General features: G+C 37.6%; 2 protein-coding genes and 1 non-coding gene across 3 annotated transcripts; 1 reads left to right on the forward strand and 2 right to left on the reverse strand.

Annotated features, from left to right (window-relative positions):
* The first annotated feature begins 154,176 nt into the window (after positions 1 to 154,176).
* On the forward strand, positions 154,177 to 410,112 carry LOC131062017 (uncharacterized protein YNL011C). The gene is made up of 12 exons (XM_057995873.2): positions 154,177 to 154,457; positions 164,508 to 164,624; positions 164,723 to 164,855; positions 195,466 to 195,562; positions 223,253 to 223,296; positions 264,645 to 264,801; positions 279,384 to 279,455; positions 298,897 to 298,980; positions 355,393 to 355,494; positions 391,421 to 391,468; positions 391,882 to 392,007; positions 409,962 to 410,112. The coding sequence occupies exons 1-12, from the start codon at positions 154,298 to 154,300 to the stop codon at positions 410,076 to 410,078; spliced, it is 1,257 nt and encodes a 418-aa protein (XP_057851856.2). The 5' UTR covers positions 154,177 to 154,297; the 3' UTR covers positions 410,079 to 410,112.
* On the reverse strand, positions 257,464 to 257,535 carry TRNAV-AAC (transfer RNA valine (anticodon AAC)). Its single transcript has one exon. It is a non-coding gene; the product is annotated as a tRNA-Val (tRNA).
* An 82,447-nt stretch (positions 410,113 to 492,559) lies between the features above and the next one.
* LOC131861746 (uncharacterized) lies at positions 492,560 to 493,228 on the reverse strand. Its single transcript, XM_059214973.1, has 2 exons — positions 492,924 to 493,228; positions 492,560 to 492,803 (listed from the first exon to the last, which is right to left on the reverse strand). The coding sequence occupies exons 1-2, from the start codon at positions 493,226 to 493,228 to the stop codon at positions 492,560 to 492,562; spliced, it is 549 nt and encodes a 182-aa protein (XP_059070956.1).
* Positions 493,229 to 576,716: the final 83,488 nt, after the last annotated feature.

Raw genomic sequence — 576,716 nt, forward strand, 5'->3', positions numbered from 1 at the left:
TCCAGGAGCAGGGGGATGCTACACCTCTAGTGGCGAAGGAGGTACCTTCATACTAGTAGTATGTGGCAGTATCGGTTCCGACAAAGACTTCTAAGTTACCCCTTGGCTCTCTTACACAGATGCCACTTCCATCATGGTCATAGCCTTCGGAGTAGGAGGGGGAGGACATTGAGGCCTATTTAGTTGAAATGGTGACGAGGGGTAGGTGAGTGTGGCCATGGCCCAGATGAGAGCATTAAAGCAGGTTGTGATGGAGTTAGAGAGGGTCCTACAGTTTATGCGGGTGGGCTGCCCTGCAGCCTTGGCTACATGCTTTGAGTCTCCAAGATGGCCGACTACTCAGACGGATGAGATGCTACAGGCTTGGATTGTGCATGAGCCCATTGTCAAGAGTCAGGTGATGACAATCGTCCAAGATATTGAGCAGGTCTAACAAGATGCCTTCTATGCATTAAGGTGTATGCAACATGAGTCTGTGGTCTGTGAGGCTGCTCGAATTTAGTTGGAGAGGGATGTGGCCAATCAGTCGGCCTCGTGGGCAGCAGAGAGGGCACAACTGTTGGCGCAGCTTGAGATGGCCCGAGCAGAGAAGGCTGAGGTGGAGACTCGCCTTTCAGCAGAGCAGAGTGTGAGGATCCTCGTGCAACAGGAGTTGGATGCAGTCACTACCGAGAGGAGCCTGTTGCAAGCTCGATTGGTCTGTATGACAGAGACAGCGGATACGAAAGAGAAGGAGTTGCTAGAAGCACGCATATGGTGAAGACAGCTTTGGAGAAAGTGTTGGTGGTGGAGCCTGATGTGACTACACGTACTCAATAGGTTTATGAGTTCCACACCCGCTTGGCGGCCCAGACACCGGCATGTCACCCTTCTACTTCAGGGACGCCTTCTCAGCCCCCTCCTTAGTTTTGTCTTGGACGTATATTTTGTATGGGTTGCATTGTCTCCATTTTTGTTGTTAGTCGTCGGAGACGACTTCTTTTTTGGGGGGGATGATGTTGTCAAGAAATATGTATATCTTATGTTTTGGTAGTAATGTTATTTGTTAGTAGTTAGTTAGCCAACGGGTAGGTAGTTGGAGTCGCGACGGTTGTGTCGCACCCCTTCAGCTGTTATATATTGTAATACCTATGGGTATTGAAGGAGGGGATGTTTACGACAGATAATACTATGGACATTGGGTGCATTCTGAGTCATTAATGGAAAGTTTATTCTCATATTCATCTTGTACTTGCATTGTTCATTTCTGCATTACTTTTGTACTCTTTTTGTTTACCCAGTGAGGCAAACAATGATGGTGTAAATGTGAGAGTTTTGGATCATACAAGAGAAACCACAAACATGCCATACCACAAAAACTATGCCCCAATGTACACCAACCCAGACATACCAAGATATATAATGATCAAGGCATCCATGAAGAGGTAGTCCTAGGACAAAAAATTAAAATCAAAGCAAAAAAGATAATTCAAATAAATGACTTGTTTGGCCAACAAACATTTCTTGCCAAAAGTAGGACATGGATTTGGATAAGTTGCTAGGCATGGGAAGGATGTATCTCGATGGGCATGATGATAGGATAAATTGATGGGAGGCAATATATAAGCTGACTAGGAGAGACGCTAGTCAAAAGGATCTCTGCTTGGATTTGGCTAACACTTTGTGGATAGGTGTTTAGATTACATGCAAGTCTGGATATGCTTAGATAGATGGGAAAAAATCAATTTGATGGGGATCATAAATGGATTGGATAAGATGGGCAGGAGATTAATGATTGAATATGATAGGATTGGGTTTTGGATATGGGATAAATGGAGTGAATAGGAAGGGAGGAGGATAAATGATTGGATATGATGGTTAAGATAGCAAAATGAATGGGAACCAATGACAAGGGAGAACCAAGGCTTGGTAAAAAGATGGAATGGATGAGAGATTGTTTAGATAGAAGATGGAGGGATTAAGGAGATGGATTGATATGGATAAGATATGGAGGACTAAAGGATGGAGGATAGTTGGATGGATACCCAAGGACTATGTTGAAAAGGAGTAAAATGCCTCATTATAGAGGTGGTGCAATGAAGGATGGAAGGATGGCAGATAAAGATGTATGAGAAGGAAAGAGAATATGGAATAGATATGGATGGAGGAGGAATTTAGGCTTGCATTTTCTAAAGAATGTGTGGATATTATTTTTTCTCTAGCATGATCAAGATCAAAGAGAGGAAGGATGTGTTTGGATATGATGAGTAATACAAGATAGAGGATATGGATAGGATAAATGGATAATATGAACATGATAGTCAAGATCAAATATGGGTAAAGATGATAGACTTAATTAGGATGATGAATATTGGATGAAGGACATGGATTGGATAGTCAAGATCAAAGATAAGAAAGGAAGATGGATTTAGATAGGATATGGATAGAGGATAAGGGATGTGGAGGATGTGGATGGTAAGATAGTACCAATGAAGCTTGCCCCCAAGTGTGGAGTACAAGAGGATGGGGGGATTACACATGACACTCGGTTACCAAGTTTTCATCATGGTACTTGTAGAAACCTAAAATTATCCTAGCCTAATTAAATAAATAATTTTTGTTTATTTATTTATTTTACCCTAACCATTTTATACAATCTAGCTTTCTTGCAATCAAGCGATTTCATAACCACAATCTGTTGTTTTTTGAGCTCTTGTGCACACATACAAAATCTGAGAATAAATATATCAAACAAGATCAATGGAGATAGGGAACAATAGAGATTGAACCCTACTAAGCATGTGAGTGGTACAATCTTTCTATTTTGATGTGATTTGCATGTTTTAGGTTCTTCATTGGTGTATGGTGGATTCTTGATTGTAGAACTAGGGTTTTGTTTGGTTGGATCTTTTATGATTTTACTGTATACATTTTGGCACGCCCAGTGGGACTCTTGTCCCTTAGTTTTTTTTTGTTAAATTGTAATTTGTCTTTTTTGTTAAGTTGCAGGTCGGATGAGTGACGATTATAGGTTAAATAATGCCTATGGATCATCTTGTCACATCTATGTTTCTATTTTATTTTCTATTTTCCAAGTTTCAAGTTTTGTGTTTGTGTCGGTTATTTTCACACCCGTGAGCTGTATTATCCCATCTGCGTATTTTGGTGCATCTGTGCATCCTTTTATTGCGTCTACGACTTCTTTCACCGCATCTGTGTTTCTATGTTAGTTTTCACAGTTTTTTTGGAATTTCGTATTTGGGATCCCTATTTTTCGTATCTGGCTTCTAGTTTTCCACGTCTGTGTTTTTGAGTTGGTTTTTGTAGGTTTTAGGTCATATCGCATACATGTTAGTTGTTTTCACGTTTGTGGTAGGTATAAGCATGTTTGTACTTTTGCATTTTTAATTATTAAGATTTTCATCCTTTCCATTTAGGGTTTTCAGATATGGTTTTATCCTAACCCCTTGCTTAGACTAATGAAGTAGTGCAACTATCTAAACCGTATTGTCAATTTGGATTTTCTAAAATTAACCTAACAAGTGTGCTTGCAGGTGGGGGTGATTATTCAAAACTACTAATCATTTGTTGCAGGGGTAATTTTAGTGTGTGTCTTTGCATTTCAATTCCTAGCTTAATTAGGCTCACATGTTTTTATTAATCTTTTCTTTGTTTGTTGAAGGTTAATTAACTTGCTTGAAGTGTCTTGTGCCTTTGCCATGCTTGTGTTTAGTTTATATTCCTAAAGGTGATAACAAAATAATCCTCTCCCCTCACCTTCTGTTAAACCTTGGGTGTAAGAGAAATTATTAGTCTTTTAGAGGATTTGCCGCCCATCTTGTGAGAGGGAATGACCCAAGCGGTATTTTATTTTGGTCTGCTATATGAAAGATTTTTTGGTTTTAGAAAAAAGTCTATTATCACCTGGTGTCGATGTTGTATATTGACGGATGTCTCCCATAGTACCCGTGTGATGTGTAATCCACATAGTCGTGTGTCAAAAACCACAAGGGCTAGGAGGCCTCATTAATTTGAGTGAACCGCCACACATATAGCCACTAGATACCCTGAAACATTACTAGACACTTTAGAGTAGTGGCCCACCCTTTTTTTATTGAACATCATGATAGTTTTAGTGCAAGGGGATAGTTGGTTTTCCCTCCAAGATACTCACCATAAATAAGGCTCCCATGAGATGAGATAGGAATCCTCAACTTAGCATTATATACATGTAGCTTTTGGGGGAGAGGGTGATAGGGTCATCCTTCTAATCCTGGACGCCCCTAGCTATCTGCTCATGAAAAAGGCAAAATTACCAAATACACCCATCAAAGTGTCCCTACACTTGAGCCGACAAAGATTCCAGGTTGTGGGCTGATGTTACCACCATGAGAACAATGACCTTAGGCTAAGAAAGTGTATGATGTGTCTTTTATTGTGCAAGACTTGTGGAAATTGGCTTGATTCGGCCTATTGGACATATATGTTACAATCAAAATTTGACAAAACACCTTCAGACATTATGTCTTCATTGTTTGTTATGTTTTCTTGCCACAAGACATTCAACATTAAGATCTAGTAACACTCAACAGTTGGAAAGCTTGGACAAAATTGTAAAAAATTCCCAAAAACGCATTTGTGTTTGATATCAATGTGTATTTGATATTTCTAGCCAAGTCTATGTATTTTCATTGTATGTTTCTGAGACTAAATATTGCATCTGCATAGAACAGCATCGTGTATCTATATTTGCATATCAGACGAAAAAATTATCAACAGAGGTTAAAACTGCGTCTGTGTTGGATTAAACAACGTCTGTGGTTGAAACTGTATGTCTAGAGAGGAATCACATTTCTATATTTTGAATTGAGATTGCATCATCAATAGTAGAAATTGTGTTTGTGAACTGTGAAACTGCGTATAAGTGGGTTAAAAACTGTGTTTGTGAACTCACAACGTGTCTGTATCCTGAGATCAAAGAGCTTTAAAGGAAATTTCCCCTAGGGCTTCATTTTTAGTCAACCAGTCTTTATCATAGCTTTGTCACACATTTTCAGTCATCATTTATAATCCCTCATAAATAATTTTCAAATTAGAGTCAAAAGATTGTCTAGTGGTCCTCATCATATCTTGCAAACATGCTACAACATATCACTAGGTGGTTCTCATATCAGATTTATCATCTTGGGTTTCATTTGGTCCTCTTTATTCAAGGTCAACTTACCTCATCAAGAGATCTATCATCTCTTTCAAAGCCACAACTTACTTTAGATCACTTATCTTTGACTTACACTTTTGGACATTGCATGACAACCCTAGATTCATTCCATCTCATATTCCTTCTTGATCTTCCATTATGTTCACATTTTCTTCCATCTCTTATTGTAGCCAAGGTATCGTTCATTGTTGAAACCCGTTCACAAAGGTTTAGAAGAGAAGCCAAGGAAGCTCTAAGATATCTCAACATGAGTACCTATGAGTTTGATGGAGATAAATCTCACAACCCACAAAATTTTGAGAATTACAACAATCCACTAGAGAATGAGAATAACAATGACAATGACAATTAATATATCACTTTCGTATACATTGAAGAGACTATAATAGATCCAAGGTTCAATATAATGGTTGAGGAAATCATGAGAAGAGACCATTAATACTTCTTTAAATTGATGGCACGGAGTGGAGAAAGCTTACTGCATGATTTTGATGTGTCACAAATTTTAGAGAAAGATCCAAATCAAGTGAATCAAGCAAATTCAAATCCTAGAGGACACAATGATGGTAATGTAATACCCTATAAATAGTCACCTAAACCATGGGCCCCTAATCTCGACAACATCACCAAGGTCCTAACCAAAGGCAATTAAATCAACCTTGAGCACCTAATTAATTAATTCTTCAATCATTAATGTTACATGGCAAATAAATCACTCTATATTAATTAAATATTGATTTAATTAATTAAATCATTCCAAGTAAATCATTTTGATCAATAATTCTATTTATTTAATTAAATATCCTATCATATTTAATTAATTAATAAATTTATCATTTAATCATTAAAAAAAACAATTAATTTACAAAAAGAGATTAACCATAAAAATAAAAATAAAATTGCAAAAAGAGATTAATCACAAAAAGAGGAATTAATTTACAAAAAGAGATTTATCACAAAAAGAGGAATCAATCTGCAAAAGAAAGAGTTAAATTGAAAACAAAAGAAAATAATTAAATTGAGAGATAACTTGAGAAATTAGAAAAATAATTAAATTGAATTAATCATTTTCTCAAAAAATTAAAACTCAAATATTTTCTTAAGGGAAGAGGTTCAGTTACATTGAAAAGACTTTTTCTAAATAAAAAACTTCAGCAAATTAAAGAAAAGTGCATGGAATCACCTATTTTTATCTCAAGTGCATGAAATTAACTAAATTTATCTCCAATGCAGGCTTAGACTTATAATCTGAATGCATTCAATCAAGCTATAATTGGAATCTATCTCAAGATTAACTTAATCTAATCTCTCAATTATTTTAATTATCCTGAATTGTAATTTTTCTTGAGGAATCTCAACCACTCATTGTTAATCGATCTTGACCGTTGGTCTCTCTTTTGAGTCTCTATAAATTCAGCCTTCGTCTCTCTTTCAAAAGACCCCGGAGATTTATTATTATTATGTAGTTTTTGCTCTGGAGTCATTGAAGATATTGTGCTTTGAAAATTATTGCATCTTAGTTTATCTTTATGCATACTTAGTCTAACCGTTATTGCTTGCATTTATCTAGCTTAATATTCATTCATCTAGCTTAATCTTCCATCCATTTAGCTTATTCTTGTTCTCATATAGATTAAATCCTTCATCTTGGTGTAGTCTAGTAACTGGTATTGCTTAGACAAATCTGAGAGCAAGTCTATACTCGCATCTTTTAGAAGGCAATAGGTTGATTTGTTATGGTTTTTATATTCATGATTATATATTTCTAACCATGCATGTAATGACTTAATTGAAGTGTTGTGTCTTACAACTTGTAGACTTTATCCACTTTTCACACACACAGGTAATAGGAGAGAATGTTTCGTGCCCCGGTCACCTTCAACTTTATTTCATAAACCAAAAGTTGCCAACACTCATTCTCATACCAATTTTGCTAGAAACACTCATGAACAACCCCGTGGTCCTACTCTATCATGGGGAAGAAATGCTAATACACATGCTCAAAAACAAGATAACACCCAAGATCATGCCAATGCATATAATTATACCCAAGGGAACATTCAAAATCATGACACAAGGAGACCCCGTGTCAGATTTGGGGGAAATACTCAAGATCATTCTTATGATATCTCCTATCCTCATGGTCATGACATGTACAACCGACCTAGGCCTAGTGCTCCTCATTATAATACCATGCCAAGTGGCCCATATGCTAGCTACAATTATGTTCCCCCTCCATATGAACACATTTATGACCAATGTCATCCGTACATATATTATATTCCTCCTCCTCCGCTTGGTGGCTCAGGCATGGGACTAACTCAAAGAGATAAGAAACCATCTAGAAATGACTTGCAACACCAAATCAAGGATTTACAAAAACAAGTGGAAGACATGCATGCACCAAAATAAGAATATAAAATTAAAGACATACGTCCTTATCCATTTGACAAGAGCATACCAATGCCTCCTTTTCCTCCACATTTTGTGACGCCAAAATTTGACAAGTATAGAGGCATGGGAGATCCAAAGGAACATTTAAGAGAGTTTTTCATGGCTTGCATTGAGGTAGCAAGAGAGGAAACATATTTGATGCGACTATTTCCATAAATTTTAGGACGACAAGCCATGGAATGGTTCTCACAACTCCCACAAGGAATCAAATCATGGAGTGATTTGGTAGAAGCTTTCATAAAACACCTCTCATACAATATTGAAATAGATGTGTCCGTGACTACTTTATGTAATACCAAGCAGAAAAATGAAGAGTCATTTTCATCATTCTTATAGTGGTGGATAATTTTGGCTATTAGATTCTCTTATGATATTCCACAAAAAAAATGGTCAAAATGTTCACTCAAAACATCAACTAAGACATTGGATATGAACTAAGAAAAGCTTGTTTGTCCACCTTTAAAGAACTCATTGAAAAGGGATTGGTAGTTGAGAAAGTCCTTATTAAACAAAGCACCATTAAGCTATTCAAAGACAATAAAGATGAATCAAATAGGAAAGATAAACCTCGCTTTTGGAACAAAAACAAGAACATCGTCAATGATGGCATAGTAGATGCAAATGTGGTAAAACTGAAGATAACTTTCCCCAGTGTAAGTTCATCCAATTTCAATAATCAAGTGAATGCTCAAAGGTCATCAAGGCTTCCAATAAAATACACTCCATTGGGAGAGCCAATTGAGACAACATTTAAGATATTGGTTGCAAACAATCTTATAATAATACCAGTCAATCCACCATATGAAACAAAAGTAAAACCTGCATGGTGAAATGATGATGAGTTTTGTGTATCACAAGAGAAAAGGGTATAAGACTAGTAATTTTTATAAATTGAAGAGCATCATAAAAGATCTTATTGACAAGGGCAACATAAAAGTTTATGGTCACATTTCCAATGAGGAACATGCGATGTTTAAGGAACCATCCCCAAGACATGATAAGGGAAAAGCTTCCAAGATGAATAACAATGCCAATTATACTACCATGACTTATGCATATACAATTAACCATATTTCAATGGACAACCATGTTTCTACCATTATTATAAAGGAAAAAACTCCCAAAGGTCCTACCCAAAGGAGTAAAGTTATTTTGAAAGGCATTGGACCATCTTCATCATCATCTAACGATGAAATGCTTGAATGCAATATCACAACTCAACAAGGTAAAGTCACCTTGCAAGGTGTTACATCTAAGACCACAACCTCATCATCTACAAAAATTGAGTATGACCTTGCAGACCAGTTAGGGAAGACCTCCATCCTTGAGCTTTTGCATATCTCCTCTTCACATAAGGCTATTCTTGACAAAACAATAAGAGAAACCTTTGTTCCCACTTATTTGAAAGTGGACTAGTTTGAGGCCATGGTGGGATACTGTGTGTGTGAAAAATTGGTCTGTAAGCTGCAAGCGCAACACTTCAATTAAGTCATTGTATGCATGGTTAGTAATCAATAATAAATAAGTAATAAACCATAACATAGCGACTAATTGCCTTCTAAAAGATGCGAGTATAAGATTGCTCTCATATTGTTATAAGCAATACCAGTGACTAGACTACACCAAGATGAAGGATTTAATCTATATGATATTAACTATATGGATGCAAGATGGATGAATAATTCAAGAAAATAATCAATTCAAGCAATAATGGATGTAAGTAATAATGGATGCAAATAATCTAAAAAGCACAATAATATTCAATGACTCCAGCGCGAAATTAGTGTGATAATAATCTCCAAGCGTGTTCTCAAAAATATCTGGGGTAAATTGGAATGAGAGATGAAGACTGAACTTATAGAGAATTACCAAGAGAAAAGCTCAATTTAGGATTAATTGAAAATAATTGAGAAATCAGGTTTAGTTAACCTTGAGATAGATTCCAATTATAGTTTAATTGAAATGCATTCAAATTAGAAGTCCAAGTTGCATTGGAAATAATAATAAATTGATTCCATGCATTTGTGATAAAAATAGATAATTCTTTTACTTATTCAAGAAAAGAGTCTTTTCAATGCAACTGAACTTCTTTTTCTAAAAAGCTTTGAGTTCCAATTTTAGAGAATAATTCAAAAATTCAATTAATTGCTTTTCTAATTTCAAGTTCTAAATTTAGAAAAAGAAATAATATCTCAAGTTTGATTTCTCTTTCAATTCAATTCTTTTATATTAATTTCAATTCAACTCTTGTTTTGTAATTAATTCCTCTTTTGTAATAAATTAATTCCTTTTGCATGATTAAATGACAATTTATTAATTAATTAAATATGCAAGGATATTTAATAGATTAAAATGGGATAATTGATCAAAATGATATTCTTGGAAATGATTTAATTAATTAAATGAATATTTAATTAATATTGATTAATTGATTTGCCATGTGATATTTGATGATTAAAAAATTAATAATGTGCTCAAGATTGATTTAATTGCCTTTGGTTAGGACCTCGGTGATGTTGTCGAGATTAGGGGCCCATGGTTTAGATGACCATTTTTAGGGTATTACATTTTCCCCTCTTTGAATTAATGTGCGAGCAGCGCGTTGGTTCAAAGAATGTGTGATGTCTAGGAGATTCCAGTTCTGAACTTGAATGATCACAAACTAGATGAAGAGCAAGGTGTTTAGCTTGATTCGAAGTGACAAAGCTGAATGAAGTCTGATTAAAGCAATACCATTTCCAAACTTGATTGAACTGAGGAACGATAGAAACAAAAGATATCGAACTTGAACTTGATTGATCAAGAAGCGGATCTTACTGATCTAGAACTTGGTTGAACTTAGATGCAGTTAGTGATGATAAAAATCAATCTTGAACTTGATTGATCAAGACATGATGAAGATAAACTGTCCAGCTTGATCAAGAAATGAATACTGAACACCTTCTTAGATTGAGTGTGATCAAAGATACTCTTTAAACTTTTGATTAAGTCTAAATGAATAATCAGTTTGATGTGAAGCGATGAAACTGATTAGCGTTAAGAGATTGATTCAAATGAAAGACAAATATCAACTTGATTTGAAGCAATGAAATTGATATGCCCCTAGCGATTGATTCAATTCAGATAATCGAGAGATCTCAACTTGATGTGAAGCGATGAAGCTGAGATGCCCCTTAGCAATGAGAATTGATTTTCTTTAGTTAAAAAAGATTTTGCTAGACTTTTGATGAAGATTTAAAAAAAAAAAAATGTTCTCGACATTGAAGATGTGAGGTCATAAGGTCGTGAGTATGCCCCCTCGAGAGCGAAATCGAAAGATAGCGAGGGTACATGATAGACAATTGTTGGAGATAATAAGTTATTTGAGCGCAAATTGATCCTAAGGAATATTTGAAAAATCAACGCTGATTGATGAGTTACGCGTAGAGTTGATCATAAAGTTGATGTGTAGAATTGAAATTGATATTCATCATTGAAATTGAGTGCAATTTGAAGAAAGGATGAGCATTTGATGAAAAGAGCGCTAAGTGGTCCAATTTTTGAAATTGACTAGCAAAATGATCTTGAATTTCGATTTTGATCCCGAAAATGGAATCAGAACAGTCAAATTAGCTAAGGGTACAATTTTCATATCCATCGAAGCAAGTTGAAAAATTAGGTTTTTGGCTATATATGGGACGAAAGTGTCATTTTCAAATCATTTTAACCCTCCAAGTTTGAAAATTCAAAAATCCTTTTGCGGAGAAAATGGTGGTCCCTACTCGTCAGCATCAATTCGAGTTCCAAAGACTTCATAATCGACCCCGAAACTATTAGCCAATAGTAAGTGATTGATCTTAAGCCTCTTTATGTTTTCAATTTTGAATTTTTTTGCTCATTTTTCAAGTTTTTCGCATGTGTGGGGTCGGGTTTCACGTTTTATCGTGTGAGATAGGATTCTGTCTTGTATAAGTAACTGGTAAATTTTCTTTTGTCGTTTGAAGTCATTTAAATTGTCATTCGGGATGCACCCTTGTATCATTTAACAGGTCTGTAAAAAGACCATTTTGTCATGCGGGACCCAATAGTTTGTCATTTGGGATTGTTTTGTCGTACAACATCTATTCCTGACTCATATGAGATTATGTCCCTCTATGTTTTATCGTTCGGGAGACTGAGCATTTTTTAAGGTCTAAACGTGAAAATTTGATTTTGCTTTTGACTTAGTTGGATTTGCTTGATGTTTTACTTCTCTTGCAGGCTAATTTGGAATGTTTTCCGATGCTTCGTTGTTGGGTTTTTGCAGGTTCGATTACCTCCCGTACTCTTTAGATGCGTTTATCCTCCTACTATGGCGTTAGTTCGATATTTATCTGAGGTTGAGTAGGCTCATATTGATGTATGTGGTTTGACTCATCTTCTTGGTTTGCTAGATATCCGTGTGAATCACGGAATGCTCACGACATTGGTAGAGAGATTCCATTCAAAGCATAACACTTTTCATTTGTCAGTGGGGGAGTTGACTATCACTCTCCAGAATGTATATAGGATCTTTTGTATCCCTTTTGTTGGGGATAAGGTGGATTACGATTCAAGACACCTTCCAGGATTATAGGCAGTGAGGCATGTCTTCAGAGATCTTAACATTTTGACTTGTTCCATTTGTTGGGACATGTTGATGAGCAGATACAGCGAGGAGTTTCCTTTGGGGTGTGTTCTAGCAGGATTCATTGGTTGTTTTCTGATGCCAGATAGAGGGCAACAGGGTTTCCAATGTGGTTGGGGTAGGATGTTGATGAGATTGATGGAGTCCCCTTAGAGGCTTGGTTGGGGTTCTTTCTTGCTTGCTCACATGTATCACGAGATGCATGAGATCGTGTATAGAGATGGTCGGAGCATGGCCGCAGGTGTCTATATTTTACAGGTTTGGACTTGGGAGCATCTTCTCATTTGTCAGTTGGTGGTAGATGATAGTAGAGATCTCGGGTAGTCGATTATATACAGGTATGCCAGTTATATTACGTAGACCCATCTGGGCAAGACAAATTTTTGGCGGTGACAGTTAGACGATTTGATAGTCGTAGTGTGGAGACCTTATAGAGGTTTGGAGCCTTGGGATGACTGGTGGCTAGTCCGCAGGGACCTTTTTGTCATACATCCTCTTATTGGGAGATCGCAGACCATTGTGGAGTGGTTCGTTGTATCACAGGTGACGAGGCAGTATGGCCGGCCTCAGGGGATCTCGCAGGAGTATACAACGTATGTGCGTTATGCGGATGAGGAGAGACAAGGATGGTCTCCTCGATTATCTTATGCCTTGGCCATGCAAGAGTTGATTGGTCTACAACTCCTCAAATGGGATTATATGGATGATGTTGCGGATGTGGGGGTATTTCCCCAGTATAGAGAGTGGTTCCAGCAACATCCTTTAACTAGATTTACTGATCTGGGTGAGCAGGCGCCACGCATTGAGGATGTTGAGGAGGATGCCCCTACACAAGTACAGGGACAGGGCCAAAGACAAGGACAGGGACAGAGTGTCGAGGCTTCGAGGCGGACAGGTGATGATCCTGGTACTAGTAGCAACAGGGTTCCAGCTAAGGGTGGACAGCAGAGGGGTGAGGGCGGATCCCTTGGGAGAGTAGGAGTGAGATTGGGTGGAGCTGAGGAGGAGCGAGCATCTCCTAGACAAGTCCAATAGTGAAGGGAGGAGCAGGGTAGTACTGGAGGTGGAGATGGAGGTGGAGAGCCAGCGCGAGAGCAGGGGACAAACACAGGACGGTTGATGAAAGCACGTCTTGCAGAGCTGCAGTCACAGTTGACAGTGGCTTAGACTCAGGTAGCAGAGCGATACCGGCAGCTTGCAGAGGTGAGGGCTGAGAGAGATCGACAGTTGGCTGAGCTAAGAGCGGAGCATGATTGTCAGCTTGCGACGATGAGAGTGGAGCGAGACACCCTCTAGTAGGAGGTTACGCATCAGAACAATAGGGCAACCTACTATGTTGCAGCATATAGCGTGGCAATTCCAGTAGCGCAACAGGTGATTCCTTATTCTCAGTATATGACACATTCTGAGGGAGCTCGGGCACCTCGACAAGATCCCAGTCATCAGGCTCCTCCTCCTCCACCAGGCGATGAGGGAGAGGCTCGGAGCTAGATATTCTTCTCGTAGCTCGGATATATTTTTTGTAGACACACCCATTTTTTTGAAGGCTATACGATTCTTGCTCCGATGGGAGTTTCTATATGTCATTCGACATCATTTTGTACCTTTAGACTTGACATTATATATATATATATATATATATATATATATATATATATATATATATATATATATATATATATATATATATATATATATATATATATATATATATATATATATATATATACGAGATTTGATTTGACTTCATCATACTTGTGTTGATTCATTTATGAGATGTCTTTTATATGCTTTATTCTATATATATGCATTTCTTTTTAGTATGTATGTATGTAATGCAAATGATTATGGATGTCTATTTTTGGTTCTTTTCATATGCAAATAATTGAATGAGCAATGGGTAATATGAGTAATGCAATGTTTTCATTTTTCTATGCAATAAGATGAATGTAGATGAGTAAATAATGAAATATATGAAGCTATATTAAATGTTATGTATGCAGCTAACATCTCAAAACACAAGTACTCGATCGAAAAAAATGATGATAAATAGATTGCTTAGCATAAGAAATGATGATGCTTTCAGCTCTCATTCAGAAGATAAAGAGATTATTATCATACCAAAATCACTCTAAATTCACAAAAATGCAGAATGTTATGCAAAATGATATGCAAAATGTATCCTAAACCTAGTCACTTGATTTAAAATACTTAAGATTCATCACTGAGCATAACGAACACAGTAGGCAGGTTAGAGTTCCTTTCTTTTTCAATGTGCAATATTAATTATCTTGTCCGCAATGACCCTTTTTTCATTCATATCCTTGGACAGATTTTGCAAGGACCCAAATTACATCATAAAGAAATTCCCTCAAAATAGACAAAGAAATGATATGGACCTCCCTGTAGCATACAAATAAGCGGAGTCGAGGTATGTGAGGCGATTTCACCTTGTTGTGAAGGCTCTTATAACAGACACCTAGCTAATTTATATGTTTTCAGATCATTGGGATCATTCTTACAAGTAAAAAACAAAGAAAATATTATGCCCCCAATCCTCGCTCCTCTTAGTCACAATAGACTTCCTCGAGTCACTCAGAGGGATAATAATCGAAAACCAATATAAAAGACAACACACAAAAAAAATGTTCATTCATAGCTCAAACTGTTTAGTGATTGTTTTCTGTTATGTTGTTTTGCTTGTTTACTCAGTGATAAAAACTCTTTGGTAGTTAGGAGATAGGTGATTGACTCAGAGTGGACGAACAGGATTCACTGACAGAAAGATGACTTGTTTGACACTGCTTAGGATATGTAATGTGCTTTGTCAATTAACCTAAGACTATGATGTTGACCAGTTTCAAGTCATGAGGGTTCCAACAAACCAGGATGTCATGAAAGTGACTGAAAAATATGTACAAGTGAAAGCAAAGATGCATGAAAGCGGGAAATGCCAGCGTTGCATTGATAGATGGAGCGCTTGAGTGGCGCCTGTTAGCCAGGTTTTCACCTGCTTGGCGGAGTTTTTTTTTTTTTTACCAAGGTGCCTGTTTACCAGGTTTTCACTAGGGCATTTTCTTTCTTTTTATTTTTTTTCTTTTGATGATTTTTTTTTTGTATTTTATGATTTTTATGATTTTTTTTTTTTTTCAGAACTTTTTTTAGTTGTACAAGTTGGTTGCATAGAGAATGAAGAATTTCTTCAAGTGGATGGTGTTAATCGGTTCACGGAGTTGTTCTCCTTCCGAGTTTGAGAGTTGATAGGCACCAGAGCCGAATACTGCAGTAACAATGTAGGGACCCAGCCAGTTGGGTTCAAACTTCCCTTTGTTATCTCGAAACTGCTGATTTTTACGATTTTCTCTCAGAACTAGGTCACCAACCTGAAATTCTCTTTGTCTAACTTTCTTATTATATCCTCTGGACATCCTCTTTTGATACACTCTGAGATGATCAAACACCACTTGCCGACACTCATCCAACAATTCGAGTTCTTGCAATCTAGATATTCTATGATCTTCATCAGTAACAAGACCTTGCAAAGAAACTCTTAGAGATGGTATTTCTACTTTAATATGTAGTACTACTTCGGACCCATACACCAAAGAGAAAGGTGTAGCCCCAGTAGGTGTTCTGATACATGTTCTGTAAGCCCATAGTGTAGGATTGAGCTGCAGATGCCAATCCTTCCCGGATTTGTTCATTGTTCTATGCAAGATAGTTAGTAGGTTTTTGTTAGATGCCTCAGCTTGTCCATTACCTTGAGGGTAATATATCGATGACCAGTGTTTCTTTATTTTGAATTTCTCACAAAGCTCATCCAGATCTTTATTCTTAAATTGTCCTTCATTATCAGTCACGATGGATGAAGCTATCCCATACCTATAGATGATATAGTTCAGGATGAACAACGCGACTTGTTTACCGATTTCTTTAATGAGCGGAACCACTTCTACCCACTTGGTGAAATACTCAATGGTAGTTATGATGAATTTATGTCCGTTGGATGAAGCAGGATATATCTAACCAATGAGATCAAAGGCCCATTGCTGAAAAGGCCAGTGTGTTATAAATTGTATGAGGTCCCTTGCTAGGACATGTATGAGATTTCCATGAAGCTTACATTTCTCATAAGTCTTAGCAAATTGGATGGCGTCTTTTTCCATGTCTGGACAGTAGTAGCCAGCCCGTAGTAGTTTCCAAGCTAAAGTAAGGTCATTCAAATGAGATCCACAAATACCTTCATGGACTTCCAATAATGCAAGTTTAGATTCTTCAGTTTCTAGACATCTAAGCAATGTACCGTCCAAACCTTGTCTAAATAAATCATTAGCTATGATAACATAAAGTGAAGCATTTTGAGTTAGGTTTCTTTTCTCATTTCGGGTAAGATTTCTAGGGATAATTTGGTCGCATAGATAGGAATAGATCTGGCTGTATCGAGATGAGTCATGTCCAATAATAGAACAGACTATTTGGGTCTCAGGAGAATCACAAGCGGGGTAATATAACTCTTCCACCAGGAAATCAAAGCGAAAATTGGACTCTTGTAACTCAGGTATAGATGTCAAGGTAGTCATAGCATCTGTTGCTCTGGTTGCAGACCTAGGAATCTGTTGGAATGATACAAAAGCAAAATACTTCTTAAGATCATCAACCATCCTCTTGTAAGGCATCAGTTTCTCATCTTGAGTCTGATATGTATCGTTGATTTGATTAACCACCAGCTAAGAATCTCCATAGATATACAATTCTGCAACCTTCCATTCAATAGCTAGTTTTATCCCATTCACCAAAGCTTCATATTCTACAATGTTGTTTGTACAAGGGAATAGAATCTTATAAGACTTTGGGATTGAATACTTCTGAGGAGTAATGACTAATATGCCAACACCTGAACCACTTTGGGTAAAGGACCCATCAAAGAACATTTTCCAAGGTTGTTGAGTAAGGTGCATTATAGATTCATCTGGAAACTCTATGTGTAGCGGTTGAGGGTCCTCAAGTGGAGCTTCAACAAGTTGATCAGAAATTACCTGTCCTTTTATGGCTTTGCATTCCACATATTCAATGTCAAACTTTGTAAGGATCATGATTCATTTCACTAATTTTCCTGTAAGTGTTGCCTTATTGACAAGATACTTGAGTGGATCAATTTTGGCCACTAGCTTGATTGAATGTGCTAGCATGTAGTGTCTCAGTTTTTATGATGCAAAGACTAACGCCAAGCATGCTTTTTCTATTATAGTGTAGTTCATTTCATAAGACACCAATATCCTGATAATGTAATAAATAGCTCGTTCCTTTTTGTTGTCATCCTATTGCGCCAGAAGTGCCCCCAGTGATGAATCGGTTGCTGATATATATAAGATTAGTGGTTTACTTTGAATCAGTGGCATTAATATCGGTGGATTTGACAAGTACTCTTTTATCTGCTGAAGATGTTGTTCACACTGCTAATCCCAATTGTAAATTATTTCTTTTCTCAATACCTTTGTGAAAGGTTGAGCTTTGTTTGCTAGCTGAGAAATGAATCGTCTGATGGATTGGAGACGTCCCTGTAGACTTCTCATTTGACTGATGTTCTTCGAAGCCGGCATTTCCATTATAGCTTGAACCTTCTCAGGATCAACCTTGATTCCCTTCTTTGAAATGATATAGCCAAGTAGTTTACCAGATGTCACTCTGAATGCACACTTCTTTGGATTTAACCGGAGTTTGAACTTTTCCATTCTGTCGAGTATAGGACCTAACTCTTGAATATGCGTTGATCTTTTCATAGTCTTCACTAAGGTGTCATCAACATAATCTTCCATATTCTTATGCATCATACCATTAAAAATAGTTGTAACTGCTCTTTGATAGGTTTCTCCTGTGTTCTTTAGCCCAAATGGCATGATGTTCCAGCAAAAGGTTCCCCATGCACAGGTGAAAGCTATCTTTTCTTGATCTCCAGGAGCTATTTTGATTTGATTGTATCCGGAGAATCCGTCCATTAGTGAGTACATCTCATACCCATCAATCATGTCAACTATCATATCAATATTTGGTAATGGAAATTCGTCCTTCAGACAAGCTTTGTTAAGATCTCTGAAGTCAGTGCAAACTCTGATAGACTTGTCTGCCTTTGACATAGGTACTATGTTTGAAATCCATTCGGCATAATCTATAGCTCTGATGAATCCAGCTTTGAGCATTTTTTCTAGTTCAGCCTTGACTAATAGTGCTACATGCGGGTGCATCTTACGGATTTTTTGCTTAACTGGTTTTACTCCTGGTGTAATTGAAAGATGGTGCATAATGAGATCAGGATCCAAGCCTGGCATATCAGAGTATGTCCATGCAAAGTTTATTTTCTTTTCCAAGAATAGCTGAGTGAACTCCTTCAATTCTCCTGTTGATAGTGATTGAGCTACATGAATGATGTGTGGTGTCTCTTGACTCCCAATGTTCACTGGCTGAGTTGCCTCGATCAATATGAAGGACCTTTCCTGGAAATGACTTGGCATTATATCAAGTATCTCACCTTCAGGCGCCTCAAAGAGTTTTTCACCTTTAGGTACATCCTTTATTTTCTCTTTTTTAGATTCTGACACCGCCACAATGTGGCTTTCGCCATCAGATCTTTTATTTTTATTTTTCTTGTTTTTGCGACTAAGATACTTGATATCCGCTTTAGTCATGTTTTCGATTTGTTCACTGGTGGAAGAGTCTATAGGTTCGACTGCATTGAGATAATAGGCTAACGTATAGTCATTGGCAAAAGTAGGTATATTCATGGGTTGGTTTTGTAAAGTACAGTCAATCAATTCGGGATGTACTAAGGATAAATCTTGGATAGGTTCAAGAGCATTCATGGTATTGTTATCACAGCGGCAGATCGAAAAGTCGAGTTCCAGAAGAATACCTTGCATAAGTGTCTCGAGACTAGGAAGAGTCAGATCATGATTATTAAAGTTCACGTTAATATTTAGTTGATCTAATCTGATAGACATACTTGTAACGTCGTTCACTACGTCAGACTGGACGTCATATCGTGCTTTAATAGCGATAAGATTAGTAAACAGATTTTCATTGTTTGTATCAGCTGATTCAGAATTTGAGGCTAAGTAGATATTGTCCTGAATAGGACTGTCATCAGAGTCATTGGGTGAAGTTTTCGAGTCTTCTTCAAGTGATTTAATAAGTGTATGTATGGTATCAACACCCAACATCTTTAATACTGCAAGTTCCTTCATGTTGTGGTTCATTTGTGACTTGTATCTGACACACCTGTTGACATGATCTTGATGTTTTTGTGATTTGATGTCGTCTACTCCGTTCAACTTCTTCTGGACTGATAATTGGTTCTTGTTCTGTAGCTTCCAACTCTTCTTGTGTAGTGCTATACCTGATTTGTTCTGTTTTAGGATAGGGGTACATAGATGAGAAGCTTTTTGGTATTCTTCCTTCTTTCAGTCCTTGTTCATAATTTTCTTGTCTCTTTTGTCTAATTTCCTGTATTTATTTCTCTAGTTTTATGCGCATAAGCTCTTGATTATCATCTATGACACCGCTAGACTCTTCTGGAGTTTCTGTAGTGGATGTGTCTGAGAGGTGGTCAGGACCCCATTCATACTTGTTTGAATTAGTCTCTGAATTGTCTACTTGCTGCCTACCAGTATATGTGACTGGAACTTTTAGTGGTGCAAACAATTCTCTGATTCTTACTACTTCATCTCTTATATCTTTTGGGATCTCAACTTCCTGTATTATTGTAGCTGATACCATCAAAGATGAGCACTGACTGTTTCTTCTTTCTTGATTGTTGATTCCTCTTTCTCTTTTCTACACTCGCTTTTGTTTGTTGAGTGTCTACTTCCTGTAATGTTAAAGGCGATATTCTTTTCTGCCACTTAGACTTAGAAACATGTTTTTGATCTGATGTCTTTTTCGGATCGTAACCTAGTCCAGCCTTATCATTTGTGGATTTGGTTTGTAGCTGAATTGGTTTAGTAATACCTTCCTTTTGTTTGCCCAGAGGACTAGTACTTGAGTACTCTATGCGTTGAATCATTTTGTAGCCAGGACCATATTGGTTTGAGGAAATCTCACAATATCGTACCTCCTCATTTTGACTATCTTCCTTAAAGAGATAGTTAAGAATAACATCTTCTTCTATTTCATCCGCCAAGGAGGTAGAAGACTGTACAAAGAGACCATCATATATTGTATTCGGAGCTGAAGTTTGTGTTCTCATAGCCTCTGATGGCTTGCCCAACTATTTTGGTGATGGAGGGAGAGAAACTAATGAAAGTACCGGTTCTATCTTGTAGCCATCCATACCGGTATTTGTAATCTTCAATCTCTTTTCTAAGTCTTTCATTAGTGCTTTTGGATCTGCATTTGGAGAGGTTGCCCTATTATGAGGCAGAAAAGTATCTGCACCTTTTGTCAATGCATTACAAACGACATTTGTATCAGCAGGAATACTGACTTCATTTCCGTTATAAGGAAACTTTAAGCATTGATGGTATGTTGATGGTACTACCTTCATTCCATGAATCCACGGCCTGCCCAGTAATATATTGTATGACAAATGAATATCAAGTACTTGGAAAAGGACATCTCTTTCTACTGGTCCCACTCGGATAAGTAATTATACCAAACCTTTAGGAGTCCTTTCTTCCTCATCATAGGCTTTTATTGTTATTTTCTTGCCGAGATCAATGACAGTTTCAGAGAATCCTAGTTGTGTAAGTAGACTATAAGTACAGATATTCAACCCTGCACCTCTATCTATCAAAACACGTTTGACTCTATGTTTATGGATCATGGCTTCAATATGCAATGGCTAGTTATGTGGACGATTTAGTGAGTTGTCATGTTCTTTAGATTAGGTCAAATAGTGAGGTGAAGTCAGATGACCCACCATAGACTGAAACCGATCAATGTCTAAATCTTTTGGAATGTTGGTGGTGAGCAATTCTTTGTCTAGGATCTCTTTGTGAGTAGATGAGAGTTAGCAATTCAAAGATTGAGATTTGAGCATTTGTCCTTTTTAACTGTTCAACGACACTATATCCAGAAGATGATGATGAAGTTAACCTCTTAAATTTGTCCAAGGTTGATTCTTTTTGTTTGTTTGGCAAGGCTGATGGGTTTTATGTTGCTTGAGCCGGGTCAGAAGAACTAGCTCCTTGGAGGGTAACTTTCTTCTGAGAATGGGTGAGAGATCTTGCATATCGTGATTCATTTAGTTTATCTTGGACTATAATCACATTGCAATATTCCGAGTGGGAAGGCTCAATCATGTTGATAACGTTGTTCCTAATGGCATAAGTATAATTTACCTTGGCACCTCCTTTGGTCTTTGAAGAATCACCTTGTTCGTAAACTGGCAAAGGGTCTTTAAATACTTTATGATCTGCATTAGTCAGATGATTCCCAACAACAACTTTACCAACGTCTATGAGATCTCGAATCTCATATTTTATCTTCATGCAACTGTTTATGTTATGACCTTTATTCTGATGGAAGTCATAGTATTCATTTTCTCTCCACCATCTTGGTTTAACTTCTGGATCATATGGTCTGGAGTTATCTGGTAGTGTTATCAAGTTGTTTGCCAATAGAGTTTTGAAAGTGGATTCATACGATTCTTCGAGAGGAGTAAAATCACGCTTAGGTTGGGAAAGCCAAGGCTTTTCTTTGAACCATTCCTTTGTTTTCTTTGGTGGATTTTCTACTGCAGCCTCATCGGCTTTAAGTGCTTGTGTTCCACTAGCCAAGTTGAATATTGTGGATTTTGGGTTGGATTTGATAGTGTCTACTACTCCATCATTAACAACATTCTTGTTATTGTCTTTGCCAAACTTCCAATACTTGTTCTTCTCTTTAGAGCTAGATCCTGGTTGTGTTTCTTTCCAAGGCGTGATATCCCCCTTCTTATGAGCACATCTTCCATTCGAATGGCATTATCTACCATTTTGTTAAATGATGGGTGTACTTGCATTTGTATACTATATTTCAGCTCGGGGACCAAGTTATTGACAAATATATCCATTTTATCAAAGTCTGGAATAGGTCGAGAATACCTAGAAAACATCTTTCTCCAGCGTTGGAGAAAAGTAAGAAGAGGCTCCCCTATTTTTTGTTTAGTATTGCAAAGCTCGATCATAGTCACAAGATGTTGAATGTTGTATGAGTACTATTGTAAAAATAGTTGGATTAGTTCTTCGAACATTTTTATTCCCTTGGGTAGACTTGAGAACCATTCCATTGCTTGACCCCCTAAACTCCTTGGGAAAAGGCGCATGAGGTACGTTTGATCATGCATGAACTCCATATAGGCGACACAAAACTCTCTGACATGATCTTGGGGATCTGAGGTACCATCATACTTATCAAATTTTGGGATCTCCACTCGTGAAGGAAATGGAGGCATGTATAGATTCTTGTCAAATGGAAAGGAACATATTGTTTCCAGAGAATATTGTTTTGGGGACTTGTCCTTATTATTCAGTTCTATGACCTCCATTCATAAGGCTAGTAATTGTTTGTGTACCATGAGTATAGGTGATTCTTTCTTTTTAGTAATGAGTATCTGAACATCATATCCAGTAGGAAGTTTAGCACCTTGTTTTGCTAGTTCTAAGAAATAGTCTTCCTTCTCTCGGGTCATGATAGCTTTCATCATTTTTCTAAAGTCTTTGTCCTTTTGACAGTCAAGGATTTCTTTTTCTGGAGGTTCAGTGTCTTTGTCAGCCTCACTTGATGATGAGGAATCATTATCATTTTTGGGAATGTTATTATCGTCTTTGTTTCCGTCATTGTGTTATGTCTCATATATAGTGGGAGATTTAGGCTCATCAAAAATTGGTTTGCCTAATGATGACGGTATGTCAGTGAGTGGATCCTTTTCGTAAATTGGATTGTCGGTGTATGAAAAGGGTATTGCTTTGCCCTTGGCTTCTTTCTTACGAGAACTCCTGGTTTGTGTAGGCATTTTTATTGGATTAGTGTGACCTAAAGTTGTTTGTGATGCAGAGGTCAAGATCAATTTAAGAGCTAGTTGTTCGGTTAATGTATTGTTTGGGAGAAACAATTGAGATTCGGTCTGATTTCAGGAACGATCTATTATGTATAAGACATTTATCTAAGTTGATTCTAAGCATAGTGTAAGATTCAGTCTAGTTTCAAGAATGATCTATCGTGTATAAGACGTTATCTATTGACTAAAATTTGATAAGTAGTTGATTGAACTAGCTGAAAGATGATTGACCAAATCGTGCAACGCAAATGGTAGAGGTACAATGTCTTGATCTGTTTATGCTCAGGAAAATTGATAACCAATATTATGTTCATTGTAAGCTATTTTAAGGCAAATTTGACTATTTTGTTCTGACAAAACCAGAGACTCGTACGACAAGATTTTCTGAACCGGACAACAATTTAGCAGTTTTATGATGACAAAAGTTCTATTTCGTATGAGTTGTTGCCTCATACAGTATGACAGATGGGTATGTGCAGGACAACAAAAGACTCAGAGCAGTTTTGTTTCGTATGACACAGGATACAAAACTAGACGACAGATTAAAATGACTCGTACGACACAGGATCGGGTCTAGGACGACAAACCAGAAAACTCGTACGACACAGGATTAGGTGCAACATGATAAATTATCAAACTCGTACAACTGTTCATAGGACAGAGCCTAGAAATTCTGTTTTTTTTCGATTGCTGAGTATGATAACTGAGTATGACCAATTCTGAGATGGACTGATTTTGGACCAGGATACAAAATTTTGACGTAAGATGGACAAGTTTCTGACACAGACAAAGTTTCAACTTAGGATGGACTAATTTCTGACACATACAGAGTTTCGACTTAGGATGGACTAGTTTCTGACATAGACAGAGTTTCGACTTAAGATGGACTAGTTTCTGACACGAACAGAGTTTCGACTTAGGATGAACTAGTTTTTGACAGGGACAGAGTTTCGACTTAGGATTGACTAGTTTCTAACACAGACAGAGTTTCAAATCACTGAGTTGTTTCTTGTCTTCTCCAATTTCGGTATTTCAATTTTTGTTTTAGGGATGAAAACATAGAAAACAAGTAGTATGTATAGTGACTCCAATCACAACATGCAAACACTAAGGAATTTGGTGAGGAAAGAAAACCTTTGCTTATAGACTCAGGTACACACCCAACAACTAATCAGAATACAACCGCTGAGTCTCACGCAATGGATTCTCAACGCCGTATTATCCGACTCCAAACGCTAATGGGGGCATGAAATGAGAAGTATCTCGGGAGAGTTACTATCTCTCTTGCAAAAAGATTATCCCCCTTTCGGAGATGAACCGGGTAGCTTCTAATTTTAATTGGAACTAGTCAGGGATCCGTTCGACGCGTCGAGGTATAAACTCAATTAAGAGGTCTCCCAGCCTTGAAAACCAAGGTTTAATATACCTGAAAGTACGTAGGAGAGCTATTCCCGAGCATTGTCGTTGACTTGATTTTCATCAAATCATGTTTATTTTATAGTGGGTTGGAGTACTTGGCATTTAGCCATTCCCACTTAGGTCGTTCCCCTCACACCGGCCGTAATGACTTTAAGAGTTTTTCAACCCCTCGGAAGGGCAGGCTTGCTAAAGATGTACAAATCTCAAACAAAGAAAAAGCCTCAAGGGCCTGGAATTTTGATTGTCTATAAAAAGACAAGAACATACTCTCCTACCTCTTAGAATCTTCTAAAAACACAAAAGATAGATTTGTTCTTTAACCAGATAGCAAGTTAGGTTCCTAAAAAATGAATTTAAAGAATACATGATGTTTAGTCGATTCTCCTTAGGCAACCTGCAAAGACAATGAATCAGTAGTCATATTGTCTTTGTGTGACAAGCATATTCTTTGACAAGTGTTCTGTAAAAACTGATTAGGCTGTGAAAAATTCTGAGATAGACAGATAAATAGTCAGGGTCAGTCGTCAGAATAATAAAAAAATCATGAAGATTTGCCTCTTTTTTTAAAAAAACATTTACTAGAAAATACAGAGTCGTACGACAATATGAAAACTCGTACGATACAGGATCCCAACATGTACGAGATAGGATTCCAGTTCATACGACACCTGCAGTTTGTCATTTCAGCTTGTGGGAATTGTCGTACGAGATGTACGGACGAAAAATCAAAAAATCTGAAATCTAGAAAATAACAAAAAAATAAAGCAGCTAGTCTTGGAGGCCAAAAAATGTAGTCTTCTGCCCCACGATGGACGCCAAAGATGTGTGTGTGAAAAAGTGGTCAGTAAGCTGCAAGCACAACACTTCAATTAAGTCATTATATGCATGGTTAGTAATCAATAAGTAATAAACCATAACAAAGCGACTAATTGCCTTCTAAAAGATGCGAGTATAAGATTGCTCTCAGATTGTTATAAGCAATATGAGTGACTAGACTACACCAAGACGAAGGATTTAATCTATATAATATTAACTATATGGATGCAAGATGGATGAATAATTCAAGCAAATAATCAATTCAAGCAATAATGGATGTAAGCAATAATGGATGCAAATAATCTAAAAAGCACAATAATCTTCAATGACTCCAGAGCGAAATTAGCGTGATAATAATCTCCAAGCGTGTTCTCAAAAATCTCTGGGGTAAATTGGAATGAGAGCTAAAGACTGAATTTATAGAGAATTACCAAGAGAAAAGCTCAATTTAGGATTAACTGAAAATAATTGAGAAATCAGGTTTAATTAACCTTGAGATAGATTCCAATTATAGTTTAATTGAAATGCATTCAAATTAGGAGTCCAAGTTGCATTGGAAATAATAATAAATTAATTTCATGCATTTGTGATAAAAATAGATAATTCTTTTATTTATTCAAGAAAAGAGTCTTTTCAATGCAACTGAACTTCTTTTTCTGAAAAGCTTTGAGTTCCAATTTTAGAGAATAATTCAATAATTCAATTAGTTGCTTTTCTGATTTCAAGTTCTAAATTTAAAAAAAAATAATAATATCTCAAGTTTGATTTCTCTTTCAATTCAATTCTTTTATTTTAATTTCAATTCAACTCTTGTTTTGTAATTAATTCCTCTTTTGTAATAAAGTAATTCATTTTGCATGATTAAATGACAATTTATTAATTAATTAAGTATGCAAGGATATTTAATAAATTAAAATGGGATAATTCATCAAAATGATATTCTTGGAAATGATTCAATTAATTAAATGAATATTTAATTAATATTGAGTAATTAATTTGCCATGTGATATTTGATGATTAAAGAATTAATAATGTGCTTAAGATTGATTTAATTGCCTTTGGTTAGGACCTTGTTGATGTTGTCGAGATTAGGGGCCCATGGTTTAGATGACCATTTTTAGGGTATTACAGATACCTTTCCACTCCACATTGCCTCACATTCATAGAAGCGTATGACGCATCTCTATATTAACCAAACAATGCACCTCTCCATATTAAATCCTTTCTCCATAAGAACTGCATCGAACGTGTCTTGATAGATGGGAGCAGGTCTAAACATTTACACATTGAAACAATTCTTACAATTGGGATACTCTGAACAAACTATGGATTCAAGAAATAATATCACCATCAAAGCATATGAAGATGAAGGGCGCTCCTCTAAAGGAACAATTACCTTACCTTTAAGTGTTGGGCCAGTGACAAAGTATGTGGTTTTCCAAGTCCTTGACCTTGACCTCACATACAACATACTTTTGGGATGTCCATGGATACATGAAATGAGAGTAGTACCATCAACATATCATCAATGTATCAAATTCCCACACAATAAAGTTGAAGTGACAGTCAAAGGTGATCCAAACCTATTCATATATTGCAACAACCTAAAACCACGACCAAAGGCAATAGTCCAAATTAATAGAGAAGCAACACCATCTTCAACATATGTTGATCTAAAATCATTGAAAGCTTCTACATCGAAACAAGGAGAGCTCAAAGAAAAATACAAAGACAAAAGCATGGGAAAAGTATAGCTTGAATCAAACCATATACTTGAGATAACTAATGGATTCCCCTAAGGACTATGGATGACTGCATCCTTCAAATAAAGTATATGTCATTATCATAAAATGGGATCCCACTACATTCAAGAAATAAGGTGAGATGGACGATGAGGACATATACAAAATTCTTTATAAAGAACCAGGAGAATCTATACAAGACCACGTTACAATACCATGTGAGAACTATGGAAAAGGTTTTAAGTTCTTAGAAAAATGGGATATAATGGAAAAGGCCCTCTTGGGTTACAAAAGAAATATATTGTTGAGTCATTGCAACCAGAGCTAGTATCAAAGAAGCAGAGCACCAAAAGACTTGGATTTACACCATTGAAATTATGTGGTCTTAATTCCCAAACAACATTATAAATCACAGGTTTTACCTCCACTAATGACCAAAAACAAGAAAAATGCTATTCCACAGATTCTAATAAATGGGAATGGGGTTAAGATAAACCATCTAGTGACTATGAGCTTACATAAACATTCAAAGAACCGGGTGAACCCAATAAAGAAGAGAAATTTAGAAAGAAATTTAGAGTTGGTTAAACAACATCATCTGATTCTACATCACAAGAAAAGAAAGATACCGAAGAACCATGGATAAAAATATTTTAGGATCCCAAGTCCTCTACGTCTCGAGGCTCTAGGTAAAAATCACGAAAAATGAAGATTGTCGTTGCTGAGTGTCCTTCTAGTGACGTTAATTTGGATTCGTTTACAATTGATACTAATGAGGAGAGTACTAGCGATGACCACTATGATTGCATTGAAATAACCTAAGACTCTCGTGTCTTTACCCTCACACGCGTTGACTTTGAACACACCAATGGCCCTCCTCTTGTTCATTCACAAATCATTGGTTGGGACCAACAAAGACCTCCATGACCTGACACATTCCAAAATGATGAGGCCTTTATTGAATACCTTAGTATACAAGATGATCTTTCACTTGGGGACCATAAAGCGGGATACATCATACAACTTGATAGTGTGGCATATTATGGAGAGTGTCAAACCTTCTAGTCACAAAAGTATAAAATAAAAATAAATCATGGGTTTTATGGTGAAAACCACATTGTGGCACTGTTTGGACCAAAAAAAGTAAAAATAAATGAGACATCCAAAGGTGAAAACCTCTTTGAGCCACCAAAGGATGGAAGGTTTGACACTCTCCCCATGACATCATATGAAGAAAAATCATCTAGGTTGATTGAAGAAACTATCAAGACAAATGTTGACATGGAGGAAGCACTACATAACATCTTCTTTCCATAGTCTTTGATAGAAATGGAAAGACCAAAGTTCATAACATTCTTCACAGAGTGACAAATCAACTTTGTATGGTCATATGCCAATATTCTTGGATTGGATACTGCTCTAGTTATGCACCACTTGACAGTTACTCCAGGTGCCAAACCGGTAAAACAAAAACTTTGTAAGATGCATCCACGGGTGGCACTATTAGTAAAGTGGAACTTGATAAATCATTGGATGTCGGCTTCATCAGACAGATTCATTGCCTTGAGTGGATTTCTAATCTTGTACCTATCAGCAAGCTGGACCACATCATCAAAATATGTACAAACTTTAAAGATATCAATAAGGCTTATCCCAAATATGATTTCATTGTTAAACATTGATCTAATTGTGGATCTCACCCCTAACAATGCGATGCTATCACTAACGGATGGATTCTCTTGATACAATCAGATCAAAATAACACCTGAAGATCAACATAGAACAATATTTACATGTCCTTGGGTACCTTTTGTTGGAACGTCATGCCCTTTGGATTAAAGAATGCAAGTGCAAAATATCAAAAAGCTATGACAACCATCTTTCATGATCTCATGCATATTACCGTGGAAGACTATGTTGACGATCTCTTGGGAATATTAGTCACAAGGGAAGCACATTTGGACATTTTATTAGTAGTCTTTGAACGCTTGGAAAAGTACAAAGTCGGATTAAATCCCAAGAAGTGTGTCTTTGGGGTGACCTCTGGGAAGCTCCTTGGATACATTGTCTCACTATAGGGCATTGAAGCAAATCCAATGAAAGTTAGAGCCATATTGGAAATGCCACCTATGAAGAACATTAGCCAACTTTGATCTCTATAAGGAAGAATTCAATCAATATGTAGATTCATTGCACAACTTGCAGATAAATGTTATCCTTTTCAACATCTACTTCACAAAAATATCAAGTTTAAATGGGATGATAAGTGTCAATGGGCCTTTCAAATTCTCTAAGACTATCTTTTAAATCCACCAGTATTTATGTCACCTATCCAAGGAAACCCCTATTACTCTACATATCCACTACATAGACCGCATTGGGGGTACTTTTGGCACAACAGGATCATGATGGTAAAGAACAAGCCATATACTACATCAGTCGCATGTTGGTTGGTTACGAGCTTAATTACACTTCAATTGAGCACATGTGTCTTACCATGGTTTTTGCTTCACATAAATTGCATCACTGCATACTAACTTGCAAGACAAAGCTTGTTGCAAGAATTGATCCACTCAAATACCTTCTCAACAAGGCAACACTCACAGACAGATTGACTAAATGGGTCATTATGTTGAATGAGTTATATATTGAATATATTGACGAAAAATCCATTAAGGGACAAGCCATTGTAGATCAGCTAGTAGATGCACCTATGATTGACGACACTCCTATTGTCTCAGAATTCCTGGATCGATCTATCTCTATGGTGACAAACTCGAAACCTTGCCAGCTATATATTGATGGTTTCTTACACACAACATGGAACATGGGCAGGTATCCTTTTCATCACACCTCAAGGTGATTCCATTCCTAAGTCATATCGATTATCGTTCCCTTGTACAAACAACACAGTAGAATATGAAGCATTAACAACAAGTCTACGAATCACAGTTCGGTGAAAGATCCAGGAACTTCATATTTTTGGGGACTCTCAACTTATGATTCGCCAAGAAAATGATCACTACCAAAGTAAAGACGATAAGTTAATTTTGTATAAGAAAATGGTAGATGATTTCAAGCAATACTTTACACATATAGTCTTTGAGAAAATTCCAAAGGATAATAATCGAGTTGTCGATGCCATGGCTTCTATTGCTTCTTTGATTGACATGCCTCAAAATGAGACCCGCTATGAGTTCTTGGTGGACAATATTTTGATTCCCTTGTATGAGATAACTCCTACCTAAATGATGTGGCATTGGCCTTGATTCCCCTTAGTATGATATTATTTTCACTTACCTTCGTGATTGTATCCTCCCACCCGACCTTTCCAACAATCAACGTTGTACCTTCATTCACCAATCCTCCCGCTATGTCATCTTAGCCGATACCCTTTACCTACATCTTAGCCGATACCCTTTACCTACGAGGTTTAGATGGTACTCTGCTTAGATGTTTAGATAGTGACGAATCTTAGATTGCATTACGTGAGGTTCATGAAGCTATATGTGGTGCTCACTCTAGTGGTCCGACTTTAGCCAAGAAACTTACGAGGACTGGATAATACTGGCCTACTTTGGAAAAAGTCTCATACCAATTTGTCAGATAATGTAATTAGTGTCAGATTCATCGAGACCTCATTCATGCACCAACACAGGAACTTCAATTGATTGCCACTCTATGGCCCTCTTGTCAATGGGGGCTCAATCTCGTGGGCAAGATTCACCCTCCCTCTTCCAATACACACAAATTCATCATCACAACCACAAAGTATTTTACAAAGTGAATTAAGGTCGTTCCTCTCACCCAAGTCATCATAAAGCAGATCACAACCTTTATAACTATATCATTTGTCAATACGGTGTTCCCATTTCCATTGTCACAAACAATGGGTGTCCTTTCAAGAATCAGAATGTTCGTGAACTTTGTGATCGATTTCATATCCATCATCACTTTTCTACTCTATACTACACCCAAGGTAACGGTCTAGCTGAGGCATCCAATAAAAATATCCTCAAAATCTTGAAAAAGACAGTCGATGAAACTGATCATAACTGGCATATCCAACTCAACCCTGCACTTTGGGCCTATAGCACAAGTGTTCACACACCCATTGGAGCCACTCCCTGTTCACTTGTCTATGGTGTAGAAGTCATCTTTCCCTTTGAGGTTGAGCTACCATCTCTATGGGTATCTTTACATGATATTATCAGTGACGAAGACTATAGGGTCTCCCACTTACAAGATTTAGAATTATTGGATGAGCGTAGACAAACTGATTTTATTCATCTCAAGGTGTATCAACAACATGAGTCACAATTATAATCATAAGGTAAATCCTCGCACATTTGAGGTGGGAGACTTAGTCCTTAAAGAAAACCCTAAGAATCAACAAGACAGAGAAAAAGGGTACATTTCAATCAAATTGGCTTGGCCCTTATATCATCACAACAATATATGGATCAGGTGCATATCAAATCTCAACACTACACGAAGAACCTTTGGAGGATCCTATCAATAGCATGCACCTTCGTAGGTTTTACACATATTTTTTCAAAGTATCTTAATAAAAATACAAAAAATAAATAAATAAAAATACAAAAAAATTATTACTTGGTGAAAACCTAGAAAATAGGTGCCTTGTGACACAAAAAAAAGGAAAAAAAAAAAAGAGAAACAAAATCATACAACTATGAAAACCACTTCGGTGGTGCCCTGGGAAAGTACCATGGTGAAAACCGGGTTACCAACACCATTTGTACAGTCTTCCCTCCTTCGAGATTCAGTCTCGCCCTTTTCACTTTGTACACACTAACAACCTTTCATTTCATAATAAATTTACCCATTCTCATCATGGCTTGTTATTGATCTACCTAAGATTGGTTCACCATCCATAATAAATCTTTTCCACCATTTGCTTTCATAATAAATCAAGTCCAATCTGTAACTAGGGATAAAATCCTAAATCTAATGATGGAAGTGGAACCTGGGCATCGCATGTTTTGAGGAGCATCATCTTTTCATTCCTCCTTTTTCGCGCACAATCCCCAATAAAAGATCACTTGCATTGTCTATCCGCAATAAAGTTTCATTATTCTCTAGAATAAAGTATGAGTTTCATGGACTCAGTCCGTTTAAAATGAGACACAAGCAATAGTGTGCTTTCAATAAATCAAATCTTTTGGTAGACTTTGGCAACAACGGGATTTTTAGCATTATCTGTCCTCTATCAGTAACAACATTGTGACCATATCAAACATGTTAATATATATGGCAAGAAACACTTATAAATTGAGGATTTAAGTTTATGTTGGTGTCAAGTCTTGGATGTTCTTTTGATTTTATCTTTTAAGGTGACATATCTTTTAGCTTTTCCAGGATATCTCTAACTAGAGATTTTATCTCCAAGATGTCTCTGACTAGAAAGGCAAGGATGGGGTATGATCACCTATTTTGATGTTTAAGGATTGTCTCTTAGTAATTTGATGGATCGTCTAAGGATATGAGGACACTGTGAGTCTAGGGTTAACTAGGGCATTCCTTTTCTATGACTATCTAATATCCATGCAAAGGGTATAGTGACTTTCTAGGTCGAACCTATACCTGGATGGTCATAACCTATTTTCCTTAATAAAGCTCAATGATGATAATATTACAAGAAGATCTTTAACCTCCATATCTTCTACCTTCCACCCCCCTTGTCTGCTTTGTCTTCCATCATCCATCCCAAGTCCCGTGAAGTCTAGTATCACATGATTGAGTATAATGACATGCCAAAAATATCTACATCTCATGTATTATTCATCTACATCACCACATGTTAGTACATCTCATCACATGTATATATAAATCATAATAGCGTCACATACACACCACCACTTGTTAATACAACATATACACACCATTATCATATTGCACGAATCAATAAGCATAAACCATTTGCATTTTCATACATAGGAAAATAATGTCATCATCATGCATAACATAAAAATATAATGCATTACATCATGTATATAAATTGCATTCCATAAACATATAGTATCATCATATATCTCATATAGATCATATACATGCATCCATGGAATAAACATCATATACAATAATCAAATCATAAAGCAAATAGAAGCATCACAACATCAAGTCTAGCAACAGGTGCAAAAGTCTCACCATAATCAATTCCTTCTTCTTGGGCATAACGTTTGCAAACTAATCTTGCTTTATTCTGAATGACCTCACCCTTTTCATTTAGCTTTTTTCTGAAGATCCACTTTGTACTGATTACATTTTTATCCTTCGGTCTTGGGACCAGTGTCCATGTGTCATTCTTCTTGATTTGATCAATCTCTTCTGTCATAGCATTTATCCAATCTTCACTATTAAATGCCTCTTTCACTATTCTCGGTTCAAATTCAAATATCAAACATGTGTTCTGTCTCAGTTTGTTCCTTGTCATCACTGGATCATCCTTATCTCCTATAATCTAACTTGGTGCATGATGTCTTCTAACATACTTGGCTAATATAGGCTCGGTAGGCTCTATATGATCTTCTTCATCACTCGGTAACTGGATATTTTCTTCATTTTCTTCAACAGTTTTCTCGGTAGGACTTCTCGGTTGCACATAGACAAATCCATCATAGTCTTCTAGTTCTTTGGAATTTCCTTCATCATTTCTTTCTGCAAATTCATCAATTTTCACATTTGCACTTTCTACTATTTTGTTAGATGATTTGATCAAACATTTAAATGCTTTACTTCTAGAAGAATATCCTAGAAATGTTCCTTCTTACTTTTCTGATCAAACTTGCCCTTTCTATCATCTTTATGAACATAGCATTTACTTCCAAAGATTTTAAAATAACTTACATTAGGTTTCTTGCCATACCAGATTTCATAAGGTGTCTTCAAAGTACCTTTCTTCAATTGAACTCGGTTCAAGGTGTAAACAGCTGTGCTTATTGCTTCTCTCCAAAATGTTTGTGGAACTTTCTTTTTAATCATCAGTGTTCTAGCACAACCCACAATAGATATGTTTCTTCTTTCAACTATTCCATTCTGCTATGGAGTTCTCGGTGCAGAGACTTGTCTTTTAATACCATGATCATTGCAAAATAGGTTGAACTCATCAGATGTGAAATCTCCTCCTCTATCTGATCTAAGACATTTCAGTTGTCTTCCTGTTTCATTTTCAACTCTAGCCTTGTACCATTTAAACATTTGAAAAGCTTCTGATTTTTCTTTTAAAAACATTACTGACATCATCCTTGAATAATCATCCACAAATAATATGAAATACTTATCACCATAATAACTTTGAACTTTCATAGGACCACAAATATCAGTGTGCACAAGATCTGAAATTCCCTTAGAAGTGTAAGACTTACTTGTAAAGATTGATCTTGTCATCTTACCCATCTGGCATCCTCGACACATAGCATTCTCAGGTTTTTCAAGACTCGGTAGACCTCTTACTCTGTGCTTCTTACTTATTTTGATCAGATTATCAAAATTAACATGACAAAACCTTTTATGCCATAACCAGGTATCATCAATCTTTGCATACAAACACTTATTGTGAGTTGAATCAAGGTGAAATGTATTACCTTTTGTTTGTGTCCCGATAGCAGCTAACTTTCCATTCTTGTCATGAACTTTGACAATTCCTTTCTGAAATTCTATTCGGTAACCTGTGTTGTTTAGCTGTGCTACACTCAACAAATTGTATTTCAAACCTTCAACCCAATAAACATCATTGCATCTTGCATTATCAAGAAGTTTTATAGATCCTTTACCTCTTACCGGACATGGTGCATCATTACCAAATCTAACATAGCCTCCATCATAATCTTCTAACATAACAAACTTGTGTTTATCTCCTGTCATATGATGTGAGCATCCACTATCTATAATCCAAGAATCATTAGTGTTTATGTGAGATACTAGGGATTTTTCTTCATACCTTTCTTCATCTGATCCATCCTTGATAGCCACGTAAACAACTTCCTCTATATCAGTCTCATCTGATTTATCATCGTTAGATTCCTCATCAGTAATTAAGCATGTCTTTCTATCTCTTCTTCTGAAGTCTCAGTGTCCTCTATAATGGTTATCTTTCTGTTTGTCATCTCGGTAATCTCTCTTTTCAGTGAAATCTTTGTCAGGACAGTTAGAAGCCATATGTCCAATCTTATCACAATTGAAACATTTCAAAGGTAGTTTTCCTTTATGCTTACCTTTGCCTCTTGGTAACCTTTTGGCCAATAGTGCTTCAAACTCTTCTTGCTTTTTGATTTCTTCATACAGTTTGTGTGCTTCTTCCATGTTCTTCTGAAATCTTTCACTTGCTCCACTGTGATCTCCTTCAGAGTACTTATACTTTCTTTCATTATAATCATTAGATTCATTCAGATGAAAAGAACTAAATGCAGATTCAACTTTATTTACCGATGACCCACTGTTATCAAAATTACTTAACTCAAATGCATGTAGCTTACCAATAGTAGCATCCAAAGAAAATGGCATATTAGGTACAGACCTCAATTCATTGATTGCAGAGACTCGGATTGCATAGGCAGGTAGAAGGGTTCTTAACAACTTACTTGTCACATCCTTTTCTTCAATAGTTCCTCCTGCTCCTTTGATTTGATTTACAATCTCCTTTAGTCTTGTACTGTACTGGGTTATGTTCTCACCTTCATTCATCCTCATAGATTCAAGTTGTCCTCTTAGACTATCTACTTTTGCTCTTTGAACATGTTCATCTCCTCCATATACAGATATGAGCTTAGTCCACATTGCCTTTGCATCAGTACATCCTTCTAGATCATTAAACTCTGAGTTGGTCAATGCAGATGTTATTTCAATCATTGCTTGAATATGTTCTTGCTTCGCCTTTGTCTCTTCCATAGTCAATGGATAGGTGCTTGGTGCAACAAAATCATTCTCCAGATAGTATATAGCATATTCTCCAACTCCTAATAGATGTAGCTTCATCCTTTTCTGCCATGTAGAGAAATTTGACTTGTTCAGCTTCGGTGCATCCCTCTTATACATCTTTGGATCTTTAACTCAAGTGCCTTTAAACTTTCCTTTCGGAGTCCAAAGCTCTGATACCAATTGATAGTCCTGATACTTAATATAAGTACAGATCCAATAGCCAACAAGATGAGAGGGGGGGGGGTGAATCATACAAACTTAATCCTCCATAAAAACTTCAGATTCAACCTCGGTAACATATATATCAGTCATATAACCAAAAAATTGTCGAACATGCAAACTCAAAGGCATATGAACAATATAAACCTCATAACACCAGATTTAACATGGAAACCCAAATAGGGAAAAACCACTGTGGGATTTCGGACCCACTAAGAAATATACTCTTCTAGAGTATGCTCAGTTAAAAGCAAATCCTGTTAAAGATTACAAACACATTGCTAGATGTGACCCGGTTAAGGGATTTCCCTCAGATCTGTTAGGATCTTCACTTTGTTAGAAGTGACCTTGTCAAAGGATTTCAAACACTCAATCAGAATGTCACCTTGCTAGAGGATTTACATATAAGACTGTTAAGTCCACTCGGTTAAGAGATTTCTTGTCACTTTCACAAAATAACAGTAATAAAAATCTATCTGCAGCTTCACATCTAAAATGCTAAAGCAGATTCCTATTTGTTCAATACAATCTAGATATAGAACTAATCTTGTCTATCTGCTGGGCATCAATACTCTATTATTCTAACAGGTCTTCAAGCTTCTGTGCTCGGTGATCACTATGTAGCATCCCTATGCATACACTTGCCCGCATACACTATTTATCAATAGTTTCCTATTTATAAACAATCTTCTAACCGCTTAATCTCCTTGATCACATTTCCCATGATCAATCATAGCCATCAGATCTTCAATCTTGTCCAGGTTCAATGTATTCTTTGATCTGAAAATGTTTTACCCTGCCTTGGAACTTACATTTTCACCTTGGAACTTGTGTTAGGGTATTGCGGTTCAATCTGAGCTGTAGATCTTCCTGCCGACTTTCCATTGCCTTAGATTCGTTAACAAACTTCTTCCACGGCTTGCCAATCATTGATCCACTCCAGCTCATCAGCTTCCTTCATTAAATATCACATGTAAATATTTAATGCATTCTATTATAGCTCGGTTGTAACTCGGTGAATACTAAACTTCACTCGGTAGACATTCTGCCTTCATTAACCAATAGCGATAACCTTAGGGTTTACCGACTAGGTTCTTTGCCTGATAACATAGTAGAGTATTAACCTTTACATTTTACAACATATGTATGATGTTAAAACAATCTAAAACATCATGATCTCATCATTGTCTGACTCGGTAGTAGTTGCCCATTGAATAACTTATCCCCTTATTCATCATATTCTTTCCTGTGTCTTTTACCGACTTCTTTATAATCTTCATATCATACTTCTCAAGATATGGCAACATCATACTGAATTAGAAAATCAATTTCTTGACATCAATGACAAAATAATAATATCAAGATAGTAAAACATCTTTAATCAGTTATGTCCATAATCATCAACAACCTTCTCAATATCCTTATTGAAATGTCAACAATCTTTCATTGTCTGTTATAATGTAATATTGCCAACAGCTATCCTTAGTGTATCCTCAGCTGTTGTACATGACTTAATGTCTTGATCCCTCACATCCCTTGCCTCCCATAGCTCTTGCCTCAATTGAGTCACCTCTCTCTCAAGATTGTTGGTCTCATAGGCTTATCCTTGAGTGAGCTCTTTTAGCATAAGTAGCTCATCCTCCTCCTCGTCCCATCTTGCTCCTCCCTCCTCTTGCCTGACCTGCTCTAGGTCATCCTATGCAAGTATATCCTATCTAACTTGTCCCACCTATCCCTATATAACCTGTGCAACCTACATTTGTACATGTGGAGCAACCTATAGTGGTTGTCTCCCTCTCCCTCTTAGTGGCCTTGGTGGTCTACCCTATCCACTGTATCTGTCTTGCACCCTCTTTGTCTATCCTCCACCTCTACCCCTCACAGTCCTCCTCACTCCTCCTCTCCTCCATCTCCTCTATTTCTCCCCTTCATCCTCATCATCATCATCATCATCATCATCATCCAACCCTAGAGTTGGCTCTCCTGAACCTATCAACCAAGGGAAGGGATGTGCCGCAAAATAGGTTGCATACTTAGCCGACATACTTGCATCTTATATATCTCCCAATATATCCCATGACAGAGGCACCATCTCCTAAAACTTAGTCAAGGCCGCATCCCCCAATGTACTTGCTCTCTGACTATGCATGGAAACTCTCTTGATCCTTGAGGCATCTGTTGCACTCTCCCAGACTATATATCAACCTTGTCAACCATATGTTTGTCCAAAATATATGCAGTCCATCTAATGAGATACCTGCTACAGAAACAAAATGGTAGATCCTTGTCATCCTCCTCTTAGTTCTTGCAATTCAAGTACAACCACCATGTCACATTGTTTATGTCATCAATGAATCTCCTCTAGTACTCTAGCTTCCAAATCTATGACTGGGAAGTGATCATACCATAACTATGCACATAAGCCAGTAAATGACCCCTAAATCTTAAATGGATTGGTCTCATCAATGCAATGTGCTTGTAAGACTAGACCTTTAGTAATGTAACCCTGCATCCCAACCTGCAACCACTAAGGTACACAAACTAATGAATCTCATGGAATAAGTGCTCTAGCATGCATGGTCCCCAAGCAAACCTCATCGTCTCTATCAGTAGGATCTCCAGTGCTCTCCCCCACCCTATAGCCAATCCGCGAGTATCCCTATTAGGACACAAGAACCCACTGATCACCCCTCCCACCAATACTGCCAATGTATGCCCGTTGGTGTATATAACCTCCCAATCGAGATGTCCTCCCGTCAACTCTAGCTTTGGGTCTCTGAAGACTCATCAAAGTGCATCCACATCTCCCTCTCTATCATAAACCACTAGCTCTCCATGTGTGGATATCATCAGTATCATGTAGACATCCTCTAAAGTTACTGACATCTCGGCAGTCGAAAAATGAAACATGCAAGTCTCAGAGTACCATCTCTCTACTAGAGCAGTCAATAGTCCTATGTTTGCCCAAATCTTAGGCATGAACATGGTATGTCTCAAACACATTACCTCTATCAACGAATGATCATCGACAGTTAGGTTTGGTCGCAATCATTGTGTCATTAGGAAACTCTCTCATTCTTGGATATTATAGTTGTTGGAATGTGTTGTTGTCATTGATATCAACATATTCCTGTGTTGTAGAGAATTGGTTTGCTATAGAGAGTTGAGTTGGTTTGGCTATATAAGTGCTGATGCAGATTAATGGGTTTTGAGATACTTATCTCTAGTTGATTCAGTATGAGTTTCAGTGTTCTAGAAGGTGATTTGGTCGAGTTATGTGATTTGGTGTGATGGTTGGTTTTTCTATTGGTTATGTATTGTAGAGTTATGATTTCTGGATTGTATTGGTCCGCAATTGATTTTTTATGTTGTGTTGATTTTGGAGAGTGTTTGGGACATTCATGTGTGTCCTCTGATTAGATGGTTCATGATTTAGAACTTCACAAGCGTATCTTTCAGTTTGTTAGTTGGTGTTCCTGAGCCCTGGTTATGGAATAATGATGATTCTTGTTATTCGAGTTGTTGAAGTTATTGCGGTGGAATTCATATTGCTTGTTTATGTTCTTTGATCATGTTCTATGAATTTTGGTGGTGTGCGTTGATCGTGGTGCACGTTATTAAATATTTTATGGTTTGGTGGTATTCTTCGTGTTATCCGACATGTTCAGTGGTTTAGCGTGTTGCAGATGATTTTGGCAAATTATTTGGTGGTGTTGCATGCTCCAGGATTTGATTTGGGTCCATGCTATGGCCTTGCTGACATTGTATTGGTCCGCATATGAATTTATGTATCATGTTATGTAATTTTTTAATTAGGTCTTATGTGTTGGGCTGACCTTAAGGTTAAGGTCAATGATTTGTATAAATAAGTGTTGTAATCATGTAAGATGTATGTCTACAGTTGTATCTATGATTTGTGAGAGTATTGTATGTGTGAACAAGTGAAATTATCTTTTGAAAGGGGAGAAGAGAAGAGAAGAGTTATTGTGCAGACAGTGTGCTTAACCATAACTATGATCAGGCATTTGGAAATGTTATTCTTTTAGTTCATGTAATCCAGCTTGTTGTCCAGTCTTTGTAAGGTAGTGAGCCTTCCTAGGGTTGTTTCCCTTTGTTTTGTTTTGAGCAGTGATCTCTAGGTAGTGTGCTTGAATGCATCTGCATTCCCCATTGTAATATTTACACATACGACTGCAGAGTATCATTATATTGTGGGTAGGTTCCCATTGTGGTTTTTCCCTTGACCAGGTTTTCTACGTCAAAAATCCATGTGTTATGTGTGTTGTTGATGTGGTCTTTATCTTTTCTATTGCTATTCTTGATCAGATCTAAAGTTGAGATTTAATTTGTTTGAGTTTGGTGAAAACTGATTCACCCCCCCTCTCAATTTTCCTTTATTGTTACTGCAAACAATTGGTATCAGAGCTAGATTATCTGGAAGGAGCTTGACCACTTGAGGAGATCCCAAATGAAAGCTGTAGTTTTCAATAAGGAGAGTTCGATATTTGATGGAACTAACTATTCTATATGGAAGAACCGAATGGAAGTTCACTTAAATTATCTTGGAGAAGATTATTGGAAGATCAACAAGAATGCATACATTGTTCCTCCGAATGGTCCTGTTACTGCAGCTGAGATCAAAGATGTTAAACATAATATAAGAGATAAATAAGCATTGTTGAGTGCCCTGACTGATGCAGAGATGACCCTGACTGATGCAGAGATGACTAATGTGATGGGATTACAAACTGCTCATGAGATTTGGGAGAAGCTAGAAAAATTGTATGAAGGAGATAAACATGTGAAAGTTGTTAAATTGCAGAGTTTGAAAGAAAAGTATGAGTTACTGAGAATGGGATAAGATGAGAATATTTCATACTTTATTGCTAAAGTGAATGATCTTGTGTTGAACATCAGATGTGTCGGTGGAATTCCTGAAGAAGATGAGATTGTGGCTAAAGTTTTGAGATATTTGCCACCTACTTATAAAAACAAAGTTGCTGCTATTGATGAGATTCAGACTATGACAATTGTGACAAGATACATGTTGGCTGGTAAGCTTGCTGCTTTTGAATTGAGTGAACTTGGTCAATCACATGGAAAAGCTAAGACTACATTTAAAGCTACTGTATCCGAGAAGAAGAATTATGATCCAGGAGAAAGTTCAACTAAGTTTTCCATATATGAAAGGGAAATGAGAGAGATGGAAGAACATGAAAGAGAATTGGAAGATCTTGAAACACTTCTTGCTAGAAGATTGCCTAAGGGATCCGATAAGTATGATGGGAAGTTACCTTTGAAATATTTTTCATGCAATAAGATAGGTCATTTTGCTTCTAGGTATCCTGAAAGAGCAGAAGGAGTGTCAAAATATGATAAGCCTTACAAGCCTAATCAAAAGTACATATATTAGAAGAGTGTTATTATGTTGTTGATGAAGGTGTTATAGATGATGAGTCTGAGAAAGGGAATTCAGAAGATGAATTTGTGTTCATTGCTATCAAGGAAGATGATCCGATATCTGCCGATTCCACAAGCTGTATTGTTGAACAGAAAGTTTTGGCTACTAAGATTGATGAGAAAGATGAATGGGTGATTGACAGTGCTTGTTAACATCATATGAGAGGTGATAAAGGTAAATTTGTGAATATGGATAAGTATGATGGCAATGTAGTGAGATTTGGAGACAACAAAGCTTGTATAATTTGTGGTAGAGGTTTTATTTCTCTTGATGATAAGCATGATATTGATGATGTTTTATATGTTGAAGGTTTGAAGCATAATATTTTGAGTGTTGGACAAATGGTTGGTAAGGGATATGATTTACAATTCAAGAATGGGAAATGCAAGATTTTGGATAGCTTCGGTATAGAAATTGCATCAAGAACTAAAACTAAAGGTAATATCTTTCATCTGAATGCTGGTGAGAAAAGTTATTTGATTGCTCAGATTGATGAGAGTTGGTTGTGGCATAGAAGAATGTGTCATGTTAACTTTGACTGCATGATTAATATTAGTTCTACTAAAGTTGTTAGAGATCTACCTAAGATAGTAAAGCCTACTAATTTGGTGTGTAAAGACTGTTAATTGGGAAAGAAAACAAGAATTTCACTCAAGAACAAATTGTATTTATCTAATGGGTTATTAGATCTTGTGCGTTTTGATTTATGTGGACTGTTTAGGGAGAGAAGCTTGCAGGATGATAGATACTTTATGTTGTTGATTGATGACTATTCTAGGATGGAGTGGGTCACTTTTATAAGGGATATATTTGAAGCATTGGAGAAATTCAAAATATTCAAAGCTAGAGTGGATATAGAGACACGATTGAAGCTGAAGTGTTTAAGATCTGACAGAGGAGGTGAATTCACTTTCGATGAGTTTAATTATTTTTGTGACGAGAATGAAATCAAGAGAGAATTATCTACTCCGCAAACCCCTCAAGAGAATGGAGTTGTTGAAAGGAAGAACATAATTTTTTGGATGCTGCTAGAACTATGATGATTGAAGGCAATATTCCACATGTCTATTTGAGAGAATCTATTAACACTGTTTTTATACACATTCAACCGGGTGCATATAAAAGGTGATTCCGATAAGACCTCTTATGAGTTATGGTTTGGTCATGTTCTTACGGTTAGATATTTCAGAATCTTTGGAAGCAAATTTTATATCAAAATAGATAAGGATATAGGAAAATTTGATGCAAGATGTGATAAAGGAATCTTTTTGGGAAATTCTAGTAAGAGAAAAGCCTAACAATATCACAACAAAAGATTGAGAAAGATAGTGGAAAGTGTGAATGTGAAAGTTGATGAGAGACATGAAAAGAAAATCAGAGCATGCAGATATGAATTTGATGATCAGTATGTTACTTCAAATCAAGTGCAGACTCCGAGCATGAAGCAGAGTGATCCAGAAGAGAGAGTAAATCAAGATGTTGTTGGCGCTGAAGAAGTTCAAGAGAGTGAAAATGAAAATAATCACAAGATCCCCAGGTATGTAATATTAAATCATTCAAAGAATCATATTATTGGTGATAAAAATAAAGGTGTGATGACTCAGAGAAGAATTGTTGCTGAAGAGACATGTTTGATTTCCAAAATTGAGCCTAAAGATGTTGTTGAAGCTCATAAAGATGAAAATGGGGTAAAAGCTATGGAATACGAGTTAGATCAGATTGAGAAGAACAAAACATGGGAACTTGATCTGAGACCTAAGGACAAGAATGTAATTGGTACTAAATGGGTGTTCCAGAATAAGCTAAATGAAGATGGAGAAGTTGTTAGAAACAAAGAAATACTACTATGTAAGGGATATTCAGAAATGGAAAGTATTGATTTTGAGGAGACTTTTGCTTTGGTAGCTAGAATTGAAGTTGTTAGACTATTTCTTTCATATGTTGCTCATAAGAAATTCAAGGTATATCAGATGGATATGAAGTCAACCTTTTTGAATAGTGAATTGGAAGGGGAAGTGTACATTGAGCAACTAGATGGATTTCATTGACAGATGAAGAAGGCATGGTATGTCGATTGAAGAAAGTAGTGTATGGACTTAAAAAAGCCCCTAGAGCTTGGTACACCAGATTGGAAAGGTATTTGATGAAGTTAGGATTTTGTAAAGGTATTGTTGATAGTAACTTGTACTTGAAGATTGATAATGATAATATTTTGATTATTGAAGTCTTTGTTGATGACATTATTTTTGGAGGAGATGATGATTTGAGTAAGAAATTTGCTGATGATATGCAAAAATAATTTGAGATGGTTATGATAGGCGAGATGAAATTCTTTTTGGGATTGCAAATTACACAAATTAACAAAGGCATTTTCATATCTCAATCTAAGTATGTGAATGATTTGATGATGAAGTTTAGGTTAGATGATTCCAAACCTATTGAAACTCATATGGTGACTTGATGCAAGATGACAAAAGATGATGAATCTTTGAAGGCTAATTAGACCCTGTATAGATCTATGATTGCTGGACTGCTATATTTGACTCAGAATATACTTGACATTATGAATGTTGTATGTCTTGTTGCAAGATTCCAGGGCGATCCTAAGGAAATTCATGTTATTGCTATGAAGAGGATATTCAGATATTTGAAGGGAACAATTGATTATGGTCTATGGTATCCAAAGAATGATGATTTCACTTTAAATGCTTGTAATGATGTTGATTGGGTAGGTGATATTGATGACCAGAAGAGAACTACTGATGGATAATTCTTTTTGGGAAAGAAGTTGATTTCTTGGGAAAGTAAGAAGCAAGATGCTATTTCCTTATCCACTGCAAAAGTTGATTACATTGTTGCTGCTAGCAATTGTACTCAGGTACTTTGGATGAAGTAGATGCTGAAGGATATTAGAGTTTTTTTATAATGAGCCTACTGTTATATATTGTGACAATCTAGTGATATCAATATTTCTAATAATTCAGTGTTGCATTCTAAGACAAAATATATATCAACCAAGTTTCATTTCTTGAGAGAGAAAGTGAATGATAAAGAAGTCAAATAGGAGTATGTACCTACAAAGGAACAAATTGTAGATATCTTCATGAAGCCTTTTATTGCAAATACATTTGCATATTTGAGAGAGAAGTTAGGGGTGATTTCCCCTCCTGCTATGAACATGATGCATTGAGTTATATTGATTTGATGGACTTCATAGTCTTATTTTGTTATCTGGATTGATGAGTAGGTGTTGTTGCTCTAGGGGAGTAGTTAGTGTGTGATTCAGTTGTTCATATTTGTGAGTTTGTTCTAAAGGGGAGAGATTATCTGTGAAGAAGAGAATAATGATTTATATGTGTCTTTGGCATTGTTGTCAAAGGGGGAGAGATGCATGTGAAAAATTGTCTTATCTATCTAAGGTGGAGAGCTATGTGTTTATGATCTCAAGGGGAGATTGCTACAGTTGATTTCTTTATTTGCATTTATTGTTTTTCACATTCATATGTTGTCATCAATGACAAAGGGGGAGATTTGTTGGATATTAGAGTTGTTGGAATGTGTTGTTGTCATTGATGTCAACATATTCCTGTCTTGCAGAGAATTGATTTGTTGTAGAGAGTTGACTTGGTTTGGTTGGAGATGCGCTGATGCAAATTAATGGGTTTTGAGATACTTATCTCTACTTGATTCAATATGAGTTTAAGTGTTCTAAAAGGTGATTTGTTTGATTTATGTGATCTGGTGTGATGGTTGGTTTTTTTGTTGGTTTTGTATTGCAGAATTATGATTTCTGGATTGTATTGCTTCGAAATTGATTCTTTATGTTGTGCAGATTTTGGACAATGTTTGGGATGTTCATGTGTGTCCTCTGATCGGGTGGTTCATGATTTGGAACTTCGCAAGTGTATCTTTGAGTTTGTCAGTTGGTGTTCTTGGGCGTTGGTGATGGAATGGTGATGATTCTTGTTATCCAAGTTGTTACAGTTAGTACAGTGTAATTCATGTTGCTTGTTGATGTTCTATGATCGTGTTATATGCATTTTTGTGGTTTGCATTGATTGTGATGTGCGTTATTGAAGATTTTATTGGTCTGGAGTGGTATTCTTTGTGTTATGTGACATATTCAGTGGTTTAGCATGTTGCAGATGATCTTGGCAAATTATTTGATAGTGTTGTGTGTTCAAGGATTTGATTTGGGTCTATCATATGTCCTTGTAGACATTGTATTGGTATACATATGGATTTACGTATCATGTGATGAAATTTCGTAATTAGGTCTTATGTGTTGAGCTAACCTTGAGGTTAAGTTTGATGATTTGTACAAATAAGTGTTGTGATCATGTAAGATGTATGTATGTGGTTGTATCTATGATTTGTGAGAGTATTATATGTGCAAACAAGTGAGTTTATCTTTCAGAAGTGGAGAAGAGCAGAGAAGAATTGTTGTGCAAATCAAGTCCTTAACTAGAACCATGATTAGGCATTTGGAGATACTATTCTTTCAGCTCATGTAATTTGTATTTTTCTCTGATCTTTGTAAGGAAATGAGCCTTCCCAACGTTGTTGCACTTTGTTGTTTTTGAGTAGTGAGCTCTAGGTTGTGTGGTTGAATGCAAGTGCATTCCCCATTGCAATATTCACACATACTACTACAAACTTTCATCATATTGTGCCTAGGTTCCCACCGTGGTTTTTCCCTTGACCGGGTTTTCCATGTCAAAAATCCATGTGTTTTGATTAATTAAAAAAATAGGTTTTTGAAAGGAACCCAGAACCTTGTTACAAAGTAGGAGAAAGATAAAGCATAAAGAGGCAGAAAACAATAGTGCCTGGTCACCCACACATAGAACAGTTTCCAGCCAAAATAAAAAGGGAACACAAGACAAAGGAAGCAACACTAGGCAGCCTAAGGAAAGCACAAAGACAACACAAGGACAACTAAATGTTTCTCATAAGTTCTTCAACGTGAACCACCATTTGCTTCATATTGATCGCATAATTTTTCATTTCTTCCAGCTCTTTTTCCTTGATATCAACCTGTTTCCGAGTGTTGGCCCTTGTTCTTATCCTATCCTATCCACTTTGTTGACCAGATTGTTCAGGTTAGTATCCAGACCCTTAGCATCTTTATTCCCTTCCAGCTCCTTCACCATCTTTTCCATTTCCAAAATTTTACTAACCATAGCCTCAATTGCTTCAGCCTTTTTAATAGTAACCATTAATTCTTTTATGTTTTCAGAGAGAGGCTTCTCGCCCATAGTAGCCTTTTTTATCACATTGAGGTCAGTCTTCAAGTCACTAATCTCTTTCGCCATTTTTCTAATGACCTCACAAAAACCCTTGATGCTGTCAAAAATCCATGTGTTATGTGTGTTGTTGATGTGGCATTTATCTTTGCTACAATTTTTCCTGATCAAATTTAAAGTTGAGATTAATTTGTTTGAGTTTGGTGAAAACTAATTCACCCCCCTCTTAGTTTTCATGCATTGTTGCTGACAAACACTCATGACTCTATCTGAGGTAGATACTCCTATAGTCAAGCCAAGCCAGTCCTGTCAATCCTAGTAGTACTCATGTCTATCATATAGTGTTGCTTATACTATCCTATCCTAGTATAGTGGTATCAATGTTTATCACATGGTGTTTCTCACCAAGCTCTATCCCAATGCTTATGTTTATCACATGGTACAAAATCAATAATTTTCATAAATCAAGTATTGGCCACATGAGTAGAAGATGATACACCTTTACTACCTTGTCCAGTCTCCAATGCTCCTAAGAGAAAGAAGGTTAAGACCTTATCTAGGGTAAAGATGGATAAGTCAAAGAACAAGTATGTAAAACTGGCAGTGCCTCCTACAGATACAAATATAGACAAGATCTAGCCCACAAATTATGTAATCAAAAAGATTGAATTGGGTTAGAAAATTCACAAAGGAACTATAGAAGATGCTCAATCATCTTTTGATAATCTTGTGGCAAGGTATAATGAGGTCAAGATCAAGAAAGACAAACTTAAGAAACGGGTGGAACAACTCACCAATGTGTTAATCAAGATAAAAAAAAGTCTATAGAGCTATTTGAGCCAACCACTTTTGTTGGCTCCCAAATCAATAGATTGTAAAACCCTAAGAGTATGCCAAATTCTATTATCAGGTTTTACAAGTGATCTTGCCAAGAAATGAGAATTACTCCTACACTTCTGGTTCTGTTATACCAAGGTGAGTGTACCCTTTTTATGATCAAGAAGAGTATATTTCTTTATAGAATTTTTGAATAAATCATTCTTCAATCTATCTCAAAGTGGCATCAATATTAAAAATAGATAATTGAATCTAAACCTAACTCCTACTCCTATCTTTACAATTGAAACTGAAAACAAAATGTTTAAAATTAATTCTGTCTATTTTTAATGAAATATTGATCAGTGCTTTATCACGGGCCATAAGGTCATAATAATATTTTCTTCATCCAATGGCTAAAAATTCAAATCGCTCAGAAATATTCTTGTTTATGCTTTGCATATGATGAATACTAAGAGGGGGGGGGTGAATTAGTATACCAAAAATTACCGAACTCAAACCCTTAAACAATTTAGCAGTTAACCGATACAATAGATTTACTAACAAACCGATTAAGATAAATGCAAACCAAACAACAAATAAAGCATTCACCCACAACAGCACAATCACCATAACACAAGAGGTTTTGACGTGGAAACCCAAATGGGAAAAGCCACGGTGAGCTGAAACTCACAAGTAACTATCTGCAGAATAGTAACCAGGTCAGTTAAGGTCAGACCGGTTAAGCTCATACAATGTTCTTCACCAGAATAGATCCTGTTAGGAATCTAGATCTCTGTTAGAAGATAAGTCCTATTAAAGACTACCTTGTGAGAGGATTTCTGATCCACAGTCGTGAACCACCTTGTTAGAGGATTTACAAAGGCTTTGCCAGGCCTACCCAGTTAAGGGTTTCAGACTTGTCGAAGATGTGAGTAATCAAAAAGTGAGTGATCTAGATACAAGCACAATATGCTTGGTTAGATCCTTGATAGCTCATTGTTAATGCACATTTAGCATTACTTTAGTCTTCAGTATCTCCACACTCTGTTTCTTCACACATACCTAATCTTCTCTTCTGTGATCGCACATACAAAAACCTCATGCACTTCTAAAACCCTATCAACACCTAAAACACTAGACATGAGGTCCTTATAAAGGAATCTGATTTCATGTCGGTCCAATAGGATTACATTGCAAGTTCCTAGGTTCAGTGCATATAGACACATTTTGTAACATGACACAAAATCACCACCAAAGTGTTGGTGGATGATAACTCATCACAGAAATACCGGTTGGTAACTCATCACAGAGTAATACCGGTTTATTACCGATTACTGGTTCATACATTTTACTAATTACCGGTTTGTCAAAATGAAGACTGGGAAAACGTTAACAACCGCTTTGGGATCCTCATACCGCTTTGTGACCGATAAACATCTTCTACAAAGCACCGATAGTCTAAAGACTATAATTCATAATACCGGTTGGAACAATTATCGGTTGAGCATAACTCATACATAGGGAAGTGATCATAAAACAAGTGTGTGTCCATCAATGGCAATCACAACATCATCAAAATACCAACAATCTCCCCCTTTGGCATTGATGGCAACACTTAGGAAAATTTTGACATCTAAGTGTTTTACAAAAAAAATATACCATAATAAAAAATACTCCCCCCTAAGCATATACACTATCCCTTTTTGCAGAAAATACAATGTATAATACTCCTTTAAAGAAATAACATGAAAGTATACATAACATTCACTAAAATTTTAGATAGTACTCCCCCTTTGCCAACAATGACAAAGTACTGTAGAATAACCCTTGTTTCTCATTATCATTAAAATAAATAAGTGTTTATGACAATAATGAGTGAAACTTATCAAAAACGGATTTAAAATCCTGCATAGAAGTCTTCATGGATAATGACCATGACTCTCGTAATGAGGTAGCCACCTCACTTTCCATCTGCATCTGTGATACCTGTTCTTCCATGGCATCAATTGTGCTCATCTCTTGAGTGGTTGTTAATGCTTCCAGATTAAGAAAGCACTTCTGAAGAATTTGTAGTTTAGGTAATAAAACTAGTTGAAGCTCTTGCAAATCACTTGCCCAGTTGCTAATTTCCACTTCTATTCTGGCAGACTGAAGCTGATACCAGTGCACAGTTTGCCCATATGTAGTAAAAGAATCATAGGGCATCTTAAAGGTGTTTATGTATGCCTGCAAATCAGATTGCAGTTTATCCCTTTGTGCAAGCACATCATCACAAAATAGATGGGGTTGGCTGATTTTGCTTAACAGTAGCTTGCCCTCATCCATAGCATCTCTTATGTTCTTCTGCTATTTCAGAAGTTCAGACTAGAGCTCATTCAGTTTCTTCACTAAGGCAGTGTTTAGTGCCTTTTGATGCCTCTTCAGTGCATTAGCTTCATCAACTTCTTCTAGGGATTGTACCTAGTCCTCTACAATTGTACAGAGAAGCTTTAGTTGGGCTAGAGAGGAATTGGTACTGGGGAGGTTAGTACCAGGAATCAAACTGGTAAGAGTGTCAACCGCAGTTTGAATAACATCTTGCTCCTTTTTCCTCCTTAATGCTTCCAGTCGCTCTTGTGCAAGCTTAATGCTTTTGAGCAGCCCCGTTTCATTTGCAGATTGGAGGTTAATAGGACTGGTGATGTCAGTCGGTTTGGCTTGACCACCGGTTGCCTTTGGGGTCTCCACTTGTGTGCTCTTTGTTGCTTCCTTCTTCTCTTCGGCTCTTTGCTTTTCCTTTTCTGCCTTCTTTTGCTCCTCTTCTTCTTTCTTTTTCTTCTCTTCTTCCTTCTTCCTTTCTTCTTCCTTCCGCTTCTTCTCGTTTTGTTTCCTCTTCTCCTCTTCTCTCCGCTTCTCCTCTTCTTTCTGCTTCTCCTCTTCTTTCTTTTTCTCTTCTTCTTTCTTTTTCTCTTCCTCTTTCTTTTTATTTTCCTCTTTCTTCTTTTCCTCTTCCTTCCTTTTCTCTTCTTCTTTCCTTTTCTCTTCCTCTTTCTTCTTCTCCTCCTCTTTCTTCTTTGTTAGCTTTCTCCTTCTCCCCTTTCTCCTTGTCTTTGTCTAGAGTGATATCATCACCATCCAGTGCATCCACATCAATAGTGTCCACCTATTCTGTAGCTTGTTCTTCCTCATCATCAAATGCCTCAACTAGGCTTCTGGTTTCTGGTTCCTATTCAGCCTTTCTATTGGCTTCGGCTACTTGGTGCATTCTCAAAGCGGCTTTGGCATGGGAGTGTGTATCTTTCACCACTTCAGAGACTTTTCCTTCTAGTAACAAGAGTCTTCTTCTTCTCATGAAGAAGAGGCCTTTGTACTAGTTCACTATTTCAAACAGTTCAGAGTTAGAAGCATCAGGGAAGTATTCTGCAAAAATCTTCTCTTTGATCTCCTGTTCTTTCTCGATGGCAATGCGCCATTTATTGTCTACAAAATTGTATATAGAATTAGGTGTCTCAGATCTAATGTCTGATGGTGACTGGTCTTAAACACATGAATAATTTATGATTTCCCGCTCTACTTCTTCTCTCACTATCGCTAAAATCATCAAATTATTCTTTCAAATCACTAAGCAATTTTCTCTTAATGTTCTTAATACTCCTTTGGCAACGTGTCATCGACTTATAAGAAGACATATCAATATTTATCGGTGCGGATGAGGCAGGTGTATTACCAGTAGTTTTTGCTTTCTTCCTTGTCTGCCTAGTCTTTTTAGGTTGTACTTCCGCTTCTATATCCTCAGATTCTGGTGAATTGCTCTTGGTCTTCCGCTTCCTTTCAAAAACTTTAGCGGAAGCAAATTCCGGTTTCTTTTTGGCTGGTGACCGCTTGGTCACTTTAGGGCTAGTTGAGGTAACCGGTGCCGATACCGCTAGTGCTGCCTTGCCCTTTTTCTCTTTAGGGTTCCCAACCAGAGGTGTTATCCTCTCTAAGTAGGTACCGGTGCGCTTTGCCTTAGCATCAAGTGGCGAGGCAAGCAGGGTAGAGGCATACCCGTCTAACATGTCATACATGACCTCATATCCCATAGGTTCTACGTCTTCCTGTCTCGGCTCTACTACCTCCATTATGCACTCATCTACTTTAATGGTAAAGCAGATGTCCTCTTCATATTTCTTGACAATGTCTCTAGATATCCTCATCCTTTGGCTCATCTTCCGTCTGAGTTCATCAAAATATTTATTCAAGACCTCGGGATATTTGGTTCCCACCGCTTGGAGACTTTCCCTGATTTGTTTGGTGACTGGTTGGTCAGCAGACCATTGAATATCACCAACTCCTGGGAAATAGCCTTGGAAGTAGAAAAATAGGCCAACCAAAAGTTGTCCAAATTTGAACCTTAGGGCATTGTCCTATTTGATGGACTTCAAGTTTTGTAGAAGTTGCTTCTGCATACAGGTGCATAGATCAAATGAAGCATCTTCCTTGATCATCCTGTAGGCGACATTCACCGCAGTAGTAGAGACAGAGTTTATCCTGCTGGCATCAAATGTCTGGTATCCAATCACCATGCAAGCATACTTGACCAAGTCATCTTTGATGGTGTTGATGGTCATTCCTCGTTGGTCACTTAGAGAACTAGTGAGCTTAGTCATTTCATTCTTGATGATCTTCCTTAGGGCTAGTACCTCACCTCTGTTGCAGAAACTGGTGACGACATGAACTGCTTCAGGAGTAATGTCATGCATCCTTTCGAGATACATCCTGTCGCCATGCACTCTGCTCAGAATGATGCGGATGTGCTCTTCAATGAATTCTTCAAGGAAATAAACCGTATTGTGAAGTTTCTTCCTCTCCAAGATGTTGTAATCCGGTTTGATCTTCTTGTCATCCCCACATAATAGACCTAGCTGGGAATGAATTGCTAAGGATCCTAGGTCTTCTAGTTTATAGTCAATGTACCCTAAAATATCATCTTCCACTATGACTCTAGCGGGTATCTGGGATAGGGCATTGTATTTCATCTTTCGTTGGATAAAATCTGCTAAATCGATAGGTGTACTAGAACTGGAGTGCGATGCAGAAGCCATGATTAACTGATAAACAAGAATTTCAAGAAATACCTTTTGAATTTTGAGATTTAGGGTTTGCAAATTTAGCTTCTCTTCACATCACTTCAGTTGCTGGATTATCAATTTGTGTTCTTTACTTGATTGATTGACACTATCTCTAGATTTAGCTGCAAAGATTTGAAATCTCTCTAAATCGCAAGTCGAATCGCCTTTTGTCACTCTGCTCTTGAAAAATTCTTCACTCGAAAAACTGATAAGTGAAAATGACTTGAAAATCCCTTTTAAATGAATTCTTCACCTAGCATAATAAATGCTCCACCGCTAGGGCACAAACCCTAATTTGCCTTTTACCGCTTCACAATCTTCTGCCGATTGTTAGGTAATGCATACCAGTTAAGGTCTTTTACCGGTGTAAACCAGGGGTTCAAAATATTTCACCGATTTGTTCCCCCTAAGCTTTTCTGAAGCTTAGTTTGCTGGTTCAGAGACTTCCACACTGGGTGCAGAAACTGGTTCATCTTGTGACACTTCTTCAGGTTTCTTTTTCCATGTTTTATTCATTCCTACTTGAACAGTTTCAACATCAATCTTCCCTTCTAGAGTGAGTGGTATGTCATCTAATAGGTTCTTTCTCATTGTGCAGGTTCTAGCAGGGTGTCCCAATTTGTTGCAATGATAGCATACCATTGCAGGTGTTCTCCATGGTCCATTGTTCATTCTACCATTCTTTCTCCTGCATGTTGCAGCAGTGTGACCGCTACCATGGTAAATCAAATAGGTTTCTCTCCAACCGGTTGCCGCTTGATAGCCACCACCACCTGACTGATGGTCATAGGCATTATACCGGTTTGGATTCCAGTTCCCGGAGGATTCAGGAAAAACTCCTTGACTCCTTTGAGGATATCTCCCGACGTTGTGCATAACATACTTGCATTCAAATGCTCTATGCCCAAACTTGTTGCATGCATAACAATTACCATTGAATCTATTAGATCTAGGCTTATTGTTTAGAAAATAAGGAAAATTATTATAAGCCTTATTTCTACACACATTAGCAGTATGTCCTTCCTTGAGACAATTAAAGCAAATAGGTTTAAACTTTTTCTTACCTTTATCCTTTGGTGCTGGTTGCTTGTTTGATGCTCCATCTTTTGATCCAGAGGTCTCACCTTCCTCATAACTAGAAAAACCAAGTCCAGCGGTATTCTTTACCGGTTTTGCTGATTCAAGCTTTTGTTCTAGCTTAATAGTAATCTTATTGAATTTGGCAAGTATTTCCTTTGACTCAATGAGTTCCTTGGAAATAGCAGCATTGGATTCCTTCAAGGTTGCATTCTCAGAAATAGCCATGTTTAGTTCACCTTGCATTTCTTCTTTTTCCACTTTACTCTCTTAGAGATGAGCAATAAGGGCACTGATTGCTTGCTTCAGCTTGGAGATCTCATGATCTTTGTCTTTTACCAGGTCTTCAGCTTTCCTTTGGTTCTCAAGCTCTTGGCACATTCTGATAGTCAGTCCTTCTAGTTCCCTTCTCAGGTTAGCATTAGATTCATTCAGGTTTTCAACTTCTTCAACTAGGGCTTCCATGTCTGCTTCATCAGAAGAACTATTTTCAGTAAGCTCCATCAATTTCTCAGCATGCTCTCTTCTCTTTGCTAGAGAGGCTTTATATTTGACTTTAAGTTCATCAAAGGCTTTCTCAGTCTGAGTGAGACAATGAGTAAGCTCCCTCACAGTGTATTCCTCCATATCTCCTTCTGAGTGGTTAAACTTATAGTAAGGTTGGCTCTGATACCAATTGACGAATACTAAGAGGAGGGGTGAATTAGTATACCAAAAATTACTAAACTCAAACCCTTAAACAATTTAGCAGTTAACCAGTACAAAAGATTTACTAACAAATCGGTTAAGATAAATGCAAACCAAACAACAAATAAAGCATTCACCCACAATAGCACAATCACCATAACACAAGAGGTTTTGACGTGGAAACCCAAATGGGAAAAACCACGGTGAGCTGAAACTCACAAGTAACTATCTGCAGAATAGTAACCAGACCGATTAAGGTCATACAATGTTCTTCACCAGAACAGATCCTGTTAGGAATCTAGATCTTTGTTAGGAGATAAGTCCTGTTAAAGACTACCTTGTGAGAGGATTTCTGATCCACAGTTGTGAAGATCCTTGTTAGAGGATTTACAAAGGCTTTGCCAGGCCTACCTAGTTAAGGGTTTCAAACTTGTCGAAGATTTGAGTAATCAACAAGTGAGTGATCTAGATACAAGCACAATATGCTTGGTTAGATCCTTGATAGATCATTGTTAATGCACATTTAGCATTACTTCAGTCTTTAGTATCTCCACACTCTATTTCTTCACACAGACCTAATCTTCTCTTCTATGATCGCACATACAAAAACCTCATGCACTTCTAAAACCCTATCAACACCTAAAACCCTAGACATGATGTCCTTATAAAGGAATCTGATTTCATGTCGGTCCAATAGGATTACATTGCAAGTTCCTAGGTTCAGTGCATCTAGACACATTTGGTAACACGACACAAAATCACCGCCAAAGTGTCGGTGGATGATAACTCATCACAGAAATATCGGTTGGTAACTCATCACAGAGTAATACCGGTTTATTACCGATTACCGGTTCATACATTTTACTAATTACCAGTTTGTCAAAATGAAGACTGGGAAAATGTTAACAACTGCTTTGTTCCTTCGTACCACTTTGGGATACTCAAACCGCTTGAGGTCTTCATACCCCTTTGTGACCGGTAAATATCTTCTGCAAAGCACCGATAGTCTAAAGACTATAATTCATAATACTGGTCGGAACAATTACCAGTTGAGCATAACTCATACATAGGGAAGTGATCATAAAACAAGTGTGTGTCCATCAATGACAATCACAACATCATCAAAATGCCAACATCATAAACGTGCAAGTATGCCAATCACAAAACCCTTCTTACCGATCTAGCTTATTCCTCCAAATCATAGCATCTCTCTGATAGGATTTAACCCTTCCTTGAAGAGACCAGCCAAACAAGATACACATAAGCAATAAAGTGCTATAAAAAATAGATGTATCCTTGATATACTAGTTCATATGATTAAGAAAAGATAAGTGTGGAGATGGTTCAACGTTTCATCCTGAGAATCAACATATCTACCTTCCTAGTTTGACGTCTCCGCTGTGGATCAACGCTTGCATTTGAATTTGAATTTTTGTAATCCGCCTTTTTTGTAGGTTTTTGGTGAATCAACATATGCGACTACGCTTCGACATTTCCTCCCAGTGTCTGTTGACACTTCTTTTTTTAGCTTAAATTCTCATTTTCTTGCTTTCTTAATTATTTACAAAATACAAAAACATCAAAAAGGGTTTTAAAAAAAAAACTTAGGATTTAGTCTGCTTCTCTATTTTTAGCATTCTTTTAGGCAATTACTTAGGTTTTTTGGGTTTTTGGTGGATCAACGCCTGTACAGATGCATCAACGTTTGCGCTCTACTTCAATGCCCGCGATGAAGCAAAAAGGTCGCTCACAATTAAAGTTCAAATTTCAAATTTTTAAATCTCATCTAATGGTTGTTGCATTTAATTTCTATAGTTTAACGCTTGTGCAGATGCCTAATGTCTACACTTAGAATCGACGTCTCCATTGCAAGCAGTTTAGATTCAAATTTTGAAATTTTAAAACTTTGTAATTTTCTCGATTTCTACTTGGTAGGTGGTGCGTAGACTCTTTCAACATCTGCGTAGACGTTTCAACATCTCCACAGGCACTGCGACATTTGTGCATGTGGATCAACAATTGTTATATATCCTTAGGATTTAGTGGGTTATTGATTAGATTTTTAGTTTTGTAGGAATATCTTATTTGTTCGAGGCATAATACCAAGTTACTAACTGTTTTCTTGCAGCACGCTTGTCCAAGACATTGTTTTCCACTAGATTAGATTGTTTTGTTTGCAATCTAGTTAGAAACTTTTGAACAAGTGGGACTAAAATGAACATGTGTCTTATGTGTTTGGTGTGCTTGCACACTTAATGTTGGTGGACTCACCATTGCACTCAAGTATCCTCTCCCATTGCCTTAATGGACCTTGGGCGTAAGAGAAAGTGTAGTACCCCTCCTCGATCAACCTCTTTTTGTATATTTTGATTTACTTCTATGACTGTTTAGTGGAACATTATTGCATATTGATTCAGATGTTATGCGATGTTATTTCATGCTTTATCTAGACTTATGGTGTATGTTTTAAGTAGTATCTCAGTGCTTATGATTAATTTTATTTTAGGAATCATTATCATGGACTGACACTTTTACCTTATATGTGCGATGCGTTATTTATATGTTGCATGTTTACAAGTGTATTGGGATGCGAGGGGATGATTTTCCTTCACTCACTCTCGTGAGATAGGGAACATCACGATTCTCCTTCATCGGTGTGCATGATGTGTCTATATATGTATATATTGGTCTATATGCACGTGTGGTTCTTTGGTGCATGACATTGCAGGTACTAGTACCGAGTAGGTACGGAGTATTGACTCCAACTGGTTTCACAGGTCTGAGCATGCCTTATATATCCGATGGGAGTGGAGGAGATAGTTGTTGTACCCTAGTTTGACCTGGAGTTACACTCGTGTGAGTGTTGTCAGTCGGTTGTCTTTCCCGTCTGGCTGTTATGCGAGTCATGGTGCCTTGGTTTGGTCATTTGAGAGTCGTCATTTGATCATTCTTGGTTTGCGTGTTTTCGTGTATTTAAATGGTTATTTAATTTAAATAGATGATGCTATCTTATGCTAGCGTAATTAGTTGATTTTTATGCTCTGTGATTATCGATTTAATTAAATTAATGAATAGCTAGATTAAATGGTTAAATGGCTTATTTATTGTGTATAGTGCATTGATATATTTTGAAGGAAATAAATAAATTGCCTATCCATTCCAATGATAAATGATCATGTTGAAAGGAAGTATTTTTGGAAATAGAAATTGATAAAAGCTTTCCTTTTTACCTTTCCATTTGACCTTTTCATTTTAATTATTGGAAAAGAATTATTTTTGAAAAGAAGTAAATATGATTGCTTTTAGTTTTAAAATATTTAAATATGATTGGATGGGATAACTTTTAACCTAGAAATTTTAGGTTAGAAAATTATTTTTCATATAATTCGGGAAATGCACAGGAAGAAAAATAAATGGCAGAATTTTGGAGAGAAAATTGGTAAATCATTCTGGAAGAAGGAGCTGGAATTCCAATTGGTTTGTAGGGATTGGGATTCTTCATTCATTTTGGTTGCTAGTTTGCTTCAAGGTTGGATAATCTCTTCTTGTTTTCATTTTAAATTTGGAATTTTTAGTTTGCTTCCCGTGTATGGAAATTATGCAAATCTTCCTGTAGATGCTTGTGGAATGATTGGAATGGAAAAGAGAGTGTTTATTATTGTTGGTTTTGTGAAATCTATACCATATGTTCGCATTTAGGAAGGAAATGGTTCATTTCTCTATCTGCTATGTGTTTGTTCTTGAAAACCAATTTCTTGTTTTACTTCTTCTTTTTGGAAAGAATGAATTAGATTTAGCTTGTTGTGTGCTTTCTAGTATCTTGTTGTCCAAGATTTGGGGTTTCCATGGGATTTCATTTCACGATTTGCCTTATTGGAAAGTTCCTATTTAAAAATTGGATTTGGCACTATGTATGTGTGTGCCCGTGAAATGTTTCGGAAATGAATCATTTTCTTGTTTAAACGATTCGGTGGAGTGTTGATTTTAATGCCTTACCTCACCCCGTGGTGGGCTAGTCCGACCACGTGGGTCGATAGTCTCTGTTGCCCGCAGGTAGCAGTACTACCAGTCGACAGTACTGCTATGCGGTAGCAGCGCTACCAGTCGGTAGTCACTGCTACCGGACGGTAGTGCCTACTATTGGTCGGCAGCAACGCTACCTGTCGGCAGCAGTACTACCGGTAGGTAGTGCCTGCGGCCCCCGACAATGGTACTGCTCGGGTTGGTTTGACCCCCGCGTCACCATGATCCTTTACCGGTTCAAACCAGTTAGTGCTATAAAGTTAATTTTTAATAAATGAAATATATTTTAGAGTGGTTTTTGGTGTTAAATGGAATATATTTTAGAATGGATTTAGTGTTGAATAAAAATAAAAGGTGATTTTCATATGATTTTTATTATGTGGTTAATAAATTTATCAATGGGAATCAAGGCATGAATTAGGAATTCAAATTGGTTAATTTGGATATATTATGGAAATGAATTAAATGCTTGTTAGGAATTCATGTTTAATTGGTTGAGTGTTTAATGTGGATTTCATTCCTGATGGAATATTGATTTGGAAATTGATTAGATGTGACTACGGGAAAAGAGTGTTTTATTTAATTTCCAAACTATGATGTTGCAAGTTCTTATGATGTTGTTTTTCTCAAAGATTGTTTGAGTGCAGACTTGGTGAAATTAGTTGTCCTTGCAAGTGTATATTGTGTTATTTTTGGTCTATGGTTCAGTCATCCTATGGTGGCGTATTTGGTACCTTTGACCGAGTGATATATGTTGGCTTCATTGTCTTAACCATATAGTGTCTTTGCCTTATGGTTATCCAAGAGTCAGTATGTCCTTGTTTGACCACTTGTCTCTGATAGTGGTGTTATGGTTGTCTGCTTCGCCATAGGGTCCTCAAGGAGTGATCATGTATGTTTAGTGTCCTTTGAGAGAGTGGCTTTCAAGCAAAGGTTGCGCCCAGAGTGGTTCGCAGGTTACCCCTCGAAAGTCAGAGAATAAGTGATAATCTAATTAATTGATTAGGTGGATAGTACTCAAACATTAATAAAGATAATTGTGCCTCGCGCATAGGTGAGTGTTGTACTGAGGCTCATAATGTTGTGAGACGGCCTGGAATGGCAAATCGACTAGCTTGTCTTCACGAAAGGCTGGTAGGGTTCGCATGAGACTTAGTTGGAGCCGAAGGTTCGGGAGAGGTTACCAGGACAGAGAGTCGGGACCTAGGAGAGCCTACGAGGTAACCATAAAGCTATGCGATGACACTCTCTCTTTAGGTTCACTTGTGTGTGTGATATCGGTTCACTTATGTTTTGTGATATCGTGTCAGTTGTGTATTTGTGATGTTAAGTCACCTGGATTATTGTGGAGTCTCTTTGTGCGATCATGGAGTCGTATTGTTGTGTCGACTATGTCATGCCTTTGCTTGCTTGAGGGTCCTCAGCTATCTCCTAGCACAGTGGGGTGATTCCATTCTGGGAATTACATGGTCGAGTGGTAGTGCCACTTCCCATTAGATTTTCTTGTTCATATCTCCATGTGAGGATTGGCTTCACAAGTGTTTCTATGGATCGTGGATCATGCTTATCTCATGTTTGGAGATTATTTTTATTTGGAGACCTATATGGTCATTTTATCATGATATTTTGTAACCTTGTAATTGGTTAAGTTGTACCTTTTTATGTATATTGAGAAGTTATGTATTGAAAGAGCAATGTATTCCTATGTATGGGATGTCTTTATCAGTTTCCTTTATGTTATGTGTACATGCTTATTGAAGTGGAATTATATTGTATCATTTCAATCTTTCAATGGTGTAAACTGATATTGCTTTGGCTTCTGGTGATCATTGAGTTTATGATGAATTATTGGATTAATCTTAATTGTGGTATTTATCTTTTGGTTTTGATTCTTCATTGGTAACCCTTAAGGAATTCTAGTGTAAGTCTTCCGCTTGTGTTATCGTGCATGTTGTGTAAATGTACTTATGATGTTTATACTTTAAAAAAAAAAATGTTTCACCCTTGTTGTGGGTTTTCTTTCGGGGTTCCTGGCGGGGCATTACAGAAAGAGTGATCAACAACACACTTATTTTGTTTTTGTAGTAGAGGGGGTTTCTTGATTGGGGATTTCATCACCCCACAAGGATAATTTGAATTGGGACACGTTGGGGATATGAACTCTCCTGACGCAATCTCGAGTGGGTTTTTTTAAGCTACTATATAAATAAGTTGGTCAGGTGCTTGAGGTGCTGAGTGAATTTGACATATGTGGGGGCGCCCTCCCTGCATTGATAATCTCAATTAGAGCCTTAAGTGGCTTGCTTCGAGAATTCATCGTTGGATTGGTGATCCCTCGAAAACTACACTAGACACAAGTTTTAGTAGCCAAAATCCTACATTTGATAGTGTAGGGGATGTGGATCGTACCACGAAGTTACCTCTCATGTACTTGCTCAGGATGAGATAGGACTTCTCCATATCATAGATCCTCTAATGTTTGGGGTAAGTGAATCTGGTATGCCCGAGAAGTGAGTGCACTATAAGGGGGAGAGAGTGTAACCAAAGTCTCTATCTATCTTCCTAAGTGAGGAATCGCTTTTGCAAGAATCCTATCAAGTGGTTTCCACTTTCCAGCCTTAGGTTGTATATCTTCAAGAATGTCTTCATTTGTGCAAAACCTGCAAAAATTGTTTGGGCTAATCTAGGCCCCCTCACTTTCACACTCTATTATTGAAGCATTGCACTTGGACAACGTGTATACTTTGCTTGATGTATTCTTGCCAATAGTAGTTGATAATCAACCACCTTCTAAACATCTTCCAAATGTCTTTTCAAACATTTGATAACCTTCCATTTCCAAATTTTAATAAATTTACCTTCATGCATCATATCACTAAGTCCCTCAAGCATCCCAAAACATCCTTGCATCATCAAGTGAAGAAGAATAATCTTAGTAAAAAATAACTCCTCAAGCATCAAAATTTCTTGTATATCAAACATAAACTCTTGCTCAAGCACAAAACCTCCTTGCATAGGTTTCATGATTACCTCCATGGCTATGGAAATAAGTTTGATGAATAGTCATTAAGAGCCTGAGCTTTCTAACCAAGAGACGCCTTATCCCAAAGTGCTAACATTAGCGGTCCCATAAATTTGTCCTACCTACCTGAGAACCCCATCACCTATTGAGTCATCCTAGGGTGACCTTTCTCTTTAACCAAACTTATTTCCTATAATCAAACTCCTTTTTTCACACATTCATCATGAAATCGTCCTCTAATGACTTAGCGTAATCAAAATCAATCAATCATCATCCTTAATCAAACAATCATTTCCAATCCCAATCAAATAATGAATCAAATCAACCTCATCCAAAGGTTCACATTTTTGTGAAAGTTTAATTTAGACCTCATCTTAAATCAATCATCATTTGGCTTTTGTGCTTGGGGAAGAATATAATTTAAGTGCCCTTGCTTAATTATTTGGGTTGATCAAAACTCTAATACTTTTGCCTTATGTTTTGCTTGGGAACACAAGTTTGTCCCACATAAGAGAAGGCCTAATCAATTGATCCTAATCCTAAGGTCTAAATTGTTCTTAACCTAGTTGTCACCTCATTTGTGGTTCACATTAATTCCACATCTTCTAAGGTTCCATTATAGTCCAATAAATCTTGTCCTAATCAAAGGAATCCATCCAAATCAATTTCAAACCAAATCAAATCATCACCTCTTATCATCTAAATCATCACATGTATCTTCACCTCCTAAGGTCATGTGTGTATGGTCTTAAATTGATCAAAAAATTCAAAGATGGCTTCCCAAGACAACAATGATAATGTGCCTGAGTATAGAGACTTGTTTGTTCAAGATCCTCAGCCCGAGGAGGAGCAACTTGTTGACCGACCCGACCTCTCTCCACGCATCCAATCCTTCATAAAAGATCCTTATAATCAAGACATGATGGATAAATTTGCAAACATGATGCCAATGGGCTTGTAGCCTAACTCATTGACCAAGGGGCACACTTTCCCCCCAACTTTGACAGATCCATCATTGACAGGCCACTGCAGGGTGACATAGTGAACATTGTCATCCTTAATCCTCTTCTCCATCATCAACCTGCAATGTCTGCATGCACAATATCTATACCTACAACTTCTATTCCTACAACCATATTTCCTCAGGTTTCCAACCCACTAGGGTCATTCATCCCTCTCCACAACATGGCTAATTACATCAACACGAGCTTACCTTTCGTTACTACGGTTCGAGGATCACAAGATCCCCACAACTCCAAACCTTCATGTTCTTCATATCAATACATTGTTGGTGGTGGCCCCTCCTCATCTCATCAAATCCCTCCACACAACGCAAATTATTATAGTGTCCATAATCAACAACCTGATCTCATAAAGGAGATTCAAGACATGAAGGACCTCATCAAAAACCTCAAGGAAGGGACAAACAAGAGACCTTATTCTTTTGAAGAGATATGTCCATGTCCTTATGACGCATCCATTTTTGTTTCTTCATATCCACTTGGTTTCGAGATACCCAAGTTCAAAAAATACAAAGGTGAGGGTGATCCTAGACATCATGTTCATGAATTCTATATCCTATGCCAAGAGGCTGCCTATAGTGACATATATCTTAGAAGGCTTTTCCCAAAAAGTCTTGCAGAATAGGCCCTCGCCTGGTTCTCTAATTTTTCCCAAGGATCCATGACATCATTCCCTAACTTGGTCAAAAAATTTATGGAACATTACACCTACAACATTGAGAATGATGCTTCTATGATAGACCTGTCCAACAGAAAGCAGAGGCCCAGAGAAACCTTCACCAATTTTCTTCAAAGATGGCAACATCTCGGCAACAGATTCCCTTGGAAGATACTAGAGCCAAACCAGGTTGAATTATTTTAATGCATCTTGATTCCATTGATTTGTCAATGCTTGACCTCCTTTAAGGAAATTTCCAAGAAGGGTATAGCTTTTAGAGCGTGTGCTCTTAGAGGATGGAACTATAAATCTTATCAAAAGTAGAATCAAAATTCCTCCTCTTATAATGAAAAGCCCAAATTTTAGTCTAAGAATAAAAATGTTGTCAATGATGGGGTCACTAACGCCAAGCGTGTCCAAACTGTTGCCGCACCATCCAAGCCCGCCACCACCAATAATTTCTTCAACAATCAATCTAATCCTCGTAACCAATCTGACACTCAATCACAACCTTGCAACACCACTTCTGTCCAAGGTCACCCTCCCCGACCCAACAACCAACTTGAGTACACCCCGCTAGGAGAGCCCATTGAGGTTATTTTCCAAAAGCTTGTCAAGGCCGATGTTGTTGTCTTCCCGATGACACACCCTTTTGATCTTAATCAACCTAAGCCTTGATAGTACAATGAGAATGAATATTGTGACTACCATCACATCAATGGTCACGACACACCTATGTGCATGAAACTCAAGAACTATATTCAAGACCTTATTGATAACGGTGATATTGAGGTTGATGTTGCAAAACCTGGTAACTCCAATGATAATCTTAAAATTTACCAGGTTCCATTCCCCAAACATGGCAAGGACAAGGCTTCATCATATAACAATGTTAATTATGACTACACCAATTACGTCTCTGGCTTTGATTCCCTGCTAGGTCACATACAACCCATCGATACCCATGTGAATACCATCACAATCAAAGGAGTCTATCCTCCTCCTAGACCTAGAGTCACCATCTAAGGTGCCTCGTAACCATCCACGCAAACTTCCCAAGCCAAGATAATCATCTAAGGAGTTGCAACATTAACTGAATCTGATCTCTCAATTATTTTTAATTGTGCTTTTTCTTGAGGAATCTCAACCGCTCATTGTTAATCAATCTTGACTGTTGGTCTCTCTTTTGAGTCTCTATAAATTCAAACTTCATCTCTCATTCAAAACACCCTAGAGATTTATTGTTATTATATAGATTTTCCTCTATAGTCATTGAAAATATTGTGCTTTAAGATTATTGCATCTTAGTTTAGCTTTTTGCATATTTAGTTTAATCATGATTGCTTGAATTCATCTAGCTTAATATTCATTCATCTAGCTTAATATTCATCTATCTAGCTTTATCGTGCATACATTTAGCTTAATCTTGTGCTCGTATAGATTAAATCTTTTATCTTGGTGTAGTCTAATCACTAGTATTGCTTAGAAAAATCTGAGAGCAAGTCTATACTCGCATCTTTTAGAAGGCAATAGGTTGATTTGTTATGATTTTTATATTCATGATTATATCTGTCTAACCATGCATGCAATGACTTAATTGAAGTGTTATGTCTTATAGCTTACATATACTTATCCACTTTTCACACACACACTTTTATCTTTACATCTTTTAAGTGATTATCATTATTCAAAAGTCAAGAAATTTTTCAAATCTTCATTTAAAGTCGAGCAAAAATCCTTTCAATCAAAGAAAATCAACTAAACCTTGTTACTAGGGGCATCTTAACTAAATCACGTTGTATTAAGTTGAGATTCTTCAATGTCAAATAGAGAAATATCTAGGGGAATATCAATCTTTGTCCTTATCTGAATCAATCTTCAAATCGATGTTTAGTTTTATCGCATGAAATCAAGCTCGACATTTTCTCTTGCTAATCGGTTCTTGTTCAATCCAGTTTAGAATCGGTTTTATCGCTTTGCTCAGTTGATTCTCATTCAATCAAGTTCAGAATCAATTGCGTCTCTCGCTCAATCTAGTTCAATCAAGTTCTAGATCGATGCTTGTTTCTTGATCAATCAAGTTCAAGAAAACAATATCTCGCTCTTTGTTGGTCCTAGTTCAAATAAATGTTACATGGCAAATAAATCACTCTATATTAATTAAATATTTATTTAATTAATTAATCATTACAAGTAAATCATTTTAATCAATTATCCTATTTATTTAATTAAATATCCTAGCATATTTAATTAATAAATAAAATTACCATTTAAATCACAAAAAAAGGAATTAATTTAAAGAAAAAGAAGAATTAATTTACAAAAAGAGATTAATCACAAAAAGAGGAATTAATCTCCAAAAGAAAGAGTTAAATTGAAAACAAAAGAAAAGAATTAAATTGAGAGAAGAAATCAAACTCAAGATATTTCTTTTTTTAAAATTGAGATAACTTGAGAAATCAGAAAAGCAATTAAATTGAATCAATCATTTTCTCTAAAATTAAAAATCAAAGCTTTTCTTGAGGAAAGAGGTTCAGTTGCATTGAAAAGGCTTTTTCTAAATAAAAATCTTGAGTCAATTAAAGAAATGTGCATGGAATCACCTATTTTTATCTCAAGTGCATGAAATCAACTAAATTTATCTCTAATGCAAACTCGAACTTATAATTTGAATACATTCAATCAAGCTATAATTGGAATTACAGGTCTACGACGACTCCCAACTGGTCATAAAGAAAGTCAATGACGAATACCAAACAAAAGATGACAAGATTCTTCCTTACCATAGTATGGTTGACGATCTCAAGTAGAATTTCATAGTCATTCAATTTGAGTAGATCCCGCCTACAAACAACAGAGCTATGGATGTTGTGGCTACAATTGACTCTCTCCTACAAATATCGGCTAATAGTCTTAAGTGTGATTTTTTGGTAGAGAAAATCCTTATCCTGACATATGATATTCCTGGATTTGAAATGGTGTGTGTCCTTGTTGGTTATGACTCCCCTTGGTATCAATAAACTTTCACTTACCTCCAAGACACTAACTCATTTGAGGTCAAAATCTGACAAAAATTTTCGATGAAAGTGAATCAATTTATTGTTTTGTTGGGTACCTTTCAATTTAATGTGAGATTTTCATTTTTTCTTTAAATTGGTCCGCAACGTTTGTCAAAATTTTGACGAACAAGAATTTTTGTCTCTATTCTGATGTTATTCCGATGAACGCTTAAAGTCAACCTATTTCCAATGAGTTTTTTTGTTAGCGCACGCTTTCTTAATTTGTGGTCGGCCAACGAGTATATAGTTTGATTATCTAGCCAACTATTCTAATATTTTTAATTACAAATCTATTTGATGATTCCAATTGGCACTTGAGGTTGACATAATATTGTGAGTAATCCAAACATTCTTTTATAGTCACTTTGACAAGGAATTTTTATGTTGTTTCAGTCTTTGATTTGAAGGCCACTGTAAAACTGTCCCAAAAACAGTGACAGTTACAGTTTGGAAGTTTTCTTTTGTTAAGTACGGTTGTCTCTCACTTTGTATTCATTTTAAAGAACCATGATTGTTATCACAAATGTACTATTACTTACTATACTATTACAAACAAATGATGACTATTTAGGTATGTCCTCACAATAAACTCTAGAAGTCTGACTTCTTCCAATTTTTGGAGTCTTCCATTGTTTACAGGCCTTAAGGACCTTTTGAACATTGCCTCAAGTGCATGTAGACATTCATGAAAGTACCTTGACTCCCCTTGTGATCTATGTGGAAGGTGAACAATTGCAATGAGCATACAAAAGTTTGTAATTTTGATCCTTGACAGTAAGTTTACAAACTTGATGGGGGTGTTGTTACAAAACAAAAGCATATTGGAAAAGGTTCCATTACAAGGTTTAAAGTCTATGTTCGTAGAGTCTGATCCTTGTGGCAAAAGTTTGAATCCAAAGTTCATATATAGTCCTTGTGAAGGTGCATTGATAAAATGAGTGGATGTGTAAAGCAACATGTTTGAAGCACGGTTTCATTGTTCCCTATTGTCCTATTGATCCAGAGTATTTTTCCTTTGAAGAACATATTGTTCCTTTGCTCAAACCTTGTATCCATGATGTTGGCCTTGTTATATGTTAAATCTCGATGAGACATTGTGCCAAAAAGGCCTTGTAGGTGGGTTTTCTGATTAGAGCCTTGTTTGGACAATTTATCTAAATATTCAAAGTTGGTAAAGAAAAAGCATGTGAGATAATATTAGTGCAGAACAAAATGAAGAAACACTTGCTAGATTGTGGGCTAGATTGAAAATAAAGGGCGATAGGAAATGTTATGTCCTTGAAATAATTGCAAGGGCTTAAACACGAGAAGACTTTTAATCACAACAATTGAGAAACATTGTAGGCAGCATGGTCATGTTGAAGGGGGGCATGATTATCATCCATTGGAAAGTTATTCATTATATGTCTTTATATTGATTGAATTTGTAAATGTTTATATCGTTTTAACATGATTTTTAATATATATAAAAAATCACTTGATCATGATCATTGTTTATTTGTGTCAATCATTATTATAAAGGTGGGGTGCCCTAGGGCACATGATATGGATTATCATGGCCCAGAGAATGTGGATTTGCATGTAGAGGAACATGGGGCTGTGAATATCAAGGATGAAGTTAATGATCCTATGGAAGAAGATGATCATGCGCCAAAAAAAATAATTGAAGATGATGGTACAAATACATTTATCCGTGGCACATTTAGTGGCACAAATGATCATGATGATGATCTAGATGACTTTGATGGTGTTCATGATTTACCTGTACTTGATAAGGTATACAAGCCCCTTGATGAAGGCTCCCAAACAACTCTTCTCTTTGTTGTATTGTTGTTGGTGAACTTGAAGGTTATGAATGGTTTATCCAACATAGAAATCTCACGGATGTTAAGGTATGTTATATATGTCATATTTTTTCATCTATTTTTTTTGTTAGTTCATCACTAGTAAATAAACGATGAAATATGTACCATTAATGTTCGTTATATTAATTAACAATTTATTTTTCCTTGTAGATTGATAGGTGAATTTTTGTTACCACCATCAAATATTTTACCTCGCTCATGATAGACTTATAAAGCACTGAGAGGGGGGTGAATCGGTGACAACAAAAATAATACCACTTCAAACACAAACCGTTAATGACAGTTAACCAATTTACTTAAAACTATGCATGCAATCCAAAATGATATTAAAGCATCCACAACAAGTAAAACATCCACCATAACACAAGTGTTTATACATGGAAAACCCAAAAATGAAAAACCATGGTGAGATGGGACTCACAAGTTAACTATCTGTACTATTAGGTAACTAACCGGTTAAGGTCTACAAAGTGCTCTGCTAGGAGTGAATCCTATTAAAGATCCCAAATCTCTGTTAGGAGCTATACCCTATTAGGAGTAACCTCGGTAGTAGATTTCAAACCCAAAATAATGGATCACCTGGTTAGAGGATTTGTACAATGAAGCTTGTTAGAGCTTACCCGGTTAGGGGATTTGATTGTTGCAGTTGTTGTGCTCTGTAAAGTGTACCTGTACCTGCAAACACAATGCACTCAATCAATCATTACAAGCAATGGTTAGTAAATTGAAACAATGAAAGACAAAACCATAGCTAATCGACTTATTGCCTCCTAGTAAATGCGAGTATGAAAAATGCTCTCAGATCTGATTATGCAAATTTCCAGTGACTTGAATACACTTAGATGGAGGATTTAAATGCTAAAAATGCATGATCTAGCAAGAATAGCATGATTAAGCTATATGAATCTATAAAATAAGCTATAATTAAGATGCAATTAAGCTAAAATTGAGCATGATAACATTGCTAAAGAAGATAAGCTATAAGCTAGATGCCTATAGTAACAATGCAAATGATGAATCAAAATGATATGAAATGGGACCCTTTGAGCTCCAAAATGAGGTCTATTTATAGGATTTTCCAAGGCTAGGGGTGATGTGGCAAGAATCAATGGTCAAGATTGATCTGAAGATATCAATGGTTAAATTGGAGGAGGATGGCAAAGGGGGTTGGATTAAAGGGAACATTTGTCATCTCTATGGTGACAAGTGTCAAGAGGCTTCTAGAAGAGGTTAGATGAAAGGGAACACTTAGTGACAAGTGTCACAAGGTTCTAGAATATGTTGGATGAAAGGGGACATGGTGGTAGGTAGAATGGGTTAGGTTTAGGAATGGTTAGGTTTAGGAGTGGTAGAAGTTAGGAGAATTTGAATTTAGAAATTCAAATAATAGAAAAAGGCTAATTAATTTCAACAACTCATAAATTTGATTTGTTTTAATTAATTAAGGGATTAGAAGAAATGATTTTGGATGGAGGAAATTAATTAATTAAAGGGGTGCAATGAAGCTATTAAATAAATCCTTATATTTATTAATAAGTGGATGAAAGAGAGATTTAATCAAATTGCTTAGTGAATTCAATTAAATTGGGAAGGAGAGATTAATTAAATAATTGCTTATTTAATTAATTATCTTCAGACCATTTTTAGGTGTATACAACAGTGATTAGAAAACAACAAGTGGTGTGATCTAAAAATAACACATCTTGCTTGAATAGATCCTCTTCTGCTCACTCAAAAGTGCATCACCGACATACTCTGCAATTCCTTTAGTAATTCACATCAACTTATCACTTGTATTTCACATCATAAAAATGGTTCATCATAATGTCATTATATAGACATTAGATTTCATGTCGGCTTAGGAACCTCGACATAATTTCCTAGGTGCAGTGTATCTACACAATCTTTCATAACACATCACAGATTGCCGCCAAATCTATCTGTTAGGGATAACTCATCACAACCGGTGATAACTCATCACACAATCAGTAAAACTAGTTGGAACACTGATACCAATTAAGAGTTAACCTCTTCCAACTCATAGACCGATTGTCCTCCACTTGCCTCTTTGATGATCTCCACAATATCTTCAAGCTGGTGTTATGCCATTCCTACATATTTCGGTTGTCTACATATACCGGTTAGACACCTTCAAAACCGATTGGACTTATCTATACAAATGATACCGGTTTGAAAGACAAAGACTTAGGACTAGTACTAGTATGTCTTAACTAAGATGACTATGACAATGTGAACATATGTGTGTGTATATATGTGCCATCAATGACAACACACAAAGTCATCTATTACAAAACTCATCATGAGGCCAACAACTCATACTAAGATTTATTTGCCATTATGAAAGATATTGGAATGGAGTATCAAGCAATAGATGCATGTCCCAATGATCATATTTTATATCATAAACACCATGAATTTGAAATAGAATGCTTGAAATGTGTATCAATAGATATCAAACAGATCAACTAACAAAAAAGGTGGCTCGCAAGGTTCTTCTTTATATTCCCATTATTCAACACATGCAATGATTATTTAGGTGCGAAAGCTTAGCGCAATTTATGGGTTACCATGCACGAAATAGAAGTGGAGATGACATTCTTCAAATACCTACAGATGGTTCTGCATTTAGGGACATGGATGAAAAATGACCACACTTTAAAGAAGAACCTCGTAATCTCAGGCTTTCATTGGCAGCGGACGATGTCAATCCATTTGGAGAGATGAGATGTATTTACTTGGTGTGGCCTATTTTTATTATCAACAATAACATTCCTCCATGGATGTCAATAAAGAGGGAGCACATAATGTTGGCAGTGATTGTTCCAAGTATTTGTTTACATCAATTTTGTTTAACATAGTGACATTCAGGAAGCCAACCATGCAATGAAAAATGTCATTTAATTAAATAGTGATGGAGATCAAATTAATATAAGCACCCTTCCTTGGTTATTAATGGACCAACAAAGCAATGCTATAAAAGAAGTCATACGAAAAAATCATTTTCCCATAGGATTTGTTGCGAACATAAACAATATCATAACAAAGAAAGGTGAATTTGGGCTAGGGATGAAAACACATGATTGGAATGCCTTCATTAAGGTAATTATTTTGGTATATTATATATAAATTTGTATACTGCATGTACTTTTCAGTATATTATGTTTACTACTTTTGGAAAAATAATGAAAAGATCATTTTATAATTGTTGCAGTACGTTCTATCTCTATTTCTCGCAGACAACTTTGACAATAATGTCAAGCAAGTTATATATGATCGTGAAAAATACATGAGGTAAGTAGCGATATTTGTTCAATTCGTTGTATAGATCTTATATTTTCCATTTGTTTTACTTGTTATGTAATATATTGTATATTTTTGTTAAATTTTGTTAATATATTTGCGCTTTGAATCACTTGTAGATGGCTATCATCTAAAGAAATCCATAAAGAAGATCTAAATTATTGGAAGAGAAAAATGTATCATCTAATGTGTGAAATGAAAAAATGTCTTCCTTTGACATTTTTCAATGCACAAGAACACTACCTCATACACCAAGTTGAGGAGATTGAATTGTGTGGACCTGTACACACAAGGTCAATGTGGATGGTTGAAAGGCACTTGAAATTTTTGAAGGATTTGGTTAGACAAAGAGCACATCCTGAGGGTTCTATGGTGGAGGGATATATGGTATACCAAACCATGGTGTACATTACTGAATATCTTCCTAAGTTTGCATCAAAGTTCCATGTAGATCGCATTTGGGATCCCAACTCCATTAACAAATTCGAAGGAGAGTACCAGAAGGGGAAAGGTAGATTGAGGAAAGTGAGAGGTAATAATAAGATGGTCATGGAGAACAATACATTTTACATTTGGTTTTTATGTATATTGTACTTATTTTATTATTAATCTTCAATATACATCGATTATAAATTTAGGTCTAATACCGTGGTAATTAACTAATTATACATCATTTGTGAATTTCAATTTTTTGATACAATCAGTCAAGAGTGAGATGCAATACATTTATACGTCGCAAACATTCTTGATTGGATGATGGTAGGATTGAATGATGTCAATAATCTGGTCGCACATTAACATGGGAAGGTGTGGCTTCATTGGTTAACGAAGCTCATTGTAATGGAGATTCCAATGTTACACCAAGGGAAATTGATTTAGCATATGGTTTCAGAGATAAACATGTATGTATAAATATATTAATCACTCATATTATTTAATTATTTTCAATCATATTATTGATGTATATATATGTTGAGTTTTTTTCTTTGCATACATTCGACCAAGAATAAATATGTTTATCAAGTGATGATGCGATAATTTTTACATGTTTGACATATTGTAGGTGAAACACCACAAGGCTATGTGCTGCAATGGTCGTAAATTTTGAACCAAAAAGTTGGATGACACGAAGAAAACTTGCGATTATGGGGTAGTTGCAGTCTTTCAGGTGACTAATGTATCATATAGAAGCAACATACATCCAGAAGTCTCAGAAAATAGATACTATGGGATTTCAAATGATATACTTGAGTGTGACTTTAAGTCCTTAAAATTAGTTATGTTTGTCGTCCAATGGTACATGCTATGATTGAATGAAAATGATCCCGACAGAACTATTATTGAACATGATAATGGATTTACCATGGTTAATACAAGGTTGTTTGAGCGAGCTGGAAATTAGCCCTGTGTTCTTCCAAGCCAATGTGAGCAGGTATTTTACTCAGAGGTTCCAAGTAAACTGGGTTGGTCATTTGTTGTTAGACATGATCCAAGAGGAAGGTCAGTAAAGTATAATATGGTGGAAGAAGAAGATACTGTAGAGCTAGAAGATGATGTAGATGATGATCAAGATTAACAGTTAGTTGATGATGTGCCCGATGAAGATGTCGAAGAAGATGAATTAGATCATGATGATGTAGGAGTTAACTTTTATGAAGATGTTATCCGTGTGGATGATGACATTATCAAAACTGATATCAATGATGATGATGATGATATGACCAATCCTTAAAATTTTGAATCTGGATTGGATGACACAAAGAAAGAGTTGGATGAAGAAGAAGATCAATGACTTGTTCTAATTGTGTGTGTGAAAAGTGGTAACCTGTAAGCTGTAAGGCACAAACACTTCAATAAATCATTGCATGCATGGTTAGACAGATCTAATCAATAAATGTAAAAACCATAACAAATTGACCTATTGCCTTCTAAAAGATGCGAGTATAGACTTGCTGTTAGATTTATCTAAGCAATACCATTGACTAGACTACACCAAGACAAAGGATTTAATCTATATGAGCACAAAATTGAGCTAAATGGATGTAAGATTAAGCTATATGGATGCAATATTAAGCTGGATATGCAAGATTGAGCTAGATATGATTAAAATAAATATGCAAAAATCTAAGATGCAATAATCTCAAAGCACAATATTCTCAATGACTCTAGAGCAAAAACTACATAATAACAATAAATCTCCAAGGTGTCTTGAATGAGAGATGAAATGCTGAATTTATAGAGAATCCAAAGAGAGAGGAACAGTTAAGATCAATTAATGATGAGCAGTTGAGATTCCTCAAGAAAAAGCAAAATCCAAGCGAATTGAAATTATTGGATGCTTTGATTCAGTTTCAAAGAAGATTAGATTGAGTTAATCTTGATATAAATTCCAATTAAATCTTGATCGAATGTATTGAGATTATAAGTCTAAGTAGTAAAGTAATTTGCACATGATTTGTTGCAATTTGCTAGATTTACTCCATGATTCTTTTGGTGTTATATCTTGATTGTTGAGTTGCTTGTTAAATTGTTTATTATATTATCCTAAAGTAATTTGAGTTGTTGTGCATTCTATTTTCCATTATCTGCTAAGTTGACATCATGTTCCATCTTCTTGTGCTATGACCTGATTGTTCATATTGGTTAATATGTTATCATGTAGTAAAAAAAATAACTAAATAAAAATGTGAACAAATTATAGCAGGGCAAGATTTAAAATGCAGATTTTAGTGTCATGTCCTATTTGAAATCAATTATCTCTTTCCCCTTCCTTATCTCTTGACATGTGGATAAAAAGATTGATAAAATGAATCTTTATGTGGCAAAACATGTTTGGAAAGCTAACAAACGTTTATGCCTTGATGTATGAGAAATTAGAAACTTATGAGTAAAGAAAGTCATTTATAAGTGTTATATGAAATATGTATGTCTAAAATCTCAAATGTATCTTGATGGTCCAACTATGTAACAACATGTAGTTTCTTCACACGATGACTTAGAGTAGCAATTATGAACCATAGATAATTATAATAGAGAACTGATTTGGAAATGAAAAAATCCACAACACATTTGAAAATAAGACTATTAGCTTTTGTATTGCTTGAAAATAAGAGTCTTTACAACTGATTAATTATCATATATGTTTTGTATATCTTAATATTACAAAATGATTTCCCATATATAGAGAAAATAAGAGCTTTTCAACGAGAAGACATGTCTTTCTAAAAGAGAATAATTTTAACAACAACTAATTATCTCTAATGAAGATTTTAATAGACCCCAAGTGGTCATGAACATATTCCTGAGCCTGGTAAACATTAGTATTTGAAAAGAGATGGCCCATCATGTATTAATAATCACAAAGGAATTCCTTGGCACAAGTTTTAAAAATGCCAATTTGAGAAGAAGGTAATTATGCACCACAATTTTAGAGAAAAGAAACTGGATCTATATATTAATCTTCAAATTATGAGTACATGGTATACTGCTTCCTCTAATCTAGCTCCTATTCTATTTTCTAATATCTTTTGGAATTCGGTCTTGGTTTCTCCTTTATACAAAATGAGGAGAAGCGACTAGCTTCAAACCATTTATAATTGTATCCTTTCATAACTAACAACTTAAGATAAAACATAATAAACTAACACATCAGGAAGATAACTATAAAAATTTTTTTGGAGAATATCATGCTTGAAACAAGGAAGAAATAATCCCAGGGTTTGATTCAACATGTGATATTCTGCCAGTTTGCTTATTTCCTTCGAGTACCTATTTCTTCTTCTGGGAAGACATCTTGGCAGGTCTTGTCTACCCATTCTAAGATTTGAACATCAGTAGTCCATTGGTAATGGATAATATCTGACATCTAAGCAAATGGCCTTTCCATTTCTTGCTAGTAATTGCTTGAACTTCGACCACAAACTTTGAGAATCTATTTTCCAATACAACAACCCTATCTAGGAGCATGTTAAAACTTTTAACATTGAAGTCTTTATCTTCCTTCAAAAGGGAAATGATCTGCGAAACCAGGTCTTTATACTCTATTTCCCATTCTTCCAAACTCTTTACACGACCCTCTTTATCAATGAATTCAGGGATCCCCCAATTTTTAATACTATGAATGGAGGATAATTTTTCTTTTATTCTTCCTTCTTCCTATTCTATGTGGTCTATTTCCTTAATAATAGTATGGATTGTTTCCTCTATTTCTTTGATTTCACTAGGTGCATCTGGATCCCTCTGAGTAACCTTACAAAGCCTTATCAAATCATAATGACAGGGCTTCCACCTCCTGGAGAGCTCATCGAATTGTGTCTTATGTTTAGAAAATATTTCTAACATGTCCAATAGAGTTTGGTATCCAACATATACTTCATCACATTTACTAATCACCAAATCAACCCTATATGTTAGTACTTGTTGTAAAACATTTAACACTTGCTTAGGAATTTCTTGTAAAATCATTTCATTCATACTTCTTAATTGGTGATTTTTCTCTACATACTTATCCATTTTTTCTTTTGACACTTCATCATCCTTTACATCAATTGGTACAAAGGAGGCATCCTTACGTAGTATTAGCGCCTTGCTCTTGTTACTACTCTTTAATCTTTGAAGCTATTTCTTCAAAACAACATTCTCAAGGTACAATTGATTGATGGCTTCGTTCATTTATGTCTCTCTAGTCTGTGCCTCCTCTAATTGCTCTTTCATATGTTTGACCTAGTCTTTATTAAACATTGCTATGTGCATTAATTTTGTAGCTAATACCAAAGGAGAAGTGTTTTCCATTGTTTGCATCAATGCCATTCCATTATTTCCTTTGACAATGTCAATTAATTTGGGCTTATGAGGGCCCTTAAAAATCACCCATGTGGTCAAAACTTCAATTTTGGGAATGTACCTTGATCCACTTATCTTCTCATCAGTATAAACTCAACAACTAATGTAGGGTCCTCTTGTTTTCTAACTTGTTCAAGGAAGAAGAAATGTTTGAGAGTCAACCCTGGAACAATGAGCATATCACTTTTCTGCACCATCTCTCTAGCCTCTTCCAAGGTACAATTGACCTCATCAAGATGCAACTCCTTGAGTGTTTGTTGAATAACCTCCTCATGTCTAGATTCTTCAATCCCCATCAATTTCAATCACTTTATCTCCTTGAAATATTTCATTTTCATTTGAATCCAAAAGTCCTCGAATTCTTGTGTTTTGATAAAGTCTTCATCTTCAACAAATCTGGCTAATATGGCTTTCCTTCCATCCATTAAATCGATAGGTTCTTCACCTTCCAGAAGTTGAGTCTTATATTCATGGACTTCCTCTTGAAATATTGATGCTGAGACAGATGATCTATCAACCTCTTCACCTTTACCAAGCGATTTGAGTGCACTAGCAGCTTCTTCATTATCCCCCTCTCCTTCTGAATCATCATAAGAGACTATATTTACCTTCTGATCTTGTTTTTTCCTCTTTAGAGGGGGATAATTTGATGCATTCTCTGAATCTGAATCATGGATAATCAATTTTCTATGCCTTTTGGGAGGATCAAGCTTAACCTCTTGTGATACACTGCTTGTAGCTTTTCCATATAGCTTCTCAAAATATTTCAAGCACAACTCCATCCTCAGTATTTCATGGGTTTGATCATTGATGATAACATGGTTGCCCTTTCTTCTATCTATCCTCTTCCAATTTCTTTAATAAGTTCTATTGTTTCCACCTTTGCATATCATCTTGTGGAGTCATGCAATTACGGGCAATATGTTCCACCATGTCAATTTGATGTTTAAATTATTTTATAAAATAATTATTATAACCCTTAGGGTCAAGACCCTCTCACTTCCATCAATCAGACAATATGTTTTCTTTAAATTATCCTGAACTTGTTCAAGGAAATCAGAACCAATCGACAATCCAACATACCTGACTACATGGGGCAAGAAAGTCCCCTTCTTCCTTGGTCCATTCACTCCCTTCTCAAACCACATCATCTGCCAAATAAATTCTAAAAAGGAAACCCTTTCTGATACAAAGATTGTCAACTGGTGGGGCCCTTCTTGCATCCATATACCCTAATGAGAGTGTTGGTGCCCCAAAATGGGATTTACACTGTGAGCAGGCAGAAACCAAGTTGATTCTTTAGATTTATCAGAGGAGAAGCCAACTCCAACTATTCTAAATCTCCAAGGAATTAGACCAACATATGACAAGGATTAATTCTTATCCTTCTACACTTTGGGCTCTGCAAAACCCAGAAGGGTGATCCTTTCATGAACTTATAATCTCTGTGCAATAATTATACTTTCACCAAAATTAAGCAGAAAATATCATATATGGGCTCAATAGTAGGGAGATTTCTCAAGGATGGCTAGTCCTTCAATGATCCTCAACCTAGATGTAGCTTCAGACGAATGAAACACACAACAGTACATATAAAATGAAAGTGCTACTTGATAATAATTGTATGCGGGAAAAGTGGTGTGATGAAACGAAAAATACGAATTCAGGACTAGTCCACACACCAATGGGACTCTTGGTGTAAGTTATGGAGTTATATGGAATAACTCAACTTCCCAAGGGATTTTCCACTGTTCTCTATCTCACAAGACCCCTCAAGCCAATGCCTTTGCTCTCATATCACTAAGCAAAGTGACTTAGGGATGACAATCATGAGAATGAGGGATGTTTGATCAATCTAACATGAATGCAATCCTAAATGTGCATGATATTAACAAATATGAATTAAACTAGCATGTATATGATGAAAAGATGAAAGGAATAGTAAAAGAACTATCATAACATGATACACTAGCCTAATATGATTATTATGATAATAGAAATGCTTCTAAAATGCTTATTAGATTATTTCTATTTAAAGAGAGACTAAATGCCTGATAAAAATGAGTACAGATTAGATGCATGAAACTTGGATTATGAAAATGGAGGAAAGAGGGCTCTATTTATAGCAAAAATAGGGCAATGGATGGTCAGGATTGGATGATCTTATCAAGGGTCGGGATTGAAAGTTATCAATCCATGTTTACAATTCTTACCAATGAAATGGTGACAATTGTCAACACAAGACTACTTGAGAGGGGATGTAAGAAGCATTAAATGCTTGAGAAGACCTCATGGTTACCTTGGGAGGTAAGGGTTAAGGTTAGGTTAGGGTCATCCATTGGATAAAGTTGTTACCCAAAGGATAAACTCTTGTGCAAGGGTTAAAGGGATAACCAAGGTTAAGGCCATCAATGCTTGATGAGACCCTTGGGTTAGATGAGGGTTGACTTAGAGAGAAAGTCTTTAATCACGCAAGAGGGTTGAGTTAACCATTAATGGTTTGGAAGACTTTCAAGGTTAACTTGTTGAAGACATAAAGCCTTTAATGGTTTTCAAAGACTTTGAGGGTTTAAGAAGTCACTTCCCTTTGTTTAGGGATGTGACAATATTTAGGGGATGGGTTAGGTTAATTTAGAAGGGATTAGAAGAATCTAGTAGGGGGGTTAGAGAGGCAAGTGGGAGATGCAGGAGAATGCAAGTGGATGGAGGGTAATTTTAATTAAAATAAATTACTTTATTTCAACAAAATAGATGCAAGTGGGGGATTTAAATAAATTAGATTTATTTATTTGCCATGAACAATTTAATTAATTGTAAATTTAATTAAAAGGGAAGAAAGGGAAATTAATTAAATAAAGTGATTTATTTAATTAAAAGATATGAAAGGCTTAGGTGAATTTAATTAAATAAATTGAATAACTTATTTTATCAAATAGATGAATGTGAATAATTTAATTAAATAGAATTTAATTAAAATAGAGGAATGAGGTTAAAATGAATATTAAATATTCACTTAGGAAAGTGGTCATTTTTATACGTCTACATTTTGCCCCTCTTTGAAGTGACGTGTGTGCACATGTTGATTCAAAGAAAATTGTCGGATATGTCGTCAAAAATTTGATCAATGTGATGTCGTGTGTCGAGATGTCGATTTCGTGTCCCAAATTTTATAAATGATATTGATAATGCCCCCTCGGGAGATGAACCAAAATTTTTGAAAATTTTCTTGAGTTGATAATCGTTTTTTATTTGATTGCATTTTTAAATTTTGTCTGTGTTTAATGCGTGTTAATTGATTCATCTCCCAAAAATGATGTTTGATAGGGTTAAAAGTGAGACAACAAGCAAAATACATGCCCCACCTACTAACCCTAATTTACTTCTACCCTATAAAAAGATAAAAAGTGATTTATGTTGTATCATTTGCACCCATTTGACTTTTGTGAGAGTGACATTTGGAGAGTGACAAGATGTCGGTTCCCTATGCTTCGCACCGATTCGAGCGTGTTCGTCGATACCGGAGGCCTGTCACGTATGGTCCACATGTAAGTCATCCTAATTTTGTTCTGTTTGTTTCTGATTTGGTCAATTTTGGTCGCATTTTTAATTTTTTGCTTTTGAATTTCATGTTTTAGCGCGTCAGGTTCGGCTCCTAGCGCATACGATAAGAATTTTAGTGCATAGGGTTTGTCAACTAGGGTAGCATCTGGGTGGTTTCTTGTAGTGCGTCGTAGGTTTAGGGTAGCGCATAGGGTCAAATAGCGCATAGGGTTAATAGGTTGGCGCATACGGTGTATTGGGTAGCACATAGGGTTGACCTAGCACATAGAGTTCATAGGATAGCGCATGTTGAAGTTAGAATAGCGCATAGAAGAACGATTGCAGCGCATAGGTGATTTAGGTTAGTGCATGTCTAGTAGCCTCGCTCATGGAAGGAGTGCCTTAGCACGTGGGATAAAATGTTGGTAAAAAAAATGATTTTGGGGAATGCGTCGCGAGGGATGAGTGAGGTAGATGGCTTAGGAGGGGGTAGGTGTATGCTAAGTGATTTGGGATGGGTTTTTAGCCAATTTTGTGCCTGCTGTGATGATGTATGAGTCTTGATAGTTTGTAAAATTGCTTTTTGTTGTTGAAGTGCCAAGCTGATTGATTTGAATGATGATCCTGATTTTTCGTTTGATATGGATCTTTGATTTTTGCCTTGAATTTGATATCTGATATGAGTTCTGATTTATGATTTCCGATATGATTCCTGATGTGATGGATTTTTTATTTGCGTACGTTATGGGTCTTGTTTTGATTTCGATAGGGACTGTGATATTCGATATGGGATTTTGATATGGAACTTGATTTGATGTTTCATTGTTTCAAGTTGATTTGCTGTCGATATGGATTTTTTATTTTTTTATCTGAAACTTGATTTGATACTTACGTTGTTTCAAGTTTGATATTGTGTTGATTTTGATATGGAACTTGATTTGATACTTGCGTTGTTTCAAGTTTGATATTGATATGGAATTCTGATATGGAACTTGATTTGATACTTCGTTGTTTCAAGTTTGATATTGATATGGAATTCTTATATGGAACTTGATTGGATGCTTCATTGTTTCAAGTTGATTTGATGTCGATATGTATTTCTGATTTTTTGATATGAAACTTGATTTGATACTTGTGTTGTTTCAAGTTTGATATTGATATGATTTTGATATGGAATTCTGATATGGAACTTGATTTGATATTTGCATTGTTTCAAGTTTGATATTGATGTGATTTTGATATGGAATTCTAATATGGAACTTGATTTGATACTTGTGTTGTTTCAAGTTTGATATTGATATGATTTTGATATGGAATTTTGTTATGGAACTTGATTTGATACTTGCATTGTTTCAAGTTTGATATTGATATGAAATTGTGATTTTTGATGTATCGGATAGATTTGGGTACTGATGTTTGGATATGTTTTGTTGTTACAAGAACGGCTTGGCATACTTCAATCGCGAGAGCGATTTCCTAGGCCATGGTCTTTGATTCCTCGGTTGACACTGGCTGATAGGGATATTATTGAGAGGTGTGGGTTATCATCTTTGTTGGACATGCCTCGGTATATTATTAACCGGGGTTTACTGATAGCTTTGGAAAAGAGGTGGCACAGTGACACGAACACCTTTCATTTGGCTACTAGGGAGATGACAGTTACTCGAGAGGACTGTTATCAGATTTTACGGATTCCAATGATTAGAGCACTATTGCCATATGATCAGACAGAGGAGGATGGGATAGAGGCTCTTTGCCAGATATTCCATGATGATCAGATTTATGGATATGAGATCCCTTGGCAGGAGTTTATAGATTTTGATTATGCTCCACTACCCTCTGTACTGGCAGGTTTCATAGGTGGCTTCTTGTGTCCCAACCGTAGGTTGAAGGGACTGGCAGTGGGTTGGGGATTGGTGCTAGAGGATATGGTGACTCAGAGTCACAGGTTTGCATGGGGGTCCTATATGTTAGCACACCTATACAGGGAGCTGCACTAGGTAGTGTATCTGGGATACACGAGTTTATCAACCAAGGTCACATTATTACAGGTGTGGGCTTGGGAGCACATTCCTGTAGCGAGGTCACTTGCAGATAAGGATAGGCCAGTTGGTTGGGCTTATGCATATGGGTATACAGGGATAGTTGTCCAGCGTAAGCTGGGCAAACTAGAGCATTGGAGGAGGGTGTTGGACGACATTGATACGGTCATTTGGAGACCTATATGGACTACAAGGTGTGGGCGGAGGATGGGATAGAGATGCCCTATGTATATATGTCGCGATACTTGATAGGGTAGACACCCTTTATTATTGAGAGATTTTTGCATAGCCATGTTCAACGGCAGTATGGTCGACAACATGGTATACCACAGGGAGCATGTTTATATGCGCACCGGAGACAGGATGTGCTAGAGTGGGGTCCGACTGTTGATAGTGTAGCGGTTGTGGAGGAGTACATGCATTTGGTCGGACAAATATGGGATTACGGATTTGGAGTGGTAGATGCTGGGATGACGGAGGAGTTTGGAGCACTCTTTGTGGCCCATGCCATGGCACGGATATCAGATCCGACAGAGATGATTCCTACCTTTGACGATGATGAGGATGAGCAACTAGAGAGGCTAGGTCAGTTGAGATGGAGAGAGGAGGGAGAGGATATGGAGGAAGGATATGGGGATGATGGAGGACATGATGGGGGAGATGGGAGGGGAGGTGGTAGAGGGAGACAGGGAGATAGAGGAGGGAATGGAGGAGATAGAGGGAGGATTTTAGGAGGGGATGGGGGGAGGAGAGGAGATAGAGGAGGAGATGGGGGGAGGAGAGGAGGGTATGGAGGAGATAGAGGGAGGATTGGAGGAGGGGATGGGGGGAGGATTGGGTTAGTTAGATGACCGGGTGGCGATGGAGGTAGGGGAGGTTTGGTTATTGGAGCTGGCGGGGTTGGCAGAGCAGGTGGGGTGCTAGCAGCTGTGGGTGGGACGAAGGAGTTCAGGTGGCCGACCCAGAGGAGGAGATCAGATGTATTACCTCCATCGGGGCCTAGGACAAGGACAGGGATGGGTGGGACCATGACACAGGTACCCATTCAGATCCGGGTACCCACCCATCGAAAGGACTCATAGATTAGTTCCCTACAGGTCACAGTGCAGCAGCTTCCGGCATAGGTATTGGCTCAGCAGCACTAGATTACCCAAATTACGACAGAGTGGGATATGATGATAGAGCGCCTAGGGCGGGCAAAGGAGCTTGCAAAGAGACTGCAAAGAGCGATGGTCAGTGCCCCTATGAGGGACACATTGAGGGAGATACGATACATGACCAAGGAGGCTGAGTACTATAGGCAATTATATGAGGAGCTAGTCCCCAGAGAGCATAGAGCTCGTAGCTATAGAGCTAGTTAATCAGCTCGGAGTTAGTCAGGGACAAAGAGAAGAGGTGTTACAGGATCATCGCGACGTGATCCACCTAGAGATCTAGATGCTGGGAAATTTGTTGCGAGACCATCAGCCTCAAGAGATAGTCATACCTCAGAGACTTGTCTCTATTGTATTTTGAGCATTTTGATGCATTTTGATAGACATGACATCCTTTGTATATTTTGATCATTTCTGAGATATGTATGACATCAATTTTCTGATCCACATGTGATGTGTTTATGGATGATGATTTATGCATTGATGTGATGCTTCTATGTTTTTATGATGATTATGTGATGCTATGATGAATTTGATTTGTGGGATGTATCTTGAAAATGAGATGTATGATAATGATAATAATGTGCGATGTATCTTGAAAATGAGATGTATGATAATGATAATGATGTGAGATGTATCTTGAAAATGCGATGTATGATAATGGTAATGATGTGTAATGTATCTCGAAAATGAGATGTATGATAATGATAATGATAATGATGTGTAACAAAATGCAAATTTACATGATATGCAACTAATTGTAAAGTGATATGCAACTAATTGTAAAATGATATGCAACTTCTTTGATCATCCTCAATCTATCGTTTGTCATTCCCGTATAGTCACATGTTTTTGCTTTGTTTTTGTTTATCATCATTGAGCTTTTGATATGTTGAAAGTTAATACAAGCATAATGGTATAATTGAACCATAATGACCTGAGAAAAACTTACATGGATTTTGATATTGCAAGATGTCACAAGCGTCGAGGTATAATTGAACCAAGACGACCTAAGTGCTGCTTGCATATAAACAAACAAGATTGAACCATTTGGATGCACAAAGTGGAACAATGTCTTCAGTGATATGTTTTGAATCACGTCGCGAGACAAAATTTGCATACTACAAGTGATCGCCTCACAGACAAAAAACCAAACAATATCAGACTCTTCGGACACTTTCTCTAGCTTGATGCATCGTTGAGAAAATGGAGGAGATCCAATAAGTCAAAAAGTTCAAGTGCAAAAATAGTCAAAACTTCATGCGAGATGTAAACAAATTATATTTCAGAAAATCATCCATCATGTGTGTTGAAGTTGTTAATTGGATCAGTGTTTTGTTTTCTCGGCTGATGAGTTGTTGTTGATAGGATTTGTTTGGCGTGCTACGATTCTTGTTTGCTTGTTGTTGGAATGCTTGAAGTCAGAGGAATGTTGCCCCTAGTTATAGATACCGATCAATGTGGATATTTATAGTGATTACCAAGCCATGGCGGAATATGATAAACTGGTTTTTTTTTTAGATAATCAAGGACAGTGCCTACGATAAGTATGTCCGAGATAATGCTACGTACAAAGTGTTGGGAAATGGCCATTCGTTTTGACTTTGGATGAAAAAGATATGAGTAATGATAGATAAAGGAGTTGTTCCCTCACAAATAGCGCCTGTTGCAAGGTTTTCACCACTTCTTTTTATTGCACCTTTTTGTTGTTTTGATTTTTTTGTTATTTTTTTGATTTTTTGATTTTTTTTTGTATTTTTCACTTTTTTCATGCATTAGACCTACTCAAGTATAGAATTTCTTCAGATGGATGTTGTTGGTTGGTTCATCGAGAACATCTCCCTCTAAAGTTGTAAGTTGATAGGCACTTGATCCATAAGTTGCTATGATGACATGGGGACCCAACCAGTTAGGTTCAAACTTCCCCTTCTTTTCTCAATCCTGTTGATTTCTGGGATTTTCTTTGAGTACAAGATCACTGACTTTGAAAATCCTAGGGATGACTTTGTGGTTATAGCTTCGACGCATGCATTTTTGGTATGCTTTGAGGTGAGTATAGGCATGTTGGCATTTTTCATCCAGAAGCTCTAGTTCTCGCAATTTGTTGACCCGATACTCCTCATCTGGAATGAGGCCTTTCAAAGATACTCTGAGTGATGGAATTTCTACCTCAAGAGGTAAAATTGCTTCTGATCCATACACCAATGAATATGGCATAGCTCCTGTAGGTGTGCGGATGCTAGTCCTGTATGCCCAAAGTGCCGGATTGAGTTGCACATGCCAATCTTTTCCTGCATCATTTACTGTCTTCTTTAGGATTTTTAATATTGTTTTATTTGATGCCTCTACTTAACCATTCCCTTGTGGGTCGTAAGGTGTAGAAAAATGATGTTGGATTTTGAATCGTTCACATAATTCTCGTACATCCTGATTTTTGAAGGGACGTCCGTTGTCTATGATGATGGAACTAGGAATATCGTATCTGCAAATTAGATAATTGAGAATAAAAGAGGCGATTTGCTTTCCAGTTACTGTGGTCAGTGGGACTGCTTCAATCCATTTTATAAAATATTTTGTTGTAGTGATAATGAAATTGTGTCCATTCAAAGACGACGGATGTATTTTTCCTACTAAATCAAGTCCCCACTGACAAAAAGGCCAAGATGTTGTAAATGGTTGCAATTCCTGTGCTGGTGCATGGATAAGATTGCCATGGATTTGGCCTTTAGGACATTTCTTTGCAAATTGATAAGAGTCTTTCTCCATTGTCGGCCAGTAATATCCCATTCTCAGAAGTTTTTTAGCGAGAGTAGGACCACTTGAATGTGTTCCACATATACCCTCGTGAAGCTCATGTAAAGCAGAGTCAGATTCATTACGATCAAGGCAATGAAGAAGAGTACCATCTAGACCTCGACGGTAAAGTGCATCAGTAGTTAAGGTATAACGAGCGGCATGCCGGATAAAGTTGCATTTTTTTTATTACGAGATAGATTGATGGGTAGGGTATTGGTTTTAAGATATTCATATATTGTCCCGTATAAAGGAGAGTCTGAACCGATTAAGGCATAGATAACATGAGATGCACAATTGTCATAGGCTAGGGAAAATAATTGCTCTACCAGAAATTCATAATGACTCTGTTGCTCTAGAATTTGTAGTAGTGAAGCGATAGTAGCCATTGCATCGGCTGCTCTATTGTCCAACCTTGGTATTTTCTCGAAGGTGATGTGTACAAAATACCGTTTGAAATCTTCTACCATTCTTTTATATGGCAACAGCTTGTCATCCTTTGTTTGATATTCATTGTTAATCTAATTTATAATCAGGTGGGAATCTCCATAGACCTTCAATTCCATGATTCTCCATTCCACGACCATTTTGATTCCGGTGATTAGTGCTTCATACTCAGCGATGTTATTTGTGCATGGAAACATGAGTCTATATGATTTGGGTATGGTGTGTCCTTCAGGAGTGATGAACAAGATGGCGGTACTTTAGCCATGTTGTGTGTAGGAACCATCAAAGTATAGGGTCCATTGCTTGGTGATAACAGTAAGGACATACCTATTTGGAAATTCGACCTTCATTGGTTTCTTATCTGGTAGTGGTGCTTCATCTAATTGATCTACAATTACTTGTCCCTTCATAGCCCGACGCTTTGTGTATTGGATATCAAATTCACTGAGAATCATGATTCTACCTATGAAAGCTGCTTTGTTGAGTGAATACTTGAGAGGATCAATTTTTTCTTCTAGCTTGATTGTGTGAGCTAGCATGTAATGTTGGAACTTTCGAGAGGCGAATACCATAGCTAGACAAGCCTTATGAATGAATGTATAATTTAGCTCATATCCATTTAATGTTATGTTGATGTAATAGATAGCTCGTTCCTTGCCTTCTTGATCTTCTTGTGCTAATAGTGCCCCCAATGATATGTTCGTTGTTGATATGTAGAGAATAAGTGGCTTCCCTGCTATTGGTGGTACTAGAACTGGTGGATTCATTAGATATTGCTTGATTTGATAGAATGATTCTCCACACTTGGCCTCTCATTTGAATGGTATGTTCTTATGTAGCAGGTGATTGAATGGTAGACTTTTATCTGCTAGTTTGGCTATGAATCGCCTGATTGACTGGAGTTGTCCTTGTAGAGACCTGAGTTGACTAATGTTCATGGGAGGTGGCATCTCAATGATGGCCTGTACCTTCACTGGATCTACTTCAATGCCCTTTGTTGACATAATGTGGCCTAATAATTTCCTTGATGTTACCTCGAAGACACACTTCTTAGGGTTTAGCTTGACTTGGAATTTCTCCAATATTTGAAAGATTTTATCTAATATGCCCAAAAAAAATTCCCAAGTAAATGACTTAGCCAGTAAATCATCCACATAGTCCTCCATGAAGGTATGCATCATATCATGAAAGATTGTTGTCATTGCTCTTTGATAAGTTGCCCCAGCATTCTTCAAGCCAAAAGGCATAACATTCCAACAATACGTTCCCCAAGGACAGGTGAACGCAGTTTTATCTTGATCCTCTGGAGCAATTTTGATTTGATTATAGCTAGAGAAATCGTCCATTAAAGATAGCATTGCATGGCCTGCTATAAGGTTTACAATTATGTCAATGATGGGCAAAGGAAAGTCATCCTTTGGACAGGCTTTGTTAACATCTCTAAAATTTGTGCATATCTTGATGCTTCCATCTGGTTTTGAAACTGGCACAATGTTTGAAATCCATTCAGCATAGTCTATAGGTCGAATAAATCCGACATCTAATGACTTCTTTAGTTCAACTTTGACCATTAATGCTACATGCGGATTCATTTTTCTTAACTTTTGCTTGACTGATTTAGCTCCCGGAGCAATGGATAAATGATGCATGATTAAGTTTGGATCTATTCTGGGCATATCTGCATAGGACCAAACAAAATTGATTTGTTTTTCTTTGAAGAATCTGATAAATTCTGGTTTTTCTTCTTCTGTCAAAGATTCTACGAGGTGTATGTTTTTAGCTGCTTCTTTTGTACCAATGTTGATTGATTAAGTGGTCTCAATCTATGTAGGTGATTGCTCATGATAGTGTTCAGGAAGAGTGTCAAGTCTCCCATTCTTAGGTGCCTTTAAACGGTTTTCAACCTCAGATTCATCCTTTATTTTGACTTTTTTGTGATCTAGTGTTGCCATTGACTAGTTTTCAGCATTAGATCCTTTATTTTTTAAATTTTTGTCATTGAGAGACTTGGCACCCTCCTGATTGCAGATGTCGTTATTTTGTTCACTGGTAGAGTCTGTTTCTGGATTGACTGTACATAGGTAATGGATAATGGATTCATCACCTAGAAATATGGGTAAGTCATGGTGTTCAAGTTCATCTCAGTCTATGAGATCAGGAAATACGAGCGGTAAAGAGTCATTTGGTGGGTCAAGATCGACTGTGGTAAGTGTCATGATAAAGGTATCATTAAAATTGTATGGGATATTGGTTAAGTTAATGATATTGTTGAGGTCTTCGATGGTATTATCTTTTGTGTATACTTGCTTGTAATGTCGTTGCTCATTTTCCTTAGCTTCGTAGATATGTTGTGGACCACATTCAAGTAATCTAGACTTTGTGTCGTGTCCTTCTTGAGAAAGGGATGTATGAATAGTACCTTCAGGGATATCTTCAGTAACATTTGAACAAGTGCCCCATTCATAGTCATTAGAATCAGTTTCAGAAGTATTGTTCTAGAGTATTTCAGTGCTACTGATAGGTATGTTGTAAGGTGAAAAGAGATCCCTGATAATTGATACCAGTCTGGTAGTTTTCTCTGATTTCGAATCAGAACCTACTTGTACTCTTTGCATCTATTCATATACCGTTTCTCCTTAGGGAGTAGTAATTTCTTCAGGAGGTGATTATGCCTTGTTTTGAATAGGTTCTTGGACATGGTGTACTTCCTCGTAAGGTGCTTCTTCTCTCTGAATGGCCAACTCCTCTTGTTGTTTCTCTTTTTCCTGGTGTTCTGGCTCTTTCCTTATTGTTTCTGTTGCTTCGTGTAGTGCCTCTTGCCATGAGTCCTCATTGTATTTGTTCTTTGCTTTCCACTGAGGTTTTTGATATTTATTCTTGTTTTGCCTTGGGGGTATGCTGTGTCCATATCCCAATCCTGTTTTGTCTCTAGAAAACTGTGAAGGAGGGTCCAATGGTTTTGTAATGCCTTCTTGACACTTGCATATAGGTCCTTTGTCGTTGTATCCCATCCGTTGCATGATTTAAAATCCTTTTCCATACTATTGTGTTGGTATGGCTATCTCCAGAGTAGCAGCTTGGACTTCTTCCTCATCCTTGTATAGCCAACTAAGGATGTCTTTCTCTTCTGATTCATGTGCTAGTGTGCCCAATTGGATAAATTTGCCATCAAACTTGGTGATGGGTTGTGTTGCTTGATGTGTCGATGCAGAAGGTTGCTCATGAGTTTTTGGCGATATTGGCAATTTGGATAAACACATGGGTTCGAAAGAGTATTCTCCCATGCCTTGCTCTTTGATTTTGATCTTTTGTTTGAAATCCATGGATAAAGATTTGAGTTTTTCTTGATGATGATCTAATGCTAAGGAAGTTTGAGCTTCCCTGTTATGTGGAACCAAGTTGTCTTGAGCTGCCCCCATAGCATTTCAATGTTGAAAGGGGTTATTTTCAGCTAATATGGAAATCTCTTGTCCATTATATGGGAATTTGACACATTGATGGTAGGTTGACGGTACTGCTTGCATTTCATGTATCCAAGGATGACCCAATAAAATATTGTATGTCAAGTCTATGTCTAAGACTTGACACATAGTGTCTCTTTTTATCAGTCCTACCTGAATAGGTAGTATCACTGTTCCCTTCGATGATCTCTCTTCATCATCATATGCCTTTATGGTGATCTTTTTGTGTGGATCAATAGACTGCTCAGAGAAGCCTAATGCACAGATAAGTTTTAAGGTACAGATATTGAGACCAACTCCTCCATCTATTAATACTCTTTAAACTCGATGTTTGTAGACAAAGACTTCAATGTGAAGGGGAGTATTATGTGGATGGCTCAAAGAAAAATTATCATGTTCGAAAAAGGTGAGATTATAAGGCCCTTTCATGTGAGCCACCATGGCTTGAAATTTATCAATATCCAAATCTTGAGGCACATATGTTTGAACTAGTGCTTGTTCCAAGATGTCCTTATGTTTCAGCGAAAGTTTTAGTAACTCGAGTATGAATATCTGAGCAGGAGTTCTCTGTAGTTGACTTACCAAATCATATTGAGTCTTGGGGATAGTGGTTGATGTTGATGTATGCCCTTTCAAGACATATTTTTGAGCTCGAGTTGTCACATTGAATGATGTATGGTCTTGTTTGTCTTTGATCTTTATGATGTTTATCGGATTATCCTCTATTGATATGTGATTGATAGTGTTATTGTACAGATGAGTTATGTGAGCTCCCCGTGTATTGTTTGATGATTAAGCTCCTTCTTTGTTGTAATTTAGAAGAGGATTTTTAAAGGTTTCAATGATCACCATTCATTTTGAGACCATCAACCATTAAATCACCTCTATCGATCATATCTTGAACAATGTTTTTAAGCCTCATGCAATCGTTTGTTTGATGTCCTTTGTTTCAATGGAAATCATAGAAATGTGAGTCATTACACCAAGGTGGTTTGATCTGGGTTCAAAATTATTTATGGCTGGCAATGTGATGATCTTGTTTGCTAGGAGTTCACGGATTGCTGATTTTAAGGATTGCCCCAAGGGTGTGTAAATGCGTCTATTTGGGAAATTGTTGGTGTTACCCCTGAAATTTGGATTAGTTCCTTGATTTGTGTTGTTGCCTTGGGTATTGTTGGTGGTGTTTGTATTTGAAGGTCCCTGATTGGTATTTGGTGGATAAGTGTTAGTGCTTTGGTTAGCACCCTTTTGATTTTTGGTAGCCCGGGGATTACTTGATAAAGCCAATACTGGTTGTTTGGACTTCATATCATTAGCATCAGTTCCTCCCTCATTAACAACGTTTTTGTTTATGGTCCAGAATCTAGATTTGTCTAAGGTGTTGTTGTTGTTTTGGTTGTTAAAATAAGAGTTGGATGAATTAGTTCCTTCTTTGAAGAACTTCAATGTTCCCTTCTTGATGCATGCTTCCTCTACTTGGATTTTGTTTTCGATTAACTTGGCAAAAGATGTTATGCATTAGAGCTTGAGTATATAACTCATCTTACTATTTAGATTGTCGATGAAAATCTCCATCTTTTCCTTTTCAGGCACATCTCGAGTATATCTCGAAACCATTTGTCTCCAATGTTGAAGAAACACCATGAATGTTTCATTATTTTTTTGTTTGGTATTACATACATCCAGCATGGTGATTGCATGTTTAATATTGTAGGAGTATTGAGTGATAAATTTATTGACCAACTCATCAAAGGATCTTAAAGGAGCTCCTCGGTGATCTCTGTTTCTCCTAGATCAGTATAATCGAACAGGTTTGATAATCTTTGACCCATAATGGACTCTAGTTGTGGTTCGCTTTGCTTGTTTCATTGAGAGCGAGTGATAGCGGGCATCTAGTAGAAACTTTTTGTGACAAAGGGGACAAACTCTTCCTCTTCTTGTTGTTCGAGGGTTGGTGGTTCAAATCAAGCTATGTTATAAGTTATGCAGACTTCTAGGAAGAAAGTGGGGTTGATCTTTCCTCCACGATTTAAGCGTTGACTGAATGTTGATTTTTGGCAAAAGGCTTTGCTTCTCAATGACTCTTTGTCAAATTCGTTTGACTTGTCTTGAAGATACAACCGCATATGACAGAGAAAAGTGCGATGTGATTTGAAGAGTTGATTTATGTAGAGAAATTTCTTTCGTTTGGGAAGTTTATGAGAATTGGGTTGTCGTTTCTTCAACTTAGTGTTGTGATGAAGATTTTTTCTTCTCAAAATATGAGTGGTCATACACGAGTGATCAATGGTTTCCTTTGATTTGTTTGGATTGAGATACTTTGCTTGAAAACTTAAGCCTACTTTTATCAAGTGGAGGTTTAGATGCCCCCCATGACAAAGTGCGTCAAATAATATGGAATAAGAGCTTCCCGATAAGGAGACTCGATTTGACGACTTAAGTTTAAACTAGGTATGTTTAGTTGATGTAATCCGTTTAATTGGTGGACCTTTTGATCAATGTGATGATGTTACCTAGTTTTAATAGGATAAAGTTTTTACCCCTAGCTAGTTTTGGATTCTGACAGATTCTGTTCTAAGAATGACTTGCTTGATTTGTTTGGAATATTTCTCTGATGTTTTGGTTCAAGTTTTGCTTGGCAACGTCAACTGAGGATCCAAAAGGGTATTTGAGACTGATGATAAAATTTTTCAAAAACACTCAGTTTTGCTCTCTATTTTTCTAAGTTTTACCTATGCGCTAAGATAGAGACTGGATGCACTAAAGTGTGATCTAGATGCGCTATTAAAAGTCACCAATGCACTAAGCTTCCTGTGCTACGTGCCAAACTAGAGTTTGGAATTTTGCTTTGACCGAGATGATTAAGTGTTGTTATGTCCTTAATATGCGCTAATGTTTAGACTCAAAGCGCTATAGTTTGCCCCCAATGCGTTAGAATGACGCTTCAAAGTGCTAATATGGTGTCATAGAGCACTAGTGAAAAGTTTGTCAAATTTTCAGACTGTTATGCGCTATTTTTAAGAATGAGTGCGCTAAGTTTTAGTTTGTATGTGCTAAAGTGTGCTCTAAATGTGTTAGGAGATTGCTCCTATGCGCTAAACTGCTTTGTTTGCTTTGTTTTTTGTTTTCTTGGAAATTTTCAACACTTGTTTTAATTTTGATGGATGATTTTCTAAATTATAAACTGCAAACACAATAAGAAAAAGACAACCAATTTTTCTTATTTTAAACAAAAAGTGTATGTTCAGTGAGGATGTGTTCAAATCCCCAATGTTTTCACAGGTTTGGATACAAATAAGACAATTCAGACATAATCTTTATTCAAAGGTCATCCACAATACCATAGCCCACTAGTCTCAATACTCCGTCAACTCAAACAGTCGTGTCACCCCCTAGGGGGCGCCCATTTTTTTGCCTTGTGCTAGAAATTAACCCAAAGTGAATTGCTTCACAATTGGGTAGTTATCTTGGGAGATATATCGTGAGTAAACTTGGGGGCAGATTCTTCCCCACCCTTGCACTATGATATTGAAGATGTTTGGATATTGACTCGGCTCAAGGTTTCCATTGCTAAGGTTCGTAATCAAGCTTCATGTTCGGTCTTCAGTGATAAACTCCCTTGGGAGGCTTCCTAATCTTTAGAACAAAGGTTTTACGTATCGTAAAGATACTGGGGGAAGGCTAATCTCTGACTAAAACCGTTGAAGGGACTTTCGTCATCCTCCACTTTTGATTATAGTGGGTTGGAACACTTGGCGATAAAGTCATTTCCCACTTAGGTTATTCCCCTCTCACTGACCATTTAAATGGTGCTCTAAGAGAAACTCAGGAGGGCGGGCTTGCTAAAGGATGTAAATGCTTGAATTACAGAAATATTAAGAGTGGTTTGGCTTTTTGGTCACCCAATTAAGGGGAGAGCACATACCTTCCACTTTTGAGACAAGGCACACAAATGGTTCTTTTTAACCCTCTAATTCAGTGATTTGCTAAAGTCTATTGGGAGATATTGCTCCAAAAAGGCATGGTGTTCTTTTTAATTTTAAATCAATGATTTTTTTATCTAAGTAAAGAAATCTGGGTCAACAAAGCAAATTTTTGATATGGTCAACAAAAATAAATTCGAAAGGGGAAGGATTTCCCTCTTTTGCTTTATCTAGAGTTTTGAAAGTGAAGTTATTTTACTTGTACAAAAATAAAGTGGATCCTTTTAAACACCAAAGGATGGTGAGGTTCGTTTTATACTTTGTAAAAGTAAAGTTTGCCTTTGTTCTTTTTAAATCCCAAAAATGAAGTGTTTTTCTCCCTATGAAAGCAAGATTTAAGGTTTTTTTTTGTTGTTCTTTTTAAATAACCCAAAAGGAAAACAAGTTCATTTTTACCAATAAGGAAAATGAAAAATTTCAAATAACTAACTTAGCAAAGTTAGAAACAAGAAATTAATCAAATGCCTAAAATAGTAAAAAAAAAAAATCTTCCAATCCTGCAAAACAAGGGTTAGTGACCTACAATCAAAACACTAGTTAGCAAATGGTTTTTTAAAGGTGGAATTCTACAAGTCTAACTTTCTGTTCCGGTTACAACTTTGTTTTTCCTCTGTATCTACTATGCGCTAATCTGCAGACCCTACGCACTTCAGAATCTCTCCAATGCACTAACAAAAGACCCAGATGCGCTACGTTGTTGTATGGATGCGCTGAATTGATGCTTCAAAGCATTGATGCTTATCGGGAATCAGCATAAGTGTTATGCGCTAAGGTTACTGCGAAATGCGCTAAGTTTTGGGTCCAACGCACTAAACAGTACTCCAAATGCGTTAAAGGAAGGAAACGACGCGCTAACTCGGCTTTTCCACGTACCTACAATGTTAGTCATGCATTAAAAATGATTTGATAAATGGGGTTATGCCCCACGGTGGGTGCCAAAAATGTTTGCAGGAAAAGTGGTGTGATGAAACGAAAAATACGAATTCAGGACTAGTCCACACACCAATGGGACTCTTGGTGCAAGTTATGGAGTTATATGGAATAACGCAACTTCCCAAGGGATGTTCCATTATTCTCTATCTCACGAGACCCCTCAAGCCAATGCCTTTGCTCTCATATCACTAAGCAAAGTGACTCAGGGATGACAATCATGAGAATGAGGGATGTTTGATCAATCTAACATGAATGCAATCCTAAATGTGCTGATATTAACAAATATGAATTAAACTAGCATGTATATGATGATAAGATGAAAGGATTAGTAAAAGAACTATCCTAACATGATACACTAGCCTAATATGATTATTATGATAATAGAAATGCTTCTAAAATGCTTATTAGATTATTTCTATTTAAAGAGAGACTAAATGCTTGATAAAAATGAGTATAGATTAGATGCATGAAACTTGGATTATGAAAATGGAGGAAAGAGGGCTCTATTTATAGGAAAAATAGGGCAATGGATCGTCAGGATTAGATGATCTTATCAAGGGTCAGGATTGAAAGTTATCAATCCATGTTTACAATTCTTACCAATGAAATCGTGACAATTGTCAACATAAGACTGCTTGACAGGGGATGTAAGAAGCATTAAATGATTGAGAAGACCTCATGGTTACCTTGGGAGGTAAGGGTTAAGGTTAGGTTAGGGTCATCCATTGGATAAAGCTTTTACCCAAAGGATAAACTGTTGTGCAAGGGTTAAAGGGATAACCAAGGTTAAGGCCATCAATACTTGATGAGACCCTTGGGTTAGATGAGGGTTGAGTTAGAGAGAAAGTCTTTAATCATGCAAGAGGGTTGAGTTAACCATTAATGGTTTGGATGACTTTCAAGGTTAACTTGTTGAAGACATAAAGCCTTTAATGGTTTTCAAAGACTTTGAGGGTTTAAGAAGTGACTTCCCTTTGTTTAGGGATGTGACACTATTTAGGGGATGGGTTAGGTTAATTTATAAGGGATTATAAGAATCTAGAAGGGGGGTTAGAGAGGCAAGTTGGAGATGTAGGAGAATGCAAGTGGATGGAGGGCAATTTTAATTAAAATAAATTGCTTTATTTCAACAAAATATATGCAAGTGGGGGATTTAAATAAATTAGATTTATTTATTTGCCATGAGCAATTTAATTAAATATAAATTTAATTAAAAGGGGAGAAAGAGAAATTAATTAAATAAAGTGATTTATTTAATTAAAGGATATGAAAGGCTTAGGTGAATTTACTTAAATAAATTGAATAACATTTTAATCAAATAGATGAATGTGAATAATTTAATTAAATATAATTTAATTAAAATAGAGGAATGAGGTTAAAATGAATATTAAATATTCACTTAGGAAAGTGATCATTTTTATACGTCTACAATAATCAATTATGCAACAAACACGGATGAATAGAGCTTTGAAATAACTGTAAGGACTCATGAAAAACTATGACCAGCGCCTCTCTCCATTGGGTGCTTGATCTCAACATATATAAATGAGTTACAACAAAATTAATCTAATAGCATTCAGATCTTGAGAAAACGTTGCCTTACAATGTTTTCCATCTACAACCTTGATCTAGACTACTTATCAAATCCACGAACAAGTCCTGTCACTCTGCAATTCTACTCAAGCATTTTAATTGACCCCTCAGATCAAAGCAGGAATAGAAAGTACATACACCATAAAAGTGCACTGAATGAAGGAAATCCTTAATCACATTTCATTCAAAAGATGATAGAATTGCACAAAGGAGAGAAATAAATCATAATTATATTTTCTTTTAAATCAATTTTCTATATCTTGTCATAAAGACTATTTACACATAACTCCTTCAAGAACCCGTAAGAAAAGCTAAAGACATGACTCTTATCTATTTCTTTCCAAAATCCTTACAATTGCTCACGTTCAACTAAGATTTGCTACATGAACCGTATGACTCTGAGAATTTTCAAAATTACTAAGTATAGAGACCAAATTTGGAACCCTTTCTCTTGGCCTTGAATTCTATTTTATAGAAATAAGGAAGCATAACAAGCTATAGGCCAAAGGAGACACCTGTAATTCAAAAATGACCGGTTACCTACAATTCAGTTATAAAATATTCCATTTAAGGAAAGCCACAACCAAGACCAAAATATCAGACAACAACTACTCTGAGAAGGTTGACATCCATGAACACATCAGGCACCATCAACTTGCCTAAGTCATACTTGTTGGGTGAATATTTTGTCACCAGTGTATTAATGAAAAAACATAAAATTCACACAACGCTATGCTAAGAAATTAATCTGTCCTCTCATCAAGGGGAGGTTCCCTATGAAATTTCTCCTATAATTAACAAGAAATTAAATTTGTGGGTTGGTGTTGGGTATATAACTCTCTTTTTTCAGAGTTTATGTATTCTCCCTTCACCTAATTACAATTTCTCTACCTCTTCAAATACTTAAAGAAAGGAACTATTAATCTAACAAACTACACAAAGAGTTACTTTTAAGCAGCACAAAGTCTTCTTTACGGTAACACTAATTCACACTGATCGTTACAAATCAAACAATTAGAAACTTAGCTTAAAGCACAAAGTCTTCAAGTATAGATTTCTAATCCATTAAACTACTAATAACCGCAGCAATACAAAGCTTACTACAAGTTACTTCCTTTATCAGCAGATTTCTCAAGTACGCTAAGAGCACAAAGTCTATTGGCAAGATTTGAGAGCTCTTTAACCATGTAGCAATATCTTAAAGATCAAATAAGTAAAGATAATATGTATTCAATGGACATAGGAACATTAAATAATATAAACAAATTTATTGATACAACACAAAGTTTGCAATCAACAAAACTGTTTTCTTTATTTGTTTGATTGAATTCTTATCACAAAAGCCCAAAGTCTTAATTGGGATAAAAATCCAGCAGAGTTTCGCTAAGCATGAAAAAGATAAAAAAATATTTACAAAAAGGTCCTCCTTATATAGGAAAAGAAGTTGAGAAAAAGGTGGGCACAATTGACTTATTCAATCACACAGTCCCATTTTACTACAACTACTACATAAAGAAAACGTGCAGCTGCATGAAGAAAGAGTGCCAAAAGGGGGAACTTCATTCTTGATTCTCTTCTTCGTTAGATTTCTAAAAACCTTCGAACTTAGCGAGGATGGCTTTGACCTCTGATTTGTTTGGCATCAAGGTAGAACTTGTGACGATTTGAACGCGGGACATTACATCTTGAATCTTCACGTGCTTCTTCTTAACATCCTTAAGCATGGATGCGAGTACTTCAAAGCTGACTCGAATTTCTAACAATTTATCAAATGTATCAAGCGAGAAGTCTTGTCCCGTGCATTGGTCCATCAAGGAAAGAAATTCTTGGGTGACGACTTCAGCAGTGATGAGATTTTGATCACCATCATACAAATAGCAAGGGAGATCACCTACTTTAGCAAAAATAAGGTCAACCTCATCATCACCTTCTTTCTTTTCATGATCCAGCTCTGCAATCATTAATTTCATTGTCTCTTGTTTATGAGACAATAATGACAAGATCTGAATATTCTTCTCCCTTGTGGGAATTACCTTGTTCTCAACCAGGACATCTATCCTGAAATCCTCCATTTTGCTCCAAAGGGTGGTGCTTTTCACAACTTCCTCAATTTCCTGTGATAAAGAGGTTTTGAGTCTTTGCATCTGACTCTGGACCACTTCATAATCAGACAATAGTTCCACTATTGAGCTCAGAAGATGAGAGCCTTTTGACCTTAGCCGCGAGATCCATTCGTCCATGACCCGGCCTTTAGCTCCTACCTGTTCAATCTTTTTGAGAGATTCGGTGTCTATTGATGACCCTATAGGTTCAACCTCTTGAGAAGATTGTGTTACCTTTAAGAGGATGTTGGTCAGCTGCTCACACTTCTGCTTTAGGTTATTTTTCTCATCCCTCTCCTGATCTAGTCTTCTTAACAAAGAATTAAGGGTTGTCTGAGAATATAATTTCACTCTTTCATGTGTCTCCACTCCGAGCTCCACAACCTGCATGGTATAATCTTCTAATCGTATGTTGCCTTTGTCCTTGTCTGACGATGGCACCATAACTTCAGCGTATTTTCTTTTGGAAGCTGGGTCTACTACCACCCGAGATACTGTCTTTGGCTTCTTTGTTCCTTTAGGCTTTGGAGGAACCAAAAGTTCAAAGTCAAATTCATCAGGAGATATTACCTATTTTTTCCTCTTAGGGGCCACTACTTCCATCCAAGGGGGTATTATCTCCTTGCTGACTTGGGGTCGAAGATTCTGGAGTAGGTTGACTGGAACTTGGAGCAGTTGTGAGTGTAGCTGATGGTGCTGATATTGAAGCATCTAGTGGAACATTTGTTGTTGCTACCTCTTCAGTTACAAGTGGGAGAGTTGAGGGTGTCGTGAGTGTAACTTCAGCACTTACCAGTGAAGGGATTGTTGTGACAGTGGTAGTAATGGCGGGTAAATCTACCGAAACCTGTTCTGCAAGTGCATCTTGCAAGGTCTCATTAAAATCCATCATGGTAGACTCAAAAGTAGATGAAGGGATATCATCTAAAGTAGATAAATTGGCTATTGTAAAAAATTGACCGGCGGTCTCTGATTGCAGCATGCCCATACTTAGCTCTCCATCTTCATGAACATCTTCGTCCTCTTGATTAGAGTCAGAGTCAGAATCAATAGAGTGAACGACTACTTATGAGACAATAGGGACATCGACTTCAGCTGGGCGTGATACTTCTTCTTGAGGAATTTCACCTTCTTCGACCTCTTTTCCCTTTCCAGCTTCACCGACAAGCGGTTGTTCTGACTCTTTCATCATTGCTTCCTGTGATGCCGATGATGATTCGCCCTTCTTTGCCCCTTTAACTGTAAATTTGATTTTGGGCCCTTTACCCTTTGATTGTACCACAGGAGCTGAAGATAGTGCTTGTGGGTCTGCCTTGCTCTTGGTTCTTATTTCAGCTATCGTTGTCTTGCCCAATGGACCATCACTGTTGTCATCATCTCCTGAACTAGTGGGAAGCTGTTTCATCCTGAGAATCTTCTTTAGCAACCAAGCATTGGTGTTTGCTAAGATGGGGGAGATCCTTTGCGTAATGGACTTGCTTTCCTTCTTTGACCATTGCACAAGTGGAAGTGGGGAATCAACAATCTTCTTCTCATAATAAACAGGATCCACTATGTCATCTGTGTCTTCCATAGTCATTGGGATCTTAGCTAGATCTAGATTTTCAATTTGTTCTAGAGTAAGGCAGCTGAAATCCATCCTTCTTATATCCTCCTCATTCTGACAATCCGCCTAAACATCCTCAAACCTATAAACATGAGTGTATGTCCTTTTGAGTTTGCTCTTTATACCCTGAAAATCAAAATCGGTTCGGGCCTTGAATCTTCTCATGGTGTTCCACTGCATTTCCTCCTCCATATTTTTGGCTTTGGGATTGGTTAGCACGGAATACCTGCCAATTGACTCTAGGAATTTTAGCTTGGTCTTATGTGCTTGTGATTGTTTCTCATGCACACTAATCAGTTGTCTACACAACTCCATGAGGATGATTTTATTTGAAGGAAACCTTGGAAGGATTAAGGGCTCACCTAAGAAACATCCAATTCAGATATAGGTGAATGTGGGAAATTGTAGAAACACACACCCAAAATGAGACAGCTTGCTGTAAGCAGCCTCTGATATTCTCCTCTTCTACAGACCTTTATCAAAAATACACTTCCATACAACAAAGAAGGCATCATTAACCCTACTGTAATGATTACCTTGATTTTTGATAGTTAGCTGGTCATAGTACTCCCAAACGGGCACCACTCTTCTGTCACCCTTGGTAAACAAGCCTGGATATTGCCTCATTGAAGCAGTTGCGTAAACCAGGTATGAGGTCATATAAAACTTCAGTGTTACCTTGACTTCTTTCAATTGGGCGCAAAGCACATCACTGATTTGTTCTCCCCAATCAATTCTTGCAGCTCCCTTTCTAATTATATTCATGTAGTAAATCATCCAGCTTTGGAAATAATGAGAGTCTTTTAATCCTCTCACTCTAGATAACATGGTGACCATGTCATTATATTCCTCATTAAAATCCCTCCTGTGAAAAGACTTAGGCCATCATGAGGTTAGGGAAGATCTAGCAGTAGAGAGATAAAACAGTATTAATCACCTTTTTGCATTTATCCTCATGTTTCTCGTAGTACTCTTGAGGACTCTCTTGAGAAATATCATCCACTTCTTTAGCTAATGAGCCTTTGAAAACACTATTGAAGAATACATTGTCTAGAGTCATGATGACCTTCTGATCATTATCTTTTACTTGCCTTGTGCTTGGATCAAAGTGATCAGCCACTGCTAGTACAAATTCAGGATCGTGAGCCGCAACTGGGAAAGATGCATACTTATGTAGCTCAGATTTGATTAAACTAGTCAGGAGGAGCCTTCTGAACCCGGTCAACAAACTCTTGCATGTCAACATGCCCAATTTCGGTGTCCCTGATCTCCTTAATGTTTGAGTCCACTGAACTCTCATGGTACATATTCAAGTACCTGTCACACTTGTATTTCATCTTTTTTGATGATGCTTTACTTGGAGACAGTTGTCCTGAGGAAGACTCAGGCTTGTTGTGAGAGAGCTTTGACATTTGTACACAATGACTGCATTTAACACTGATGATTAGCCATTCATCATTATCAAAAATCAATTTTTTCTCAAACGGATCGAAAAACGGGACTCAAAATAGGCCAAGGAGTAAAAACTGCCAAAACAACAAGTCGGGGAAAAAAGTTTGAACTGCTCTTTTTGAAAACAAAATTGCACATCGGACTTTAAAGTCCAAAGTGCAATCTGAGAAAAATAACCTGCACAATGGACTTTAAAGTCTGATGTGCAGACTACGAGGAAATCAATAACACATCGAAATTTAAAGTTCGTTGTGCAATTTGGTGTGCTTAAACCGACACATCGGACTTTAAAGTCCGATGTGCACTCTGGGAAAGATTAAGGAGCACATTGGACTTTAAAGTCCGATGTGCTTGCTTAAGGGAAAAACATCTGGTTGACATGTCAGGTTTCAAAACCCGACATGTCAACCCCTACCCCTCCGCATATCGGATTTTAAAGTCCGATATGTGGAGGTTAAGGTCCCCGCATATTGGACTTTAAAACCCGATATGCGCAGATACTTTTCTCCAGCCGCCATCGGACTTTAAAGTCCGATGTGTGGCTGTAGAAAAGAGCTTCAGAAGGCAAGAAGGGAGGAGCAATTGGATTTTAAAGTCCGATTGCTCTTTCGACACACACAAAGCAAAACAACAAAAACAAAACAAAAAAACACAAACAAGGAAGAAAGCAAATGCAAAAAGGAAGCTCGAAAGAGAAAAACACGAGACCCTACCTCTTCTAATTCGCTGATGAAAAAGGATCTGATGATCGGGCAAGGGAAATTCGATGAGCAGGAGCAGAGGAGGGCGCATGGAAGAAGAAAACGGAGCGTAATGGAAATTAAAATGCACAAAATTAACTTAAAAAGCAATTTAAGAAAACCCTAATTAGAAATAAATTCTAATTAAAACAACTCGCAGTTGCATGTCGGGTTTTAAAGTCCGACATGCAACTCAGGGACACTTGCAAGTCGGACTTTAAAGTTCGACATGTAACTTGGGAAGCAAACCACCTGTAGTTTGGACTTTAAAGTTCGGACTGTAGGCAAAGACAACCTGAAGTTCGGACTTTAAAGTCCGAACTGCAAGCAAAAAATCTACAAATACACACTGGACTTTAAAGTCTGAAGTGTATTGATAACAAGGAACCCTGTAGTTCGGACTTTAAAGTCCGAACTGCAGGAAAGACTGCAAAGCTAAGAAACAAGGAAAATAATAAAAATGAAAGGAAAAGAATGAAACGAACTAACCGACCAAGTCGATTAAGCTCTCCCGGAGACCATAAGGTACGAAACGGACCAGTTTCGTAGGGTTGCCTCACGATTTTGGCCATACTAAAATCAAGGACAACAATACTGCCATGCACTTGAGAATGGAGATTGCAAATTCCTCTGTCCATACCATAACTTAAACATGTCTATGCCAGTCATGGGTACCCTAACATCTAAAATTGTGTATGCTTTATCAACTAACCCTTTTCCTAGGGTTTTCCCTTGAATAATATTTATCCCCTGTGTTGGGTCTCAAATCAATAGATTGGATAGGTCCTAAGGAAATGCCAACTCCTATGATCAAACCCTCCAATTGACTTGGCCAACTTATAGAGTGAACCTATCTGGTTTCTAACTCTCTCACTTTAGGCTCTGCAGGACCTAGGTGGGTATACCTATTCACTAGTTGTTCCTTCAACTAATGCTTTTTATAGCAGATTTAGTGTCTTAATCTGATATCTCTTAGTCTTAGAATGGCATAAGTTTCTGGAATGGAGATATAGCAGATGAGTTCAAGATTGTTGTTGTAGAAGCTATTCGATCTATGTTTCCTAACTACTACTGTTTGCCTTTAAAATAACAAATGGTGAAATATAATGATGAGTGTAATCTGTTTTTGACCAATGCCTTCTTTGCTATTTGGGCTACAGAGTCATTGTACTTTCATTAGGACTTATGGTGCGAGCCTGTGAGACAGTTTTTTAATCCACCCTTTTATGGACCTGTCAGTTATTATTTCTTTTGAGATCAATTTGAATACTTATATCATATGTTGATTGAATGAATTTAACCCTACCTTTAAGGGACCAATCAATGAAGTACTGCGAGGAACAATTACAATTCACAAGCAGAACTTTTGTTTCAACCTTATAACATGAAGCACAAATTTGATTTCAAGAATATGAATAACCTTATCACTTTAGATAATATCACAGACGATTGCCAAAACAAAGTGAAATAATCCGCAATACATACGCAAAGAAAAACAACAGTTCATAGCATGTATTCCATCAAAGTTTGCCAAACTTACAGGCTATCATGCCATCTTCTTCCTCTGTCCTTTTTTTTTTGTCTCCTTTTCTTCCCCCCTTTTTACATTACAAAAATCATTCTCATATATATATGAGGATGAAGGCTTTTCATGAAGAGAGACGACTCTTCGAAATGCTAATCATTAGATTAAATGTTTCTAACAAACTAAAGCAAAGAGAGATTAAGAATTCCTAAATGATAAATATAATCATCATCCTTGAAGGCTTTGACTCGAGCACTCTGTTTCTTCAATTTATCTCCCTGCGACAGATACTTGAATATCATCTGGTTGACAGTAGGGGCCATATTCTTACTTCGATCTATTTTTGATAAGGCTCTTCTGATTATCGCTGATGAGCTCTTTCCGCAAGTCCTTCGCAATTTTCAGTCTTTTGGCATTGATCTGGCTTTTATGAAGATTCAATCAGTTCAACTGTAGTCGTATGGGCAACGTGTGCACAGTTAATGTCTCTGCGTCTACAACAGCTACTCAAGTGTTCAAATTTAATTGCAGATGTGACATTCTTCACTTGGCCCTTCAACTCTTTCGCGGGAAGTACAGTTTGACTAAAATAATTGTAATTCAAGTTTATCGATGAAACCCTTGTCTTCGGCCAAGTATTTTAATCTTCCATCGAAAGCCCATTTTCTTCGATATTACCTTTTCGGTGAGTAGCCCATGTCGAGAAGCCATCTTCAAGACTTATCGAAATCACCTTTTCATCGATAAACTTTCTTTCGATAAGTCATTTGCAAGTTTCATCGAAATCGTATTTCGATGAGTTCTGTTCTTCGGTGAAGGCTCATGTATGTTCATCGACAGTCCTTCTCCATCGATATCCTCCTTTATCGATAAAACACCTTTTCTTTTGTTTGACATTATGTCATCGATGAAAACTTGCATTTCGATGAATGCTTTATGAGTTTCTTCGGTAGTTACATTCCTTCGAAATCACTTTTTGCCTTTTGCTTTTCACTTTTCGATGAAACTAGAATATCGATGAGAGGCTTCTTTTATTTACCGAAAGGAATATTCTGCCGAAGACATCTTTATTGTTTTATACTTTATGCTTCATTTCGATGGAACTATTCTTTCGGTGAAACTTTTTCTGAGATGCTCGATACAAGTTCTAGGCCGAAAATCTTTTAGTCTTTCACGCTTATGGAAATATACATTTTTTGTATATATTTTTTATTTTCAAAGTAGTGTCCAACACCCTGTTACTTATCATGTGTTGATGGTTTTAATTGGTCCAGAAAGTCATCATACAAATTTCTCCTTAAATATTTTGTCTGTCCTGAGTGGTTTCGTGAGGGAGCCATTCTACTAAACTAGGGTCGTCTCAATAATTATCGACAAACAGGGGATAGAAACTAGGGTTCAACACAAGAATTGACAATTCCAACATGGAAGAATGGAAAATTCTTAAACTCCTTTTGCCAAGACTATAAAACCCTACAACAATCTTCAATCCTTTCACCAGAACTTCACACAATTTACACTATGTAGCTTTGAAAACATCAAAGGGGAGGTAAGCAACTTACGATTTTGAAAGCACTGAGAAAACCTTAACTCTGCACTGTCATAGCTCGCTCGAATCTTCTCCAACTTTGGAATCACCTTCTGGTCACTTCTCAATTGCTTTGTGAATCAAAAATAATTCTGAAAAGTCTTTTAATGCTATTCTGGGATCATGCATCACCATATTGTTCACCATTATTGCTCGTGTGAGTGGAAAACAACTCTAATTTATATTTGAACCAAGTTTGAAACTGAGCCTTCAATTCTTTCCACGATGGCACATCGCACAATCTATACTAGTCAATCTGACATTGACCATCTTTCATGGAAAGCAGAGACATCAAAAGCATGACACGACATCTCCAACTCATCATCCTCCTCATTGTTGTGAGTGGCCCCCACCATCATGATCCATACCATATACCAAATCAAAAGGAGCACATCCTATTGCTTCTTAATAGTTACCCTATCTGCCCTAACTGCCTTCTTCTCTAGGATTCTTTTGATGATCTTCATCAAGCTCTTATTGCTTGATTCAACTTGTCCATTTCCTTTAGGGTGGTAAGGTGACAAATATTAAATTTGGATACCATATTTATTGTAGAAATCTTCATATTCTTCTGATCTAAAACTCATAGCATTATTAGAGACTCTTCTTTCTAGACAACCAAATCTAGTTAATATATTATCAGTGATAAAATCAATCACCACCTTACTTGTTTCCCTTCTGGTTGGTATAGCCTCAACCTACTTAGTGAAATAATCTGTGGCTAGTAGGATCCAGGAATGACCACCACTACATTTGCATGATATTTCCCCAATAAAATCAATACCCCACTACTGAAACAGGGTTTGCACATTCACAGGCTTTAATGGAAAATTTCTTGAAAACTTCAACTTTCCAGAAAACCTCTGGCATGGATCAAATTTTGTGACCAACTGATGTGCATCTTTAAAAATTGTTGGCCACCAAAACCCAGCTCTTAAAATTTTATGTGCAGTTGTTTTGGCCATATAATGCCCTCCACAAACCCCACTGTGCATTTTTGTTAGCAATTTTTGAGCTTGATCCTAGTCCACACACTTCAACATGACACCATCACTATTTTTCCACTAGAGCTTTCCACTCACAATGACGTATTTAATGGCATGCAACTTCAGTGTCCTTTTATTATCACTCATTCTTCCAGGACACTTCATCTTTTGCAAGTAGCTTATTACATCTACATACCATTCACAATTATCCATGTCACAAAGATAAGCTCTTTGCTCCTCCTTTGTAACTTTTATTTTTTTGGCATCCAAGTTAATTTGAGCCATTAATTTGGCCAATCCTTGTCCTCTCACTAATCTAGTGATTTGGATGCCAATGTTGAATTCTTGGATCTTGTTGATCCATCTACATCTTCTTCCAGACACTTCCTGATGTGTGAAGATGTCCTTTACAGCAACACTGGGGACATATGCAACCACTGTTGCTCCCTTCAAGTAGCTCCTAAAAGCTTTTATTTCCTTCACTAGTGCATAGGCTTGTTTTTCATTTATATCATACTTTAACTCTACAGCTTGCAAAGACTTGCTGAAAAATGCTATGGGTTGTTCAAAACCCTCTGATTTTTTCTGTAACAGTACTACAACAATAGTAAGAAAAGATGCAAATGAAAATATATTGTATAGGTTTTGTGAGATTTTGCCAAGATCTAGAGGTAATAGAAAGCACAAATAAGAGAGACAAAATAGATGATAGTAATAAACTGTATTCTCTCGATGCAAAATATGATCAACTGGATCATTACAAGATGTTCAATGATTGCCCATACAAATAATTTAGATGATCCTTCTCATATAGGCAAGGCTATATGGATATGTGAGCACACAAACATGACATGTGGTTCAATAAGAAACAAGGGTAGGTAGGAAATAGGTGTGGGTAGGTAGGAGAAACAATAAAATATTCCACATGAGGTGGAATGTAACAACAAGATAAGATCAACACCATAAAAGGTGGAAATTCTCCTACACACACTATCCCAATGTGGCACAAACACCCAAGTGTCTCATACCCAAACTACTATGAAATTCATTACCTAAGTAAACTTAAGTAAAGTGTAATAATATCCCAGATGAATAATTATTTACATCAACACCCCCCCTCAAGTGCAACTTAGGGGAATGCACTAAAGTCTACAATGCAACTAAGCAATGCAAGATGGGTCTCAGCTACTTGGCCATGTTAGGTACCATGTACAAATTCAAATGCAATCTCCCATAAAAGGAGAAAGAGAGAAAAACCCAATGGGAAAAAACCCTCCCCCAAAAGAGAGATGATGAAAGCAAAAAATGGCAAAGTGGACTTCTAATTTCAATGATTACAACTTCTCAAAATGAGATATAAGAGACTTCAACAAATACTACTAGTGATCTAAACTGAGATCCAAGCAAAATACAAGTACCAAATAGGCCAAAAATGACCAAATACTGAAAGTACAATTTCTACTTGTTGGTAAACAGATTTTGTCTCCTTATTGAAACTTTAGTTATTAACTTCTTAAGCAAAAATGTGACTCCATTTTACCCCTTTAGACAGAAACAAAAATACCAACAGTTGGAAGAATTAAGGATAATTCAACCTCTGCATTAGAGGGCAACTCCTCATATGATTTACAATGAATTAACTGTACAATTGATTTCTTTTTATAACACTTTTAACCAGAAAGTATTGAAAAGGCTTTAGTATTTATCCATCCACACAAATAAATGCCTAAATTTTTCTAAGAATTTGCTCAAAGAAGAGTTCGCAAACTCTAATTAGCATACATTTACCGCATACATTCAAAACAAAATGGGAACTCAACACGAGAAACTAGTAGCTTAATCAAGACTCTCTCATGCCTCACAGGGCAAGGGGGATCAAGCTGATTAACAACATGCGAGTCATCCAATAATCTATAATAAATATGAACCCAAAGAAAATGCAGAGATAACTGATTATCATATTAAATTATGCCCACATAACAACCTAAGAAGAATTAATAATCTCAGAATGCACGGATCCAAATATGTCTCATCATTTCATTAATAATCAGTCATTACTTCATTTTCCACAATTCATATCAAAAACTCTTCTATTGTTTCCAAAATTACAATTTCAGAACCCATTCAAAAGCAAGCTTTTCAGCTTAAATAGCCACCAGGCCATAGTTTTTATATAGTTAACAAATAAAATTTACTTTCACCTTAGTGAAAGAAACCATTCAGATGAAACAAAAGAAAGCTAAACTAATAGACGCTGAAAGGCCGACATTTCATTGTAGCATAACTAAGCAACATCTTTTGCAACTGAGGAAGTTGTGGGCTTGTCGTTGTAGCCATTCAAGGTGTGCAGTTGAAAAGTTTAGGATAACTTGGAAATAAGGCAGGCCAATGTGTATGATCCTCTGCTTCCACACTTCCTTGTCCATATTCACCTGTGTGACCTTTGCCTTGTGAACCTCCAAGTGATCTGAACAAACAATGAGCATTGATTCAATCCTTGATACTTTCAAAAAATCATCAGTAGTTAAATATTTAGTGGTCTGAATGGAATGAACTCTATCTTGAAAGACTTTGATCATGTCTGCAACTTCCTCAATCACCTTAGCTCCCTCCTTCATGAGTTGGATATCAATATATTTAAGGTCCTTCTACATAGTTTCAATCAAATCAGTCAGTCCCCTGAGTAGCTTAGTGGATTCTTCATGACCCTGTCCGATGATTGAGTTGCGCCATTCCACATTTTTCTTTGACACATATAGCACATTATCATCTGGGTTCTCTACTGGTTTCTCAGCTAAGAGATTCGTGAATCTATACCTCTAAACATCATTCATTTGTGCGAGAACCACTACCCACTTGACCCTTTCCTTTTCCCAGGCAACTGTCTCCAGCTCAAGTTCCTTACTCGCAGTTTTTGCATCTTTATAAACCTTGACCAAATTAGTAATATATTTCAATCCTTGTTGAATTATTAGATCCAGCCATTTGTTGAACATCTCTGTCACTACCTTGTTCCTTTGAACTTGATCAAGCATCTTCTGGTTTGCTGGGGACTTAGGATCAAATGACATTGGTATCTGTGACAATGGCTGAGGATTTGGATTATGAATAGCATTGATGTACTCTGCCATTTGTGCGACCATTTGTTTCATTTCTCTCTTGTCTTTTTCATCTTTCCAAGTCCTGGAGATTATCCTCTTTGTAGAAGATTCCAAATGTTTTACATCCATGACCCTTGATGCGACGCCCAAATCTATTTTCTCCATAGTAAAATCTTCCTTTGTGGCCTTATCTACATCTCTCCCAGGAATGGGCTTAGCCACTTCATTTGTCCAGTGTCCTGTTGTGTCATCCACATCGAGCATCGCTTGTGTTTTGAGCTTTTTAGGCTTTAATGCTTTTCCTAAGCATTTACTGTCCATGTCCTCCAATGGGATGGTGACCGGCACCAAACTCCTTTTCTTTTCAATGGCGGCTTCTAGCCATCTTGGAGCATTGGTAGATCCTTTAGGTGGCGGGGTGACCTGTGTATCTGGGGAGGTAACGATTACCAGGGCATTCATGGGATCATGTTGAGTTCCTACCCCTTCATTTGTATCCATTTCTTGCATCCCAAGTTCACTTTGATCCTGTGAGTCCATTATTTGTTCAGGCTCTTCACTGGGGTCTAAATCCACTACGACCTGTTGCAGAACAGGCTCTCTACTCTTCTTCTTGCTTCTTGACTGGGTTACTTGGGCAGCTATAAGACTGGATGGCGACCTCCTGACCTTCTTGGTTGTATTTTCTCTACAACGGGCTTTGAGACACCTGCAATATCAGCAATTTTATTAGTGGTAAAAACAAGAGATTGAACCAGCATGTGTGAATCACTTCTTGATTCATGTGGTGACATGGAAGGACCCTCCTTGAATTTCAATTTCCTCAGCCATCTCTCTGTTCTCCTGACAACATTGAAGGTCCTTGTTTGAATGCTATCATCTTCTTTTTTGTTCCAGTCAATTTCTGGAATCGGTTTCCCTTCAATCTCAGTACCAAACTCAGGGTCTAGGACGTCTTCTTCTGTATCTACCAATACACCCAATATATTAATTGGGAGCCTCAAGACAACTATCTGCTGCAAAGTGAATCTTGACCACATCCTCTTTCTCACTTCATGCTCATCCTTGCAATTTTCCCAATAATCTTCTATCTAGGGTTCATGGCAGAAATGACTGTCTATGTTAAGGTTCTCCCTTGCATAACCTTTGCTATCAAATCTTCACCTGGCTACATATGGCTGTAGATTCATCCTTTTGAACTCCAGTTCTAGATTCAAAGCATCCGATACCGATTTGCAGCTGTAATACCCAAGCTCAACGAGAAAAACCACCCCGGATTCTCCCTTTGCCCCTATTCTTTTATCTATATGGGCTAGTTGCCTGCTCGCCTCTGTAAGTACGAAGCTATCAAAGGCGTTCCTGGGCAATTTGAATGGTTGGCCTTCAAAACCACCTACCCATATGTAAGTGAATCGTAGAAACTGGATAAAGAAGCTTCCATAAATACTCACTAGCTCCATAGCCTCTGTGGACATCCTCTTGTTGGCATCACCCTGGAGTTCAAAGGTCAATCTTCCCGCAAACACTCCATTCCATTTATCAAATTGTTCAACATATCTTTGTTGTTGTAACAAAGGGTAAAAATCATAAACCCTCATTCCATCAATCCAAGGTTCATTGGGTAATCCAGGCCAATCCTTTGTGCGGGCTAAAATATAAAATAGGTAAGAAGACATGTAAAACCCACTCATACCCACAAAGTTGCTTAGCTCTTCATGCAGCCTCTCCGCAATTACCTGAGACCAATCCAGAAATCTGTCACCAGATAGAACCACTTGGAGGAAAAAGTACATCCAATATTCCCAATAGAAGGAATGTGAATTCCCTTTTACTCTGTTTAAAAGCACAACAATGTCCCGCACCTTAGTGATGAGGTGTGCTCTAGTTAAGGGTTTGGGTAGTCGAGATCCTCCTTTCTGAACCCTTAAGAACACTTATGTACTTTCTCTTCTTCTCTGATAAATAGGCGTATGAATTTCCAATGGTCCAATCCTCATACTCCACTTTATGCGGAATTCCCGTTGTTGCCATCACCATTTCCCTATTAATATGGACTAACACTTCACCATCACTAGTTCTGATACATCTGTTCTCAGAATCATATATGTTCATACAAGCCAACACTAAATCTGGACACGACGTGGCTAATGGAAATGCAGCAGCTTCCATAAGACCACTCTTAACTATTCTCTCCATTAGCGACCTGACCTGAGGATTCTTAGTCCTTTCAAGGAAATTCCCCAAATCTGCATGAACTAAGGAGGTGTCTTCCATTTCCGACAAGATACTCACTAAACATGAGGTTCGGTCAAGATTTGGCAGCACAGGCCTCATTTTAACAATCTATTCCCTTAACCAAGAAATTCTAACAACAATACAATATGCTACTCCAATAGTTTTTCAGATCTTCCCCCTTTTCTATACTGATAAAACTTCAATGCACAAAGAAACACAACATAGGAGAAAACAACTGAACTTACCCGATAACACCATGAAAACTGGAAATTCTTCCAGAGAACAGTGTTGGATTTACCTTCGGCCCCTCCAATTAATTGAAGTTAGGCAACTATGACCTTCCTAAATATGGAAATAAACTCATACATCTTCCTTTAATCAGATGGGCAAATATCAATTGGGTTGCACATGCTTCATCATGATTTACTTCAAGCGTGTGGAGTAATGGTGAAATGACAAACCTGACACCTTCTTAATTAGCCATCACTTCCGCACAAAAATTTTGATATTTGCATGATTACTTTCCACATTTAGAATTTCAAAAAGCCAAATAAGGGAATATTCCTTCTTGTCGCACCGCTTTTGTTTCCACCAAAAAAGCTTTTTGGATTAGTTTGAAAAGAACTTATGAACCTTGAACCACTTGAACACGAGGTTCAATGGTTCAAGTTCATTTAAGCAATAAAATAGTAACGGTCGACACATAAACAACACCGGGAACGAGCAACAAAGAAAAAAGAATAATTAAAGTGAACCTTGAACCACTTGAACTACTTGAAATTTGGTTCAAGGTTCAAGACCGCATATCAACTTAACATAAAAAGAAAGACCCGCGCTCGTCATAAAACAATACATTGCCACGACCCATTAAAAAGGCATTATTGAACCTTGAACCCTTGAACCACTTGAAATTAAGGTTCAATGGGTTCAAAACTTATATGACTGAAGACCGAGTGAACGCGTTTGAAATTTTGGTGACGAAGACTGAAACGACTAACTTTTTTCTTTTTTTAACACTGCGTTTTGAACCTTTTGAAAAAGAGTTCAACGGTTCAAGTACGAAGAGAACAAATGACCCGATAGAACAAAAGGCACAAAAAGACAACTCGCAAATTGGAATATATTTTTTTTTTAAAAGGAAAACTTACGGGTGGACTAACACTACTCAAAATCACTACAAACTAATGGCTGATTATGAAAGTAGATGAAAAATTATACACTTTAAAAAAAAACGGCACCTGAAAAGGAGTCCATATGAGCCCAAACGAAGCCTCCAAAGTTGTAAAAATCATAATTTCATGATGTCCAAAAAACCTGTATCTAAAAAAATGAAAACTCTTGCACCACTGTACAGATCACGAAATTATACCCGAAAACAAAAAAAATTACTCGAAAAAAGGAGTCCGAATGAGTGAGATATCACTATTTGAAAATTGTCTGCAAAATTATAATTTATGGAAAATTTCCACCGCAGCTTCAAACTTCAAATGCCTCTAGATTTGGCCTCAGAAGTCCGATTTGGATGAAACAAAAGGCAAAACTATCTTTATTGGACCTCCTCAATCCAATGGTGATCTCATATTTGACCCATCGAGCTTCAATTAAAACCTGCAATAGAAAGCTCCAAAATATACAACCCCAAATAACATCAAATTTCTCTCAATTGACAAACCAATCACACTCTAATGGCTTTGATACCATGTGAGGTTTTGTCAAGATATAGAGGCAATGTAAAACACAAATAAGAGAGACAAAATAGATGATAGTAATAAATTGTATTATATCAAGATGCAAAATATGATCAACTGGATGGTTACAAGATGTTCAATGATTGCCCGTGCAAACAATGTAGATGAGCCTCCTTATATAGGCAAGGCTATATGGATATGTGAGCACACAAACATGACATGTGGCTCAAGAAGAAACAAGGGTAGGTAGGAAATAGGTGTGGTTAGGTAGGAGAAATAATAAAGTATTCCACATGAAGTGGAATGTAACAACAAGATAAGATCAACACCATAAAAGGTGGAAATTCTCCTACACACACTATCCCAATGTGGCTCAAACACCCAAGTGTCTCATACCCAAACTACTATGAAATGCATTACCTAAGTAAACTTAAATAAAGTGTAATAATATCCAAGATGAATAATTATTTACACCAACAGTTTCCTATAATCAGGTGTTTTCAAAACAGGCGCACTCTTAATAGCCTGTTTGATCTCTTGGAAGGCCTTGGTTGGGTCCCCTTCCCATTTTAACTTTGCATCGTTTTTTAACAATTTAGAGATGGGTCTACTGATTTCAACAAAGTTAGTAACAAACCTTATGAGGAAATTGATCTTCCCAAAGAATGACTGGATACCTTTTACATTTTGGGGTTGAGGGACCTTATCAATTGCTACTACCCTTTCTGGGTCGATTCTCCCACCATCTTTTGAAACGATGTGGCCCAATAGTTTACCCTCATTATGATTTTCAGGAATATTATGGTCGTTTTTGTTTCCATCATTGTTTTCCATCTCATGTATAGTGGGAGATTTCGGTTCATCAAAAATTGGTCCGCCTGATGACGATGGTATGTCAGTGAGGGGATCGTTCACGTAGAATGGATTATCTTGATAAGTGAAGGTTTGCTCTTTGGATTTTGTCTTACGAGAACTCCTGGTTTGAATAGGTATTTTTATGGATTAGTGTGACCTAGAGTTGTTTTGTGATGCAGAGGTCAAGATCAATTTCAGAGCTAGTTTATCTTGTTTAGCGTATTGTTTTGGGAGAAACAACTGAGATTTTGTCTGATTTCAGGAACGATCTATCCTGTCTAAGAAGTTTTCCTGGGTTGATTCTAAAATTGTAAGTAAGATTCAATCTGATTCAGGAACGATATATCCTATGTAAGACATTATCTAAGTGACTTGAGTTTGATAGGTAATTTTGATTGAACTAGCTGAAGGGTGATCGACCAAATCGTGCAACAAAAAAAAAGGGCAGAGGTACACTATCTTGATCTGTTTTATGCTCAGGAAAATGATAACCAGTATTATGTTCATTGTAGATTGTGTTTTTGGCAATTTTGAATGTTCTGTCTGACAAAACCAAAGACTCGTACGACTGGGTTTTTTGAACTGGACGACAATTTAGCAGTTATAGGACGACAGAAGTTTTGTTTCATACGAGTTGTTGTCTTATACCGTATGACTAATGGGCATGTACAGGATGACAAAAGACTTAGGTCGATTCTATCTCGTACGAGACAGAATATAGTGCAGGATGATGAATGATTTAAACTCGTACGACAGAGAATCTGATATAGAATGACAATTGAGTAGATTCGTACGACACAGGATTGGTGCAGCATGATAAATTATCAGACTCGTACGACTGTTCACAGGGCAGAGACCAAAAATTCTGAGTTTTCTGACTGCTGAGTATGACAAATTCTGAGATGGGCTGATTTTTTACTAGGATTGATACAGACAGAGTTTCGACTTAGGATGGACTAGTTTCTGACACGGACAGAGTTTCGACTCACTGAGTTGTTTCTGGTCTTCACTGATTTTTGGTATTTTAGTTTTTTGTTTTGTTTCAGGGATGAAAAACACAGAAAACAAGTAGTATTTATAGTGACTCCAATCACAGCATGCAAACCCTAAGGAATTTGGTGAGGAAAGAAAACCTTTGCTTGTAGACTCAGGTACACACCCAATAGCTAATCAGAATACGGCCACTGAGTCTAACGCAATGGATTCTCAACGCCGTATTATCCGACTCCAAACGATAATGGGGGCATGAAATGACAAGTATCTTGGGAGAGTTACTATCTCTCTTGCACAAAGATCATCCCCCTTTTGGAGATGAACCGAGTAGCTTCTAATTTTAAATTGGATTTAGTCAGGGATCCGTTCGGCGCGTCAAGGTATAAACTCAATTAAGAGGTCTCCCAGCCTTGAAAACCAAGGTTTAATATACCCGAAGGTACAGAGGAGAGCTATTCCCGAGCACTGTCGTTGACTTGATTTTCATCAAATCACGTTTATTTTATAGTGGGTTGGAGTACTTGGCATCTAGCCGTTCCCACTTAGGTCGTTCCCCTCACATTGGTCGTAACGGCTTTAAGAGTTTTTCAACCCCTCGGGAGGGCAGGGCTGCTAAAGATGTACAAATCTCAAACAAAGAAAAAGCTTCAAGGGTCTGGATTTCTGATTGTCTAGAAAAAGACAAGAGCATACTCTCCTACCTCTCAGAATTTTCTAAAAAGCACAAAAGACAGATTTGTTCTTTAACCAGATAGCAAGTTAGGTTCCTAAAAAATGAATTTAAAGAATACACGATGTTTAGTTGATTCTCCTTAGGCAACCTGCAAAGACAACGAATCGGTAGTCATATTGTCTTTGTGCGACAAGCAATATTCTTCGACAAGCATTCTGCAAAAACTAGTTAGGCTGTGAAAAACTCTGAGACAGACAGATAAATAGTCAAGGTCAGTTGTTAGAAATGAAAAATATGAAATTTTGCCTCTTTTACCAGAAAATACAGAATCGTACGACAGAGTCTCGACTCGTACGAGACAGGAAACAGTAAAGTATGAGACCAGATTGCTGATGATGTTGGCTCGTACGGAAGATGATTACTACTCGTACGACTGGCGTGTCTACTCGTACGATAATATGTTTGTAATTCATGTGACACCTGCAATTTGTCGTTTCATCCTGTAAGAATTGTCGTACGAGATGTACGGACGAAAAACCAAAAAATCTGAAACCTGGAAAATAAGAAAAATAAAGCAGTCAGTCTTGGAGGCCGAAAAAAAATGTAGTCTTCGGGCCCCACGGTGGGCGCCAGAAATGTGTGTGTGAAAAAGTGAACCTGTAGCTACAAGCACAACACTTCAATTAAGTCATTATATGCATGGTTAGTAATCAATAATCAATAAGAAATAAACCATAGCAAAGCGACTAATTGCCTTCTAAAAGATGCGAGTATAAGATTGCTCTCAGATTTTTTATAAGCAATACCAGTGACTAGACTACACCAAGATGAAGGATTTAATCTATATGATATTAAGCTATATGGATGCAAGATGGATGAGTAATTCAAGCAAATTCAAGCAACAATGCATGCAAGCAATAATGAATGTAAAATGGATGCAAGTAATCTAAAAAAGCACAATGATTTCAATGACTCTAGAGCGAAATTAGCGTGATAATAATTTCCAAGCGTGTTCTCAAAAATCTCTGGGGTGAATTGGAATGAGAGCTGAAGACTGAATTTATAAAGAATTACAAAAAGCTCAATTTAGGATTAATTGAAAATAATTGAGAAATCAGGTTGAGTTAACCTTGAGATAGATTCCAATTATAGTTTAATTGAAATGCATTCAAATTAGAAGTCCAAGTTGCATTGGAAAATAATAATAAATTAATTTCATGCACATCTGATAAAAATAGATAATTCTTCAATTTAATCAAGAAAAGAGTTTTCTTAATGCAACTGAACTTCTTTTTCTGAAAAGCTTTGAGTTCCAATTTTAGAGAATAATTCAACAATTCAATTAAATTGCTTTTCTGATTTCAAGTTCTAAATTTAGAAAAAGAAATAATATCTCAAGCTTGATTTCTCTCTCTCTTCAATTTTTTTTTTTTTTTTTGACTTTTGTTTTGTTTCAATTCAACTCTTTGTAATAAATTAATTCATCTTTTGTAATAAATTAATCCTTTCGCATGATTGAATGGCAAATTTATTAATTAATTAAATATGCAAAGATATTTAATAAATTAAAATGGGATAATTGATCAAAATGATTATTCTTGAAATAATTCAATTAATTAAATAAATATTTAATTAATATTGAGTGGTTAATTTGCCATGTGATTTTTGATAATTAAGGAATTAATAATGTGCTCAAGATTGATTTAATTGCTTTTGGTTAGGACCTTGGTGATATTGTCAAGATTAGGGGCCCATGGTTTAGATGACCAATTTTAGGGTATTACATTTGCCCCTCTTTGAATTAATGTGCGAGCAATGCTTTGATTCAAAGAATGTGTGATGTCCAGGAGATGCCAGTTCTGAACTTGATTGATCATGAACTAGATAAAAAGTGAGGTGTTAGCTTGTTTCAAAGCGACAAAGCTAAATGAGGTCTGATTAAAGTGATACCGATCCCGAACTTGATTGAACTGAGGAACGATAGAAAACAAAGACACCGAACTTGAACTTGATTGATCAAGAAGCGGATCTTACTGATCTAGAACTTGATTGATCTTAGATACAGTGAATAATGATAAAAATCGATCTTGAACTTGATTGATCAAGACACGATGAGCGAAGAATAAACCGTCCAGCTTGATCAAGAAACGAATACTGAACACCTGCTTAGATTTAGAATGACCAAAGAAACTCTTTAAACTTTTGATTGAGTTTAAACGAATAATCAGTTTGATTTGAAGTGATGAAATTGATTAATGTTAAGAGATTAATTCAGATGAAAGACAAATATCAGCTTGATTTGAAGTGATGAAACTGATATGCCCCTAGCGATTGATTGATTCAGATGATCGAGAGATTTCAACTTGATTTGAAGCGATGAAGTTGAGATGTCCCTTAGTGATAAGGATTTTAATTAGAAAGATTTTGCTCGACTTTTGATGAAGATTTGAAAAAAATTCTCGACTTGTGAGATGTAAAGTCATAAGGTCATGAGTATGCCCCCTCGGGAGCGAAATCGAAAGATAGCGAGGGTAGTTGATTATAGGCAATTGTTTGGCGAAAATAAGTGATTTAAGCACAAATTGATTTTGAGGATTTTTCTGAAGATTTGGCAATGATTGATGAGAAATTGAGCGTAGAGTTGATTGGTAGAATTGAAATGTGGATGTGTAGAATTGAAATTGAATTAAGATTCAGCGTTGAAATTAAGCGCAATTTGAAGAAAGAATGAGCATCAATGAAAAAAAGTGCTAAGTGGTCAAAATTGTGAAATTGACTAGCAAGACGATCTCGAAGTTCGATTTCGATCCCGAAAATGGAATCAGAGTAGGCACATTAGCCAAGGGTACAATTTTCATGTCCCTCGGAGCAAGTTGAAAAATTAGGTTTTAGGCTATATATAGGACAAAAGTGTCATTTTCAATTCATTTTAACCCTCCAAGTTTGAAATTCAAAAAATCGTTTGCGAAGAAAAATGGTGGTCCCTACTCGTCAGCATCGATTCGAACGCTAGAGACGACATAATCGACCCCGAAACTATGAGCCAGTGGTAAGTGATCAATCTTTAGCCTCTGTATGTTTCCAAATTTGAATATTTTTTTGTGTATTTTTCACGTTTTTGACGGGTTTGAAGTCGGGTTTCATGGTTTATCATGCGAGACAGGATCCTGTCTCGTACGAGAAACTAGCAAATTTTGTTTTATCATTTCAACCCATTAGAATTGTCGTACGAGAGCAACCCTTGTGTCGTACGATAAGCCGATTAAAAGACCATTTTGTTGTGCTGTGTATAAAACTTTATCGTTTGAGGCTGTTTTCTCGTACTATAGCCATTTCTGACTCGTACAAGATTCTGTTTAACTGTGCTTTGTCGTTCAGAAAACAGTGACAATTTTTGAAAGTGTAAACATGAAATTTTGGTTTTGTATTTAACTTATTTGGATTTGCATGATGTTTAACTTCTCTTGCAGGCTAATTTGGAATGTTTTCTGATGTTCGTTGTTGGGTTTTGCAGGTTTGTTTACCTCCTGTGCTCTTCAGATGTGTATATCCGCCCACGATGGCTTTAGTTCAGGATTTGTCTGAGGTTGAGCAGGCTCATGTTGATTTATGCAGCTTGGCTCATTTGATGAGGTTACCTGATATCCGTGTGAACCACGGGATGCTCACAACGTTGGTAGAATAATTTCATTTGGAGCATAATACCTTTCATTTGCCAGTTGGGGAGTTGACCATCACTCCTGAGGATATGTACAGGATTCTTCGTATCCCTTTTGCTAGGGATAAGGTGGACTATGATGCCGCATTGTTACTTGGACTGCAGGCACTGAGGAATGTATTCAGGGATTCAGATCTCTTGACTCGTTCTATGAGTTGGGATATATTGATGAGAAGGTACAGTGAGGAGTATCCGCTGGTATGTGTCTTAGCAGGGTTTATTGGGTGCTTTTTGATGCCAGACCGAGGGCAGCAGGGTTTCCAGAGCGGATGGGGCCGGATGTTTGAGCGATTGATAGAGTCCCCTCAGAGACTTGGCTGGGGTTCTTGCTTACTGGCCTACATGTATCGAGAGATGCATGAGATTGTTTATAGAGAGGGGCGGAGCATGGCTGCTGGGGTGTACATTTTGCAGGTGTGGGCTTGGGAGCACCTTCCCGTGTGTCGGCCGATAGTGACAGATAGCAGGGAGCCAAGACAGCCGATCATTTATAGATATGCTAGATATATCACGCAACCCCTATCTGGGCCAGACAGACTTCTGGAGACGACAGCTCGATGACTTGATAGTTGTCGTATGGCGACCATATAAAGGGTTAGAGCCATGGGATGACTGGCGGGCAGTGCGCAGAGATATACTTGTCACACGCCCACTGATTGGGAGATCGCAGACTGTTGTGGAGCGATTCGTCATTTCACGAGTGATGAGGCAGTATGACCGGCCTCAGGGGATCTCACAGGAGTTTGCAGCATATGCTAGGTATGCGGACGAGGAGAGACAGGGTTGGGCACCTAGGCTATCTTATGCCTTGGCTATGCAGGAGCTGACAGGTTTACCCCGCCTGAGGTGGGATTACGTGGAGGATATAGCAGATGTGGGGGTATTGCCCCAGTACAGGGATTATTTGCAGTAGCATCCATTCCCTTGGCTTACGGATCCTGGAGAGCATGCTCCTCATATCGAGGATGTGGAGGATGATGCCCCCGCACCGGCACAGGGACAGGCACAGAGACAAGGTCATGGATAGGGCCAAAGACCAGATGCTCCACGACGGACTGGTGGTGATCCTGGTGCCAGCAACAGCAGAGTGTGAGCTGACATTGGACAGCAGAGGGGTGAGGGTGGATCCCTTGGGAGAGTAGGCATGAGGTTGGGTGGGGGAGAGGAGGAGCGAGCAGCTCCGAGGCAGGTCCGTCAGCGGCGAGAGGAGCAGGGCAGAGCCACAGGTGGAGAGGGTGGCAGAGAGCCTGTGAGAGAGCAGGGGGCTGACACAGGTCGGTCGATAAGAGCACGTCTTGCAGAGCTATAGTCACAGTTGTTAGTGGCGCAGACTCAGCTGGCGAAGCGAGACCGAGAGCTGGCCGAGGTGAGGACTGAGCGTGATCGCCAGATTGCGGCTTTGAGAGCAGAGATAGAGTCTCTACGACAGGAGGTCCTTCTCCAGAGCAGTAGGGCATCTTATTATGTAGTCGCGTATAGTGTTGTAGTTCCTGTTGCACAGCAGGTGCAACCTTATTCGCAGTATATGGCCAGATCGGAGGGAGCGCGAGCACCTCGACAGGATCCCGAGCATCAGGCTCCTCCTCCTCCACCAGGCGATGAGGGAGAGGGTGCTAGCTAGATGATTCTTTTTGTAGCTCGGAATTATTTTTTTTGTAGACACACCCATTTGTTTTTTTGTAGCCTATACGATTCTTGCTCCGACGGGAGTTTGTACATGTCATTGGACATCATTTTGTACTCTTAGACTTGAGATGATATATATATATATATACGAAATCCGATTTGACTTCATTGTACTTGTGTCAATTCGATTATGAGATGTTTCTATATGCTTTATTCTATATGTATGCATTTCTTTTTCAACATGAATGTATGTATTACAAATGATAATGGATGTCTATGTTTTTGTTTCTTTTCATATGCAAATAAATGAATGGAAATGAGGAGTGCAAAAAAAAAAAAAAATTTATTTTTATGTAATAAGATGAATACAAATGATTAATAATAAAATGAATGAATCTATATGAAATGTTGTGTATGGAGCTAAACGTCTCAAAACACAAGTACTCGATCGGAGAAATAATGATAAATAGACCACTTAGCGTAAGAAATGATGATGCTTTCAGCTCGCATTCTGAAGATAAAGAGATTATTATTATCACACCAAAATCACCCTAGATTCACTAAAATGCAGAATGAAATGCAAAATGATATGCAAAATGCAACCTAAACCTAGTCACTGGATTTAAAATACTTAAGATTCATCACTGAGCATAATGAACACAACAGTCAAGGTAGAGTTCCTTTCTTTTTCAATGTGCAATATTAATTATCTTGTCTGCAATGACCCTTTTTTTGTTCATATCCTTGGACAGATTTCGCAGGGACTCGAATTGCATCATAAAGAAATTCCCTCAAAACAGACAAAGAAATGACATGGACCTCCCTGTAGCATACAATTAAGCGGAGTCGAGGTATGTGAGGCGATTTCACCTTAATGTGAAGGCTCTTATCACAGACACCCAGCTAATTTATATGTTTCCAGATCATCGGGATCATTCCTACAAGCAGAAAACAAAGAAAATATTATGCCCCCAATCCTTGCACCTCTTAGTCAATACAGACTTCCTTGAGTTACTCAGGGGGATAATAATCGAAAACCAATATAAAAGACAACATACAAAGAAAATTTTCCATTCATAGCTTAAACTGTTTAGTAATTGTTCTTTGTTATGTTGTTTTGCTTGTGAACTCAGTGATAAAAACTCTGTAGTAGTCAGGAGACCGGTGACTGACTCGGAGTGGCTAACCAGGTTTCACTGACGGAATAATGACTTGGTTGACACTGCTTAGGATATGTAATGTGCTCTGTCGAGTAACCTAAGATTAGGACATTGATCTGTTTCAAGTCATGAAGGTTCCAACGAACCAGGATGTCACAAAAGTGACTGAAAATATGTACAAGCGAAAGCAAAAGATAATTGAAAGCGGGAAATGCCAGCGTTGTGTTGATAGATGGAGCGCTTGAGTACAAAAGGTGCCTGTTTACCAGGTTTTCACCTGCTTGGCAGAGATTTTTTTTTTTTTTAGGACTTTTTCTGATTTTTATGATTTCTTGAGGACATTTTCTGATTTTTATGGTTTCTTCAGGACATTTTCTGATTTTTAGGATTTCTTCAGGACATTTTCTGATTTTTAGGATTTCTTCAGGACATTTTCTGATTTTTATGATTTCTTCAGGACATTTTCTTATTTTTAGGATTTCTTCAGGACATTTTTCGCTGTATAGTTTGTTGGAGCAGAGAATGCTAAGTAAAGAATCTTTTTAGGTGGATGGTGTTAATCGGTTCTCGGAGCTGTTCTCCTTCCGATGTTGAGAGTTGATAGGCACTAGAACCGAAGACTGCAGTAACGATATAGGGACCCAGCCAGTTGGGTTCAAACTTCCCTTTGTTGTCTCGAAACTATTGATTTTTTGGATTTTCTTTCAGAACTAGGTCACCAACTTGAAATTCTCTTTGTCGAACTTTCTTGTTATACCCTCTGGACATTCTCTTTTGATACACTCTGAGATGATTAAACACCACTTGTCGACGCTCATCCAGCAATTCGAGTTCTTGCAAACTAGATATTCTACGATCTTCATCAGTAACAAGACCTTGCAACGAAACTCTTAGAGATGGTATTTCTACTTCAATAGGTAATACTGCTTCGGACCCATACACCAAAGAGAAAGGTGTAGCCCCAGTAGGTGTTCTGATACTTGTTTTGTAAGCCCATAGTGCCGGATTGAGTTGCAGATGCCAATCTTTCCCGGATTTGTTCACTATTCTGTGCAAGATAGTCAGTAGGTTTTTGTTAGACGCCTCGGCTTGTCCATTACCTTGAGGGTAATATACTGATGACCAGTGTTGCTTTATTTTGAATTTCTCACAAAGTTCATCTAGGTCTTTATTCTTGAATTGTCCTCCATTATCAGTCACGATGGACGAAGGTATCCCATACCTGCAAATTATATAGTTTAGGATGAATAAGGCGACTTGTTTACCAGTTGCTTTGATGAGCGGAATCTCCTCTACCCACTTGGTGAAATACTCAGTGGTCGTTATGATGAATTTATGTCCGTTGGATGAAGCAGGATATATCTGACCAATGAGATCAAAGGCCCATTGCTGAAAAGGCCAATGTGTAATGAATGGTATGAGATCCCTCACCGGGACATGTATGAGATTTCCATGAAGCTGACATTTCTCACAAGTCTTAACAAATTTTATGGCGTCTTTTTCCATATCTGGCCAATAGTAGCCAGCCCGTAATAGTTTCCGAGCTAAAGTAAAACCATTCGAATGAGATCCACAAATACCTTCATGGACTTCCAATAATGCACGTTTTGATTCTTCAGTTTCTAGACATCTAAGCAAAGTACCATCCAAACCTCGTCTAAATAAATCGTTAGCTATGATAACATATCACGAAGCGTTTTGAGTTAGGTTTCTTTTCTTGTTACGAGTAAGGTTTTCAGGGATAATTTGGTCACAAAGATAGGAATAGATGTGGCTGTATCGGGATGAATCGTGTCCAATAATAGAACAAACTATTTGGGTCTCAGGAGAATCATAAGCAGGGTAATATAACTCTTCCACCAGGAAATCAAAGCGAAAATTTGACTCCTGTAGCTCAGGTATAGATGCCAAGGTAGCCATAGCATCGGCTGCTCTATTTGCTGATCTAGGAATTTGTTGGAATGATACAAAAGCAAAATACTTCTTGAAATCATCTACCATCCTCTTGTAAGGCATCAAATTTCTCATCCCGAGTCTGATATGTATCGTTGATTTGATTGATGACGAGCTGAGAATCTCCATAAATATGTAATTCAGCAACCTTCCATTCAATGGCTAGTTTTATTCCATTTACCAATGCTTCATATTCTGCAATGTTGTTTGTGCAAGGGAATAGAATCTTATAAGATTTTGGAATTGAGTACTTTTGAGGAGTAATGAATAGTATGCCAGCACCTGAACCATTTTGAGTAAAGGACCCATCAAAGAACATCTTCCAGGGTTGTTGAGTAAGATGCATTATTGATTCGTCTGGGAACTCAATGTGTAGTGGTTGAGTATCCTCAAGTGGAGCTTCAGCAAGTTGATCAGCAATTACCTGTCCTTTTATGGCTTTGCGTTCCATATATTCAATGTCAAAATCTGTAAGGATCATTACCCACTTTGCCAATCGTCTGGTGAGTGTTGCTTTATTAAGAAGATACTTGAGTGGATCAATTTTGGCGACCAGCTTGACTGAATGTGCAAGCATATAGTGCCTTAGTTTCTGTGATGCGAAGACTAATGCCAAGCATGCTTTTTCTATTATACTATAGCTCATTTCATAAGACACCAATGTCCTAATGATGTAATAAATAGCTCTTTCCTTTTTGTTGTCATCCTGTTGCGCCAGAAGTGCCCCCAATGATGAATCAGTTGCTGATATTTATAAAATTAATGGTTTACCTTGAATAGGTGGCATCAATATCGGTGGATTTGACAGATACTCTTTGATTTGCTGAAGATGTTGTTCACATTCTTGATCCCAATTGTATAATACGCCTTTCCTTAGTACCTTTGTAAAAGGTTGAGCTTTGTCTGCTAGTGGAGAAATAAATCTTCTAATGGATTGGAGACGTCCCTGTAGACTTCTCATTTGACTGATGTTCTTTGGAGGCGGCATTTCCATTATAGCCTAGACCTTCCTAGGATCAACCTCGATCCCCTTCTTTGAAATGATGTAGCCAAGTAGTTTACCAGATGTCACTCCGAATGCACACTTCTTTGGATTTAATCAGAGCTTGAACTTTTCCATTATGTCAAGTATAGGACCTAACTCTTGAATATGCGTTGATCTTTTCATAGTCTTCACTAAAGTGTCATCAACATAATCTTCCATATTCTTATGCATCATGTCATGAAAGATAGTTGTAACTACTCTTTGGTAGGTCGCTCCTGCATTCTTTAACCCAAATGGCATAACGTTCCAGCAAAAGGTTCCCCATGCACAGGTGAAAGCTGTCTTTTCTTGATCTCCAGGAGCAATTTTAATCTGATTGTAGCCGGAGAATCTGTCCATTAGTGAGTACATCTCATACCCAGTTGTCATGTCGACTATCATATCAATATTTGGCAATGAAAAGTCATCTTTTGGACATGCTTTATTGAGATCTCTAAAATTTGTACAAACTCTAATAGATTTATCTGCCTTTGACACAGGTACTATGTTGAAAATCCATTCAGCATAATCTATCGCTCTGATAAATCCAGCTTTGAGTAGTTTCTCTAATTCAGCTTTGACCAATAGTGCGACATGCGGGTGCATCTTACGAAGTTTTTGTTTAACTGGTTTTACTCCTGGTGTGATTGAGAGATGGTGCATAATGAGATCAGGATCTAAGCCTGGCATATCAAAGTATGTCCATGCAAAATTTATTTTCTTCTCTAGGAATAGCTGAGTGAAATCCTTCAATTCCTCTACTGATAGTGATTGAGCTACGTGAATAATTTGTGGTGTGTCTTGATTCCCAATATTCGCTGGCTGAGTTGGCTCGATCAATATGGAAGACCGCTCCTGAAAATGACTGGGCAGTATACCAAGTATCTCACCTTCAGGTGCCTCAGAGAGGTTTTCACCTTTGGGTACGTCCTTTATTTTCTCTTTTTTAGATTTTGACACCGCCACAATGTGGTTTTCACCATCAGATCTTTTATTTTTATCTTTCTTGTTTTTGCGACTAAGATACTTGATATCCTCTTCAGTCATATTTTCACTCCATTCACTGGTGGAAGAGTTAATAGGTTCGACTACATTGAGATAATAGGATAATGTATAGTCATTGGAAAAAATAGGTATATCCATGGGTTGATTCTGTAAAGTACAGTCAATCAATTCAGGATGTATTAGGGACAAATTTTGGATAGGTTCAAGAGCGTTCACGGTATTGTTATCACAGCTGCGGATCAAAAAGTCGAGTTGCAGAATGATACCTTGCGTAAGTGTCTCAAGACCAGGAAGAGTTAGATCATGATTATTAAAGTTCACGTTAATATTTAATCGATCTAATCCAATAGGCATACTTATAACATCATTGAATAAGTCGAACTGGACGTCATGTCGTGGTTTAACAACAAGAAGACTAGTGGGCAATTTTTCATTGTTTGTATCAGATGATTTAGAATTTGAGGATGAGTGGGTATCATCATGAACAAGACTATCATTAGAGTCATCAGAATCATCAGAGTTATCTGATGAAGTTTCCAAGTCTCTTTCAGGTGATTTAGTAAGCATATGTATGGTATCAATACTAACATCTTTAATGCTACAAATTCCTTCATATTGTAGTTCATTTGTCATTTGTATTTGACACACCTATTGACATGGTCTCATTGTTTCTGTGGCTTTCTGTCGTCTACTCCATTCAGCTTCTTCTAGACTGACAACTGGTTCTTGTCCTGCAGCTTCTAACTCTTCCTGTGTAGTGCTATAACTGATTTGTTCTATTTCAGGATAAGGACACATAGATGAGAAGCTTTCTGGTATTGTTCCTTCTTTCAATGCTTGTTCATAATTTGCTTGCCTCTTTTGTCTAATTTCTTGTATTTCCTTCTCTAGTTTTAGGTGCATCAACTCTTGAGTATCATCTATGATACCACTAGATTCTTCTGGAGTTTCTGTAGCGGATGTGTTTGAAAGATAGTCAGGACCCCATTCATACTCATTTGAATCAGTCTTTGAATCATCTACCTGTTGCCTGCCAATATATGTGACTAGAATTTTTAATGGTGCAAACGATTCTCTGATTCTTACAAATTCATCTCTTATTTCTTTAGGAACCTCAACTTCTTGTATTATCGTAGCTAATACCGTTGAAGCTTGAGCACTGACTATTTCTTCTTTCTTGACTATTGATTCCTCTCTCTCTTTTCTACGCTCTTCTTTCATCTGTTTAGCGTTTGCTTCATGTAATATTAAAGGCGATATCTTTTTCAAGCCTTTAGACTTAGAAACATGTTTTTGTTCTGATGTCTTTTTAGGATTGTATCCCAGTCCAACTTTATCATGTGTGGATTTGGTTTGTAGCTGAATTGGTTCAGTAATACCTTCTTTTTGTTTGCCCAAAGGACTAGTACCTGAGTACCCCATGCACTGAATCATTTTGTAACCACGACCATACTGGTTTGAAGAAATCTCACAATGTCGTACCTCCTCATTTGGACTATCTTCCTTATAGAGCCAGTTAAGCACAACATCCTCTTCTATTTCATCTGCCAAGGATGTAGAAGACTGTATAAAGAGACCCTCATATATAATATTCAGAGCTGGAGTTTGGGTTCTCATAGCCTCTGATGGCTTGCCTAACTATTTTGGCGATGGAGGAAGAGAAACTAATGATAATACTGGTTCTATCTTGTAGCTATCCATGCCGGTATCTGTAATCTTCAATCTCTTTTCTAAGTCTTTGATCAATGTTTCTGGATCTTCATTTGGAGAGGCTACCCTATTATGAGGCACAAGAGTATCTGCACCTTTTGTCAATGCACTACAAATGACATTTGTATCAGCCGAAATATTGATTTCAGCTCCATTATAAGGAAACTTTAAGCATTGGTGATATGTTGAGGGTACTACCTTCATTTCATGAATCCATGGCCTACCCAACAATATATTGTATGACAATGGAATATCGAGAACCTGGAAAAGGACATCTCTCTCTACTGGTCCCACTCTGATTGGTAATGATACCAAACCTTTGGAGGTCCTCTCTTCTTCATCATAGGCTTTAATTGTTATTTTCTTGCCTGGGTCAATGACATTTTTAGAGAATCCTAGTTGTGCAAGCAGATGATAAGTACAAATATTCAACATATTCAACCCCGCGCCTCCATCTATCAAAACACGTTTAACTCTGTGTTTGTGGATCATGGCTTCAATATGCAATGGCTGGTTATGTGGATGATTTAATGAGTTGTCATCTTCCTCAAAGAAGGTCAAATAGTGAGGTGAAGTCAAATGACCCACCATAGACTGAAACCGATCAATGTCTAAATCTTTTGGAACGTTGGTAGTGAGCAATGCTTGGTGTAGAATTTCCTTGTGAGCAGATGAGAGTTGTAGCAATTCAAAAATTGAAATTTGAGCATTTGTCCTTTTCAACTGTTCAACCACGCTGTATCTAGAGGATGATGATGAGGAGGTTAATCTTTTAAATTTGTCCAAGGTTGATTCCTTTTGTTTATTTGGTACAGTTGTCGGATTTGATGTTTCTTGAGCCAGTTTGGAAGAGCTAGCTCCTTGGAGGGTGACTTTCTTTTGAGATCTGGTCAGAGCTTTTGCATATCATGATTCATTAGGTTTATCTTGAACTATAATCACATTGCAATGTTCTGAGTGTGAAGGTTCAATCATGTTGATAATGTTGTCCTGGCTGGCATAAGCATAATTTACCTTGGCACCTCCTTTGGTCTTTGAGGAATCACCTTGTTCATAAGCAGGCAAAGGGTCTTTAAATGCTTTATGATCAACATTGGTTGGGTGATTCCCAACAACAACTTTACCAGCGTCTATGAGATCCTGAATCTCATGTTTTAACTTCATGCAATTGTTTATGTTATGACCCTTACCCCGATGGAAGTCAAAGTATTCATTTTCTCTCCACCATCTTGGTTTGACATCTGGATCATATGGTCTGGAGTTATCTGGTAGTGTTATTAAGTTGTTTGCCAATAGAGTTTTGAAAGCTGACTCATATGATTCTTCAAGAGGAGTAAAATCATGCTTAGGTCTGGAAAGCCAAGGCTTTTCTTTGAACCATTCCTTTGTTTTCTTTGGCTAATTTTCTGCTGCAATTTCAGCGGCTTTAAGCGCTTGTGTAGCACTGGCCAGATTGAATATTGTTGATTTTGAGTTGGTTTTGATAGTGTCTACTACTCCATCATTAACAACATTCTTGTTGTTGTCTTTGGCAAATATCCAATACTTGTTCTTCTCTTTAGAACTGGATCATGTTTGTGTTTCTTTCCAAGGTGTGAAATCTCCCTTTTTTATGAGCACATCTTCCATTCGAATGGCATTATCTACCATTTTGTTAAATGATGGGTGTACTTGCATTTGTACGCTATATTTCATTTCGGGGACCAAGTTATTGACAAATATATCCATTTTCTCAGAGTCTGGGATAGGTCGTGGGTACCTAGAGAACATCCTTCTCCAGCGTTGGAGAAAAGTAAGAAGAGGTTCCCCTATTTTCTGTTGAGTATTACAAAGTTCGATCATAGTCACAGGATGTCGAATGTTGTATGAGTATTGTTGTAAGAACAGTTGGATTAGTTCTTCGAATGTTTTTATTCCTTTGGGTAGACTTGAGAACCATTCCATTGCTTGACCCCCTAAACTCCTTGGGAAGAGACGCATAAGGTACGTTTGATTGTGCGTGAATTCCATACAAGCAACACTAAATTCCCTGACGTGATCTTGAGGATCTGAGGTACTATCATATTTATCAAATTTTGGGATTTCCACTCGTGAAGGGAACGGAGGCATGTGTAAATTCTTGTCAAATGGGAAGGGACATATTGCTTCCAGAGAATATTGGTTCGGGGAATTGTCCTTATTCTTCAGGTCTATGAGCTCTGTTCGCAAAGCTATTAACTGTTTGTGTACCATGAGTATAGGTGAGTCTTTCCTCTTAGTAACAAGTGTCTGAACATCATATCCAACAGGAAGTTTAGCACCTTGATTTGCTAGTTCTAAGAAATAGTCTTCCTTTTCTCGGAGCATGATAGCTTTCATCATTTTTCTAAAGTCTTTGTCTTTCTGACAGTCAAGGATTTCTTTTTCTGGAGGTTCAGTAGCTTCGTCAGTCTCACTTAATGATGAGGAGTCATTATGATTTTCAGGAATATTACGGTCGTTTTTGTTTCCATCATTGTTTTCTGTCTCATGTATAGTGGGAGATTTCGGTTCATCAAAAATTGGTCCGCCTAATGACGATGGTATGTCAGTGAGGGGATCGTTCACGTAGAATGGATTATCTTGATAAGTGAAGGTTTGCTCTTTGGCTTTTGTCTTACAAGAACTCCTGGTTTGAATAGGCATTTTTATGGATTAGTGTGACCTAGAGTTGTTTTGTGATGCAGAGGTCAAAATCAATTTCAGAGCTAGTTTGTTCTGTTTAGCGTATTGTTTTGGGAGAAACAATTGAGATTTTGTCTGATTTCAGGAACGATCTATCCTGTCTAAGATGTTTTCCTGGGTTGATTCTAAAATTGTAACTAAGATTCAATCTGATTCAAGAACGATATATCCTATGTAAGACGTTATCTAAGTGACTTGAGTTTGATAGGTAATTTTGATTGAACTAGCTGAAGGGTGATCGACCAAATCGTGCAACAAAAAAAAAGGGCAGAGGTACACTATCTTGATCTGTTTTATGCTCAGGAAAATGATAACCAATATTATGTTCGCTGTAGACTATGTTTTTGGTAATTTTGAATGTTCTGTCTGACAAAACCAGAGACTCATACGACTGGGTTTTCTGAACTAGACGACAATTTAGCAGTTATAGGATGACAGAAGTTCTGTTTCGTACGAGTTGTTGTCTTATACCGTACGACTAATGGGCATGTGCAGGACGACAAAAGACTTAGGTCGATTCGGTCTCGTACGAGATAGAATACAGTGCAGGATGATGAATGATTTAAACTCGTACGACAGAGAATCTGATATAGAATGACAATTGAGTAGATTCGTACGACACAGGATTGGTGCAGCATGATAAATTATCTGACTCGTACAACTGTTCACAGGGCAGAGACTAAAAATTCTGAGTTTTCTGACTGCTGAGTATGACAAATTCTGAGATGGGCTGATTTTTGACTAGGATTGATATAGACAGAGTTTCGACTTAGGATGGACTAGTTTCTGACACAGACAGAGTTTCGACTCACTGAGTTGTTTCTGGTCTTCACTGATTTTTGGTATTTTAGTTTTTTGTTTTGTTTCAGGGATGAAAAACACAGAAAACAAGTAGTATTTATAGTGACTCCAATCACAACATGCAAACCCTAAGGAATTTGGTGAGGAAAGAAAACCTTTGCTTGTAGACTCAGGTACACACCCAATAGCTAATCAGAATACGGCCGCTGAGTCTAACGCAATGGATTCTCAACGCCATATTATCCGACTCCAAATGCTAATGGGGGCACGAAATGACAAGTATCTTGGGAGAGTTACTATCTCTCTTGCACAAAGATTATCCCCCTTTCGGAGATGAACAGGGTAGCTTCTAATTTTAAATTGGATTTAGTCAGGGATCCGTTCGGCGCGTCGAGGTATAAACTCAATTAAGAGGTCTCCCAGCCTTGAAAACCAAGGTTTAATATACCCGAAGGTACAGAGGAGAGCTATTCCCGAGCACTGTCGTTGACTTGATTTTCATCAAATCACGTTTATTTTATAATGGGTTGGAGTACTTGGCATCTAGTCGTTCCCACTTAGGTCGTTCCCCTCACACCGGCCGTAACGGCTTTAAGAGTTTTTCAACCCCTCGGGAGGGCAGGCCTGCTAAAGATGTACAAATCTCAAACAAAGAAAAAGCCTCAAGGGTCTGGATTTCTGATTGTCTAGAAAAAGACAAGAGCATACTCTCCTACCTCTCATAATTTTCTAAAAAGCACAAAAGACAGATTTGTTCTTTAACCAGATAGCAAGTTAGGTTCCTAAAAAATGAATTTAAAGAATACACGATGTTTAGTTGATTCTCCTTAGGCAACCTGCAAAGACAACGAATCGGTAGTCATATTGTCTTTGTGCGACAAGCAATATTCTTCGACAAGCGTTCTGCAAAAACTAGTTAGGCTATGAAAAACTCTGAGACAGACAGATAAACAGTCAAGGTCAGTCGTCAGAAATGAAAAATATGAAATTTTGCCTCTTTTACCAGAAAATACAGAATCGTACGACAGAGTCTCGACTTGTACGAGACAGGAAACAGTAAAGTACGAGACCAGATTGTTGATGATGTTGGCTCGTACGGAAGATGATTACTACTCGTACGATAGAGTGTATGCTCGTACGACTAGCGTGTCTACTTGTACGATAATATGTTTGTAATTCGTGCGACACCTGCAATTTGTCGTTTCATCTTGTAAGAATTGTCGTACGAGATGTACGGATGAAAAACCGAAAAATCTGAAACCTGGAAAATAAGAAAAAAAAAAAAGCAGTCAGTCTTGGAGGCCAAAAAAAAATGTAGTCATCGGGCCCCACGGTGGGTGCCAGAAATGTGTGTGTGAAAAAGTGAACCTATAGCTGCAAGCACAACACTTCAATTAAGTCATTATATGCATGGTTAGTAATCAATAATCAATAAGAAATAAATCATAGCAAAGCGACTAATTGCCTTCTAAAAGATGCGAGTATAAGATTGCTCTCAGATTTTTTATAAGCAATACTAGTGACTAGACTACACCAAGACGAAGGATTTAATCTATATGATATTAAGCTATATGGATGCAAGATGGATGAGTAATTCAAGCAAATTCAAGCAACAATGCATGCAAGCAATAATGAATGTAAAATTGATGCAAGTAATCTAAAAAAGCACAATGATTTCAATGACTCCAGAGCGAAATTAGCGTGATAATAATTTCCAAGCATGTTCTCAAAAATCTCTGGGGTGAATTGGAATGAGAGCTGAAGACTGAATTTATAGAGAATTACAAAAAGCTCAATTTAGGATTAATTGAAAATAATTGAGAAATCAGGTTGAGTTAACCTTGAGATAGATTCCAATTATAGTTTAATTGAAATGCATTCAAATTAGAAGTCCAAGTTGCATTGGAAAATAATAATAAATTAATTCCATGCACATCTGATAAAAATAGATAATTCTTCAATTTAATCAAGAAAAGAGTTTTCTTAATGCAACTGAACTTCTTTTTCTGAAAAGCTTTGAGTTCCAATTTTAGAGAATAATTCAACAATTCAATTAGATTGCTTTTTTGATTTCAAGTTCTAAATTTAGAAAAAGAAATAATATCTCAAGTTTGATTTCTCTCTCTCTTCAATTCTTTTTTTTTTTTTACTTTTGTTTTGTTTCAATTCAACTCTTTGTAATAAATTAATTCATCTTTTGTAATAAATTAATCCTTTCGCATGATTGAATGGCAAATTTATTAATTAATTAAATATGCAAAGATATTTAATAAATTAAAATGGGATAATTGATCAAAATGATTATTCTTGAAATAATTCAATTAATTAAATAAATATTTAATTAATATTGAGTGGTTAATTTGCCATGTGATTTTTGATAATTAAGGAATTAATAATGTGCTCAAGATTGATTTAATTGCCTTTGGTTAGGACCTTGGTGATGTTGTCGAGATTAGGGGCCCATGGTTTAGATGACCAGTTTTAGGGTATTACACTGCCAACCCTTTGGGGATCTTATTAGTCTCTAATTGGATTACTTGATTCCCAAGAATGTTTCTTTTCCACCCTCTATCTATACAAAGGAACCAAAATCAATCTGCTGACCCTCATATTGCTCTATACAAGTTAAAAATCTCAGAATATCATCATCATCATTAAAAGCCTGCCAGTTTTGAATATTGTCAGGGACTGATGGCTTGGTTTGAACCTCAATCTTTGAGATTCCTACAAAAGTTATATCTTCTAGCCTTAGAGCAATATTAGCCAGTAATTCTGCCATCCTGTTATGGCTCCTTTCTTTCGAGTCGATGATAAATGCATCAAAATTTTCAATCTCATCACATACAACATTTTTGTATTGCTTCGACCTCTTGTTCTTTGATGCATATTTTAATCTGATATGGGATATGACTAACTTAGAATCTCCAATAACCTTGAGATTCTTTATCCCATGCTTCTCAGCTAGTCTCAATCCTAATAATACTGCCTCATATTCTGCCACATCATTCGTGCATGTAAAAGACAGAGTAAAAGAAAACTTAAACATTTTTTCATTAGGTGAGATGAATAATACTCTTGCACCAGTGCCTTCCTTAGAGATAGCCCCATTGAAATACATCGTCCACAAATTGTTATCATCCAATGTGTTCTTTACTTCTGTCTCCATTGGTGCAGGTTGTTCCTTTTCTTCTTGTGGGGTATCTTCAATTCTAAAAGCATCGATGTCAGTGTCTATGAAACATGTCATGTCTTGATCAGAGTCCCTTTTATGTACCATCATATATGGCACCCTTGACTCCCTTACAATTTTTACACTTTTATCATCAATACAGAAAGTTGCATATGATAGATCACATTGTAAACTTCCCCCCATAGAAACACTCCATTCTCTGGATAACAACATCCCATAGTGAGGTGGGATATCCACAACTAAAACACTCATAATCAAATCCTTCTCAGGGAAGGCTGTGAACTTATAAGGCAATCCTCCTATAGTACCTATCACATGTACCTCTCTTGAGTCCATAGCACAACATCTACCCTGAGGGGTATCTACATTTAGACCCATAGCTTGCATTATCCTTACTAGCATAACATTATTTGAGGCCCCATAATCAATCATACAATTTTTTAACACCCCTCCATTTATGATCACACTAAAAAATAAGGGATCTACCTTTTCTAAGGACTCATCCACTGTATCCTCAAGATAATTTGGGGAATCTGAGAAACTATTCCTTCTAACACTTTATATTTTGCCTCATTTTTACTCACTTGTTCCTTTACATTATAAATTGTGCTCATACATTCCATTTTTGTAGAAGGAGAAACACCCTTAACCTAGGTCATGGATTTCTCCTTATTTTAATCTATTATGAGCATTTCTTGTAAAGGACTTTTGACTTGTAAAGGAATTTTGACTATAATTTGTGAAAGCAATTGAAACATGTCAACAGGTGTGTATTCTAGAAATTCAAGGGACATACCTAGTTTTTCTTCATGTTTCTTCAACTTGCTGCTTTCAACATTTGGTTTTTGCTTCAAGTTCTGTCTGACAAGTTGTTGTCCTTGATTTCAGTTTGGCCAAAATCGTGAGGCAACCCTACGAAACTGGTCCGTTTCGTACCTAATGGTCTCTGGGAGAGCTTAATCGACTTGGTTGGTTAGTTCGTTTTGTTCTTTGCTTTTCATTTTTATTGTTTTCCTTGTTTCTTAGGATTGCAATTTAACCTGCAGTTCTGACTTTAAAGTTCGAACTGCAGGGGTCTTTGTTAATGAATTACACTTCGGATTTTAAAGTCCGAAGTGTATTTGTGATTTGTTGTAGTGTGCGGTTCAGACTTTAAAGTCCGAACTGCATGTGGTTTTGACTGCAGTTCGGGTTTTAGAGTCCGAACTGCGGTTTGTTTTGGACTGCAGATCGGGTTTTAAAACCCGAACTGCATGTTGTCTTTGCTTGTAGTTCGGACTTTAAAGTCTGAACTACATGGGGTTTTTGTGTTAGCTTGCATGTCGGGTTTTAAAGTCCGACATGCAAGTGTCCCTAGGTTGCATGTCGGACTTTAAAACCCGACATGCAACTGCAAGTTATATTAATTAGCATTTGTTGCTAATTAGGGTTTTCTTAAAAGCTTTTTAAAATTAATTTTATGCATTTTAATTTTCATTGTGCTCCGTTTTCTTCTTCTACGCGCCCTCCTCTGCTCTTGGTCATCGTGATTTGGATTTCCCTTGCCCGATTGTCGAATCTTTTTCATTGGCGAATTGGAAGAGGTAAGTTCTTCTGTTTTTGGGTTTTTATTTTGCCTTTTTTTGTTTGTTTTCATGTTCTCTTTTCTTTTTTGTTTGTTTTTCGGATTTAGATCCGGAGGACAATCAGATTTTGAAGTCCGATTGCCTCCTTAGATCCAGAGTGCAATCGGACTTCAAAACCCGATTACCCTCCGGATACCCTTATCTTCCCTGCACCTCGGACTTTAAACTCCGACGTGTAGCCGAAGAGTTGTCCCTCCGCATATCGAATTTTAAAGTTCGATATGCGGCATGTTAACCTTCGCATATCGGACTTTAAAATCTGATATGCGGAGGGCTGGGGGTTGACATGTCGGGTTTTAAAACCCGACATGTCAACTAGATTCTTTCCTTTTAAAAGAACATCAGACTTTAAAGTCCGATGTGTTGATTGTAAGTTTTTCCCTACACACCGGAGTTTAAACTCCGATGTGCTGTTATTTTTCCCTACCTTGCACGTCGGGTTTTAAACTCTAGTGTGCAGGTTGTTTTTCCATATTGCACATCGGAGTTTAAACTCCAATGTGCTGTTAACCTATCCCAAGTCTACACATCGTGTTTTAAACTACGATGTGCATGTTTTGTTTGTGAAGAAGCAGATCGAAATTTTTTCTCCGACCTGCTGTTTTAGCAGTTTTTATTCCTTGGCCTGTTTTGAGTCCCATTTTTCGATCTGTTTGAGAAAAAAATTTGATTTTTGATAATGATGAATGGCTAATCATTAGTGTTGAATAAAGTCATTGTGCACGAATGTCAAAGCCCTCTCACAACAAACCCGAGTCTTCCTCAGGACAACCTTCTTCGAGTAAAGCATCATCAAAGAAGATGAAATACAAGTACGACAGGTACTTGAATATGTACCCTAAGAGTTCAGTGGACTCAAACATTAAGGAGATCAGGGACACCGAAATTGGGCATGTTGACATGCAAGAGTTTCTTGACCGGGTTCAGAAGGCTCCTGCACGATTAACCAGTTTAATCAAATCTGAGCTGCATAAGTATGCATCTTTCCCAGTTGCGGCTCACGATCCTAAATTTGTACTGGCAGTAGCTGATCACTTTGATCAAAGCACAAGGAAAGTAAAAGATGACAATCAGAATGTTGTCATGACCCTAGATAGTATATTCTTCAATAGTGTTTTCAAAGGCTCATCAGTTGAAGAAGTAGCTGATATTTCTCAAGAGAGTACTCAAGAGTACTACGAGAAACACGAGGATAAATTCAAAAAGGTGATCAATATTGTTTATCTCTCTACTGCTAGATCTTCCCTCACCTCACAATGGACTAAGTCTTTCCACATGAGTGATTTTAATGAGGAATATAATGACATGGTTACCATGTTATCCAGAGTGAGAGGATTAAAAGACTCTCATTATTTCCAAAGCTGGATGATTTGCTACATGAATATAATCAGAAAGGGAGCTGCAAGAATTAATTGGGGAGAACAAATCAGTGATGTGATTTGTGCCCAACTAAAAGAGGTCAAGGTAACACTGAAGTTTTATATGACCTCATACCTGGTTTACGCAGTTGCTTCTATGAGGCAATATCCAGGCTTGTCAACCAAGGGTGACAGAAGAGTGGTGCCCGTTTGGGAGTACTATGATCAGCTAACTATCAAAAATCAAGGTAATCATTACAGGAGGGTTAATGATGCTTTCTTTGTTGTTTGGAAGTGCATTTTTGATAAAGGCCTGCAGAAGAGAAGAATATCAGAGGCCACTTATAGCAGGGTGTCCCATTTTGGGTGTGTATTCTTACAATTTCCCACATTCACCTATATCCGGATTGGATGCTTCTCAGGTGAGCCCTTCATCCTTCCAAGGTTTCCTTCAAATAAAATTGTCCTTATGGAGCTGTGTAGACAACTAATTAGTGTACATGAGAAACAATCACAAGCACACAAGACTAGGCTAAAATTCCAAGAGTCAATTGGCAGGTATTCCGTGCTAACCAATCCCAAAGCCAAAAATATGGAGGAGGAAATGCAGTGGAATACCATGAGAAGATTCAAGGCCCAAACCGATTTTGATTTTCGGGGTATAAAGAGCAAACTTAAAAGGACATACACTCATGTTTATGGGTTTGAGGATGTTTGGGCGGATTGTCAGAATGAGGAGGATATCAGAAGGATGGATTTAACAAATTGAAAATTTGGATCTAGCTAAGATCCCAATGACTATGGAAGACACAGATGACAGAGTGGATCTTGTTTACTATGAGAAGAAGATTGTTTGATTCCCCACTTCCACTTGTGCAATGGTCAAAGAAGGAAAGCAAGTCCATTACGCAAACGATCTCTCCCATCATAGCAAGCACCAATGCTTGGTTGGTAAAGAAGAATCTCAGGATGAAATAGTTTCCCACTAGTTCAGGAGATGATGACAATAGTGATGGTCCATTGGGCAAGACAACGACAGCTAAAACAAGAACCAAGAACAGGGAAGACTCACAAGCACTATCCTCAGCTCTTGTGGTACAATCAAAGGGTAAAGGACCCAAAATCAAATTTACAGTTAAAGGGTCAAAGCAAGGGGAATCATCATCAGCATCACAGGAGGCAGTGGCGAAGGAGCCAGAACAACCACTTGTTAGTGAAGCTAGAAAAGGTAAGGAGGTTGAAGAAGGTGAAATTCCTCAACAAGAGGAAGTACAAGCGAAAGAAGTACCACATTCAATTGAAGTAGACACGACAACCACTTCACAAGTAGTCTTTCACTCTATTGATTCTGACTCTGATTCTGATCAAGAAGATGAAGATGTTCATGAAGATGGAGATCTAAGTATGGGCATGCCGCAATCAGAGACCACTGGTCAATTTTTTACAATAACCAACTTCTCTACTTTAGATGATATCCCTTCATCTACTTTTGAGTCTACCATGATGGATTTTAATGAAACCTTGCAAGATGCACTTGCAGAACAGGTTTCAGTAGATTTACCCGCCATTACTACCACTGTCACAACAATCCCTTCATTGGTAAGTGTTGAAGTTACACTCAAAACACCCTCAACTCTTCCACCTGTAACTGAAGGGGTAGTAGCAACAAATGTTCCACTAGATGCTTTAATATCAACACCATCAGTTACACTTGTAACTGCTCCAAGTTCCAGTCAACCTACTCCAGAATCTTCGACCCCAAGTCAGCAAGGAGCTACTACTCCATCATCCAATCCAGAACTACCCCCTTGGATGGAAGTAGTGACTCCTAAGAGGAAAAAACAAGTAATATCTCCTGATTAATTTGACTTTGAACTTCTGGTTCCTCCAAAGCCCAAGGGAACGAAGAAGCCAAAGACAGTATCTTGGGTGGTAGTAGACCCGACTTCCAAAAGAAAATACGCTAAAGTTATGGTGCCATCATCAGACAAGGACAAACGCAACATACAATCAAAAGATTATACCATGCAGGTTGTGGAGCTCGGAGTGGAGACACATAAAAGTGTGAAATTAGATTCTCAGACAGCCCTTAATTCTTTGTTAAGAAGACTGGATCAGGAGAGGGATGAGAAAAATATCCTGAAGCCGAAGTGTGAGCAGTTGACCAATGTCCTCTTAAAGGTAACACAATCTTCTCAAGAGGTTGAACCTATAGGATCATCAATAGATACTGAAGCTCTCAAGAAGATTGAGCAGGTAGGAGCTAAGGGCCGAGTAATGGACGAATGGATCTTGCGGCTAAGGTCAGAAGGCTCTCATCTTCTGAGTTCAACGGTGGAACTATTGTCTGATTATGAAGTGATCCAGAGTCGGATGCAAAGACTCAAAACCTCTTTATCACAGGAAATTGAGGAAGTTGTGAAAAGCACTACCCTTTGGAGAAAAATGGAGGATTTCAGGATAGATGTCCTAGTTGAGAACAAGGTAATTCCCACAAGGGAGAAGTATATTCAGATCTTGTCATTATTGTCTCATAAACAAGAAATAATGAAATTAATGAATGTAGAGTTGGATCGTGAAAAGAAAGAAGGTGATGACGAGGTTGACCTTATTTTTGCTAAAGTAGGTGATCTCCCTTGCTATTTGTATGATGGTGATCAAAATCTCATCACTGCTGAAGTCGTCACCCAAGAATTTCTTTCCTTGATGGAACAATACACGAGACAAGACTTCTCCCTTGATACATTTGATAAATTGTTAGAAATTCAGGTCAGCTTTGAAGTCCTCGCATCCATGCTAAAGGATGTTAAAAAGAAACAGGTGAAGATGCAAGATGCCATGTCCCGTATCCAAATCATCACAAGTTCCACCTTGATGCCAAGTGGAGCAGAGGTTAAATCCATTCTCGCTAAATTCATCAAAAATCCAATGAAGAAGAGAATCAAGAATGAAGTTCCCCTTTTTGACACTCTTTCTTCATGCAGCTGCACCGATATATGTTGTCAATTTTTATGCAGCTGCATGTTTTCTTTATGTAGTAGTTGTAGTAAAATAGGACTGTGCAGTTGAATAAGTCAACTGTGCCCACCTTTTTCTCGACTTCTTTTCCTATATAAGGAGGACCTTTTTGTAAATATTTTTATCTTTTTCATGCTTAGCAAAACTCTGTTGGATTTTTATCCCAATTAAGACTTTGGGCTTTTGTGGTGAGAATTCAATCAAACAAATAAAGAAAACATTTTTGTTGATTGCAAACTTTGTGTTGTATCATTAAATTGATGAATACTAAGAGGGGGGGGTGAATTAGTATGCCAAAAATCTTTGCACTAAAACACTTACATAGTCTAAAGATAAACTGGTAAAGCAGTCTGACAGTCAAATCGGTTACCACACATACAAACCAAAATGTGAATAAAACATTCACCCACAAAAGCAATACAACCATAACACAAGATATTTGACGTGGAAACCCAACTGGGAAAAACCACGATGAGATGGAACTCACAAGTCACTATCTGCAGAATAGAAACCAGACCGGTTAAGGTTAGACCGGTTAAGGTCTTACAATGTTCTTCACCAGAACAGATCCTGTTAGGAATCTCAATCTCTGTTAGGAGATAAGTCTGATTAAAGACTACCTTGTTAGAGGATTTTAGATTCACATGTGTGAACCACCTTGTTAGAGGATTTTACAAAGGCTTTGAGGCCTACCCGGTTAGGGGTTACTGACTTGTTAAAGATGTGAGTAATCAACAAGTGTTTGATCTATCTAATAGCACAAGCTGCTTGGTTAGATCCAGTATTGCTCACAACTAATGCATTCTAGCATTACTTCAGTCTTCTCCATCTCTCTCTTAGTTACAACTCGATCTTCTCAGATAAGATCGCTCTTCCAACAACTCAACATCCACCTTAAACCCTAGCTCAACATTAACCCTTTTCGCAACAACCTAAAACCCTAGACATGATGTCCCTTTTAAAGGAATCTGATTTCATGTCGGTCCAATAGGATTTCTTTACAATTTCCTAGGTTCAATGAACCTAGACATACTTAGTAACACGACACAAGAATCACCGTTAATGTGTCGGCACCGTCAAACAATCGGTGGATTGGTAACTCATCACAAAATGCTGGTTGGTAACTCATCACAGAGTATTACCAGTTCATACAAAATACCGGTTGCCGGTTTGACGAAAATGAAGACTGGTAAGAATGTGTTGTGCCGCTTTGCACCCTCGTACCGCTTGTGATCTGCGAACCACTTGGGGTCGACATGCCGCTTTAGACCGGGAAACACATTCTGCAAAATCACTACTAGTCTAAAGACTAGAATACAACATACCAGTTGGAACAAATACCGGTTGAGCATGAGCTCATACATATAAAAGGGATCTCAATACAAGTGTGTGTCCATCAATGACAATCACAACATAAACATAAAAAATGCCAACATAAATTTGCTTATATTATTTAATGTTCCTGTGTCCATTGAATATATATTATCTTTACGTATTTGATCTTTAAGATATTGCTACATAGTTAAAGAGCTCTGAAATCTTGCCAATAGACTTTGTGCTCTTAGCGTACTTGAGAAATCTGCTGATAAAGGAAGTAACTTGTAGTAAGCTTTGTATTGTTGTGGTTATTAGTAGTTTAATGGATTAGAAATCTATACTTGAAGACTTTGTGCTTTAAGCTAAGCTTCTACTTGTTTAATTTGTAACGATCGGTGTGAATTAGTGTTTCCGTAAAGGAGACTTTGTGCTGCTTAAAAGTAACTCTGTGTAATTTGTTAGATTAATGTTCTTTTCTTTAAGTATCTGAAGAGGTAGAGAAACTGTAACTAGGTGAAGGGAGAATACATAAACTCTGAAAAAAGAGAGTTATATGCCCAACACCAACCCACAAATTTAATTTCTTGTTAATTAGAGGAGAAATTTCATAGGGAAGCTCCCCTTGATGAGAGGAGAGATTAATTTCTTAGCATAACGTTGTGTGAATTCTATGTTTTGTCATTAGTACGTTGGTGACAAAATATTCACCCAACACAGGTGTAGCAGGCTTTTCAACCATTTTTGTCTTCACTTTGGGTGAAGCAACCTCCTCATTGGGCATTGCAATTTCAACCTTCTTAGCCCATTCCTTTTTCTTGACCGCATCTTTATTTGGTTTATTTTCTTTGACCTCCTGACCTTTATTCTTCATTTTCTTAATGAATAAACCAGAAGGCTAACCCTGATCTTCACCAACAGTTCTGTTTCTCAGTTGGTAACTACTTTTGACTTGGGGTGCCATAGCAGCTGTTATCTGGGCAATCTCTTGGTTTGAAGCTCTTTTGAAAGATACAATGTCTTCTCCTTGCTCAACATTACATGCTTGGTCATCAACACATAATTCATCATCAGAAAAAACTTGCTGATGATACGATTCATTCCTTTGCCTTTGATAATCCACATCCAAGTCCTGAGTCACAATATCAGAGAAATATTTTGCTTCCCCTAACTAAAAAGTAGTCATAAGACAATCTACATTGTCATCTTCAAAATTTTCTTCTTCTTCTTGTATCTCATCCTTGGTAGAAATAAATTGTGCAACAACACAATACTCGGGCGAATGAGGTGATTGACAAGCAATACACCAAGGTGTATCTTCAACAACATTCACTATATGTTTCTGCAATGGATCAGGAGTTTGTTGCTCTTGTTTATTCCTTTGTTGGTGCTGAACCAGCTTCCCATCCTTCCAATTTGTGTTGTAAGAATGATCTTGTAGCCTTGGAAGTCTGTTAAATTTGTTGAACTCTTGCTTTTTTGGTGCAACACCCTTATCATTTTTTGCAATAGTCAACTTAAGATCCTTCAAGGTGTTGAGCACCTTATCCCACTTGTCTTCTTCCTTTGGCTTTAATCCCCAAGGTTTTTCCATTTTATCCTTTGCAATCTTGGAGAAGCTGGGATCTTCTCTTCTCCCAAGCTTGCCTGAAGCTCTCCTATTCCCTTCAACATTTATGGCAATCCTGAATGCATCTATCAGATTTTGAGGATCTCTATCCCTTAAGATATATGTCATTTTAGCATTAAATGCATTTACATATGTGGTTAGACACACATTATCGTCTAATGTTAGAACCTAAAATAACTTATGCATAGCCTTTTGAAATCCGATGTTGAAATCAGTGACAACTTCATTTGGTGATTTCTTAAACTCATTCAACATGAAACTTGCATTTGTTTTGCCGCCATATTGGTCCTTGAAGCTGTTTTCGAACTCTTCCCAAGAATTAATGCTTGCATTTGGTAACCCTCTGTACCAATCCGTGACATCCTCAGTCAAAGGTTGTACAAAGAGTTTCATAACAACATCTTCATGCTCCACTTCATATTCATTTAATATATTTGTGAAGGCTCTCAGATGTTTCTCACTTGTGACACCATTATTTCCTACAAACTTATTTATCTTGTCCCTCGACTAATTTCTGACTATATTAGGATAGGTCTTCTTAGTATCCCATCGAAACACAATTTCCTATACCTTTCTAGGTGGATAGGTCTTCTTTGGAACTGCCCAATAGCAGCTTGTCCTGCAATATTATTAATTGCACCAGTTCCAGTCATTTTTGTTCCATTACCAGTCCCAACATCAACTCCAGTCCTCTGAGTACCCTGAATAATTTTAGCAGGAGTACTTGTACTGATATTTGGTACAGCTGTGGGAATCAAACCTGAAATAACATGGGTATTAGATGGACCAGTGGTGAAGGAAGCATCATTTAATGATGATATTTTCACGAAACCAATTTCTCTTTTCATTTCTTCTATCGAAGATTCCATCTAAATTCTCTTTAACTCTTTTGCAAGAGTCTCAATTTCTATCATAGCCCTTTCTAATCCATCATCTATTTGAGACAACCCATGGCTTGAATCCAGGACAATGGAGGCCTTTTGATCATTTATTTTGACACCGAACACCTTTTGCTTTCCCTTGTCTTGGTCTGACTTGGGAATTTGAGCATTCAACTGACTAGGACCTATTAGCTTTTGGCTATCAGCAAGGCTCCTAGGATTTTCTTTTACAACATGTTCGGATTTCCTATCTAGAATTTCTCTTAGAACATGAGCCTCAACATTAGGATTAACTTGCTCATGATTCAAAGCCTTGAGTGTAGCTAATTGCCTCATTAAGATGTCCCTCTCAATCACCGCATTCATAACTTCAAACTCCTTCTCCTTTTCTTTTCTTTTTCTGAAGTCAATTTGTTCTTGGAGTTCTTTCTTTAATATGCTTATATCTCCAAAACCCTCTTCAGGATCTGGCAAAGTTATTTCAGATCCAAAAGTATCACCTAAATCTATTAGGTTAGCATCGCCTTGTTCCTAGGTTGATTCAAAATTAGAAGGAAGTTTTGTCCTAGGGCAAAGAGGAGGAGGTACACCGATAATACTATCTTGATGACTTCTACTTCTACTCCGACCTCTTTTCTTTTCTGAATACTGAACCTGAGTAACCTCCTTATTTTGTTGTTGCACTTCTTCTTGTACATGTGTGTTAAACAAAGAATCAAAAAATCTCATGCTATTTGAAGTGACATAAACATATGATTTTCTACTGTAGAACATGACATAAAAAAATGTCTTTAAATAAAGAATATAATAATCATTTTTCGGAAGTAGCCATCAACTAATTTGACAAGTGATCTAGAACTGGGTCCACTTGTCATAGATACTTTTGCACTCTTTATTAAAAAATTTAAAATATATTAGTCTCGTGTAACTCTTCCATTCCATTTTAACACATAACAAATAACATAAATGTAGGCTATTATTATTGTAAAATAAAATATAACATTATTGTTGAGTTTAATATATATCAAATGAAAATTAAATAATAATATTATTTTTTTTATTGAAAAGGTTTGAAAAGGTTTTTTATAAGATTGGTTTATAAGAAATATATTTTAAAAGTTTTTTATGATTTATGAAGAGATTTTAGATTTTTATTAAAAATAAATATATAAAAAATTTGCATATACTCTTTTAAAAAATTAATTATAAGAAAGTGTAGTAATTAAAAAGATTTATAAATGGATGTGATTTTTCAAATATTTGTATTTAATAAAGAATATAATATATTATTATTTTCAATTTTTTTTAATATTTATTTTTTATTTTTTATTATAAATTAAATATTCAAGTAAAAATACGAACTTGTCATTTTATTTTTCATTAAATTTTATAACTAAATAAGTATATATTAAATTATTTTTTATTTTTTATTTTTATTTCTAAAGTTTTAGTAATTAAAATATTATAATATATAATTAACTTTTACGTTTTTTTATATAAAGTATTTTGTTTTAAATAAAAAACTCAAAAAAATTTATTTTAAACTTTTCAAACTTTGGTTTTTTTGGCTTCTTTATATTATAACATGTATAAATAATAAATATAATGTATAAATAGCTAATTAAATATCAAAGATATATAATTATTAAATTTAGAATTTTTAAGATTAAAATTATATATAGCTAATTATATATTTAGATTTTTTTTTTTTAAAGGTAAGTGTTATTGTTAATGGGGATAACTCCCTATATTGCAGAATTAAGAAAATTACATTCTGTTTCAAACATCAAACAAGACTAGCCTTGCCTGCCATACCATAGACGCAGCTATAGACACCCAACCCTAACTACCAAATAACCAGTAACATCACAAAATAACACAGCCCCATAACCCACAATCCTGTTACATTTGTCCACCAATTGCTTGGTATATCACAACTACAAATTCACCTATATTGATAGCATTGTGGGTGGAGTTCTCAGGTAGCCACCAATCATCTGATTCAGTCATGTTTTGGAAAGGCGCCATGTTCCCATTAAACATCGCACATCTGAACACTTCCCATGCATTCTCCCCAAATACCTTGATACGCTCGCGCTCTGCCTTCCATACCTCCTTTCTAGCCATCTCGCGTATGGCGTCACTATCAACAAAGCCACCACTGCCCCCATCTTCCGCATCCTTAGATTCCTCCTCTGACTCTGAGGATAAGTAATTTTCAAATTGGAAATACACCTTCAGAATGCTCACTTTGACACCCTCATCCAGACTTAATATGACATTAGCAACAATGTCCGCAATGAGTGGCTTCACAAATCCATCAAAGAGTTTGATCGCACATTCCCCAGAGTCAATGACATCGACCAGGGGCATGAGGACTACCCCCAACACGACTGCATCACACCAGTGTCTCTCAAAATTGAGAGCAATGCCCATAAGCCCACATATAGCATTATAAACATGATCTTTGGTGATGAACGGGTTCCTTAGTTGTGTTCCCAGCACATGTTCACAATTGACACAACTAACCACACCAAAATGAGTCATCTGCCCCAACCTTATCTCTATATACACCACAAAAATAACACATTCATTCGCTGGGTAATACATCTTTTGGAGAGTCTTTATAGAAAGACGCAATTTGCAAATCACAATCATTCCTGCTTCGCCCATATCTTTTAGAATCTAACTCTGAACTGAAGCACATCCGAAGTGATGGTGTGTCCCAAACTACAGATTGAACTGCCCAGGGACAGACCACAATATTCCCATGTGATAAATCTTACCACCGCCAAATTGGATATCGGTACCAGAGCAGATACACCACCCATCCCAACAATTAGAGTCGTATGATTCTTTAATCAACCGCGGCATATATCGGTGCCACCAATAAGCCCAAGCAAGCATGCAAATCCATATAAAGCAGGCATACTACCCAATACCTTGTCGTGAAGATCTACATTGTCTTGTAATATCCTCCGTAGTCGAGGCTCGACTGGAAGAGAGAAGATCATCATTCCATCCAACCCCAAGATTCACAAGGTAATCAGCCACTTGATTGCCTTCTCTATAAACATGCACAATTTCGTAGCACTCGATTGATTTAAGATGGTTGTTTATCAGTGGTAACTATTTACTAAGTTTCCAGTTATGCAAACTTGACTTAGTAATCCCATTTATAATAATCTATGAATCACCATCTATTATGATTCGAGAGATTCCATTCATAACACAGAGGCGTAATCCTACCTCAAGTGCACGGATCTCAGCTTCGTTGTTTGTGGAAACTCCAATGTCACCAAATAGACCATATAAAATATTACCCTGCTCATCTCGGATTATGGCTCCAATACCAGATTCCCTAAGGTTCCCCTTATTGGCACCGTCAAAATTGAGTTTTGTCCAATCCTTTCCAGGGGCCTTCCATCTGACTAAGTTTCTATCAACATACTTCGAAGGGGGAACATATATATCTGGATCTCTAAGAGCCCACCGTTTTTCCATTAAGGCATCCCAATTATTGTATATTTTAGGACCACCTTTTAGTATCTTACCATTTATCACTTCCTCGAATGCAACTTTTATTTGGTCCACTAACATTATATTTGACAGTGATGTTTCTTTGAAAATTCTTCTGTTCCTTTCCTTCTAGATGTGCCATACAATTATGGATGGACCAATCATCCATAGATCACTCCATTTTGACTACTGTCTGATTGGCCAGGAAATAAGGAAGTCAAAAAGTCTTTTGTTTTTAACCGTAGCCAAATTGATCTGTTCAAGGAACCAGTTCCAACAAAATTCTGCCACTGGACAACTAAATAGTAGATGGGTGGCAGTTTCTTCATTTGTACAACACATAACACAACGATTGGGACCCAAGATGCCAATAGTTTTAAGTCTATCACCAGTGAGAATTCTACTATGTAAAGCAATCCACAAAAAAGCCCCTGCTTTTGGAAGTATTTTATGATTTCAACATAATTTATGCATCCAGGTATTATAGGAGCCCCTTTATCTTTGAACTTCATACCCAAGTTTGGAACTGTACACTCCAAAATTTGATGCACACCAAAAGATGTTGTCATATTCACAAGAGGCCGGTATTTTCCTGTCTTTTATTGCTTTCCAAAGTCTTTCACATTATGGAGGATTGCCAATATTGATTTTCTTCCATATTCTCAGACCATTCATGTCCACGTGGTTTTCCATGTAATTGCATACATGTTGCCCTATGCAGTTTTGAACCATATCTATCCACCCCTTATCTTCAAACGATTCAGAGAGAGATGGAAACCCGTCCCATGAGTCTCTCCAAAACAACGTTGTTCTACCATTATCAATCTGCCATGAAATATGCTCTGTAATAATGTGTTTGCAATCCCATAAGAAGTTCCACGTAGCCTAGCCCCTTTCAGTATTGGCCATTGTGAGAATTCGATTAGGGTCCTCCGAGTCTAGATATTTCTTTTGGAACAGCCTGCACCACATTTTTTGAGGTTCTTTGCACATATTCCAAGAGAGCTTAGCACCAAGGGCAGAGTTTTGTACCTCCATTTTCCTTAAGCCAGTTCCCCCATTTTCCTTAATTAGGCATAATGTATCCCAATTGATAAGCAAAATTTTCCTATTATCTTTAGCTCCATCCCACACAAATTTCTTGAGTAAATTGTCCAGAGTGTTTACAGCAGCGAACAACATTTTGAAATAGGACATACTGTATATTGGGATGGCCGGTAAAACTGATTTGATCATGGTAAGTCTACCTGCTTGGGTCAGCCATCTATTTTTCCAATTTTCTGACTTAGATTGGCATGATTTAATAACATCTTCCCAGATTTGAGATTTTCTGCATCCTTTGTTAATACAAACCCCTAAGTATTTGATCAGAAGCTCTGCAACTTTTATATCCATGTGTTGTGCAATTTTGCCCTGGGCCTTCCTATTGGTGTTAAAGAAGAACAACTGAGATTTTTCTTTATTCATAACTTGACCCGAAGCCATTATGTACTCCTCAAGTGTGCACTTAATGCCTATAGATTCCCGGGTGGAAGCTTCACCAAATATGATGGTATCATCAGCAAATTGGGAATGTGTAATTGCCTTGAATTGCTCATGAACTTTGATTCCTCTCCAAATGCCTTCATTATGCCTCTTTTTTATTAGCCTCCCTAAGACTTCCGCCATGAGAACAAATAGTGAAGGAGATAAAGGATCCCCTTGTCGCAGACCATTTGTGGCTCCAAAAAATCCACTTAAATTACCATTGACAAGAATTGAGCATTTAACCGTGCTAATGCAAAATTTTATGCATTCAATCCATTTCACCGGGAAACCAAATCTGGCAAGGACATGCAAAAGAAAATTCCAAATCACCTTATCATAGGCTTTGGCAACATCAAGTTTAATAATCATACCTTTTAGTTTTTCTGTATGTAGTGAGTGTATGACTTTTGATACCAGGATGATGCTATCTGCAATTTCCCTACCCAGAGTAAATCCATTTTGATTTTTAGATACTAGCTTTGGTAGTAACAACTTCAATCTTTCAGCCATTGCCTTGGATATTATTTTGTAGATGGTGTTGCATAATGATATTGGGCGATAATCAGACATGGAGTCACAATCCTATTTCTTAGGAATAAGACTGATAATGGTGTAGTTGATCTCTTTCACAAACCTATGCTTTTTCCGAAATTCTTCAACCACATTCCAAATATCCTTGCCCATGAAATCCCAACATTTTTGAAAAATCTCTGCCGTAATGTCATCAGGTCCAGGTGCTTTATGAGGATGAAGTGAGAATGTAGCCTTTTTGATTTCCTCCAACGAATAAGGAGCAAGAAGCATATCGCAATCAGAGTAGGTAATCAGGGGGTTAATGACTTCCTCAACAATTGGTATTGTTCCTGGATTTTCTTCCTTAGTGTTGCCCAATATTTCCACAAAGTAATTGAGAGAAATTCGCTCCATATCTGTAGCCGAAGTTTTCAAAATCCCATTCTCATCCTTAATTGAGCATATCTTATTATTGATTCTTCTAGCTTTAGAAGAAGCATGAAAAAATTTGGTATTGAGATCCCCCTGGACTATCCAAAGTTCCCTAGATTTATCTTTCCAATATAGTTCCTTCCTCTTCAAAATTTCCAAATACTGGGCTTTAAGTGTTTTCTCTAATTCGAACTCTACATTGGTTATGCCAAATCACATTACCCGATTACCAACCTCTTCTAGTTTTTCCTCGATTCTACATTTCTCAGCAAAAACATTTTTGAATGATATCTTGTTCCAATCCTTAATTTTTTTTTCAGGAACTGAATTCTTTTGACAAATTTAAAGCTAGGGGAGTCAGAGTATATGTTGCCTTCCTGCCACCAGTTTTTCAGATTGCTAAGGAATTTATCATCCCTCCACCACATGCTTAAGAATTTGAAGTAGTTCTTATGACCGTGAATATCTTGAGCAACAGATAAAGATAGTGGTAGATGATCCAAACCAATTTGAGGCACAATTTTAGTTTCTAGAGAATAGTTACCATTTATCCACCATTTCCCCACCAGGAAATAGTCCAGTCTTTCTGATATATTGGCAAAGTTTAGTCTTCTATAAGTCCAAGTGAATCTTCCATTCTTCTGTATGATATCGACCAATTTGCAGTTAGATACAAATTCTCTAAAGTCATCCATAACTTTTGAAGGTTTCCGGAGACCACCCACCTTCTCATCAATGTCCAAAAGAGCATTGAAGTCACCAACAACAATGACCTTACCACTATCCAACTGACTAGCTTGATTGGAGACCTCATTCCAAACTCTTAGTTTTTCCTCCGTCTTAATGGGTCCATATATGTTAAATAACGGATAAGAGATATTGGATTGTTTGCAGACAATGATGCACGATATCCAGTGATCAAATGAGGCAATGAGAAGCACATTAATTTTGGAGGGGTTCCACATGATTCCCAAGCGCCCAGCCGAGCCTCTGGCATCTTGAAAAATTCCTTCCCACTTATAACAATATTTGATGAACTCCACCGCCTTTTCCTTACTTAGCTTTGTTTCCTGTAGAATATAAACTTCTGAATCAAGCTTGGCCAAAGTTCTTTTGACCAGACATTTTTTGTCAAGGGCCGGAAGGCCCCTGACATTCCATGAAGTGAGCCTCATCTTCCCCCAAGGGAGGGCTTACCTCCCTGGACAGGATTCAAGAATTTCAACATACTTACAATGCCCTTCTCATTTGCTTTCTGCTTCCTAACCGTTTTGTGACTTTTCCTCCCTCTTGTGTCGTTTTCTCTTCCAAGGATGATATTTGCAAACTGGCTGATGTATCTTGGATCCAATGTATTCAGACCATCACCATCACTAACCGACTCAGATGTATCTGAATCCGACTCTTGCAAAACCTCCTCCGTTGTGGGGTATTCAATTGGATACACCATTGTGTCATTACTTGGGATGATGTTACAATCCAATGGGATGTCTTGTGTGGGAATCTTCGTGCTTACATCTTGGTTTGCACTGCTTTTGATGGATTTAGGGCCTTCTAAAAGCAGGGTTTCAGGTTCTCGATTTTTTTCTTTTGCTCTCCATACCTGTTTTGGCTTTTTGTGTGGGCGCTTAAAGGCCTTTCTTACAAACAATCTGCATTTGTTGATGCTGTGAAATTTACTTCCACATCGAGAGCAAGCACCAATTTCTTTTTCAATTTCTATGTGCTGTTTCCAACCACCATCCGCAGTAAGTAACATAACCGAAGAGGGGATTGTCTTTACGACTGCTAATTTGAGTCTAGCATATGTGTATAAATCTCCCTCAACGATATCTTCGTCGATTTCCAATAAAGTACCAAGGGATCTTCCGATCGTTTCCAAACACGCCTCGCTCCAATATTCTATCAGAAGGTTGTATAATCGGATCCATATTGGTTTATCATAAACCACCAGCGATGTAGGGTCAAAGTTTGGAGTCCAGGGCTGAATATACAGTGGGTGCTCGTCCAAGAACCAATTTTGAAGGCTAATGATGTGATCTCTATCTTCTTCTTTGGGAAAAATGACAACAAAGAAGCCCTTGGGTAGGAATTTTATCATTATGTGCTTCCCCCAATGGTTCACTACCCAGGCGCGAATATCTTTTCTTGATAATTTTGGCCCTATAATTTTTGTAATAATCGCATGTCGATCGAAGATCAGTTTTTCACTTTCGATGTTTTCGGTTAGGTCAATTTCAATACCGCAGGATGAGGCATCCTTTCCTGCATATGGGCGATGATTCAAATTTCCACTAATGTTATCAATGCTTTCTTCAAACTCTGCCTGCTTATCGCCATGCTCATCCTAATCAACTTCCAGAATTCGCCATTTAATAGGCTTTCTCAGACTCGCGTCCTCTGCATCTCCATTCTGCTTTTTGCATGCGGCCTTCTGCGTTTCGCTCTCCATTTTTTTTATCCTAATTGAACTATATATATTTAGAATTTTTATATATTATTTTATTTTTAAGATTTTAATAATTATTAAATTATAATATATAGTGAAAGTTTAGCTATGTAATTATGTATTAACATTTATATTACATTTTATTTTAATTAACAAATTGAAAATTTTCGTACCTACCTACCTCCTTTGCCCTCTTTACAAATCAACAATTAATCTAACAATATTCTTTATTATTGATGGAGAAATTTGACAATGATATATATCTTAAAAGTTTAAATTTATAATTAATTTTATAAATATAAAAGATTTATATGTATAATTTTTACGATTTGTGTTTGCTTTGATTAAAATGTCGTATATATAATATATTTTATTAAGCACATTTCAAATGTAATAATTGGTTTCCAAGTGACATATTCTTGTATTAATGTTGCTTATAACATCCCATATCTTAATCATACTATTAATGATCTTTAGATATTGATACATTTCTATATGTGTAAGTTTGACCTAGCTTTATCATTTATATTTACCTTTGATGTTAGATACCTTCGTACAAGTGAAACTAGCACATACTCACTTACAAATTATGCACTCTCATCAAATGAATACGACATCACACTACTAATCCCACCTAATCCTAACTCTCAATTCGTTGCCTAACACATCCCTTGTTATACACAAGATGATGGATGATAGTGAATGAGCTCAACTTCTTAACGTCCTTCTAGAAAAAGCTATACCAAGAATTAATTGTCAAAATATTAACATAAATGTTCTTCATATTCTAAAAAGTTAGTTTTTAATTTAATTAAAAAATAATAATTTTAACAATTAAAAATAATATATGCTTTTTAATAAAGATCACACCTGAAATTGAACTCTCAACATAAGATTTTTCCTTCGACACTTAAAGTATGCTTACTGAATTTATCAATGGCGTCCAATAGAAGTCTCTTTAAGCCGGCGAGCTCGAGAGAGTAAAGGTATAACGAGCAATGGGCGTGGGTGTATGGTGTGGCAGACAGCCTCCCCGACGCCTATCCCTGCCCTTCCTCCCCTCCTCGCTTTCTATGGCTGCCGCGTCTTCTTCTCCTTCTACACACGCTTACGCAGCTGACTTACCGCAACCGCGGCCTTCCATGCTCGTATTTTCAGGTTCCTTTTCGTGTTCTTTCTTATCATTTAAAAGTTGTTCGTAGACGTGTTAATGTGTGTTAATGTTATGTTATGACTCATTGGTGCTGGTGGAGCTGTTTTACAGTCCCCCCATCTATTTTGTTTTGTAAGCTTCGAAAATTTTGCTCTTCCGGAGAATCAGTGAATGGTAATGTGTATATAATGCCCCAGGCCGATTATATTAAGCAATAAAAACAAGGAACCCTTTTATGCCATGAATATTGCAGTCCATGTTTCCGAGGTGTGCGTTTCAGTTATAGATTTAGATTTGCTTACTTCTCAAACTTGCATTCATCGTATAGGTTGCCTAACTTTCAAAAGTGATATTTTTCACCTTAAGTTTCAAGGCAATTCTATTCGGATATGCCTCTTCACTTGGGTATTAAAGTATTTGGAATAAGTACATGCTTCTTACATACCAACACAACCAGAACAGTGGAATGTTAAAAAACCGCTGCTAAATCAAGATTACTGAATATTGTCTTAGCATTGTGATATTGCAACATGACATGAGATGCTGACACTTGCCAAATCAATTCGGACACTTTACACAAACCCCTGAAGCATATGAAAATCAATGCCACATACCAAACGTTTTTTCATAAGAATTTACAGATGAATTTTTATTTGATTGTTGCACATCACTCACTCAAGCAGGACCCGCTATCCAGGTGATCCCCTTGGCGACACTCAAAATGCAAAGGCTAACAGACAAAACCCTAAAAGACCTAAAAAACAAACCCTAGAAAGCAAAAAGCAGGGGTCCCCATTTGCAATGGGGCGATGTGTGAAATGGTCACAACAGTGTGTCTATTTGCTGGTAGTTGAAATAATCTAAACCTAGGTCCGCCTTTAGCTAATACCTTTTTTTTCAATGTCCAGACCTAAATGTTATTAAAGCTGCAATTTGTTTTGTAAAGGTAGTGATCTCTTAGCAGGGGCATGGCGAAGGATTGGTTGGGGTTCTAATGGATGATGCAAGCTCTCATATTGGGAGTGATCTAGATTCAAAGTCCGGTTTTCGTGTTGGTGAAGATAAGGCATGAAAACAGTAGATCTAGTTGTTATATTGTTTTTTAGATTTTCTACACTTTGTAGTTGTATCCTTTTGGCCTTTTGTTGAATGTGCACATTAACGATGAAAACTCAAATGAAAATAATGAAATTTTGCTAATTTCAATTTTGACTCTCATGCAAATTTTGAATTCAGCTCTAATGTTATGTAATATGGCTATACAATTAATATGGTGAATGCCTTGTACTTGAAATTTCGTATATTCATTAATTTTTCCTATTTTTTAATTTGTGCCCTCCTCATTAAGGCCTCTCTTTCCCTGTTGTCCCCTGGAATAAAATGTCTCTTGTCCCTTCCATCCTCGAAACATTCTAGAACATAGATATAAGCATGTTAAGATGTGTTCTAGGAGGTTGGAAGTAGATAGGTTTTCCAAAGATGTAGTGGCTAAGAAATTGTTGACAAACCAATACAATTATGGAGTATACATATCATTAGGCACTATCATAAGGCTGAATGTGCCAGAGTTGAAGATTATTTTGTAACTCCATTATGCAAACTCAACTTTGGGCATGACAACTAGATTGGGGTTGGCCCCATCTAAAATTTTAAGGTTTTGTCAATTCATTTTCTCATTTGGTTCCCATTACAATAGGGCAAATTGGTGATTTGATTCAAATTGAGTTGTAACTATATTTAGAGCAAACAGATCAAAGGTACCTTCATATGAGACATCCCTTCATGTCCCCATTAGAATATTGATAGGGATAGGGATCATAAGAGACATCCCTTCATGTCCCCATTAGAATACTGATAGGGATAGGGATCATAAGAGACATAACTTTGAATACATTGGATAGAGATCATAAGAGACATGACTTTGAAAAATTTATTCATGACGAAATGATTGCCATAGGAAGGAGTGGATACCAATGTGATTTGTTGGACAGGAGGATGCAACAGACTATGCTAAGTTTGTCGATAGATGGTTAATTTTTTGCAAGATCCAAATTACAGAGATGAGGAAGAGAAAGGAAAATCCAAACTATCTTGGAGGGCTGCCAGAAAGAATTATATTAACGTCCACAGATGACCAAAGTAGGTCAATGGGACTCAAGAGTGTAGCTGTTTATGATAGAAATTTCTAGGAATAGAAACTTACAAAGGCTCCACAAAGGGGAAGAATGAAAGCAAAAAAATACAAAACATTCTCCTCAATTAGATGTCTCTTCAGTTCGTCCATCTGCAACATTGTTGATAGGGAGACTCGTACTAAAATCGCTATGGGACTTGAAGATCATGGTTTGTATAGACTTGCTGATTCCGGTGATTCTCAGGAGCACCCTTTGGTTGCTAGGAGCACATCCATTAGAACACTTTGGCATCAACGTTATGGCCACTTAAACGTGCACTATATCTCTCAGTTATATTGAGAGGGTTTGGTTGCTGGTCTACCTGAGATCCAACCTCAAAATCATGGAGTTTGTGCAGCCTGTCAAGCTGGGAAGCAGCATCGGACACCATTCTCGGGTGGTGATTCTTGGCGAGCCTCCAAGGTCCTTCAATTGGTTCACGCTGATGTATGTGGGCCAATGAACACTCCATCTATTACTGGTTGTAGGTACTTCTTGTTATTTGTTGACGATTTCAGTCGTAAAATGTGGGTGTATTTTCTGAAAAATAAATCAGATGTGTTCAGTATATTTCAGCAGTTTAAGGCCTTAGTTGAGAAAGAATCCAGTTCTCAGATTGTCACTCTAAGGTTAGATAAAGGGGGGGAGTTTTGTTCCAATGACTTCTCTACATTCTGTGCTACACATGGCATTAAACACTAACTCACCACACCATACACCCCTTAGCAGAATGGTGTAGTTGAACATAGGAATTGCACCATTATTGAAATGGCTGATTCTATGATAGAGCATCGCAATGTTCCTAAGAAATACTGGGCTGAAGAAGTGTAAACTGGAGTCTACCTTTTGAATCAGTCACCTACACATGCCTTCAAGAAGATGACTCCTGAAGAAGCTTGGTCAGAACGCAAGCCTAAAGTGGGCCATTTGAAAGTCTTCTGTTCTACGGCTCATGTATGGATTCCAGACGCTAAGCGTGCTAAGCTAGATTCAAAGAGCCAAACACTTATGTTTATTGGTTACAACGAAAATTTTGTACACTTGGGGAAATATACAAAATTGTGGTTTCAACCACAGTGTGTGAGTAAAACTCTCCTAATTAAGGGAAGGCTCCCCCTATCTATCTACAACTTAAAAATAAAATGGGATGGGACAGTAGTCTTTCTTCTTCTTTCAAGAAAGCCAATATCCCATTCTCTTCACAGAAAGTGATAGCAATTTAACATAAAACAACAATAACAACTTTTTGAAATGAAATGAGAGAAAGGAAATGAAGTTTCCTGAAAGTTCAAAGACTTCCGTCACTTCCTTCGGGACGGGACAACAATATTGTAATGTCCCCATCCTAGTTAGGGACTTGGGATTGAGGAGTTAGCCTATTTTTGGACCCTTGTAGGGTAACAGAGTATGGATAAAGGGGTCAGTAATGCAGTATCTTGAGGAGTGGTCTGTCTATTTGTTCTAGTTCAGTGTTGAGTTCAGTTCTGGTCTTCGTTTCATCAGTTTCTAACATTGTATGAGGATTTCCTATATTTTAGGGAAATTTTGCTAAAAATAGACATGGTCCTATTTTCATTGGCATGGCGAACTGTGGTCGTAGCTTCTGACAGATTTAGTTTCAGAGCAATAATGAGAGAGATATGAATTTTTAAGTGGTTCCACATGCAATTAATATTTTAATGAAATATTAATATAAAATCATAAAGTGCATCACTTAAATTTATTTAAGTGAAAATTTATTATCTCCTAAGCTAGGCGTTGCTTTTAGGGTTAAGTTGGGAACCCTGAAAGCAAGTTATTATTTGTTAATCCCTAATTGCCAAAAATCGCACCTTTTGGGTATTTAGGCAGCCAAGATGGAAATTGAACCTCATTCTTGGTATTGAGCATTTGACATTTTCTTCTGAGCACTTGGCTATGGCGGCTAGGGTTTGGACCTGTTTTGGAGATCGTGCATTCTGCAGAATTCAGTAGCTTTGAGATTGTGAAAGATCAATCGAATTGTTGCAGCTTGGTTGACTTCATTCAGAAGTCAAATTGAATTGAATTGGGGCAGATTTGGCTTCTTACAAGGCAGATTTGTGTTGGTTGTAATTAGGGCCAGCGGATTCCTATTGCCTTAGGCAACATTGGAATCCGCCCCCCTTTATATAGGGCTAGGCCCATTACCACTCGGCACTTAAGGTTGCTCGCCACACACTAAAATAAAACGCCTCCTTGATAGGGCCGACCCCATTAAGGCAAATTAATGGAAAGCAATAAAATGGTTTAAAGGATAAAGGAGGCCGACATGATTAGGGATCTATATGTCACCTATAAATGCATCACCTTCCTCTCATTTAAATCAATCAAGTTTAATGTTGGAAAAACATCTTTGGTGAAAAGTGAAAGTTGTACTTATGCAAGATCAAAGTCTTCCACATAGTAAGCAGCGAACCTTCACATAGTGGCAGCAAACTTCATAAGGGTTGCATTAGCAAACAGCGAACCTCCTCACATGTTGTAGCAGATCCAAACAGGAGGGTGCGAACTTCTTTAGCAAACAGCGAACCTCCTCACATGTTGTAGCAGACTCAAATAGGAAGGTGCGAACTTGATCAAACAGCAGTAGACTTGACATTGAAGGCAGCGAACTCCCTTAGGAACAGCAGATCATCATCTAACATTGAAGACTCCATTAAAGGGCTGCAATCAGACAGTAACCTAATTATTCCTCTCTCATGATGGCTGTAAAACCAGATAAGTGTGTGATTTCCTGTTGAATTCTAAATCATAAATCAGATCTGAGGATCCTTTGGCTGGGATTTTCCTCCTAGGAGGTTTTCCTAGGGTAACTGTGCATTGTCTCTAGCATTTCATTTCCGTTATTATGCTTAAAGTCTGAAAACAATAAATTAATTAATCTAAATCTAATTTTCTAAGTTTTATTCAATCTGAAAGTACTAAAATTAACAATTTGTTGTAGGGTTTTCCTATTTACTGTTTTGTTGTTGATTCTTTTGTGGTTTGGAGGCTTCTTTTCCCAAACACACAGCTTGCTCATTTATTGGCACCATCTTTCACTGTTTGGGTGTCTTAGTATTTAAATAAGAGTAGATCTGAATTGTTCCAGAATAAAAATCAGAACTTTGTAAGTTGCTGATTTATTCTTTCTTTTCAATAAATTGGCTAAGGACCTATGGGTATGCTTCTAAATTCTCTAATTCATTGTTTCAGTTGATTAAATTCATGTATTATTCAATATGTGTTGCAAATTAAAGAAGCCCTCTTTTGCAACTTCTGTCTATTTCTGAAAGACCATCTTAATAATTAAAAATTACAAAGAAGATCTACAAATTACAGCAAGTTGAAGAGTTGAACCAGCAAGAGTTCATCACAAATATCAAGCTCAAAGTCTTGATTATGTGAAGTCCTATCTACCCTTTTCTATACTAACGCTATCAAGAACAAATTATAACAACTCAAAGATTGAAATACCTTATTCTTTTCTACATAAAACAATAGGAAGTAGTACGAGCTCAAAGACTCACAACTATTTCTTACAAAATCTGCTTCTAAACTCTCTTAAGAATAAGTGCAAACACAAAGTCTTACAACTCCTCTCAAAAGAATATTTATTCTAATTTATATTAACCTCAAATACTTGCAGCACAAAGACTGCAAATCAAATTCGATTAAGCTCTTGAAGAAACACTTGCAAGAAAGATAAAATAGAACACAAACTCAAGAATGTAGCACAAAGACTCAAAGTTTGAGCAATTTCCTTCTATTTCTTTCAATTCTTGAATTCACACAAGAAAGCTCTAAAAGAATTCTTTGTTGTAAATTTGGCAGAGTTTTTGCTTGCTTTCTAAAAGATAAAGATTACAATAGACCCGTCAAGTATTTATAGAAGAGGAGTCTTGAGAAAAAAGTGGGAGGATCCTAACTAACTTGAGAGATTCTCTCAACCACCAAGACTTATTCAATAACTAACTATGACTTATTCCAACTACAGTCCTAATTGAACTCAACTTGTAGTTGCTTTACATGTAATTACAAAAGTGCAAGTGATGAGTTAACTTGCAATTACAAAGATTTTTTTTACATGTAACTTGTCGAAACAAAATTACAAATGCATAATTAATCTAAGTGTCCAAAGACATGACTCTAACTACACCATCCTTTGTCTGTGTTGATCTTCATGTCGCTTCAGGATGCTAGAACTTGAAGTATTTTGGATCAATGAAGACATCTTAAACCGGAATGAGAATTTGCATCCTTAATGATCTTTGTGTCCTTGTCTAATAAACTTCAACCTTATCTTCTTGCTTGGGGTAGTACTGGATTTTCAGGAGGGAAAGGGTTGCCTTCCTCTTTTCATGTTATGACCATCTTTGTCTTGAAAGCATTCTATGTTCTCAACCATGCAATTCTGTTGTATCTCTTCTTTGTATTATCCTCCAATTTAGAAATCTGCTTGCAAAATAAGGCCCATGCCTTAATCCATTGATTTGGTAGATCGTGTGTGCAAACAAGACTGACATGGGAAGGGATAAATTGATGCAAAAATGGACTCATAGGTGAATTTCGGGTTATGGAAGCTGCATTACATGTGTGGGAAAAACAAGAGCATTAACTTGCAATTGTGGAGAACAAAAATGCAACTTCATATGTGTAATGGGTAACTACAAGTGTGCACTTGTAATTGGACCTTTAAAACTCATTTATAAGTGTTTTTTGAGTGCATTTTGGACCAATTTCGGGTTCTGGATGGCTGACTGCAAGTGAAGACTTTAAATGGGAAAAATGAATGAAGGTGTGAAATGAGTGGATGAAATGGTGGGAATGGTATGTACGGATGATGGAAATGAATACGAGTGAAAATGAAAAGATTTTGGGAAGATCATCTTTATGAAAATGGGAAGAACTTTCAACATGTAATCCGATTCTAAAAACCCGATTTTGAAAGGATGAATATTTTCCAATTTAGAAACCTTGAGTTTCACCAAAAGATGGTTAAGAATTTCCAACCAAAGGGGAAGATTAACTGTTTTCATCTTACATGCAATCGGGTTTTTAGAACCGGATTACAAGTAAAGAGGGAAAATGGGGAAAGACAATGCAATTCACAAATTGCCTTGCAAATTGGGAACAAAGGGGAAAAATCTCTCACAAAACTGATTTTAGGAAAGAGCAAAACAAAACTAACAACTATCAAATTTACAAATTGATCAAGGAAAACCAAACAAACAAGAAATAAAAACAAAAAAGAAAGGAAAGAAACATACCTTAATCAATCAAAACATCCTCCAAAATACAAGAAGCAATCGTTGAAATGGAAGATTGAAACTTTTAAATAGATAGAAGGAGGAGATTCAAACCCTAGCCACATTTTTCCAAAACGCCTTATGCAGCAAAAACGGCTATCAAAATGCCCATGAGAATTGGTCAAATCTTCATCCAAACCCTACGCTTAAGCAAGACAAGCAAAAACGTTTTGGAAGAAGTAAGATTCGTGGCACTCAGATGAGGAAAATTGTGGCATTTTTCAAAAACATTTTTGTTGTTAAAACACCATAAAACCAGCGATAATGTCTTCCAAATGGTGTGAAGAGAGTTGGAAAATGGATGAAAGTAGACATGAAATCGAAACGCCTTCCTCCTCAAATTTTTCCATAAAAATCGTTGGAAATCTTCAACAAAATCCTCCAATATTGATGGTCGGGTTTTTGGGAAAGAACAACAAGTTTAAAATTGCAAAGAACACATGAAATCAGGTTTCTAAAACCCATTAGCAAGTTTAAAAATGTCACTTTTTTATGCATAAGGCAAAATCGGGTTTGTGAGAGCAAACAACAAGTTTAAAATACTTGTAATAGGGAAATAAAACTCCCATTACAAGTTTTAAACAACTCAACAAAAGACTAGTAAAGGGAAAATAAAATTCCCTTTACAAGTCACAAAAACAACTTAAAAATAAAACACATGTAATAGGGAAATAAAATCCCTATTACAACTTAAAGTGACTTTATAAAACTTGTAATGGAGGAGAAAAACCCCTACCATAACTTAAAATCAGTCTACCTTTTGAATCAGTCACCTACACATGCCGTCAAGAAGATAACAATATTGAAAGTTTTACTCCTACATATTCCACTTTTTTGTTTAATAACAATATTGTTTAAAAAAACCATGTGCCTGGATGCCAAATTCATTTTTTATTAACCAATTTTGATTTTTTTGCTGGCTCCTCCATGCATCATAAATGTTCATCCCAAAAGTTTTTTTTAACCATGTGGTCATTGTATATTTCATTTTATTTTGATAATTAGATTCTATAAAAAAAATCACCCGTCAGCATTGATTTTTTTTCATTTACTGATGTTTTGGTAAATGTTTATCCACCTAATCGATGACACTAGTACAACTCCCAATTCTTTCTCACTCTCATATGAAATTGTCCTAGTAGAGGCATGGGCTTTCCCTATTGAGGCATCAGCTATGTTCCAGTAGTTACTTAAGGAGTTTAGATCACATGGAGATACATCGCTGGCCAAAAATGGCAGGGGGAGAGAAGCTAGACAGAAGGAAGAGCACATGGATGAAACAAAACATTAAATGGATAAATAAATGGGATATTAACCTAAAAGATTTCCCAAATAACAATGGAGAAATAAAGAAATACGTGCAAGAAAAATTCAAAGAAAACATGTTGGCAAGTCAAATAGAGAGGAAAAAGGAATACTATATCAAACATTTCAATCCCACACATGACCATACACAAAAGAACTACATAGGAATGGACACAAAGTGGAAGGCAAAAATGTTAATTTCTCAGATAAGGACCAGCTCACATCAACTTAGATGCGAAACAAGGAGATGGATGATACCCAAAGAGGAATGGGAAGATAAAAGATGTAGATATTGCACTCAAGCGGTGGTGGAGACAGAATGGCATTACATCATGGAGTGTCCAACCTACAATGACATTTGGATCAATTATGTTTAGACACCAAATGTAAACACCTTGAGTAACCTATTTGACGAAGAAAAGATAACAAGAGTTGTAGATTTCCTAATCAAAATACACAGTAGAAGATCCAAGATGCAGAAGGAGAAGGAGGTTTAACAGTCACAGTATTTCGCTTGGGTTTGTTTGGGCTTTGCATGCTTCTTTTGCTAGCTATCCATGGGTCCCATAGGCTGTTTGGCCTTGTGGACGTTATTAAAAACATTCATTCATTCATTCAGTGTATTATGCCTCTAATAATGTGTTTATACTTATCTATATGTGTTGGGGAGATGCATTTTCTTATTTTTGTGTTTGCATCACATTGTCATATAAAGAGATGGGTAGGGTCCAAGGTAGAGGTAGATAGTTTTCATCACTGTTATAGATCAAACTGATATGTCAATAAAGCAGTGGCTTTTGTATCCATTAGTCAAAGCACAAATTAACCTTTTTTCTGATCTCATTGTTTCTCTACTGTAGTCTAGGCTGTCTCTTCATTTACCTGAAGGCAGTCCTATTATTATATGTTTTGTGAAAGTCATTTTGTTCTTCTGTTCTTTCTTTTACAATAGTAGTTGTTGCATTGCACAACAAGAAAATTAATGTAATCCAAACTGTTCCTCCAGGTGCTCGATAGCCTATTATTTTATTTGTGATATTAAGATCAAGCCAAAATAAATCCAAAAATAGTAGAATGATTACGTTAATTACAAACTTTTTGGCCATGTGAAACAACTTTTGTAAAATTTGTTGAATATTTTGTGTTTTTTTTTTCCCATTTATAAAGAGCTTCATGGATATTTTACTATCTGGCAAAGACCATTTCATTATAAATTCATTTCTATATATGTTTGTGCTGATGTTTGACATTCTTTTGTATTTGTCAGGAGGAACGGCTTTCAATGGAGTTGTTGAAGAACTAAAGAAGGTGACAACTCGTGTTGCTCATGTTCTTCCTGTCTCAGATGATGGGGGAAGCACTGCTGAAATTGTTCGTGTGCTTGGTAAGGGACAGATCATTTTGACTCTTGTGAACTTGTATATATGGGACTGCTCAATTTTTCTGTTCTTGAAACAATTTCTTATAATGGACGTGTTTTAGGTGGGCCGGCTGTTGGTGACATTAGGTCAAGATGCTTGAGATTATCTGATGAAAGGACTTCTGAAGCTTTGGCAGTTCGAAGATTGCTTGGCCACCGTTTATCTTTGGACCCCCTCCAAGCAAAAGGAGAGTGGTATGCAGTTGAACCTTACATTTATGTGCTATCGGTGTTGTATACTGTTAAGTACAAGGGAAGTCTGTATTGTTCAAAGTAAACAACTTGAACAAGCACTTGCTCCATTTTGGTTGCTCCAGCATATGGATTGTTGTATTTATTTCCTTGGCATGGAATATGATCTAGAACTCGGTTCTCTTTTTCTAAGCTTATCTTACTTTTAGTTAGCCAATTCAACTCTTCCCCAAAACAAGTCAGTTGGCATGACCGAGTCAAAATTCGCTCAACTAGGTGATGCTTGAAGCTGAAATATTCTAACTTCCGGAATATTGAAATCAAAAGCAGTATTATGAAGTCAATTATCTCACGGCAATAAGAGTTTGATTCTTAACATCAAAATGTACTCCAGAGAATAACAGATGAAAGAAAGCTTTGGCAAATAATTCTTAAATCAAATTTACACACCCAAATCTGCAGAAGACTGATTCCACATTGAACTCCTATCCCTGACCTAGCCGCCTATTATTGCAGAATGTGTTAATTAGGTTGCAGACCTGGAAGTTAGCCTGTTCGCTGGAAAATGGCCTGAATTCTGTGATTTTATGACTTCCTTAAGCGCTGCAATTTCTGGGATTGTAAAAAGCAGCAATACCTTCAAGAAGTCTGCCCTTTTGATGATACCCTGATCTTCTGAAGGTGCACAAATTTCCCTGTCCAAATTAACCTGAGTTGATACCAAAACTCGCTGCAACTGACCCTAAACTGTACGGCTGAATGAATAAAACATGAGATATGCCTGGGGTTGTGTCCAAGCATGCACCTTTCAGGGGTTTTGTCCTGAAAAGCAGTCTGTATTTCATGCAGAGACAATTCATAACAAAGATTGAATGATAGAATCCCTCAAAACAACTTCCAGTGACTTCTTATAGAGCCTCCCAAAAAAGCACTTCGTACTTCACCAAGGAATTCTATTTAGGCATTGTGTATAATAATATTTGCCACTTAATAATATTAAATGGCCACCATGAGACATCGCCTAGGAATGATTTAGTCATAACTTAAATTGGCCCCGCTTTAACTCATAATGAATAATTACTCATCATGCATTAGCTTTTTGGCCATCTTCAATCATTCCCTTTATTATTTATTTATTCTAGCCTAGGGAATATGGTAGGCTAGAATCTGACAACCCTGTGGCCTGTCAAATGAGAGGGGACATTGCATAAACTACTGGACAACAACTTGCTCGACAAGAAATTGCAAAGGATAAAAGTATTCAGAATTCTGAATATTAGGTATTTTTTTAATGCTCAATTTTGAGTGAGATTTTGACCAAGTAGTCAGTGGACATTCTTTTTTGCCTTATCAAATTGTTCCTATTTCTGAGGCATTTCACCTGGGAGCATAGACACACACACAGAGTCACATAGGTCATTAATATGCATATGCATATTACAGTTTTTGGTAAGATGCTTCTTGAAAACATTGTTGTGGCTGGTTTTGTTTTTTCAATGTACTAATTTCTCTAAATAAAGCGATTAATTTCATGAAGTTATATTAGTTGTGAATCTTACATGACTCGTTAAAAAAAGTCTGGCATAAACTTGGTCATTTATTATACTCATTCTTGTAGATAGCCACATGAGCCTGAAGCAGCAGACATTCATGTATAAGAATGCTGCAGAAGACAGTTCAATTCTGTTCGTCCACATTGCTTTACACCACTATCTCTATGGGCTTCTTGTTCCCCCTCCTTGGCAATATATATTAATTATTTGACCACTTATGTTGGTGATTCCTTGTTGTCCTGTATTCCTTTGCTTTTTTTCTTCCCCTTTGTGGGGCCTTTGCAGGTTTCTCTTCCAAGAACTTTCCGTTGTAAACTGCTCTTCTTTTAAGTCCCATTGGACTACTTTTGGTCATCTAAGGACATTAATATAATTTCTTGATTAATTTCCATAATATGACTTTTGGAAGATCCATAGTTCATTCCATTAATAATATTTGTAGTGCATCATGTGAAATATGCACTATGTTACCAAATACAAGCTTTTGCAATGGTTATCTAAGAGCAAAGTGTTTCATTAGACATCTTTTCACTAATCAGTTGATTGATAATATCTTGTCACACTTTTATGTAATTAATTAGTACTTTTGTTAAGCTCTTTTTTAGTGTTTTACAAGGATGCATCCTTTTAGGGGTCTAGGTGTGTAATGTCCCTTTTCTATGAATTCTTAGGAATAAGGGACTATTTGTAATGTCCCCACTTTCCTAGTGATCACTTAGAGCATAGATTTGCCTGTTATCCATCTCCACAGGTGAAATTTAGTGGATAGGAGATGTTAGTGCTACCTAGGAGATTCATACTTAGCCATTTTTGGCCTTGGATAGCTTATTTCATATGTCTTTATGATATTTCATTATAAGTTACTTTATTCTAAAAATAGAAATATTTTATAAAAGTAGCTTTATAAAGGAAGAATATTTAATTTCAACTTAAAAATCATAAAGTCACCTTGGCATGCCTACCTAGGCAAGATTGTTCTAAAAGGTGGGCAAAATTCAACGATAAATTAGCCCCTTCATGATAGGCGTATAAGTGGAAGCAATATTCCCTTGGAATTTGGGAATAAGAGAACCCTAATTTGGGCGTTGGAATTTGAGAGGCATAAAAGTTGTATGACAACTTTTGGCATTCCTTTCATCATTTTTCATTGAATCTTTGGAGCTCCGCAAATCAGAACAGGAGCATATCATCTTTGGGAAACGAAAACTTCTTAAAGATAGGTGAGCTTGGACGAAACCCCAAGTCACAAAACTGAGGAATTCATCCAGAATTCCTGTTTGGACTACAAAATCAGCCTTTACAGCAATTGCAGACTTGTAGCAGCAAGGAAATCAGTTTTAGGAAGCAATCAAAGGCAGCCACAACCATTTCCAGTTCCCATGTGGCCATTCCTAGCTCGCTGTACCACCTTGCGGGCACCTGTGGTGTCAATTTCACCAATCAGCAGCAGTCAGGGTTTCAAAAGTGTAGGGAATTCATTGTCAGCAGTAGCAATCAGCAAATAAACCTTTCCTTCAGGCTTATATTAGCATATGTGATGGCTATCAGCAATTTAGTGTGGTAACTTGATCAAATTCAGTGAACATGCCTGGGAGCCTGAAAGAAATTGTAGCAGTTTTGCCATTTTCTTTCAATAATTGTTTTTGATAATTATAGTAGATGCAAATAATCCTCATTGGAGTCATTGAATCTACTGGGGCGCCAGTATATTGCAATTTATCAGGATTCTTCAATAAAATATTCAACCCTAGACTTAGCGTTGGACTCCTGGCAGGCTATTTGTCATTCTGATGAAATAATTCTTTCAAATTGAAATTATTGTTGCGCTGTTACAAAGAATCAGAATTTTAAAATTGTTTAGCAGTCAATTAAAATTGTACGACAACTTTTGGCATTCTTTTCATCATTTTTTATTGAATCTTTTGAGATTTGGAGCTCTACAAATCAGAACAATAGCATATCATCTTTGGGAAACGAAAACTTATCAAAGACAGGTGAGCTTGGACGAAACCCCAAGTCACAAAACTGAGGAATTCATCCAGAATTCCTGTTTGGGGTACAATAATCAGACTTAATCAGCAGTTGCAGACTTGTAGCAGCAAGGAAATCAGTTTTTGGTAGCAACCAAAGGCAGCCACATCCATTTCCAGTACCCATGTGGCCATTCCTAGCAGGCCACACCACTTTGGAGGCAGCTGAAATGTCAATTCATTCATACAACAATTGGGTTAGAAAAAGGAAGGAAATTCATTTCCAGCCTTAGCAATCAGCAAATAAAGTGATTTATTAGACTTATCCAGGCATATGTGATTAATATGAGCAATTCTTTGTGGAAAATTAGGCAAATTTAGTGATCTTGCTTGGGAGCTTGATAGAACTTGTAGCAGATCTACTTATTTCTTCAATAAAAGTTTTAGATAATTTTAGTAGTATTAGAATAATATCTTTCTCTTTGTGTTATTAATGGTCATTTAAGTTGTTTCTAATTTCGCCTCTAGTTAATGATTGTTTCTTTTAGAAACATCATCTTTGTAACTCTATTTAAAGGAGCTTTGTCTCCTTGATTAATTGAACAACATCGATTCTTTGAAATCCATATGCTTTTGCATCTGTATTATGGTATCAGAGCAGAAAGAAATTTTATTTTTTACAAATTTTTGAATGAAATTTTTTCATCACTGAAAAAACAAATCTAGGGCCTATGATTTTTTCAGAATTCGAAATTCAATTTTTTTTTTCTAAAAGGTTTTTTTTCAGGCGGTTTTTTCTACTGTTCTTCGTGTTTTCTGTGGTAGATTTTTTTTTAACTAGACCTTCATCCCGCGACGCCATTAATCCTCTGCACGTGACGCGATTTTTTCCACCTGCAAATTTTTTTTCTGCCATTTTTGGACGGAAATCTGCATTTTCGATTAGGGTTTTTACCCTTTAGATCAAATCGAATTTTTTTTTCCGATTACAGATTCTTGGTGGGTTTTTCGAGAGCTCAACTGGGTTGTTTTCAAAATTTTGTGGGTGCATCATTTTCTGTGCCTCGAATTTCGCGCCAGCAAATTTCAATTCTGATTTCAGATTCTTTTTGGGTTTTTTGCAAGGATTTCTGGGTTGTCTTCAGATTTTTTTTGGTCAGCCGTAAAATTTTCTTGAAATCTGTGCCAGCTGTACTTCATTTGTTTTTTGAAGTCTGTACCTGTATCTGCCTCTATTTTCTGCATTGGAATTTGTGCCTGGACTTGTCTCAGTGCATTGAACCTCGTACCTCAGGTTTTGTGCACTTAGCATCTTCTTAGTACCTCGTTTTTCGTGCTTCGAAAAGCGTGAAGATGGCTTATGGGCATCGATGTTTGTTTCGGTTTTTAATAGTTTTTTACCTGAAAAAAATTCTGATGGGTTTTAATATTTTTTTCCCTTGAAAATGTCTCTGGGTTTTTAAATATTTTTTGTCCCTGTAAAAAAAATCATGGGAGGGTTTATGATTTTAGTGATCTTGCTTGGGAGCTTGATAGAACTTGTAGCAAATCTACTTATTTCTTCAATAAAAGTTAAAATAATTTTAGTAGAAGCAAATAAAGCACATTGGAGGAGTTGAAACCACTTGGGCGATCCTAATTTGCAATCTCTTACAGTTTTCCATCAATTAAATAGACATTTCCAGGCATGGCGTTGGACTCTTGGTATGCCTAATGCATTTCTGATATCTTAAATCTTCCAAATTTGAAATTTATTGTATGCTGATATAAAAATCAGAATTCTGAAATTGTGTATGACTCATTTATTTCCTTATATTTGCATTCAAAATCAATCATTCATTGAAAGAAAAACAAGCATTAAACCTAAACCAAATTCCTGGAAACAAACGCAAGTCAAAACATCCCCTAAAACTCCAATCAGCAAGCAGAAAAATCAGAAAGTTTCAGTTTAGGGCAGAAAGGTGATCTTTCACTATTAGCTTACATTTTAATCACAGATGACTTCTTTCTAAGTAATTAACTCAAACCCTTCATAAAAACTGAAATAGACGATAGTAGTTACCACTTATAATAAGAATGATAGTTATAATCTGCTATATGAATATATTTATCCCCCTAACTCGGTACAATTGATATCGGAAGCAATATATGATCTGCAACTATTATTTGGTTACGATGAACGTGATATTCAGAATTTGTAATATATGATCCTTATCAATTAGATAACATGTAATACCTTTGCTATGCTTGATTTGACAGTGGGAACTATGCAATGATTATGTTCTGATCTATAATATGGAGATACATTTGTTTCTGATACAACTATAAACTTATGTTGTTAGCCTTATCTCTGTCACTTATAGTGATGATGATTAATTGCTGTGTTTGATTATTCCTTTGAAGTATGCAAATAATGGTGTTGTTCCTGGTTGTTGACTTCTAATCTGTGCAACCTGAATATGCCAAAAGCAGATGCTCGATTTGATCAGATCCAAATATGGGTACAAGTATTTAACAAAACAATCGTGCTTTCCAAAGGATTGGATGGTCTTTATATATGGTGGGAGAGGATACTCCAAGAGTCACGTCTTTTGTCTCATAAGTAGATTGCATCCCCTCTTTGTCAATCGGTTTATTACGTAAATACTAATTATAATTCATATTTCTTAATCGATGCCACTCTAATTACAAATTTGTATACATCACACTTTACACAATGGTCATTAGCTAATTCTAATCGTGATTCATTAGTCTTATATCCTAAACACCCTTATCGGTCTTTAATTTTGATTGCATCCATTGTAAAGATATTTATGATTCTTTGTTAATTGCTCCATATAGAAATACTTAGTGAGGTTATGGTAGAAAGAAGCCCGTGCTAATAACGATTCATCAAAATTCCGTACATCATACTTCAATGATTATGAACAACCATAATTGGCGATGATATCATTTACGTGGCTCAACTTTATGATCGATAGTTTTACTAGTTTGTAATGTCCCCTTCTTAGCAATTATCAATTTAGTTGGCCGTTAGCCTATTCCGGAGACCTGTAGGCTAGTCGGGAGCAGAAATTAGGGTTTCCTATTTTCTAGGAGGATTCTATGGAAGTTTGGTGGCCTATTCTATGGAAGTTTGGTGGTCTACATATTGGATTTTCATAGTTTTGATTCTGTATACCTTCTGGGTTTTCTAAAAGCTTCGCAATGATGGTACGTGCGTAGCGACCAGTGGAATTTGGTAAACTTACTATTTTTACTAAGTGGGTGCGAGGCCAGCTCATTTTTTGGGTTTTCAAAGAGCTTCGCAATGGTGTGACGTGCAAACCAATTTGAAGACATTTTCCGAACTTACTATTTTTAGTAAGTTGTGACGGCTGCTCAGAATGTGGTTAAAACGTATTTTTAGTAATTGCTATTTTTAGCAGTATGCTATTTTTAGTAATTGCTATTTTTAGCAAGGTTTCAGTAGGTTTGTTCAAATGGCTATTTTCGGCAGGTCAGTTTGAGCAGTTTGTCTTCCAGCATTATTGGAGCTATTTTGGCAAGTCTAAGTTTATGTTGGACGAATTCATGGTTAAGGAAAAATATTTTGTAAGTGAATTATTAAAAAGGCAAGATGGACTCCTTAGGAAGAAATAAGTTAATTTTATGAAATAATTCACTTACTTTGGATGCCATAATACACTTTATTGATATTTTTTATAAAGTATATTGCCTCCTTGTGATGGGCGATTTTGGGAAAAGAGAAATGAAATGCAAATTACAAATTATAGAGAAATGAATGTGCATTTGGATTTGGCGTCCATTTGGGAAGGAATTTGAATTTGAATTTGGAGCTTCAAAGGCTATAAATAAGAGTGTTGGGCTCTTGGGCTCTTGTTTTTGGTATCCATGAATATTGCTATGAAGTGCTGCCGAAATTTAGATTGATTGCTTCGAGGAATGCATACCTTCTAGTTGGTTCTTGGCTTCTTGCTTGAGAGATAGCAACTAGTTGAGATTGTGAGACTGTTCTTTACACTGAAGAACAGATGGAGTTCATTGTTGTAGTGACATTTGATGTTTTATGATGTGTTTTGGGGTGTTTGTGAGTTTCTGTTGATTTTTAAGATCAAGAATGTAAGCAATCAGAAATGCAACATATTAGATAATGAACATGAAGTTTATCCTGGGAAAAACCCTCCTCAAGGGAGAAAAACCCAGCCAATAATATCACTTATATTATTGAATAATTGTAAAATCTGTCTTTACAATTTGGCCACTCTCAAGGCCGAATCAAAGATGAATTATAGGCACCTCATTAGGTGCAAATTTACCAATGAAAATTATATCTACTCTCAAAATATCGATCTGAAGCAATATACCAATTTACTGAAGATATTAAACACCTTCCTTGTATTTATACCAAACAAGGTGACTCTTCACTTAGGTCGGCCTCCTTTAGACGAATATAAAATATGGTTTTGTAATAAGGCTGACTTGCCTGAATGATTATTTATTATATTAACTTAGGAGAAAATATCTCCTTAAGCTACAAACACTGACATTCCCTCTTAGATATGGAGGTATATTCCAGATATCTTCGTCATGGAGTCTATCAACATGACGCCCACAATGGCTACACCCATTTGTGGAAAGCTCAAAGGTTCATCTTGGAGTCTCTCAACGTGATGTCATCATGGAGTCTCTCAACATGACGTCTACCATGGCTACTCCCATGTGTGGAAATAAACACACGTACAAGCACACATCATGGAGTCTCTGAACGTGATGTCGTCATGAAGTCTCTCAACATGACGTCCACCATCGCTACTCCCATGTGTGGAAAGAAACACACGTACAAGCGCCCATCACGGAGTCTCTCAACGTGATGTGGTTGTAATGTCCCTACTTTGAAATATAATCTAATAATAAATAATAATAAAAAATTAAATACAAAAGAATAAATATAAAAATTAAAATACAAAAGAATAAATATAAAAATAAAAATAAAAATATAAAAGAATATAATTAAATATAATTAAATATAATTAAAATTTGATTAAAGCTAATGAAAGGTCAAAAGGCATGAATTGATAAGATGTGACTCCCTCAAACGTGAGATATAAAAGGGAGAAGAGAAACTCATTTGAGGGGGGAAGAATTTGGAAATAAGAAGTGCAAATCTGATTAAAATAATAAGTGCAGATCTGATTATGAGAGGTTGTGTCCCTTTCAAAGGGCAGAAATAATGAAGAGTTGCACTCTTTCAAAGGGTGCTAATGGTGAAAGGGTGTGTCTCTTGCTAAAGGGCATACATGATGAAGAGGTGTGACCTCTCCCTCACATTGAGAAATATAAAGGAAAGGAATTAAAAACATCTAGTAAGATCACCATGGATAAGATCAGATCAGAACTGTTATTAAGTTACAGGCAGTAACATCCTTGTTCTTGGTGGTATGCATGGGGATGTGTTTAATAAGTATGCTTAATATATGAAGCCCAATAATATTCTTATGCAGAATTAATAGTAATACTAATATGGACTACAATATGTATGACAGTCATACTTAATTTCATATATATATTCATAATACATAAGAAATATATATACTTAAAGTCTAAATCATGTTATTACTTTCCGTATTTAAGAAGATGGGATTGAGATGTTCCAAAGAGGGGCAGTCTAAATCCAAGCAATAGATTAAGTCCCAAGATAGGGTGGGGATCAGCAACCCGTAAGCCTTGAGGGTATAGACCCAAGATAGGTAAGGGCTTGGATTTGTAAACTTTGAGGGAACCTATTGTATTTGGTCTCTAAGCGCTTTGGTAGCATATGTAAACCCTTCTCCCTTAAAATTGAAGTAGTAGCAGGGTTTGATATCTATATTAAGAACTATGAATAATGAAATTAATCAGATAATGAGGAAAATAGACAAGCACTTGTTAATAACTTATTGAAGAAAATCCATCAATTTTAGTATATTTAAATAGATCAGGTAGGGGACATTACAAATGGTATCAGAGCCTTGATCCTGCCATCTTGCAAGGTAAACATGAATCAATAAAACATTCCAATTGACAAGAAAGAATCTAACTATACATGTATTTGTGTGTATGCTCCGTGTTTGTATATATCCATGTGTATGCTCCGTGTTTGGTTCATGCCTGATGTTTCCAGCACTTTCATTTCATGTGTGTTTCCAATACCATTTCATATTGGGAGTCATTTTGAACACTCCATGATCATTGCTTGAGGACAAACAATCTTGGGTGGGGCGGACTGTAATGTCCTCACTTTGAAATAAAATATAATAATAAATGATAATAATAAAATTAAAATATTTAAAATTAAATTAAAATATAAAATAATATAATTAAATATGATTAATTAAAAATTAATTAAGTTAATGAAAAGTCAAAAGACATGAAAGGAAAAGTTGTGACTCCCTCAACAATGAGATATAAAAGGGAGAAGAGAACCTCATATGAGAGGGGGGATAATTTGGAAATGAGAAGTGCAGATCTAATTTAAATAAAAAGTGCAGATCTGATTAGGAGAGGTTGTGTCCCTTTCAAAGGGCAGAAATAATGAAGAGTTGCACTCTATCAAAGGGAATGGTGAAAGGGTGTGTCTCTTGCCAAAGGGCATACATGATGAAGAGGTGTGACCTCTCCCTCACATTGAGAGATATAAAGGAAAGGAATCAAAAGCATCTAGTAAGAGCACCATGGATCAGATCAGATCAGAACTGTTATTAAGTTACAGGCAGTAACATCCTTGTTCTTAGTGGTATGCATGGGGATGTGTTTAATAAGTATGCTTAATATATGAAGCCCAATAATATTCTTATGCAGAATTAATAGTAATACTGATATGGACTACAATATGTATGACAGTCATACTTAATTTCATATATATATTCATAATACATAAGAAATATGTATGCTTAAAGTCTAAATCATGTTATTACTTTCCGTATTTAAGAAGATGGGATTGAGATGTTCTAAAGAGGGGCAGTCTAAATCCAAGCAATAGGTTAAGTCCCAAGATAGGGTGGGGATTAGCGACCCATAAGCCTTGAGGGTATAGACCCAAGATAGGTAAGGGCTTGTGTAAGAACCTTAAAAGGTCCTCAACTGAGACAACTGACGTTTAACTGAACCTGTTGCATTTCAAGTGTGTTCTTTGCAAATTTGTAACAACAAATATAATTTTGACAAACTTAAGCACAAAAAGCAACTATAGGGAAATGCTAGAAATCAATTCTAATTCAGTAATAAACTGATCAAACCCTTATTGCATGTATTCAACCTTTATTTACCCTCAATACATAAACAGACAATAAAAGATAGGAACTGAAAAATACCAAGAATTTTTGGAAACCCTTATTTCTTCCTTGCTGGTCATACACAGTCCATTATGACAGCATGCTATAACTCACTCCAGACTGACCCAAACAGCTTGCATGGTAGCTCAATGGATGACTCTAGGCTAGGCGCACCTTCTTATTTTTTTTTGGATCTTTCCAACATGCAAATCGCAGCTCCTTAGGTAATTGGCACTACTCCCCAGGCAGCCGTACAGCCATCAAAAAATATCTTCTTTGGGTATCTTTGTTTCCTTGTTTGCTGCAGCAACGAAATACTGATAAATAACGGTACCTCTCTGATAAGCACAAACTTGGTCCCTGATTGAAACCAACTGTAAGAGCAAGATCAACTGATATTTCACAGCCTCTGATGGTGTTGTACAAGAATCCCACGTTTCCCTATACCGATACCTCTGATCATTGCAGAAGAATCTTCTGCTGAAACCCTTGGCCAAAACTCCTCTCAGAGCTCCACACAAAAATATCAAAACTTCGCATAATGAAAAGAAGACCTAAAATCTACTTTAATCTTCTCCATTTAGGGTTGGCGCGATTCCCAAGAAAGGTGCGATTTGGCCTTTAATGATGTTTTAACTTTTATTATTTATTTTTGACTATTGAAGTGTCAAAAATAAATCATCTTCCATTTAATATAAAAACTGGCCCCATCTGATGAGAAATAGACCCTCACTTAAGTTATAACTTAAAGTGACTTTTTAAAACATTAAAACATTAAAGTTCGCCATTTAATATTTAATTAAAAATAATTAAATATTAATATCTCTCTAAGTACTCATCAGAAATGCCTGCCGTCTGAACTAGAGACTGCCAAACCATAATTTGTCCTTGCCCAACCTATTGGCTATAAATAGCAGGACTGCTAAAAATAGAAAGTATCTCAAACGGAGTCCTGGAGACCTCAAACGAAGACCAGACCTGGAGTGCTTGCTCTGAAGGTGGTGAATCAAAGTCTGGAGGACCCTCTACCCAACCTCATCAGCCTACGAGGGTCAGTGATAGGCTAATCTACTCAGCTGACAGATGTCAACTAGAAGGGGACATCACAACTTGGATCTGTAAACTTTGAGGGAACCTATTGTATTTGGTCTCTAAGCGCTTTGGTAGCATATGTAAATCCTTCTCCCTTAAAACTGAAGTAGTAGCAGGGTTTGATATCTATATTAAGAACTATGAATAATGAAATTAATCAGCTAATGAGGAAAATAGACAAGCACTTCTTAATAACTTATGGAAGAAAATCTATTAATTTTAGTATATTTAAATAGATCAGGTAGGGGACATTACAGTGGTCATGGAGTCTTTCAACATGATGTCCACCATGGCTGCTCCCATGAGTGGAAAAACACAAGTACAAAGAATTCATCACAGAGTCTCTCAACGTGATGTTGTCATGGAGTCTCTCAACATGACGTCCACCATGGCTACTCACAGAGGGTGGAAAGACAAGGGCTTTCACCTCAAATTTCTCTGTCACAGAGAAAAATGCATTAACAAGGGCTTTCACCTCACACTTCTCCATCTCAGAGAAATATACATTATAACAATTCTTCATGATGATGTGACTCCCTCTGAAGTTTCAAGTACTTCCATCAACCTCCTGACCTCCTCGTCCAAGATTGCCTCTGTTGGTTTGTCAGACTCCCTCTGAATGTTAATTCCTCCTCTTCGAAGAAACTGATTGCAATCTGTATAGGCTCTTCCTTTTCGAGAGATTTCTTAACTCAGTCCCATGGCTGTAAGCTGTGACTCCATACATTTCTTCAGCCTGTGTGACTTCCTCATAGGATGCAGCAAGCTCTTCCTCCCTTGAATTCCTTAAGCAATCTCTTATCATCTTTTTGCTCCTTTATCCATTCTTAACACCCTGAGGTGACTTTTTCTAGAGAAATCTGAGATCACTGCTGAGAGAAGATGAATATTCAGTCCTCATGTCGCTACGACACATTCAAAATGGATTATTTATCACTCCATCTGTCATAGCAATGCCAAGGACTTTGTGGATGCCTACAATCTGCACTTCTTTGCTGGCTCTTCAATTTTGAATGTAGAGGCCACTGAAACGTCCCCCAAAAGGGGATAACTAGTATGGTCTGGGACTATCATCTAATAATTCATTAAATGCCCAACAAGTCTTTTACCCTTGTACACCCAACACACATCCAAGCCTTGGCGTCATCAAATAAGGTTAGCAATAGTAATTTCTTCCATATCATCTAATAGTAATTTGCATTCAGCGATACCTCCATCAACTTCCAACGATACCTCCGTTAGTAAAACATGACACATGCTGGAGTCATTTTTTGATTCTTATGCTTTGCAACATCTTCGAGGAGCCTTCAATATCAAGTATGAGTAAAAAAAACTCTGAAAATGATGGCCAGGAGAAGTCTCATGGCTTCGAAGCGTAGAGACTCAAATCTTCTCGCCTTAATTAATTCATAAATCCACTCTTTCCAACTTCACGCCCTACAACTAGGATATCCAAATATGTAGCCCAAGGATGAACTGTCCTTTCCAAATTTGATGCAGTCTCTTAATGACAACATCCTTTCCTATTCCACTTGGTCCACTGATGACAATAACAAATGGTATGGTAGGGGGAACTTGTGGCTCTGAATCAAGAGGGCGGCCTAGAGATGTCTCTATCTCTCTTAGTATTTTAGCCTTTATTTTCTCTTTGGTTCCATCCAATTCCAGTGTTGATCTCTGCACCTCTTCCTTTAGAATACAGTTCTCGGTATCAAGAAGTCGAGCTCCCCTTATAAGCTCTTCTGTGGTCATTGAAGATGGCTCATACTCACCTTCAAATATGCTATCTTCCGTCATGCTCGATGCCATTTTCACTCAAACCAAAGGAGAAGTTGTACGCATAAATTTGCTCTTCCTTGTACCTCCGAATTTGCAGCAACCTCACCATTTTTTTTAATAATTTAATATGTTACATCGTTTGTTGTGATAGTCTTGAGGGTTCGCTGAAAGATCCCTGATGGATCCCCTTGCTGATCTGCAGTAATTTTTAAAATAATAAACTATATTTTCCTGTGATTTTTGCTGATGGTCTTACATAATAGAGAGAAGTTGCAGAATGTTTGGTTTCTTTTTGTATTTTTTTGAATATATAAGCAAATAATGAATAAAGAACAACAAATAAGGAAGGAAACTGAAACAAGTAAGAACATTCAATTAAATCAGAATTGATACAAATCGTACCAGGCAGATTTCTGATTTATAATATCCAAATTATTCCCTGCGCATTGGGGATGTGCTTACATCCAATAATGGCGCCAACTGAAGGGTAGATGATGAACACAAACCAAGAACACCAGCTATGGCTGAATGAAAGTCTTCACCACTTCCAGCGTATAGTGTACCTGCTGTAATGGTGGCATCAAGATGAAACAATCACGCCCCAGCTGGGAAATTCAACCACCCTGCTGAAACCCTCACCAAGCAATCTGAATCTCCACAAGGAATAGCGCATACACTCTGACCAATAATGCCAATGCCAAAAGAATCCATTGCCAATCAATAGCTGAGGGCTACGTCCCAGCCAGTACCAATCATGGGGTTTGCGTCCCAGATTGAAGAATTGCTCTACCAGAGCAATATCGCACCAAACAAGTTTTCAATATGTAAAAGATAATGAGAAATTAGGTTTCCTTCTCCTTATATCTCTTTCCTTCCAAATCAAACCTTAAAGATATATGAAAAGTGCGCTTTAATATAAAGTCATATATCCCAATATTGGGCGCCCAAGTATAGAGAAAACACCACTTTTCCAATATAAAATAACTCCAAGCGCCAAAAGGACCCTGGCAAGTGAAAATCATTTAGAAAAGTTCAAGACCTTTCCAAGGAGCTATAACACATGGGCATACGAATCCAGATGAAGCCAAAAACCCCTTATTACTCCGAAATGGCCATAGACATAGCCTTATTTAAAATATCAAAACGCTAACTTAGGAAATATTTAAATATATTAAAAATATAACCCAAATAGCTACAGAAAGCTTGAAACACACCAAAAGCCTGAAACTGAACTTGTCCCCTGTCTGTGACTGATGTCGGAAATCATGGATCAACTGGCAGTCTCATCCCTAAAATCTAGGGATGCTCCTAGAAACTAGGAAACACACCCAAATCTCCTGAAACTGAAACCAAGGAATGGTTTCATGGAACCCCAACCCTGGACGCTGTCACAACCTCCTAAAAGTAGGAACTGCCTCCTAAAATGTAGGAACTGCCTCCTAAAATCAAGGAACTGCTCCAAATTGGTCTACTACTGCCAGAAACATCAAATCCAAACACTGAATATCCTGACTGAGTCTCTATCCACCATTGCCAGCCTACAAGACTCCATAATAGGCTAACTCACAGGTCTCTGCTAGACAGAGCTAAAGAGCGGACATGACAGTCCTCCCCTCTCGGAGATGCTTGCCCACAAGCAATTGCAAAGCTGGATGCTGCAAAATAGCCTCTCCCTCCCAAGTGGCGTCCTCTATGGGGAGACCCCTTTAGCGAACCAAGTACTCCCGAATCACCCTGCTCCTCAGTCGACGTTCCCTCTCTTCCAAGATCTTCTCAGGAACCAACGTCGGCTTACCTTCCTCATCCAAGGGAGGTAGATTGGAAGATGCTACAATATGTTGCCCCAGTGGCTTTTTCAGATAGGACACGTGGAACACATTATGAATCCGACTGCCAGGTGGTAACTCAATCTCATAGGCCCCTGAGAATCCTGTATGGCCCGAAAAAACGAGGCTTGAGCTTCTCAGCTCCACCCCTTTTAAGGGTGCTCTGCCAGAAAGGCTGCAGACGTAGGAAAACCATATCATCCACCTCAAATACCCTCTTAGTCCTGTGCCGATCAGCGTAGACCTTCTGCTGATTTTGTGCCTGCTTCAAATTCTCCTTGAGAGATCTCATGATATCCTGGTTCTCCTGTAACCAATCCTATGCCAAAGGAGCCCTGTTGTCACCTACAACTAGATCAACAAAAGATAATGCATCGTAACCATAGAGGGCTCTGAAAGGAGTCATAGCAATAGACTTATGGTGTTTAGTATTATAACAATACTCGCCCAAATACAACCAACACACTGTTGTGACCATTTCACACATCGCCCCATTGCAAATGGGGACCCTTGCTTTTTGCTTTCTAGGGTTTGTTTTCTAGGTCTTTTAGGGTTTTGTCTGTTAGCCTTTGCATTTTGAGTGTCGCCAAGGGGATCACCTGGATAGCAGGTTCTGCTTGAGTTAGGTCAAGTTGGTGAGTGATGAAGTCTGGAAAGTCCTGAAATTTGGCTAAGTCTGGAATGTCCTGATCCTGAAATTTGGTTAAGTTTGGAATGTCTTGATCCTGAAATTTGACTAAGTCTGGAAAACTGAAAATCCTCCAAAAACTAGATTTTGCAATATAACTCTTGGAGGTCTGAAACCACTCTCAAACATCTTGAAAGTATATATGAAATATAACTTAAAGTATATACTTAAATGTTATATTCCATGAAATTATCCTGACGGAGAGTTCAAAAAGTCAAATTTCGCTCCTGACCCTTCCTGAGGGTCCAAAGCGAATTTCGCTCCTGACCCTCTCAAGAGGTCCAAAGCGAATTTCGCTCCTGACCCTCTCAGGAGGTCCAAAGCGAATCTCGTCTCACCCCTGACCCTCTCAGGAGGTCCAAGGCGAAAATCAACCTAGGACTCATTCCTTGCCTTATTTGACCAAATTTTGATTTGCAAAGCATTTTGTTTGGACTTTGGGATTGATTGAAAACCTTGAAGGAAATGATGGATTTTGGCCAAGATTAGGAATTTCGCTCCTGACCCTTGCTGAGGGTCCAGAGCGAAATTCATTAGAAACTTCATTTGCCACCTTGTTTGAGCTTGAAACCTTGTTCCTGGCCTTGAAAACGATCTTACCTTGCCCTGTGAAGTGATTTGAAACTTGAAGATTGAGCAGTTTAGCCTAGATTGTGAATTTCGCTCCTGACCCTTGCTGAGGGTCCAGAGCGAAAATCTTATTTGAGCCTATTTGTCACTAATTTTGGCTAAATTTTTTATGTGCAGGGTCTCTTGGAAGGAAGGTTGAACATCATTCAAAGGTTTGGCCGCATGAAAATTGATGAATTTTGGCCAAGGAAGGCAATTTCACTCCTGACCCTTGTTGAGGGTCCAGAGCGAAATTTTGAATAGCTCTCATCTTGCATGGAAAAAAGTCAAGTTTTGGGCATAGATGAAACAAGGACATCTCCTTTTACTCACCTGAGAAAGTGTCATTTTGAAAAAGTGAAGGATTTTGTTGAAAACTTAAAATTCGCTCCTGACCCTTGGAGAGGGTCCAGGGCGAAAAACCTAAAGACTAACTTTTCTTCCAAATTTTGAGCAAAGCTAAAGCCTAGTCATGAGTGTGAAATGACATTTGAATTGCCTTGAAGTTGGGTTGGATGGTTAAAAATGCAAATTTTGATGCCCAAAGGCAAATTCGCTCCTGACCCTTGCTGAGGGTCCAGGGCGAAATGTTCAAATCCTCCTATTTTCCTTGCATTTCAAGATTGGATTTTGGTTTTTATGACCTGGATGGGAGAAGGACGTGATGTTTTATGCCATGGAAGTGATTTGAAGATGAAAGGATTTGAAAATTGGCCTAAAACCCAAAAATCACTCCTGACCCTTGCTGAGGGTCCAGGTCGAAAATCACAAAAACTACATATTTCCTTCAAAATTTTGCTAAGGCAAAGATAGGCTAAGATGAAAAAGCCTTCAAGGACATGATGAATAATGATTTGCCTCTAAAACTTGATGATCCTGGGCTAGAAAGGAAAAATTGCTCTTGACCCTTGTTGAGGGTCCAGGGCGAAAATTTTGAAAACTCTCATTTTACCTTGCAACAACAAAGCAAATTTGGATGGAGTGGATAAAGGAAGGACATTGCCTTGTGGTGAATAAAGTTTCAATGAAAAATGATGGAGAAATAAGCCCAATTTGCAAAAAATCGCTCTTGACCCTTGCTGAGGGTCCAGGGCGAAAAATTTGGAAGAGAGATTTTCTTGCTTAGTTTGGAGGTATTAACATGATCTAGCTTGGTGAGAAAGTGTTTTGATAAGGAAATGAAGATTTTTAGTCAAAATTGAAAAAAACGCTCCTGACCCTTGGAGAGGTGTTGTGCGAATCGCACACCCATCCCCGTCTTGGACAGGGACCCCCAGTTTGTGCCTTTCTGTCCTGATCCTGAAATTTGGCTAAGTCTGGAATTTCCTGATCCTGAAATTTGGCTAACTCTGAAAAACTGAGGAAACCTCCAAAAACTAGAATTTGCAATATAACTCCTGGAGGTCTGAAACCACTCTCAAACATCCTGAAAGTATATATGGAATATAACTTAAAGTATAAGTGAAATGTCACTTATACTTAAATGTTATATTCCATATGCTCAATTTCGGACCCAGAAGCCAAAGGTTGAAAAAGTTAAAAGTTGCCAAACGACTTTCAAGGTCTAAGATTCACTTTAAACATCATTTTCGGACCCTAGGGCTGAAATTTCTAAATATGACAAAATTGCAAAAAAGTGTTTCAAGGTCCGAAAAACACTTTAAGAGTCCATTTTCGGACCCTGGGGCGAAATGTTAAAAAACGCGATTTTGCAAAAGCGCCTCCAGGTCCGAAATCACTTAAGTCCCTCTTTTCGGACCCTTAGAAGAAAATAAAAGAAAGCGCGAAGTTTTAAAACGGACGCTTCAGGTCCGAAAACCCGAAATATTCATTTTCGGACCCCTGGGTTTAAAAACGCGAAATATAAAAGGACGCACTAGGTCCGAAAACTGACGAAAGCGCTTCAAGCCCCGAAAAACACTTAAACGCCCAATTTCGGACCCTACCTTCGAAGTTCGCATTAAAATCGCGAAATTTCCAAACGCGCTTTTAGGTCCGAAATCTGGGTAAATTCGCCAAAAGACGTTTAGCCTCCGAAACTCCGAGGTTCATTTTAAAATCGCGAAAACTCAGAAATTTGTAAAAACGCCTTCAAACTCCGATTTTGTAAGCATGTTTAGGTCCGAAATTCGCCTTAAGTCCTCATTTTCGGACCCTGGGGCGAAATGTGAAATATGTGAAAAGCGTTGAAAGTTGCAAAACTCCTCCAGGTCCGAAATTCATATTAAATCCTCAAAATCGGACCTAGGAGCCAAAAGTGAAAGGTTCTGAAAACTTGCAAAAAAGGTTCAATGCTCCGAGTTTGCAAAATCTTACAAAGGATCCGAAGTTGTCTTTAATTTGCAGAAGTGTTCAAGGTCCGAAAATTACCCTTCAGTTTGCATAAACTCCCCATGTTCCGAAAATATCTCCAGTTCAAAATGTCTAAGTTCTCCAAAATTCACCAGAAAAGCATGAGAGTTAGAGTTTTAAAATCTGCAGAAGTTCTTCAAACCTCTAGAATCGCGCTATAAGAATCATTCAAACGCCATAAGAAGATTTCAAAACGTCCAAGACTCGAAAGGTAAAAACGCGTAGAAGTAAATCGCCCGAACACCATCAAGACCAAGGATCAGATTTCACAATCGAAGAGGAAGAGAAGCATTTTCAAGATACATCTCACAAAGAGCTTCTCAAGCCAAACGTCGTAATTAAATTTAATGTTTGTTAAATTAAATTATTTAATTTTTCAAATTAATTTAATTAAGTGAAATTGGTTGATCGCAGGACGTCATCGAAGAACCACGAGAAAGACCTCAAATGCAAATCAAGGAAGGGTCGCAATTCAAGGCTAGGCGCTGAAGACTGGAAAAAGAAAGATACAGGAGCGCAAGAGCAACCGAGCATTGGGAACCGTGCCGTTGAACATAGATGAAGTCCACTGGTGAAATTGGAGGCAAAAAGCAAAAGAACACTCTGAATGCTGCAAGTTTATGCATTCTCAAAGAAGCACACAGCTGGATTTAAGTCCAGAAATTCAGTTTTAAAGCTGAAATTGCTTTATTGTAAACTGCCTATGGGTCCCGTGCAAGATATTTTTGTGGATAACTATTCCCAACCACCAAGAAGATTGGATAGACCCGAAATAAAGCCAAATAGTGGCAGGTAGTTGAGATAGTTGCTGGTTGGATAACTGAGAATTAATTAGGCATGGGTCAAGGCTGCCAGCTTCCGGAAGGCAGATCAGGGCCCTTGGATGCAGTCCATCCTGGCCTCTGATTCAAAATTGTAATATCTATAAAAGGCAGAGGCCTTTCTTTTGTAAAGGGTTAGAAATTGCTAGATAGTTAGATTTTAGAGTTAGAATAGGTTAGATCTTAGTAGTAGCATAGAGATGCTGCAGGAATTGTTGTAATAGGCAGTTGAGATCAATATATGAACATTGATTTGGTGTTTATTGTCTTGTTTTCATCCTGTTTGCATGGTTTCTTTCAGCATTTTAGATAGATCTTTCTATTTTGGGTGTGCAGGTATTTGATAGATTCGGGCTCATACCACTGAGGATATACTGATTGTGTATCCTTTTGTGTGGTTAACCTGAGCCTTCGATTGTGCTTAGTTCAATTGCAGGTGTCCGTCTGAGCTGCGCCAGAATTGGGTGCTTAGCCGTGCGTCTCCAATCTGAAAATCTTCCAAGTTCCTTTGAAGATTGCACCGTTCCTGCAAGGTTGTGAGCCATTCTGGCCAAGCAGGAATTGGTTATGTGGAATCCGTCTACCCGCATACCCGTGTTGTTAGTTTTAGATCTCCTAACCCTTTCCTTTTGCTCTTTATTGCATAATTCGAGAATCACAGCAGACTAGCTTGTTGCCAGTTAAACGTAAGTCCCCCTTGTGTTTCCAGCATAAACACATCAAGCCACTGAGAGATCCCGCAGTCAAGACCTGACAAAAGAAACCTTGAGGTAGTCTCCTTTGATCAAACTTAGAAAACAACATTAGAGACTTCCTTATCTCAAGAGAGAGTAGGATAATCAGTCGGCTATTCTATTCTGCGTTGGCCGTATGGAGTTTGCAGCAATGCGATTTCGTCCACGTCAACAAGAGGGTCCAGGGCGAAAAACACCAAAATCACACTTTTTCTCCTAAGATGGATAAAACTAAGACTGGGATTCAGTAAGAGGACCTATTTGAGATGCCTTGAAGAAATTTTGAGCTTTGAAAAATGTCAATTTTGAGCTAGGGAAGAAAAATCGCTCCTGACCCTTGCTGAGGGTCCAGGGCAAAATCACTAGCAAGCTTCATTGAGACCTTGATCAAAAATTGATATTTTCCAGTTTGCACTAAATCACCAAAATTGCTAAATTTGAGACATTTGGAAAATTAAAATTTGCATTAATTTAAAAACATTTTGCATTTAATAAATTAATTTTAAGCCTTGAAATAATTAAAAAATCCACCTTGGAGGCACTAAAATTAATTTTGAAAATTAAAAATACAAATTGAGCGCTGAAGCACATTTATTGGCTTTTGCAAGCAAGTTGGTCTCCTTTTTAATGGATTATTATCTTATTTTATTATTAAAAAAAAACTAGGTCGGCCTCATGGAAAGAAGGTGAGCGCTCTATATAATAGGGGGGCATTGTTTCAAGTTCAAATCATTCATTCATCCCTTCTAAAGTGCGAAATTGAGGAGCAATTTGAGGAGCGAAATCCAGAAGATTGAAGGCGAAATTTTGCTAAGTGTGGAGACTAAGGAGGGTGAAATTCTTTTGAAGACTAATGGAGGCGCAATTCATCCAAGAGAGGGCTATGATTTAAACTTTGCCTAGCAAAATCCATTTTTCTTGCATCATTTTCAAAAGGTCTTAGAGTTAAGTACTCAAGAGGAGGTATGGCGAAATTATCCTAATATCCTTGTTCAAGACTTGATTTTTGGGCACTTTTTTTTTAGAAAAGTCTAAGTGTTGATTAATTAATTAGGAAATGATAACTCTAGATTTATCATGAAGTTTCCTAATTAATATCTTAAATCTTCCTTTTGAGTCTTATTTTCTACCCTTTAATGCTCAGGGACTAATTTTGAAATGTTGTGTAGGTATCACGATGACGACTCCTAAGGCTGGAGTATCTACAAGTCGGCAGGCTCTCATCAAAGAAGATCCGGTCCAGGACAAAGATGATCTCCTCCAGCTCAGTATCATCAAAGAAGATCAAGCAAGGATAAGGGTGACCTCCTCCAGTCCAGCATTGACAAGGACGGCCTTCTTCGGTCAAGCATCATCCGGAATAACTTCTTCCAATCCAGCATTCCAAGGCGAGGTACATCAATCATCCTGCACATCAAAGACAAAAGAAGTTAGAGCAAGGGTTCGTTGAAGAAGCAGATAGTTTCAGAAGAGTTAATTAAAGCTAGCTTCTCAGCATCATCGAATTGGATATCTACCAAGTTGCAAGTGTTAGACGCGGTGGCATCCTAGTCATCGCTCCTCCAATCGGATTGGTCCACCTCAGCATGTCCAGATTCAATGTACCTAACTCATGGGAGGTGGCACAAACTTCGATGTACCTACCCTAGCTATCCATTGGTCGAATTTTCCAGAGAAGACATGTGTCCAATTAATACAATTATTTCATTGGTCAGCATTAAGTTTGTTGTAACAAACCCTAATTAGGGTTTTTATTATTGAATCTTGGCCATTGATCTCAAATTGATCTAAGCCATTGAATTGTATTAAGGGCACTATATAAGCCCCGACTCCTCATTTTGTAAAGGCGAATAGTCAGTCAATAGAAAATAGTTAGTGAATAATAGAAAAATAGTGGGTAAATAGTTAGTGAATAGTCAGTTAATAGTATAGCAATTATAGTAGAGTAGAGAGAGAAGGCAAAGATTGTTGCCAAGATGTTGTAAAAGACTTGTAAAACTTCATTGAAGAAATGGTGAAATTTATGGGTCGATTCAACAATTTGCATGGTCTCTATACTTCTCGTATTTGATTTCATGTTATTAGATGAGTGGAATAAATGTGTTTGATTGATGGTGAAATTCATATATCCATACTACTAGCAGTTTGTTGATTGCAGACTTGCCTTGTGTAGTCAACTGGAATCATTCAGCTTAAGCTTAACTTCAATTGTCACTTCTTCATTGATATGCATCAACTTGATGGTGTCTATGCCTGTAGTGATGATCTGAACATCATAAAGCTTTCCTTCGAAGATCGCACTAACCTTGTGGAGATGGTCTTGCGATGTCAAAACAAGATTTAGTTAGAATTTCATCAAAAGATCATTCATTGCTCCTACATTCCTAGTGTCAGAATTAGATCCTTTCCTCGTCCTCGTCCTTTTTCCTTTTAAAAAAAAAATCTAGATTAATGAAATCTTGTGTTCCAGCAATACTCAAAGCAAATCAGACGTTTAGGTCGTCAAGTGTAAGTCCCCTTGTGATTCCAGCAAAATCACATCATACCGCGAAGAGCTTATCCACACGTAGAGATCCTACAACAAAGAACCTTGAAGTCATCCCGATTGATCCTTTTCGCGACATCTTCAGCATTCGGAGACTTTATTCAAGAGAGGATAAGGTACCTTTAGGTATTTTATTCTGTGTTTGCATGTGCATAAAAAGCACATCAGCACACACCCATGCCTTCTGCTGTCTTGCCACATAGCATCGCAAATACCTCTCAACCCACTTATTAACAATCTCAGTCTGCTCATCTGTCTGTGGGTGGTCGCTGGTACTAGGTGTCAATTCCGTACTTGCGAGCCTAAAAAGTTCTTGCCAGAAAGAACTCATGAACCTGCTATCCTTGTCACTCACTATGGTCTTGGGGAGGCCATGGAGTCTAAACACCTCTCTAAAAAATAGCTCAGCTACCTGAGATGCTGTGAAATCAAATGCAATAGGAAATAAGTGGGCATATTTAGTTAACCTGTCCACTACGACGTAGATACAATCTTTCCCCTGAACCCGAGGAAGACCTGTAATGAAATCCATACAGATCCCTGTCCATTTTTGTTCCGGTATAGGTAAGTGTTGCAACAAACCAGCAGGAAAAGTATGCTCAGACTTATTTTGCTGGCATGTCATACACTCATGGACATGACATAGAACATCATCTTTGAGACCCTTCCAAGAGAATCTCTCCCGAACCGCCCTGTAATTTTGGCTGTAACTGAAACCTCCTGAAACTGAAACCAAGGAATGGTCTCATGAAACCCCAACCCTGGACACTGTCACAACCTCCTAAAAGTAGGAACTGCCTCCTAAAATCAAGGAACTGCTCCAAACTGGTCTACTACCGCTAGAAACACCAAATCCAAACACTGAATATCCTGACTGAGTCTCTATCCACCATTGCCAACCTACAAGACTCCATAATAGGCTAACTCACAGGTCTCTGCTAGACAGAGCTAAGGAGGGGACATGACATTCGTCCCAACCTGCGCGGTATTTGATTTCTCTCTGTTCCTGACAGATAGCACTTTTCTCGTAGCAGCAATGAACATAATAGTCATTACGTAGGAGTTCCGACAGACTGTACATTTCCTGAAGTTTCTTTCGATACAAGAAGGAATACAAGCATTGCACACACAAGATTCTTAACATACAATATAGAGTGCCATAGAGCCAACAACTTGAAACTCCCCTGTCTGCAACATGCGCGATCTGGCCAAAGGTCACACATGGGCAAAAGAACGTCACGCATCAGGTAGACCAAGCTCCACCATAGTCTAAAATTCTTAATACCCAATAGGAGGGGTGCACCAGTTGCTGGTGAGGATAGGGAACAACAACACTGTGTGTAGAATTCTCTTGTTTTGTTACATCTTCTTGTAATTCCTTCCCCTTATCTTCTCCTTCCATCATCGCATCTAAGAATTAGGGCAAAGCCCATCTATCTACCCGTATTTAGAGTGGCGTAAGGTCAAGTCTAATCAGATCTTGTCTTAAACTTGTTCTTGATATCATGTTGATTTTTAAGATCAGGAATATAAGCAATAAAAAATGCAACATATCAGATAATGAACATGAAGTTTATCCTGGGAAAAACCCTCCTCGAGGGAGAAAAACCTAGGCAATAATATCACTTATATTATTGAATAGTTGTAAAATCCGTCTTTACAATTTGGCCACTCTTAAGGCCGAATCAAAGATGAATTATAGGCACCTCATTGGGTGCAAATTTACTAATGAAAATAATATCTACTCTTAAGATATCGATTTGAAGCAATATACCAATTTGCTGAAGATATCGAACACCTTCCTTGTATATATACCAAACAAGGTGACTCTTTACTTAGGTCGGCCTCCTTTAGAAGAATATAAAATATGATTTTTTAATAAGGCCGACTTGCGTTAATGATTATTTATTATATTAAGTTAGGAGAAAATATCTCCCTAAACTACAAACACTAACTGTTTCCAGGTTGTCGGTTGATTGTAGAGCTGAAGTGGTTTTTCCATCATAATTCTAAGAGGGAGTTTTTGTTGCTTTTGGGTATTTTCTCTTTATTTTCCAAAGGACTAGGCGATCCCTTTTGCTAATTTTCAGAGGTTATTTCGAAGTTTTGAATTTTATATTGCAAATCGCCCCCCTTACCAAGCCGTACCATGTCTGTGAATGCCTTGGAAATGGTTTAATCAGATTTGCTGCTGGTTGTGTTGATGATTTATAGCTTCGGTCGGAGTAATCTCATCAAATCATATGTATAAGTAATGCTGATTATATCATCAATATGATTAATGATTTGTTAATATGAATGTATACATATTAATATATGTAATAATAATAAGTGTTCCTATTATTATTATATATATGAATATTTATATATACATAATCTATTATTGAAATATTAAATCATTAATCATGCTGTTGATAAATCATTGAGATTAAATTCATGTTGAATCAATAAGTAATATCGATTATATTAATCACATTGTTTATACCAAATTGAATATGAGCACCAAATTACTAAATGATCATAAGTATTGATTATATTGATCAAATGGAATGATCAATAAAAATCGATTATCCACATTAAACAGTTCAATATTATTAATTGCTGTTTGTATCGACTATGGTCGATCTTCATATCAAAACGATTATGTGAACCGTTACCTGCTGATAATAATAATAACCAACGATTATGAGAATCGTTATGTGCTGTTAATAAATAACAAACGATTATGTGAATCGTTATCTTGCTAAAGGGTTATATGAATTGGTATTTAGAGAGGCATCTCAATGAAGAGACATGTCTCCACGTATGTAGAGGCATGTCTATTCATTGACATGCCTATACCGTGATATGTATATCATGATAGAGTTCGATTCTAAAAGGTAAGTACAGAAATTGAAAGTGCAAGCCAATAAGACATCGATCTCCTTCATTTGCAGTCCAGCAAATACTTTATGAATTAAGTTGTGTTCTCTTCAAGCATGCAACAGCCTGCACATAGAGTTCATAGTCATATTGCTTAGTTGTGAACCAAGTAATAGAAATAAATTTAAAACTACTCACATATCAAATCTGATCCAAACTTTAATAGGTTGTTGGTCTTGGCTTGGACGCCTCCTCTCTAGGGATCATTTGCACTTAATTTGAAGTCATTCCGTCGAGTTTTGGAAGAGTTATGAGCATTTTAGTGTGATTTTATGTTGCTGGTTTGTGTTTTTCAGTCTACCGGTTAAATATTTCAGACTTAGAGTTTGGAGTTTGGGGATTGTTTCTTGGTAAGGAGTCATCTTGGAACTTGAGAATTACATTGGACATCATTTGCAGCTGTTGGACAACTATATCTCTTGATTTGCAATTCATGCTATGTATTTTAATGCTGATTAGTAGTACTAACAACAAACTTCACTCTTAATTGTTTCACAACATCCACTGAATAAGTGGAAGAGGCTGGCTTCGTTGCCTATCTCTATTTCATTTTGTACTCTTGTCCTCTCGCTGAATAAGTGGTTGAGTGATTGTCTTGTTTACGTCAATCTTCTTGGATTTGTAATTGGCTGGTTATACTGCCAAATAGTTGTTAAATTCCAGTATTTCTTTATCCTGCTGAAAAGTGGAAGTGGGTGGTGTAACCGCCAATATGTATTGCTTAATACAGATGCAAAAGCATATGGATTTCAAAGAATTGATTTTGTTGAATTAATCAAGGAGACAAAGCTCCTTTAAATAGAGTTACAAAGACGATGTTTCTAAAAGAAACAATCGTTAACTAGAGGCGAAATTATAAACAACTTAAATGACCATTAATAACACAAAGAGAAAGATATTATTCTAATACCCTCCCTTAATGGTCATTGTTCTAACTACCAAGGGAAATAACAGAGAAGGTTGCCCCTTCTTCTCAGAACACGCTGCAACAGAAGACAAGAGCCTGCCACTAACTCTGCCACTTGAGATGAGTCTGCCACCAACTCTCCCAAAAACTCCAGAACTTCTGGAGATACCCAAAACAACACCAACCGTCCAACCTGATGTTGGAGAATTGTCCCTCCCTGTAACCAGAGACACACCAAGAACAGCTGTCACGATTTTGAGGAAAAAATCGGCAAACCCTCCAAACTATTGCAGATGAGCACGATGCCCGAAAATAGACTGCAAATAAGAGACTAGTGCAGATGTTCGCACAACGTCTCCAGGTGCGACTAAAAACAAACTGCAGCAAATTACAATTTTTGAGGAAAAAATCATAAACCCTCCCATGATTTTTTTTTTACAGGGACAAAAAATATTTAAAAACCCACAGATAATTTTTTAGGACAAAATTATTAAAACCCACAGATTTTTTCAAGGGAAAAAAATATTAAAACCCATCAGAATTTTTTTTAGGTAAAAAAATATTAAAAACTGAAACAAACATCGATGCCCATAAGCCATCTTCACGCTTTTCGAGGCACGAAAAACGAGGTACTAAGAAGATGCTAAGTGCACAAAACCTGACTGCCTTCCAACATCAAGTTGGTCAATGATGCCATCTTGCACGTTTCCCAGTGCACGGAAAACGAAAAAACTGAGAAGAGGCACTGGCATGGAATTCAAAAAAATCAAATCCCAATGCAGAAACAGAGGCAGATGCAGGTATAGACTTCAAAAAATGAAGTACGGCGGGCACGAATTTCAAGAAAAAATTCCAGCTAACCCAAAAAAATCCGAAGACAACCCAGAAATCCTTGCGAAAAACCCAAAAAGAATCTGTTGTCGGAATCTGGATCCGCTGGCTCGAAAATCGAGGCACGAAAATCGGGGCACCCAAAAAATTCTGACGACGACCCAGTTGAGATCTCGGAAAACCCACCACGAATTTGTGCTCAGAAAAAAGTTTCAACTGAATCTGGAGGGTCAAAACCCTAGCCGAAAATGCAGATTTCCGTCCAAAAAGGGCAGAAAAAAATCTGCAGGCGGGAAAAAAACGCGTCGGGTGGTTGAGCGAAATGTAGGAGAGACGGGTCATGGGAGAGGGCAGAAAATAGCCAGAAAACCCTAGTAGCTGCAGCCAAAATGAACTGCCAAAGTAGCAATTTCGAATAAACAGAAATTTTTCAAAAAAAACTGTTAAAAATTCATGACGAATTTTTAATCGAAAAATTATTTCGAAAATAACCAAGGCTCTGATACCATAACACAGATGCAAAAGCATATGGATTTCAAAGAATTGATTTTGTTCAATTAATCAAGGAGACAAAGCTCCTTTAAATAGAGTTACAAAGACGATGTTTCTAAAAGAAATAATCGTTAATTAGAGGCGAAATTAGAAACAACTTAAATGACCATTAATAACACAAAGAGAAAGATATTATTCTAATATTGCTTTCAATATTTTATCATGCTAATGGTAAAGGGTGAAATTATTTTGTAATAATTGAAAAAAAATTGTGGCGAACATTTCATAGTTGTTGCTGAATCCACGGTGGCTCCAAGACATAAATTTTTATTGCTGAAATCACTGCCTATTATTTTCTTTTCTCCCCCTATTTGTCTTTCATTAAGTATGACACCGAGAACAAGGATTTTACTGCCTGTAACTTTATAACAGTTCTGATCTGATCTGATCTGATCAATGGTGATGTCCGTGGATGCTTTTAATTTCTTTCCTTTTATATCTCTGCAATGTCCCCTTTTGCAATTGCCCTAAATCTTGCCCAAGCACCTGTCAAAGTCTACTGACTTTACCTTGATTAATTATGAAATCAGATTTTCTATTTGGATTGATTGACTTGCTTGTCTCTTTCGATGGTTGATTTGGAATGATTGCCTGATCTGCTTTATAGCTTATGACTGATCTGATCTTTTGCTTTTCATTCCATTAATCATTCAATATAGACATCTTCATTGATGATTTAATTGCTCTATGGCTGAGAGTGTAACCCCACTTGCTGGTTGATGATTTTGTTGATCTGCTTATTCTATAACTCAATATAATTTATTATAAATGATCCAATTCCCCATGGCTAATTGATGCCTTTAACTTAATAACAGTGCTGATCTGGTTTGATCGTTGGTCATATTATTGGAGGCTTTTGATTCCTTTCCTTTATATCACTCAATGTGGGGGAGAGGTCACACTTCTTCATCATGTATGCCCTTTGGCAAGAGACACACCCTTTCACCCTTAGCACCCTTTGAAAGAGTGCAACTCTTTATTATTTCTGCCCTTTGAAAGGGACACAACCTTTCACAATCAGTTCTGCACTCCTCATTTAAATCAGATCTACACTTTCTTATTTTAATCAAATTATTCCTCTTAAATGAGGTTCTTTTCTACCTTTTATATCTCATATTTGAGGGAGTCTCAACTTTTTATTTCTTGTCTTTTGACCATTCATTAACTTAATTAAAAATTAATTATATTTTATTATACTTGTATATTTTAATTTTAAATTTTATTATTATTTTTTACTATTAACTTGTATTTCAAAGTGGGGACATTACAAACTCTCAATGTGAGGAAGAGGTCACACCTCTTTATTATGGATGCCCTTTTTGGCAAGAGACATAACCTTTTCACAATTAGATGTGCGTTTCTTATTTAAATCAGTTCTTCACTTGTGATTCCCATATTATCCTCCCTCAAATGAGGTTCTCTTCCCCCTTTTATATCTCATGTTTGAGGGAGTCCAACTTTTCATTTCATGTCTTTGACCATTCATTAACTTAAGTAAAATTTAATTATATTTAATTATATTCTTTTATATTTTAATTTTAATTTTATTATTATTATTCTTTATCATTAAAAAGGTGACTTCCTTGATGTCCTAGGGCTTTGGGGACTAGGAGGGGTGCACCCTTTTTCAGGTTTCATTTAATGCATAAAAATATAGAAGCATAATTTATAAATGGAAATATGCGAAAATATACTACAAAGCTAAGAGGGGGAGAATTGTCATTTCAAATTCAGCACATTGTGTTTACTTTTTAAAATTTCAGTCATTTTTAGCTTGTTTAATTTATTTTAACAGTCGTCCACCATATTGTCCCCAAAACTTGGGAACTTTTTTGTGCCTCTAAAATTTGCGCCTCCCTAGCTCAAAAATTGGAGATATTTTTCCACTATTTCAGTCATTTTTATCATGTTTAAACTTTGCGTCTCCCTAGCTCAAAAATTTGGAGATGTTTTTCCACTTTCAATTTTGTTCTAGAGTTCATACTCCCTATTAGTTATTGAAAGGATCTAGTACAATTATAAAAGCAATAGCTTTGTCTATCTTTAAATATCGTATTGCAAAAATATTTTTTGCATTTGTTTTGGTAGATCACATATAAACAATGTTATGTTTTGTTAGGTACAAAATTGTCGAAGGGGAGCATATACTTTGGAATGACGTGTCTAGGCCTTATAGGGAAACAATTCGTGCTTTTTTAGTATATTTTCAAAATCAGGTACAATTTTCAAATCATTTTATATTCTTATATGTTAATGACTATTTGCATGGCATTGCATCATCTAGTATCATAAAATTGTGTACCAAATGAACTAAAATTTCTGATTTTGTCTCGTTGAGTTGCTATATTTAGATACTTTGATCATTTTTGTATTAGAAATAGTATAATGAAACACTGTTAGTTGCAGTTCTAATCAGTAACAATTAGTTTGCATGCTAATGATACAATGCAATATGGACTATACTTTGCAAACTTGGACTTGGCAAACTAGAAATTTCCAATTCGGTAAAACTTGGCAACTTAAAAATGCTTAATTGTTTGAAAAAAAAACTTCAATTTTTTATGTAAAATACAAAATGTACCAAATAAGTTTGGTGAGGGTTTGGGGGCAATAACACTGGTGGAGTTGAGGGGTAGGGCCCTTCATAGGGGTTTGGGGGCAGCATCGTGGTGGTGTATGTTTTATCATATACCGAACATTAGAATAAAATATCCAAAGATACTCTATCCTCTCCTGAACAAAATCACTACTTGTGCGAAGATTGCAAGAAAGACTACAAGGCGACTCCATGGTCTATATGTGCGAACGAGTGACTTTATGTGGATGACTTCTTGGGTTGTGTGTGCTGAAATACAAGGGGGACTTACGCTTGACAACTAGTATCATTCACAAGCTGGACTTAGGCGAATTTATCAATAATTGCTCTTTGCTTTTTGGATTTTCTGATTTGGGATTTCAAAAAAAAAAGAGATAAAAAGGATAAGGGTTTAGGAATTCTAACTACTGCTAAGAACTCAAGAGACGGTGTAGACTAGGTGAATCCAATAAACAACACTTTGTTTCGCCACTCTTGGACAACTACGCAAAGCATGTGCAATCTTCTAAGGTTGTGCTCAAGATTTTCACACTTATGAATAATACCAACAATTGAACAATATTACTCAAACAAGAAGTTAAGCATCCACATCAAAAGCTCAGGCTAACTTTACACATTGAATGAAAATCATCCATCCAAAGAAAGTATGAGCAAAGTTTCACCAATTTAAACTATCAATCCTTCATTCATCTAACAAGTTCAAAGCAAATTACTCAAAGCAAATCTATTCTAAGTGTTGAAGAAAATATGCAACCATGCAACTACTTGATAACAATAAGACTTCAAAACAATACTGATAATGAACTTTTTATTATTCAAGTAAAACAAATGAAAACAAATGAAAGGCCGAGATCAATTTAAGATCAACGGTCGAGATTAAGACAACCTAACCCTAATTAGGGTTTCCCAAAATAAAACTAATATCCAGTGCATGCAAGACAAGTGGCACAAGGTGCTATCTTTTAGGATTGCACCCCTTTTCCTGTTGAGAGGCAGAAAGTTCAATGAACTTGGACACAATCTGATCAATCTCTTCCATCGTGACATGTGGCAGCATAGTGACTTTGAATTTTAATCCTTCCAAATCATCTGTACATACAACAAAAGTGATTTCCCAATCTAATTCTTGTTCTTTAAAAGCATCTCTGATGGACAGGAGGTTTGATGCCTTAGCCAGATTCTGCTTCAGGATTGGTCCAGTGGAGGAGATTTCCTGTGTCTTGGTCTTTAGATTTTCCAACTTCATATTCTTCTCTCAGATAGTTTCCTTTTCAAGTACCTCTGCAGCTACAAGGTAAACCTTGGCTTGAGTTTCTTTTATCTGCTCTTCAGCTCTGTCAGCATCGGCCTTCACTTTCTCCAAGACTTCACTTTGTGCAACCAAGGTCCAGTGCCAACTGTTGAAATATGCAACTCCTACTTCAATTATATTTCCATCAATTAGTTCTGGCTTCGAAACTCCTTTCAATTATCTAAGGCATGGGTTAATTCTGTCTTGAATATCTTGGAGATCAGCTCATGCTTCTGTGATGCTTGCAATCCTGGAGAGTAAAGAAGAGGGTTGTCCATATGTTAATGCTTACCTTTACACAAATGTTGCTGCTTCTTTGCTTGTGCTTTCCATCCATTCTTTAGTTTCCCTGGCCATCACTATTTTTTCCTCAGAATTTTTGATAGTTTCTTGTGAAATCAAGAGTGGAGGAGCTTCCGGATTTGCTTGATCAAGCGGCTTAGTCAAATGCTGAATATAATCCCTTAGGCTCTGAACTTCTTTGTTATATTCCTACTTCTTTTATACTTCCTTGTCTAGTCTTGCCTTCATGGAAGCAACTGAATTATCCAAGTCTTCAGCTTTTGGTAGTTGGTCTTGAACTGAATGTAGTGATTTCATATTCATGGGGACCAATATCTCCCTTTGCCTTGTCCACTTTTGGCACAACAATTTGCACTGTCCTGCAATCGGCTTCATCTCTCTGGATGGTGGAAAACCGTTTGTCTGGCTTCTTTGTGGCTACCTGTTCTAATCTGGCCAAGAAATCTGCCATATCATCCTCTTCTTGAACTTCTTGAACTTCTATTTCTTGTGTTTTTACTTTCAATCTTTCCTTCAACCAATCAGGAATAGTGGCTGCTCAATGCTTTCCGCTTCCTGATTGCCTTCTTCATATGTGATACCTCAAAGGGTGGAAATCATTCCTTCTTGAAGTTCACCTTCCTCAACATCCATTTGATTGTCTGACTCCAATACTTTTGTGCCGGTAGGAGACGAAGGCTGCTCATCTTCTTGATGAATTGACTCTATGTTTTCTACATGAACTGGGGAAGGAATTTCCATCTCTGCGAATGACTCATCAATGACCAATATGTCATTTATGTTTGCTTATGCAGCAGAACGAGATGGTTCTAGCCTTTGTTTCTTTTGAGCAGGTCCTTCATTCACAACTGCTTTCCCTTTCTTTTTAGCATTTTCGATTGGCCTGGCACTTTGAGATGGCTTTGCATCTGAAGAACATTCTTCTGCTTCACCCATCAGGTCATAAGTCAAGGTTATATTTCTCCATCTTAATCTATGACTTTGCTGATCAACCCACCACGTGGACTATTTCACAACTGGCCACATCAAGGTGGTCAAGTTTGCATGTTCTGGTTCTGACCATTTGATAGGAGAAAGAGGTGCATGCTCATCAAAGTTAGGCTGAGTATATATTGTTTTATCTTCTAGCTGATCAAGCACAAGGAAAAGTTCAGTCGTTCTGATCAAGCTTACTGGCATTTTGGACCATAGTCTTTTCCTGATGTCAAATTTATCTGCAACATTCGCCCAAAAATTCTCTATGTCCACTCTATGTCTGAATCTTTCTCCATTCACTGATCCAATATTACTGTAAGGATCATAGTTAGCTCTGGATCGGTAGAATGTGAAAGGATACCATTGCATCTCTTACCTAGCACTTTCAGCTGCCTGTGTTGTCGGACAAGACTCCTCCATATTTCCAATAAAGAATGGAAAGGATATAGCTTTGTTTTGCCTTATTCTTTTGAAGCTCTGATATGTTGCTAGTTGTTTGAGAACTTCAAGTAGGGCCATCCTGTTGGCTGGATAGATCAGAAGCCGGTAAGGACGATTGTCAAAACCTTGAACTCTTATGTATGTAAATTTCGGAACCTGGACAAACCAGGATCCATACTGATTAAACTTTTGGCTTCAGGAGATAGCCTTTGGTGAGTTCCTCCTTGTAATGTCCTTGTAATGTACATCAGGAATGCATCATTGACTCGGTTGAAATGACTCTTCTCCTCAAGCTGCAACTATGGGTAACAGTCATAAGACTTGAATTCATTTTCTCCATTCCCAACTACGCCTTTGCAGATCAGTCCGAAATATCTAAAATTTTTGGCCAATGAGTAGATAATGTAGGAGCTCATGTATAATGGCTTTTTCTTCTCCAAATTTATCAACTGTTCATGAAGATTGTTATTGATTATGCGGGACCAATTGAACATCTTGACTTCCGAGGTAATTTCATCAATGAAATAGTACATCCACGTCTCGAATGGCGCTCCCTGAGGGCTGCCCATTACCCTATTCAGCAGTAAGATGATATCACCATATTCCTCTTTGAAGTATGGGCGCAACAAATTCTTTGGCACTTTCCCTTGGGGTCTTTTCTTTCACTTGTTAAAATAATTCAAAGTGTTGGAAAATAATTAAAAATATTCATGTGTCAAGTTTTATTTTCCAACCCGTTTGTTTGATTGACCCTTGATCCAATGTGCTTATTTTCACAAATTTTTTTTTCCTCTAGCCATTTTTCTCTCTTTGTCATGGCAAATTGATCGTCTTCATTTCTCACCCACAGATCATGGGCGAATTTTTATCTGGCTTAGGCATCTTCACATATTCCATTTATGCCTAGGCAAATTTGGAATGTCTGTGTTTGATCAAACTTTCAAGGTCTTGGGAAATTTTAATTTCCTTAGGCGAACTTTCATGTTTTCATCCTTGCCTTGATTTAATTTTCTATTATCTACTTGGGCGGACTTTGAAGTTGGTTTGGACATCTCCTTTCTGCTTTGCTTGCGATTTAGACGTTGCCTTCACCCTGCCATGCTAGGGCAGACTTAGGAAATGTTGGAAAATAATTAAAAATATTCATGTGTCAAGTTTTATTTTCCAACCCATTTGTTTGATTGACCCTTGATCCCATGTGCTTATTTTCTCAATTTTTTTTTCCTCTAACTATTTTTCTCTCTGTCATGGCAAATTGATTGTCTTCATTTCTTAGCCACAGGTCATGGGCGAATTTTTATCTGCCTTATGGATCTTCACATATTCCATTTATGCCTAGGCAAATTTGGAATGTTTGTGTTTGATCAAATTTTCAAGGTGTTGGGAAATTTTAATTTCCTTACGCGAACTTTTCATGTTTTCATCCTTGTCTTGTTTTAATTTTCTATCATCTACTTGGGCGGACTTTGAAGTTGGTTTGGACATCTCCTTTGTGCTTTGCTTGTGATTCAGATGTTGCCTTCACCCTGCCATGCTAGGGCGGACTTGGGAAATGTTGTGCCGTCTTTCATATCTCTTCTTTGGTGGACTTTAGAGTTCATTGGACATAGGCAGATCAGACTTTGTTTTGTGTTTGGACATCTTGGTCTCATCTTGGGCGGCCTTGATGGATCATTGGATTTTACTTTCCATGCCTTACTTTCTCCTTGAGCGGACTTCATTGTAATATCCCCTTCTCAATGATGTGCTTTCAGTGGTCCATTGGTCTATTTCAGGGACCCGTAGCCTATGTGGAATGAAAAATTAGGGTTTCAAACATTGGTGCAGCATGAACTAACTATTTTTAGTAAGTTAGAGGTTGACTGTTTGGATGATGCTATCTTACTAAGTTTTCTATGTTCTGTCACTGGGTGCGAAGATTATGTTTTTCGGAGCTGTATTGCATGACTTACTATTTTTAGTAAGTATCAATTCAAGTGGTTCTATTTATAGCAAGGTAGTTCAGAGATTCAGTTCAGTCCAGTGGATGGTTCAACACTTCAGTCCTCAATTCATTTGGGTTTTGAGCAGTATTTGGCTTGCAGGATGATTTATTAAATATTAACACTGCATTCTAAGGTTAATATTTAATTATTATATTTTGGACGACTTTGGGAAGTAGAAGTTTATTTTATTAAAGTGATTTTATGAATTTTTCCTAAGTCAATGGCATTAGAGAAATCGAACTTATTTCATGAGCATCACTATATGTTTTGTTTGCAAGTTGTTGTCCTAGGCAAAGTTTGAACTTGCCTAAGGGAAGGGGACGCCATCTTTGAGGGTACTTATTTAATATATTTCAAATGTGTTTGGGCGCCCTTGGGGTGTAATGAAGCGACATGTAATTTGGGTATATTTGGATGCATTTGCATTTGAATTAAGGAGAGCAAAAAGTTATAAATAAGAGCCTTGGGCTCTCATTTGGATCATCAAAAGAATTTGCATTGTTATGTTGTCGAAATGGAGAGCAAAACTGATCTTCAGAGTTGAGGCTTCCTAGCTAGCACAGTTTCATACTTGCAATATAGTACCTAGTTGGTTGGTGTGTTGAGAGTGGTTTTTGGTGTGAGGATTTTCAGTTTTAGAGTTTTGGTGAGTTTTCTGTGTTATTGGTTTGGAGTGGCTAAAGCATATTTCTGTTCATAGATCTCTGCTTGAGTGTCCGTTTCTTCTAGGTAGAGGCTCGTCGGAAGCGTATTGGAGAGGCGATCATTCCTTTGGAAGGGCGTTTGATTTGGTGTTGATTGGAATTTATGAGAGCAAACCGAAATTCTTTGCTGGCCGTACCTTTCTGGAGTTGCCTTGGTTTGCATGTCATCAGCGTGTGGTGATTTTGGTGCTGGTTTGAGCTTCTTGTTTGTTCGCCTTGGTCTTAGTAGTTGTTCGCCTGAGTTCGTGAGCATTTTGGAGCTGATTCAGAAGAGTTATGTGCATTTCTATGTTGCTGGCCCATTTCTGGAGATGCTGGTATTTACATCAGAATTGTTGTTTTATGTTTTAGCGTGAAATTAGTTTTAGTCTATGATTGAATGTTTGGAGTACTTCATTGTAATCATCTTGTATCATTAGTTAGTAGTACTAACCTCTTATTGAACTTGAAGTGCTCATTGCAATCCCCACTACATAAGTGGAAGAGGCTGGCTGGGCTGCGTTAGTGTTGTAATTTCTTTGTACTTCTGTCCTCCCACTGAATAATTGGTGGAGTGGTATTGTCCTCCCGCTGAAATATGCGGTTGAGTGATAGTTTTTATGCATAAGTCCTCACGCTGCATAAGTGGTAGAGTGATTTGGTTTTTGTTATGCTTTTGTTCCTTTGGCTGGTTTACCGCCAAGTTCTTGGTCTTCATCCCGTTGAAAAGTGGAAGGGGTTGGCTTGCCCCCCAATATTGTACTTGCATTATAATTTCCAGCAGATCAGTGAGCTAACAAACTCCTTATCACCGTATGCTCTCACCTTCCCACATTGGGCTCTTGGTGATCAGAAAGTGGAAGGGTTACTTTCAGCATTATTGAGATTATATTTTCTAACCTTAACGGGTTATGGTGTTTGTTTGTAATCCTTATTGCATTAAAACAATTTTTTTTTAATCCGGGATATTACATTCATCTATCATGTGCCATGCTTTGCAACATGCTAGGCCGACTTTACTTATTGTTTGGCCATGTTTTAATGTCTTAGGCGAACCTCCAAGGTATTTGGACATGTTTTGTTTTGTGCTTTATTTGTTTTGTCCTTCTCCTTGTGCCAACTTGTTGTTCTTTTGGAAGTGTTTTTATCCTTCTTGCCCAGGCGGACTTTGTAAAAGTCTAGCCAAGGCGGACTGGAGCCTTTCCTTGCCATGTTTTCATGATTTCTTGGTGGACTTGGAATGTGCTTTGCCATTCTCTCTCAAGGCTTGGCGGATTTCACATGTGCCTTGACATGTTGTCTTATCAACTTGAGCGAACTTGGATGTGTCTTTGACCAATGTCAAACTTTGGGATGCTTTAGTCTTCCAAACCTTGCCTTGCTTCTCTTCATGGCGGACCTGGATGACTTGATGCCAATTTATGTTTTGCTTTAGTCTTGGCGAATTTGGAAACATCTTGCCATTCCAAACCTCCTTGCTTTGTTTTGTCTTCATCATGGCGAACTTGATATACAACTTGCTAGGGTGGAGTTTGAAGTGCATTAGACATGTTTTAATCGTGCTTTATTTCACTTTTGTCTTTCTCCTAGAGGGCGGACTTTGGCTCTCATTGGACATGCTTTTTAACTGTTTGCCATCCTTATGTCTTTCTAGGCAGACTTGGCTTAGTCTTTGCCAAGATAGGGCAGAGTTGGCATGATGCTTGGACATGGGCGGACTTGGATCATCTTACGCCAAGGCGGACTTGGCTGAAATCTTGCCAAGGCGGACTTTGAAAAGCCTTTGACATGATTTGATTTCCTCTTCAACTGCACGTAGGAGTTAGCTTGACCTCTGCCATGAGTTAGTTGACCGAAGGTAGGAGTTTGATGTTTGCTTGCCAACCTTGTTTGTGCATGGGCGGACTTTGAAAAGTCTTAGAAATGTTTTAATCATACTTAGGCAGACTTCAGAGGTCCCCTGCCATGGGCAGATTCAAAGAGAGCTTGGACATAAGAGCCAACAACAGCATATAGTCAATTTTGCTCTCATGGCTAACATACACAGTGTTTTTGAGCCTCAGACATATTCAGAGGCTAAAGGTATACCTGAGTGGGAACAGGCTATGGAAGCTGAGTTCTAGAGTCTTCAGAAGAATCACACTTGGGCCCTTTCTGATCTTCCTCCAGGGAAGAAGCCCATTAGCTGCAAATGGGTGTACAAAGTAAAATACAAAGCTGATGGAACCCTAGACAAGTATAAGGCTCGTCTTGTTGCTCGTGGGTTCTCACAGAAAGAAGGCATTGACTACGAGGAGACTTTTGCTCCTACAGCCAAAATGAGTACCATACGGCTTGTTCTTGCCTTGGTAGCCCAGTTCAGTTGGAAAGTCCATCAGATGGACGTCAAGAGTGCCTTTTTGAATGGTGACTTACAGGAAGAAGTCTACATGACGCAACCCCCAGGATTCAAGGTTGCTGGTCAAGAACAGAAGGTCTGTAGACTAGTCAAAGCACTCTATGGTCTGAAACAAGCTCCTCGGGCTTGGTACATGAAAATTGATAAGTATCTGACAGATCATGGTTTTCAGCGGAGTCCATCTGATGCAAACCTGTATATCAAGCATACTAGTAATGATATTCTGTTTGTGGTTGTCTATGTGGATGACTTAATCATTACTGGCAGTTCAGCACATTTGATCACTGGGATCAAACAGGATTTGTGCCGCACCTTTGATATGACAGATTTGGGACTTCTACATTATTGCTTAGGAGTTGAAGTCTGGCAGACTGAGAACAGTATCTTTCTCTCTCAGTCCAAGTATTCTAGAAGTCTTGTGGACTGGTTCAGAATGAAGGATTGTAAACCTGCCTCTACTCCTATGGAACCCGGGCTCAAACTTTCAGCTCAGTCATCTTCACCAGTTGTGGATGAATCTCTGTTCAGGCAACTAGTGGGCAGCCTCATCTATCTTACTGCCACTAGACCTGACATCAGTTTTGCAGTGAGCTACATTTCACGCTTCATGACAGCTCCCAAGGCTGATCATTGGATAGCAGCGAAGCGTGTGCTGCGTTATGTGAGTGGCACTCCTGATTATGGACTTCTGTACACTTGGAGTTCTGATCCTATACTCAGTGGCTACATAGATTCTGATTGGGCAGGTTCGGTTGATGACCGTAAGTCTACAGCAGGGTATGTGTTTAGTTTGGGATCTGGTGCTGTCACATGGACTAGTAAGAAGTAGCAGGCAGTGGCTCTCTCCTCGACAGAAGCAGAGTATCGGGGAGCAGTTAAGGCATCTTGTGAGGCGGTTTGGCTTCGACGAATGCTTGCGGATATGCATGTCTCCCAGGCAGTTCCTACTCCCTTGTTGTGTGATAATCAGGGAGTGCTCAAACTCGCCAAGAATCCAGTCTTCCATGAAAGAACCAAGCATGTGGAAACTCATTGTCACTATATTCGACAGCTGGTTGAAGACGGATCCATCCAGTTGCTGTATGTTCCTACCTCGGAGCAGCCAGCAGACATCTTCACCAAGCCCCTTGGTCCTGATAAATTTGTAAAATTCAGGGGGTCTATAGGTGTAGTTAATAGATTGAGCATTAAGGGAGGGTAATAGAATATTAAAATAATGTTAATTTTAGTATTAATGCTCAATGGTGTATATTCTATTTTAGTTAGATTGTCTTCGATCTTCTCAGCAGTTTCTTATTAGAAACTTGCTATTCTTGTAAATATTCTTGTATTATTTATGAGCGTCTTGCTCATTCTGTTAATAAATCAATTCTTTGAAATCCATATGCTTCTGCATTTGTTTTAATAACTCCAATTTGCACAAAAATACTCAAATGCTAGAAAATTGTATTTTTTTTAGTGTTTATGCCTCATTTATGCCATGTAAGGTAATCTGCTTTGCAGTCACTGAGTTTTCCGAACAGACCTGGTGAGTACTTGTGTGAGGTTGGGTGGAAAACTCGCCAATGACTTTGCAAAAATACTTGGCGAGTTTAATTGCAAAAACTTGGGGCTTCCAAAACTGGTGAGTACTCAGTTGCTTGTTGACTAGGTGAACTATGTATTGGACCATTATTTTATTTATCTACTTTATAGATTATGCAATATGCATTTTGTGATCTATGGATAGTTATTTCTGTTTATTTTTAGCTATCAATATATAATATCATTGTAATAGTGATCATGACCCATATGAAATTTTAGTGTTTGCTGCAAAGTATTGATCCATAAATTATATTAAATCCTAGTTTATTCCATTGGCGTGTTGATTAAGCTATTATCTTTTGAAAATTGTGTAATAATATTTTTTATTTTATGTAAGGAGATCTGATTCATGGTATAAGTTGAGGCCAAATTAGTTATATAACTAGGGAACTAAGTCCATCTAACTATGATCCAGCCAAGACAGATAAATTCTTTTTAGTCAACAAGGCCTTGGGGAAGCTAGTCCATCCAGACACTAACCAAATCTAAACAGTGAGAAAAGATTAACGAAACAAAGAAAAAGCATAAGATTAATTATCATAGACATGGAATTTTCTAGCCTTGTTTAAAACTCATTGGTTTGAAACTTTCTCGACACCACCACTTCAAAATTAAATGTTTAAAAGCGGATAATGGTGGAGAGTTTTGCTCTTTGGAGTTTGACAACTTTTGTGTGGATAATGGCATCCAACGTATTAAGATTGTTCCATTCACCCCTCAAGAAAATGGTGTAGTTGAGAGGTTGAATCGAACAATCTTGGAGAGAGCTTGGAGTATGCTCTATAATGTAGGTTTGGGTAAGGAATTTGGGGTGGAGGCAATTAATACAGTGGTCTACTTGATTTATCAAGGCCATTTTGTACAATCACCTATCGGTCTTTGGTTTCAAATCGTTTTCTCACATTCCCAAAGAAAAGAGAACAAAATTGGATGCCAAATCAAAAAAAAGTATTTTAGTTGGCTATGGACAGTAGTGTAGTTTCAGACTGTGGGATCTTATTGCCGAACAATTAGTTCCCAACACAGGGATCACAAGCAAAAGAATATGTGCCATTATTAGATATCCACTAATGGCAATGAGATATCTACATAGGCACTAACACTTGGAGGTAATTTGCAGTCATTTGCTCAAGGCATAGTTGGAGCAACAAATCAAGTGGGAGCCTTGCATCCCACATAGGTTATTTCTCTACCCACGATGACGAGTTGTGGGACAAGCTCATACCTCACAACAATGCAAATGGTAGCTCCCACCAAGTTCAATGCCCCCTCTATCTCTGCTTTCTCCCATCCAGCCCCTAAATACATTGCCACGATTTACATCTTGTTCCCACTTACATTGGTCTGCACATCTTGAGTAGTTATCATCTCATGTGCCTGCAGACTTTGGTGTGGGTGGGATTTATATCACATGCCCCCCACAACAAATATGCTCACCTCAGCAAATGCAAGAGTCGTAGCCAAATGAGAACGACCTCTTTCTTACTCATTGTGGCCCCCATAGTCTTCGCCTTTGCCGTGACTTGTTTTGGGAGAGGTGGATCCTACGTAGCCTTCTCTTCATGGGTCCCCCTTTTCAAACTTGCGACCCACTACAAATTGATCACCCTCCTCTCACATTGCTTTGCAACCACATCACTAGTTTTCTTTAGACTTGCCGCCCCCACAATAGTTGCTTTCTCCACGCTTTGGTTAGTTAGTCCCAATGCCAAAAAATAGTGTGGTGGGAAATAGTAGAATGAATGATTTGTAGGTATTAAGGGAGCCAATAAATTCAAATTTGGGCCTCTGACAATATCTAAATCTGTCGCCCATGCTGTCCAAGTCGTAGGAAATGCAAAGGAATAATAATTTTGGTGATGCTGGTAATATGCAATGGAGTAATTTGCAGCAACTACAAAGAAATATAGAGATGTAATCATATGAGTGAGCTCCTAAATTGTGGAGGTCTACCAGGGAGTGTCGACCTCTAGCCAAGTTTGACGATTACATCCATCATTTGTTAATTTCCGATCAAGTGGAGTCAACTACGTTCAAAGATGCTTGCAAAGACATAATAAATAGTGCGAAATGGATGGATGCAATGGAAGAGGAAATGGATTCACTAATGGCCAATCATACATGGCATTTGGTGAAGCTTCCACCCAATTGAAGAGCATTGAAGAATTGATGGGTGTACAAATTGAAAGAAGAAGAGGGAGGTAAGAAAAGTTATCGGGCCAGATTGGTGGTGAAGGAGTATGACCAATAGAAGGGAATAGAATTTAATGAAATTTTATCACCGGTTGTGAAGATGATCACCATTTGAGCAGTTTTGGGACTGGCAACAATGTATGACCTTGAATTAGAGCAACTTGATGTTAAGACTGCATTTCTCCATGGCGACATACAAGAGGAATTATATATGCAGCAACCTGAAGGTTTTAAGAATCAAGGGCAAGAGAATTTGCATTGCAGATTGAGGAGAAGGTTGTATGGATTCAAACAAACTCTGAAATAGTAGTATATAAAGTTTGATTCCTTCATGGCTGAGCAACACTTCACTAGATGCAAATCTGATCCATGTGTCTACTACAAAGTGTTGGACAATGGTGAGTTTGTTTTATTGCTGCTAATGTTGATGATATGTTAGTGACCGACACTAGTATGAATGTTGTAAGTAATCTCAAATAACAATTAGCTCACAAGTTTGCAATGAAAGATTTGGGGGCAGCGAAGAGAGTTCTTGGTATGACAATAATCTGGAATAGTCAGAAAATAGAGATCTGATTGTCACAAGAAAAATACATTGATAAGGTCTTGGATAGATTTAACATGAAGGGTGCTAAGGCTGTAAGCACACCACTTGCTGATCATTTTCGTTTATCCTCCAAAATGTGTCCCAAGACACAAGAAGACCAAGAATACATGAAAGGTATTATGTATTCATCAGCTGTTGGGAGTCTCATGTATGCCATGGTATTCACTCAACCCGACATTGCCCATGTAGTGGGAGTAGTGAGCAGGTTTATGAGTAATCCGGGCAATTTTTTTTTTTTTGGTTGATAAATCAATGCTAAGGGGCAGCACCCATATATTACTGAAAGAAAATTTACATTATAGTTCTTTTGTATTCAGCATTCATCTATACTATTCACCCTACTTCCTATTCCTAGCCCAAAGTATTAGTAACAGTCAATACCCCCTATATCAGTCTGCATAGTACAAAATTGGAGACATACACCATACATAATCATCGCAACCAAAATGGTGACATACACCATATGTTGGCAACAGTGCAAAAAACTAAGAGGGGGAGGGGGGGTGAATCAGTTTGCACAAGAACTTTAAACCACAAATCAGATTTGATAATTAATAGTTAAAGCATGAAACAACACCACATCAATAACACACATAACACCAAGATTTTTGACATGGAAAACCCGGTTAAGGGAAAAACCACGGTGGGAACCTACCCACAATGAGATAATACCTTGATTGGAGTAAATGAAATATTACAATGGGGAATGCACATGCATTCAGGCACACTGCCTAGAGCTCATCGCTCAACTAGAAGAAACCTAGAAAGGCTACAACCTTTGGGAAAGACTCATTGCCTTACAGGAAGTCTCTCTGCCTTACAAAAGTATTCAAACAACAATCCGGATTACATGAACTGTGAAAATAGCATCTCCATATGCTTGAGTACAGTTCCGGTTAAGCTCACTGTCAATTCTTCTCAGCAACTCACTTCTTTGCATAACTTCGCACAAATTCCCTGCTACTAAATGATTAATACAATATTTGCACATAGCATGATATCTTTTGATGATTATTACATTCATTTATACAAGTCAACAACCTATATTTCAAAGTCAGCCAAACCCTTAATACAAATTACAAAATAATAACCTCACATGCTACAACGATACATGCGGACCAAAACGATGTTGGCTAAGACATAGTCTAGACCCAAATCAATACCGCAAACATGGAACACCTCCAACAATTACACCTTGATCATCCGCAACACGCTACAACCACCAAGAATGTTGCATAACACGAAGATCATCACCAGACAAAGAAAATCTTCAATAACGTGCATAATAGTCAATGCGGACCACCAATACACATAGAACACGATCTAGAGATATTCACAAGCAACGTGAATTGCACCACAACAACCGCAACAACTCGGATTACCGGAATCATCGTCATCTTTCGACCGGAGCTCAAGAACACCAGCATAACTAACTGTCAACCTGAAAGATTCGCTTGTCGATTTCCAAATCATGAACCACTTGAATTGAGGACACACATCAACGTCCAGAATACATCCCACACATCTGCAACTAAAGATATAGCGATTCCGAAGCAGCACGGAGCACAAACCAGAATATCGAATAACACGAACATTTGCATAACATCCTTAATACCGGATCTCATAATTCGATCACATCAACATGCGGACCTCTGCAAATGTTAATGAAAATAAAGACACAAGTAGTAGAAGAATAAGAAGAAGATAACATGGCTGATTTCTTGGCCAGGTTAGAGCAAACTGCAGTAAAGAAGCCAGCCAGAAGATTTTCCACCATCCAGAGAGATTAAATAGGATGCAGGACAATATAGATTGCCGTACCAAAAGTAGATAAGGCAAAAGGAGATATTGCTTCTTATGAATATGAAATCACTACATTCAATTTGGGACCAACTACCAAGAAGCAGGAAGATGAAGATTTCGATAGATCAGTTGCTTTCATGAAGGCATGACTGGACACAGAAGTGGGAAAAAAGAAGTAATATAAGAAAGAAGTTGAGCACCTAAGGGATTATATTCAACATTTGACTAAGCCACTTGATCAAGCAAATCCACAAGCTCCTCCACTTTTGAATTCACAGGAAACAATCTGAAGTTCTAAGGAAGAAGCAATGACAGCCATAGAGACCAAGGCATGGATGGAAAGAGAAGGTGAAGAGGCAGCCACATTTGGGGGAAGGTTAGCATTGACATATGGATAAACTTCCTCTCTACTCTCCAAAATTGCAAGCATGGAAGAAGCATGGGCTGATCTTTAGGACATTCAAGAAAGAATCATTTCTTGCCTCAAAGTGTTGAAAGGAATGTCAAAGCAAGAATTAATTGATAGAAGTATAATCGAAGCATGAGCGGCATATGATTTCAGCGGTTGGCATTGGACACTGGTTGCACACAGTGAAGTCTTGGAGAAAGTGAAGGCAGATGCGGACAAAGCAGAAGAGCAGATAAAATAAATTCAAGACAAGGTTTACCTTGTAGCTACAGAGGTACTTGAAAAAGAAACTATTTGAGAAAAGGATACGAAGTTAGAAAATCTAAAAGCCAAGACACAAAATATCTTCTCCACCAAATCAGCTGTAATAACCCCCTTAATTTTTTTTTGATTTTTTAATAAGATCACAATCACACCAATCACCCGTTAGGGTTAGAATAAGGTAATCCAAACAACCGAAAGGAACCCTACACCTTTTGATCACTGAGAGCCCAAACTAGGAGAGTGAGAGCATATGGTAGAAGGGGATCGTTATTTGCAAACTGCTGAAAGTACTGATTACAATAATGGGTGGAAAACCAGCCCCTTCCGCTTATCCAGCAGGTAAACAAGATACTTGGCGGTAAACTAGCCAAGGCAACAAGAGCACACTCAACATGAATCACTCTACCGGAATATTTCAGCGGGAGGACTAAACACAACAACAAAGCTCAACTCGACCGCTTATGCAGGAGGAGGACCATTACAAACAGATATCACTCGACCGCTTATGCAGTGGGAGGACATAATTACAATTATCTAATGTAGGTGGCAAGCCAACCTCTTCCACTTTTCAGCGGGGAATACAAGTATAAAGTAGGAATAAATTGACTTTTCAGTACTACTGAAATCAGCCTTAGAATAAATGTACGTACATTACACTGTTAGAATCCAAGAAGCATTACATTCTCATTGTTATCAAAAGAAATGATCCCAATCTGCTACAATGAGAACTACAGAGATGACAAGCCCAAACCACTACTAACAACAATTCTGAAATTCTGAAAATGCACAGAAAACTCACTACTAGCAAGCTACGAACACATTAACATGCTTACAAATCATCCAAATCAACTCCGAATTGCACGAGAACGAAAGCAAACATAAGGTATAGCGTAGATGATGAAATCCAAACTTCAAACCAGCCACACGAACACCACAAACACTCAATACACAACCCGAGGCACATCCAAATGGTATGACCAAGCTGGAAAATTCGATCTGCAACTAAAAATCTGAATCTCTCAATCACAATCTGCAAATTTGTGGACCTTATCGCCCAGGGAATATGGATAGATAGGGCCAATACCCAGAACGATGCTCTAAACACACAGGCTACTACGAATAAAACTCACTTCCAGCCAAGTACGCACCAGCAACATAGAAACTCCAAAACACAAACTGGAAACTGAATCAAGCACTCCAAAACGTCACCAAAATCAACTATTTGTTGAAATTATAGCTAAGTTTGGATTACATGTAACTTGTTATTGGGCAAGACCTATAGATAATGTAACTTGTGGATAGGACAAGACCTATATTGAATGCAACTTGTATTAAAACGTGTTGGGGCTGACCTATATTAAGATCACTTGTAACGTGAGAGCTATTTCAGTTTTGGCGCCAACTTTAAAGCATTGAATTGTAATAAATATGTTCTTCATGCAAGCTGACTTGGGAGAATTAAAAGGCTAAGTCTCCTATATATACAAGGCATCAATCATTGTATAACATAAAACACACAACGAATTCATTCAGTGAACACATTCAGCGAATTGTCTTCATCACATTGAGCGAATATCTTCTATCTGTCATCAAGAATACAACGAACATATCCAGTGATTTGCAGACATATCTAGAAGACAACGAACATCATTAGATCACAACGAACTTGGTTGAAGGCTTAGCGAACCTTATTAGTAGTAGAGCGAACTTGATTAAGAGCACAACGATCACCTTGGAGATCTGCAAATATCATTAAAGGGCAGCAAACTTCAGCAGATAAGTTCATCATTTCAGTGTGCCCTAGGTTAGAAATATTACTGTTATTAGGTTGTTGTTAAAGTGTGAAGCTCATTGTAAATTAAATTGGTGTTGCCTAATAAAGATCTGAGATTAGTGGCTGGGTTTTTCACCTCCAAGAGGGAGGTTTTCCCAGGGTATCTATGTGTTTTGTGTGTTTTCTGCATTGCATTCTGATTTTCTGTTATTTATTGTTAATCTGATTGCTAAAATTAACATGGTATTAGAGCTTTAGGTTCATTCTAAGTAATCAGATTAACAGTAAGTTTTAACTTTCAGTTTGCTGTTTTATTTTCAAGATGGTGACAGGTCTGAAAGTATAAGACAGACTTGATGGTGCTCTTAATTTTACCTCTTGGAAGGTTCGTGTTCTCCTTGCCCTTGAGGAGATTGATCTGCTGCAGTTTGTAGAAGATAAGGATCTGCCTGAGCCCTCAGATCCTGAAGAGTTAAAGCAGCTCAAGAAGAATGCTCTTAAGGCCAAGAAGTTCCTAATTGATTCTGTATAGGATCATCTTGTTCCAATCATCTCCAAGCTACCTTCAGCCAGGGAGATGTTCAAACACTTAGAGGGAATGTATGAGATTAACAACATCAACTGGGCACTTACCCTAAGGCAACAACTGCTTCAAGTCAAGATGGGTAAGGGAGATTCAGTAATGTCCCAATTCATGAAAATTTCAGAATTGAAGGATCAACTCAGCTCCATTGGAAATGAAGTTGTGGACAAGGACATTGTCATGATTGCACTGAATGTACTTCCTGATTCTTGGGATCCATTCATTCAGAGTATAAGCGGAAGATCTGAATTTCCCACATTTGATCGCCTCCGATCTGATGTAATGTCCCTACTAGTTAGAGATCACTGTCCTGTAAAACAGATTGTTAGAATACAACAAATATATATATATATATATATATATATATATTAATCTAACTTGGAATTTAACTTTTAAAATACTTAATCAACACTAATCACAATTCTTACCTAATAAAAAGGATACAAATGCCATACGAAGATATGTGCTCAGGCAACCGTGAGGCTTGCCTTCTTGGAACCCATCTTGGTTCCAAGCTCTCCAGGAAGTCGAAGGTGAATTCGACTCCTGTTTCGAATGTAATTTCTTACATCTAAGCCCTCCAGGAAGTTGAAGGTTAATTCGACTCCTGTCTTGAATGTAATTTCTTACATCCAAACCCTCCAGGAAGTCGAAGGTTAATTCGATTCCTGTCTTGGGTGTAATTTCTTACACTCAAGCCATCCAAGGAGGACCCTATGTCCATTCCTTGCCTTGGGTGATGCACCTCATCACCCAAGTCCTCAGAGGGGATCGGCCAGATCCGTCTCTTCTTGGTGAACTTAGTCAACCAAGCCATACATATGCATATAGGTATTCAGTATATATACTGCCCTAGGGATTATCACAATCCCTCCCTTAGACTAAGGGAGTTACCTCCCTATAGTCTCCAACATGTGATTACATTTATAATACTTTTTGCCTTTTATTACTATTTTCCTATTCCATAATCCATATGTAAAAATACCTGATTTAACATGTATTCTCTACCTATATTCCTTAAAATGTTCATTAACCAATATTCACATTTAGTTCCTAACATATATTCCTACTAGGCATTGATATATATATTCATTACGTATGTTAGTACAAATTCATTAACATACGGTTTATACTTATTCCTTAATATCTGAAAACCATTCATTAATGTGTTCATTATCATAAATATTACATCTACATTAATTACATTTATTAACATTAATTTTCTTCATTACCTAACTATTAGAATAGTCATTCATTAATGTATATATTATAATATTAATTTATATCCATTAATACATAGAAGCAAGCATTAACATATAACAATATTTATTCCTTACTTACCTGTCCGCAACAATCGTGTCAGATCTGTGCTTGCCCTGATTGTGATTCCCACTTCTATTACGTTGCCCTTCCTCCCCCTTACCGTTGGCTGCTTTGCTCCCTTTATATATGTATGAACTTCTTGTTTTATAAGTAAATTTAATATAACATTATTTTTCATACAGCCTCTAGTTGTTCTTCTCCGTTTTCCTCTTATATTCCCCCCCTGTATACCTCATGCTTTCCCTCCTTATATATCCTTCATATAACCTTTCATAGAAAGGTTGTGACTTTTTAATGTAACGTGCCTTTTCCTTAATACTTTTTAATTAATCTTTGTTATATATCTCTATTCAACTCATACATGTATTTCTTTTCTTTAATAAATCGTTGACTATTAAAGTGATTACTTTGGTTCTCCGTTATTCTTTTAGATGATAAATATTAATCAATTAATCATAGTTTCAGATATTAATAAATGAATATTAATTAATTGATAATAATATTAAATAAACATTGATTAATTAATTAATAATAATTGTTACATTTATTTCATATTCGAATTAAATATATTAAATTAATAAATAAACATTTATTAATTAATAATTTAATTGCTATATTTAGGTTATATTCATTGATAAGCGAAAACATTATATATATATATATATATATATATATATATATGAATCAAATAATATTACCTATTATATTTATTAACACTACCATTGCCTAGACACTAATTATTAGTCTATCTAATGGCTGTAAAGGCAGACAGATCTGACATGTGTCAGATCTGGTTTGCCACTATATATGATATTATATATGATTGTCATACGTATTGCTGTCTATAAATATTACTATTAATATTTTATATTAATATCCATGTATTAATATTACTATTAAATTCTGCATGCCACTATATATGATATTATATATGACTGTCATACGTATTGCTAATATATAATATCCTCTTTAATTGTATTATTTATATCCTCTTTGTACTTTAATTGTATTATTATTTATTATTAAATATATAAATTATGTTGATAATATATAATATTTAAATCATAAATAATATTTAATTAATGAAATTTAAATAATCATTCATTGGTAATTATTATATTAATTAATAATAATAATTTCTTCATTTAGGGTCTCTCCCTTTCTCTTCATATATATATAACGATCCAGGAGGGGACATGACATCTGATTGCATTCAAGAAGAATCACGCTTAGTTGCAAGAGGAATGCTCAAGGGCACTCATGGAGGTGACCATCACATGCTTGCATCTCAATGTGTCAAAAGGAAGGGTGATCATTGGAAGAAGAACAACTTCAAAAGGAATAGAGATTTCATACCTCCTGCTGCTCATGATTCAAGGAAGAAGCCAACAGATCTTTCACGTGTTCGTTGCTTCAGATGCGATAAGTTTGGACACTATGCTAAGGAATATCAGAATTTGCCCAAGCAAGGAGAAGCAAACCTGAATGAAGTTGCAGATTCGAAGGATAACGAAGACTTCCTCTTCATTTCTGCCTTATCCAACAATGTGCCAACTGACAGCAACACTTGGTTGATAGACAATGGTGCATCCAGGCATATCACGGGATACTGGGAGCACCTCTCAGACTTAATGGAGAAAGAGTCCAACCTTCATGTGGTAATTGGTGATGATGCTCGGTATTCGGTAAGAGGTTTTGGTAATACTTCTTTAAATTTAGAATCTGGCATCTCCTTGCATCTTAGTGATATTTTATTTGTTCCTGGAATTAAAAGAAATTTAATCTCCATTTCTGCCCTAGAAGATAAAGGTTATCAAGTAGCATTTTTTGAGGGTAGAGTACTTGCATGGCCTAAGAAATCTAGTTTTAATTCTGCTCGTGTTATTGGAAATAGATATGATAGTTTGTATAAGCTTTCAACTCACCCTATTCAAGCACTCATTCATGAGGCTCCCGAATCTAGTGAGCTATGGCACAAAAAGCTTGGTCACCTTGACTTCCAGGTACTTCCTTCACTTGAAAAGATAGTTAAAGTTATGCCTAAACTTAGCCATTTTCATGATGATACTTGCAAAGGTTGTGCATTAGGTAAGAACACTAAAAGATCATTTCATAAAAGTGAAAGTAGAGCCAAGGAAAAATTAGCACTTGTCCATTCTGATTTATGTGGACCTATGTCAGTTCCTTCTCCCAGTGGATTTCTATATTATGTTACATTCATAGATGATTTTTCTAGAAAGACTTGGATTTATTTTCTGAAAACAAAAGAATCTGATGAAGTACTAAGTAGGTTCAAAGAATTTATTTTTTTAGGGCTTCTCTTGTTATTGTCAAGTAAGATTAAAGTGGAGGAACATCTTTGAGCAAGCTTCTTGCAGTAGTGGTTCGACTTCAAGTGGGAGATTGTTGGATAAGTGAAGTCCAATGGACTTCTTATTCTTTTTTCCTTCTTTCACAAACCTCTTGGCATTCCATGTGTAGTTTCCTTCCTTGTATAAGTTTTTGGTCATCAATAGTTTCCTAAATTGGAATGCTTCTACCAAAAAAGTCAAGTATGTTTTTATTCTCTATTTGTTTTTTTGTATGTTTCATTTGGACACAAATGTAAAGTTATATTCAATTGCAATAAAAGAACTATTATATATATGTGATAATATTGTCTAATATTTTATTGTTTCGTTTGCAGGCTGAAGGAGAGATCATTTACATTTTCTATGTCTTCTCCAAATGATTCATATCGGGCTTTATATGTTTAGAGGACTGGTCAATGGATGTCTTGACCGGTCATGTCATTTAGACATGATCGATCAAGGCACCCATTGATCGGTGCCTCTTCATAGTGCACATCCCGATCTATGTTATGTTTGGTGACTAACATTAATAATTAAACTCTTGTTCGAAGCGGTGTTTAGTTAAGATGCTTTGTTAATGGCCCGAACAGGTTTATGAACTAAACTCGATAACAATAGCATTCTATATGCTATCGGGTTAATACCTCGATAGCATATTAATGCCGATCCATTTATGGATCGACATTAATGTGCTATCGGGTTACTAGCCCGATAGCATTAGATCGACGGTTAACTATGTTAAGCAATTTGTCGATCTAATCCTTCTTTTATCAATGTCAATATCATAATCATGATCAATGTTGTAATTCGATAAACATATTCAGTTCGGAAAGCATAAATCAGATAACATAATCAAAACAGAATAAAGGAGATTAATAGGTTAGGAGAGTCTTATCTTGCAGAAGCTACTAATGCATTAACACTCCCTCTTAGCTTTGGAAGATAGATAAAGTAACCTGCATCACATTTCTTTTTCATAATGTCAGTCTCCAAAATATATATCATCAATACACCTGATATGAAGTATCATCAAGACACAAGATACAAATATAAAACATCATTCTAACCATGTGATATAAAAGATTCATTATTTCATTATGACAAGATATCACTTGAACACGTGATATTAGTATTGCCTAAACACGTAATACTAAGGATAAACATGTGAGGATGATTAAATTCTCATCTTATCCAAGTTGTGATATGTGCACAAGCATTTTATACAAATGTTTTATCACAACACCATCATGGCACATCCATGACATACCAGAGATCAAACATGATAACTGGTTAGAGAATCATAAGATCGTCACCTTATGATTTCTGTATACAAGTGTTCATTATCTGAGAGATCGTCACCTCTTAAATATGAACATAGGGGGTGAAACCCAGAATGTCTCAACATGACAAAAGAAGTTTACACATTAAACATCTTATGTACAAAGCAAATTACCTTTCTATCATACCTAAACCTTTTCTGAAGTGATCAACCTTCACTCTGGAAAGTGGTTTGGTCAGAATATCTGCAGTCTGATCTCCTGTGCTAACATATTCCAATTTGATCACATTTTTGTCTACCATGTCTCGCACATAATGGTATGGAATCTCAATATGCTTGGATCTGTCATGAAATACTGGATTTATGGAAAGCTTTATGCAGCTTTGGTTGTCACAATGGATGACAGTGGGTTTCATAGGTTCACCAAATAGTTCCACAAGCAACTTCCTAAGCCATACTGCTTCTCGAGCAGCCATGGAAGCTGCAATGTACTCGGCCTCGGTGGAACTCTGAGCTACAAAAGACTGTTTTCTGCTGATCCAAGATATCATGGCTGATCCCAAACTGAAGCAACACCTTGAAGTGCTTTTCCTGTCAGTCACACTCCCAACCCAATCTGAGTCTGTAAATCCGTGTAGGTCTAGATTGACTTTCTCATATTTGAGACCAAGGTTTAGAGTACCTTGTAAGTATCTCATAATGTGTTTCACTGCAATCAAGTGAATTTCCTTAGGCTCACACATAAATTGACTTAAGGCATTGACAACATAACAGATATCTGGTCTTGTATTCACCAGATACATCAGGGACCCAATCATCTGTCTGTGGAGTGTAGGATCAGTGGATTGTGACTCTGCTGCTGCTTCTCTAAGTTTATGTAAATTTGTTTCCATGGGAGAGGTCATAGGTCTGCAGTTATGCATTCCGAATCTCTTCAAGATGTCCAAGGTATACTTTCCTTGGTTTAGTATAATATTGTTAGAATTCTGCCATGCTTCCAATCCTAGAGAGTAATGAAGAAGTCCTAAGTCCTTCATATCAAATTCTTTGGATAGATCATTCTTGCATTGATCTATAAGATGATCATTTCCTGTGATTAATAAGTCATCAACATATAAAATCAACATTAGCATATCACCTTTATTTCTTTTGTAGTAGAGATTAGGATCTGCATCATTTTTATAGAAACCTAGTCCTGAGAGATAGGTGTCAATTCTTTCATACCAGGCCCCGGGGGCCTGTTTAAGCCCATAGAGAGCTTTCTTGAGTCTGCACACATGAGACTCTGCATCATAAATTTCAAACCCTTCAGGTTGCTCTAGGTAGACTTCTTCTGAGATTTCACCATTTAGAAATGCTGTCTTAACATCCATTTGGTGTACCTTCCATCCTTTTGCTGCTGCAATGGCTAATACAGCTCTTACTGATGTATACCTGGCAATAGGTGCAAAAGTTTCTTCATAGTCTATTCCCTCCCTTTGTGAGAAGCCTCTGGCCACAAATCTGGCCTTGTGTTTCTCAATACTGCCGTCTGCAACATGTTTGATTTTAAATAACCATTTAGATGAAACCACAGATTTCTTGGTTGGCCTAGGAACAATTTCCCAAACATCATTTTTCATAATGGATTGATACTCTTCAGACATGGCATCCTTCCATACTTGATGTTTAAGTGCATCTGATACATTGTTTGGTTCATTTTTAGAGAGGTCATTCATGAGAGCAACATAGCTAGTGAATTTATTAGGTCTTTTGCTTTCCTTGAAGGTTCCTGAAGGAGCAGCAAACTTCTGAGCTTCTGCTACAATCTTGGTGGCCCATAGAGGTCTTTTCTTGAGGTTTTCTCTAGGTGGGATTGGAATTTCACCTATAGTTTCCTCAAGATTCTCCCTCTGAAGCTCAAGAGTAGGGTCTTCTTCTATGTTAGGAGTGGGGATATAGATTTCAAGCTCTATTGTACTTAAGGCTCTTTTGAAGGCTAAGTCTTCTTCGAAGATTACATCCCTACTAAGTTCAATATTTTTCTGACCATGTATATATATTCTATAGGCCTTGGATGTTTCATTATATCCTACAAGTATTTCCCTTTTTTCAGAAGGTTCTAGTTTTAGTCTTTTCTCTTTAGGTACATGTATATAGACAGGACACCCAAATATCCTAAGGCGGCTGATATATGGTTTTAGTTTGGTAAATACTTCCTCAGGAGTTTTATCTTCAAGACTAGAGTGAGGACATCTGTTTTGTATATACACAACAGTGTTAGTTGCTTCTTCCCAAAGATTGATATTTAGATTCTGATCAAGAATCATGGCTTTGGCAGCTTCTACAATTGTCCTATTTTTCCTCTCAGCTACCCCGTTTTGTTGAGGATTATAAGGTATTGTTAACTCCCTCTTAATCCCTGAGTTTTTACAAAAATCTCTTAATAATTCTGATGTGTATTCCCCCCCATTATTAGTCCTTAGGGTTTTGATTTTGTTACCTGTGTAGTTCTCTGTCAGTGATTTAAACTCTTTAAACCTACTAAGGATCTCTTCTGATTCTTTACACTTCAGAGAGTAGATCCAAGTTTTCCTAGAGTAGTTATCAACAAAAATTACATAATACAAACATCCTCCTAGAGAGGGAGCAGACATGGGTCCACATACATTAGAATGAACTAACTCTAATACTTTGCTTGTTTTCCTAGTACTATTATGGAAGGCACCCTTGATATTTTTACCTAGGGCACATCCCTTGCATGCCTCTGAATGATATTGCTGCAACTTAGGTAAACCTGTGACAAGGTTTCCCATAGATGACAAAGCTCTATAATTCAGGTGGCCTAGTCTTCTATGCCAGATTTCATTTGCATTTGTTGCCTCATGAATTAGGGCTAGGTTGGGCTCTGTGCACAGCTCATACAAATAGCCTCGTCTTTGACCAATGACTTTAGCTTTCTTGATGGAAGAGTTTCTCGGCCAAGCCAACACCTTGTTCGCCATGAAGGTTACTCTGTATCCGTTATCTTCTAGGGTTGATATGGAGACTAGATTTCTCTTGATGCCGGGGACATACAGTACTCCTTCGAGTTGCAATGATATGCCTGTCTTTAGTTTGATGGTGCAGGAACCAATTCCTCTAATTGGATGTGAGGAATCATCTCCGATGGTTACTTCCTCTTCATTATCCTCTGTCATGGAGTCTAGCACTTCTCTAAACCCTGTAATGTGTCTGGATGAACCACTGTCGATCACCCAGGAGTTAGATTTATTTGATGCATGGCTTGTAAGTGCTGAGTAGAGGACATAGTTATGGGAGTCATCTTCTCTTTTAGATTTTCCTGCTCTGGCAAATGTGGCTTGTTTGGCTCTCTCTGGACATTTTGCAACAAAGTGTCCGAACTTATCGCACCCATAGCATTGAATATGTGATAGGTCTTTCTTTGAAGTGTTCTTGCCTTGATGACCCTTCCTCTTCCTAAATTGCTTCTTCTTGGTTGTCTTATTTGTGCTAGTATTTAGGACTTGAAGGTCTTCATCTATGTTCTTTTGTTTTATTCCCATCTTGTTCAATGTTGATTCTTCTTGAAGACAATCGTCCCTTAATCTTTCAAACTTAGGATACTTGGACCTCGCACTGATGCCTTGGATGAATGTACTCCATCCACTAGGCAACCCATCTAGAGCAATGAGTGTTAACTCTTTGCTTTGGATCTCGTAATCCAAAGTTGCTAGTTTATCTCTTAGAATTGATATCCGCATAAAGTAGGCGTTGATTGTCTCCCCTTTGTTCATGGTGATATGATTTATTTCTCGTTTTAATGCCAGAGTTCGACTTGCATTTGATATCTCAAATGTGCTTTCAAGTGCTTTGAACATTTTATAGGCTGTCTGATGTTTTCTTATGATGGGCATTATGTTGTTTCTCACCCCATCAACTATTATTTTGATTGCTTTTTCATTTCCTTCAATCCATGCGGTTTTGTCAGGTTCATTTTCAGGTTGATCATTTTTAGTTTGAACAAATGAATCCACTTTGTTCTCCTTTAAGATCATTTGGATTCTGAACTTCCAGGCTGAAAAATCATTGCCACCTCCGAGTCTGTCTTCGAATCTGATTGCGCTGGCCATTGGAGAAATGTGATGTAGTATATAACCTTGTTCTTAAATTATTCACAAAATTGAATAGCCTCAAGTTCGGTCAACTTGGCCCTGATACCATGTAAAGTTATATTCAATTGCAATAAAAGAACTATTATATATATGTGATAATATTGTCTAATATTTTATTGTTTCGTTTGCAGGCTGAAGGAGAGAGATCATTTACGTTTTCTATGTCTTCTCCAAATGATTCATATCGGGCTTTATATGTTTAGAGGACCGGTCAATGGATGTCTTGACCGGTCATGTCATTTAGACATGACCGATCAAGGCACCCATTGATCGGTGCCTCTTCATAGTGCACATCCCGATCTATGTTATGTTTGGTAACTAACATTAATAATTAAACTCTTGTTCGAAGCGGTGTTTAGTTAAGATGCTTTGTTAATGGCCCGAATAGGTTTATGAACTAAACTCGATAACAACAGCATTCTATATGCTATCGGGTTAATACCCTGATAGCATATTAACGCCGATCCATTTATGGATCGACATTAATGTGCTATCGGGTTACTAGCCCGATAGCATAGATCGACGCTTAACTATGTTAAGCAAGTCGTCGATCTAATCCTTCTTTTATCAATGTCAATATCATAATCATGATCAATGTTGTAATCCGATAAACATATTCAGTTCGGAAAGCATAAATCAGATAACATAATCAAAACAGAACAAAGGAGATTAATAGGTTAGGAGAGTCTTATCTTGCAGAAGCTACTAATGCATTAACAACAAATAGATGATGCCTGATGCTTATGTATTTTATTTTAAATTAATATAGGAGGTGAATATGATTGCTTAATATATGTTTATAGTCTTGGTTTCTGAATATATAAAAATAAACCTTGTTTTTCTGGAGTTTTTAATTCAGATAGTCCTCTTAATATAGAATTTTTACCATTTTTCTGAACATATGATGCAGATTCTTCGGCGAGCAACTGAAAATTTTTGTTTTGGAAATGGGAGGTACTCTTTTAGTTCACTCTCTAAACTAGTTTCATGATAGTTTAATAAAGGATCTGCTACCACAAATGCATACTTTGAATCGATATCCATATTTCAAAATATATATTTAAACTCATTAGTATGCAGGTCAATGAATAGCAGAAATATGTGATGTAAACCATGGTACACATTTGAATTATTAAAGGTTCAAGATGATGCCTTTCTATAAGCTAGTGAAATATATTATTAATATTGTATCATTTGCAAACATCAACCTACATGCAATTTTCCTTTTATAATTGATATTCTCCTTCATATTATTCCCTTTCTCTAAATAATTTTGCTTCTTTATAAATTCTTAGTACCCTTGTTTGTGTCCTTTGCTTAGCGATTACTTCAATTTAATCCCATATCTCTATGGATGTTTAATTTCCTCTCTTATTTTTGAGATTAGATCAACACCTTTTGTTTAGGGACTAAGGCTGACTGACTTCTTGTTCTAGGAAGCAATTAATTTAAAAATTAATATCAGAGATTAATATTTCTTGGAATCCTCAAATTTTTATAAAAGCTAATATTTATTCAATATTTTTTTTTGGAGGGTAAACACTTCTGATCTGCATCTATGAACCGGTGAGGTCACAAACATGGGACCTCATCCCAACATAAAAACTTAAATATAATACCCCAATGGGGTTTGAGCATTGTCTGAAAGAACAACAACACAATTTCCCCATCACACTCTGCCAATATGGGCTTATTTATTGAAGAATCTAATATCTACTATGTGATTACTTTTTTTTGAATTCATCTGCTTCTTTTATCATGCAGTTACATTGAATTTCTGAATCAAACATTAGTAATTGCTTTCCCTGTATCATCTGGGAAAACACAAACTATTTTACTAGACTGAGGAGGATCATAGTTGTACCCCTTGTTTTGTTCAATTCTTGAGATCCATAAACAAGCTCGGTGTTTTTCATCCACTGAAAATACTTGGGTTTTGGTAGTCTTGTGAAAAATGCCTACAGATATTACATACGTTTAAGAGAAACCTTATCCAGATCTATTGTTGTGTCACCTTCATTGTCTCATCCTTTGAGGATCTAGTGAATAGGTATTTATCAAAAAATCTGCTGTGTCAGATATACGATTCTCTGCCTCATGTTTTATTGTTCTTCATTTGTAGCATGAGCAAGAAATGGATGCATTACTTGCTTCCTAAGGAGTTTATTGTTTACACAGATAATCATGCTTTGCAGTTTATAAACAGCCAACATAAGTTAAATCAGAGGCATGCTAAATTGGTACAGTATCTTCAAAGCTTTAATCTTGTATTAAAGCATAAGAGTGGACAAACAAATAAGGTTGCTGATGCATTAAGTAGAAGGAACTTTTGTTTACATGAAATTCAGGCTAACAGTCCCCTAATTAGTTACGCTTTCATTTAACCCAAATTTGGCCAAATCTATAAATAAGTAATTGGGTTTTATAGGCGTACCTTTGTATATTGTTTTCCGACAACAAAGTTAGAGAACATATATGAAATAATACTTAAACTGAAATATGAATTATATTAAATGTTATCAAATCTGCTATATTAACGACTGTTAGAATTATATTTGTTGAATATTAACAGATTATCATATTTCCTAGATGAGATCAGATAATTATATAAAGTCAGTTTGTAAGTGAGTTACTAATCAATTCCTTTAGTCCATTAGTTGGATAGGGTGTCGTCGAAACCATCCCTCCTAAGCCCAAGGGCGGAGTACCATATCCCACTTGACTCCATATGGCAGGTATTAGGCATCCATCATGGAGTGGTGTAATGTCCCCTTTTGGGATTTGATGTATTCAGTACTGAGACAATCATTTCAACTTAATATGAGAATTGTAATATATAATAAATATAATTTTATCAAAAACTGAATACATTCTATTATAATATTTAACTAAAAATAAATCTAGGAATAGCTCGGGATATAGAACTTATCTTGAATTAGACAATGGGGAATATGCCACGCACTTATTTAGGTTCACTATGACGTGTGTGAAATGGTCACAACACTCTCCAAATAGGAGTACATGTTTCGGTCCTTTTTGTATTGTATATGGCATGCATCCAAGGGGTGTGTTTGAACTTAGAAATCTTTGTATGATTTTCAACAAATGCCTATGAGATAGCCCTTCCTTCAGATATGGGCATTTCACCTATTTTTAATGCAGCAGATCTATGTCCTTATAAACGAGATGCAGTGGAAAGTGCAATAGAGGCTTAGTTGCAATTCAAAGAGGATCAACAAGGAACCAGATCAGCTCCGTTAGATATTTAATGCATTCTTGATAGACATCTGTTGAGGAAGAACCGAAAGCAAGAATATTTTCGGTATTTGGTAAAGTGGAGAAATCATTTCTTGGAGGATGCTTCTTGGTTAAATGAACCAAAAATCACCAAACAAGGTCACTTTGTTGCTTAACTCATGAGCATGACCTCATGAATCCTTTTTTTGTGCAAAGGTAGCCTAATGCAGGAGAGCATCACTCTTCCTCAATTTTGGTTTATCCTTCTTGTTCTGTTTGTTTGCTAAGAAAGCTTCTAATTTTGGTTTGAAGTTGATAGTTACTCTCAGTTTGTCGACATTCACCATAATTAGTGTGTTTTAAGCTTGGTGTTGAGCAGAAAATAGACTTCTGGTCTCCACGTGGGCAGGAAGACAGATAGTTGGTAAAATTGGTTGGTTGACATTTATAGATTGAGCATAACCAATTAGAGATCAATCATAACCGATTAGAGACCGATCATAATCAATCAAAGGCCGATGATAACCGATCAGTTAGAGAGCCTGATCATAAAAGGAACCAGTGTAACAACAAGCCAATTGAAAGAGTAGAGGAAGGCAAAGTCTTGAGGGGTTGATAGTGGAAGTGTGCAGATTGAAATGTTGCAAAGTAGTCCGATGGGTGATTAATAAAAATGGATCCAATGTCGGTATTGTGACCGGTATGGGCACTATGAATCTGAATGCAAAAAGAAGAAATCAGATTTGAAAAAATCAAGAGCCAACTATGCTGAAGAGTCTTTTGAAGAGGCCAAGCACTCAACATTCTTTCCATGCAATTTTACCAAGGAACCTCAAACAAATAGACAGTGGCTGCTCAAATAGTATGATAGGTAAATCTGATCTTTTTGTCAAGCTAGATGACTCTGTGAAAAGTCAAGTTAAATTTGGTGATTATAAAGAGGTTGATTAATAGGAAGAGGTACCCTAGCATTGACAACTAAGCATGAAGATACTACTTTAATTCATGATACTTTGCATGTGCCAAAGTTAGAGCATAATCTTTTAAGTATTGGCAGCTTCTAGAAAATAATTAAAAGGTTGTGTTTGAAGATAAGTACTGCAAAATATTCGATAAATCTGCTAACCATCATCTCTGGAGCTTGTAAACCAACTTTTCTTTGCCTGGAATTTCATAGCCAATAGGCTGGTCCACATATACCTCCTCATCAATATAACCATTCAAGAAGGCGGATTTCACATCCATCAGGTAAACTAGCCACTTGTGTTGTGCAGCAATAGCCAAGATAATCTTGACTATTTAAAAGCTGATACAAACAACAACTTATTACATGCATTATTCGAACTATTTTATATATCAGAAATCTAAACTAAGATATTACAAATCTCATCGAACAAGCTAACTAAAGAATTGCATGTACAAAATGCTTTATTTGCTGGAAAAAACAAATTGGCTGACTAAAAATACTAACAATAAAATTTTTACAAATTAGATCTAATAAAGAATGGAAAATCTTTGACTCCGAGCTTGATGGTCAATACGGTAGTGAACTTAAGTTTGAACTCCTCACTGGAGCTGCATGATCGCAGGATCAATTGTCTACATACTTCCCCTCGATGCTGAGATTCACAATCTAATCTTGAAACTTTGACAAACTGGATCTTTGCAACTCGATGTGACCTTGTTAATACAAGATAATTGAATGTGACAAATTCCAAACCCTTGCAACCTTCTGACTCAATAATATGATATTGAGTCAGAAGATAAAAGCCTGATCCCTAGAGGGATCTTCCTATTCTATTTTCTCTGAATTGAGAATTGATTTGTTGTGAATTCATATTTCTAAGTTCTATTCTGACTCATTTTTTCCCCAAAACATTCTAGTTACCATCACGTATTATTGCAAATGTGTTTCTATTGAAAGCCTTGTTTTAATTCTGGACTTCCTATCATTATTTGGTCGTAGTATTGTCATTCTAAGTTCCTGTCCTTTCACTCCTTTGTTAATTAGAAAGGCTGTTGATGCAGAGGCCTTCTCACACCTAAGGACATGTCCAATAGGTTCAATTTGATCCCTTCCAAATGGTAACAAGGATCCTACAAGGACTCCACACCTTTAGGTTTGTACTACTCACACTCCTCTAGACTGGCACCTACTCAAGATGAGTAAATAGCCTCAACATTCCCAACATGCCTCACCATAATTCCTTCTCTTAGGGGCCTTGGATTTGGTCCACACATGACATCTAAGACCTGTTCCAAGCATTGGTTTTAGACTAAGGCATCAATGTGCTATACCTCCTTTGGAAACCTACCCCCTAGGCTAGTAGCCCTATTTAGCGGGTATTTTGCCCTTAACTCTAGAAAATTGCAAACAACCTGACAAACAATTTACCATTCCAGATACCCTTTAAGGAGTTATACTCATCCCCAAAAGGGATTGGCAAGATCTGCGGTCTAGGGGTCTGAACCCTTTAGAAGCCTAAAGACCTAATTAGGGCGATTAGGCCTAATTTACAAAGCAACTCACATTTCTAGATTTCCAATTGCAAAACAACTTCATGAGCATATGGGGGATGGTAAATAACTTCTAATTCTAGGGTTGCACGCCTAGGATCCACCGCTACAAGGTTTTAGGGTGACTGTCCTAATTTTGCATGAGGTAGTCACATGGAGATGCCTAGCTAGATTTGTCTCTTACTCCTCACAACCAAGTCTTCCCTGCAAGAACCCATGAAAGCCTTAATGTATACTGACCAATCCTGCACTCCACCAAAGGAAAGAACTTCTAGAGGAAGGAGATGCAAGATATGGCCATTTTTAGGTAAAACCCTAGCCAAACCCTTACTTTCCAGGTAACAGTCAGAAATTTGAAGGGTTCTCCTTACAAACGTTCAGGACCTCAGACCGCCGCCAAATCAAAGGTGATTCGACCCTCCAACTACTCCATGAATGGTTTTGTCCAATTCAATCCGTACAAGGACGTACAATCTCTGCAAACTCGGAATTTTTGGGAAAACTCAGTTTATTCAGTGTTTATTTGCTTCCAAACTTCAAACCACAATCAATCTAACCTTGGGAATCGTGTCCACAAGGTTTATAGCCCTCTCCAATGGTTGCCAACCGAATTTTGAAGAGGTTGGAGCCGTTGAGAGGCTTACAACAACCCAACTTTGAAAAGTTGCACTTTTGCTCTCAAAAGTTGCATTTTCAAAAGTTGCATTTTGACACAAAAGTTGTCAAGCACCACGAGTTTGGGATCCACACAACTTGGATCAACCAAACACCATTAAGACACCCTAAAAACCTATCAAACACCAAAACAAACATCCTACTACCCCTATTGACCAAATTGTCCAAATTGGCTTATCAAGATGCCTAATTTGTGACATTGGTTTACATGGTGGGGTCTTTATTGAATACATGAAAAGTTTACACACAAAAGACATTCACAAAGACCCTAAGATCCTAGTCTTCATCATCAGTTGCATGATTAGCTTGTTGAAGAGATGCTCCTCCACCAGTTGTCACCACCCTTAGATAATAATTGTCCTTAGTTAATTGATGCATGATTTTTGTCAGGTCTTATAATCTTTGGTCTAGTATGTTATTTCAGAAAATTGTCAAGTATCATAAATGAGATGATTTTTTAATCAATGGTGTCCCTTTATTTATCTATTTTGGTTTTCTCTTTGGGTAAGAAGTTGTTGATAGGTCGGGACATGACAATCAACAAATGTGGGCCAGCGCAATTGAAAGTTTATGAATGCTATCCTCAATTATACCTGTACAACACTAGTCCTTTAAGGCTGGTAAATGGCACTTCTACTATGTACTTGACTAGATTTATGCAGAATGAACTTCACACAAGAGTGTCGCGACAAGCTAGGGCTTTGGTACAGAAATTTGTGACCTCGTTCCTGCAGTTTCCAAAGTTCACTTATATCAGGATGCAAGGATTCTCGTACCAACCATATAAATTACCGAGGAATCCATCTGATAAACTAGTGCTACTGGATCTTATGAGGCAATTGACAGCCTACGACAAATTTCATAAGAAGAAAAGAAAGTTGTCTATTTGAATTCCCACTTGTCCTCGGTGATTATGTGGAAATTTGCTTGAACCTGGCAGCAGCTTAAAAGTAAGTAGAGGAGTTGGTATTCTACCGCTTGGCATACTACACCTCTAGATCTTACTATGATCCATATCGTAAAATCAGGAAGGTTGTTGGATTAAAATTTGTCCACAAGTTTCACCTAGAAGATTATTGGGCAGGTGCCAAGGATGATCCTGAGATCAGAAATAAAATGTTTTGCAGATTGCCCCTTGACATTATTAGAATTGGTGAAATAATACAAGTCCCAGATCAGGTGAGAGAGGATACAAACATAGTGCAGCTGGAGTTTGGAAAGGTTAAGGATCAGCCCATCTAGTTGTCAGATTGGTCAGAACCCGAGGTAGATCACTTAGACATTTTAGCCAGGCCGGTTCTAAAGTTCACCAGGCAGTGGGTTGATTGACATATAAGGCGTTGAAGGAGAAAAATGTTCGCTTGAGCTACTAGTTAATGGGAAATCTGGATTCCCATAGTGAGGCCATAGGGGGATCTTCACAAGCCCAGGCTTAGGAAGTAGAAGTTCAACAAAAAGAAGTTGAGCCTAGTAAAGGAAATAGTGCTCCGAAGAGGCCAAGAAGAATAAAGAAAAAGGAAACCCAGTCGTAAGTTCAGCAGGAAGAACCATCACAGAAAAGGGCAAGAGTGGAAGGGATTCAATCGCCAGCTAGCTCTTCCAGTGTGCGGGAGGTGGAAATGTGTACACAAGAAAATCCAGCAAAATACGCCATAGGGCAATCTTCCTGAGAGTGCTCCAGCACGAGATGTTCTTACTATCAACGCTTCACACAGGCCCAATCAGCTAAGGGTGGAAAGGCAAGAACTTTCCTTTTCATCTAGAAGAGCCACGCTAGGATAGTTTCGTAGAATTAATCCTTGAGGAGATGAAGTCTCACAAGAGCATGCGCAGATGGAAATTCAGGATCAATCAATTACCACTCCTGATTAGGTGAAGGATAGGTTGAGCAAGGAACCAGAAAAGGAAATTGACTAGCACGGTGTTGTGCGAATCGCACACCCATCCCCGTCTTGGACAGGGACCCCCCAGTTTGTGCCTTTCTGTCTTGCCCTGAAATTTGGCTAAGTCTGGAATTTCCTGACCCTGAAATTTGGCTAAGTCTGGAATGTCCTGATCCTGAAATCTGACTAAGTCTGGAAAACTGAGGAATCCTCCAAAAACTAGAATTTGCAATATAACTCCTGGATGTCTGAAACTACTCTCAAACATCCTGAAAGTAGATATGGAATATAACTCACTTATACTTAAATGTTATATTCCATATGCTCAATTTCGGACCCAGAAGCCAAAAGTTGAAAAAGTGAAAAGTTGCCAAAAGACCCTCAAGGTCAGAAAACACTTTAAATGTCCATTTTTGGACCTTGGGGCGAAATGTTTAAAAAACGCGATTTTGCAAAATATGTTACAAGGTTCGAAAACCACTTAAGCGTCCTCATTTTCGGACCCTGGGAGGTAAATGGAAAGTGCGTCGAGTTTAAAAACGCGTTTGAGATCCGAAATTCGCCAAAAGCGCTTCAAGCCCCGAAAATCACTTAAACGTCCATTTTTGGACCCTGGGGCGAAAAAAAAAAAAAAAGGTAAAAAACTTGCCAAAAGGTAGTTTAGGTCCGAAAATATTCCCAGTTCGCCCAAAACGCTTGAAAACTCCGAAATTCCAAAAATGCCTAAGGATCCGAAATTCGTAGAATTTGCAAGAAAGGGTAAAGGGTCCGAAGTTTTTTTGCAAAAGTGTTAGATGGTCCGAAAACGCCTTAGTAAACAAAAACGTTAAAACCTCCGAATTTGCAAAAACGTTAAAAATCCGAACTTCACTTTAAAATTTGCAGAAACGTTGAAAGGTCCGAGTTTCACTTTAAGTTGGCAAAGTTGCCCAGAGGGCCGAATTTCGGACCCTAAGGGCAAAATTCGAAATTTTGATAAAGTTGCAAAAAAAGTTCAAATGCTCCGAAATTTGCAACGGGTGGGTTTAACTCCGAAATTTGTAAAAACGCCTTGAAACTCCGAATTTGCAGAAGTGTTTAATGATCCGAAAATTACCCTTCAGCTGGAACAAAAAACCCCAAGCGCTCCGAAATTCACCAGAAGGTTAAAAGTGGTGAAATTCCAAACAAGCCAAAGGGTTCAAAGTTTTTGAAAATTGCAAAATAGCGTCTAAGTTCTCCGAAATTCACCAGAAAAGCATGAGAGTTAGAGTTTTAAAATTTGCAGAAGCTCTTCAAACCTTCAGAATCGCGCTATAAGAAGATTTCAAAATGCCCAAAACTCCAAAGGTAAAATCACACAGAAGTAAATCGACCAAGTATTAGATTTCACATTCGAATAGAAAGGAGAAGCATTTTGAAGATACATCTCACAAAGAGCTTCTCAAGCCAGACATCGTAATTAAATTTAATATTTGTTAAATTAATTAATTAATTTTTCAAATTAATTTAATGAAGTGAAATTGGTTGATTGATCGCAAGACGTCATCGAAGAACCAAGAGAAAAACCTCAAACGCAAATCAAGGAAGGATCGCAATTCAAGGCCAGGCGCTGAAGACGGGAAAAAGAAAAGATGCAAGAGCGCGAGGACAACCAAGCATTGGGAACCGTGCCGCTGAACAAAGATAAAGTCCATCGGCGAAATTGAAGGCAAAAAGCAAAAGAACACTCAGTTTATGCATTATTAAGAAAGTGCACAGCTGGATTTAATTCAAGGAATTCAATTCCTAAAAAGCTGAAATTGCTTTATTGTAAACTGCCTATGGGTCCCGTGCAAGATATTTTTGTGGATAACTATTCCCAACCACCAAGAAGACTGGATAAACCTGAATTAAAGCCAAAAGTGGTTGGTAGTTGAGATATTTGTTGGTTGGATAACTGAGAATTTATTGGGCATGGGTTAAAGCTGCCAGCTTCTAGAAGGTAGGTCAGGACCCTTGGATGCAGTCCATCCTAGCCTTCGATTCATTATTGTAAAATCTATAAAAGGCAGAGGCCTTTCTTTTGTAAAGGGTTAGATAGTTGGAGATTTTTGTCAGACAATTGATTAGATGGTTAGATAGTTAGATTTTAGAGTTAGAATAGGTTAGATCTTAGCAGTAGCATAGAGATGTTGCAGAAATTGTTGTAATAGGCAGTTGAAATCAATATATAAACATTGATTTGGTGTTTATTGTCTTGTTTTCATCCTGTTTGCATGGTTTCTTTCAACATTTTAGATAGATCTTTCTATTTTGGGTGTGCAGGTATTTGATAGATTCGGGCTCATACCACTGAGGATATGCTGATTGTGTATCCTTTTGTGTGGTTAACCTGAGCCTTCGATTGTGTTTAGTTCAATTGTAGGTGTCCGTCTGAGCTGCGCCAGAATTGGGTGCTTAGCCGTGCATCTCCAGTCTGAAAATCTTCCAAGTCCCTTTGAAGATTGCACCGTTCCTGCAAGGTTGTGAGCCATTCTGGCCAAGCAGGAATTGGTTATGTTGAATCCGTCTACCCGCATACCCGTGTTGTTAGTTTTAGATCTCCTAACCCTTTCCTTTTGCTCTTTATTGCGTAATTCGAGAATCACAACAGACTAGCTTGTTGCAAATCGTAAGTCCCCTTGTGTTTCCAGCAAAAACACATCAAGCCACTGAGAGATCCCGCAGTCAAGACCTGACGAAGAAACCTTGAGGTTGTCTCCTCTGATCAAACTTAGAAAATAGCATTAGAGACTTCCTTATCTCAAGAGAGGATAGGATAATCAGTTGGCTATTCTATTCTGCGTTGGCCGTATGGAGTTTGCAGCAATGCGACTTCAGACACGTCAACACACGGGAATTGGAAGAACTTCTGAAAAGAATGGATCAGTCAGTAGAGAAGAAAGCTTTCCATAAGTTTTCCAGAATCATGAGAGATGAGTTCGGATCCAGGGTTCTACATTTAGTTGAGCTCGCGGCAGACAAAGATAGGAATGAAATTGCACCAAGTGATTATGTGATCAAAGAAATTGATTTGGGGCACATTTCCGCGACGTTGGTTGCAGAAGATTTCGATGGATCTTCCTTGGCCACGAGAGAGAAGATGTAGAAAATTTAGGAAAAATGTAGAAGGCTGAAAAGTGAAAACAGGGTCTTGTGTGAACATGTCAAAAGCTTCAAACATCCGCTCAGGGAAGCAGATCCATCTTTTGTCCTCCTGTCCCTAAAGAGGTCATTGATGACGCCGAAACAATCAGGAAAGTAGCCTAGGATGCCAAGGAATGGGTGGAGGATGTCTTTGCTGCAACTGAGAAATTTATTGAAGGGTTAGCTTGTTTTCATTCCAAACTTGTTGCCCTTTTGGATAGGATAGAAGTGGTGGATGGTCTATGGGAGGATGTTCACATTTATCAGGATTTGACTATTCCGCGACTCAGAGCCCTAATGAAAGTTCCAAAGAAGATGTTGATTGATGGGAAGGTGATTCAGGAAAATGAAATTTATGTCTTCCCGTAGTGGTTTTGTGTCGTCAGCATTGGAAGGGAGGTATTTGAGAGATTTAGCATGGAGTCTTTAGCTTTAAAAGACTCAATTAGGAGGGTGCAAGAGGAAATCATCAACGCAGTTGAGGCCTTGTTTGCAAAAAGGCTGGATGAGGACAGAGCGACTGTGAATTTCCTAAGGACTCAAATGCATGAGTTCTTCTTTGTGGGATTGTTTTCAAAGGACCACTTTGAAAATGTTTCTTCCTTTTCCAACACTATGCAGAAGACACAGGAAATGGTAGCAAAATGGGAAAATTTTCTATCCAAGAGCGAAGAAGAAATCACTTTGATGGAGTTCCGGATAGAAAGTGTGCCAAGTGTCTCCGTAGGAGAATTAGAAGCCGTCATCGCCAAATTCATTGCGTATGCCATTAATGAGCGAGATAGTGGTCGTCCATTTTTGGACGAGGATCTTTTGACTGAATGACATGGTGGCGTACCTATTGCTGGAATATTTTGACTCGCTTAAGAAAAGTTCTATTTTTTCAACTTTGGAAAGCAAGCAAAAATATGCATGTTCAGTTGTATTAGCATATCTCCTCCTCATCTGAATCTATGTATCTTTGTCGCCGATGATCAAGTCTTCTCGATGATTCCTTTGGACAAATATAGATGGAATCTTAGGTGGTGCTCTTGATGGTGTCTTAGGATTTTCTTGGTCAATCATCTCTTTCCCAGCTTCCTCCTCTATTTCTGCTTCTTTGCATCCTCGGTTTAAGGAATATCTTCTTGGACTTCTTCGCATTGTCTTCCTTCATCAAGTTCCACATTTGCACTTTCAATGATCATGTAACTTTTTGTTGTAGCATTTGTAATATTTATTTCTTGTGCAGTAGCGAAGGAATATTCCTTTATCAACTCTAACATCAAATTGGCTTAGATCTTCTTCATCTCTCCTTATGTAAAATGTGCTTCCAAAAAAATTGAACAATCTAACTGTTGCAGGTTTCCTTTTCCATAAATTGTATGACGTTTTGTTATCGTTTACTCTAATTTGTGCACAACTCAAAATGTAGACTGTTGTGTGAACCACATCCCTTCAAAAAGTATCAGTTATCTTTGATTTATTTTACATAACTGTAGCCATTTCTTGGACTGTTCTTTCTCTCAACTATATTTTGCTGTGTAATTCTGGCAGCTGAAGATTGTCTATTTATTCCATGCTTTTAACAACATTCTTCAAATTCATTTGAGGTAAATTCATTTACACCTGTTGTCACTTTCTTGACATTAATCTTTGACAATATGTTCTAAACAGAACTTGTATAACAAAGAACACTGATACATTACAGAATATAGTAATTAGGAAAGTGGCAAAGCCCCAACGATGGCCTGCATTACCATTTCCAGATATCCCCGACCAAATGAGAACTTTGGAGTGCAGCATATCACCGTGATAGTGTGCATCAGCTTGGTTCAGGTTGAAGAGGATCGATCAGACAATTAGAACACACAGTTTACATACTCGAGAGGAGGCCGATAAGTTTAGGCTATCATAATACTAGTGCGGTCTTCGAATCCCATAATTAGTCCCGTTTGAGGGTTACTAAGTAAACAGTTAACAAAGAGGTGATTATAATAAAACACAACTTCACATGAATAGACACATCAGTTCCATAAGGATGTGATTAAACTTGCCTCTGCATGAAGGGACACATTGGATGAGCTACGTCCATATATATAGGCAAACATTTCATTGTGAGGAAGAGGAAAAAGGCAGATGAGCAGAAAACTATACTCCAGATTGGAGGATCAATTCCCCCAAAAAAGATATAGCACATTAACCTTATCAGACCGAGGACAGATCTAGGCTCACCGTAACTCATAGGAGGCACACAGTCAGAAGTTTCCAAGCAGAGTTAAGGATGTTGGATGCCGAGACTGAAGTTTATACGTCTCATAAATAGCGTGAAGATCAACCAGGGGGTCGTTTTCAGTGCAACATATGTAGTAGCACACAGAATTAAGAAGGAATTCTAGTATCAATTGTCATAGAGTAGAATAGCTATTGCAGATTAATAATTATATTGACATTGATAATTAAAGATTCCATTCTTTAAGGAGTGTGTAATTCAAGAATTCACTCACAATTGGGTTCAAAGAACTAAGGATTGTGATAAGAACAAAATTATTAATTATTGGCATATCTATATTTGTTAATGATTTGTAGCTTCGGTCGGATTACTCCTATCGATGAAATCAAATGCATAAGTGGCCTATCGGCCTTGAGCATTTGATTACTATCTTTTCTTTGTATTCAAAATTTTGACCTTGGTTTTGGACTCTTTTGTCCTAATTTTTGACCTTTAGCCTGTCATAAGATTAAATTTCTGTGAAAATCAGACTGTAAAAAAATGGAAGAAATCTGCCCAAGACTTGGTAAAATTCATGAAAATAAGTGTTTAGGACAGAAAAAGAATGAAAGAAATCAGTCAATAACTCAGATTTGAACTTTTAAAGTTTATACTTTTGACTGATTTTGGTCAAAAAAATCTGCCCTTCACTTCTGAAAATTCTTGACTAATTCCTTCCTTTACTCAGAAAATTCACTTTTTATCTTCAAAAATCTTCCTTGACCTTGGGAGAGAAAAACCTTTCACTTTCGAACCTGAGAAAGAATGAAAATGAAAGTGACAAGTCGAAATTGATATAAGGTTGAAGAATTTGATCATTTTAGCATCTTTACATTCTTGAGTAGATTCATCGAACCTAGCCTTCTTCTCATCCTCCTTGAAATGGCAACTTAATCCTCTCAAAAGACTTCGAAAGAAAGTTTCTAATTCTGCTCTTGGCACCACTTCACACTTATGCGTGTAAGTTTTTTAGAAAATTTCTCTCTGTGTTGGGCGAATTTTTGAAAAAAATATCTAGGTATTTAGGCAAATTTTCTTTTTGACTTTCAAACTTGGTCAAACCTTTGCCTAGTTCGGACTTTACCATATGTTAGGACATTACATCTATGACCATGGCGGACTTTATGTGGCCTTAGGCCATTCCTTCTCCTTGCTTTGGCGGACTTGATCACTTGTCATGCCAATTTCCTCTAAGTGTCAAGGCGGACTTGGTACCTTGACGTGCCATCTTGCTAACTTCTCTTGATGGACTTTGCCATGTTTCATGCCAAACTTGCTTTGTGTTGGGCGGTCTTCACTCTTTGGCGAGCCATTTTCAACTTGTGGGATGGCACAAGACATTGTCATTTCTCTTCATGGCGAACTTGATACATGGTCAAGCCAATTGGATGATTTGTCTAGGCGGACTTTGCCATTGCCTAAGACATTGTCTTTTCCATCATGGTGGAATTTGTGCTGGCCTGAGACATAACCTTCTCCATTCAGAAACTTTTCTTTGTTTCCAAAAATAGAAAAAGCAAGGATCCCTAAAAATTAGGAAAAACTTTCTAAAAATAGCCATTTCGGGGATCATGCCCAAAGTGCCAAAAATGAAACTTCCTAAAAAATAGGGAAAAAAAAAGCTAACTTTACAAAAACAAAAAGTTGTCCAAATTGACCCAAATCAATTGTGTTCTTCGTCCTCTGGGCCTTCTAAGCACTGTCCAAACACTGTTTTGATGACTGACTCTTTGATTGACTTTGATGACCACCCAAAAACTTTAACTCCAGACTCTCAAAGATTGGCAGCTAAGTGTTAATGTTTGTAGCTAGGTCAGATTCCTTGTAAGGCCGACCTAGCAAATAAATGACTATTTGGCCTATCGGCCTTAGTCAATTAAAGGCGCAAAATCAAAATATAAAATACTTGTTATGTAAGCCGACTTTTTTATATAAATGTGATTTATATCTTGCATGGCCGACTTGGACAACTATGGGTCCGAGTTATATACCTTCATGTGAAACATAATGTATCATATGCAGTTTGCATATTGTATTAATTGTAATCAATTATCTTGTGAATGGCCGACTTGGATGTCCACCACCTCTATGTATTGTAACCTGCTGTTTAGGAGAAAGCCGACCCTTGGTGAAGGGTCATTTGCAATGTATTTAAGGGAGATCGAATCTCCACTCATAACCACCTATTCAACACACACAACAAGCAAGTGAATACTTCCAGCAAAGCGAATACTCTCCTCAGTGAATTCATTCCTTGGGTAGTGAATTCATTCTTCACCAAGCGAATTCCTTTGCATAGTGAATACATCCCTTGACAGAGGGAATACCTTCTGTGACAGACTATGGCAAACCGAAGAAATTCTGTGGCAGACCGAAGAGATTCCTGTGACAGTTCGTGAATTCTACAGAGGTTCAGATCATAGGGTGAATTGTCTCTTTCATACAGCTTCAAGAAGTGAAGCGAGATTGTAAAGCTATACTCAGATTTACTAAATATATACAGAGATTTTCTTGCTGGGTTTTTCACCTTCAAGATGAAGGTTTCCTAGGGTATTTTGGTGTTCTCCTTATTCATTGTGTTAATTTGTTTAATTGCTATCAATCTGATCTAACAAAACAACATGGTATTAGAGCGGGTACGAAAACCGGGAAAGGCCCTGTAGATTTCCTATCACACATAGAGTCTATCCTTTGCAACGCTATTCGTGACTAGCTGGAAATATTAATTCTCCAATAAAGTAGTGCCGATCATTCCTGGTGCAAGCTATACACTTGGCAGGATTTTGAAACCATAGGTCGCAGGTTCTAGAGATCCAATCAGATTAAGCAGATTCTCCTGAAGTTCAATTTGAAAGACATATGTCTTCAATCTGTGGGAGGATTTCAGGGTTTAAGGTGTTATATATTTTGGAGATGCTGCTTCAGGTTCAAGCTATCGATGATTGGTAGGATAATGTGGGTATTGCTATTCATAGAGCCGCCACTATACTAGGTGACCTTAGTATGGACATCGCACCAAAGTTATACCTATCATTATCACTGAAAGTGGGCTCTATTCCTTGGGCATTATTGTTTGCAGTCTACTTGAAGTCATCGCAGATCAATATAGAGTTTTGAGCAATCTTTGACAGGATTCGAATCTTTAGAGCCACCGTCCAATATTTCTCTAGCTGCGATTAAGAGAATCATCGTGAGTCATGAAAGGTGCCATTGTATGTGGGGATGAATGTACATGATCATCTTATTCATATGGTCACGGCATAGAAACCACAAATTTCTGCTGCAAACTTGCAATTATTAAATTGGCTTGTTGTGGAATGCACAATAGTTCCTTGTTTGAGCAAGTATCATCTCAAGTGCTTTAATTTCTGCTCTAAGTTACTTGAAGTGTCAATGTTACTTCAAACATGTTGAGAATGTAAATTCAGTATATAGTGAATCTTGGTTGGATTTATGCATCCATGTTTCACCTTATGCGTATATAAGGAGGACGATATCATACATTAGCAGGAGTTCAATTCATATATGTAGCAGATTGATATTTTGTTCAAAGAGATCGACTTGAGAAGAAGTTCGATATTCTTCATTGGTTGTGTATTTGCATCATGTGTGATGCCATTGTCATTACATCAATTCGGCCTTGTGGTTGGCCTTACTGTAAAGCTTATTACTGCTCAATTTAATACATGTTGTGACCTTTTCACACTTCGCTCCATTGAGAACGGGGACCCCCCTCTTTCGTGCTTTCCGCATTGGTTAGTTTAAGGTTTTGGCAGCATAGTGGGCAATTTTGATTTCCCGTGCCTGAGTCTCAGATATTTTGATCATGCCTAATTGTCGTTTAGGGTTTTTGAAGTTATAGGATCAAGCATGTAAAGTTGAGATTTTAAATGATCCTAATTTTGTCTAAGTGTAGACCTTTTGAGTGTTAACGTGTTTTTGAACGTCTACGTCAGTGATTTTTAAGTGCTAAGATATTTTAGGGCCTTTTGGAGTTGTTTTATCACTCTTAGGAAGCTATTCAAGTTGATTTTGTACCTTATCCTGATAGGTTTCCTTGTTTTTCGCTCAAAGTTTTAGTGAATTTGCCTAAGTCCAGATGAGTTTTATTGAGTTTTGAAGTTTCCTAGTGATTTTGAGTGGAAAAAATCATCTTTTTTCCGGATGAAAATCCATAATCTAGGAGTCAAAAGGTCAAAATTCCATACTAGAGGTGCTTTTCCCCTCATATTCCCGACTACCCATGATTTTCCCCACTCAAAATCCAGACTGGACATGGATTTTCCCTTGTAATCCAGACATGCCTTATTTTTCCCCCATTGAAAATTCAGACTAGGGGCGATTTTCCACCAGGATGATTAAATTTTGTCTAACTGTTGGGAATTTCCTGACTACCTTCGAATTTCCCCTAGGAAGTGTGGATAACTTAAGTGAGGATTCCTGATGACTATAGATTTTCTACCAGAGCTTTTCATGACGACTTTTTGTGGGTTTTAGTGCGGATAGTGATTCCAGACTTGGTGCGAATTTCCACCAAGTGCAAATTTAAGATTTTTTAAGTCCGGGTTGCTATCCAAATTGGGGTCGATTTTCCCCCAGAGTGTTTTTTTGGCCAAAGTGATGATTTTTAGTCGAGGTTTTGACTCCCAGCTTGGGTCGATTTTCCCTTGAAGGCAATTTTGTGCAATTTATGATGGAATTTTGTTCGGATTTTTATCCAGACATGGGCCGAATTTCCCCATGTGCATTTTTTTGAAAATTTAATTATTTTTATTTGGATTTTTTATCCAAATAGGGATCGATTTTCCCCATGGGTCCAATTCTAGATAAATTTTAATTTTTTTTAATGACGTGACCCAAATTTAATTGTTTTTAATGATGTTGATGATTATTTAAAAAATAAAAACAATTAACAATTAATAAATGACTTGGAATTTAAAATTAAAAATTAATTATTTCCCTAGGCAAGTCGATTTTCCTCACAAGTGTGTAAAAGAGCAAATGTTTTATCACACACTGCTTGTGTGGTGAAAACTCAAGGCAAAAGCAAGTTTAAAAGAGGAGGCCAACATTATAATACTATTATATTTGCCAAGTGTGTGCTTACTTAGGCGATTTTTCCTACAGCTGGCGAATTTTGGCAAAATGTCAAGTTGACACATTGGGCTTAAGATTGGTTTTACTTTTATTGTTCATTTTTCCTCCATTCCCAGCCAAGGAGATTTTCTTTGGCTGCCATTTGAGTGTGTTTGAAGCATCATTTTCAGACTTTGGTGATTTTGGAAAGGTGGCGCCATTTTTGGAGTTAGGTGATTTTTGTTTTGGGAGGTTTTTACTTCATTTTGGTGATTGTATCTCTTTGGGTGGTGGCGCCATTGTTGGGAACTTGCTGATAATTATTGTCAGACCTGATTTGCACAATTTTTCAGACTTATGTGGCCTCCATTGTTGGCTGGTAATTATTTGTCAGACTTCATTCTTCATTGCCCAGCTAATTCCAACTTGGATGATTAGCATTTGGAAGAATTTTGAGACCATTTGCATGCTGTTACAGGTCTGAAACTCCATTGGTAGGCGGCTGTCTTCAGAAAGTCATCATTTCGTGCCACTTGTGAACCTATGCAATTTTATTTGGGAAGCATTTTTGCTTCATTCCGGGGCCATTTTCTGAGTTTATCTTCATTCCTAAGGGTGCTGGCAGGTCTGAAAACTCCATTTTCAGACTTGTCTTCAGACTTAACTTTCATTTCCAATCCTACATACATGCTCAGATTTATCCATGTTTGCCTTGAGAAATTGATTTTTATCATGTATTTTGCATTTTGAGTGATTGCAACATGATTTAAAGGACTAATTTACACAGTTATAGGCTGTCTTCAGATTTTTGGCAGCCATTGTTGACTTTGGAAGGGTATTCTCAGACATTTTTCGTGTCAAGGCTAGAGGGAAGAAGATTGAGGAGGTCAAGAAGAAGAAGCAAAAGGCTATCACTCCTTCACCTATCATTCCTTCACCACCCCTCAGTGTCTCATCAATTAAGGAAGTTGAAGTGCCAGAACAGATCAGGGAGATTGAGCAATGTTCCAACACAGTGATATTACCAGAAAATGTTCAGGATTTACATGCTACAACTATATCTGCTCCACCTAATGAGAATGATGATTAGCTGTGATCCCCTATTGTCCTTTTGGAGGTTAATTTGCGAAAGAATGTATATGATTTGACCAGGGATAATCCTAATGATGATGATGATGTTATCTCGGCATTGAGAGAGGTTGATCGAGAGATGTGTGTCGATGATGGTATGGAGATGGAAGCTATTCCTGATTTGCTAATGAAGAGTATGGAGAAAAGTGTTACAAGCTAGGGTTGCCGTTGCACCAAAAGATCGACTTGTCAATGCTCGATACAACCACTAGATTTATAGAATCCACTGGAGGTTGTTAACCCATGTCGTGAATCCCCGCAAGGGACACTGGCCCACTGCCAACAATCCCCCTCCCAGCGTCACTCACTACGGGTTGCGTGATTTGAACCTGTAACCAAGCTCGAATATCACTTGTTACAAGCTAGGGTTGCCATTGCACCAAACGATCGACCCGTCAATGCCCAATACAACCACTAGACTTATAGAATCCACAGGAGGTTGTTAAACCATGTCGCGAATCCCCGCAATGGATGCTAGCCCACTGCCAACAAAAACTAAGAAGATGGTTGAGGCACAGCCTATTGATGATATTGATGACTACTTAGCTAGAAGCAACTAGGAGAAAGAACCTAGGAAAGCTGAAATTTTGTCACACATAGCTAGAGATGAGATATGGATGCGGATTGTGCAGGTAGCTGTTCCTATTGGAGATGTGACGACGGACATTGGTACTCCCATGGATTTCTAGATTTTTTCAGTTGCCCTTCGCCGTACTACAAAAGAGCAGGAATTTTAGGAGGTTGGTGATACCCTCAAGGCAATCAGTTTGAGATTGGACCGAGCGATAGAGAAAAGAGAGAAGTACGAAGTAGAGAAGATCAAACTTAGAGAGTACATTGCAGGGATAAGGCGTGAGAATCCCACCCTTATTTCCCCTATCGCAGTTGATCATGGACTACATACACATTATGAGGCAACGAGAGATACATTCTCAGAAGTGGAGAAATGGATAGAGGATACGAAGAGATAGGCATATGATTTCCTTACTTTGTCCAGGCTTTTGACACGACAACAGGGCTTATATTCAGGATATAGTATTTGGAGGGAGTTTGGGTGGAATTCTGACCCATTCAGGAGAAGACTATTCCACGTCTCAGAACTTTCAAGAAGATTTCTATGTCCACATTGATCAGAGAGAATATTGTGCACAATGGCGATAGATACGATTTCCATGGCTAGTATTGTTCATTAGCCATGAAGAAATCAACTTATGAGAGCACACAAAAGAGTTGTGCAGAGATGGAAGGATCTATTCGTGATATTTAGTTAAAGATCCTTGCCTCAATTGAGGAATTATTGGGAGCTGATGTCAGTGAAGCCAGTGGGTTACACTTAGCAGAATTGAGAGACAAAATGAAATTCATGTACTTCAATCAGTTGGACTCTTTGAAGAAGAGTCAGATAGATGATTTGGTCTCATTGTTGATTTATGTTCATAATTCGCAGAAGCTCATGCTAGATTGGGAGAACACTTTGGATGCTTGCTCAGATGCATTGGATGTGATTGATTTATAGTAGGATACCTTACCCAACATTTCCATGGAAGAGTTAGATTTTGTATTGGTTAGATTCTTGGAGTATGCTAGGAGAGAGAGAGAGAGAGAGAGATGCAAGACAAAATCTTCTAGAAGATTCCCTATTTGGTGACTAGGTATCTTCCTATTGGGCCAAATGTTGGTGGCACTATTTTTTATGTAAACCCTAATTAGGGCAACTTTAGGGCTTTGTTGGCAAGATGTTGGCCCTTGATTTAGTTTTAATCTTGGCTATCCATTTTGTATGAGACTCTATATATACCTCATTGCCTGTCATTTGTAAGAGACTTTGTAGAATTGTTGGTAAATGCCGCAGCTTTTGAATATAAATCATTGTTCGACTTGATGGTGATTTTGTTTTTCAAGTGTTGTTTATTCAAGGTCCTCAATTCCTCCAAGTGAGATTAGAATTTGCTTTCAATGTGTTTTAGATTGAATGAAAGAATTGTTGAGTATATTTGTGTGGAATCTATTAATCCATACCACTAGCCTCTTGTTGATTGTAAGTGCACTGTGTGTAGTCAACTGGAAATTTATGCAAGCTTAACTTGATTATCATACGTCCATTGTTATGCATCAACTCTGATGGTCTCAATGTTTGATGGTAGTAATTTGAAAATCTATGAAATACACCTTAAATGATTGCACTAAGCTTGTGTCAATTTGTTCGACTTGATGGTGAGACCTTGCCTAGTTTGATTCCACTAAATTTGTCCATCATTTCCTAAATTCCTAGGCTTAGAATAGATTTCCTGAACCCTATTCCCTTTTGCTATTTTTTTAGAGTGTTGCTAGAATTAAGTCAAGAACTACATTGCCGAATCCTAAGTTATCAGCATACCCATTCCACATTGATGATAAGAGAAGTTAATTCAAACAATTGTGTAAGTCCCCAAGTGAAAACAACAATTCGCATCGACCATTGAGTTACCCACTCGTCAAGACCTGACTGTAGAAACCTTGGAATCTGAGGTGATTTTGTTCAAGAGAGGGTAAAGTACTTTGGTATTTTATTCTGATGCTTGCATGTGCATAAAACACACATCAACATCTTTGGTTCTAGAAGGAGGGCTGATCATTATCAAGCCGTGAACAGCTAAACTGCAGATCATATCAATTGATATTCGCAAGGAGTTATCCAAGATTTTTTGTCCCTCCTTCGCGCTCAACATCTTTTGGCACTAGAAGGAGGGCCTTGCAATTATTTTTGAATATTATGTTCCGAAATGGTGTTGCCTGAAGAACTTATTCAAGGTGAACAAAGAGATATCATTTCACAGTTCAACACTCTTGCTTGGAGAAACCAAAGTAGTCACGCTGAAATAGTTGATCGTGAGAACCAGTCTACCAATCAGCAGAGAAGAAATTGAGTCAGTTGAAGATTTCAAAGTCTAGTATGAGTCACAGTGGTGCTGCCTGATCTTGATAGAAGCAATGAGTTTGACCTAGACGAACTTGAGTTCCAGCAGCAGAACTTGGGAGACGAAAGAAATATCATATCTAGTTTGAACAACCTTGCTTGGGAAGTGAAAACAAGTGCACTGCAATACATTGGAGTTTCATTTGTGCTAGACAAAGAAGAAGAGATAGCTGCAAGAATCGATGCACAAATTTAAAGGGATCTACTTGCTCAAGAATTACAACAGGTCCGAATTGATCCTAGATAGGTCATGTTGGATCGCATCAATTCCTTTTCACTCGAAAGACTTCAAAGAATTCCAAGATCAGCTCCAAGAGAATGAAGACATTGCGAGTTGGGGACTCCTTGTAGATCGAAATTTGGAAGGCGGGAGGCTTCACCAAGTTCTGACATAGCAGATAGATACAAATTATTCAATCAAGAGGACGTGCTAGGGAACAGATAATTTTTTTCAAAATCCTCTATTTCAAGATCAAGAACAAGAGGAGGACCAGCAGTTTCAAGAAGAAGATCAGAAGATGGATCAAAATCAAGGTCTACCTCCAAACGGTGCTACATACGAACTCAAATGCATTCTTTATTATCTTTGTGAGATTATACAATCTCATAAACCTTTTTATACTTAATATAAAATCAAAATTCAATACAAGATTCTCTAACAATTTCTGTAGAGTTTTGCCCCTTCTAAATAAAAAAGTCCCTTTACAATTCTCTGAGTCTCATATTTATCGACTCTTTGTGCCATAACTACCTGTTTCGTATTTGTAACCAACATAGTTTGAGCAAGGTAGTTATTTGTACAATTTGGAACAATTAAAGATAAACTTTAATAAAGTTAGAAACTACCTGACTTTTACGCAAGAATAGTCAAAATTCTAACTTTGACTTAATTACATAGAGACAATTTAAACATTCAAATAAGTTGGACTGCTGCAAAGTCACAATTCTGCACTTGTATTGACTGACACCTTCGGTAGAAGTTTCCTGAGTTGCAACTTGTAACAAAAATATCTGTTTTCTAATGCTCTGGTGGATACTTAAATGCCAATTCACAGCTTCATTTTTAACTTCCTTATCTTAATCCAAAGACATAGAGAAAATGTAAGGAACAGCTGCAGATTTTGAGTTTGAAATCACCATTGTAATCCTATCTTTAAGATGACATCTCTTGAAGCATCCTGTCGAACACTTAATTGTTATCTGTATTCCTAAAATTTGCGTGCATATTTTAACAGAACATTTCCAATTTTAATATCTGACAGAAACCAATTTTCTGCAACTCTTGCTATTATTGCATTGAACTTGATCACATTTCTTTGAGGCATTTTGGCAAACAATTCAGGTTCACTGCCTATGATTCCATGTCTTTGATTCCACGTTTCGCATGCATGTGGCAGAGGTTGTTCAATCTACTTCCGCGTGACAATTTCATTTGCTCGAAAATTTCCAACGCCATTTCAACAAATCTATTACGGACAAATTGGTGAGACCAGGGCAGCACGACTCCAACATCTGGCATAGACTACTTTTAGGTTATGCAATTATGATTGCCACTTCATTAATATAGTGTGCACAGTCCTATCTTTCAGATTGTTTCACTTAGTATCACTAATAATCTCCAAAAGAGCATTTGCGTTATTTAACCAACCAAATGTGATTGCTAACTTTTTGCAGTAGTCGATAAAAATTTCTTTTTCATTCTCTTTCATAACATTAAGTTAATACCTTGAATCTGGAAAAGTGCCTTGCTGCCTTCATTTTCCTTGCTGATTTCTCCAGCTTTGTATGGATCTCCCATGTTTGTGGATGATGATCTACAGACACCAAGAAAATATGTCCATACAAGCACCGCATTTGTATCTCCGTCAAACATCATATTACTCACAATCTCTTTCGTCTCCTGATAATATTGAGATCTCATTTTTACCTACAGAAAAATCTGCCAAATATGAAGACTGGGAATTTTGAGCATCATGAATCGGGAGAGTCACATAGTAACTGTACTTTTAAGAGAATAAAGTATGTTTCCACCTATCACATTCATATATGATAGAGCATTAGTAATAGCAAATTTCGATCAAAGTCTTCTATCTTTTACACTTTGATGAAGGCCAATATGCTGGTTTAGTCTCCATTTTAGTATAGGCGAAGATGATGCTGGCAGACATTATGGAATCAACCTTACACTTGCCAATTGCGCTTCTTTAAATTTTCTTGTGCCTTTTCAAACAAACTATCGTTGTGCGTAACCATGCAGTTAGCATTTGATGTGATGACCTCTGTTTGGGGTATTTTGTCAAGCAATTCAGCTACTTTGTGAATGATTCCACAATTTGTATCATTTGAAGCTTCCTTTTTTTGCATAGGCAGAGAGGATGGCAGCTAAGATTGCAAATCTTGTCTTCACACTTGTGAATTGAATTTTCTTTGAAACTTGTAAAGCCATTTTCAACAACTTTTGCATTGTGGTTGTCCTCTAATCATTTTATTCAAGAGTTTACATTTCTACGATGGTTTCAGTTACAACTGTTCAAATGCCTTGTCTATGCTTTTACATCCATATCTCATTTCTTGTTCTTTACATTTGGCATTACTTGTACCATTTGTTGAATGTCATTATCCTGCAAAGTTATTGGAGAAAAATATGCTCCTCCATTATGTTCGTCCTTTAGCTCACCATGGCTTTCCATTTCCACAACACGCCCATCTTTTATAACTGCTATGATATATACGCCCTTAATAATAGATGAACAGTGTACTAACATCATCATTACTCTACCAATCATAGGCTCATTGAAACCAGATAAACAAGACGCTCAGAAGCAGAATCAAGGACATTGGTGGCTGCATGATTTTCTTATTCTTCCTTGTGCACTAGTCTGCCAGGAGAGCGAGCACATAAAACAAAAGCATCGGTGATATTGTTTGGCTTTATTACATTTCTTGAACCAACTAGAGTAATACCTCTGCGTTGCCATGCTTCATATATCCAACTATCATTGCACTTTATGAGTTGAAATCTCTGAGAAGCATTTTGTCAAACAAATCGCGTGCTGTGTGTCGATGTAGTACCCCTTCCCTGATCATACTCTTTTTAACCCAGTTTGACCTTGGTTGACTTTTAGTGGCTTACTTGGATGGTTGATATAGCATGTTATGATGTTATATTCAGGTATTATGTTTGATGTTTTGGTGTTGCTAAGTTTATTAATGTTTAAAAAAATAATTATTTGCACTCTTTTCGAGAGTTATAGTTGAATCCTTTAGGGTTTCTTGGCAGGACATTACTCTCTGTTTCCACATTTGCACAAACACATTCGTTATATTCCATGAGATGACATCTATTTGAGCCATTCTGTAAAACAATTCAGGTGTTTTGTTTGTGATTCCACATTTGCATGCATGTATAGCAGGGCATTTGTTACAATAACATTATGATTATGCTTTGATGGATGTTTTTATGCTATTCCAAAGCTCCTGTTTTGGGGCAGGCCTGTAGCCTTAATTTTGACAAAACTCCTCATTTCTTCATGATTTGATGGTTGTCCATATCTCGACAATCACTATCTCCTTCAAATATTGTCTATTTGAAAATATTCGTGGTGCTCACAGCTATGAGTTACCTTGTGTGAACAAGAAGCCTTTAAATAGTCTCAAAGCAGTTACAAAAGTTCGCAAGTTAGATTCTTGGAATAACTGAGCATAAAGTTAGAAATTTCAACTTTCAAATGCAAAAGTTAGAACATTGGAGCATTGGGTACAAAAGTTAGAAATTTTACCTTTCAAATTGAAAAGTTAGAACTTTGGAGCATTGGGGCATAGGTGAGTTGCAAAAGTTTAACTTTTCAAACTGCCATAAGTTTCAATTGACAAAGAATTTAACCTTGAAATTTAAATTGGTGACAAATGAGGATACAATGAGTAGAACCTCAAAAGACTTTTTACATGACGAAGTCCGGAAAAGGAAATTTTAGGGTTTTTCGTATATGAGGCGTAAAAAACTAAAGTATTAAAATCTCTCAAACCATCAATTGGGTTCAGATTAAAACTGGATTTATAACTCAAAATGATCTCTAATGCGTGTTCATGAAGTGATTTTGGTCAGTACTTTGTAATTTCCAAGATTCATCCATATTTGTGTTTTGATCGACTCATTTCAAGGTTGACGAACTTGAAATGAAATATGCATACAGATCTTGGGTTCTTCCAGAGACAGACATTAAGAATTCATATGACATTACCTTGAATGCAAAAGTTTAAATTTTGGAAGTTTAAAAAATAGGGCAACAGGCCTGTTGTGACAATCACACATCACCCAATTGCAAATGGGGACCCCCTTGTTTTCGCATTTAGGGTAGTGTTTTGGCATCTTAAGGTTTTGTCTTTGGTCTCTCACCTTTGCAAATGAATCAAGTTTTTCAAAATTTGGAGTCATCAAATCAATAGGAAGAAAGAATGATCAAATGAACGTCCTGATGCTACCGATGTGCTTAGATGGGTCAAAGGAGTGAAAACACAATTTTATAGGTTCAATTCTGACAACCTCCTATTTTGTAGGAAAGTTTCTGTTTTGCTTTTTGCTTTTTAATTTTTGTTATTTTGGGGCCAATCCAGGAGCCTTCTTTTTCGTTCTGCTTTTTCTAAAAATAGAAAGTTGCTTTTTTTCTTTTTTTCGGGATTTTGGGTAGTTTTTGAGTTAGAAGAAGTGTTAGGCCAGGAGAGTTCATTGTTAGGAATTTTGATGGAAAATGGCCAAGCATGGAGTTTCAACCAAGAATGCTTAGTTCCAGCTAAAGTCCACCTTAGATAGTTGACGATTCCTTATCCAATGGCCAAGTCCGCTCTAGGTATGATAATCTAGTGACGGTAATGGACGAGGAATTGGAAAATATTGAAGTTGATATCTTGGAACAAGATTTTCAGGAGGGAACGATTTTTGCACTTAGCAGAAATGGAGAATATGAAGGAGATGGAGAAGATGAAAGAAATGAAGGAAATGAGGTAAATGAAGAAGATGATGGCATTGAACAACCAACAGTACCAGATTGGTTGCTAGAAAGGATGTAGAAGAAAGCTATTATAGAAGTCCAACCAGTAGACGATTCAACAAAATTCTTAGCCAGATTGAACTTGCTTGTGGAAAAGTGTTGAGACATGGACTAGCTAGGACTCGAACCTAGAACCTTCCATACGCTGCTGGAGTGCTCTACCACTGAGCTACTGGCCCCTCTTGGACCAGTCCATCGTCGGTCCGGGTGTGGCTTATTTCCAACACCAACGCCCCCCCTTAAACCACACCTCTCGTGTGTTTGGGGCTCCTATCTTGGACCTGGCTCTGATACCATGTTGAGACATGGACTGTAATGTCCCTACTAGTTTGGGATCTTTGGCCTACAAAACAGATTGTTAGAATACAACATAAAAATATATATATAAACCATTTTTAATTTGCAATCTTTTTTTAATATTTAATTAACATAATCATAATTTTGATTTAATAAAAAGGATACGAATGCCATACGAAAGTATGTCCTTAGGCGGTCGTGAAGCTCGCCTTCTTGGAACCCCTTGGTCCCAAGCCCTCTAGGAAATCGAAGATGAGTTCGAATCTTGTCTTGGGTGTAACCTCTTACACCCAAGCCATCCAAGGAAGACCCTTGTCTATTCCTTGCCTTGGGTGATGCCTCCATCATCCAAGTTCTCAGAGGGGACCGGCCAGATCCGTCTCTTCTTGGTTGAGTTTAATCAACCAAGCCATACATATGCATATCAGTGTTCAGTATAAATACTGCCCTAGGGATTATCATAATCCCTCCATTAGACTAAGGGAGTTTCCTCCGTACAGCCTCCATCATGTAATCACATTTATATTACATTTTATAATTTATTACTATATTCCATTCCACAATCCATATTTACATATTCCTGATTTAACATGTATTCCCTAACATATATTCATAAAAATATTCATTATCTAATATTCACATTTATTTCTTTACATATATTCCTACTATTCATTGATATGCATTTATTACTTATGTTTATACATTTATTAACATCTAAGAAAAATCATTCATTACATATGTATTAATTTGTTCATTACTATATTCACATATGTAATAAACCGTTCATTACTATATTCACTAACATATGTAATAAACCGTTCATTACTATATTCACTAACCTATATACTAAAGTATTTATTTTATATTCATCCACATATGTAATAATCGTGTTCATCATTCATATTCATTAATATATATAATACCTAATTGTTCATTACTACATCTACTAACATATGTATTAAACTTGTTCATCGCTATGTTCACTAACATATGTATTAAGTATTTAATTTATATTCATTTACCTATGTAATAACGTGTCTACCCTTCATATTTATTAACATATAAAATAATATATTCCCTCCTTACTTACCTGCTGCTGTAGCCTCGAGAACTTTTCTCCCACCACGTAGTAGTCCTTCCTCCTTTCTCCCCCTTACCGTTGCTTGCTTGTTTCTTAAGTAAATCTAATATAACCTCCTTTTTTTTCCTCCAACCTCGAATTATTCTTCTCCGTTTTATATCCTTCATATAACCTTTCATAGAAAGGTTGTGACTTTTTAATGTAACGTGCCTTTTCCTTATTACCTTTTAATTAATCTTTGTTATATAAAGTGATTGCTTTGGTGCTCCGTTATTCTTTTAGATGGAGACGTATGATCTCTTTGTTTCACAATTATGATCGCTAATATTAACCTGAATTGTTGACTCTATGCCTTTTCACAATTGGTGTATTGATTATTATTATTTCATTAATAAATATTAATCAATAGTTTCAGATATTAATAAATGAATATTAATTAATTGATAATAATATTAAATAAACATTGATTAATTAATTAATAATAATTGTTACATTTATTTCATATTCGAATTAACTATATTAAATTAATAAATAAACATTTATTAATTAATAATTTAATTGCTATATTTAAGTTATATTCATTGATAAGCGAAAACATATATGAATCAAATAATATTATCTATTATATTTATTAACACTACCATTGCCTAGACACTAATTATTAGTCTATCTAATGATTGTAAAGGCACCACTATATATGATATTATATATGACTGTCATACGTATTGCTGTCTATAAATATTACTATTAATATTTTATATTAATATCCATGTATTAATATTACTATTAAATTCTGCATGCCACTATATATGATATTATATATGACTGTCATACTTATTGCTAATATATAATATCTTCTTTAATTGTATTATTTATATCCTCTTTGTATTTTAATTGTATTATTATTTATTATTAAATATATAAATTATGTTGATAATATATAATATTTAAATCATAAATAATATTTAATTAATGAAATTTAAATAATCATTCATTGGTAATTATTATATTAATTAATAATAATAATTTATTCATTTAGGGTCTTGTTGATGTGTTTTTATGCACATGCGAACACAGAATAAAATACCAAGATATCTTATCCTCTTTTGAACAAAGTCTCTCATATGCTATGCTATGCTTTGCAATCAAATGAGACAACTCCAAGGTTACGAAATGTCAGGTCTTGACTTGTGGATAAGTTCAGTGCTTTGATGTGATAATGCTGGAATCACAAGGGGACTTACATTGTACATGAATGCTAAATCTTATCATGGATTAGGATAAGTATGTTGATAACTTAGGATTTGGCAATGAAGCTCCTTACTTAATTCTTACTAAAAAAATGAGCAAAGGGAATAGGGTTCAGGAAATCTATTCTAAACCTAGGAATGTAGGAAATGATGAATGGATTTAGTGGAATCAAACCAAGCAAGGTCTCACAATCAGGTATTGACACAAGCTTAGTGCAATCGTCTAAGGTATACTTAAAGATTTTTCAGGCTATTACCATCCAACGTGGACACCATCCAAGTTGATGTTTGTCAACAGACGAGTAATAGTTGAAGTCATGCTTACTTAAATTCCAGTTGACCACACAAGGCGCACTTACCAGTGGCAAGAGGCTAGTGGTATGGATTAATGATTCCACACAAATGAATTCAACAAATCTTCCACTCAATCTAACATACATGAAAATAAATTCTAATCTAAATTCTAATCTAACTTGGAGGAATTGAGAACCATGAATGCAAATACAACACTTGAAGAGCAAAATCATCAACAATTGAACAATGATTAGGATTCAAGTAGTTGTAGCATATACCAACAATTCTACAAAAACTCTCCCTTACAAATGAGAGACAAGGGGGCATATATAGAGTCTCTTACAAATTGGATGGCCAAGATTGATCCAAGATCAACGGCTGAGATTACAAGATAAAACCCTAATTAGGGTTTGTACAACCACCATTACATTGGCCAATAAGAAACGAGGGTAGGTAAGATAAAATAATATTTGATGTAGCGCCATGTGTCACCTATTCCCTCCTTGAATGAATGTTGACTTGGTACCCTTTGATTGAACGAATGGCGATTAGGATGCCACCTCAGCTTGCCTTATACACTTAACCAATTTGCCTTGTACATTCTTCATCTTCACAATGTTTGGAATCCTTTATGATACTTTGCATTCCATCCTTACGTCTAGGAATTCCATGAACTGTTCCCTCCTTATGTTTGGAAAATCTCCCAATCTTGGTATCCTGAAATATTTCCTTCCTTGACGCACTTTGATATTGAAATTCCTTGATGTAGTTCTGGATTTCTTGATGTAAAATCCTTTGTGTTCATTTCTTGAACTTGCTTTCCTTCATTTGTTCGCCATCAAAGTTAAATCTTCTTCATGATTTGATCTAGTCCTCATCTTTACCTTCTGGAATCTCTATCCGGAAATCCCCATCCAATCTTCGAAGTATTGATCTTCCTCATCCGCATTGTGTGCATCCTCCTTCACCTCAAGCCTTGATCATCGTACTTCCTTTCCTCGTAACAATCCTGCAAAACGAATAAGCATTGAATCAAACACTAGTATGATAAACTTAACTTCAACCTTGGTGGGAAATTCATCCGCATATGGACTGATCATTCCTCAAAACCATACGCATCATCCTTGTCCATTCTTCACTTGGTGGAAATTTGATGCCTATCTGGACAACTTCCTTCCTTTGTAATTCCACCCTACAGTGGAAATCCGACCCTCATTTGGACTCATTGTCCTTGAAAATCTTGTGTTGACTGGATCACCATTCCATGGAGTGGAAATCTGGACACCATTAGGACTTTGTTCTTGACATTTGTCCCAACATGTGATAGGTAATCTTAGAAAATTGTAACACCAATTCTGGAAAATATGAAGGTCTGGATTAAAGTCTGGAAGATTTTCCTTAAGAAAAACCGATTTTTAGACTTAGGATAAGTCTGATCATAATTGCTAAATCTGAGGACACCCATGTAAACTCAGAAAATCAAGTACTTGGAGCCCGAAAATGAATGTCCAGGTCTGGAAATATTACTTGGAGGTTTGAAAACACTCAGAAAGTGACTGATTTTTTATATCAAAGTTGTAATAAAAGTCTGATTTTCTGAGCACAAAGTCTGAATACGCCCTCCAATGTCTGAAAATACTCAGAAAATGGTGTACTGAAGTCTGATTTTCTGATTCTTAAGTCTGAATACACCCTCTGAAAGTCTGAAAATGGCTCCAAAAAAGTCTGAAGACACACTAAAAATGATGAATATCAATGGTTGGAAGTGGTCACAGCCATGTCACATGCTTGTATTTGAATTATTTTGACCTTCAAAACTCAGAAATGGTCACATCTGGGCACAACTATGTGGCTGGAAATGAAGTTTCAGTTTGAAGACAACCTGGTATACTCAGAAAAATGTCAAAAATGGTGCCTGGAAGTATACCACAATTCTGAAAATGCTTGGAAAAGGGTGTGGAAAAGTCTGATTTTTAGTTCTTAAAGTTTGAAGACACCCTTCCAAGGTCCAACAATGGCTGCCCAATGTCTGAAGACAACCTGCAACTTTAATAAATCAGTCATTTAAACTTGTTGCAGTCATAGGAAACACCTGTATTTGATGAATTTCACCTTCCAAAAGTGAAGTTTGTCAAATCTGGGCACAAACAAAGGGCTGGTAAACAATATCTAAGTTTGAAGACAAATCCGAAAATGGAGTTTCAGACTTAGATCAGCAATTGAAGCTCCACCAAATGCCCAAAAAACTCATAAGAAATGACGCCCAAGTGAAATTTTCCAAGTTGGCAAGTGGCTGGAAATGAAAATCAGTCTGAAGACAACCTGCAACTATGGAGTTTCAGACTGTAACAACAATGGTAGCCCTTGAAAATGCACTGAAAACTCCTCCAAACAGCCCTTAACCAAAATCGCCTTAGTGTGGATGAGCTAGGCAATGAAGAATAATTCTGAAAATGTGTTCCCAGCCAACAATGGAGGTCAAATCACTCCTAGCAATGGCGCCCAACAAAATCTGAAAATAATGGTAGCCACCAAGCATGAAGAAAATCACCCCAAACAACGGCACAAAACACTCCCAAAAATCGAAATTTTCCCAGCTATGGCACCATTCCAAAATTCTGAAAATGTCTTCAATGGCAGCTCAGATTTGCACCAATGGAGGTTGGAACAACCAAGCTGGAAAAAATGGAGGAAAGAATCCTCAACCCAACACTTCACTTTTCATGGAGACACCTGGTAAATTTAATAATAAAATAATGTTGGAAACTCCTCTCATATACTTGCTTTTACCTCTCACTTTCACCACACAAGCAATGTGGGATAAAACACTTGCTTAAATACTTGCTTGGTAAAAACCTAACATGCTTCTAGAAGGTTCGAACATTAAATGATTATTTGCAAGTTATTAAATTTCGCTTTTAAATTTTAAATAATCATCAATAATTATTTAAAAGCAATTAAATGGGGCTTATTTATTAAAATATTGCTAATTAAACCCAAAATAAGCCTCCAAGGGAAAATCGATATAGGTTGGTATTGAAAAATCCCTTCAAAAATCATTAAAATGCCAAAATTTGCCCTATAAGGGAAATTCGACCCATGCTTGGATAAAAATCCATGCATAACTTCATCAAAATGAAGACAAAAAACCTCCCAGGGGAAAATCGATGTGAGTTTGGACAAAAATCCAAACAAAAATCCACTCTACTTGTGAAAAATCACCCCTAGGGGAAATTCGATGGCAGTCGGGATTGAAAAATCCACTCTCCAAACTCACTTAACTTGGAAAAAACCTCCCTGGTGGAATTTCGACCTCAGTTTGGATGAAAATCCTAACTCAAAACTCTTTAAAATACTCCCAGTGGAAAATCGATCTCTGTCTGGATGAAAATCCGGATGAAAATCCGGACAAAAATCCTTACAAAATGCTCTCAGGGGATATTCGATCCCTGTCTGGATGAAAATCCTGACAAAAATCCGCACTTAGTTATCTGCACATTATCAACAACATTGTCTGCACTTCAGTCCGCACTCCAGTCCGCACTCCTGGTGGAAAATCCATGGTAGTCTGGATAAATCCTGACACTTAGCCAAATTTTAGCACTTCCAGGGGAAATTCGACCCAGGTATGGATAAACAGTGGGGGAAAAGAGTAGCCAGTATGGATTTCAGGGGAAACCCATGTGTAGTATGGATTTTGAGTGGGAGAATAGGTTGGGTAGTCTAGAATGTGAGGGGAAAAGCACCTCTAGCATGGATTTTGACCCTTTAACTCTTGGAATATGAATTTCCCTTAGGATTTTAACATTTTAACAACTCAAAATCACTTAGAAACATTAAATTAGACTGGACTTAGGCAAATTCTCCAGAAATATGAGCAAAACGCTAGGAAAATATTGGAATAAAGTGCGAAACCAACTTAAATAATACCTTAGGAGCGAGAAAACAACTCCAAAAGGTCTGTGAATATCTTGGCACTTTAAAATCACTGATGCGCGTGTTTAAAAAGACGTTAACGTTCAAATGGGTCTACACTTAGACAAAACTTAGGATCATTAAAATATCAACTTTAGCAACTTGATCCTATAACTTCAAAAACCCTAGATGGCACTAGGCATGATCAACTCCAAGACTCGGGCATGGGAAACGCAAAATTGCCCACTCTAAAAAGATAAAAGTGGGGGTCCCCATTTGCAATGGGGCGATGTGTGAAGACGTCACAACAGGTCTCTCCCTTTCTCTCCGTATATATATAACGATCCAGGAGGGGACATGACATGGACCAGCTAGGACTCGAACCTAGGACCTTCCATATGTTGCTGGAGTGCTCTACCACTGAGCTACTGGCCCCTCTTGGACCAGTCCATCATCGGTCCGGGGGTGGCTTATTTCCAACACCAACAAAAAGAAGGCAAAGAAATATTCCTTAATCCATAAAGATGGCACGAGATCTCGTTCAGTACAGGTGGCCATTCCAAAAGTTGACAAAACAAAAGAGGATATCACATTTAAAGTTACGAGCTAATGACTATGGATTAGGTGTTGGTACAATGGAACAAGAAGTCCAGGAGTTAGATGATTCAGTCAACACCATCAAGGAAAGGCCAAGGAAAGAAGAAGTAAAGAAAACAAACTCAAAGTGGAGAATGACAAATTGAAGGATTATATCCAACATTTGGTAAATCCTTTGTCATGCCCAAAATTTAGGGCAAAAACGGAATGATTTTTTTTTTTTTAAAATACTAATTAATTAAACAAGTTCGCTCACACGACATGCACTAATGTATTTGCCATTTCTATATTCGAGCTAATTCTGATACAAACCAAGTATCGAAAATTAATTAAATTTTATTTGCGGAAATCTAAATGGTTTAATTTTATCTTCACAAGATACCTAGTCATTAGATTAATTAAATCGAACTCATTAAAGGAATAGAAGATGAAGATAAATTTAATCTCCAATAAGACTATATAGTCTAAAAATCCATTTTTAATTCAATAATTATAATAATCGTTTAAAGTGTCATTTAATTTAGATAATTTAATTTACACGGGCAAAATTAATTACGAGTAGCAATTAATCGACTTTAGAAAGCTAATTCACAATTATTTTTCTAGCATCCATTCCAACCTCAACTGAAAGGTGCTTAAATTAATCCCTTTAAAATCCAACTTAAAACTTAATGCTCTAATTAAATTAACTAGGGCATACTAAGTATTTATCACACTAAATACTTTTAAAAATATAAGACTAGGCTTTATTCCTAAATTTATATATATATATTTTTTAAACTTCCTAATTAGTATATCATATAGAGGTATTTAAATATTTAAAACTCTATATAAATACATACCCAAAAATATAACATTTATATAATTATATATATATATATATATATATATTTAAACATCTAAAAGAACTTTCCAACTTAATGGCCATTTTGCCCTTCAACCCTAACTAGGGATTTTTTTTTTTTTATAAATTGACCCTTAACTAAATGAATTTAAACATATTATTTTATTTTATTACCCTAGCCCTACTCGGGCTAGGGTTTATTATATTTTTTGATTACCATTAAACACAGGGCCGAAACCCATCGGCGGCGGCCATGATTTTGTTTTGTTGCAGGGTCGGCGGCGTTCAAATTACTAGCGGGCTGAGTGGGGGAGGCGGTGGGCGAACCGAGCGCCGCCCACTGTGCGGTGGGCGCCGCACCACTATGTGGCCACACAGTGGTGGTGCTTCGGCGCCTCCCACTGTGTGCTCACACAGTGGCGGCGTTTCAGCGCCGCCCATTGTGTGCATAGTGGGGTGTGGTCCGAAACCCGCGATAACCAAAACCCCCCCCCCCCCCCCCTTTTTTTTAAAGTTAAAAATTAATTTTTTTTTTAAATATATATATATATTTCTCAATATGTTTTACATGCAATTTTTTTTTTTTTAAAAAGCAAAAAAAAACAAGGGTATATCATTATGTTAAATAAATAAATATATATATATATATACATATATTTATATATATATATATGTATATATATATATATATATATTTAATGGTATATATTCTAGGGTTTACATTTTCATTTGTTTTGTAGGGTATTTATATGACATGTTAATATATATATATAGATATATCCATGATTTCTACATGTATATAAATATATATATATTTATTTATAACTAATAGTATTATTTTTTTTTCTCAAACTAACATCGTAATCATGAAAGATTTTGTTTTACAATTGTAGGAAAGGAAATATAGAAATAAGTCTGTTTTAATGGTGATATATTTCCCAGAACTATATTGTACTCTGTTGCTTTACGGAAAACAGAATTCTAAAAATTATTTTTAAAACCACAATATGCATGCAACCGAGTTAATGCCTTTCCTATTTATTTTTTATTTTATTTTAAATGCTAAAAGGAAATGGAATAAATCTTCTGCTAAACTATTTATCCTAGCACATCGGAAATATATATATATATATTTTTCTTCTGAACTTGGGAAATACTATTTTAGGAATGCATTATACTTTTCTGCAATAAATACATTCATTGATTTTACAACTAACACAGCAACTACATACACACCTTTTTTTTTAATACTTAAAATCTAACAGCAAATACAACTCATATTTTTCTGCAAGTAGAATGAAGATAAAATTCTCAGGATAAAAAGGAGAACACAGATTTAATTAAACTGATTTTTCCATATTACAAAAAAACTATTGCATGCAATTCAAAAGTAACCCCTTTTTTTTCAAAATAGAAAATAGAAGTATATCTAGCTTTTTACAACTCTAAAGATATTCTGCAAAATTACAGGATGTTTATTTATTTAACTACAATAACAGATCTCACGTCTATATTTCAAATTTACAACTTGCCTCTCATTTCAACGAATGAGGGTGTATTTCTTCTATCAAAACTAATAACTGCAAATGAATTTAGATTTCTTCAACAATAATCTTTTGCAACTTTTCACTTTTCCTATTCTTTTCTCCTGACATTCCTGCATAATAAATCACAATATGACCATGGAGTGCTCATCTCCCAGCCTAGGCTAACTGGTAGCCACCCCCGAGCTCGGAGAACCAAGCCCTAGACGGGTAACAAACATGCAAACACATAGAAGACAGGAAACACACAAATTACAAACACACTCCCAAACTTAGCTACACTGCACCACATTTTGGTGACGACCTTTTTAAGCGTGGTAGTGGACCAATACCTTGAGGAGAACTACAAGTATGGAAAACCAGTAGCCACCTCATGGCACAATAATTACATCAAGAATTTCAACCCCTTATTCCTTATGCCCCCCAAGGCATTCTAGCCTTATATCCCTCCTTATGACCCCCATTGCACAAACAGGCCATGCAGCAAGGGTCACACAAAAATCCCTTGTGATCGCTCTCAAAACGAGAGTCTCTCACTCGAGGGCTGTCACTGCTACCACCCACAAGATCCTCCTCTCTCCCAAGAGTAAGAGGTCTTGAGAAAACTCCCAAAACACAGACAAGACATAATGCAAAATACCAAATGAAATTCTTAAAAAAAAAGACATTCAAGAACACAGATTTCTTACACCAACATACTTCCAAACACATGCAAGAAGAAGACATTTTAAAGAATAATGAAACCAACCTTAATCTGCCCAAAGGTAGGATAATATTTGAGGAAGAGCTGCCCAATCCATGGATCTTCTTCTTCTACCCTTAGCCAATTTTTCTATTCATATCCTTTTCTATTCTATTCAAAATTTCTTTTCAAAAATTCTCGTCTCCAAAAAATGGAGAGTGGGTGATTACCCTCAAATTTTCAATTTCTTGCTTAAGAAGCTCATCCTCCCAGTTCTCACAAGCTTCTAAAAACTAAAAAGGAAAGTAAGACAATGGGAAAAAGACTCGCACTCGAATAGGAAAGTTTACAACTAAGTTTAAACTTCTAATTTCAATTTTCGTTCAACTCAGAAAAGCCAATTTTTAAAGTGTCAAAAAGGTCACTTAGGAGTAGAAACTTGCGTAAAATTACCCCTAACCCTTAGGTATACCTTATGGGCTTTAGGAAACCCTATTAAACTACCCCTAGGTGTTCATTTAGCCCATTTTAAACCCTTCTGAAGTTTATTTTCGGGTCAAACATATGTTGACCTCTTCAAAGATTCTTTTCCCAAAGTATTTATGACATCACGTTACATTATTTGAAAAAGCTATAGTTGAACACTTTCCCACCAAGAGACAAAAATAAAAAATATTTAAACTTAAATCCACACATATGTCAAGTGACACAAATAAAACACTTTTACAAATTAAAACATGAAATCGTCTCTTGTGGATTTTACACATTAAATTTAAATAACACTTAACACACATGCAGCATATACTGTTACGAATAAAAATACAACACAAACGGGGTGTTGTCTCTCCAAATAGACAACCCCTGGCTTACGAACATACATAAGTCTAGGTTGGGTTCTCCGTAAATTTTCCATGGTCACATGGTTAATTTCCTGCGCATCTCAATTTACACATTAGTACTTTCAAATATCTACATATAATATAATTTCAAAAGAATAACAATACACATCATTACTTGCATACAATTTACATCTGCACAGATTAAATACATCTCTTATCAAGCAATATCATATAAGCAATTTCATCCTAATTCACATAAACTTAACCATACATCAAAGTTCTATTATCATAGCAAATTCCTGCAAATTCAATAACGACATCTATCCTCGCAATATCATCTTATCCAATAATCATGTAGTGTTCTATCTCATAAAGCATATAAGTAAATCATCAAAACATAGCAATGTTATCCAAATCCTGAAATCATATAAGTTCTAAGTTTCAAAATGCATCAAAATAAAGTATCCATAATAGTCTAAATATAAAATCCACTGAAATGTCAGACTGAGTCGAGGTGAGGCCTCACATCCTATTAGAAGAGAAGAGGCAGTAGTCACTCCACCTTTTGCTCTTCCACAAGATTCAATTGAGATCTTTGAAGGAATGAATATGATAGCCCAAGAGGCCGAGGAAGGAATTGTAGAAGTTGCGGATAGGGCCATCAAATTCATGGAGGACTAGGCACAGGTTTATGGTTGGATCTGTTTATTCATATATAGAGTCCAGAGCATAGCTGAGTTTTAGGAATATTTCCAAACTATTCAAGAAAAGACAATTTCATGTTGAAAGGTGCTGAAAGGAATCCCTTAACAAGACTTGGTCAGTGGAAATGTATTGATGCTGGAACATCATATGACTTTAGGACATGGTATCGTGCCTTGGTGGCTAGAGGGGAAGTATTGGAGAAGATGAAGATCGTTGGTGCCATAATAGAAGAAACAATAAAATCTGTCCAAAACAAGGTCTTCATCATAGTTTCTGATGTCCTTGAGCAGTAAATAGTCTGAGATAGAGACTTGGATATAGAGCACCTGAAGGCCAACGCTCAAAGCAACTTCTTCACTCCTACAAATCTAATCCAAAAGCAACATTTTGGCAAGTCATCCTCACTTCTGTCCATTGAGGATGGTTTTCAAAAACTGGAAATAGATTCGATAACCACTTTTGCCACGTGTGAAGATGAGATGGACTTGAAGGAATACAAGATCGACATTTTGCCAAGTGTCCCAATGGAAGAGCTCAACCCTATAGTGATTAGGTTCTTTGAATTCGTTGCCAAAGAAAAGGATAAGGGATGCCTTCTTCTAGAAGAAAGATGAATTTTGTAGTTGTTTATTTCCCATTGGTCTATTTCGGATAACTAGTGCAGCTTGCCTTATTTAGTATTTGATGTTTTAATCTTGGTCGTTGATCTTGGATCAATTTAGGCCATTGCTTTGTATTGGGGTCTCTATAGAAAAACCTCCTCTTTTCATTTGTTAAAGAGAGATTTTGGAGAAATTGTTGTAGTGATACTTCTTAAGTAATAGACATAATTTATTGTTCAATATGTTGGTGAATCTTTGTCCACTTTTGCAAGTTAGCATGGTTTCTTGGCTGTCATTAGAATAGACTTAATTTCCAAGTTGATAGATTGAATGAAGGATTGATAAAATTGCTTAATGTGGAGTTGACGTGTTCATACTTTTAATAATTGGATGATTTTCAATTATTCTGCAAAGTTAGCCTGAACAAGTAAATGAGAATTTAACTTCTATTACTATATTCATTGTTCAATATGCTGGTGAATATAAGTGATATGAAAATATTTTGAATTTCTTAGAAGATTGCTTTTGTAGTTGTTGAATTTGGCGAAACAAGAATTGGTTTAAATTCCACTTTTGCAATTTCTGTCTCCAGAGTTCATAGGATTAGTTTAAGATTTGAATTATCTTCCTAAACCCTCACCTTTTTTGCCTTTTTTTTTTCAAAGTCTTAGAAGTAGGATTCGGAAGAGCTTATTGCAAAATCATTCCAAAAAACAAGAAAGTTACAAGTGTCGGCAATCAGCGGAATCTTTAGATTAATTTACTCCTCGAACAATCATGTAAGTCCCCCTTGCGATTACCATGAAATCACAATGAACCAATTGAGACTATCCGTACGCATTTGGGAACCTTAGAGTCGTCTTTGTGACCACACAATTCAGTTGTTTAACACATAGAAGATTTTGAGCAAAAGAGAATAGAATATCTCTAGGTATTTTATTCTGTGTTGAACGTGCATAAAAACACCACCAACAAGGCCTCTTAACACTTTTTGGATACATTTTACTTTCTTTTTGCAAAGCATCCAATTATATTAACTGAATATACACATTCTAATAGGAAAGAAACTGTGAAATATGATGAGTAAGCATGGAAAATCAAATAGTATTCCATTAATTTGTCTTGCAAGTAACAATTCAATGCCAAAACAAAAACTGTTCTATCCAAGCAATCAACTGCAACTATGTAATCAGAGAAAGTATGCTAGAAGCTACATATTAATTTTATTTCTTAGTCTAATTGTAGTCAACAAGTCTACCATTTACTGAAATTAATGATATTTTTAGGGATTGACATGATCTTTTCCTTTAACCTGTCATAAGGCATATATTTTATTGTAATATAAACTCAGGATTAGTAAAATCTTCTCAATTTTTGTTTGTCATATGTGGATATCTTAATGGATTATTTCCTGAAGCCTAACTCATCTTAATTGACAGACAGAATTTCTTTTATTTAACGTATAATATACTTTTTAATTTAATGGATAATTTATAGAGGGATTATAGTTTGTTGTAAATGTGGGCTTTTTGATTAGTACTTTAGTCATTATACATATCCAGCATGTTTCAAGGAGAACTAGCAAATGACACCTGGATCTACTACACCAATACAACTATTATGATTAATATGTAAAAGTCAATGACCATGTAGAAATGTTATACTTATTTGGCTTTCTTTCAGTTTTGCTTGATTTATGCAACATGATTATTTAAGCTTATGTTTTTGCAGCATTGGTAACTTCTTCTTTGCTGGAGCTCGGATATTCTTTCAGTCCTTGGATGCAGCAATCTTTTTGTTTTCTCGAGTTTCCCAAATTCCTTCAGATAGCCTCGTGCTTCCTGCAGTGTGCACAAATGATCGACTTACCTTGGGTTGTGAACTATGGGTGAGTTTGTGTTCTTGAGAATTAAAATATAACAATTATGAAATTTCCTTTCATGTGGAGGGTATGCCATTATCCAGATTTGAAAGATAGGGTTTTGCCTGATGAAGAGTTTCAAGTTTAATTTCTGAATGCCATTTAACTTGGGAAGTGCAATTGTAAGTAATATTAAATAGTATACTAGTTCAAGTCTGGAAGATTTTGAAGCAAGAAAAATCACAAATTGAAAACCTTGATGATTCTCTTCTTTTTCTGTTACCTGCTTTATGACACTTTCCAGAAGACGATTTACATAGGAACTTAATGGGTAGCATTCAACAGTGGAAAAAAATGTCGCTTTCAAATAAATCTCTTTTTGAAGGTCTTCAACTGTTTGATTAAAGAGAAAAATGATAAAGACTATACCTTAATTATTTTAACTATTCATTTTGTAACATGTTTATGTCTACTGCCCCTTCGCATTTGATTTCAAAATTCTTTTTGGCATTATCCAATTACCTTCTTACTTCACAATAATGACAAAATGATTTTGGATAATAGAATGTAATGCCCCCTTTTAAAGTATATTTGGTGTGTGAACAATTAGCCTATTTTCTAAGTTTTCCTGTAGGTTAATTGGCGAGCAAGGGAGAACTCCAAAGTTCTTGGAGAGCACAAGATTTTTCAAGCAGTGGTGTTGTTCATGGCAGTGAGTTTAGTTTATTTTGTTGAATCTCATGGTGCTTTCAGAATACAACTCCAAATTTTTGGGAGCTCTCTAGACTTATTGGTTGCTATTTTTTGACATTCGCCAAGTTGCTTTGCCTCATCATCGTAAATCCATAATGGCATATTGTGTCATGTCCCCTCTTTGAAACGGGAGACATTGACCAAATGCCATTATCGATAGAGATACCTCAGTGAATAAGGAGCAGTGAATAAGCCTATGATATATGACAATGATTACATGGTATCGGATATATGATAGTGACTACAAGAGGAAGCAATGATTATGAAGAATGTTAAGCAATTAAGTATACGTAGCAGTGATTCAATGGAAGGATAAATCAGTGATAATGAAGAAGAGACAATGATTATGTAATTAAGAAAATTGAAGAGTATCAGCGATTTGTCTATGTCAAACGCAGTGATCAGGAAAAGAAGATAAGGTTAAGCATTGGTTAGGCAAAGGATGTGATCACTTATGCAAGATACAAGTAATCCGCTGTGAAAAGGAAGCAAGCCTGTTAAAGAAGCAAACTTCGTATATAAGCAAATACAATGATCAAGTTAAGTAAATCTAATGAGCAGTGAATTATGTTTGACAAGACAGCGATCCATTATAATTTAAATCAACAACACTTTGAGTTAAGAAACCAATGTATATGCGATTCATTCACTTGCCTCTAAAATGAACCTATTTAATGAAAAGTAATGATTAACAAGGGGTTGCGATTAGACATTAGCCAGTCATTATGAGGAGGTACGTTTTGGAAGAGATACGTCCCTTAGACGTCTAAGAGATGCAACCCCTTTGATATTGTAAGTTATATAATGGATATCAAATCCATTCCCCCATAATGGGAAGAAGGTATGGGGCACCAGTATGGCAGTAACCATTGAATAGTTATGAGTGAGGAGGCATCGAATAAGTTTATCCCTCCATTACTTATCCAGTTTGGAATGCTCAGATTGAGCATTGCCTTTGGCACACTAAACAATTGCAAAAAGAACATACATGAGTTCAATTGTACTTATAGGTTACTAATACTAACTGTGACAACAGACTGTATTAGGGAAGGAACAGAACATTAAGTTACTAGCAGATTATTATATCACAGGCAGTATTCTTCAATTACTCATAAACTAATGACTATTAAAAATTTAGTTATGTCTGCATTCTAATTAAGAATAAAGATCAATATATGTGCAATATAAATTATTATAGCTATCTAATATAAAATATTTTAAGGAGAATTGTTTATAAGAATTAAATTTGCTTATAATAGGTATAACAGATTTCTATTTGAATTCATTTATATATATATATCCATTATACATGACAGATTATTATATTGTTGGACTAGTCTTAATTCGTTATTAAGTCCTACGAGTGGATAGGTTGGTGTGTGTAGGGAAAGGCGAGTAATCCGAATCACAAGTGATGGTAAGCCCAAAATGGGTAGGGACATAGTCCTGGGCCTTGAGGGAGCCTCCTTGTAGGTGGTGTCAGTGCACTATGACAGTAAATCCCATCCCTCATTAGGATTAGGAAAGAGAATTAAGATAGGACTGAATATAATAAATGTCAAATGTATTGCTAATAATAATTCATGTTTTAGGTTTAGAAATGTGAATTGAAACCACAATAATGTATAGTAACATGTGTTAATTTATTGGGAAACAAACATCCTCTTAGTTGGGGACATTACATATTGATATGACTATGAATTAATATTTGTCTCATTTTGATGCTTTCTGCAACTTGTGTGATTTATTTAATTAATTAAATAATCATAACTTATGTTGTCCTGAGGAGGATTATTAAAAAGGCAAATAATGAATAATTATTTGTTTAAAAGTGTTTTAAGTTGTTGTGCCTACAGGGGGACACCTATCCACAAGGGGATCTTTTCCACAATGAATTATTTAATTTGAAAAACGAGTATGTGGAGGTAAAAGAGAGATTATTATTTATCTTTAGAATATTATAAAAGGAGGTTGAGAGCTCAGTGTTGAGGTTAACCATATTCTGATATTTGTTTCTACTTAGAGAGAACCCATGTTCATCTCCAATTTTTTTGAGGACAAAAAGCCTCTTCAAAATAGTTGTTTTCGGGGACGAAACCTGTAATGCTCCCCCTTATGTAATCTTTTAGGATTTGGGACTAATTTCTTATAATTTCAATTGCAAGAGACTTCTTTCTATTAAAACTTATACTCTAAATGAATTTGGATAGTAACAATATGCTTATTACAATTATCTACTAACTTGTTATTAATGCAATTGTAACAAATGATGGAAATTATCTTGGTCTGCAATGACTATCCTTATATCCAAATGCCTTGGACAATAAGCTCAATACGAATATTTGAGAAGAAATCTTATTCAGTTGATCTAGATGTCTTTCAATATGTAAGAACAAGGGAATGGATTATATTAGTATAAGCTAAGTCACCAGGTTTGGCCGAATTTGAACCTTGAAGTTCGAAATTCGACAAACTTGAAAAACTATGCAAAAAATCGATTAAATTTGAAAAAAATTTTAGGGTTTGCGATAAAGTGTTTTAAATTTTTTTTGGCTTGCGTTTTAGGGTTTCCTTGCGGATTTTATAAATAGGGTGGCCGCAGGAGTTGCAGTCATGCCCACGCGAGTTGCCAATGGAGCCCAGTCTGCCCGGCCGCAAGAGTTGCTCGGCCGCCACCAGTCGGCGACGTCACCACCAGTCCGCGACGCCACCAGCTCGTGTCGCCACCTGTCCGCAGGCCACCAGTCCGCGATGCCACCTGCAGTCTGTGACCTGCACAGGTAGGCCGCCATTTTTTTTAGGTTTATTATTTCTTTTTTTTATTTATAATGTTTATAATGTTTAAAAATTTATGATTTTATATTAATAGTTTGTAATATTATATTATATATTTTTATATTTTTTAAATTTTTTTTAGGTTTAATATTTTTATAAACAATTTAATAATGTTTATTATAAATTTTATTATTATTTATTTAATAATGTTGTTTATTTAATAATTTTTTAGGTTTATTATTTATTTATAATGTTTATAATGTTGTTTATTTAATGTTTATAAATTTATAATGTTGTTTATTTAATATTTTTTTAGGTTTATTATTTAATAATGTTGTTTATTTAATATTTTTTTAGGTTAATTAATAGTTTATACTTTATAATGTTTATTTATAAATTTATAATGTTTATTTTTTATAATGTTGTTCAATATTATTATTATATAATTTACAATTTTATATTAATGGTTTTTTATTATATTGTTTAATATTATATATTTTTAAGAGGTTATTTGTGAAATTGTTAAAACTTAAAATTACATATGGCGAATTTAATTCGAATTTTATACATTTCGAATTTTTTTCTGCATCGAACTTCATTCGAATTTCAAAGCTGTCGAACTTCGAATTCGAATTCGAACCTGGTGACTTAGAGTATAAGTATATTGATCAAGTATATATACAATTTGCTATTTCTGATAACTTCTTATTATGAATGCAATATTAACTTTTCTGATCTGAATTATTATTTGTTTCGTTCTAGAGATTAGAATTTGGATGGAGACATTACAATCTCCCCTCCTTGAAATTGCTTGCCCACAAGCAATCTTATTCCTTTATGTTGTTACTAGGGTCCCAAATAAATCTCTAGAGTACTCCAGCACATATTCGTTGCTTTATGCTATAGTCATAGGATTCACAATGTCAAACTTTAGCATTCTATGAAGCAATTCTATGTCAATCAACATATCCATCGTAGAATTTCTTGTTTGTAAGGTTCATGAATATCTATCAACTTATTCTTTCCTTTATATTGATCGAGTGTCTCACGACATCTAGCTGCTGATCTATCCTTGCTTACTATATCTGGTATTCCATCTACCAAAACCTTCAATGTCACATTTCTCTGCTTATCTTCCTGAAGGTGGTTAGATTGGACACACAAGGTAACTTTTCATTCACTGTCATTAGAAGTGTTACTTGTCTAGTCCACAACCACTAATTTGTTAGTGGATGTCATGTACTTATCAAAAGGTGAAAGAGAATTATGAACGCTATTCTGAATTCTAACATCATTAGATTACTTATCCTCCATACATGATCCTTGAGATGGATTAAGGGCAGTCTCATAATCCTTATGAATCCATATACTCAATTCGTTTGTGATAGAAGAAACACGTGAGGAATCAACTGCTTCTATTTCCTTAGAAGTGTTGAAAACTATTTCCCTCTCCTTGTATCTTTGGCTCCTTGAAATGTTGGGTGACTATATTCTGATTTTCTTGTAGTGCTTGATGATTTTTTCTTGTTTTAATCCTTACTAAGGTTTTATGATTTGCAGCTGACATACTCTTTACACTCGCTTTTTCTTTACCTTCATTAGAGGGAGTACTCCTTTGTTAATAAATATTGATTGATTGGAGTAGATCATGTCTTCCACAAAGGGTGCAAGAGACCTTTGACCTAATTTATCTTCAATAGACTTAATCTCTTTAATGTCTTCTTCAATCCCTGACTCCCGAGAAGAGGAAAGAGTAGAATTAGAATCACAAAGATCATTGCCCCTTCCACTTTTTAAACCCAAGCTCGTGTTGTAGATTTTCCCGAATTGTCAAAGTATGGCAATTTTAGCTTTCCGATCTTTCTCCTTAGGCCAAAGTGATGATCTTTATATCATTTAGGCAAGTACTTCATCCTTAGATCTATGTGGTCGCTTGGAGGCATATCATATTGTAGTCCTCCATTAATCTAATCTTGTCAAAATTGATCTTGTAGATCAACCAATGTAGGTTCATTGCCTTCTTGACGTTCTACTCTAGATGGTAATATTATTGACGTCAAACTTGTTGTAGGCTGTAGACACATAAATTTTTTCAATCCGATGTCCTTATGCATTATCATAACTTGTACAATGATTAAATGGATCATTAATATTTTCCCTTATTTAATTCATTTAATCATTTCATTCTTTCATCTCTTTATCTATTAGTCTCTACCATTTCATGAATTCATGCTTATTCATCCTCAACCTCCACTTCATAAACTATCTTATTTATCCCTTTCTTCTCCCATCCATCACACTCACTTGGAGAATGTGGGACAAATATTTATTCATAACTAACGTCTTTATCCTACATTCCTCCCATAATAAACTTTCTTCATGAGGATATCTATTTAAGCCTATGCTTCCTCACATTGGGTCTCTCTCTCACTCCTTGAAACTCAGGTGCCATAATGTCATTTTTTCGTTTCTTTTGCATACTTAATCTTTGTGAATCATTCACTATTTTGCATCAACCATCCTATCTCGTTCGTCCATAGCCTCTTGTGCAAATTGCTTAAAAATCTGAGAGCAAATGCAAGATCTTGGTTGATAGAGGAACAATAGAGTTAGATAGCTTATGAATGCATTTAGTTTTGTTTATTTTGTATATTTCTTCGTTTGTATTCATTTAGAGAAGGCTCCATTGCATGGTGTTGGATTTACATTCTTGAGTCTTTGGCTCATATATAGGCTCTTGAGACCAAGAAACGAATTTCGTATCCCTCATCTACATTGGCGCGCCCGGTGGGACGAAAACAATTTGTCCTTTTGTTAGTCTAGTTTTTGCTTAAGAGAAGTACTTTTGTGTATACTTGCAGGCAACAAGACTCCTCTAAAGATCCGTTTTGATGCATTCAGTTAGACAGTTTTATATAACTGTTTAAATAGCAGTTCACGTGCTTTGTTTATGAAGATCTTGGCATTGCATTTGTTTGAAAATTTGTATTGTCTTTTTAACAAATATTGTGAACATATGCTGCAATAAGAGGACACATGTAGATCCAGTTTCTTTTGAGGCATTCAGTTATACTTTTTGTGCCTTCGCTTTTAAGTGCATTGTCTTTGAAGTGTTCACTTACAGTTTATATGCTTCGTTTTTGAATATTTCTTTGCAACATCTGCCAAGTACTTTGCGTGCCTTGGCTATATTTCCATGTTTGCAGCATCTGCCAGCGTGAGATTACAATTCTGTGAGTAAATCTACAAATCCATCACCTATCTAACCAAGTGAGATCGTAGTTCTTTGAAGCATTTTGTCAAGCACATCACATGCCCTCTTGCAGGCCTTGAGACCACTGTTCACCTCCCTTGTTTATGTTTTAAAAACCTTGATCATTCTATCAAACATTTCACCTGCTTTGTCCATATTGTCTGCAACCATTTAAAACAGCTCACATCCTTTGTGTACATAGCACATTTTGACAAGCATTTAGTTCAAACAGTTCAAACGCCTTTGTTTATGATCTGCATTTCACACCTTTGGACTTTGGTTGCTTGATAGACTTTGGACTTGTGTATGGAGCACATTTTGACAAGCATTCGTTTCAAACAGTCCTCATGCCTTGTTTAGCTATCAGATTTTGTGTGCATGTTTTCTTACCCACGTTTCTACATTGTAGCCAGACCACAATTTTTGTGCTTTGCTTAACATTTTGCATACCTATATTTTTCAGCAGTCTTCGAACAGTTCACATCGCCTTGCCTTTGCTGTATAATTTCTGCACTTCTAAGCAGTTCGCGTGCCTTGTTGGGACTTCCACATTTTGTGTTGGTTTTATCAGTTTACACCTGGTCTACGGTTGCACATTTGGTGATTTTGCGTTTTGCAAAACAGTTAATATGCCTAGTCTCTGCTTGTACATGACACATTACTTCAAACAGTTTATATGCTTTGTCTATGCCTTGCGTATTCAGCATCTTGTTGGACAGCATCGTGCCTTGTTTATGTTTGGATTTTTTTGCACTCAGCAAACGGCAACCTGCCTTGTCCATGATCCACGTTTTGCATTTGATTAAAAACAGTTTTGTGCCTTTGTCTATGGATACCTCCCTTTTTTTTGCAGACTTAGAATACTTTAATGTGCTTTTAGATTTCATGTTTTGGGAGTGAAAAAGTACGGTTTTGTGCCTTTTTCTGTGGCAGATATTTAAACAATATTATATGCCTTGTCTATGCTGAAATACAATGTATTCCATCAAACACTTGTTGGCTGTGCTTGTTGATTGTTTCTAAAGCCTTTTTGCAAACTACCTTTTGGATATATCCTGCAGCCATATCATTCTGTGAGACAAACATTTCTTTCAGTTAATGTCTTTTGTGCATTTCCTGTAACCATGGTGTCAATGGGACCGTTTCTTCTTTGAGATGTCCTGTCAAATAGTCCCTTGCCTTGTCTAAGCTTGCACACTGTATGGTAGTTTTATTTGTTAGTTTTTGCCTGTGTTAGTATTGTTTTGTTAGTTTAGTTTAGAGTGTTTTGTGTTAGTTGTGTTGATCTTTTTAGTGTTAGTTTTTGTTAGTATCTTTAGTTTTGTTAGTATTGTTAGTTTGTTCTAGGGTCTTTGTTTTGTTTGTTAGTGCTTTTGGTTTTGTTTGTTAGTATTTTGTTTTGTTTATTGTTTTGTTTTGTTTATTTTTTTAGTGTGTTAGTGTTGTTATGTTTTGTTAGTGTGTTATTGTTTTTGGTGTGTAGTTTGTATTTTCTTCTGGTTTGTTTTGTGTCAGTTTGGTGAGTATTAGTGTTTGGGTTTTGTTAGTTTTATTATGTTAGTGAGTTTTGTTATTTTATTTCTTTTTCGTCTTTGTTAGTTTGTTTTCTTTTGTTTGTTAGTTTTTGTGTAGTGTTAGTTGTGTTTGCTAGTTTTTGTTAGTGATTAGTTTAGGCTGTTTGCGTTTGTTAGTTTGTTTTGTGTTAAGTTTTGTGTTTATGTTAGTTTTATATTTTATTGTTTGGTTGGTTGTTAGAATTGTTAGTTTATGTTTTGTTTGTTTGTGTTAGTAGTTTGTGATTGCTAGTTTAGTGTGTTTGTTAGCATTTGTTAGTGTTTGTTAGGGTTTTGTAAGTTTGTTAGTGTAGTTGATAATGTCCTTGTTAGCTTGTTTTTAGTTTCTTTCTTAGTTTGTTTTTACTTTCTTTCTTAGCTTGTTTTTTAGTTCATTTGTTTGCTTGTGTTTAGTTTCTTTGTTAGTGTGATTGTGGTGTTTTATTAGTTTGGTTCTTTGTTTGTTTGCTTGATTAGTTTTTGGATTTTGTTTTATTGGTTTTGTGTTTGTTAGTATCATTTTGTGTTTGTTAGTTTGTGTTAGCTTACGAGAGGGTGTTTGCTTTTGTGTGCTTGTTAGTTTGTTTTTGTGTTTTGCTAGTTTGGTCTTTTGTTTTGTTTGGTTTGTTAGTAAGTCTTTTGTTTTTGTTTGTTAGTAAGTTTTTTATTTTATTTGTTAGTAGAGCCTTTGGTTTTTTAGTTTTGTTAGTTATTCTTTATTAGTTTGTTTGTAGGTCCTTGTTTTTTAGTTTTGTAAGTCTTTGTTTTTGTTTCTTAGTGGGGTCTTCGTGTTGGCTTTTTTGGTGTGGTAGTTGTTTTTGATTTTGAGATTAATTTTACAGGGTTAACGATTTGTTCAAGGCATCCATTTTCGCTTGTCAAAGATCATATCTTAAAACTACTAGTGTTATTTGATGTAGGACGCATGTCAAAGAAATTGTGATTTTAAAACAAACTGTTTGATCTTAGATTAAATCACATTTCGATTTGGTGCTTAAAAAGAACAACTGTTTTTTTTGATTGGCATGCTTGTGCATGTGGAGTGAAACTATTGCTAACACACACTATCCTCTCCCCTGACTTTCGTGGTCCTGGGAGCAAGAGAAAAGTGTTAGCGATGCTCAAGTTTTTATTTTCTTAGAAGGGCCTGCCTCTCGAGAAGCCATTAGGGCTGGGTGAGAGGGAACGACCCAAGTGATGTTTTCAATTCGGTCTATATATAAATTGGCCAGAGGGCAAAAGCCTTCTGCTTCTTGGTGCTTAGCCGCTTCACTAGCTCCTTACATATCCACACTTGTGGGAGATATATTAGACCTTACGACGATGGGGGGAGCCCTGTTCGAGGGTGGGGAGACCTAATCCTCAAATGGACATCGAGTCCTCGAATTCTTACTAGATACCTATAATAGAAGCCTACCCTTATTTTCCTTGGTGTGGGTTTTCAGAGCAAGGAGATAATTGGTTTTCCCGCCAAGATGTTAATTTAATGATCAGATTAGATAGGCAATAATTCAAACACAAATGCACATAATTTACCCTGGGAAAACCTTCCTCTTGAAGGTGAAAAACCCAACAATAAAGTCTCAATTACTTTCAATAATATGACAAGAGTTTTACAATGAGTTGCTTCACACTTTGAAGCTTTATGATCAAATTGATTCACTATAGATGACAGTTAATGCAGCCCAAGCTTCCAACAAAATATAGTATGAGTTCAATCCCCCTTATGAATGTGATCTGTTAAAGATGAACACGATATGCTGAAAGATGATATACAATTCACAGGAGTATGTATTCTTCAATCTGCCGTAGATGAATATCAACGAACTTTTGTAGGGTGTATGTAATTCGATCTGCTAGATGTGTGAATGATTCGATGCCCTTTGAGAGAGGGATACAAACAACATATATACCTAATCAAGTGTGCCTTCAACCAACACAATTCCTCCAAGGGTCGACTTCTTATTAACCAACATGTCTCTTGGTTATAATATAGTTAACACGTCTTTCAATGAATCAGTTATATTAACACGTCTCTTCATTATAGAAATTGAACATATTAAATGTGTAAGGTCGATAGGCCATTCACACATTTGTATTAGCTATGTCAGCCAGAAGGATCCGACCATAGCTACATCACTAACACTCCCTTTTAGCTAGGGAGGAATGCTTCTCGTATCTGAGTCACATAGTGACATCCACCATGGCTACTCCCAGAGGGTGGGTTCATCATGGCTACTCTCATGAATGGAAATGCAAATGAACACAAGTGCCCATCATGGAATCACCCAACGTGATGTCGTCATCTCATCATGACGTTCACCATGGCTACTCCCAGAGGGTGAATAAACACAAGTGCTAAGTCATGGAGTCTCTCACATGATATCCACCATGGCTATTCCCAGAGGGTGGATCCACCATACCTACTTGCAGAGGGTGGAACAAGGGCTTAGACCTCAAACTTGTCTCACAGAAAAGAATGCATTATAGTACATCACAAGAAATCACTGATGTTGAGACTCCCTCTCAGCAAGGGCTTCATTCTCCACAACTCCAAGTTTGTCTCAAAAATGCACAAACTTCACTTTGGCAAGAGGCTTGGTGAGAATGTCATCTGTCTGCTCCTCAGTACAAAAGTATTTCAACTGAACAACATTTCTTTGTACCATATCTCTGATGTAGTGGTACTGGATCTCAACATGCTTTGTTTTGTCATGGAACACTGGATTAACTAAGAGCTTCACACAACTTTAGTTATCACAATGAATAGTAGTAGGCTCCAACGATTGTCCAAACAATCCTGCAAGGAGCTTCCGAAGCCACACTGCTTCGCGAGTTGCTACACATGCTGCAATGTATTTTGCCTCTCCGGTGCTTTATGCCACTGAAGACTGCTTCTTGCTACACCAGGGAATCATAGCAGATCCCAAACTGAAGCAACAACTAGAGGTGCTCTTCCGATCAGTAACACTCCCTGCCCAATCAGAATTAGAATAGCCGTCTAGATTCAGGTCCACACTGGAAGATTATTTCAAGCCATATCCAACTGTGCCACCCAAGTATCTCAAGATATGCTTGGCTGCAACTAGATGTATCTGTCTCGGTTCACACATGAACTGACTAAGTGCACTCACTGCATAGCAAATATCTGGTCTAGTATTAACTAGATACATCAAGGATCCTGTAATGTCCCGTTCTCTGCAGTGATTAGTTTAGTTAGTCGTTAGCCTATTTCGGAGGCCTCTAGGCTAGTCGGGAGCAGTAATTAGGGTTTCCTATTTTCTAGGAGGATTCTTTGGTGTTTTCAGGGGGTGTATGTGGGAGTTTGACAGTTTGGATTCTGGATTCCTTCTGGGTTTTCAGAGAGCTTCAAGATCGTTCGACATGCATGTGCGTCGGGTGACTTTTTCCGGATTTACTATTTTTAGTAAGTGCGATGACTACTTAGAATGTGGTTAAAATCACTTTGGAAACGCTTACTATTTTTAGCAGTATGCTATTTTTAGTAATTACTATTTTTAGTAGGATGTTAACAGGCCTGTTCAGATGGCTTTTTCCGGCAGGTTAGTTTGAGCCATTGGTCTTCCAATTATTTTTTGGTGCTATTTTTGGCAAGGGTTCTTCAGCTCAGTTCGGTGACTATTTCTGGCAGGGCAATTCTCTCAGCTTGTTTCCCCATATCCTTGGAGCTTGTTTTGGCAGGTTCAGTATTTGATGAAAAATGTTGTTTTAAATTAAATTATAACTTAAGGCAAAGGTTGGATGATTTATTTTAAAGGGATTTCTTAAGTTATATTGATATCTAAGTCATTTCCTTAATTATATATTGGGCTATTTATTGTTGAGGAAAAATACTTTATAAAGTGAAATATTAATAAGGCAAGATGGATGCCTTATGGAGAAATAAGTTAATTTTATAATATATTTCACTTATCTACCTTGGATGCCACATTAGGATTTTATTGTCATTTTTATAAAGTATATTAGCTCCTATGAGATGGTCGATTTGGAGAAAGGAGAAATGAAATGTAATTTCAAAATAATGTGAAGTGAATGTGCATTTGGGTTTGGCATTCATTTGAAGGGAATGTGAATTTGAATTTGGAGACACAAAGTCTTTAAATAAGAGTGTTGGGCTTTGTTTTTGGTATCCAAGAATTTTTATAATGAAATGCTGCCGAAATGCAGAGTGAAAGCTTCGGGGAACACTTACCTCCTAGCCATAGCTTGATTTCTTGCTTGCGATACAACAACTAGTCGAGCCAGAGACTGCTCTTCATTAAGAGGAGTGGATTGAAGATAATGTTCCAGATTTATATATTAGATTTTTGATTTTTGGGAGTGCTGTAGTGTGTTCTTATTGCTAGTCGCGAAGTGTGCTGAAGTGGATTTTGGGTTGCGGGTCTCAGTGTGTCATTCTCCTCGTTCTGGGTATCTGATCTAACTTTCTTTATGGTTTAGGTGATTCATTTTGCAAGTTTATAGAGCTTAAAATGGTGTTTTGGATTTTATTTTTGCAAAATCGTACCTTAGCTAGTCATACCATGTGGTTGAGCGCTTTGGAATGCGTGCATAAATTAGTGGGGTTGGTTTTCCATGTTTTGCTGTGCTAGGAATGATCGCCTACCTCCTAGTGATCATTTGCTTTCAGTTTCATGTCATTTGGTTAAGAATTGGGTGAGTTGTGAGTGTTTTAGTGGGAATTGGTGTTGCTGGTCTATGTGTTTTCAGCGTCCCCAAACACTCCATTATGATTTTCTTCATGAATTCCTTGAGCTTTTGAAGAGTAACCTTCATCTGTTCTTCATCAGGTCCTTGGGTATGACTCGTGATAACCTTGATCCGAGTGATAGAATCTCCAAGGCAAACTTAATGGAAGATTGAAGCTTTAATTGCAGGTTGTGTCAGTTAATAGAGGGGATGTGAGTTTGGTAGAGGAATTTTGAAGGGAATCATTCTATATGGCTTTTTTTAGCTGATTCAAGGGACAACTACTGTTACTTCTAAAGGTTAGAAGTTATTATTGTTTATTACTAAAAGGATGATGATGTCAGGGCAATGTCATTAGGAGCATGAAAAATGGCTAAGGCATTCATGTGGGAATTTCCATTTGAATCGGAGTTGGCAATTGCAATTCAAATGAAGTTGGAGGCTTGTGGGGATTAATTGGCGAGTTGAACATTTGCAAACAATCCATATATAAGCAAAGGTGGAAGGACAAAAGTCAAAATGGTGAAGTTCACTTGTGGGCAAGGGTTCTGCAAAAGGGAAAGAAAGCCCGAAGAAATTTCCATCTGAATTGGATTTAAATGGAGAAGTGTAGTCCGAATGGGCATCGGATTTCGGGAGAAGTGCAAGAGACCAAGGATAGAACAAAGTGGGGACTTGCAACTAAACCAAAGTTCAGTTGGAACTTCTATTGGAGAAGATAGTCTTTCCTAAAGATTGAAAGCACAAGAAAATGCCTAGAAACTAGATTTCTTTTATTTTTAACAGCCCTGAACATTTGATAAACACATGAGAAGAGTCACAACCATCATTGAACAAGAATTTCCTGAAGGCAATGCATTTAATATTTTGAGGGATGCACTTGCTGGTGACTCATTCAATTTTTTTTCGTCATTTACTAGCCCGCAGATCATGGCACTAAGAAGGCTCATGCACAACACTGCCTATCTTTATGTTTTATGTTTTGTTGGTGTAGGGTGTGCTAAAGTTCTTTGTTCCCTCAGGTAATTAAAGTCTACTCTTAGTTAACATCATATTTCTTTCCATTTATTTATTGAAATCAAAGTTAATGTTACTTCAGTATTATTTGAGTTCAGTTTTTGTTGTGTTCTCCATCTAGTATCTTTGTCTTTATTGAACTAACTTATTTCATTTAAATGATTGCAATTAAAAGTAGTGTGTTTTTTCCTTGCCTCGTTGGCTTTCCATTGTTTTAATAAGTATGCCTCGGATTTTAAGGGATGTAGAGATCTCCCAGAGTGGAATATTATAGCCGTCTGAGTTTCATCTGAATTACTGGGATAAAACTTGCACCCTTGGCTTTAAAATAGGAATTGGGGAAAATTTATGATTGCATCGATTGTTGGTGATACTAGAAACATAATTGTTCTATTCCATTCACTTGGTTTAAGAAGTATAACTCATGAATAACCAATGGAATCTGTGAATTGTCTCTGATTTTGTTTTATTTTCAACTTAGAACTTCTTTTTTATGTTTTCTAATGTTTTTGTTGGCTTTGAAAAACATCTATCTCTTTGATTTTCAGAATGGGACTGTCATAAGAGGTCAAAATGAAATATCTCATCCAACAAGTGGAGCTGTCGAACCTATAAATAAGGTTTTATCTTCCCAAAACTTTGTCTGTTAACAGACTTATTTTATGAAATAGCAGCTGGTATTAAAATCGTTTATAAGATGTTTTCTGAACTGTATATAGGAATTAGACTTGGCATTTTTAATTTGTTTTGATGTAGGAAAGCCTTGTCAATGCAACTTATACAATGTGACTTGTCAATGCATGGGTAAATCCAATTGAAGTGGAACAGAAAACATTTCTTCTTGTAATATGCTGCATGCTATTGTTTGCTGATTGCTCGATGTTTTGATGTGTTGTGTTTGGTGAAATGATGATTCCTTGTCTGTATTACTATGCATACATGCATACTAACCTGAGCATTTCAAACTAATAATCTATGATAAAAATCTCTGGGTTTGATGCTTTTGTGGGTGATCATAATCTGTCAAATCCATCTTCTTGAAAGAATAATCAGTTATGGAACGGCTACACATATATATCTTCAAAATGCATGAGTTATAAACTAGTAATAAAGTCAATCCATATCTTAAAGATTCCTAATGTGGTGGCAGGAATAACCAATTTCTAAATAATTTATTGAATGTTTGTATTTCATCATTCGCACTTGAAGTTGTAGTTGTTTAAAATTCATAACTGACGGGGTTAGAAAATTTAGTTATTCTAAGTTCCGAGTTGTGAATTTCCACAACAATTGTCTTCAAGTTTTTACCATTCACAACTTTACTTGATCAACATTTTACTGCTCACAACCTTTCGCATTGTTGGTTGAAAATTTTGTACACTTGAAGAAATATACAAAATTGTGGTTTCAACCATAGCGTGTGAGTAAAACTCTCCTAATTAAGGGAAGACTCCCCCTATCTAACGACAACTTTGAAAATAAAATAGGATGGGACAACAATCTTTCTTCTTCCTTCAAGAAAGACAATATCGTTTTCTCTTCACAGAAAATGATAACGATTTCATATAAACAACAGTAACCACTTTCAAAATGAAATGAGAGAAAGGAAATTAAGTTTCCTGAAAGCGCAAAGATTTCCGTCACTTCCTTAAAGACGGGACAGCAATATCAAGCTCAAAGATTTGATTATGTGAAGTCCTATCTACCCTTTTCTATACTAATGTTATAAAGAACAAATTATAATAGCTCAAAGATTGGGATATCTTATTCTTTTCTACTTAAAACCACGGGAAGTAGTATAAGCTCAAAGACTTGCAACTATTTCTCACAAAATCTACTCCTAAATTCTCCTAAGAACAAGTGAAAGCACAAAGACTTGCAACTTTTCTCAACAAAATATTATTTTAATCTATATTAACCTCAACTACTTGCAACACAAAGACTGCAAATCAGATGTGATTAAGCTCTTTAATAAACACTTGCAAGAAAAATAATATAGAACACAAACTCAAGTATGTAGCACAAAGACTCAAAGCTTGAGCAATTTTCTTCTATTCCTTTCAATTCTTGAATTTGCACATGAAAGCTCAAAGACTTCTTTGCTGTAAATTTGGCAGAGTTTTTGCTTGCTTTCCAAAAGATAAAAATTACAATAGACCCCTCAAGTATTTATAGAAGAGGATCCTTGAGAAAAAGGTGGGAGGATCCTAACTAACTTGAGAGATTCTCTCAACCACCTAGACTTATTCAATAACAAACTAAGACTTCAATAACTACCAAAGACTTATTCCAACTACAGTCGTAATTGAACACAACCTGTAGTTGCCTTACATGTAATTACAAAAGTGCAAGTAATGAGTTAACTTGCATTTTACAAAAAGATTTTTACATGTAACTTGTCGAAAGGAAAACTACAACTAAAGATTACAAAAGTGGAAAAAATACAACTAAGTGTTGATAAACACTTAAGTTGCAGCACGTGAAGACACGAATCCTTTAAACTTCTGGACGATCATTTGTAGCTCCTCAGGGTTCAGTTCATGGGTGTTCTTGGCAACAACCATGGTCTTCACGATAGTATCATGACACCGGAGGAGCGCAGAGCTGTTTTTATCCAGGATGGACTGGATTTCATGCAAAGAGACTTGTTGCTTCATCAACATTTGAATTGAAGCGGCCGAGAATTGTTTGCTCCTCCATTCACAATGAATCCTCATCTGTAAATCAGCAAGAACTTCTTCTTCTGGAACCAGCTCTCCATCCTGACTTAATATGTTGCAGGAGGCCCTTTCACAATGTGAGACAATATCTTGGAAAACTTGACCCCGGAATCTCGTTGCATCACCGATCTCCTCAATGAGGGATTTAAGAACAAGGGCCTTGTTCTCCAGAAGCTCTTCAAATTCCAAGTCCATGACCCTGAAAGAGATGATGGCATGTTCCTGTAGAACACTAAATTGTTGTTGAGGCATGGTACGCCAGATTGTCAAACTATTTTCAACACTTTTCAGATTCTTTTTGAAAGTATTGGAAGTCTGATCCAGTTTCTCCTCAATGGTTTCCAACTTAGACATCATCTGAAAAATGTCTTTCATCACCTGTGCACATAGATCATGAAGCTGATCAACCCAGGAATCCAATGCTTGTACCTTCTGAGCAGCCCTTTCCACTCCACGAATTGATTCTTGGGAACCAGAAGAACCTACGGAGTTACTCCCTTCAGCAACAGGTTTTGTGATTTTATGAACAACTGCCATAAGTTGTCGGTTTTCCTCTTCTAGCTTGTCTTTCTTTGCTAGAAGTTCATCACATCGTTGTACCAACCAAGCTACGGAAAACTGAGCATCATGTTTAATCACCTCATGCGTTTGTTTACCCAATTCTATCCTTGTAACCTTATAATCAGCAGCTGACATTTCTTCAAGTGGCTAATCTGCAATGGGTTCAACAATTTCAGCTACCTTCATCTTGTTACTCTCAACAGTTACTCTGGAGATAGTCTTGGCCTTTTTAGCAACCTTGGATCTAGACTGTTTTGGTTGCTGATAATCAAATGCATCAGGTGAGATTTCTTGCTTCTTCCTTTTTGGAGTAAAAGAACTAAGCCATGGAGGTAAAGTCATCTGTTCCCCTTCAGTAGCAACTGTAGGCAAAGGAGAAACAGTTTCTGTTTGAATAACCGTGGTCATCGTGGGAGGAATATTTGTTTGGACAACGACCATGGTTTGCTCAGTTACCAATGGGCATGTAGATTGCCTCATAAACTCTTGAAAATCAGAAGTGGAAGTATCAATTTCTTACAACTTGATACAAGTAGGAATATCCTCAGGAACTTCCAACACACTCTCTTGTTAATGATCAGGAGGTGGCTCGTATGCTGAAATGGGAATGGCATTCTGAGGAGATTCATCCACAAGCAAATCCAGAGGAGAAAGGGGTGTCTCAATGGAAACTGGGGGAATGATCTTATGAGGCGAGTCTGAAACTGGAAACTTAGGAGCATCATCAGATTGCTGCTCTTCTTCTGGATTATCTAGATCAACCACCTGAACATGAAAATTTAATTTTTCTTTCCCACGAACTATCGTTTCCTCAGGAGGAAGCACTATTGCCCTACTAACTCGCAACTTGATCCTTGTGCCCGAAGATGATGCACCTTCCTTGTTGTCAACCTGAATTTCAGACTTATGTCCAAGAGGCGCCGTAGAATCATCTTTTTTTCCAACCTTGATATTTATGAGTCTAACAACATTACTTTTCAGCCATGTGTTGGTGTTAGCCAAGATAGGCTGAAATCTCTCAAGGATGGATATACACTCTTTGTGTGACCATTGGATCAAAGGAAGTGGAGCTTCCTCAACCCTTCGTGAAATATATTCAAGATCAAGTACATGCCCATCGTCAATCATCCCTTGTGGGATGTCTACCAAGTTTAAATCAACAATTTGCTCAACAGTGAGCTTGCTGTAATCCATCTTCAAAACTTCGACCTCTGTGCGGAGATCTATCCAGATATCCTCAATGTGATGCACGTGCACAAAGGATTTTGTGATCTTCTCCTTCATACCCCTGTAAGTAAAATCAGCTCTAGGTTTAAACCTTTTGAGTTTAATTTCTTGCATTTCAGTCTCCATGGCCTTAGCTTTTACGGATGTGACAAGAGAATACTGGCCAATTTTTAATGGGTTTGTTGTAGAGATCCGCATTCCAACCTTGTGTTTAGCAGACTAAAAAGTGTGAACAGCCATGATCTGTCTTCCCAACTCCATAAGAATTATCCTATCAGTTTGGTATCTAGGAAGCATATATGGCTGACCACTATAGCATCCGGTTCTCATATAGGTAAAGGTGGGGAACTGTAGAAACAAGCATCCATACTCGCTCACCCTTTCCCATGCCTCATCTGATACCCTTTTGTTCCTCGGAATTCTGTCAAACTGACACATGAAGTAACCGAAGAATGCATCTTGAATTCTTTTGAAATGCAGTCTGCTAGGTCTCAAAGGCAACTGATAATAATATTCCCAAACTGGTATAAGTGAGCGATCACCCTTGGTAGAAAGACTTGGAAAGTGTCTAAGTGATGCTGCCAAGTATACCAAATATGAGTTCATGTAGAAAGTCATGGTGGAAGGGACTACTGCAAGTTGTTCACACAAGGCATCGCTTATGATTTCTCCCCACGATATATGATGAGACTGCCTTATGAACATGATGAACTGGTACATCCAGGGCTCAAAAACATTAGAATGTTCAAGGCCCATCATCCTACCGAGAAGGGTTATGGTGTCTCCTATCTCCCATTTGAAATCACAGCGGTACAACTTAGCCCACTTTGAGAAGGAGGCTCGTGGCTCTTGGATCCACCTGTTTATATATTGCTTACAATTTTTTTCTCTCTTCACGTAATACTCAGCTGCACTTTCTTTGCAGATTTCCATGTAAACAGGTGCGGGAGGTATTCTGAAGACCTTCTTGATTGTATCTGCATCAGGACGGATTATTGCTTCACCATCATCATTTTTGATGACTCTTGTGTGGTTGTCAAAATGATGGGCGCAAGCGAGAACAAATTCAAGTTCTAGGGCAGCCACCGGGAAGGAAGATGCATGATGGATATGGCTGTCCAACAACCGCTACATGTTGTTATCTTGTGGATCTTCCACCCTCTTGACAAACTCTGACATATCCACGTGCCCTATTTCTGTATCTTTGATACGATCCAATGGGGAAGAAACTTGGGAAGGTGCAACTTCGTTCTGATACTTGTCATATTTGTACTTCATTTTTTTTGGAATTGGAGATGATGACAAGTCTGACATTTATTGAAAACCTGGAATACTGTGATGCAGACTTAAAAGTGTTAAGTCAACATCATATTTAGCTGCAAGTAACATTCTTCCTTCTTCAAATGGGAAAAACTTCGACTCTTGAACTTCACAATTTTTAGAGAGAAAGAGGGGAAATAAATGGAAATGGGAAAATCTTGACTTTGACCAATTTCGGATATTGGGGAAATTTTTGCAAGTATACAAGTTGGAAAGAGAATACATGTAATCGGATTTTTAAAACCCGAATGCAAGTACACTTGTAAATTTGCAAATGGAGAGATGGATGGAAAATGAGAATTAGACTTGCAGAAAATGATGAAAATGGAAAGTACGGATATGGGTGACATGAATGGATAAAAAGCGGAAGATTCGGGAACGTCATTTTCATGAAAATGGGAAGAACTTTTCAACATGTAATCCGGTTTTTAAAACCCGATTTTGAAAGGGAGGGTATTTCGCATTTTTTCAACTTGGAATTTTAACAAAAAATGGTTAAATTCTTTAACCGTAAGGGAAAAACAAAGATTTCCAGCCAACTTGTAATCGGGATTTAAAATCCCGAATACAAGTAAAGAGGGAAACTGAGGAAGAACATTGCAATTCAAAAACTGCATATCAAGGGGGAAGGTCTCTCTCACAAAACCGATTTTTGGGGGAAGAACAACATATTTATAAAATTACAACTAGAAAGGAAAACTAAGAAAACTAAGAAAACAAGAAAAGAAGAAAAAACATACCTTGGTTCAAACTGAAAATGCCTCTCCAAAAGATGATCAATCTTTGTGTTGAAGAAGACAACCCAATAAATAGATACAATCTAATAAATAGAGACAATCCAAAATGCCAAACCCTAACCACATTTTTGCAAAAACGCCAAAAACTGAAAAACGTGGCAGCAAATGCAAGAGAAATGGTGTGAAAGATGTTTGAATCTCCTTCTACCCTCAACGCCTTAGAATACCAAGCCAAAACGATTCAGAAGATTGCTGATTCGTGGCATCTTTAATGGAGAAAAACGTGGTTTTTGGTAAAAACGTGTTTGCTGTCATAAACCAAGAAACCAGCAACTTTAACCTCCAAATGGTGTGAAAGGTGTCTACCAATGCATGAAAATAGGAAGGAATCTTAAACGCCTTCCTCTTCCAAAAAATTCCTCCACAAAAATTTGCTAAAAATCCTCAAAAAAACGTTTTTCCTTGCAAATTGGGTTTCTGGGAACAAATAGCAAGTTCGAATTGCATGAAACAATGAAAATCGGGTTTTTTGGAGGAAATAACAAGTTTAAAATTTCACTTTTTCAACTATAAGGCAAAAATCGGGATTTTTAGACCAAATACCAAGTTTAAAATTGTCAAAAATGCACTTTATAGGCAAAATCGGGTTTTTTAGACCAAATAGCAAGTTTAAAATGTCACTTTTCATTACAAGGCAAAATCGGGATTTTTAGAGAGAGATGCAAGTTTAAAATCACTTGCAAAGGGGAAATAGAATCCCTACAACAAGTTATAATTCACTTGCACACATGTAATAGGGGTTTAAAATCCCTATTACATGTAAAAACCATTAAAGTAGGGGTTTTAGGAAAGAATTACAAGTTTACTTGTAACTTACCCAAAAAAACCCCTATTTTAACTAAAAAAGCGAAAAAACAACAAAAACAACAAAAACAATAAAGGGGAAATAAAAAGCAAATTACAAGTTTTATTTTTCAATAAAGTGGATATGTAATAAGCTAAAAATTTCCCTACAAAGACCAAAACAATGGAAATCAAACTTGCAGTTCAAGGAAAATTCTACTCCTGCAGCCAGGGAGAAAAAACCCGATTTTGAAGGAAAGACATAGCAAACGAATCCAGAACGCGACGAAATTCGAAATGTAGTTCGAGGATGGACTGAGGATTAAGCCAGTCCAAGGATTAGTCAAAATTTTGCCTCGGGAAGCGTGTCATAGAGTAAATTTTTCTATTTTTCACAAAATTTTTATGTAATGGTCCTTCATTTTTGAAAACAAAAATGAGGACAACATGCATTTACTTTTAACCATCCGTAACCTCCTTGGATTTAGTTGTCAAAACTCACAACCCATTTATGTTTAGTTTTCATGATTCACAACTCATTCATGTTCAAATTTTACAACTCACAACTTAACCATGTTCACTTTTTATCTTTCACAAATCCTAGTTGTGAGGTTGTGCATTTTGATTTCACAATCAACAACCTTTTGATGTTCACTTCCCATAAGTCACAACATTCTGCATTTGACTTTTGAAAATTACAACCTAGTTATGAGTTGTGAATTTAGATTGCACAACCTTTTACATTCAATTTCACAATTCATAACCTTTTGACGTTCAACTTTCACAATTCACAACTCATAACCTTTATATTGAGAGTTGTGGAATTGATTTTTCACAACTTTTAATTTTTCAAATTTTAAGAAGTGAATTTATTTATTTCTAATTTTAATTTTATTTAAATTTATTCACTTTTTGCTCTCTTTCAGAGACTTGTCATAAATTTTGATTGGGGAGGAGTTTGGATTTGAAATATTGACTTGATGGTAAAAGGGATGAGGTGACCATAATCCAAAGGAATTTATTCTGACGAAGCATCAATAATAAGATTCTAATATTTTCTGAAAATAGGCCTATAAAAATATAAGAATTAAAATCTCATAAATGGTGAAGTTGGTCTTTTTGAAAATTGGCCCCATAACCCAAAAATGGTACTAAAAACATGTCCTTAGGATTGTTTTACTTGGTGCCTTATAATTTTCAGAATTTTAATGTTGTCGGGTTATTTTGAGTGCTTGAAACTTGGGGCAGGGAGCAACAGTTTGCAAGTAATGTATTTTACTGTCCTATAATTCTGTATTTCCGTTTACTCTGTAAATCTAACAAGGAGAATACACAAGTAACACACACACACACGCGTGTGTGTGTGTGTATGTATATGTGTATATATGTATATGTATATGTGTGTGTATTCCTGCTTGAATAATTTTCTACCCTTTCAATAGTGTTACTAGAATGCAATTTGCTCAATTGATTTGATCTTTCTATACTTGCAAACTAATCTGTATCGGCATTGGCATTATTTATTTACTCTTTTTACCATGACTTGTATTCACATTAGTTTTATAACATACTATGCTCTTAGATATATTGCTGAAAATGAATTCCCTTTCAAGAAAAAAGAAAAACAATATAAAGATAATTTCATATCATTTAACTCAAATTCAGATATATAAAAGTAATGTAGAGTTGTTTCAATACATTATATCTGAATTGTTGAAAATATCATTAAAAAAACAAAATCTCCACTACATTGCATATTTATCTAGGTAATTAATTTGGGAAATCAACAATGAAAAGAGCATAGGGGGTGGTTTATGATTCACATGTAGAGAGCATAGTTGAGAAAATATTTTTTGCATCTTCAACAAATTTGAATCTAATTTAGATTATCCTATGTTACCCCAAGTTTTCAAGATGGGTATGGCTTGGGACGCTAGGGCAAGGTTTGGAGATGGCTTTTCTTTGGATCATTTTTGGAGACAACATGTGACGAAAATGGGGACAACTATGGAAAGACCAAGAAATTTTTAAAATAATAAGGAAATCTAAAACATTCATATGATGACATTGATAAAGATTCATCAGATACATTATAGGTCCTTTATACATAACATTTGTGTTAGATTGAGAGTTTACATTAGAGTTGAACCAATTAGCAAATGTCAAAACTTATTTGCTTTCAAAATTCATTGTCTGTGGTTGTTGTTGTTTCTGGTTTAGATTGTGTTAAATTGAAAGCCTTATTCGTTCCCTTCCTATGTACATTGCCAAAGAGGGAAGGCAAGATTGTTCTATAGCTTTAACACACGTTGACCCTCCTAAGAGTAATGTTCATAAAGTAGAACATCTTTCCTTTAACGAGCTCATGAACAATAATGACTTGATCATTACCAAAGCTGACAAAGTTCATGCCACTACCATCATGAATAGGCAAGACTACATTGCAAAAATGTTGGAACTTCTCTTGGATATGAGTAGCTACAAAATCTTATGCCAAATCCACGTGCCAAAATTTTAAGAAAATTCAAGTTGGCAATTTTTGGTTCCTCTTTTGACGATGACCTGAAGAAGCATCTTTTGCTCTCCAAGAAGTAACCCCTTGTATCTATGTTGTCCCTAAAATTCATAAAATTGACTTTCCTCTTAGACCCATAGTTGATACCATTGGCTCCCCCACTTACAATCTGACCTCTTTCCTTTCCAAACTAATTGGCCCACTGATAGGGAAGTCGGACTCCTTTATGAGGGATTCTTGTGATTTTGTCCAATTTATCAGAGACAAAAAATTTGAGAGCAATGACCTCTTGGTGAGTTTTGATGTCATTTCCCTCTTTACCAAGTTTCCTATTCCTGATTCTGCTGAGATAGTTTGGCACAACTCTAGTGAAGAGATTGCCACCCTTGTAGAGTTATGCTTAAGATCTACTTTTTTCTCCTTTCAAGGTGTTATGCATGAGCATGTTGATTGTGTGGCAATGAGCTTCCCCCATTCTCCCATCATTGCAAACTTGTATACCATCATTGCAAACTTGTATACCATTATTGCAAACTCGTATATGGAGAACTTTGAAGAGATTGCTCTACATTCCTTCTCACTCAAGCCAAGTGTAATGTCCCCTTCTCAGTGATGTGCATTCAGTGGTCCATTGGCCTATTCTGGAGACCCGTAGGGTATTTGGAAAGAAGAATTAGGGTTTCCAACTTTTGTGGAGTTCTGCACAAGCTTTTTAGGGTTTGTCAGGAGGGAATTGTTCAGTTCTGCTTATGGTTTCCTTCCGGGTTTTCCATGAACTCTAGGGTGGCATAACATGCATGTGATTCTTTGGTGAAGTGAGAACTTACTATTTTTAGTAAGTTAGGGTTTGGCTGTTTGGATGATGCAGTTCTACTGAGCTTTCCAAGCTCTTTCTTTGGGTGCCAAGATCATGTTTTTCGGAGTAGTATTCCTTGACTTACTATTTTTAGTAAGTGGTTGTGTTGAGCATTTCTATTTTTAGCAGTCTCGGCCAGGGTCCTGATTCAGTGTAGTTCTATGGTCTTCATCGCACAACTTCATCCTTGATTTTGGCAATAATCAGTATTTTTGATGAAGGTACTTTTTAATATATTAATACCTTAGGCATGAGGTTTTAATATCTAATTGATTTTCATGGACAACTTAGGAAAAAGGGAAATATTATTTTATCCTAAGTTTCATATTTTTCCTAACTTAGGTGGGTGCCCAAATTTCATGTTATTGATGCTTTGTAATGTTATTATTTTATAACATATTGACAACTTGAAAAGTTCACCCAAGAGTCTTGGAGTGGGCACCAAGTCTAGGAAATGACATGAAATGGAATGGGAGCAAATGAAAGGTAATTTGATCACATATTGGAGGGAAATGCGGTTCGATTTGAGGAGAAAGCTATAAGTATGTGCCTTGGCCTTTCATTTTGTTTATCTTATGAAATTGCATCGTTATGCTGTCGGTTTGGCAATTGAACTTGAAGCTTTGGAGTGCGGCTCCCTAGTATTGCCAGTTTCGTACTTGAGACATAGTACCTAGTTGAGTGGTGTATCCTTGGTGAAGTTTTCAGTGTGTAATCTCAGTTTTTCAGTGTGGTGTGTTTTCTGGAGTTGCTGGTTTGGTGTGGCTGAAGCAAAGATTTGCTCATATCTCCCTGCCTGTGCGGCCCATCATTCTGGCTATCGGCTCTTTGGAAGCGTACTGGGAAGGCGAACATTCTTCTAACTTGGCGCGGTGTTTGGTGTGGATTCCGATTTTTTGGAGCAGATCGAACTTTCTACTGTACTGCCCCCTTTCCTTGCTGCCTTGGGATGCGTGCAGCTGCTTTCCACTCTCTGGAGTTGCAGGTTTGAGGTTCTATTTTGGTCGCCTATGTTATATCTATCATTTTCTTTTGATTTGATGCAAGTCCAATGGGTTTTGGGAGAGTTATGAATAATTTAGTCTGTGCAATGTTCGCTGTCATGCCTGCAATAGGAACATCAATCTGTGCAATCCGCATTCCTGTCTCGTCTCTAGCTATGTGCGACAAAATCTCCGCTCTCTTGGGCTCCTTCTCCTTAGCACTCCTAGCTAGGTAGTCATCAATATCATCAATAGTCTGTACCTCTATCATTTGTTTACTTTTCTCCATACTTCTCCTCAGCCATTCAGGAATAGCGGCCATTTCCATACCATCATCAAGACACTCCTCGATCAAGTCCTTTCAATGCCGAAATAACATCATCATTATCATCAGGATTACTCCTGGTCCAATCATATACTTCATTTCCCAAGCTAACTTCCAAAAGGACAGTAGGGGATTCCGGCTGATCATTATTCTCATCAGGAGCTGCAGATGTCGCTGTGGCATGGAATTCCTGAATATTCTCTAGTAGTATCACTGTGTTGGAACACTGCTGAGTCTCCTTATTCTGTTCTGTTACTTCAATTACTTCGATTGATGAGACACTGGGAGGGGGTGAAGGAATGACAAGTGGAGTGATAGTCTTCTGTTTCTTCTTCACCTCCTCAATCTTCTTCCCTCTAGCCTTGACTTCTCCAGGCATGTTCTTCCTTCTCTTGGGAGCTTGACTCTCTTCGTCTGCATGAATCCTGACATCACTGACAGTCCTCTGATCATCCTCGAAAGTAGACTCTTCCGGCTTCATCTTTTCATAAGTGAAGGGAACACCCATGTCAACCAACTTATTCATCTGTATATCCACCCATGTGCGGGAGAAATTCAAGACCTCTCTCATCAATACATTCAGGTCAATCTCTTCTGACTCTGACCAATTAGGTAATAGGATTGCCTTCTTCATTTCATTCTCATAATGTGGGTGTGTATGATCTCTATCATCTAATACCCGATCAGGGATGAGGAAAAGCCCACACTTCCTCATGAAATCCATTGACATTCTGGACCACATTCTTCTCTTCACTGCTTGTTCGTCCATCAAGTTAGCCCAATAATCCTCTATGTCAACCTTATGAGTGAACTTCTTTCCCCTGATCCTTCCGACCTTCTTGTCTGGATCGAATCTTTCTCTTTTCTTGTAGGTTGCAAATCTGTAGAATGCAATCTCCTCACCTGCATTGCTGGCGGCTATGGCGGATTGGCAAACCTTGGACGTCTTCCCAACTGAAATAGGGAACGTCATTCATGTCCTGTGCTTCTCTCTCTGGATAACATCGAACTCTAGAAGCTGTCTCACCACTTCCAACAATATCATTCTGTAGAATGCAATCTCCTCCCCTGATCCTTCCGACCTTCTTGTCTGGATCGAATCTTTCTCTTTTCTTGTAGGTTGCAAATCTGTAGAATGCAATCTCCTCACCTGCATTGCTGGCGGCTATGGCGGATTGGCAAACCTTGGACGTCTTCCCAACTGAAATAGGGAACGTCATTCATGTCCTGTGCTTCTCTCTCTGGATAACATCGAACTCTAGAAGCTGTCTCACCACTTCCAACAATATCATTCTGTTGGTTGGATACCTAGGAAGTTTGTAGGGTTCAGATTGAAACCCATGAATCCTGAGGTATGTGAAAGTGGGAAACTATATATACCATGATCCATATTTCTCTATTAACTCTGTTGCCCCCTTGGACAATCTTCTGTGGATTCCGCCTTGCAGCATCCATGTGATGTACATAGTGAACGCATCATTCACTCTCTTATAGTCTTCAATTCTGTGCATGCTCAGCTGGGGGTAGCATTCGTAACTCTTAAATTGTGCTTGCCCATTCCCGACTTCACCTTTGCATATTAATCTTCTGTATGAAACAAATTGTGCAAGCAGGCACACCAGGTAGGAAGTCATGGTGAATGACTTGGACTGCTCTACATTCCTCAGCTGGAAATCCAGATTGTCACTTATAATGTTGGACCAATTCACTAGTGTTCCTCTAAGACAATCCTGGATGAGGTAGAACATCCATCCATGAAATATCGCTCCCTGCGGCATCCCTATCACTCTGTTGAGTAGGAATATCAAATCACTATATTCCTCCTTAAAATCTATGCACATAAGTGTCTTGGGAGCCTTGGAATGATGAGACCTAGGCTCAATCATCCACTCTTTGTTAATTAAATTCTTGCATACACCCATCTTCTTTGTGTATCTGTTTGCATAATCCTCCTTGGTCACATCCTTCATGTCTGTTCCGCGTGGAATTCCAAACACCTCAGCAATGGCATCCTCAACAAGGTAGGCGGTGACTACGCCCTTAGGACTCTTAATCATTCTTGTGAGCGGATCGTAATATCGTGCACATTCCACGATAAGCTCACTACACTGTATGGATTGTGGAAATCCAATGGCATGGAAAATGCCACTCTAAATAATATTCGCATATGCTGTTGATGGAATCTGATCTCTGACTCTGAACATTCGACGCTGCATCTGGTCGAAGTCCAGGAAATGCATGTTTGTATCAGCGATCTCCTTCCATCTGGATGAAATCTTAAACTTTGGATAAAATCCAGTCTCCAGCGTCTTCAACAACTCTTTTCTTTCCTTGTATCCTAACTTTGACATCGCACTTGTATGAAGCTCGAAGTTATACTTAGGAAAATAAATAATACTTGTAATAAAATTCCTGACTTTCTAAAGATTTAGCTAATTCAGAGCATGGAGTCAGGAAAATAATCCACACTTGGTAAATTTTAGTAATTAAGTTCATAGTGTGACAACACTAAGGCATGGAAGCCTACCATAAATTTCATTTAATACCTCCTTACGTTTAGAAAATATGCAAGCTAAAGAATGCAAAGGAGTATACCGGATTGATGATGACTAAGGAAAAGGTGTGAACGATTGTGTTTTCACACAATGAATGTCTGAAGACACCTTCCGCAGTCAACAATGGAGGTCAAAATTCTGAAGACAACCTAAAAATTCAGACTTTTTAAAAACATGTTGTAATCTTCAAAATGTGCATAAAATCAATAAAAATCAGTTTTATTGATGAAAACAATCATTTTCTGGAATGTAAGTATGGCTGGTAAAATTTAGTTTTCTGAGGACAAGTCTGAAAATAGGATACTTCAGACTTACCAACACCTTGCAAAGTGGTTTAAATCCCTGAAAATGATGAAAAATTGCTAAGGAAACAGCCCCAAGCAAGTTCGCCAAAATTGGTTAGGTGGCTGGAAATGAAAATTTCTGAGGACAACCGCCTAACAATGGAGTTTCAGACCTGCAACAGCGATAAAATGGTCTAAAAAATGCACAGAAAACTCCATAGAACACCTCCAAATGCTAAATGTTTAAGTTAATATTGGCTGGGCAATAAAAACTCAAGTCTGAAAGTTAATGGCAGCCATTAATGGAGGTCAAAATCTGAAGCAAACCTCCGATCTGAAGCAAATCAGCAGGCTGGAAATGATGGCAGCCACAAAACATGCATGTTAATCATCAAAATATGGCACCAAAACATCTCCCAAGCAAAATCGAAATTTTCCCAAGTCTAGCGCCAAAATGGAATTCTGAAAATTGTTGTCAATGGTAGCTTAGATCTGCAACAATGAAAGATGGCAGCAATCTGAAAAAATCACCCAAGTTGGGGTTGGATACCCCAAACACAAAAATTTGCCTTCCTTAGCAAGAAATCGAAATTTTCAGAATTCTGAAAAATGTTGTTAATGGCAGTAATTTGCAGCAATGAAGGTTTGGACAGCAAGCACAAATGGTGGAGAAAAAATCGCCCAAGTCTCTAGACATGAAATTGCCAACTTTTACCAAAAAATGCTAAATTTGGAAAAAAATCGTCAAACTTAGCAAAATCGAAAATCTGAAACTGGGTCTTTAATGGCAGCCAAGAGGAATAGATCAACAAGCTGGAAAAAATGGAGGAAAATAAATCCTTAATCCCACACTTCACAAAAACGCCTTGCTAAAAAATTCGCCCAACTTGGAGAAAAATCGCTTTCATGGAGACACCTGGCAGAAATAATAATAAAATAATGCTGAAGTTCCTCTCATATACTTGCTTTCATCTTTCACTTTCACCACACAAGTAATGTGGGATAAAACACTTGTATAAATACTTGCTTGGTGAAACCCTAACTTGCTTCTAGAAGGTTCAATCATTTAATGATTATTGCAAGTTATTAAATTTGCTTTTAAATTTTAAATAATCATTTAACAATTATTTAAAAGCAATTAAATGGGGCTTATTTATTAAAATATTGCAATTTAGATCCCAAAATAAAGCCTCCAAGGGAAAATCGCTATCAGTTGGGATTGAAAAATCCCTTCAAAAATCATTGAAGTGTCAAAATTTACCCCATAAGGGAAATTCGACCCATGCTTGGATAAAAATCCATGCTCAATTTCATCAAAATGCACATAAAAACCCTTCTAGGGGAAATTCGATGTGAGTTTGGACAAAAATCCAGACAAAAATGCACTCGATTTGCAAAAAATCACCCCCAGGGGAAATTCGATATTTGTCTGGACAAAAATCCACACTTAAAAGTCACTTAGCTTGGAAAAATATCTCCCTGGTGGAAATTCGACCTTAGTCTGGATGAAAATCTGGACTCAAAACTCTTCATAATGTTCCCAGTGGAAAATCCATCCTTGTCTGGATAAAAATCCGGACAAAAATCCTTACAAAAATGCTCAGGGGAAAATCGACCTTTGTTTGGATAAAAATCTGGACAAAAATCCTCACTTAGTCGTCACAAAAATCCTGGTGGAAAATCGACCCAGGCATGGAATTATCCTTGCACTCCAGTCGGCACTCCAGTCCGCACTCCAGTCCGCACTCCCAGGGGAAATTCGATGGCAGTCTAGATAAATACGGACACTTCGCCAAATTTTAACACTTCCAAGGGAAATTCGACTTGGGTATGGATGGGGGAAATTAGTAGCCAGTATGGATTCCAGAGGAAACCCATGTGTAGTATGGATTTTGAGTGGGGGAATGGGTTGGGTAGTTTGGAATGTGAGGGGAAAAGCACCTCTAGCATGGATTTTGACCCTTTAACCCTTGGAACAAGGATTTCCCTTAGGATTTTATCATTTTGACCACTCAAAATCACTGAGCGACTTTAAATTTGACTGGACTTATACTAATTTTCCAAAAAAATGAGCGAAACGCAAGGAAAATATTGGAATAAAGTGCAAAACCAACTTAAATGATACCTTAGGAGCGAGAAAACAACTCCAAAAGGTCTGTGAACATCTTGGCACTTTAAAATCACTGATGCGCGTGTTTAAAAAGATGTTAACGTTCAAATGGGTCTACACTTAGACAAAACTTAGGATCATTTAAAAATATCATTTTTTGCAACTTGATCCTAACACTTCAAAAACCCTAGACGGCACTAGGTATGATCAAAACTTCGAGACTCGGGCACGAGAAACGCAAAATTTCCCACTAAGCAGCCAAAACCCTAACCTAACAACGCAGGAAGCTAGTGAAGAGGGGGTCCCCGTTAGCAATGGGGCGATGTGCAAAAAGGTCACAACACAGCTTTGGACAGCGATATCTTTGATTTGAAAATCCATGATATGTATTGTAAAGCTAATTAGTAGTACTAACAACTATCTTATTTTTGGATTGTATCACATCCCCCACTGAATAAGTGGAAGAGGCTAGCTTTGCCGCCTATCTTATTTCATTGTACTTTTGTCCTCCCGCTGAATAAGTGGTTGAGTGGATTGTTATTAAGTTTTTCAGTCCTCTCATTGCATAAGTGGTTGAGTGATATATTTCATTGTTATAATAATCGTCCTCCCACTGAAAAGTGGTTGAGTGAGTCTCCTTTAGTTGTTCTTGCTGGCTGGACAAGCAAAAGTGGCTGGTTCACCACTCGACATTGTAATTTCAGTTGATTATTGGAGTTAACGATCTGCTATTCACTGTATGCTCTCACCTTCCCACATTGGGCTCTTGGTGATCAGAAAGTGGAAGGGTTATCTTTCATCAGTATTGAGTTTATATTTCCTAACCTTAAGGGGTGTTTGTGGTGTTTGTAACTGGAAAAAAATTCAAAAAAATTAACGGGTATATTTCATAAACAAAGAGTCAAATGCTTTAAAGGAAACATTTTTTTATTTCTTTTTGTGGGCCCTCACACCTTAGCAATTGTGCACAAGTGTTTGCTAAATTTCATACACATTAAACTACATATGTCTGTTCTGTCTACAACAAAAAGTCTAGAAAACACTAGGATAGGTGCTGCAACAGATTTGGGCAGCAAGCACAATTCAATTTCACAAGCCTCCAGAACTTGGTAATGTATATGAAAGTGATTATAGGTTTGCAACACTAGATTGTTCACTGATATGAAGGGTAAATATGTCCGAGTCAGTGCCAAAAGCACTTAGAAATAATGAAGCAGCCTGGTAATAAATTTCACAAACACTGAGAACTTCGGAAGTGTGCAAAAAAGTTGTTGTGGGTCTGCAACAGTGGAGTTTTCAGTGATATGAAGGATAAATAGGTCTCACCCATAGCCTAAAGAACTTATAAACATGAACAACTCCTTTAGATTCACATGTTTGGGCTGGAAATGAACATCAACGGGAACGGCTAGTGTAGACTAATCAATACCATCCATATTGGTGGTCAAACATGGTCATCAATTGAACACGAATGTTATATGTTAAGGTTCTATAATGCATGTATACATGGTTTATCCATGTTTTCATATGAATTAATGTATATATGCAAGTTTTATCCATGTTTCATATGCATATTTTAAACTTCCGTATATATTATAAACTTTCCCTATATTTAACATAGCCATCCCCTTTGCCATTCCCTAGCCATCCCCAAAATTGGTAAAAAAAAAAATCTCCATCCTAGAAATGCGTCCTGCTGCCCCTTGCCATCCATATCCCAGAAACTCAGGGTAACATTTTATATTTCTTTTCATTACTTGAGAATCTTTGTGAACGCCATTGAATGTTTCAAGTTTCAACAACGCGAGTTGATAATGTTGTATATCCGAGAATACAACAAGAAAGAACTTAATCCATTCCTACAAAGAAAACCTGTTTGTTCAATCAATACATGTTTGAGTTCACTTTAAGGTAAGGAATCTGCAATAAATGTTATCAATACTATTTCCAAATTTGAAATCTCTCTAATTGTAAACATGCAAACCGTTTGACCAAATTCCTTGAGGAATGAGGTGAACAATCCAATAGTGGAGTTTACAATGGTATCAGAGCTGGTTTTGCTGCAAGCCTATGCCTTTCATGAATGAAGGGAGAGAAGATATTACAAGAAGGAAATTAGAAAACAGTGGTATCCTGCACAAGTTTCGACAGGTGAGACTGATTCCAGCATACCTCGTTTACATGAGAGGACACATAATAGTGTAAACAACACTAAACACTTGACAAAGAAGAGTAAGGAAGACAACATGGGCGAAGGGAGTTCTAGAGATCAAGGAGAGAAAAGGTTCTTGAGTTTATTAGAGACATTGGTCAAAGGACAACAAGCTATTGAGCAAAGGGTCCAACAATAGAATCAACGTAAAGATTTGTTAAGAGAAATGAAGGTGTGCCAATTAGGAACAAATGTTGGTGCAAACACTAATGGTGGTAACAATTGCGTTTCTTACCTTTGGATACTCTTGCTTTCTAGAACATGTGCTTTGTTGTATTGTAGATTCAAGTTCAAGATACCAGCTCTATAACACATTCATTATTTATTTGTCTTTGTTGGATGGTAAGAAGTATACGATATCAGCTTTTGTTTTGTTTTCATTATGATTTAATAAGCCCACTTATCTCATTTTTGATCATTTTTTTAATTGAGTTTGAATCTATAAACTTTTTTATTTTCTATGCGGCACATTATAGGCCCATGAAGATAAAAAAAATCATTTGTTTTTTAGCAGAAATAAATCTTTTTTATTTTATTTTGATTTTGAAATTAAAAAAAAAGGCACAATTCAAAATATGTATTGTGAATTTAATGTTGTTTGCATCCATATTATCTATAAACTCATCTTTTTTGAAATGGGATAATAAAAAATAGTAGCTTAAAGGCAAAAGGTAAGGCATTGTATCTTTTATCTTCTATGCTTCTATTTACTTTTTAATGATCTTTCTTTACATTGATAATTAATATTTCACTCATCTAATGTTGATTGTGGTATTTAATAAAGCTTTGATAAGTTTGAGATCATATGGTCAGGTTGTGTCTTCAATACCATTACTACCAGCAAGAATAAAGCGCATTTTCTACATGTCAAGTGAGGGTACAAATCTTTTACATGAGGTTTGCATTCTCTTTTCTACATCGCTCATTTATTGTTGTGTAGATGAATTTTAACATAATAAGCCCACAAAAGATGCAACATATATGGGTGTAGTTTTTTCCTCTATGGACTTTTATAGGAGTTTTCTTTGAGAGTGAAAACTGATAAGATTTTTGTTAATTATATGTGTGAAGATGAAGGTATTAATTAAATGTAATAAGCAAATGAATTATTTTTTTGGTCAATTATTAGGGGTGAAGATTTAGTAGTTGAGCATGTTCAAATAGTTATTGTAGTATTTGTTGATTTAATGTTCAATATTTTTAATAATATAGCACTAGTAGTTGTGACTTTAAAATTGTTAGTGCTGATCATGAGTATCAATAGTTGAAAGAAATGTATTCCTTAGATCCAAAAAGCAACAAATTATGTGATGCCACATCGGCACACCTATAAAAGATGACTTAGTGTGCAATGATTTGTCTTACTTTTTTATTGGGTCTTTTAAGACACCTCAACAAAAAGTATGTTGTTGTTGCATCATATTTTATGATATGGAGCTGAAACCTTAGATATAATTAGGGGACTTCCCATGTAAGCTGCTAAAAAAAATTGAGTGATTTGAAATTATCACACAAGATTTCTAGAGGCTTGAAGGAAGGGATACCCTAGTCTTGGAATTATATTGCTCCACAATATGCTAAAAATAACCCAAAATAAAATATTGATGCATTAGGGGAGAAGATCCAGTACTTGAGCATGTCCCAATAGTTATAGCATTTATTTGTTTAATGGTCAATAGTTTAATAATATAACACTAGTAGTTGTGAGTTTAAACTTGTTAGTGTTGATCATGAGTATAAACAATTGAAAGAAATTTATTTCTTAGATCTAAAAAGCAACAAATCATGTGATACCACGTCACCGCACCGATAAATCATGAGTTAGTGCACAGCTATTGTCAAACTATTTTGGGGTATTTTTGGACACCTTAACAAAAAGCATTCTGATAAAAATAAAATAGAATAAAATACTATTATTCATGAAGAATCCTTGCAAATAACAATTTGGGAAAAACTTTCTAACCATTAAGTATTTATGAACAAGATCTTTATAACATTAACATTATATAATATTAGAAATAATGTTAACAACATAACCATGTTATTAGAAATTCAATAGCAAGTCCCCGTTTCCCATTGAAACGGGAGCAACACTGTTTTCGTTAGAAATAGTCATTTCTTAGACTGTCATGATGCTTTTTTTAGTTGAGAACAATGTCGCATCTAAACTAAAGAGTGAACGCCTTGTGTTGTCCAGGGATAAGCTATGGTGTAGAATGGATGAACTTGGTATTCCTATGCATGTAAGAGTGGCTATTCATAGGCTTTATGAAGAAGTTAAATTCAAAACTAGAAACTTCGCAGGCATTTTAGAATGTTTCTGGAGTGACATTGGGGTCAAACAAGGGCACCTCTATCTCCACTCTTTTTGGTTTATATATTGACAAGGTTGAAGAATGACTCAATTTGCAAAAGTTTATGATCAAGCTTCTTTTATATGCAAATGACCTTATTTTGATTGCTAAATCAGCTCACTAGTTGCAAGAGCATTTATATGCCCTCGAACATTTTTGGATGCAAGTTAGTGGCAGCAAGAGCAAATTCACGATTTTCTCCAACAATGAAGGCAACACTCTTGAAATAGTAACTGAGTTCAAATAGCTTGGGATTGACTTGAACAAGAAGCTTAGTTGGGAGGGTTGTGGAGAAAAGAGAACTTTGAGAGGTTGGAAATCTTTATATGCTGTCCAAAATAGATGCAGAGGGGCAGAGTTATTTGACTGCAAAACCATTTAAATTCTTTTTGTGCTCCTAGTGCTTTTAGTGGTGCTATATGGGTCTGAATTTTGGGCTACCAATACGTCAAAATCTAAGTGGAAACAAATTAAAAGAATTGAAAAGTGCTTGATGACAATCAAGTTCAAAATAAAAGTTTCAGTTCCATATGAGATTATGCTAAGTGAAATCAGGTTTGCACCTATTGAATCGATTGCAATGGTGTGTCTCATGTGGAAAAAGAATTGAAGAAATTGTGATGCCCCCTTTTGTTATATTTTATGAAGTAGGAACTTTTAACTTATAAGAATCAATTGCGAGAGATTTCTTTCCTCAATTTCACCATTAATGCTAATAAATAATGATAATTTATGCAAGAATGATTTGATACACAATGTTTTCCACTTGTAATTTGATGATATGAAGTCAATATCACTGCTATCTTCGATTTGACAATTCAGTGCATGCAAAATGATCTTGATCAGTGATATATATATGCACTAGGTGCAATGCAACCAATGTCTTGTGTAGATGAATTATCTCTGATCTGCGACTTTGTTATGCCTGATATAATAGTGTAGAATATGCTGTAAGTTAGATGTTTCAATCTGCAGATTTAGATGAGATTTCTGCTCTTTCTGATATAACATTGTTAAATATATGCTTTCAATCTCCTCCTTGAATTATAGCATTAATGTTGGCAAGCTGTGTCTGATTTGACAATGGTATTATGCTGACAAACTTTCGTGTTCACCTATATCAATGAAGGATGAATTGCTGTCTCAGATTTATACTCGATAAATATGCAATTGTCTTGGTGCTATTTCTGATGCGAACTTTGAATTATGCAACCCTCTATGCCAAAGGCAATAATGCTCAAGAGAGCAGATCCAAATAGGATACAAATAAACAAAGACATATTCCAATTCCAAATGGGTGTGTGACCTCCATTAAATATCGTGTAGTACTGGTCGGGTGTATCTTTTGATTTGGAACAGTCATAACCTTCCATAATCGGGGCTGTTCATTATTTATCTCATTGTGGTCCTTCATTAACTGATGATCAATTGTTAAGAGTTTAACCGGTAATAATTATAGATTATAGATTTCTTACTCAATCGTTTCCGCTTTAACCCACGATAAGGAGAGTAGGTAAATTGCAAGTTTACATTCTTTGCTGATTGGTCTTACTACTTCCTTCTTCCACAATCAAGCTAGGCTTAGATGATGGGTCATTGAGGCCTCCCCTCCTTAAAATTGCTTGCCCACAATCAATTTAATATTTGGATGTTGAAGAATTTGCTCGTTCTCCTAGGTTGTATCTTCTATGGGGAGGCTCTTCCATTTAGTAAGGTATTCCTTCAATACTTTGTTCCTTAACTACCTCAATAATATCTATAATTTTTTCGAGAACCAAAACTAATTTACCATCCTCATTCAAGGGTGGAAGTTCTTTGGATGCAATGACTTGTTGTCTAAGGGCTTTCATTAGACAATGTATATGAAATACATTGTGTATCTTGTTACTTTCTGGCAACTCTAGTTCGTATGCTACCTCCCCTACTCGTTTTGTCACTTTGTAAGGCCCATAGAACCTTGGTTTCAATTACTCCGCACCACTTTTCTTCAAAGTTGACTATCCGCATGGTTGTAGTCAAAGATATATCAAATCCCCAATTACAAAGCTTCTTTCAATTCAATGTTTGTCTGTGTTGGTGTATGTTTTATCATCTACCAAGCATTAGAATAAGATACCCAAAAGTATTCTATCCTCTCCCGAAAAATAACTGCTGATTCGAAGGTCTATATGTGCGAACAAGCGACTTTAGTGGGATAGCTACTTGGGTAGTGTATGCTGAAAATCTCAAGGGGGACTTACGTTTATGAATGTCTTTTAAGCTTTTGGACTTCGATAGATTTATCAATTTTAGGCTCTTCCTCTTTATTTTTTGGATTTTCCAGGATTTAGAATTTCAAAACGGAAAAAAGGGAGATAGGGTTAAGAGAGCTGATCTAAACCTATGAACTCTGGAGACTGTATTAAGTTATTAACTAGGTGTTCTCGGGAAACCGCACTTTGCTTCGCCATACTGAGGACAACTACACAAAGCGGGTGTAATCTTCAACAGGTTGTGCTTATGATCGAAATGTTGGCATACACAGGGGATAGGCTTAGACTAACATTGCACAGTGAAATAGAAATCATCCATTCACCAAAAGTATGAGCATAGATACACCGTTAATTAATACTTATTACTTATCAAATCCTTCATTCAATTCTAACAACTTGAAAGCAAATCTAAAATAACTTTTAACTACTGTGTTGAGGAAATTGAAACCATGCTAATCACTCAAATAATAGAGATTGCAAAGGCTTAAGAGAAAGTGAACATGCAATGTATTATTTGAAAAAAATGACCTTCACGCAACAATATATAAAAAACCTTACACTCTCCAAATGAGAGGAGCTAGCCTTATATAGTTTTTTAGAAATCAATGAACGACCGAGATCAAACAGTGATCAAGGGCCCACATTGAAAGTTATAAACCCTAAGTAGGGTTTCTCAAAACTCTATCAGTCAGAACATACAAAAGAGTGACATGTGGCATAGCTGCTATTGTCACTAAGGTGAGTGTCCAGTTTCCTTTTTTGTAGATCCAATATATCTGGACACGATGAGTCGAACCTCTTCCATAGTGGCACTTGGCAGGTTACTAATTTGGAAGTCGACGATGTACACATCATCAGTACACGTGGCGAGGATGCCTTCCCACTCAGCTGCCTGGACAAGAAAGTTTTCGTCAATGAGGAGAAAACTCGCGATCCTTGAGAGATCACCCTTATCAATCATCCCCAAGTCTTTGAAAAAGGTCGACTGAATTCTGGCTCTCAGGTTCTCTATGTCCATGTGTTTTTCTCGTATACCCTCGTTCTGCCCAATTTCTGATGCCATATGAAACACTTTACTTAAAATCTCTCTGACACTTTCCTCCGTCTCAAAACACTTAGTTTCAGATTTCTTCAGGACTTCAATCCTGGTGACCAAAGCATAATACCAAGTGTTAAAATCATAGCTATTCCCAGCCTGGATGACACTTGCATCTACCAAGTTTCGCTTTGACAGACCTCGGATAATCCTCAATTGTGGAAATATTTCATCTTGGATTTCTTCAATATCTTCCCAATTTGCAGCTAAGTCATGAATTCTGCTGACCAATGAAGAAGCCGACTCATGTGCTGATACCAAATTTTCCACAAGTATGTCAGCACGTGCCGAAGCATCTGAGATCCATTCCTTAGCTTGCGTGAACGTGCCCTTCATGTCCTCATAATCTTCATCGACTCTTACGGAAGAGGCTGCAGAGGGGTGACTGGTATCTCATGATTAAGTGGCTTAGTTAGATGGAGAACATATTTCCTCCACTACTCATTCTCTTCCTCAACCTTCCTTCTTTTTTCCTTCTCCTTGGCTAGCCTTGCCTTGAGGGCGTTACAAGAGTCGTCAAAGTATTGGACTTCTTGGTCCTGAGTAGGCTTACGCAACTCTACTATAGTAATTTTATAATCTTTCGAGACAATATTGTCCCGAGTTTTACCTTTTTTCGGCAGAGCTATCTGAACCGTTCTGAACCTTGTACTATCCCTCTGAATTAAAGAGAATTTTCTAGCTTGCTTAGGTGGTTTAATCACGACTGGTTCGTTCACCTTCGCCAAAAATGCTGTTGTATTTTCTTCAGAGTGGGTTTCATTAGGAACCTTAGCCGTTATCCTTTCTCTCAACCACTCAAGAATGGTTGACTGCTCCACAATATTTTGATCAAATCCACCATCTGTACCTCCTGGTCCAAACTATACCATCAAGGAAAACTATTGGAGGCTCAGGCTCTTCAACTTTTGTGGCTTTATTAAGAACTTGTTCCTTGTCCGGGTTTTCGACAACCTCTCTTAGTATTTCTTCAATCGAAGGAGAAGGCACTCTTACTTCATTATTCCCCATATCTGTGTCCATCTCCCGTTCTTCAACTGCATTCTGGTCAGGCACAACAGATGCACCACTCAAAATGGAATGACCTTCGTCGGATTCATGTCTCTCCCCAATAACTTTCTTTCCCTTGGCCTTTCCAAAGCATCCAACCAGTTCCTTTCTTTTTCGGGACCCAACACTTTCTGGATTCCGAGCATTGCCTGTAGAGATACCAGGGTTGGAAGACATAGAGTCATCCATTACCATTAAATCATAAGTCAGGGCAACACCTTTGGACTTCAGTTGCTTTGTCTTCTCAGATGTCCACCACTTGGAGTATTCGACCACCGATCTCACAAGGTCTGCCAAATCTGACTTTTCTCCTTCTGACCAATCAACCAAGGCCAGTGGCCTATTTCTTATCTTCTCAAAGCCCATTTGCTGAAACTCACGACTGTCTTCTATTTGATCAACAACTCTGAATACTTCTGTTGCTCTCACCATACTCAGGGGAATCCTTGACCAAAATCTTCTTCTGATTTCGAAACTATCGACTACATTAGCCCAATAATCTTCCAAATCAGTTTTGTGCTCAAATACCATTCTTTCTACCTTTTTCATCTTATGGAATGGATCAAAGTTCCCCTTTGCCTTGTATTGCTCGAAAGGGTACCAAGCCGACTCTTTCTCTGTAGTGGCAACAACTTGTGATGACGGGCATGCCTCTAGTCCATTTCCAATCATGAGAGAGGATGTTCTTGCCTTCTTTTGTTTATCTGTCCGAATTGTTATACAGCCCTTTAGTTGCCTCACGACTTCCAGTAGCACAACTCGGTTGGTAGGGTAGATTGGGAGCTTATAGGGAGATCCGGAAAATCCCTGAATTCTGATATAGGTGAATCTCAGGTATTGAATATACCAATACCCTAGTCTGCTTATGAAGTCCATAGACTGTTGAGAGAGTCTTTGATGTAATCCACCTTGCAGTGTTCGTGTGATATGCATAAAAAATGTATCATTTACCCTCTTGAAATGTAACTTTTCTTCCATGTGGAGTTGAGGGTAACAATCGTAGATAGGAAATTGATTCTCTTTATTTCCCACTTCCCCTCTACTATGAGGCCTTTGTATCTATAGGTTCTAGCAAGGGAATAGAACAAGTATGAGCTCATGTAAAAGGTCCTGTCTGCCTCCAGATTACTCAGCTGGCTGTCCAAGTTATTGCTTATCATCTGAGCCCAGCCAATCATCTTGACTCCATTCATTATCTCGTTTATGAAGTAATACATCCAAGGCTCAAATGGAGCGCCTTGGGGATTACCCATTATTCTATTCAACAAGACAATCATATCTCCAATGTCTTCTTTAAAATATGCCCTTGCCAAGCTCTTCCTTGACAACTTGGAGGCACCCTTTCTTGGCTTGTCCAGCCAGGAATGATTGATGGTGGTGTCGTACTCTTCCATATGGTCTTGATACATTCTATCAGCCTCATCCTTGGTCACATATACAACATTATGATATTCCGGAATTCTGAAAGCTTCCCTTATGGCCTCATCACTGATATTGGCCAATACTCTTCAATCTGGTGCCACAATATCTCTACTGATAGGGTTATAGTGCCTAGTGAACTCAACTACCAACTCCGTGCACTGCATGGTAGGGAGAAAGTGAACAACATGCATGATACCACTCTTCATCATTTTATGTGCGGTCAAGGTAGGCACAAGGTTATCTAAGCCGAGCATCCGCTTCTTAAACTACCTCAAATTGATGTGCCCATTGGTTGGTATCACTGAGACTCTTCCATTTTGAGTTCATTCTTGATTCAGGACGAGCATTCTTGTCTATTTGGAACTTCATCCTGCCTAAAATCTGCGAATAAAGGTGAAACTTCAGTTAGAAACCAAAAATGTAACTTAAAATTTAGGATCTTGATGACTAAGTTGTTGGTATTTCACTCTATTCTTGACACTTAGTCACAAAAAGATGGAATTTTCACATGTAAACACCACACTCTAGGGATATTTACGATTTCAATCCAAAAACCAGGTCTTATAATCTTGAAAACCCTCATCCCATTCAGTCCAACATGATCTTTCTTACTGAAAATTTGGATAAATCCACAAAAATCACCTCCAAAGAACTTGGAAAACTCAGAAAATTTAATAAATCTGCTTTCAAAACCAACTTCACCTTCGATGGGGAGAGAAGAAAAAGACAAGAAGACAGAAAGATCTTTAGAAAAACTCAGAAAATTCGAATGATCTGCCTCCTATCAGCTGGTTATACTCCACAATCTGTCAGCGTTCATTCATGAACAAGGCTGGAAATGATGATTAATGCCTTCAAAACCTTCAAAAATACGTTGAACCTGCGAAAATATTCTTTGAACCTCCTTCAAGCTGCAAGAATAATTCTTATCTCTGCTCTCAACACTAGGAAACTCGAACTTGTGTGCAGAAATGAAAAGAGAAATGTCTTATTTGTATTAGAGTTGGTTTTCACAATTAGAAACACGCAAATATCCTTCCAATTCATGTTTCTAAATTAGCTTGAGTCCTGAATATTCATGGAGAAAGTTTCTAATTTTATTTGAGTTGCACAATCATCTTCATCTAGTTCGAACTTTCACAAGTGCAAGTTTCTAATTTGAGACTCAGTCCAAAACTTGAACTTGATCTCCAAATATCTTCTTTCTAAAACTTTCTAATTTAGTTCCAAGTTCGAATCTCTCCTGAATCTGCAATATCTCTTTTCCAACAAAACTTTCCAATTTAGTTTGAAGTTTGAATTTGCTTGGATATCCTGACATCACCCTGAATTTTACCTCATTTTTCAAACTGGTGTTGACTAGTTTGAGTCTTTAATCACATGGCGGGCTTATTTGGCGTGTTGGCACATGTATTGGAACTATATCCTAGCATAGGGTGGATTTTGAGCTGGCCATGATGTTAGGAGGGCGGATTTTTGAGTTCACCTTTAGCAGACTTCTTCAACATAGGCATCATCTTTCATCACCCAAGTAGAGCGGACTTTCTTTGCATTTGAAATCATCTTTCATGTCTTCCAAGGCGTACTTTCGCTTGCCTTAGACTTACCTCTTGCTACCCTTAACACCTTCAAGGCAGAGCTTGATAGATATGCTTTGATGTCATCATAGATAAGGCGGAGTTTGGACATGCCATAACTATTCACCATCATCTCATAGGGTAGACTTTTAGAGGTAGGCATCTTCCTTCATCACCTTAGGCGGACTTTTAGAGAAATCACCAAGGGCGGAGTTCATTCATTTTGTTCAAGGCAAGGGAAGGGCGGAGTTTTGAAGCTATTTCACTTGCTATCATCCCACAAGGCGGACTTTGTTAAGTTCACACACCACTTTGCTTGGGCGGACTTTTATCCATTCTCACATGGCGGACTTTGATGTTGGCATATGTCCAGAGTATGTTGACATGATGATATTGTGTGTTGTCATTGATGTCAATATGATGAAGAGTGAACCGGTATATTGAAGTAAGCACTTGCAAGAGAACGGGTATATGTGAAAAAGTGAAGTGGTATGTTTGTCCAAGTGAACTGGTATGTTGAAATGTGAACCGGTATATGTGAAAATGTGAACTGGTATATGTTAACAAGTGAAGCGGTATGTTTGTCCAAGAGAACCCGTATGTTGGAATGTGAACCGGTATATGGAATGTTTTGTATCAAGATTTCATATGGTATGACTACCGGTTAGTAGTCTTAGCTTCAAGGTTTCCGGTTCAAGTGTTCTATGCCTATGTGATTCAACCGATGACATTGTGTGTTGTGCTAGCATTGTAATGAAGAATAGATTGTGTTGCCACGTCATCTCTGTGCGCATGAAGGATCTTGCATGAAGGAGATTGATCCTATCTACCTCAGGAATGTGCGAAGTCTCTGCAAACGGTGGAGAACGCGTGATGGGTTATTGCCTCCAAGATGCGGTGAAGAACGAACGATGGAGAACGTCTTGAGATCTGTTCAAGACCATTGTATTCAAAGCAAAAGTGTTTAATGGTCAGGATTGAACCGACTGAATTGCTTAACCTAAATATTTAGGGTTTACGGTTTATGCTACCGACCTATCTGTTTCCTATAAAGTCGATGTTGTTTTTTATGTTGAGGTTGTTGGCAAATGTTGTGTGTGTATCTAAGTGCAAAGATACATGATTCTTGCCAGACCAGATATGAGAATAGATACCTGCAGAGTGTGAGTGCAGAAGGAAGGAACTGAAGTGGATCTGCATTGGCATTGAGTGCTGTTACTAGATCATTGTAATACCTGTTGACCTCTAACCACTTCAACAGTTGGAAAATCCCTTAACATTTCCGTTAACAGGGTAGCTGTAATGTCCCTACTATTTAGAGATCATTAACCTGCAAAACAGATTGTTAGAACATAACAAATATATATATATATATATATATATATATATATATATATATAAGTAATCTAAATTGCAATCTATGTTCAATGCTTAATTAACATAATCATAATTTTCATCTAATAAAAAGGATACAATGCCATACGTAAGTATGTCCTTAGGCGGCCGTGAGGCTCGCCTTCTTGGAACCCCTTGGTCCCAAGCCCTCCAGGAATTCGAAGATGAATTCGAATCCTGTCTTAGGTGTAACCTCTTACACCCAAGCCATCCAAGGAAGACTTTTGTCTATCCCTTGCCTTGGGTGATGCCTTCATCATCCAAGTCCTCAGAGGGGATCGGCCCGACCTTTGAGTCCTGTGTTGGGTATAACCTCTTATACCCAAGCCAGCCAAGGAAGACCCTTACCTTTTCCTTGTCTTGGGTGATGCCTCCATCCTCCAAGTCCTCAAAGGGGATTGACCAGATCCTTCTCTTCTTGGTTGAGTTTTAGTCAACCAAGCTATACATTTGTATAATAGTTTCAGTTCATAAACTATCCCTTGTGTTAACATGAATTCTTAATGTATTCTTAAATTAATTTATATATCAATATGATTTTCCATCTTTTACATATGCATTACATTTCTTAGAATACCTTTGTATTCATAATCCTTTTTGATATGCAAACTTATGTATACAACAATTAACAAGATTATATCTTTTACCTATTTTTAATGACTAGTGAATATTATACATTAATATATGTATAAATATCCACTAGACTACAATTAGCATCACCTATTAATGAACCTTATTCATTATCCATTACTCATTAACTAATATTAACTAATATTAATGAACCTTTATAATTAACATCACCTATTACTATTAGTAAGAATGACATTTTCATATACTATACTTGTATTGTTTAATATAAGTTTGAACTCGGTTTCTTACCTTTCTTCCGCAGTCTGCTCTTCCTTACCTTTTGCCGTAGTCTGCTCCCCACCTTCCTCCCTCCTTTAAGTCTTACCGCTGCCTCCTTTATAGCCCGTGAGGGTTTGTGCCCCTGCACGGGTGCCTTCCGCATGAAGGGGTGCGGGGGTAATCGTAGCCTAGGCTGCGGTTACCCACGCACCACTTCATGCGGAGGTAACCCAGCCCCATTTGGGATTATCTTTTACTATGTTTTATATCTAATATATTAAATATTATATCTTGCTTCCTTTTTAGTATATTAAATATTAATTACGTTTCATTTTAAATATATAAAATACTATATATTATTTCCTTTTAATGTATTAAATATTAATTACATTTCATTTTAAATATATATATTATTTCTTTTTAAATATAATAAATATAACATAACGTTTATATTACATAACATTTCATTAAATATATTCAATATTACACATCAAAATATATTTAAATATCTTTGCATCTAAATATATATTAATTATTTAAATAACATTTCCTTTAAAACAATTAAATATATTTCCTTTAATTTTCATGGATTACTTAGATTATTATTTTAATTTATTCATTTACAATATCCTTATCCACGCAAGTGATTTTACATCTCGTGATACCGTAGGGGTTATCACAGTCCCTCCGTCTCAATTTTGCTTGTCCTCAAGCATCTTTAGATCTTCCTCCCTTTCCCAAGTGGCATCCTCATCTGGGAGATTCCTCCATTTTATCAGGTGTTCGGTAATGGTCCGGTTCTTGAGTTCTCTTTTCCGTGTATCTAGAATGATCTCTGGGTACAATGTGAGTTTCCCTTCATCATCTAGAGGGGGTAGTTCGCTGCAAGGAGCCAAGTGTTGTCCGAGAACTTTCTTAAGTCGGGAAACATGGAACACATTATGTATTTTACTGCTCTTGGGAAGTTCAATCTCATAAGCTACTTCTCCAATCCTCCGAATTACCTTGTAGGGTCCTGTTGACGTGTATTTTATACACAATCATACACAGAATAAAATACCGACAGGCATCTTATCCTCTCTTGAGAAAATAGTCTCTAACTGCTGAAGATCTGCAAAAGGATCAGTTAGATGGACTCCAAGGTTCTTTTAGTGGGGTCTCCACGTGTGGACAAGCTTTTTTAGTGGTATGATGTGATTTGCTGTTTCCTCCAAGGCGTCTTACGGATTCCAAAGGCTCGAAGATTTTACTAATTTAAAAGGAACTTTCAAAAAAATGGCAAAAGGACAGGGTTTAAGGAAGTCTAATCTAACCTAACCCTATGAACGACTTAGCATGAATGAGATTTGGCAAGACTCAACCAACTTCAATTTTGCCATAAGATAACAACTCAATTGAAATTAGTGCGATCTTCTAAGGTAATAATGATGTTCAATGCATCAAAGACCAAGGACACTACTACGAAGGTACATATCCTAGATACGAAAATGCTTGAAGGTTAAGGACTCAAAATGTTTTCCAGTCGACCACGCAAGGCGTTCCTACAATCAGCAAGAAGCTAGTGGTTTGGATTGCGAATCCTACCAAATATCAAACCTCACACTTAGTCTTTCAAATTAACAAACTACTTTGATTGAGCGTGATTCAAGTACATCCAACAACCATGAAGATAACTTAAGAAATTTGCAACAAAACACCATAACTTCAATATTTTATTGATTTCCAAGTCATCATATACAACAATTGCTTGAGTTTCTCTCTTCAAGACTCAATCTTGCTACAAAATAAAAATTGCTTCTAACTCTAATCTCTCTATTACATCAACTATTATCTCTTACACTTATTCACTATTAACTATTACCAAATGAAATGAAAAATGGGGGTATAAATAGCATCCCCAATTACAATGAAAGGTCCAGATTGAAAGTAAATCAATGGACAAGATCATGACACCTAAACCCTAATTAGGGTTTGTTACAAATGACCTCCTTTTTACTGAACAATATTAAATACATAGCCAAATATTAAATTTGGCACAAAAATCTAGGAGGTATCAACCAATGAGAAATAAGATGTCATGTCATCTGTAACAACCTTTCATCTAGAATCTTATTCCCTTTCCAATTCTCTCTCTTAGCATATGCAATGAATTTTGTCACGATTCCTTCGATTTCTGTGCTTGGAATCTCGGGAAGATTCTTGATACTCTCTTCTAAGTGGATAACCTGATCAAATGCATCTAGAAGAGCCGTGTCCCAAGTAGGTTCAAGTTCCTTTGTTCTATCAATCAGGAGCATGGTGGCATACATCTGATCATACTGCTCATTTGTAACATCTGCGTCCTTGCGAAAGATGATCTTGATTCTATCCTCAAATTCTTGTAAATCCACATCTGTCTCGACCTCGATCCTTCTGCCGAGAATGGTACGAAGTACCTCAAATACTCTGTCCTGGATCGGATTGATCACCTCCTCAACTTGACCACATCTAACACTGATGTCCTCGAAGAGAACACTCTTTATATGTTGTAAGGTTGACCACTGAAACAAACTGTGAGAATCACCTTCTAAGATCCTCTCTTGTGCTAAAATTCTTCTGGATGTGTGTCTTATTACTTTCAAGACAGGGATGACAACGTCCTTGGTACGGGCAAACGCAGCCACTGTTGCCATCAATCTGTGAATAATCTCAAGAACTTGGATAGCCTGATGGGTGATCTTCGACATCCTTGTAACAAACTCAATGGCCACCGTGTGAGATCTATCCATCCAACTACATGTACGCTGGACCAGGTTCCTGAATCTTTCTGCTTCATTGATCGATTGAAGGGGCAATGCCTGCAATGGTGATCTAACTGGATCCTGACGTCCCAAAGGTTCATTGATGTGACTAAAATATGTCCTCCATGCGCCGACCTCTCTCTCAAGCTTTCTATTCTTTTCTACTTCTTCTCTAAGCTTGTCCTTCAATGCCTCAAATGTGTCGGTGGCATCATCTAAAGTCTGCTCTGCTGTGGATGGTCCTAACTCAATAGTCTGTATATGGTAGTCTTCTGCTAGGATCTCACCCTCATATTTGTCCGCTGCCGGTGTAGCTATCTGTAGTTTTCGAGATCCAGTCTCATCTCGAATCATCTTGGACATCTTTGTAGCCTTCTTCTTCTCTGTTGTCATATGTGAACGTCCCACGAGGCTCTCTAAATCAATTGCACTGTCCTCGTCCTCAATTACGATCACCTTAGTCAATCTTTCCTTCAACCAATCTGGGATATTTGATCTTGTCTCTTGAACTTGAATTTCTTTATGTACTATTTCTTCTTGTCTGGGAGGAGATGTTACTTCATTATCATTATCTAAATCATAGTCTTGGAGAGATCCATCGGATGAAACATGCTGTGCCTGCCCTTCCTCCTGTCTATCATTCTGTACCATTGATTCCATGGACTCTTCCACTCGAACTGTTCTATCCTCTGGTCTGGAAGAAGTACCTGGTGTTTGATGTTTGTTAGCACCTTGCTTTTTCTTGGAAGACTCTTTCTTTTCTGATCTTTCCTTTCTCTTCGAACCTCTCGAATGGAGATTGCCCTCACTGGCACATCGAAGGTTACCTTCACCTGAATTCCTAGGATTAGGATTGCCTTCACTAACACTGGCTCCACCTTCGGCTGGTTTCTCTTCCAAAGTAAAAGACATAGCTATGCCCTGTTCTCTCAACTTCTGATGCTGAACGTCTACCCATCTGCGAGTACAAGACAAGACTGGTGCCATCAAATCATCTAAATCCACGGCCTCGGGCTCATTCCAATTCAAACTTATTGTTTTGCTTTCTCTATCATATGAAGATTGGATGTGCCTGCCGTTGTCCTGAGCTTGGTCGGCCACTCTGTAAATCTTACATTTCCTGATGAAATCCAAAGGCAATCTAGAATGCATTTTTCGTTTCACTTCGAGATCATCTAGGAGATTCATCATAAAATCTTCAATCTGGTGCTCATGTCTAAATCTTCTACCGACCGTCTCCTCTAAATGTCCAAGTGGATCAACACTATTCCTCCAAGCAAAAGATGAAAAAGGATACAAGGCTAACTCCTTCTCTGCGTCATCCATGGCTAAGACATTAGGACATACCTCAACTGAATTACCCAAAATAATAGGTACCTGAACTCCATTCTGATGTCTGTGTCTGAATGCCTTCACATATGCTGCCAACTGCCTTGTTACTTCAAGTAACACAATTCTGTCTGTCGGGTACCTCGGCAACATGTATGGAGGTAAAGGACATCCATACACCCTAATGTAAGTGAACTTGGGAAACTGAATGAACCAAGCACCGTACCTCTTGATGAATTCCTGGGCATCCTGAGATAATCTGTTGTGAATCCCTCCTTGCAACATCCTTGTGATGTTCATCGTGAAAGTATCATTGACTAACTTGTAGTTCTTCCCTGGCGGATGATGCAAGTAGGTATATGATTCACAAGCTCTGACCTCGCCGGGTCCTCTTCCAATCACTCCTCTGTGAGGTAGTCCTGCGTACTCAACGCTCCTGATTAAGGCATAGATGACGTATGAACTCATGTGGAAGGACTTAGTAGCCCTGAGTCTTCTCAACTGTACGTCTAAGCAATGGCTAATTATCCTAGCCCAATGTATTGTACCCTTTCCTTGAACAATCACCTGGATGAAGTAAAACATCCATTTCTCAAAATAGAAGGCATGAGGTGCTCCTGTAACTCTGTTGAGCATGGTAATCAAATCTCTGTACTCCTCTTGGAAATCAATCCTGTGTGGTGTGTTTGGTACTTTGCTCAGACGGGGACGACTCTTGAGTAGCCAGTTCTTGTTGATTATGCTTAGGCAAGCATCTGGATCATCATCGTACACTGATCTGGCTCCTTCAATGCTCTTGTATATCATGTCCCTGTGCTCTGGAAGATGGAAGGCCTCACTTATGGCTTCCTCTGAAAGGTACGCCAAAGTGCTTCCCTCATTGGACACAATTGTCCTGGACTGTGGATTGTAGTGACGGGCACACTCGATCATCAACTCGTGGCTACATAGTCCCACAAATCCCCTTAACTGTGTTAAGGTTCTAGGGGTGAGCCATTCCTTGATGGCTTTGATCTTCTCTTCATCTACACTTACTCTTGCTTCACTAATTTTGTGTCCTAGGTAAATGATTTCTCTCATCCCAAATTCACACTTGGAGGCTTTAGCATATAATGATTTAGACTCCAAAATGTTTAATACCTCTTTGATGTGCAGGAGGAGTTCTTCCCATGTCTTGCTGTAAATGAGTATGTTATCAAAGAATATTAGAAGAAATTTCCTCAACTGTTGCCTGAATATATGATTCATACATGACTGAAAGGTGGCTGGGGTGTTAGTGAGACCAAACGGCATGACCAAAAACTCAAAATGTCCATAGTGGCATCTGAATGTTGTTTTGGGAATATCCTCTTCCCTCATTCTAATCTGATGATATCCTGACCTTAGATTGATTTTAGAGAAGTATTTTGCTCCATGGAATTCATCCACCAGTTCATCAATTCTTGGGAAAGGGTATCTCTTTTTTATAGTCTTTTTATTCAAGGCCCAGTAATCTATGCACATTCTCATAGTTCCGTCTTTCTTTTTAACCAATACTACTGATGAAGCAAAAGGGCTGCTGCTTGGTTGGATGTGCCCCATTTCTAATAATTCCTTTATGGTTTTTTCAATCTCCTCTTTGAACTTGTGTGGGTGGCGGTACGGAGTGGTAATGATAGGTTTTGCTCCTTCCTCTAATTCAATGGAATGTTCAAATCCCCTTTTTGGGGGTAACCCCGGGGGAATGTCCTCGAAGACCTTTTTGTGTCTTGTAAGGATAGGTTGTATATCCCTTTGAATGACTTGGCCTTCGGTTGGAGATTTATCCAAGATCATGCATTGGGCGACCCACTCTCCTTGATCGTGTTTAAGGATTTTCTCCATTTTGTTGCATGATACTATCTTTGCAGAGCCGTCGGGAATTCCCTTTAATGTTATCTCTCTCCCTTCATGTTGGAAGCATATCTCTCGATTTGGACTATCCATGGTGAATCGTCCTAATGAATTTATCCATGGCATTCCCAAAATGATATCATTCTCTAGGTTTACCACAAAGAAGTTCCTTGTAATGGTATGTCCTCCCAGGGTGACTTCGAACTGGGGTATAATTTGAGTGCACCTGTCCAAGACTCCGTTGCCCATGATCACTTCAAATTCTCCAAATTCTTGGGTTTTTAATCGTCTCTTTGGTGCTAGATGTTTGCTAATGAAGTCATGGGAAGCTCCAGTGTCCACTAATGCGATTACTTTCTGCCCCTTGATAGTCCCTTTGAGTTTGAAACATCTATTCTCACTTCCTTGAGTGATTACTGCCAAGGTACTTGGTACATTGTTTTCAAATCTGGTTCTTTTATAAGGTCTTTCCTCATCCTGTATTTCTTCCGTGTTATTCAACTGTCCTCTTTTACATTCATGGCCTTTTACCCATGGGGCCTTGCATCTGAAGCATAACCCTTTCTCCATGAGCTTGTCTCTTTCCTTGCATTGGTGATTAAAGCTCCAAGGTTTTTTGCACAAGTGGCAAGGCTTTTTCTGGTGGTTTCTCTGGGGTCCCTCATTCCTGTGTGGAGTTTTGGTTGAGGTATTCTTGGGGGCATTAAATTCGACCATCCTAGTTTTCTTAATGGCTTCTCTAATGGCTTCTCCTAAGTTTTGTGGTTCTAGGGGGGTTTAACAAAATTCTTAATGGGGTCCTTCAACCCTTCTAAGAACATGTAGGTAAGCCTTTTCTGGGATAGGTCGGGGACCATTACTGACAAGTTTTGGAATCAATCTATATAATCTTCAATGGTTCCTACTTGCTTAAGGTGTGTTAGCTCTTGGAAGTCCCATTCTGAATCTTTCTGGTCGAATCGGTTGATGAGCCTTTGGGTAAACTCATTGTAGGTGGAGACGTTTTTGTGTCCTAGGGTAATGAGACCGTTATGCCACCAATTATGGGCATTTCCGGTTAAATGTAGTATGGCAATTTTTATAGCATCTCCTTCGGTCATTGGGCTGTATGAAAGGTAGGTGTCTAATTTTTGTACCCAAGCTTGGACCACATCCTTCCCTGCCCCATCAAAACAGGGTAGGGACATTTTGTTAATTTTAGCTTTGAGGTCGTTACCCATAGGTTTCTTCCTTCTACTCTCATTAGTCTTGGACTCACAGAAATCCTTGAAGGACACCACCCTCTGAACTTCTGGTTCCAACCTAGCATAAATTTGGGCGATTTCTTCCACCCCAAGTATGGCTGGTTCCTCCTCCTCCCTCACATGTTCTTCCCTAGGAAGAAATTCGGGAATTGTTTGCCTAGAACTCTGAGGCGATCGTTCGTTGTCAGCGTGATTAGAGTGTGTCTCTCTTCTAGGGTTTGACATATCTCTATTGTTGCTGTTGGTACTTTGGAGGATTAACTGGCTCATTCTTTCGAATTTCTCATTGGTTTGCTCCATGAAAGTCTAGAACTGTTTGGCTAGTTGATCAGCCATTGCTCTGCTCTTCCTTACCTTTTGCCGCAGTCTGCTCCCCACCTTCCTCCCTCCTTTAAGTCTTACCGCTGCCTCCTTTATAACCTGTCAGGGGTTGTGCCCCTCCACGGGCCCCTTTCGCATGAAGGGGTGCGGGGGTAATCGCAGCCTAGGTTGCGGTTACCCACGCACCACTTCATGCGGAGGTAACCCAGCCCCATTCGGGATTATCTTTTACTATGTTTTATATATAATATATTAAATATTTATCTTGCTTCCTTTTTAGTATATTAAATATTAATTACGTCCCAAACCAACATATTTTTTTTTTTTTGCACAGTTCGATATTTTTTTAAAAACAACAAATCAAATTTTGTTTTAAAAATTTCGATTTACATAAAAAAAAAAATCCGGTTTAAAGCAAAGTGTTTTGGTTTCTCTTTTTTTAAAAAGGTATCCCTCTTTCCAAACACAAATGGGTTTTCAAACACCCACAAAAAGGATAAAAAAATTGAGGAATAACAAAACCTCAAATAAATTTCCAGCGAAACTCATAATGGGCCAAAAAGGAACTACTCTTCATACAAAATTACAAGCAATCAGCCAAACTAACTAATTTACTACACTCTCAAATCTTAAGTAGCCAATGGAGAATTTGAAACCAAACTTCCAAGAACATTCAATCCATTTTTCCTTTTTTTTTTTTTTTATAAAAATAATAACTAAATTGATAAGCAGATCCTACCTCAATAAGCATTCCTGGAAGGGATCTGATGGAGAGCCCCAATCTGCAGCTCCAGGAATCCTTCCCCATTCAAAACCCCCAAATTCTATCCAAAAATCTTTTTCCAACGAAATATTTTCCAAAAATATCCATCCTCCAAAAATTTCCAAAAGTTTAGGTTATATGGAAGAGTTGACCAAAATTTCATTTTTGGAATTAAAATTTTTATTTAAAATAATTCACAAAAATAATTCTTTACCAACTATATCAATAAATTGATTTGCTTTTCCCATTAAAATTGATTTTCTCACTCAACTAAAATTTAACCTTTCTATTTCAAAAATGCCAAAAGATTAAATTAATTCTATTGCAATTAAATTTAAATCTTTCTTTTTCAACAGCATATACAAAATGCATTTAATATTCAAAATCAATCATTTAATTGAACTTACTCCCAATTTAAGACGAGCAATCCAATATCAACGATAATCGCATACGAAATCCCGATTAATTTAGTCCATTAATCTTTAATGCACAAACACATATTTAATCAAATTAAATACTAAGGACTAATTAATCAATTTAACCATACACACCAAGCACGCAAACCAAGAAAGTCAACCAGACTGACGACTCACAAACCCAACCAAAAGGGAAAACCGACGACGACTAACAGTGCTCACTTGAGCACGACTATGGTCAACTAGGGTCTTACAACCACCTAATCCAACTCTAAGGATTAAAGAGGTACACTCAAACCTGCAAATCCAGGTGAAGACAAACCTTGCACTCGTGCGGCGTTGTACCTGAAATCTCCTGCAACCAAGAGTCATACATGCATACATATATAAACTTAATGAAAGCGTTAGCCCGATATTAATACCACGAAATAGGAACACTAAACAACTTGCATGCAACTAGTGTGAAAACCACATCAACAGCTATGCGTTAAATCAAACATCTGACTATAATCATTATTTTAAGATAAACTGACCAAGATTAAACCGAGATTAGAAATTGATTAGGGCAGGGGTACTACATTCTCCCCCCCTAGGTTTCGACTTACTCCTGGAAGTCGTAAGGTTAGATGGAGAACATGTCGTGCGCATCAGCCCTGACACTCATTCAACAAAGATCAAATTGCACATAGAAATCTTTCCATAAATAAATGAAATATTATTGCAAAATCCTTTACAAACGCCATTATCCATTGGCAAGATACATCTAAACCCATACATTTCTTATAACATTCTAGAAATTTATCCACAATCATAGCAGAGACACACGAATTTTCTCCCTTTCATTACACCAAATTAAAGCATTACAAAGAGGTAAACAACAATTACCATAATCATTTATCAAACATGACAAGAAAACATGCCATCAAGATCAATTCTTTTACCAATACATCTTTTTCATAAACTTTATAACATAGAACTAGCCTTAAAATATCAATTTCTACAACCAAATTACCTTTCATGAAATAAGAGCAACGTAAATAACTCAATTGTTTACACTTGCCAGGCATATAAAAACCTTTCCAATGACTATGTCCCATAACATAGTGACAAGTTAACACAATTTACTCCATGATATAAATAATAACCATCCACATAACGGGAATGCATAACTCAAAAGGCCACATGTGAGCATGTCTAATGCTCGGTCAAAGGTAACATGCATGATCAGCATCTCTATGCCTGATCTCAGAACAACAATATGATCATAAATATCCAAAATCTCACTCAAAGGCTTGATGGTGCTAGGGTAAACCATAGTGGTGCTACCTTCCATACAAGACCTTTGTGAATATCGCTTGTTGAGCAAGGTGGTTAGCCTCCAAGAGATAGTCACCACACATAGGTAGGTAGTGGATCCTAGCTGCATCACAGCCTCACATACCCCCATCCTCAAGGTTCCTTACGACCACTTCCTTGTACACACTCTACCAAATCCGTATCATACGTCTTTGGAGAGGAATTTCACATTTCAACACAAGACCAGCATACAAAAACAATAAGGATAAATCAGTTTAGCCACCAAAGTATAGATGAATAAAGATAATAAATCATCAATTCCAATAGTAAGGCAAGAAAATAATCCAGAATTGCAACACCAAGTCAAAAGTGCAAAAGATCACAAGATCATGGCTAAACCTTCAAAGTCAAAGTAAAAATAAATTGCTGGTCCCCAAAGAAATAATAAGAATATCACAACTGCACATAAAATCACTATGTGACTAACATCTAGCCACCAACGAGGAAGGAAGGAACAACTGACTAGCTATTGCAGTAGCTCATCATGTGGTGCAACATAGTCACACTACCCACATGGCGTGGCGGTGTGCACCTCGACATCACCCCGCATCACGTCGTCACGCGGCATGGCAATACCCCAAGCAGAGAAAACACGCAATGGGCGTATCCCGCATGGTAGTGTACCTCACGGAAAAAGCACGCGCAGGTCACATCCCGCATAGCGACGTATCTAGAAGGATACTCGCCGTAAGTCAGAGGTATACATGACTAGGGTCCACCCACATGCCCACCAACATGTACTAACTGGCAGCACATGTGAATAAACCTACCTTTCATGAAGACAAGGCAAAGGATCCTCCAAATCATACCATCACTATACACAAGAATCACCATCCAAAATGCTCAAATAAAGGAGAGGAATAGGCTGTCACATATAAACCTAAATAGATTCATCAAAAGGGAAAGTATTGAGTACACCTTTGCTACAGTTTAATAGTACAACTATATCATTCCTCGAATAGAGAAGCTAAAGTCGCTTCGCGCCGACATTACTCGTACGCCAATCCATACTATTCAAGGAACGGTTACTTCGAATACTACCCCTTAACATACTGAGTTACCCACAACCCAAGGTTTGGTACTTAGTAGGGAAACAATTAAGCAACATCACATAAACAGTATGGTTTCCCATACTCATAAGCAACATATCCTCTATGGTTGATTACTTCACCAATCCATGGGCACATATAATAAGCACTGGTTTAGGCACATTTACGGGGAGTACTTTTCAGTACGCTAACATCTATACAAGGAAGATTTTAATTATGCTTTCAGCATGAATAACTGAATCAAGTTTACTCTAGATACAAGTACTGAAATTATTAACAATTCACAATTACATAAGGAAATAACATCATTCCTATATCTTTCTCAAATTTCACTAAGCATTCGTAACTAAATTACTTAGCTATGCAAATTCTTTTCCCAAAGAGGACTTTCATCTTTCAATATGAAGCCAAAATGCAATAGTACAATTTCACATGTTTTATAAACATTCTATTTAAATCAATGCATTCTTTAATACCATTTCTAAAAATCTTATGATTAGGCAAAGAGAAGGGAAAGAGAGTTTGTTGATCAAACTGTTTCTTACAAAGACACAAGATCAATCAAGGTCACACTACATCATAAAATTTCTCACTATAAGCCTATCATTTTAATTACATGGTTTTCATTTCGCTACCGTTTAGAAGGATGACAATCAGCCTAACAAAACACTTCCAACAATTATGGTTGCAACAGGAGGTTCTAGTTTTCCAAACAAAACAAAGATCAAGACAGGCAATCTTTTCGATAATACCAGACCTCTTGAGAACACTCTCTTATACTTAATACAATACAGACACATGTCATAATTTGCAACCTATTATAGCAATCACCTTACGATCAAAGATAAGCAAGGAGCTATCACCCAATTAAAACATATTAATGCATACACATCAACAAGATTTTCATTCGCACTTTCTAAACACATTAAGGTAATTACATATACCCAAAAGAGAGTTCAATGGAGCATTTGCTAAATTAAATCTTCAATCAAACTGGTTTAATGAAACACATAAAACAATCTTTCGGGGAACACATTAATACTCTATCGAAGCTACAATAACATGCTCCCTTTAATACTTCTTCTACAAACCAAGCAGTTTCACATAATTCAACTATTCGCATAGTAATGCACCTTACTAAGATAGAATTTAGTTATGCTACTCCTACAAAATACACATGGAGAATTCTTTAAACGTACACATACAGTTTTCTCCCAATAACCAAAATAAATTTTTAAACCCATAGCCCTTTAATAATCTAAAAACATAAGCATCATAGAGTTGAAGGTCACATTCTTGAAGGACAAGTCTGAAGCCTTTGGAAAATTCAAAGCTTTCAGAGCATTGGTAGAAAAGGAAAGCGGTAGAAGAATCAAATGCCTTAGAACTGATCAAGGAGGGGAATTCACTTTAGGTGAATTCAACAAATACTGTGAAGAGAATGGCATCAAGAGGCAACTGTCTGCCCGCCGGACCCCACAACAGAATGGCCTGACAGAAAGGAACAACCGGACTGTGGTTAAAGCAGCTAGAACTATGTTGATCCAAGGAAAGGTTGCTCACACCTTTTGGAGAGAAGCGGTGAGCACTGCAGTCTACACAATGAACCGGGTACTCATCAAGAAAGGTAAGGATAAAACTCCTTATGAGTACTGGACCGGTAAGACACCAGTGGTAAGCTACTTCAGAGTGTTTGGTAGTAGATGTTATATCAAGAGGAGTGAACATCAGAGCAAGTTTGATGCTAAATGTGATGAGGGAATATTCCTAGGGTATTCCACAAAGAGCAAAGCTCTCAAATGTTTCAACAATAGGACTCAGAGAATTGTTGAAGCATCAATGTTAGAGTTGATGAAACCTCTGAGAAATATGAGGAAACCGACAGTGAGCAAGTAGGAGATGAACCGGTAGTAACCTTCTGGGAGCCGGTTCCAAAACAGCCAAGCACCTGTAACGGTGCTCCTACACCGGTGGATGCTGATGCTGATGAAGATGAGGATGAAGAAGAAAAGCAAGAGGAAACAACTAAGATCATTCCTAGGTATGTAAAGCTGAATCATGATCCAAAGCAGATCATAGGAGACAAGGATGCAAGAATTCTTACAAGAAGAAAGATCAGAGAAAACTCTTGCATGATCTCTGAATTTGAGCCTAAAACATTCAGAGAGGCACATGAAGATGAAGACTGGATCAAGGCAATGGAAGAGGAACTTGACCAAATAGAAAAGAATGGTACATGGGCTTTGGTACCCAGACCAGAGCATAAAAAATGTCATTGGCACCAAATGGGTTTTCAGAAATAAGCTGAATGAAGATGGCTCAGTGGTTAGAAACAAAGCTAGATTGGTGTGTATTGGATATGCCCAAGAAGAAGGAGAAGACTATGGAGAAACCTTTGCTCTAGTAGCTAGATTGGAAGGAGTTCGTATGCTTCTTGCATATGCAGCATTCAAGGGATTCAAGGTATATCAAATGGATGTAAAGTCTGCATTCCTGAATGGAATACTAGAAGAGGAGGTGTATATAGAGCAACCAGATGGGTTTGCCCTATCAGAAGACAGTGACATGGTGTGTAGGCTACATAAGGCCTTGTATGGACTAAAGCAGGCACCTAGAGCATGGTATGAACGCTTGCACTCCCATCTTGTGAAGATTGGATTTGAGAGAACAAGTGAGGATAGTAATATCTACCTGAAGTCAGAAGGAAATCAGATTCTGATCTGTGAGGTATTTGTTGATGACATAATCTTTGGAGGAGATGACAAGATGAGTCATGATTTTGCAGATGAGATGAAAAAGGAGTTTTAGATGTCACTTATAGGGGAGATTAAGTTCTTCATTGGACTACAGATTCAACAAATGAAAGATGGAATCTTTATCACTCTCAAAGAAGTTTTGAAGACCTTTGGCATAGAAGACAACAAACCGGTTGGTACACCGATGGTGACCGGTTGTAAATTATCCAAAGAGGATGACTCAGGGTTAGTAAATGAGAAGGAATACCGATCAATGATAGGTAAATTGCACTATGTAGAACATAGCAGACCGGACATTGCACATGCAGTGGGCATTGCTGCACGGTTCCAGAAAAGCCTAAGAGAATCCCACTTGGTGGCAGTCAAGCGGATTCTGAGATATCTGAAGGGAACTATTGACTATGGATTATGGTATCCATACAGTAATGATTTCAACCTGAAAGTGTTTACAGATGCTGACTGGGTTGGTAATGTGGATGACCGGAAGAGCACAACCGGTGGTGCATTCTTTCTTGGTGGAAGACTAGTCTCATGGATGAGTAAGAAACAGAGCTGTATCTCTCAGTCTACAACAGAAGCGGAGTATGTTGCAGCATTTATGAATTTCACCTAGACAATTTGGATGAAGCATGTATTAAATGGCTTCAAAGTTACTGTATCTGAACCGGTAAGTATATTTTGTGACAACACAAGTGCGATTAACATCTCCAAGAATCCGGTTTTACATTCTAGAACCAAGCACTTTGAGCTTAAGTATCATTTCTTAAGGGAAAAGATTCAGAACAAAGAAGTTGTACTGGAACATGTTTCTAGTAAGGAGCAGTTAGCAGACATATTCACCAAGCCTCCACTGAAGGCTACTTTTACCTATTTGAGATGTGAATTAGGGGTGCTGCCCCTTCAAGAGGTGAACTAAAGGTGTGTGCTCCACATCAGTCAGGACTTGCATTGATATATTTTTCTCAGGATTGGTTTGTTGAAGGATGCTACTCCTTAGGGGGAGCAGCATAGTAGATCATAGATGTTTATGCCTTCACTTTGGCATTGTTGTCAAAGGGGGAGAAGATGTGAAGTGGGGAAGATATCTGCAGTATTTGGGGAGAAGATGTAAAGCTCAGAGATATCTTTGTATATTGCCATCAATGCCAAAGGGGCAGATTGTTGGCATATGTGCAGAGTATGTTGACATGATGATATTGTATGTTGTCATTGATGTCAATATGATGAAGAGTGAATCGGTATATTGAAGTAAGCACTTGCAAGAGAACCGGTATATGTGAAAAAGCAAAGCGGTATGTTTGTCCAAGTGAATCGGTATGTTGAAATGTGAACCGGTATATGTGAAAATGTGAACCGGTAAATGTGAACAAGTGAAGCGGTATGTTTGTCCAAGAGAACCGGTATGTTGGAATGTGAACCGGTATATGGAATGTTTTGTATCAAGATTTCATATGGTATGACTACTGGTTGGTAGTCTTAGCTTCAGGATTTCCGGTTGAAGTGTTCTATGCCTATGTGATTCAACCGATGACATTGTGTGTTGTGCTAGCATTGTAATGAAGAATAGATTGTGTTGCCACGTCAGCTCTGTGCGCGTGAAGGATCTTGCATGAAGGAGATTGATCCTATCTACCTCGGGAATGTGCGAAGTCTCTGCAAACGGTGGAGAACGCGTGATGGGTTATTGCCTGCAAGATGCGGTGAAGAACGAACGATGGAGAACGTCTTGAGATCTGTTCAAGACAGTTGTATTCAAAGCAAAAGTGTTCAATGGTCAGGATTGAACCGACTGAATTGCTTAACCTAAATATTTAGGGGTTACGGTTTATGCTACCGACCTATCTATTTCCTATAAGGTCGATGTTGTTTTTCACGTTGAGGTTGTTGGCAAATGTTGTGTGTGTATCTAAGTGCAAAGATACATGATTCTTGCCAGACCAGATATGAGAATAGATACCTGCAGAGTGTGAGTGCAGAAGGAAGGAACTGAAGCGGATCTGCATTGGCATTGAGTGCTGTTACCAGATCATTGTAATACTTGTTGACCTCTAACCACTTCAACAGTTGGAAAATCCCTTAACAGGGTAGCTTTAACCGACTTGCTGTAAATCCTTTAACACGGTGACTCAAAATTATTGAGTTCCAAAAATCCTCTAACAAGGTAACCTTTAACCGGGTTTAACCCTTAACTGGGTATGTTAGCCATCCCTTAACCGGGTGATCCCTAGCAGGATCGGTTCCTAACAGAACCTATTGTAAAGTCTTTAGCTGCACTAGTCTCCTAACAGAGCGGACTTCAAAAGGGTTCAAAGAACAGCTTGTGGGTATTCATCCCCACCATGGTTTTTCCTAGTTGGGTTTCCGCGTGAAAAATATGTGTGTTATGTGTGATGCTTTCCATATGATGCTTTGTTATTCTCTGTTAAGCGGTAAAGCATGTTGAACCTGTAAGTCTTTACATTTCTGTTAAAGTATTACTAGTGTATGCATATGGGTGATGTGGAAATAAGATGTTAGATTGTGTGGAAAGGTGAGTTACCGGTTTATGTTTTTCACTGTGTTTAACTGGTAGTAATCTGTTTCAGACCGGTGGTATTGCTTGCCAGTCAAAATGCAGGGTTCTCAGTCAAACCGGTTAAAGGAAAAGTGTTTTTATCAGTACTGATTCAGCCCCTCCTCTCAGTACCGGTTTGGTACTAATTGTTCATCATTTATTCGTCATTTGATTCATTTGAAGGGGCGGAGTTTAGAGTGTTGAAGAAGGCGGACTTTGTGCATCATACTTTTTAACTTGGGCGGACTTTTAGAGGTAGGCATCTTCCTTCATCCACTTGGGCGGACTTTTCAACTCTTAGGCAGCTTTGAGGGCGAAGTTTGGAGAGTTCATGACTTATGGACTTTTCAGTTCTTGAGCACCTTTAGCACATGAAGGCGGACTTTGTGAGTCTCTATCATGGGCGGAGTTTTTATGCTCATGCCACTTTCCTTTCATGAGGGCGCACTTTTCAACTTCCTGCCATAACACTCACCATCAATCATTGATTAGCCAGACTTAGAAAATATTTGGATTACTTCAAATTCCACAATTTATTCAATTTTAACTAGATTAACTTGAAATTTGAAATCCATAGTCAGGCAAACAATCTGAAGCATCGTGACTCCTAAAATGTAGGAACTTAGCTTTTTAGGTCAAAACTTGAAAATTTCCGATCGCGATCAAAGCAGGTCAGTGGAACCAGTGCAAACCCTAGGTCCCCACTTTGAAAAAGCAAAAAGAAGACATCGCTAAAAAATAGGGAAAACTTTCTAAAAATAGCCATACTGGGGATCGAGCTAAAAATGCCGAAAACGAAACTTCCTAAAAAATTGGAAAAAGCAAAAAAAACAAACTTTCTAAAAATAGAAAGTTGTTAAAATTTGTTCAAATCAATTGCGTTCTTCGTCCTTTGGCCTTTCTAGGTACGTTGACGGTATTCAGACTCTGTTATCACTTGGCTTGCACAAACTGTCTTTCAATCTATAGGTCTCAAACCATTCAAAACTTGATAGAACCGAGCAAAACTGAAACAGAAGGCCACGGGCACTAACAAAAAAAAACCCTAGAAAGTAGGAAAGGAGAGGGTCCCCATGTTTAATGGGGCAATGTGTAAAAAAGGTCACAACAGTTTGCATATAGTTTTTTTTGATTTTGTGCATTTTGCTGATTGTCTTTAATGGTTTTAAAACTATCTTGGCATTCTTGGACCCATTCCTTTTCTTTCGGTACCTTGCTTTCGCCAAAGGCCGATTCCAAAAATGGTATTCCTTCATATCTGTACAGAGCTTTGAAGGATGTCATCCCGATTGACATATGGTAAGTAGTGTTGTAATAGTATTCTCAACAATTTGATTCATGTTTTTTGTCGTCCTGCTACATAGTTGCGTAGGTATCCTTTAACCCATTTATTCACTATTTCTATCTGGCCATCCATTTGTGGATGGTAGTTGATGCTTGGTGTTAACTTGGTGCCTGCTAATTTAAAAAATTCAGTCCAAAATATGCTAAAAAATCTTTTATCTTGGTCACTCATTATATTCTTGGGTAATCCATGGAGCTTGAATACCTCTTTGAAGAATAAATCTGCTACTTGGGGTGCATTGAATTTTGATGAGATGGCGAAAAAGTCTGCGTACTTGGTTAAACGATCAAAAACTACAAAAATGGAATCTTTGCCAGGGACCTTAGGAAGTCTAGTGATGAAGTCCATTGATATGCTTTCCCACTTTTGCTTCGGAATAGGTAAAGGCTGTAATAGCCTAGTGCGGAAAGTATATTTGTCTTTATCTTGTTGGCATGTAGGACATTTGCTTACGAATTGAAGAATGCCATCTTTCAACCCTTTCCAAGAGAATCTTTCTCTTGTTTGTAATTTTTGAAATAGCCTAGAAGTCTGACCGTAGGTGTTGCATGGATAGTCTTTAAGATCTTTTTTCATGTTTTGACTCAAGTACCAAGAAGATTCTTCCTTTGTAGAATATTATGCCATCCATTACATTGTATTGGTCATCTTGAGTTTTCTCCTCTATTAGATCACTTGTAAATGAATTCTTTGAGTATTCCGCTAGAAGATGAGGCTTCCATTCTGACCCTCTTTTGCCGTCTTTCGTTAAGATCCTTTTGTTCCAAAATGTATTTTAGACTGTTGTGATCTGTTCTCACCGCAAAGTTTTCACCGACTAGGTATTGTCGGAATTTGGTTAAGGAATGTATTATGGCAAGCATTTCTTTGTCATATCTAGAATATAACTTTTCATTGTCTCTTAGCTTTTTGCTTTTGAAGGCTTTAGGGTGTCCATCCCGCATTAGAATGGTTCGTATCCCTCCAGAGGTATCACATTCTAGGACAAAAGGCTAATTGAAATTGGGAAGTGATAAAACTGGACAAGTGCTTATGGTTTCCTCCGATTTGTCAAATGCCTTTTGTGACTCATCTGTCCATTTAAAGGGTCCTTTCTTTGTTAAACTTGTCAAGGGTGCTCCAAGATGTGAAAATCCTTTGACAAACCTTCTATAATAGCTGCATAATCCATAGAATCCTTGTAAGTTAGTAAGGGTTTTTGGCGGTGGCTAGTTGAAGATGGCTTGTATTTTTCCTTAATCTACTTGAACTCCCTTCTTGTTAATGATTTGACCAAAGTATAATATTTGGGTCATTCCAAACTCACATTTAGATTCTTTGGCATACAAAGATTGCACCTCCATTATCCCCAAAACCTCATCCAAGTGTCTCAAGTGTTCTTCCCAAATTTTTCTATATATAAGGATGCCATCAAAGAACACTAGTAAGAGTTTTTTCAATTGCTTATTGAATATGTTATTCATACAAGATTAGAAAGTTGCCGGTGCATTTGTAAGACTGAAGGGCATGACCAAAAACTCATAGTGGCCAAATGTGTAATGTCCCCTTATTTGGTTACTTAGGAAGTAGTGACAATTATCTATTGATTCTTGATTTCAAGAGATTTCTTTCCTTTATGATACTGATGTTATCTTGTAAATGATCTGAACTATGAAATAAAACTGATGAACAATAATAATATTGTTGAAAAGAACAATATGTGAATTGGATAACAGATTGGTGCTCTATCTGATATAACCCTTAAAAGTATGCAAAGTGATGATGTTTTAATCTGCAAATTTTATATACAGAGCTATGTGCTTTTTCTGATATTTTGATAGGAGTTACACAATAAATTTTTGGTAATGCTGATAAACTTTCCCTTTTTCCAAACTGGTATAGGGTGAATTGCTGTGTCCGATTGAGACTTGATAATTACACAATGGATGTCTGTTTATGTCCGTGTTGTATCTAGTGTGTCGATATACTTATGCAATTGCTATCTTGCCTTCGGCAATGGCTCTTAAAGAGCAATCCAACCGGATTAGAAACAAGAGATAAATTCCACGATCCCTGCTGAATGGGTTTGATTGCCATCTTTATATGATAGGAAGGATGTGGCTTAAGAGACATGTCTTTTAATCGCTACCTTCTTGTTCTTAATCACGCCTCTTCCATAAGTGAATTGATGTCTTAACCATTCATCATTTGTTAACTAGTTGTTAGTATTGATGACTAATCCTGATCTACACTGGCTATCTTTACTTATCAAACCTTCATGCTTATCACAAATGTGTCACTGAGATCGCTGTCATCGATGGATCTTGTAGTCGCTGCCTTTGCTACTATAATACATGCCTTTTCAAAACACATGATATTGCTCCATATGTTATTAACTAAACCGCTGTCTTAACAACTCTCTGCTGTCTTAATCATCGCTGACTTAATGATCAGGCTTCCTAGAAGCATTCCTTGCTTTCCCAAACTCCCCATAGCAATAATATATGATAGTCTTAAATCTTCCCCTTGCATACCATCAAGTACAAGGATGATGCTGCCTGTAACTAAATAACAGTTCTGATCTGATCTGATCCATGGTGGTACACTGCACTCCAGAGTACTCGTTTGGTTGGGGATATCATAGTCTCCCCCTCTTGAATTTGCTTGTCCTCAAGCAATTTAGGACTCCCGCCAACCTTGTCTCTTGTTTTTGGATGATCTTTGCACATAGGCTAGAAATTTCTATAAAAGACACACAATTGTATATATCAAAGTAGTGATGGATTTAAAAAGACTACTACTTAATCGCTATTGCATATATTGCAAGTTGGAAGAATTGGGATTCCTCGAGCCATTTCTACACCAAGCTTAAGACTAATTGTTCTCTACAATTCTCTTACACTACTTGGTGGCTCAAGTTGGCCTTCATACTAATCTTTTGATCATACTAGGAAGGAATGGGGACTCCCCTTGAACCATTTCTACACCAAGCCTAAGAGACTTTCTTTCTCTGCTTGGCAGCTCAGGTTAGCCTTTGTGCCATTCTCATTATCTTCTTGGGAAGAAATGGAAAGCTTATTTGGAGCCATTTCCACACCAAGTCTAAGAGAGGTTGTTCCCTACAACCCTCTTACTCTGCTTGGCAGCTCATGTTTGCTGTCCACATTCTCACTTCCCTACCTACTCTTTGGGAGGAAATGGGGCCTCTAGTGAGCAATTCCTACACCAAGCATCTACTTGGCGGCCCTTGCTAGCTTGAATGCCATTCTCACCTCCCTCTTTCTTGGTTGTTGTAAACAAATTGCTTAACTCCTTAAGGTAAGGCCCTTAGGGTTCTAAATGTTCTAGGATGGACCTTTTCATGAATCATTCATGCTGATCACTCTAACTTTTACTCATATCTATATGCATTATTAACTCTTTAGGCAAATTAATTAATTATCTATACATTCTTACATTCATGCTACTTATGAAGTTAAATACAATAATGTTGACCCGTATAGGGTACTATTCATTCATGTTCAAGCTATTTTTTTTTTCCTTGAATGTTTTAATATCTTCTTCTTTTTCCCATGTGGCGTCTTCCTCTGGTAGCCTGCTCCATTTGATTAGGAATTCAGTGATAGTTCTATTTCTTCTTAGATTGCACATGCACAACTAGATTGTAGTGTCCCCATTTTCGGTCACTTCAACATTGTATCTAGCTCGAGCTTTCTTGGTGAGCACCAACCTTGTAAGAAGAGATGTTTGCTGTTGGTACTGAGCTCAGCTGGTCTTGAGGATTCTTATGACACTTTACGAAGTGAATTCCAGGTTTTGGTGTGTTCTCCAAGATATTTGGAGAGTGTCTATTTATAGAAAGTAATATGTCTACCATGGTTTTTGCCACTCATCATCAATATCATCTCTATATGGACAGATTTCGATTCCAATATCTATTTATCAAGTGTATTCCATTTGAAGGTCCAACCCGAGGTTTCAAACTAATGTTTTGAGGAAAATTTGTCGAAGAGATGGAAAGTTCCTAGCCAAGTACCTTCGTTCGAAAAAACTTTGAACGGAGGTACTTTCGAGTGAACATACTACCTTCGTTTGTGGGTACCTTTGAACAAAGGTACCTTTATTTGAAGGCCCCTGTTAATTTTGTAACGTTGGTCGTAGTATTTCATGCTTCCAATATATATATATATATATATTAATTTGATTACATATACTAATATGTTAACGTTAACTAATGATAAATAAAACCAAAGTTAGCTTATCGCCTTTGACCTAAGGTTACACTGGTCATGCTATCGGGTGGTAAAGCGATTCTCAAACAAGTCGCACTCCTTCCAATCGGGTAATGGTGACTAGTTTATATACTGTGGTGAGAGGTACTTAGGGAAGAGATGTGTCTTCCCACGTGGGAATACATATCTCTTCACTACGTAACCCCTCATCCACTTATATAGCATGCTTACATTGAGGAGGATGTACACACCGAAATTGATTAGTGTGGTGCATCTTTAAAACACGCTATAGCAGATAAAATACAACTTTCAGATCATATCTCCATCTCTTCTATTTTGATCACATAATTTTGAAAGAACATAACAGCCCCTTTGGGCAGCCCAAACAATAGAAAAATTCATATCCCTTAAACAAATTATACCTTTGGGTGGACCTTTGAATGAAGGTCCTTGTATAAAAAAATTTCTGCCTGCTTTCAAAAAATTGATGTCCCAAGTTTAGGATCTTGTATTGTGGGATGACCCTTGGAGATTTTTCCCTATGGGCAAATTTCTTTCAGTGGGACGAAACCCCATGGATGCCTAACAAACAGAAACATGGAAGGCTGAAGCTGAGGACAAAAATCCCGTCTTCAACATAGCAGTTCCATAGAGGGATCGACATTGTGCTGTAAAGCTGGCAAAATGAGGACAAAAACCCTCGTTTTGGTTGGAGCATTTAAAGATTCATGCTGAAGGTTTGGTTGTTACCACAAATTCGGGTATTGCTTCTAGGAAAGATGTTTGGGCTACTTTGTGAGATATGATATCAAATATAAAATACAAAAGTTTGAAATTTTATGATCAAGATGATATTAGATTAGAGGATTCAATGTCTATAGTTGCTGCTGGTGTGGATTCATGAACTTTATAGCTGGGTGATAAAGATTACTGATTTAGGCGATTTCATGGAGGCGTGAGATTCTGAACCAGTTGTGGGTCTTTGACAGCCCTTTAATTAGGTATTGTGAATTTTGTTTTGTTGGTCCCTGTTCATATTGATGAGTGTATATACTAGTATGCTTGCTGAATGCCTTATTTTTGTTCAACGAGAGACCCTCCTTAGCTGGTCACATTGAAAGGGAGACAATATTGAGCCATTTTATGAACAATGTAGGCTGCAACAAGAAGTTTGTTTAGAGGTCAAAGGGACAAAGATACATTTCACAGATATTGAGGAGTAGGGTGTGAGTATTTCATGAGCTGGGCATGGAACCTATTGATAATTGAAGCAGATTTATCATCTTTATTTTGAGTCGCCATTGCCATTCATTGCTGGGCATTGGCATTCATACCATTTCTGGGCGATAGGTTCTGATTTAAAACTGTGTGAGTGATGTGGTCTGCTGGGCACATTTGTAGGTGTTTTTTAAAAAAGATTTATGACTGGTCAAGTTAACTAGATACTTTTTGGTTGCACGATTTGTGTTCCCTGTTTGCTGGGTGCTAAGGTCTGCAGCTGTCATCAAATCTGGGTGACTATGACTATATTTTCCAGGTAAACCGTGTGTCATATGATGGCTGCACAGTGGCGTGAGGGTATCTTCGACATTCTTGGCCTTGGCGTGAGGTTTATACCTCAGAATTGCAGGCGTCTGTGGTCAGTCCATTATGTGCTGTTGTAAATCACTATTCAGATTTTCTTTTTCTGAATAAAGGGTAGTGTTGATGTGGCTAAAGTCAGATAACCAACTCCCTCTGGTCAACGCAAAATAGAATGTTCTTGTTGAGTGTTCTATCCTCTCTTGAATAAGGAATCCCTAATGCTGTTTTAATTGATCAATGGGGACAACCTCAAAGTTCCAATCATCAGGTCATGACTGCGGGATAGCTCAGTGATTGATGTGTTTTGCTGGTAACACAAGGGGCCTTACGTTTACAACAAGCTGGTCCGCATCTAACGATGCTGCGATTCTCAGATTAGGAAATAAAATCAAAAGGGCAGGTTTTAGGGATTCTAAGTGCAATGATAGGAATGACTAGTGTTGCGGGTAGACATATTTCCATAAGCCGATTCTTGTTTTGCCAGAGACACCCTCACAACTCGACAAGAACAATGCAGTCTCCAAGGGGATGAAGGATTTTCAGACCGGAGATACTCATTTAGACACCCAATTCTGGCGCAGCCTAAAACGAATACATACGATTGAACTAAGTACAGGTAAGGTTCAGACGAACCATGCACGGTGACCTACAATCAGTAGGCCCCCAATGGAATGAACCCAAAATGCATCAAATACCCCCCACATTTTGCCATTAAAACCATTGAACCCTAACTAACCAACTGAAGGGAAACCATAGAAACAGAAGAAAACAAAGACAACAAACACCTTATTTTAATGTTCATATATTTGCTTTAGCTACTATTACAACAATTTCTGCAGTAGTTGTATGCTACTCCTAATCTGCAAACTGCATCTAACTACTAAAATCTAACTAATTTTAACCCCTAAGAGTCTAAAAATCTAACTAGAATCTAACCCTTTACAATGAGAGGCATGCTGCCTTTTATAGATTTTAGAAATTGAACCAGAGGCCAGGATTGACTGCATCCAACAGTCTTGATCTGCCTTCTAGAACTTGGTAGCTTTAACCAATGTCTAGTTAATCCTCAGTTTTCCTCCCAACTATATTCTCAACTACGTACAACTGTTTGGCATCAATTCAGGTCAATCCGGTAGTTGGAACTAATTGACTTGTGTCCCCCTTTACTTTAAATTCATTAGACAGGGCCCATAGGTAGTCATGTACATTAAACAATTTCAGTTTTTACAAACCGTCTTTGAGGAATTAATTCTAGCTGTGTAATTTTTTAGAATGCATACACTTGTCGTATTTTGAGTGCTCCTTTTGTCTTCAGTCCCGCTAGGTCTTCAACTTATCGTCCAGTGGTGGCATGCTTCCCCGTGCTTCGTTTTACGCTCTGTGGTGTTTTCTTCATTAGCAGTGTTCTGGGATCGTCGTTTTAATCTCTCGCTTTGCATTTTCGTTTTCGGCTTTAATCGCGATCAGGTCTTCAATCTGAGCTTTTCAGGTTTTCTCCTGGCTCTTTTAGAGATGTCATCAACCCGCAAACACTCAATTTTGACCTAAATTAATCACCTTGCAAAATTAAATAAATATTAAATTTTTGGGGCAATGTCAAGCTTTGTTTTGGCGAAAATGAGAGATGTTTGCTTTTAAAACAATATAACTCCCCTTTTTGCAAAATTAGGGTTTTAGGATTAAAATGTGTGACTTGTTTTAACGTCCTTCACTCACTTAGTTTTAAGCCAAAACTCGGCCCTTTCGCTAAAAATGAGCGAACCTTGGCCTTAGTGTGAATCTCACTTAACATGTGGGGTCTTATTTTAAATGTCCCTTTCGAATTTTGCCCAAGTGGAGCTTATTGCGCAATTTTCTATTGTTTAAAGACGCCTAACTTTTGATGGAAATTTGGCCACCTTGGCCAAAGTGAAACTCGGCCATTTTGATTACTATGCACGACTTTGAAGGCTTAATCCGCAAAATACAGATTTTGGCAGATTTAGCCCTTTTGTGCGATTTTGGTTCCTAAGTGAGCTCTGACATTTAAAAAAAAAAACGAACTTCGCTTTACAAACTTTACACTTAAATCGCCCCCTACTTGATACACACGAAATTTGGCTATATTGCTTGTTTTGGGTGATTTTTATTTTGAGTGCCCTTATTTCATCTCTTGCAAAATGATGAAAATTGCTGAACTTTTGCTAACTTGGGCCTTTGGAAAAAATAATGGAAGACTTGGTTTTATACATCCAAACTCGGCCTTTTAAGAGAAAAATGCAAGATTTGTGCCCTTGACGTATTTTGCGATTTTAAATAAAATGTGTTGGTTGAAAATTTTGTACACCTGGGGAATGTGCAAAATTGTGGTTTCAACCACAGTGTGTGAGTATGATACTTTCCCAATTTAGGGAAGGGTCCCCCTAGCTACAAACTAAACTAATCTAATATGGATGTGACAACAGTCTTTATTCTTCTTTCAAGAAAAACTATACTCTTTTTTCATAGAAAAGTAATAGCAATAGGAAATAAATAACAACAAATACATAAATGATACTTTTTTTGTAGGATTTTTGGAACATAAAGGGAAGTAAAGTTTCCATGAAGGCACAAAGATCTCCGTCACTTTCCCGGGACGGGAAAACAAAAAGAAAGCTCAAAGTTTTCAACTATCTATTCTCCTATCAACTGTTTTAGATGATTTTTTGCTAACTAAGCACAATATGTAGCAGCTCAATGTCTAACTACATGATGCACTTCACCTTACATGCACAAGTCTTAAAAATAGAAGCAACACAAAGTCTGTTAGCACATATTTTCACAAAATATTTTTGTGCTATATATGGATCCCTTTTTTCCGTCATACGAGCATTTACTGCTGGTGTCTTATATGCAGGGGCGTAACTGAAGAAAATGGAGCTGTCCAAAAGATCAAATGCCTCATGAATGGCGTTGCCAAGTCCTCTAAGCCTGCGCATATGGAGCAGTAGAAAAAGCTTTAGAAACTTTCAAGCATGCTGTGCCATAAAAGGGAAAGCCTTTATCCCACATTGTTTTTGGGATAGGCTCTTTTAACATTTAAATCCAAAACAACTCGCATGATAATTGTCGAAAGACAAATGGCTTTTGGCGTGAAGAAGGTTGAACCCAGTGGACCCCACGCGCGCACACACATCCCGAGGAAACCAAAGTTTTACGACAAACTGGTGAGGATGAAAGCTAAAGGTCGAGCAAGTCGGGCAGATCGGATGATGATCGCAGATGATGCAACGGTGGTCGCTCTACCGCAATGAGAAACAACTCGCTAGATACCTATCGCAGATCAGCGACAAAGAACGTGCAGAAAAATGGGTGATTAACGGGCGAGCAGATCCGAGGAAGATCAACGGTTGTCGCTATACCGCGATGGGAAACTGCTCGTCAGTTACCCATCGTGACTTGGTGACAAGGCGGGCCTAGGTCCAATGGCAGGTCCAGGTGGCAAACAGGTGGATCCGCGAGCGAACCGGATGCTGACACATGGCATAGCTGGACGAAGAGATAAAGATTGATCAGATCAAGGAAGATCCAACTGCAGTCGCTATACGGCGATGGAAAGTTGCACGATCAATATCCATTGCGGATTAGCGACAAAGAAGAACCAAAGTGAAACAGTGGGTCCGGCGGTGCTGAGGTGGTAGACCGGTGGCAGGACAGGTGGCGCCTAGATGGACTTGCAAACCAATCTAGAAGTAACACGTGGCAGGGCATAGAAACAAATAGTTGAGATAAAGAGCTGGCAGGTCCGAGGAAGATCGACCGCTGTTGCTATACCGCAACGGGAAGTTGCACGACGGTTATCCATCGTGACCCAGTGAGTAACCGCTAGCGGCAAATGGTTAAGGCAGACGGTGAAGTGGCGGCGGTTAAATTAAGCAAGGGCCCTAAAGATTGAGCGGTTGATTTGTAATCCAATGGTCATCGCTGATCCGCAATGGGAAGTAGCTCGACAGTTATCCATCGCGACCCAGCGACAAAGAAGGCTCCAGTCAGGTGGCAGTCAGGTGGCACTATTGTGGTAGGTTAGGTGGTGTGCAAGGTGATCCGCGAGCGAATTGAAAACAGACATGTGGCGGGGTGCAGAATCAAAGATCAAAATTGAATGTATAGTTCAGACTATAGGGTGAAAATGCGCTCTTATCACATGGCTGGAATATTGATTCATGAATGTTATAAAAGGGAAGTATATTCTTATCATATCACTCTACCTTACGTTATTATTTGAACGTGCATTAAAGATAAAATTTATGTATATTCACCCTAAATAAGTGCCTTGAATATATATTTTAGGGTAAAGCATTATTTTATATAAATGGATGTTATATTTGCAAATTATTTTCTTAAAGGATTGAAATACTTTGATTTAAATGAATTATTTCTAAAAAGTATTTATATAAGGAAATAAAGATTATTGATTTTACCAATTAAAACCTAATTGAAGGTGAGATATGTTTAATTTTCAAACCAAGGAATTTGATTGGCTTATCTTGTGTGCAGGAAATAATGTGAAGATGATGAATTTTTGTTGAGGAATTTTAGCAAGGCAGAGAATAAAAGACACATTATTGAAGCATCATTTAGTATTTTTAGGGTTTTAATTTGTAATTATTTATTAAACCAAAGGGTGTGTCCTTTGGAATGTAACTTTCTGTAACTCCCTTCTGTGTATGAAAGGGTGTGTCCTTTCATATATGTCTTTTGATTCACATACTTATAGGGAGTCATTTTTGTATGTATTACTAGGGGGGAAAGATGAAAGATCCCAAATGGATCCTTTTGCTATTGCTGCTGTAAATTCTTAATTAAACATACTATATTTTTGTAATTTTCCGGTGATCTTATAGAATAGACAGAAGTTGTAGAAAGGGATTGTTTCTTTTTGGGTTTTGATGTTATAAGTAAAGTATGTGATAAATAGCAATAACTGTGAAATTAAACAGTAAACAATGTTCATATGTAAGAACACTTAAGCAATTTGAAAATACTACAAATCATACCAGACAAATAACCTAGTTTTCTATTTAGCAAGAATCCATACATTTATTTGGAGCTGTTCTCAATCTGGATTGATGCCAGATGGAGGAATATTACTGGCAACGAACAAGGAAGACCAAATAAGTTGAATACAACCCTTCAAGCCAACATACAAACAAGGCGTGGTTGCAAAGGAGGCGTGGAAGCTGCTGCAAATCACATGCCAGCTGAAATAGACTAGCCGCCCTATTGAAACCCCCAATATGCACGTTGAATCTTCAGGCCAAGAAGATATGTCTTCTACCTCTGACAATCTCTGTGCAATCCTGGATAAATCCACTGTTAACTCCTGCTGAGGGCTACGTCCTAGCAAGCTTAGACCTGGGGTTTGCGTCCCAGACCAAAATCACTCTTCCAGAGCAATTCCCAAATTCGCAAGTTTCAAAATGATCAAAGATTCTATCAATTAGGTTTTCATCTCCTTATAACTCCTTTTCCTTTGCAAGTCGAATGTAGTAACCCACCATATTTAACCCAATACAATTTTACCATTCTTTTTTTTTTGTTTAACTTATTCATTATGTTTGATTCAATCGCATACTCTGGGCATCCATCCATTTGGATTAGGCATTCATCCATCCGGGATGAGCATCTAACCTGTAATGTCCCCTTCTCAGTGATGTGCATTCAGTGGTCCATTGGCCTATTCCGGAGACTCGTAGGCTATTTGGAAAGGAGAATTAGGGTTTCCTATTTTCTAGAAGGATTCTTTTGTGTTTTCAGGTCGTATATGTGGGAGTTTGACAGTTTGGATTCTGGATTCCTTCTGGAGAGCTTCAAGATGGTTCGACATGCATTTGCACTGAGTGACTTTTTCCTGACTTACGATTTTTAGTAAGTGTGACGGCTGCTCAGAATGTGGTTAAAATCACTTTGGAAACACTTACTATTTTTAGCAGTATGCTATTTTTAGTAAGTACCATTTTTAGCAGTTCTATTTTTAGCAGGATGTCAGCTAGCCTGTTCAGATGGCTATTTCTGGCAGGTCAGTTTGAGCAGTTGGTCTCCCAGCATTTTTTGGTACTATTCTTGGCAAGGATTCTGCAGCTCAGCTCAGATAACTATTTTTGGCAGTTTAGTTCAGAGACCCAACTCAGTTTAGTTTTGGTGATTTCCAGCACTTCAATCTCCGGCTCAATTTGGCAATAATCAATATTTGAGGAGAGGGTATTTTAATATATTATACCTTAGGCATGAGGTATTAATATTTGATTATTTTATGGATGGACGACTTAGGAAGGGAGAAAATATTAATTTTATCCTAAGTCTATTTGGGCGAAAATTGCATATGACTTCAAGGGGTCGTCATGGTGTTAATAAGTAAATTATAACTCAAGGAAAATGGGCGATTTTCTAAGTATATTGCCTTAGTAATATTTTTTATTTGGAAGTCATAGTTGGGCGCGCACTTTACACTTTATTTTATGACACTTATATTTATTAAAAAGGGCGAACTTGTGCAAGGAAATGAAATGAAATGCAATGCTAAATGTGGATGAAATGGAATGGCATTTGGTTTGGGCGTATTTGGAGTGCATTTGAATTTGAATTTGGTTGGCAAAAAGTTATAAATAAGTGACTTGGGCTCTCATTTTGATATCTTGAAAATTTGTAATGTTATGCTGCCGGTTTGGCGACAGAACTTGAGGCTTCGGAGTGCGTCTCCCTAGTGCTACCCGGTTTCGTACTTGAAATAAAGTACCTAGCTGTGCATTGTATTCTCCTACATTCTCAGAGTTTACCATAGACATTTTTTGTGTTGAAGTGATTCTGGAGATTCGCTGGTTTTGCCTGTGGCTGAAGCATATTTTCGATCACACCTCTCTGCTGAAGCGACTGACGGTTATGGGTATCAGCTGTATCTTCCTGCCTAGCACTGGCGATAAACTTTGTAAGTTTATAGCATGTTTGTTTGAGTTTTGAATTTATTATGCCAAATCGAAATTCTTAGGCTAGGTGTGGGTTTTCTGTGTTGCATTGGGATGCGTGCAAAATAAAGGAGGGTTTGTTTGGGGTGTGGTTTTGATTGGTTGTCATTGCTTATGATGTACGGTGGATTTGGGACTGGTTTAAGTTGATTTGGATGTAAAATGAGGGAGTTACGAGTATTTTGGTATTTCTATAGGCTGCTGGTTTGTACTTTCAGCCTGCAGACTGGTTGTAACAGAAATTTATATCCTTATTGTAGAAATCTGCATTACTCTCCTTCTTTCATCTCTATTATTGTAAGGTTAGGTAGTAGTACTACTAACCAGTTCTATCTTTGTAACTCTCATCCCACTGAATAAGTGGAAGAGGCTGGCTTGCCGCCTAGTATTGAACAAATTTGTAATTTTCAGTCCTCCCACTGAATAAGTGGTCGAGTGATAAGTTAATGCTATCATCCTCCCGCTGAAATATGCGGTGGAGTGATTGTTTAATGTAATGTTCTCCTGCTGAAATATGCGGTAGAGTGATTGTTTAATGTAATGTCCTCCCGCTGAAATACGTGGTAGAGTGATTGTACTTTAATTCCTTGAGGTTTCTCCTTGGTCGGTTTACCGCCAAGAGTTTGGTTTCTCTCCTGCTGGATAAGCAGAAGGGGCTGGCTTGCCACCCATGCATTGTAATTTTCAGTTTGATTATTGCTGCTGACGAACCCCGGAACACCGTATGCTCTCACCCTCCCAGTCTGGGCTCTCGGTGAACTAAAGGTGGAAGGGTTCCCTTTCAGTTGTTTTGGTTTATTCCTCTAACCTTAACAGGTTAATTGTTGTGGATGAATTGTTATTGGTCTAAAATTCAAAAAAAAAATTAGTGGGATATTACATAACCATACGGGTTAGGCATTTGTCCATACGGGACATAAGATTTCATCTATCCAATACGGGATAGGCATCTATCCAAATCGGGATAGGCATCTACCCATGCGGGGTAGGCATCTATCCAATCGGGATAGGGGGGGTGCTTTGGCCAGAGACTTAGACTCATCAGGTTCATTCGGGTCCTGAGCCACTCACTAAGTACTACACTCTTCTAACAAAAGTACACCGAGGTCGCCGTCCTTAGGAGTAATTGAATAACATAATACAAGCTTGAATTCTGCCTTGGAATTTGGCTTAAAGCCTCGGGAAGTCAAGCGAATCCATACGGGATTCCTTCCGAGTATGCATTGAATTTCTTTTTCCAATTTAATTATCTTTATCTTTCAAAATAGGATTGTTACTCAATTCTTCCTTTACCAAGCGTAGACCCCACCCACGAACGCCTGAGTACGAGGGACAACTCCGTCCCAAGACTGCCTACATACCCGCTTCGGAACGGGATCAAGGCGTAAAGTATGTAGTTCTATTTTCTATTCTATGGTTTGATGTAAACTGATTATCGATCCAAAGGGGATTACCCGCCCCTTGGATTTTAGCTTCCAAGTGTCCCTTATTACTCCCCGACAATTTATAGGGACGATGCCACAGACGTCGTTGATGTAGCTTTATTAGGCGTTAAGTGCAGTAGTTCAACACGACGACATTACCTGTAAGCGTGACCCAGAGGCACCGTATATACCGAACGCTACTAGGTTTTGGTTTCCATCTTCGTTTATTTAGTTTTCTAACTAACGTCATGCTTGAAAATAATCATGAAATGAATGTACATAATTAGACCTTTTGAAGTTAATTATTTGAATAACTACTTTGAAGGCAATCAAGTACCATTTGATAAAAAAGATACCATTCTTCTACAACTCAACTAATTAATATATATAATGGTATGATAAAGACAATTCTGAACTCATATATTAAAACATGTAACTTGTATGAAGATAATGGAAAGGTAACTTGCTCATCAATGAATGCAATTTAACATATAAGTAATGCGCATGATGTAAAAATAGTGACATTTACATATGAGATTTAAGTAATGTATACTTCGATCGTGAAAATATTTAAATTATAGAGTTACTAGTTCCAAATGAGTGATTAGCTTATACTTTTGGAAATTTTGGATCAAATCGTAATAATAAGACTTACTTGTTTTTAAGTGAGCCAAAATCACTGATCAAGTAGTCCAGTAAATCCCTAAAGGGACAGAGACAATAATTTATGATTTAAATCCTTTGCTAATTTATTAACTTAAAATTTAACTAAACAATTGTTAGCAATTAACAAAAAAAAGTAACTAAAACAATCATTGATAATTAACTTAAAATTTAACTTAAAAATTTAATTAAAAACGATTATAAAAAAAAATTAATTAACTTAAAATTTAATTAAAGCAATTATTAAAATTTCAATTTTGAAATTTCAAAGTGTATAAAATAAAAAAAGGCGAAATTGTTTGTTTGCTAGTAAGTAGGGGGGGGGTGGGGACCACGGGTCCCATCACCCCCTGCGGTCCTGCATGCGCAGGGCCGTAAGGATTGAGGGGACACCGCGGGCCACACCTACTCCCCTGCGGTTTCAATGACCGCTCCCCTCCTCGTACGCCATTCAAAACTTTATAATTATTCTCTTTGACCGGGCCATTAACGCTTCGACATTAATATATACTTTTTTTTTTTCCTTTAACATTCGAAATATATATATATATATATATATATATATATATTATTTAATGATATATGTAAGACAATGGAGTATTTACTTATAAAAATAAGAACATGAATAAGATAGGTAAACAATCAATTGTTTTAGATTGGTTTTCAGTAACCAGAAGGTTAATATTTTCCAGTATTCATAGGAGGATTGTTTGATCAACTAATATTTGCAGGGAGATCTTATTTCAACTCACAGGGAGGTTTATTTCCAGATTTCACAGGGGGATTGTTTATTTCTAAGATTTGTTTCCAGTATTCACAGGAGGATTTATTCAACTGATATTCACAGAGATGTCTTTGACCAACTCACAGGGAGATTCAAAAAAATCACAGAGATTTAAAATAACTACAGAGATTTAAAATAATCCCAGAGATTTAAAATAACTACAGAGATTTAAAATAACTACAGAGATTCAAAATAATCCCAGAGATTTAAAATAACTACAACGATTTAAAATAATCCCAAAGATTTAAAATAACTATAGAGATTAAAATAATTACAGAGATTCAAAATAATCCCAGAGATTTAAAATAACTACAACGATTTAAAATAATTACAGAGATTCAAAATAATCCCAGAGATTTAAAATAACTACAGCGATTTAAAATAATCCCAAAGATTAAAAATAACTACAGAGATTAAAATAACTACAGAGATTCAAAATAATCCTAGAGATTTAAAATAACTACGGCGATTTAAAATAATCCCAAAGATTTAAAATAACTACAGAGATTTAAAATAATCCCAGAGATTTAAAATAACTACAAAGATTTAAAATATTCCCAGAGAGATTTAGAATAACCATAGAGGAAATAATCGCAGAGGTTTAAAATAATCTCAGAGATTTAAAATAACTAATATTCACAGAGAGATTCATTTTAAGAATGAGATTTAGATTTCCAGAGAAATGAATTAGAGGGAAGAAGTAAAGATTAAGATTCAAATTCATAGATCTAAAATCTTTGGAAAAAAACAAAAGGGCAAGATTATGAGCATATTTCTTAAGGAAAATAAAATTAATAGAACTATCTTTTACTTGCCTTATGTGGAAGAAACTTAGCAATAATTGCTTCTAAATAGAAGAAAAAGACGTACACTCTAATAAAACTTTTGAAAGAAGATCTAGAAGCTTTTTTTTTTGATAATATAAATTTCTCATATGACAAAAGGAGAGAACCTGGTTTGCTGAAGCTTGATGTTGAATCTTCTAGCTATCCTTGATCCTTCCTTGCAACTAGAGAGAGATCTTCCAACAATAACTTAAAAATTCCTACAACAAAATGAGACTACCAAAAAAAACTTGGGAAAATTTCCTTCAAAACAAAATCAACTCCCTTCTTTGAAACTTGCATATCATTTATAAGAAAAATCCCTCTATTCCACTATCTATAATTTTAATTAAAAAAAAAAAAAAAAGAGATTCTTTTCCAATTTTTGACTTCATGCAAATTGATTAGACTTAGTGGGAGGAGTTACATGCAAGGTGGTGGAGAATTCTCTAGAAGCTTCTTATTCTTCCTACAACATGTGCCATAATTGGATGAGGAAAACTAAATAATAATTAAGAAAAATGTATATTTTCCATGTGTGTGTGTGTGTGTTTTATTATTTTATCCTTTTATAATATTCATTCAATCATTTAAATAGTTTATCAAAAAATATAATAGAGTTTGTATTTTAAATCCAAAGGTGATAAAGGAAGGTTGTGACATCGAACCCTAAAGAATAATAAAGCTTGCGCTTTATAATTAAAGTGACACTTTCCCAATTATGGCGTCAAACTATAGAAAAATATCACTTTATTGTGAAAAAATAGCTTCAAGCATCCAAAAAGACTCCAAGAGGTGAGAATCATGTAGCAAAGTTCAAGACCTTTCCAACGAGCTATAACACATAGGCATATCAAACCAGATGAAGCCAAAAACCCCTTATTACTCCGAAATGGCTATATACATAGCCTTATTTTAATTTATTTAATCGCTAACTTAGGAAATATTTAAATATTAAAATATTTCCATAGATCCAATAATAGCCCAAAATAACCAACCAAACATGAATCTGATTTCGTCACCTGTCTGTGACTGATGCTGGACAAGATGGGCCATCTGGCAGTCCCATTCCTAAACTCTAGGGATACTCCTAGAAACTAGGAAACACACCCAATCTTCTTGAAACTGAAACCATGGTATGGTCCCATGGAACCTCAAATATGGAAACTGCCACAACCTCCTAAAAAGTAGGGAATCGCCCTAAAAAGTAAGAACCTCTCTCCAAACGCCTGTAACTGCTCAAAAGGATCCTCCTCTACTCCTTGGTCCCCCAGGTGGTCATTTAGTCAACTGCGAATTCTCCCTAAAAAATAGGAACTGTCGTCTAAAGGACCAAAATGGCTCACAGAGCCTCGACAAAGCTCCATGACCCTCAGAATGAGTCTCCGAATCATGTCATTGACCTACGGGAACTCGAATGGTAGGTCAACCCCTGCTCATCTCATGTCACCTAGAAAAGGGGACATTACAAAAGACTGCTGGGAAAGACTGTAAGTCATTTGTATTAGGGAAGTCTATAGGAAGAAGAAGTATCTTTTTGTGCAAATAAACTGTAATGGAGTGTCTTCAAGTGCAACTTATGTATGCAATCATTTTCTAAAGATTAATATACAAGGTTCGTTGTTTCTTTTCTAAATATTATGCATACTTTTGTGTTGATGAGTTATCTTTGTCCTCTTGATAAATCTGTCATTTGATTTGCTATGATGTGCCATCACATGCTGTTACATTAAATGTGAGATTGGGTTTTCATTGTTTGTGTAACACATACTGAAACCTTCATAGTTGATGATTAATATTGTCTTTGGAGTTGATAAGATCTCTTGTCCACAAAGTGTCATAAATATCTCTGGATAGAGGCACTGGTCTGTTATTTATCTTTTAAGGTCCTGGTTTGTTATGCATTTAATTTCCTTGATAGAGAAACATTCTTCCCAAACCCTATATGAACTGATCTTTGCATATTTCTTTCAAGTCCTGAAAGCACTCTTATCCTTAATATACAATCATAAAAGGCATTCACTTAAAGCACATAATAAAGCATAATTGCAGAACAATCATTTGCCAGTTTTGCATTTGCTAGTCATAAAGCTTAAATCCACTTTAAATAACTCTTTTTGTGCTTGAGAGGGAGAGGTATGGGTACCTAGGTTCAGTGGAGCCTAAAGTGCAGAGGGATCTAGTCCTTGATTGTCCCTGTTCATTGGCCAAGGCTGATTGGGCTACTTGAGGATTTGGCAAGTCTTTTGGTTTTCCAATCTGTGGTTTTGGGAACCAACAGATTGGCGACTCTGCTGGGGAGTTGTCACACATAGTTTGACATTCACCTAGAAGCTCTGGTGTTTTTTCATTGAAGAGTTGATAAGTTTTGTTTTCCCCATCTGAGTCACCCAACAGATTGGCGACTCTGCTGGGGAATTGTCATACATAGTTTGACATTCACCTAGAAGCTCTTGTGTTTTTTCATTGAAGATTTTATAAGTTTTGTTTTCCCCATCTGAGTCACACAACAGATTGGCGACTGTACTGGGGAGTTGTGATAAGAAGTATTCAAAATTTCTGGTAATTTCACTTCAGACTCTGCTGGAGGAGGGAGCCCGGAAGATTAATGAAAGTATAATTCCTCTTAGGAGGTGGCGACTCTACTTTTATTTTATGAGCAATAATTGTTATGTTGAGAAAGTAAGAGAAACCCATAGGAATTTGTCAATAAGATTTATGCAAGGGAGGAGGTCTCTGCACAAGGGACAAGAAGATTTTGTTTAGTTGAGTCCCAAGAAAAGGAACAAAGAGAAGAAATCAAACATGACGTTTGAAGGTTATAAGAGATTTCCTAGTAGAGAGGAAGGTTCCTCGTCTGGTGATAAATTTGAAAATCTGGAGGAAAGTCCTTTTTATAACTTAAATATAAAAAACAATAAAGGTGGTCATGATGAGATCCTGGCTGCTGAGGAACAAGAAAAGAGGCAGTGGGATGAAATCATACTTAAAATGGCTAATTTAAATGGAGATGAATCCAAGATGGCAAAAACTCTTAAGAGACAACACGATTGGGTGTTGCAAAAACTAGGAATAAAAAGAGATACAAATCAAAGCCCTAGGTTAGAAGAAATAGAAGACAAAAGTAAAGGTTAAGGAAATAGGCCAGCAACTCCTAAATATAGTCCCCCTCATATGAGAAGAATAGAGCAGCCTTTTGTAACTTATGATAACCTGTTATTAAATGGAAGTAGAAGATGGAGGGATATGCATAGGGATCAAAGTGAAGAAAGGCAGGAGGATGGAAGAAGGAATGGAAATGGGGGAAATGATGGGAACTGGAATAACACAAATAGGGGTAACCATATAGGAAGTAATGGGTATGGCAGCAATCAAAATAATGGACATAATAGAGGTAACAATGGCAATTATGGAAATGGCAATGGTGGAGATAGGAACAACAATAATGGCAATGGAGGTAATAATGGAAACAATGGCAATAATAATGGTGGTGGAAACAATGGGAACAATGGTAATTATGGCAACAATGGTGGATTCAATAGAGGAAGTATGAACAAGCAAAGCAACCATCATGTTGGCAGACGACCTATGATCATTGAAAGATACAGACTGCTGGATTTCACTGGCATTGTTGGTTATCCAAATCAGATCACTAATGATTTAAGATCAACAATCCCCAAATTCTCAGGAAATGGAATTGATTCAGCAGAACAACATGTAGTTAATGTAAAAAATATCATTGAAGAATTTGAGGTTCCTCATGAGGATGTATTCATGAAATTGTTTGTTCAATCTTTGACAGAAGATGCAGGAGAATGGTATAGAAGCCTTCCTGATAGATGTATCTGGAGCTGGCAGGAATTTGTAACACTGTTCTTGGAAGAATTTGGAGATCACAACGATCCTTCATTTGCATCCCATGAATTAACAAGTATAAAGAAGAATCAAAATGAATCAGTTGCTGAATTTAATAAAAGATTTAATAAAGTATTAAATAGAATACCCAGAGATGTCAGACCTATTGATTCATTTCTGATTAACTTTTATTTCAGTGCTTTTGACAGCAAAACCCATTATGAGATTTTGCCTCATATACCTGATACTTTACAACAAGCATTCAAGACAACTGCTACTATTGAAAATAATAGGAAGGTTGCTGGGAAGGTTGCTAAGAGAGATGATCCAATGTTGTACAATTCCAGGGTTCCCAAGAAAGATGATCTTACTCAGATCATGGACATGCTTAAGGACCTAAAGGGTAAGCAAAATCCTAATGAAAGGCCACCATACAGAAACAATAAGCAAATAAATTACAATAGACCGAGGTTGCATGACATGCCATATAACACAAATTGGAAGGATGGAAAACCAATAAAACCTAATACAAACAAAGAGACTCCTGATCCATTAAAGAAAGCCACAAACTTTGTAGATGAGTATCCATGGTGTGATGTATGTAATCTGCCTCATGTTGCTGAACAATGTATGATTGTCCAGGGCTTGATAGAAGAGGAAGATAAAAATGAGGATTATGAACCAACTGTGAATGCCTTTTTGTCTGATCCATATTGGGGAAGAGATGAGGATTTATTTGAAGAAGAATAATATTCTGATGTGCATCAAAGAAGAAAGAATTTGCAATATAGCATACATCAGGTTTTTTCTGATGATGACGAAAATATCCCTGCCTTGAGAAAATTGTTTCAGGAGGAAGCAATGCCTTCTTTGAGAAACTTGACTGAAGAGGAGAAGAAAACTTTCACTATTGCAGTTGTAGAACAAGTGAAAAGCAATTACCAGCTGAGAAATAGGAATGTCAACAATGAGCAGGGTAAGCCAACAGGTATTTTTGCTAGGGTCACAAAATCAAATGCAACAAATAACGACACAACCAAGGGCAAGGATACAAGTGCCAAGAAAGGGAAGGAACCAGAACAAATTAAACAAATGGAAAGGCCAAAGCTCGTTAAGCCTGTGGAGAAGAAACAAGTAAGTAAGCCCAATTCAAATTGTAACTCATTCATGTCTCAAGCACTATCCCAAGTGAAGATATCTATTCCTTTGTTAGAAGTAATGAAACTTCCAGATTAAAAGAGTGAGACTTTAAAAATTATATCTAATGTTGGAGAAGTGAGTAAGCAAGATCCTAGATCAAAAGAAGATCCTCTTGTGGTGTATCTTGGCACATCCATTACCAAAAACTTCTCACAAGTGGATCCTTTTTATTTAACACTGCTTATAAACAATAAGATGGTAAGAAACTGCATGATATACTTAGGAGCAGCAGTAAATATTATGCTAGAGGATGTCATGAAAGAGCTGGGAATGAAGGTAGATACCTTTATGGAAAATGTTATGCAATGGATAATAGGTCAGTCCCAGTGGTCGGGATCATGAAGGATATTGAGTTCAGGTTTCCAACTTGTCCAGACACTACCTATAAAACGGATGTAACAGTTGTGCAAGTGCCTGCGAACTATGGAATGCTGCTATCCAGATAGTGGTCGAACTTGGTAGGTGGATATGTGCAATTAGATCTATCGTATGCTACCATCCCGGTCAAAGGAGCAGAGGTAAGAATCAACAGAGAACTAAGATCTCCCTACCTCATAGAGGAAGTGGATCCGGATCAAGTAACTTGCTTTTGCCATTCTGATATGGACAACTTTTAGGTAAGTATTTCTAAACCTTTAAAAATTGAAAAAATTGCAGAGGCTATTAAACACAATGAAAGTTTGATTTGGAAATTGTATTTTGATGGTGCCTGCAGTAAGGATGGAAATGGAGCAGTAGTTGTGTTTATTTCACCTAATGGAAAATCTTTTAAATATTATTTCTCATTGGCTTTTGAATGTACTAATAATATTGCTGAATATGAAGCTCTCTTATTAGGACTTAAATTAGCAAACATGCATGGCATTAAGTTACTAACAGTTTATAGTGATTCAGAATTAGTTGTTTCACAAGTTAGAGGCAAATTTGCTGCAAAAAATACAAAATACAAAATTACAGGAATGAGGTTTGGGATTATATTGAACTTTTCAAAGCTTTTTCCATTAATTGGACTGAAAGGTCCAATAATATTTTGGTGGATTTTATGGCTAACCTAGAAACTAAACATAATGATATCCCTTTTGATGATATTACACAAGTTGAGATTAAAACAAGACCATCTGTTCCTGATAATGTTAAAAGTTGGCAAGTGTTTGATGATGACAGGGATCTGCTAAGATTTCTCTTTTGTGAAGATCAATATGCAGACCAACAGATTGATTGGAATGGACTTGTAGAAGACAAGGATGGTACAAAGACAGTACTTGGGCAGGAGGTGTTGCAGCTGAAGACAAATAAAATCCCGAAGGGATTGGTAGAGCTGGAAAGAATGTTTGATGATAAAGATATGGCTACTTTTAGACCTAGTTCGGGAGGGTGTGAAGATATTGAAAAATTAAACTTGGGAAGTGACAACAATCCAAGAGAAGTGTATATTGGAAAAAAGCTCACACCAAAGATCAGGACAGTATTGATTAGTTTGCTGAGAAAATATATACATGTCTTTGCTTGGTCATATGACAACCTTAAAGCATACAGGGAAGATTTGTTCCAGCATGAGATACCCTTGAAGCCTAATGCAAAGCCATTCAGACAGAAGCAAAGGCCAATAAACCCTACCTTGGCTCCCAAGATGAAGGAAGAGTTGATGAAAATGAGGAATGCTGGTATTATTGGGCTTATAAGGCACTCAACATGGGTATCCAATTTGGTCCCAGTCAGAAAAAAGAATGGTGATATCAGACTGTGTGGATTTTAGAAATTTAAATGTTTCACCTTTAAAAGATAATTATGCCTTACCAAATATGGAAGCTCTTTTGCAGAAAGTCGCAGGAAATGAATTGTTATCTATGATGGATGGCTTCTAAGGCTATAATCAAGTCAAAGTTAGGGAAGCAGAAAAGTTGAAAACTGCTTTCACTACACCTTGGGGTACCTATGTCTATGGTAGGATGCCTTTTGGACTGACAAATGCAGGACCTACATTTCAGAGGGCTATGGACGTGGCCTTTGAGGGTATGATTGATTATATCTTGGCAGTTTACTAGGATGATATGACTCCTTATTCTAAAAAGGCAGAAGATCATTGTAATGATCTAGAAAAGATTTTTATTAGAGCATTGGAATATGGCATATCTTTGAATCCTAAAAAATGTCATTTTGGGGCTACTGAAGGAAAAATGTTAGATCATATTGTTTCAAAAGATGGTGTGTGAATCGATCCACAAAGGATTGCTGCTATTGATAAAATTCAAATCCCAAAAACAGTTAAAGCAATTCAATCTTTTTTCGGTCAAATTAACTTCGTAAGAATATTTTTTTCAAATTTCTCTGAAATCATAAAGCCTATTGCTAAAATGTTGAAAAAAGGTGCTGAAATAAAATGGACTAATGAAGCTCTTGAAGCCTTTGTAAATATCAAAAGAGCCATCAAGGAAGCCCCTATATTAAAATCACCTGATTTCTCTAAGCCTTTTCAAGTGTTTTCATTTGTTTCATTCCATACTATTGCTGCTGTCATGTTACAAAAGAATGATGAGGGTCATGAACAACCAGTGGCGTTTTTTAGCAAAACATTGCAAGCATCCGAGTTGAATTATGATTTAAATGAAAAACAAGCTTATGCTCTTGTGAAAGCTGTGAAATCTTTTAGACCCTATCTAGTTGGCGCCACTGTCATTGCATATGTACCAAATGCTGCTGTTAAAGACATCTTCAAACACTCAAAAACTACTGGAAGGAGGTGCAGATGGATAAACCAGATCCAAGAATTCAATATTGATCTACAAATCACAAAGTTGGTAAGGGGTCAGGGTTTAGCAAAATTGATGGCAGAATCCAATCTTGAAGCAACACAAGTAAATCACGTAGACTTGGAAGATGTACAAATTAGCATTGAGAGGTGTCCTTGGTATACAAATATTGTATATTACTTGAAATACATGAAATGTCCGGATAGTTTAAATGATAGTCAGAAGAGAACTTTAAAGCTTCAAACATCTAAGTATGTGTTACTTAATGGAGATTTATATTGGAATAATAGAGATGGTGTTCTCTTATTGTGTCTAGATGGGTATCAAGCATCTGCTGTTTTAAAAGATTTACATGAAGGCGTATGTGGAGGTCATTTTTCAGCCAAAACCACTGTTCATAAAATTCTAAATGCTGGTTATTATTGGCCCCAAATTTTCAAAGATAGTCATGCTTATATTAGAAAATGTGAAGCATGTAAAAAATTCTCAGGAAAACTTAAGTATAGTGGAGCCATTCCTCTCAGACCCATGCATACAGAGGAACCATTCCAGATGTGGGGTATTGACTTCATAGGAGAGATAGCAAACAAATCTAGTGGTGGGCATAAATGGATTTTGGTGGCTACTGATTATTTTACTAAGTGGGTTGAAGCTATTCCCACAAGACAGGCTACCAGCAAAGTTGTGATAAAGTTTCTTTTGGAAAACATTCTGACTAGATTTGGGGTACCTCGGAAGATTGTGGTAGATAATGGGATGTGTTTAAGATCCAATGAGTTCTCTGATTTCTGTGAAAATTATGGTATCACTTTGTCCTATTTATCACCTTACCATCCCCAAGGAAATGGACAAGCAAAATCTAGCAATAAAAACTTGTTGAAGATTATCAAAAGGATGTTGGGTGATAATAAAAGAGCTTGGGATTCGAAATTGATGTTAGCAGTATGGGCTGATAAAGTGACAGTCAAGAAGTCCATAGGATTTGCTCCATATGAGCTTGTATATGGCAAAGAAGCAAGATTACCCTTGAGTAATTTGCTCCCAGTTTATAAATTTGTTACAGAGGAATTTTCAGAAGAAGTAAACTTTATGGGGGACAGATTGATGGCTTTGACTGAGTTGGATGAATGTAGAAAAGAGGCTCAGGAAAGAAACATTCAGAGGTAACAAATGCAATAAGGAAAATCGGGTTTCTTAAACCTTTTTACATGTTTAAATGTTCACTTTTCCCCTCATAAGGCAAAATCAGGTTTGTGAGAGCAAACAACAAGTTTAAAACACTTGTAATATGGAAATAAAACTCCCATTACAAGTTTTAAACAACCCAACAAAAGATTAGTAAAGGGAAATAAAATTCTTTTTACAAGTCACAAAAACAACTTAAAAATAAAACTTGTAATAGGGAAATAAAATCCCTATTACAACTTAAAGTGACTTTTTAAACTTGTAATGGAGGAGAAAATCCCCTACCATAACTTAAAATCACTTAAGTGGAACTTTTTGAAAGAATTACAAGTTTTGTTTTAACTTTATAATTTAAAGTTCACTTGTAATATGTCCAAAAAGTTTTTGCAATGACTTAAAAGGCCAAAAAGAAACAAGAGGAAAATAAAAAGTAAGTCACAAGTTCTATTTTTCATAAAGTGCACTTGTAATTAACTGAAAGTTTCCCTACAACACTAAAACAAAGGGAAAATTAAAACTTGCAACTTAAGGAAAATTTCCCACTTGCAGTCAAGGAGAAAAAACCTGAAATTGAAGGGAAAACATAGCAAACGAACCTAAAATGCGATGAAATTCGAAACGTGGTTCGAGGATGGACTGAGGATTAGTTTCGTCTAGGGATAAGGCGAAATTTTGCCTCGGGAAGCGTGCCATAGAGTAAAATTTCATTTTTTGACAAACTGTTTATGTAATGGTCCATCATTTTTGAAGACAAAAATGAGGACAACAAAATGTGGGACTTTAGTTTATAGCTCACGACTTTAATGACAGTGGTTTGGTTTATCTGCTTCTAAAACCCAACATCTTAAAACAAAATATCGCGACTTTACCCCTATTTGACAAACTCAAGATCTTTCATGAATTTGCATGATTTTGTTCTTAATTTCAACTCGCAACTTTTAATCAAAATGTGCGATTTTCTTTGTTTTTGCAAACTTCGACCTCATTGCAAATCGCATGACTTTGCCCTATTTGCAAACTTCGCGATTTTAATGAAATCACTCGATTTCAGATAATTGCGACGTCGGGTTTTCTCTGGCCCTAATCCAGCATTTTTACGAGGAAATGAAAGTCGTGATTTCAGTTCGGGATTTTCTTGGTTTTATAGAGGATATGGAAGGTGAACTTCGGGTATATTAGACAACTTGCACGAGTTCATGTTAAGCCTTGGCCCTTTTGGACAGAATGTGGACTTTGCATTCTTTGCGAAATTAACAAATTCGCTGAACTTTGTCATTTGATCGCTAATGCTCTAACACACGAATTCGGAAATCTTATATGAAATGTGTGATCTTCTTTGCCTTTTTCTTTCGGCATTTGCAGGGCGCTTGGGGTTTTGCTTCAAGTCAGAATTCATTATGGTTCTCAAGGATTTTACTCAGCATTCTATCGGCTTTTGAAAGCCCGATCCTCTCTACGGCCCTCTCTCTCTCAATCGGGCAGACCAAAAAGAAAAGTCGAGGGGTCCCCTGTTATAGGGGTGGGGTGTGCATAACGCACAACAGGTAGAACTTTCTGTGTTTAATATATGTGTATCTCTGCCCTTACACTGTCAATTTAATATATAAGAATCATGTCTTTATCATATTTCAAAAGAGCAGATATCTCTTGTTTATTTATGAATGTTAAAGTGTACGAGTTCCTTGTTGTTATAATGTCTGAAATCCAAACTTGAGAGAAAAGGTGCAAAATAAAATTGAGGCAAATTGGAGATCATACATGTATAAAATGACATTCTGTTTAAATTAAATAAAAATACGTTTTTCAGATAGGAACTTTTAAGAAAGTCTTTATCTTTGGCATGTTTTTTGTTGCAAATTTTTTGTTTTTCCTAAATTTTATGATTTACTGAAAGAGATAAGGTAACTTCTATCATATGGATTCGCTAAATTTGAAAAATTTCTTTCTGTGGTGCTTTGCAGGCATGTGTAATTTTTGTATGGTAATTATTTATTGTTGTCATGCTCCCGGCATATGAAGGAACTTTCTTCTCTACAGTTTTAAAAGCTATTTCTGTTGTTTTATTGTAGATCTTCCCAGTTGTCAACGGTACGGTGTTGGAGCTGTTGAGTAAAGTGGATTGTATTGTTTATGCGATGGGATCGCTTTTTACCTCAATTTGTCCCTCATTGGTGAGCCTTTTGTTCTTGTGTACCTGTTTATTTATCATGCATTTTTATGACATACAAATTAGAGCATACAACCATATATGTAGTTAATATCTAAATTACTGAGGAAAAAGCATACATTATATGGTTCTTTTGTTTTATACATTTTAATATACTGGTGTGGAAAACTCCATGCCCTCTAAAATATTAGCAAGAAGTATGGACATGAATAATATTTACAGATTATGGTGCAGTTTGTACATTCTAGTTTGCGAGAAAATTTTATATTTTGCAGCATGCTTTAAATTGTATCCTATTTCTGTTTGAATGTTTAAAACTGTTCAGGGATAGCTGGTTCACATCTTTTAGAGGGATAAAAGATGAAATGCAGGCATAGTGCATGATGAATATGAGACATGACATCTTGTTATCTTATTTAGTGAATCAGGTCTTTCAGGCACAGCTATGATATTTAAGCATGATGAGGCATCTGAAACCATGTATATTTATGGTTCTAGTATTGATATTGGTTGGATGACTCTCCAAAGTGTCCAATGTGCTCTTCTACAGATAGGAACTTCTAGGAGGAATCTGCTGGTTGAGGTAGAATCATGCTTTTTTTGATATATGTTGATCTGAATTGGGCTGATAGTTCAGGGACACTACATTGGTTAAGAAGCGATTGAACGAAACAACACATGATATATAATACTTGTATGGCTAAAGAAACTGATCTTTATTTCAACTAAGAGCATATACAAAATGGACAAACTCTGCGGGAAATATGCATATCTTTTACCTCTGTTACATACTTCATATCAAGTTGCTATATAGCTTTCAAAAAATAAAAATCTTACTAAAAAATTTTAATTAGTCTTTGGTGAGATCCAAAAGGTATTGATGCATGTCCTTGGAAGTTGAATTAGTTCTGATTTCCCTAAACGTTGGAAAAGTTATCCTGATAACTATTTTCAGAATTGAATTAGTTCTGATTTCCAATGATTTAGACAATTTTAGAAATGGAAATCAGAAATTTTATCCATATTCTTAACGAATTTTGAAAATAGATTGTAAATTGGATAAAATAGGGTTTAAAACCCTTAGAAACCATCATTTTCAGACTTAGATAAGGTCTGATATGAAAAACTAAGTCTGAAGACACCTTGTATACTCATAAAATTGTTGAAAAAGAAGTCCAAAAGAGTATACCAAATTTGGAAATACTTTGGAAAGGTGTAAAAAAGTCTGATTTTTCACTCTTTGATGTCTAAAGACACCTTTCCAAACTCAATAATGGCTGTCCAATGCCTGAAAACAACCTGCAAAACTCATAAATCAGTCAGTTATCGATGTTGCAGCCATGTCAGATGTTCAAGTTCAATGAAAATTACCTTCCCAATGTCAAAGTGATCAAATTTGGGTAAGACTGAAGGGCTGATAACGATAAATCAGTCTGAAAATGGGTCTGAAAATGGGTCTGAAAATGGAGTTTCAGACCTACCTACCAGTACCTCAAGCAATGATGGCACACTCAGAAAATGATGACAAAATGCCTTAGAAATATTCTCCAAATGAAATTGCCGAGGTGTAGAAGGCTGGAAATGAAACTCCAGGTCTGAAGACAAACTGAAAATGGTGTTTTCAGACCTGCGACAACTCTGAAAATGCCTCCAAAATGCTGCCAAAATGATCCTTAGACAAAATTGCCTAGGTAGGAGTGAGCTGGGAATGAAGTGTTAAAGTCTGAAAACTGAGTTTCCAGCCAACAATGAAGTCGATGTAACTCCCAGCAACGGTGGAAAACACAGGTCTAAGAACAATGGCAGCCCTCTAACAGCAATGGTGCCTAACAAACATAAGGAAATCACCCCCAAAATGGAGGAATTCACCTCCCAAGCAAAATCACCCAACTCCCAAGGTGGCGCCACTTCACCAAAATTGCCCAATGTGGTCAAAATAACCACCAAACTTGCTGTAACCTCACCTTCAATGGCAGCGTCTGGGTGTAGCTGGGCGAAAATCACCCTTTAACTTGCAATTCCAGCTCAAATGGTGTTCAATGGACACTTAACCAAAATCGCCTAGCTGGAAAAAAACTCTTTAATCAACCACTTAGCTGCCTTCAATCAATCACATCAGCAAATATAATAGTATTTTAATGCTAGGCAGGTACTTTTAAACATGTTTTCATCTTGATGTTTCAGCGCACAAGCAATGTGGGATAAAACATTGCCTTTATAGCCTGTGTGGGAAAATCAATTTGCATCTAGAAACATAATAATTATTTTGCCTATCATTAAATAATTGTTTTTGATAATTAAATAATCATTGTCAAATTCAAAAAACAATTAAATTTGGGCCCACTTGTATTAAATTTATTTCATCTTCACCAAATTTGGCCACCTAGGGGAAAATCGCCCCATATGTAGATAAAAATCCAGATGAAAATCATTTAAAACATCATTAAAGCTCATTGGGGAAAAATTGACCTCCTTTGGGATAAAATTCCCAATAAAAAATCATGAGACTCTTAAAAAAAAACCTTTGGGGAAAATTGATTTTCATTTGGACTCCAAAAATCACTTCATTTTCATCATTAAGTCCAAAAATCCACATTGGGGGAAAATCGCTCCCTATCTGGATAATTAGCCAATTCAAAATTCTTCAAAATTCACACTTGGGGAAATTCACCATTCATCAAGACAATCATCTGCACAAAATCCATTAAAACTTGATCACAAATTGTCCTAGTGGAAAATCGATCTTCATCAGGAATAGGAATTTTTTCTGCATCAAAATCGTCTGCATTCCAGGGAAAATCGTTGGTCATCAGAATAATTTCCCCCACGCAGTCAAAATTTCAGCCTCCTGGTGGAAAATCGCCCTCCATTAGGAACTTGAATGGGGTAAAAACAGGGTCCATCGGAAATGTGGGGGAAATTTACCTCCCATCAGGAATTTTGACCCTTAGACCACTAAAACATTGATTTTCATCGGGAATTCAATGATTTCTCCACTTACAAACATTTGGATACTTCAAATTTCATCAAAACGCATCAAGACTTAGCGAAATTTATCAAAATTTGAGTGAGAAAATAGGAATTGCATCAGGATAAAATGCAAATTTGACTTGAACTACCTCCTAGGAGTGAGAAAACACCCACTAAAGGACCTTTTAACACTTAGACACAAAAATATCTCCGATTAGACACTTTAAAACTCATTCACGTTCAAAAGTCTACACTTAGACAAAATTAGGATCACCTAGCCTCTAACATTTTACGCACTTGATCCTATAAAACTAAAAAACCTAATAGCAATTAGGCATGATCACACTTATAAACTCGAGACTCGGACTATGTAAAGGAGTATTTTAGAGGAGGTCACCCAAATCCAAATTTTAATATGTGAAGTAGAAAAGTCTAGAGGTGAGAGGATTCAGTGTCTGATAATAGATTTAAGATTGAAGTTAATTTCCTATTATTATAATAATGATAGGTCTAGTCATTATTAATTAGTATCTTTTTAGTATCTCCGTGTGTCTAAAGTGAGTCATTTAAATTAGTGACTTTTTATTATCTAGTTTAAGTTTTCAATTTTGCAAGATGTCTTATTGTGTTTATAGAGATATTGTGTATCAAGTCAAGTTGTGTCATTTTAGAATAGTCCCCATTGTCAAGAGTAGTTAATTTTCATGTCATTAAAAGTGTGTCTATTAAACTTCAATTGTGTAAACCAAGAAAAATGAAAAATTGTAATTGGATGCACTTCTATTTGTGCGTGAGGTCAATCTTGTGGGGGGGCATTGTAACACTCATGATACAAATTTTCTAAGTAGAAAATCTAATGGAGGATGGAGGTGTAGGAGGCTGGAGGACATTCAATGACCTCTTGTCAATCAATAACTAGGGGTCATGAGTTTGCATTAGTGACAAAATTATTTGTGCCAAAATGACTAAAGCCAAGATTAGTGTCTAGGTGGCAGTGGCAATCATCTCATATCATTTGTGATTAGAGTGGCAATGACCTATAATTGTGGTTGCATATGCGACAAGAAGGGGTTTGTCTATCGTTTGAGGTCTTCAGGACTCCGTATGCATTACTTACCATTTATAGTAAGACAAAGTTACATAGGGGGGACCCTTTCTATTTTTAGTAAGGCAGTTGCGCGTACATAGGATAAAATGGTTAACTACCGAGTGCAGACAAAATTGAGAAATAATGATTATTTGGGGAGTTATGATAATTTTTATTATTAATAAAGTGAACACTTTATTGATAATTTTTATTATTAATAAAGTGAACACTTTATTAATAATTAATTATAATAAGGCATTTAATGTTATTTTATAAAGTTATTAATATTTCATAAAGAAGGGGTCTTTGCATTATTAAAAAGGGGCCAATTGATTATTTAAGTGAGATGCCTAGGCCAAGGGGGTCAAATTAAGTTATTATGCCAACATTAAAAATGTTTAATGAGTTAAAATTGTGCTTTTTAAGAGAAATTCAATCCCCTTCATGGAGAATATATAAAAACATTTGGAAATTGAACCAAGGCATCATTATTGCATTTTGTCTTCATGAATTTCTCTCTGCAAGTGAAAGCCAGGGTTTTTCAGCGTGCAAGCAGCCATTGGAGAACGGATAATCTTCAATGTGCGACCATTTGAGGGAGTGAAATATCTTCTGAATTTGGTCTATAGGAGGGCTTCACATCAGGAGTGCAAATTGTGCTTAAACTGCAAAGTATTTCTTCAAGTTTTCATCAATTGGAGGAGAAAGAGCTGAATCAATAGCAGATTCAATATATAAGGATTGTCAACATTTGCAGCTGCTACAGGGCGTATAAATTTCTTCTCAGCCCAGCTACACTTCTCACCCAGCCGTACCATTTAGGGCTTGGACGATTTTGCATTAGAGGTATTAAAAAATTCTGAAAATAATCTTGAGGGCAGCGGCCTGCTATAGGAAATCAATTGCAGCCTTTGGAGTGAAGGAAAAATCTATGCAGCAGTTCAAATTACAATTTCAGGTTCCAATCATTCCATTTGTAATTGCCTTTTATGATTCTAAATAGTTCAAGGGTTTCAAGTGCTGGAAATATGCTATTTCTATAAACTTACTGTAATTATATATGCAATTGAATTGAAGTTAGTTGTGTATGAGCATTTGTCTATATTCGACATTCTTCATAACTGAAAATTCTCAAAAAGCAAATATAATCAGAAATTACAAAACCAAATCAAACCCCAGTTGCAAACCAAACAACAAAATATCAGCACAGAGGACAAAGGGGTGTTTAGAGAACATATGAAGAAGCAAAGGAAGTATATTGAAGTTGGGCATGGCTTTATATTGCAATATCTTTCCAATTCGATGATCTATAGATTGCAATCAAAACGTTACAAGGTTCAGCATAATATTTATGATCTATTGGCATCCTACAAATAAGGCCCAAATTTTTTTTGAAGCCTTATCCTAGTTGTAGTCTTGAACATACATGTCTTTGGCCTTGATTAAAATCTTGCTAAAACTTTGTTCTGGCCTTAAAACTTTGTTTTGACTTTTATTTGCTCTAATCTCGGAGAATGATGAGTCTTTGCCAATTTTGGCATTCTAAAGGGTTTTGCCAACTTCGATCTTTACTTTCCCCACGCCTTTCCTGCGGATTGCGACTTTCGGCAATTGGGAGGAGTTTGAAACTTTAAACTTTTCGCATTTATCCCTAGCAAGGCAATCTTCGGCATTCTAGAGGGTTTTGCCAACTTCGGACCCTTACTTTCCCCATTTCACTTAAGGGGTCCGAAATTCGGCCCTTTGGGCATTTTTGCCAACTTTTTAATTTTTGACATTTCACTTAAGGGGTCCGAAATTCGGCCTTTTGGGCATTTTTGCCGACTTTTTAATTTTTGACATTTCACTTAAGGGGTCCGAAATTCGGCCCTTTGGGCATTTTTGCCAACTTTTTAATTTTTGACATTTCACTTAAGGGGTCCGAAATTCGGCCCTTTGGGTATTTTTGCCGACTTTTTAATTTTCGAAATTTCACCTAAGGGGTCCGAAATTCGGCCCTTTGGGCATTTTTGCCAACTTTGGCACTTTGCAAAAAAAATTCGCTCCTCCTCCTTTTCCAGCTGGCGAAAATCGCCATTCATTCAAATCTCGCAAACTTATAAAAACAAACATCATGTAACACCTTTCATCGTTTTACGCGAAAACTGGCAACTTTGGGTCCTCATGCGACCTTCGGACGCGCTGTTCTTTTACTTGGCGGAATTCGCCAGTCTCCATCATCACACGCCCATTCAAGGCGATTTCACAAGCTTGAACAATCTTTTGGAATTCATGCCCGAGGGCTCGACTGACCTAATGGAATCACTGGCTCTTTCGCTCAACATCATCATCTTACGTACTGAACGTGGGCTCGCTCGAAAGGACGCGAGAGGCTCTGCGCGGAACTCAACAGAGTGAAGACAGAAAGGCTCAAAAGGGAAGGGGGACCCTGTCGGCGACAGGGAGTGTGTGCAACGCACAACAATACGTTAACATTAAATGATAGATAAATCAAACATGAGTTATGGTATTTGCCACCGATCGCACCATTTCATGTTAACGAGTTAACAAAGGCTGCGATTAGCGATTCATGGTAAATCGCATTCCTTACGATCAGTCAAGCAAGCGATATGATCTTAGTGTTTGTTAAGTGTTGTGTTATCATGAGTGGTACGTAGGGAAGAGATGTGTATTCCCACGTGGGAAGACATATCTCTTCACTACGTACTCTCTTATTCACATATATAACATTCATACGGTGAGGAGAAAAAACAATACAACAATCGATAAGTGTTGTGCATCCTTCCCTTCACACTACAACAGTTTGAATTTAATTTCAGATTATATCTTCATCTCTTCTATCCTCTTGATCAGCATAAGGAATCCTTGAAACAATAATCATTAGAATTAGATCATTGGAGTTAGAACTTGTAATTTTGATTGAAACTATATTGATCACAGAATTTGACTAAACTTAACATGGTATCAGAGCTAAGTTAAGGAAGATCAAATTAAATTTTGTAACGATTATATAGACTTTCACCCGACTCTTAGTAGATCACATTCCTATAATCCTAATGGCAACCAGAGTTAGGTTTAAAGATCGACTAGATGGAGCATCCAATTTTGTATCTTGGAAATTCAGGATCATGCTTGTTTTGAAAGAAAATAAAATTGACTCCCATGCCAAAAGTGATATTCCTGAACCCTCTGATGATACGGAGAAAATTTAGTGGAGCAAGGACAGTGAGAAGGCTCTTAAGATAATTGTGGATTCAGTGAGAGATCACATTGTGCCAGTTATTTCTAAATATGAGATGGCTTTTCAGATGTTCAAAGCCCTAGCTGACACTTATGAAATCAACAACACTAGCAGGGCTCTCACCTTGAAGAATCAACTACATCATATAAAGATGAAAAGAGGAGAGACAGTTACATCCTATTTCTTGAGGATCATTGAGCTTAGGGATCAACTATCCATTATTGGACATCTAGTAGACAACAAAGAACTTGCTATGATGGCCCTAAATGGACTTCCTACCTCATGGGAATCGTTCATTCAAGGAATCAGTGCTTGTTCTAAATTTCCTAAGTTTAATAGATTGAAAACTGATTGCATTCAAGAGGAATCTCGGCTTGTCACAAGAGGAGTAAAATAAAACAATGGTAATGAGGACATTCAATTTCTAAATTCTAATTCCTACAAGAAAGGAAAGAAGAAGAACTTTAAGAGAAAGAAGGACAGAGGCTCAAATGGAAAGGGGTCTTAAAAGAAGAAGAGAGACATTTCTGAAGTACAATGTTTTAGTTGTGACCAATATGGGCACTATGCAATGAAGTGTCCAGACAGGATCAAGCAACATGCTTCAATGGTAGAAATTAAGAAAGTGAGTGATTCCGAAAAACTGGTTTTCTACTCAGCCCTCTCTAGTCAAGTCACCTCCAATTCCAACACATGGTTGATTGACAGCGGAGCATCTCGACACATCACTGGATTTCATGAGCACCTATATACACTTGTGGAAAATTCAAATGAAGAGGTGACAATTGGTGATGACTCAAATTATCCAGTTATGGGAATAGGAACCTGCAATATCAACCTAAAGTCAGGCATATCCCTATAGATGACTGGAGATATATTTGTACCTGGTATAAAGAGAAACCTTGTTTCAGTTTCTGCACTTGAAGATAAGGGTTATAGATTAACCTTTATGGAAGGAAAGGTACTTGCTTGGCCAAAGAACTCCATCATCAAGAAAGTCCACACCATTGGAGTAAGACAAGAGAGCCTCTACAAACTTTGCACCACTCCATCTCAAGCCTTGATTCATGAGACTCCAGATTCAAATGAACTTTGGCACAGAAGATTAAGGCACCTTCATTTCCATGCCGTACCTAAGATAGAGAATATGATGATTGGCTTGCCCAAGCTAAGTCACAGTTCTGAAGGAGCCTGAAAGGGCTGTGCCTTGGGAAAGAATACTAAAGGGTCTTTCAATTCTAGCAATAGTAAATCCAAAAATGTATTATAATTAGTTCATTCTGATTTATGTGGACCCATGTCTGTACCCTCATTAGGGGGATTTTTATATTATGTAATATTTGTAGATGATTATTCTAGGAAGACCTGGATATATTTTTTGAGGTACAAAGAGTCTGAAGAAATCCTTTCTAAATTTAAGGAATTCAAAGCTCTTGCAGAAAACATGACAGGTAAGAAAATCATAACCTTAAGAACAGACAATGGGGGGAATACACTTCTGATATGTTTAAAGATTATTGTATAAATGCTGGGATTAAGAGGGAGTTAACTGTACCTTATAACCCACAACAAAATGGGGTAGCTGAAAGAAAGAATAGGACTATAGTAGAAGCTGCTAGGGCTATGTTGTTTGACCAAAATATAGAAACCTCATTTTGGGCTGAAGCATCTAGGACAGCTGTGTACATTCAAAATAGATGTCCTCATTCTCTTCTTGATAATAAAACCCCTGAAGAAACCTTTACTGGTAACAAACCTGACATAAGTCATCTCCGGATCTTTGGGTGTCCAGTCTATATTCATGTTCCCAAAGAAAAGAGATCAGAGTTAGAACCTTCTGGAAAGAAAGGGGTATTTGTTGGGTATAGTGAAACTTCTAAGGCTTACAAGGTATACATACCTGGACAAAGGCAAATTGAAGGAAGCAGAGATGTCATCTTTGAAGAAGACATAGCATTCAGGAGGTCCAAAAGCTCTAATGAATTAGAACACCAAGATCCTCCTACAAGCATGGATGAGGATCCCACCCCTGAGATTCAGAGGGAAACCCCTGAAAACGTTGAGCATGAAGTTCAAGACTTACCTTTAGAAGAACCTTATCCCGAAACTAGGAAGAGACCACTTTGGGCTAGAAAGATGCTTCAAGAAACTGAAAATTATGCTGCTCCAAACGGGACCTTCAGAGAAAGTAAGAGACCTAACACATTTTCCAGTTATGCTGCCTTGATGAGTGAGATCATTGATGCAAAACCTTCTTGTGTTGGGGATGCTCTCAAGCATCAAGTTTGGAAAGATGCTATGTCAAAAGAGTATCAGTTAATTCTGAAAAATGATGTCTGGGATATTGTGCCTAGGCTTAAAGGCAAATCTGTGGTATCTTCTAAATGGCTCTTCAAAATGAAACATGCAACAGATGGCAGCATTGAGAAGCACAAATTAAGGTTTGTTGCCAGAGGTTTCTCACAAAAAGAAGGTATTGACTATGAAGAGACATTTGCTCCTGTTGCTAGATACACTTCTGTCCGAGCAGTTTTGGCTATTGCACCATCTAAAGGATGGAAAGTCCATCAAATGGATGTTAAGACTTCTTTTCTAAATGGTAAGATTGAAGAAGTTTATTTGGAGCAACCTGAAGGTTTTGTGATTCATAAGGCTGAATCACATGTCTGTAGATTAAAGAAAGCCCTATATGGACTGAAACAGGCCCCCAGAGCATGGTATGAAAGAATTGATCACTACCTCTTGGGATTAGGGTTTTCCAAGAATGAAACAGATCCAAATCTCTACTACAAGGTAATCAATGGTGAATTATTAATTCTTATTCTTTATGTTGATGATCTACTAATCTCAGGAGAGGATAATCGTATTTCTCCATGTAAGAAAGAATTAGCCTTTGAGTTTGATATGAAGGATTTAAGAATTCTTCACTACCTTGGATTGGAAGTTTGGCAGTAGGTAGATGGTATAATCTTTAATCAAGGAAAATACACCATTGATATACTCAAGAGATTTGGAATGATGGATTGTAGATCCATGACCACACCTATGGAGACAAATCTGCACAAGCTAAAGGAAGCAACTACAGAATCGGAGTTTGCAGATCCTACCCTCTATAGATAGATAATTGGATCTCTGATGTATTTGGTAAACACAAGACCTGATATATGTTATGCTGTTAATACACTAAGTCAATTCATGTGTGAACCTAGGGAAATACATCTTGTTGCTGCAAAGCATATTCTGAGATATCTCCGAGGAACTATTGGTTGTGGTCTGAAATATAAACATATAGACCTTGACCTACATGGATTCACTGATTCGGATTGGGCTGGAAGCATAGTTGGCAGGAAAAGCACATCAGGATGTTGCTTCAGTTTAGGATCAACAATGATCTCATGGATATGTAGAAAACAGTCTTCAGTTGCTCAGAGTTCTACAGAATCTGAATACATTGCAACCTCCATGGGAGCAAGAGAAGCAGAATGGCTCCGGAAATTGCTTGTAGGACTGTTTGGTCAGCCCTTAAATCCTACTGTCATCGATTGCGACAATCAGAGTTGCATCAAGCTTTCAATGAATCCAGTATTTCATGACAGGTCTAAACGCATTGAGATTCCTTATCACTATGTTCGAGATATGGTGGAAAGGAATGTGATCCGACTGGATTATATTAGTACAGGTGATCAGATCGCAGACATTCTTAGCAAGCCTCTCTCCAGGATCAAGATTGAACACTTTAGAGATAAACTTGGTATGGTTGAAAATGTTATTTAATTTTGAGAGATAGTCTCATTTATTCTGATATACTAATATATTTAAGATGTTTAATGTGTAAACTCTTTTATTTGTCACGTGTGTGACTCCATGCCTTCATGGCCCCCCTGTGAACATTATTGAACGGTGACGACTTTTCAATAATGAACACTTGTGTCAAATTGGTATTGTAAGGTGATGATTTTACAATGATCAATTTATCTATCTTGATGGATATCATGTGACTTGATATCTGTGGACATGTCATGATAGTATATATCTTTGAGACATTATGGTAGATATCAGTTGGTTGATATCATTAAATAAACCATAATTATGATAGAGATCTTCATGGTGAATATTATGGACATGCCATGAATCCTTATCAATATGGTAGGCATCATGTGACTTGATGCCAGTGCACATACCTTATTTGATAACTATGAGTTATGGTGAGTATCATGAGACTTGATATTCATTGTTGAACCATATCTCTGAATATCACTATGGTGTGATAGCTCTTCCCTTCACAATCAATGGATGAATTGTGATGTTTTCTGTAACATGAAATTTGTCCTCCCTAGCTAAGAGGGAGTGTTAATTCTTGTAGCGTCGGTCGTACAATTCCAAAATTCCGATGCATGATAATTGATTACATGAAATCTGAATGTTAACATATATAATAATAGATAAACTATTATTATATATGTTAACATTAAATGATAGATAAATCAAATACGAGTTATGGTATAAGCCACTGATCGCACCATTTCATGTTAACGAGTTAACAAAGGCTGTGATTAGGGATTCATGGTAAATCGCATTCCTTACGATCAATCAAGCAAGTGATCTGATCTTAGTGTTTGTTAAGTGCTGACGTAGGGAAGAGATGTGTCTTCCCACATGGGAAGACATATCTCTTCACTACGTACCCTCTTATTCACATATATAACATTCATACGGTGAGGAGGAAAAACAATACAGCAATCGATAAGTGTTGTGCATCCTTCCCTTCACACTACAACAGTTTGAATTTAATTTCAGATTATATCTTCATCTCTTCTATCTTCTTGATCAGCATAAGGAATACCTGAAACAATAATCATTAGAATTAGATTGTTGGACTTAGAACTCTGAATTTTGATTGAAACTATATTGATCACAGAATTTGACTAAACTTAACAGATTCAGTTGGTTTTCTGTTTTTGGTGGGAGTTGTGTGTTTTCCTGGTTGCTGGTTGGCGTCATGACTGAAGCGGATTTTCACTCCTAGTTTCCTATGCGGGCTTCTATTGATTTTGGGTATTGGCTCTAAAGATTTCTATGCTCCGATCGATGAGATTTGTACTTTATAGCTCCTAGGATTGAGTTTCCAAATTTTAATTGCAACTCAAACTTTTCAGCTTAGACGTTTTGGTTAGGGAGTGCATTGGGATGCATGCTGAGCATTTGGGGCTATATTGCTGCTGTTTTCTTGTTGGTTCTTAGTCTCTCTATGCTATTTACCAGTTTGGGTGTGTTGTTGGGCGATTTGAGTGGGTTTTGAAAGAGTTAGGAGCATTTTGGTGTGTTTTGGTGTTGCTGGTTATGCATTTCCAGCTTGCTGTCATAAATATCAGATTTTCGAATGTTGGTCATTGGGTGTGCTTTTGAGAGTATGAGTAGATTGGGTGGTTAGATGATGATTGGAGGTGTTGTTGCAGTTGTCAGCTCATAATCAACACTTGGCTATCAAATTTCATATTTATTGTAATGTTGGTTAGTAGTACTAACAACAACATTTTGGCGTTCTGCTGTCCCACTACATAAGTCGAAGAGGCTCGCTCAGCCGCCTATCTTAGATTAGTAATATTTCTTATATTTAGAAATCTTGTAATGAATAATTAAAGCTGATTAGTAGTACTAACAACTATCTTTCAGTTTTCTTAGTTGGTTCCCACTGCATAAGTGGAAGAGGCTGGTTTGGCTGCCTATCTTGAGTTTGTAATTCTGTCCTCCCACTTAATAAGCGACATCATTAATTAGGTTTTCATAAATCTAAATGCCTTTTCTTCATTGAAATGCAGCATGAATCTATTGTGATGTTTTCACACATCGTCCCATTGCAAATGGGGACCCCCACTTTTTTATGCTTCTAGATTAGTTGTTGAGTCTTTTAGCTATTAACTTTTGCTTTTAAGAAGTGTAGTATCTTAGTTTGCTAAGATTTAATCAAGTCAGGTGTCTCTCTTATTAGGATGAAGTCAATCACAACAATTCCTTTGGCCAACCGAGCTTCTGACCTACCTCTCCCAATACTGCCAATGGGTGCCTGTTGTGACCTTTTTCACACATCGCCCCATTGCAAATGGGGACCCTCTCTTTTTCTGCTTTCTAGGATTTTTGTTAGTGTCCCGTGGCCTTCTGCTTCAGTTATGCCAAGCCTTGCTCAGTTTTGAATGGTTCAAGTCCTAGAGATTGAAAGCTAGTTTTTGCAAGCCAAGTAATACCAAAGTCCAGATATCGTCAAAGTGCCTAGAAAGGCCAAAGGACGAAGATCGCAATTGATTTGGACGAATTTGGACAACTAGAAAGTTTGCTTTTTTGCTTTTTCCTATTTTTTAGGAAGTTTCGTTTTTGGCATTTTTAGCCCAATCTCCGGTATGGCTATTTTTAGAAATTTTTCCCTATTTTTTAGGGATGTCTGCTTTTTGCTTTTTCAGAATGGGGACCTAGGGTTTGCATTGATACCACTGACCTGCTTCAACCGCGATCCAAAATTTTCAAGTTTTGACCCAAAAAGCTAAGTTCCTATATTTTAGGGGGTCATGGCACATTCAAAGGATAATCAGCTCGAAAAATCATCCCGATCCTCAAATGTCCTGAAATTTGGTTGTCTGGAATGTCATCCTAATCCTGAAATTTGACTAAGTCTGGAAAATTGGAGAATCCTCCAAAAACTCGATTTTGCATTATAAGTCCTAGAGATCTGAAACCACTCTCAAACATCCTGACAATATATATGAAATATAACTTAAAGTATAAGAAAGAGAAAAGACATATTGAAATACCACTTATACTAATCCGCCCTCTTGAGAGCCTTTAAAAGTCCGCCTTGTAGAGAGAGCTGTAAACTCCGCCCCATGATGGAGAGGTGCTCAAAGTCCGCCATGCTTGAGGAGGTAGACCAAAAGTCCGCCATGATGGAGAGGTGCTCAAAGTCCGCCATGCTTGAGGAGGTAGACCAAAAGTTCGCCATGTTGGGAGGTAGACCAAAAAGTCTGCCATGTATGTTAAAGAGGCTATGAAGAGGGAGCATAGAACTCCGCCCGATGCCTTGCTTGAGGTAACATCAAACTCCGCCCTCAAGGAGACCTTCCTAAAGTCCGCCTTGAGAGGCTTCAAAACTTCGCCCTATGCCTTGAGAAAGTAGTTAAAACTCCGCCCTTGGTGATATGTTCAAAACTCCGCCATGTCTTGTGGACTCTCCAAAGTCCGCCCAAACTTGTTGGTGAAGATGGTAAGGTTATCAAAAGTCCGCCATGCATAGTGAAGTTGAAGCCTTCAAACTCCGCCCTTGGTAACCATGTCCCAAAAGTCTGCCCTATGGTGGAGATGTCATAGAAGTCCGTCCTATCATGGGGAATGCTCAAAGTCTGCCATGTAGAGGTGTCCCAAAACTCCGCCATGCTTGGTAGAGGAATTCCCAAACTCCGCCCCATGAAGTTGAAGCCCAAGCAAAGTCCGCCATGTATGTTAAAGATGCCAAGAAGAGGGAGCTCAAAACTCCGCCCTCCTTGGTGTCCTTCCTAAACTCTGCCCAAGATGCCATGTTGGAGCTGTTCAAAAAAATGTCTGCCCAAGTTTGATAAAGAAGATGGTAGCCATCAAAGTCCGCCATGTGGGAGCCTTCCTAAACTCCGCCATGCCTTGTGGAGTGGAAAAAGTCCGCCTTGGATAATCTCAAAAGTCTGCCCTATGCCTTGAGAAGGTAGTGAAAAGTCCGCCCAAGTGTGATGAACATGTTGAAGATCATCCTAAAGTCCGCCCTATGAATGGGATGAATGAAGTTTAAGGCAAGCAAACAAACATGATGATAGAAGTCATAAAACTCCAACCAAGCATCATGTTAGAAGATGAAAACTCCGCCCAAACATGAAGTTGAACATTCAAAACTCCGCCCTACTCTTGGAAGTCAAATAAAGTCAACAAGAATGTGAGTGATGTCATCAAATCTTCAAGAGAATCGAACTTGCAATTAATTTAGAAAGTTGGAATTTAAGATTTTCGAAGATCAATGAGCTTGGAAATTAAAATGGAAACTCAAAATTAAAATGGGAAAGAAGATATTTATGATTTTCAGACTGAGTTCCAAATTAGAAACTTTTGGAAGATACTATTTTGTGAGCCTAGTTCGATTTATTAAACTAAAAACAATTTAGAAACTTGCACAAGTAAAGGATTTTCGAACTAAAGAAGATGACAACAGTTTCCCAAGATTTGAGTTAGACTTAGAAACATGAGTTGGATGATTTTTGCGTGTTTCTAATTAGGAATTCAACTTCATTACAAATGCATCATTTGTAACTTCATTCTTACACCAAGAAGTTCGAAATTCTTTAGCTAAGGAGAACATAAAGAAGTGTTTGCAGATTGGAGTTCATTTGGAGAAAATTGTGATATTACTTGCAGTTGAGCAAGCTTCTTGACAAAAGATGCACAGATTCTGGAGTGAAGCCAGCTGGTATAAGGGAGAATTGTTAATTCTTTTTGACTTTTTTGAGAAACTTATATCTATTCGAAGGTGAAGTTGAATTTACGATGCAGATATGTGCATTTTCTGAGTTTTTCAGAGTCATTGAAAATGATTTTAGTGGATTTATTCGAATTCTTAGTGAAGGAAAATCATTTTATTGACTAAGTAAGAGGGTTATAACACTTGGTGTTGGATTGTGATCACAGTTATCCTTAGGATTGAAAAATTTACATATGAAAATCCATTTTTTGTGGCTAAGTATGAAAATGAAATGAAATCTCCAAACACTTGGCCGTTCGCAGCCTCGATTTTCTTTAATCCAAGATAGATTTCTAACTTATTTTCCTTTGGTTTTACAGGTCGTAGGAGGAAATAGAAGCGGGATCATCATAGAGATCGCAACTGGAATTTCAAGCCAAACAGAGGATTGAGGACAAGTTCATGAGCAAAGTTCATCTGAGCGTGGAGATAGCCAAAATTTGGCTAAGTATGAGAAAATTCCAATTTCCTCAATTATGATGAAGGCATGGAGAAATTATTCTCCAAATGTCAGGGTATTGAGAGGGAGGGCATGATCATAGCGAATGCCTGAACAACTTGATCCCATCATTTCATATTTGCAAGGGGTTATCTAGAGCTTTTACCCTCCTCCCGCTCAACATAAATTGGCAGCTGAAGGCAGGATCGTCACAGAAAACACAAATGGAGTTTCAAGCCAAATTTAGAATTGAAGACGGGACCACGAGCAAGGTTCGCCCGAGTATAGAGAGTGCCAAAATTTGGCTAAGTATGAGAAATACTTCGCGAAGAGATTTCTTCTCCAAATTCGAGGCACTTGAAAGAATCGCAAGGCATCAAGAAAGAAAAAGTTCTCAGACTTGGTGAAAATATGGAAAAGTTAAATAAATTTCCAACTTCTTGAAGGATTTCATCTCCTGAAGAAATTAAAAAAAGACAAGCTCCCAAGGAGAATGAAATGGTGACAAGAAGGAATCAAATTTCCATACTTAGACAATTTCTTGACACAAATTGGAAAATTCAAGGAAGACATCCAACACGCTGTGGTGGCGCCTCATCATCTTTTGACCAATCAGATTGCTCCAAGTCAACATGTCCAGGTTCAATGAACCTGACTTATCCAAAAGCTTCTAGAAGGGCACACTTCACAATGCAACAACCTTCTATTTTCATTGATGGTTCATATTTAGCAAGAAGGACAAGTGTCCCAAATGTAATTTTCTCATTGGTTGAGGGTAGTTAGTTTTGGAAAACCCTAATTAGGGTTTGTAGCTTTCAATTTGGTCCCTTGATCACTGTTTGATCTTGGTCGTTTATTATTTTCTGAAAACTATATAAGGCTACCTCCTCTCATTTGGAGAGTGTGAGGTTTTTGATGTATTGTTGCATAAGGTCATTTCCAAATAATATATTGCATGTGCGCTTGCTTTGTAATCCCTATTGTTTGAATGATTTGCATGGTTTCAATTTCCTCAACACTTAGTTAAAATTAATCTAGATTTGCTTTCATTGTTGTTAATTTGAATGAAGGATTTGATAAGTGTCAATTGACGGTGTATCTCCGCTCATACTTTTGGTAAATGGATGATTTCCATTTTACCATGAAAAGTTAGTCTGAGCCCATCCTCCGTGCATCCCAATGTATTAATCATAAGCACAATCCATTGATGATTGCACCGGCTTGGTGTAGTTGTCCCTAGTGTGGCGAAGCAAAGTCTGGTTTCTCGAGAGCACCCAATTGATATAGTCTTCGGAGTTCGTAGGATTAGATTAGCCTTCCTAAATCCTATCTCTTTTCTCCTTTTTGAAAGTCTAAATCCCAGAAAATCCCCAAAAAAAGAAGAGCCTAAAATTGCTAAATCAGTCTAAGTGCAGCAGTTCAAAGATACTTGTTAACGTAAGTCCCTCTTGATATTTTCAACATACACTAGCCAAGAAGCTATTTCACTAAAGTCGCTTGTTCGCACATATAGACCTTGGAATCAGTAGTGATTTTTCAGGAGAGGATGGAATACCTTCGGGTATCCTATTCTAATGTTTGGTAGATGATAAAACAGACACCAATAGTGCCCAAGCCTGATCACCCCCATTTCCATCTCCCCTCATTTCCATTTCACTCCCTCTTCATCGCACAACCCCTCCATCTTTTCTGCCTTACACTTCCTTCCTCCCATATCCTTTCATCCTCCATTATTTTACCCTTAACCTTCCACTCATCCTTCTCCTTCCATCCTCTATCTTTTCATCACTTATACCTCCCACTTTCTAACATACCTTCCCATTACCTTCCTTCCCTTCATCCACCCTCCCTTCCTTCCACCACCCCGTTATCCCATTTATTTCCTTTTCCTACTGCCGCAGCTCTTATCCTACCCTCGTGTCCCTTGCACCCTACTCCCGTAGCTTCTCCTTACCACTGCCTTCTTCCCTTTTATCCTTCCACCTCACTAGCTTTGACCACCCTTCACTACCATAGCATTACTTGGCCCCACAAAGTCTAAGGTGGAGATTTAAAAGTTTTTTTAGGCACTTCACATACCTTGTGATTCGCTTTGACTCCCTTTTTACTACTTTGGCACACATTGATTGGGCCCCACCAAAAACTTTAGAAAGGAAGAAAGAAAAAGTTTTTAGAGGCATTTATAATGCCATATCATAAGAGCCAGCTCTTCCTTTGACCATTCAACCAAACCGACTAAGCCTTGTGCTATGTCCCTTGTCTTGCCAAATATGCGATTTAAGGAATTAATCGGTCCCTACTCATGTCAAATCAGGGACATAAGCAGTGAAGCCGTCCCTGCCTTAGTGGAATCAGCGACATAAGGAAATGAACCTATCCCTTGACTAAGGCAAACAATGACTTAAGACAATAAGCCCGTCCTTTCGAATAGAAAACAGCGATTCATGAGATGAAAGTGTCCCTTGGCAAGCTCAAAGAACGACATAAGAAATTCAATCCGTCCCTACTCAAGGTAAATCAGTGACTTAAGCAATCAACCTCTTCTTGGACACATGAAAAGTGCGGTTTAAGACATTAGCTTGTCCCTACATCATGAAAAAGTGCGACATAAGGGTTTGATTACCGTTGGCAATAAAAGGACAAATTTTTAGAGCTGCGATTTGAATCATTGTGATTTCCAAAGGCCTCACTGCATTTAATGATAAACATTTATTTAATTGAGGTTCAAGTCGGCCTTTTGATTTCAATTACAAATCATTTCATGAAGAATCACAAGTCGGCTTATATGATGAGGTACGATCCTCTTTCAGGCAGCTATATATTGCGTTTGATCATTTCATTTGATCAAACACAAAATTGAAATCACATTCATCAGCTTTTAGCGATTCTAATCAGATCCGATTTAAGGCAAAGGGGGCATTCTTTTCATCAGCAATTTCCAATTTGAAGACAAGGCAATTATTGAAGGTGGTGAGATTGATCATTATCAACAGCGAATACAACCTTTTCACAAGCTCTAAAGCCAGCGACCTTGTTCTTGATCAGACATTGTTCCAGTTGCTATTGCTGATCACAGCGAACTACCTTATAGGGAAGACGATTTTGACACAAAATCCAGTGATCAATCAAGAGCACGCTCATTTGAAAGAAGATAATTTTGTTAAAAGGAGCAATCGAACTGATATAATCAGTCTGTTATGAAATCAATGCAAATCAGACTGTTGTGCGTTGCACACGCTCCCTGTCGCCGACAGGGTCCCCCTTTCCTGTTTTGAGTTTTCGGTTGTTGTCCTGAGGATCCAAGCAGAGTTTCTCGTGTCTCTTCGAGCGAGTTCGCAACCAATCCGTAAACTGATTGACGTTGGAATAATGGACCAGTGAGTTCTCCTGACGGGTCCAGCTCTCGGGCGTGAATGCCAAGAGCTTTGTTCCAAAATTTTGAAGATTGCCTTGGATAGGCGTAAGATGGTAGGAACTAACGGACCCCGCCAAGCCAGAGCTATAAGGCCGATTGCATAAAGTTTGCTACCCGACCCCTGCAAGGTTTGGGCAAGAGATGATTTTCGCCTCCTAAAAGATCAAATTGCTCGGCCGAGTGCCTTGGTATTCTGATGCCTCCCAAGTCCAGATTTGTGGAGTCTGGCGAAGCTGGTGGGAGGTCCGACATTCTGTACAAGTTTCCAAAATTCTCTAAGGAGCAGATTCCGCCCCCCCCAAAAAAATCACAAAAAACGATTTTCGGACCTCAGGTCCGAGTTTTTTAATGAAGGCGGAATGTTCTGAAAAGGACGCATTAGGTCCGAAAGTCCGAAAGTCAAATAAAAATCTTTATTTTCGGACCCCCAGGTCCGAAGTTTAAATCGTGCAATATTTTGAAACAAGATGGTGCTTTGCTCCGAAAAGCCACTTAAGCCCATTTTCGGACCCCTGAGTTTAAAGTAAATCGCGAAACGTTTAAAACGGACCCCAGGTCCGAAGTTTAAAACTCAAAATCTTTATTTTCGGCCCCCCGAAGAAAGCTTAAGCAGAGGGCGAAAAGCAAAAAGGGACGCATAAGGTCCGAAAGCCCGAAAAAGCGCTTAGGCCCCAATTCTCGGACCCCAAGTTCGAAGTTAATGCGACGTCTTTTAGAAGCACCTGAAATCACTTAAGGAGCTCACTTTCGGACCCCAGGTCCGAAGTTCGTAAAACACAAGGTGTTATTTTCGACCTCAGGTCCGAGGTTGCGAAAGGTGCGAAGTCTTTTAAGCACGTTGAGGTCCGAAAGCCCGATGAGCATTTGAGTCCGAATTTCGGACCCCAGGTCCAAAGTTTAAACGCGAAGCCAAAGTTTATATCGCGAAGCTCCTTTTCGGACCCCAGAGCCGAAGTTTAAACGCGAAGCCGAAGTTTATATCGCGAAGCCTCTTTTCGGGCCCTAGGTCCGAAATCGCGAAGTTGAAGTGCACAAGCTTTCAGAACAAACCCCCCCGAAGTTTGAACGAGCATTCAGCATAGACGGCGAGTCCTCTGAGTTTTCCAATTCGCCAAAGCTTGGGCGGGCTCCGAAATGTCCAAGGTTTACCGAGGTTAGTTATCCGCGTTCCCAACTTCGAAAGCGTTCCCAGCTTCGAAAGTGTCTCCAGCCTGCCTAAACCCCAGGGACTTCCGAAATTCGCCAGCGGGTTGAGATCTCCAAGGTTGCAAATAGCGTCCAAGCTCCGAATTTCGTGCAGGCCGAGTGAAGCCAGGTTAAATTCCGAAACCTCCAAATTTGTCAAAATCCAAAGTTGAAGAGAGAATGCAATTCAAAATTTGAAAGAGCTCTCCAAAATCCGAAAACAAGGAGGTAAGACGCCGCATCACCCTCCCCGTCGACCATTTAAATTCAGATTGCCAAGGATAGAACCATTTAAAATTGATAAATTCCCTTTCATCCGCCAAGCCGCGAAAATTTAAATCAAAAGGATAACCGTTGGGATTCAAACTTTGCAGGATCGTCCGTTCACTACACGCGACGAGGTCGGGTAATCTCTTGTCATCCGCTCCCATCAGGTAAGTACGCTTTAATGCGTATGGTCATTTGAAAATGTGTAAATCAAATAGGTAAATGCGCGAAATTTGATCACAATGCTTGAATTCTTGAAGTCTACATCTCTTTTTTATAAAGCGTTATTCAAACATTCGAAATTTAGAATTCACTCCCGAGGTTTAGCCAGAAACTGCATCTCTTTTCAAATTCAAAAATTCTCATGTTTTGCCTCTGTTGAAAATTAATCCAAAATCCGAAAGTGATAGTGCGTAGTCGTAAATCTTCAGGAATACAATGCTGTTAAAGTTAATCAAGTTGTTAGCTAAAATGATATTTAAACTAATCCCGGCGTGCTGAAACACTTCTGTTGTTATCTAACCCGCATTATCGTCCTTGTATCACTTTGTAATCCGCGTCCGACTGTGCAGGATAGATGCCTAAATCGGCGGCGGAATCATCAAAAACACCCGCTGCAGCCGAAACTTCACGAGCATCCAAATCAGACATCCCGCGAAAAGTTGAAAGAATGAAGTATCAATATCAGAGGGGAGGATTAAGAGAGTCGAAGGTCCAGAGTGTCTGGGACAACATTGGTGACACCGACCTTGGCCACATTGATATTCAGGACTTCAGGAATCGGGTCTTCTCACCCAACGCATATGGCAGGCCTAGGCAAATGGTGGAAAGTGGCATCGCCCAAGCAGCAGGTTTTCCTCCAGCAATCCAGAACTATGAATTAGTAGTGGAGGCTGCTCGGCATTACGAACCAAAGTCCAGATTAGTGCTTCTGGAAAATATGACTATCGCCGACTTCTCCCCTGAGGCTATCGGTGATGCATTTGATATCCCCTTTCCAAATAATCCCATAGCTACAACAATGGACGAAGCACAAGGGGCATATGATATGAATCCGGCCCGATGCAGGGCATTGATTAACGAAGAATGGTTCAAGGAGAAAAGGCCTCCGAACACCAGGATTGTGAAAAAGACCCCTAGAAGTGACTTTCATAATGAACATGGGAACATGGTCACCTTACTCAGCCGAGTCATGGGACTTCCTAAGTCCAGCTACTTTGAAGAGTGGATGTTCTATTTTACAGAGCAGGTCTTTGCCGGAAAGTCTAAGTTTGACTGGGCCCAGATCATAAGCGATAACATCCACGCTTAGCTGATTGAGCTCGAAACAAAGAAGTACTTCACCATGACCTCCTATTTGGTCTATATGTTCGCAAAGAACCAGCCACTGCCAGGGTTAATAATGAAAGGTGAGATCGGGAATGGGCCTTGTCAGGTGAAGGTCTATGATTGCTACCCGCAGCTGCATTACCAGGATATAGCTCAAAGGGAAAAGAACAGCCCGGCTTACGCGGTTGGTCAGTACGAACGCGTCAACGACGCCTTCACAATGCGCCTGGTCAGGCTAATGCAGGGAGGGTTGCACATAAGGCTCTCGGAGCAAGCTACCACTTTAGTGCAGAGGTATGGGGCCTGGTTCATTCAGTTCCCAAGGTTCTCCTACATCCGAATAGCTGGCTTCGATGGTGCCCCCCTTCGACTTCCGCGATACCCAACCGATAAAGCAATCCTCATGGAGGTGGCAAGGCAATCACGCCCCGCCGGCATATTACTACGAGAGAGCAAGCAGGCTGGATTCACATTTCCTATGATCATAGGCAGCCATGATGTCCAATTGAGAACCCCCACCCTAGCAGAGGAGTCCCTTACGGAGCTAGCCTCTTATGGCCTACAGGAACATTTCCCAAGGAAATGTTTTGATCATGACAATTTGGCGAAGAGAGCCTACGGTAGGCGCTCCAGAGCAAAGGAGTCAATTGAAGACTATTGGAAAAATTGCTCCGATGACTACGAAGTCAGGCGACGGGAATATTCTAGGTTGAGTGTGCAGCAGATGCGACTCTTTGAGTACCGTCAGGTCCCAGATCAGCTCACGGACTCGAGGAACTGCCTCCAAGTCCGAGAATTCGAGGCAGTAAGGCACCTCTTGCCAGGCGTTGATTGGTCTCAGGACCCAATCACGGATTTCGAAGCAGTTATGATAGCCCCAGCAAGATATACAGATCAATGGTTACATCACCAGATCGAGAGGCTAGTCCATGAGGGGGTCCAGTTTACTTACCATTTGATGGGCAGTCTCCACTCTCAATCTTCCGAAGACGAAAGGACATCAGCTGAGAAACCAGAGAAAAGAAAGAAAGCTAAGGCCTGCAGAGGGACTTGGACGTCCAAAAGAACAAGAAGGGAGAAGATTCCCATAAGGAGGCCAGAGGCCACTTCATCTTCAAAGGACCCCAGTTCGTCCGACGACGCCATAGAATTGGATTGCGTACCTGCTCCGCCTTCCCAGAGCGACATCGATGCATTCGAGGCCAATGATCCTCCTGCACTTGATATACCGGACACCGAGCCAAAAGGCCCCAAGTTGACCAAACTGGGTGACCAAATAAAGGAAGGAGAAATCCCATCCACCCAGGGGGTCGAGGTGCATGAACCTACCCAGCAAAGCCGTCACGAATTGCTACTCCTCAATACAGCCAAGGACGACTCGACCGTCGAAGGGGAACAAAGAACAGACGAAATTCATGAGCTCGAGAGAACCGAGGAGCAACCTTCACAGGAGGATGTCAAACAATTGTTCAGCGAAATAGGGGAGAACTCAGCTGCAAGCAAGGAGCTTCCTCCTTCTTTCACCCCTCCGATGGCGGGGCAGCTGCTAATTTGTGGTCAATCGGTTGAGAGTATAGGAGAACAGGGTGCTAACTTGACCCTATCCTCAACCCAGACGGTGCCTCAAGAGTGGCTGATCGCCAGAGCTCAGCGCAGGGCCGCCACCAAGGCACCCATCGATCTAGAGGATATCTTCTCACGAATGGATCAAGCAAAAACTAAAGGGAAGAAGAAACCAAGGGCATACTCTAAGGTAACCAGGGATGAGCAAAGGAACCGCACTCTTCATATTGCCACCCCGCCCGTGGACAAGCCAGCAGATCAAATAACACTGGCAGATAATAGCATTACGACTGTCCCCATCGGACGAGCTACAAAAGAGCAAGAAAAGGAGGAATTTAAGGACTCAGTGCAGAACATACTCAGACAGCTCGAGGAAATCACCGCTGAAAAGGATATGTATTGGGCCCGTGCTGAACAAGCCGAGGGATACATCGATAAGCTCCTACGGCCATTACACAACTCCTCTGAATCCCATATTCCCCCAATAGCATTGGCACAAAGGACCACAACTGAATTTGAAGGAATTCGGGATACCGCAAAGGCCGTCAAGGAATGGATGCAGGACATCAAGAAAAAGGGAGAACAGATCCTTAGGGAAGTGAAGGAAATGGCTCTCCATCGAGAGCTCACTCTAGTCAGGCTGTTGGAGGTAAAGAGGGAATCCCTTCACATGCACGAGGTAGCGGCCTCTACCCTCCCCCTCATAAGAGCTCTTTTCTGGACACATACACAGATTCCCACACTGCCTGACATCCTAGATCCCCATGGCATCAGTGTTCTCAAGGAATGGTACTGGACCGTCACCATGAAGAACGACGCCCAGGAAATTATTGACAAGGAAAATGACGCATGTGAGGTAATTCTGGGGAACATGCAAGAACTAGGCAAGACCATCCTCCGATCAATGGTTTCAGGGTGGATAAATGACCTATCCGACAGTGTAATCCGGCCGGATTGGGAAGAAAAGTTGGGAGCAGATAAGGTTTCTTATTCCGTTGAAGACTTGAGTTTTGCTGGTCAGTTCCATTCAGACATATTGTGCTTCGAGTGTAATCGCTCCAGCTGGAAGGACGGTTTAAGGCACGTAGACCAGTATCTTGAGGGCATGCAGTACAAAATTCGCCACCCTCCCATGCCACCTTTTAGCCTCCTCTTCCAGTTATGTATCAAATTTCAGGAATATGTTCGCAAGGAACGAGCGGCAGGTCGTGATTTATGGAGGGAATACCTGCATGACGAGGACCAGTTTCTAAAGAAAGAATGTGAAACCAAAATAGAGAAAGTAGTTTCTCAAAAGTGCCTTTTTCCCTCCAAGTCTTAAAAATGCACTTTTGTCCCAAAAGGGTGACAGTTGACTTCTGGTCAACAAATTGTAAAGCTTTTTATACACCTTTTTTTGGATTATTCCAATTGTTGTAATTATCCTTTTTTGGGTAGTTATTACTCCCTTTGGGGTGGTTGTTGATATTTGCCTCCCATTTATGGGTATGGGCAGCCCTGCTTTATGGATGAATCTGGGCCACTTATGAAGATTTAATCCAGGCCATTCATCTTTTTGAGGCCTATTTAAAGGACTGGTTTTCCCTCATTTTGTAAGAAGTTCTTGGATTGTTGCGAAAGCTCTGAAGGAATTTGCAGGAATTAATACAATGGATTAAAACTATTTTCAAGTTTCCTTGTGAGTGCATGGTCTCCTTCTTCACTTAATTTTGAAAGCTTTTAATTATGTCTATTCATTTTGCACAGCAGTTTTTTTAATCAAGCATCTGATAGAGCCTTTACAGTCCATACCATTAGAGGATAGCTGATTGCTTTTCCTTTCCGCATGGTTAATTTGGACCATTTTATGATTCAGTTCGATTATCAAATATATATATCATGAATGTAGAAGTTCTAATATCGTATTTGGTAATATGAAAATCTGGTTTCTCCTTTGAAGATTGCACTAAGTTTATGCAAACATGCGTCTGAATGACTGATGATGCCTAATTTAGTTTCCTGGAGGTGTCTGTCTGTTTAATTGAATCTGCTGTCCTAGTTAGAATTTACAGTTCATCTCTCTCTCTCCCTATCCTTCCTTTCTTTCCTCCCTATTTTATCTTTTCGGAAAATCTGCAGTCCTGCTAAATCAGCTTCAAATTAACCAACATCACCTGAAGGAAAAACCGTAAAAGGTCCTGGGGAATTTATACATAGAGTTGCCAATTAAACGTAAGTCCCCTTGTGTTTCCAGCATAAACACATCAAGCCACTGAGAGATCCCGCAGTCAAGACCTGACAAAAGAAACCTTGAGGTTATCCCCTTTGATCAAAACGTAGAAAATAGCATTAGGGATTCCCTTATTTCAAGAGAGGGTAGGATACTCAGTGAGTTTATTCTATTCTGCGTTGGCCGTATGGAGTTTGCAGCAATGCGATTTCATCCACGTCAACACAGACCTATGGCAAATATAAGGTCAGACATGAAGTAATCAAAATCAGACCTTAAGATATCATTTGGTCTGACAAAATCGGAGCATTAAGAGATGCAAGGTAAGTAAAATTAAGTATATGTTAGGTGTGTTTGATGCCTTATTGTTTGTTTTGCAGGTGACAAAGGAGAAATTAAAAGGGTAGGCCTAACTGTAGGGAGAACAGAATGGCTCTCAAAGGATGGTGGTTTAACATTGACACATTAGAGCCAAGTCAACAAGAAGATCCAAGCAAAGGTTTGAATGAGCTCACTAGGGAATGGAATCATGATCAAGAACTACAATGATCTATCAAGCTGATGAGACAGGGAAGGAGGTTAAAATTTCAGTATCACAAGAGGATGATAAGTCAAGACTACATCAAGTGAGAGATTTCTCAACCCGAAGGATAGGTTCAAGAAAGCATCACATGGTCTACATCAAAATATCATCAAGGAGACAGCTAGCAGTGGGGCGAGTTGATCAAGTCAAGTGATCAACGCAATAGATAATTTCAGAAGAGAGTTAGAAGATCAATTTCAGCAAAGTCATCATCACATCAAGAAGTTGGAAGTGTTGAGTATCAAGAGATATACCTCATCCATGTACAACTACAACTTGTGATGAGTTACAAAGAACAGACTGAGGTGGCGCCTAGTCATCACTTATCTAATCACATCATTTCAAGCTAAGGCGTCCAGATTCAATGAACCCGACTCATCCATCAAAAGGGATAACTACCACATGTGGGCATAGAGTTCGATGCACCTACCATCGTCATTTATTGGTCGAATTTTCAGAGGACATGTGTCCCATCAAATGTAATTTTATCAGTGGTCAAGCATAAAATGCTGTGGAATGGGTGTAACAAACCCTTATTAGGGTTTCTATTTTTCAATCTTGGCCATTGATTGTGAATCAATCTAAGCCATTCAATTGCAATGAGAGCACTATATAAGGCTTTGCCTTGTTGACATGAATAATCATTATGTTATGTTGTTATATTATGTTTATGTTGTTGTCGGTAATAATGAGTTACGGCGGTCAGTTAGTTAGCCGACGGGTAGGTAGTTGGAGTTGCGACGGTTGTGTCGTACCCCTTCGGGTATTATATATTGTGTACCTTTTCTTCGAAAGGATCATGTTAGTCGTGTGAGATGTAATGTTATAAACACTTATTGTACATGGACTGTGGAATTAATACGGAGGCTGGTTATTTAATATATTTCCATTATGTTCTGTGCATTTACTTTCTGCATTTAACCGTTTACCCGAGAGGGCAAACATTTGGCTCCGTTGCCTAGACGAACTCGGGAAGGGAAGACACGGATGGCGCACAGACACAATGGGCCTACCCGTTGGTGAGGTAAACCCAGAGGCCGACGACGCGCGGACAGAACTTTACACAGGAGAAGACACGACAATGTGAGAATTTTCAATTTTGCTCCAGGTAGCCATTCAGACATACGTTCGACGAGAAGCGGCGGAGGCAGAAATCCCACCAAGTGCCGTGTGGACAGCACTGGAGGTTAGTCCGGCAGTAAACCAGTTGATGAACCACCTCCCCCAGTTGCTTGCACAGGCATCGCTGGCACAACAGGCCCGCCTGGAGGAGATTGCCCAGGAAGAGCGACGACAACAAATCCTGCAACGCTACGAAGAGAACAGCCGATAGGAAACAGAAAGAGATGGCGCCAGGCCAGGAGGGAATTGAATTGTGAACTTCTTATTTTCAAATAAAAGTGTCATTGACACGAGTTGTACTTGAGGAGATGGATTAATAAAGACATGTTTTGATTTAAGAATTGAAAGTTATGGAGATGTGTGACAATTAATGCCAAACCTATTGAATAAAGATAGGAATAGAAAACCGGAAACGAACGAGTGGGAGGCCGCGCAGAGGGCTTTGATTCTGGAGCAGCAAGTAGAACGTAGATGGAGGCTGAGGCAACTTGCCGAAGGACGACTTGCCGAAGGGGGGCCCGAGGGGAACCAAGGAGGTGTCACGGAAGGTGCAGAGGCCGACGAAAATTTCTACGTGTCGCCAGATCATTGTAGGACGTGGAGTCACGAAGAATTTCTAGAAGAAACAAGGTTACGGCGAAATCTAGTCAAGGAGACTTGGGATCAGTTTAGGAACTTATCCCTTACGCCACGGAGTGAAGATCACCAACAGGAAGCAGGAGTAGGAGCGTGTCAGCACGAAGGGGAGGGCAACAGTACGGGTGTAGGTGCCACACGTGACAGGCAAAACACCGTACCTCCAAGACACACCACCAACACTACCGGAGGTAGCAGCGCAGGGCCGCAGACACAGACACAACCGCCTCCAGGAAGACGACCAGGGATGGCGAGCAAACAAAAATTACCAAAGTTCACAGGGGACGACAAGGAAGACCCCTTACGGCACTGTCGTACATGTGAAACCATTTGGTCCGCCAACGGAGTAACAGACCAGGATGACTGGGTACAGCAGTTCCCAGCCACATTACGAGGAGTTGCCATAGATTGGTACTCTGCTACGGAAAAAAATGAAGATTGTACCCCCGACGTCATATGACGACGCTAATAATAGGGCGATGGACCTGGAGAGCGAACACAAAACATCAAAGAAGAAGAAAAGTAATAAATCCTCATCCAAGGATGATGACCCTTCACAGGAAAGCAGCAGCGATGACGAGGCTGGCAAACGGGTGCAAGCGCTCCAGAAAGACATGGAGCAAATGAGAAAAGAATTCAAAATAATGAGAAGCACTGGTCGGAACGAAGGGGACATATGGTGCACTGAGTGCAAAGAGGAAGGGCACACAAAGGGTACTTGCCAAAAGAAGGCATTTTGCGAGATTTGCCAAGTGATGGGACACTCCACCAAGGAGTGCCCATACAACATGAAAACCCGAGGAACGCAAATGAACCAAGTGCTGTTCACAGAGCAGGCCACAACATCCGCACTAGCGGGTACCGGCCAACATACTAACACAATGGCATCATCGGGAGGATACTGAAACAACAGACGCGGCGATGGAAGGAATAGCAACAATAACAATAATTGAAGCCGTATCCAGTATGACGCCAAGGGCCGACCAATTATCCAATGTAGGGCCTGTAATCAGTGGGGGCACTTCGCCCGTGATTGCATGAAGGAAGCCACCCCTCAGCACCTATGTCGTTGGTGTGGGCCAGGCGACCATGAGGACGCAAATTGCCCGCAGGCAGGGGTTAATCTTCTCAACATTGAGAAGGCTGAGAAGACTGGTGAGAAAGAAGTACTGGCGATCACTCGCGCCCAGACGAAAAAAGCCACTTATCCCGACCCCCGTACGGAGAAGGAGAGATTACGGGAGGCAAAGGCCAATATTGAACGTGAGATGATGACCGAACGACGGGACAACGAGGTGACGAGTACATCATCCCGTACGGAAGCGGAAAATAACATCATTGGGCAAATCTTGCAGATGGAGGTGCCGATAAAGGTAAAAGACCTTCTAGACTCTATGCCACAATTGAGGACTGCCATCCTCACCAATGTGCAAACCACCGCATTATCGAGTGCACCACAGGTAGGGGTTCCCGCCATCGCATCGTCGAGTGCACCACAGGTACGGGTTCCCGCCACCGCATCGTCGAGTGCACCACAGGTAGGGGTTCCTGCCACTGCTTTGAAGAGTACACCACAAGTGGAGGTTTCCGTCAGCCCTTCGACTGACTCGATGTTATTAGCCTTGAGCAGTGGTAGACACCAAGCTGTGGTAGAAATGGGTATCCGTGGGACCATTCTGAAGGACACCATTGTGGACGGGGGATCTGGGGTGAATGTACTACCAGAAGAAACATGGAAGCGGCTGGGGAAGCCCACCCTGTGGCCACCCACATTCAACCTGGTGGGAGCGGACCAACACGGCATTAAGCCACTCGGCCTGTTGATGGCCCAGCAAGTGACAATTGGTACGCAACCATTCTTGTTAGATTTCGTGATTATTCCCTCGAAGAAGAAAGGCTATGACGCCATCCTGGGGAGAGCGTGGTTGATCAACGCGAGGGTAAACCACAACTGGAAGAAAAATACACTTTCCATGGAGAAGGGAGGGCGGAAATATACCATTGACCTACACACCCAAGATGTCGGCGAAGAGCTCGCCTCTTCAGACTCGGACTCAGAGGACTCTAATAAAGGGGAAGGGGGTCCTGATGAAAGCAAGGGCAAGAACGCGATGGAGCCGAATAGTGAAGGGGTGCTCGAATTAGAGGGATGTTCTGAAGATGAGGTATGCTCACTTAACAGGCTCTTCCACTGGCAAATGGAGGATTACGAAATGTTCCAAAGCTATAGGCTTGAAGTAGAGGAACCAGAGCAACCAACAGAGGTGTACCTGTCGGAATACAAAGAATATTGGAAGGGAGATGCCCGAAACCCTGGCGACGTAGATAATCTGAAGAGTGTTGGCAACGATTGGAACCCTGTGTGGAAGACCGCAGTCTTCAAAATCTTTATTATTATTCTTCTTCTTATGTATGGGAAGGAGGTCGTGGTCCTTGTAGAATTTGTGGTTCCAGGTCTTCGGATGGCACTGGAAAATAGACTTGCCACCAACGGGTACAAGTTGAAACCCTACCACGCGAAGCGCGAAGGGGACCCGAGAGGCCGGACGGACACCCGAGAGCCCAAAGGGGGACCTGAGCAGATGGAAGGGGACCTGAGAGGCGAGGCAGGCGACTCAAGAGGCACAGGACCACAATAGGAGACCCTTGGGCAAGGAAAACTGAGAAGGATGATGGGCGATCTCAGAGACAGGGGACCCCAGCAGAAGACTCTCTAGCAGAAAAAAAAAGAAAAAAAGAAAAAAAAAAAGGAAGAAGAAAAAAAAAAAAAATCGTATGGCCGTACGGGTCAGCTGACCGTACGGAAAAAAAAGGAGAAGCAAGCCACGGTGGAACCACTGTACGGTAGCACCATCGTGTGGTGGCAACACCGACGGTGGGGCCACCGGCGGTGGAACCACCGTGCGGTGGCAACACCGACGGTGGAACCAGCGTGCGGTGGCAACACCGGCGGTGGAACCAGCGTGCGGTGGCAACACCGGCGGTGGGACCACCGTGCGGTGGAACCATCGTACGGTGGGACCACCGTGCGGTGGAACCATCGTGCGGTGGAACCATCGTACGGTGGGAACACCGGCGGTGGAACCATCGTACGGTAGGATGTCCACCACCGTGCGGTGGAAACCATTGCTGTCGCGGAGCACGAAGACGTAAACGCAACCCCCGCACAAACAAACACAGTCGTACGGTGGAGGGTGTTGACCGCACTATCGGAGGTGCCAGTACTGTTGTTGACCGTACCGGAAGGTTGTATGGCCGGGATGCCATCGGGGAAATTACAGTGCCAAAAAAAAAAAAAAAAAAACGACCCCACGGGGGCGCTGCCCCTCGACCCCGCTGGGGGCGTTGCCCCCAGACCCCCAGTTTATTTTGAGCTACAGAAGGCCACGAGAAGTGTTGTGGTTGTCCGTATTGTGAGAAAGAAGCCTGCAGCTAAGCATTGGCGGAGAAGCCATAAGCCGTAGAGGGAGACGGATTTGGAGGTTGGGAACAAACAGAGTTTGAGGGAAGGCATTGCAGGTCCGCGCAGTTGTATGACACTAGGGAGTTATTCAGTTTAGTTTTTGGCCTTTGGGGAGTGTGATGGAGGATTTGAGGTGTCTCCTAGCATTTGTGCCAGCCGATTGTGGCCACCTCCAGGCATGCCTGGTACGCTTTGAGGAACTCGGAGTATGTCTCGGCTAGACGTGAGGTTGCCGTGGTGGATGCACAGAGGGCTCGGGAGGAGCTGACCACCATGTTGGAGGCAATAGTCATGTGAGACTTAGTTCAGCGTACTCAGGAGTTGGATGCCGGGAGAGCAGCACGGGTGGCTATCGAGGACAAATTGGCTAGGGAGACAGTATCATTTGAGTAGCAGTTGGTGGAACCTGAGACTGAAAAACGTGTTTTGCAGACAAGTTTGGGTTAGGCACAGGAGGACTGTGATGGCAAAGGAAGCAATATTGGTGAAATCCGCACTTGAGCATCGGATGGTAGCAGAAAAGGGTTTTCAGGCGAGGACGCAGCAAGTGTATAAGATCCGGGCCCGACTGACGTTAGTAGTTCCTGCCGTTCATCTCTATTTTGTATTAAGTCGTCGGAGTCGACTTCTTTTCTTGGGGGGGATGATGTTGATGGGAATAATCATTATGTTATGTTGTTATATTATGTTTATGTTGTTGTCGGTAATATGAGTTAGGGCGGTCAGTTAGTTAGCCGACGAGTAGGTAGTTGGAGTCGCGACGGTTGTGTCGTACCCCTTCGGGTATTATATATTGTGTACCTTTTCTTCGAAAGGATCATGTTAGTCATGTGAGATGTAATGTTATAAGCACTTATTGTACATGGACTGTGGAATTAATACGGAGGCTGGTTATTTAATATATTTCCGTTATGTTCTGTGCATTTACTTTCTGCATTTAACCGTTTACCCGAGAGGGCAAACATGCCTCTTGATTTTTAAAGGTTAATATTGAGTAGTTGATCAATAATAGATAGCAATTGGAGTAGGAAGAGAAGGCAAAGATTGTTGCCAAGATATGGTTGTAAGAAGCATGTAAATTTCATTAAAGATATGGTGAATTCTTTGTGTTGGTTCGACAATTTGCATGGTCTGTACTTCTCATTTGATTTTCATGTTATTTAAATGAATGGAAGAACATTGTGTATGGTTAATGGTGAATTCTTACATCCATACTACTAACACCTTATCGATGGTAAAGTGCCTTGCGTAGTTAGCTGGATCGATCTTAGTCAAGCTTAACTTCAATTATCACTTCTTCATTGATATGCTTCAACTTGATGCTATGTATGCTTGAAGTAGTGATTTGAAAATCATAAAGCTATCCTTAGAAGATTGTACTAACCTTGTGGAGACATTCATTGCATGTCAAAGCAAAGCTTAGTTGGGTTTCATCAAAGATTGTCCATCGCTCTTGCATTCTTTGGAGTAGATTAGATCTCTCTCAAACCTTATTTCTTTTTCCCTTTTTCAAATCAAATGACATTCTACTTTCTAGCGATATTCAAAGCATTCAAGCATTCAACGTAAGTCCACCTTGTGATCCCAGCAATATCACATCATGTATAATTGAGTCTATCAAAGAGCATGCCCAGACCTGACATCTAGAACCTTGGATTCATCCCATTTGATCACCAACTTAGCATTTGAGGAGTCTTTGTCCAAGGCAGGATAGAATACTTAGAATTTTATTCTGTGTTGCATAGTGTGAAAAAACACCATCAACAGAACCCAAAAGAGCTCTATCTTTTCTAGCATTTTCAATGTGTCCTAATTTGCAAATGATCACAATGAAGTTGGAGAATTTGCTTGAATGTCTCTCTTACAAGTGAAGGTGGTTGTGTTTGTCATTGAAGTGATCGTAAATCAAAATAACAATTGGAAAGTTGTGTTGGTTAAGGTTGGTGTCATGTTTTTGGCCAACAATTGCAAGTTTTTAAGCACTAGTTGAGACATCCTTATCCTAGTTATGTGTCTCTTCAAGGCCTCTTTATTTTTCTCCGTTTATTTGCCTATTTAGTTTTAAGGCTATTTTTTATTTGCGTAGATGTTTAGGTCTCAAAACCCTTAACTTTTTAGTGTTGTTTTCCATTATCCATGTCCATTGTGAGGAAACTCTGAGAGTGGAGGGTAGCTCTAAAGCTTAACAACCTAGCTTTTCTTAAGCCCTAATCTTTCCTAGTTAGTTGTTGCTTGTCAAATTGTCATCCAAACATGACTCTATTCAAGCTTTTACTAAAGTGCTTCTATGGGCTGCAAATAATTTTTGTAATCAACTGGGATTTGGGTTTTGATTGCCCATTTGTAGGATGTAATGTTGTACATTAGAGATCCTCTAACCTATTGGAGTCGTTGGGAATTGTTGAAAATATTTTTGAAAAATTCATTTGAGGGCATCTCATTCATTATGCAATCGATGGAGATTCATCTTGGGAAGATGTTTGTACCCAATTGCTTAGTAAGCCTTGAACACGTTGAGTGGATCATATGGATATATAATCCTAAAACTCACTATTATGGGAGCTACGTTGGCCTTGGATGTTACAAAGGATTTTAAAAGAAGTGCTTCACTTCCTACTTACACCACCATGTTTGGCCCCCTAGTCTTAAACACTCCCCTACGGGCATTACCAAATCTTGTATTGATCCTTTCCTAACACTGGATGATGGCATTGGTCATTTCTCGCTTTTAGGCTCTAACAAAGATTTTTGAAGAAATTTGTATCTCATCCTTCTAGTCTTCATCAACCCTTTCTTGTTGTGGATTTCGTTCCCCACGATTGCTATTTGTATAGATTTCTTAACTGTTTGTGTTGTTGTTGCATTACATTTTATTTTAGTTCTTTTGTCCATTTCTTTTGTTTTCCTAGGGTGGTCTCTTCCTAGAATTTTCTACTATGTATTGATGTGTTATGGAGTCCCATTGACCTACTTTTGTTTCTCTCGTGGACATGAATATACTCATTTTATCTCAGATACTGGTTCTTGGGGAAAAAGGCTGTGTCCGGGTCCTGGTTCGAGCTTGGTTCTTCCTGGATTCCACCCGGGTCCTGCCCAGGTGGCTGGGTTCTCTGTGGGTTCTGCCACGCAAGATCCTTCCACAGAGAACCCAACCACTTGGGCAGGACCTGGGTGGAAGGATTCTGCTTGGTAGGACCCACAGAGAACCCAACCACCTGGGCAGGACCCGGGTGCAAGGATCCTGCGTGGCAAGACCCTCAAAGAACCCAGCATAACCAAGCAAGACGGGTCGTATAAGTCAAAAAAGTATAACCAAACATGAAAATTATAGGTCAAAAAAGTCAAAATGTATAAACAAACTTGAATCAGTTTGAAACTTGAAACTTGAATATTATCTTTTTTGCAAATTATGAATTTGATATTACATTTACAATATATGAATATCAAATTCTTTATTGGCATTGGCAATTATGGATTTATGATTTATGATTTATCTGTTATCATTTATGTATCATTGTGTGGGAAAGTTACATTGTATGTTTGAAGTTTGAACTGTGAACATATATATTCATAATTATGATGTTTGAACATATATATATATATATATATATATATATATATATATATATATATATATATAATATATAAATATATATATGTATGTATGTACGGACGAACCCGTACCCATACCCAAGAATTTTTTTTTTTGCCGAATCTGCGAATCCGTACCCGAACCGGTAACTTAGCATTTTATCTATGAAATTGCTGATCATTAGTACTGCTAGAATCTTGATGTGTTTCTTTTGTTCTAGTATTTTTTTATTATTATCATGCTTATATCTTCTAAACTTGGGTGGTGGTTTTTATGATTGGAGTCATTTTCTTGTCAAACAGGTATTGCATGGAGTTGGTGAGGTCATTTGTCAAAGGAATTGCCTTAAGGTAACTCTTTCTATTTAATGAGATTGAATCCTAAGTACAATAGAAGATTGAATACTTTAATTTGTGGAATTGAAACATTTGGTAATTGTGAAAAAATCTGGTAATCTCTTTTTTTTGCTTTTGTTATTTCTTCTTGTGTATATCTCTACCCTAAATTGCATGCTCAAGATACTATGCATGTAGCCAAATTTGATTTGCTTCTTTCAAAAATGTCTTACCTATAAAACATTATTGTGTTTCACCAAAATTTTGGATATGTTAAATATATTTTTTGTCACCTACGCTGTCATGTTTGTTGATTAGCAATGTACTCAAATTTCATTGGTGGTTATTTGAGCATACATATCATTCTTTTGGATTGTTTAGATTTTTGTTGAGCCCTAATTCTTTATTCTTTGACTACTAAATAATAGGTTCTTCTACTTAACGGTTCACATGATAGGGAATCAATGGGCATGTATGCTTCAGATTTTGTCACCGCTATATCTGATGCCCTAAATCGTAAACATGGGGATCCACAGAAATGCCTCAACAATCCAGTAAGGAAATTTAATTTTCTACAAGTTCATATGCAATATCTTATAATGGAGCCCTGAAATGGAAATAAGGTTTATTATACTAATATGCATCATGGAGGTCATGAAACATATATTTTATAAATATGTGTAGATTGCAGCTGTTTCTTTCTATCATATTTTTCTCGGTGGGACTGCTTTTCACTTTCTCACTGTGATCTACTCCATGATTAGTTATATATATGAACTGCATGGACTTCTTTACATTTTCTTTAGGATCAATGCTAAAGATTGAAGTTGGCAGGACTCCTTGTTTACTTTCTAATTGTTATCTACTCCACGATTAAGATTATATATTGCAACATTGCGATGTCATTTACTGCTTGTGCACTTGCAATGTTAATGACCTTTCATGTTGATTATGATGTAAGTAATGCCATTTTTCTATATTTCAAAAAGAAGGCCTAAGAGATGCAAAATATTTATGTTTTCTAATTACTTAAATGTTTAAATCGTTTTTTCAAAGAATTCATTTCATTGATTTCGCTAGATAGAAACCATTTTATGTATGCTTGTATTCGTGATAAATTACAAATTTATTTTGTTTGAAGAGATGCATCTTATATAACTCTAGAGAAAAAGGATTTGATTCAACCGAGCATTATCATTTCAATGAAAATCTCTCCCTACATGGGCAAACAATGAAAGCATCTGTACCTTCACTGCAATAGGTAGCGGTGTCACATCCTTCATAAACCACTTATCTTACCTACTTCAATTACAGTCAAATCTTGTCTAAAATTTTGCTATTTCTGTATATTAAGACAACGATTATCTTCTTGGAAAGTAGCTTTGCAGTATGTTCTTTTCAAGAATCTTTTCTCTGCTAATCGACTTATATACCATAGACTTTTTCTGTTTTCCTGGATCATCCAAGAGTCCTCTAGAACAGATCGTTGCAGAGAGAGAGACGGGCAGTAAATAGAAAATTGAATTTAGCTTGTACGAAAGTACCATAAAATCCAATATAATCAAGTAAAAGAAATATAAAGCATTTATAATGAAAGCTTACATTACACCAAAATGAGACCAGGTGTTTTTCAATAGAAAGAAAGAAATTATATTAATGTTCACATATGACCAAAAGAAGGTCCATGAAGCTCAAGAGTACATTAGTATATAATAGAAAGTTCTATGAAGAGAAATTCTCAGACAGCCCCAAAAAGGGGAAAGAACGGAAACAAAAATACAATACAACTGAGGACCACTATCGAATGTGCTCAAGAAATAAATACAAACAGCCAAGTATTAGCAGTTTCTATTTTTAGTAGTTATTATTTATAGTAACAACTACTTTTGACTGTTAGTCATAGCTTCAATCTCCTCTCAGCTTTAACATGCAGTATCTTTAGTTTCAGGGTTTGGTAGTTTTAGGCTTTTAGCTATTTCTAACATAATCAGTGTTTATAGTAAATGCTATTTTTGGTGACTAGTCCTAGTCTCAGCCTTTCACCAGTGTTAGATTGTACATCCTTCCTTCTCTAGACTTGGTGAATTTCCTAAGGCTGGGAAATATTATTTTCTTGTTTCACTTAAATATCCTATAAAGTGACTATCATATAAGTGAAAATAAGTGGATGTTGGAGAAAAAGAGATAAAAGACTTGAATGATATTTTAAAGGTTATTATTTTATTATTTTCTAAGTTGTCCTATTTTGGTGTTGCCCAAATTTCTCATTGAGACTTTATAGAGTTGTGGCTCTCATTTAGAGTATTCTGGAGATTATTATTTTGATATTTTCTCTCTGAAAACCCTGCATAGTTTGGAGATTCCAGACTTGTTCATCTTAGCCTTCTTGAGGACGAAATCCCTCACGAAAAGGATACTCTGGTAGTGAAAGATTTTCCTTGGCTATTTGCCCAGAGATATCTTACAGGTATTTCATTGTGCAATCAAGATTTGAAACTTTTGAGAGGTTTCTTTTAGTGGATGATTTACAAGTTTCAGGATACATTAAAAATAACTTTTTGGCATGAGTATACCTTCATTCCTAGTGAAGGTTTTATACTTGCAATTTGGCGGGACTTTTCTCATTATTTATTGGCATGGATTTGCAAGTCTACGAGTTTTCTGATTATTTATTTTCATGGATTTGTGCGTCTTAGCATCTAGCATGAGGGTTTTAGTTTTTTCTTGGTGTGGTATTTATATCAATTTGTTGGCGTGATTTTGTTTGATGTGAGATCGCTTAGCTTTGGCGTGGGATTTAAAGAGGGTTTGTTTCGCTTGAAGTTTATTGATTAGAAATGTCAACCATCCCATTTTTGGAGGAAGCAATACAGACAAAAAGAGGAAAAAGAAAAAGTTTACTTAATTAGGTTGTGGAGTTTCTAAGTTTGGATAAAGGATATCAAAAATGCTTTGGCTGAAAGATCCTTGACCGATCTGAAGCATGTTGTCCCAGTTTTTGGATTTTCAAAAAAAATGACAACCCCTATGAATTTTTACACAAAATGTGTCATTTTTGTCTCTAAGGCACGCTTTATGAGGTGCAAAACTCATATTTGATAGGGTCAAATCATCAAGGGGTGTCTTTGCCATTGTTGTCCAAGTTTTGGTGAGTTTTGGCCTTCATTTTCCTAGCTTTTTCTTCAATTTCGGGTTTTAGGATGGTCATTGCAAGTAGAAGGTTTTGGCTTGAAATTTGAGATTTTAAGGCTCTAGGGCACACTTCCTAAGGTAGAAAGTCTACATTTCTTGATGGTAAATCAATCACGAGCTTATGTTCCATCTTTGTGAAAGTTTTGGTTAGTTTTTGCCTTCATTTTGGTCACTTTCTGTGCAATTTCGGGTTTCAGAGCAATCACTGCAAGTTGGGGAACTTTTGGATGTCACTGCAAGTAAACTCATTACAAGTAAATGCACTTACTTGCTGTCGGGTCTCTAAGACCCGATTATGTAATATCCCAGTTATTTTTTTTTTGTTTTTTAGGCCAATAATAATCATCCAAATTGATAACCCGTTAAGGTTAGAAAGCATAAACTGAAAACTTGCTGGAAAATGCAACCCTTCCACTTTCTGATCAGAAGTGCCCAATGTGGGAAGGTGAGAGCATACGGTGTTGAGGGGATCGTTAGCTTCAAATAACTGGAAACCATACAATGCTTGGGAGGCAAGCCAACCCCTTCCGCTTATCCAGCGGGAATGCAAGAAACTTGGCGGTAAACCAACCAAGAGAAACACACAAAGGCACAAATCACTTGACCGCGATATTTCAGCGGGAGGACTGAAATTACAAAACAATATCAACTCAATCGCTTATGCAGCGGGAGGACCATTACAATCAGACATCACTCGACCACTTATGCAGTGGGAGGACTGAATTACAATTTACCTGAAAATAGGCGGCAAGCCAACCTTTTCCACTTTTCAGCGGGGTGAGAGTTACAAGCCAGAATTGGTTAGTAGTACTACTACTTAACCTTACAATAATCAAGATAATGTAAGAAGAGAGTAATGCTGAATATCCAAATAAGAACATGAAATTTCTGCTGACATCAAAAATCTGCAGGCTGGAATTGCAAAAGCAACAGCCTATGGATTCACTAAAACGCTCATAACTCTCTCATTACTCACCCAATTTACCCAAAATCTGTTCTAAACAATTACTATACCCGCCACAATGAAAACAAACCCAAGGAAAGCCATCGAAACACCCATATTTATTTTGCATGCTTCCCAATGCATTCACTAAACCCAACGCCTAACTTGGGAAGTTCGATTTTCGATATATAAATCCACACTCAAAATAAGATGCTACAGACTTACAATATGCATCGCCAGTGGTAGGAAGGAAGGATGAGCTGGTACCCAGAATGATGGAATCGCCTGGCCAAGAGGTGTGAGCAAAATACACTTTCAGCAGTCCCGCGACTAGCAACCAGAAAACACTCCAATCCCAAATAGAACACTCCACAATCTGCAACTCACTCACCAACAACACTGGGAATACATGGACACAGCTAGGTACTATCTTGCAAGTACGAAACTGAGACTTAGCTAGGAAGCCACACTTCGAAGCTAAGTTTTTTAATCGCCAATTCGGCAACATAACGATGCAAATTCATTTGATACCGAATGAGAGGCCAAGCACCTGTATTTATAGATTTTTCCCTCTGAAAATCAAATGCAAATGGCGCCCAAAACCATTAAAATTCAATTTCATTTCACGTCATAGCCTTTGCTAGACATGGCGTTAATTTTCCCAAATTCCCTAGGCAAAGTTTGAACTTTTTCCTAGGTAACAACTTTGCGATATAAAATAATGCCACCTTTTTTTTTAATGCCATTGACTTAGGAAAATAACAATATTGCTGGCAAATAGATATTTTTCCTAAGTTGCCCCATAACACAATTAATCAGTAATAAAAATAATTAAATATCAAACCTTAGGATAAGGAAGTAATATTTAATTAAATAACTTATAACTTCAATACTGATTAATACCAAAATCAAGGATGAAGTTGTGCGATGAAGAGCACTGAACTGTGCTGAGTCGGGACCCTGTGCGAGACTGCTAAAAAAAGAAATGCTCAACACAGACACTTACTAAAAATAGTAAGTCAAGAAATACTGCTCCGAAAAACATAATCTTCGCACCCAGAGAAAGAGCTTGGAAAGCTTAGCAGAACTGCGTCAACCAAACAACAAAACCCTAACTTACTAAAAATAGTAAGTTCTGACTTCACCAAAGAATCAAATGCATGTTATGCCACCCTGGAGTTCATGGAAAACCCAGAAGGAAACCATAAGCAGAACTAAAGAATTCCCTCCTGACAAACCCTAAAAAGCTCATGTAGAACTCCACAAAAGTTGGAAACCCTAATTCTCCTTTCCAAATAGCCTACAGATCTCTGGAATAGGCCCCAATGGACCACTGAATGCACATCACTGAGAAGGGGACATTACAGATTACAAGTTGGTTCATTGTTTAAAATGTCAAGTTACAAGTCAAGTGGGAGTTTTATGTCCATCCTTGCAAGTGTAAAGATACATGATTTCATTGCAAATTTATTTACTTGCAGTTGGGTCTTAGAACCCGATTTCAAGTCTCATTATGCCTTCTTCATTGCAAGTTATCTCTACATGTGATGACTTACCCAAAACCTGATTTATGTAATGACATGTCCAAAACCTGATTTATGCAATGACTTAGAAAAGGTCCGATTTGTTCTTAAAAGACACGTAATGCCTCTCGTAAAACCCGATTTGTCTTGTTGAAGATGTGTAACATGTTACCAAAAAACCCGATTATAACCTCTTGCTGTTGTTATGTGTCATATATAGTCAAAAACCTGACTCATCTTTATGAGACCCAATTTGTGTTCCCAAAGGCGTTTTTTTCTCAAGCAATGGCAAAGTATCTTGGCTAGGTCATCTGCCCTTTTGTTTGCAAACCATGTGCACTTGCAGTCGGGTCTTCGAGACCCGATTGCAAGTAGTTTCAATGTGTAAAACTTGCCTTCTTGCCATCAAGTTCTAAAGATCCGATTTCAAGAGCAAACTTTGGAAATTTTTCTTATTGTCACACAAGCTTGCTTACTTGCAATCGAGGTTCACAGACCTGATTGCAAGCAATGGTTTCCACTTGCAGTTAGCCTCCCAAAACCTAAAATTTGTCCAAAGTGCACTAAAAAACACGTGAAAATGAATCTCTAGGATCCAATTACAAGTGCAAACTTGTATTTTTCCATTGCACACATGAAGTTACATGTTCGTTCGCCACAATTGCAAGTCAATGCTCTTGTTTTTCTACATGTGTAATGTAGTTCTCAAAACCCGAAATTCACTTGTGAGCCCATTTTTCATCAATTTATCCCTTACCTTGTCAGCCTTGTTTGCACACCATCAATCAGACCAACAAATCAAGGCATGGGCATTGTTTTATAACAATTCCATCATGAATAAGGTGTTACGTGTTCTTCATTAGTGAACAAAAGAAGAAGAGATACAACAGTAATTCATGGATGCCAAGACAGAGATGGTCATGACATGAAAAGAGGAAGGCATCCCTTTCCCTCCTGAAGAAGTGGTACTATCCCGAGCATGTGATAATGTTGAAGTTCGTTGGGCAAGGACGCAAAGATCATTGAGGATGCAAATTCCCGTTCCGGTTTGAGATGTCTTCACTAATCTTGAATACTTCAAGATTTAGCATCTTGAAGTAGCATGAAGATCATCATAGACAAACGATGATGTAGTTAGATTCGTGTCTTCGGACACACAAAATAGTTTCAATTGTGTATTTGTAATTTCTTTCGACAAGTTCATGTAAACAAATTTTGTAATTGCAAGTGTCATTTTCACTTGCATTTTTGTAAAATGTAATTACATGTAAAGCAACTACAAGTTGAGTTAGCTTAGGACTGTAGTTGGAATAAGTCACAGTGGTTGAGAGAATTTCTCAAGTTAGTTAGGATCCTCCCACCTTTTTCTAAAAATTCCTCCCCTATATATACAAGAGGGGGTCTTTTGTATCTTTTATTTTTTGGGAATGCAACAAAACTCTGCTAGTTTGTATGTACACTCTAAGACTTTGAGCTTAGTTGTAAATTAGATTGCAATCAATTAAAAGAAGCAAATTGCTTTCAAACTTTGTGTTGATTCAAGGTGTTATGTGACGACATTTTCTGGAGATTGATTGTGAGTTTCGAGGTGTTATACAAGAGGGATTCAAGCTGAATCTTGCAGACTTTGAGCTCCTTATAGTGTTTGGAGTTTTAGACTGGTTTTAAGATTTGATACTGCACACTTTGAGTTCCTTGTCACGTTTGAAAGTATTGTACGATGCTCAAGCAAAGGGGGTAATTTGCAAACTTTGTGCTGCTTTTATTTTCTATGTTTGTGCATAAGAGGTGCATCATGTAGTTAGACTTTGAGCTACTGCATATTGTGCTTGGTTACTCGAAAATCATCTAGAAAGGTTGATAGGAGAGTAGATAGTTGAAGACTTTGAGCTTTCTTTCTGTTTTCCCGTCTGTTGCTGTATGTTTTATCATCTACCAAATATTTAAAATAACATACCTAAAGGTATTCTATCCTCTCCTGAAAAATCACTGTTGATTCCAAGGTCTATATATGCGAACAAGTGACTTTAGTGGGATAGCTACTTGGGTAGTGTATGTTGAAAATCTCAATGGGGACTTACGTTTTTGAATGTCTTTTAAGCTTCTGGACTTAGATGGATTTATCAATTTTAGATTCTCTCTCTTTTTTTTTTGGATTTTCCGAGATTTAGACTTTCAAAAAAAGGGGGAAAAAGGAGACAGGGTTAAGAAAGCTGATCTAAACCTATGAACTCTGGAGACGGTATTAACTAGGTGTTCTCGGTAAACCACACTTTGCTTCGCCACACTGAGGACAACTACACAAAGCGGGTGCAATCTTCAACGGGTTGTGCTTATGATCGAAATGTTGGCATACACAGGGGATAGGCTCAGACTAACTTTGCACAGTAAAATAGAAATCATCCATTCACCAAAAGTATGAGCAGAGCTACACCGTCAATTAATACTTATCAAATCCTTCATTCAATTCTAACAACATGAAAGCAAATCTAAATTAACTTTTAACTAATGTGTTGAGGAAATTGAAACCATGCTAATCACTCAAACAACATAGATTACAAAGCCTTAAGAGAAAGTGCACATGCAATATATTATTTGAAAATGACCTTCACGCAACAATATATCAAAAACCCTAATTGAAAGTTATAAACCCTAATTAGGGTTGCTCAAAACTTTATCAGTCAGAACAGACAAAAGAGTGACATGTGGCATAGCTGCTATTGTCACTGAGGTGAGTGTCTAGTTTCCCTTTTTGGAGATTCAATGTATCTGGACACGATGAGCTGAACCTCTTCCATAGTGACACTTGGTAGGTTTCTAATTTGGAAGTCGACGATGTCCACATCGTCAGTACACGTGGCGAGGATGCCTTCCCACTCAATTGCCTGGACAAGAAAGTTCTCGTCAATGAGGAGAAAAATCGCGATCCTTGAGAGATCGCCCTTATCAATCATCCTCGAGTCTTTGAAAAAGCTCAACTGCATTCTGGTTCTCAGGTTCTCTGCGTGCAGGTGTTTTTCTCGTATACCCTCTTTCTGCCAAATTTCTGATGCCACACGAAATACTTTACTTAAAATCTCTCTGACACTTTCTTCCATCTCAAAAGACTTAGTTTCAGATTTCTTCAGGACTTCAATCCTGGTGACCAAAGCATAATACCAAGTGTTAAAATCATACCTATCCCTAGCCTGGATGACACCTGCATGTACCAAGTTTCGCTTTGACAGACCTCGGATAATCCTCAATTGTGGAAGTATTTCATCTTGGATTTCTTCAATATCTTCCCAATTTGCAGCTAAGTCTTGAATTCTGCTGACCAATGAAGAAGCCGACTCATGTGTTCATACCAAATTTTCCACAAGTATGTCAGCACGTGCCGAAGCATCTGAGATCCATTCCTTAGCTTGCGTGAACGTGCCCTTCATGTCCTCATAATCTTTCATCGACTCTTACGGAAGAGGCTGCGGAGGGGTGACTGGTATCTCATGATTAAGTGGCTTAGTTAGATGGAGAACATATTTCCTCCACTACTCATTCTCTTCCTTAACCTTCCTTCTTTTTTCCTTCTCCTTGGCTAGCCTTGCCTTGAGAGTGTTGCAAGAGTCATCAAAGTATTGGACTTCTTGGTCCTAAGTAGGCTTACCCAACTCTACAGTAGTAATCTTATAATCTTTCGGGGCAATATTGTCCCGATTTTTACTTTCTTTCGCCACAGCTATCTGAATCGTTCTAATCCCTACACTATCCCTCTGAATCAAAGAGAATTTTCTAGATTTGATGTGTTTCTTTTCCTAAGTGGAGTGAATGCTCGCGAGGAAGTAAAAAGAAGCTTTTGCGATTTTCGGAGGGTATGCACACAGGATAAAGAAGGAAAAGTGGCTGTTTTTGTAGGTTTGTGTTTGCAGAGTTGAACCCATTATCTTCGGGTGTGGGAGATCACCCTAGGATGATGGATTGATTGTCCCATTGAGAGGCAATATTTGGACTTCATTTTCAGAGTTTAGATGAAGTTTCATTACTGGAGCTTGATTTGCTAATAAATCATGAGGATATTTTTGGTTTTTTGATTTGCATTAATCTCCTTCAAAAGGGTTTACCATTTTGGAGGTTTGATCGATGAAATGCTTTTTTCCTGAAGATTATGCAGCCATATGGGATTTTGGGGGGGGTTTTTGAATTCATAAATTGGTTCAATTTATGTGTGGATCAAGGAATAATCTTGCTGAGTGCTTTATAGGTTTGTCTCTCTTAGGAAATCAATGCAATGCACGTGATTTACAAATTGGAAGCAAATAGAGCAGCTGTTTGGGGTGCTGATATCAAGCTTGAAAAACTCGGATTTTGCAATAACTCGGCAAGGCTAAAAAATTTTAAAAACTCGGGACTCGCCAAAACTTGGCAAAAAACTCGGCAAAACTCGACAACTTTATCGAACATTTGAAAATACATTTTTTTTTATATATAATTCAAAAACACACATTTACACCAAATTTGTATAACATATATGATTTCCATGATATATAAATTAAATTTTTTTGGTAATACATAGCAACAAATGCAAGTATCATAGCATAAACCAAAAACCAAGTGCAACATATGTATAAGAGTTCAATACATATCAACGTATCATAGTGACAGTCTCATAGAGTTATAGAGTCATAGACCACAAAACAAGAACCTCTGAAATTCTGATTACATATCAAGTTCAAAGTTTGGTATCAATGAAAATAAGAAATCATAAATTGCGTCTACGACTAAAGCTCAAAACAGATTGTGGCCGCTGGGTGGGTGGTGCTGAAGTAGTGGCAACATCCTCAACACTAACAGGTGCCTCTGCTGCATGATCAACCTCCTGCTCCTCCTCACGTGCTGCCACTTCCGCATCCCATTCCTCTCCTGCCCTCTCCAACTCACTCAGCTGCTCATTAGTAAGGAATGGATCCAAATCATTATCAACATCATCAGGAGAAGCAACCCATTCTGCTGCATATGGATCAATGTCATCCAAGTCAAGTGCTTCATGTGAATCTTGCCCTAGCACCTTCTTCTCATGTAATCGAATGTTGTACCGCACATAGACAAGATCATTCAAGCGTTGTTGAGTCAACCTATTGCGCTTTTTTGTGTGGATGTTCTCAAAAACACTCCAGTTGCGCTCACAACCAGAAGCACTACAAGGCTGTGATAATATGCGGATGGCAAGCTTTTGAAGATTAGGCGTTGTGGCACCATAATCTTCCCACCACAAATCTGCAAGGATACAAAATGTGATTTATAACTTGTAAAGATTTCAATAATCTTAAAGAGAGAAATAAATGGTAAAAATTAAACATATGTTTTTTTTTACCTGGTCGTAAGGTGGCTCTCCTACGTTTGCAATCAGGTGAAGAAAACAATTCCCCTAAGGCCTTCTTATAACTCTGCAACTCATCAAGTATCAGGTCTCGAAGGATCTCATCATCAACTAATCTCCGAATGCATGTGTCAAGGCCAATTCTAACCTCTGCATCTGCTTTGAAACTCGGAGAGTAAAAAAACTTGGGATTCAAGAAGTAGGCAGCAGCATGAATATGTTGGTGGAGTTGATGGTTCCACCTCCGATCAATTATGCGCCATATGGGTTCATACTTGGTCTTGTTTGACCCATACAAGTGTTGAATCGCCTCTTTGGCCTTATCCATGGCCTCATATAGATACCCCATGGAGTTATGATCCCCATCCACCATTCGTAGCATCCTCACCAACGGTTCTGACACCTAGATATAAAAAATCTAACAAAATCAGCAGATTGAAATATTAGAAAATTAAATAATAAATCAACAATTAAAGTTTCAAAACTTACATTGATGATCTCCTCCACTATCTTGGCAAAATTAGTATCAAAAATGGCAATCACAACCTTCTCTGCTTCAGGCTTTGTAGCATAAGGACTCCCCAACCATCTTTCACTCACGAACATCCGCTTCAGGTTGGGCAATGTAGCAAGTATGCTCTGCAAGGTGAGGAAATTGGTAGCAAAGCGTGTGACCCCCGACCGCACAAGATCCTTACCTTCAGTGTGCTCTCTCATAAGATTCAGGACCCATGTGTGATTGTAGATGTATTTGGTGATATTCCTTCCATCTTCAACCACTTTCTTTACCCAACTTAGTTTCCCTATGTCCTCAAGGAGCAAGTCAAGACAATGGGCAGCACAAGGGCTCCAAAATAATGTCGGATGTCTAGCCATTAGAAGTTTGCCGGCTGCCACATATGCAGCTGCATTATCAGTCACAACTTGGATGACATTCTGCACTCCCACATCCATCACCACTTCATCCAACATGTTGCACAAGGTCTCCGCATTCTTCACTTCATTGGAGGCATCAATTGATTTTAAAAATACTAACTGTCCTCCTGAAGCAACTAGAAAGTTGATGAGTGTCCTATTCCTACCATCTGTCCATCCATCAGAAAGAATGGTGCAGCCATTCTTTTCCCAAATAGTCCTTTGCTCTTCCACTAATGCATGAGTGTTTTGGACCTCATCCTGCAATAACGGTCCACTTACCTCGTAACGGCTTGGGGATTTGAACCCCTTACCTGCCACAGTCAATGCGGTGACCAATTGGTCCCAAGATGGACTAGAAATAGCATTGAACGGAACATCGTTGTAGATAAAAAATCTAGCACACGCCACCTTGGCTTGTTGGTGAGCCTCTTTATTCCATGCAGTGCCAAGCAATCCAGGTTGTGCACCAGGAGTGTTACGTGGAATAAAGAAGTTTTCCATGTTGCTGTCCAAAGTTCCCTTTGCTCGTATCCGTGGCCCAAGGGAAGAACTAGATGTCCCCACATCTGTATGTGACCCCATGGAACTCAAATCTGCCCTTGGGGCTGCCATTGCCTCTGTTGTTCTCTTTTTTGTTGCCTTCCTTTGATCATATGCTTCAAGCGTTGCTATTGCATCTCTCGTAGCCTCTTCAGTACATTCCATACAGCTTGTGGTATCTCGGCATTGAATTTTTGCAAGGTGATATTTGAACCTATTAATGCCACCTTTTACAATTTTTTTGCAATGGTTGCAAAAAACATCTCCTCGTTTTGGACCTGGTCTCCCATGTTTCCAACAAGGGTCTCTCTTTTTGCCACCAACTTTAACTGTAGAAGCTGAATCCATTTTCTTTCAAAAAGATGTGGAAAAAAACCTAGCAAAAGAGAGGCAACATTTAGAGATAAATAACATTGTTACCAAAAAAAATCACAAACATCCAAAAATTACAATGACTGTATAACTGTATTTTATTTACAGTCATCTATTAATAGATGACTCTCTAAAATTAAAATTTTTAATTGGTTGTGTATTTTTTTAAGTTTTTAACTTCAAATTTAAATTTAAATGAAATACTTTAATACACATTGACATTACACAGTTGACAGTCATTTCAAATGACTATGAGTATTTCACAATTGACTGTGTAATACACAGTCATTAATTACAATGTACATTAATGATTAATGTATTACACAGTCATCAGTCATTTGAAAATGACTATGTATTACACAGTCATTTCAAAATTTGAAAATGACTGTGTATTACACAGTCATCAGTCATTTGAAAATGACTGTGTATTACACAGTCATCATTCATTTGAAATTTTGAAATGACTGTAATGACTGTGTATTACACAGTCATTTGAAAATGACTGTGTAATACACAGTCATTTCTCATTTGAAATGACTGTAATGACTGTGTATTACACAGTCATTTGAAAATGACTGTGTAATACACAGTCATTTCTCATTTGAAATGACTGTAATGACTGTGTATTACACAGTCATTTGAAAATGACTGTGTAATACACAGTCATTTCAAATGACTGATGACTGTGTAATACACAGTCATTTGAAAATGAATGTGTATTACACAGTCATTTGAAATGACTGTGACTGTGTAATGATGACTGTGTAATACACGGTCATTTGAAATGACTGTGACTGTGTAATGATGACTGTGTAATACACAGTCGTTTGAAAATTTGAAATGACTGTGTATTACACAGTCATTTGAAAATTGAAATGACTGTGACTGTGTAATACACAGTCATTTGAAATGACTGTGACTGTGTAATGATGACTGTGTAATACACAGTCATTTGAAAATTTGAAATGACTGTGTATTACACAGTCATTTGAAAATTGAAATGACTGTGATTGTGTAATGATGACTGTGTAATTCACAGTCATTTGAAAATTTGAAATGACTGATGACTGTGTAATACACAGTCATTTGAAATGACTGTAAATTGTAATTACTAATGATTGTGTATTACACAGTCATTTGAAATGACTGTGACTGTGTAATACACAGTCATTTGAAATGACTAAGACTGTGTAATACACAGTCATTTTCAAATGACTGTGTATTACACAGTCTTAGTCATTCGAAATAAAACAATACAAAAAGATACCTGGTCGTGCGTGCAAATGCAAACAATACAGTCATTTTGACTGTGTAATACACAGTCATTTCAAATGATTGTGTATTCGAAATAAAACAATACAAAAAGATACCTGGTCGTGCGTGCAAATGCAAACAATATAGTCATTTTGATTGTGTAATACACAGTCATTTCAAATGACTGTGTATTACACAGTCAAAATGACTGTGTATTCGAAATAAAACAATACAAAAAGATACCTGGTCGTGCGTGCAAATGCAAACCCTATGCAAATCGCGTGGCGTTTTTTGCCTTCCGGAGTCGCGCGAGCCGCGAAATGGAATAAAGACTTCGGTTTTTTTTTTGCCTGCGACTTAAGTCGCGTTTTTCTCGCATTTTGTGCCGCGTTTCGGGCGGGTTTTGGCCATTAACGGCGATTATTTGCCAAAAAAATCGCGGCGAGTATATAAAAAAATCGCCCCGAGTATTTCTGCGATTAACTCGCGCGGCATTATGGATCGCGATTACTCGCGAGTTTTTGAATTGCTCGCCGAGTTTTGCAAGTATGCAATTTTGAGAGCTTAAAAATTGAAGATTATTGAAGAATAGAGTAATTTGGGCGCTCATTGTTGTTTGTTTTTTGAGTCATTCTGGCAATTTGCTTAAATGCACGCTTATGGAGAGCTACAACAGTTGTTTTAAGAGACATGTTTTGTCATTGCTGCATGAAAAGGAAATTCTAGGCACAGCTTGCTGTGTTTCGAGTAGTTTGGGTATTTTGATTCGCGGACATTTGGGTTAAGGGAATATGGGTGATAGGGATCACAGAGACCACATTGATCCTAGCTTGAGGGGTGTTCTTAACGATCTTGCTAGACGACAGCAGGATACACAACAGAGTATAGCTCATTTGGCGGATTTATTGGCACAACAATTGATTGGAAATAACAACAATAACCATAACAAGAACCATGGCAACAATAACAGAGGGAACAATGGAAACAATGGTTAAGAAAAATTAGAGCCTAGTTAGCCATCAAAACTTTGAATTTCACGCTGAAAAACGAGGATTCTAACTTATTTTCTTTAATTTTGTAGGGTGCGGATGACAACGGAGGTAGGATCGTCGAAAAGGACACAAATGAAGCTCCAAGTGAACAAAGATTCTCCACCTAAATCAAAAATGAATTCAAAATGGGAGAAGGTTGGTGATACCAACCTTGAGCACATCAATCTCAGAGAGTTCAAAAAGAGGATGCACGGACAAGATGGACAATTGCCTACACCCATTGCACAAAGGAATTCTTCTCCAAATTCAAGGCACTTGAAATAATTTCAAGGCGTCAAGAAAGAAAAGTCCTCAGACTTGGTGAAAATATAGAAAAAAATTCAAAATTCTTGATGGATTTCATCTCTAGAGGAATTAAAGACAAACTCCCAATCATAATCAGATGGTGACAAGAAGAGTATTCCAAAGGGATAACATCAATCCAACAATCAGGAAAGAAAATTTTAAATAACTTCAAGTCCAGACATCTGCTCCAAGGGGAGACTTCCAGACCTCAAAGATTCAAATGCAAGTGAGAAGAAGAGATCAAAATCTTGAAGGGAATCCAAGATCAAAGCTAGGAAGAAGCAAGCACAAAGAGTTGAGTCGTCGGCAAGGAAAGATATTCTAAGGCAAGTACATGGAAGAAGAACAAAGTGACCAAGGAGGACATCCAACATGCTGAGGTGGTGCCTCGTCATCTTCCAACCAATCAAATTGTTCCAAGTCAACATGTCTAGGTTCAATGAATTTGACTTATCCATAGAAGCTTCTAGAAGACACACTCCACAATGCAACAACTTTCTATTTTATTATTGGTTTATATTTAGCAGGACAAGTGTCCCCAAGTGTAATTTTCTCATTGGTCGAGGGGTAGTTAGTTGTAACAAACCCTAATTAGGGTTTTATTTTGTGGTCTCAGTCGTTGATTCAAAATCAATCTGGGCCATTAAATTGTAATTGAAGAGCCTATAAATTGAGCTCGCCCCTCATTTGTAAATCATGGGAGCATGTTGCAAAACATGTTGAGATAAACAAATTGTTGTTTACAATTGCCAAAGTAATAAGTAACGCATTCTTCAAATTGATGGTGATTACTTATCTTATTTTGGAGTTTGCATGGTTCTTATCCCTCATCATAGTTTAGATTTTATTTCATGTATGTTAGACGAATGCAAGATCTAAGAAGTATTGATTTTTGGTGAATCTTCTGCTCATACTTTTGATGAACAAATGATTTTTGTTCATTGTGCAAAGTTAGTTTGAGCATACTTTGTGGATGCTTAACTTCTGTGTGGATAAATATTGTTCGATTTGATGGTAGTTATTCATGATGTGAAAATCATAAGCACATCCCTTGAAGATTGCACTCACTTTGTGTAGTTTTCCCTAGTGTGGTGAAGCAAAGCGTGGTTATTGGTTTCATCGAGTCAATTCTGTCTCTTGAAGAATTCTTAGGAATAGATTAGAACTTCTTAACCCTTACCTCTTTTTCAGTTTTCTTGAAGTCCATGATCCAAGACCCAAACTATAGAGCTTCATTGTGAATTGAACGAGCCAAGCGTAAGTCCCTTTGTGTACTACCATCATATCACAACGCCCATTGAGCTTATCCACACGTCAAGACCTGACAAAAGAAACTTTCAAATCGCCATTTGATGTTCTCGCAATCTTAGCATGTGCAGTGATTTTGTTCAAGAGAGGATAGAGTGCCTTTGGACATTTTATTTTGTGCTCGGTGGGTAATAAAACACACACCAACAGGAAAAAGAAGCAATATGAAGCTTTGTGATTCGTTTCGGGAGGGGCATTTATGGTTTGATCTGTGTCTTTTCCTAAATGGAGCGAATGCTTCGAGAAAATAGAAAGAAGCTTCTGCCATTTTTTGAGGGTATGCGGACAGGAGAAAGAAGGAAAAGAGGGTTTTTTGCAGGTTCGAGTTTGTAGAATTGAAGGCATTATCTTTGGGTGTGGGAGATCACGCCAGAATGATGGATTGATTGTCCCATTGAGAGGCAATATTTGGACTTCATTTTCTGAGTTCTGTTGAAGTTTCATTACCAGAGCTTGATTTGCTAATAAAACATGAGGATATTTAGTTTTTTGATTTGCATTAATCTCCTTCGAAAGGGTTGAGCAGTTCGGAGGTTTGATTGAACAAATGCTTATTCCCTGAAGATTATGCAGCCATATGGCATTTTGGAGGGGTTTTTGAATTCATAAATTGATTCGATTTGTGTGTGGATGAAGGAATAATCTTCTGAGTGCTTTAGAGGTCTGTCTCTTTCAGGAAATCAGTTCGATCCAAGGGATTTACAAACTGGAGGCACATAGAGCAGATACAATTCTGAGAACTTAAAAAAATGAAGATTATTGAAGAATAGAGTAATCTGGGCACTCATTGTAGTTTTTTTCCTGAGTCATTCTGCCAATTTGCTTGACTGCACATTTATCGAGAGCTGCAATAGTGGTTTTAAGAGACATATTCTGTCATTACTGCACTAAAAGGAAATTCTGGGCACACCTTGCTGCATTTCGAGTGGTTTGGGTATTTTGATTCTTGGACATTTCATGCATAAGAGAGATATAGCATAGTTGAAGAGTCTTTCATGTATTGCTGCACTTGTAAGGGTTTCTTCACGTGACTTGGGGCTTCATTAACTTCTATTAATGCTGCTGTCCAAAAGGGTTTTGTAATAAGACCTGCATCCTATATTGTGAGTTTAATTTGAAGTATTTATGATTTTTGAATCAGTGGCTGATTGTTAATTGGTTTAAATTGGAATCTTCAATTTGTAATGAAATTTGCTTTCAAGTATTGCAATGTTACCATGAATGAAAGCAAACTCCGTTACACAAAACATCAGCATTAAAAATAGTCCATTTGACAAGAAACACTCCTTACATCGAGCAAAGAAACCAAAATTTTTTTGTGGGTTGGACACTACATAGATTATAATGTAGTCGGAATATAAATTCAAGAATATTAAACAATCCAATGCTACACATATGGAAGTTTATTAAAATGCATCTCTCCTAATATATCTATGCCTTTCTTTATATATTATCTGTTAGTTTGTTTCTACAACATGACACAATATTGTTATCAACGTACATTGATAGTAACTGCCAACAAAACAAAAAGATCGTATGTTCACTACATTTGCAAATTTCCTCAATTTCTCAGTTTTTATTGTTGTTCTAATTGCTAAGCCCACACTAAAATATCTGTGGCATATACCATTGCATAATATGGAACACTGGTATTTTTTCCAATTTACAAAGGATATAGTTAAATGCCTTCATTCTTAGAAAATATGATAAACCAAAAAGTATTGTGATGAATCTTATTGGTGAACAATTTTCTTGTCATGTGTCACAGCCTAGTGCATATGTAAACACCGTGTTGGCGCCAAAAGGGGGACATGTGCTAGTCGATATACAACATTTGGAAGTTCAAGCAATATGTGATGTGGTAACAAAATTCAAAATATTATAGTTGTTTCATTTTGGCATTTCTTTTAAGTTTCTTTTCTGTTGATTTTGAAAAGGGATTTTCAAATTAGTAGTAAATTACAAATTTTATGTGTTTTTCCCAAGAAGAATTTTCCATTGTAAATTTAACATAGCTGATGACTGAATTAAAATACTAGCCTCATAGTTGATATTGTCATAAATATTGGTTAATTATTATCATATTTATTTCAAGATCCACTTTAAGTTTCTATTTGAAGAAGACCCAAATTCATGCCATGTTATTGTGTAATGTCCCTGGAGGGAGTTGTCTATTTGAAGCTTAAGACCTGTAAGTCAACGTTAGTACTTCAAAAAAAAATATGCATGATAAGTAAACATGTGTGTTATTTATAAGTAGTAAAGATATATATATATATATATACTATTTTACATATTCAACAATTAAATGCTCATCGATTGGTTGCTATACCAAATGGAAACATTCCTTAGGTTGATCTTACCTTGACTGACCCAACCCTCTATTGAGAATTCTTTCTCGGTTAGGACAACCTAGGTAATATCTGCCTAAGGTCTCTATGGGATCCCTATTAATGAGTAATCTCATCAATGTTCTCATAACCTAGTAGAGATCCCACCTCTATCCAAGTTTCCCTATCTCTGACATATGCATATGGTTAACCTCTACAATATATATATTGCCTCTAAGGGTTTCATTATGAATCCCCCTCTGGACCACGCTCTGGACCACGCTCGTTATATTTGTCGGGTATACTCAATACCAAACCCAATATAACACTAACTTTTGATCCCTCATATTGAATTTATCTTAAAATTAGGATTATAATCTCGCACTAGCCATTATTATATTAGTACTAAGGGTTTTGGTAAAATTAATATTTAAAATGTAGTAATGGATGTATTTCATTCTTTAATTTGATTTAACTTATCTATATATATATATATGTAAGACCATTGCATTAAAATTAAAAACATTTCAATTTAATAAAATAATTTATTAATACTAAATTACCCGTGGATCCCGTAGACTGCGTATACGCTCTGCTCTGAGCGTCCGCACTGGGGTCTCTTTCTCTGCCGTTTATCATGCAGGGGCAAGGCGTGGCGATGGCGATGCTCTTCCTATTTGCCTGTGCGCGGGGGTTACACAGGCATACGAACTCGACGGTGACTGCTTGTTCGCAGCGTTGTCGATCTTCTGTGTTCGTGCTTCTCTACACTCCTCCGCCCTTTCCTTCCTCCCTCCTCCGTGTTTTCCAGATGCACCATTTATATGCCTCGTGGGGTGCTTCCTCGGCAGCCATGACTCCTGGGCGTGTCTCTTGGTTTTACACGCATATCCCTTCTATACGCCTTTCGATTTTTATTAATGTTTTATTTACCATTCACTACTTTTATTATTATTATTATTTTTATTATTTTTTTTTCTTCCTATTTAACTTAATTTACATTTTAGTATTTAATTTTCTCTATTTATTCATTAGTTACTCTTATTTTAAGAGAAACTTGATTAATCATTTATTTTTTTCTTGATTTATAACAATAAGTATTATTTGGTCATTTTTTTTTTATATTTATTTATTTCTAAATAACAATTTATGATTAGTGATTTTATTGATTTATAATAATTATTATTTTATCATTTATTGGTACAAATAACGATTTATGATTAATGCTTTATTATTTATTTACTTGATAATAATTTATTATTTATCAATTATTATTATTTAGAAATAACAATTTATAATTAATGATTTATTATTTTTAATTGGTCAATGATCCATGTGTTTTGACAATTTAAGTACCAGGGTCTATATATTCATTAATCGGGGGTTATTGCAGTCCTTCCCTCCCAATTTTGCTTGTCCTCAAGCATTTTAAGAGCCTCTTCCTTCTGCCAAGTAGCATCTTCATTGGGTAGTCCCTTCCATTTGATTAGGACCTCTTTCACGGTTCGGTTCCTCAACTGCTTTTCTCTAGTATCGATGATGACTTCTGGCTCTAGAATAAGTTGTCCCTCATCATCAAGTGGGGGCAATGTTTCACACGGTACCACTTGTTGTCCCAAAACTCTTGTTAACCTGGATGCATGAAATACATTGTGAATTCGGCTATCTCTGGGAAGCTCTAATTCATAGGCCACTTCTCCTACCTTCCGTGTTACACGGTAAGGTCCATAGAATTGGGGTTTGAGTTTCTCTGTCCCATTCTTTTTGATGGATGTCTGTTTATATGGCTGCAACCGTAAGAAGACTAGATCCCCTATTTCAAATGATCTCTCCACTCGTTTCTTGTTTGCATAGAATTTTTGCTGATTTTGGGCATGATGTAAATTGTCTTTGAGTGCCTTCATGAGGTCAATATTCTTTTGGATAAACTCTTGAGAGCTAGGTACTTTGCTATCTTGGGTGTTCAATCCTCGAAGAAATGGGGCCTCATAACTGTATAGTGCTTTGAATGGACTCATCCCTATAGACAAATGGTGGGTGGTATTATAACAATATTCTCCCAAATGCAACCATTTAATCCAACTTGTTTGTTGGCCTGTGACATAGTTCCTTAAGTACCCTTCTATCCATTTATTCACTATCTCTGTCTGCCCATCAGTCTGGGGGTGATAACTGGTGCTTGGTGTTAATGTTGTTCCTGCTAACCTGAAAAGTTCTTGCCAGAATTTGCTAAGGAATTTACTATCTCTATCACTTACAATGTTCTGGGGAAGCCCGTGGAGGCGGAAGATTTCTCTAAAGAATAGTTTTGCTATTTGCTGTGCCTTAAACTCTGAGGAGGTAGGGAAAAAATGAGCATATTTAGTCTGTCCACCACTACATAAATGCTGTCTTTCCCCTGAACTTTGGGTAATCCTGTTATAAAATCCATAGATATACTTTCCCATTTCTGACTTGGGATAGGGAGTGGTTGCAATAGTCCTGCCGGATGTGATAATTCTGTTTTATTCTGTTGACATGTCATGCATTCCCGTACATATTTGTAAACATCCCTCTTTAGTCCCTTCCATGAGTATTTCTCCTTGATATGTTTGTATGTTTTGTAGTACCCTTGGTGTCCAGCTAGAGGGCTATCATGATACTCCCTCAGGATGGTGTCTTTTATTTTAGATTGAGGAGTTAGATATACTCTACCTTTGTAGAGGATAATACCATCCCAAACTCTGAATTCTTCACTGGGCATCTTCCCTTCCATGATCTTGGTGGTCAGGGGGTCTTTGACGTATTCTGCTATTATATCTTTTTTCCAATCCTTTGTAATTTTAGTGATAGTGTTGATGTGAGGTCGTCGGGATAAAGCGTCTGCGGCTCCGTTATTCGCTCCTTTAACATACTCTATATCAAAATCATATGCTTGGACCCTACTCACCCATTTTTGTTGTCTATCATTTAAGTCCCTCTGGCTTAGGAAGAAGCGTAAGCTATTATGGTCTGTTTTCACGAGGAACTTTCCACATACCAGGTATTTTCGAAACTTTGCTAAGGCGTGCATTATGGCCAACATTTCTTTATCATAGATGGAATAGTGTTTCTCCATTCCTGTGAGCTTGCGGCTCTCGAAGGCTATCGGGTGTTTCTTTTGCATAAGGACAGCCCCGATACCTTCCCCTGATGCATCACACTGTAATTCAAATGGTATGGAGAAATCAGGAATGGCTAATACTGGGCACGAACTCATGGCTTCCTTGAGTTGCTCAAAGGCTTGTTGGGTTCTGTCGCTCCATGAAAATGCCCCCTTTTTGGTCAGGTCTGTGAGCGGGGCTGCTATCTTGAAAATCCTTTTACGAATCGTCAGTAATAACTGCATAACCCCACAAAACCTCTAAGTTGTGTGAGAGTTTTGGGTCTGGGCCATTCCTTGATGGCTCTGATTTTTTCTTCATCCACACTTACTCCTTCCACATTAATTTTATGCCCTAGGTAGAGTATTTCTTCAAGACCAAACTCACATTTCAAGATTTTGGCATATAGTGACTTTGTCTCCAGTATATTCAGCACTTCCTCAATATGTTTGAGATGTTCCTCCCATGTTTTGCTGTAAATGAGAATGTCGTCAAAAAATATGAGAAGGAACTTCCTTAATTGTTGTCTGAAGGTGTGATTCATACAAGATTGAAAGGTGGCTGGAGCATTTGTAAGTCCAAATGGAAGCACTAAAAATTCGAAATGCCCATAATGACATCTAAAGGCTGTTTTTTGTACATCTTCCTCCCTCATTCTGATTTGATGGTATCCTGACCTTAGATCAATCTTGGAAAAATAACAAGCTCCATGTAGTTCATCCATCAGCTCGTCGATCCTGGGGATCGAGTATCTATTTTTTGTGGTTTTCTTATTTAAAGCTCTATAATCAATACACATTCTCATGGTTCCATCTTTTTTCTTGACTAACACCACTGATGAGGCAAAAGGGCTGCTGCTGGGCTGAATGTGACCCATTTCCAATAGCTCCTTAATGGTCTTCTCCATTTCCTCTTTAAATTTGTGGGGGTGTCTATAAGGTGTGGTAATCACTGGTTTTGCTCCTTCTAATTCAATAGAATGTTCAAAACCTCTTTTCAGGGCAAGACCAGGTGGAATGTCTCCAAAAACCTTTTTGTATCTTTCAAGGATGGGTTGGACATCTATATGGATCCCTTGTTCATCTGAAGGAGTTTTATCTAGTATCATGCATTGAGCTACCCATTCACTTTGATTGTGTCTAAGGATTTGTTCAATTTTATTGCAAGATACTAGCTTGGGACACCCATCTGGCATGCCTTTTAAGATTACTTCTTTTCCCTCATGCTCAAAGCATATTTCTAAATTAGGGCTATCCATAATGAAGTGTCCCAAAGAATTTATCCATGGCATTCCAAGGATAACATCATTTTGTATGTTTGCTACATAAAAATCTCTTCTGATTGTATGTTTCCCAAAAGTGATTTCCACTTGAGGAATTATTTTTGTACATTGATTTATGGATCCATCTGCAAGGGTGACCTTAAATCCTGGGAAGTTTTGGGTTTTTAGTCTTCTTTTTGCCGCCAAATGTTGACTAATGAAGTCATGCGAAGCGCCTGTGTCTACTAAGGCAACCACTTTCTGTCCTTTAAGAGTTCCCTTAATTCGAAAGGGTCTATTCATGTTCTGAGTTATGACTGCTAGTGATCCCTCTGTCTCGTTGGTCTTAGCCCTCTTGTTAAATTCTTCTATTTGGTTTACTCTGCCTCTCTTACATTGATGCCCTTTTTCCCAAGGCTCTCTACATTCGAAACATAAATTTTTCTTCATTAATTCATCCCTCTTTTGACACCTATGTCCTGCACTCCAGGGCTCCATACATAAATAACATGGTTTCTCTAAATTGTTTTTCCTTGAATCATCTCTTCGGTAGGATGGTTTGGAGGGGTAGACCTTTGTCTTTTCTTTGGATTGGTTAGATTCAACCCTTCTTGCTTTTCTGATAGCCTCGGCTAAACTTTGGGGTTCGAATGGTTTCACTACATTTTTGGTGAGGTCTTTGAGCCCTTCTATAAACATATGAGTCAGCCGCTTCTAAGATAGGCCAGGAATCATAACAGATAATTCTTGGAACCTGCTAACAAATTCATCTACTGTGCCGGTTTGTTTGAGGAGCACTAATTCTTGAAAGTACCATTCGGAGTCCCTTTCGTCAAATCTGCTGGTAAGTTTTTGAGAGAATTCCCCGTAGGAGTTTATACTTTGATGACCTAGGGAAACAAGTCCATTATGCCACCATTCGTGAGCTGCTCCTTCTAGGTGGAGAATCGCAAATTGGAGAGCGTTCTCTTCTGTCATGGGGCTTAAAGTGAAGTAGGTATTTAGTTTTTGTAACCATGCATGGGCTGTGATTTTTCCTGATCCGTCAAAATTGGGAATGGATACTTTATTCACTTTGTGTTGGAGTTCTTTATTCTTATGTTTCCGGGGTGCTTCCCTACGCTTATCCTCACAGAAATCTCTAAAGGATACCACTTCCCTGATATGACGATCTAGATCGGCATATGCTCTGGCGATGTCCTCAGTGCTAATTCTATGTGGTTCTATCCCCTCCTCTTCCTAAGATGGTTCACTGTGAGGTAAGAATTGGGGTTGAGGCACCCTGGATGTTGAGCATTCGTTATTATTCTATGAATGATTAGAGCTAGTATCTCTTTTATCGATATTATGGCCTTTATTGGTTGAATTTCCCATGGATTTCAAAGCTTGGAGGATGCCCTGATTGGATTCTTTCATCTCCTTAATCAGGGTGTGATTTGTTTGTTCCAAATAAGATCTTATCTCATTGGCAAATTCATTCATGTTGGGCTTCTTTTTCCTCTGGTAGACTAACATAAACTCCACAAGATAGCAGGATTATGCTCTGATACCACTGTAATGTCCCTGGAGGGAGTTGTCTATTTGAAGCTTAAGACATGTAAGTCAACGTTAGTACTTCAAAAAAAAATATGCATGATAAGTAAACATGTGTGTTATATATATATATATACTATTTTACATATTCAACAATTAAATGCTCATCGATTGGTTGCTATACCAAATGGAAACATTCCTTAGGTTGATCTTACCTTGACTGACCCAACCCTCTATTGAGAATTCTTTCTCGGTTAGGACAACCCAGGTAATATCTGTCTAAGGTCTCTGTGGGATCCCTATTAATGAGTAATCTCATCAATGTTCTCATAACCTGGCAGAGATCCCACCTCTATCCCAGTTTCCCTATCTTTGACATATGCATGGTTAACCTCTACAATATATATATTGCCTCTAAGGGTTTCGTTATTAATCCCCCTCTGGACCACGCTTGTTATATTTGTCGGGTATACTCAATACCAAACCCAATATAACACTAACTTTTGATCCCTCATATTGAATTTATCTTAAAATTAGGATTATAATCTCGCACTAGCCATTATTATATTAGTACTAAGGGTTTTGGTAAAATTAATATTTAAAATGTAGTAATGGATGTATTTCATTCTTTAATTTGATTTAACTTATCTATATATATATATGTAAGACCATTGCATTAAAATTAAAAACATCTCAATTTAATAAAATAATTTATTAATACTAAATTACCTGTGGATCCCGTAGACTGTGTATACCCTCTGCTCTGAGCGTCCGCACTGGGGTCTCTTTCTCTGCCGTTTATCGTGCAGGGGCATTGCGTGGCGATGGCGACGCTCTTCCTATTTGCCTGTGCGCGGGGGTTACACAGGCATACGAACCCGACGGTGACTGCTTGTTCGCAGCGTTGTCGATCTTCTGTGTTCGTGCTTCTCTACACTCCTCTGCCCTTTCCTTCCTCCCTCCTCCGTGTTTTCCAGACGCACCATTTATATGCCTCGTGGGGTGCTTCCTCGGCGACCATGACTCCTGGGCGTGTCTCTTGGTTTTACATGCATATCCCTTCTATACGCCTTTCGATTTTTATTAATGTTTTATTTACCATTCACTACTTTTATTATTATTATTATTATTATTTTTTTTTTTTTTCCTATTTAACTTAATTTACATTTTAGTATTTAATTTTCTCTATTTATTCATTAGTTACTCTTTTTTTAAGAGAAACTTGATTAATCATTTATTTTTTTCTTGATTTATAACAAAAAGTATTATTTGGTCATTTTTTTTTTATATTTATTTATTTCTAAATAACAATTTATGATTAGTGATTTTATTGATTTATAATAATTATTATTTTATCATTTATTGGTACAAATAACGATTTATGATTAATGCTTTATTATTTATTTACTTGATAATAATTTATTATTTATCAATTATTATTATTTATAAATAACAATTTATAATTAATGATTTATTATTTTTAATTGGTCAATGATCCATGTGTTTTGACAATTTGAGTACCAGGGTCTATATATTCATTAATCGGGGGTTATTGCATATTGTTACATATTTTAGTATGGATGGCAGGCACACAATATATATTTTATTTGCATATTGAAATATAAAATAGAATACATATTTTTTGAGTTAAGAATGAATGAATAGGGTGAAAGGTTATCTATATGTTGAAAATTGGACATGTTAGAAAGGAAATCCCATCGAGGTGATAGGTCGTGTCTCTTGATATCAAGAATTAATCATGATTAATTAAAATATAAGACCCCCTCCTAGTTGGAAAGGTTTTGATCTTGAAGCATGGATGGAATACAACCAATAACTTCGTAAATTATAACTATAGCTACACATGGAGTTGAGATAAACCCTTTCAAGGTTGGTTAAAACAAAATTGAACTTGGGTTATAATTCACATATAATTTCAAGAAACACGATTAAAGTCATGTGAACATGTTTTTGGATGTAGCACCTTCCATGATTGGAAGATTATTGATTAGGTTCCGTATTTAGTTTTTGTGGGTCTTGATTGATATTTTTGAATCCTAACATTTACAAAATTTCATGAATGTGCTTATATTCAACAACCTAATACTTAGAATCACTTCAATGGAAAATTGATCATTTGGTACAATTTGATGGTGTAAATTGCTTTACTAGCCTGGAAATCTGATACAAGAATGGGAATCGGTTTATCAGCTTACCAATTTTTTATATGTAGCAATATCTTTCCCTTATTTAAAATCTTTGATTTTAATTACTGAATATAATTTAATTGATATTTTTTCGATTTTAACTCTTACTTTTTGTTTTGTTTATTCTAGTTTTTGAATCTTATAATTTTGCTTTTCAATTCCATCATCAATGATTATACTTCAACACTTATTACAAATAGAAATGACACAAAAACTAATTACCAAGATATTCAATATTAACAACTTATCTAATAAGGATAAGATTGACAACTAAGAAAGAAGAAGATGACTAGAAGAACAAAGAATATTCCTAAAGTCTATCCTAACAACTTAATTGACTATTATAAACTAATATTACTTTAATACCCTCCTTAATGGTCAATATATTAATGACACCAAGCTTATCCCAAAATTTTACAAATTTGTTAGTACTCAAGGATTTGTTTAGAATATCTACAATATGGTATTTAGTTGAAACACACTACAACATCATCGATCCATCTTCTACAAGTTACCACATGAAATAATGAAGCTCCACATGTTTTGTATGCTCATGAAAGACTGGATTCTTAGCAACCTTAAGCATCCCTTGATTGTCACCATACAAGGGTGAAGGCCCTGCGTGATGCATTTGCATGTTAAAAAGCATCCTCGGAAGCCATACTGTCTCACATATTGCTTTGATATTTCCTCGATACTCTGCTTTTTTTGAGAAAAGACCTATTGCCTACTACTTCTTAATGGTCCATGTGGCTGCACTGATACCAAGACTAAAACATACCCAAAAGTGGACTTCTTGTTAACAATAGAACCTACTTAATGTGAATTTGTGAACCCAACCAGCCTATGATCTTTTCTCTTTCTATAGAAAATGCCAAAGTTGAGTGTCCCTTTCACATATATCAACAACCTCTTCACTGCAACTGTAATGTCCCCATTTTGAAATGGAATTTAATGGTAAATATTAATAATAAAATTAGCATTTAAAAGAATAAAAATAAAATGAAAATGAAAATATAAAAGAATATAATTAAATATAATTAAAAATTTAATTAAGTTAATGAATCGACAAAAGGCATGAAATGATAAGTTGCGACTCTCCCAAAAATGAGGTATAAAAGGTGATAATTTGGGGAATCAGATGTGCAGATCTGATTTAAATAAAAGTACAGATCTGATTGTGGAAAGTTGTGTCCCTTTCAAAGGGCATAAATAATTAAGAGTTGCACTCTTTCAAAGGGTGATAATGATGAAAGGGTGTGTCTTTTGCCAAAGGGCATACATGATGAAGAGAGATGACCCCTCCCTGTCATTGAGAGATATAAAGGAAAGGAATCAAAGCATCCAGTGAGAACACCATCGATCAGATCAGATCAGAACTGTTATGAAGTGATAGACCATCTCCATACTCAAACGAAGGCATATATAAGGCTGATGCATAGGATGATCTAAAAACAACGAGCACTATACAAAAAGGCACATTTAGTTATTGCAGAGCAGTGATACTAATTCAGGCAGGGATCTTATTATACGTCAATGCAGCATTAGCATGTTAGCAAATGGACTAATGAACCGATAAGAATTGTGTTTACATTAACAAGTATTATTAATAATCCTTGATCAGGTGCGATAATCAGCAGTAGATTAATTAGTTAAGGCAAAAGACATGATATGAGGAGTCACCACCTTTGCAAGGATAGTGACTGTTTGGAAAGACATAACTTTCCATGCAAATCAAGGGTTTATATACAGCATAACAACCACTCAAAGGAAAGGCATCGAACAATGCTGGAAGAGGTGAACATAATAAAGAGATCGAATCTGCAACTATTGTTAAGATAAGACTATATTCTGGTATGAACTTCTGTGCATATTTCTGATAATATTCTCTGCATACTACTATTGATAGTAGATCGTTGCTAAGATTATTCACTACATGTATTCTCCAATCTGCTCATTTCTGACTCATACTGTGTGATTTATTATGATCAATATGATCGTATAATAATGTTAAACCTGGGGAACTTGTAACCCCTACAAGACTTTAAATTGCAAACTCATTGTACGTGGGACCCTCTTTTAGGAATGCCACTCCATAGTGGATGCCTAACCCCTGCCACATGGAGCCAAGAGGGATGAAGTATCTGCTCTTGGGCTGAAGAGAGGAGGTGGTTGTGATGAGGGGGAATGGCGATAGGACACCTTGCTAGGTACGCCACTCCATGATGGATGCTTAACACCTGCCACATGGAGCCAAGAGGCATTTAGCATATGCTCTTGGGCCTAGGGTGGAGGGTCTCTTGGACACCCTATCCAGCTAGCCTACCCTAGTGCACTAAGGATTGGATAATAAAGAATGGCAACTAACGTGCAATCTGATTTTATCTAACAAATATAATATCAATAGTAATTAATACATTAAAGAATGGTATCACTCAATCTAATTCATTAGTATATGTTTCAGTTTATAAGTATTACTTCATATGTGTTTTCTAATTTTGTGTTGCAAGAAAACAATCTAAAAAGGTACTCCCATAAACTTAATCACCTATTTTAAATTTGGGGGAATTTAGGCTAATTTAAAGTTTAACTAAGTAGGGGACATTACAGCAACCCAAGGTTCTGCTTAAGGTGCTATCATAAATCTTGAAATGTAGCTCACAACATAGCTCAAATCAGGTCTAGTGGCTGCAAGATAGATAAAATTGTCCACTAATTGCTTGAATGTGAACTCATTGATCACTTTTGATTCTATTTTGGCTAAAAGCTTCAATGCTTCCTGCATAGGTGTAGACGATATTTTGCAATCGATCATTCTAAACTTGTCTAGCAAACTCTTGGCATAATTAGACTAAGAAATGAAAATATCACCAGTTGTTGCAAAACCTCTACACCTATGCAATAATTTAGGAGGCCTAAGTCTATATTTATGTACCATGCCCTTGGAGCTTGCTTCAAGCCATAGAGAGCCTTCGTCAATCTACATAATTGATGCACTTTTCCTACAACCTGAAGTCCTTGAGGCTGAATCATCTACAGTTCTTCCTCCAATTCTCCATTGAGGAAGGCACTCTTCACATCCATTTGATGAACTTTCTAGCCAAATTGTGTTGCCATGATTAGAATCAACAAGATGGTGCTCATCTTTGTTGTAGGAACGTACCATCAACTTTATAATTGACTTAGTATACCCATTTGCAACCAATATGTTTCTAACCTGGTGGAAGATTTGAAAAAACCCAAGTCTTATTCTTCATAAGGATTTGATGTTCGACTTCCATGGCCTTTTCCCATTTTGATTTATGTTACGCCTCTACAAAATCCTATGGCTCATAAACTCTTTGAATGGTAGCCATAAGAGCAAAATTAACTGTGTTCTACTTGGTCCTGCCTCTAGATTACCTACCCTGGATCATTTCATCATCCCAAACATCACCAAAACGTTTTTCCCACCACTCAAGTCTCTTTGTACAAACCCCTCCATTCAAATCAGCATGGTCAGCTTGGGCTGCGTAGGACTATAACATCTGGATGTTGATCTAGGTTCTCCTGAAGAAAATTTTCTAAGTGTCACTATTGGCACCTACCTAGGAGATTCCACTTGTTTAGAATCATCAAAGTCCTCCCCTTCAAGTGTACCTAATGGAAGTTGGACACCTAAATATTTAGCCTTCAAAGATTGATCTTTTGTACTCTCAATGTCAAAAGAGAGTTGAAAAGTCCTAACTTCATCAATCATTATAACCTTGCTGAATGTGAACTGTTTAGTATCCACATCAATCAACCTGTAGGTATCATGATTGTCATTGTACCCTATAAGCATTAACTTCTAACTATTGGAATCTAGTTTGGTTCTCTTGGCATATGAAATCCAAACACACGCAACATAACCAAAAATTGTAACATGGCTCACTCTTGGTTTCCTCCCAAACCATGCTTTGTCTAGGGTCTTCTCCCTCATTGCCTATGTCAGAGACCTATTGAGAAGCTACTTTGCAATGTAAACTACCTCTGCCTACAACTTCTTTTGAACAGTCCAATTCTCCAACATGCACTAGGCCATCTTTGTAATAGTAAAGTTCCTCTCAACTACGCGATTTTATTGAAGTGTATAGGGTGTTGTGAATCGGCGTTTGATACCGTGTTTAGCACAAAAGTCCATAAATTCTTTTGAGCAAAATTCACCCCTGTTATCAGACCTAAGAGTTATCATTGCACAACCAAACTCTTTTTCTACTTATGCCTTGAACTTCTAAAATTCTTTAAACACGTGATTTTTCTTTTAGGAAAAAGCACCATATTTTCCTATTGACATCATCAACAGACAAGAGAAAATACTTGGCACTATTGACTGATGCAGTATTCATTGGTCCACATACACATTTGCATGAATCAGTTGAAGGATCCTCTGTGTTCTCCAAGCCTGTCCATCTGAAAATGGAGTTCTGTGTCACTTCCTTGCTTAGAAAGCTTCACTATCACCCTGTATTAGTTGGTGGATCTCATGTAATCCTTCAACCATTTTCTCTCGGCCTAACTGAGAGAGATAAGAAAGGTTGAGATGCCCATAATGCTGATGTGAAAGAGGACTAATAGCAAATGAACTCTTTGCAGCCAATGCATGTTTATAACCTCTCCAATGTCAAGCCAATACAAACCACGATCTTCTATGCAAGTGTGATGGTTTTCTTGGACTCCTTGTCAACAACATGGCACTTGTGTGTGCTGAAAATGACGTCCAACTTGGGATAGTGGCACCTAGTCTAATTCTTTGAGAGCAACTTGTGCTCAATGCCTAATACATAGTATACGTTAAGGAAAATAAGAGACTTCCCTTCAAAGGTTATTTGAACATTGCCTTTGCCAACAATTGTATACTCCTCACCACCATCGAAGATCATTGAATATGAGCAAATCATGTACTTCATGAATCAAACCTTCCTTTGTGAAATTGTCTAGATGCTCTAAAAGCAATATACCAAGTAGAAGACTTGGAATGATTTGCTGGTCATTTGGCCATTAAAGCCTAGAAGGTTGACTTGTTCTTCTCAAAATGCTTTACGACATGAGCCTTTGGTGGAGGCTCTCCCTAGTTGGATTTCTAATCGGCCAACTTCTTTCAACAATTCTTTTTTATGTGACCAAGTTTACCACAATAAAGACATGTGATAGTCTTCAAATTCTTCAAAGTATCTTCATTTTGTCCTTGACCTTTCTTCTAATGCCACTTGTCTTTTCCCTTGTCCTTGGCTGCAAAGGCCTCCACACTTGGTGAAGTAGTGTTGCTACAAAAGTGCTTCTTCCATCTATCATAGTACAAGAGTTTGTTGAACAAATCATGAAACTATAGGTCAACACTAGTAGGGGTGATTTTGAGTGTTTCTATGAAATGCTGATAGAACCGTGGTAAGCTTTCATCTATTATATATTTATATCCACCAAGTCTTTTTATTCCATTGTGTGACCCATAGATGAAAAAATCTGCAAAGAATCCTTTAACTCCCGATTTTTTGCAAGTCATTTATGGCAACGATTTAATCTACAAAAAAATCTTGGGCTATTTTTTTGAAAAAATCAGGGCGATATATTGAAAAAAATCACAAAAAATCGGGAGAAAAACTCAAATAAATCTGCGATAATGATTTGTCAGGTATTCTTTTACTGATTACTATCATGCAATTGATTACATAACCTTGCACCTCACCATTTGCGAATCAATTAGTGTAACTGTGTGCCTATCCACAACAAGTTAAAAATAGGTGCCTTAAGGGATGTGCGTCTTTGTGGGAAGAATTTGAATCCTTTGGGTGTATGTGTGAGGGAAACTTCAGTATGGTGTTTTTGAATGATATGGTAGTTTCATGTGGAAGTCTCATGCTTCTTGAACCATGTTCTTGACGCTGAAGGTATGTTGTTAAAGTTGACAAAGTTCATCAATGTGTATGAGATGAGCTGAAAAATTGAAAGGCTTTGTGTTCACATGCCAATGCCAGCTTTTGAACAAACTACAAAGTATTTATTTTATGGAAGATGTGAAGTAGAGGAGAACTTTAATTCTACAGAAAGGAGATTAAAGGAATGCAAATCCTCTGTAATATGTATTGAACTCAAATTCATTTAGAGGTTGCACTTATTTTTTGGTATATGATATGCATTTAACTCAAACTTTGATTTATATATGATGGAAAACGATAATATGTTCTACAAATTCAGTGTATATGTGTATTTTTCAAGAAAATTTTAATAATTATATATTTTCAAATGTTCAATAAATTTGCCGAGTTCTGAGTTTTCAAAAATTTTGGGCCAAAAGAGTTATTGCCGAGTAAGAGTTTTTCATCTTTGGTGTGACCAATAGCAGCTAGTAGATTGCGAATGCCTTTTAATCTTCATCAAATGATATTGCAAAGCAATCTTCTCATCCGTCATGATCAAGAATAACATATTCTTCAAGAAGTAGGCCTTGCCTTTATCAGACATCTCATGCAAATCTCACAAGTTTTTCCAAATCTTCGTAGAAATTTTTTTTGAAAGTATTTCTAGAAGTATTTCATCGATGATGAATAATATAATGAACATAACGGCTTCATGATAATGGTCATCGAACTTGTCCTAGCGTTGACTTATACCCTATTGGCCGAGTTTTTGTACCAAAGATGATTTGATCAAGGCACTTGTATTCAAAGATTGTGAACATCCTTTGTTTCTAGGAGTTGTAATTTTTACTAGTTACCTTTGGCTGCCTTCCGAAACGATGTTGGTCAATGAAGACATCCCTACTATAATCCAAAGTTATGGAAAACGAAGAAACATGCTGCTTTTGAGAAACCACAAAAAAATTTAGAAAAAGAAATTGCAAAACCCAAGCAGCAAAGGAAAATCCATGATTTTTGTAGAAATTTTGTGAAAAATCTTCAAATCAATGTTGGAAAATTCTAAACAATCGACAAAAAACCCTAGCCCTTGCTAAAGTCCCACAAATTATGAGAAACTCACTCAAATAATGCCAAAATTTTTTCGCCAAACCCCAAGCATCACAAAAAACCCTTGATTTTGGAGTAAATCAGTTTAAATTTTGTTTTAAACCCGTCCTTGAACAACAAAAAATGGCACCAATGAAACACTCTAAAATTCATCACCTTGCCCAACCAAAAGCATCGAATTGTGGGCAAAAAAACATTTAACCAAAAATCAGCAAAAACCCTCAATTTTACTTAAAAATCATCAAGAAGTCTCAAGAAATTTGTCACCAATTTTATAAACTTGACACTCAAAAAAGTGCAGAAAATACTACGAGTTGCGATATTGGATGAAAACAACATGATTTCTAGAAATATTCCATACTCTCAATTTTCTCAATGGATAAAATTGCAATTTACAAAAAACTCTAGCGTGGTTGTTTCCAACCTAGATGCAAGGTTGCTACAAAAAAGACATGCGATTTTCCACTGGAAAAAGTGCAAGACAAAATCCCCCAAATTAAATTTTTTTTTTTTTCTACACATTTAATATTGTATCAAACATCTTTAATTGAATGGGCCAAAATATATTTATGGCTAGGGATTATTTTAATCAGCAATTTTTTTATTTCAAATTAAATAATATATACCCCAAGCACAGGTTTGTAGAGTACTTGTGTCCGTTTCAAAAATAGAGTAGGCAGATACTCCTTCGTCCCTCCTTGGGCATGCATATCCCCGTACCCGAAACAAATACTTATACGGCTCGGATAAACATCAGATACTGTACACATGCATGCCCAAAAAAACCTTGATTTTCCAACTGTGCAAATACTATGTGATTTGATTTTTTAAAATTTAACTTCATTCATGCAATTTTTTGTAAATAAATTTGTATAAACAAAACCTACACCAAATGAGAAAGACAAATAAATGTTTTTTTATTTCAGCGACCCATTTTTTTGGGTTATGTTCCAATGCAACTCTACTATTTTTGCATATTGTAAATAGTTAAATCAGCTTATAATTATTTATCAAGCAATTATATGTCTATATCAAAGATGAAAAAATCTTACTCGGCTATAACTCTTTTGGCCCAAAATTTTTGAAAACTCGGGACTCGAAAAAAAATCGGCAAATTTATCGAACATTTGAAATATATAATTCTTAAAATATTCTTGAAAAACACACATATACATTGAATTTGTACAACATATTACTGATTTCCATCATATATAAATCAAAGTTTAGTTAAAAACATATCATATACCAAAAAATAAGTGCAACCTCTAAAAGAATACCTGAAAAATCATTATTGCAGAGTTATGTGAGTTTTTCTCCCAATTTTTTGTGATTTTTTCCAATAAATCTCCCCGATTTTTTTCAAAAAACTCGCCCAAGACTTTTTTACAGATTAAATCGTGGCCATCAATGACTGGTGAAAAATCGGGAGTTTAAAGATTTTTCCATCTATGGTCTATATTGCTTTTGAACTAATGAAAATCTCCTTTAATAACTCTGAAAATGTGTGTGTTTTTTATGAATGTCGTATCCAGTTGTATCCATATTGGAGGTCTTAAAAGATGGTCGTATTTGTACTCGATACCGTATCCGTATTTGTATCCATATCCATGTCCATACAACTTTGGCCAAAAAACTTTTTAAAACCCATCGCAAATTTCAGATAAAAATTTCCCATGAATTTTGTTGAAAAAGGTTCACCAAGAACCTTTGTAAGAAATCGTATGATGTCCTTTGGTAAATTCTTATCCATAAACACAAACATATAATTGCGACCACCAATTTCAAGCTTTCTTCAAAACCCATGCTCTGATAGCATATTATGGAAAGTAATGACATAGAAAATGATTACTAAGATGTTTGATATTAACAAAAGAGAAAAAGACTCCTTAAATAAGTGTTACAAACGATCTATCTAGTAAGGAAAAGATCGACAACTAAGAAAGTAGAAGACAACTAATAGAATAAAGAATATTCCTAATGTCTATCATAACAACTTAATTGACTATTATAAACTAATATTACAATATTACTTCTATAACACTTACATTCCCTTATTTTGGTTATTCACAAATTGTGTGGCACGATATTTGAGCAAAAATGTTAGTTTGAGATGGTGCAAATTTTCAGCAAAAATGACAAATAAGATTGTTCCAATTCGTAGTAAAAATATTGTTTTTTACATTACCAATCATACCTTTGAAAATCATTTCTGTCCAAATTTGATGCTACAGTCTCAATCTTGATTATATTCTTTATGAAATATACATATGATTTTCCCAATCAACTACATTTAGATGTTTTGCATTAAATTTTTGATATAAATGCTTCAGCATAGTTGTAGTATCCCCTTGATTTTTTTCAATTTATTTCCAATTACAATCACAATAAGAACCTGTTAAGGTTAGGAAATCAAGATACAATAATGCTGAAATTGTAACCCTTCCACTTTCTGATCACCAAGTGCCCAATATGGGAATGTGAGAGCATAAGGTGTTGAGGGGATCGATAGCTTCAAATAACTGGAAATAATACAATGCTTGGGCGGCAAGCCAACCCCTTCCACTTTTCAGCGAGATATGGAGAATATTAAAAATCACTTGGTGGTAAACCAGCCAAGGATGATGCAAGAAACTGAAGAACAATCACTCTACTGCTTATGCAGCAAGAGGACTAGAAATGAAATAGCAATCAACTCCACTGCTTATTCAGCGGGAGGACAAAATTACAATAGATAAGAAGGCGGCAAGCCAACCTCTTCCACTTATGCAATGGGCCAAAGAACAACAATCCAAGTATATAGCTGTTAGTACTACTAATCAGCTTTACAATGCAAACTTGGATTACAAAATTACTAGAATCATTGTCCAGACTAACAGCTTTACAATGCAAACCTGGATTACAAAATTACTAGAATCATTGTCCAGACTAGACGGCAAGGCCAACCTCTTCCACTTATGCAGTGGGACTAAGAGAGTTCAAATAAATTGTTGTTAGTACTACTAACAAGCATTACAATATGATTCATCATGGATATTCAAATGCCAAAACCCAAACTAACAGCTGCAACTTATTACCAAGACTCTTTACAGCACACCCATAGACTCACACACCTGAAAAGCAACTTCAACCCCCCAAAACTAAATCTAATATGAATGAACAACAGGCTGAAAATACAGACCAACAACATTAAAATCCTCACAAATACTTCTAAATCACTCCCCACACGCTCAAATTATCTCTAAACACATTCCAAAGAACCGACACACTCTAAAACCAACTCCACTCAAGGAAACACTCCAAACTAACAATTTTTCAGATTTTGATATGTAACCCATGCGTTGGAAACACACAGACCAGTAGCCTAGAAACTCACAAAAATGCTCGTAACTCTATTCACACTCAACGAAATGACCCCCAAACAGATGCAAATGAGAGATACAAGACAGGTGATGAGATTAGAACCAACAAATTGCACCCAAAACCCCCAAATGAATTTATGCACGCATTCCCAGGCAGCCCATCATAGTACGACTAGGAAAGAAGTACGATTTACATTTAAAAATTAAATACTCAACATTAAGCTTTGCAAACTTACAAACTTGATCGCCTGTGGCATAGGAAGAGAACGAGCCACTACCCAGAATGATCTGACACACGAATTGAGAGTTATGAACTTAAACGTGCTACAGTCACACCAAAAACCAGCAACACTGAAATCCACACCACATTGAAAATCTGAAAATGCACACTAAAATCGAACCACACATTCAGAAGATCCAATCACAACTAGGAGTGATATCTCACACTCGAAGTCTGTCAAGAGCCCTAGGAGGTATTCACCCTCGAAGATTGTCTGGAGTCAATCCGACAACATAACAGTGTAAATTGTCTGAGATACCAAAATGAGAGCCCAAGTCACTTATTTATAACTTTTTGCCAACCAAATTCAAATTCAAATGCACTCCAAATACGTCCAAACCCAATGCCATTCCATTTCATCCACATTTAGCATTGCATTTCATTTCATTTCATTTCTTTGCACAAGTTCGCCCAATTCACATTCACCCAAAATTGCCCTTTTTAATAAATATAAGTGTCATAAAATAAAGTGTAAAGTGGGCGCCAACTATGACTTCCAAATAAAAAATATTACTAAGGCAATTTACTTAGAAAATCGCCCCATTTGCCTTGAGTTAAAATTTAATTATTAACACCATGACGACCCCCTTGAAGTCATATGCAAATTTCAGTCAAAAAGACTTAGGATAAAATTAATATTTTCTCCCTTCCTAAGTCGTCCATCCATAAAATAATCAAATATTAATACCTCATGCCTAAGGTATTAATATATTAAAAATACCTTCTCAAATATTGATTATTGCCAAATTGAGTCAGAGACTGAAGTGCTGGAAATCACCAAAACTGAACTTAGTTGGGGCTCTGAACTGAACTGCTAAAAAATAGTCATTTGAGTGAATACGTGATCCTGCCAAAACAATACTGCCAGAAATAGCCACTGAGCTTAGCTGCAGAATCCTTGCCAAGAATAGCACCAAAAAATGTTGGAAGACCAACTGCTCAAACTGACCTGCCGGAAATAGCCATCTAAACAGGCTTGTTGACATCTTGCTAAAAATAGAATTGCTAAAAATAGTACTTACTAAAAGTAGCATATTGCTAAAAATAGTAAGTGTTTCCAAAGTGATTTTAACCACATTCTGAGCAACCGTCGCACTTACTAAAAATAGTTAAGTTTGGATAGTACTTACTAAAAGTAGCATACTGCTAAAAATAGTAAGTGTTTCCAAAGTGATTTTAACCACATTCTGAGCAACCGTCGCACTTACTAAAAATAGTTAAGTTTGGAAAAAGTCACCCGATGCAGATGCATGTCAAACCATCCTTAAGCTTTCTGAAAACCCAGAAGGAATCCAGAATCCAAACTGTCAAACTCCCACATATACCTCCTGAAATCACCAAAGAATCCTCCTAGAAAATAGGAAACCCTAATTTCTATCCCCAACTAGCCTACGGGCCTCCGAACTAGGCTAACGGCCAACAAAACTAATCACTGCGTAGTGGTAAAGATGAGGACATTTCATGCTTAATTATTCAAATTATATATTTCACAAAAACAAAAAATTCTAGTTAATATGTTTATAAAATTTATTATTTTTTGGTATCTATAATCGACAGGGGCTATACCCCTTTATTAATATGTATATACTCACTCACATTTCCTTCCTTTTTAATTTTCTTAAATTTGTTTATCTTATGCCTTTTCTTGATGTGTTATTTTGGTTCATGCATTATCTATTTTATATTGCTTTCAGCGTGTTCTTTTTAATTTCTAGTTTCTTTATAGATCCAATCCAATTTTTCCAATTGTTGACATCATAGATGAAAAAAAACCAAACTACTAGTTGAGTTGAAGGGTAACAATGGACAACAATCTTGTAAACCACAAGTTGCGAGATGCTTAGCTTTTTTAACACTTGTATACATAATAGGTACTCAATAAATATAGAATATACATCATAGATGAAAAAAAACCAAACTACTAGTTGAGTTGAAGGGTAACAATGGACAACAATCTTGTAAACCACAAGTTGCGAGATGCTTAGCTTTTTTAACACTTGTAGTATACATAATAGGTACTCAATAAATATAGAATATATTTGCTTATTAAAATAGAAAGTAGAATATATAATCTCGGAAGTGAATGAATGAATTGAGTGACAGGCTATTTATATGTCGATCAAGAGGCATGTTCCATACGACATCCCATCAAGGTGATGGGCCATATCTTTTAAAAATAATAACTAATTATGATTAATTAGGTATATAACACATAGAAATCATAAACAATGACATTTTAACTGAATGTCAATAGCAATATCTTATCCAATAATTTTGCCAAATACATAACTTATCAAAACACATGAACATCTCCACTTGTCCAATGTGCCCTTCTTTTAGGCAAGTAGATATATTGTAAACAATTTAAATGTATATTATAGTTTTATAATATTTGCAGTCCGTTTATTCGTCTTTAGAAATGGCATGTCCCCTTCTCTAGCATAAAACTATTGAAGACCCTTAACCTATTTTCTCATAGGCTAATGAGGTGGTAAAAGGAGATTGAATAATTAGATTTAAATGGTCAAAAAGTAAATTTATTTTATATTTGAAAAAGACTAACTTGTATTTAATGATTTCATTAAAAATTGTTATAACTGAGTTCTAAAAGTGTCAATTGTACCAAGTTCCTAAAATTAAGTGATTAAAAATGCACTTTTATTTTCTTAAAAATTTGAGAGAAAATAAAATAAGAATATAAAATTGTAATGCCCCCTCCTCAAGCCTTGCCAACTTGGTGATAGTTAGCCTATTTCTTGAGTTCGCGTAGGCTAATTAGTATTGGTAAGGGGACTCCAAAGATCTTGGAAAGCATACAATCGGTTTTTCTTAGCAGCTATTTGCGGCATTGAACTCAATTGGTATTATAGATCGCAGTTATGCTTTCTGAAGCATCTTTGGAGTGAAAGGGCGTTCTCCAATTTCTTGGAGGGCACATCTATTTTTGGTGAGTCTCCAAATCAGCAGCTATCATTGTCTTACTGCTTTAGTTACATCATGGTATGATCAAATTTGGATTATGAAGGCTAGGCAATGCTTTCCACAACTCAGATAGAGTATCTAAAATATCATAGTAGCAAAAATCGTTTGGGGAAAAAATTGGCAAACCAAAAGTATAATATGTTTTGAAAAAATCATTTAAAATTGGGAAAAATTTGGCTTTAAAAACAACATTAAAAATTGTAAAAAAGGAGGAGAAACTATTTTTAAAAAAAATTTAAGGGCATTTCTATATCATAGAGGTACAAAAATAAAATAGAGTTTAACCCATGAATTGTAGAAAATAATTTTTTGTTGTTTAAACTTTATATTCATATTGCTGATTACATAGGCAAATATTCAGTTAACTTTTTAAGAGGGCAATCACCAAAAACACCAAATAGTTGTCTAAGTCTGAGATCAAATATTAACTAATTCTATGAAGTAACTAAGATCAAAACTTAACAGACAACAATCCAACTACTGTTAGGAATTTAGTAAAAGTGGAAGCCATTTTGAAGTGATCCAAGAATTTCATTGTGATTGACGCAAGGAGTTTTGTAGGGTAAGTTCAATATTTTAGAAAGCTTATCAAATCATATTCCACAATTGTATTTCTTTATATCATAGCAGCAAAAATTGTTTGGGAAAAAAATTGAAAAACCAAAAGTATAAGGTTTTTTGAAAAGATGGGTAAAAATTTGGATTTTAAAACATCATAAAAAATTGTAGAAAAATAGACACAAACTACTTTTTTCTAAACTTGAGGGTATTTCCATAGCATAGAGATATAGAGAGTAAATAAAATAGAGTTTAACTTGTGAATTGTAGAAAATATATTTTTGTTGTTTATAAATTCGTATTGCTGATTACGTAGGCAAATATTTAATTAACCTTTTAAAAGGGTAGTCACCAAATACACCAAATAGTTGTCTAAGTTTGAGATCAAAGATTAACTAAGTCTGTGAAGTACCTGAGATCAAAATTTATTAGACAATGATCCAGCTATTGTTAGGAATCTAGTAAAAGTGGAAGCCATTTTGAAGTGATCCAAGACTTTCATTGTGATTGAGGCAAGGAGTTTTCTAGGGGTAGTTCAATATTTGAGAAAGCTTATCAAATCATATTCCACAATTGCAATGCTTGATATTCCCTAATGGCAATTGGTTAGTCTTTTATATGGGGTATAATTCAACAAAAGGCATTTGTTTAGTGAAGTAAAAGATCAGCAAGCCATTGGTTTTGGTAATACCTAGCTTGCAACTACTATTTTAGGTAGAGGCAAAGTTTAATGAATGTGTTGGAGGTTGTTTAGTTACAAGTATGTTGCCTTGTTTATTGTCATTTAGATTTATTTTATGGAGCACTTTGGATATATTGCTCACATAATGAATTGTATGTCTTTTTTTGAGCAAAAATTAACTAAAGCAATTATAAATTAAAAATCACACACACACACACACACACACACACACACACATATATATATATATATTGGCAAAATAATACCCAAAGGTAGCTACGATTTGATTATATCAAAGAAAAAGGATTACAAATTTTCACAGAGAGCGCAGAGGAACCTCATGGTTTCTTCTAGGGAACAGGCTCTCTACAACCGACACAACATTTTGACCAGGTTTCCCTCCCATTACTCAAACATGCCCTCTTACTGAAGGTGACGACAACCAAGCCATTGACAATTGTACACCTGATCATCGACCGCAACCTGGCAATGATTACTGAGGCATATTTTTATCTGCATCCAGTATTTTTGCCTGGGCTCCATTCCACGCTGCCATATCTCTAGCAAAGATTTCACCAATTTCCTGATCAATAGCATGATTGGACAGGAGGTCGGGGACCATATTGGCTTCCCTAAAAATGTGTCTGATCGAATATTCATTCATCTGTCGCAAGACATCGCAGATGTAGTCAACCCATATCTGCGATCTCCAGCTCGATGCCACGCCAGGGGAAACTGTCCTTACGACATTTCCCATCTCCAAGCATTTCTTCAGTCCATTATACATAGCGGCATATTCTGCTTGTTATTTGTTTCCACAGGCAGCTTCACAAATCCTCCCAACGTAAGGTTACCTCTATCATCGCGAATGATGAAGCCGATGTCCGAGAGACTAGGGTTACCTCGAGAAGCGTCATTGAAGTTCATTTTCAATCGACCAAGTGGAGGGAGGGTCCATCGTGCATTCCTCCTAGCCTCATTTGCTTTCAGTGTCTTGGCCTTGGGTGGGATAAATGTGGCCACATCTGAACCATTGCTTCATCTCAGGAAGTGTGTACAGTATTTCTCTTAGTGCCAACAAAGGTATTAGATGTTTGCAGATAGCAACTTCCAATTTTGATAGGATCAATCCCACATTTGTTTCCCTACCTTTGAAAACCCTTTCGTTTGTCTCTTGCCAAATTATCCAAAGTATTGAAACAGGAATAGCATACCACAATCCTACCCATTTCGACGATTTCTGCATTGATGGCCATGACGTAAATATTTCCTTGAGCGATGCTTGTAGAGGGCTTTGGTAATTTAACTTTCCCAAACAGTGATACCAACATTACTGGGCAATTTCGCAATGTACAAACAAGTGATCGAGAGACTCTTCCTGTTTACAGCACATAGGGCATCCAAATGGACTGAAGATTCCTAATTTCATCAGTCGGTCTCCAATGAGGACCCGTCCTTGGATAGCCAACCAAGCGAAGGCACCCGCCTTCGGCAGTATGCTCGGGTGCTAGCAGAGATCAGGATTCCATTCACATCTCTCCCAATCTCTCCATAGAACCTCATAATCGAGCTTTACTGAACATTCCCTTGTCTTTGCAATGCACCAAAAGATATCATCTCGACAATTAGTGATGACCACATGTCGTTTATTTAACTCTTCTTGAAGTACATTCCTACCGCTCTCATCTAAGCAGTCCAGATATTTCCATTGAACAGTTCGAATGCCATTTTGCATCGTAACTATTAGATAATCTTGAACATAGCTACCCCATACTTGGGTTAATTTATTTTTGGTCTCTCCCAACCCAGGTTTGTCAATCAACGTCTCCTACTAATTCGATGAATCGAGCGAGAAATTCGCGTTAGACCCATCTTTGATTCTCCATGATAGGTGGTCAGTAATGATATGTCTACTTTTCATCATGTGGTTCCATATTGCAGAGCCCGCAGGGGGGGCACAATGGTTAGTATCCGCTCTACATTATCATCATCCAAGTATTTCCCCCACAGAACCCTACAGCACAGCTCGTCCGGTTCTCCAAATTAATTTTGCCACTAATGCTTTGTTTTGTGTCATTATATCTCTAAAGCCCACACCACCAGTTACCTTATGTTTCTTTTCTATATCCCAAGCCAGCAATGGTATCCTATGTACTTCATTTGAGCCATCCCGCAAGAAAGAGCGAAGAATTTTGGTGATCTGCCTTTCTATTTTCTTGGTGACTTCCATCGTCGATAACATGTAGATTAGAATGGCAGATAAGACACACTTAATCATTGTGATGTGTCCCGCAAGGGTTAACCATCTACCCTTCTAGCATTCTGACTTCCTTCCACACCTTTCTTTGACTTCCATCCTGAGCTTACTCTTAATGGCACATTAAAAAGGGGCACCCCAAGGTAAGTGGCTGGTAACTTATCCAAATTGAAACCCAAAATAGAAGTGATTCTCCTTTGTACCACATGACCAGAGTTGAAGAAGAAGATGCTCGATTTTTCTTTGTTGATATGTTGACTAGAGGCTCTGGAATAATTTTCCAGGACCATTTTAATACTTCTTGCTTCATCGATGGATGCCTTCCCATAGAGATTAGAGTCATCTACGAAGAGTTGGTGAGTGAAGGTCATGTAGAACACAAGATGCCATTGAGAGGGGGGGGGGGGGGTGAATCAGTGGTTTTCAATAATCTTAACCTTTCAATCCTAAAATTGTGTACCGCTTAGGAGTTTAAACACGAAGTGAATCTACCGGTGAGATAGGGGATGAGATCAAGCACACACAAAGACACATCACATTACACCGGATATACGAGGAAAACCCAATGTGGGAAAAACCTCGATGAGAAATGCTGCTGGAGTCTACTGCTCCAATCCAGCCTCACAATAAAACAACATTATTACAAAGTTTAGGGCACCACCCCCTACTATTTTAGGGCACCAACCCCTGCACCGAGCACGAACTCAGTGAATACAATGAATATTATCAAAACAATAGTATAACCCGGTTACAAATGAGTTTTGTAACCTCTGCAATTCAATTCTCTTCCGGTTTAACTCTTCTCTTCCGGTTCAACCCTACTCTATTCTCTGTCGGTTCTTCACTCACACTATTCCTGCTCTCCTTCACTCTGTGCTACAACCTTACCAGTTCAGACACTACCGGTGAGATGAACTGACAGACTTTGCAACTGCTTCACTGGTTACCTAAACCCTTATCAGTTGAATCTTTTTTTGTCACTCTGCCTCTGCTCTACCGGGACCTTTATCTATCTATCTCAACTTGCGTTTATACTCCGCTTCCACATTACCGGATCTCCTTTACACTTAGTCACAGTCTTACTAATTCAATCTCTACTGATTATATGTCTGTTGTTCTCTGCAACAGTTTTAGCAATAGCCTAAACCTTTGCTGGTTAGCTCCCTCACCAGTTCTTCTTGGAACACTCAGCTTCTTCAATATTCTGCAATAAACTCTCAGACTGATTGACTCTCTGCTTGCACCGACTTCACCAACGTTACTCTCTCATGTAGCAACAACCGATTTGGTCTTTGATCTGCACATTTATACTAGTGTTTTCTTGCCAAAACATCAATTCAACCTTGGCACGCTAGAGTTTCTTCTACCGACCATGAACCGTATCAGATCCAATCAGATCTTGTATCAGAGATGGATAGCTTGTGACAAATCACGCAACACTACCATTACTTACCCTTCCAGTACACGTTTTTTTAACCTTGGCAACCTGCAACCTGTTTTGTCGGCATAGCATTGTCAATCACCATAAATGATCTCGCAGTTCCCTTCACCAAATCCGATCTTCATCTAGATACCCTGCATCGATCATCGCAGCTCAACAATCAATCTTTCGTTCTGCCTCGAGCCGCATCCTTCTGCACTCAACCCGTGATTTTCGCAGTTTGCATTAACTGTCGACCCAATCACCAACTACCTCGTTCACCGACCTCTGCATGTTAGGTTTTCTATTTTGCCACTTGGAAGCTATGTGTCTTCTTTGTCGGCATCCACCTCTGCTCACTGTGTCGGTTCAGGCTTAGTCACCGACCACAACACACAATCGGGGTATACGTTATAGTACTGGTTCATCTTACCCTACCGGTGATGCTCTAACCATTTAACCTTCAAACCATGTAGTCTCATATTCTGCCGGTGGGATCACATCAGCCTGGTCCAGACTTGTCAATCCACAACATATATCCAGAGTGAGTCATTATGCACATCTCTATCTGATGAGAGCTCTTCACTTTGTATAATACATTTGCTTGCATACCGGTAACATACCTTACTTACCTGCCTGCATACCGGTTGACTATACCAATTGACATCAACATGTCAACAGTCTCCAAAGTACATCTCCTAGCACACCGGTAGCATGATAATCTCAGACATCAAACATCAATAGGCATCCCTGTTGATATCAGCTTCTTAGAGTAGATCCATGTCTACAAGTGCTGAACTTTTCCTTCTCCTTCATGAGCCAGGTTCTCATCTCAATCGGTCTGTCAAAGTGACAAACTCATCACAACTTACTTTTCCTCTTCTTTCTCAGTAGCTCATCATGCCTTCTCTTGTTGATCTGGTGCATATCTCTCTTTTCACACACCTGAGGCATCTTTATGTTTCACTTTGGTCACCCAGTATGAGCCTTCAATCACTTGCCTTTAACTTCTTTGTCTTATCCCAGAGGGTTATGATGTATTCCATGCATGTTGTGGGATAAGCTAAGTATTACCAGTAACTGGTGGGAGTAGATGGACCGATGCACTTATCCTGCCAACACTCGGTGGGAGTGGATCTTTGTTGCTCATTTTGCTTCCGGCATTGCACTAATAAGCAGATACATCTTCAGCCAGACATATGACCCGGTAGACATCCCATATGTCTTCCTTGCTATCCTGAGGCAGCACAATTTTTGTCAATCTTCTCTTCATCCTGTGACAACATCTTTATCCTGTGGGATCTTTATCTGGTGGGAGTCCATACCGGTTGCCTACACATTCTTCTTTAGTTCAACCTTGCTTACATACCGGTGACATGCTTACCGGTTGGCAACAACACACTGCCAACACATTGCTCACCGGTTGACAATCTATACCGGTTGATATCAATGACAACAATACCGGTTGACATCAATGACAACACAATGCCAACAGGTCGGGACTTTCGGAACAACCTTGATGCCAGACCATTCCTCAAGTTCATTCATCTTTGAAATCATTCTACTCAATGCATCGGCCATTATGACAAAGAGGAAGGGGGACAAAGGGTCCCCCTGGCATCGGCCCCTTATGCTTTGGAAAAACCCACACGGAGCACCATTTATCAGAATGGAGATTCTTGAAGTAGATATACATGCGAAGATCCATTGTTACCACTTGTCACAAAAACCAAATCTTTTGAGTACAAGTAGCAGAAACCTCCACTGGACATGATCATAGGCCTTTTTGATATCCAAATTCAAGATCATACATGATAGATTTTCTTTTGTAATTAAATGAATCAATTCGTGTGCAATGATAATTCCATCAACAATATTCCTCCCAAGCACAAAACCACTTTGTTCTGGGGAGATAATCTTTAATAGGACAACCTTTAATCTATTCACCATTACCTTTGCGACAATTTTGTAAATGGTATTACATAATGAAATAGGCCTAAAATCTGCAAAAGTGCTAACCTCTTGTTTCTTTGGAATAAGAGCAATATTTGTATTGTTCATCTCCTTTAGCATTAGACTGCACTTTTTGGATTCTTCAACAACTGTCGATATGTCATTGGCCATGAAACTCCAACATTTCTGAAAAACTTCCGTAGTGAAGCTGTCTGTTAGTAGCCTAAGTGGATTTCGTTGTAGCATACAAAACACCAAGATCCAACTATAATACCAGAGTACAATAAAACACTATCATGGAACCAACAACACATGACACAGTATACCGAGATATATTCATGTAACACGAATGTATATCATATTAATCTCCACTCGAATGTGTCCCCAAATGTGCTACAAGCTTACATATAAAGAGTTTGCGGTTGGTTAGGCCATCAACTGTCAGACAACCAACTACCCCGTAGTTATAACTTAATACTATTGTTTTATTTTAATACATTACCAAAAAGCCTTATTTACTAATTAATTGGCTTACATCATCCCCCCCCAAAACTTGTTCATCTTCCAGACGAACACCACAGCAAAATAACAAGAAATATCTATTTAGAGGGACAAGAGGACGTCCCTGTTCCCGTACTAGTCCGCTCCCGGAGTATCTTTAGATCCCTTTCAGCGAGGAGTTGCTTCTCTCGAGTGGCTTTCAGAAGCCTGAGTGCATCCATGCAGTCCTTCTCAGAGGCAGCCAACTTTCGTTCCTGTTCCAATCGCGTGGTTCTCTCTTGAACCATTTCTTGCTCTATAGTATGGATCCTTTCTTTCAGTTCACTCTCTCGTTGTAGGGCTAAGGTGTGGTCTCCTTCTATTTTGCTTGCTTTCCAGGTCATCCTTTGGAGCTGTAAAAATGTAGTACGGAAAGTCCGTTCCATAGAAGTGAGAGTTCTCATTACTTCCTGATTACCTCCTGTATGCCCACTAACGATCTGTGGTACACCCCATTCTGCTACTATCTCCAGAGTTTCCGTGTCGGGCTAACCGTGGTTCCCAATTTTCTTTGAGAACTCCCTCTCGCAGCCTTCTGTCATAAACGCCAGTAGTGCTTCCGTTGCTCTTACTATAGCAGGCATATCAAATCCTCGAGAATTCTCTATCATCCTCTCCGTAGCTGTCCTCATTACTTCCAGCTGAGAAAGAAAATGCTGCGCAATCGGTTCCAACTCTCGGATCCTCTCTGCTGGTGAGGACGTACTGTGCCCTTTCCCGATTTCTTCAATCCTCAGGCTCTCCTCTTGCTGATCAAGCCCCAGTGATGGTGAAGGAGGTGGAATCTCTATGTCCATCTGGAATCTCGCTAGTAGGCTGTCTGCTTCTGTCTCCATGTCTGTCTCCTCGGTCCCCTTTCCTATGTCTCCCTCTGGTTCTTCACAGCGTATTCCCCCTTCGGTATTTCCTACCTCCATGGTTGCAAGCGGATCAGTTATTGGTGCCACTACCAATGCTACAGCTCTAGCCACTTCCACGCCCCTGGGTGTGTTTATATAGAGGGTGTGGGCCCCCGCACTATGTCCCCTCAAGTCTACTAACTGAGATGGGGTCCCTGTGACCCTAGTTACCAATTGTGCCGTGATGGGAATCTGTGCTGGTTTGAAAAGTACCTTTTTCCTTACTCCCCATCCTGGTACGGCTGGTATGGCCCCCGTAGGGCTTTCTACCTGCCGCAGACCTCCTACGTGACCTCCTTCCTATTCCATGCCCATTGGCTCCATATGGAATTCTCCTTCGTCTTCCTCTGGAGATGATATGTATGTCTCTTCTTCCCTTGTCGCCACCTCTTCCTCTGAGTTGTCTTCTTCTCCTCCCTCTTCTATGCTCCCTGCCAGTTCTTGCCTTGCTTTTTTCCTCGGTGTTGTCTCTGTGGTTACTGTAAAAGTGTCCAGGTGTAGCCAATAATACATGGCTGGCTTGTAGGGCTCCACCCGGCTTGAGGCCACAAAACCTCCTCTATTTTCCAACGCTACTTGAGTTCTCAATGCTTCCAAGAAGAGGGCAATGACGTGATGGGGCACATATAGAGTCTTGTGTTTGAGGAGCATGGCTTCCTTTACCCGGCTGGAGAGGACGCGGCCCCAGTTATAAATTTTGCCATTACTCAGTCCGTGCATGAGGCGTAGCATCCATATTGCAACATCAGATGCTCGGCTTGCTGCTGTTAGCTTACTCTTCAGGATATCCATGACGCATCTCCACTCTGGTGAGCTGAGATAGGATTTCTTCAGGCCCCTTCTATTGCTATTCTGCCATAAACTGTCCCATTGCTCTTCTGTGAGTGTATCGCCACAGATGTGTTCCAGTAGCCACTTCTTCTCTTCTGTAGGCATTCTTGCTGATGGTTTCATAGCTGAATCGCCGCTACTAGGAATGCCGAAAACCTTGCTGAATTCTTTGGGTGCATAAGAAATGACCACTGTCTGTCCCAAATAGTCAATTACTGATCTATGTTTGTCCGGCTCATACCCATGGACCATGGCACGCAATATAGGCTCAAATTCTTTTAGATTGAAGATGGGCATAAAAATGATTTTATCAACTTCTGCTTTCTTCAGTGAACTCTTTAGAGGGTGGTCCTCCTCATTGCTCTCCCACCATTTCCTGCACTCACTTCCAACAACTCCTTCAAACATGATATTCTCCACGTTTACCTGTTTTGCTGCCCTGTCTTGGCTTTTCTTGCTGGTTCCTGGCATGGCCATTGGTTGCTTGTTCGAGGTACTCGCCTTGTAATTTATGTCATAACTACCCGTCCTAGGGTTGCCGTGACTCCCTTTCACCATCTTGTATCTTGCTGGCATACTCTTCTCCCTCGCTGTGCAACTGTGGTGATGGCCCCTTTGGTGGTTTTGAGTTCTTATACTGCGGGGCTGATGTGGTTGGTTTACCTCGTTCCTGCCTGCGCTGCTGCTGTGTATGGCGTAGTCCTTGCGTTTGCTGTAGCTAAGGCGTACGGCGCACTTGGCAACTGCTACGACCGGTTGATGTGTACACTTTGCTTCGCCTCCTTCTACGATGCTACCTGTGCTACCTGTGCCTTGGGTGGTGCGTGTGCTGCGTGTACCTACGCGTGCACTCCCTGTGCCGCTACGTCCATGACCGCTTCTTACGCCTCCCTGTGTCCCCTTCGTGCCACTGTGCTTGGGTGCGCCTCCCTCCTTTGTGCCACGTCCCTCCGCGTGTCCACCGCCTACGCCGTGCCTCCCCTGCGTGGCTCTGCGTACGCCGTGTCTCCCCTGCGCGACTCCGCGTACGTCGCGTCTCTCCTGCGCGACGCCGCGTATGCTCCACCCTATGCGTACGCTCCTACGCAATGCGTACGCTCCTACGCATGGCATGTCCTCCGTTGCCCGCGCGTATGTGTCCTCCGTTGCTTGCGCGTACATTTCCTCCCTTGCCCGCACGTACGTGTCCTTCCTTGCCCATGCGTACGTGCTGCGTGGCGCGTACGTGTTGCGTAGCGCCTATGGGCTGCGTAGTGCCTTCGCAGGGTTTGTTGTGTTTTTGTGCCACTGGTTCTGTGTGTACGCCCTGGGTGCTCTCCCACACTTCTCCTTCGCCTTCGCAAAAATTTATGTGCCTTTGTGCCACTTTCCCCCTTTTATGCCCGGTGCTTTTTATTCTCCGTTTGATTTTTTGTGAACCACTCCCTTCTTTATTTTGCTGGCCCCATAATAGTCTCTTTATTTTTTCTATGGCCTCTATTTTTCTCTAGTCTTTTTTTTTCATGCAAAACATTTTTATTCTGGTTCTTTCTGTATTTAATTTCCCCTTCTTTTGGGCCCATATTTTTAACTTTCGTGGCTTCTCGTCTTCCTTGGTCCCACATTCTGTCGAGGCATACCCCAATATATTCGTTGCAACAGTTTCTCTCTCCTTGTAGATTTTGAGTTTTGAGCCATTTACTGGGTTTTTGATCGGATTGCCCTCTAGGGTAGATAATTTTATAGCTCCGTTCGCCCTTACTTCTATTTTATAGGGTCCTAACCATCGTACTCTAAACTTCCCCGGTCTGAGTTCATTCCGGCCGTTGTATTTGAGCACCAACTGTCCCGGTGAAAATTTCATCTGTCTCAAATGTTTGTCATGCCAGAACTTGCTTCTTCTTTGGGCTACTTCTGTGGCCCATTGTGCTACTGTTCTACGTTCCTCCATCTGAAGTATTGTATGCAACCGCTCCCTTAAGCTCTTCTCATCCCCCAACCGGTTCTGGACCGCTATTCTCAAACTCAGTACAGTGTATTCTACTGGCATCACAGCTTCCTGTCCATACATGAGCTGGAATGGGGTGTGCCCAGTAGTGGCTTTGTAAGAAGTACGATAGGCCCACATCACCGCGCTCAATCTTTCCTCCCAGTCCTCTTGGTCTACTCCACATGTCTTGTATAGAATGGACACCAATACTTTGTTTGTTGATTCTGCTTGTCCATTCGCCCTTGGGTAGTATGGACTCGACAGTGTGTGAAAAATTATGAATTCTATTGTCATAGTGCGTATTACCTGATTCACGAAATGTACGGCTCTATCACTGGTGACCTGTATCGGTATGCCAAATCGAGTTACGATCTGTTCATGGAAGAGCTCTAGCCTCGGCCCATTTTGTAAGGTATTCTATGGCCACGACTATATACCGACATCTATGGGCTTTGCTTACCCTGAGTGGCCCTACAAAATCTAGCCCCCATCTCTCAAACAGCTCCTGTGGTTGGGATGGAAAAAGAGGCATAAAGTCTCGTTTGAGTGTCTTACCCGCCGTTTGGCAAGTATCACAACTCGACACCCATTCCCGCGCATCTGCATGAAGTGTAGGCCACCACAACCCTGTTAGTAATATTTTTCTTGCAGTAGCATCTGAGCCCATATGCCCTCCGGCTAGCCCTTCATGTGATTCCCTGAGAACCACCGGAATTTCTTCTTCTAAGACGCACCTCCTCGAAGATAAACTAAAGATATGAAACAAAGAAGTGTTTAAGAGCATCTTTGAAGAAAAGAAGAGGTTGGAAGACGAAATGGAACAACTCAATGAAAAGGTCATTAAGGATGGAATGACCAATGCACAGTTTGATAAAAAAAATTGCTGTTACACGAATATGAAGAAATATTCGTTAGAGAAGAGTGCTATTGGAAATCGAAATCTAGGGAGAACTGGCTCAAGGAAGGTGATCAAAACACCAAATTTTTTTATAACTCTACCAAGATGAAATAGTACTGGAACAAAATTTCCCAAATATAGAGTGATGGTGTGACGCGAAGATATCTAGAAGGAAGGAGTCAAGTATTTCCAAAACTTGTTAGGGGGTGTAGGGATGGCTGATGGCTTATGCGAAGATTTCATCAACCATATCCCCTAGTTGATTACGAAAGAGGACAATATGATGCTAACTGCTCCAGCTATCATGGAAGAAGTGAAGAATGCAACCTTTCAGTTGGGCGCTAATAAGGCTTTGGGCGTGGACAGTGTAAGCCAGTTAATTAGTAAATAAGGCTTTTTGGTAATGTATTAAAATAAAACAATAGTATTAAGTTATAACTACGGGGTAGTTGGTTGTCTGACGGTTGATGGCCTAACCAACCGCAAACTCTTTATATGTAAGCTTGTAGCACATTTGGGGACACATTCGAGTGGAGATTAATATGATATACATTCGTGTTACATGAATATATCTCGGTATACTGTGTCATGTGTTGTTGGTTCCATGATAGTGTTTTATTGTACTCTGGTATTATAGTTGGATCTTGGTGTTTTGTATGATACAATGAAATCCACTTAGGCTACTAACATTTTGGCGTCATTGCCTAAGCTGAACCTGCAGGTCTCAGGAGGGAAAGCTGGCAGGATGGAAGTATAATGGGTCGTCCATTCGACCAAAGCATCCTGGTGACAGACAATGACGTGGAAGATAATATGGAAGTAACCAGGGAGGATCAGTTGACACAAGACTTGATTCACGCGTGGAACGTTTCCGTGGACCAAAACGTACAGCGAGAAGCGGAACTGAGCACTGTCTCGGCTGGTACGGTATGGGCGAAACTCAACGTGAACCAGGCCGTGCACGATCTCCTGGGTAGTCTTCCACGGTTGTTGGCACGTGTACTCGTGGAATGTGAAGAGGTACGAGAGAACACACGGAGGGAGCAACGGAGGCAACAAGTGCTTCAACAGTATAGAGAAAGGAACCGAAGGGAAGAAGAACAGAGGGACTACATGCAACGACAAAACCACCGCAATTAATGCCAAATACACTTAACAAAGATCGAAGCTAACAAGCCTCGGAGGAACAAGAAGGGAACGAAGAGGACATAGTGAGAAGATCCCTGTGCATCCAGGAGCAATTGGAGAGGTGCCTGAAACTCTACCGGATAGTTGAAGAAAGAGGGAGCCTGGCAGAAGGTCCTCGACAACATACACAAGAGTGGGACAGGAGCCACAACAGCCCAGTTGAAGAAGGAGGGAGCCTGGCAGAAGGTCCTCGACAACATACACAAGAGTGGGAGAGGAGTCACAACAGCCTAGAGGTAATAAGCAGTAGTGAGAATTGGGAACAAACAACCGCGCCATCTGAATCATTCACCAATTCCCAGAATAACTCGGGGGGAACGAGGAAGATGGCACACAACCCCGAAAAACAGAAACTTCCGCAAATCAATGGACTAGGATCGGAGGACCCTGCATGCCACTGTAAAACGTGTCACCATATGGCAGGCCAATGGCGAGGATGATGAGGATAATTGGCTGAAAGCATTTCTGGCCACCCTTCGTGGAATTGCCATTGACTGGTACACGGACCTACCCACCACTGCAAAGGATACCTGGAAAAAACTGGCCAAAGCATTTGAGGAGGAGTTTTGGCTACTAAGGGACAATGACGAGATCGTCACAGAAATATACAACACTAAACATGGCAAGACTGAGACCGTACGGTCCTATTACCGCAGACTAAAAGAATTAATTGTAAAAATGAACAATACGCCAGCTGATGGGTTGAAGAAGCGATGGTTCATCGAGGGTCTGCAACCATCCTTGAGGAAAAAGATGAAGGTAGTACCTCCATCTACTTTCATGGATGCTTACAATAGAGCCATGGATATTGAAAGTGAGAGCAAGACATCAAAAGGCAAGAAGCGCACAAGTGATGAGGATAGTAGTGATTAGGAAAGCGAGGAAGAATCACAAACCATACAGGCACTCAGGAAGGATATGAGACGGATGATGCAGGAAATACGGACACAAAAGGAGGAAAGTAGGGAGGGCAGGGACCTCTGGTGCACAGAGTGCAAACTAGAGGGACACACAAAAACCAACTATCCAAAGAAAACTTTCTGTGACATCTGCCAAGTGTTGGGACATTCCATTAAGGAATGCCCCTACAACTTGAAAGCAAGGAGTGCCCAAGTACTATAGACCCAAGAACAATCAACACCGCCAACTACACCCTCCAAGAACACAAACTTAGACACATCACCAGGTGGCTATAGGAACAACCGGAGGGGAAGTAACAACAACAGCAATAATAATACACCACGAGGACGCATCCAATATGATGCAAAAGGCAGATCGATGATACAATGTCGGCGATGTAACGAATGGGGCCATTTTGCACGAGACTGCCAAAGTGGTGTTGGACAAGGAGGAGGGCTACTCTGCAAATGGTGCGGACCGGGCAACCACGAAGATGCCGAATGCCCAAGACAGAAAGGCGTGAACATGCTGGAGGTAGTACGGTTAGAACCAGAAGTATTGGCCATTACTCGGTCTCATACAAGGAAACTAACTTACCCTGAACCAGGTATAGAAAAGGAAAGACTAAAGGAGGCACAAACGGAAGTAGGAAGGGAAATGAGCGAGGGACGACGGAAGACAGTACCCCACAAAACTACCAGGACCATACTGGGGACCCCCTACTTTTTAGGCCCTCCCGGTCTTTTGGCTTGCGTTTTTGGGGTCTTTTCGTAGCAGTCTTGTCAGTCTCTCTACTTTGCAAGTGTTTGGGGGTCATATTGATTAAAGCTGCCTTTCGTTTGAGCAAATTTGGCTAAGTCTAGGAGTCGTTTTGTTCATTTTAGGGTTTATGCCTTTAGTCCTAGATTTTAAGGGTTTCTTTTAGGGTTTTGGAAAAATTGAACTTAGAACTGGAATCAGGACCCTTCAAGGAACCTCCCAGTAAAATTTGAGTGAATTCTGAGCACTTACTATTTTTAGTAAGTTTCACTGCCTCTCGAATTGGTCCTAATATTGCCAAAAATCAAACTTACTATTTTTAGTAATTTCTATTTTTAGTAAGTTTCTATTTTTAGTAAGTGCTTTTCTGACCTATTTTGCCCAAACCTTGACATTTTGGAACACTTACTATTTGGGAAAATCTATTTTTTGGTAGGATCTTCACAGGAAAACACTGAAAGCTGAATATCTCTGAAGACGTTGAAGACTGAACATTCCTTAAGACCATTTCTAAATCCGGAAGAGTCAAAAGGCAGACAAGTTGGATCAAAAAAATGGTTAAGTTTGGAACTCCTATTCCAGAAAAGGAAAGCATGCAAAATCATCCAAGTTTGGAAATTCACATCAATCCACCAATGTCATCCTGATCCGAAAATGGCCTGAAATTTGACTAAGTCTGAAAAATTTGAAAGATCTTCCAAAATCTAGAATTTGCATTATGATTCCTAGGGACCTGAAACCACTCTCAAACATCCTGACAATATATATGAATTATAACTTAAAGTATAAGAAAGGAAAAAGACTTAAATGTTATATTTCATATATATACATGTCCTAAATTGGTAGAAAACATCAAATTCCTCCTTCATGGCCAAAATCCGCCCGAGCACTTAGCAGGGCGCCAAAACAGAGATCTCATGGAGGATTCACAAATTGATGAATTCCTCCTCCACAGCGAAATTCCGCCCCAAGCCAAGGACAGGCGTCAAAATGGATGTCTCATGGAGGATTCACAAATCGACAAAATTCCTCCTCCAGTGCAAAATTCTGCCCAACACTTAGGCACGATGCTGAAGTAAAGAGGTCAAGGAGGGAAGGAAAAGTTGTGAATTCCTTCCTCAGGTGAAATAGCACCCAAGCCATGATCAAGGCACCAAACAAGAGAGATGAAGGAAAATGAAAAGACAATGAAAATCCATGACCCAAGCAAATTAGTGCCCATGCACAAGGTCAAGGAGGGAAGGAAAAGTTGTGAATTCCTTCCTCAGGTGAAATAGCACCCAAGCCATGATCAAGGCACCAAACAAGAGAGATGAAGGAAAATGAAAAGACAATGAAAATCCATGACCCAAGCAAATTAGTGCCCATGCACAGGATGGGGCGCCAAATCCATGAAGGCATGCTCAAACTCATGAATTCCTCCTCCATGGAGAATTTGCGCCCAAGCGTTCATTTAAGGCGCCAAAACACACAAGGCGTGGAAGATGGAGAAAATTCCAGATTCCAGGGAATGGAGGGATCAACGCCTTGGCCAAGGAAAGGATGTTGAAATGGCTAAGCCAGGAAAAAAAAATCAAGGATGAAATGATGAATTCCACCATGAAGAGTGAATTCCACGCCTAAGTTGGAAAACTGAAAATTTGTCTGAGGCACGCGAAAATCCAAGTATCAAGGAAGGACATGGGAAGGATGAATATCCTCTATCAAAGTCAAAATTCCAGGCCTAGTTAGGAAGTTGAAAATTTTCTAAGGCATGGAAATAATGAAATTCCTTCACCAAGTTGAATTCCACGTTCCACGCCTAAGTTTGAAAGTCCGGGATTGAAATTTCCAAGGCAAAGGAGAATTTTGAGGGAAATGCAGGAAATCCCCTCGGGAATAATTTTGAAAAATCTTTTTTTTTGACACCAAATCACATTCAAATTTCCAAAGTTTTACAGATTTGGATTCATACGAGAATTCTCTCCCTCCTGGACGTGGAACCCTAATTTGGAAATTTTCCTAAAAAATAGGAGATGGTGAAAATTGATGGAAAACTTTCTTCAAGCAAGCAAAGATGAGAACACTACAAGAAAATTCTTCCTGAATCGAATTTTCCCTTCCCAACAATTCCAGATATGCAGGAGCGGATATACGACGACGGGTCCCAATTGCATGGCGAGGATCTATTGAACACGTGGCAGTAGAGTGGCGCATTCATTACCGGAATATTTGCCCAAATGGCGACCCGGTCATTGCATGTTGAATTTATGGCAGATTCCTTTTGCATGCAGCCGCCGCATGTGGAAATGATGGAGCATTTATGATAATGGGGTGATTTTTACATGGATGAATATTCAACGAATGTTGGGCGAATTTGAAGGAGGTGGTACATTTAATGCGCAATGGATGCTATTTTGGGTACTTTTGAATTAATTGTATATGGGCATGATGGGTTATTAATTGGATATTCCCACCTTGTTGCATCTTGAGTGGAGAATCTTTTAGGGAAAACCCTAATTAGGGTTTGCATGTAATCATGGCGCGAGGCCTATATAAAGGGGTGACCCCCCCTCATTTGTAAGAAGGGAGCTTTGCATGAAATTGTTGTGATAAGTTTTTGAGAAAATAATAGTGAAACATTGTTCTCTGATGGTGTGCACTTAAGTTATTTTTTCAAAACTTGCATGGTTTCACCTTCCTCGCTTAGAGTAGAAGTAGTATAGTGCTTTGATTTCAATGGAGAATGTAATGGTGTTTGATGAATTTCCATGGTTCATACTTTTTGCATCTTGCTGATTGTAAGTTGCAGTGTAAAGTTAGCCTGAACCCCCTAAATTTGTGCTAAGTTCGATTGTGGATGGTCGTTTGGATTGCACCGTTTTTGGGTATTCAAATGTACTTTCTCAATTTGAAAATCCTCTAGCATCCCCAAAAGATTGCACCGGTTCTTGCGGAGTTGTAGTTGATCTTGGCGAAGCAGAGCTTGGTTTATTTGGAATTTGTCCACTAGAGGACTATTCATTGTTATCACTGCCCTTAGGAGTAGATTTAGATCCTTCTAAACCCTTTCCCTTTTACTTTCAGTTCATTTTAGTCCATTTGAAGCAGCAGCATCGCAGGAGTTCCAGCCACAACAAAGAAGTGAAAGAGTGATGCAAACGTAAGGCCGCTTGGATTACCAGCAATCACATCAGCCAACTGAGTCACATCCGTAGCATAAAGGAACCTTGGAGTCGATTGTTTGAACTTCTTGCAATCTTAGCATGCAATCGCACTTTGATCAAGAGAGAGTGAAGTGACCGTTAGACAACTTTATTTTGTGTTCGACGTAGTCATAAAAAACAGGTCAACAATAGCATTTAAATCCACTTTAGGGTTTGCATAATAACTTCATTTAATATCCTCGTAAGTGGGGGCCCAAGACCTGAATTATTAGATGCACATTAAAATCATTTAAAATGATATTTATATTTATCTTTTGACTTTATCAAATGCATCAATAAATAGGCCTCAAATATTAAAAATGATTAATTGCACTTTAAGTCACTTAATTGAGGGTCATGGCCCCATTGCACATAAAGTGATTTTTAATAACTTGTATTATAATTGCACTTTATTAATAAAGTAATCACTTTAATAATTAAATAACATAACTCCACAAATGATCATTATTTCTCAATTCCGTCTGAACCTGGGAGTTAACCATTGTTTCCACTGTACATCCAACTGCCTTACTAAAAATAGTATGGGTACCTCTCTATCAACCACTGACTTACTATAAATAGTAAATCCCTCATTATCTAATAAAACCAATTGTGCATTGCAATCATAGCCTGTTCAGGTGCCCTGCTATAAATAGTAACCCTAACTTTCTTGAAATAGTCACTCACTATAAATAGTAAGTGTGCCAAACTGAACCAAGCAAAGAGCCATCCTGAACACATCTGACCTCTGGAATGGGAATAAGCCTCCTAAACTGCCAACTGGGACCCTCTAACCATCTGTCTTAGCCTACGAGGGCCAATAATAGGCTAATCCAATTATAAACCATATCATCCCAAAAAGGGGACATTACAATATTTATGTAACTTCATGCCTCATATGTTTACTTTATTCACATGTATGCTCCATGCCTTAAGCGAATTCATGTGTATACTTCATGCATTATGTGTATTCGTGCCTCACATAGGTGCTTCTTGCCTTATGTGCTTTCATTTGTACATTTCATGTGTATTTGCGTGTATGACTTATGTCCTATGTATTCAGGTGTATGCTTCATATTTGATGTATTGAATCCATGCATAAAGTGTTCTCCACATATTTACTCCGTATTGTTGACGTGTCTGAAATCGCATTGCTGCAAACTCCATACGGCCAACGCAGAATAGAATAAACTTGCTGAGTATCCTATCCTCTCTTGGGATAAGGAAATCCCTAGTGCTATTTTCTACGTTCGATCAAAGGGGACAACCTCAAGGTTTCGTTTGTCAGGTCTTGACTGCGGGATTGCTCACTGGTTTGATGTGTTTATGCTGGAAACACAAGGGGACTTACGGTAAGATAGGTAATTGCTGGATGAGTTCCCTGGAATTTTGATGGTCTTTCTTATCAAATGATTTCAGTCGGGTCAATACTGTTTTCAATAGGACTGCAGATTTTCTCGGTAAAAAGGGGGGAAAAGAAGGGATAGGGAGAGAGAGATACAGAAAAATATAAATTATTTAACTAGAACAGCAGATTCAATTAACAGACAGACACCTCCAAACAACTAGACTAAGCATTACCAGCTATTTAAGCACAATACTTGCATCAATCTAGTGCAATCTTCAAAGGAAAATAGGATTTTCATGCTATCAAATACAACATTAGAACTTTTACATTCATTCAGTGAGCATTCAATAACCGAACTAAGCATATGAAAGGTTCAGATTAACCATGCAGAAGGAAAGGCAATCAGCCATTCCCTAATGGTATGAACAGTGAGGATTCTATCAGATGTTTACTTAGAAAATGCTATATAAAGGAAAGAAGCATAACTGAAAAATTCTAAATTAATGAAGAAGGAGACCATGCACTCACAAGGAAACTTGGAAACAGTCTTAACTTTGCATTAAATCCTGTAAATTTCGCCAGAGCTTTTGCAACAATCCAAGAACTTCTTACAAAATGAGGGAAAACCAGTCCCTTAAATAGGCTTCAAAAATGGATGAATGGCCAAGATTTAATTTAAATAAGTGGCCCAGATTCATCCATAAAACATGGCTGCCCATACCCATAAATGGGAGGCAAATGTCAACAACCATCCCAAAGGGAGTAATAACTACCCAAAAAGGTAATTAGAACATATCCAGAAATAATCCAAAAAGGTGCATTCATAAAGTTTTACATTTTAGTTGACTTGGAAGTCAAACATGACCTTTTGGCCAAAAAGTGCATTTTCAAGATTTAAAAGGAAAAAGCACTTTCCCTTTTCCATTTGTAGATTCCTTTTCCAAGAACTCATCTTGACTATGCAAATATTCCTGCCAAAGATCACGACCTGCCGCACACTCCTCACGAACATACTCCTGGAACCTGATGCATAATTGGAATAGCAGACTGAAGGGAGGCATAGGAGGATGACGAATTTTATATTGCATACCTTCGAGATATTGGTCCACGTGCTTCAAACCATCCTTCCAGCTGGAACGATTACGCTCGAAGCACAACATGTCTGACTGGAATTGACCAGCAAAACTTAGGTCCTTAACGGAATAGGTGATCCTATCCGTCCCTAGTCTTTCTTCCCAGTCTGGTCGTATGACTTTATCGGACAGGGCATTTTGCCATCCCGAAACCATTGATCGGAGGATCATTTTGCCGAGTTCTTGCATGGTGTTCAGAATTGTCTCGCACGCATCGTGTTCTTTATCAATGATTTCTTTTGCGTCATTCTTCATGGTGATAGTCCAGTACCATTCCTTAAGAGTGCTGATGTTATGAGGATCTAGGATGGTGGGTAATGTAGGAATCTGGGCATGGGTCCAGAAGAGAGCTCTCATGAGGGGAAGAGTAGTGGCAGCCACTTCATGCATTCTAAGGGATTCCCTTTTTACCTCTAATAGCCGGACCAGGGTGGTCTCTCGATGGTGAGCCATCTCTTCTACTTCTTCGAGGATTCGTTCTCCCCTTCCTTTGATGCCTTGTATCTATTCCTTGACGGCCCTTGCAGTGTCGCGCACTCCTTCAAATTCTGTTGTGGTCCTCTGTGCCAATGCTGTCGGGGGAATGTGGGATTCAGAAGCATTGTGAAATGGTCTCAGAAGTTGATCGATGTATCCCTCGGCCTGCTCAGCACGAGCTCGATACATGTCCTTTTCAGCTGTTATCTCTTCAAGTTGCCTGAGCATGTTCTGTACTGAATCCTTGAATTCCTCCTTTTCCTGTTCCTTAGTGGCTCGTCCGATGGGGACAGTCGTGATGCTATAATCCGCTAGTGTAATCTGATCTACTGGCTTGTCTACAGGCGGGGTGGCAACGTGAAGAGTGTGGTTCCTTTGATCATCTTTAGTCATTCTAGAATATACCTTGGGCTTTTTCTTCCCCTTAGCTTTAGCTTGGTCCATGCGTGAGAAGATGTCCTCCAAATCAATAGGTGGTTTGGTGGTGGCCTTGCGTTGGACTCTGACAATTAACCACTCTTGAGATACAGCCTGGGCTGATGATATGGCTAAATTTGCACTTTGTTCTTTGATGTTTTCAGCCGACTCATCACAAATTCGCAGCTGTTCTGTTATCGGAGTGGTGGAGGAGGTGTCAAGTTCCTTGCTTGTAGCTGAATTTTCTCCCACTTCACTGAACAATTGCCTGGTGCCTTCGCGTGATGGTTGCTTTTCAGTCCTTTCGAGCTCGCGAGTCTCATTTGTCCTTTGCTCTCCTTCAACGGTAGAGTCATCTTTGGCTACATTATGGAGCAGCAATTCATGGCGGCTTTGTTGGGTAGGTTCACGTACTTCAATCCTCTGAATGGAAGGAATTTCTCCTTCCTTAATTGGTTGCCTGGCTCGGTCGATTCAATAGCTCTTAGCTCGGCATCTAGCATGTTGGGTGCGGGAGGATCATCAGTTCCAAACGCATCAATGTCACTCTGAGAAGGCGAAGTAGGTATATAGTCTAATTCTACTACATCGTCGGACGAACTGGGGTCCTTTGACGATGAAGTGACCTCTAGTCTTCTTATAGGGATCTTTTCCCTTCTTGTTCTCTTGGACGTCCGAGTCCCTCTGCAAGCCTTAGCCTTCTTTCTCTTCTCGGGTTTTTCAATTTCTTCCCTGGGTGCACTGGACGTTCCCTCATCTTCGGAGGACTGAGAATCGAGGCTGCCCATTAAGTGGTAGGTGAACTGGACTTGTTTCTCTTCCATGCTGGGTGCCTTGGGCAGCGTAGACATCTTGCATAGCATTTTGAGTGTAGTCTTCACTATTGGAGCAGCAACGTCAACTACCAGGTTCTTTTAATTGCTGGTTATTCCCAGTGTTCGCAAGAAATGATATTGTAATGTGGCTTGTTAAAAATCAATAAAGTTTTATTTAAGTTTTATGTGTTGCTGCTGTCGAATAATTTCCAGCTTCTTGCATTTAGATTTAAGTTGCAGACAATTAGTTACCTTCAGCATTTATTTCATGCATTGTTCTTGCATTTCATATATTGGAAAAAATACCATAGAAAGTATATATTTGCAAACCAAAACCAAAACTACATCAGTTTGCACTTGGGTGGAGTTAGAACCTTGCAGGGGACCCTACACATTTTGTAAGATATGAAGCATATACCTAAGGCATGAAATAGTGGACACATGTAAGGCGAGCAGCAACACACATGTAGATACATAAGGTTTGAAATAATGCACACAAGGCATGAAGCAGATATGTAAAGCATGAATCATACATATGAATATGCACAAGACATGAATCATACATGTAAGACATGAAGTATTACATAAACACACATAAGGTACAAGCATTTATGAGAAAGGTATTCATTAAGTGGACGTACTGAAGATACATCAGTCATGAAGTAACACATAAATATTAAATACATATAAGATATAAAACACGTATGCTGGAAACATGCCAAACATGGCACAAACACAAGGTATACATGAGGAAAGTGTACGTATAAAACACCCATGGAGTAGGCATGCTCAAAACATATTAGAAACATAGCAATTAAAGGCACACTCATAAGAATGCAATGTTGGCCTGATCAACTCAATTTTTGATTTATTTAAGAAGAGGGCTGAATAATTGGTCCCAACTGAGTAGTCGTTAAAGCAAATTTGTCCAACAGGCTAGCAAAATCATGCTTTGATACCACTGTAATGTCCCCTTCTAACTCCCAATCCCTGAGAAGCATTGGCTTCCATATAGCTTAGTAAGAGGGTCCGTAGTGTTTGGGGAGAGGTGTGACTTTATTAAAAGGCACGTCTCCCTCTTATCATCGCTTGCCTCCACAATATCGTGACTCTTTGTAGATCGGTTATATGCTTAGGACTTTGATTAACATGTTTTGTAATTAATACTTGATTAATATTCACTTTCTTGGTTAATATTTATCTATTAATTATCATAGGAATCTCATACAAATACTTACATATTTAGTGTATAATATTAACCAACTACTGATTATTAATCATTAAATATAATCAAGATAATTCTCATAAATAAATTGTGAAGTCTTAAGAATAAGACAACTTTCTCTATGTAAGATTTCCTTAATGCATTTTGAGAGGGCACAAATATGGGTGTTATGGAGGGGACGTGACATTTGAAAATTGGCGATTCCCTGACCAACAAAGTGTTTCTACAACAACAATAAATGTCCAAAAACATATATAATATATATAGATAGTGAACAACCTGCAAGATGTCTGAGAAAAAGCAGAGGGATAGGAATAGGCAAGATTCAGAATTGCAAAAACCCTCGAACCATGTACAGGAAGGGTCGACAGACGTTCTGCCTAAGATTACAGTTGAAGTTCTAGAAGAAATTAACAATGATGTGGACTCCCTCCAAAAGACTGCCCTAATTGGGAAAATCATGGGAAGAAATAGGAGCAGAAATGAAATTCGTGGGTGGATCAGACAAAATTGGCCCCTAGCAAGGGAGGTTTATTTCATAAACAAACAATTTTTCATTATAGAATTTTCTCAGAAGGAATACGGAGATTCTGTTATAGGCGGAAGACCTTGGAAATTTGAAGAGAATTTCGTATACACCCAGAAATGGGTGCCAAATTTTGACATCTATAAAAAGATGAACGACGAGTGCCCTGTTTGGATCCGTCTATACAGTCTCCCATTCGAATATTGGAGTGAGGAATGCCTAAAGGCGATTGGAAATAGGTTAGGCCAAACGCTCAATATCGACATGGGAGATGATGATCTTATTCATTATGCCAGAATACAGATTATCTTGATAGAGGAAATACCTAGAGTCATAAATCTAAAATCATCGCAGGGAGTATGGATACAGAAATTAGAGAAGGAAGAAACGAAATTTTATTGCTGTAAATGTAAAAGGAGGAATCGCTTTGAAAAGGATTGCGGAATTCCAATCAGGAAGGAATGGAGAGCAAAGGAGGTTGAGAGGGCGAATGAGGCTCAGGAGGAGAAGGAGATTCCACAAGAGACGATCTTTGACAAGGAAAAAACAGAGGAATTGGCGCCTTCCACCTCCTTACAAGCTGATAACGACAAAACTTTGGTAATCTGTGACTCTTGTGAACCGCCAATCGAACTCCTACAAGTAGAGGAACAGGAGATTCAAAATGATGAATTGCACATATTAGAACCGAGAACAATTAGCCGGACAATGGCAATGGATAAGGAAAATAAGAAAAATCAAATGGAAGACAGGAAGGAAAACAAACAATCAGAAAAGGGAGGAAGACGGTCGCCTCCCAGAGCAATCCTCAATTAAGACCTACCTACTAAGATCCAAGAGAGGGAAGCCCTCCTCTGGAAAGCCATGAAGATACTTACATGGTAAGGGGCTTGGGTGCTCCTAATAGAAGGCGTATGATCAAACGCCAAATGGAAAGTCAATTGATCAATGTGATTGTAATGCAAGAAACCAAAACCTCAAAAGAGAATGCAGAGGATTTCATCAAATTCCGTTATGATTGGAAGGGGTGTGCCCAAGGAGTGGATGGTTTGTCTAGCGGTCTATGCATCATGTGGAGACCAAACAAGGTAAATATAACTATAGAAAGGATGGAACATAATTGGATTAGGTGTGCTACAAAAAGTAGAGTCTGATCTTACATTCTTATTATATAATATCTATGGACCAACAAAAACATCCGACAAAAAGGAACTGTGGAGCTCTTTAGAGGCTGATCTGCAAGGAAGGAGTGATAAAGCCATACTAGCAGGGGACTTCAATGCTATACTGCACACCAGTGAAAAAGTTGGGGGTCTGGGTAGGGCCACCTAGATTCAAGAAGATTTCAGTCAGTTTGTTTCAAATTGTGGATTAATGGATATTCAACCTAATAATCGAAATTACACCTGGACAAATAGGTGCAGAGGATTTTCTCACATTGTTGAGTGTAGGGGGGGTAAATTAGTATAACAACCAATCTTTTACCAACTTAAGCTTTTTCAACTTCAACCATAGGTATATAACTTATCTCATAAACATATTCATTGCATATCAACATTCATATGTGATCTAACTAATGTGAACATAAATAGAACACAAGATATATATGTGGAAACCCTTACGGGAGAAAACCATGCCAATAAATGCTTTTATAAATTTCTTCTTTTACATTGTTCGTAGGCACCAACCTACTAGAGGCACCGACCCCTAATTTTGTTTGTGAGCACCAACCCACTGGAAGCACCAACTCCCCAACCTGATTATGTGAGCACCAACTCCCTAATCCAGAATTAGTAAGCACCAACCCACTTCTCATAAGTCTGATATTCCACCTTGAAAATGTGGCTGTAACAGCGGATGGTGGACAATTTGATCTTCTCAAATCTGCTGTGATGAATATTACTAATCAGTCACATAAATCTGATCATAACTCATAAACCTCCTCATAACTCTGTTATAAATATGTTCTCAAATTCCACATATAAATCTGCTCATAAGTCTTATTTATCTCTGCATGAAATGCTGTATAATCCTTCCACTATATCTGCATACACTTCTCTTCTATATCTGTATACATCTTTATAAATCTGCACATATTCCTCTTTATATCACACACATCTGAGAACTGCTTTATTTTCTGAGTTATAATCTTAGAATTATTCTCTCACACTCTACTTATTCTTTCTTTTAGTCCCGTACACAGCATACTACTCACATTACTCTTAACACATCACAAAACATATTTATACGCAGCACTCTCTAAAATATATTTTATTTTTATGTCCACATTTTATTTTTGTTTTCACACACAACACTTCTGTCTGAAAGAATAATTTTAGAATTATACACACTTTTTACACACTCCAAACTTCAAGGTTGATCTCTACATATATCTTTTATTTCTTAAAGATCGTATCCTTTCATAATGAAGAGACATACCTCTACGAATAATCTTTTTAACTCACACCGTTTAATTGTTTGTTAGTCAGATCGTATTTCGTAACAAGTCGCTTCATTCTTAACAGATCATATATTAATTGTTAATATAGATTGCACCAATTAATCGCACCTCTACTGTCTTTGTATCACTCAATTGCTTTCATTGTTTCACGTTAATATAATCCCATCTTTCACGTAGACACACTAAGACTCAATTAATATTCTCTCTGCTGAATCGCTATCCATGAATTAATTTTGATAAACTTTCTTATAAACGCTGTCCCAATATTAGTCTTCTAAAATCGCTTGATGATCATTGGCCAAACGTGTTAGTCATTTTGTTCTTTAAAGTATTATCACTATTTAATATTTGTTCTGTCTTAACTAGTCGTTAATGTTAATAGATCGCTGCATCTTCTAATTATAACCGGCTATCTCATAGAATCAACCACAAACTGTACATGATAGAGTCGCTGTCTTCTCTTTCACTGACCATATCATCTTTATCGAACCACTTAATCGCTGAAACAAATTGCACCTTCTTATACACAAATTGTATCAGAAGATAGTTCATAAGTATTCAATTTTATTTGATTGCTACTTTAGTAATTGTATACAGCGTCTCCTAATTTCCGTTAATCTAAAAGGATCCAATTGGAGTTCGGCAACAATAATATTCGCATGAAATTCGGCAAGGATAAAAAATTCGAAAAAAAATCAACATTAAGTTGCCTTAGATAAATTTGATTTTTTAAAATATAAGTAATAATTTAATTTTTTAAATCTATAAGTAATAAATATTACATTAGATTTGAATAAATTATAATAAATATAATAAATATAAATTATTATAATATAATTATATTGGAAATTTTAATTTTAAGTATTATTAATAGATAAATAATATATATTATAAAGAAAACCTAACTTCAATGTTTTAAAATTTAATTATATTACTAAAACTTAAAATAACATAACATGCCGTTTAATCATAAAATGTAAATAGAATATTAAAATAATAAATTATAGTCGAAAAAGCAAAAAGTTAAAAATGAAAACAAAAAGTTACGAAAGAAAAATAAAAAATTAAACATAAAACATTTGTTCGTGCAAAACCCTACTTTCTTCATCCCCCTTCAATCACTTCCCAACCCCAACCCCCATTCGACATCCAGATCCATTTGTTGCGTTCTGACGAGTCCATTTGATCCGACTGTAAGGAGAACCCATTGTTGGTTGAGAAATGATTATAGTCTTGCGTCGAAAGCGGCCCGAGATTTATGGTTGGAGCACACGAGCACAGGAGATTCACTAACCCACTCCTGTGACGCGGTTGGACAAGGCAAAGCTTCGACTTCGAGGGAAAAAAAAACTATGCCCTCTATACGTACAAATCTGATGTGAATTTTTATAACTGTTGAAATTCACAAATTTCGAACTCTATGGCTGAAATTCGGCGAACTCTGTGACATAGCTTGCCATTATCTTGGCTGAATATCTATTGTGCGAATCTTCTACTTGGCTGAGGGTTATGCATCTCTTCATTGTCCCGTCACCTTCAACTTTTTAACACGTAGAATAACTACGCAACTTCTGATTTGCCATTATTTCATCTTTACAAAATACGTTCCATTTTTATGAAATAGTTTTTGTTCTGTGGCAGTAAGACTTCTTTCTGTGGCAATATTCAAGTTGATCTTTTGCCTGGGCTGATCACGTGATATTCTCCTGGATGGTTGAGAATCATATGACTCTGTATACTTATGTGCTTGCTGCTAACAGTGTTAGAATAAATTCTGAAGCTGTACTCTGTTTACTGCTGTATTATTTGGTGAGATTATACTTAACTGTATATGTATTACAGTAGCACTCGGTTGTATTGTATTACAGTGGCTGTATATGTATTACAATATGATCAAGTATATCCTTTATACTTGGCTGTATATGTATATCTGTTATACAAGATTACTGTTTCGATAGCATATAAATGTGTATCATGTATAATGATGTTCTATTTATATCGACCAATATGAATAAGGATGTGCCATAGACTTTGGGCAGTATCAACCATCAATCGAGGCTGTACCAACTCAGTCTGTCATTTTATATTAGCAAACTCTGATTCTTCAGACTGCCATTTTATATTAGCAAACTCTGATTCTTCACCAACAATAGACAAGCAATGTCTCATATTAGTCAATGTCTCATTCACCTGGGAAAGATCTCCACTTAAAGACACGTCTCCAACACTTGCACTCAACTTGTCAAACCTGCAGCATCCTTCAGTGTCTGGAACCTTGTTGTTTGATCTGTCAATCACTGCACACTATAAGCTGCTCATATATTAATCAAGCTGGTTATTGGAGTCACTCCTTTTAACTATATTGATTTCTACCTTCTGATCCCTTTGACATCAATGACAACTATTCCAACAATTTCCAGCATTTTGTACAAAAGGTCGTGGATCAGTTGGAACGTTGTGCTTTTCAATGCCAGCTTCCTTCTTTCACTTGGGGGCATCTCCTTTGGAAACGTTGCGCTGGCGAGATATTGTCCGAGCTTCTCATACCACGATGGTAAGGCTGCTATTTGAAACAAGTGGCCATCCGGGAAATCCTCGTTTACCCCCCCTTCTGCCCGTTCTCCTGATTTTATCCTTGACAGATGATCAGCCATTACATGGCTCTTTCCTGGTCGCACCACAATGTTGAAGGTAAATTCCTGGAGTAAGATCAGCCATCGACTTACTCTCCCTCGGATGACCGGTTTGTTTACCAGATACAAGAGTGCCTGGTGATCTATGAAGAAGGTAAAGGGCGTGGCCAGGAGGTAATGCCGGAATTTTTGCACTGTGTACACCATCCCCAAGGCTTCTCGTTCTGTGGTACTATAGTTTCTTGCTGCTCTCGAGAGTAGGCGGCTGGCAAAGTATATAGGGTGGTCCAAGCCTGTGGCTCCGACTTGTGCTAGAGTGGCGCCAATGGCAAAGTTGGAGGCGTCCACATGCACATGAAATTTATCATCGCAATTTGGGTATATCAGGATAGGTGCACTTACAAGTCTGGATTTGAGTTCTCTAAAGGCCTCTTCTTGGTCTTGGTGCCATACGAATGGCTCCCCCTTCCTTGTGAGTTTTTCCAGTGGGAGGGACACCTCAGCAAATCCTTTGATAAACCGTCGATAGTATCCTACGTGGCCCAGGAAGGATTTTACTCCTGTAACATCCGTTGGGTCTTCCATTTCCATGATGACTCTTATCTTATCAGGGTCAGTCTTCAACCCTGCTTTGCAGACTATGTGGCCAAGTAACCTTCCTTGGGGAACGAGGAACCGACACTTCTTTGGATTGAGGGCAAGTCGTGCTCGACGGCACCTTTCCATGCACTCCCCTAGTATTTGCAAGTGATTCTTCTCATTGTACACTGACCAATCGTCCATAAATGCTTTAAAATTTCCAGTTGCCATTTTGTCAAAGATATGCAGTATGATCCTCTGGAATGTGGCTGGGGCGTTGCATAATCCGAATGGCATCCGATTATACGCATAAACTCCGTCTTCCACAATAAAGGTGGTTTTCAGCCTATCCTCTTCAGCTATGCTGATCTGGTTGTAGCTTGAAAAGCCATCCATGAAGGAATAGATTTCGTGCCCTGCCACTTCTTCCAGTATACTATCAGTAAACGGTATGGGAAAGGGATCCTTCACTGTCACAGCATTTAAACATCTGAAGTCTACACAGATGCGGATCTGATTTCCCTCCTTTTTGAGCGAAATGACAATAGGCGAGATCCATTCACTGGTTTGCACCCGGAATATGATTTCGGCTTCTAACATTTTTTCTATTTCCTCTTGTACCTTTGCCACGTAGTTCTTATTCATGCGGTACGGTTCCTCACTGGCCTCGCCCCTGGTATTAATGGTATGCGATGTACGCATAGTTCTGGAGGTACTCCTTTCAAATCCTTATATGTCCATGCGAACACATCTTTGTACTCGAGAAATATTTTAAATGCTGCTGCTTTTAGTACGGGGTCCCAATCGTCCCCTACTAGTATTACTTTCGGATCCTTTTCTTCGCCGAGGTTGGTTTGTTGTACCTTGGGTTCCACATATTGTACGATCTCATTTTCTCCGAATTGGTGGGCCGGGTCCCATCTACCTGGGCTTCCCCTTCCTGGTATTCGGCAAATTGTGGTGGGTAAGTATTGCCTTCCTCGATCTCCAGGATCTCCAGCATGTTGCACGGGTGAAAGATTTCATAATCTTCCATCTGCCAGTGGAATAACCCATTGATAGAACTTGTTTCGTCCTTTGAGCAATTCCCCAGGCGGAGGACTCCTTCTTCATCAGGTTCCATTTCAGCATCCTCCCCTGGTGTGCCTTTCTCGGACCTAGAATCTGAAGCCACTTCTTGACTCACTACTTGGTTTCCTAGATCAATGATATATTTCTTCCCTTCACTTTCGATTGAGAGAGTGTTTTTCTTCCAATTGTGATCCGCTTTGGCCATGATGAGCCATCCTCTTCCCAAGAGTGCATCGTATCCCTTCCTTGCTAAGGATATAACCATAAAATCCAGAAAGAATTGTTGGGTCCCAATGGTTACCTTTTGGCCCATAAGTGTGCCAAGTGGTTTTATGCCATGTTGATCTACTCCTACGAGGTGAAAGGCAGGTGGCCAGAGCGTCAGCTTCCCCAAGGTTTTCCATGTCTCCTCGGGTAGCACGTTTACCGCGGACCCACCATCTACAATTGTGTTAGTAAGTCTGTAACCAAGAATCTCCATTTCTACTATGGCTGGTGTCCTCCCTACCCCTACTGCCATCAACATAGGGTCAGCGGTCTCGTGTGTATGATTATACTTTCACAATGGTTACTTCATGGGTGTTTGTGTCTTCCTAATGTATACACTCCATGCTTGATATGTCTTCAGACAAGTTCATTCCGAAAGTGTTTTATGAGTACTTTAAATGTCTCAAGGACTATATTCTTGCACCCAAAATGAGGTGCATGTTTTTCTAGACATTTCTCAAATAAAATTTGATAAGATATTGTTGAACATATCCATGCCATAAAGATAAAAAATAGAAAGGGAGAATACAAATACTTGATGAAAATATTGTCTTCCTATAAATCATCATAAAATAAACAAGATGACAAAAAATAACTATTCACAATATATTTATAGCAAACAATAGCAGGGCGCTAAGCCATAAAATAATAGCTCTACTTAGATTAGGTAAGTTGCAACCTATATTAATAGAACCACTCTCCAAGGCACACATGTAACAGGAGTAATCAACTTCCCAACTACTTGAAGTGGTACAACCCTTTGTACATTGCGACAAAATTTATCATGGTAAGCTCTCAACCTTGCCCATGGCTTATAGAGCATATCATATCTGTCACGAACAATATGTATAATGATGGAATAGAACATCATTTGGGATATCGTATATTCGTCAAAATCATGGCCATGGTCAGAAATTGGACTTGCTACTCTTGGTACGGAGTTCTCCTCCATTTCTTTGCGCTAAACAGTATTGACATCATGTATAGTAGGCATGATCATTCCAAAGTTAGGTCATAGATATGTGTCATGCTTCTAATCCTCATCTTAATATATGAGAGGCTCATCCCTTGTTTTGTCCCAAAGCGATATCCATAGGAACAACCAAAAACAGTTCCTACAATCACAATTGATGAGAGAAAGCTTGTCCTAAAACCTTCAAGGGCTAATTGAGAATCCTCACATAGAGAAGATTTAGTAAAACGATCATTGCTTGAGGACAAGCAATCTTGGGAAGGGCAGACTGTCATGTCCCCTCCATAACACCCTTATTTGCACCCTCTCAAAATGTATTAAGGAAACCTTACATAGAGAAAGTTGTCTTATTCTTAAGACTTCACAATTTATTTATGAGAATTATCTTGATTATATTTAATGATTAATAATCAGTAGTTGGTTATATTATACACTAAATATGTAAGTATTTGTATACGATTCCTATGACAATTAATCAATAAATTTAAACCAAGAAAGTGAATATTAATCAAGTATTAATTACAAAATATGTTAATCAAAGTCCTAAGCATATAACTGATCTACAAAGAGTCACGATATTGTGGAGGCAAGCGATGATAAGAGAGACGTGCGTTTTAATAAAGTCACGCCTCTCCCCAAACACTACGGACCCTCTTACTAAGCTATATGGAAGCCGATGCTTCTTGGGGGTTTGGAGTTAGAAGGGGACATTACATCAAAACCCTGCTAGGCCATTGAGCTCGCAAGTCTTTTGCCTTTGTTGGGCCGTTGATCTTGTGGTTTTGAACAAGTGAAGTTTGGGGAATGATGAGCCCCCGGAGATGGCCTCGTGGGAAGATATCCTCTATAAGTGGTCTCTTCGGAATCAGAAAATATAGATTAGAATAAGGCAAACCCTAGCAATAATCACTCTCCAATCAAACTGCAAGAGATAACAATACAAAACAAGGTTCCTACTTTTGAACAAAGATTGAGCATTGAATGTTTTAGGAGAAGTAACCTTTCTCATTGCATCCTACACAAAGCAGTTATTGTTGCATAATGGTGACATTAAGGATCCAATGGTTGTTAGACCATTGTGCACCTTATGGAGGCTAATTATAAGAAATCCTACAAGCACCATTTTGATATCCACCTCCACCACAAAGAATGATCACTCATCAACATTCCAAGAAACTGATATACAATCCCTCCTACAACATTACAAAGGCTACAATGGATTGGGAAATTTGGAATTCTTTCCTTGACACCTTGAGAGAATATGAAGAGACTTTGATTCTAGGATTGAACATGTTAAGTATGTAGCCACATTCGGATTAAAGCAAACAACATGTTAAGGAATGGGTTGGATCGAACTATGCCATTGGGGCTACACTGGCGCAAGAAGGGGGACATGGGTTGGATCATCCCATCTACTTTGGTAGTCGGTTGATGTCGAAAGCCGAGAAGAACTACAGTACCACCGAGAGGGAAGCCCTCAGAATGGTCTATGTCATACAAAAATTTCGACACTACTTGCTGGCGACACCCTTCACTTTCTATGTGGACCACCAGGCTTTGATGTACCTGGTAAACAAACCCATCATCCAAGGCAGGATAAGCAAGTGGCTACTGCTCCTTCAGGAGTTCACTTTCACAATAATTGTACGGCCAAGCAAGAGCCATGTCACTGCTGACCAGTTGTCCCGGATTAGGTCCGGAGAGCCGCCAGAGGGGTAAATGACGACTTTCCAGATGCTCACCTATTCAAGATCGCAATACTGCCGCCATGGTATACTGCCATCGGGGAATATCTTTCTACCTTCGTATTCCCCCAAGGTATGCCACCGGGGAACGAATAAAACTCGTGTTGAGAAGCCACATGTTTCAGTTGATTAATGGATTGTTGTATAAAATGGGACCTGACCAGGTGTTACGTCGGTGTGTGATGGAGGAAGAGGTGCCAAGCGTTCTGAGGGAGGCACATGAGGGGCCAGCGGGAGGCCATATGGGACCAGACACTACGGCAAGAAAGGTGTTGCTAGCAGGTCTGTGGTGGCCCACATTGTATAACGATGCCAGAGAATGGGTAGTAGGTTGTGATACGTGTTAGAGAGCGGGGAAGCCGCTGAAGAGGGATTTCATGCCCCTCAACCCTTCTCATGCTCAGGAACTGTTCGAGCGCTGTGGGTTGGATTTTATCGGGCCACTCAAGGCCAGCCGTGCCAGGAGGTGTCGCTACATTGTGGTAGCCACAGAATATTTAACCAAGTGGGTTGAAGTGCGGGCCCTACCTAACAACTCAGTCGTAAGTACAACAAGATTCATTTATGAGCAAATCATCACACGGTATGGTATCCCTATGCAGTTGACCAGCGACAATGGTGGACATTTTGTGAACCACGTTATTAAACTCCTCACTACTGAATTTAAAATTTTTCATTCATTGTCTAGTCCCTATTACCCGCGAGCCAATGGGCAGGTCGAGGCTACCAACAAGACTCTCGTGGGGGTAATCTACAAGTCGTGCGGTGTCGAGGGAGAAGACTGGGAAGAAAATTTACCTTCGGTCTTGTGGGCCTACCGCACAACCTACAAGGTGACCACCGGCCACACTCCGTTCCAACTCATGTACGGGTAGGAAGCTGTTGTGCTAGTGGAATTCATGGTGCGAAGCCTTCGCATTGCAATCAAGATTAGACTGGGGGACTGTTGACGTGTATTTTGTACACAATCATACACAGAATAAAATACCATTAGGCATCTTATCCTCTCTTGAGAAAATAGTCTCTAACTGCTGAAGATCTGCAAAAAGGATCAGTTAGGTAGACTCCAAGGTTCTTTTAGTGGGGTCTCCACGTGTGGACAAGCTTTTTTAGTGGTATGATGTGATTTGCTGTTTCCTTCAAGGCTTCTTACGGATTCAATAGTTCGAAGGTTTTACTAATCTAAAAGGAACTTTCAAAAAAAGGAAAAAGGACAGGGTTTGAGTAAATCTAATCTAGTCTAATCCTATGAACGACTTAGCATGAATGAGATTTGGCAAGACTCAACCAATTTCAATTTTGCCATAAGATAACAACTCAACTGAAATTAGTGCGATCTTCTAAGGTAATAATGGTGTTCAATGCATCAAAGACCAAGGACACTACTACGAAGGTACATATCCTAGATGCGAAAATGCTTGAAGGTTAAGGGCTCAACGTTTTCCAGTCGACCACGCAAGGCGTTCCTACAATCAGCAAGAAGCTAGTGGTTTGGATTACGAATCCTACCAAATATCAAATCTCACACTTAGTCTTTCAAATTAACAAACTACTTTGATTGAGCGTGATTCAAGTACATCCAACAACCATGAAGATAACTCAAGAAACTTGCAACAAAACACCATAACTTCAATATTTTATTGATTTCCAAGTCATCATATACAACAATTGCTTGAACTTCTCTCTTCAAGACTCAATCTTGCTACAAAATAAAAATTGCTTACAATTCTAATCTCTCAACTCTATTCTCTATTTTCTATTGACTATTCTATTATTACAAATGAAATGAAAAATGGGGGTATAAATAGCATCCCCAATTACAATGAAAGGTCCAGATTGAAAGTAAATCAACGGACAAGATCATGACACCTAAACCCTAATTAGGGTTTGTTACAAATGACCTCCTTTTTACTGAACAATATTAAATGCATAGCCAAATATTAAATTTGGCACAAAAATCTAGGAGGTATCAGCCAATGAGAAATAAGATGTCATGTCATCTGTAACAACCTTTCATCTAGAATCTTATTCCCTTTCCAATTCTCTTTCTTAGCATATGCAATGAATTTTGTCACAATTCCTTCGATTTCTGTGCTTGGAATCTCGGGAAGATTCTTGATACTCTCTTCTAAGTGGATAACCTGATCAAATGCATCTAGAAGAGTTGTGTCCCAAGTGGGTTCAAGTTCCTTAGTTCTATCAATTAGGAGCATGGTGGCATACATCTGATCATACTGCTCATCTGTAACATCTGCGTCCTTGCGAAAGATGATCTTGATTCTATCTTCAAATTCTTGTAAATCCACATCTGTCTCGATCTCGATCCTTCTGCCAAGAATGGTACGAAGTACCTCAAATACTCTGTCCTGGATCGGATTGATCACCTCCTCAACTTGACCACATCTAATACTGATGTCCTCAAAGAGAACACTCTTTATATGGAGTAAGGTTGACCACTGAAACAAACTGTGAGAATCGCCTTCCAAGATCTTCTCTTGTGCTAAAATTCTTCTGGATGTATGTCTTATAACTTTCAAGACAGGAATGACAACGTCCTTGGTATGGGCAAATGCAGCTACTGTTGCCATCAGTCTGTGGATTATCTCAAGGACTTGGATAGCCTGATGGGTGATCGTCGACATCCTTGTAATAAACTCAATGGCCACCGTGTGAGATCTATCCATCCAATTACATGTACGCTGGACCATATTCCTGAATCTTTCTGCTTCATTGATTGATTGAAGGGGCAATGCCTGCAATGGTGATCTAACTGGATCCTGACGTCCCAAAGGTTCATTGATGTGACTGAAATATGTTCTCCATGCACCGACCTCTTTCTCAAGCTTTCTATTCTTTTCTACTTCTTCTCTGAACTTATCCTTCAATGCCTCAAATGTGTCGGTGGCATCATCTAAAGTCTGCTCTGCTGTGGATGGTCCTAACTCAATAGTCTGTATATGATAGTCCTCTGCTAGGATCTCACCCTCATATTTGTCTGCTGCCGGTGTAGCTATCTGCAGTTTTCTAGATCCAGTCTCATCTCGAATCATCTTGGACATCTTTGTAGCCTTCTTCTTCTCTGTTGTCATATGTGAACGTCCAACAAGGCTCTCTAGATCGATTGCACTATCCTCGTCCTCAATTACGATCACCTTAGTCAATCTTTCCTTCAACCAATCTGGGATATTTGATCTTGTCTCTTGAACTTGAATTTCTTTGTGTACTACTTCTTCTTGTCTGGGAGGAGATGTTACTTCATTATCATTATCTAAATCATAGTCTTGGAGAGATCCATCGGATGAAACATGCTGTGCCTGTTCTTCCTCCTGTCTGTCATTCTGTACCATCGATTCCATGGATTCTTCCACTCGAACTGTTCTATCTTCTGGCCTGGAAGAAGTACCTGGTGTTTGATCTTTGTTAGCACCTTGCTTTTTCTTGGAAGGCTCTTTCTTTTCTGATCTTTCCTTTCTCTTTGAACCTCTCGAATGGAGATTGCCCTCACTGGCACATCGAAGGTTACCTTCACCTGAATTCCTAGGATTAGGATTGCCTTCACTAACACTGGCTCCTCCTTCGGCTGGCTTTTCTTCCAAAGTAAAAGACATGGCTATGCCTTGTTCTCTCAACTTCTGATGTTGAATGTCTACCCATCTGCGAGTACAAGACAAGACTGGTGCCATCAATTCATCTAAATCCACGACTTCGGGCTCATTCCAATTCAAACTTATTGTTTTGCTTTCTCTATCATATGAAGATTGGATGTGCCTGCCGTTGTCCTGAGCTTGGTCGGCCACTCTGTAAATCTTACATTTCCTGATGAAATCCAAAGGCAATCTAGAATGTATCTTACGTTTCACTTCGAGATCATCTAGGAGATTCATCATAAAATCTTCAATCTGGTACTCATGTCTAAATCTTCTACCGACTGTCTCCTCTAAATGTCCATGAGGATCAAAACTATTCCTCCAAGCAAAAGATGAAAAAGGATACAAGGCTAACTCCCTCTCTGCGTCATCCATGGCTGAGACATTGGGACATACCTCAACTGAATTACCCAAAATAATAGGTACCTGAACTCCATTTTGATGTCTGTGTCTGAATGCCTTCACATATGCTGCCAACTGCCTTGTTACTTCAAGTAACACAATCCTGTCTGTCGGGTATCTCGGCAACATGTATGGAGGTAAAGGACATCCATACACTCTAATGTAAGTGAACTTGGGAAACTGAATGAACCAAGCACCGTACCTCTTGATTAACTCCTGGGCATCTTGAGATAGTCTGTTGTGAATCCCTCCTTGCAACGTCCTTGTGATGTTCATCGTGAAAGTATCATTGATTAACTTGTAGTTCTTCCCTGGTGGATGATGCAAGTAGGTATAGGATTTGCAAACTCTGACCTCGCCGGGTCCTCTTCCAATCACTCCTCTGTGAGGTAGTCCTGCGTACTCAACGCTCCTGATTAAGGTATAGATGACATATGAACTCATGTGGAAGGACTTAGTAGCCCTGAGTCTTCTCAACTGTACGTCTAAGCAATGGCTAATTATCCTAGCCCAATGTATTGTACCCTTCCCTTGAACAATCACCTGGATGAAATAAAACATCCATTTCTCAAAATAGAAGGCATGAGGTGCTCCTGTAACTCTGTTGAGCATGGTAATCAAATCTCTGTACTCCTCTTGGAAATCAATCCGGTGTGGTGTGTTCGGTACTTTGCTCAGACGGGGACGACTCTTGAGTAGCCAGTTCTTGTTGATTATGCTTAGACAAGCATCTGGATCATCATCGTATACTGACCTGGCTCCTTCAATGCTCTTGTATATCATGTCCCTGTGCTCTGGAAGATGAAAGGCTTCACTTATGGCCTCCTCTGAAAGGTACGCCAAAATGTTTCCCTCATTGGACACAATTGTCCTGGACTGTGGATTGTAATGACGGGCACACTCGATCATCAACTCGTGACACTGAATGGCTGGAGGAAAACCGGCCGCCTTAATGATGCCACTTTCTATTATTCTCCGGGCGACAGGTGATGGCTTGCCGATGTAAGGGACCTCTCGGAACTTCTTCGTGCTAAAGTTCCCCAAGTTTGTATCTCCAATGTTGCTCCACTTGGACACGATCTTGGTCTCCACTTCCTCGGTCTTCTGATCTTCTTTCATGAGGGCCGAGCGACTGGTGGATGCTCCCGCCTTTGGGGTTGCCATACCTACACAACATTTCACTATAAGAAATAGATTTTGCAATAAATAACGTAGATAAGAGAGATAGATTTTAGGAAACCTCATGATAAGTCCCTAGAGTTATCATTTCCTAAAATACAACGATTGAGCTAAGAGATTTAAAATCAAAATTTGAAATATGACGATGAGTGAATAAAACAATAAAAATTAAATCGCCATACCTCTATAAAGAGCTAACTCTAGAATGCAAAACAAAATTTGCCTAGGCAAAATTGAGGTATAAAGATAATCTTCAATATGATCCCCTCAAATTTGATTTCGCCACCTCTGGAGAGAATGTGATCTTCAATTTCGCACAAATAAATCACCAAGTCTTTAGTAAATTCGCCTTAGGCGTGGTCTTGGATGGATCTCCAAATTCGCTCTTGGTGTGGTCTTCAAATTCGCACTTCTTGTGATCTTCAATGCAATTCGCACCTCTTTAAACACACCTCGCACGATCTTGGGAATGTCTACGCCACCTTTGGTTTGAAGTCGCACCACCTTTGGAATGTCTAAGCGCGCCACCCTTGGTCTTCAATGCAATTCGCACTATATTCGCCTCTTGTTAACTCGCATAAAGGAAGGTAAAATAATGATGTAGAAAATGATAATTCCACCCCCCTTATATAGCGCTTGCATCCTTTACCCCTTAGGCCGACTTAATAAAAATAAAACCTTTTTTAAATGATTTGCAATGAAATGACAAGGCCGACCCCCCAGATATGAGCGCTCAAATCGATTTTTTTTTTAATTAATTAATTAACTATTAATGCCTTGCGTTTTTAAATTGCAAATTTCGGTTTTTAAATAAGGCAAAAAATAATTAATAAGTGTTAACGCCATATTAAATGCCAATAAAAATGGATTTTCAATTTTTTAAATTGATTTAGCATTTAAAGAAAATTCAAATTGTTTTAATTTGGCGCCAAAAAATATGTAAATAGAGGGACGTACCTCATCGCTCTGGTCCCTTGGAGAGGGACAGGAGCGATTCATTATTTTGTCTTGGTTTTGCATTTTTTCACGATCAACTTCTTCATCTCTGCATTAAAAATTGATCATCTTGATAAGTTCTTCGCATTTGATCCTCTTGCATGTGTGTTTAAGTGCCTTTTGAGTGTACATCGCCCTGGTCCTTGTCCAAAGGACAGGAGCGATCTTCTTGTTTCTATGTCCATCTTGCATCTTTTAACTTCGATCTTTTATTGTGGGCGAATAACATCCTTTGTTCGTGTCTTTTGCGCTTATTCCATTTGCTCGCATGAAGTTTTGAGCGTATTGAAGGGATCATCGCCCTTGTCCCTTGGAGAGGGACAGGAGCGATCCATGTCCTTTCCTTGACCTTGTCAACTTTGTACTTCGATCTTCATTGTAATGTCCTTCAAACGTCGTCCTTCACCTTACCTATCCTTGCTTCGCTTTGATCTTGAAGGAACGTGCGTGCTTTTGATGATATCGCCTTGGTCCTTGTCCAAAGGACAGGAGCGATGTGAGGCTTTTACATTATTTGGTGATGTTTGGACGTTCAAAACCCTTGCGAATTATCTTCAAACGATGCCTTGGACCATATGCTATCTTAGGACGTCTTGACTTAGCTTGAACTTGAAACAAACAAGGAATCCAAAGCAAATCGCCCTGGTCCCTTGGAGAGGGACAGGAGCGATATGGTTCCTAGATCCATTTTGGTGATTATTTAACGTTCAAAACTCTTGTTTATCATCTTGTTGTCGTACCATGGACCCTTTAAAACATTGCAATGTCTTGTCCTTACGTAAATTTTGCATGAAATGGCCAATGCATCTAACATCGCCCTGGTCCCTTCCTGAGGGACAGGAGCGATCTATGTTATAGGGTGTCAATTTCTTCATTTTAACGTCCTTTAAGTGTTTACGCATGATGAAAGCGCCTTGAAATGTCCTCGCCACCTTTTGTCCTGGCTTGGATCGGCCTTGAACCTTGGAGGGACGACCTTGAACTTGAGAGGGACGTATCTTCACCATTGTATCGCCCTGGTCCCTTGGAGAGGGACAGGAGCGATTTTTTCCTTGTGGCTTTCATCTTACTTTGCCATGCTCTAAGTTTATATTCAACGGATTCGTCCTTCTTTACTCGATCCGTCCATGCCTTGACATTGTTTGGAATTTTGCAAAAAGAGGTAATTATATCAAAAATCGCTCTGGTCCCTTCCTGAGGGACAGGAGCGAACTAGGCATTTAGCATTGGTATGGACGTCCCAAAAATCTTCAATTTATATTCAATGCATTCATCTCATGTTCTCCTTCGTTTTTGAACGTAAACTTGCCTTGACCCTTGTCTGGATTTTGCAAAATGGAGGAAATCGCTCTGGTCCCTGGGAGAGGGACGAGAGCTACAAGGTACCTCGCCCTGGTCCCTTGGAGAGGGACAGGAGCGATTTAGTCAATATAGGTCATTTTCCTTCATTTTTTGCATCTCAAATTATATTCATTTGGCAAAGTATCTTCCTTCGGACGTCCTCCAATTGCTAAGTCATCAAAATCTTGCACGGACATGGCGAAATTTGAATTGTAGCTCCGGTCCTTCATAGAGGGACAGGAGCGATTTTCTTCCTGGAGGCCTTTCTGTGCTCATGAAAATCTTCAATTTATATTCAATGGAAAGATCTTGTCGTTCTCCATCACTTCAAACGTAAAATTTGTCTGGACTCTGCAAGGACAATGAGATATTTGGAAATGAGCTCCCGTCCTTCACTGAGGGACAGGAGCGATTTTGCTCCTACAGGCCAAAATAACAAGATTTTTCACATTTTAACACTTCACGAGGCGAAAACAAATCAATTCCAATGCCCAGGATCAAACTTCAAAAAAGTCAAAATTTGGTCAAAATATTCAATCAGACAAAAATTCACATTGACGGTCATCATTTAGACAAATTTAAGCTCTGCATGAACATTCCAATTGAAAATTAGACCATTTTGGCGAATTCATTGCATTCAAAATTTGCATTCTAGAAAAGAAGCTCAAAAGGCTCTCAAAAGTGACTGGATTTTGGCTTGAAAAGGCAAAATTTAAAACCCTAAGGCTTGGCCCTAAATCCAGACAATTAACTAACTAACAAAACCCTAAAAACGAAAGCGAAAACGAACAAAAAAACAAGCAAAAAGAAGGGGTCCCCATTTGCGATGGGGCGATGTGTGAAATGGTCACAACAGGGACATGGAAAGCCTGAGGGAGAGATTGTATGTCTTAAACAAGCTGGATGAGAAAAGAATGATGGCCTAGTGGGCTACGGAGGCAGCCCAACAAAGGAGGAAGTTGTGGCACGACAAGCACTTGAAACGAATGAGGTTTGGTCCAGGACAACAGGTACTGAAATATAATGGGCATAATGAGATTAAACCAGGCAAATTCAAGGTATGATGGTTAGGACCTGTTGTGACGTTTTCACACATCGCCCCATTGCAAATGGGGACCCATGTTGTTTTTTTGCTCGTTTTGCTCGTTTTCGCTTTGCTTTTTTAGGGTTTTGTTAGTTTGTTAGTTGTCTGGATTTAGGGTCAAGCCTTAGGGTTCTAATTACCGTCTTTTCGGACCAAAATCCAGTCAGTTTTGGGAGCTTTTTGATTTTCCCTTTTCTAGAATGCAAATTTTGAATGCAATGAATTCGCCAGAATGGTCTAATTTTCAATTGGAATGTTGACGCAGAGTCTAAATTTGTCTAAGTGTTGACCGTCAATATGAATTTTTGTCTGATTGAATATTTTGACCAAATTTTGACTTTTTTGAATTTTGATCCTGGGCATTGGAATTGATTTGTTTTCGCCTCGTGAAGTGTTAAAATGTGAAAAATCTTGTTATTTTGGCCTGTAGGAGCAAAATCGCTCCTGTCCCTCAGTGAAGGACGGGAGCTCGTTTTCAAATATCTTACTATTCTTGCAGGGTCAAGATGAATTACGAATTGGAAGTGATGGAGAAAGGCGAGATCTTTCCATTGAATATAAATTGAAGATTTTCATGAGCACAGAAATGCCTCCAGGAGGAAAATCGCTCCTGTCCCTCAGTGAAGGACCGGAGCTACAATTCAAATTTCGTCTTGTCCTTGCAAGATTTTGAAAGTTTAATGATTTGAGGACGTCCGAAGGAGGATACTTTGCCAAATGAATATAATTTGATATGCAAAAACGAAGGAGAATGACCTATATTGACCATATCGCTCCTGTCCCTCTCCAAGGGACCAGGGCGAGGTACCTTGTAGCTCTCGTCCCTCTCCCAGGGACCAGAGCGATTTCCTTCATTTTGCAAAATCCAGACAAAGGTCAAGGCAAGTTTACGTTCAAAAACAAGGAAAAACATGAGATAAATGCGTTGAATATAAATTGAAGATTTTTGGGACGTCCATAACAGTGCTAATTGCCTAAATCGCTCCTGTCCCTCAATGAAGGACCGGAGCTACAAATCCAATTTTGCTTTGTCCTTGCAAGATTTTAACGTCTTGACGATGTGAGAAGGTCCAAAGAGGTACATTTTATCAAATGAATATAACTTGAAGTGCTGTCGGGGAGATCAACAGGGTAGCAAGTCTGGCTTGAGTGAGGTCCTGATCCTGAAATTTGGCTAAGTCTGGAATGTCCTGATCCTGGAATTTGACTAAGTCTGGAAACTGAAAAAACCTCCAAAAACTAGATTTTGCAATATAACTCCTGGAGGTCTGAAACCACTCTCAAACATCCTGAAAGTATATATGGAATATAACTTACACTTATACTTAAATGTTATATTCCATTAAAATTGACCTGATCGAGAGTGCGAAAAGTCAAATTTCGCTCGTGTCCTTCTCCAAGGGTCCAGAGCGAAATGCGCTCGTGTCCCTCTCCAAGGGACCAAGGCGAATCGCTCGTGTCCCTCACCAAGGGACCAGAGCGAAAATGCTTAGTTGAGCCATTCCTGACCTTGTTTGGACGAATCGAGACATCAAAGGCATGGTGAAGGACGAAATGAGCATGATAGAACATCCAGACTTGATCAAAAACAATGAAATGATGAAGTTTTGCCTACAGGGTCAAATTCGCTCCTGTCCCTCACTGAAGGACCAGAGCGAAGTTCTTCATAAGGTACGATCTGGGCAAAGATCAAGCAAATTTTATGTTCGAAGGCAAGAAAGGAGGTCAATCGAACCCGTTGAAGACAAATTGAAGATTATCAAACGTCAACAAAGGACCAAAATGCTTAAGTTCGCTCCTGTCCCTCAGGAAGGGACCAGAGCGATTTTTGTTGTAGATGATTTTCTCGCCAAATTTCAACCGATCTCAAGGCATGAATGAATGAAAGGAGGCATTGCGAATCCGTTGAATATAATTTTCGAAGGTGATGAAGTGAAATGAGGCCCACAAGAGAAAAATCGCTCCTGTCCCTCAGTCAGGGACCAGGGCGATGAGGTACGTATCTTCCCACTTTTTCATTTTTGGGCGCTAAACAAACATTTTTTAAATTTATTTAAATGCTAGAAAAAAATCGATATTTAATTAAAAGCATTTAAATAGCGCATGGTATGTATTTATTAATTATTTTTTGCCTTTGTAAAAAATCGAAATTTATTAATTAAAAATAAAGGCATTTAATAATTAATTATTAATTTAATAAAAATCAAAAGGGAGCGCTTGGGTTTATTTTGTCAAGGTCGGCCTTTATTATTTATTTAAAAATCGTTTTAATTGCTATATTTTGCAAAAGTCGGCCTAAGGTCAATATGAAGGTGAGCGCCTATAAAGGAAGGTGTTTATTTCATTTTCACATCATCATTTATCATCTCTCATATGCAACTTGGAGAAGGCAAAAGAGGAGCGAATTTCATACAAAGGAAGGGCGAAATTATCATTCAAGAAGAGGAGCGAATTCAATCAAAGGTGGTGCGAAACATCTATCCAAAGGAGAGGCGAACTTGAAGTTTCAAGTTAGGCGAACTTGCCAAGGACATTGAAGAACACATCAAAGACTTGAAGGGTGGCGAAGTTGATAAGAGGAACGTTCTTTTGAAGATCACATCAAGACTATCGAATTTCAAATTTTGCCTAGGCGAATTCCTTTATTTTGCATTCTAGAGTTAAGCTCTCAAAGAGGTATGACGATATGGATTTATTGTCTTGATTTTGAATTGTTCATCGTCATTTCCTTAATTTTGGATTTTGAAATTTTGTTTTTCCTTAGCTCAGTCTTTTTTAGGAAATGATTAATAAAGGACTTATCATTAAGTTTCCTAAAATTTGCTCTCTAATTTATGTTATGTATTGCTAAATCATGTTACTAATTTTGAAATGTTGTGTAGGCGTCAAATGGAGGTCTCTTCAAGGAAAATCAAGCCGGATCAAGGACGGTCTTCGCCAGGACGATCAAGCCAAGACAAGGGCGACCTCTTCCAATCCAGCGTTCCAAGGCGAGGTACATCATCCTGCACATCAAGGACAAAAGGAGTTAGAACAAGAGTTAATTAAAGATAGCCTCTCAACGACATCAAATTGAATATCTAGCAAGCTTCAAGTGTCAGATGAGGTGGCATCCCAGTCATCACTCCTCCAGTCAGTGAAGTCCACCTCAGCATGTCCAGATTCAATGTACTTAACTCATGGAAGGTGGCACAAACTCCGATGTACCTACCCCGGCTATCCATTGGTCGATTTTTCTAAAAGGGACATGTGTCCAAGCAATACAATTTTATCATTGGTCAAGCATTAAATGTTATGTAATGGTTGTAACAAACCCTAATTAGGGTTTTCATTGTAAAATCTTGGCCATTGATCTTGAATTGATCTAAGCCATCAAATTGTATTGTGGGCACTATATAAGCCCAGGCATTTCATTTTGTAAAAAAAAATTTTAGATGATTAGAGAGAGTTGTAAATAGTTGGAAGAGTTAGAATATAGTTGATAGAATAGCAATTAGAGTAGAATAGGAGGATAAGGCAAGAAATTGTTGCCATTGATTGTAAACAAACTCCATTTTCATTGAAGTAATGGTGAAATATGTCGTTTTTCTTGCAATTTGCATGGTTTCTTGTTGAGTCTTCAATCTTAGATGGTAGATGATTAGATGAATGGAGGAAATGTGATTGATTGATGGTGGAATTCGTACATCCATACTACTAGCAGTTTGTTGATTGCAGATTTGCCTTGTGTAGTCAACTGGAATCATTCAGCCTAAGCTCAATTTCAATTTGTTGCCTCTTCATTGATATGCATCAACTTGGATGGTATCTATGCCTGCGGTGATAATTTGAACATCATAAAGCTCCCCTTAGAAGATCGCACTAGTCTTGTGTAGATGTTCCATTGATGTCAAAACAAGACCTAGTTAGAGTTTCATCAAAAATCAATCATTGCTCCTACATTCTTAGTATTAGGATTAGATCCTCTCTTCGCCCTTATCCTTTTTCCATTTTTTTTAATCTAAGTTAGTAAGAGCCTGTGTCCAGCAAAGCAGATCGGAAGTTCAATGTAAGTCCCCTTGTGATTCCAGCAAATCACATCATACCACTGGAGCTTGTCCACACGTGGAGACCCCACTAAAAGAACCTTGGAGTCTACCTAACTGATCCTTTACGCGAATCTTCAGCAGTTAGAGACTATTTTCTCAAGAGAGGATAAGATGCCTTTAGGTATTTTATTCTGTGTATGATTGTGTACAAAATACACGTCAACAGGACCATATAAAGTCCTCGAGGTGGCAGAGAAGTTGTGGACATTGGATGGACGGGAGGTTGCAGGCAGCACCAATTGGTCGAAATTAAAACTGTATCACAAGCAGAGGCGATCGACCGACCTCGAATCCTCCTTAAGAAATAATAATTAAAAAAAAAAAATTGAAAAAAAAAAAAATGAAAAAAGCATCGTACGGTGGAACGTGTCGGTGGCACCACGGGCCCACCGTGCGGTGGAGCCCCTCGTGCCCACCGTGCGGTGGAGCCCGTGTGCTCCCGCGTGGTGGCACATCGTGTCCATCGTGTGGTGGATCTCGTGTGGTGGCACGACGTGTCTACCGTGCGGTGGAGCCCGCGTGCTCTTGCGCGGTGGCACGACGTGCTCTCGTGCAGTGGAGCCATGTGCTCACCGTAGGGTGGAGCCCGTGCTCCCACCATAGGGGGATTTATATACCTCGCAGAAACAATTAAATCAAAGGGAAAAAAAAATTCGAGGGGCAGTTGGAGGAGAAGCTCCCAGAGGGAAATAGGCACGTGAAGCTCATTATTCTAAGCCTACTTTTTATTAAAGAGGGCACAAAAGACAGGCAAAATTATTTAATGGACGCCAGCGGCGGGAAAAATTGGCAAAAGCAGTTACGGCAGTTACCTGCTACAGTGTCGTCAACCTTTGGGAATACGAAGGCTGTTCGGATTTTGCCTTCGGGTGTGAAGGTCAGGGGTGGCATGGCGGACAACAGCAAAAGTAAAGGGAAAAAGGGTCAACCTAAAGTGCAGCAGCAGATGGCAGCAAAGAATGATGTGACAATGGACACCATTACCTTCGAGGGTTTGACTGGAACAGATTGCAGGAAATGGTGGAACGAGACCCCACATGATGACCCCATGAAGACGCAACTGCGACAGGCACAGATACAGTGAGCCATTGTAATATCCTAGTAATTTTTTTTTTTGTTTTAGGCCAATAGCAATTCATCCACAACAAATAACCCGTTAAGTTTAGAGAAATAATCCAAACTACTGAAAGGGAACCCTTCCACCTTTTGTTCACCGAGAGCCCAGTCTGGAAGGGTGAGAGCATACGGTGTTCCGAGGATCGTTAGCAACAATAACCAAACTGAAATTACAATGCCTGGGCGGCAAGCCAGCCCCTTCTGCTTATCCAGTAGGATAGAAACCAAACTCTTGGCGGTAAACCAACCAAGGGAAAAAATGACAATAAACTGAGATTCAATCACTCTACCGCATATTTCAGCGGGAGGACAATTGCATTAACTTATCACTCGACCACTTATTCAGTGGGAGGACTGAAAATTACAAATTTGCTAAATACCAGGCAGCAAGCCAGCCTCTTCCACTTATTCAGTGGGATGAGAGTTACAAAGATAGAACTGGTTAGTAGTACTACTACCTAACCTTGCAATAATAGAGATGAAAGAAGGAGAGTAATGCAGATTTCTACAATAAGGATATAAATTTCTGTTACAACCAATCTGCAGGCTGAAAGTACAAACCAGCAGCCTATAGAAACACCAAAATACTCATAACTCCCTCATTTTACATCCAAATCAACTCAAACCAGTCCCAAACCCATCGTACATCATGAGCAATGACAACCAATCAAAACCACACCCCAAACAAACCCTTATTTATTTTGCACGCATCCCAATGCAACACAGAAAACCCATGCCTAGCCTAAGAATTTCGATTTGGCATAATAAATTCAAAACTCAAACAAACGTGCTATAAACTTACAAAGTTTATCGCCAGTGCTAGGAAGAAGATAGAGCTGATACCCATAACCGTCAGTCGCTTCAGCAGAGAGGTGTGATCGAAAATATGCTTCAGCCACAGGCAAAACCAGCGAGTCTCCAGAATCACTTCAACACCAAAAATGTCTATGGTAAACTCTGAGAATGTAGGAGAATACAATGCACAGCTAGGTACTGTATTTCAGGTACGAAACTAGGTAGCACTAGGGAGACGCACTCCGAAGCCTCAAGTTATGTTGCCAAACCGACAGCATAACATTACAAATTTTCAAGATCCCCAAAAAGAGAGCCCAAGGCTCTTATTTATAACTTCTTGCTCCACCAAATTCAAATGCAAATGCACACAAATTCGCCCAAATTACATGTCCTCCAATGCACCCAACACATTTGAATTTAATTAAACATGTCCCTTCAAAATGGCGTCCTCTTATTTCCAACTCCCTAGGCAAAGTTCGAACTTTTGCTAGGTGAACAACTTGCAATATTAAAACAATATGAACATGACATGTTTAATCATTCACAGCGCCGCCTGACTAAGGGAAATAATGATATTAGTAGCATATATTTATCCTTTTCCCTAAGTCACCCAAAACACGATTAATCAGTAATGAAATAATTAAATATCAAACCTTAGGATAAGGAATTAATATTTAATTAAATAACTTATAACTCCAATACTGATTAATACCAAAATCAAGGATGAAGCTGTGCGATGAAGACCACTGAATTGTGTTGAGTTAGAACCCTGTTCGAGACTGCTAAAAATAGAAATGCTCAACACAACCACTTACTAAAAATAGTAAGTCAAGAAATACTGCTCTGAAAAACATAATCTTCGCACCTAGAGAAAGAGCTTGGAAAGCTCAGTAGAACTGCATCAACCAAACAGCCAACCCTAACTTACTAAAAATAGTAAGTTCTGACTTCACCAAAGAAACAAATGCATGTTATGCCACCCTGGAGTTCATGGAAAACCCAGAAGGAAACCATAAGCAGAACTGAAGAATTCCCTCCTAACAAAACCTAGAAAGCTCATGCAGAACTCCACAATAGTTGGAAACCCTAATTCTCCTTTCCAATTAGCCTACAGGTCTTCGGAATAGGTCAATGGACCATTGAATGCACATCACTGAGAAGGGGACATTACAGCCATCCAGATGCCCATTTTTTGTATTAAGGACTTTGAGGTGGTGTTGCGGGCCATGATTGGGGCCTATGACCCACACAGGCGGCAGTCTGTATTTGTTTACGAGCACCGACAGATTATAGTGTCCTTCGCCTCGACAGAATTTACAAGAGTTTTTGGTATTCCAGGGGTGCAAGGAAAGAAAGTGGACAAGGCGCAAAAAATATCCCCGGATCTAAAAGATAAACTTCTCAAGCTCATGTGTCACGACGACATCACACAAACGAAACTTGATAGTCTCCAACATGCAAGCAAAGGAAGATGTCTGAAGAAGTCGTTCCTGAGAGAGGGGATCTGGTGGTGCCTTGTGGATGTATTGAAGAGCCACCTGATTAGAGCGAGTAGGGCCTCAGATATTGCTATGGCATAGGTACTGCTGCTGAATGGAATCCATAATGGCATAGTATATGATTGGGCATCAGTACTAGCAGATAGGATGGAGGAATTCATGACCCTCCAACACAGGACCTTCTACATGCCCTACCACGCGATTGGACTCTTCCTGGATGCGGTACGCCTTCAGGGCTCACTGGACGCACAACACTTGGCACCACACGGCCGCGTACACCCTGGGCAGCCCCCTATATTTTATTGGATTCACTTGGATACCATGGCACCGAGCGGAGATACACACTTAGCCAAGAAATGGAAGCTGCAAGTGGTGGTGTCGGAGGCGGAGACAGAGTCGGAGTCCATGTCTAGTGACCCGAGTGAGGAGGCAGAAGACTCGAGCGACACATCAGAGGCCACCGGGGGTAGTTTCAGATTGGTGGGTAGAGACACACAGCAGGTGGAGGAGGAGACGAGGACAACATCTTCTACAGTAGCACAGACAGCCACACTTCCACCTCTCTCAGTTGTGCCAGCAGCAGCCACACGACCCTTGGGTGAGCTACCCGAGCAGACGGCTCTTTCTAGAGCGGCATTATTGGTAGTGCCGATTCTTGGTTCTGAGCCGAGCAGGATACTTGTTATTATGGTTCGCCCACAGGTAGTCGCGATAGTGGTAGCCTTACCAGAGCATCATGTGGTCGACGACAAGAGTCTCACAGCAGTAGTAGAGGTTGGGGAAAGTAGTGGGAAGGTAGATAGGGAGGCCATACGAGCATAGCAACTTGGAGGGAGTGGTACGCCTTCCCAGATGGACATGAGTGTGTGGCTGAGTCGGTACAAAATGACACCACTAGCACCAGTGGGAGTAGCGGTCCTCTCCCCACGGCGAGAGCCGAGACCGCACGAGATTGTGGACCTGGTTGGAGACAGTCCACCAGAGACAGCACGGATTGTGCAAAGTGACCACTCACCCATTCATGAGTTCGTGCTGAGTCCCAGACTGGAGGAGGAGTTGATTCCCAGCCCCCAGCATGACGAGCCATTCTAGAGTCCTCACAGAGATGGTGTCCTAGAATCTCCAAGAGTGGAGGGCGATAGGGAATTGGAGCAGTTCCTTGCTTATATGGCTGCGGAAGCCCGACGGATGGTATCCTCTGCACGGTCTTAGGGAGATGCTCGGACAGAGGAGTTGGAGCAGCTACTCGGGTTTATGAGGGGAAGGTGCACAACACACTTCGTGCAATGTTTTGAGTTTGGTGGATGGCCTGCTATGGAGACCTTACAGATGTTGGAGGATTGGGCCCTCTGGGAACAGATTGGCGAGACCAGTAGATAGTCCTTATTGCGGCGGATAGAGCAGGTTTTCCGAGAGACCTACTATGAGTTGCAGAGGACGCAGTTTTATTGTTGAGAGTACCGAGACCCAGTGCTAGGAGACTTTGTTGGCACGAGACGAGTTGGCTGCTCGACTCTAGCAGATGGAGGAGTCGCACAGAGAGCAGTTGGCTCGGGAGAAGGCCTCATGGGAGGCAGAGCGCGCTACCTTGGACTCAGTGTTAGCCGAGGAGAGGTCAGTGAAGTGTGCCTTGGAGGTAGAGTTGGCGGACGCTCGCAAGGACAGGGCTATGTTGGAGAGTCGCCTGGGTAGTGCCTTGGAGATGGTAGAGTAGAAAGATAAAGAGGTCTTGGAGGCGGCAATGATGATGAAGATAGCGATGGAACACTAGATGGTTGCGGAGCGGGACCTCAAGCTTCGGACGGAGCAGGTCTATGAGCTACGAGATCGCTTGACAGCCGCACCTCGCACATCGATACCCTCTTCATCAGGGACGCCCTCTGCACCCCCTTAGTTTTTGATTTTTGGGTTCTGTTGTAACAATGTATTCCCCATTTTATTTGTAAGTCGTCCGGAGACGGCCTTGTTTTTTTGGGGGGATGATGTTAGCGGTAATATTGTACGGAAATAAAACAGTGGTTAATTAAGTAGTACTTGTCTTTGTTAGTATGGTAACCGAGGGATGGTAGTTACAGGTGCGATGGTTGTCCCTCTCACCCTCGGTTTCCTTATATACCATGGAAGGTCATTTGTAAAGACATGCATGATTATGAATGGAATAGTATCTCTTATATTTGCTTGATCTTATCTGGTATCTATGGCATTATTGTTTTGCATTGAGTATTCTATTTGTATGTTTTAAACTATTCACCCAGAGGATAAACATACATTTTATTAAAATGGTGTGATAATATATATATTAATAATAGACATTACATTATTTACATTAACAATGCTGAATGATATTAAAACATTTATTATACTTGTTGACCAATTTCCCCAAAGACCCGATAACCTTTCTTAAGCGGTGGTTTGAAAAGGATGGGCCTCCACATCGGTTTATGGAGGGACCCGTCAGATAAGAGGGTAGTGACTCTTCAAAGAGGGGCACTACTGAATAGAATGATCGTGGCTCTCCACCACGATGGGGGTAGGATAAATACCTCCCCCCGTACCAATTTGAAGAGGAGGAAAGAAAGGAATCTTCAAGGCTGCCAGCAGGGATAAGAGATAGGGGCCAGGAGTGACAGGTATGTAGCAGACTAACCTCTGATTTAATATTAAAATATAACAGTAAGCAAATTAAAATTGTATTAAAATCTTATTTGTATATTATTAAATATAACTGCTGTGTATAATCTTAATCAAATAGAGGGCATCAATATGATATTAATCTGAGAGGCAAATTATATGTAATTATTTAAACAGCATTAAAATCACAATTCTGTCAGACATAACATAGATATATCTGCATATAAATTCAAGCATGTATAATATAGTTAAATTCAGTTTTCTTAAATTAATCCATTCACATAAAAATATGTGGAACAACAAATTGATTAATAGGATACTGACAGTAAATAATACTGATACAAAGTAATACTCATAAAACGTTAATGGTAATTGTTAGTAGCCTAAGTGGTTCAGGTGGTAGCATAGGGAACATCAATATACAATGTACAATACCAAAGCATCACAATTCATTAACATGGAACCAATAACGCACAACACAGTATACCCGAATAGATTTGTGTAACACAGGTGTATATCATATTCCTCTCCAAATCCCATGTCCCCACAATGTGCTACAAGTTTACAATATAAAGAGTTCGCGGTTGGTTAGGCCACCAACCGTCCGGCAACTAACTACCCGCAGAAACAACTTAATACTATTATTTTCTATTAAAGCATTAAAAAGCCTTATTTACTAATTAACTGGCTTACATCATCCCCCCCCCAAAAAAACTTGTTCGTCTTCCAGACGAACACTACAGCAATTGAACAAGAAATATCTACTTAGAGGGACAAGAGGACGTCCTTGTTCCTGTAGTGGTCCGTTCTCGGAGTATCTTCAGGTCCCTCTCAGCAAGAAGTTGCTTCTCTCGAGTGGCTTTCAGAAGCCTGAGTGCATCCATTCGGTCCTTCTTAGAGGCAGCCAACTTCCGTTCTGTTTCACGTCACGTGGTTCTCTCTTGAACCATTTCTTGCTCCATAGCCTGGATCGTTTCTTTCAGCTCACTCTCTCGCTGAAGGGCTAAGGTATGGACTCCTTCCATTCTGTTTGCTTCCCAGGTCATCCTTTGGAGCTGTAAGAATGTAGCCCGGAAGGTCTGTTCTATGGAAGTGAGAGCTCTCATTACTTTCTGATTACCTCCTGTATGTTCACTAAGGATCCGTGGTATTCCCCATTCTGCTATTATCTCTGGAATTCCCATGTCGGGCCAACCTTGGTTCCTAATTTTCTCTGAGAACTCCCTCTCGTAGCCTTCTGTCATAAACGCCAGTAGTGCTTCCACTGCTCTTACTATAGCAGGCATATCAGACCCTCGAGACTGATCTATCATCCTCTTCGTGGCTGCCCTCATTACTTCCAACTCGGAAAGAAAATTCTGTGCAACTGGTTCCCACTCTTGGATTGCCTTTGCTGGTGCTGGTGAGGACGTACTGTGCCCTTTTCCGATTCCTTCAATCCTCTGGCTCTCGTGCTGATCAATCCCCAATGATGGTGAAGGAGGTGGAACCTCTATGTCCATCTGGAATCTTGCTAGCAAGCTGTCTGCTTCTGTCTCCATGTCTGTTTCCTCAGTCCCCTTTCCTTTGTCTCCCTCTGGCTCTTCACCGTGTATTCCTCCTTTGGTATTTCCTACCTCCATGGTTGCAAGTGGATCAGTTATGGGTGCTACTACCAATGCAACAGCTCTAGCCGCTTCTACGCCCCTGGTTGTGCTTATATGGAGGGTGTGGGCCCCAGCGTGTCCCCGCAAGTCTACTAACTGAGATGGGGTCCCTATGACTCCAGTTACCAAATGTGCTGTGATGGGAATCTGTGCTGGTTCGAAGAGTACCTTTTTCCTTACTCCCCATCCTGGTACGGCTGGTATGCCCTCCATACGGCTCTCTGTCCCTACCTGTCGCGACCCTCCTACATGTTCTCCTTCCTGTTCCATGCCCATTGGCTCCATCCTAAATTCTCCTTCATCTTCTTCTGAAGATGATATGTATGTTTCTTCTCCCCCTGTCTCTACCTCTTCCTCAGAATTGTTGTCTTCTTCTCCTCCATCTTCTAAGCTCCCTGCCAGTTCTTGCCTTGCTTTTTTCCTTGGTGTTGTCTCTGTGGTTACTGTAAAAGTGTCCAGGTGTAGCCAATAATACATGGCTCGCTTGTAGGGCTCCACCCGGCTTGAGGCCACAAATCCTCCTCTGTTTTCTAACACCACTTGAGTTCTCAATGCTTCCAAGAAGAGGGCAATGAGGTGATGGGGCACGTATAGGGTCTTGTGTTTGAGGAGCATGGCTTCCTTCACACGGCTGGAAAGGACTCGGCCGCCCCAGTTATAAATTTTGCCATTACTCAATCCGTGCATGAGGCGTAGCATCCATATTGCAACATCGGATGCTCGGCTTGCTGCTGTTAACTTACTCTTTATGATATCCAGGACACATCTCCATTCTGGTGAGGTGAGATAAGATTTCTTCAGGCCCCTTCTATTGCTATTCTGCCATAAACTGTTCCATTGCTCTTCTGTGAGTGCGTCGCCGCAGATATGCTCCAGTAGCCACTTCTTTTCTTCTGTAGGCATTCTTGCTGATGGTTTCATAGTTGAATCGCCGCTACTGGGAATGCCGAAAACCTTGCTGAATTCTTTGGGTGCATAAGAAATGACCACTGTTTGTCCCAAATTGTCAATTACTGATCTATGTCTGTCCTGCTCATATCCATGGACCATGGCACGCAGTATAGGCTCGAATTCTTTTAGGTTGAAGATGGGCATGAAAATGATTTTGTCAACTTCTGCTTGCTTCAATGAACTCTTTAGGGGGTGGTCCTCCTCATTGTTTTCCCACCACTTCCTGCACTCGCTTCCAATTACTCCTTCAAACGTGATATTCTCTACATTCACCTGTTCTGATGCCCTCTCTTGGCTTTTCTTGCTAGTTCCTGGCATGGCCATTGCTTGCTTGTTAGAAGTGCTAGCTTTGTAATTTATTTCATAACTTCCCCTTTTAGGGTTGCCATGACTCCCTTTCACCATCTTGTGCGTGTATGGTGATGTACCCGAGGGCTGTGGGCCTATACGCTCTGACTGAGGCTGAGGTGTTGTGTACGCTGGTGGTTGCATGCTTTTTTTTCTAAGTGCTGCCCCCTTTGCGCTGCTGCTCCGTGTTGTGCCGCTGGTGCTATGTCCTACGCCCCAGCTCCCTCTTGTGCTGCGTACGCCCTCCTCCCTGCTGCGTACCTTGCCTTCCTCCCCGCGTCTGCCTTCCTCCCCGCCGCGTACGCCCTTCTCCCCGCGTCTGCTTTCCTCCCCGCCGCGTATGCCTTTCTCCCCGCGTACGCCTTCCTCCACGCCGCCGCGTACGCCCTTCTCGCCGTGTCTACCTTCCTCCCTGTCGCGTACACCTTCCTCCACGCATACGCCTTCCTCCTCCCCGCGTACGCCTTCTTCCCTGCGTCTGCCTTCCTCCTCCACGCGTACGCCTTCCTCCTCCACACATATGCTCCTCCTCCTGCTGCGTCCGCTCCCCTTCACTCCGTTGCGCGTTTGTGTCTCCTTGCTGCGTGCTCTCTCTTCCACCCTGCGTACGCCCAACCCGCGTACAATTTGTCTCTTGTGCGTGGCCTCCGCCTTCTTATGTTTTTCTTTTGTTATTATTTTTAATCTTTTGGTTTTTTTTTTGATATTTTGCCTTGGTCTTTTATTTTTAAATACTTCTGCCTTGATTTTTTCCTTATTCTTTTTCTCTCTCCGTCCTCCTCTCTCTTCATTTTTTCTTTGTGCCACTTTATTTTTGTTTGAAAATTGGCTATTTTATTTTTTTCAATCACCACCATTTTAATGGTCACCATATTAATGGCTATGGACTCCCTTTCTTTGTAGATCTTTAGTTTTGATCCATTTACTGGATCTTTGATGGGGCTATCATCCAGGTTGGACAATTTAATAGCTCCATTTTTTCCCACCTCCCTTACCTTGTATGGCCCTAGCCATCGAAGTCTAAATTTACCTGGTCGGAGTTCATTCCGACCATTGTACTTGAGTACCATCTGTCCTGGCGAGAACTTCATCCGCCTTAGATGTTTATCATGCCAAGCTTTCCTTCTGTTCTGAGCCACTTCTATGGCCCATTGGGCTATTAGGCGGCGCTCATCTAATTTTTGTAATGTCATAAGTCGTTCCTTTAGGCTTTCCTCATCCCCCCATCTGTTCTGCACTGCTATCCGCAAGGTTGGTACAGTGTATTCTACTGGCATTACTGCCTCCTGTCCATACATAAGCTGAAAGGGGGTGTGTGTAGTTGTCGCTTTGTACGTTGTTCGGTAGGCCCACAATACTGCTGGTAATCGCTCTTCCCAATCTCCTTGCTCTACTCCACACGTCTTGTAGAGAATAGATACTAGTACTTTGTTGGTGGACTCCGCTTGGCCATTCGCCCTGGGATAGTATGGACTAGACAATGTGTGGAAAATCTTGAATTCTGTTGTCATATTGCGTATCACTTGATTGACAAAGTGTACCCCCCTATCACTCGTGAGTTGCAGGGGTATCCCGAACCGGGTCACAATGTGTTCATAGAGGAACTTGGCAGTGCTCAAGGCTGTGTTGTCGGGTAAAGCTCTGGCTTCGGCCCACTTAGTGAGGTATTCTGTAGCCACCACAATGTAGTGGCATCTATGCATTTTGCTCGTCCTCATAGGTCCTACGAAATCCAATCCCCATCTTTCGAACAATTCCTGTGGTTGGGACGGGAACAGGGGCATGAAGTCTCGTTTGAGTGGCTTACCTGCCCTTTGGCATGTGTCGCAGCTGGTCACCCATTCCCTCGCATCCGCATAAAGTGTAGGCCACCAGAGCCTTGCTAACAAAATTTTCCGTGCCGTGGTATCTGGCCCCATATGTCCTCCGGCTAGTCCTTCGTGAGATTCTCTTAGGACTCCAGGAATTTCTTCCTCTATGACACATCTTCGCAGGATACCGTCCGGACCTAGTTTATATAGGAGCCCGTGGATCAATTGGAACGTGGTACTTTTTAGTGCGAGCTTCCTTCTCTCGCTTGGGCTCATGTCACCTGGAAATGTTGCTGTAGAAAGATACTGCCCGAGTTTCTCGTACCAGGAAGGTAACACGGCTATCTTGAATAATTGGCCATCGGGGAAATCTTCGCTCACTCCTCCTTCTCCTGGCTCCTCGGATTTTATTCTAGACAGGTGGTCAGCCATTACATGACTTTTCCCTGGTCGCACCACGACATTGAAAGTAAATTCCTGAAGCAAGATCAACCATCGGCTTACCCGTCCTTGAATAACCGGTTTGTTCACCAGGTACATGAGTGCTTGGTGATCCACGAAAAATGTGAATGGTGTGGCCAAAAGATAATGGCGGAACTTCTGTACTGCATATACCATTCCCAAGGCTTCCCTTTCCGTGGTGCTATAATTTCTTTCTGCTTTTGACTGTAACCTACTAGCAAAATATATTGGGTGGTCTAAGCCTGAGGATCCGGGTTGCGTTAAGATGGCTCCAATTGCAAAGTTAGAAGCGTCCACATGTACATGAAATTTATTCTCCCAATTTGGGTATGCCAAAATAGGTGCAGTTACCAATCTGGTTTTGAGTTCTTGGAAGGCTTCGTTCTACTCCTTGTCCCACACAAATGGTTCCCCTTTCCTTGTTAGGCGTTCAAGTGGAAGGGACACTTCTGCAAATCCTTTAATGAACCGTCAGTAGTACCCAACATGGCCAAGGAAGGATTTGATCCCCGTAACATCTATTGGGCTATCCATGTCGAGAATAACTCTGATCTTATCTGGGTCTGTTTTTAACCCTGCCTTATAGACTATGTGGCCGAGTAATCTCCCCTGTGGCACTAGGAACCTACATTTCTTGGGATTGAGTGCCAGTCTTGCTCGTCGACACCGGTCCATGCATTCCCCCAGTATCCTCAAATGGTTTTCCTTATCACTATATACTGACCAGTCGTCCAGGAAGGCCTTGAAGTTCCCAGTGGCCATTTTGTCAAAGATGTGGAGTATGATCCTCTGGAAAGTGGCTGGGGCGTTGCATAGCCCAAATGGCATATGGTTGTACGCAAAAACTCCATCTTCCACAATAAATGTGGTTTTGAGTTTGTCCTCCTCCGCAATGCTGATCTGGTTATAGCCGGAAAAGCCGTCCATGAAGGAGTAAATCTCATGCCCTGCTACCTCTTCGAGGATGCTATCAGTAAACGGTATCGGAAACGGGTCCTTAATGGTTACAGCATTTAAGCTTCTGAAGTCCACGCAAATGCAGATCTTGTTTCCTTCCTTTTTCAGGGAAATAACACTGGGAGAAATCCATTCACTAGTTTGCACTCGGAAAATGATCCCGGCGTCTAGCATTTTTTCTATTTCTTCTTGTACCTTGGCCGCATAGTTCTTATTCATGCGATAGGGGCGTTTCCGCACAGGTCTTGCCCCTTCCATCAAAGGTATTCGATGTACGCATAGTTTCGGTGGTACTCCCTTCAGATCTTTATAAGTCCAGGCGAACACATCTTTATACTCCAAGAATATCTTAAACGCCGCCGCCTTTAGTACAGGGTTCCAATCATCTCCAACCATTATCACTCTTGGGTCCTTTTCATCTCCCAAGTTGGTGCTCTGAACCTTTGGTTCCTCGTATTGTACCACTTCTTTCTCAAATTGGTGTGCCAATGTGCTGTCTACTTCTGCCCCTCCTTCCTCGTATTCCGCAAATTGTGGCGGGTAGGTGCCATCGTTTCCTAACTCGAGGATTTCCAATACATTGCGCTCTGGTTGGAAGATCTCATAATCTTCCATTTGCCAGTGGAATAGTCCACTTAGAGAACTTGTTTCATCTTCTGAGCAATTACCGAGGCGGAGCACCCCTTCTCCATTGGGCTCTATCTCGCCTTTTTCCCATATGGTATTCTCCTCCGAGTCAGAATCTGAGGCCATTTCTTGACTCACCTGTTGGTTTCGCAGGTCAATGACATATTTGTTTCCCTCACTTTCAATGGAAAGGGTATTTTTTTTCCAGTTGTGGTCTGCTTTGGCCGTGACCAGCCATCCTCTTCCCAAAAGTGCATCATATCCCTTCCGCTCCAACGATATGACCATGAAATCTAAAAAGAAGTGTTGTGTCCCGATAGTTACCTTTTGGCCCATAAGTGTGCCCAATGGTTTGATGCCATGCTGATCGGCTCCTACGAGGTGGAAGGCTGGCGGCCAGAGTGTCGGCCTCCCCAAGGTTTTCCATGTCTCCTCAGGTAGCACATTTACTGCAGACCCTCCGTCCACGATGGTGTTAGTAAGCCTGAACTCGAGAATCTCCATTTCTACTACGGCTAGTGTCCTGCCTACCCCTACTGTCATCAACATAGGATCATTAGTCTCCTTTGAGTGGTTCCTTCCTTCCATTTCCTCCTTGTGGTTCGGCGTCTTCCCCTCCTTCCTGGTCTCCTCCACTTGGTTTATAGCTATCCGTAGTTGTGGTAGTGTTTGCAACAGATCCACTACGCGTACCGGCACCGTGGTTTGCAGTAGCTGTTTCATTATGGTTGTTTCGGAGTCAGTTCGTATGGTGTTGGTGGTTTTGTCGGGTGCTGGCTTTCTCCATTCCTCACTCATTTCCCTTTCTACTTCTCTCTGTGCCTCTTTTAGTCTTCCCTTCTCTGAGCCTGGGTTAGGGTACATTAGTTTCCTTGTATGAGATCGGGTAATGGCTAGTACTTCTGGGCACCGTGCGTCTAGTTCCGGCCGTACTACCTCCAACATGTTCACGCCTTTCTGTCTTGGACATTCCGTATCTTCATGATTGCCCGGCCCACACCATTTGCAGAGTAGCCCTCCTTACCCAGCACCACTCTGGCAGTCGCGTGCAAAATGGCCCCATTCGTTACATCGTCGACATTGTATCATTGGTCTTCCTTTTGCATCGTATTGGATGCGACCCCGTGGTGTATTATTATTGCTGTTGTTGTTACTCCCCCTCCGGCTGGTCCTATAGCCGCCTGGTGACGCATCTGAGTTTGTGTTCTTGGTGGGTGTAGTGGGTGGTGTTGCCTGTTCTTGAGTATAAAGTACTTGGGCACTCCTAGCCTTCAAGTTGTAGGGGCATTCCTTAATAGCATGCCCCAACACTTGGCAGATGTCACAAAAAGCTTTCTTTGGACAATTGGTTTTTGTGTGTCCCTCCAGTTTGCACTCTGTGCACCAGAGGTCTCTGCCCTCCCTACTTTCTTCCTTTTGCGTCCTCATTTCCCGCATCATCCGTCTCATATCCTTCCGGAGTGCTTGTATCGTACGTGACTCCTCCTCGCTCTCCTGATCACTACTATCTTCATCGCTTGTATGCTTCTTGCCCTTTGATGTCTTGTTCTCACTTTCAATATCCATGGCTCTATTGTATGCCTCCATGAAAGTGGATGGGGGTACTACCTTCATCTTTTTCCGCAGTGATGGTTGTAGACCCTCAATAAACCATCGCTTCTTTAACCCGTCGGTCGGGGTATTATCCATTTTGCCAATTAATTCTTTTAGTTTGCGGTAGTAGGACCGTATTGTCTCACTCTTGCCCTATTTGGTGTTGTATATTTCTGCGACGATCTCGTCATCGTCCCGGAGTAGCCGAAACTCCTCCTCAAATGCCTTAGCAAGTCTTTTCCAGGTATCCTTTGAAGTGATGGGTAGGTCCGTGTACCAATCAATGGCAATACCCCAGAGGGTGGCTGGAAATGCTTTCAGCCAGTTATCCTCATCATCCTCGCCATTGGCCTGCCATATGGTGACACAAGTTTTACAGTGGCAGGCGGGATCCTCCGATCCTAGTCCATTGAATCTGGGGAGTTTCTGTTTTTCGGAGTTATGTGCCATCTTCCTCGTACTCCCCGAGTCGTCCTGGGAATTGTTGAATGACTCGGTTGGCGCGGTTGTTTGTTCCCAATTATCACTGCTACCTAATGCCTCTGGGCTGTTGTGACTCTTGTCCCACGCTTGTGTATGTTGTCGAGAACCTTCCGCCATGCTCCCTCTTTCTTCCACTATCTTGTAGAGTTTCAGGCGCCTCTCAAGTTGTTCTTGGATCCGCAAGGATCTTCTTACTATGTCTTCTTGGTTCCCTTCTTGTTCCTCCGGGGCTTCTCGGTTTCGATCTTTGTTTAGTGTATTTGGCATTAATTTTTGGAATTGCGGTGGTTTCGTCGTTGTGTATAGTCCCTCTGTTCTTCTTCCCTTTGATTCCTTTCTTTATACTGTTGGAGCACTTGTTGCCTGCGTTGCTCCCTTCGTGTGTTCTCTCGTTCCTCTTCACGTTCCACGAGGACATGTGCCAACAACCTTGGAAGGCTACCCAGGAGATCATGTACTGCCTGGTTCACGTTGAGTTCTGCCCATACTGTATCAGTTGAGACAACGCTCAGTTCCGCTTCTTGTTGTACGTACCGGTCCACGGAAACGTCCCACGCGTGAATCAGGTCCTGTGTCAACTGATCCTCCCTGGTTACTTCCATGTTATCTTCTATGTCACTGTCTGTCACCAGGATATTTTGGTCGAATGGACGACCCATTATACTTCCATCCCGCCAGCTTTCCCTCCTCAGACCTTCAGGTTCGACTTAGACAACGGCGCCAAAATGTTAGTAGCCTAAGTGGTTCAGGTGGTAGCATAGGGAACATCAATATACAATGTACAATACCAAAGCATCACAATTCATTAACATGGAACCAATAACGCACAACACAGTATAGCCGAATAGATTTGTGTAACACAGGTGTATATCATATTCCTCTCCAAATCCCATGTCCCCACAATGTGCTACAAGTTTACAATATAAAGAGTTTGCGGTTGGTTAGGCCACCAACCGTCCGGCAACTAACTACCCGCAGAAACAACTTAATACTATTATTTTCTATTAAAGCATTAAAAAGCCTTATTTACTAATTAACTGGCTTACAATAATCTAATGCAAGCCATTAACATAATATAATGAAATGCGGTAATTATGTCAGATATGATTTATTATCATCATGAGATGAATTGAATAAATATAATAAATGATTCATTACATCTGAGGGACCTCTCTTAGGTACGCCACTCCATGATGGATGCCTAACACTTGCCATATGGAACCAAGAGGGGTGAAGCATCTGCTCTTGGGCTTAAGAGAGAAGGTGGTTGAGATGAGGGGGAACAGCGATAGAACACCTCGCTGGGTACGCCACTCCATGATGGATGCCTAGCACGTTCAACATGGAGCCAAGGGGGGAAATGGTATTCTGCCATTGGGCCTAGGAGGGATGGGTTCTTGGACACCCTATCCAACTAATGGACTAAAGGAATTGATTACTAACTGACTTACATACTGACTTTATATAATAATCTGATCTCATCTAGGAAATATAATAATCCGATTATGTCCAACAATTATAATTCTAACACTCATTAACACAGCAGATTTGATATCATTTAACATAAATCATATTTTAGTTTTAAATATTATTTCATATATGTTCTCTAATTTTGTTGCAGGAAAGTAGTATACAAAGGTACACCTATAAAACCCAATTACTCATTTATAGAATTGACCAAATTTTGGTTAAATTAAAGTGTAACTAATTAGGGGAAGTTGCAGTGATATCAGAGCCTGATTCTGCCAGCCTGTTGAACAAAACAACCACTCAGTTAGGACTAATTATTCAGTCTCTTCTTAATTAAATCAAAAATTAAATTGGTCGGGCCAACATTGCATTCTTACAAGTGTCTTATGTGTTTTGAACATGCCTACTCCATGTGTGTTTTATATGTACACTTTCCTCATGTATGCCTTGTGTTTGTGCCATGTTTGGCATGTTTCAAGCTTATGTGTTTATATCTTATATGTATTTATGTGTCACTTCATGAATGAGGTGTGTTCAGCATGTCTACTCCATGAATACCTTTCTTATGTATGCTTCATGACTGATGTGTCTTCAGTATGTCAACTCCATGAGTACCTTTGTCATATATGCTTATATCTTATGTGTATTTATGTAATACTTCATGTTTTACATGTATGATTTATGTCTTGCGTGTATTCATATGTATGATTCATGCTTTACATAGCTGCTTCATGCCTTGTGTGCATTACTTCATACCTTATGTGTGTAACTTCATGCCTCATATGTATACTTTATTCACATGTATGCTCCATGCCTTAAGTGAATTCATGTGTATACTTAATGCTTAATGTGTATTCATGTCTCACGTAGGTGCTTCTTGCCTTATGTGCTTTCATTTGTACACTTCATGTGTATTTGTGTGTATGACTTATGTCCTATGTATTCATGTGTATGCTTCGTATTTGATTGGATTCATGCATAAAGTGTTCCCTACATATTTACTACGTATGTGTTTACGTGATTGCTCCATGTTTGACATGTTTTTAGTGTGCTTACTTCCTAATGTATGCTTATGTCCCGGATATGCTTCGCATCATGATTAATGTGTTTTCAACGTGTTTATTTAATGTGCATTTTATGCATGCTTTCCTCAAATGCTTCATATCTTAAGTATATTTGCTACATAAGTGATGTATTTTCAAAGTATTTACTCAATGTGCATTCTCTAAGTGTCTTTATCATGTATGCTTTCTGACTTATGTGTGATTACTTCCTTTCTAATGTACCTACAGTATGTGTATTTTACATTTCTCATATCTGCAGATATCACATGTATCTACCTCGTGCTATGTGTATTCACCAGTGTGTTACCTAACTTAAAGAATTTCATGTGTATGCCTTGTGCTTTATGCACCATGTGTATTCATGTGTGTACTTTATACGTGTAAATGATTCATGCCCTACGTATGCTCATGTATTACTTGTATTCATATGTCTTCATGTATTCATAAGTATGATTCATGGCTTATGTATGATTCATGCCTTATGAGTATTCATGTGTTTTACGTCTCAAATGTATTTGGGTGCATACTTTATGCTCCAGTATGATTCTACTTCACAATGGTTACTTCATGGGTGTTTGTGCCTTCCTAATGTAAACACTTCATGTTTGATGTGTCTTCACACAATTTTATACTGAAAGTGTTTTATGAGGACTTTAAATGTCTCAAGAACAATATTCTTGCATCCAAAATGAGGTGCATGTTTTTCTAGACATAATTTGATAAGATATTGTTGAACATATCCATGAAGATCAGAGAATAGAAAGGGAGAGTACAAATACTTGATGAAAATATTAAGTCTGCCTATAAATCATCATAAATTAAACATGTTGAGAAAAATAACTATTTACAATATATTTATAGCAAACAATAGCAGGGCGCTAAACCATAAGATAATAAGCTCTAAGAATAGGTAAGATGCAATCTATATTAATAGAGCCACTCTCTAAGGCACACATGTAACAGGAGTTATTAACTTCCCAACTACTTGTGGACCCAAGCTCCTCATGAAGTGGTACAACCCTTCGTACATTGCGAAAAAAAATTATCATGCCAAGCTCCCAACCTTGCCCATGGCTTATAAAGCATAACATATCTGTGAGGAACAATATGTGTAATGATGGAGTAGAACATCATCATATATTCCTCAAAATCATTGCCATGGTCAGAAATTGGACTTGCTACTCTTGGTACTGAGTTCTCCTCCATTTCTTGACGCTAAACAGTATTAACATCATAGTAGGCATGATCATTCCAAAGTTAAGGTCATAGATACGTGTCATGCTTCTAACCCTCATCTTAATATATGAGGCTCATCCCTTGCTTTGTCCCAAAGTGATATCCATAAGAACAACCAAAAACAGTTCCTACAATCACAATTGATGAGAGAAAGCTTGTCTTGAAATCCGGAACCCTCGCATTGAGAAGATTTAGTAAATGATCATTGCTTGAGGACAAGCAATCTTGGGAAGGGAGGACTGTCATGTCCCCCCATTTATAGTAGAAATAATCAATATAATTTTTTGCCATAAAATATATTAAGATCATATTAAAATTATATTATATACATTGATTTTAAAAATGATATATATTATCAATTTACATTTTATATTAACAATGTACATTAGTTGACATTTTTATATATTGAACAATGTTATTATATTAACAATGTACATTTTATTAAAATGGTGTAATAATATATATATTAATAATAGCCATTATATTATTTACATTAACAATGCTGAATGATATTAAAACATTTATTATACTTGTTGACCAATCTCCCCAAAGACCCGATAACCTTTCTTAAGCGGTGGTTTGAAAAGGATGGGCATCCATGTCGGTTCATGGAGGGACCTGTCAGATAAGAGGGTAGCGACTCTTCAAAGAGGGGCACTAGTAAATAGAATGATCGTGGCTTTCCACCACGATGGGGGTAGGATAAATACCTCCCCCCCGTACCAATTTGAAGAGGAGGAAAGAAAGGAACTTCAGGGCTGCAAGCAGGGATAAGAGATAGGAACCAGTAGTGACAAGTATGTAGCAGACTAACCTCTGATTTAATATTAAAATGTAACAGTCAGCAAATTAAAATTGTATTAAAATCTTATTTGTATATTATTAAAATTTAACTGCTGTGTATGATCTTAATCAAATACAGGGCATCAATATGATATTAATTTGAGAGGCAAATTATATGTAATCATTTAAACAGCATTAAAATTACAATACTGTCATACATAACATAGATATATCTGCACATAAATTCAAGCATGTATAATATAGTTAAATTCAGTTTTCTTAAATTAATCCATTCACATTAACATAATATAATGAAATATGGTAATTATGTCAGATATGATTGATTATCATCATGAGATGAATTGTATAAATATAATAAATGATTCATTACATCTGAGGGACCTCTCTTAGGTTCGCCACTCCATGATGGATGCCTAACACCTGCCATATGGAGCCAAGAGGGGTGAAGCATCTGCTCTTGGGCTTAAGAGAGAAGGTGGTTGAGATGAGGGGGAACGGCGATAGAACACCTCACTGGGTACGCCACTCCATGATGGATGCCTAGCACGTTCAACATGGAGCCAAAGGGGGAAATAATATTCTGCCATTGGGCCTAGGAGGGATGGGTTCTTGGACACCCTATCCAACTAATGGACTAAAGGAATTGATTACTAACTGACATACATACTGAGTTTATATAATAATCTGATCTCGTCTAGGAAATATAATAATCCAATTATGTCCAACAATTATAATTCTAACAGTCATTAACACAGCAGATTTGATATCATTTAATATAATTCATATTTCAGTTTTAAATATTATTTCATATATGTTCTCTAATTTTGTTGCAGGAAAGCAGTATACAAAGGTACGCCTATAAAACCCAATTACTTATTTATAGAATTGACCAAATTTTGGTTAAATTAAAGTGTAACTAATTAGGGGACATTACAGCCTCTTTCCAGACTTTCCAGACTCATCTAAAAGTCATCAACTTGAGCTAAAAAGGAATGGTGAAAGGCATGAGCACTTGGAAAAGAATTGCAATATGGCATCAAGAAGTTCACAAACACACTCACCAATCCACAAACCAAAGCTAATATCATTAGAGGTTGCTACACCAAGAGGAAGCTTAGAAAACCATCATCAAACACTACAAAATCAGAATATGATTTCTACACATTTCAAGGAGCCTAAGATACAAGAAATGGTTTGCAACACTTCGAAAGAAATAGAAGAGATTAATTCTACATGTGTTCCTTCCATCACAAGTAAAGTAAGTACATGGATTCATACGGATGAAGAGATTGACCTTACATTGTCTCAAGGATCATGCACTAAAGATGACATTGTAGAGACTAGCTAGACCTAATTCAGATCATGGGGAGTTGCTTATTGATGATGATGTCAACCAAAGTTCTCTTTCACTTCTCAAAGGCTTGACATCCACTAACAAGTAAATGGTTGTGGATGAGGAGGACAACTTTTCTAATGACACTAAGGTAAAGGCTACACCTTGTGACGAACCCAAGCGCATTGAAGAAGATAAGGAAGTCGAGGTGACCTCAAAGAATAAGGACAAACAAATGAGGCAACTCTTCTATAAAGCAATGGCAAGCAAGCAACCCAGGCAATTTATGGATAGTGTTGAGGACGTGGAAAGAACTCTTCGCTTATGTGAATGGTGGAACAAGAAGGCTAGGCATGCCAAGAAGATAAGCAAGGCATGGTGACCTCAAAGAATAAGGACAAACAAATTAGACAACTCTTCTATAAAGCAATAGCAAGCAAGCAACTCGGGCAATTTGTGGATAGTGTTGAGGACGTAGAAAGAACTCTTTGCTTTATGTGAATCGTGGAACAAGAAGGCTAGGCATGCGAAGATGGTCGCTTCACGAGCAAAAGAGAATTTGCAAAAGATCAAGCTAAGGCATGGACATCTAGATTGACAAGAGATAGATAGTCTAACCGAAAGAGATGACTCAACTACTTCATCAATAATACCACACACTTCTAATTAAGAATCTTTATCCACGACCTTGAGGACTTTGAAGAATGATTCACCCAAAGAAGTAAGTTTGAAGGAAGATAAATTTGGGAGCAAGCTTACACATCAACTTATTAATAATCCCTTGTTTGAAGTTGAAATGGACAAAACTTATAATAACCCACCCACTTTTTGAATGAAAATATGAAGCTCTTTGGGATGCATATAATGTTAATGACGAACACAAAACTTGGGATCCCTGTGCATCTTTAAATAATGAAGTATGGAGACAAGATTAGAATAAGGCAAACCCTAGCAATAATCACTCTCCAATCAAACTACAAGAGATTACAATACAAAACAAGGTTCCTACTTTTGAACAAAGACTGAGCATTGAATGTTTTAGGAGAAGTAACCTTTCTCATTGCATCCTACACAAAGCAATTATTGTTGCATAATGGTGACATTAAGGATCCAATGGTTGTTAGACCATTGTGCACCTTATGGAGGCTAATTATAAGAAATCCTACAAGCACCATTTTGATATCCACCTCCACCACAAAGAATGATCACTCATCAACATTCCAAGAAACTAATATACAATCCCTCCTACAACATTACAAAGGCTACAATGGATTGGGAAATTTGGAATTCTTTCCTTGACACCTTGAGAGAATATGAAGAGACTTTGATTCTAGGATTGAACATGTTAAGGAATTTGGTCTCTATATCAAGACTAGCTGATGAAGGATATCGTGTCACCTTCCATGAAGATAAAGTTCTACTCTGGCCTAAAAATTCTAACATAAAGAATGCTATTTCTATAGGATCTAGAGATGGTAGTTTATACAAACTATGTAATACTAAAAAACAAGCACTAAATCATGAAGTATCCAATTCTAATGAAATTTGGCATAGAAGATTAGGACATCTTCGATTTAGTGCCCTACCTTCTATAGGGAAGATCACCACATGATTACCCAATCTAAAATCTGATCATGTTGGAACTTGTAAAGGATGTGCTCTAGGGAAAAACTCAAAAGGGTCTTTTCCATCAAGTGAACACAAATCAAAAGTTGTACTAGAACTTGTCCACACTGATTTGTGTGGTCCAATGTCATTACCATCATTGGGGGGATTTTTGTATTATGTGATATTTGTTGATGACTACTCTAGGAAAACTTGGATCTATTTCATAAAACTCAAAGGATCAAATGAAGTGTTATTAAAATTCAAAGAATTTAAAGCCTTAGTGGAAAATCAAACTAGGAAGAAAATAAAAACTCTAAGATCAGATAATGGGGGTGAATATATCTCTGAAAATTTTAAAGAATTCTGCATTTCTGTTGGGATTAAGAGGGAGTGTAGAGTACCTTATAATCCTCAACAGAATGGAGTTGCAGAAAGGAAAAATAGAACCATCATCGAAGCCGCTAAAGCCATGATGCATGATCAAAATCTACATATCTCATTCTGGGTTGAAGCATCAAATACAGTTGTGTACATTCAAAACAGATGCCCTCATTCAATCCTAGAAAATATAACACCTAAAGAAGCCTTTACAGGGAATAAACTAGATTTAAGCCATCTAAGAATCTTTGGTTGCCATGTGTATATTCATGTTCCTAAAGAAAAGAGAACCAAACTAGAACCCTCCGGGAAGAAAGGCATATTTGTTGGCTACAGTGAAACCACTAAAGGATACAGAGTCTATATTCCAGGACGAAGATCTATTGAAATTAGTAGAGATGTCAAATTTGAAGAAGATGCTGCTTATAAACTCTCTGTAAGTGCAGAAGATGATCAAACCACAAAATCAGATGAAAATCTTACAATTGAGAATTAGAGGGAGAATAGCATAGAAGATCATGAACCTCAATCATCTAATTTTGAGAATGCTGAAAATCCTAACAACAAGAAAAGACCACTATGGGCAAGAAAGATGATTGAAGAAAACAATGTGGAACCAGATGAAATCTTCAAAGAGAATAAGAAAACAAGAAGTCAGTCATGCTATGTTGCACTCATGACCGAGCTTACAAAATCTGAACCATCAAATGTTGAAGAGGCTTTAACATGTCAAGCTTGGAAAGATGCAATGATTGAGGAATATAAGTCTATCTTAAAAAATTATGTCTAGGACATTGTATCTAGACCAAAAGACAAATCAATTGTCTCTTCAAAGTGGTTATTCAAAATCAAATATGCACTAGATGGTAGTATTGAAAAACACAAAGCCAGGTTCGTTGCCAGGGGGTTTTCTCAAAAGGCTGGAATTGACTACGAAGAGACATTTGCTCAGTTTGCCCGATATACTTTTGTAAGAACCATTGTTGCCATTGCGGCGTCTAAAGGGTGGAAGGTACATCAAATGGACGTAAAGACCGCATTTTTGAATGGTGTAATTGAGGAAGAAATATATATAGAACAACCTGAAGGCTTTGCTACACACGATAGAAATCTCTATGTGTGCAGACTAAGAAAAGCGCTCTACGGCCTTAAGCAAGCTCCCAGGGCATGGTACGAAAGGATAGATAGTTATCTCTCCAAGCTAGGATATTCCAAAAATGAAGCAGATTCTAACATATACTTCAAAATATCGAATGGTGACATGTTAATACTTGTTCTCTATGTTGATGACTTGTTGATAAGAGGAGAAGATCACCTCATTGCAAAATGCAAACAAGATCTTGTGGCTGAATTCGATATGAAGGATCTAGGTCTACTACACTATTTTTTGGGTCTAGAAGTATGGCAAAAAGAGAATTATATTTTCCTAAATCAAGGAAAATACACCACTGATATCTTGACCAAATTTGGTATGATAGATAGTAAACCTCTATCTATTCCAATGGAAACAAATCTTCATAAGCTCAAAAGTGAAGTAGTAGATTCAGAATCTACAGATCCTACATACTATAGACAAATTATTGGATCCCTTATGTACCTGGTAAACACTCGCCCTGATATTTGTTATGCTACTAATGTGTTAAGTCAATTTATGTGCGAACCCAAGAAGATTCACCTAATGGCTGCTAAGCATATTCTGAGATACTTGTGTGGTACTATTGGACTTGGCCTGAAGCATAAAAATGTTGAGATACAACTCCATGGGTACTCTGATTCCGACTGGGCAGGCAGTTCCATTGATCGTAAAAGTACAACAGGGTGTTGTTTTAGCCTTGGATCAGCTATGATATCCTGGTTTAGCAGAAAACAGTCAGCAGTTGCCCAGAGTTCCACTGAAGCCGAATATATGGCTGCCTCCATGGGAGCTCGTGAAGCAGTGTGGTTAAGGAAATTGCTAGTTGGACTATTTGGGAAACCCCTGAACCCCACTGTGATTCACCGTGATAATCAAAGCTGCATCAAACTTTCTATAAATCTAGTTTTTCACAGTTGATCTAAGCATATAGAAATCCCTTACCATTACATAAGAGATATGGTAGAAAGAGATGTTATCAAATTGACCTACATCAGCACTGAAGAGCAAAGTGCCGGCATATTCACCAAACCTCTTGCAAAGTTGAAAGTGGAGTACTTTAGAGGTAAACTTGGTATGACTAAATTATAATTGAAATTGAGTCGTAATCATATGTAATTTTATATATTCATGAATATCTTGTATGCAATATTGCATGGATGTGTTATGTCATGTAAGGTGACGATCTTCCATGAGATGTATGTGTTAGATCACTATTGTAAGGTGACGACCTCCACAATAGCTTGATCTATTATCAAGATTGACTACATTAAGTTGCTGTCCCGGAATGTGCTGGAAATCTTGATACTAAATTGTTATGTTGAGTTAGTGATTTGTTGTCATTAAGTGTTGTTCCGAAATGTGTCGGAAATTATGATAACAATCATATCATGATTGACTACATTAATTGCTGTCCCGGAATGTGCCAGATATCATGATACTAAAATTATTGCATCTGTGATAATGACAATTTTACAATTTCACTAGGATCAAGGATGTTATTTGATAAGACTTCATGTAGTTGTTGTCCCGGAGTGCTGGATATCAGATAATTCATATCTCTCTAAGATATGAAGAATTTCACTAGTAAACATTACTAATTGAATGTATATGATCACGCCAAGTGAATGTATATATATATGTGTGTGTGTGTATGTTGTTCCTCAAACTTAATTCAATCCTCTTTTGCTAAGAGGGAGTGTTAAGTATGTAGCCTCATTCAGATTAAAGCAAACAACATATATATATATATATCTAATTACCACATTATAATAGTAATCGACTACTAACGGTATTAAACCGAGGACTGTCGAAGTCAATGCTTATGCATGTAGTGACTGTCGAAGTCAATGCTTATGCATGCAGAGATTGTCGAAGTCTAAACCCGGGCATCGCTAAAGCAGTTAATGCATAACTAATGGTGACTCTTACGAAGAGTCATGTTCATGTAGAGACATGACTCTATGTGGCATAAGCCACGTAGAAGTCATGCCTCTACGGGGACATGACTTCTCACATCTCTACATATACTCGACGTCGATGCTTGCAAGTGATCGACATCAATAACAGTGGAAATCTCGTGGTCCAGTAAGCAGTCGATAACATTAATGATTAAAGAACATAATTTATTCATTTCAAATATTAGGCAATGATACAGTAAGCAGACTATTGTTTCTCTATCTCTGATCTATATTCCTTAACAAAACAAGGTCTTTTCACCTTTGACCAAGAATGATATCTATCCCAATTGGGAATTAAACAATAGACATTATTTGAAACTCAAGAAAGATGGAAGGGAGTTGAGAAACCTGATTATTGTAATCAGAGTAGCGCAGCAGCAGTGTGGTGATTTGTTCCCAAGATTAATTTGGAAACTGGGAATTGAAATGGCCTATGAAGAGTATAGTAAAAGTGCTCTTGTAAGGTTTGAGGTTTCTGACAGATAATCATCTAAAGGATGTATACAACATGATCTAATTCAAGAGACTATTCAACAAAACCACACTTTGTATAGATGGCACTACAGAGTTTGGGATCTAGGAATTTTGGTTTCAGAATGCTTCTAGGAAAGCATTCAAGGAGGGGAGATTGTAATGTCTCCATCCTTTTCACATTGTCAACCTAGTAACTCAATTTTGTGGAGTCTTCGGGAGAGACAAAATTGGAGGTGCATCAAAAGAAGTCAGTGATAGTTAGAAGACTAATACATAACAGTTAAAAATATAATATATATAAGCTAAGCACATCGATCACGTCTATCTTTGATATCATCTAGCAAGCAAACCAATCAACTAAGGCCTTCGCAAGATTCATAGCCATCAATATGTCTCGATTAATACCACTACCGATCATCATCGAGAAAACTATGATGTCAAAGATATAGGATCAGCAGATACGATATTGGTACCATCAATGTAGTCTTCATATATAGAAATACACTTAGCTACGTGGTGATCATGTGTAATAGAGTCAACAAGGAAGGCGGGAACATAAGCACCATGGATATTAGTATCGATACTATAGAGAAAACAGCGATTGAAGAGGCTATCATATTTGAGGATGTTGTAATATATACAAACCATAGTGTTGTGCATGTCGCACACACACCCTTGTCCTGGACAGGGGACCCCCTCTAGTTGCTCGATAGAGAGAACCTTCACCTGTGATCATGCCTTCAAAATTGTCTTCCAAAGCCGAAACCCCAACCTTTACCTTTCATATCTCCTCCTCAAAAGCAAAGTTGTGGGGGTAGAAAACAAAGGCATTTTTTTTCATTTTCCTTGTGAATCCCGACCAGGAGTCTTGCTTTTTGAATCTCTTAGGGGGTTGAATCGTTTTCTCTACGTTCTTGTCAATGCCGAAAATCCCCTGAGCTAGGGCAAAGGCAAGTAAAGTAAAATCTCGCGCCTTTAGGGCCGAAATATAAGGTGCAGGTTTTATCAATTCACCTCTCAACCTGGAGAAATACCCGAGAATGCCTATGCAGTGATTAAAAATGCAAAATGGAACAGAGAGAAGGTCACGATTTCCCCATCATTTGCCAACAAAAAACCCCAATAAAAGCTTGACCCTCTCAACCAAGATGAAAATGTTGAACTTATTGTAAAGTTCACAACATTGTAGAGATAGCCGAACTTTGTGTAAAGTTTATGGCTTTCTAAAAAACACCAAACTCTCTCAAGCAAAAATTGAATGAGAAAGGAAAGTCGGCTTTTTAAGGAGCGTAATAAGAAATTGGAAATCACACATTTTTTCCAAAAAGCCCGAATTTCTCCTTTGCTAAGTGAAAATCGAACCAAAGGGAATTTTAAACAAAAGTTCACATTTTTACTAAAAGGATCGAATTTTGCAAAGGTGTGAAAGTATTGAAGGCGTTTAAATCAAAATCGCACAATTCATTTGAAATGCCCAAGTTTTAAAGTGCACGGCATTAAAGTTTAAAACGCAAGAGACTGGTCAAATAAAGTAAAGCGCCATCAAAAATAAGTAAAAATCAGCACTTTTTCTTATTTTGCAAGTTAAAAATAAACTAAGGTGAAAATCGCACAATTGCACTAAAAAAGCCAAATTTGCAAGTCAAAAGGAGCCAAGTGAAAATCTCACAATTTCGCTTAAAAGGGTGAATAAGTAAAACTCAACGCTTCTATTAATTTTGCAAGAAACAAAAGTTCACGAAAATCCCAAAAGGGCCGAGGCAAGTAAAAGTCATGAGTTTCTTCTTGGCAACCAAGGGCGAGAAAAATAAAGTGTGGCGATTTTACAATTTTTGCAAGAAATGCAAAGTTTGCATTTCCTTCCCAAAGCCTAAATGGACTTAGCATAGGGAGGCGTCTAAAATAAAATCGTGCATTTCTCTTAAAATGGCCGAGTTTCCCTATTAAGGTGAGATATCGTTTTAAAAAGTGAAACCAAGGAAGTTTCGTTTAAAGTCAAAATTCGCACAATTTTCCTTGTAAAGCCGAATTTTCTTCAACAAAGGGCATTTAAAAGGTGCTGGGTGTCTTTCGACACTTATTCGTTAAATTTATTTAATTTTTTCGAAGTGATTGATTCAAGTCGAAATTGATTGTTTGCAGATCAACATCATTGGAAAGAGCTAAGGTGGCGACCTGAAGCGCAAATTGAAGATAGGATCGCGATCGATGTTGAGAAGCGAAGATACAAAGCGCAAGATCAAAACGACAACAATCCCAGATCGTTGCCAATGAACAACGCACTCCAGAGCTAAAAGCAAATGCTGAGGATACGTGCCACCACTGAACCACAAGTTGAAATACACCAGCAAGATTGAAGACAAAAGAACACTCAGAATGCTACAAATATATGCACACTCAGAAACCACTCAAATTGCATAGCAGAGAATATCAAAAAATCAGTTTGCTTGTAAAACTGAATTGTTTTAATGTAAATAGCTACCTGTGGGCCTCGTCTAATATATTTAAAACAAAAGGGACATAGGTGAGTTATGCCTCAGCTACTTGATTGACCAAATTGATGTCAAATAGTGGTCGGTAGCTGAGGAAGTGGTTGGAAGGACAACTGAAGATAAATAGGCATGGGTTAAAGGTGCCAAGTTTCTAGAAGGCAGATTGCGGTTGTTGGATGGATTCAATCCTGGCCCTTGATTTGAATTGTAAAACCTATAAAAGGTGGATGCCTCTCTTTGTTAGAAGGTTAGATTTTAGTAGTTAGAATTTGTTAAGTCTTTAGAAGTTAGATAGGTTTTAGCAGTTAGCAGACTAGGAGTAGAATAGAACTACTGTAAAAAATTGTTGTAATAGCAGTTGAAATCAATATATGAACATTGAATATGGTGTTTGTTATCTTTGTTTTCTTTTGTTTGCATGGTTTTCTTCCAATTGGTTAAGTAGAGTTCAGTGATTTTAATGGCGAAATGTGGGGGGTACTTAATGTATTTTCGGTTCATACCATTGTAGGTCATCGTGTATGGTTAGTCTGAACCCAAAATTGTGCTTAGTTCAACCGTGGGTATTTGTTTCAGGCTGCGCTAGAATGGGATGCCTGGAAGAATGTCCATAGTCTGAAAACCTTTAATTTCCTAGGAGCTTGCACTGTTCTTATCGAGTTTTGATTGTGTCTCTGGCAAAACAAGAATTAGTTTATGGAAATCTATCTACTTGTTGTATTAACTGTTATCATCACTGTCCTTAGGTCTCTTAAACCCTCCCCTTTTGATTTTATTTTCCCAGTTTGAGAATCGCAACATCGTTGGATGCAGACCAGCTTGTTGAAAACGTAATCCCCCTTTGTGTTACCAGCAAAACACATTGACCGTTGAGTTATCGCACAGTCAAGACCTGACATTTGGAACCTTGAGGTTGCCCCCTTTGATCATCTAAAACAGCATTAGGGATTTCCTTATTCGAGAGAAAATAGGATACTTGGCATTCTATTCTGCGTTGACGGGAGAGAGTTGGTAATCCGACTTTGGCCACGTCAACACATAGTTAACAAGTATTGACCAACAATGATTAATAACATAGATTGAAACAAGGAGGCGGACCAGCATCTAATCAATATCATTATGAAGATCAATTATGGCTCAAAGACAATGATTAGAGGAATCAATGAAGTTCCTTGAGTTAACATTGACTAGTGATCAACACCTCTTAATCATATTGTCAATTATAAGAGACATCGATGATATGGGTAGCGACTTGTACAATAATTAATGACATCGATTACAATATCACAAGCCTGTCAAACTATCGATAATACACTGACCAACATCTTCCTAAAGAGGTACAATTTTGGTATCTAATGGCAGCGCTCACAAGTTTTAACTAATTGGTATTCATAAGGTAACAAACCAATGGCTAATAAGTGACATCAGGTATGACACTTGGAGACATCCCATCCACTTGCAAGGTATACGAAGGCATCAAACACATTCAATCAATCATCGATTGTGTTTATATATTTTTTCTTATTCCAGTTTGGAAGAGCTCGAAGTGAGCAAGGCTGAAGGCCCATAATCAGGTGCATATTCCAAGCAATTGCATATCAGAAACAACCCCATCAAAGTGCAAGATATCATTGTCAGATCTGAAACGGCATTATCATCTATTGTTGTGAGCATATACATATACATCAGGAATAGCAACGTATCGCCAGAAAGAGATACTAGTAGCTACATCTGCATATCTTTATCAGTAAATCAGACACAGCAGCTATATCACTTCAGGTGATCATACAAATCAGACATTGCATGATTTAATTGATTATATCTGAGACAGCATTCCATATTGCCATAGGCTATCACTTTACATATCATTGCATATATACTTTGTCATATTTGATACAGCAAGTGATTGTTGCACTTAGTTCAAATAATTTATCAATTCACTTAAGCATACTTTTTAGTTGTACAAATCAAAGAGAGCAAGTGGCATTGATTATTGTCATATCTTATATAATTGTATCCACATTTCCAATTGCACAAGTCTATTCTAAAAAAAATCAGATATTGTAATTCTAAGGTATTTAAGTAATTGTCCCATAATTTCTAGTTATCTTAAAACGTGACATTACATTTTTCCAGCAGTGCATTTCACTTGTGCTATCTGAAATCCAATATCCAAAGTAAAATCATGTGAGCCTTCAAAAATTATGAATAAGTATCGGTTTGAGTGATTATACTGGCTGAGGAAAAACTATCAAGCACCTCCACAGTTGAACAGAATTTAGAGAGCGACTTCTCACAAATGAAAGAACAAAAATAAGCTTGCTGAAGTCATTTAGTAGAAATCCCAGCAAGGTAGCAAAAAAATACAGCTGATTATACTCTCCAACATGGCATGAATACCTTCTCTGAACTTAACAGTACTGCTTGCATTCCCCACAAACTGGAGTCCTGTATTCAGCCTACAGAGGACACTAGAGGAAGCAAATCAATTGCAATCAGCTCTATTTTGTCCTCGATTCTCGTTTAGCATTAAGTATGCTTTGCTAATGTTATACATTTGATTAAGAGTTTATCTCTCTACTTTTTAGGCCCAAAAAGAACTTTTTTTAATTTTCAGATGTAGTTTTATCACTGTTGTTACTACTCTGTATTGTTACCATTTAAGGGCTTCAGCAAGTTATGACTTTTCCAACTTAGAATAATGTGCAATGTGATACTTTTTTCAATGCCCTAAGTTCTCATTTCATCCTTAAGAAAAAGGAGGATGCCCAACATACGCAGCATGTACAACTTTTCTTATGAAAATTTAGAAGGCTTTTTACACTTAAAGACCCTTGAGAAAAGCAAGAAGTGACATAATCTAATTAAGACTGAATTTGCTTGAAATCCTGTAAGTCCATGCCATATTGTGGGATGACTTATTGTTACCATTATAAGGGCTTCAGCAAGTTATATTTTGACTTTTCCAACTTGGAATAATGTGCAATGTGATATTTTTTTCAATGTCCTAAGTTCTCATTCATCCTTTAAGAAAAAGGAGGATGCCCAACATACGCATTATGTACAACTTTTCTTGTGAAAATTTAGAAGGCTTTTTAAACTTTTAGACCCTTGAGAAATGCAAGAAGTGACATAATCCAATTAAGACTGAAATTGCTTGAAATCCTGTAAGTCATGCCAGATTGTGGGATGACTACCGGGTTTATAACGTATTTACAGCAGTGTTCCACAGAAACGGGTTTCCCCCTCCCCAGGCCCAAGTCCCCCATCTCCGAAACCCGTCCCCAAAGCCCATCCCTGCATCCTCCGTCTCCCCGTCCCCAACGGCCGCGGAACACTGATTTACAGTTAGCTGGTAGTGAAATACAGGAAAACCTTCTCTGAAGACATAAATATGCTATTATCTAAAGAATTTTTAGGGAAATCAGGTAATATGAATGTAGATAGCTTGTCAGCACTGTAGGTACTTATTTTCATTAAAAACTGACAAATTGTTTTTAAAATTGCAGATTGTTGTAGATTCTATTCCTGATGAGAAAGTAGGGATTATATTTGAACCAAGGTCATTGATTCAAGTGCTTGCGAATCTGATGTATGGTTTGACATCCCAATCAAATAGTACTGGACACTTCAAGGACACCAAAAAAAGGGAATGGGAATTACATCATCGTAAGCAGTGTGATAATGATAATATAAATGAATTATAGGAGTAACTAAGCATGACTCGAATCTCATTACATTCCCGTTATTTACCTTCAGAAATTTCTATCATGTACAAATTGAGATTGTGGATGTATATGTAAAAGGTGATTCAAAAGTCTGCATGGATGTAATTTGACTGAAACATTGGTTGACAATTACAACTGTAAAGTGCAACCTGTATTTGCATTTTTTATTGTTTCTCTTTATATGGTAATTATAATTGTAAAGTAGAAAAAAATGTGGATACACATTTCACTCTTCTTTTGCTAAAAAATTATATATGACAGCTTGCACACTCTTGGTGATAATAATGCAGTCTGGGCAAGGCGTCCAATGAAGGATGGCCTAACCTAGCAGCCTAACACATGCCTACACGCAATGGAAGCAAAACGACACATGCATTAATTTATGAAATATGGTTTTTTAAAAGCTTACAACAACCCGGAATCAGGAACCTGGCAGGTCGAGTGTATCTGTCTACGTTTCATTCCACCCATCCCTATCCCCCGGAAGGCCCGCATCCGAACCAAACTCCTTCCCCTCGCGGGATTACCCACGACCCCTCTTCTTTCTTCTCCTCCTGGGCACATACTCACATGAGCCTTCAAATTACATGGCTCAAAAATAAATACGGGACTATTTTCCCTCCTCTTACCTCATCTCTTAGTATAGTTAACCTCTAAGGTTGACTTCCCTCTTCTATTTTCCACTTTTTTAGTGGGGAATCAACTCTCTATCTAATTTGATCGGCTTGGCTTCCTTTCTCCTAGAATCAACTCTATTATTCTCTTACTCAATCTCATCTACATCTCAGTTTTTGTTAACTCTGAGTATTTCCCTCTATTAGTTAATTTGATCCTTTTATTCTCCTACTACCAAGCCAAGCAAACCCTTTGACTATCCTCTAGTCAAAGGGTTTTTAGTGGGGAATCAACTCTATCTAATTTGATCGGCTTGGCTTCCTTTCTCCTAGAATCAACTCTATTATTCTCTTACTCAATCTCATCTACATCTCAGTTTTTGTTAACTCTACGTATTTCCCTCTATTAGTTAATTTGATCCTTTTATTCTCCTACTACCAAGCCAAGCAAACCCTTTGACTATCCTCTAGTCAACCAACTCATTTGACTATACTCTAGCCAACCAACCTTTGTGACTAAGCTCTAGTGGACCAACCTCTATACAAGGATGATGTAAAAAGATATAGAAATGCAGCAAGAAATCATAACAAGAGCAGAAACAATTTATCTTCTAGTTGTTAGGTAGCCACCTAGATCTTATCACTATCCCAAAATCTACAATCAAAGAAATGTTTAGATAGAGGAATGAGAATATTCACAATGAAGTTAAAAAGGAATCATGATCCAATAAAACAAAACATTTTTCTCAAAAGAATATTTATTTGCACCATATCAAGATAAAAGAACAATCATAGTGGAAATTAAGTGAATAGCCATCAAAACCCATATGTTAGATGCCTTAATGTAGCCAAAGAAAGAAAATACAATATCACAATCTTTTCTGGAACAATAAACATAAACATACAAATTGACCTAGCTATGACTCTCTCCAAAGACACATAATATGTGATCATATCACCCTATAATAGGCTAATAAACACCTATAACAACTCCCATCATACTTGCAATAGCTTCTACACACCAAGATAGCCTTAGCACACTATAGATTACCCACAAATATCTTCAAGACACCTTTAGCTACCCAATTTGCACCTAAAGGAACCTATTATATATGCCTATAATTGCTAGATAGCATGTAGCACTACTATACGTAGGTTTATGGCTTATAGTAAACTTGTATCATTCTTGTAGTAGCTTTCTGAGAAAGCATGTTTGGAAAAGCCTTCCAAGCAACATTTCAACTAAAGAAAATTGTGTGACATAGGATTTTTCATGGACACATGCTCCTACATCATACATCATAAATGTAGCACCATGTAAATTTGAGTAGTAAAACCACTTGTAGAATGTGCACAATCATTAGCATACTCCATTATTATTATAGGTACATCGAAAGGGGTGTCTTCCTTTGCCACTACTATCATTGGGTTGGGACAAATCATGTCCTCCATGAAATTTGACCATTTAACTCTTCTTGTAGACCCCTATCTAGCATAGCCTACCCAGCAGCCGTGGAAGATGGAGAGGAACCAGCAGCAGTGGCCATGCCTCAAGACCAAAAACTATTCTTGGATGCAGTCAAATCCATTTCCAAAGACAACTTGGAAGGATCAATGGAGAAGAGTTGCTAGATTGGATAGAGGCTCTCAATAATCACTTTGATTACAAAGAGGTAGAAGAAGAGAAAAGAGTCAATGTGGCCAAATCAAGATTAAGAGGATCAACATTGGTTTGGTGGAATATGATGCAGGAAGAAAGGATACAAGAAGGCAAGAAGAAGATAACTTCATGGGAGCGTATAAAGATCAGACTTAAGGCACAATTCTTTCTAGGAGATTATGAAGTTGAAATCCATAAGAGATTGCAAAATCTAAAACAACGGGAGTTAGATGTCAATGCATACACTGAGGAATTTCACAAACTCAGTTTGAGGGCTAAGAAGCATGAGAATGAAGTGGAGAAGTTGGTCAGGTACATGAATGGCCTTAGACAAAATATTCAAGATGAGATAAGTATCCTCATACCAGACACTGTTCATAAGTGTTTTTAGGTAGCCTTAAGGGTAGAAGAGAAGATCAAAAGGAGGAGTGAACAAAATCAGAAACATAGGGGAGGTAAGAATTTCAGAGGAAGAGGAAGTTTTGGTAGAGGGCAGCAATCACCAAGAAATGAAGAGCAGCAAGGCCAAGAAGGTAGTGGGGACTCTCAGAGAGAAGCAATTTTAGGGGCAGGTTTGGAAACTCAAGAAGAGGAAACACAGTCTTCATCGGTAGGTGTTATCATTGCAATCAAGTTGGGCATACCATGAGTAAGTGCCCGAGAAAAGCCTTAAGCTCCACAAGCTCATACATGGGGGAAAGAAGAACTCAATTGTTGCAAGAGGAGGACACTCAGAGTGTAACTTCTTCAATCAGCAAGGTAGGGCTAGTGACAGATGGAGAAAACTTGATGATGAGGAGAACAATGCTCAAGAGCCACCACAGAGGAAAAGTTTCTTTAGGACCACTTGTAGGTCACATGGGCAGATTTGTAAGGTGATTGTAGATTCAAGTTCCACTGAGAATATTGTCTCAGTTGAAATGGTGGACAAACTCAAACTGAAAAGACTACCTCATCTCACTCCTTACAAGGTATCATGGCTCAATCGGGGTCAACATGTGTTGGTTGATGAACTAGCATGGGTGGATTTTGAAATTGGTGAGTATAAGGATAGATTACTATGTGACATATTGCTTATGGATGCCTGTCATTTGCTATTGGGCCGTCCATGGCAATATGATGTGAGAGTTACTCATGATGGAGAAAAGAACAACTATCTTATCACCAAGAATGGGAAGAAGTACCAGATGGATCCACTACATGATCCAAAGGAAGAAAAGCAAATAGGCTCAAGTATGATGCTGATGAGAGGTAAAGAGTTTCTCAAAGTGTTGAAGCAAGAAGGTCATCAAGGCCATGTTATAGTGTTGAAGCCTAGAGATGAAGCTAAGGCAGATCCACTGAGTGAAGTGCCTCAAGAGGTGCAAGGTCTACTCAAACAATATGCAGAATTGATAGGGGATGACATGCCTAATTCTTTGCCTCCAATGAGATGTGAATCATCAAATAGACTTAATACTAGGGGCCAATCTGCCAAACAAAGCTGCCTATAAAATGACACCTAGTCAAAATGAAGAGATCGCCAAACAAGTGCAAGAACTCTTGGACAAAGGGTTTATCAAAAAGAGTTTGAGTCCATGTGTTGTTCGTACTATGTTAGTGCCTAAAAAGGGAGGCAAATGGAGAATGTGCACGGACTCCAGAGCAATCAACAAGATTACTATAAGGTATCAGTTTCCCATGCCAAGGATTGAGGACCTGTTGGACAATCTAGGAGGTGCAAGCTACTTCACAAAGGTGGTCTTGAAGTTTGGTTATCATCAAATCAGAATCAGACCTGGAGATGAATGGAAGATGTCCTTTAGGACCAATGCAGGCCTATATAAGTGGTTGGTGATGCCATTTGGCCTCACCAATGCACCTAGTATCTTCCAAAGGCTCGTGAATGAAGTCTTAGTTGAGTTCATTGGTAGATTTGTTATTGTGTATCTTGATGACATTTTGATCTTCAGTAGGTCCAAGGAGGAACACCTCAAGTATATGGAGATGGTCTTGAAGAAGTTGAAGGAGGCTCAACTCAAGGTTAACCTTGAAAAATGTGAGTTTTTGAAAACAGAGCTTGTATACCTTGGTTTTGTTATTTCTCATGGATGTTTAAAGATGCATCCAAGTAAGGTAGAAGCAATACTTAATTCGCCTATCCCTAGGGGCATAAGTGAAGTTAGAAGCTTTCATGGAATGGCATCTTTTTATAGGAAGTTTGTGAGAAACTTTAGCCATGTTTGTGCTCCTATTCTCAATACCATTAAAGGAGGGATTAAGTGTCACTTTAAGTGGACAGAGGAAGCCAATAAGGGGTTTGAAATGTTGAAACCAAGAGAGCAGAGCTACCAACCCTTAGATTGACCAATTTCAATCAATTGTTTACAGTAGAATGTGATGCAAGCCAAAGGGAAATAGGGGCAGTTTTAAGCCAAGAGGGACATCCTATAGCTTTCTTCTTAGAAAAGTTAAATGAAGCTAAGCAAAGGTACTCCACATATAACTTGGATTTGTATGCAATGGTTCAAGCATTGAAAAAATGGCGTCACTACCTGTTGCCCAAAGAATTTGTAGTCTTCATTGACAACCATGCCCTTAGTTTCCTCAATGGGCAAGAGAAGTTGAACCAAAGACACCTAAAGTGGGTTGAGTACTTACAATCCTATACATTCACTATCAAACACAAGAAAGGGACAACCAACAAAGTAGCTGATGCACTAAGTAGGAGAGTCATGACTATGCAGGAGATAAAATTGCAAAGTGTGGGTTTGAGTGAGTTAAAAGACCTCTACAAGGATGATAAAGATTTTGTAGAGATATATAATGTTTGTTTTGATTTTTCTAACACCTCACATGTCTCTTATTTAGAATACATGATACAAGAGGGTTTGTTGTTCAAAGGACATCTTCTTTGCATACATCAATGTTCTATGGGGCAAAATATTATCCAAGAGAAGCATCAAGGAGGTCTAGGAGGTCATTTTGGCATTGATAAGACTTTGGAGCAGGTTCGTAGATTTTATTATTGGCCCAAGTTGCAATCAAAAGTAAGAAGGTTTGTAGAGCAATGTACCATCTGCCAAAGAGCAAAGGGAATATCAAGTAATGTAGGTCTATATCAACCCTTGGTCATACCTCAGAGGCCTTGGGAATGTTTGAGCATGGATTTTGTGTTAGGCTTGCCTAGGACCCCAAGAGGATTTGATAGTGTGTATGTGGTGGTACATAGGTTTAGCAAAATGGCGCATTTCATACCTTGCAAGAGCACCAATGATGCCACCTATATTGCAAGCCTCTTCTTCAAGGAGATAGTCAGAATTCATGGTCTTCCAATCAGCATTGTTAGTGATAGAGATGTGAAGTTTTGGAGGACACTTTGGAGGAAGTTGGGCACCAAGTTATCTTTTTCATCTACCTATCATCCTCAATCAGATGGTCAGACAGAGGTAGTCAACCGGTCATTGGGTAACTTGCTAAGATGTCTTACAAAACAACATGGGCTGACTTGGGATCTAGTACTTGGACAGGCATAATATGCATATAATGACTCAGTAAACCGTAGCATAGGTAAAAGTCCTTTTGAGATAGTGTATGGATTCCATCCTAGGGGCATATTATAGCTCAGAGATCTCAATTCAATGGCACCCAAGAGTGCACAAGGGGAGAACTTTGTAGAAGGTATTAAAGAGGTGCATGATAAGGTAAGGTAGTCCTTACAACAAAAATCTGAGCAGTATAAGATTCAAGTTGATAAAACAAGGAGGAAAGTACAATTTGAAGTGGGAGACTTAGTGCCGACATACCTTAGGAAGGAGAGACTTCCAAAAGGGTAGCCTATCAAGCTCATGATGAAGAAAATTGGGCCTCTCAAGGTGGTGCACAAGTATGGGCACAATGCATATGAGGTTGAACTTCCTCCTACCTTGGGGATATCTCCTATTTTTAATGTATGTGATCTCTTTCCATACAAGGGAGAGTCACCAACAAATTAGATATACATGCCATCACTGGTTCATGAAGATTGGCTATAGGATTTGCCACCTAGTCAACCGGTTAAGTTGGAGAGTATCTTGGATACCAAGATAGTAAAGAAGACAAGGAAAGGAGTCTACAAGCACTATCTTGTCAAGTGGGAAGGGTTACTTGATTCAAATGCCATGTGGATGTTAGAGGCAGATATACTTCAGCATGGAGTAGAGATTGCAGACCTTTTAACTCAAGGAACTTGAGTTCTTTGTCCCAGGGGAGTATGGTGCAGGGCACCTAACCCTCCAAGTATCATTTTTTTTGTTTTCTTTCAAGTTTGTGAGTTATCTTTGTGATGTAATAATGGACCAACCATTTAGGACTCAGTAGAGCCATGGTTGAGTTGTCCAAGTTCTGGTTTGGGTCAAGTTTGTTCAGGATGTTGACAACCTGAGAAGTGAGATGCTTGGGTAGTTCACATGCAAAGTACTCTAGATGAATGTATTCATGCCTTACGGGTCAATTGTGTTGTGTTTAGGTCTTCTAGGGTGTTTGAGGACCTCCAGGGGTCTGAAAATGCATTAGAATGCAAATTTGCATCTTGGAGCCAAAAGATGTAAAAAGTTGTTGAGCAACATTTTGCAATTTCTTGCAAAAGTTGCATTTTTTGTTATAGGCGTTAAAAAGGTGATTGAGCCGACTAAAACAGGAGCATTAAAGCCAAAAATTCACTTCATTGTACGGGTTGGAGGATTGGAAATGCAAGAGCAATTTTTGGATTGTGAAGCAAACTTGTTTCCACCGGTTTTTTATCATTTTTCACTTGTTTTCATTGCTTGTACCGTCCAGTAGGGACTAGATGGTGTAAACTCATTGCAATTCTTGAGTGTTCCTTGTATTTGTCTTCATTAAGGTTGATTTGCAAGTTTGATTGTCCTGGGCTGCGAAGATTTCTTCCATACTTTGCAACTAGGTGCAGAACCCTTGCAAGTAGGGTTTAAGAGTAAGAAAATGACTCTAACCTAGGCAATCTTTGATGGCACCGGTTGAAATCACTAAGAATGCTAGGTTAGGGTCTATACATAGCTTTAGGATGGGATTTGTGTTTTTGCAGGTCCTTGTGGAGGAGAAACAATGAAGCCCTAGGCTCACCGCTGAGAGTAGGTGAGTTAGGACAACAAGAAAAGTGTGATTTATGAGCACATGGGGATTGGTGCAGGACCAAGTGTGTCCTTGAAGGTTCCTACATTGTTTGGAGCAAGAGATTTGACTGGTGAAGAGTTTTAGACCCATCTTGCCAAGTCCCCCGATGAGGCCTAAACCCTTCAAAATAGTGTAGCATTGGAAACCCCACTTGTACGGATAACCTAGATGCACTTTTCTAGTATTGTCTGTAACTTCCAAAAGGGTACTCGAATCCATGATTTATTTCTAGCCTTGTTTGGGACTTTTACAAACTAAGACCCTAAAACCGCCAAGGGAGGGTTAATGCAATTAGGCCTAGTTTGAACCGGTAGAGACCTAGAAAGGGTGGGAAGCCCAAGTGATGGGTTTGATGATCCAAAAGCCTCAAAATGCTTAAAAGACACCTGGTAGAAGCATTGGGAACCCATTGGAAGTGGTAGTGTGTTGAGATCCTTGCAGGAGTGGTTGGAGCCCTGGAGTGGTGTGTGGGTGATTGAGGTGGAGTTGATTGTCCAAAAACCATTGGCTATACCTAGGAGGCAAGCCAAAGAGGTTCAGACCTTGGAGGTCTCATTAGCATAACCCTTACTAAGTGCCATTGGATGGACTTGAGTAGTTGCCAGGTTGAGTAGGACAAGTCACTCAAGAAGGTGTATTGAACCAAGCTCCAAGACTCTCTGCATCACCCTCTCTCTCTCTCTCTCTCTCTCTCTCTCTCTCTAGTCTTAACACCACCAAATGCTCCTTGTCTCCTATTCATCATTGGGTTTTGTCTAAGAAGCTCTTTCACTCTTCTCTTGTGGGATTTGACCCACATTCAACAAATTTTCTAGCCCTACCAAGACAACCCAATTCTTTCTCTAATAGAATTTGGTGTCGCCTAGGCAAGACAGTCCACTAAAGGATAGCCTAACCTAGCAACCTAACACATGTTTTCACATAATAGAAGCAAAACAACACATGCATTAATTTATGAAATGCATCTACTAAAAGGTTTACAACATGTCCACACAAGCCTTCAAATTGCATAGTTCAACAATGAAATAAATGGCTTCTTTCATTGGCATCTCTTAGCACAGTTAGCCTCTCAACTTGACTTTGCCCTTCTATTTCCCTCTCTTTTGGTGTGCAATCAACTCCCTCTAATATGAATAGTGTCATCTTTCCTAGATATATCTTCATTGTTTCTTCATTGTGGCCTAATCCAGTTCTCATATTTTGCTAACTCTAAACCTTTGTCTCTATTAACAAATTCAATCTTTTTCTTTCTTATTGTCAAGCCAATCAACCCACAAATATCTTCTAGTCAATCAACTCCTATGACTACCCAACCAACACTAATACCAACATAATCTAGAAAGATATAGAAATGTAAAAAGAAAATATTATAGAAATTGTTCACATTCTAATTATCAATTAATTGTCCCTATCCTATGGCCAACCCAAAACTTCTTGTCGAGGGGATGTTGAATCCATTCACACAAGCCACCAAATAGTATGCTTTCCCAACAAAGCAAAATAGACCACCCAAAAGAATATCGATTGATACCGTGTTGAGGAAAAAGAATAGTTGCAAGAAGAACAAATGAATAGCTACTAAAACACAAAGATGGACTTTATTTTCTTATTACCAAGACAATGAAAATAATGAGCATCCTCTAGTTGACTAACTCCCTTGACTAGATTTTAGCTAACCAACCCCTATGACTAAGCTCTCCCTAATCAACCTTTATACAAGAAGGATCCTATAGGATAATAAATGCAATAAGAAATCAATACTAGATTAGCAATGGATAGCTTTCTAGTTGTGGCCCTCATATATGAGCTACAAAAATTGAGTTAAATGTGATAACAAAACCCTAAGGTCAAATAGCAAAGCACACTTGAGATAGGTGTAATGTCCCCATCCTTAACCTAAGAACAAAACAGCAACACAACTCAAAATGTGATCAAGGGTGGCAAACCTTGAACACCTTCAAGTAGCCAGTAGTTAGAAATTGACAGTTTGTACATTGTATTTAAAGAGTTCAAGTTGGTAGTGTTGAATTGATGAAGACTGTAGCATCAAGATCTTATTGAGGAAAATCATCTTATTTATAACACTACGATTTTCCTATCAAGCATAAAATGTAGTATTGAGAACCAGTAAGTTTGATATATGATTAAGGATTGAAGACTTGGGAAAATGAGGTTGTTCCCTTAGAATATTTGGGCTCATCAATATCAAGCATACAATATATTTATCCAACATGACACCAAAACTATGATCCATTTATTGAGCTCACTTGATAATGTTGTTGAATGCTAACTTTGTAAACATGTAGATCATGATTTTACCATTGATTACATTAAACCCATGTGATCAACATAATAAACAATAAACCCATAATTTGGCATGTTCATAAGATGGCATCCATCGATCATAAGGATAAATCAATCATCATCAAGGCAATATGATATAGAAGGAAGTATGATACATATTGAACATGTGGCATAGATTATAATATTGATGCAATGCAAAGACATACATATTGTAGCAAGATATGCATGATTACTCTATACACAAAGACCTCTTATATGCATCGATCATTTATGAAGGCAATTCATATTGATTTCATCATACTCGATTATGCATAAACAACATGATGTTTTCGTCGCAATAGAAGAAGGATAACCAGATCGATGGTAATATTATTCATTAAGCAAATCCAATTAGCAAATGACTAGTTAAGAGATGATTACTAAAGGATTAATTAATCCTTATCAAAGGCTACAATTAAGACAAGGATGTGTCCATTTCCAAGCAATGGTTGCATCCATTCATTCTCACAAGATATTTAAGAGGATCAATATCCTTCCCAAGGCATCATCAAATCAGCCATTTCTTTGATTTATCCATACTTGGATTGCTCCTTAGGGTAGTTGTCTTATTGGCATAGAATCGGTGACATATAAGTAAAGCTTGCAATCAAGAACAACCCATACCCTTGCTTATTTTGAAAGTCTAAATCAAAAACAACAATTACGTTGTCACCATGAGCAATAGTGAGAAGACCATATCATATTTCTATAGTCTAATAAGAAACAACAACTTAGCTTCATCGCTATAAATGATATTGTGAATACTTAGTGTATCCACTTAAGTTTCACCTCAAAGATCAAACCTGCAAACTTATTAGTCTATCATGCAAATATAATTCAAGTTTCAACCAATGAAACAACATGAAATGAAAAAGAAAATGAAATGGTTATACCTTCATGATTTATGTATCATTGTGTCCTAACCCCATTGTTCTTGGTTGCAGATGATTTTGCTCTCAGACAAGCACTGGTAGCTTCCAGATGATAAGTGTGGAATGGACTGATAATTGATATGATATGCAAAGCTAAACTATGATAATGTTTTGTGCTAAATTGCTCAAAAACAACTAAAAATGTCAAGCACATGAACTCACTGATGCAAAGATGAAGACTCCTAGAATGACTGTAAAATTAATTATTAGTTTCAAAAATAGTTTAGAAGACCTCTATTTATAGATTTTTTAGTGCATAAGCTTAGATGGCAGAGATCAATGGTCATGATTAAATCTTGCAATTTGGATGGCTATGAGCAAGAGGTTGAGATGTGAAAGAGAAAGATGGAAGATGTTCTTCCTACACCTACAGGATGGAGGAAAAGTTGGAAGGAGAATGAAGATTGAGAGAATATAGGATAGTTGGAGAAGATTTAGGGATAAGAGGACAAGTGGACTCAACTTCCTCCAAAGATGTAGGAAGGTTGGAGAGAATATAGGAAGATTGAGGAATGTGTGTACGTACACATTATTTGAAGAATAAAATGAATGTCGAAGATAATGATGCATATTAATATTAAAAATATTAATATCTTTAACCACATGATGGATGAGTTGGCAAAGAAGAAGTGATGTGGAGATGAGGGGAGTTGGAAAAGGGAGATTAAATAATTAAGAAGACTATAAGATAGTGGATAGAAGAATAATTAAACATTAGATATTTAATTAATTGATTAGAAAAAAAGCTAAATGAATTAATTAATAAAATGTTTTAATTAAATTAATTAGTAGAATAATATGAAACAAATTAAATGAATTAATCTTTTCAAATTAACTATTTAAAAGAAGAAGAATCATTAAATAAATATAAAATATTTATTTAATTGCTCATAGCCAATTTTATGTGTATACACTTACAACATATTAATAGTAGTGTGTAAGGAAAAGCAAGTGAGCTCCATTACTGTAGATCAAAGTATAGTAGAGATCATTCTTGCATAAGTCTCATTGACATATCAGAAGCAGCATAGATACTCTATCTTATCTTATACCAATTTGCAATGATATTCATTGGCAAGTGGCATATCATATAGTGATTAAGATAAATGATTATAGAGCAAATCATAATATATTATCATATACTAACTAGTATCAATTATCATTAATTTTTAGACAGATTTTGTGTTATTAAAATGGTGTTTGATTAGAAAGAATTTTCTTGTAATTGATTTTAGTCTCTAATTCCTAAGAATTTACATCAAGGAACATTACAATAGAGCAATAATCAAGGCAATCAATAATTAATTTAAAGTATAGCAAAAGCCCATGCATCAAACCTCCACTAGATTGGTTTGGATGTGCTCCAAATAATGAAGAATGATGATATGTTGATGTAATCAAGTGTGAAACCTAAATGATTTCACCAAGAATCAACTAGGGAAAATGTTTCACCACATAAACTAATATTTCTTAGGGTTTTTGTCCTGGGGTTTTGATCCAACAAGAAGCTCCAAATTCACAATAAAAGAAAAAGAAAAAACAATCATTCCTAAACAAGCTCCCAATTCTTCTTTTTACATTTTTCTTAGAGCATTCCCAAAGGGGTTTTTCAGTTCCCATTTAAAATAAATGTTAAAGCACATTACTAAAGTAGCTTTTAACATTTCCTTCTAACTTCAATTAAATCACTTTACTAAATTAATTAAAGTAAAGCTACCCATAAAATTTACTTTATTGGATAATTTTAATTAATTAATTAAATTTATTCCTTGTTATCCTAAGATTAGCCTATGAAAAATAAACAGGCTAAATGGTTTGTAGCATTCCTTATATCCACTTGATGATTCAGTCTAACTAAATTAGCTTATATGACTCGGGGATGAACCATTTTATACTCAACAACCTCTAATGAACAATAAGATACATTCAACTTGCCAACTAGGGGATGTGAACTTGAAAAGGTTTAGTACTAAATGTGTACTATGAACCTATCTAAGTTGTTGGCTCCCAAATCAACTATCTTGCATTAAATTCAAAAGTGATTACTTTATGTAAAGTAAATTGCAATTACAAAAGGAGATTAACTTGCAACAATAACAAATAATGATTAAAATAATAAACAAGTCAATCTATATTATGCTCATTCATGAATTAGTACTACTACAAGAACTATAAAATACATAACTAGAATTTTATGTTATAGGTGACAAAACTAAACATGAACAATAGAATTAAACTAATTAATATGTAAAAATGAAATACAAATTGATGTTTACTTTAGTTGGGCCCTTGCTTAGGGTAAATACACACTTAGACTATTGATAAGAATAAAGTTGCTAACTCAAAATATGTCCATTCATTCATGAAAAATCATCATACATAAAACAAGTTGTAAAATTGTTACAAAATGAGTCTTGTACCCAAGAGTTTTTATCCACGTTTGGTCTTCTCTCGACTCATATATAGACTAACTTAAACTAACTAATACTAGTTGTCACTCATTCCAAGTATTAAGGAAGAGGATTATAATTCTAAGAAAGCATAAATAGACTTATTGTCCTATTAGGACTATACAACCAATCACTATGAAACATAAATATTTATGATGCAAAGTTACAACAAACTCTTAATGACAATCATTATGAGGTATCATGTGTGCTAAAATAGTTCTATGGCTAAGAGGAATCTTTTTTATGGTTATTAGATGATCATCTTAATATTGAATCATTCAAACTACATTCTACCCCTTTCGCTACAAGAGTTACTTCTAGATCTGTTTTCTTCCATTATAGAAACCATCTCAAGAAACTTGACTGAATGTTGCATAAAAAATTAGTGCACAAGAATATTCCATAATGATAATCATAAAAATTCAACACAATTTCATGCATAGTTATACATTCATATATTATCTTATCATCCATAGGCAACACATACTATAATGCTCATAAATAGTCTTAATAGTGAAAAGTATCAAGTTCTAGGATAAAAGTCTATAGTAGCTTAAGTATAAAAGTTCATAAAATGAGTTGTAAAATAGACTCATCACCCCCTAGCTTAAAATCCCTACTTTTCCTCAACTAGATGAATGAAACTAAATCCTCATCAAGGTGAGCTTCCTAAAATCTGTGTGTGTGGTCATCCACAGGTGATGACTAAATGGGTTCCACTAGAAGCCATTTGTCTTCTCTATCCTCTACCATTTAGGATCTTCAACCTTTACAGTATACTCCTTAGTTCCTCTACAATCTAGTATTGGCCACCATAGCAAAGGTGGTTGGAAGATGACTAGTAGTTGTAGACATTAAAAATTAAGCCTTCCTCTATTAATCATTTTCTCATCTTTATTTTTTCATGATTAATTGCATAATTTTTATTTATATTCAATAATTGTTTCTAGATTCGATTGTGTAAGCCAATATTTTTCATCTAAACAACTAGAGGATGATAAAAATTGGCTTACACAATCAAATCCAAAAACAATTATTGAATGTTAATATGGATTGTGGAAATCTAATAGCTCTATTTTTTATTTATTTAATTGCACTAACTATCCCCTTCCTCCAGTATTAATTAAATATTTTTTTATTATTTAATTGATTAATTATTTTTCCTTTGTTTTTTATTAACGTAAAATAGGTTTTGAAGGGGCCGTGAAACCCTAAACAACAAAATGTTGCCTAAAACCAAAAAACAACAAAGAATCAACAACCAACCATCAACTAAACAACAAACAACAAAACATGGTTAAAGACCCAAACACAACTATTGTAATTCCTTCAATATTTTAGAAGTTTCAATATCCTTCTAGATTAGGCAATTGTGTAGATTCATCACCTCCTGAATAACCTTTTTCTAATCTTCTTTAGGCTTAGAGTGACTTCAAGTTCTAGCAAACAATCCTTGCACCTTAGTAGTAGTCATTTTACCTTGATCCTTACCCGTAGCCTTACCAGCAACTCCACCTTTCTTGATATCACCAATCACATTAATTTCAACTTTAATGGTCTTACCTGTCTTATCATTATCCCTGAATTTCAAACCCTTAACTATATCATTGAACACTCAAAGACCAACTGTACTATTTTGGATAGTCAATTAGTTGACATTAACGATAGTTTCAAGTTTCTGATGAACATTATTGATGGTAACCTCAAGTATATTGATTTTTCTATCATGGTAATTTTAATTAAATTCAGATACACATCCCTTGCAACCTCCTCTAATAAGGTCATCATTTTAGTTTCATTATTGGTAACCTTCCCCAAATCACCCCCACCTTCAACATTGTCCAGCCTGCTATAAAGGGTTTGCAGTCTCTCCTTTATAGGTAAAAGTTCAAACTTGTGTCACATTTTAGGCCAACTAAGTAATTTGGGCTAAACACATTTCAAACAAAAAGGTTTCAGTCATATGGGTTTTGGCTAAAACCATGTGGCACCCTCATGGGCATACATTTTTGAACGAAGAGGTTTTAGCCGAAGTATGCAATATAAAAATGTTAAAAAAAAAGAGGCCCATAGCATTTTGCACGGGACCTGCTAGAAGTGTTCTGTGGGACCTACTACAAACCCTTCAACCTAAACCTTGAAGGCAAGCCACCTACACATTTGTTCCAGGTTTTTTTTTCTTTGTATTCATTATTCATGAGATAGCTTTCACAATAGAACTATGTAGTTATTATTTTGTTGGTGTACAGGAAATGATTGTTATATGTAGTTTTCTCAGTATATAGTGAATAGTAGAGGTCAAACAATCTTCATATTTTAAACTTATTACATTCATCTTCACTAACATTATGCATTGTACATCATAATTCTTTACAATTTTGTGCCATTGTTGAATGGTTTCTAGTTAACTCTATAATTCTCATCGGGTTCCCTTTAACATGCTTAAAGAGAACACAATAGAATTATGCCAAATCACCTTGCAAGCACCATCTAAATAGAAACCAACAAAATTCGCTTGTAACAAAAGACAATCCAATTTAACCCTAAATTTGCAAATAGATTTAACAAAATAGATTTTCTAACATGGGCATCAAGATTTATAAAAGTAGGACAAAGAGAGGGGTTGGGTAACTAACTAGGAAGGAGAATATTCCATCCTAAATTTATTTCCAACTCTTGACGCATTGACTAGGGGTGAACATCCACAATAAGATCCATTATTGGCACCCATCCATGTTTTTACTAAACAATGGTTCACTGTCTCTATATAAACAACCAAAGACTTACTATATGTGGGTTTGTGTCTATTGGTTGTGTGCATTAACATTGATCAATCTAATAAATTTTATAATATTTCTCATGACATTCTTAAAATTAGTGTGTTGCTCCCCATAGGTACATTTAAATTTTTACATGTTTCTTTGACTTTCCTTGATAAATCTTGGTTAAAGATATATCAATATCCTTATGGTAGCATACACATATGCCTCTAAATGCTAGTGCATTTCCTATAAGCTTGGCTCTCCCCTAATTCATAATCCTTAACATTCCTTATTTCATATTCTCTTACACACCAAACTCTTCCTCACACTTTATAAACTTCCAATTCTTAGATCTCTTATTCACTACCCTAGTTTATATGTGCATGTATAAAATTGGTAGGTCATTTCTACACATTTAGATCTAAAATTAAACTTTTATGTAAAATTCAGATTAGACCTTTTCAACCTTTTCCTCTAGTTGTTTTGTGCCAACCTAGCTCACATTTATGTGAATTTTTTTTTCTATTTTTGTATTTAAGGTAATTCCTTATCCATTTAAAAATATAAAGGAATGAATGCAACAAATTCTATAAGTAAGAGTATTATAGTCTAGCATAAATAGAAAATCAACATTATATCATCTACTTACATCATCATCCTAGGTATATTGCATGTGTTTCTATTGTCTTTGATATGTTATAAGATGCTTGTGCAAATCTCTATGACATTGTATTCTCTTAGATTATCCTTTATGCAATGAAAATTTTTCATGGTATATATTCATTTACTAAATTCAACCCATCTAGTGCATCATATCCCCATCATCACTCATCCCTAAGAAGTGACCTATATTGGTTATGTGACTTGCTTGGTTGGGGAACATACAACCTACCTCACATTCTTAATTAAATATAATTTTTAAATGGTTAAATAACTTTCAAATTCTTCTCATGACAAGGTAACTTACAAATTATGAGTATATAAATTCCAAATCATATAGTTTAGATTTCTAGATATAGTTTTCAAAATGCTTTGTACTATGTTTTCAATGCTTAATTATTTTTGATAAATATTTTTAATTACTTTGGATACATGTATAACTAAATTTTCAATAGCATTTTAAGTTTAAATTAATTTTATTTTTTTTGCTTTTTAGCTACATGTAGATATTGTTCGCATGGCTTATCAGACTTCATATCATCAGTCTTAGCCCAGTTCTCACTATTGTAGAGACCAAACTTCTCATCAGTCTGGTCAAACCCACTAACTCTACCACCAATTCTAGTGCTCAACTTTATGCCAAAACCATTCATACATTATAGCGTACTATACAGTAGCTTGACCAAACACTACATAACAACCCTATCCTACCAAATAGAGATAGGGAAAAAATCCCTTACATCCATCACATATCCATTATTGGCGATAATTAAAATTATATACCATTTCTTATTAGGATCAATATTATGTGAGAAAGCAATATTCAATAAATAAAATTTAGTATATTATTACAATACCATGTATGAAGCATGTATTAGGATCAATATTAGGATGTATATTCAAATTATCATGTCTTATTGATCATTTGCATGTATTAGTTTTAAAGATATTGTCACCTTTTGTAGAAAAATTATCCATGTTAGGTAATATATAGTTGCCTTTAAGTGTTCTCAAGTTCAAGCATCTAAAATTCACACTAAAATATTGGAATCCATCCATTATATTTACTTCCATAATTGTGTTTAATTCTAATAGATTTAAAACTCCAAATGCTTTCAACATGTTGACAAAAAATATGTTCTTAGTATTTAATGACCATGGAATATGGAATATAGAGACCATCGTAAATTTTCTTTTATCTATTTTTAAAATGTTATAAATGAGCATCATTAGTACCTAATTTTTACATAAAATCAAAGTTGACACATATCTAATTTGTAAGAAGAAAAAACATGAGCAGAAACACATAAACATAAAACATGTAAATAATATTTGAATCTAATGTAAAACACACATGAACACATGGGCATATGTATATATGTAGTAAGATAGATATAATGAAATGTATAGACATGTATGTACCGAACGAGCTCATAAAACATATATAATGTACACATGATGTACATGTGTGCATGCGTATATGTATAAAATAACTCAAATAAACAAGGATGCCTAATATGAATGTGCATGGCCAATAGATTAAGCCTCACTATCTACGTCAACGAGCCCTAAACTGGTCCTTGTCCCAAACTCTGTCCTTGCACAAGAAATTACATGTACACACACATATAAGCACATGGTAAAAATAAATCTCTGACATATGTACACGTGTAACTAAAAATTTAATTTGAAATTTATACTCTTGAAATTACCTAGCCTCCAACATCTGCATCATGTACATGTTGTATAGAAATGTGAACTGAAGAAAGACATGATCCAAGAACCTAGATATATATGCACATATATCACAAATTTTGTTAAAAAAAATTTACATGTAATTGAGTAAAAAAATTAACACACATCTTCATTGAAATGAGCTATACCTAAGTGTGATGGTGAGTAGGCTCATTAGGAGACTGCAGATCTCCAAATGTTGCCAACATAATACCCTAGAATATAATTCAAAACTCAAATTATGTGAACAATTTTGAAGTTGAAATCCAGTATTCAAACTTGAACATGTGATCTAGCTAGATTAAAATCAAGTTAAAAATATCATAAAAAATTATACGGAATTTGCAGCCTCTCCTCCTCACCTTAAAAGAATTAAAGGACACCTCTATCCTACTCTCCTAATCAAAACTATCTAGTTGTGCCCTGTCTATACCCATAAGCATGTTGGTATAAAGGCCTTGAACTCCAATATGAGGTGTAGAATCATGCTACACATGCTGGGGGAGTTGTAGGAACATGCAATGACATTGTATGTTGAGGGGGCTCAAGTCTAGGATTAATCGATGTATGTTGAGGAGGAGGTGTAGGGTCAAATCCTCTCGTCTCATTGCACCCTAAGAAGCTTCGCCACCATAGCTACTAGAATTTGGTCAACTAATAAACACCGCATTCACCACATTGCAAATTATGATCCACAATATATAATATGGAAACAAACATGAGCTAAATTTAAATAATTTAATCATCCAAACAAACATGTATATATGTATATGTAATGTGTGTATATATATATGCATGTATATGCATATATATATGTGTATACATATAATCTAGTCCTCTCTATCTTTTATTATCTTTAAAATCCCTTTTTAATCTTCAATAGGCAACCTCCACTTTTACTTGCTACTCTTTTTGGTAAAGTCTCCAAATGTAATCTTCTTGTTATAACTAAGTGACTGTAATATAGAACTTTTTGGCTTTGCATGCAATCAATAAATGTAACATCATTTTTATCTATCTTTGTTTGCTGATAATAGGTGCCTTCAACAATGACTAATCTAGTGGGATATTGTTGTCCATCATCATCTTTCATTGATTCTGACAAATGCATTTTTTTTTTTTTTAATTTTCTAAATAAGAGGTCCTAGCCATAGTTTTTATATTACTTCAAAAAAGTATTCAAATTACAAAACCAGAGAGTCGAGCATAGCTCCAAACCCATTGTGGAACCAACTGAATCTCCTATCCATACAAAATTGGAGTTGCATAATACTAGCTATCGGGCACATTACACTCACCATATACTATCCTACCAAAATTTGGGTCAAGCCCTATGACCTAATGACCATGAAGCCCTACGTATCATCTGTCTGTATGACTGATACATAGTTTCATAGGCTTTAGACAGAGCCAAAAAAAATTACAAAAACCACCATAGTACCAGTCGAGAAATTTACAGATATTGATTGCTTATGGCAACTCAAAACCCTAGACACTTAAACCAACATTACATACATTAGGACCATGTAAAACTATGCATTGGTATTACCCGTTGGAGACAAAGTGCCAGACACCAGAGAATCCTCACGAGGAGCTACTTCACTTTCTTTTTTTTCTTTTCAAGCATGCTGCGATCAACAGAATAATAGTCCCCCTAAGGGGGCAAACAGTTCACCTGAGTAGAAGATGACCCCACCTCCTCATGAGTGCTACTACACTTTGTAGCAGGCTTTGATGCCTCTTTCCTCAGTCTCCCCCTCGTGCCACTCATCCTTTGCTCTTCCTTTGGTTGAGCTTCGACTTTGCCATCCTCCTCCTTGAAGGCTCATAACCCTCGGCATACAGGTATTCACCAATCCTCACCTTCAGAGACTTCCATCTTTAGCCATTTTAGCAGAAAATCTATGTTATCAAAGGCCTTCTTGTTGCTATGAATAGAACCAAAATTTTATCCACCTCCTGCTTCCGAACATCTCTAGGACTGCTTTGTTGGTAGTAGTTCTCTGGGTAAGGGACAATTAAACTGTCATCTACATTCCCCACTGCCAAATTCAAATCTCCCAAGATTTTCTCATCAAATACAACACAACATAACTAAATGGCCATAAATTTAGACTCACCCATTACCGGTAAGATAACACAAACATGACAGGAATGTTGGTGTTCACTTTGTGTTAGTGTCCCGTTCGAAGACCTTCCTCTCCCAAGATCTTTTTCACCGCCATGAGCACAAAATCACCATGGGGTTTTAGGATTCTTTCCCATCATTCTTGTTTAATTTCTCCTAAAAAAGATGTTTGTCTGTTTTTTCCAGATTAAGCACAATGTTGAATCTGTATCTATCCCTCAAAATTTCTCAGATTACCAAGAGAATAATGAGCTGAGTGAAGAACAATGGTTTGCCTATTTTATGAGTCCAAAATGATTGATTATCTTTCGATGACCCATCTTTTCCATGTGACGATGGTATTAAATCAACTTAATGAACTTGCCTGATCAATAATTCTCGCAACATTTGACATACGCCATCTATCCTTAAATCTCTCCAAAGCATTTAGGGTTATGATTACAATGAAATAAAAAATCTCTTATTAGAGATCGACAGTTAAACATTTCCAATGTCGATTACCATGCGTACTTTGTATGTATAGTCCAGCTTGACTACAGCAGTGTTGTATCACCACTATTATGAAGTGTTAACTTATGCGTTGCCACCAGTAATTAAACTCGTGGGATTATCCATAAAACCAAGCCCCTTCGATTACCAGCGGTAACTTAAATTAAATTTAAATTTAATGAGCCAGACTAAGATCATGAGCCTCTTTCTCTACTGTAATGGGGCAGAAGAATATGTTTCTTTTATACTAATTTCCTCCACTGCTAAATTGGCTAAATGATCAGCATATTTGTTAGCCTCCTCGAAGATATGATTGATTGTGACAGATTTGGAAGTCTTCAAAATTTCCAATACCCTACCCAAGAAGCCATTAAGTTTCCAATTTGGGGTACTACCTTGTCTGGCATCATTCACCACTATTTCCACTTCAATAGTGTCTAGTCCCATCTTTTTGCAAAGAAGAAGACCTTTAATCAATGCATTGGACTATATAAAATTATTATTGTTGACTACAAGGGGCAAAGTTTGCTTACCAATTAGAACGCCATTCTAATCCTTGATGATGCAGCCAGCTTCAAAAGGCCCCAGGTTACCCTTGGAAGCCCCGTCAAAATTTAGTTTATACCAACCATGTTGTGGATTTGTCCAATGAGCTTGTGCCCTCAAATTAACCCATAGTTAATGTTGTCTCGATCCTATAAAGACCGGTACCCTTAACCCTACCCAGCTACATCTCATTTTACCATCCCATGAAGTGAAGACTCCACATTTCTTTGGCAAGACAAATGTCCTCTGATTGACCACCTCCACTATAGCTACTGTAATACCCTAAAAATGGTCATCTAAACCATGAGCCTCTAATCTCGACAACATCACCAAGGTCCTAACCAAAGACAATTAAATCAATCTTGAGCACACAATTTATTAATTCTTTAATCATCAAATGTCGCATGGCAAATCAGTTACTCAATATTAATTAAATATTTATTTAATTAATTGAATCACTCCAAGAAAATCATTTTGATCATTTATCTTATTTAATTTATTAAATATCCTAACATATTAAATTAATTAATGAATTTGTCATTTAATCATGCAAAAAGGAATTAATTTATCACAAAAGAGGAATTAATCACAAAGCAGGAGTTAAATTGAAAATAAAATAAAAGAATTGAATCGAGAGAAATCAAACTTTAGATATTATTTCTTTCTTCTAAATTGAGAACTTGAAATCAGAAAAGCATTTAAAGGGAATTTAATCATTCTCTAAAATTGGAACTCAAAGCTTTTGAGAAAAAGAAGTTCAGTTGCATTGAAAAGACTCTTTTCTTGAATAAATCAAAGAAATCACATGGAATTACCTATTTTCATCTCAAGTGCATGGAATTAATTGAATTATATCTCTAATGCAAACTCAAACTTATAATCTGAATGCATTTCAATTAAACTATAATTAGAATCTATCTCAAGGTTAACTGAAACTGATTTCTCAATTATTTCAATTATCTTAAATTGTGCTTTTTCATGATCTCTCTTGTGATTCTCTATAAAGTCAGCCTTCAGCTCTCATTCAAAACACCCTGGAGATTTGTTGTTATTATACAGTTTTTGCTCTGGAGTCCTGGAATATATTGTGCTTGCTTTTTGAGATTATTGCACCTTAGTTTAATTTCTTTTTGTTTGAATCTATATTGCTTGAACTATTCATCCATCTAGCATAATCTTGCATCCATTTAGCTTAATCTCATGCTCATATAGATTAAATCCTTCATCTTGGTGTAGTATAATCACTGGTATTGCTTATACAAATCTGAGAGAAATCTTATACTCGCATCTTTTAGAAGGCAATTGGTCGATTTGCTATGGTTTTATTATTCATGCTTATATCTGTCTAACCATACATGTAATGACTTAATTGAAGTGTTGTATCTTGCAGCTTACAAACTTATTTCACTTTTTCACACACACAGCTGCTTCTACTTTGTTTTGAAAAGAGTTGAGAGATATTTCCTTGTCCTCAAAGATCCTACAATTGTGTTCTTTCTATAGTTCTTGGATCAAGAAGGAGGGGCAAATCTTCCAGAGACACTTGAGAAAACCAGAATTTGTGTTCGTTGGCCAACACTAAAAGAGACTAACTATATCATTTGGGAGAGTAGAGATCCACCACAATTTTGCACACATCAATCCCCAACATTCTTGTGTAAATTTGTAGCCTAGAAGGATATGGCTCACTAATTCCTCCTCATTTTTGCATAACACACATCTCGAGGGACCTTCAAAACCAAATTTTAAAAATCTTTTTGTTGTTAGAATTTCTTTTGCAAAGCTACCCAAGCAAATGTACTTGCTTTGGGAACACATTGTTTATCCTAGCATAATGAGATTGGGATCTCAAATTTGGGTAGATCATTTCCTTTTGAGATCCATGTTGGATATTTGTAAAAAATTTGTTTGAATTATGTATTGTCATTGATGTCAACATATTCCTCTGTGTGTTCCAATGTTGCAGTCAAATTAAATGAGTTGGTTTTGCTAGTGTGTTGAAGATGAGTTGGTGCAGATTAAAGGGTTTTTGGTATGTTGTATGTAGATGGTTCATTCCCATTTGCAGAGGTCTGCATGATGATTTGATCGAGTTATGAGGTTCGGTATTATGGTTGGTGTTTCAATTGGTTGTGTTGCTCAGTGTTTTGGATTCTGCTCTACATTGCTCTGGAATTGCAATATCTTGGTTTGCATATTTGGCAGATTATTTCAGATGTTCATGTGTCCTTAATTCAGATGGTTCGTGATTTGGAGTTCCGCAAGTGAATCTTTCAGTTTGTCAATTAGTTTAGCGTATGTTCTTGAGGTTCAGTATAATGATAATGAAGATTCTAGTATGTGGTGATGTTGTGGTAATTCACGTTCCTTGTGGATGTTTTTAGATCATGTTCTATCTGTGTTGATGGTTTGCATTGATTGTTGTGCGCATTATTGATTATTTTCCTAATCTAGTGGTGTTCTTCGTGTTATGCGATATTCATGATGATTATAGCGTGTTGCGAATGTTTGAGGCATAATTCTTGATAGTCTTTCTTGTTTGCGGTATTGATTTGGGTCCAGACTATGTCTTAGCCAACATTGTTTTGGGTTGCATGTATTAATGTAGCATGTGAGGTTATTGCTTTGTATTTTGTGTTGAGGGTTGAGCCGACCTTGAAATATAGGTTGATGATTTGTATAAATATATGTAATAATCATGTGAGAGATGTATCTGCATGTACGAACAATTATTTGATCTTTGAGTAGCAAAGGAGAAGTGCAAAGAAGTGTGAAAGAGAAGAGTTTATGAAGAAGTTGAGAAAGTACAACTTCTGAGATCCCAAGAGCATCTACAAGCAAAATACCCGTCACAAGAGAAGATTGGAGACAAAACACAAAAAAGACTCTGAAGAAAAAGATTATCATTTAGAGAGGGAATGAAAAAGAAAAGTTACAATACAATCCTTATGACAGGAGAATAGAAACCCTAAAGATGTACAACCCTAAAGAAACCCTAAAGGGATAAAGAGTATTTAATAATAATTATTAAATACCTACAATATTATTAAATGCCTAAGTTTAGCTTAAGCATAGAGTATAATAGACTAATAATTAAATAAATAATTATTAGCTAATACAAGATAACTCTAACACCCCCCCTTAAGATGAACTTAGGGAGTAGCTAAAAAACTAGATGCAGGAAAGCAAAAAGCAACTATAGGAATAAGGCAAATTTGGGTCCCGACAACAAGGCCTGATGAGGTACCCAATCACAACCAAATCTCTATGAAACGGAGAAATAGAGAAAACCACATGGGAAAAGACTCTACTCCAAAAAGAGATGGGAAAAGCATGCAAAAAAAACATGAAGGAAGGAAGGCCTCAATGAGACTCCCCAAGGACAACTTCCTTCACCCCAAGCATAGAGCACAACTGAAGATAATGTGGAGATGCAAAAGGTTTAGTGAAGATGTCAGCAACCTACTCTTCTGTAGGAATGTACTCCAAAATGAGAAAGCCATCCTGGATCAACTGTCTAATGAAGTGCATATGAAGCTCAATGTGTTTAGACCTCTGGTGCTCCATTGGGTTGCGGGAAAGGTGAATGGCACTTTGATTGTCACACCAAAGAATAGTGGGACTATCAAGAGGAAACCCAAACTCAGTCATCAACTATTGAAGCCATAAAACCTCCTGACTAGCTAACATCGTTGCTCGGTACTTGGCCTTTGTAGATGATAATGCAATAGCAGACTTCTTCTTGCAAGACCATGTGATAGGACCAGAACCAAGGCAAAAAACAAAGCCAGAAGTAGACTTCCGATCTTGAGCATCACCAGCCCAATCTGAGTCAATGAAGCCAACAATGTGAGGGGATCCTGAAATATAGTGAATGCCAAACTGTATAGTGCCCCAAATGTACCACAAAATATGTTTGGTTGCTTGCCAATGGCTCTCATGAGGATCATGGGAGAACCAAGAGACAAGACCAACCACAAAAGAAAGATTCGGGCGCATATGTGTCAGGTACAACAAACTGCCAACCAACTGTCGATGTAAGGTAGAATCCACGGAAGGTGTAGAACAAGTGGGAGACAAAACAACACCTAACTGAAATGGTGTGGGTGCACGCTTGCAAGTAAGCATGTCAAATCTATGAAGCATATCAAGAGCATACTTCTGTTGAAGTGTGGAAATCCCATCGAAAAACAGAATAACCTGTAGGCCCAAACAATAATGCAGAAGGCCAAGATCTGTCATCTCAAACTGCTCCATCAAGGCTCTCTGAATATCCTGAATCAAGGAGGACGAGCTACCGGTAAAGATAAGATCATCAACATAGAGCACAAGAATAACTATATCATCCCCTGTCACTGAATATATATTGTGGGATTGGAATGACAACGTGTAAAGAGTGCAGAGAGCAAGAAAGAGTCCATCTTCTCATACCGGGCTCGAGGAGCCTGTTTGAGACCATATAATGAATGTCGAAGTCTGCAAACCAAAGAGGAATCCTGCACAAAACCCTGAGGCTGCTCCATATAGATCTCCTCACGAAGGTCTCCATGCAAGAAATCACTCTTCACATCCATTTGAAAAATTGTCCATCCTCGTGAAGTTGCCAGAGAAAGTACAAAGCGAATAGAATTCATCTTGGTGACAAGAGCACAGGTCTTGGAGTAATCAAAACCCTCCACCTGAGAAAACCCCTTCGCAACAAGACGAGCCTTATACTTATTAATAGAACCATTTGCAACATACTTGGTATGATACACCCACTTGCACCAAACCAACTTTCTTCCCTTCGGAAGAGAACAAAGATCCCAAGTATGATTCTTCATCAAAGAAGAATACTCCTCATCCATGGCCTGATCCCACTCTGGGTGACTTGTCGCCTCTGAAAATTTCTGAGGATCATCTGAAATGGCATGATTCAGAAGACTAGAACTAGATATATGTGCATGAGTGCGATGAGTGTCAGAAGGATCACCTGCCATAGAACCAACAACATCAACTGTAAACCAGGCCCACTTGGGCAAAGGCTAAGCAGCGGGTGGTGGTGGTGATGGTGGACCATCATCTGCATCATCCTCAAAGAAGAAGGAATCCTCAAAAGATGAAGAGGGAGGAGGAGGCGGTGAGGGAGAAGTTGGTGATGGAAAATCCATCTGAGGAAGGCGCTCATCAAACTAGACATTCTGCCTAAACAAGACCTCTCGAGAATCAGGATCAAACAACCTGTATGCCTTAACATCCTCATAGTAGCCAACAAAAATGAGTGGTCGACTCTTCCTCTCCATGACCTTCCTCTAAGCATCTAGAATAAATGCCCAAGCCTCACTACCAAAAACTCGGAATGAAGAAACATTAGGCTTGACATGGGACCAAACCTCCTCAGGAGTCAATTGGCGCAATGCCTTATGAGGCATCTGATTTTGAATATAAGTGGCACAATTAACCACCTTAGCCCAAAAGGTAGGCTGCATAGAACGTGACTGAAGCATACAATTGGCCATCTCCCTTAGTGTTATGTTCTTTCTCTCAGCAACACCATTCTACTGAGGGGTGTGAGGAACTAATAACTGATGTTGCAAACCATGCTATGTGTAGAAATCTGTAAAAGCCTGATTCACATAATCTCTCCCATTATCTGTGAGTATCCTCTTTATAGAAAGACCAGACTGCTTCTCTACAAATGTCTTAAAGACTCAAAATGAATCAAAGACATCAGACTTGTACTTAAGAAAGTACACCCATGTGCATCTAGAGAAGTCATCAATGAAAGTGAGCACATACTTGGACCCTGAAAAAGATGGAGTCAGAAATGACATAAGATCACTGTGGATCAAATCCATGGGTGCCTTAGCACGGGTGGCTCTACCTGTAGGAAAAGGATCACAGTGATGCTTGCGAAGTACACAACCTCGACATACACCATCAGTACAGGATATCTGAGGGAGCCCAATAACATGTGCCTGTGTGCTCATCTATTGTAAGTATCTGTAGTTGACATGGCCAAAACGCTCATGCTACAGTCTTCTTACTGAATCTACATGTGCTACAAGAGAAACCCGTGAACCATCTGGACCCTCAAAGCCATCAAACCGTTATAACCGAGAATCAGGATCAACACTACCAGTAGCCACAACCAAATCAGGATCATGGAGCTCTTGAATAACCACATCATGTGGTGAGAACTCAACCATTTTACCAGAGCCAGAATGACAAATTTGATAAACAAAGAGGAGGTTCGTAGAAATGTTGGGAACCAAAAGAACATCCTGAAAACAACCACCTGTCAACGGAACAAAACCTGAACCTGAAACTGAAAGTTGTGTTGATTCACCAACTGCAATCTGTAAAGTATTACTGTGAGCAAGTGAGGTAACAAGCTGTCGTGAGTGTGTCATGTGATGATAAGCCCTAGAATCAATAATCCAAGTGGATGCAGAAGGAATAGCTCGTGCAGAAAGAGCATGGCCTTTCCCAGTAGAAGAGGAAGACGGAGGTTGAGGAGTAGAAATATGATGTTGTTGCATGGCTGCCTCCAAAGCCTCTAATCGTTTCCAACAACGAGAAACTGGATGACCTTCTTTGCCACAGAAACTAAAAAGTTCATCGGATTTCTTCTTAGTCTTGGAGGAAGACTCACTAGACTTAGAAGAGTGCTCCTATTTGGGATAGGACTTCGGTTTGAAATCAGACTTAAGTGGTGGCTTGGAGGGACACTAACTTCCAGTTGAATCCTTCTTAGGCTTTGGTTTTTGCTTCTTGTTTTCTTTAGATGTCTAAGAAATCTATGCTTTTGGCTTCGATCCTGTGAGAGTGTCCAATTGAGATAGTGTTGTCCTCATTTTTGTTTTAAAAAATGAAGGACCATTACATAAAAATTTTGTGAAAAAATGAAAATTTTACTCTATGGCATGCTTCTCGAGGTGGAATTTCGACTAATCCTTGGACTGGCTTAATCCTCAGTCCATCCTTGAACTACGTTTCAAATTTCATCGAATTCTGGATTCGTTTGCTATGTCTTTCCTTCAATTTCGGGTTTTTTCTCCCTAACTACAGGTGGGAAATTTCTCTTGAATTGCAAGTTTTAATGATTTCCATTGTTTTGGTCTTTGTAGGGAAATTTTTGGCTAATTACAAGTGCACTTTATTGAAAAATAAAAACTTGTAATTTTCTTTTTATTTCCCCCTTGTTTCTTTTTGGCTTTTTTAGTTAGATAGGGATTTTTTTGGTTAAGTTACAAGTAAACTTGTAATTCTCTTCTAAAACCCCTACTTTAATGGTTTTTGCATGTAATAGGGATTTTAAACCCCTATTACATATGTGCAACTTATTATAACTTGTTATAGGGATTTTATTTTCCCTTTACAAGTAATTTTAAACTTGCACATCTCTCTCCAAAACCCGATTTTGCCTAGGAATGAGAAAAAGTGACATTTTAAACTTGCTATTTTGCCCAAAAACCCCAATTTTCTCTATAAAGTGCATTTTTGAAGGATTTTAAACATGTAATTGCATTTTAAAAACCCGATTTTGCCTTGTTGAGGGAAAAGTGACATTTAAAACTTGTCATGTTGCCCAAAAAATCTGATTTTGCCTAGGAATGAGATAAAGTGCATTTTAAACTTATTATATTGTCCAAAAAACCCGATTTTCAACAATACATGCAAATTTAAACTTGCTATTCCCTTCAAAAAACCCGACCAGCAAGTAAAATGGATTTGTTGAATATTTCAAAGCAATTTTTGTGGAGATTTGTTGGAGATGCAAGGCGTTTAGGATTCTTTTCCTATTCTCATGCAAATGCAAACATCTTTCACGCCATTTGGGATTCTTATTTGCTATTTTTCTGCTGAAATCTCCTTCCACGTGGTTCCTTGAATCCACATTTTGGGGGGTTTTTACTGCACAAATCTGCAAACTCCTAAGGCACTTTTGCCTCTCTTACCTAGGTGTTGGAGTTAGAGGAAGATTTGGCAACTTCTTGTGCCATTTTGCTTTTATTTGTTACCACATTTTTCTGCCCTAGGCATTTTGGGAAAAATGTGGCAAGGGTTTTGGGAGTTCATTCATTGCTTATTTAAGGGATTGTTTTCTTCATTCAAAGATTAATCATCTTGTTGAATGAGCATTTTCAGATTGGAGCAAGGTATGTTTTCTTTTCCTTTCTTGTTTTATTTTCTTGTTTTCTTGTTTTCTTGTTTTCTTATTTTCGTTTCTAGTTGTAAATTTGAAAATATGTTGTTCTTGCCCCAAAAATTGGTTTTTGTGAGAGAGATTTTCCCCCTTCATAAGCAATTTTTGAATTGCATTGATCTTCCCCATTTTCCCTCTTTACTTGTATTTGGGATTGTAAATCCCAATTACAAGTTGGCTGGAAATCTTTGTTCTTCCCTTACAATGAAAGAATTTAACCATTTTTGGTTAAAATTTCAAGTTACAAAAATGAGAAATGCTCTTCTTTTCAAAATCGGGTTTTAAGAACCGGATTACATGTTGAAAAGTTCTTCCCATTTTCATGAAAATGACATTCCCAATTCTTCCCATTTTTATCCATTCATGTCACCCATATCTGTGCTTTCCATTTTTGTCATTTCCAGCAAGTCTAATTCTCATTTTCCACCCATTTCTCCATTTGCAAATTTACAAGTGTACCTGCATTCGGGTTTTAAAAATCCGATTGCATGTATGCTCTTTCCAACTTGTATACTTGCAAAAATTTCCCCAAGATCCGAAATTGGTCAAAGTCAAGATTTCCCCATTCCCATTTATTTCCCCTCTTTCTCTCACAAAGTCATGAAGTTCAAGAGTCGAAGTTTTTCCCATTTAAAGAAGGAAAAATGTTAGTTGCAGCTGAATATGATGTTGCCTTAACACTTTTAAGTCTTCATCACAATATTCCAGGTTGTCTATCAATGTCAGATTTGTCATCATCACCAATTCTAAAGAAGATGAAGTATAAATATGACAAGTACCAAAACGAAGTTGCACCTTCCCAAGTTTCCTCTCCTTTGAATCGGATAAGAGATACAGAGATTGGGCATGTGGACATGTCAAAATTTGTCAAGAGGGTTGAGGATCCACAAGATAACAATATGCAGTGGCTGTTGGACAACCATATCCATCACGCATCTTCTTTCCTAGTGGTTGCCCTAGAACCTGAATTTGTTCTCGCTTGCGCCCATCACTTTGACAAGGAGACAATAATCATTAAAAATGATGATGGTGAAGCAATAATCTGCCTTGATGCAGACACAATTGAGAAAGTCTTCAGAATACCTCCTGCACCTGTTTACATGGAAATCTAAAAAGAGAATGCAACTGAGTATTGTGTGAAAAGGAAAAAAGACTGCAAACATCAAATCAATAGGTGGATCCATGAGCCACGAGACGCCTTCTCTAGGTGGGCTAACTTGTACCGCTATGATTTGAAATGGGAAATAGGAGACATCATAACCCTCCTTAGCAGGATAATGGGCCTTGAACATTCTAATGTTTTTGAGCCTTGGATGTACCAGTTCATCATGTTCATAAGGTAGTCCCATTATATATCATGGGGAGAAGTCATCAGTGATGCCTTGTGTGAACAACTTTCAATAGTCTCTTCCACCATGAATTTCTTCATGAACTCATATTTGGTGTACTTGGGAGCATCACTTAGACATTTTCCAGGTCTTTCTACCTAGGGTGATCGCTCGCTTATATCGGTATGGGAATATTATGATCAGTTGCCTTTGAGACCCAACAAATTGCATTTTAGAAGAGTCCAAGATGCATTATTCGATTACTTCATGTGTCAGTTTGACAGAACTTTGAAGAACAAAAGGGTATCAGATGAGGCATGAGAAAGGATGAGTGAGTATGGATGCTTGTTTCTACAATTCCCGACCTTCACCTATATGAGAATCGGATGTTATAGTGGGCAACCATTTATGATCCCTAGATAACCAACTGATAAGATCATTCTTATGGAGTTGGGAAGACAAATTATGACTATCCACGCTCATCAGTCCATCAGACATAAGGTTGGAATGGGGTTCTCTACAACAAACCCATTAAAAATTGGTCATTATTCTCTTGTCACATCCATTAAGGCCAAGGCCATGGAGACTGAAGTGCAGGAAATTAAACTCAAAAGGTTTAAGTCCAGAGCTGATTTTGATTACCGAGGTATGAAGGAGAAGATCAAAAAATCCTTCGTGCACGTGCATCGCATTGAGGATATCTGGGTAGATCTTCCTACAGAGATCGAAGTTCTGAAGATGGATTACTATAGGCTCACTGTTGAGCAAGTTGTTGATTTGAACTTGGTGGATATTCCACAAGGGATGATTGACGATGGGCACATACTTGATCCTGAATATATTTCATGAAGGGTTGAGGAAGCTCCACTTCCTTTAATCTAATGGTCGCACAAGGAGTGCATATCCATTCTTGAGAGATTTCAGCCTATCTTGACTAACACTAACGCTTGGCTGAAAATTAATTCTATTAGACTCATCAAAATCAAGATTGGAAAAGAAGACAATTCTACGGGGCCTCTTGGACGTAAGATTGAGATTCAAATTGACAACAAGGAAGGCGCATCATCTTCGGGCACAAGGATCAAATTGCGAGTTAGTCGGGCAATAGTGCTTCCTCCTGAGGAGGTGACAGTTCATGGGAAGGAAAAGTCACGGTTTCATGTTCAAGTGATCGATATGGACAATCCAGAAGAAGGGCAGCAATCTGATGATGCTCCTAAGTCTCCAGCATCAGACTCGCCTCATGAGATCCCTCCCCCAGTTTCCATTGAGATGCCCCTTTCTCCTCCTGACTTGATTGTGGATGAATCTCCTTAGAATGCCATTCCTATTTCAGCATATGAATTTATGAGGCAATCTTCATTCCCATTGGTTACTGAGAAAACCGTGGTCACCATCCAAACAAATATTCCTCCCAGGATGACCACGATTATTCAAACAGAAACTGCTTCTCCTTTGCCTACAACTGCTACTGAAGGAGAGTTGATGGCTTTACCTCCATGGCTTAGTTCTTTTACTCCAAAAAGGAAGAAGCACAAAATCTCATCTGATGCCTTTGATTATCAGCAACTTAAACAGTCTAGATCCAAGGTTGCTAAAAAGGCCAGGACTATCTCCAAAGTAACTGTTGACAACAACAAGATGAAGGTAGCTGAAATTGTTGAACCCATTGCAGATAAGCCACTTGAAGAAATGCCAGTTGCTGATTACAAAGTTACAAGGATAGAATTGGGTAAGCAAATGTATGAGGTAATTAAACATGATCCGCAGTTTTCTGTAGCTTCATTGGTACAACGGTGTGATGCACTTCTAGCAAAGAAAGACAAGCTAGAAGAGGAAAACCGACAACTTATGGCAGTTGTTTATAAAATTATAAAACCTGTTGTTAAAGGGAGTAATCCCACAGGTTCTTCCGGTTCCCAAGAATCAATTCATGGAGTAGAAAGGGCTGCTCAGAAGGTACAAGCATTGGATTCCTGGGTTGATCAGCTTCATGATCTAGGTGCACAAATGATGAAAGACATTTTTTAGATGATGTCTAAGTTGGAAATCGTTGAAGAGAAACTAGATTAGACTTTTCATACTTTCAAAAAGAATCTAGAAATTGTTTAAGATAGTTTGGAAATTTGGCATACCATGCCCCAACAATAGTTGAGTGTTCTACAGGAACATGCCATCATCTCTTCCAGGGTCATTGTCATGCCCAAAATTTAGGGCAAAACACAACCAACAATTTTTTTTTTTGAGACACTTATTTACATGCAACCATAGCTTAAATAGTTGTGACAACTTATCATGTGGTTCTAACAAATTATTAATTGATATTAAATACTAACATAACAATTTACGATAGTTCCTATTATCAAGTGGGCCGAATAATATTTATAAGGGTATATTAAATTCATTCAAAAGTCTTTATCATTTCGTTTGCGAATATTAGTACATAAATTAATCCTTTCCTCTTATCTAGACATTAACATAATTACTTGGCTCTACATTAATTATTTATTACATATCAAATTCCCTCCATCCTGTAAATACGTTCCTTCTTAATAACTTAATTTTACAAAGAAATTGGCTTCTATTAATATAATACCAACGCTCATTTTATTGCATTAATATTATCAAATGGAGCAGTTACAGTTTAAAGTGCCTAACATCATTAAGATGTTTTAATTTACCTGGTAAAAGTTCCCACTTGGGTTAATAGGGTTCACCAGACTTAGTCCACTTAGAGGGATTAATTTTTACGCCCCCACTCTATCCTCTTAAATTAATTATTTAATTACTTTATTTAATTATTCCATTTATTTATAAAAAAATCCATTTAGATCTCCAAGATTAATTTACCCAATTTCATCCAAATTTTTCATAAGATTGAACTCCAAAACATTTAGAATTTATACATCCTTTTAAAATATGCCCATTTGAATTTCAAAAGCATATATAAGTTTATAAAATATTTAGTCTAAAAATTTGTCCTATTCATCCATACTTTCAAATTATATATATATATATATTATAATATTCTTTTTTTTTTTTTTTTTTTCACAGATTCTTAAAATATGCATTCAAATCGTAACTTAAAATGTATATTATAAAATACTCTATATATCCTTCTTAAAAATCTCTTCTCTTCTCATGTTACCCTAACCCTACATGGGCTAGGGTTTTATTTTTTTTTTGTTTCTTGCATTGCAGGGCCGATCGAATTCGAAATCATGGAGGAGTGGCCGAAGTTTTTTTTTTTTTTGAAGGGGGAAGAGGCAGTGGCGTGGGGGTTTTACCCGGCCGCCACTGTGTGCACACACAGTGGTGGCGCAGACGCCGCCCACTGTGTGCCCAAACAGTGGCGGTCTGCGGGCCGTCCACTATATGTTCACACAGTGGCGGCGCGGGCACCGCCCACTGTGTGCCCACACAGTGGCGGTCCACGGGCCGCTCACTGTGTGTTCACACAGTGTCGGCATTGGCGCTGCCCACTGTGTGCTCACACAGTGGGTTTCAGCCCTCCGCCCGAAACCCTATTTTTTTTTTAAATTTATTTATTTATTTATTTTTATTTTTTAAATATATTTTTTTTAAAATAAGTTTATATATATATATATATATATATCTTTTACATTATAAATACAAATATGGGTTAAATATGATTATAAATAAATATATATGTATATATATATACTTTCTATTTATATACATATATTCTAGATATAAACTTAAATAAACATATTTTGAATGCACTTAAATTATAGGGTTAAAGTTTTCTGTAAGTAAATACGTACTATTATTCTTCGAACAGACTGATTAAATTATCCCTAACTAGATCCATGTATTATATTTCTTTTCTTCCTTTGCTAACCTTGTTGCTTTAATCAAAAATAGGCGAAAATAATTTAGATCTATTTAAATTTAGTTTTACTTTCTGCCAAAAGTAAGGTAATTATCAGGATTAAATCCACTGGGAATAGTATAGGTTTTATTTTCTGCAAAAAGTTAACTAATAGAGTACGATAATTTTAACAGCAACTATATACATATGTGATTATTAAAACTAGATAGACCATTTAATTTCTAGACTTAAGTTTCTGCAAGTAAATTTGTGATTTTAATTTCTGCAACTTAATTTATCTAGATTCCTTTAAATTAAGCCATGCAATAGGATTTAAACTGGAACTTTCATATTCGAAAACAACATGCATGCAATCATTAAATTATTTCCCTATTTCCTTAATCTATATTTTATATGCCTAAAGGGGTAAAATAAATTTCATTACTCTTTCCAAACTATTGTATAACCTGCAATTATTAAAGTACAGAAAAACTTTAGGAGCTAAATCCAGACTCATTTATTTTGTATGGCATAAAACAATATTTCCTCTCTTTAAGGTACATTAAATTATGAAATAACCTTTAATACTAATGGATCTCTCATTTCTATTAAATGAGGCTCTCACAAACATTTGATACCTCTCTTTTCGGAAAATAGATACGACATAATTTTCTATTACAATGTTGCAACTTAAAAACATAAACATTCCAATTCCCAAATCTTTTCTGAAACCCGCAATCTCTACTTGTCCTTTTTCCTTTCTTCCAACAACCTGCAAATAAAACATAGGCTATGAGCATGGAGTGCTCACCTCCCAGCCTAGGCTAACTAGTAGCCATCCCCGAGCTCGGAGAACCAAGCCCTAGACAGGCAACAAACATGCAAACACAAAAGACAGAAAAATACACAACTCAAACACAACCCCAACCCGGGCTACACTGCACCACACATTGGTGATGTCTTTTCAAGGGTGGTAGTGGACCAAGTACCCTAAGGAGACTGCAAGTCTGGTAAAACAAATAGCCACCTCATGGCAAACCAAAACATATAGCCACCTCATGGAAAACTAAATACATCAAGTATAACATAAATCAACCCTTTATTCCTTATGCCCCCCAAGGCATTCATGTCTTATTTCCCTCCTTATGACCCCCAATGCATAAACAAGCCATGCAGCAAGGGTCACATGAATTCCCTTGTGATCACTCTCATAACGAGAGTCTCTCACTCGAGGGCTATCACTTCTACCACCCACAAGATCTTCCTCTCTCCCAAGAGTAGGAGATCTTGATTAGTCCCAAACACACATACAAAGTATAAACAAATTGCCAAATAAATCTCCAAGAGAACATGCACAAAAACAAATCTTTTTTAGAAACATTACTTACTAACACATGCAATAAGAAATCCATTATGTGATGAATACGACCAACCTTAATCTGCCCAAAGGTAGGTTAGTTTTGTTGAGGATGAGCAGCCCAATTCCACGGTTCTTCCCTTTCTACCCTTAGCTAAAATTCTCAAACCAAATTCATTCTTTTTCTTTACAAAATTCTTTTGTCTCCAAAAATGGAGAGTGGGTGATTACCCTCAAATTCTCAAATTCTTGCTTAAGAAGCCCATTCTCTCAGTTCTCACAAGTTTCTAAAACTCAAAAAAGGAAAGTAAGACAGAATGGGAAAAAGGCTCTCATTCCCAAAAGGAAAGTTCACAACTAAGATCAAACTTCTAATTTCAATTTTCGCACAACTCAGAAAAGCCATTTTTTAAAGTGTCAAAAAGGTCACCTAGGAGTAGAAACTTGCCTAAAATTACCCCTAACCCTTAGGTATACCTTATGGGCTTTAGGAAACCCTATTAAACTACCCCTAGGTGTTCATTTAACCCATTTTAAACCCCTCTGAAGTTTATTTTCGGGGCAAACATATGTTGACCTCTCCAAATATTCTTTTTTTCCAAGTAGTTATGACATCACGTTACATTATTTGAAAAAGCTATAGTTGAACACTTTCCCACCAAGAGACAAAAAAAAAAAAACATTTAAACTTAAATCCACACGTGTCAAGTGACACAAATAAAACACTTTTACAAATTAAAACATGAAATCGTCTCTTGTGGTTTTTACACATTAAATTTAAATAACACTTAACACACATGTAGCATATACTGTTACGAATAAAAATACAACACAAACGGGGTGTTGTCTCTCCAAATAGACAACCCCTGGCTTACGAACATACATAAGTCTAGGTTTGGTTCTACGTAAATTTTCCATGGTCACATGGTTAATTCCCGCACAACTCAATTTACACATTAGTACTTCCAAATAATCTCATATAATATAAAACACATGAATAATCATGCACTACAAACACTTTGCATACAATATACATTTATCAATCAATACATCTTTCATCCAAATAACTCCACATAACAATTATCATCATTCACATAATTTTGATCCATACATTAAAACATGCATTCCTATTTCTATCCTCATAGTAAAGTCATGCAAATCCAATAATGACACACCTCCTCTCAAATTTATCCTATCTTAGGATCATATAGAGTTCTTTATCATAAAGCATATAAATGAAGCATCAACATTCATCATTGTTATCGAATCACAAAATCATATACATTCTACATCCAGACATAGCTGACATATGTTAAATCAAGATTATCCAGTCATTGGATCTTTTAGGATTTCAAATTCATAACATATCCAAAATGTACACCACAAGGTGCAATAACTCTATAACTTGGTTAAATTACCTTTCTCACCAATCTATCTGTCTAACACAGTCCAGTCTATTGAATAAAGCATTTATTAATAGGTCACACATGGTCAACTAAGTAAATCAAAGCTTGGTTTGGAGAAGGCCTTACATCCTCCTCCCCTAGAGTTCGACTTACTCCTGGAAGTCGCATGAGTAGAATTTCGAAGTAGGGACATAACCTTTCCCTCCATTTCCATAAGTTACTCAAACTATTACCTTTCCTACTAGAAGGATGAAATACCAAAATCAACTTATTATTGTAATTAACTTACTATCTTCACAAGGTTAAGTTCTTAGTATTTTTTTATTACATTTCCCCTTGATCTCAGGTAGGTGTTTGCAAAGTTCAATCTTTCAACAACTTACATTATTTCGACATCCAAATCATATCAATAACACACATCAACCCCCAAAATCAAGGTTACACATATTGAATTTTCTAGGAGGTCTACTTTGTTTAGGATTTGTTTAAAATCATTTTTATCCTACCGTATTTTCATCCATGCATGTTACTTAAGAGAATTGACATCACACTTGACCACAATGAATCTACTTATTCTACATTCGAGGCACCTCGTTAGGGTGTTAATACACTATTTGCTAAATCATCCTAGGTGCATAATTTCTTCCAACTCTCTTAGGTGTCAAGGCAAAATCAAATTTAGGTTCTCCAATTCCGCCCTTATATAGGGTAGTTTTCTACCACTAGGGATTAAAATGTTTTTATATTTATAGGCTCCAAGGTTTAAGTTTTATAGCGAACATTATTCGCCATTTCCAAACATTGAGGTACCCTACAATCCCATTCCAAAGGAGTGATGGAAATTACTAATACTTATTTCAGATATCTTCCACGCAATCATCTCCATATACATACCAAATTTATCATACAACAATCATTACTTTCGCAATTCATTAGGTCTAGGTCACACTTTTGTTATAAACTTTCTCTTTCAGATTACTCGCAATTAATTTTACTTAGGAGGATATTCCTTCCTTTATCTTAATTTGATAAAACACATTCTTTGTTAATTCTTGTGCCTAATTTCACTCCTTGCGGTATTCTCCCTTGACACACTATCAGTGGTTCAACGAACATGATAGACATTTACACAAATCACCTCACTAGGGCTAGTTGTATCAACCATCAAAATGACCACTTGACACTTTACAAGAATCAAAATACAAGTTACTTCTACCAAGTCCAGTAAAAGAAGAAAAATGCCGGCAATTGAAAAAAAATATTAAAACTAGAAACATGGCAAGTGCCATAGTTCATATAAAAAGAAACATAAATTTAGTGGTCCTCTCTTCATAAACAAAATAAATAAAAAGAAAGTTCTAGCCCCAGTGTCACAATATATTTTTCAAAGAAAATCAAAATTAATGTTGAATCAAACTCAAAACAAGATGACCATACTAGCCATGCAATAGGGAGTAACTTCAACACATCACCCAAGATCACGCGTCCTGAGTGTGTTAGGAAGTGATTATTAGACGCTTGAGATTTAGATTCTTTAAATTCCTTTATCTATTTATGAAATACATTCTTATACAAGAGCTCGCATTCTTTTTTTCTTTTTTTTTAAAATCGTGTTTCATTTTAACCTTCACGTGCTTACTATTTCAAGCTACACTTTCCGATATAATCCACTATCTATACAGGGTTATTAACATCCTTAATTATATTCTAACAGGTTTTTGCACTGACTCTACCATTCTCCGTCCATTCCTCTTGCACTAATCCTTTTGAACACTTAATTATACGCAATCTATGCTTAATTAGAAGTTAAAGCTTGATAGAATTAAGAACATTACTAACGTAACAAATACGATAACTCTTATTCTCAAGTGGGTCGAATAAATTTAATAAGGGCAATTATAATTTCACTCAAAAGTCTCTTTCATTACAGTTGCATTTGAATAGTACTTAATTAGGCCATCTTCTACTAAATAGACTTTTTATATAGTTACTTGGTTCAATATCCATTATTTAATAAATATCCAGTTTCCTCCATCATGTTAATGCATCCTTCCTTAATAACATAATTTATTATGGCTTCCATTAATTATCTTAATATGCAAAACCTTGATTCAATGATACGTGGCAACTCAAGTGTCGAAACTTTCATGTCTTACACACTCGGTTGATAGTTCAGTACAAAATTGACACTTGTTTACTTATAACCACTTAGGATTTGAATAATATAATGATATAATTTTATTAGGGACATCATTTGTTTTTCTTAGCATCTTATGCCAACTCCTTGTATTTTCACCTCCAATATTCACTTGCCTTCCCTAGGTAGGAGCTTGTTGCCAAAATTACTAACACTTATGGTTAAGAGCCATTTGGGGTGGAATTATTGTCAAGTAAGATTGAAAACGGTTGACAATAACTTATGCCCACACATTTCAAGACATATTTCAAACAAATCGGAGAGTGGACTTATTCTCTCCCCTTGCTAACCACATAATTCGGTTCCTTATCAATGTTCTCGTAAAATATTTTGTACTGCCAACTAATTCTCATTAACACTTTAGTATTATATTTATTGTTATACAATCTTTCCATAAACTATTTCTACCTGCATGTTCTTCACTGGTACCTAACGACTAACCATGATTGGGATGCACTTCGCTTCCTAGTTTCTAAACGACATCTAGTTACACATTCCTAGATTATAGGATCCTAATACTTTTACACTCCTTGCACTTCAATGGAGATATTTTGTTTGATTCCTAAATCAACTCTACTCTCTCTTCCATTATTTACTTTCTTCAAGATTATCTTCTCATAAAGGAACTAGTTGAGGTTTTACCTGCTTGTTTTTTTTCCCAATTATGTAACCATGGATGAACTTAGGGTTTATGGTAAATACGTGCCTTTACCCAAGAAGTTCATGCCTCCTTTGTCCTTATTTAACTCTCCTATAGTATTACTAGGGTTTCCTGATCAAGGGAATTTCCATTCATCATTTGAGTTCCTATCTGCAGGGTTATCCAACTCTAACTCCACTATATTGCTACAAACATAGTCTAACAAATGCTCTTAATAAGAAATTTATCCTGACCACATTCTTAAGGTACCTAGTCATTAGGATAGGTTAATGCTTCTTTTCTGAGGTTCGCAAGAGTACCCCTTAACTCTTCTTCATTTATGTTCTCTATGCCGGCCTTGATCCTTTAACCATTATAATTTTCACATAGCTTAAAACTTAACTTAAACTGTCTCAGTTTTATTTATCTTGTTTATGGTGCCTTTATCTAAGGTCTAATTTATCTTGCTTGATTTGCCATGTCAAGAACATATCTCGATGGGTGGCATTCCTTTAGTTACCATCAGATGTATTTTATTGAAAGATTAACTCCTCATACTTAATTTGATTAGGGCAGTTATTGTGTTTTAGGTTCCAACTGAATGGTAACCTCGTGGGTACAAAAGGTCTAATTTTCATTAACAGACACAGAAATTACTTCATATGAATAAATAGTTGAATATTTCGCAGCCTTTGGGGTTTTATTTAAGCCATAAATATTATGACTAATAATTTCTAATTTCAAGGCTTTTAGTGACCCTTGGAACCCCTTGAATTGATATTTGTTGATATGTTGATCTATTTAAGTTTCACTTTGTTATATCACAAGTTTCCACCTAGGTGTTATACTTTAAGCCATAGTTCATTTTCAACTAAGTTATGAATGGATCCCATATTCACCAATGTTTGAACCTGGGGCTCTAATACCAAAATGTCATGCCCAAAATTTAGGGCAAAACACAACCAACAATTTTTTTTTTGAGACACTTATTTACATGCAACCATAGCTTAAATAGTTGTGACAACTTATTATGTGGTTCTAACAAATTATTAATTGATATTAAATACTAACATAACAATTTACGATAGTTCCTATTATCAAGTGGGCCGAATAATATTTATAAGGGGATATTAAATTCATTCAAAAGTCTTTATCATTTCGTTTGCGAATATTAGTACATAAATTAATCCTTTCCTCTTATCTAGACATTAACATAATTACTTGGCTCTACATTAATTATTTATTACATATCAAATTCCCTCCATCCTGTAAATACATTCCTTCTTAATAACTTAATTTTACAAAGAAATTGGCTTCTATTAATATAATACCAAACGCTCATTTTATTGCGTTAATATTATCAAATGGAGCAGTTACAGTTTAAAGTGCCTAACATCATTAAGATGTTTTAATTTACCTGGTAAAAGTTCCCACTTGGGTTAATAGGGTTCACCAGACTTAGTCCACTTAGAGGGATTAATTTTTACGCCTCCACTCTATCCTCTTAAATTAATTATTTAATTAATTTATTTAATTATTCCATTTATTTATAAAAAAATCCATTTAGATCTCCAAGATTAATTTACCCAATTTCATCCAAATTTTTCATAAGATTGAACTCCAAAACATTTAGAATTTATACATCCTTTTAAAATATGCCCATTTGAATTTCAAAAGCATATATAAGTTTATATATATGTATATATATATGTATATGTATATATATATACATATATATGTATATATATATATATATATATATATAGATATATGTATATGTATATGTATATGTATGTGTATGTGTATGTGTATGTATATATATATATATATTATAATATTCTTTTTATTTTCACAGATTCTTAAAATATGCATGCAAACCCTAACTTAAAATGTATATTATAAAATACTCTATATATCCTTCTTAAAAATCTCTTCTCTTCTCATGTTACCCTAACCCTACATGGGCTAGGGTTTTATTTTTTTTTTGTTTCTTGCATTGCAGGGCCGATCGAATTCGAAATCATGGAGGAGTGGCCGAAGTGTTTTTTTTTTTTGAAGGGGGAGAGGCAGTGGCGCGGGGGTTTTACCCGGCCGCCACTATGTGCGCACACAGTGGTGGCGCAGGCGCCGCCCACTGTGTGCCCACACAGTGGCGGTCTGCGGGCCGTCCATTGTATGTTCACACAGTGGCGGCGCGGGCGCCGCCCATTGTGTGCCCACATAGTGGCGGTCCACGGGCAGCTCACTGTGTGTTCACACAGTGTCGGCGTTGGCACCACCCACTGTGTGCTCACACAGTGGGTTTCGGCCCTTCGCCCGAAACCCTATTTTTTTTGTAAATTTATTTATTTTTTTATTTTATTTTATTTTATTTTTAAATATATATTTTTTAAAATAAGTTTTATATATATATATATCTTTTACATTATAAATACAAATATGGGTTAAATATGATTAAAAAAAAATATATATGTATATATATATATACTTTCTATTTATATACATATATTCTAGATATAAACTTAAATAAACATATTTTGAATGCACTTAAATTATAGGGTTAAAGTTTTCTGTAAGTAAATACGTACTATTATTCTTCGAACAGACTGATTAAATTATCCCTAACTAGATCCATGTATTATATTTCTTTTCTTTCTTTGCTAACCTTGTTGTTTTAATCAAAAATAGGCGAAAATAATTTAGATCTATTTAAATTTAGTTTTACTTTCTGCCAAAAGTAAGGTAATTATCAGGATTAAATCCACTGGGAATAGTATAGGTTTTATTTTCTGCAAAAAGTTAACTAATAGAGTACGATAATTTTAACAGCAACTATATACATATGTGATTATTAAAACTAGATAGACCATTTAATTTCTAGACTTAAGTTTCTGCAAGTAAATTTGTGATTTTAATTTCTGCAACTTAATTTATCTAGATTCCTTTAAATTTAGCCATGAAATAGGATTTAAACTGGAACTTTCATATTCGAAAACAACATGCATGCAATCATTAAATTATTTCCCTATTTCCTTAATCTATATTTCATATGCCTAAAGGGGTAAAATAAATTTCATTACTCTTTCCAAACTATTGTATAACCTGCAATTATTAAAGTACAGAAAAACTTTAGGAGCTAAATCCAGACTCATTTATTTTGTATGGCATAAAACAATATTTCCTCTCTTTAAGGTACATTAAATAATGAAATAACCTTCAATACTAATGGATCTCCCATTTCTATTAAATGAGGCTCTCACAAACATTTGATACCTCTCTTTTCAGAAAATAGATACGACATAATTTTCTATTACAATGTTGCAACTTAAAAACATAAACATTCCAATTCCCAAATCTTTTCTGGAACCCGCAATCTCTACTTGTCCTTTTTCCTTTCTTCCAGCAACCTGCAAATAAAACATAGGCTATGAGCATGGAGTGCTCACCTCCCAGCCTAGGCTAACTAGTAGCCACCCTCGAGCTTGGAGAACCAAGCCCTAGACAGGCAACAAACATGCAAACACAAAAGACAGAAAAATACACATCTCAAACACAACCCCAACCCGGGCTACACTGCACCACACATTGGTGATGTCTTTTCAAGGGTGGTAGTGGACCAAGTACCTTGAGGAGACTACAAGTATGGTAAAACAAATAGCCACCTCATGGTAAACCAAAACATATAGCCACCTCATTGCAAAAAATACATCAAGTATAACATAAATCAACCCTTTATTCCTTATGCCCCCCAAGGCATTCATGCCTTATTTCCCTCCTTATGACCCCCAATGCATAAACAAGCCATGCAGCAAGGGTCACATGAATTCCCTTGTGATCGCTCTCATAACGAGAGTCTCTCACTCGAGGGCTGTCACTTCTACCACCCACAAGATCTTCCTCTCTCCCAAGAGTAGGAGATCTTGATTAGTCCCAAACACACATACAAAGTATAAATAAATTTCCAAATAAATCTCCAAGAGAACATGCACGAAAACAAATCTTTTTCACAAACATTACTTACTAACACATGCAATAAGAAATCCATTATGTGATGAATACGACCAACCTTAATCTGCCCAAAGGTAGGTTAGTTTTGTTGAGGATGAGCAGCCCAATTCCACGGTTCTTCCCTTTCTACCCTTAGCTAAAATTCTCAAACCAAATTCATTCTTTTTCTTTACAAAATTTTTTTGTCTCCAAAAATGGAGAGTGGGTGATTACCCTCAAATTCTCAAATTCTTGCTTAAGAAGCCCATTCTCTCAGTTCTCACAAGTTTCTAAAACTCAAAAAAAGAAAGTAAGACAGAATGAGAAAAAGACTCTCATTCCCAAAAGGAAAGTTCACAACTAAGATCAAACTTCTAATTTCAATTTTCGCACAACTCAGAAAAGCCAATTTTTAAAGTGTCAAAAAGGTCACCTAGGAGTAGAAACTTGCCTAAAATTACCCCTAACCCTTAGGTATACCTTATGGGCTTTAGGAAACCCTATTAAACTACCCCTAGGTGTTCATTTAACCCATTTTAAACCCCTCTGAAGTTTATTTTCGGGTCAAACATATGTTGACCTCTCGAAAGATTCTTTTTTTCCAAGTAGTTATGACATCACGTTACATTATTTGAAAAAGCTATAGTTGAAAACTTTCCCACCAAGAGACGAAAAAAAAAACATTTAAACTTAAATCCACACATGTGTCAAGTGACACAAATAAAACACTTTTACAAATTAAAACATGAAATCGTCTCTTGTGGTTTTTACACATTAAATTTAAATAACACTTAACACACATGCAACATATATTGTTACGAATAAAAATACAACACAAACGGGGTGTTGTCTCTCCAAATAGACAACCCCTGGCTTACGAACATACATAAGTCTAGGTTTGGTTCTCCGTAAATTTTCCATGGTCACATGGTTAATTCCTGCGCAACTCAATTTACACATTAGTACTTCCAAATAATCTCATATAATATAAAACACATGAATAATAATGCACTACAAACACTCTGCATACAATATACATTTATCAATCAATACATCTTTCATCCAAATAACTCCACATAACAATTATCATCATTCACATAATTTTGATCCATACATTAAAACATGCATTCCTATTTCTATCCTCATAGTAAAGTCATGCAAATCCAATAATGACATACCTCCTCTCAAATTTATCCTATCTTAGGATCATATAGAGTTCTTTATCATAAAGCATATAAATGAAGCATCAACATTCATCATTGTTATCGAATCACGAAATCATATACATTCTACATCCAGACATAGCTGACATACGTTAAATCAAGATTATCCAGTCATTGGATCTTTTAGGATTTCAAATTCATAACATATCCAAAATGTACACCACGAGGTGCAATAACTCTATAACTTGATTCAATTACCTTTCTCACCAATCTATCTGTCTAACACAGTCCATTCTATTGAATTTATAAAGCATTTATTAATAGGTCACACATGGTCAACTAAGTAAATCAAAGCTTGGTCTGGGGAAGGCCTTACAGTCATGTACTTGGAATTTGAAGAGCTTTTGGAAAATATGGCCCTTGTTCTTAAATTCCTCATTGAGGAGATTGGTGATGCAATGAGATTATGGGGTGAAGTTTTATAAGATATTGTCTCTCATTGTGAAAAGGCCTCTTGCAACATAATAAGTCAGGATGAAGAGCTAATACCAGAAGAAGAAGTTCTTGCAGATTTGCAGATAAGGATTCATAATGAATGGAGGAGCGATCAATTATCAGTTGCTTCAATTCAAATATTGATGAAACATTAAATCTTTTTGCATGAAATTCAATCCATCCTAGAGAAAAATATCTCTGCGTTCCTCCGATGTCATGATGCCATTGTGAAGACCATGGTTGTTTCCAAGAAAACCCATGAACAAGATTCTGATGAACTACAAATGATTATCTAGAAGCTTGAAGGATTCATCTCTTCACATGCTACATCTTAAGTGTTTTTCAACACTTAGTTGTATTTTTCCACATTTGTAATCTTTAGTTGTAGTTTTTCTTTTGACAAGTTACAACTAAAAGTCTTTTTTTTAAATGCAAGTTAAGTCATTACTTGCACTTTTGTAATTACATGTAAGGCAACTACAAGTTGTGTTCAGTTAGGACTGTAGTTGGAATAAGTCTTAATTAGTTATTGAATTCTTAGTTAGTTATTGAGTAAGTCTTGGTGGTTGAGAGAATATCTCAAGTTAGTTAGGATCCTCCCACCTTTTTCTTAAGGCTCCTCCTCTTTGAATACTTGAGGGTTCTATCGTAATCTTTATCTTTTGGAAAGCAAGCAAAAACTCTGCCAAATTTACAGCAAAGAAGTCTTTGAGCTTTCATGTGTAAATTCAATAATTGAAAGGAATAGAAGGAAATTGCTCAAGCTTTGAGTCTTTGTGCTACATATTTGAGTTTGTGTTCTATATTATCTTTCTTGCAAGTGTTTCTTAAAGGGCTTAATCACATTTGATTTGCAGTCTTTGTGCTGCAAGTAGTTGAGGTTAATATAGATTAAAATAAATATTTTGTTGAGAGAAGTTGTAAGTCTTTGTGCTTTCACTTGTTCTTAGGAGAATTTAGGAGCATATTTTGTGAGAATTAGCTGTGAGTCTTTAAGCTTATACTACTTCCCATTGTTTTAAGTAGAAAAGAATAAGATATTCCAGTCTTTGTGTTGTTATAATTTGTTCTTGATAGAATTAGTATAGAAAAGGGTAGATATGACTTCATATAATCAATTCTTTGAGCTTGATATTACTGTCTCGTCGCGAAGGAAGTGAAAAAAGTCTTTGAGCTTTCAGGAAACTTCATTTCCTCTCTCTCATTTCATTTCAAAAGTTGTTACTGCTGTTTTATATCAAATCGCTATTAGTTTTCTATGAAGAGAAAAGGATATTGTCTTTCTTGAAAGAAGAAGAAAGATTGTTGTCCCATCCTATTTTATTTTCAAAGTTGTAGTTAGATAGGGGGAGCCTTCCCTTAATTAGAAGAGTTTTACTCACACGCTGTGGTTGAAACCACAATTTTGTATATTTCCCCAAGTGTACAAAATTTTCAACCAACAGTTTTTTGGCGACTCTGCTGGGGACACAGACACATTTGGAAGCCTCACGCTTTCGTTTGAAGACTAGTGTCTTACTGATTTTAAAGAAGGAATAACTTTTCTTGGGGTTTCCTGTTGATAAGAGCTTGGAAATATTTTGATTTCTTTAAGCTGGAAGGTTTGAGTGTTTACGTTTGTCGAAGGAGAGGTGAACATCCTGAAGAGATATCTCCTGCTGAACGAGATAGATTCTATTTGCTTACTAGTACATCCTCCCTTTCACAAACCACAAGTTACCCTCCTTCAAGGAAAAAGGAAGTCTATCCCAAGTGAAAATTCCCCTTTCTTTTTCAAACTGATGATATCTTCATCATCTAGTATAGCTAATCCACCTCCACCTCTTGCTCCCAGCCCGTGAGGAGTAGCTTTTGGTCCTTTGGCCTTAACCCCACCTCTTCATCCAATTCCACAAGGTTCTCATAAAAATTTTCCCAACTTCTATGGAGATGGAAAGCAACATCGCGATAAGCATGTCAAATCTTTCTATATGGCATGTGGTGCTCTTGGAGTAGAACATCAAGATGTTGTTGTTCGTTTGTTCGTAGAAACTCTTCAAGGTATTGCAGCTGATTGGTTTTTCAATCTTGTTTTTGGTTCAATAATTTCTTGGAACTCATTGAGAGACAAGTTTGAAGAACGTTTCAAGCCCGCAGAAGATGAACACACCTTCCTGGCCCAATTGACCCAAATGAAGAAGGATACCCATGAAGGCATGCGTGAATTCATTGCTAAGTTCAACAAATTAGCAAATAGAATTTTTGTCAATTCTCAACCTACTCCTAAGAATCTCAAGTGCTTCTTCATTAATACTCAGTTGCCTAAGGTCAGTTTCTTCTTGAGGCGAGCCTCTCCCACTGATTTAGTTGTTGCTCAATCAATGGCTACTGAAATTGAAGACAATTTGATCCTAGCTGGTAAAATAAAAAAGGATTCTAATCAGTCTAAAGGAGTTTCTCATATGGAGAGTTCATCTTTTGGTTCTACCGACCCAATGGTGCATAAATTAGCAAATGAACTTCTTGCTTTAAAGAAGCAAGTATCTCAGAATTCCTATCCTACACCATACAAGGATATCCCAAGACAGACATATCCTAATGTTGCTGCCAGTTATGCTACTAAGAATCAACCCAAGTTACCTCGTCCTCCCGAAAGGCTTGCACTTGAACCACCTCCTTCAAAGGCAACAGTTAGCTATTATGAGACAGATCAAAATGAGTCTTCTTACTTTGATTATCAGTCTGATGACGTTGCTCTTCCTCAAGAAGAAGAAGAAGAAGAAGAAGAAGAAGATGTAACTGGCGACTCTACTATATGCTATATGCACTCTGGTGACTCTAATGCTGCTAAAAGGACTCATAGTCAAGCATTTGTCATGATGACAAGATCCCTGACTCGGTTGGCTCAACAAGATGAAGCTACAAAAGTTGCAAGTGATTTACAAACACTTGTTACTATTGCTAAAAGGGGAACACCACTACCCTACATTCCAAAGGATGCAACAAAAAGTCAAGTAAGTAACAAAATCTTCCTTTTGCTTCTTCTATTAATTCCAAGTCCAGTATGCCTAATTCCAGACCACAATTGGACAATGTTAATCCCTCTCTAGTTGGTTCATTTCAAGCTTTCGATATTATTGACCATGCTAGGAAGACCAAGATTCAAATGTCCGAAGTCGAATACTTGCAAGCTAATCCTGATCAATTTGATAGGCTAGCTGACTTTGTTAAAAGTAAGGAAACTCATCCTATACTTGAAAATACTGCCCCTCAAGAACCCAAGAATTTGTCCAATCATTTGGTGACCATTGCATCTACTACCCAAGGAAAGATAGAATCTTTTTACATTTCCCTGTTGATCAATGGTTTTCAATTGAGCAATTGTGTCTTGGATTCTGGTGCTTCTGATAACGTCATGCCCGCAAAAGTCTCTCAAGCTTTGGGGTTGACCTTGACCAAAACTTTTGGTCATTGTTATTCCATGCAAAACAAACAAGTGCCTCTTATTGGGCAAATCAAATATGCTCAATTTGCATTTGCAGCTTTTCCAGATAATAAAATAAAGATGACTGTTTTGATAGCTGACGTTCCTGCGTCATATGGAATGTTACTTGGCTGTAATTTTTGCAAGGATGTTGGAGGTGAACTCAACATGGATATGATGGAAGCAAGAATACCTGTCAAAGGTATTGTGTAGAAGTTAATTCCTGAAAGAGAAACCAAGTACATGGTTGTCAAGTCTAATGATCCCCATGCTCAAATTCTTTTTGAGTCTTCGGGTTTCGGGAATTATTATCTCCATATAGATGAAATCTCATAATTTGCTGAAGATTATCCTTCTAGCAGCTTCGACATTTCACTACTTTCAGCAAATAAAAAATTTGTTGATATTGAGCAAGACCAAGCATCAAAAGATGGGTCTTCAAGTTCATATATTATGGTTGAAGAAGTTTCATCTCTTGTTGCTGATGAAAGTATTTCATTACCTTCTCGACAAGAAGAGTTTCACTCTTCTCCTACACAAGAGGAGAGTTCATCTTCTCCTATGGAAGAAGATGACAACTTTTCTTTTTATAATGAATCCATTTTGGATGAAGGCAACAATAATCATTCCAATGAAAATGACAGTTTGAATGATGTGTGGACTCTTGAGTTTGATGGTAGCTACGCTACAAATGGATTCGAAGCTGGTGTAGTTCTCATATCTCCTAAGGGAGAGATCTTCCCTTATTCCTTCAAATTGCAATTCACTAATGCTAACAATACGACTGAATATGAGTCGCTTTTGTTAGGAATGAGTGTTGCATTGAAAAGAGGAATCAAAAATCTTAACGCCCAGGGTGATGCAGAATTAGTAGTTTGTCAAGTAAGGAGTATATATCAAACTAGAAATGATAGACTCAGGCATTACTGTAATTTGGTATGGGAAAATATTGAAGTTTGTATGCTTTTAGCATCTCAGTTGTGCCTCGTGAGTACAATGATAGGGCTGATTCCCTTGCTGTTTTAGCTACTTTGTTAATTCCCCATCTTGACTTTGGTCAAGATAAATACATTATTGAGTTAATTTGCAAGCCTAGTGTGCCTGACAATTGGGATCATTGGCAAGCCTTCAATGATGATAAGCAGATTAATAATTTCCTGCAAGCAGAAGATGGTTTTAACAACCTATATTTCGAAGGAAGTAATTCTCCTACTTCCTCGTTATTAGATCCAATGTCTGAAACATCATCCGAATCGGATGAAAATATTCTTCAGCTGAAAGGAAATAAGATTCCCAAAGGGTTGGTTTCTCTTTAAATTTTTTTCAATCAACATGATTGTTATATCAAGAGGTGGCAACAAGAAAGTGTTGATTCTCCTATGGGATATGAGAAATATAATATTGGCTCAGATGAAGATCTCAAATTTGTCTATATTGGCAATAATTGCACTTCATATGAAAGAGATCAATTTATCCAACTTTTGCACCAATACCATGATGTCTTGGCATATTCATATGATGATCTAAAATCCTTTCAACCCAAGGAAGTGCAACATGACATTCCCCTAAAGCTTGGTGCAGTTCCCTTTAGACAAAAGTAGCACCAGTATAATCCAAAAATTTTAGGTACCATTCTTTCTGAGATTCAAAAGATGATTGATGCTCAGATTATCTTTCCCATCCATCATTCAACATGGTTGGCAAATATAGTGTCGGTGCGTAAGAAGAATGGAGAAATACGTATTTGTGTTGACTTCATAAATCTTAATCAACTGTCACTCAAGGACAATTATCCATTGCCAATCATGGATCAAGTTTTACAAACAATGACAGGTTCTGAAATGCTATCTATGTTAGATGGATTTTTGGGATACAATCAGATTGAGGCTAGTGAAGTTGATTAGCATAAGACTGCATTTACTACTCCATGGGGTACATTTGCCTACCATAGAATGCCTTTTGGGTTGATCAATGTAGGAGCTACTTTCCAACGAGCTATGGACTTGGCCTTCCGTGGTACTGTGGGAAGATATATTGTAGTATATCTTTATGATCTCACTATTTTTTCTAAAGACCATGAGAATCATCTTTTTCACTTAAAAATATGTACTTGAAAGATGTCGCAAGCACGACATCTCCCTTAATCCCAAGAAGTCAGTTTTTGGGTGACAGGGAAACTCCTTGGTCATATTGTTTCCAAGGAAGGGATAAAAGTTGATCCTGAAATGGTAAAATCTATTCAAACTCTTCCTCTGCCATCCAATAAGACTGTTATTCATTCCTTCTTTGGCAAGGTAAATTTTCTGCGAAGGTTCATTCCTGACTTTGCAGAAAAGACTCATCATATTTTGGATATGATGAAAGGAAAGACTGCTTTCCATTGGAATTCAGAAGGCAAAGTTGCATTCAATGATATCAAAGATGCAATTGCTCATGCACCCATGTTGGTATGTCCCAACTACACCAAGGAGTTCATCATGTATAGTTATGCTTCTGAGCATACTATGTCGGCTATTTTGATGCAGAAGTATTTAGAAGAGATTGAATCTCCTATTGCTTTCATGAGTTGCCCTTTAAAGTCTCATGAACTCAAGTATTCCTCTATTGAGAAGAATGCCTATGCAGTTGTTAAAGCAGTCAAGAATTTCTGTTTTTACATCTTGAATTCTCATACCGTTGTGTTAGTTCCTGATACATCAGTTAAGTCTATCTTAACACAATAAGAGTTTGGCACAAAAAGAGAATTGGATTTCTAAAATCCAAGAGTATGATCTAGAGATTAAGCCTACAAAGCTTGTTCGAGGAAGAGGACTCTGTTAGCTGATGGCGGAAGGGATTCCAAAGGAGCAAGAATTGGATGATTCTTAAGATCTTCCCAAGGTGTTGTTTGTCAGTAATACTGATGAATGGTACTCTAATATAGCATTTTTATTGATTTATGGTGAATGTCCACAACATTTCTCATTCAAGGAAAAAAGGAGTATCAAGTTGAAAGCTGCGAACTTTGTATTATGGGATACTGGTTTGTATAAAAGAGCAATTGATGGTACCTTCCTCCATTGTGTTGACAAAGCACAACAAATCAAATTGCTGGAATATTTCCATGACAAGGCTTGTGGGGGTCATTTTTCTGCACTAGTGACTGCTCACAAAATTTTGAGAGCTAAGTATTATTGGCCTACGTTCTTTCAAGATGCTTTTAGATGGGTGTGTAAATGTATACATTGTCAACAATTTGTGGGCAAACAAAAGCTTTCAGCGTTACCATTGAAGCCAGTTATTGTTGAAGAAACTTTCCGACAATGGGGTATTGATTTCATCGGTGTGATCAATCCTTCTTCAAGTGCAGGTCATTTGTATAGATTATTTCATCAAGTGGGTGGAAGCAATACCAGTAAAGAACGCTACTTCTGAGATAGTGTGTAGATTCCTCAAGGAGAATATTATTTCCAGATTTGGTATTCCATTCAAAATCGTGACTGATAATGCAACCACCTTTTCTTCCTCTAAAATTTCACAATTTTGCTTTGAATATAGTATTTTGTTAACTCACTCATCCAATTATTACCCCCAAGGTAATGGTCAAGCGGAATCAAGTAACAAAAATTTGATTACTATTATTTGCAAGCTTGTGGAATAAAATCAAAGGTCTTGGCATAAGGCTCTTTTTGATGCTTTATGGGTGGATAGAATTACGCCCAAAAGGGCTATTGGTATGTCACCTTTTTAGCTTCTTTATGGGATCAATGCAGAAATACCCATCACTTTGGAAGTTCCTGCTCTTAAGTTGGCTAAAGCAATTGAAGATCAAACTTTTGAGGATGCTTTAGACAAGAGGATAATGTATCTTTCTCAGTTGGAAGAACAAAGAGCACAAGTGGTGGACCAAATTGCTCAGCATCAACAACAAGTCAAAGTCCTTTTTGATAAAAAAGCAAAGTAAAGAGGATTCCAAGTTGGTGATCGTGTTTTGCTTTGGGATAAGCGAAGGGAACCAAAAGGTTTACATGGAAAATTTGATTCTCTTTGGCGAGGACCCTTCACAGTTCACCATATTGCTGGAGAAGATAGTTTTATCTTGGCTTATCATGATGGTACACCATTTGCACTACCCTATAATGGTCAACATTTCAAGCATTACTTTGAATGAAGGTTCGAGGTAACTTCTTGTAAATAATGTCTTTTTCTTGTTTTTTTTTTTTGCATTGATTGACTCTGTGACCCAATGGATAAGAGGAAGGCACTTAGAGATCTTTTTTCTATTCTTTCACTATCTTGAAGGATAAATGAAATAATTCCCCAGTCAAAGCCAGTTGTTCTTATTTTTGTTTTCAAAAATGAAGAACCATTACATAATTTTTTTGTGAAAAAACAAAAATTTTACTCTATGGCATGCTTCCCAAGGTGGAATTTTGACTAATCCTTGGACTGGCTTAATCCTCAGTCCATCCTTGAACTACGTTTCAAATTTCATCACATTCTAGATTCGTTTGCTATGTCTTTCCTTCAATTTCAGGTTTTTTCTCCCTGACTGCAGGTGGGAAATTTCTCTTGAATTGCAAGTTTTAATGATTTCCATTGTTTTGGTCTTTGTAGGGAAAGTTTTGGCTAATTACAAGTGCACTTTATTGAAAAATAAAAACTTGTAATTTTCTTTTTATTTCCCCCTTGTTTCTTTTTGGCTTTTTCTGTTAAAATAGGGATTTTTTGGTTAAGTTACAAGTAAACTTGTAATTCTCTTCTAAAACCCCTACTTTAATGGTTTTTGCATGTAATAGCGATTTTAAACCCCTATTACATATGTGGAAGTTATTATAACTTGTTATAGGGATTTTATTTTCCCTTTACAAGTAATTTTAAACTTGCACATCTCTCTCCAAAACTCGATTTTGCCTAGGAATGAGAAAAAAGTGGCATTTTAAACTTGCTATTTTGCCCAAAAACCTCGATTTTCTCTATAAAGTGCATTTTTGAAGGATTTAAACATGTAATTGCATTTTAAAAACCCGATTTTGCCTTGTTGAGGGAAAAGTGACATTTAAAACTTGTCATGTTGCCCAAAAAACCCGATTTTGCCTAGGAATGACATAAAGTGCATTTTAAACTTGTTATATTGTCCAAAAAACCCGATTTTCAACAATACATGTAAATTCGAACTTGCTATTCCCTTCAAAAAACCCGACCAACAAGAAAAATGGAATTGTTGAAGATTTCAAAGCAAATTTTCTGGAGATTTATTGGAGATGCAAGGCGTTTAGGATTCTTTTCCTATTCTCATGCAAATGCAAACATCTTTCACACCATTTGGGATTCTTATTTGTTGTTTTTCTGTCGAAATCTCCTTCCATGTGGTTCATTGAATCCATATTTTGGGGAGTTTTTACTCCACAAATCTACGAACTCCTAAGGTGTTTTTACCTCTCTTACCTAGGCGTTGGAGTTAGAGGAAGATTTGGCCACTTCTTGTGCCATTTTGCTTTTATTTGTTACCACGTTTTTCTGCCCTAGGTATTTTGGGAAAAACGTGGCAAGGATTTTGGGAGTTCATTCATTGCTTATTTAAGGGATTATTTTCTTCATTCAAAGATTAATCATCTTGTTGAAGGAGCATTTTTCAGATTGGAGCAAGGTATGTTTTCTTTTCCTTTCTTGTTTTATTTTCTTCTTTTCTTATTTTCTTATTTTCTTTTCTAGTTGTAAATTTGTAAATATGTTGTTCTTGCCCCAAAAATTGGATTTTGTGAGAGAGATTTTCCCCCTTCATAAGCAATTTTTGAATTGCATTGATCTTCCCCATTTTCCCTCTTTACTTGTATTTGAGATTTTAAATCCCGATTACAAGTTGGTTGGAAATCTTTGTTCTTCCCTTACGGTGAAAGAATTTAACCATTTTTGGTTAAAATTCTAAGTTGCAAAAATGAGAAATGCTCTTCTTTTCAAAATTGGGTTTTAAGAACCGGATTACATGTTGAAAAGTTCTTCCCATTTTCATGAAAATGACATTCTCGGTTCTTCCCATTTTTATCCATTCATGTCACCCATATCCGTGCTTTCCATTTTAGTCATTTCCCGCAAGTCTAATTCTCATTTTCCACCCATTTCTCCACTTGCAAATTTACAAGTGTACCTACATTCGGGTTTTAAAAGTCTGATTACATGTATTCTCTTTCCAACTTGTATACTTGTAAAATTTTCCCCAAGATCCGAAATTGGTCAAAGTCAAGATTTTCCCATTCCCATTTATTTCCCCTCTTTCTCTCACAAAGTCGTGAAGTTCAAGAGTAAAAGTTTTTCCCATTTGAAGAAGGAAAAATGTTAGTTGCAACTGAATATGATGTTGCCTTAACACTTTTAATTATTCATCACAGTATTCCAGGTTGTCCATCAATGTCAGATTTGTCGTCATCACCAATTCCAAAGAAGATGAAGTATAAATATGACAAATACCAAAACAAAGTTGCACCTTCCCAAGTTTCCTCTCCATTGGATCACATAAGAGATACAAAGATAGGGCACGTGGACATGTTAGAATTTGTCAAGAGGGTTGAGGATCCACAAGATAACAATATGCAGTGGCTGTTGGACAACCATATCCATCACGCATCTTCTTTCCTAGTGGTTTCCCTAGAACCTGAATTTGTTCTTGCTTGCGCCCATCACTTTGACAAGGAGATAATAATCATTAAAAATGATGATGTCGAAGCAATAATCTGCCTTGATGTAGACACAATTGAGAAAGTCTTCAAAATACCTCCTACACCTGTTTACATGGAAGTCTAAAAAGAGAGTGCATCTGAGTATTATGTGAAAATGGAAAAAGACTACAAATGTCATATCAACAGGTGGATCCATGAGCCACGAGCCACCTTCTCTAGGTGGGCTAAGTTGTACCACTGTGATTTCAAATGGAAAATAGGAGACATCATAACCCTCCTCAATAGGATAATGGGCCTTGAACATTCTAATGTTTTTGAGCCCTGGATGTACCAGTTCATCATGTTCATAAGGAAGTCCCATCATATATCATGGGGAGAAGTCATCAGTGATGCCTTGTGTGAAAAAATTTCAGTAGTCTCTTCCACCATGAATTTCTACATGAACTCATATTTGGTGTACTTGGCAGCATCACTTAGATATTTTCCAGGTCTTTCTACCAATGGTGATCGCTCACTTATACCGGTATGGGAATATTATGATCACTTGCCTTTGAGACCCAGCAGATTGCATTTCAGAAGAGTTCAAGATGAATTCTTCGGTTACTTCATGTGTCAGTTTGACATAACTTTGAAGAACAAAAGGGTATCAAATGAGGTATGGGAAAGGGTGCGTGAGTATGGATGCTTGTTTCTACAATTCCCGACCTTCACCTATATGAGAATCAGATGCTATAGTGGGAAACCATATATGCTCCCTAGATACCTAGCTTATAAGATCATTCTTATGGAGTTGAGAAGACAGATTATGATTGTCCATGCTCATCAGTCCATCAGACATAAGGTTGGAATGGGGATCTCTACAACAAACCCATTAAAAATTGGCCGTTATTCTCTTGTCACATCCGTTAAAGCCAAGGCCATGGAAATTGAAATGCAGGAAATTAAGCTCAAAAGGTTTTAAGTCTAGAGCTGGTTTTGATTACTGAGGTATGAAGGAGAAGATCAAAAAATCCTTCATGCACGTGCATCGCATTGAGTTTATCTATGTAGATCTTCCTACAAAGATCAAAGTTCTGAAGATGGATTACTGCAGGCTCACTGTTGAGCAAGTTGTTGATTTGACCTTGGTGGATATTCCACAAGGGATGATTGACAATGGGCACATACTTGATCCTGAATATATTTCACGAAGGGTTGAGGAAGCTCCACTTCCTTTAATCTAATGGGCGCACAAGGAGTGCATATCCATTCTTGAGAGATTTCAGCCTATCTTGGCTAACACTAACGCTTGGCTGAAAATTAATGCTATTAGACTCATCAAAATCAAGATTGGAAAAGAAGACGATTCTATGGGGCCTCTTGGACATAAGTCTAAGATTCAGATTGACAACAAGGAAGGCACATCATCTTCGGGCACAAGGATCAAATTGCGAGTTAGTTGGGCAGTAGTGCTTCCTCCTGAGGATGTGACAGTTCGTTGGAAGGAAAAGTCACGGTTTCATGTTCAGGTGATCGATATGGACAATCTAGAAGAAGGGCAGCAATCTGATGATGCTCCTAAGTCTCCAGCATCGGACTCGCCTCATGAGATCCCTCCCCCAGTTTCGATTAAGATGCCCCTTTCTCCTCCTGACTTGATTGTAGATGAATCTCCTCAGAATGCCATTCCTATTTCAGCATTTGAGCCGACTTTTGATCATCAACAAGAGAGTGTGATGGAAGTTCCTGAAGATACTCCTGCATGTATCCAACTGTCAGAGATTGATACCTCCACTTCTGGTTTTGAAGAATTTAAGAGGCAATCTTCATTCCCATTGGTTACTAAGAAAACTGTGGTCGCCATCCAAACAAATATTCCTCCCTGGATGACCACAGTTATTCAAACAAAAATTGCTTCTCCTTTGCCTACAACTGCTATTGAAGGAGAGTTGATGGCTTTACCTCCATGACTTAGTTATTTTACTCCAAAAAGGAAGAAGCAAGAAATCTCACCCGATGCCTTTGATTATCAGCAACTTAAACAGTCTAGATACAAGGTTGCTAAAAAGGCCAAGACTATCTCCAGAGTAACTGTTGATAGCAACAAGATGAAGGTAGTTGAAATTGTTGAACCCATTGTAGATAAGCCACTTGAGGAAATGTCAGTTGCTGATTACAAAGTTAGAAGGATAGAATTGGGTAAGCAAACACATGAGGTAATTAAACATGATGCATAGTTTTCTGTAGCTTCATTGGTACAATGGTGTGATGAACTTCTAGCAAGGAAAGACAAGCTAGAAGAGGAAAATTGACAACTTATAGCAGTTGTTTATAAAATTACAAAACCTATTGTTGAAGGGAGTAATCCCACAAGTTCTTTTGGTTCCCAAGAATCAATTCATGGAGTGGAAAGGGCTGCTCAGAAGGTACAAGCATTGGATTCATGGGTTGATCAGCCTCATGATCTAGGTGCACAAATGATGAAAGACATTTTTTAGATGATGTCTAAGTTGGAAATTGTTGAAGAGAAACTGGATCAGACTTTAGATACTTTTAAAAAGAATCTGGAAAGTGTTGAAGATAGTTTGACAATTTGGCATACCATGCCCCAACAACAATTGAGTGTTCTACAGGCGCATGCCATCATCTCTTCCAGGGTCATGTACTTGGAATTTGAAGAGCTTCTCGTTCTTAAATCCCTCATTGAGGAGGTTGGTGATGCAATGAGATTAAGGGGTGAAGTTTTTCAAGATATTGTCTCTCATTGTGAAAAGGCCTCTTGCAACATAATAAGTCAGGATGGAGAGCTAATACCAGAAGAAGAAGTTCTTGCAGATTTGCAGATAAGGATTCATAATGAATGGAGGAGCGATCAATTATCAATTGCTTCAATTCAAATATTGATGAAACACCAAATCTTTTTGCATGAAATTTTGTCCATCCTAGAGAAAAATAGCTCTGCGCTCCTCCAATGCCATGATACCATTGTGAAGACCACGGTTGTTTCCAAGAACACCCATGAATCAGATCCTAATGAACTACAAATGATCATCCAGAAGTTTGAAGGATTCATGTCTTCACGTGCTACAGCTTAAGTGTTTATCAACACTTAGTTGTATTTTTCCACATTTGTAATCTTTAGTTGTAGTTTTTCTTTTGACAAGTTACATGTAAAAGTCTTTTTGTAAAATGCAAGTTAAGTCATTACTTGCACTTTTGTAATTACATATAAGGCAGCTACAAATTATGTTCAGTTAGGACTGTAGTTGGAATAAGTCTTAGTTAGTTATTGAAGTCTTAGTTAGTTATTGAATAAGTATTGGTGGTTGAGAGAATCTCTCAAGTTAGTTAGGATCCTCCCACCTTTTTCTCAAGGCTCCTCCTTTATGAATACTTGAGGGGTCTATTGTAATCTTTATCTTTTGGAAAGCAAGCAAAAACTCTGCCAAATTTACAACAAAGAAGTCTTTGAGCTTTCATGTTTAAATTTAAGAATTGAAAGGAATAGAAGGAAATTGCTCAAGCTTTGAGTCTTTGTGCTACATACTTGAGTTTTTATTCGATATTATCTTTCTTGGAAGTGTTTCTTAAAGAGCTTAATCACATTTGATTTGCAGTCTTTGTGTTGTAAGTAGTTGAGGTTAATATAGATTAAAATAAATATTTTGTTGAGAGAAGTTGTAATTCTTTGTGCTTTCACTTGTTCTTAGGAGAATTTAGGAGCATATTTTGTGAGAAATAGCTGTGAGTCTTTGAGCTTATACTACTTCCCATTGTTTTAAGTAGAAAAGAATAAGATATTCCAGTCTTTGTGCTGTTATAATTTGTTCTTGATAGAATTAGTATAGAAAAGGGTAGATAGGACTTCATATAATCAAGTCTTTGAGCTTGATTTTGATGTCTCGTCCCGAAGGAAGTGACGAAAGTCTTTGAGCTTTTGGGAAACTTCATTTCCTCTCTCTCATTTCATTTCAAAAGTTGTTACTGTTGTTTTATATCAAATCACTATCACTTTTTTGTGAAGAGAAAATGATATTGTCTTTCTTGAAAGAAGAAGAAAGATTGTTGTCCGATCTGATTTTATTTTCAAATTTGTAGTTAGATAGGGGGAGTCTTCCCTTAATTAGGAGAGTTTTACTCACACGTTGTGGTTGAAACCACAATTTTGTATATTTCCCCAAGTGTACAAAATTTTCAACCAACAGATAGGTGAGCCTGCTCACGAGTCAAGTGATCAAAGAACACATCAAAAGTAGGCATGGTGAAGCGTGTACCCAATACATCCATAGTAAAATAAAAAGTGGAAGCAAATATCTGATAGGCACCTCAAAGCTTAGAGAGAATCAGGTAGATACACTCTGGGTCTGTCTTATTCTTACCACAACTGTGTAGGATAGATTTGGTGGTTTTAAATTTGTTCAGAAAGTCCTCAATGTGAGGAAAAGACTCAAGTAACAAGGAAGAGAGCTCAGCCTCAATCTGTAATGCTCTGAACTCATTGACAGTACCAAAGAGAGTTTAAAATTTGGACCACATAGCCCGAGGAGTGAGAAAACCATCAAGGTGAAAAAACAAGTTGTTTGAAACATGTAAGGAGATGACACCCATAGCCTCATCCATCTTATTGCGGTGTTGAAGAATCTTAAAAGGATGCTGCAATAGTGGCTGATCCACATCCAAACAGGACCACAACCCTCTTGATTTGAGAAGCCTCATCATACGATCTTTTGAGAGGTGATAGTTCTAGGATGTAAGTAGCTCAACTGAAGAATCTGCCATGTGTACCTGTACCTGAACCTAGACCTGCTCTTGATTTTTGTAATTAAGTGATCTTTCAGACTAGGCAGAAGATGCAGAAGGGGTTTTTTGTTTTTTGAGTTTAGGTGTTCTAATTTTCTGAAGTAAACTACATAAAATAGTAAAAAATAACACCCCCCCACAATATGTAAAATAAAAAACTAGTACAATCTGATAGCCAGAAAAGAAGACAAGAGAAAAGAAAATGCGCTAGACACTATCTCGTGTACCTGGTGATTTTTATAGAAAAAATAACTCCAAATCTGAGAAGGGCTCTCCAAGACCTTTCTGACGCCTATTTGTTTTCCGAAAACAGAGTCCGTTTGCCCAAGTTATGGCTCCCAGAGTGCAGAAAAGAGCTCCGACTTTGATGACAAAAAACAGGTACCAAATGAAAAAATCAGCAAATCTCACTTCTAGATCTGAGTAGGGCTCAAAAAGAGATTTCTGATGCCTATTCATTTTTGAAAATCCGACTCTGTTTGCCCAAGTTAGGACAAAACAACCTCCCCTTGTCAAAAAGGGCTTGCTAGAAAAAGCAAGAGGAGGAGAGGTGACGTGCTGGCTGGGCAGTGGTGGAGGTCAGGCGGCATGCAGTGGGTGGTGGCGGCTGGATGGAGGTAGTTTGGGTGATAGAGAGACCGTCGGGCACTGGGTGGTGGGCGTTGGGCGGCGGGCACGGTGTTGTGAGCCACGACGGGGCGGTTTAATGAATCACCTGCGGGAACCACCGATCGCAGAGCTGGTCACGACAGTTAATAAACTGCCAACGACTGGCGATAGTGGTCGTGGCCTGGGCACGCCATTAAAAGGCCTGAAAAAAAAAATTTAAAATTTTTTGGAGTTTTTTATTTTTATTTTTGCCTCGAAAAATGTGCCTGTAAGGGCCAAACTGATTTTTTTTCCCCAGAGCTTAAGTTGTCCAAACTGGACATATTTTATATGAAAGTGAGGGTTTTTGGGTGTTCTGAAATCATTTGTGAGGTCCATTTGAGCTCAAAATGCCCAAAAACAAAAAAAGATACCCCAGATCCAAACTAAAACCTCTAAAAAACAACTGAAACCCTTGCCTCCAGAAAAAAATCTTCTGAAAAGAAATCAGGAACAAGCAGCAACATATGTAGGCTCTAATACCATGAAGAAGTTGAGAAAGTACAACTTCTAAGATCCCAAGAGCATCTGCAAGAAAAATACTTGTTACAAGAGAAGATTGGAGACAAAACACAAAAAAGACTCTGAAGAAAAAGATTATCATTTAGAGAGGGAATGAAAAAGAAAAGTTACAATACAATCCTTATGATAGGAGAATAGAAACCCTAAATATTTACAAAGCTAAAGAAACCCTAAAGGGATAAAGAGTATTTAATAATTTAGCTTAAGCGTAGAGTATAATAGACTAATAATTAAATAAATAATTATTAGCTAATACAAGATAACTCTAACAGTTTATGTTATGTGCTTAACTAGAATTGTAACTAGGCATCAGGAGATGTTATTTTATCAGTTCATGATTCTCTAGATGTAATTTGAATTTTTCTATAAGGCAGTGAGCCATCCCAAGGGTCGTAGCCCTTCTTGTTATGTGATTTGAGCAGTGTGCATGAATGCATGTGAATTCCCCATTGTAATATTTCATTTACTCCTAACAAGGTATTATTTCATTATGGGTAGGTTCCCACCATGGTTTTTTCCTTAATTGGGTTTTCCACGTAAAAAATATTGTTTTTATGTGTGTTATTGATGTGGTATTGTGTTTGTGCTTTCATTGTTAATTATTAGATCTGAATTTGAGTTTGGATTAGTAAAGTTTTGTGAGAAAACTGATTCACCCCCTCTTTTAGTTTGTTGCATTGTTTCCAACAATTGGTATCAGAGATAGATCCTCTGAAAGAATCTTGACCACTTGAGGTGATCTGGGATGGCAACCTTTTCTTTCAAGAAGGATAGTCCAAGACTTGATAGAATGAATTGCACTCTCTAGAAGACCTGAATGTAATGTCATTTGAGATGCATCGATGAAGATTATTGGAAGATTACCAAGAATGTGTATAATGCTCCTCTAAATGGTCCTATAACTCTAGATGAGATAATGGAAGTTGAATTCAATATCAAAGATAAGGAAGCATTATTGTCTTATCTAATTTTGAGATGACTAATGTGATGGATTTGCAAACTGCTCATGAGATTTGGAAGAATCTAGAGACTTTGTATGAAGGTGACAATGACGTGAAAGTTGCTAAGTTGCAGAGATTCAAGGGAAATTATAAGATGCTGAAGATGGGTGAAGATGAGAACATTACCTCCTTTATGCAGAAAGTGAATGAGTTGGTCTTGAACATCAAATGTGTCAGTGGAGTGTTGGAAGAATATGAGATTATTGCTAAAGTGTTGAGATCCCTACCTCCTTCTTACAAGCACAAAGTTTCTGCTATTGAGGAGATCTGGACCTTGATAGATGTGACTAGAGATATGTTGATTGGAAATCTTTCTTCTTTTGAGTTGAGCGAGTTTGGAGAAACTCTTCCTAAATATGAATCTGCATTTAAAGATGCAGTTTTCAAGAAACAAAAATATGATCTGGGAGAAAGTTCTACAAGGGTATCTAGATATTAGGAGATGAGAGATCTTGAAGAAGAAGAGACATAACTTGAAGATCTTGAAGCACTTTTTTCTAGGAGATTGCCTAAAGGTGAAGGTAAGTATGAAGGGAAATTGCCTTTTAAATGTTTTTCATGCAATAAGATAGGACATTTTGCCTCAAGGTGTTCGAAAAGAGTTCCTAAGAAACCACGAAAGCCATATAAGCCTAAATGTCAGAAAAAGTGTTATTTTATTGTTGATGAAGGTGTGACATATGATGAATCAGATAAGGGAAATTCAGAAGATGATCCAGTGACTGTTGATTCTACTAGTTGCATTAATGAGGAAAAATCTTTGGCCACTAAAGTTGAAGAGAAAGATGAATGGGCTATTGATAGTGGTTTTGTCTCATCATATGACCGGTGATAAGAATAAGTTTGTATGGAAAATTATTATGGTGGTGTAGTAAGATTTGGAGATGAAAAAGATGGTATAATCCATGGTAGAGGTTCTATTTCTCTTGATGGTAAGCATACCACTGATGATGTCTTATATGTAGAAGGTCTAAAGCATAATATTTTGATTGTTGGACAGATGTTTGATAAGGGTTATGACTTTGAATTGAAGAATGACAAATCTAAGATCTTGAGTAGCTTCGGAATTGAGATTGCATCAGGCACAAAGACTAAAGGTAATATCTTTCACTTTAATGTTGGTGGTAAAAGTTCTTTGATTTCTTAGATTGATGAAAGTTGGTTATGGCATAGAAGGAGATGTCATGTGAAATTTGATTGCATGGTTAAGATAAGTTCTAATCAATCAGTGAGATATTTTCCTAAGTTGGTAAAGCCTCCTAATCCGATATATAAGGAATGTCAATTAGGGAAGCAGGCAAGAGTTACTTTCAAAAGAAAATAGTATACTTCTAATGGAATATTGGATCTTGTGCATACTGATCTATATGGTCCTTCTAGATTGATAATCTTGCAAGGTGACGGGTATTTCATGTTTCTGATTGATGACTATTCAAGGATGATGTGGGTTACTTCTTAAGGGAGAAGTCTAAAGCCTTGGAGAAGTTCAATATTTTTAAATCTATGGTTGAGACTGAGATTGGATTTAAGCTGAAGTGTCTGAGATCTAACAATGGTGGTGAACTTACTTCTAGTGAGTTCAATACCTTTTGTGAAGAGCATGGGCTGAAGAGTCAGTTATCTACTCCATGGACCCCTCAATAGTATGGTATTGTGGAGAGGAAGATTAGAACAATTCAGGAAGCTACCAGAACCATGATGAATGAAGGAAATATTATGCATATTTATTGGAGAGAAGGTATGAGTATTGTAGTATATACTTTGAACCCAGTGCATATCAAAGGTAATACTGATAAGACTCCTTATGAGTTATGGTTTGGTCACATTCCTATAGCTAGAGATTTCATAATTTTTGGAAGTAAATGCTATATCAAAAGAGATGAAGATCTAGGAAAGTTTGATGCTAGAAGTGATGAAGGAATCTTTGTTGGTTATTCTACTAAGAGCAAGGCCTACCGGTGTTATAACAAGAGAATGAGAAAGATAGTTGAAAGTGTAAATGTGAAGGTTGATGAAAGTAATGTGAGACAATTAAGATCTTGTGGATATGATTCAAATGATCAAGATGTCACTTCAGATAAAGGAAATAAAGTGTAGACCTAGAACCTAGTGCAAATTGTTTCGGAAAAGCTTGAAAAAATGAAAGAGAAGCTACTAGTGCTAGTGAAGAAGAAAGAGGTCAAGAGTCTAAAAAATCATGAAAATCCTAAGACTCTGAGGTATGTATGGTTAAATCATTCATAAAATCAAATTATAGGTGATAAGAATAGAGGTGTGATGACTAGGAGAA

Source organism: Cryptomeria japonica, chromosome 2 (genome assembly GCF_030272615.1).
Source record: "Cryptomeria japonica chromosome 2, Sugi_1.0, whole genome shotgun sequence".
Classification (NCBI taxonomy): Eukaryota; Viridiplantae; Streptophyta; class Pinopsida; order Cupressales; family Cupressaceae; genus Cryptomeria; species Cryptomeria japonica.

Excerpts from the sequence above, each read along its gene's own strand:
- LOC131062017 (XM_057995873.2), top strand. The coding sequence starts at position 154,298 with ATGGGCGTGGGTGTATGGTGTGGCAGACAGCCTCCCCGACGCCTATCC. Across the intron at positions 391,469-391,881 it reads GTCAAAGGAATTGCCTTAAG|GTTCTTCTACTTAACGGTTC; the intron begins GTAACTCTTTCT and ends ACTAAATAATAG. Across the intron at positions 392,008-409,961 it reads AGAAATGCCTCAACAATCCA|CCTAGTGCATATGTAAACAC; the intron begins GTAAGGAAATTT and ends CATGTGTCACAG.
- LOC131861746 (XM_059214973.1), bottom strand. The coding sequence starts at position 493,228 with ATGGATAATACCCCGACCGACGGGTTAAAGAAGCGATGGTTTATTGAG. Across the intron at positions 492,804-492,923 it reads AGGGAGGGCAGAGACCTCTG|GAGTGCCCAAGTACTTTATA; the intron begins GTGCACAGAGTG and ends CTTGAAGGCTAG.